Source organism: Tamandua tetradactyla, chromosome 21 (genome assembly GCF_023851605.1).
Source record: "Tamandua tetradactyla isolate mTamTet1 chromosome 21, mTamTet1.pri, whole genome shotgun sequence".
NCBI classification, from domain to species: domain Eukaryota; kingdom Metazoa; phylum Chordata; class Mammalia; order Pilosa; family Myrmecophagidae; genus Tamandua; species Tamandua tetradactyla.
Window position 1 is genome coordinate 55,790,654 of NC_135347.1, and position 576,716 is coordinate 56,367,369.

The following is a 576,716-nucleotide window of genomic DNA, read 5'->3' on the forward strand; positions in this document are numbered from 1 at the left end:
AGACGCCTTGGGAGGCCCATTTCCCCCAGCTCCTTTGCGGGCCCCCCCCAACACAGCCTCAGGGACGCGGCCTCAGGAAACCCCTCAGGCACAGGCAGCCGAGCAGGAGTCTGTGTGCCGCCCCTGCTCCCTGACACAGCAGCCAACCAGGGGCACCTCAGGCCAGAGGCCCACGGCGCACCACCTGCCACTTTCCCAAACGCTGCTCAAACGAGGACGGAGGACGTAGCCGCCAGCTTCTCTCCCAGGACTTCGAAACAGCAATGGAGGGGACTGGTGAGTAAAGAGGAAGAACTGCTAAGAGATCAAGCAGAGCTGCATTAACGGCAGAGGCCCAGAATAAAGAGACAGAACTTCAGGAGGAGAGAATCTATACTGAAATAGCCTAAGACTTCAGACATCACTCACACTCCCAAACTATGCTCCCGGCTGCTCGCGCCTGGGGCCTCGCACAGCCTTCCCGGGGCCCTCGGGGGCCTGGACGCGGTGTCCCCACAACCCCAAACAACCTGACAGACCAAATCCATCTCCATAAGCCTGTGTCCGCCTAACACAGCCATGCCCTTGGGTGCAGCTCACTACAAATCCATCAAAATAAGCTCCCCGCCAGGCTTAGGCAGGAAAGAGAGCATTCCTGCCCAAGGCTGGTGCCCGGGACAGCAGGTTCTTGAAGGCAGGGCTCCTCCGCCAGGACTCCTTACCTCCCCTTTCCCACCAAGGAGATGCCTCAGATTTTCTTCCTCCTAATTGCCCTGCCATGAAATGTTGTGTGTACATTGTGCGTGTATGTGTGCATATGTGAGTGTATGCTATATAAAAAATGCATATATATTGCAGCCCCGGCTCTCCACTCTAGCTTCTCACACTCCACCCACTCCAAAACCCAAAATCTCCGCCCCAACCTTTTGCCCAAATGCCTCCCCTTCTCAAAGCTCATCTCTTCCCTGCGGCTCCCACCGCCCCCGCAACTCACGGAAGCCGAGCCCTGCCCAGGTGCTGCCAGCTCGGGGCCACGCAACAGGGAGTGGCAGCACCAGCACCCCCGCCTCCCACCCGGGGGCAAAGGGACCCAGGCCCCAGAAGCACCAGCACCCCCGCCTCCCAGCCGGGGGGCAAAGGGACCCAGGCCCCAGAAGCACCAGCACCCCGACCTCCCACCCGGGGGGCAAAGGGACCCAGGCCCCGGCAGCACCAGCACCCCCGCCTCCCACCCGGGGGGCAAAGGGACCCAGGCCCCAGAAGCACCAGCACCCCGACCTCCCACCCGGGGGGCAAAGGGACTCGGGCCCGGGCAGCACCAGCACCCCGACATCCCACCCAGGGGGCAAAGGGACCCAGGCCCCGGCAGTACCAGCACCCCGACCTCCCACCCAGGGGGCAAAGGGACCCAGGCCCCGGCAGCACCAGCACCCCCGCCTCCCACCCGGGGGGCAAAGGGACCCAGGCCCCGGCAGCACCAGCACCCCCGCCTCCCACCCGGGGGACAAAGGGACCCGGGCCCCGGCAGCACCAGCACCCCGACCTCCCACCCGGGGGGCAAAGGGACCCAGGCCCCGGCAGCACCAGCACCCCCGCCTCCCACCCGGGGGGCAAAGGGACCCAGGCCCCAGAAGCACGAGCACCCCCCGCCTCCCACCCGGGGGACAAAGGGACCCAGGCCCCGGCAGCACCAGCACCCTGACCTCCCACCCGGCGGGGGGGGAAAGGCCCGAGCCCAGCCACAGCCAACACCACCACCTGGCAGCCCTCACTCCTAGCACAACCACCTTCCTCGGTGCATGCCTTATCCCCCTCCAGCCTGGGTAGGAGCTGCGGGCACCAAAAAACGTCTCAAACTGCTCCGACTCCCCTTCCACAGCCCCCCGGGGCTCACAGGTCGGCTCACTGTCCACCGACAACCTGTCCGTGCAACGCTGTCACAAAGCAGGCGTGGGGCTCCGCTCGCCGCAGGCTGTGCCCGGCAGGCAGCCGAGTGCGGCACAGGAGGGGAAAAGCTGACAGGGGAGCAAACCAACCATGGCTACAGGGCACAGGAAGGGACAGAAAGACATTCTGCAGGTTACAGGAGGATGCAAAGGCAGCAGGTGAGTCACATGGTGCGAGCCTGAGCAGGGGAGTGAACACCAGAAGTTCAGGAGACGGCAGGACTCGATGAGGAAGGGTTAGTCATGCCAAAAGGAAGAGGAGGGACACTGGAAGTAGAGGGGACGGCGTGTTCAAAGGCACGCAAATTCGGCAGAGCACCACCAGGAGTTCAGTCAGCCCGTGGGAAAGTACGAAAAGGAGATGGAACAGCCCACTGGAGCCAGATATTTGTCCACGGCTGTCAAAAGTGAACACACACGTCATGATACAAAGTGCCAAATTGTGGAAACATGAGAAAACATAAAAAGGGATCCTGCATATTCCATTCCCAGTGCCTGCCCAGACAAGAAAAAAAAAAAAAAGGACCCTGCATAGCTTCTCAAACAGAAGAAAGCCCATATAAAATTTTATTATTTTCACCTTGATCTAGCATAATGTGCAGAAAAGCCTATTAAATCATATTGTTTCAAATTTTTTCATAAAGGAAGTATGAGAAAAATGCATCTTCTTAATCTCTACAATTTGTTCCATACAATGAAATTTTTCGAGGTTTAGCAAACACACACACACACACACACACACACACAGCTGGCCACTGACCGTTTGGGGAAGCAGGCTACGAACGGCTCCGTCAAGTCTATACAGACGTGACAAAACCACAGCGCGGACATTACACGAGAAGGAAAGCAATCTCGAGATGGAAGGCAGATTTAAAGCCCACGCAGTGGTTCACCCTGATGACACTGCTCTGCAAAGATGCGGTAATGTCATTGAAAGTCTCCAAATAATAAAGTCAAAGTCTTAACAATGAGAGAAAAGTCTCAAATGCCACATATTCTAAGTGGCACATTCATCTACTGCGCCATCACTTCAGGGATGCTAAAGAATACACTTTTTATTTTTACACATTTAAAGAAAAATGTTCAAAGTCATTTAGCCATTTGATCCCAGAGTCATTTTAATGGCATCCTAAACTTCATCTCAGACAGATGCAACAGTACTTTAAATGTCTAGTGGTCATGTTGAAAGTCAGATCAGGAATGAAGCAGTATTTGACAGATAATGTTTTTAAAGCTTCTATAATACGTTCAGTGCCTTGTTGGCTGTTATAACAACAGCAGAATAGCTTTTTCCTATGGCCACATCTTTGGGCAGGCCACCACATCTGACAGGTGCTTTGAGGGCCGATGCAGTTATTCTAGAATCTTTTGTTCCTTCCATATCCACCTCACTGCCCACAAGCCTTAATGTTCCTCAAAAGCACTCCAAATAGAATTCATTAAGTCCTGAAGATACTCATTTTATTTTTCATTTAAATGACTATTTGATAAATGCCTTAAAGTAGTTCACAGGTGGGTAAAGGAACAACCAAAAAGAAAACTGGCATTCCAGAGTGGCAGCAGTTTGTTAATTCAAGAATTAAATCCAGATACACATTTATCTTTCTTCCCCCAAGTTACTAACAGTCCCATCCTGGTAAAGTTTCTGAGAATATTTTCCATGTTTTAGGTATGCAGGCTTAGAGAGGTGGACCAGAGCTGCCTAAATGAACCATTTTCAGCTAGTTATATATTAGAAAATAAAATGTTGGGAGGTTTTTCCTTTCAACTCCTGGTTGGAGGAGGGGAGCAAATCCTACCATCCTCTTGTGAATTCTGCAGGAATGAGAACGGATAGAAAGCAATTACACTTCATTACAGCCAGCAGATTCAGGCTGAAGGCGGATGTCTGAAATGCGTGGTTCACGGCCACCGAGCGCTCTCCACAAAGCCTGTGTCAAAAGCGAAGACGTTTCCTTGCAGCCAGATTAAGAAAGACTCATTTTAAAGCGACTCGTCTTGAAGGCGGCGGAGCATGTACGTGTGTGTGGTGTGGGCACGCGGTGGGGAGGGGCGAGAAACAGGGGGAAGAAATACACTTCAGGAAAACAACAGCTAAATTCAGCCTTTAATGGGCTCAGCCACAGTTTATCAAAATAGAGTATAATTTTCAAAAAGAGTAAGGAGAAGAGGTAAGAGCAAAAGGTGAAAAACATCTTAACTGGCAAAATATGTTTCCCTGATAAACGTTACTTCTCGACATGAGAAGTGACAGAAAGCAGGAGTGAGTTCTAGAAGACAACACCTTGTAATCTGAGCCAGGTAGCACAGGTGCCTCTCCCTGCAGGGCCTGGGGTGTTTGGGGGCGAGGGGCCATCCTGCTCCCACCCTGCTTTCTGTGTTGCCCCCAGAAAGCCTTGTCGTCGTGCTGCTGAAGTGTGGGTTCCTTGCAACTCTGCCCCCAGAGTCACCACAGGGGAGGAGGAAGACGCTGCCTGAAGACCAAGCTGGGAAGGCGTTTAGGGCCCAGTGGGGGTGGGGGTGGGAGGTAGGGGGCCAAGGAGAGAGGGAGGAGCCCAGCCTCCCACCTGGGGTTACCTTCTTACAGCCGCAGGACCTTGAAGGTCCTAAGTGAATAGGGAATAAAGCCTAAGCCACAGGACTGGATGTGATAATGGATATAAAAACTTAACTGGCTGCACAACCTTTCCAGGTAGGTGATATTTATTAGCACCCTACTTTCCTTCTCAAACCTACATGCCAAGAGAGTCCACAAGCAAAGACTTTTGTCTCTGTTTCTGAGGCTAATAGATGGCTGATTTTACTAATACAGGCTGACAGATTAGTCTGGAAATTACACGAAAAGGGCAACCCTACACTCTCTTCCTTTAAGGCAGCATGTCTTTGTTCCTCACACCTCCCTTACTGAAGCAAAACCTCACCAAACAGTTCCCAAAAAACGGCTTTTATCCAAAAAGGGTAGATTTGGGGAAGATGGATTATTGAATCTAAATTTCTCTGACCTTTCCCCAGACTGGGTTGTTTAGACAAGAATTTTATTCTAGAAACCCTTTAGTTCCTTGTTATTTAGAACCACCAAATCTTAGGTAAGACAGTTATTCAGTTAACCATACCCTACTACCCTCGGTCGATCTTAAAAGATAGGCATTATAAACTGATGACCTCAACGAACAAACCCCAATCAACAATTCTTAAAAAGAGAGCACAACACATAAGAGAGAGATTCGACCTTCCTTGTGATTAATAGACACAGAAAACAAGAGTCCCAGACTGAGCAATGCTGAAGAGCAAACTAATTCTCGGAATCTCTCCTTCCCTTCAACTCACATTTGTAACCATTTACACGGGGTTTAGGGACTGACATTAGACGCCAAGTTCCTTTGGAAGGTGTAAGGTATGGGCAGCCTGTTAAGTTTTTAATGAGGAGTCTTAGTCACCCCTGGTTTTCTACTTTCAAGAACAAAACACGTTCACTTGTAGCTCTCAGAAAGCTCGAAGTTGTTCACTGTGTACTGCATATTGTGAAAAAGTAAACCCAAAGACTCTCCCTCCACGTTACTGAACATTTTAATACCTGAAGTCATCAGAGGTCTAACCAAAACAATCTCAGGGTAACTGCATGAGCACTCGGTTATCTTCCTGCTTTGTCACGGAGATTCCTTAACACCCAACATTTTTTGGTGACAGGCAGGCATCCAGAGGGAGGGGCTGGCATGCATCTCAGCTGGGGACTGGGAATGGAGAACACCTGTGCTAGGGAAAAGGCTCATGTGCCAACACTGCACTTCACTCTGAACTCATCAACAGGGGTCCGTGGTTATGAAGCTCTCTGCTGATGAGCAGCAGTACAGAAGGAACTGAGTTTAACATAGGAGGCTGCCTCTTACATTGATCAATGATTTAGAAATAATACTTCAAAGTGCCTTCTTAGTAGTTAAAAGTAAAATTCACCTAAAAGATACACAATGCAAGTTAAGAACTGGTTGTGAGTTGCATTCTCAGCTCTAACATATATTTTCCGAAAATTCTCACTTTTACTTTCCAACATGTCAAAGAAGGGAAATTTCATGCCTAATTTATAGATCAGACACAACTGATAAACTTAGTATATTCGCATAACTTCTATTGTAAAAAGATCCTCACCACCCAATCCATTTTAAGTTGCCTCCTCATTTCCTGCCTTGCCTCAAGCAGAAATCACAAAAAGAGGAAATCAGGATTTTCACCTAATTTCTCTTCAAACTTGTCCAGCCTTCTGTGAAGCATGGTTTAAGAACATAGGGTTATTTCTGACACAATGAGAAAAAGATCCTGCCCGCCACTCTCCAACGCCACCGTGCAGAGCAGGACACAGGTGTGAGCTCCCTGTGCAGCTTCGCAGGTGGCTGGAGACGTGCACGGAGAAGCGGGAGGAGGGAAACAGTGCCACATGGAGGTTTAGAATGACTAGTCTCCACTAGCTGGCTTTTGGCACTTCAAACTCAGATTTATATACTAGTATATAAATGAAAAGCAACTTTTATTATTAAATGACAGTGAGAGGTTAAACTTTAGTCTTCAGTACTATACATTCACACAGATGTAAGATACAATCCTAACTCCCTCAAACTGACAACAATAAATACCAACAAATGCACCCCCATTCTCCACCCCATATATACCAGTCACAGACAGTAAAAGAACAAAACACCATTGTATTTATGGTGCCTAAAACAGTGTTTGGCATGGAGTAAGCACTCGAGTGTGACAAGTGAAAAAATATAAAGTTAAACATTTTACTCCCAAATCAACAGGCTAAGTCCTTAATCTTGAGGCTTGCTCTTGTGAAGCTTATTTCTGTAATAGAGAAGCTTGGCCTACCTATAGGTATGTCTAAGAGTTACTTGCAGAAAACCTCTTTTTTTCCTCAGATGTCGTCCCCGTCCCCTGTCTCCCCCCGCCTTCCACCTCCATCAGCCCAACTGTGAAAGGAAAATCAATACCCTCCCCCCATGTGGGACATGACAACCAGGGGCAAAGTCTCCCTGGTAATGCACAGCAGGACTCCTAGCTATGAGCCTGGCCCTGGCACCGTGGGGTCAACACCGCCTTCCTGACCAGAAGGCGGAAAGGAAATGGAGCAAAATAAGATATCAGTGGCTAAGAGAGTTCAAATAGAGTTGAGAGGCTATACTGGAGGCCACTCTTAGGCAAGCTTTAGCTAGATATTGCTAAATGCCACACTTTGCCAACCCCCAACTGAAATCATCCCTGTTAATCCTAAAGAACACTTGGGGCTCTATCAGAGATTCTACAAAAGTTCCATGCACTAAGATTACTTTCCAGAAACCTACAACCTTCAGATGGTTTCTAGGCCAGGTAAGTCCTGACACCCAGGGGGGCCAGCCTCTCCAAGAACAACTGGTTCCACCCCCGATCCTACATTACTGACACCCCACTGCAACATGAAAAAGTTAGAATGGGCATATCCTAAATATCCCTAAAGATCAGGAAAAGAATCAAAGGAGAAAGAGGAGTTAAATCCTGAGAAGTCAGGATTTAACAAATGAGTATGATTACTGAACCATAGTGATATTTTTTGTAGTCTCCAGTGTCGTGTAGGAGCTAGAAGGAAAAACCTGAAATTGTGGACCTGCCCCATACCAAACTCTGAAATCTCACTGGAGCTGCATGTGGGGCTGGGCAGAATGAACCTGGCGAAGAAAGAGACTGGGGCACTCAAGACAAAAGGTCTGACACCCAACTTGGGCTATTCCTCCTTGTGGCTGTTCTGGCACTCACACCCACTCCCACGTGTGGCCTGTACTACACTGAGAAGTGATTCCTCTAAAAATCCCAAACACTCGGACCCCACCAAGGGCTACAAGAACTAACCTCAAGAACTGTGGTGTGTACACGCAGTGGACTACTGAGCAGCCACAAGAAGGAGTGAAGTTGTGAGGCAGGCAACTAGGTGTGTGAACCTCAAGGACTGCATGTTGAATGAAATGTCAGGAACAAAAAGACAAATATCATCATGCCTCGATCATATGGAATAACTCTAATATAAAAACTCGAACTGAAGTCAAGAGCATGGGGTATGAGGTTGGGGCTTATCGTAAAGAGTCCTAGATTGTAAGCTCTTACAGCAATCACATATATTCGGGAGTTATGACTGTTATTCCCAAATTCTGAGATACTGAGCTGTTTGTATATAACCTACTCATTCCCAGAAGCTTCTGGCATTTATGTGACACCTAAGAATCAGAAGAGATGTTTATTTGGTGCAAAATTTATACTTTGGGTAGGGCATTACCTAATTTAACTTGTATGGCCAGTTTAGTTGGACAACCTAAGTACATGGAATCGTGGACAGGGCATGAGATCCTGTTGGTTTGTCCAGGTTGGTGTGAGGCCCCTGATACATCCCAGAGGAATTTGAGCAGTGAATAAAGCCCTCTAGGAGGATTGAGGAGAAAAGAGGAAATATTCAATTTCCCCATTTGGAGAATTTCTGATATTCTTGTAAGCAGTGGGGACAACCAAATCAATAGGCTGAGGCCTCATCTTGGGATTTGGCCCTATGAAACTGCAAAGGATAAGCTAAGCCTACTTAAAATAAAGTCTAACACACGGAAAGATGCTCAACTTCCCTGGCTATTAGGGAAATGCAAACCAAAACCACAATGAGACATCATCTCACACCCACCAGAATGGCCATTATCAATAAAACAGAAAATGACAAGTGCTGGAGAGGATGTGGAGAAAGAGGCACACTTATCCAATGTTGGTGGGAATGTCAAATGGTACAACCACTGTGGAAGGCAGTTTGGCAGTTCCTCAGGAAGCTAAGTATAGAATTGTCGTATGACCTGGCAATACCATTGCTAGGTATCTACTCAGAGGACATGAGGGCAAGGACACAAACAGACATTTGCACACCAGTGTTTACAGCAGCATTATTTACAATTGCCAAGAGATGGAAATAGCCCAAATGTCCATCAACAGATAAGTGGCTAAACAAGTTGTGGTATATACATACGATGGACTATTATGCAGCTATAAGACAGAATAAAGTTATTAAGTATGTAACAATGTGGATGGACCTTGAGGACATTATGCTGAGTGATATCAGCCAGAAACAAAAGGACAAATACTGTATGGTCTCACTGATGTGAACTAACATTAGTGAATGAACTTGGAGAATTCTAGTTAAGAACAAAACTATCAGGAGATAGAAACAGAGTAGATACTGGGAGTTGAAGGGATACAGATTGTGCAACAGGACTGATTGTAAAAATTCAGAAATGGACAGCACAATACTACCTAACTGTAATACAATTATGTTGGGACAGTGAATGAAGCTGAATAAGAGAATGATAGAGGGAGGAGGCCTGGGGGCACAAATGAAATCAGAAGGAAAGATAGACAGACGTTAAAGACTGAGATGGTATAATCTAGGAATGCCTAGACTGTATAATGAGAGTGACCAAATGTACAAATTAAAAAATGTTTTTGCATGAGGAAGAACAAAGGAATGTCAATAATGCAGGGTGTTGAAAATAGATGGTAATTCATATTTTAAAACTTTAACTTATGTGTGAGTCTAAAGCAAAAATGTTCATTTGGTATAAAATTTATATTTTGACTAGTGCATTTCCTAATATAACTTATGTGGACAGTTTAACTGAACACCATAAGTACATGGAACCTTGAGTAGCTCATGAGATTTTGTAGGTTTGTCCAGAGTGATGCACTGATAAATCCCAGAGTAATTTGAACAGTGAATAAAAAAGTATTTGCAAAGTCCCCTGGTGAAATGGCGAGAAAGGGGGAAAATTCAACTTCCCTATGTAGAGAATTCCTGATATTCTCACAGGTAGTGGGGACAACCAAAGCCATAGGCTGAGCCCCCAATCTTGGGATCTGTTCATATGAAATTTATCCCCACAAAGGGTAGGCTAAGCCTACTTAAAATTAGGCCTAAGAATCACCCCCAGAGCACCTCTTTTGTTGCTCAGAAGTGGCCCTCCCCCTTTCTACATGGGGCATGACTCCCAGGGGCGTGGACCTTCCTGGCAATGTGGGACAGAAATCCTAGAATGAGCTGGGACTCAGCATCAAGGGACTGAGAAAACCTTCTTGACCAAAAGGGGGAATGGAGAAATGAGACAAAATAAAGTGTCAATGCCAAGAGTTTTCAGTCAAGAGGTTAACCTGGAGGGTATTCTTATGCATTATACAGATACCACCTTTTTAGTTAAGGTGTAATGGAGAGGCTGAAGGGAACTGCCTGAAAATGTAGAGCTGTGCTCCAGTAACCATGTTTCTTGAAGACAACTGTATAATGATACAGCTTTTGCAATATGACTGCGTGATTGTGAAAACCTTGTGTCTGATGCTCCTTTTATCTAGAGTATGGACAGATGAGTAAAACATGGATTTAAAATAAATAATAGGGGGAACAAATGTCAAAATAAATATAGTAGACTGGTAAGGGGTATAGGAAAAAAATAGGGGAAACAAAGACTAAAATATATTGGGTAGATAGAAATACTAGCAGTTAATGAGAGGGAGGGGTAAGGGGTATGGTATGTATGAGTTTTTTTCTTTTTTCTTTTCATTTCTTTTTTCTGAATTGATGCAAATGTTCTAAGAAATTATCATGATGATGAATATACAACTATGTGATGATATTGTGAGTTACTGATTATATACCAAGAATGTTCATATTTGTATGCTGTGATGTTTAAAAAAAAATTTTTAAATAAAATAAAATAAAGCCTAAGAGTCCCCCCCCCCCCAGAACCTCTTTTGTTGCTCAGAGGTAGCCGTGCTTTCTCTTTCTAAGCCTACTTGGCAGGTGAACTCACTACTCATCCCACTACATGGGAAATACCTCCCAGGGGTATAAATCTCCCTGGCAATATGGGAAGGAATGCCTGGGATAAACTGGAACCTGGCATTATGGGATTAAGAAAGCCTTTTTGACCAAAAGGGAAAAGAGAGAAATGAGACAAAATAAAGTTTCAATGGCTGAGAGATTTCAGAGTCAAGAGGTTATCCTGGAGGCTCATCCTTACGCAGTACACAGAGATCCCCTTTTAGTTTACAGTGTACTGGAAAGGTTGGAGGGAAGTACCTGAAACTGTTGAGCTGTGTTCCAGTAGTCTTGATTCTTGAAGACAATTGTATAAAGATATAACATTGTAAATGTGACTGTGTGATTGTGAAAACCTTGTGTCTGATGCTCCTTTTATCCAGGGTATGGACAGATGAGTTAAAAATAAATAAATAATAGGGGGATAAAGGGTAAAATAAATTGGGTAGATGGAAATACTAGTGGTCAATGAGAGGGACGGGTAAGGGGTATGGTATGTATGAGTTTTTTCTTTTTTTCTTTTTTTTCTGGAGTGATGCAAATGTTCTAAAAAATGATCATGATGATAAATACACAAGTATGTAATGCTACTGTGAGCCACTGATTGTACACCATGTATGGAATGCATGAGTGAGAAGACCTGTCAATAAAAAGATTTTCTAAAAAATGAAATAAATGTAAATCAAATACAGTTTCCTGATGAAGCTCTCAAACAGATTCCTGAAGAGTGGAGAAGCTGGTAAAGGAACACATTTGATACTATAAAAGAAAATTGAAATGAATTATTAAAGCCTTATTATTAACCCTTAAAAAAAGAACTAACCCTAAGCAAATATCAATACCAGGTGATTTTCATAAAAACAAGGAAAACACTAAGATTTGCTCACTTCCTATTGCAATTAAAATGGAGCAATGGATTCATCTTTACTCCACCGTCCAGTGGTCAGCACAGTGAACCAGAAGTTAAAACTAAAGTTCAAACATTTAAAAGCTGCTGTGGGGACGCGCGGGCGCTTCAGTGGTCAGAGACTCGGGTTGGATTCCTGACTCAGGTTGGACCACGCACCCCCAACCCCCCAAAATTAAAAAAGCTATTGCAGACGGAAAGCACGGGAGTTGTTCAGTAAATCTCTAACCATCAAGAAGGCTTCAAGTAGTCCAGAAAAAGAAGAAGACACCACAGGGGACTAACGTTCAGCACTGCCCAAGGCGGCGGGTCAAAGGGGTAACACGTCTCACCACCTTATTTGTCTGCCGGAAGGACATCTTTCCAATATGAATTACAAGTAAAAGCAGGATCTGCTTCGCCAACGTTGGTCACAGTATTTCCTTCATGGGTGTTTTACCATGGAAAGGTGTAATTGACCACAGGTGTGTATTTCCAGGTTTAATTTCCTACCCTCCCGATGCTGTGAGAGGCGCCCTGCATCTGGTATTGAAAATACTGCTGACATGAGAAAGACCCCACCTTCCAGGCTGCTCAGATGTGCTCCTTCCTCCCGGCGGAAACCTGCCCCACCTCCGCGTGGGCCAGACGGGAGTCAGCACGCTGCCGGCACCGAACAGGCAGCTGAAGGCGCACATTCTTTGACTAATTGAGTTGGGATGCCCGAGTCACAGCTGTTCTCACCCCTGCAAATGTTTTTGCAATAAACAGTTGTGTTTATGAGGTATTTTGGTCCATGTTTCAACCCTTTACAATTTGCACCAACATGTTGTGACTCTCAAGGGCTCCTCACACCGCAGTGCTGTGACGGGGTATAAAAAGCAGTCCCGGCTTTTTCACGACTAGTGACGCTGAGGCGTCGAGATTACCGTTGGCTTAAGGTCACTCAGAACGAAGACAGGAAAAAGACATCTACGATGCATGCATTCCCGGGGAAGCACAAAACCAGCGTGTTTCCTCCACCCTCACGTTCAGTCAAGGCCAAATCAACACACTGACCAGCTACCTTTATTTAGAGAAGGCTGCTCTGAACACCAAGGGGTTGCACGGGCTACTGTTTCTGCAGCTGTACACAATCAGTAAGTGAGCCCTGATCTCCTGAATAAATTAAAAAAAATGTTTTCCTAGGTAGAAAGAGAACATCCCAGGGTATTTGTTTTTAGTTCCGGGTATTCAGCTATGTGGACACTGGGCCCAGTCCCTCCCTCTGCATGTCTACTCTCCTCTGTGCCCTCGGCCCATCTCCGCTCTGTAAAAGTACACGTCCTAACTGCACTCCATGGAGTGTAAAAGCTGATGCTAACTTTATCAGGGGACCCATCAGCAAGTCCTTTATTAAGTAAGACGAAAGGACAAAGACAACGTGATTTATTCCCAGTGGGAAGGCCTGATAACCAAGAGGTAATTGCTGGCCACCTTCTTTTCAGTCTCCACTTTGGTTTTTTAGCTTTATGGAGAAAGCACGAGACTGTGACAAGCGCTGGAGGAAGTGGCAGATGTCACCACTTCTCCACTCCCACCTCTCCCTACAAGAAGCTGAGGTTGGCCACTCTCTCGGGGAAAAAGGGCGAGGCAGGCGCATGTGTCTGAGAGAAGGCGAGAAGAAAAAGGTAACCGTGCGGTGACCATTTAGTACTCCCCTAAGTATTCTGGTGGGGCGAACCACAGGCGAGTTCCTCGTGTGTGTTCTAGATAGGAATCCTGGAAGGAAATTCAGGGTGAGTGTAATTAACAACACTGAGTTCTGTAGGGGAAATTTTAGATCATATGTTACTAGAGTAAAAATTAAAGAGAAAACATAGGACTGTATAACACAGTGAGCTCTACTGCGGACAATGGGCTATAGTTAATAGCACAAGCATAAGAATGCCATGAGCTTTAACACACGTACACACTAATACAAGGTGTTAATAATATAGGGGCACATGGGGGAAAACATACCTAATGTAAGCTATGGACAGGAGTTAACAGGATTATTTTAATAGTCTTTCATCAACTGTAACAAAGGTAACTATTGTTTTAAAAAAATAGTAAAAGTTTTTAAAAGTGCTATCATCAATTGTGTAATGTTTCACACCAATGCAAGGTGCTAGTGGTGTGGTGTGTATGGGAATCCTGTATTTTATGCATGATTGTTTCATAAACCCACAATTTCTTTAATAAAAACATTTTAAATAAAAGAGCTCAGTCCCCATGCTGTCAGGACAGGAGCCCTCGCCCATGTGGCTACTCAACACTTGAAGTGTGGCAAGTCTGAATTGAGGTGTAAGTGTAAAATTCACACTAGGTTCCAAGGACTTATTATGAAAATAAGATAATAATATAGCTCATATATAATTTTGTACACTGATTACATGTTGAACTGACATTTTGAACATCTGGGTTAAATAAAATATAAAATTAATTTCACCTGCCTCATTTTACTTCTTTAACGTGGCTACTGGACATTTTTGATTACATGTGAGGCTGGTGTTATGTTTCTATACTATAACACTGACCATTTGTTAGTTCCTTGGAAGACTGTACACACAGGAAGGCACAATAAATTCTCCACCTCACCATTTACAGGGAGGATCACGTGTATCTGCTCTCCAGACTGGACCCACATTGATCCGTCACACACACACACGTGCACACACAAACACACACACATGCACACGCACGTATGCACGGGGCTCCAAGTGAAGGTCCAAGGCAGAGGAGCCCTGGCCTCAGCAACCTGCCCCTCACCTGCACCCCCAGCCCCTGTCTCTGCACACTGAGGGGTAAGCCTAAGCGTCCTTCCATTCTCTCCCTTCACACTTCCTGCAGGCTACTGCTTCCCCATAAGCAGAGAAGATCTTCCCTGACTGAGGCCCTTTATTCTTGTCCATGTCCAGCCTGAGAGGCACATCAGAAACAATGAAACACTAGTCTACTCATTTCATCTGTTTCCCCAAACGAACAACCACAACCACATCACATAAAAGAATTTGTTTTATTATCTGGCTTAGCTACTGGACTTCCGAGCAGCCCCACTTATCATTTAAGTTAACCGAACCTTTGTTAATTCATCCTTGAATCTGTCTTGTTGATCTGTTTTAGATTGTAGGCAGTTCTCATCTACCAAAAGCCCATTTAAATCTCTTTATGAAAAACACGTATCGGGGATGGGGTGGGGGACCTATCAGCACAGATCCTTAAAAAACCCTATTCCATATGTCATGACTACACACAGCAGTGGCTAGACAAACAACCCCATTTACATGGAAAGGTGAGCTGTACCCAGTCCTATCACTGAAACCCTAGGAGGCATGGCATGTGCTCAGCTGACTCTCTTTCTGTGGGTAACAGTGTGCATACAGGATGCATGTGCCACAATTTTGGGACACCATTGTCTCAATAAAATGAGAAACAGACAGTTGGGTCTGCATTCTCCAAAGGGGCCCATGCGATTTAGAAGTGAAAATCACTGATTATTAGGAATCACGGGTACTCAATGGAGACAATCAGCATCCCTCACAAGGTCACTGTAGGTCAAATCACACTGGACAAGAGACCTGGCCTGGACTTCCAAAGTCACTCTATCATCCATCCAGGCAAACCATTCTAACAGCCACTCTGCACCAAGCCCATGAGGGGCAGTGGGGTCAAAGAAGGTGGCAAAGTCTTCCTCCCTGAAGGAATCCAATGACTGCTAAGAAAGGACAACATATAGTAAATTACCATAAAGTGTCCTAAGTACAGTGGAAGCAGGTCAAAGACCCAAATCAAAGAGGGAATGATTAACCACAGGAAGGGACAGGTATGGGAACATTGGAGAACAGAGAGAGGAACCTGGGGTTCCTGGGCCGTGCCAAGGAGATTATGACATTTGATTCTGCAGGCAAAGTGGAGCCAGGGAAGGTTTTAATCAGGGAAAGCCTTGATCAAACATGACCTCCCAGCTCCTACCTGACCACACAGGAAGCCCTAAGTATGAACTAGAAACAGAAAATTAACACTCTTCACCCAAGAAGTTATGGCAAACTCAAGATGGTATAAAGCTTGATTTTCCAGCGGCAGAATTTAACCCTTTGATGAGTCATGAAATCAATGCAAGAGATCATGACCAGCACTGTGGAAAAGTGGATTAGAGTAGTAAATGTCACTGTGTGTTGCATATAGTAAAGATTAAGTGGTGTTTTGGGAATTGCTGATTAGACAAATGCTTACACACATTATTACACAGATTTACCAGGGTAACGACAGAAAACTGTTTTGCTCTAGGTCATAAAGTTTGAAAGTCACTTCTTCAAAGTATATGTCAAAGCTAATGAATTAGTAGTAAATTAGTAACTGAAGATCTCTCATAGGCTGCCAATATGGTTAAATAAATCTAAGCCTGTTTTTACAGTGGTTTCAGTATCCTGAGTAACAGAAGACTCTGTACCTAAGTCTATGTGAATTACCACAATCATCTACCACATGCAGTCCTCCTAATGGGTCTTTTTACTCGGTATTCCAAATCTACTAAATCTATTTTTGATGTGCCCTCTGGAACTCCTGGCCTATTATAAAAACGTAATTCCCTTGTATTCTCAACTTTCCCTTGAACACTTTCTGCACCTACTTGTCTTAATTGGAATATACGGCTTTTCCTTAATAATACACCTTCTCATAAACCCACTCCTGGCTAACTGTTCTCCATATTTCCTTGAATTGCAGGATCAAAGAAGAAAGGGTCATTGCTGCTCTAGCTGAATTCCTCTGTTCCAGGCCATGTCCTATTAACCTCGGTTCAGAACCTCTCCTGGCACCTCACTCCCATCTCTCACTCCCCAATCTCCTCACTTGTCTCCTGACCTCCAGGACTTTCCTTTCTTACCATGAGCACTATGTTCTTCGATGCTCACCTCTGCCTGATGACTTCAGCAAAAACGTGGATGACCTTGGTAACACCCAAAGGCACAGGTCACAGAGCGCCTCCTTTTTCTAAAAGACTCTCCTCCATTCCACTGAACCACCCAGGAGCCTGCCACACCTTGGACCTTATCACCACCTGGAAATACCCCGCCTTTAAGATGCAGGTTTCCAAATCTCTGATTATAGCTTTCTATTTACATACTTCTCCACTTCCTTATTCTTATATCCCTGGCCCTTCACCCTCATCCCAGGTGGTTCCTTGACCTCTCCTTACTGCTCCACTCCATCTTACATCCTGGCTTCACAAGCTTCCTTAGCCAATGGGACCTTTTGTGATGTTCACATCATCACCCTAGGGCCCCTGGTTCCCTGAGCCTCATTACCCCATCCATTCTCTCTCATCCATTGGACAAATTCACATGCGCAAGCTGACTGGCTCCATGAAGAAATTCATAACTTAAGCTGGCTCTTGAAAACTACTCAATCTTCCTACCCATTCCTGGCTGATGCACTCTTACCTTCTCTACAGCAGCTGTTTCTAACCTCCATCTTTCTGCCCTTCTCACTTCAGTTCACAATGGCCCTCAATAGACCTCTTCTCTTTCCCTCTTGTCATAGAGGAAGGGGTACCCCAATCTTTGAGTCTATACTGGGGTGGGGAAGCCAGAAGCTACCAAGATAGCGATCCTAGCTGCTGGTCTCTTCCCTCCTGAGTGTATAATTCTCAAATTTCAGAGAAATTGCCCGAGCATAAAACGTTACCTGAGTCACATGTTAGAGTGAAGACTCCCTGAACCCACACCCTAGAGATGGATTTACAGGGTCCAGAGAGCCATCCAGGGGCCTGCATTTGCACAAGCACCCCCAGGGACTGATGCAGGTAGTCCCTGAATTTGAGAATCACTGTCCTAAGTCACTCTCTCACTCCGATGGCATATTTGCTTACTTTTTACCCATGAAATACCAAGAAGGGGAATAACTGTACACTATGTTACTTGGGAAAAAACAAAACCAAGAAACATTTTAAGCCAAGCAAAGCAAGGCTAAATGAGGAGGGTATAAAAATGAATAGAACCCGTAATTCCTGAGTTCCTGTTCTATCACCTAAATGGTTCAAGTTTCCCAACAAAAACAGACTAACTCCTCCACGCTATGAAGACAAAGCTTAACTAAAAGTAAAACTAAACTGAATTTACTAAATAAATTTAATATTCTTTTTTTTAAATATATATTTTCACCATTGAGCTTTCCATTAATACTTTATCAAGATAACTTAGAACCATGGGGAGAATGAACATTTGTCAAACATCCAGGAAACCTGTATCCTAATCCCAGGTGCACCACTAACTCCACCATATAAATGAATTGAATTCTGAACATTAGTGCCTCCACATATGAAATGGGGCCTGCACTCAGATGCAGGATAACGAAAGTGCTCAGGCTGAGAAAGCATTCCACACATGGAAGATATGAAGAAGTCCTTCTGCGGTAACTTCTACAAATGTTTTCCCCCACTGGCTTCCCTTAGATTCCCTCTTTGCCTTGAATAATGGCACTGTTTTATGACTTTTAAGCCTCACAGCGTGAGACAGCATCTGGTGGGCAGTTCATGCAGGAAGGAAGAGACCTCAGCGCTGTTTGCTACTGGTAACGTTTGATGTCGCAACAAAAGAAAGCAAAGCAAAAAGACAACTGACAATTGAATATAGAATCCAGACCTAACCAAGAATAAAGCTACACTAATATCATTTAGGGTGAGAAGATAGTAAAGTCTCTATCATAGAATACTGCAAATTCCTATTTAAACACTAAAAAGGCCAATAGGAGAAGAAAGGGGATAGAAGAATGAAAGAAAGGAAAGGAATGAAGAATGCAAGGGCAATTCTTTCTAGAACTACTCAGAGCAGTACTAGTTAACACATGAGAACCAAAAAGAAAAGGGAAAAAAAGGAGAGGAAAAGAGAACCATAAACAGACAACAGATAGCTATATTGTGCTAATTCTACCAAAACTCAGTTAGTGAGAACTGATCAAGATCTAGAACAGAGCTAGCTCATAAAGAACTCAAAAACCACAACCATATTTTGAACTTACAATGAAACAAGATCAAAACAGGATCTGCAATTGAAAAGGTGACAGTGTAGTTTTTAAGCACACAGGCTCTGGGGACAGGTGGACCTAGACTGGTGTACTGATTCTGTCACTTGTTGACTATGAACTTGGACTAATTAACCTTTTCCAGGGCTTGGTTTCTACATCTCCCTTCTCCAAGGTGGCTGTGAGGGTTAACTAAGATCACGTGTGTTGAGTGCGTAGGCCAGTGTGTGCCCAGTGGGCACTAGTGTTAATCTGTATAAAATTTCGTTTGAGACCATGGAAAATTCCAGACCTCACCCAGCTTTCCAACTCTGAAGAGCCTGAGAAACAAATATAAATGTTAGGATCAAATATCAGTTGCTCAACTTGTATTTGGTTGGAGATTACTGGTATCCATTGTAAGTATTTTAAAATACCAACACTAAAGATTATGTTTTTGTCTGCCAGACACACCTGACTGACCAAGGCTAATATACAAAATGCACAAAACTAAAACCTAAAAAGTCTTCCAACTCTGTGCCCCAATCCAAGGCTTGACTGAGAGAAACCACAAAATGTGTCCAGTTGAGTCGGATAAGCGATGCCTGGATATGCCCCAAAGCATCTCATCTCCAATGTCTTCTGTGCCCCAAATCTGGTCCCCTGCCAAATCCCGCAGCTTCTCTCTTTATATCCTTCGTACCCATCACTTCCACTCTGGCTCCACAGCACAGTCCCTGGTCACCAGCAACCAGGACTCAGCCCCCTTGACCTACCACTGGGATGGCAGGGCTGGCTGGTATCAAGTCTCTCTGTCCCGTGGAAGAACCCTATTAGACCACATCCCCCTCGGCCATGCTACCCCGATGACTATATCCTCTCCATGGTTACTGCATGTGGCCTATTTTGATAGGCCCTCATCTGCCTTAAAGGTCCTGGGCCTCTGCCATCTGGCTCCTGAGACATGCAGATTACAGAAGTAGCCTCAAAAGGCCACTCACTCCTTCAAGACAGGCTCTCCCTTTACCCAGGAGCCAAACACTGAGAAGGGCCCTTGCTCCCAACTCAGTTGAACCCCCTGTTCACCAGCCTGCCCTCCGCTGCACGGAACAAGCACGCATGCCACCCCTGTGCCCCTTGGAAAAGAGAGGCGAGGTCAGAGCCAGCAAGGGAGTGGGGAGGAGAGGGGAAAATGGGGAGCCACCACAAAGACATGAATGTGATTTATATTTTGAAAATGCAATTAGGAATTCCTTAAAATTTCATTAACTTTTGCATGAAACAACGCAGGTCTCTTACTGGGTTGATTACCAAGAATATTTCCCTCCAAATTCCAAGCTTGTCTGAGGTGCAATGGCTATTAGCACACCCTTGGGTAATATCCTTAGGAATAAAGATAGTGAGGTCTAAGCACAGAGAGGACACCCAGTGGTTTCTCTAAGGGATTCTGCAGTCATAAGAGTCTTCTTAAAGTAACCGCAAATACTGAGTGTTAAACAAGCCCAAACTCATGGCTCTTGCTTGCTTAAACAGTTGAAACATCTCTCCCTTCAAACTTGATTCTCTAACTCACTCCTAGGTGAAGCCAGAGCTTAAGACTTGATTTCATCAATGAGGTGTCCTTTTAATATCTGAGTTGTAAGCTTTTACACAAAAGGAATTGTACCAGTATTTTGTTTTCTTTCCAGGGCACATACAAAACTGTCCCAGACTCACTTATACAGAGAACAGCTTGGCTCACGTTAAGAGCTCTTTGAAGACAATATTTCTAAACAAGTCCATCACCAAGGGAGGGGTTTTTAGCTTTGTTTATTTTCAGAGGTAGAACAGAAAAAAGAAAGCACAGCAAAAGATTCGTATGCATTTTGCCTTTCCTTAAAAAAGTAGGAATATAATATTACAGGAACTCTCCTTGGGAGATGCAATAGTAGCCCCATTCATAACTACTTGCTCAACTACAATTTGCAAACTTCCCATGTCTTGCCAAGAGTCTCTCTCCTGTTCCCTGACCTTCATAATAGCTCCAGTTGGTTTAGTTCCTCAACCCAGAGTTTTTCCAAAGAGAACTAGCCATCTTAAATCTTTGCACAGTTGTCCTAAAGAACTTAGGAACTAAAGTTTTTAAAATAGACTCATTTTCATGATTCAAGTATGTTTTTCACAGATTAATATGAAACAGACTCAGCAGTAATAATTATTCTGGAAGGGTAACTCGTTTACTTTGAACAGTGGGCTTTGGGGAATCAGAATTTTTCAAAGCCATAAGATTGGCAACATGTCTAAACAGTCCCGTTTCAGCAGCGTTCCTACTGCAAAGAAGCTACAAAATTAACTTTTCTGGGCTTAACTCAAGAGACTCAAATGCCCATTTAGTATTATTTTTATCTTTAGAGAAATGAAAAGTTTAATTAAAAATATTTCACAATTAATAAGAAAATCAAGGCATGAACAGAGCCTTCAAACCATAAACATTAAGATGAAAATACATGGTTTGGTTTCCAACAGTAGCAAAGAGGTTTTCCCCCTTACAGTAATCATTCTGGGGTCAACTTCAAAAGAGTACGGACATACCCTGTGAAAGGCACGTCTAAGGGGGCTCCCAATGAGCTCCGCCCCCACCTAGGGCAGAGACCACATCCATTCACTTCTTCTCATGAACAGACTATAGCAACGATGGGACGTCACTTCTGAGACTAGGTTATGGAAAGACTGTGCTCTATTCTGCTCAACATTTTTGCTTTCTCATATGCTCACTCTGTTGGAAACAAGCTGCCCCAAAGAAAGGCCCATGAGACAAGGGACTGAGAAAAGCCTCTGGCCAACAGCAGCCAAGGACTGAGGTTCTCAGTCCAAAAGCCCTAGAGGAACTGAGTCCTGCCAAGCCCCAGCGAGTCCACCTAGGAATGGTTCCACTGCACGCAGACCTTGAGGTGAGGGCCGCCTATGAGAACCCAGAGGACACAGTGACACTGCATCCAGATTCCTGCTGACTCACAGAAATTGTGAGATAATAAGTGTTTGTTGTTGAAGCTGCTGAGTTCTGGAGTAATGTGCTACACAGTGATGGATAACCGATATTCACCCCAAACATCCTTCGCCTTCCAGCACAACTATGATTTGCTCTCCACGATGTCACACAAACCAGACCAGCCTGTGCTCTACCCTGCAGAGTAACATAGGCCCTAAGGTGACCAGCCATCTGGCAAAGCAAACATTTCCTATTTGTTGGTCCTAAAAATGTATCTTTACATTTTTACTTCATTGCCATGAATATTGGTACTTTTGGGCTTAATTAAAAGCCTGCTCATCAATAGGCAGAGCCTTCATTATTATACTACATTTTTAGCAATAATTTCAGCATTAAGTCACACTAATACAGAGGTTGGCTCTTTCTCTCATTTCTTCATTCATTGAGCAATACTCTGTGCCTGCTGTGAAGCTGAAAGTCAGCAGTACCCCACACAGCAACTGTTTAAAAAGCTGAAAGTGATCAGACTTGAACTAAAGATATGAAAGAAGCTGATCTGGATAGGAATATGGTAAATCAGAATACAGAGTAAAAGTTTTACAGGGTAAAACTTCAACTTCTGTGTGAGACCAAAGGAAGAGATGTTTATTTTCTGAAAAATTTATATTTTGGGTAGCACATTATCTAGTTTAACTTATATGGTCAGTTTAGTTGAACACCATAATCACATGGAATCTTGAATAAGGTGTGAGATCTTATTGGTTTGTACAGGTTATTGTGATGCCCCAATACACCCCAAAGTAATTTGGGCAGAAAATTACAAAAAAGTATTTGCAAAGTCCCCTTGGGGGACTGGGGAGAAAGGAGGAAATATTAAACTTCCTTATCTGGGGAATTCCTGATATCCTCACAAGTAGTGGGGACAACCAATACAATAGGCTGAGTCCTGACCTTGGGGTTTGCCCTTATTAAACTTATTCCTACAAAGGAGTAGCTAAGCCTACTTATAATTATACCTACAAGTCATGCCCAGAGAACCTCTTTTGCTGTTCATATGTGGTCTCTCTCTAAGCCAACTCAGCAGATGAACTCACTGTCCTCCTTACTATGCGGGACATGACTCCCAGGGGTGTAAATCTCCCTGGCAACGTGGGGCATAACTCCTGAGGATGAGCTGGGACCCAAAATCATGGGATGAGAAAGCCTTCTTGACCAAAACAGGGAAGAGAGAAATGAGAGTAAATAAAGTTTCAATGACTGAGAGATTTCAAACAGAAATTTGAGAGGTTATCCTGGAGGTTATTCTTACACATTACTTAGATATTGGAGTGGCTGGAAGGAAGCACCTGAAACTGCTGAACTGTGTTTCAGTAGCCTTGATTCTTGAACATGACTGCATAACTATGTAGTTTTTACAATGTGACCATGTGATTGTGAAAACCTTGTGTCTGATATTCCCTTTATCCAGGGTATAGACAGATGAGTTAAAAAATAAGGACAAGGGCGGGCCGCGGTGGCTCAGCGGGCAAAGTGCTTGCCTGCCATGCCGGAGGACCTCGGTTCGATTCCCGGCCCCAGCCCATGTAAAAAAAAACAAACAAACAAACAAAATACAATAAAAACAAGAAAATGTTTAAAGATGTTTCACTTTCTTCCTTCCTTCCTTCCTTCTCTCTGTCTTTCCTTCCCTTCCTCCCTCTTTCTAAAAAAAAAAAAAAAAAAAAAAAAAAAAAAAAAATAAGGACAAAAAAATAAATAATGGGGCAGGCCACGGTGGCTTAGCAGGCGGAGCTCTTGCCTGCCATGATGGAGACCTGGGGTTGATTCCCAGTGCTGCCCATGCAAAAAATAAATTAATTAATAATGGGGGGGTGCAGATAAGGGGGTTAAAAAAATTGGGATAGATTGAAATACTAGGGTTACACTAGAGAAAGAGGTATGGGGCATGGGATGTATGAGTTTTTTCTTTTTATTTTTTTCTGGAGTGATGCAAATGTTCTAAAAATGATCATGGTGATGAATGCACAACTATGTGATGATATCATGAGCCATTGCACATTTTGGATGGACTGTGTGTATGTGATGATATCTCAATAAAAACATTAAAAAAATACCCTACGCTCCTTCTCTGGGCATCTTGGTATCATGGCCTTCCAAGTTGTCTACAATTTCTCACTTCACTACCTACTGAATCATAAATATGGTATGAAAAACTTGCATCTCCCTACAGTGATAAAGAATTTTCCACTGAGTCAAAGATTAGCTTTTACCTCCAGGCTGGCATTCTAGTCCTGCCATCTAGAGTCCCATCTACCATGAACCTAATTCATATCTCACTTGTTACTTCTATAAATGCCAGAACACGCAAAGTAATACTTTCAGTTCTCGTTAGTAATAAGTGATAATCCAACGTTAGACATTAAGTCATTCATTCAAATATGCAACATATATGATGTCAAGAGACCTCATTATAGAGGAATCTGACCCAGATCAGGCATTCTTCTCTGAACTCATTAGGAAAGTGAGCTACAATCTGAAGAGAGATTAGAGTATGACGAGACAAAAAAAGGGTAGGAAGAGGGAGCAGCACCTGCAAAGGTCCTGCATAAGAGAGAAGATGGGAATAAAAAAATGGTCAATTTGGCTGGACCATGGAACAATAGAGAAAAGGGCAATAATATGAGGCCAGAGAGACATAAAGATGGAACTATACAAAACCTACAGGGTCCTTTGGAGGAGTTTGGTCTTTCTGCTAAGAACATTGAGAAACCAACGAAAGTTTTTAAGTGGAGGACTGGCCTAACAGATGAGTTTTGAAAAGATTCCTCTGATTATAATAGATAGATAAAAGATTGGAGTGTGCCAGGAAGGAACAGGGAACCCAACTAGAAGCCACTGCAGTGATCTAGTAAGAGATGGTGGAAGGCTTCAACAGGTTGGGGGGTAGAAGTAGGGAGGTGGACACATGAGAGATTCAGGAAGATGACAGACTGGCTATGGGAAGGTTCACATGCGTGCACACACATACACAAAGATCAGTAGGGCAAAGATAATTGAAGGAAAATTATTTTAAACTCAAGTAAAAATTTCAACCAAATGGTGAGCTTTTTAAGCACAGGATTATTTACTTAATCTTCTCAAGGCAACCATACTATGCCTGCACACAGTGGATACTCAACAAATATCTGTGCAATGAATGCAGTGTTAAACCCTTCATGTACCTTAGGAGTACCTTCTATACGCATCTGATAAATACCAGTTATACTTATTTTATGGCTTCACTAAGGCTCTCTCCAAGGCAGTTTGAGTAAAGGAAACTGTTATTATAACAGCTTCCTTGAGATATATTTGTACACCACAAAATCTGCCTTTTAAAGTACACAATTTAGTGGTTTTTAGTATATTCACAAAGTTGTGCAACAATCACCACAATGGATTTTAGAACATTTTTATTACTCCAAAATGAAACCCTGTACCCATAGCACTCATTCTCCCTTTCTCCCCTGCCTCATCTCCTGGCAGTCACCAATCTACTTTGTCTCTATGGATTTGCCTATTCTGGACATTTCATATAAATGGAATCATAACATATGGCTGTTTATGACTAGCTTCTTTCACTTAGCATAACATTTTCCAGGTTCGTTCATGTTGTACCATTTATCAGTCTGTTTTTTTCATAGCTGAGTAATGTTTTATTATACAGAGGCACCATATTTTGCTCATCTCTTTTTCGATAGATGGATATTTGGGTTGTTTCTGCTTTTTGACTATTACAGAAAAACTTGTGAATTTCTGTATATAAGTTTTGTCTGGACATAGGTTTTCAATTCTCTTGGATATAAATCTAGGAATGGAATTTCTTAGTCATGTGGTAGCTGTTTGTTTAACTTTCTGAAGTTCTGTCAGACTACTTTCCAAAGTAGCAGTACCATTTTGCATTCCCTTCAGCAATGTATGAGAGCTCTCATTTTTCTACATCCTCATCAACACTTACTTTGTCTTTCCGATTATAGCGAACGTAGTGAGCATAAACTGGTATCTCACCACGGTTTTGATATGCATTTCCCTAATGACTACTTATGTTAAACATCAAGTTAATTAATTTTCTTATTGCTGGGTTATAAGAGTTCTTTATACGTTCTGGATACAGGTCCCTTATCAGATGCATGGTTCTCGATGTCTTTTCCATTCTGTAGGTTGTCTTCTCACTTCCTTGATGGTATCCTTTGATGCACAAAAGTGTTTAATTTTGATGAAGTCCAATTTACTTTATCTTTTGTCACATGTGATTTGGGCATAACATCTAAGAAACCACTGCTTAACTCAAGGTCACAGAGCTTTACCCCTTTGTGTTTTCTTTAAAAGTTTTATAGTTTTAGCTCATACATGTAGGTTTTTCATCTTTTTGAGTCTTTTTTTTAGTGTTTACTAGGAGGTAAGAGTACAACTTCATTCTTTGCACACGGGTAGGAAGTTGTCCATGTATCACTTGTTGAAAGAACTGTTGACTCCCGGGTTGAATTGCTTTGGTACCCTTGCAGAAAATCAGTTAACTGATTTTAGGGTTTATTTCTAGACTCTCAATTCTGTTTCATTGATCTTATGTTCATCCTACACCAATAACAAACTTTCGTCATAGCTTCGAAATCAATACCTATGGATCCTCCAACTTCCTCTTCTCTGTAGAGGTTGTTTGGCTATTCAGGGGCCCTTGCCTTTCCAGACGAATTTTAGGGTCACCTGGTCAATTTCCTTAATTAAGTAAAGGAAACTAAAGGCAGTAACTAAAGTAACTAAAGGCAGCAGAGATTTTGCTAGAGATTACCCTGACTCTGCAGATCGATCTAGGAAGTACAGTCATGTTGATATTATTTGCTGATCTGTGAACACTACTGCCGATCCATTTATTTAGGTGTTTTGAACATTTTTTCCCAATAATCTATGGTTTGGTGCTCAAACAAAGGTTTGCCTTTTGTTAAATTCATTTTTAAATATTTTATTTTTTGATGCTATTTGCTCTCTTAATTTCATTTTCAGATTTTCCATTACAAGTGTATTATATACAATTATTTTAATACACTGATCTTGTATCCTATAATTATGATGAACTCACTAATAGCTTTAAGAGTTGTTTTAATCTCCTAATTGCTAAAAAAATATACCACACAATGATTTGGCTTAACAACAGGAATTTATGGGCTCGTGGTTTCAGAGGCTAGAATGCTTGCCCCTCCCAGGGTTAGTAGCTTCTGGATGGCCAGAAACCTTTGGGTCCCTTAGCTGTCCCATCACATGGCAAATGGCCATGGCAGTGTCTCCTTTCTCTTCCGGATTCTACTGCCTTCCAGTTTCTGGCTGCTCCTCGCTGCTTCTCTCATGGCTAAGGGCCATCTTCTTCATTGATTATAGAAGGGTCATCGGCCACAGAGGCAATCAACTTTAATGATTTAAATCCACAAAATATCCCCACAGTAACCATCAGGCCAACGCCTGCTTGAACAAATGCATTCAGTCTTTCACTGTTAAGTGCAATGTTAGCTGAGGATTTTTCAGATGCCCTTTATCGGGTTGAGGCGCTCCCTTCTATTCTAGTTTGTTGAATGTTCTTAATCAAGAAAAGGACTTGGATTTTGTCAAATGCTTTTTCTGCACCTATTGAGACGGGCATGTGATATTTGTCCTTATTCTATTAATATGGTATATTACATTGATCAGTTTTCAGATGTTAAGCCAAGCCAGCATTCTGGGATAAATCTTATTTGGTCACAGTGTATAATCCTTTTTATATGCAGCTGTATTTAGTTTGCTAGTATGTTGTTGAAGATTTTTGCATCTATAGATACAAGGCATACTGGTCTGTAGTTTCGCGTGATTTCTTCAGGTTTTGCTGAGAAGTATTCCCTCCTCTTATTTCTGGAAGACTTGTAAATAATCCATTTTAATTCTTCTTTATGTGTTTGGTAAAATTCAACAGCTTGGACCTGGATTTTTCCCTGTGGGAAGATTTTTAACTACTAATTCAAACTTTTAATTATTATAGGTCTATTCAGATTTGTTCCTTTTAGAGCTAGCTTTCATAGTTTGTGTCTTTCTAGGAATTTTCATCTAGTTTATTTGCTGACACACAACTGTTCTTGTCTTCCCTTATAATCCTTTTTATTTCTACAATGTTGGTAGTGATATCCTCTATGAATCTTTTAAATGGCTTGATTTTAGTTATCAAAGAATCTTGAAATTAATAAAACCCCAAATCAAAAATGTACAGGAATACTACAATTCAGCTTTTTTTTTAAAATTCCAAGTTACAAAACACGCAGTCTAGATACCCTCACACTTTCCACTTCTAGGAAGGAAAAGAAGGGCGAAGACAGAACTAACACTTTTCTGCAAAAAGTTACTTCAAGTGAAATAAGAAGCAAGAAACACTTCGGGGCTGACTCTACATATTTCCAACAGCACAATCTAGTAGAAACGCAATATTCTAAGCCAGCCCCACCCACGTGGGCACACCCACTAAACCCATAGGCCAAAGCTCCTAAAGAGCTAACAGTGTAAAGGAATCAACATACTAACCTCTCTCAACATAAACAGTTTTTCAGCAGAGACTAACTCATTTTCCTTTATTTCTTCAGTTTAAGATTACCAGATGCCTGTATACTATGCTTTCTTAAATAATAATAACATGCCTGTCTAACTATTAATAGCGACATAATTTTTATACATGCTATGACCATAAATCAGCTTACTTGAAAGTCACAAAAACTCAAATCTTAATAAAAGATTTGCAAATGTGTATTATATCTAATCTCTCTTGTAAATAAATACCTGAAAAATTGTCTAACAGACAATTTTTTTAATCCAAAAAAATAGAGGAACTGTTTTTATAGTCTATTATTCCAACGAAACTATTCCTAGAGAAGTATTCTTTAAAGAACCTAGGGTAATTGTTATGTTCACCTTCTAAATCAAAATTAAACTACAGAATTTTGAAAATACTAGAGACCACGACAAGTTTTCCAGTTATACTACCTTGCTACAGTGGCGAGAAAACTATCCTTATGTTGTCACCATACATCTCACTGGCACTATATTGTATGGAACATTTGCACCTTTTTTGGTTGATTCATAGGAAAACCCCATGAAGTAGGACATGTATCAGCTTTAGCATTAACTTGAGCACCCCATTTATAGAGGGTTGGGTGGGGGAGGGAACTGAAGGTTAAGTGTCTCGCCCAGGTCCCACAGCTCTTAAGTAGTGGAGCTTAGATCTAGGGACTTCCAAGTACACTTCTTTTCCTCTGCGTGACACTTCTTCCAATCTATGTGCATAAAAAAACAGGAGACAAAAACTTCCAGTGCAAACATCAGTGGGAAAAGGGAGAAACATTTCCATTAAGGGTCCATTAAGTGTCCTTAAACTTTCTCATTGAACACGTGTTTATGACGCATTAATCACTCTCCTTATCAAACTTTTAAAGCAACAACTTGACTAAAAGCATATTTGTAATAATCTTAAACTGAGCATGAGTCTGGAGTGACCTGCCACCTAATTGGAGATGTCAGACACGTTAAACTAGCGTCGAAACTCAGTCTTTACAGCTTAAAGAAAGTTACATAACACAGTTTAAAATACTAAACGAGCCTGAGAAACCCCCTTTCAAGCAATTTTGATGACAAATTAGCACATCCCCAATGTTCTTCGTCAAAACGCCAATTAGCAAATTCACTATTCTAGCTCTGTAGATAACTATTTATAAGTGACCAGAAATAATTAACACTAATGAGCATTCGCTGAGTGTTTATTTTCTATATAGATAAGAGAGCTGGACTCGATCATCTGTCCAAAAATGCTGCTACATCACAGAAAGCATGAAATCAAAATCCAGGTTGTGGCTACGGACAGCGCTATCTGAGCAAAGGACAAAGATCTTTTGATTCCTCTGATAAAAAGTCCTAAGTGCAAATACGTCGTGTTCACTTTCTCCTTGGAGAATTCAATATTTACTCAATCTAAAGAGCCTACAAGGGCCAATATGATTGCAGAAACAGCACAGTCTAAGTGGTCACATATCCATGGGTTAAAAAGGAGAAAAAAGGAGAAAGTTGGCAGAAATCGACCCTCCAGGTCAGCAATCACTGGACTGACGTCCAAAACGCTATTGTCCAACCGGGCAGTTATAATTGGGGGAAGAGCAGGTAAAAGGGCTGGGGAAGCTCTGGGGGAAAAGGAAGTTGATTTGAGAAATCACTCCCCTACATCCAGGCCAGGGAGATGAAGAATTTGAAATAATCTGGAATTTTCCAAGGGATTTCCTGGGAGGCTCTGAGGAAGGCAAAGAACAATAGACTCCCTAGTGCCCTGACCTTGACTGTGGCAGCAACTTTCAATTCTGCTGCTCTTTTGCAAAGAACGGTCTCTTCTCCCATTTAACCTGCCACCAATAAGGCTACAAATGAACTATTAAACATTCAGGACCATGCACACAGGCAAGCATGGTGGGCTTCCAAATGCAACTGAGGACTGGCGCTGGGTGACAAGGGGAGGGTTGGGACCCCCTAGTGCACCGGGTACCGGGCATGGGAGACTTGGCCAGATCTAAACCACAAAAGCAGGCCAGGGTCTCTCCCAAGCCATTCGCCACTCTGACACAACTTCTGAATCACTAGCCCATTCAGGCACCTCCTGGTCATCAGATTTCATACCCTTCACACAAAGAGTATCTCTAGAGAAGGGGTTCAATTAGACTAAAGTCTGGATCTTACCTTTTGGCTTCTTCTAGGTGACACAAATATTCATAAGCAATGTTCTGCCGCCTCCTCTCATCCATCTCCTCAGCAGAGAGCCTTTCATCATCCACAATTGCTAGACACAAAAAACATTGGGTTACTTGCAAAGCCAGCGTTCATCAAGTAAACACCTGAGAGTGTTAACTAAAAATACCTCATATGCAGTTTAACACTGAACATTCAGAGACAGGGTATTAAAACCTCGAGCATATGAGAGATTTCAATGAGAATCAAGACGTTATCCTGAGGGTTATTCTTATGCGTTATACAGATATCCCTTTTTAGTTTATGGTGTATTGGAGTGGCTGGAGGGAAGTACCTGAAACTGTAGAGCTGTGTTCCAGTAGCCTTGATTCTTGAAGATGATTGTATAACGATATGGCACTTACAATGTGACTATGTGAATGTGAAAATCGTGTGTCTGATGCTGCTTATATCCAGAGTATGGACAGATGAGTAAAAAACGTGAATAAAAATAAATATATAGGGCAGTGCAATGGTGGTTCTGTGGCTGAATTCTCACCTGCTGTGCCGGAGACCCAGATTCAATTCTTGGTCCGCCCATGTAAAAAATAACTAACTAAATAAATAAATATGTGGGGGACAAAGGGTAAAATAAATTGGGTAGATGGAAACACTAGTGATCAATGAGAGGGAGAGGTAAGGTGTATGTTTTTTTCTTTTTTTTAATTTCTTTGTCTGGAGTGGTGCAAATATTCTAGAAAATGATCATGGTACTGAATACACAACTGTGTGATGATAACGTGAGCCACTGAGTGTATACCATGCATGGAATATATGTGTGTGGAGATTTCTCAGTAAAAATATTTGAAGGAAAAACATCAAGCATGGAAAGAGATTTGCCTTTGGATTCTGCAATATTATATTGAAAAATTCTGACCCCCAAAATGCAGAAGTGTAGCAGAGGGTGAAGTTAATAAGAGAATGAGAACGGCAATCGGATTTCACAGACGGATGCCATAGGATTTGTACAGCCTCAGATGAAGGACGGCCAGCCTCAGCAACACGGCGCTCCTCTGCGAGTCTGCAGCGGAGAAGGCCGGCAGGGGTCCAGCGGCCAGGCCGGCAGGGCTGTGCCCCCTCCTACCATCTCGGAAATTCCGAGGGTGAACAAAAACTACAAGACCCCTCTTTTCACAATCCCATTATTGAGGAAAGAAGGCCTTTCATTCTAGCCAAAGGACTGCACATCCCTTTTATAGTGATGCCAAAGTCTCTAAAATTCCCTACTCTTTATGAACTCAGGTATCCAAGAGAAAAAGTACCGGTGACAGCAGGCAAGCACAACTGTCAAGCCCACACTCTTTATTCCAGTGCAAGCGTTGCTTATTAACTTTGACCCTTCAACCTTGCCCTTCCACAGGGAAAACAACCTCACCATTTCCTGCTGGCACTTCCTCTGCCCACAGCCTCAGCGTGATCCAGGCAGCTGCCTCAAGTGTCACATCAGCCAGCCCTTTGCTGTCTGTTTACATGCCAACACTGCTTTCTCATAAAAGGACCACTTTCCCCTCTTGATTCCTGAACTTTAATTGGGATGGCCAGAAAATGAATTTGGTTTGTAGCTTGTTCGATTCCTCATCTAATGAAGACAATGTGTGTATGTATGGCAGCGATGTGGCCACACGGGGCAGGAATGTCAGTGTTTGCTTGCCAGCTGCTAGCCCTGGTCAGCCATCTTCCAAACGGGACCCCGTGGTGATGCACAGAGGAAATAAGATGTGACAGTCACCCAGCCACTTCTAAGAAAGCCGCTCCAATCCCACGTCCTTCTGATAAGTCTTCAAAAATATCACCTTGGCAGGCAGAGACAACTGAAGTCAAAGTCTGAAGTCCACCTGGAACAAGTGCTGTGCTAAACAGTCCACATCTAAAACTAATGCCAAGTCCTGAGAGCTCGCGGAGACAGAGGACATTAAAACATCCATCAGCCTGATACACGGCAATGGGCCATCAGCACAGAAACATACATTAGATGTTTATTTATTGAGCATTTACTTTGTTTTGAACACTCAGGCCAGGAATTCTCTCTGTGTTTTCTCAGTTAAGCCTCATGACCCCATGAGGTAGGGATTTGCCCACTCTACAGATGAGGGAACAGGCCAAGGAACCCATTTTTCCTTTTGCCCAAGGGAAAAGCAGAAACACGAGAGCTAGAAATACCTGGACAGGATAGGAATAAATAATTAATAGAAGTAGATCTTAGTTGAAGAAAAGTAAGGAAGAACTCTGAGACATGGGTTTGTTCACAGAGAAGGGTTAAGAAGAGGGAGAGAAAAGAGAGGACCAGATACAGAAGAAGAGAAGCAGTACCTGAAGGAGGAGATGCTTCCACTTATGTCACCACCTTTTCTCCCCGTCTCCTTCTCTTTTCCCTACTGCTCCCCTTATGGCCCCATTTCCTGAGACGAGGACATCTCATCCCATAACAACGATGTCAGCACAGGACAGCAAAACTTTATATTAAATAATACAAGTCAAAAGCATCTTCTTCTCTCTTGAATCCATTAATTTCTTCTAAACCTCTCAGGTTTAGGAAAAACATAAAAGTTCTCAAACAATCCTCCCCTGCAACTCCACCGAGACTCCGAGCCCTCCACAGCTCTGGCCTGGTCTCCTGCGGCAGGATTCAACAGTCTTCCAGCCTCCACCCATCTCCACATGGCCACCAGAAGCATCTTTCTAAACACACAGTCCTAGCGAGGTCGTTCCCCCTCTCAAAGCCATTGATGGCTCTCTATTTCCTAGAGCAAAGTTCTAGAACACATTCCCTCTCCTCCCTCATGTGAAGCCTGCACTTCAGCCAACCCTTCCAGGCAGCGCCATGTTCTAGGACCCCACCACTCGCTTTCGTGTTTCAGTGTTCCTGCTCATGAACTTCTCTTGCTTGGAAAGCCACTCTCCCACCTTCTGGGCATGATGCCTTCCATGTCTTCTCACGCACATTTCTGTGGATCTCAGAGTCAGAATCCAACCACTCTTCAGCGCACATTTTCTTGACATCACTCATCACAGAAGCTCCCTCTCCCCCCATACATCAGTTATGTCCCCCTCCATAAATGGGATTCCTTAGTGCGAGAGACTGTTCTGATTCATCTCTGCATCTCCCTCACAGCTGTTGTGATTCTTTGCACATTGGAAGTACACAAACACTTGCTAAAAAATTACTCTTCACTCAGTGAGACTATTGCTACCCCGTAATGAAAATAATTTGCAAATTATGATTTTCTTATCCTTTTCTTAAAAGAGATCTAGCACTCCCACACATCAACACCGAGTTCCCCATCTCCAGTGTCCGTAAGAGTGAATCCCCAGGACATCCCATGACTTCCAGTTTCTCATTTTAATTTCAGCCTGAAGATTTCATTTCCCATTACTGATAGGATATTTACATTTAGATTATCTTCTGCCACATTAGAGTTGGAAAACAACATAAAACTAACTCCTGGGGAGGGGGGGTCCCTGTCCTCCCTCTACCGTCCCCAGCATGTAAGAACAAGAGCTCTGGGGTAACAGTCAAAGGGAAGCACTCTCCCCGTCTCCACCTTCCGGCTGTGGCTTCCTCCCAGCCTCACCCAACCTACCTAGGAGGGAGCAGAAGTCCCGGCAGCACTCGCTGCGTCTGCAACACCTGGTGAGTCTCCAACAGCCAAGAAGAGCCGGAGAGGGGCTCTCAGTGTGGATTAACACAAACACACACTACAAAACTTCAGATGGCAACTGCAGCATGTTGGCCAAGGCAGATGAAAATCGATCCTCAAGGTTCAGCTCAAGGGGTATTTCCTTCCCAAGGTTTTGCTGATTATTCTAGGTCAAAATGCCCTTCATCTCCTGGAACTCTCTTGCGGTATTTACACTGCTTGCCGAGAAGGCACATCCAACCCATCCACCTATTCATTTACTTTCTACACTTTTGGGAGTAGATCACACACGCCATGATCCTCACACACTCAGAATCCCTCTGATTTTAAAGCAACCTGATAAACTGCCATGTCCTTTACATCTCATTTTTTTTGGCTGCCCACATCCTAAGAAACAATGTCTTTACAATGACATTGTAAAGAGTGCAGTTTTCTGAAATATTAGCAATTTACAAAATGCCATTTGTAGCATAAGCTGAAATTGGCTAAAAGATATTTTAAAGCAATTACGTTCCATGGAAATCACATTACAGAGCTCATTCAGGGGCCTGACACGCAGAATGAGACCGAACTGGTAGGGAAGGTTTTGAGGCAGATCTGTAAGTTAGACATGGAAGGAGTCTTAAGGAGTCCCATTTCCCAAGGAATACCCACAAAACCCAAGGTAAAAGCAGCAAAAGATCCACCCCATCCACCCAGGGATTGGCACTGCCCCTCTTCACTGTTCCTACCTTCTCCCCACTTACTTAGAGACATCAGGACAACCATATATACTGCATTAAAATTCATTCATTTCTTCAATAAAAATTTGAGTGCCTGTTTTGTGTCAGTCTGACAAAATTACAAGAATGACGTGCAGGGTCTCTCATGAAGTTTCCATGACACAATTTAAAGTTACAGGACGTGTAGGCACCCAGGGCCTTCTGGAGGAAGGGCAGACAAGAACCACAACAACCCGGGTTGGGAACTGTTTTGAAAAAGGATATTATTTAAGGCATGTTCCATTAAAGAAAGGCAGAAATATAGGAACAAGATATAAATGATCAATTCAGAGAAATATGCCCACAATTTAGCACCTTAGGGTCACATTGTTATCCTGTGTGACTTAAAATTCTATAGCAACCCTGAATATCCTCAGGTAAGTGATTCATTCAAACCTATACTGAGCCATCTTCTAAGGGTTGGGAACAGCTTTTCCCTGGAGGGGATGGAGGTGGGGGAGATACCTAAATGGGGATCTCCAGCCCCTCCTCACCAGAGATTAAAGAATGATTAGCAGAGAAGGCACATATGTACATGAAGGTACTAGAAGGAAAGGAATTGATTAGAAAAATTAAAACCAGTGGTGGGGAGAGGTGGGCTTTACAAAGACGAAGGAACCCAACGTCCATTGCAAGATTTCAAGTAAGCTGATACACTGAGTAAATGTGACGCATGATATAGTCTGGCTTTACACCAGCTACGTGAAACACTTCACACCTACTTAATCTTAAACTTTAAAGGATCATGTGATCAAACTTCCCTAAACTGAGTTTTCTTCAGAATAAGTAGGCAAAGCTGAGGTTGACGTGGTTAGCAATCTGACACATATTCACAGGCATCCTAAACACCCTGAACCGATGACAGTCACTGTGACCCCCAGGGAGCCGGCCCATGCAAAACAAAACAAAACAAAACAAAGGGGGGTTTACATCACTGAAGTTACGAGATATGGGGCACAGTTCTTGTCTCCTCCATCCCTCTATCCCTACTGAGGGCGGAGTATTCGCTTGTGCCCCTCAGCAGCTTAGCCCTGCCTAGTCCAACGTCCCACTGCTAACACAGTGGGATTCTGCAGCTACTAAGCAAAGGCATATTTTATCTAAAGCTTGCCCTCCACACCTTATCTGGACCTTCTCTCCCATCTCAGATTCTTAAGAACCTTCCAAAATAACAAATCAACATACACCATCAGAGGCTATTCATGTTAGACAAGATTATAGGGGGCTGGCTGTGGAAATCCAGGGCCTGGGACTCCCCTCCAGATGAGAGCAGGTCACTTCGCTCTGCCACCTACAGGACCCGGGCAGATGTGAAGGTCACCCAACCACCTCACGGGGAGGAAAACATACAAATGGCACCGTGAACAAGGCACTGAAGCGCCCCACCCTTGATCGCTGTGGATAACAAAACTCCAAACCTCTGTGTCACAAGACCCTGCTGAAACTGTGTTCACACTGCTACCTGACAAAGGCCGTGGGCTCTCCTGCCCGATGCGCTCCATCACAGCTCCTGAGACACCAGGGTTTCAAAGAAAGAAAGTTTATTACTAGGCGCTTAGGAGGCGAGCAGATAGCCTAGCGGCCCCAAATCTGTCTCTCTGAACTACAGTAATTTGGGCGATTTTATTAAAGGAAAGATGGGCAGGGTTTAGGATAATGAGCACAGTGGCTCCAGGTGACATAATTAGAGGTGATCTGATTGTTGAGCATGTGCAGACTGATTCCATGTCTGGTCAGAGAATGTAGGAAAGAAACTGGGGGAAGGAGGTGCAGGGGGCTTGTAGCTGTAAGCTACTGCGCAGGGCAGGTGGGCCAGTTTGGTTAGATCCAGCCTGGTCATCAAGATAACTTTAGATTTGGGGAGAATTAGTTCTGGACTGACACAAGACCCTTCATTGATACACATCAGGGGCTGTCTTTAGTGATTACAAGATTCTGAAGTTGAAAAACAGGTTAACTGGGAACAAGCGAAGGCTCGTCACCATCACAGGGACAGAAGATAAGAGCCATCCAACCATTACCAGAGGTCAAGGCAGCTGCATCATGGTTCAAGGATTTCAGGTATTTCCCTCTGCCTACTCCAACATTCCGGAAAACAAAAAGGAATAGCTATATAATGGTGCAGTAATCAAAATCACCCTTCAAATCCTAATTTCTCAGTTGCAACATCCTTATCCTAAATTCTTAACAAGCCCTTGTACTCCCCCTGCCCTCTTTGCAGAGAATTAACTTCCCCTTCCCACGGCTGGCCATGGCGGAGGAGCCTCTCCCGGCCCTAAATCCTATGAAAGTTCACAGCAAACTTCCTGCTCCTTCCGGCTCTTATGTCTGATTTGGAAGGGGCTCTGGTAGCCCAGGTTAAGACCCAACCTCATTCAGTGGGGTCATAACTAAAAATAACTTCAAGAGATCCTATTTACAGGGGTTCGCGCCACAGGGGTGCAGATTAAGAATCTGTCTAAATTGGGTACATAACTCAAACTACTATACTCACTAAGACCCAGAGTAGTTAAGAAGCTTTTCATCATAATTATTCAGGAAAATGAGAAAGCGTTTCAGGCTATATGAAAATACACTCCTTTTTTCTGTAAATATATATATATTGTCTGGCATGGGCAGGCACTGGGTATTGGACCTGAGGCTCTGGTATGGCAGGCGAGAACTCTGCCACTGAGCCACTGTCGCACCGCCCTCTGCAATTATTTTTTTAATGCACATAGCATCAAGATCTACACATGAAAAAGGGTTCTCCGATCCCACTTTCATACAAAAAGCCTCAAACATTCTTCCCAAGAATGCAGACAGACTTGGACACCTAAATGCTGTCTCTCTCAACCTAGCTGAATCTCAAAAACCAGGAGAAGCTTTTGAGAACAGGTCCTCATTTCTAAGTCTTACTCAAGAGGAATTATTAATTCGGTCCACTGTGCAAACCTGAACAAGAATATCTACTCTTTTTTCCCTCTGTTTAATACAACTTAGCTAAAAACCCAACACAAACCAGGGAGAGGTTAAAGCCCTGTCCAGGGGCCGGCCAGCCTGCAGACCTGAGGAGTCCCTCCCTCTAAGATTTTGTTTAGCTGGGACGAATAACTAAGGGAAATGATTGCCAGATTTTGGATTTCTCAGATGATAACAATTTCCAGAATCCTTCTGGGACTGGTCACCTCTTTGGCTATAAAGCAAGCACAGGGTAAACCCCACTCACCCACTGCCTGTTCCCACACACGCTGTCCTCACTCCACACCTGCTGGTACAGAATGGAGGGTCAGGTTTCCAGGCCGACTTTCACATTTAACCAAAACAGAAGGGACTTGTAAAATGTTTAATTTGGATGAACCTTACTATTTTTAAAAGAGGGAAAAGAATCCCAATTTAAATCTAATTGAGCATTAAGTTTTTATGCTTAAGATGGTCAGAGTAAAATGTCCCACATTTAGAACCAGTCCTAAATGACTCTTCCTATTATTGACAGATAATAACTTAAAGACATATTTTTACCTAATTTTTAATACCCATAAGAATAAAGATATTTTATGAATGCTAAGCAATTTATATGACAGACTTAGCAACTTGTATAAGGACAATCTCCTTGACTATTTCCAAAGGGCAACAAGTCGCATTTAACCCCTGCCCCTACTTCTCAAAAACTACCCCAAATATATATATATATATTTTAAAGAGCCTCCCTAGGGGGTGTGAACTGGTACCTCACTGCAGTTTTAATTTGCATTTGTTTAATGGCTAATGATGTCGAATATGTTTTCATATGCTTACTGAAATTTGAATATCTTCTTTGGAGAAATTCTTTGCCCATTTTTTAACTGGGTTGTTTAACTTTTGTTATTGAGTCGGAGTTCCTTACATATTTTGGATATTAAACCCTTATCAGATACATGGCTTCCAAATATTTTCTCCCATTCAGTAGGTTCTTTTCACTTTCTTGATAATGTCCTTTCACACACAGAAGTTTGTAATTTTGATGAAATGCATTTCATCTTTTTTTCTTTTGTTGCTTAAGGTTTTGGTATAAAATCTGAAGTTTCGGCAAGGATATAGAGAAACAAGAACCATGTACACTGTTGATGGGAATGTAAAATGGTGCAGCCACTGAGGAGAACAGTTTGGCAGTTCCTAAGTTAAACACAGACTTACTGTATGTTCCAGCAATTTCACTCCTGGGTATATGTTTGATTTCTCTTATATGAAACTCACAGAATGCCCAAGTTCATACAGACAGAAAGCTGAATAATGGTTACCAGGGGTGGGACCAGGGGGGATGGGGAGTTAAGATTTTTGGTTCCGGTGATGAAAATATTCTGGAAATAGTGGTGGAAGCTACACAGCGTTGTTATGTCAAAGACATAACAAAGAACGGTCCACTTAAAATGGTTAAAATGATTTTTAGGTTATATGTATTTTACCACAGTTAAAAATAGAATTTTTCAAAAGGACATTCTAAAACCTAACCAAAATAACCCAGGAGATGAGAGGATATTTCTTCAAGGCTGGGCACTTTAGAAGACAAAGGAGTGGTAAGCCTTGGCCTAATATTCCTTGACTATTGGGAGAAAAGAAACAAATCACAAATGACATGAATGCAAGTAGAAGGAAACAAAACAACCTCTCGGTTATGAGGAAGGTTTTTCCCCTGAATATGTTTCATGAACATTTTAATGCTCTGATGGATGTAAACTCTATGCCACACTCATGAAAAATAACAGAAGGGATTAAATGCACATAATGGACTTTTGCTGTGCTCCAGATATTTTACATATATTATCTCCTAGCTCCTGCACCCTCCGGAAGATAGGAATCTGAATCCCCAATTTTCCAACTCGGTTAGGCTAGTCAGAGGCTGTCATTCACTGTATTAATGCCACTCACCGACAAGCAGACAGAGGTATGCGCCCTAAGGAGTACATATGAAATCAATGCTACTATCTTGAAATTATATAGAATGTGAAATTATAGGCTTATTTCTCAGAGATGCAGAAATTCTAAATATAGTCCAACAAAGGGAAAAGTATTAAGGTAACTATTCACTATTTATATCAGGAATGCAAAGGTCAAAACAAAACCAAAATACAAATAAGCAAATAAAACTTCCAAAAACAAGAAAACTACTCATAGGATATAGCACATCAATAAGCAAGGCCTATGGTCAATAAATATGGATAAAATTCAAGGGAAAATTTAACTGAAAACAAAAATCTCAGACACATTCCTCCATTCTACTTCCTTTTCTCGCCGAGAAAAAGTAGATTTCTGTCCAACCTGACAAAGACCACCTGACATAAAAGGGTTGTGGCTGAGTAGAAAGGGCAGTGGTTTTGGGGTTAACTAGCCTATAACAGTGACACATTTAGTCATTCCTGTGACCCTGGATTCGTTAACTGGGCAGTGTTTTCACCTGTAAAATGGGGATAAGGCCACATACCTTACAAAACTGCTGTAAGAATATAACAATCTCAATATTTCAATTCGTTACATCAATCACTAGATGCTATAAAATACAAAATAATTTTTATATATTCATATAGAGAGAGAACAGATAATTATGTCAGGTAGTTTAAGGATAATTCATTATTTATTTTGCCCCTCAATGGCTTTAGTACCCATCTCTGATATAACTTCCAAATTGAATGCATACGAAAGTACATAAACATTACATAAAAAAGCAGATGTATACACGTAAGCATATTAATTCTACATACATATACACATTGAATACACGTTTGTGTGTATATGTTCTAAATTACAGTATTCATTATAGGAATTATAATTAAGGGGGGTCTAAAAGGAAATGCTAATAGTGCTTATTTCCAAGAGGGTTATCTTGTTCCTTACCTTTTTTGATTCCTACACATTTTCTAAGGATTCTACACCAACTGACTTGTATTACCCATATATCTATTTCTGGATAATAAAAGGTTAAATTTATTTTACTGTTTTGTTACAGAAAAATAAGAGAAAATAATGAAGAATAAGCCTTAACACGAGATCTAGGACTTATGTGGATCCATGTGAATTTCTGGAAAGGACAACAGTGATTCAAAGTATAAGACGAATACTTAGTCAGCTTTGTTATGTAAAAAATAATTACAAAGGTTCAAAGGCAGCCGAGGGGAAGCAATCAAGAGGACTAATGCCATTTATTCCACTGAGAGACCTTCATTGCCTAAATAAATAACAGGGATGATAAGCTAATGTGAGAGGACAGGTAGCATAAGATGGGAAAGAAACGGAATGAACGGAAGGGCCTGGAATCTGGAGAACAGACAGAAGGCTGCAAGAAGCCTAGGAGACATAAAACCTTCCAAGTCTGAGAGAGAAGAAAGAAAAGTACAGAGAAGCTTACGCAGCAGGATTTGGCAGAAAAATGAATAGGAGGAAGAGGAGGGCATGGAGGAAGAAAAGGAAGTGAATGAGGGACAACCAACTTCCTTTGTGACTTCAGATGGTGGAGTGGAGACTGCACATGGCTCAGCACCAGAAAGTCACCCCAATATGCCAATTTACAGAAAGACAAGTGGGTACAATGGAAGGAAAATCACATGGAAGCATCCCACTGCTCTAGGGACATACTAAGGAGCTGACTTTGATCTCAACTTGTACTTGAAAGAGAAGTCTGACTAACAGAGCAGACTGAGAAGGAAATGATGTGGAACAGACGGGTGCTATTAATATAAGCATATGCTGTTAGTGAGTGTGAATTAACACATGCTACATGACAATTTTTTAAATAGTGCCAAAAGCTGAGCTCTCACAGGGCCACACTATGCAAATAGGGATATGCTGACAATATAGTCTTGGGTCAAGAATGCATCGAAAAATGATGATCATGCATCTATGTGATGATGTTAAGAATTACTGATTGCATATGTAGAATGGAATGATTTCTTAATGTTGTGTTAATTCCTTTTTATTCTTTAATTAATAATAAAAAAAAGAATGCATCGAAGTTTGATAATATTTTAGACTAACGTTGATTAGGCTAGTTCCCAAGAACAAGAAGCTGTTCTGGTTTTAAGTAGGATATGAGAATAAGCATCCAATTTAGGGTTTGAGGGAGAACAGAGACAGTAAGAAATCACAACACTGGATTCGGTACAGACAGCTAGGACAGCAGTCAGATATGAACCTGACACGCTGAGCTCACCCATCTCATAGGAGTAATGTTGTCTCTGAGTGCTACCTCACAGGGCTAAAACAGTCCCCTAGACGGACGGAGCAAGGAGTGACCCCTTCGCCTGCCAGAACTACACAGGGCTAAGTGCTTTCGCTCAAAGTTCTAGAGCTCACGGACCACAGAGCGGACTTGTATTTAAACCAACTCTCACCTTTTGCTTGGTTTTTACTGAACTTTTTGTTTGGGAGGTGCCCTGACATATTGGGGCAAACACATTTTTCTTCTTTCAGGCCAGCAGTACGGGAGCAGTAGGAGGGGAAGGAATGGCCCATGTGGGAAGGTTGCTGAGCTGGTGAGAGTGGGTGAGGTGAACACCAAGTTTGCAAGCTGAAGAGAATGTATACAACCCATGATTTTGTGAACTACTTGCAAAGTGTATAAACTACTCTGGGAAAGGCGTTCTTGTGTAAAGAATTTACTCCACATGTGTAACAAATCTGAAAACATTTTATTTTTTGTCTGTTGTGTGCCTTTTGTTCTAACACACAGGACCCACCACTCTCGGAAAGCAGATGCAAGTCTGCAAAAATGGGTGTTCTCATAACAGGGGGGAAGGCACCTGGGTTCTGAGATGTTGGATTCTTAAGGCCAATGCTCCTGACACCAGAGCTTTATATACCAGCTAGGACAGCAACCACCTGAAATATGATTCAGGAGATCCTGCTTCAGACTTAAATTCATCATTGGTTTCCTTTAGGCATTTCTTTCTTGGCTGAGGACCGGGCCATGACACAGTATGTAAACCGCCTTGCACACGAGTCTACTGTCAGACCAGAGGAGATTGCCAAATTTTCTGCATGTATCAGCCACAACAAATTCCTTAGAGGATTTGAATAAAATTTTGGAATTAAGTCACTGTTTCTGCTCCAGACATCAGAGCTCTGGCAACATTTGTGCAGCAGAAGTATCCATGATAGTAGAGCCAAGCAACAATGGAAATTTGTTTTTACTAATGGTCCACTAGGTGCAAAATGCTGACGGAGAATTATGGAGATGCAGTCCCAAAACGTCTTCCAAGTTCCTTGTAATTAAAACCAATAAAAACAGCAACAGCATGTGTTTCTTTTGGTATATGGCAAAGTCTCTAATGATTAAATGGCTATGGTGCACTGCAGGGATGGAAGGAAAGAATAGGATGGGGTGGGAGAAAGGACTCTGTGCCCACATCGCTTACACAGTCTAATAGGAGAGAACACGTTTAAACTTGGGGAAAAGCTATTATGGTCCTTATGAAAAGTACACGCTATCATACAAACAGCAGAAAGGTCACAGGGAAGAGAAAGATTATTCAATAAGATTAGTCAGAGCCATTTTTCTAGATTAAGAGAATTGAGGTCTGAAAGCAGGAAGAGAGAAATGAGATAATATAAAGTACAGTGGCTGAGAGATTTCAAATGGAGTTGAGAGGTTATCCTGGAGGTTGTTCTTGTGTATTAGATAGATATCCCTTTTTAGTTCATGGTGTATTGGAGTGGCTGGAGGGAAGTACCTGAAAATGTAGCACTGTGTTGAAGTAGCCTTGATTCTTGAAGATGATTGTATAATGATAAAACTTTTGAAAAATGACTGTGTGATTGTGAAAACCTTGTGTCTGATGCTCCTTTTATCTATGGCATAGACAAGTGAGTAAAAAATATGGATTAAAAATAAATAAATAATAGGGGGAACAAATGCTTGGGAAAAAAAGAACATGGCTTTTCTGGGGTACATAACAGTTTCAAAACAGCACAGATGCAGAGTATGGTATGTGAACATATCTCAATAAAACGGCTTTTTAAAAATAAAAAGAGAATTGAGGTCAGATTTCAAAGAAGGGAAGAGAAAGGATGTAGGGTAGAAAACACACCTAGAGAAGTAAAAAAAGAATAAGGAAGGGGGTGTAAGGGTGGTTCCGTGGTAGAATCTTTGCCCGCCATGCAGGAGACCCAGGTTTGCTTCCCAGTCCATGCACTGCCCAAAAAACAAATAAACAAACAAAAATTCAACATATGGTGCTGCTACAATGGGATACACATATGGAAAAATAATGAAAAATAAACCTGCCATACAGCATATGAAAAGTTTTAAAAAGTAAGGATTAAAAAAAAAAAAGAATAAGACAGACACACTTTTGTCCCTTGTCTTCTGTTCCCCAGGTTTGGAATTCCCTTTTATATAGAAACGCAGCTAAGCAGGGCCACTCTTCCCCGCCCTCCCAAATGTCTCTGAGCTTCTTGGGGAAAGTGGGCTGGAGAAACCGTCCAGGAAGTTTCACAGCTGTTTCCGGCAGTCGAGCTGAAAGGTGCGTGTACACAAGTGAGAAGACCATACACAACAGCTCACGATCAATGAGCTGGGCAGAATTCCATTCTATTGTTAAACACTTTTTCAACAGCGTTAACCTGACACATTTAATGAAAACAGCAATGGAACCATATAGTTCATGGGCATCAACTGTTAAATCTCTGACCAACTGCTAAAATTACTCTTAATTTAAATGCTCAAACCAAGCTCTTCATTTTGCCAGTTCACCAGGATTCAGTCAGCATGGACTGCTTTCCCTTGTAACATGTTCCGAGTCACATCCTTGGAAAGGAGGGGTGGAGAATAAAGATAAGAGCCCTAGAACTGAGGCTTCAATATCCTTGGGTCCCTGTTCCCTCAGCTCCTGTTCCATCCACTGCCATCCTGACGCCTCAGCTCGCTGGAGGGCCCCATGCAGCACATGAGGCTGTTTCTGTTTGTGCCTTTGGAAGTGGAGTCCCAGAATGTTCGAGGGCTGGCTGGGAGGGCCCCGTCAGGATCTCAGGCCTCTCCACATCCTCCTCCACCAGTCTTCTGATCCTCTTGGTAACGTGTCGGGAGGAACTAGAGGTCTCCAGAGGGAGAGGAAGGCGGAGGCCCAGCATGGCACAGAAAGGATGCTGTGAATTTCCGCACCTGTGAGCCTAGAACATGAAGGTATTAGGAGACGGCCCACTCTCCAGGGACCAGCAGCAGCTGGTGAGGCTTTGTCTCCTTGGAATGCACACTTGACTGGAATGCAGCTGTCAAGCTCCAGGGTGTCTCCACTGCAGTTTTTCTTGGCCCTGGCATTACTGCAAATAGCCCACAACAACCTTCAGACAGCATATTATTCCCATTTTACAGATGTGCAAACAGAGACTCCAGATGGCCAAGCACACCAAGACCACACGGGCATATGGAGAGCAGGGCCCTGCAGATGCCTCATGCCTGCCAGGCTGCCTTCAAGAGATGGGAGCCATCCTTCGCATGGAGAAACCCTCTTGATCACCAACACTCCCCCAGCCTGCCCAAACTGTGTTTGAATGAGCTTTTCCACAGAAAAGGCAGAAGAAAGTAAAAACCTGTAAAGAAGGGATGGGGTGGGGTTGAAAAGGTTGGATCTAGGCGCTCAGTTCAAAACCCAAATAGCACAAAGGGTCTGCTTCAGTCTCGCCTTGAAAAAAAAAATCATCCATTTTGCATTCTACTCCACAATTGATCTGTGTTTCAGAATTTAAAATAAGAGATTCAGGTGGGCCATAGTGGCTCAGTGGCAGAGTTCGCGCCTGCCATGCCAGAGACCTAGGTTTGATTCTGGTGCCTGCCCGTGCAAATAAATAAATAATTAAATAAGAGGCTCTCCAAAACCCCAAATTGAGAGAAATTGACATTCCAAGACGTTCCCTGTGTACCCACACAGTGCCACGGTCTCAGGCAGCACGAGCAGCTTCATCTTTAACCGGGCACCAGGCTATGACCGCTTAGAGACCAGTGGAGCCGCGGCGTCGGTGGGCAGCATCTCACTGGAGGCAGTTAACGCATGGGCTACAATGGGTGCAGCGACATCACGTCTTACCAGCAATCACTGAAATACACAGAGCTCTCCGTAAACTGCTCACAGAGTGAACAGGACCCCATGAACCCATCGGTACAGCAGCACCCACCAAGCTGTATGTACCCAGCAGGGAAGTATATCAAGAGGAAAAAATGCAGGTTAAAAAAAAAAAAAACTCTCTTTCCCTCCGTTTTCCCACATTTTGGGGGTATAGGACAGTTTTCCACTGGCTGCTCCAAGTCTGTTGTTCATTCACGTGTTACAGTAACTCTTTGGGGGAGTGGGGTGGGGGGATGTTTACTCCAAATTGGCAGATAAAGCTGAGCGAACCCATTCTCTACACACATAAATCAAAAAGCTCTTTGGGTTCTAAGTATGTTCTGGGCATGAGCTTATTAGACATGATTTGCCTTTCTCCTTAAAAGTAGGGTGCAATGGGAGTGCAGGGGTGGGGGTTTAAGCGCGGGAGGGTGACGTGGGGCTCTGGCAGTTTTGCTGGTAAACACTCATTAACCAGTGTGCTGGTTTGAAATTATTATGTACCCCCAGGAAAGCCATTTTTTTTTAATTCAATCTTGTGGGTAGTCCTCTTGATTAAATTTTTTACATGGAAATGTGACCCACCTAATTCTAGGTGAGTCTTAATTTGCTTACTGGATTCCTCTGTGAAAAGAATAAAAGAAAATACGGAAAGAGTTCAGAGCTGATACAGAAAGCAGAGAGAAGAAACCAAATGAAGGATGCTTGGAGACAGAAAATGCCCCAGGCTATGCTAAGAGAGGACCCACATAGTGGGAAAAGTGCCCCCTGAGAGGTCAGAAGGACCCACAAGAGCCGAGAGAGCCATTCTGGAAACCAACTCCAGAGACAGGGGCCAGCAGACATCACCATGCGTCTATGCGTCAGGGAAACCCCAGACATGATCAGCTGTTCTTGAGTGTAGGCATCTTCTTGCTGATGCCTTCATTTGGACATTTTCACGGCCTTAAAACTCTAACTTTGTAACCTAAAAAAACCCCTTTGTAAAAGCCAATCCATTTCTGGTATATCTCATTCTGGCAGATTTAGCCTACCAAAACAGATTTTGCTACCAGAGAAGTAGGCACTGTGATTTGCAAATATCAAAAATGTGGCAATAACAGTAAGGTTCTAGAAGAATTGTGATATACTTGACAGAAAAGGTCTAGATTGCTTTGAACAGACTGTTGGTAGAAATCAGGACTGTAAAAATACTTATGACAAAGACATAGACAGAAACGATAAATGTGCCCTTGTAAACTAGAAGACACTGCCTCCAAGCATCCCTCATTTTAAAGTGGCAGAGAACTTGGCAAAATTGAGTCCTGGTGTTAGATGGAAGGTAGAGTTTGAAAGCAATGAGCTGGGATATATAGCAAAAAAATTTCCAAACTAAATGTGGAAAATACAGTTTTCTGGCTTCTCCTTGCAGTTTATAGTAAAATGAGGTGGAAAAGGATAAGCTGAGAACTGAACTCTTGGGTACAAAGAAACCAGAAATTGATGGTTTGGAAAATTCTGGGCTTCCAGAAAGTGAGACCCCAGAGACTCGTGCCCCATGTCAAGATTTAACCAAACATGGAACCATGAGCCATTGCAGAAAAAGCCAGGATTGGAAATGCAATTATCCAGAAAAGATTTATAGAAAGTCCCATTGTCTGATGATTGTGACCCCTGTAGGCTGCAAGTCAAACCAATAATTTTTTTGCAAGATCTGTATGAATGGGACAACTGCCAGTCTGGAATCAAAGGGACAGACTGAAGGAAAACTGATTTCAAAGGCAGAGCCATGGAAGCTAAGTCTGGAGCCAAAAAATCTCGCACCAGGAGGGCGGACCCACCCATGCATGTGGAGAGGGTGAGTTTGCCCCTGAGGCAGAGGGCAGGCCTTCCACCTCATTGTTTGGGAAGCATGTTGCCACCTTAGGCCTCAGAGAGGGTAAAGCACATTCCTCAGGGGTTGGGGAGCGCCTGGCTACCACCCCTCTGTTCTGAAGGGGCTGAGCATGTGCCCTGGAGATGGCAGAGTCCATGTGCCACCCAGATGCTTGAAGAGGATGGGGCTGAGAATAAGGCGGTTTCCCCAGTGTTCCCCAATGCTGCCACCCCCACCTCAGCATTTGCAGAGAGCAGGGCTCCTGTGTAAGCCCTTGGAAAGCAGGGGACTGCCTCTCTCTCAAGCCCCAAGGATAAAATGTCATTCTATAAATGATTGTCACACTTCGGAAACTAAGGGCATATGCCCTGAGGTTTTTGGAAATTTTTGGATCAGGTGACCCCCGTTTTCCCTATTCTCTTTCTAATTTCTCCCTATGGAAATGGGAATGCTTAACCTATGACTGTCCCTCCTTTGAATATTGATAGCAGATAACCTGTTCTGAGTTTCACAGGTCCACAGCCAGAGGAGAATTTTGCCTTAGGACAAACCACTCCCAAAACTGATTTTGATGAGGGTTTGTACTGTTTTTTCACTTTGTACTGTGTTTGTATTGTTACTGAAATGGTTTGTCTTTTATGATGGAATGAATTTATTTTGTATATGGAAAGAACATGTCTTTTTGGGGTCCAGAGGGTGGAATGAACTGGTTTGAAACTGTTATGTTCCCCAGAAAAGCCATGTTCTTTTATTCTAATCTTGTGGGGGGCAGGCTTATTGTTGGGCGGAACTTTTGATTAGGTTGTGTCCATGGAGATGTGACCCCACCCATTCAATGTGGGTCTTAACCTACTTACTGGAGTCCTTTAAGAGAGAGACGTTTTGGAGAAAGCACACACTTGGAGATGAAAATGCCCTGGAAGATGCTAGGGTAAGAGCTGAAATTCAGGGTTTGCCCAGAGAAGCTGAGAGAGGACCCTGGGATCAGAAGCTCAAAGCAACGCACCAGGAGCAAGGACGAGCAGATGTCAGTCACATGCCTTCCCAGCTGACAGGAGTGCTCCACAGGCCAGCGACCTGTCTTCACAGTCCAGGTATCACCTTGTGGATGCCTTAATTAGGACACTTTCATGGCCTTAGGACTGTACATTTATAACCTAATAAATCCCCTTCGTAAAAGTCAATCCGTTTCTGGTATACTGCTTTCCAGCAGCTTTAGCAAACCAAAACAACCATATCTACCTTTTCCCAAATCTTCTGGATCAAAATATTTCACTTGCTTCTCTCTTTTAAAGGAGTAAGGTAAAGTAACAACGTAACAGATACTGAATATCAGATTATTAGATATTAAATAAGTCCCTCTAGTATTTTTACATATAAAAGTGCTTCAATAGCTTTTTCTACATATGGTAGGATGAAGTCATTTCATCTTCACCACACTGAGGTAGTGTCTATTACTACCTTCTTCCTTCCCTGGAACCTCACATTTGGTAGGGGCAGAACTGAAACGCCGAGATTTCGGTGCCAACACCTTGCCTGCTGTGAGCCCCCCGCTGCAGGAAAGCAGCTCCTCTGGGCTCACACACATCATGGAGTCCCCCACAGCGCGAGTCTCACGGTGGCGTTTCTCGGAACAGCCCAGGGTCTCCTCACAGAGAGACAGACCCTGAACCCGGTTCAGCCTCCTGACTCCATTTCATGGAATGAAAACTTCTCAAGTTAGAAATGGCACCTCTCTGGCCTGATTCTCATTTCAAAACGTTATTCCTGCTTATCTGCCGCAGAGAAGATCATGTCCACTTCCTTATGTTCATACTTTTTCATATTTCTAAAAGGCCTGTAGGACTGATGGCTCTGGAAGAAGCCACTCCCAGGCCATGGGACGGAGGCTTGAGGCCTCGGAGGGACCCCCTGACGCAGCATTTATCCTCTCGGGGCCCCCTCCCTCCCTCCCTCCTTCCTTATACCGAATGGCTATCATTTCAGTCCATCTTCTCAAACGTGATTAATGGCATAAATAAGCTCAGTCTTTAGGAACATATGTTCAAAATGTTAAAGTTTCATTCCCATCATTCCATCTACTTGGGGGGCTGTTTGAAAATAAGATGTAAATAAATTGCAGAGGTAAATAATAACAGAGAGGACAACAGTGGTCATATACAGCTCTCAGACATTTCCCCCGAGGTTCTAGGCAGCTGCTCACACAGTGCCTTCGGATGCATGAGCAACAGTGAGACAGTCCCAATATCCATGGGATTTCACTTCCGATCAAATTCTTTTTCCTTTATTTTCCGTGTTCTGGACAGCTCTCTCAAGGTCACACTGCTTCAGAAATTAAGCAGATGAGATACAAAGGATATAGTGGCAAATAAAACCCTTCTGAGTTTAAGGCTGCAATGCTTCTAACTTTTGTTCCCCCAGCATATTCCATTCTTTTGCATGTAGTGTTTTAAGAACAAGGGCATTTTATGGCATGATGTCAGTACAATGATCAAAATCAGGAAATTTAATATTGATAAAATATTATTAGCCAATCCACACCAAATTAAAGCGTCACTACTTGTCCCAGTCATGTTGTTTAGAGATGTTTTTCTGGGTTTTATTTTGTCCTTCGGTCTAGGATCATACATTGTTATTTAGCTATGTCTCTCTAGTTTCCTTTTAATCTAGAGCTGCTCCCTTAGCCTTTGTTTTCGACTTCACGTTTTTGAGGAATTCAGAGCAGTCATTTTATAGAATGTCCTTCAGTTTACATTTGTCTGATGTTTCATCATGATTAGATTCCAGCTATGTGCTTTTTATAGTAACATCACAAAACTATGTTTTTCACATCATATAGAGAGGCACATGATAATGTTTTGTCTCAATATTGGTAATGTTAATTTTAATCACTTGGTTAAAGTGATTGCGCCAGGATTCTCCACTATCATTTACTACTTTTCCCTTTGTAAGAAATAACTGTAGAGAGATACTTTGACTATCTAAATCTTTTCCCTCAAGTTTTCATCCACTAATTTTAGCATCTATTGATGATTACAAACTCCGCCATTCCTTCTTCCACTATAAAACGATGTAAAGAAAAACTTTCCTTTCTCCCCCATTTATTTATGCCCGTTTAGACCTGTGCATTTTATATTCAACCCCCACCTGTATTTGAAAAGTTGACGTAAGAAAAATACACACCAAAATGGCACTGAAATAGGAAAAAAAGTATCAAGAAAGGATTACGTACTTTTAAAAGTATCTCATAAAGCTAGAGTTTGCTTTATAAATGTGCTTAAAGCTAGAGCCATCAAAGTCTCCAGCTGAACACGCGCTCCATGACGAAACCCTGGACGTGGCTCAGATATGAAATGCCACGTCCTGTGGCAGCTGCCATTTGTTAATTTTCCAGGCTCTGTGCTAGCAGCCTGACATCTGTAATTGCCCATCTTCCCAAAACGCTGCTGGACACACAGCCCTCTTTCACAGGGGAGGGAAGCATGGCTCAGATGGTTAAGACCCCAGAGTCAGGCATGCAGAGTTCTAAAGTCCACGCTCTTCCCTTATGCAGCCCCGTGCCCTTGTGTCTGATATGCAACCTAGCAAACTTGAACTTCACATCTGAAACTTGGAAATTCATCATAAATTTTGCATTCATCCATTTTATACACCGGATGACTATTATACTGAAATGAGGTTTTTATAATGAGATTATTTAAAACTCTGAAAATTAACTTGCAAATGCTTTCTCACTATAAATGTAGCATTTCCCTCTCTCTGAAGCAACAGGTATTTTCACTCTCTGGACACTTATCCCCACTCTTTTTTTTCAATCAGGACATGGGTTAACCTTCCACTGTATGTGTCTTCAGAGCCAAGCAGAATAAACTTAGTCTTTATTCCTGGTATTATGTTGTTAGACGATTTTAAGTTTAGGGAAAACCTGAAGAGGGGCTCGGTTATTAAGCAGAGATGTGTAATGTACACTCAGCTTGGAAAACCTTCATTCCTAGAGTGCCAGGTGCTTCTCACTCCCTCCCTGTGGTTCTAGAACTGCCCAGGTAGTCAGTTTACTTAGTGATAAAAGATCCCCATTCCTTCCTGTCCCCACGATATACACACAAACCACACCCTTGGCTTACTTATTCACTACTATAACTATTCAGTGGGTAATGTCAATTCACAGGTTTATATTGTGATCAAGAGTGTAAACGTTACAGAATGTAAGTTAAGAATGACTTCTTGTAATAAAGCATACTCCAATTTTATTTTCACTGGAGAGGTGGGAAGAAAAGAATTACAACATCCTTTATGGAAAATTGAGAAATAGAGTAGAAACATTGTCAACGAATGCCTTGTAGCCCAGTCCCTCTTTCAACTCCCCTAACCTTCTCCACTGGCCTTAGACCAAATGCTGTGTTACTGTCTCAGTGTCAGGCCACACAGTTAAGAATCCAGCCACCTCGTTCGCGAGTGACACAGGCTTTGGGTCCCAGTCTCTTTCCCCTTCCTTTCCATCCTCCCACGGCCATTTCCCGAGCCAGTGGGGAGGGTTTCCTTACTCCCCTTTATTTATTCATGGCACATTCATGCTTTCTGAAGTGAGGCCAAATTTCCTTTAATTTTGATACAGTTTAATGGCTTTTCAATGTGTCTGATGCAAGAGGGATACTTGTCAGCTCCCCAAGTTGACCAGGAGGTAAAGAGGTGACTTATATTAACAATATTCTCTAAGATAAAGAAACCAAAGCACAAAAGGTGGTGGCTGAAGAGCAAAGAGCACCTGGCTGGTTAACAACAGGACGAGAAGTGGAAACCAGCCCAAGCGTGTGGGCTGACACTCTCAGAACCCCAGGTTCACTTCTGTAAGGATTAGCGCTGGGGCTGCCCCTTCTCCTGCCAGCATGATCACTTTCCCACCACGACTCGCACCCCCTTCCTCCTCCTTTGGTTGTTTCTCTCACATCCCCAGATTTATACACATCCTCCTCAAAAGTAGGAGCTGTACAGATCTAATTTCTGAATTCCTTCCAGGAAAAAAAACTTCATTAAAATGTGGGACACAGACAGACAAAACATATGGAGGCATGTGATTGAACGGAAGGATGAAGAATCAAATTGCTGTCATCAAGATGATAAAAAGGAAAACACGCTAACCACTTCTGAGCCAAGGACCTTCCTACACCCTTTATATAAATTGACTAACTTAATCCTCAAACTGTGTGATGTAGGTGCCACTGTGTCCACTCATCAAGGTCACAGAACCCAAGGACACAGAACAGAAATTTGTCGGGTCCAGATTGGACCGATACAGTGTGGCTCCAGGACCAGATTCTGGAACCATTAGGCTACGTTGCCTCAAAGGCAGCTCCAATTATAAGGCAATAAAGGGCGATGCCCTCAGATGCTGTCATCGAGTTGGCCTGTGAGTCCTCCGTAGGCCAAGGAAATGAATACCTTCAGAGACTTTGGACACACTGAGATGAGACTCAGATAACATGATTAAGTTCTGGTATTTATGAGTCAAGAGATCAACATGCAGAATTATTCTACCCTTCAAATCAGCCACCTGAGAAACTCTATGCTGATTCCAGCTCTGCAGCCATTAGTGAACATGTTTTCAAAGGACTCTTTTTGAATGTCCTTCAACTCTCTAGTCTTTAGAATATTCCAGTGCTTGCTCCTGAAAGGATCAGATGCTTACAAACAACCAGCTGTCAATGTGAGCCAAGCCTAGAGAACCAGGTGGCAGGTGATGGCTTCATTGTTTTATTAGATTTGTCCTGTGTGGCTCATAAAATGAGTCTGATGGCCCACAAGAGAAGTAACAAAAAAAATATGAACTACAGAAGTTGATTGCAGGCTGTTGTGTATTTGAATGTATAAGTGCTAGTTTGTTTTTTAACCTCATAACTTCATAATTATCTAACAGGTGGGAAATGTTCCCTCATTTTCTCCTCAATTTCAGGATAACTATGACAATTCTCTAGGTGTTACTGGCTAAGAATAAAGCACTGAGATGAGTCAGGCTTTGACAAGCCAAAATGCCTTGGGTTTTAATCCCAGTTCTGATATTCACTGATCGTTAATCTTCAACTCCATTTGCAAAATGGGTATAATCTAATTAGTTGAGGTCCAAGCAGGAAAAAAAAAAAGGAATTCAAAGAGGGTAACTGAAAAGAGTTTCATGAGAGAACTGACTACAAAGGCAGGAACAAGTTAAGGGAAACTGACAAGGACAGTGGGGTGCCAGGGACTAGTGACAGCAGAGAGCCTTCGCGTTCCCTAGATCTGAAGGGACAGTGGAAGGAGGAGCTGCCCGAACCCAGCCAGAACTGAGCTGTCCCCACAGTTACAGGAGAGGACCACTCCACAGGGGCTGCAGCTCCCATCCTGGGCAAGGAGGGAACAGTGAGAAGACACGCTCTGACATCTCCCAAAGCCAGAGGGGCACGGAGCCCATATGCCATCCACAAAGACCAGCCTCCCAGGCAACGGAGCATGGTGGGTCCAAAAGGACAAAGAACAACCAGCCCCATTCCTCTCACTACCTTATGAACCATCCCTCTGAGCATCACTTATTTTATGTCTCTGTTCATCCAACTACATAGCAAACACCCTAAGAGCAGCAAGCGTCCGGCTACTTCGGTGCCGGGTCAGAGCCCAGCTCAGTCCCTGGCACAGGGTAAGTTATTCTTATTACCTATTATGATGATCGATGTACAATAAATAATATAATTATCTGGAAAATGATATGACGAGGTTGCTATACAGCACGGGAAACACATAGAGGGCGTGTACCTTTAACAGCTCTGGATCTTCATTCCTTCCCCACCCTGTCCTGTGAGGGGCACCCTTGAGGGGTACACGAGTTCCTCAAAGCTCCAGAATATTAGCTCAGAAATAGTTATCAGTTTGAATCTGATTAAAGCCACAAATCTCTTCTAATACCACTGAATTCCCCCAATTTGATTATTTGAATACAGTTCATTCCATTTGGGAGATAATAGAAGGGTAAATGCTTTGACCCAATAGGAGTATGTTTACTCTTAACTTCTATTAAAGCCATTACAGAAAGCCCATTCTGGAATCACCGTACATTTCAGGAACTATGCTGCTACAGAGAAGTGAATGCCTAAGCAGTAAGAGAAACAAAGCAAAGCAAAACCAAACCAAAAGCAACAACAAAAAAACATTTTCTTAGGTTTCTCTGGCAACTGCAGTTATGCTAAGCAAATGCCACCTGCACACATGACGCCTTCTGTAGCTGGTCATAAGAGGAGGGTTTAATAAGAATCTCAAGGAAAGAATATGCATCCCAATTTTTAAATGTTTACTAAATTAACTTATTTTAAAACTTAAAATCTCACATAGCAACTCATATTACAAGAGCAATATAGAAGGGGTGTAAAAGTAGCTCAGTGGGAAAATTCTCGCCTGTCATACAGGAGACCCAGGTTCGATTTTCTGTCTGAGCACTTCCCCCCACACACACACAAAATTCAACAAATGGTGCTGCAATAGCAAGCACAGCCACATGGAAAAAGAATGAAATGTGACCCCCACCACACACACATGCACACACAAAGCAATACAGAATATTTAGTTAAAAATGGAAACTCTAGAAAGAAGCGAGCTCTCTTTTATACTTATATCCAAGTCCTATCTTCATCCTGCCTAGGAATAATTCCTCTAAGATCATTTTCTAAATTTACATATGTATCTATATTAATGTAACTGACATTATATACACATTTTCCTGTAAATAATCTTTTCACTTAATGGCTCTTGGGCATATTTCCATTTCAGAATATATAGAGAACTACCTCACTTTTTAAAAGACTGCATAGTATTCCCTACATACATAATCCAGAATTTACTTAAACTGCTCCCCAACTGCATACATTTAAGCTATCACCGATTTTTCTACTCACCTATTTTCATTAGCTCTACACATTTTATACAGCTCAAATCTTTTTTCTGCCGTTTATAATGAACTCATCCTTGATGCAGACCTGCTGACTTTCAGGCAGCCTAATTCTCCACTGAATCAGTGTCAAATATACTATAGGCCGAACAGTTTATGTGGCTTTGTTTTAAGTGGTTGCAACTTCTCTGACTCCCTCCACTGAGCGGTGGGGTCTATGTCTGCTCCCCTTGAATCCGGGCAGACTTGTGACGGCTTCCACCGATAGGAAGTAACAGAAGTTGTCAGTATCTGACTCCAAAAGTTAGGTTACTCAGTCCATGCAACTTGCCCTTGGTCTCCCAGAGTGGCGGCTCTCTTCAAATGCTCGCTCTCCTGGGGCCTTCTTCTTAGAAGGAGCTGCGGGGCTGCAAGAGGCCCAAGGCACCAGGAGAGTCTACCTTAGATGCTCCTTGAACAGCCCCGGTGAGCCCAGCCTCCCCCGCACACGGGAACCGGGACACTGAAGGCCTGTTTACTCATTAGCTGAGCTCAGTCCACACAACACCAGGCCACCCTCACCCACCGCATCCCACCGGATTCGCCGCCAGAGGATGGTGGGCCTAACACGGTGCCGGCGGCTGACGCCACGGAGAACGCGGCAGGAGAATTGCTTCGGCCTGTCATGACAAGTCCAAAGACTTGAAGTCTCAACTAGAACCTCCAAGTCACCTTTAAAAAGTATTCTGACTCTTCTGCCCTCACCCATAAACTAGAGTTTTCTACCTTCTCCACCTGCAGGGATGCTGTGAGAGGAAATGAGAACTGAAAACAGATGAAATGGTATGGCTGCGGGGAAGGCCTTCCACTCTGCTGAAGCAAAGCCATTCAGATGTAAATCCCTCAGGAACTTGGGGTTTAAGATTTAGTGAGGATCGGGGGACTTTTGGAGGGGGCGTGTAATTAAGAACCCATTTATTTCAACTCTCCCTGAAAGATGTCCACGGATTAGCTCTCTTTAATAAGCTTTAGTGTTCGGAACAACACAAATTTACTAGCGCACACTCTATTAGGGTGCTAAGAATGCTAATGAGTTTTAATACAGATAAAAATCAAAATATGCAGAAGGGAATAAAAACTAGAAAAAATATGTAAGTGCTCACAATGGCTACATTTGGGTAATGAGAGCAAAGTTTACTTTAAATTTTTCACTACATTTCAGTTTTTCCCTCTAGGATGACAAGTTATTACCGAAAGCAATGTAAACACACGGCCGCATTTGCAGATCGATACACGACTCCGGGCACAGGTCAGAGGGCGGCCTGGCTCTGTGCCTCCCCTCCGGTTCTCAGTGTTGTACTCACTTCGCAATGCCAGATGCCCCCTTCCCTGCCACCCTGCTCACTCTCACAAACTACTCGGGCAACAGGAGCAGCGCAAGCGGCTGTCCGTGCACCCCGCAGCCCTGGGAGAGTGGCCCCGGCCAGAGGGCAGGCGCCCGGCAGCCCTGCAGGGCCGAGCAGCTGGAAGACCATGCCAGAGCCCTTCTGCAAGGCTGGCTCTCCTCTGCGAATCCAGGGAGCCGGCAAAGCGCTCAGTCTAAGGCGGCCCAAGCCGCCGCCTCCCCAGAGCCCCTGCCCCTCGGCCGGTTCAGGAGGCAGCTGCGTCTCGGGCTCTCCTGCTAAGCCACTCCCCACCTGTGCTTTCCAGAGCTCAGCCCTTCGTGGCAGCACCTGAAAGGCCAGGCAGGTGCCTCCCGCACCACAGGCTGCTCACAGCCTCCTGCTGCCCACACTCAGGGGGTTACAACATCCTCCTGGGCTTATCTGCCAATTTTTCCTCAACCTCTGCAGTGCGGTCCTTCTGAGAGCCCTGTCACTTGGTGTGTGGCCTAATGCAGACCAGGGAGCCTGATAGAAATGCAGACCGGAGCCTGTTAGGAATACAGACCTGGGAGCCTGTTAGAAATGCAGACCCCAAGCCTGTTAGGAATGCAGACCCTGAGTCTGTTAGGAATGCAGACCTGGGAGCTGTTGGAAATGCAGACCGTACCTGTGCAGACCTGGAGCTTGTTAGAAATGCAGACCCTGAGAATGTTAGAAATGCAGACCTGGAGCCTGACAGAAATACAGACCCGGGAGCCTGACAGAAATGCAGACCCTGGAGCCTGACAGAAATGCAGACCCTGGAGCCTGATAGAAATGCAGACCCTGGAGCCTGATAGAAATGCAGACCCTGGAGCCTGATAGAAATGCAGACCCAGGAGCCTGTTGGAAATGCAGGCCCTGGAGCTTGTTAGAAATGCAGACCCTGAGAATGTTAGAAATGCAGACCTGGAGCCTGACAGAAATACAGACCCGGGAGCCTGACAGAAATACAGACCCGGGAGCCTGACAGAAATGCAGACCCTGGAGCCTGATAGAAATGCAGACCCTGGAGCCTGTTGGAAATGCAGGCCCTGGAGCCTGTTGGAAATGCAGACCTGGAGCCTGTTAGAAATGCAGGCCCTGTGCCTGTTAGAAATGCAGACCTGGAGCTTGTTAGAAATACAGACCCGGGAGCCTGACAGAAATGCAGACCCTGGAGCCTGATAGAAATGCAGACCCTGAGTCTGTTAGGAATACAGACCTGGGAGCCTGTTAGAAATACAGACCCGGGGGCCTGACAGAAATGCAGACCCTGGAGCCTGTTGGAAATGCAGACCCAGGAAGGAACCTGAAGTGCAGACCGGCCCCCCTGCACACCTCCTGCTCCACAGCCCGCTGCTCAGGCAGCTCCTTAGACAGCACCACAGGGAAGTGTGAGATGCGTCGTATTAGAGAACTTTCACTTAAAATGTGACATTTGTCAATATAAAACCTGCAGCACTAGTCACAGGAGAAACTTTGACAAACTTTTGTAACGGTGGGAAAACCATCATCGCATGCCCTGCAGAAAGGTCTCATTATTCACACACTCTTGAAAGGGGACGTGAGAGCTGGCCTCACTTTATTCCCAAGCCAAATCCCAGAGCATGAAAGTGAGGTTTTTCTGTTTTAAGCCGCCACCCACCGTCACAAACACTAATTGGTCCAGTAAAGGGTATTAAAAAGCTTAAGGTGGGAGCTTGGCCAGAACACCACATGAAAGGAGAGGCCAGAAAGCAGAGGTTTCCTCACCTACAGTGGTGGTTCTCGGCCAGCCGCTCTGTCCCCCCCTCCCCTCCCAGGGGACACTCGGCCGGTTCTGGAGACGCTTGTGGTCATTACAACCGGGCAGGTTACTTCTGGGTCTCGTGGCTAGAGGCCAGGATGCTGCTAAACACCCCAACACTGCACAACAGACTCATCACAGCAAGGACTTGTCCATCCAAACCGTGAGCAGCGCTGAGGGGGAGGAACGTGCCGTCCAGACCCAGCTATCATCTCTCCTCTCTCCTCTCAGCGCCCGCCCTTCCCCCATCACCTGCAAATGCACAATCCAGGGAAAGGCCCGCGCCTCCCCTTGCTCAATGGTTTTCCATTCTCGGCTCAGCCATTGAGTGTGTGACAGCCAGGCCCAGGGAGCCAGGGCCCTGTCCTTTCAGCAGGAAGGGCCTTGGTTTGTCCCCTCCTCATTAGCCATGCGGCACAGGCCTTCGACTACCTATTATAATATCACGGGTGGTGAGAGCTGGAGGGGGCTTTGTGACCCTCCCGCCCAGCGCGCTTGGCTCACTGAAGGGTCTGCGTCCAGCACATTCAGCACACAGCCTGGTTCCTTTGTACCAGAAAGGAAAAGGAGACCGGTCTCAAACGGAATGCAGAGGGAAAGGACAATGGCACAAAACCCTGCGTTTGGAGAGCCCAAACAAATGAATGGCAGGGCTCTATTTTTAGCTCAGCTTTCCTGAAAAAACATTCTTCTCCTCTCTTTTGGAATACCCCAGCATCTTCTCCAACTGCTCTGGTTTTACCTTGCCTCCAAAGGTTGCGGGAGAGACTGTCGAGAAAAGTAAAACTTGTTTCAGCGAGCACAGAAAGAGCCAGTCTCATGGGCAGGGTGACCATAAGTCCCCGTGTGCCCAGGACTGGTCCAATTTACGCCACTTTGTCTTGGCAGGACTAACAGCACCCCTCACCACAAAGGTGCCTGGGCTCCCCTGACACACTGGACCATAACCTCTTCGGGGGCACGCTGCTCCCAGGGAGAACAGCCTCCAGACCTGGCATGCCTCTGCAGAGCACATTAAGCCACACAGCTTAAAGGTAAGCTGATGAGCAGTCATGCCTAATTTGGCCGTTCCCGGGGCTGGGCCAGCTGACTGAAATTCTGCTCCCTGAGCACAACTGGACGCTGATGAAGGGAAACCCAGAACTGAGCAAATTCACTCCAATCCTGTGATTCGAGGGCATAGAGAGAGGGGGGGGGATTGGCACAGAACCACAGGAAAACCTGTTCTCAACCTGGCCTGTGAAGTGAGTCACACAAGAACTTCTTACTCAAATTCAGTCCATCCTCCAACTGCTAACACCAGAACACGTGAAAAGCTCTCATGTCTGTGAGGGTGCCCACGCACTGACCCAGAAGGTACAAGCACTTTTGTGGAGCGCTTTGGCTCAGGTAGAAGTAGCAGAAATGCAGGACCAGCAAGATGCAAACTGGTAACTCATTTATTTCATCCCAACAGTTTCTGCATCAGATTCTATGAGCCCAAGTCAGTCAAGTCCAAGAGGGGGAGAACTTCCCATCTCACAATCCAACGGAATATTATGAAAATGAATACGGTTGGGTTCGCTTGGTTTTTCCATTTGTAATATGATTGCAAGTCCCTCTAGGAAAAATGAAAACTACAGATCAGGGCACACAGTTCTACCTAAAACAGCTGTTAACAATTTGATACATTTCCTTCCAGGCTCTCCCCATATCACTGAAGTCTCTGCACAGTGTATTCTGCCTTTTCACTTGGCCATATAAGCATTTTCCATGTCGTTATAAACCAATCAATTTAAGTTGTGTTTGTGGTTCTCCAACGGCAACATTAACAGCTGCTTGTTATTCAGACTTCAAAAGTTTATGTATAACAGAAGGTAGTAAATAAAGAGGATGGAGAAGAAAAAGCAAACCAAGGCAATAACATTTTAATGAAGTATCTGTCTCGGGAAATGGTCTCAGTCATCGTTTTAGGAGTTTTGAGCCCCTCTTTCGATTCTGCCCGAATCGGTAAAATGGGGGCCGCCTCCTGACGTGACCGAACAACCGTCTGCTCGAGACGGATGAGGCAAACACAGGGAAGGAAACAGTGAGCAAGGCCTGGGCTCAGAGTCAGCGCCCATAAGAAGGGATGCAAAGGAGGAGGCAGCAGCACTGTCTCCAGGGTCTACAAAATCCTGGGCTGCCACAGCAGGCAAGGTCCTCCACCCAGGCTGCTCTTCACGCCCCAGCTCATGCCGCCTCTTCTCCATGGACTGCTTCTCTCTCCTTTTACTCTCTCTGAGCCAGGCACAGCACTAAGTGCTTGACATTTCCTATCTTATTTTGTTCCAATAATGCCATCAGTAGGTACTGATACATCATCACTTCACCTCACAGGAGGGGAAACCTGAGCTGAGTGAGAATAAGCAACAAGCCTGGAACGCAAACCCTGGTCTGATCCGAGAGTCAGGGTCCTGGGCCACTGCGCCGTCTTCCCTACCAGGAGCTCAGCTCTCAGGAGGCCGGGGTCAGCCCCGCGCTCACAGGGCGTAGCAGGCACTCATTTGTTGAAAGAAGACTTTACATATATCTCCCTTCCTTCCTAAAAAAAATTTTGAGGAGTCTTACAAAGATAGATTTTTTTAAAAGACAAAGAAATACAGAGTCTGGATAAAGGGAATATAAAGGCAGACAAGGAATATAAAGAGAGAGAATAAGTACACCAAAACTGCACTGAAGCCCTTCATAAGTTCTATAAATAAGCCCCAAACTCAGGTCTGTGCTTTCCAACAGCCAAAGCCAAAGAAACAGGAAGTGAATATTCATAAACTTGAGTTACGGATTATTCAGAAAGTTCTGTTTCTGTAGAAAAGTTAAGGAGGAAACGATGTATGTGCTGGTCACCCAGCCACATAGCAGGGCTTATATTAGAGCCTGTTTTCTGCCTCACTATTACCTGAAACGACAGGCTCTGCAATGTAAACTTGACACAACCGCTCTAGAAAGGACCCCACACTTCCCAGCTCCCTTACAAAGACTGTGCCGAGGGGACTTCAGGTCATAAGGGGGGTTCTGAATTATCATTATGACAGCTTGCTCCTAAAATACAACATCACTACTGTTTCTCTCACCAGGCTGATGCCCGCCATCACTTTTGCCTGCTGGTGCTTCCAAATCCTTAGTTTGATACCGGCTTCTTCTGCCCTCCTCCTCTCACCTGTCTGCCTGAAGACTCAGCATTGCTGAGATGGCCAAGGTTTGATTTACCAGCAAGCATCAGCCAATGAACGGGCTGGCCAGCAAACTGGCCAATTGCAATAACACACTGCTTTTTCCCCGGCAAAGCACGTTGCTAGTCATGATTAGCCAAATCACTGTGCCAAAAATTTTAGGATATCTGAAACCCTTCTTCCCAAATTTAATAACTAAATCCTTTATCCAGAAGATTGAGTCCCAAGCACTGAAAGGTGAATTTTTAACTTGTGTCCAGCAGGTCGAGCAATGCACGAAGTCTGGAACCACACTGCCCGGGGTTCAAATCCTGCCTCTGCCACTCACTCGCTGTGGGATCTCAGGAAAGTTATGTAATCTCTCTGTAACTCATTTTTCCCATCTGTAAGATGGGGACAATATCAACCTCACTGGGCTGTTATGAGGATTAAATTGGGTGATTTATATAATGTGCTTAGAACAGCGCCAGAAACGTATGCACTATGTGTTTGCTACTATCAGCATTACTAAGAGGTCAAACTAACCAACTAGGCGGAGACCAGTCCTTCCTTCTTAGAACTGTGTCCGCAGCACCCCCCGACCGCGTGCAGTCCTGCCCTCCTGCCTGCTGTGAGGCCCTGGGACTCCCTCTCCCAGGCTGTAGCAGGGAACCAGAGTCAGCCCTAAGACTGGGGCTGAGGTCAGGGTTCTCGCTTGTGACTAACGCTCCTTTCATCCAGGGTATGGACAGATGAGTAAGACAACAAAGATAAGAACTAAAGAAATAACAAGGAAAACGGAGGATATGGGAAGCTTTGGGTGTTCCTTTTTACTTTTACTTTTATTTTCATTCTTATTTTCATTGTATTTGGAGTAATGAAACTCTGCAAAAATTGATTGTGATGATGAATGCATAACATATGCTGACACTTTTGAACCACTGATTGTATACTCTGGAGGGTTATATGGTATGTGAACATAAGAAAATTGCATTAAAAAAAACTCTGGGTTCCACGGACACAAGATTGCCTGCATTTCAAAACTTACAGCCTGCTCTGCAGAGCCAACATCTCTCCTTGAGTTAAATAATCCTGGGAACCCCATATGCTAAATTTAACACAAGCTCCAAACTTATTGGTAAGAGACAACAACTTGCTTACAATGAGTTAAACTGCTGATCTTAATTTTCTGCTCATTTCTAACCAGAGAGCAGGAGAATGACCGGCCTTGAAAAGGAGCAGGCTACGCTGGGCTCCGCCTCAGCCCAAGTACAAACACCAGAAGCCTCCAGACATGACTTCTTGATCCGGGTCCCAGGGATCTGGAAAGATATAAGTCACCAGCATCCACCCTCGGAGAACCGCCTCCCCTTACCTGAGAGTCACCCATCCCAGAGCCCTCGCTCTCAGGCTCCTGTCCCTCCCCCTCAGTCTGGTTAGAAATCTAGCATTCTAGAAGGCCGAGGCTGCCAGTCACAACACACACACACACACACACACACACACACACACACACACACACACAACAAGTCCTAGTACAGTAACTACTCATTTGGGGGTTCAGTAGGATTATCTGAGCAACATCTTTGAAATCACTGGGACAGATGGGACAGAATATCTTATCAATAGTTTGCACTGAACGTCTTCTGTGTACCAGGCACCAAGCATTTTATGCAGATTAATTCAATTCTTATACAAACCTAAGAGGTAGTTACTATTATTCCTATTTTACAGCTGAACAAAATGAGCCAGGGAAATTAAGTGCCTTGCCCAAGGTCACATTTAGGTACAAGCTAGCATTTGGAGGAGGCAGGCAAACAGACAACATTCAATTTCTTAAAATCTCACAAGTCCCCAGAAAGGCAGCCTATTACCTCACTCTGCCTCATTTGCACACGCCATCTGTTGTCTACATTCTAATACCATTTACATCACCAACACCTTTAGAAAGACTCTTCTAAAAGCTACACATTATATGAATGAAAACTACATTCTAACCTCTGTCCTATTGACTGTCTGAAGTCACAGAAAATTTTTTTGGTCTTTACTCCCTCTGAAGATGAGACGGAGCCATACACAGTGCCCTGGGAAGTCATATGAATAGGGGCCTGACTCAGTTAGGGTTCTCTAGAGAAACAGAATAAACAGAAAATATTTGTATATAAAATTAATGAAAGTGTCTCACGTAACCACGGGAACGCAGAGTGCAAAATCTGCAGGGCAGGCTATGAAGTCGATGATTCCAATGGAGGGTCTGGATGAACTCCACAGGAGAGGCTCGCAGCCGAAGCAGGAAGTGAGCCTGTCTCTTCTGAATCCTCCTTAAAAGGCTTCCAGTGATTAGACTGAGCATCACTCATTGCAGAAGACATTCCCCTTGGCTGATGACAAATGGAATCAGCTGTCGATGTAGCGACATGATCATGATTTAATTCTATGAAATGTGCTCATAGCAACAGACAGGCCAGCACTTGCCCAACCAGACAAACAGGTACCACCACCTGGCCAAGTTGACACACGAACCTGACCATGACATGGCCGAAAGATGTGCATCCTACCTGGACTCTTCCTAAAACTCACAGATACTTACTCACCCCTTCCTGAGGCATCTTCAATTTGCTCAAATATAAATAAGTTCTTGCATGAACTATTTCAAAGGTATAAATCTCATACAAAGGGTTTATAATATCGAGGTATAGGGGGCAAACTACTATTGCACACTCTGGGCTATGTTTAAAGGGAAGACATCAACAGTACCACAGCAACACCAAGGGAAATAATAGGGGGAGGGGGAGGACATGAGTTAAGGGGAGGTTTGGGTTTTCTATTTGGTGAGGGTGTATTGATCGGTTATTTTTCTCTTGGGAGCAATAAAAACTGTCTAAAATTAAGAGTGTCAGTGCACTGCTGGCTTTGGACATTGTGCATCTTCCCAACGGATGGAGGTGGCTAAACGATGCACAGACTGAGAGTTGAATGGGGAACTGTGGTGTATAAACATATCAAATATTGTGCTGCTATAGAAAGGAATGAGGTTGTGAGGCCTGCAACATTGTCAATGAACCTGTGGGACATTATGCCATGCAAAATAAGCAGAAACAAAAGTAAAAATACTGTATGGTCTCATTTAGGAAATACATATAAGAAAATTGGGGTCTAGACTGTAAGCTCTTATAGCAGTTGCATTAAGTCCAGAGCATTAACTGTTATTTCTAGATTTTGAGAGGCTGTGATAGGTATGTATAGCCTGCTATTTCCCTGGAACTTTGGGTACCTGTGTGATTCCTGACTCAGAACAGGAGCTCTGCAGTTCTGAAGGTCAGCCCTGCCACATACAACAACTGCTAAAGAAATTAAAAAGGAGATCAGGCTTCAATCAGAGACGAGAATAAAACCGATCAGGTTGGGATTAAGGAAAATCAGAACACAGGGCTAAGGAAGACGTCTATTTGAGAACTTCACCTGCTCTATGAGACCAAAGGAAGAGAGGTTTATTTTGTCCAGAACCTAAATTTTCTGTAGCACATAATTTAACTCAATCTGTTTGGATAAATCATTTAAATAACCCAAATATGGGAAGCCCAGAATGGGAATGAGGGCTTGTAATTCTGTATAGATATATCCCAGAGTATGTTAAGCAGATAATCAAAAAGTATAGGCAAAGACCCCTGAGGGATGGGAGAAAAAATACGAAGCATTAAACTTTACCACTGGGTAAATCCCTGATATTGTCTCAAACATTAGGGACTGCTAAGTCAATAGGTCAAGCCCTTGATCTTGAGGCTCGCTCTTATGAAACTTATTCCTATAGCTGAGAAGCTAAGCCTACCTATAGCTATACCTAAGAGTTACTTCTGGAGGACCTCTTTTGTTGCTCAGATGTGGTCTCTCCCTCTCTAAGCCCAACTCTGCTAGTGAAGTCATTATCTTCCACCCTCAACGTGGGACACGACACCCAGGGGGGAAAGTCTCCATGGCAATGTGGGAGATGATTCCCAGGGATGAGCCTGGCCCTGGCATCATGGGATCAACAATGCCTTCCTGATCAAAAGGGGGAAAAGAATTGTAACAAATAATGCATTAGTGGCTAAAAGAGTTCAAATAGATTAAGAGGCTATTCTGGAGACTATCCTTACACAAGCTTCAGCTAGACATTGCTGCTTATCATGGTTTGCCAAACCCCAATCGAAACCACTCCTGTCAATGCTAAAGAACACCTAGGTTTTTATATGAGATTCTACAAAGGTTCCATACACTGATTATCTTCCAAAAACCTAGAGCCTCCACGTAGGTCCTTAGGCCAGATACGTACCGGAACCGAGAGGAGCCAGCCTCTCCAGACATCAACTAGTTCCATCCCCCTATCCAGTATTACTGACAGCCCTCTCCCACATGAAAAAGTTAGAATGGGCATGGCCCAAACATCCCTAAAGATTGGGAGAAAGATCAAAGGAGAAGGAGCAGTTATAACACAGAGAATGTAGGGTTTAACAAACAAGTATGATTGCTGAATCATTATTTGATATTTCTTTTAGTCTTCAGTGTCTTAGAGCAGCTAGAAGTAAAAATCTAAAATTGTGGAATTGTAACCCAGACCAAACTCTGAAATCTGTTCTACAACTAATTGCTGTGCTGTGCTTTGATATTTACTGCTTTTTTGTGTATACATTATTTTTCACAATAAAAAAAAAAGTGATGGATTTAAACTATTTCTGTGGATTTCTAATCTTGGCTGAACACTGGAATCTAATCCACTTGGAGGATTTAAAATATATATATATATATATATATATATATATTTATTTATTTATTTATTTATCCATCGCCAGCGGTGGTAACAGCTGGACACCGTGGCCACCAGTGTGGTGTACCAGGAGGAAACAGTGTCTCTCAGGTGGCCTTCGGGCCAGGAAACCAACTCGATTCTTCAGAGGATTCTGTGTCACTGAACTGACAAGCAGGTGGAGCATGTCCCCCAGATTGGGGAAACCCAAAGGGCATGACAACCAAAAGTCTGTAAAAAACTTGACCAGATCCTGGATCCAAAAATAAAAACAAATGGATGAAGGAGAGGTGGGGACACTTTAGGGTAGAATTTACGTTGGAGGGTGGAATTGAACGCGTGGCCCTGACAGCATGGTCGTGGAGGATAAGGCGCTGGTTTGCAGGGGGTGGGAGCTGACGTCTTTGGGGATGAGCTGTTGCAATGTCTGCAGAGGGACTGGTGTGGCAAGATAACACTTGGTGAATTTAACATGGAACTGTATTGTTCAATGAAGTTTTAAGGGCTTGACATTTTTAAAAACAAAACAAAAAAGGACCTACAGCATTTTTCACGAAGAGGGGGCTGAAAGAGAAGACAGAAGCCCCTGCCCCTCCCAAAACGGAAGCCAAAGCAGAGGCTTGGAAAGCCAAAAAGGCAGTACTGAAAAGCGTCCACACCACATGAAAAAGAAGATCTGCACTCTACCCCCATTCCACCGGCCCACGACGCTGCGTCTCGGAAGGCCATCTAAGCACCCTTGGAAGACACCAGGAGAAGTGAGCTTACCACAGTGACACCATCATGCCATGAAGAAGACGGAAACAACACACACTTGTGTCTCTGGTGGGCGTCAATGCCAACAGGCCCCAAACCAAACAGGCTATGAAGAGGTGTAGACATTGACTGGCCGAGGTCAGTACCCTGAGCAGACTTGATGGAGAGAAGAAGGCATATGTGTGACTGGCTCCTGACTATGATGCTATGGATGTTACCAACAAAATTGGAATAGTCTAAACTGAGTCCAGCTGGCAAATTCTAAATAAAAGTTTTTGACCATAAAAAAACAAAACAAAACACCTATGCCAAAGCGGTACCCCAAGACAAACAGAACTTCTGTGCTTTCTTTATAAAGCTTCCCTAGAGACCCTACTGGGCAGCCAGATCGACAACTACAAATTAAAAGTTTTGTAACTCAAGACGTGACATCATGAGGGTGTTGGTAAAGTCAAGGACACGCAATGAACCTAAGGAGGCCCGCCAGCTGCTGACCCCCAGCACCCAGGGGAATCTCTTCAAGGCCCAGGTGAACTCTCCTTGCCCTGCCCTCCACTTCTCTTTTACTTTTAAGAATAATCCATAATATTTCAACTTCAGAAAGAAATGATCTGTGTACATTCTAGGAGAAAGAATTGCTTTCCCAAGCTTCATCCTCCCCAATGTTAACTACACAGGTTCCCCCCGTCTTGTGTGGTAGTTTCCCTTATGAAGCAGTCTTCGCACAGCACAGATATCTGATAAACCACTCTTGAGAAGTCTTTTCAATTTTCAAGATCCCAATATTAACTTGTGCTTTCAATATTTACACTTCCTAGTAAGAGAAGTGTCCAGATGACAAGGGAGAACCTAGCCAAAGATTATATATTAGATTTTTTTAAATTTACATCTCAAAAGATATTGCTACCAAACATCAAGTTTGCCCTTCAAGCTGGAAAAGGAAGAAAAACTTCATTTCAAACATAGGTCCAAAAAGAAGCGTATGTCACAAAACTAAGGTGGCACTGCCTGTCAGCTAGATTAAATGATAGGCCGTTTTCACCACTAATAAACTATACCAAGGGCGGGCCACGGCGGCTCAGTGGCAGAGTTTCCACCTGCCATGCCGGAGACCCAGGTTCAATTCCTGGTGCCTGCCCATGTAAAACAAAAAAAACTATACCAAAGAGGTATTCAAATATATGGTAAAATTACATCCCCAACTGCCACACATGTGCACACAGTTCTCAGCGCGTTCTCCAGAACAGCACACTTTTGAGGTGATCCTAAACCTGTTCTTCAGACGTAGAAAGAAGCTCAGAGAAGGTTATGCCCAAGTCACACTGAAAGTGGCACGTGATCTGCGTCCTCAGGTGCCAGGTGCTGTCCTGGCCGTCGATGCATCACACACTGTCGTATTTCCAGTTGCCAATGCTTCCGCCACAGCTACTCAACTTCCAACAACGGCAGCCCAAGGGACTGGTTAAGCCACAACTCACCTTGTCTTCCCTGCACACCATTTTCAAACGTTTTCCATCCTGTTTGTGTGCCTTAGGTTGCAAATGCTTTCTCCCCTTACCAAGCACTCCAAAGATTCATGTGCTTTTATACAAGATGCTGACCGCATGTGACCCGTGAAGACACTTGGTCTGCTGCAGACACAGCAGGCGGCACATGCAACAATCCTGGTGAATGAAAACAGTGCCTGGCCCATCTTCTCACAGGCTCGTGAGAGTTCTCCTTTTGAATCATGGGAACGACCCCCAATTTTTATGTCAGCATCCTTCATTTCTTCATGGGCACTACTTCCTGATTCATTCTGGCCTGAGACAGATCAGGTGCCTACGCACTTCCCCATTCACACATTTTATAAGCCATGAGCAGCCACTGACTACCTGGGATTTTTTTCGGCCACCATTACCAACCTCACCTTGAGGATCCTTACGTTTTTCACCCTACTTATTTCCACCCCATCTATCACAGTTGATGATTATACGGTCCTGAACCTCTCAGGACTTCAGTCTCTCTCACAACTTGGCTCTTCCTTCTTCCTCCCCCACAATCAATCAATCAATCAATCAATCAATCAATCAATCTCTCTCTCACACACACACACCTGGAAAATTAGATTTCCATTGAATCCTCCCAATAACAACAGACCTGTTTTTGTGGACTCTAATTCTCTCAAGGCAGAGTTTGTAGCTCAAAAGAACGTAGTATATTGAGCAAAGGGTAACATCATTTTTCTAACTATAAAAATATTTTCATAGTGGGAAACTTGAAGAAAAAAAAATTCTCATCACCCATTATCTCATGACCTGGAAAGACCCACGGCTGACACACTGACCCAGATGTCAGCCACAGGGCGCAGCAGTGAGCAAGGGGTCTCCTTCATTGGTTTTGCCTATCTTTTATCCACACTATTCTCAGAATGGTCCTAGCTGTACAGTATTTCCCCAAAACACACATTTGCTTTATTTTTTTCTAAAAGAAACATCTGACCAAATAACTTCAAACACCTTATGTTCCCAGACCCTCTCTCCAAAGGCAAACTCTAAAAAAGATGCTTGCATAACCTACTAGAGATATTCACACTTCACAGCCTAGGTATATGTCCCTGTTTGGTTGCTGGGTCTTGTTTGTGTCACTTAACAGATCAAAAGGTACACCATTTTTCAGGGACATCAAAATGACTACATAGGAGCGCATTATAGGCTCAGTTATTTTCTCAGGGTTTACCTACTCAGAATGTGAAGTTACTGCTCGAGTACTCATTAAAGAGAAATTTGTAAGCATCAGCCTCTAAACTGCTGGCCAGTTCAAACGAAGGATAGCAAACACCTTGTTGGAAAAATGGGAAAGAAAGTTTCAATACTGTGCCTAGAACCAGTGCCAAAACAGGAAAGGACAGTGTGACGGTGGTTCTCAAGGAGACACAGTTGTTTTATCTTTTAAATGGATGGTCTATTAAATGGACTGTTTTTCCTTTTAGAAAATAAAAGGACACTCGGTAGGTACAGAAACAAAGGCAGGAGCATGTTTTTGTTGGCTCTAATGACCACTTTTTGGCCAAACTTCTAAGAGCTGTACAGGTAGCATGGCTCTGGGACCCAGCTTCACAGGGCCCTAAAAGGAGGGGAGGGCATGGGGGCCCAGTTTTCGAGGGTAAATGGAGAACTCGTCTTTTTGAGGCTATGCAACATGACATCACTTTGGGCCCCTCGCCTCCCCCCTGGGCGGCCTGCGAGGTCAGCTGAGGCATGAAACACTCGCACCCCTCCTCAGGGGCACGGCGGGGGGTGTGGGGGGCTGAGAAGTAGAGGGGTGGACAGAAAACATTGATGCGAAAACCACTGGAACAAGGACACCTGACAGAAGGGGGAGGAGACAAAACGAACAAGAAACTGAACACAAGGCAAGTGAGAAGCAGCTCAGGTAAGCTATTTCTAAGGGCTCCGACGTTCCAGTTATTTCTCCACATCTGGAGTCTCTGGGCCCCTGAGCCTGGGGCGCCATGAGATTTCTCGAGGCAGGCTAAGGCCTGGGGGGCGTCGGACAGCGGGAGGGCACTTCCCCCTCTCCTTCCTCCTGGAGCCCCGCACACCTTGCTGCAGGCTGCCCGGGAGGCTGGCAGACCCCGACGGCAAATCACACTTGCCATCTCGAACCCGAACCGAGATGAGGAATCATCTCAAGCCGTTCCTCCCTCACCAAACAGCGCCATGAGCCCCTGGGCTCTCCAGCCACATCCGTGGCCAAGTGAACTCCGGGAGCCCAAATGAAGCAAAATCCCGCCTGGTCACTTCAGAGGGCCGAGTCCCCAGTCAGGTCTGCGACGGACAGCCCTGGGCCCCAGGAGACAAAGCCCACGGGGCAGACACCCAGCCTCCCCGCCCGCCCACCGCACCCCCTTTACCTGTCCCCGGGGAGGGGACGGCAGCAGAGCAGGCTCTCCCGTGTAACAGACCCAGGGATTAACCTGATCCCTGCCCAAACTGATAGGTTAGTTATCTATATGAAAACAGAATTCAACGAATCTTCCCAGGAGTATCTGCTTTCAAGGGCACATGGGGCCAGGAGTTTAAATCCATTCTCTGTTACGGTAGGAAAGAAAGGGTGAGGGGGAGGGGAGACAGCCGGGGACGGAGGTGGGGGGGGAGACTCAGCAATCCCACCTCACCGCCAACCCAGGGCCAACCCGGAGGCACATTCTAAGTGTGCATTTCTTCAATGCATAAATTCATTTATCACTTTGAGTCTGTGCTCTCTCTCTCTCTCACCCACAGTATACAGGAGAGGAAACTGAGGCACAGAGAAATTAATTGGCCTAGTTTCCACAGAGAATTAAAGCAGTATCTAAAATGAACCAGTGAGATGTTTGCCTGGCACTTGAAAGCTGTTGAGATTATTTCCATTAACTGTTAAAGGTAATTTCCTCATTTAGACAAACAATACAGGACAGACACTTTAAGCAAAACCTGCAATTAGAAGCAAATACTGATGGAAAATCAACATCTTGTATGTGCCGGGGTGCGCCAGGTATCGGGCTAGGTACTCAACCTAAGTAGCACTTAAGTATTTGAAATGTATCTTACTTTAATCACATGCAAATCACATTTATGTATATGTTTGGAGATGACTATAGGAAAAACATTAACATAACTTAAGAATGAATTCATACTGCCAGTAAAATATGAAAATTGAGAGAAAGTTATCACGAACTCTAAGTTACCATAACAGTTTTAAAATCAATCTTAAAAAATTCTTCCTTTGGATATGTAAAGTCATGGGGGAGGGAGAAAGCTGAAAAGTCACCTTCTTTGGAGACCCCAAGCCAAAAAAGAAAGTCCTAGTAATGCCCTCTTACCTTTTATCCACAGCCAAGCAAGCAGACCTGCAGCTTTTCTGCATGTGGAGATGACATTTGCCTACCAGATAGTATCTCTGCTTAACAGTGTTAAAAACTGAATGAATAAACAGGTGAGTGAAAAGCACAAAGTTGTATAGGGAAGAAAATGGAGGGAAAAAAATAATAATCTTTCAACCCTTACTGTCCAAGCTCCCCTGCAAGAAGGAGAAGCCCAGACAGGAGGCGGTGGCCTCCCTTTTAAACTAAAAGGTTCCCCAGCTCACTCAGCCTTTTCACCTGCTTCTAAAAGCACCACCAGACTAGAAATCCTAGCTTCACTTAACCCCTGGCTGTGCTTAATTGTGTAATAAGTGGAGATTTTAGACACTATTTTCCAAACTACATTTCCTAGAGGAGAAAAAAGCAATAAAGCTATACCGAAATAAACTGAGTAAAATAAACATGGACCTGCATAGAAACCAAATCAAAAACACAAGGTATGCAGTCAGTAAAATGTTCATTGACCTGCCCACATGTTTTCACTTACTTGACAAAAGACTACTAGTGCTGTTCAGGTATACTAGAGTGTTTTCACCTCTGCACTAGAGCAATGCCTCAAAATCACCTGAGCGCTTGTTAAAATAACACACTGATGAGTGTAGACCCCCCCACATTGAAATAGAGCACTCAAATATTTGTACAATATTTATAGCAGTATTTACAATAGCCATAAGGTGGAAGAAATCAAGTGTCCAGTGACAGATGTGTGGATAAACAAAATGTGGTATATTCATGCAGTGGAACACTATTTAGCCATAAAAAAGAAAATGGGAAATTGTGTTGAACATACGTTGCCAAAATGAAGATTTAAAAACAATATATACAGCAATGTTAAAGCAAATTAACCCCAAAAAAACACATACGCACGCACTCACACTCCTGGACACCCCCCCACCCCGAGTTTGATTCAGTAGGTCTGGGGCCCCAAAGCTTGTCTTTCTGACAAGTTCTCTGCTTCTTCAGGGACCACCCTTGGAGAACCACTGCACCGGCTGAGAGAAACAGCCATCAGCTTCTTCCTGAATCATACATTGACAAAAGGCCAGATACAATACATGATTATTAAATTAAAGGAGAGTCCAGAAAGAGTTTAGTAAAATCTTGTGGGCTTCCTGCAAAAAGGGGCCCATCTAAAAGTTTCTCAGGCAATCGTTAATGAACAAGAAACACAGTGTTGGCCGTTCTTCAACAAGACAGGGACACTGGTCAATTGAAGGCACTGAATTTGAGGGCTAGAAATTGCCACACGTAATGGAGAGAATAAAACGAAGGAAAAACAAAACGAAACAGAGAAACCCTACCCACTAGGTGTTTCCACAGTCCTTGCTCACAGTCACGCTTTTCTTCTTACCCGCGCCGGGAGAGCCCACGGGGGATCACTTACACTCGCGGGGCGCGGCTCCCTGCCTGAGTCCGAGGCATCGAGGGTCCACGCCTGCCTCCCTCCGGACTCACTGAATGACGTTCGTTCCATAAGTCCCATCACTATTCGTTCACTTCTGGCCTGCCCCAAACAAAGCATCTGACAAACTTACCCACCCCAAGGACATTCCCAAACCCAGGGGCATGCCAGAAGGACCCCCAGCAGCCAGGAGGGAAGGCCCCAATGCCCACAGGGGCATGCCAGAAGGACCCCCAGCAGCCGGGAGGGAAGGCCCCAATACCCACGTCCCCAACGCCTCGCCCACCTCCCTGCAGCTCCAGCTCCCTGCATTTCCACCACACCCAACCTTTCTTTCCATTCCTCACGTCACTGGACCACTCACTAGTGAGAGTCTAACAAAAGTTTAAAAAAAAAACAAAGGCATCATCATGAACAAGATACTTCCATGAGGATTAAGCTCGAGCGACTCGCCTAAAGTCAGCTCAAACTGTCTTTGCCTGCAAATAAAGGATTCCATGACATGGCCCCTTCCAGCTCTACCTCCCTCCAAAACACCTCTCCATACACTCTATACTCCAATCCTACCAAACTATTCACACAACAAATACACAAGAATACCATTTTAGCTGTTTCTCTCACCTTTTATAAGGTCAAGTTCAAATTTAAACCCTTTATGAAGCCCTCCCATTTCCACAATCCAAATCCATCATTCTCACATCTTTACTTCCACACAACTTGAAGTACACTAACAAAAGTACAGGCGCTGGCTTTTATCTCCCCTATTCTCTTAGGTGGTAACATTCATTTTAGTTTATTTAATTGTTTTTATTTTTTTGCTTTATCTACAACGTTTTGTACTGTGCCCAATTACTTAAAATAACTACAGTTTTATCACCCCAAGTGGGACATGACATCCAGGGGTGAAAGTCTCCCTGGCAACGTGGGAGATGACTCCCAGGGATGAATCCAGACCAGGCATCATGGGATCAACAATTCCATCCTGACCAAATAGGGGAAAAGAAGCGTAATTAAGAAAGTATCAGCAGCAAAGAGAGTTCAAATAGAGTCGAGAGGCTACTCTGGAGGTTGCTCTTACGCAAGCTTCAGGTAGACCTTGCTACCTGTCATAACCTGCCAACCCCTACCCAGGACCATTCCAGCCAATCCCAAAGAACCCCTAGGGCAATATATAAGATTCCACAAGGGTTCCATGCACTACAGTAACTTTCCAGAAACCCACAACCTCTGAATGGGTCCCTGGTCTAGATAAGTCCTGATACCTAGCCCAGTCTCTTAAGAACATCAGATAGTTTCATCTCCCTACTCCATATTAGGGACAGACCCTTCCAATATAAAAAATTTAGAATGGCCATAGCCCAAACAACCCTAAAGAGAGGTATGGAAAGATCAAAGGTGATGGTGGAGTTATACAGAGAAGACAGGATTTAACAAATGAATATGAATGCTGAATCATTAAACTCATATCTCTTTTAGTCTCCAGTATTTTAGAGCAGCTAGAAGTAAAAAAATCTAAAATTGTGAATTTACAACCATGTCAGTCTGAAATATGCTCTACAGCTAATTGTGGTGCTGTGCTTTGAAATTTATAGCTTTTTGTATATATGTTATTTTTCACAGAAAAAGAAGGAAAAAAATCGATAGTGACGACAAAAAAGTATTTAAGCCCTCTAGTTTCCTATATTCTGGAGCAGCTAGAAGGAAAAATACGAGAGGATCGTACGGTAGCCCATGACACACTCTGGGATCTGTCCTGTAACCACTTGTTGAAGAGTGCTTTGAAAACTATTGCTTCCTTATTTTTTTGCTTTGTATATATGTTATACTTTAAAATAAAAAAAGTTAAAAAAAAAATAACTACAATTTTAGCCTAATGTACCGTATCAGAGCCACATCAACCTCTGTATAGGTATAATTTCCACAAAACATCCGTCAAGACCAGGAGAAAAATGCAAGGCTTCTCAGGCAGTAAATGGCCAGGCCAGGAGCTAAACCCACAACTGCTCAACTCCACAGCCTTGGCTCTTTTGCCAACACTGTACTGTCTCTCAAGGGAGAATAAAATAGAATAGTTAAGTGGAAAAAACCAGCTCAACTGTTTGGTCACCGCACTACAACTTTCTCATCAATTCCAGACTGTCAGGCAAGGCTGGTACATGAGGTACAGCGTTTCACACTTGGTCCTGTCCTGAATGATTGGGGCACGCTACTATACTGTTCTGGAAAAGTCTTCCCGTCACTCAGTGCCTTACAGTGAGATGGGCGTCTCCCCGCCCTGCGAAATCTCTGATGCAGCTGGTGAACTCTATAAAAGCCCACGCGGTCTTCTCTGTTCCCACCGCAGGGTGCGAGGGGCAGTGGGGGTAAAAAGTCAACTTTTAAAAATACCGTGGATCTATTCTTAAAAAAAAACTCTACCCAAAAGGATAATATCGTCCATATATTAAAACTTCAACTTCTGTGCAAGACTGAAGGGAGAGATGTCTACTTGGTGCAAAACTTATATTCTGGGTCGTGCATTTCCTATTTTAACTTGTATGGTCAGTTTAGTTGAACACCATAAGCACACGGAATCTTGAACAGGGCGTGAAATCTTGCTGGTTTGTCCAGGTTAGTGTGATGCCCCGATGAATACCAGAGTGGTTTAGACAGTGAACAAAGAAGTATTTGCAAAGTCCTTTGGAGGATTGGGGAGAAAAGAGGAAATATATCAACCTCCCCATGTGGAGAATTTCTGATATTCCCGCAAGCAGTGGGGACAACCAAATCAATAGGTTGAGCCCTCAGTCTTGGGGTTTGTCCCTATGAAACTTATTCCTGCAGAGGATAGGCTAAGCCTACTTAAAATTAGGCCTAACAGTCACCCCCAGAGAACGTCTGTCAGGGCTCAGATGTGGCCTCTCTCTCTCTCAGCCAACGCAGCAAGTGAGCTCACAACCCCACCCCACCACGTGGGGCACGACTCCCAGAGGGCAACTCTCCCTGGCAACGTGGGATTCTCAATCAAGGGACTGAGAAAGCCTTCTTGATCAAAAGGGGGAAGAGAGATATGAGAAAAAATAAAGTGCCAGTGACTGAGAGATTTGAAATGGAGTTGAGAGGTTATCCTGGAGGTTATTCGCATGCATGATATAAATATCCCTTTTTAGTTTATGGTGTATTGGAGAGGCTGAAGGGAAGTGCCTGAAACTGTAGAGTTGTGTTCCAGTAGCCTTGATTCTTGAAGATGATTGTATAATGATATAGCTTTCGCAATGTGACTGTGTGATTGTGAAAACCTTATGTCTGATGCTCCTTTTATCTAGGGTGTGGACAGATGAGTAAAAAATATGGATAAGAAATAAATACTAGGTGGGACAAAGGTTAAAATAAGTTGGGTACATGGAAATACCAGTGGTCAGTGAGAGGAAGAGGTAAGGGGCATGGTATGTATGAGTTTTTTCTTTTTATTTCTTTTTCTGGAGTGATGCAAATGTTCTAAAAAATGATCACGGTGATGAATATACAATTATGTGATGATATCGTGAGCCATTGATTGGAACCATGTGTGAAATGTTTGTGAGTTAAGTTTTATCAATAAAACCATTAAAAAGAAAAAAAAAAAAAGGCCCCCTATCCAAACGGCTGCAGGTGGCGGAGATTGCTGAGATCCCGGCAGTGACCTGAAACACCAGGGAACCTCCAAAGGGCTCCGCCTGCCGCGGACACAAGGCAGGGAGGAAAGGTCACAGGCAGGCTCCAGGTGCGGCCAGCTGGCCTCAAGTCCCCACTCGAGCTGTGTGGCCCTGAGACAACAGCCTGGAGCTTCAGCTTCTTGGTGAAACGGGGACCCCCACCTGCCCACACAGAGGTAGTAGTGAGCAGATGACAGCACAGTGAAAGCACCAGCACCTGGCAAGTTCACAGATTAATCCCACACCCCACACTGCACCGCCTGCCTCCTAGGACCCACCTGCCCTACGGTAGGAATTGAATGGCACTTGTTACTCTTCTGGTTAACACGAAGATTTGGAAATCATCAGACATGTTTGTATACCACCTTTAAAGGGGGAAAAAGAAAAAAAAAAGATGAGCTGTTAAAAAGCCTGGGGTGTGGGAAAGTAAGGGGCAACATCAAGTCACAGAAAAAAAAGGGGGTTAGTTAACACCTAAATGACACCAAATTCTAAAACGAACTCGACATTACAAGCTTCAGCTCTCCCAAACAAGTCATCTTTTTAGCTAAGGGCATATGTAATTAAAGTTAAAAGCAAACTAAAATAACACTTTAGCTATTGACCTTAATGATCCTTTTATAAAGCCAAAACATAAGCACATGAAACTAACTTGACTTCTTGTCTTCTAACATTACACGTATCCTTTAAACCGAAGTCCCGATAGAATGTTACATTTCAGCTAAACCTAAATCCAGATGTTCGCAATCCTGTTTTACACATTTGAGCTTATTAGCTGGTTCAGCACTTACATTTCTCCATCTTCAACTGGTAGGAGGAAAGGGAGAAGAGGTTTGCTTCTGCTGAACAACCAATGATTCTAGTGATCAGGATTTTTGTTGCTGTTTTTATTGCTTTAGCACAAATTTCACCATCCAGACAAGAACCCTCTCCCACCACAACACACACACACACACACACACACACATACACACACACACAGCACATGTTGGGCTTATGCTGCACTTTTTAAAGGAGGCAACCAGAGAAACGTTGATCACTACTGTTTTTACAATGTATCTCCTAACAGAAAGGAAGTATCCCAGTTTTGGCCCCAGGCAGAAAACCACCGTGAATGCCATATGCACAAGCACTACTTGACTGAATAATCACTGGTGGAGTAAATCACGTAAGCCTAGTCTCAAAGCCTCTCTTTTGCTATTACTGGTCTTTAATTCTCAAGAAACCTGAACTTTAGACTATGGCAGCAACCTGTTTTCTGAATTTGGCATATGTGTCGTAGTTCCTCACAACAGCACAAACACTATTTGCAATCACAGATAAACATAAATGTCATTTAAATTTGGTTTTGAGTGTAGAAAGATATTTAGATATAATATCTAAGTTAGCTCAGCAGCTTCCGCCTCCCCCATCCGGCGCACCCCAGCCTCCCACTCCCTACCAGCCACCAGGCCAGACTGCCTTACTAAACTGCTGTTTTTAACTCTGTTCTGTAAGGATGAACATCATACAAAATAGCTGCAGTTTACAGGAAGATACCGCCAACAGTGAAGAAGCACAACTTAAATAGAAAATGGTCTATTTAACTTTAATACATGCTCAGGTGTGCAAATCAGAAGGCTTCAGCAATCTCTCATCTGTCAGAAATATGAGAAGGAAACCTGCATGGAAACTTGCAGAGAAATCCCTCAATTATGAGCTACTCTGTGGCATGGGCAGGCACTCAGCCTAGTGGAGGGAAGAGATACTATGACAACAGAACTTAATTTTGCTACTTTGTACAAGGATTACTGAATTAAATGGCAACTCAAGAGGGAGAAGGAATGCCAGAATAGGAGATGAGTCCTGAAACAAATGTAACAGCTCAACCTCATTCATTTTCATTCCAACTCCCCCCAAATCGTTTTTAAAGCCCAGGTTCAAACATTTTAGACTCCATATGCACAACACTGTAACTGAAATCATTGCAAGGAACAGGGAATGTATTAGTACTTGTTTATTTTTAGATGCTGGGGATAAAGCCTGTTAGTATAGTTGCAGGTTTTTTTGGACAAGAAACAGAACCACAAGCAGGGACAAACCTGTGTTACCTCTACCCAGCCTTCCTGCCAAGAGTTCACAGGCTGTTTCCAATCTTATGCTGACAGGAAGCCCAGAAAGCAAACCACCACCAAAAATTATACTAACACACCAAACTGCGCCCTTTTGCAAGAACAGCCAATGTCAGGTAGGACTTGTCAATACAAAGATGTTTATCTGGATGTCATTTTTTAACTCTTTGTGGACACTCAGAAATCTGGCATTAAAATTATGGAGATGTTTGTTTTAAGGACCTAACAGCAGTTAACGTTAAAACCTAAGTATTTCAGGGTGGCCATAAAGTCCAGAAACATATAGTCAAGATTGGAAAATATCTGCCTATTAAATTTGCAATTAGTGCCGGCACTTGCTGAGCTGGGGAAGCTAATCAGGAATGACTCCAACAAAACGGCACACACCAGCGTTACACCAGAATGGTGAGCAAATGTGACTGATTTCCAAAACCCCAGTCCTGTGGAGTGGGCTCCACGCTTTGCCATATCTGAATTCTGAACCCCTTCGATTGCTTCTTTGGGGACGAAGCACAGGCTTAGTCAATGAAAACCAGACAACATCAGCGTCTCAGGTACACGGATGGAGAGATGTTGTATTAACATCACATTCAACACAATTTTGCACAGCACATTGAATAACGCATTACTAATGGGGATGAATCACGGAACCCACCATGATTTTAAACGTGATGTAAACAAACCATTTTCGGCATGTGGTATATTCACATATTGCAGAATCTGTGGCCTTATGGTTTGACAGGGTGAGGCCAGCATGTACTCTGGGAGTCTGTCCGGCAACAATGGTACTTCAGCCAGCCTGAGGTTGACGCCACAAACACTGGACCAGCAGAGCCTGCCTCTCTGAGCCCAAAGAGCCCTGCTGAGGGGTTTACAGAGTGCACACCAATGAAGGCTGCAGGAACGCTGGGTCCAGGGTCAACCGCTGAATGCTTTTCCCTAGAAGACAGAGGCTGTCATTGACCCCTCACGGCCTGACACCAAAAGGTTCACAGGAAAAAACTAACCTTCCTTCTCTGCCCCGCCATTCCAAAAACGGGCTTGGGGGCTGGGGGGAGACACAAGCTGAGCTGCTCCCCCACTTCCACCCCGACCCCGATTTTTATGAAGCGGGTCTGAGGCCCACTTAGCCACCCAAACCCATAAAACTCATCCCACTGGGAGGCATGCCCGCCTTAGCCCAAACCTGGTACTTCTGTCCCCAAGGCCAACCTGGGCAAAAGATTAACCTAGTCGCCAGCCCCCGGTCCATGGCCGGGGCCAACTCCGGAGAGACAGCGCCAACTCTCTGCTTGTTTTACAGGAAATACTTCCTGGCACGTGTCGAGGGCTCCGAGCGCAGCACCAGGTGCCACGTGGTTGCCCCTAACCGGGCTCCATCCGCCCGAGGGCAGCCGGGCCCGGGTGACCCGCACCGCCTCGTCCCAGCCACGCGGGATCCAGCCCAGGCGCCCCGCGGCCGGGGGGGGGGGGGCGGGGACACAGGTGGCGCCCGAGGGAGCGGGGGAAGGGGGGAAGGGAGGCGCCGACCCCGCCCCCCGCCAGGAGAGCCGCGGGCGCCCCGCCGAGCCGCCGCACCCCCCCCCACCCGTCCCGGGCCCCACCTGTGGGCCCGCGGCCCACTTTCCCCCCCTGGCGGCGGGAGACTCGGCGCCCGCGCGCTCCCCACCTGCCCCGCGCCCCGCCGAGCCCGGCCCCGCCCGCCCCGGGCCGCAGCCCTCCCCCCGCCACCCCGGGCGGCCGCGCGCTGCGGTGGGGTGCGGGGTCGGGGAGGGAGGACGCGGCTCGCCGCCCCTGCCGCGCGGGCTCGCAACTTCGGGCCGGACGGGCCGCCGCCCCCCGCGCGCACTTACAGCCGTAGCGGGGCCTCTGCAGGGCCGGCGGCTCCTCGTGCGGCATTCGGCGCGGCTCCGGGGGCCCGCCCGGGGCGCGACCCCCGCGGCCCTCCTCGCCGGCCAGACTCGCGGGCTCCGCGCCCCGGAGGCGCGCTCCGATCCCGCCTCTCGCTGCGCCGCGCCGGGCCCCGGAGGCGGGCGACTCGCTCCCCGAAGGCGCCTCGGCCAGCGGCTGCCGCGCGCACTGAGTCCTCCGGGCTGCCGCTGCCACCTGGGCTGGCCGTGGACTCGCCCCGCGCGCCGGCCGCCGCCCCCCGCTGCCCTCCCTCGGCTCCCGCCCAGCCCCGTTAGCCCGGCCGGGCAGCGCCGCGCCACAGCGACCCCTAGCGCGCGAGGGGCGCAGCGCGGGGCGGGCAGGCTGGGCGCCGAGCCGGGCTGGGGTGGGGTGGGCTGGGCTGGGAGCAGGCGGGATGCGCGGCTGGGCTGGACGCGGGGCGGGCGGGCTGGACGCAGGGCGGGCGGGTTGGACGCGGGGCCTGGCTGGGCGCGGAGCAGGCGGGATGCGCGGCTGGGCTGGACGCAGGGCGGGCGGGCTGGACCCGGGGCTGGGCTGGACCCGGGGCTGGGCTGGGCACGGGGCTGAGCTGGACTCAGAGCGGGCGGGCTGGGTGCGGGGCTGGACTGGACGCGGAGCTGGGCTGGGCTGGACGCGGGGCGGACGGGCTGGACGCGGGGCTGGGCTGGGCGCGGGGCGGTCGGGCTGGGCGCGGGGCTGGACGCGGAGCGGACGGGCTGGACGCGGGGCTGGACGCGGGGCGGACGGGCTGGACGCGGGGCTGGACGCGGGGCGGACGGGCTGGACGCGGGGCGGGTGGGCTGGGCGCGGGGCTGGACGCGGGGCTGGGCTGCAGCTGGGAAGCGCTGCTGGGGCGGCCCCGCCCGACCTGTCACTTCCGGAGGGTGGCAGTGAACCAAGCGGAGAAGAGCGAGAAAAACCGCAGAAGTCATCGGTAGCCCCTGTGGTTGCTCAGTGACAGAGGGACAAACGGCTTGGTTCCTTTTCTGAGCGTTGGCTTTTTTTTTCTTTCTTTTCTTTTTTTTAGCTTAGAAAGTTGCTGTTGTGACTTTCGTCTCCAAGGTAGAGGGTTCCCCTTTCATAACACGAAAGTCCTGTGCATGCAAGCAACTACTCAAGAGTTGGGAGCCCACCTTGGCTTGCCCTCTGCCCTCACCTCCAGATGTGCACAGCTGTCGCCCAGGCCCACCTGGGGTGTTCACCACGAAACCTTTTCCAGCTAAGGTTTTAAGGAAATAAACTGCATGTGGCTGGTTGAACACGCGGTCTTCTCCTAGCCAAGGGGGGCTGGTCTTCTGCCTGGAAGACCTCCTTCTATACCTGGTCCCTCGTCTGTTTGTCTTTCTGCACCTCCTGCAGCCCCTTACCTGACTCCTTGAAAGAGCAGGAAGAGATAGAGTTGGATGTTTCTTATTAGGAACCCACCACCCCCACCCCATTATCCTAACAGGCCCCTTTCTGGACCATTGGAGAGTAGTCCTGAAAATTATTTGATATTGGGAAGCAGTTCCCTTTGGAAGACAATGTGGCTGCTGAGAAGAGCTGCCACTTACTGTGGCATTTGGGGGCCAAATATGTACTGGTAGGTTTTGGGGACAGGACAAGGGAGAGTCTAAAAATGGACCTTATTCGTTTCCATATTGTTTAGAAAGGTGCGTGTGTGTTTAATCATCAAATATATGTATGGATGATGAGATGGCTGGAAATAAAATAATTCAGATAAGGCCATAGAGATGATTTAGCTGAAGAAAAGATGACACAGTGACACCATTTTTAAGTACATAAAGGTACAGAGGGTGCCAGCTGTTTTCCGTTTCATATGGGAAATGAAATGCTTTTCAAACTTGCTGAAACTCAGGTTCTGCCCCCAGAGTTTCCAATTCAATCGATCTGGGCGGGGCCCATGAATTTGCATTCCTGACGAGCTCCCAGGTGACGCAGAGACTGTTCCTGAACAGGTGCAAGAGATTTAAAATGGACTCAGGGAAATCTCATTCGTTTGGGATAGTGAGAGAATTCCACCACCACCCCCGCCCCTTTTTTTCGCAGTGGTATAAGAAAAGCATTCCTTCTCACCTGGCTGGGATGCTTTGAGTGAGGTTTTTCTTCCAAAAAGCAGACACTTCTAATTACAAGAGCAATTCAAAGGTGAAGGGGCCATGCTGGAGGCACAGCACACTGTCATTCAATATGCACAGAAGGGGATGTGTTGAAGGGGAGTTCCCTGTTTCAACAGGAGATGCCGGATTGAATGATATCCAAAGTTCACTCCATTCCTGTCATTCTATGTATTAAGTGCTAATAATTAAGCCCCTACTTGGAAATATCAATTTTCAGCGTGAGTGTATGATTTAGGGCCCAAATAAGTGTGTTATCTATTTAGAGGCAGAAAGAAAATCACTATGAATTGTACTGTTCAGGGAAGGAGGGAGGTTTTGGAACTGCGGATTGAGGTTGACCTTGGAGAATGGGTAAGATTTGAATGGAAAATTTAGATGGACAAGAGACAAGGGGAAGGGGAGAGCGGTGGAGTGTGAGGTTAGGCTGCTGGGAGCTGGGAAACTGGTATCAGATATTGGAAGGGGGCCTTGAATGTCAGGCTTAGAGGACTGGATGTTGTCATAACAGCATTTAAGAGCTCTTAAAAGTGTTTGAGCATGGGGGCTACATGATGAAAGAGAGTTGATGAATCTGGGAGTAGGCTCTAGGATAGACTGTTTGGAGGTGCTGACAGCTAGGGCTATGGCAGAGGTTGAAGACAAGTCAAGAGTGCTACATGAGGTTGGAAGCAGAGTGATAAAGAGGCTGTTTATAAACAAACTGGTGCCATCAATACTCACTAGATATCATCCGGAGTTATAAGTAGATTAAGTAGAGTAATATCTATTAGAAAGTGAAGGTGAAAGCATAACTAATACAGGAGAATAGTTGTAAGTCCATCTAGCTGGTCAACTCTTTTCTAAGAGTTGGGCGGTTCAAGCCTCTTTCATAGTTAATGTTTTTGGGGAGAAATTAATGCTATGAGAAAATTATAAAGGTGACAATGTCTGATTTTTTGCAAGTGCTCAAATTAATCTTTGGGGTCTCAGCCACCATTCACTGGGTTACACTCTCTCTCACAGGTCACTGCACTTCAGAATCTCAGGAAAGAAAATTGCAGAATAGTGGGCGATTTTCCCTTAGTATTTGATATTAGAGAGTGATTCAAATAAATATGAGGCAACAGACCAGCTTATTTTGCCATCTGACTGTGCTTGCAGGAATATTGAAAACAAAAACCAAGGCCATTCAGCAAGAAATGTTTTTTTAATAAGGCAAGAAAATTTTTTTTTCTCTAATGTAGAACAAAAGACAACATCGGTAAACTATTAGACATGCTAAAACAATTTTTTGTAAAGCAATGTTGTTTGAAAATATTGATCATTTTCTAAGGCCCTTCTCTATTTGACAAGATGAAATAGGTATGAAGGTGTTTGTGAGAAATTATGACTTTGTTGCCATAACAATAACAGCTTATTTAATCCAGGGCATCAAAGTGGAGGGAAACTGTATGTTTGAGTCAAAATTTTGGCATACCACTTTAACCATTACTTTTATCTTTTAAATAATTAGGTTGGTTTCCAATAATATATTGCTAGTCATTTTCACATGTATACACACAAAAGTGTATATACGTGAAAAAGTGTGATACATATATGTGAAGTATATATATATATACATATATAATGGTCAATGTGCTTTCAAAACTTTCCTATAGTTGAGGCATGAGAAAATCAGTGATTTCACAAAGTGTCAGGAACCCTGGGATTGTTAAATTTTTCTAACTCATTCTCTGTACCAGAAAAAGAGAGAAACTAACAAGAAGCAGGAACTGTACTTAATTGCAAAAGAAACTGAAAAAGAAATTGTTACAGTCCAACACCATATTTTTCTTTTTAAAGAATCAGAACAGAAATGATCTGTGTTTCAGTTCTCAAAAATAAAAGTGGAGGTAGAAAGGTAAGGAGAGAGAATAACTATAGAGTTGAATGACTTCTTAGAATCATTTTAGTGACAAGCAGAGGCACAGAGAGGTTACAGAATTTGCAGTTACAGAAGAACAGAGCTTTAACTACATCCCAGGTCTCCAGAGGGTCTCTGCCCATCGCTTTTTACACTGCATGTGTTTTGTTTATGTAGTTTTTTTCCAATAAAGTCCTTTTTCACTTCACTAAAGCCTATAGTTTTGGAGAACTTTCAAACATTTTCTAAATGTTAAATCAGTAAGCCTTCTGGCAATCTTACTTTATTCTCTTGGCTTAAAGTTCTAAACTCAGTGTTTGGAAAAACTGTCTAAACTTCAATTTTCACAAATAAACACACAATCCCCTTACTATATATTTTTCCCGTTTCACAGTTTAAGGAAGAGCTCAAGTGATTCTGAAAAGATTATCCGGATCAGAAAGAGAAAATAGCATTGATTGCCAGGTGGTCACCTCCATTCTTGATCCTCTTTATCCTGCATTAATTGTCTTGATTGCATGTATCACCTGACATAAATTAGGTTATTTGTTTGTAGTGTGTGACCTCCTTCTAGAATGTGTGTTTAGTGACATCTGGGACTTGATCTAATTGTCCACTGCTTTGTGCCCAGGACTTACAGCAATGCCTGGCATGTGGTAGGTGTTCAATGAAATATTTTGTTGCAAATATAAATTGACTATATACTTATATGTCCCTGCCACTATGCTGGGAATAGCTGTTACTTTCAGTCTTGTAACAACTCTAGGAAGAATATAAAACTATCCTTATTTAAAGGAGAAGAAATCCAAACTTGGAGAGTCTCCTGGCTAGCAAATAGCAGAGTTGGGTTACCTGAGTCCAAACTCTTTCCTTTGCACAGAAGCCCATCCTGTTTCATAGTCTGGTGCATTGAAATTCAAACTTAAATGTGCTTGCCCTCTGCTAAACATGTTCCCTTTTCTGAGGTGATGCCAGAGGACTTACTACAGGTGCCTCCAAGTTCCCATTATGTAGTTGCCATCACAAAGAACTAGAGGCCTGGGGTCCGGTTTGTGTCCAGGCACTACTGCTGATGACAGTTTTACTGAAAATCCCTTGCAGTTGCTTGTAGCTCTCGCATGTATTAATGAGATAAGATCTGGAAGGCACTTGGCAAAGGGCTGTACCACATACTGGAAAAGTTGTGATGAATCAATTTTTAAAAATCGTTTTGCTTTCTTGCAGACTATGCTTCAGGTGTGTTTAATCTTAATCTTGGCTCCGTCTACCTTTGGCAGCGGCCCTTCGTCCAGCTTTCCTTGTCCTGGGCTGGTTCTCCGCATCCCTGTGGGAAGTCCGTCTGAATGTGTCGACAAGACGTAAGCAAACATCTGGCAGGAGAGCATGGAGATTTCAAAAGTAGCTTCACTAGTCATCAGGAATTGAATATTAAAATACCCATTAGGTTGGCAAAAATTAAGAGGTTTAATAAGCGTTCGAGACAAGGAGGATGTAAGGAATCAGAAACGCCCACACAGAGGCAGGGGAAGTGAGCTTTGGGGTGGCCACTTGGAGAAATAAGTTGGCCATTTCTAATTAAAGTGAAGATGTGTTTCTTTTCATCTGTTCATTCCACATACATTTAGTGCCTCTAGAAAGCTCCCACATACAGGGACCATGCACAAGGATGTCCAGTCCAGGAAAAAACTGGAAACAACTTAAATGCCTTTTAGAAGAAGAATGGATTAATACATCGTGGAATCTTCATATTGTTTTAGTTTGCTAAGGCTGCCAGAATGCAACACACCAGAGATAGATTGGCTTTTAAGAAAAGGGGATTGATTTAACTAAAAACGTATAGTTCTTCAAAGGAAGGACAGCTAGCTTTCATCTGAGGTTCTCTCTTACATGAGAAGGCACAGGGCTATCCCTGCTGGCCTTCTCTCCAGGCCTCTGGGTTCCAACAACTTTCCCTGGGGTGATTCCTTTCTGCATCTCCAAAGGCCTGGGCTGAGCTGCGAGTGCTGAGATGAGGTATGCTCAGCTGCTTGGGCTGTGCTACGTTGAGCTCTCTCATTTAAGCATTGAGCCAATTAAATCAAACATCATTCATTGCAGCAGGCACGCCTCCTAGCCGTCTGCAGATGTAATTAGCAGCAGATGAGGTTCACATGCCATTGGCTCATGTCCACAGCAACAGAACTAGGCACCTTCTCCTGGCCAAGTTGACACCTGAACCGAACTACCACACATACAATGCAATACTCTACAGTAGTTAAAAAGGAACAAACTTCATCTACATATATCATTGTGGATAACCTTGAAGACAATGCAGAATGAAAAACAATAAGGCGATAAATATAATGCAATGCCATTTATGTGAAATTTACAGGCACACAAAGTATTATATTAAATACAGCATATGTATTGGGATCTATGCATGTAGTAAAACTATTTTTTAAAAAAGATGGACAGAAAGAACATACCCATTTAAGAATAGGGAAAGCCTCTGAGAAATTAGGGAAGCGAATGGAATCTGGGAAAGCAGATAAGGAACACCAGCCACATCTATAACAAAGACAAACATGTTAATAGTGGCCATTTGAATATGCAAATGAACTTATCTTTCTAGGGATGTGCATATCTTTTGAAGGGATTGTGGCTTTTACCCCCAAACTCACCTGTTCCCTAAGGGACTACTGGACTCTGGCTTCTTCACAAATAGGAAAGCTACCTATTTCCTGATGCACAGCTTCTCCATTTGGGGATTGGTTAGTGACTCATGTCCTTCTGGTAAGATAGCAAGCAATAGCTCTTTTTTGCTTCATGAATGGATGGAGGGTTGACCAGAGGTCCTATCGTCTCAGCATAAATTGCCACATTTCCACAAAGCACCGCTTTTACATTTTGGTAGGGGCCCCTTCATTTTAAAGCCTCCCTCTTTTTTTGATAACTACCCAGATGCCAAAGCTTGGTTACTTAGCTTGTTAAGAGTTAAATTTATACCTGGACCTGGTCAGCTGGTGCCAAGTTTAAAAGCCCAGAGTGAAACAAGCAGTGCCACATCCACGGGGGCAGATGCTGCCTTTTGTCAGAAGGTAAATTCAACTGTCACCTCAAACTCAACAAATCAAAAGCCAGAATCATCAAATTCCACCCCACCCTCCATCGGCCAAGGGGTCTTTCCTCCTGATTTCCTTACCTTGTTAATACAAGCATTTTCAGTTCACTTCAGTCCCAAACCTCAGTCCTTTTGGATTCATCCAGCGTCATTCCTCTGCATCCACTTAGCCACTGAGTCTTGGTGATTCACTGTTGATATCTTCCTCTTACTTTGTCCCAGCATCATCAGCAACACTCACGTTCAAACTCCTATCCCCTTACGCCTGGGCTGTTTTTGAAGGCTATGCCTGTGCTGGTTTTTCCCTTCTTCTACTTTTGCTGGTTTACTTCTCTGAATTCCTGTATCCAATATTACTTGTATTTTCCTTTGAACCTTTTATAATTGCTATTTATATCTCTATTGTCCCCTTGATTAAAAAAAATAGTAAACAGTTGGACTACCCAGACTTTGCCTGTATTACCCACAATAGTAGACAAAAGAAGTAACCCCCCTCCCCGGCGAAAAGTCTGAAATAGCAGTGTAAGAAGTTATAGCTGTTGAAAGCCTGCTGATCCTCAGTGTTTAGGATTCCAAGCTCATATTTTCTTTCTTCCTAGCAGACACTTTGGGAGTCTAAAAATTGAGAACTTCCACAGAACTTGAATTTTGTCCAGAATCTAGGTAGGTGCTCAACAAAGCTTAGTTTGACAATGAGATAGAGATCCATTTGGTTCTTGGCAGGTGATGATATCTGCAAATGGAACCCACGCACCGCATGTACGTTTACTTTTTGAGCTCTACAGTTTGCAAGCGAGGTCAGTGAAAAAAGCTGGCTTGCAAAGGCTTCACCCTTTTCGCAGATAGTCTGTGTTGTAAGCATGTTGGATTATCAGAATTGCTAGTTTACCAGGTCACGTGTTCTCTTATTTTAGGGAAGAGTTTAATATGTTCAGAGACCACAAATGCAGAGTCATGATGCTGGCGCTGAAATGCAAAACAGGGACCTGACCAGCCACGAGGTCGAGTCCGGGAAGGGAGGTATACCTGTCATGCACTAGAGAAATGCTGGAAAATGTCCTGTCTTTTTAAACCTTTCAAGTTTACTGTTAAATTTCAGAAAACCCCCTGCCCTTCTTCCCAGTCAGAGTGCTGTGTGTTGCCTGGTAGTGTTTGTTTAAATTAATTTTACATGAATTCAAATTGTTTTCTCTTTGAAAGGGAATTCTTCAATATCTTGAAAAAATTGATTTTCTGGGAGGCATCATCAAACAAACTAGATCAGAGTTAGGGATTTGTCTTTTGAGACTATGACGCTGGCTTCAGTGTCATTTAAAATGGGGTGAATTCTTCCGGATGTCTGGAGTTTGTATCTTAGAAAGTCTGTTAAGTTTAAAAGTAAAGTCTAAAACAATGGTCCGTTGAAATCCTGAGGTGGACTTTAAAAAAGAAATAAAAAGCATTTAGCTGGAAATGTTATAGAAAGGATTTATACACTGGGTGGGAAATCCCTCTTAATAAGCAACAAAATCTTTGATCTAAATTTTGAAAATTTGACCCCAATTCACATGTAATTCCTTTTCGGAATCATTAGAGTAACAGCTGACAAACCCAGCCTCCCATGGGCCCAGAAGCTCACTTCTTCTAATTTTTATACTAATCGTTTGTAAAAAGGCTTTAAAATAACTCTTTCAATTAACATTTTCATTCTGTGTTCTTCTTTAGCATTGTTAGATTTTGTTTTTCTAGCTCCTCTACCGAAGTTAGTGATTTCCTGTAATAATATGGTTTTCAATACAGTTCAATTAGCCCTGTGTGTCCACTTTGTGTCAGGGTCTTATATGGTTGTATAGTACTTGACTTCAAAAATTAGGTTTTGGAATTACACTCAATGTTTATTTCCCCTCTTAAAGTTGCTCAGTCCCTTAAAAATTCCCTGGGTCCGGTGGATAAGAGTCACAAAGGGAAGCCACCCCCCTTCCTGCCTTCCCTGCGATCTTATGCCGCATGGGTACTAATCCTTCTCCCTTGATGCCTGTATCAGACTTCATCAGCTCTTCTGATGGATGGTCCCATTTGAGGACATTTAAAACAAGATCAAGAAAAGGAAACAGGAAAGGCAAGCTTAAGCTGGGATATAAAATGGCTTCTACTTCCAGGTAATTTTTGTTTCTTTCCTCAGAGAATTCTTGGGCCTCCTTGACTTGGAGCCCTCTGTAAACCTTATCTGTTGTTCTGGTTTCACATTTAGCTCCCCAGATTTATGCACCACTGTTCACTCAGCATTGTGCATGTGGTAGGTGCCCCGTAAATACTTGTCAAATCAACAGATGAACAATCCTCATCTCAATTCTCTCCAAAAGTACTTTCTTGGTCCATTGTTTATCACCTGCCTTAAACTGGGGTCCAGAAATGGATTTTTGTGTGCATGTAGTGTGTGTGCTTGTGTGTGTGTGTGTGTGTGCACGCGCCTCTCCCAGGCTTTTTGATGCCAGGAAGCCCAGTTGTTAAGGAGTTCAGTAATATCCCGTATTTGGTAAATGGCCACATATTCAAACAGCTTCTGGTTGCAACAGAGAGCCAAACCTTGGTTGATGTCTTATAGGTAAAATAACGAGTGCCTGCAGTGAAATACCCCCCACTCAGAATAGAACAAAGCCTCAGCATAACAAAAATAGTATAAAATATAAGCATGGAATCTGGAGAGAGAGTCAACTGTGACATCTCTGAGAAGGAAAGACATGATGTAGTGACTTTTGGAAAGTCACTTACACGCTCTCAATGCAAGGCCATTCGTCTAAGCCACCGACTCGTTCCACCTCCAGAATGTCTCATCATACAAAATGACATTAGGAAGCTGACTGTGCTAGAGCTGCCCATTGTGGACAGGACCACATGGTGAGAATGAGAGAAACTTCTGCGCTTAGCAGCAGCTCGTATTGCAGGGGCTCCAGCCCCAGGAACTATAACAGAGAGTAAAAGTTACGTCAACATATTTTCATATCTCCACTGTCTAAGGACTAGGTCACAAGAGAAGCACAAGTTGCATAAATAAAGATGGGAGAATGATGATTTATGCCTAAGAATAGAGAAAGGGAAATCCTAGGGGTCACAGGAGTAGCTGAGCTGAGTGTACCGTAAAAACCAAACACCGTCACGGGGCAGAACACAATGCTGGCTTCCGCTCGCTGGCTCAGAAAGAAAGAGCTTTGATGGGATTCACTGTGCCGTGTCTTCCCTCCGTTAGCAGCTTCTGAATTATTAAAGCAAGTTTCACGCATTAGGGGAGAATCCAGAGGGCAGTGATCAAAATGGTTACCTGCTCAGAAGGGATTTAAGAGTTTGTTAGCATAGGAGTGAGAATGCTGAGTGTTCACTTATGGAGGCGAAGGTGTCTGGGGAACAGTGGTGAACTTGTGCTCCAAAAGCAGTGTCTGAGAAAAGGTGCTTCAATAGGACAAGCAGAGCTTAGGTGAGACGTAAGAGGGATTTGCTGTGCCCTCTGCTCAGAGCTGAGGCTGGAATCGCTGGGTGTTCGGCTTGCAGGCAGCCTTTCAGCCTCCCATTGTTTGATTCTAATTCTCTTTCATCATATACTTAAGCAGCTAATAGACTTTTCTTCTGCTCAATTCTTCTGGATATTCAATGATTTATCTGATACCTCCTTTATGTAGGAACTAGGCTGGGTGTTGAGAGTTGGAAAGAAACAAACCATGAGGTGTGTCCTATAAAAACTCATAGCTCCATTTTTGCTCTTGTCCTAAATTTTATGCAAATTTCTCATTCCAAAGGGCCAGCAGAATCTAAATAACCAAGGCAAAATAAATAAGAGTGACGTAGGAAAAGTTGTTCTATTCTCTATTTTATGAATATTCATGAAAATATTTACATGTTTAAGAGGGCGAGGGCAGTTCAGTGGTAGAACGCTCACCTACCAAGTGGGAGACGAGGGTTCGAGTCCCGGGCCATACACTCCACCCCCACCCCCAAAATCAACAAATGGTGCCACAATAACGGGGTACTCACATGCAAAAAGAATGAAATGTGACCCCCGCCATACAGCATACAAAGAAAAGTTGCATATTTAATTTTGCAAAACAATCATTCAGAATTAAATTACTGAATCACAAAGGAAATAGAAAGGAAACAAAAAAAGGGTTCATTTTTACCATGTAAATAGACTATTCACATTAACCTACATAAGTTTATGTCCCTTTTAGTGTTGCACTCCTATGCAGTGATAACTCTCTAGTCAGAAAATTGGTGGCAAAATGATATTCAGAACAGAGAAATATGCCTTATTGTTCTGAAAGTTGTCTGTCCAGTCTGGCTACTTTTGAAACTTGCAGAGAATCACACTCTGTGAGTTCAAATACTGTCTTTTATGCTGAATAAATAAACTTGCTTCCAAGTCAGGATGAGCAGATAGTTCCAGACATTCAACACTCATCCAGCGTGAGACGCCTGGATGTGAGAACTAAAATCTGCTTTCCGTACATTCTGAGCCTTAAAGGGGAAAAAAAATGCACAAATTCTTGATCCTTTTTTTTTTCAAATAATAGCCATATGTATACAACATTCTCTATTTTTTTTATGTATATATACATATACATTGCTATTGCTTAGTAAAATAACCAGGCTTTTTACTCAGTTAAGTTTCCCTGGGGCATCCAGAGTTCAGTTGTGGAGCATCAGGTAACAGAGGTAGGATGAAGCTCAAAGAATTCAAATGCCATTGACCTAAGAGCATTCCTGAGTTCATCAGGGGGGAGCACTTTGAGTAGAACCAGGCTGTTAGAGACCTCAGCCCCCAAAGCTTTAGACCTATGCCACTAATTTTACAGAGAAGGAAACTGAGGCACAAGGCATCTGGAAAATGATCAGACACGTGACTTTGTGCTTTTTTTTTTTCCATTGGAATAGTTTCCCTTGGTGAGTGAAAGAAGGGAATCAGATGGTCAGATTAAATGCTTGTCCAAGGTCATTCAGGACTTTTGTCTAAGCACAATGCCTGGCTGGCTTGGAGATCTACCTGGAACATTCCTGACTAATAACTTAGAGGCACAGGTCTTCCCTAGAAAGATTTAGCGCTTCTATTCCATGGAAAATTCCTTAGAGGGGCTGGGAAAAGGCCCTACTGCTTTGCATTTTCTTTCTTCTTTTTTTGTTTTTGAAATGAAAGAAGAAGAAAAAGGAGAAAAGAATGGATTGAACTGTTATCAGGGTCCAAATATGGGTTTGAGTTGAAAAGAGGCTGAGAATGTTGCGCTTGGCTCTTGGCTTGAGCGGGTTGATTGATTGTTAAGAAGAGGCCTCCTGTTTGTTAAAGGATAATTTTAGGTTGTGATTAGAACTGGGAAGCATAGTATTTTCACTGCTCCTGGAGGCAGATATGGCCCTGAGCAGAATTCTCCTTCACTATTCCTGAGTAGCCAAATGGGGCCCACAGATATTTTATTTCACATGTACTGCACAAGCCTACACAATGTTTAAAAATAATTGAATTAGTTGCCCACATATGAAAATGTTGGTTTCTGCCTTCTCTTTACAAAATAGCAGCAACTGGCAAGCTGGACCACATTTCCGTGCAGCCACAGTGGACTGGGACTTTAAATGGGACACAAACCCCCAGGTTAGCCAGAGCCGCAGGACGTGTGGCACTGGACTGTGCCCCCTGCCTGCCTCTGCCTCACAGCTCTCTTCCTCCCCTAGTTTTGCCCACCCCAATGTCCTTTGGGCATTTAGTGTGCAGATTTTCCTAAGCTACTTCTGCATTCAGACTTCTTTGTGCTGAGAACTCATCTGTCTCTCAAAAGAGAGTAAATTGGTCAGCCTTACAGTGCTTGACTCTTACACTCTCAAATGAAACTTGTTCGTTTTCTCAGGGATTTTCTGGACCTACTGGCATGAGGTGTGAGTTTGGGACAAGGTGACAAGCCAGGTAGAGAGACATCTTGCAGCAGGTGTGTCTGCCTGTTGTGCTCTCCCATCTTGAGCGTGGGGCTGACCTAAGATTCGAACGCCATAATTCATTTGCTGGGTGGCTGCGCCCTGCCCCAGAGCGATCTCAGGAACGGGGAGACGGTCTCCCACCCCCACATCCTCCTCCAGGGGTCCCCTACCCACTCTCCTCAGGGCCTGGGGCCTCCCTCGGGAGCCTGACCAGCCAGAACTGGAAAGCACCCAAGGAACCTGTCCTGGCCACCTGCCGTGCCAGGCCCCTGGCACAGGGCGAGCACAGGGCTCCTCCCAATACCCTGCAGGTACAATTCCAAGGTCAGACGAGGCCGGAGGGGGGCCAGGCTTCAGCTGGGGCAGGAAGGGAGTGGGCTCCTGCGGCCCAGGGGGAGGGAGCTCCTTTACTTGCAGTGCTGCCTCCCGCCTTTCCTCTTCCCCCCCCCCCCCCCCCCCCCCCCCCCCCCCCCCCCGGTGGCCCTCTCTTGGCTCTGAGCTGTTCCTATCAGACTCCGGCAGCTGGGCTAGTTCCCTGTAGCTTTCTTTTTCCTTCTTCAAACTTCTGGAGCTCTCTGAGTTGAGGGAGTACTTAGCAGGTGTCGTGGTCAATGAGAACTCGGCAGGGGCCCCAGGGACCCTAAGGAACAAAAGTCAAAGGGCAACCACCTCCCACGGAGCCCCCTCGGCTTTTTCACAACCCAGAAGGCACTGTGTGAATTTGGGAGTGAAGTCTGAGAGCTAGTGAGTCCCTGGCAAACATATCTGATTTCTCTGGGTTTGCAGGAACCTGAAACGTCAAGTTGTACCATGTATCTCCCCACTTGCATGGATACACAGTCCAGATTTAGATCGGGGAAAAAATGATAGAACAACTGAGAACGTGCAATTCAATACTTAAAAATAAAATTGAAGACTTGCTTAAGCATGAACACTTTGATCCCGTAGGGGAATTTTTAGGTATCAAAAATGATTTGCCCGTAGCCAACACAGGTATAGTTGTTGAATGGCTACGTACATAGCTTCTCCTCCTCAAGGAGCTTGCAGTCTAACTGGGTGAAGAAGACATGGATTTTGGACGGGATTAATCAACAATACAAATGTTTGCAAAACAAGGTCGTAAGGCTGTAAGAATGAGGACATTTCTTGGCAAAGAAAAAAAAAGCCATCAGTGCTGTAAGTTTTTTTAGGACAAAGAGAAAAGTGAAGCAATCTGGGGAGGTTTTGACGCATTTGGCATTGAGAAGATTTTACCTTCCACATGATGGCAACAATATTTGACCTCACAGGAACCATGTTTAGCGTCTAGAAAATGTAGCATGATTACTGCATTCATGCTTGCTGAATGCTTGAGCAAATGGGTGAATGAATTAAGGTAAAGGGAGCAGACAGATTCCCCTGAGTTCGGTGTTCCTTTTAGTCGAATGTAATGAGTAGTGGCGTCACGACCCGGTCCTGCACCTGTCAGGACACCTCTCCGGGATGGAAGCCCTGCCGGCATGAGGCTGAAATTGCAACTTTGTTCCTTACAGCCAGGTGGCCTCGGGAAGTCCCCCCACCCTCCACCCTTGGATTCCCAGGCAATCTTCTGTCAGTCAGCACCTATTTCACGGGCTCCTAGAGCCCCACAGGAGACGACACAGGTGGCACTCCTAGCAAGGTGCTGAGAGGGGCAGTAAATGCAAGCTGCTTTGTGCAAGTAGACATGATTTGCAGTAAGGTGACTGCACACTGACCTGCCCCAAGCAGCTTTTCTCATTTAATACTTTATTCAGTCCTCTTCTTTCCAACTTAGAAGGACAGATGTTTGTGGATTACAGGAATTCTCTGGGATAAACCTTCCCAGCAAGGTGAGCCAGGAGGACAGCTGCAGAGGACTCGGGGCCTCTTCCTGAGGGGTCTGTGTTTCCCAGGACGGTGTCCCCAGGGGACCGCAGCGCGGGGCAGGCAGGGGGGCCGCGCTGTGCACACTGCGCTGCATTTCCCTGCCGAGCTCGGCACAAGTGGTGGCACCCTGCGAGCTGCGGCTCTCCCCACCTCCCGCTGCGCTGGAAGCAGGCCATTTGGGTGTTCTGTTTGTGGCATGTGCTTATCAGTAAGGAGAGTTACACAGACAGCTTTGAAACGTGACCTGTACAAAGTCCACGGGACTGGTCACAGATGCGCCGGCCCGCTCCCCGGACCCCACCATCGCGCTGGGTTTGCCACCCAGGAAGCGGGGGGCCCTACCAGTTCTGCAGCAATCAGAGATGTGATCCCTCACTGGAGGGACGCGAGGGTGTGAGCTCCTGGCCTTGCCAGCCCCGCCCCGGCGGCTGGGCTGCTTTCCCACCGCGCAGATGGAGGCAGGAAGCTGAAGGCTGAGCTGGGCAGGCAGAGGGACCCCAGAAGGGAGGGCCTGTGTGTGCTGGGTGGGGGTGGGGGTGGGGGATGCAGTCCCCCTCCTGTCCCAGGGAGACCCTCCTGACAGCTCCGGGGCTACCTCAGAACATGCTACGAATGAATTAAGTAAATAAAATTTCTTTGACGATCAAATGCATGAATTAAGTGAATGAGCATGTTAAGCTCACCAAGCGCCGGTTTCCTTGTGGTATAAAGGGGATCATCACTGTCAGCCCACACGTCTGCAGTGAGGGTTAACGGAGACAATGCATTAAACACCCTTGGGAGGATGGATGGCACGGACAAGTGCTCAATAAATCGCAGCCACTGTTTGTGATAATGAATGTTACAAAATCCTGCAAGGTAGGCTTTACTAGCCCATTTCGCAGATGTGAAGCCTGAGGCTTCAATAGGTAAAGACACTTTCCTGGGGTTTTCACCCAGGTAGTAAGCTGGGATTCCACTCTGTGGCAAACCAGCACCTAGCACCCAGCCCCTGCCTGGCCTGTACCCGTCTCTCGGGGGTTGCTGAATGTATTTCTGTCTCCAGAGTCCTGGTTCTCATCTCTGCACTGGCTGAGATTCTGTCGCTTCTGTCACCTAGAGACGAAAGGATTCTGGAGGGATGAGGCATGGGGAAGGGTTATTTTTTATTAGGGGTTAGGGAAGAAGGCCAAAGGAAGGAATGGGAGGATGTTTGGCATGTGTAGACTTGGGGGAAGACCAGCAGAGTTGAGGGGTGCAGGCGGGCAGAACTGGGGGGCCTGAGCAGTGGTTCTTAGTGGGATCCTGGGGAGAAACACATAGGGGATGATGAGCGGGAGAAGGGCAGGCCTGACCCCACTCAGGCTTCTTATTCCAGGCTGCTGCAGACCAGGTGGCCAGAGACAGCCTCTGAGGAGGTAAGATTTAAGCACGAAACCTGCAATAAAAAATGGGATTCGGTAAGGAGGAAACATATTCCAAGCAGAATCCTCCCAAGATGCGAACGCCTTAAGGCACTTATTCTGGAGATAGGGGACAGATCCTGCAGGAGTTTGGGTTTACTTCTGAACGAGATGGGAGGCCACTCATTTTCAGTTGGGAGCGACATAATCTGTCCCCATCCCCACGTGCCCAACACTGAGAGGTCAAGTCTTTTAAATGTATCACTCATCAGAGTTCCTGATTATTGTGGCTGCTCTGGATCTGAAAGTAAGTTTTTCTTAAATACCTGAGAAGTTATTAAATATTAAATGGGAAGGTCTCCTCCCACCCGACTGGCAATTTCTCTGCTTCCTGCTTCCCCTGGCTCCTGAAGGCCCCCAGGGACTGCCTTAACCCTTGGCCTCCCACGCTTCCCCAGCTCTGGGTCTGGGGCCCTGGGGTGCAGCACCGCCTGAGCGGACTGCTTGCTGAGCTCAAACAAAATAGGTGCAAGAAGGAAATGGTTGAACCTTCTGATGAGTGAGAGCCTTAGAGTTAAGACTGGCACTGCTGATTTTAAAACATACAAATAAAACAAACAAAAGAGCCAGGGCTCCTTGGCTGTGAAGTGAAAATCTAACAGTCCAGTTGACTTGACTAATGGTTGGTCACTGTGCCCATACTCATAATGTCTGAATCAGGCTGTAGGGAGCAGGTGGGGGATAAACGTGGAGAAATGGAGCTGCTCCACCAGCTGAGTCCACCGGGACAGGAATGAGCCCTTCTAATCCCTGAAGGACCCGTGAAGATAGCTCTTCAAACCCTTCAAGTCCTTCAACCCAGGATTATCAAGGAAATGAAGGAAAAGATGAAACTCCCAAATAAGAATGTATCTGTGACTGTATTAAGTTCAATGGGGTAACTTGTACAATTGGAAAGCTCATGGGTTCCAGAGTGAAGAGAGTAGGGTTTGAGTCAGGCTGCCCTGCAGCCTCCAATTGTGATCTTTTGGGGCGGATGATAATCATGATTTTATTTTTTAGAAACATTATCCTTTAACACAATGTTGATTTTATCAACAGTTCAGTGACTTTCAGTATATTCACAGAGTTTTGCCATTTTAGTGCATTTTTATTACTTTCATTGTTGCAAAAAGAAACACCGCACGTATTAGTCCCAACCTCCTCCCTACCCCTGATCTTAGGCAACCACTAATAGATTTTCTGTTTCTATGTATTTGCCTATTCCAGACATTTTATATAAATGGAATCATACGATATGCAGTCCTCTGTGATTAGCTTCTTTCACTTAGCATAAAATTTTCAGGGTTCATCCATGTTGTAGCATGTATCAGTGCATCATTTCTTTTTATTGCCAAGTAATATTCCATAGTATGGAATGGCCACATATTATTTATCCATTCATCAGTTGATGGATGTGCTTGTTTGAAAGGATTATTTACCCTAGAAAAGCCATGTTTTAATCCCAATCCATCTTGTGGAGGCAGTTATTTCTTCTAATCTCTGTTCAGTACTGTAGGTTGGAAATTGATTAGATTATCTCCATGGAGATGTGACATACCCAATTGTGGGTAGTAACTTTGATTAGATGGAGATGTGACTTCACCCATTTTGGCAGGTCTTTGTTTCTTTCTTTCTTTTTTAAAAAAATATGGAACGCTTCACAAATTTTCGTGTCATCCTTGCACAGGAACCATGCTAATCTTCTCTGTATCGTTCCAATTTTATTATATGTGCTGCCGAAGCAAGCACTCCGAGTGGGTCTTGATTAGCATACTGGAATCCTTTAAAAGAGGAAACATTTTTGGAAAAAAAGCTGGAGAGCCACAGGAACCCTGAGTGCCCACACAGTCAGAAACCTTTGGAGATTGTGCTGGTTTGAAAGGAAGTATGCCCCCTAAGAAAAGCCATGTTTTAATATAAATCCCATTTCATAAAGGTAGAATAATCTCTATTCAATACTGTATGTTTGAAACTGTAATCAGATCATCTCCCTAGATGATGGGATTTAGTCAAGAGTGATTGTTAACTGGATTAGGGGATGACATGTCTCCACCCATTTTGGTGGATCTTGATTGGTTTATTGGAGTCCTATAAAAGAGGAAATATTTTGGAGAATGAGAGATTAGGAGAGAGCAGAGAATGCTGCAGCACCATGAAGCAGAGAGTCTACCAGCCAGTGACCTTTGGAGATGAAGAAGGAAAATGCCTCCCGGGGAGCTTCATGAAACCGGAAGCCAGGAGACAAAGCTAGCAGATGACGCTCTATTCGCCATGTGCCCTTCCAGCTGAGAGAGAAGCCCTGACTGTGTTGGCCATGTGCCTTCTCACTTGAGAGAGAAACCTTGAACTTCATCGGCCTTCTTGAACCAAGGTATCTTTCCATGGATGCCTTTGATTGGACATTTCTATAGACTTTTTTTTTTATTAATTAACGGAAAAAAAGAAATTAACCCAACATTTAGAAATCATACCATTCTACATATGCAATCAGTAATTCTTAACATCATCACATAGATGCATGATCTTCGTTTCTTAGTACATTTGCATCGGTTTAGAAGAACTAGCAACACAACCGAAAAAGATATAGAATGTTAATATAGAGAAAAAAAATAAAAGTAATAATAGTAAGAACAAAACAAAACAAAACAAAACAAAAACCTATAGCTCGGATGCAGCTTCATTCAGTGTTTTAACATGATTACTTTACAATTAGGTATTATTGTGCTGTCCATTTATGAGTTTTTGTATCTAGTCCTGTTGCACAGTCTGTACCCCATCAGCTCCAATTACCCATTATCTTACCCTGTTTCTAACTCCTGCTGAACTCTGTTACCAATGACATATTCCAAGTTTATTCTCGAATGTCGATTCACATCATTGGGACCATACAGTATTTGTCTTTTAGTTTTTGGCTAGACTCACTCAGCATAATGTTCTCTAGGTCCATCCATGTTATTACATGCTTCATAAGTTTATCCTGTCTTAAAGCTGCATAATATTCCATCGTATGTATATACCACAGTTTGTTTAGCCACTCGTCTGTTGAAGGACATTTTGGCTGTTTCCATCTCTTTGCAATTGTAAATAACGCTGCTATAAACATTGGTGTGCAAATGTCCGTTTGTGTCTTTGCCCTTAAGTCCTTTGAGTAGATTCCCAGCAATGGTATTGCTGGGTCGTATGGCAATTCTATATTCAGCTTTTTGAGGAACCGCCAAACTGCCTTCCACAGTGGTTGCACCATTTGACATTCCCACCAACAGTGGATAAGTGTGCCTCTTTCTCCGCATCCTCTCCAGCACTTGTCATTTTCTGTTTTGTTGATAATGGCCATTCTGGTGGGTGTGCGATGATATCTCATTGTGGTTTTGATTTGCATTTCTCTAATGGCCAGGGACATTGAGCATCTCTTCATGTGCCTTTTGGCCATTTGTATATCCTCCTCTGAGAGGTGTCTATTCAAGTCTTTTTCCCATTTTGTAATTGGGTTGGCTGTCTTTTTGTTGTTGAGTTGAACAATCTCTTTATAAATTCTGGATACGAGACCTTTATCTGATATGTCGTTTCCAAATATTGTTTCCCATTGTGTAGGCTGTCTTTCTACTTTCTTGATGAAGTTCTTTGATGCACAAAAGTGTTTAATTTTGAGGAGTTCCCATTTATTTATTTCCTTCTTCAGTGTTCTTGCTTTAGGTTTAAGGTCCATAAAACTGCCTCCAATTGTAAGATTCATAAGATATCTCCCTACATTTTCCTCTAACTGTTTTATGGTCTTAGACCTAATGTTTAGATCTTTGATCCATTTTGAGTTAACTTTTGTGTAAGGTGTGAGATACGGGTCCTCTTTCATTCTTTTGCATATGGATATCCAGTTCTCTAGGCACCATTTATTGAAGAGACTGTTCTGTCGCAGGTGAGTTGACTTGACTGCCTTATCAAAGATCAAATGTCCATAGATGAGAGGGTCTATATCTGAGCACTCTATTCGATTCCATTTGTCGATATATCTATCTTTATGCCAATACCATGCTGTTTTGACCACTGTGGCTTCATAATATGCCTTAAAGTCAGGCAGTGCAAGACCTCCAGCTTCGTTTTTTTTCCTCAAGATGTTTTTAGCAATTCGGGGCACCCTGCCCTTCCAGATAAATTTGCTTATTGGTTTTTCTATTTCTGAAAAATAAGTTGTTGGGATTTTGATTGGTATTGCATTGAATCTGTAAATCAATTTAGGTAGGATTGACATCTTAACTATATCTAGCCTTCTAATCCATGAACACGGTATGCCCTTCCATCTATTTAGGTCTTCTGTGATTTCTTTTAGCAGTTTTTTGTAGTTTTCTTTATATAGGTTTTTTTGTCTCTTTAGTTAAATTTATTCCTAGGTATTTTATTCTTTTAGTTGCGACTGTAAATGGGATTCGTTTCTTGATTTTCCTCTCCACTTGTTCATTGCTAGTGTATAGAAATGCTACAGATTTTTGAATGTTGATCTTGTAACCTGCTACTTTGCTGTACTCATTTATTAGCTCTAGTAGTTTTGTTGTGGATTTTTCCGGGTTTTCGACGTATAGTATCATATCGTCTGCAAACAGTGATAGTTTTACTTCTTCCTTTCCAATTTTGATGCCTTGTATTTCTTTTTCTTGTCTAATTGCTCTGGCTAGCACCTCCAACACAATGTTGAATAATAGTGGTGATAGTGGATATCCTTGTCTTGTTCCTGATCTTAGGGGGAAAGTTTTCAATTTTTCCCCATTGAGGATGATATTAGCTGTGGGTTTTTCATATATTCCCTCTATCATTTTAAGGAAGTTCCCTTGTATTCCTATCTTTTGAAGTGTTTTCAACAGGAAAGGATGTTGAATCTTGTCAAATGCCTTCTCTGCATCAATTGAGATGATCATGTGATTTTTCTGCTTTGATTTGTTGATATGGTGTATTACATTAATTGATTTCCTTATGTTGAACCATCCTTGCATACCTGGGATGAATCCTACTTGGTCATGATGTGTAATTCTTTTAATGTGTTGTTGGATATGATTTGCTAGAATTTTATTGAGGATTTTTGCATCTATATTCATTAGAGAGATTGGCCTGTTGTTTTCTTTTTTTGTAATATCTTTGCCTGGTTTTGGTATGAGGTGATGTTGGCTTCATAGAATGAATTAGGTAGTTTTCCCTCCGCTTCAATTTTTTTGAAGAGTTTGAGGAGAGTTGGTACTAATTCTTTCTGGAATGTTTGATAGATTTCAGATGTGAAGCCGTCTGGTCCTGGACTTTTCTTTTTAGGAAGCTTTTGAATGACTGATTCAATTTCTTTACTTGTGATTGGTTTGTTGAGGTCATCTATGTCTTCTTGAGTCAAAGTTGGTTGCTCATGTCTTTCCAGGAACCCGTCCATTTCATCTAAATTGTTGTATTTATTAGCGTAAAGTTGTTCATAGTATCCTGTTATTACCTCCTTTATTTCTGTGAGGTCAATAGTTATGTCTCCTCTTCCATTTCTGATCTTATTTATTTGCATCCTCTCTCTTCTTCTTTTTGTCAATCTTGCTAAGGGCCCATCAATCTTATTGATTTTCTCATAGAACCAACTTCTGGTCTTATTGATTTTCTCTATTGTTTTCATGTTTTCAATTTCATTTATTTCTGCTCTAATCTTTGTTATTTCTTTCCTTTTGCTTGCTTTGGGGTTAGTTTGCTGTTCTTTCTCCAGTTCTTCCAAGTGGACAGTTAATTCCTGCATTTTTTCTTTTTCTTCTTTTCTGATATAAGCATTTAGGGTAATAAATTTCCCTCTTAGCACTTCCTTTACTGTGTCCCATAAGTTTTGATATGTTGTGTTTTCATTTTCATTCGCCTCTAGGTATTTACTAATTTCTCTAGCAATTTCTTCTTTGACCCACTCGTTGTTTAAGAGTGTGTTGTTGAGCCTCCACGTATTTGTGAATTTTCTGGCACTCCGCCTATTATTGATTTCCAACTTCATTCCTTTATGATCCGAGAAAGTGTTGTGTATGATTTCAATCTTTTTAAATTTGTTAAGACTTGCTTTGTGACCCAGCATATGGTCTATATTTGAGAATGATCCATGAGCACTTGAGAAAAAGGTGTATCCTGCTGTTGTGGGATGTAATGTCCTATAAATGTCTGTTAAGTCTAGCTCATTTATAGTAATATTCAGATTCTCTATTTCTTTATTGATCCTCTGTCTAGATATTCTGTCCATTGATGAGAGTGGTGAATTGAAGTCTCCAACTATTATGGTATATGAGTCTATTTCCCTTTTCAGTGTTTGCAGTGTATTCCTCACGTATTTTGGGGCATTCTGGTTCAGTGCGTAAATATTTATGATTGTTATGTCTTCTTGTTTAATTGTTCCTTTTATTAGTATATAGTGTCCTTCTTTGTCTCTTTTAACTGTTTTACATTTGAAGTCTAATTTGTTGGATATTAGTATAGCTACTCCTGCTCTTTTCTGGTTGTTATTTGCATGAAATATCTTTTCCCAACCTTTCACTTTCAACCCATGTTTATCTTTGGGTCTAAGATGTGTTTCCTGTAGACAGCATATAGAAGGATCCTGTTTTTAAATCCATTCTGCCAATCTATGTCTTTTGATTGGGGAATTCAGTCCATTAACATTCAGTGTTATTACTGTTTGGATAATATTTTCTTCTAACATTTTGCCTTTTGTATTATATATATCATATCTGACTTTCCTTCTTTCTACACTCTTCTCCATACCTCTCTCTTCTGTCTTTTCGGTTCTGACTCTAGTGCTCCCTTTAGTATTTCTTGCAGAGCTGGTCTCTTGGTCACAAATTCTCTCAGTGACTTTTTGTCTGAGAATGTCTTAATTTCTCCCTCATTTTTGAAGGATAATTTTGCTGGATATAGGAGTCTTGGTTGGCAGTTTTTCTCTTTTAGTAATTTAAATATATCATCCCACTGTCTTCTAGCTTCCATGGTTTCCGCTGAGAAATCTACACATAGTCTTATTGGGTTTCCCTTGTATGTGATGGATTGTTTTTCTCTTGCTGCTTTCAAGATCCTCTCTTTCTCTTTGACCTCTGACATTCTAACTAATAAGTGTCTTGGAGAACGCCTATTTGGGTCTAATCTCTTTGGGGTGCGCTGCACTTCTTGGGTCTGTAATTTTAGGTCTTTCATAAGAGTTGGGAAATTTTCAGTGATAATTTCTTCCATTAGTTTTTCTCCTCCTTTTCCCTTCTCTTCTCCTTCTGGGACACCCACAACACGTATATTTGTGCGGTTCATATTGTCCTTGAGTTCCCTGATACCCTGTTCAAATTTTTCCATTCTTTTCCCGATAGTTTCTGTTTCTTTTTGGAATTCAGATGTTCCATCCTCCAAATCACTAATTCTATCTTCTGTCTCTTTAAATCTATCATTGCAGGTATCCATTGTTTTTTCCATCTTTTCTACTTTATCCTTCACTTCCATAAGTTCTGTGATTTGTTTTTTCAGTTTTTCTATTTCTTCTTTATGTTCAGCCCATGTCTTCTTCATGTCCTCCCTCAATTTATCGATTTCATTTTTGAAGACGTTTTCCATTTCTGTTCGTATATTCAGCTTAGTTGTCTCAGCTCTTGTATCTCATTTGAACTATTGGTTTGTTCCTTTGACTGGGCCATATTCTCAATCTTCTGAGCGTGGACCATTATCTTCTGCTGCTGGGGTCTGGGCATTTAGTCAGATTTCCCTGGGTGTCGGACCCAACAAGGTTGTAAGATTTTTCTGTGAAATCTCTGGGTTCTGTTTTTCTTATCCTGCCCAGTAGGTGGCGCTCGCGGCACACGTTTGTCTCACGTGTTTGGAAGGGATCCCCCCAGTCACCGATCTCCGCGGCCTGGGGATTTCCGATCCAATTCTTTCTGTTGGTTCGGGGGCCGTGCGTGGTGGGGGCCTCAGCTGCCGCAACTTGAGGGGACCCTGTGGCTGGTCGCCGGCTGCAGCTCACTCAGGGAATTCGCCACTGGACCAGGAAGTCGCCCGCGGGGGAGGGGCGTCGGTCAGTGGCCGCCGCGGCCTGTGGAATTCCTCACCAGACCAGGAAGCCGCCCGCGGGGGAGGGCCACCGCGGCTTGGGTAGCCCTCTGATCCGAGACTCGTAGCCGGACCAGGAAGCCGCCCACAAAAGAGGGGCGCCGGCCGCCTCGACTTGGGAAACTTGCCTCTCCGAGACTCTCAGCCGGCCCAGGAAGGAGGGAGGGAGGAGCTCTGGCCGCCACAGCTGCCGCTGCTCGGGAAATTGCGCACCGCTCGGGGATCTCACCACAGCCGAGTCTCGCAGTCAGACTAGCCAGTCCAGACTGGGGTACGCTGTGTGTCCATTCCCTGCCGTAGCCCCGGGAGCTGTTCTGCACTGTTTCAGTTCACCTAGTAGTTGCTTTGGAGGAGGAACTAAGACGCACGTACCTTACTAAGCCGCCATCTTGGCCCCGCCTCTAGACTTGTTTTAATTGGGACATTTTCTCAGCCTTAGAACTGTAAACTAGCAACTCATTAAATTCTCCCTTTTAAAAGCCATTCTGTTTCTGGTATATTGCATTCCAGCAGCTAGCAAACTAGAACAGAGATAAAGAAGGAAAACGCCTCTGGGGGAGCTTCATGAAACAAGAAGCCTGGAGAGAAAGCTAGCAGATGATGCCTTGTTCACCGTGTACCTTTCCAGTTGAGAGAGAAACCCTGAACTTCATCGGCCTTTCTTGAGTTAAGGTAACTCTTGTTGGTGCCTTAATTTGGGCATTTTTATAGACTTGCTTTAATTGGGACATTTTCACAGCCTTAGTACCATAGACCTGTAACTTAATAAACTCCCCCTCTCTATTTTAAATTTATTCTATTTATTAAATGTACCAACATATAAACACAAACATTCTTACATATGATCATTCCATTCTACATATAAAATCAGTAATTCAAATTATCACCATATAGTTGTATATTCATCATGATAATTTCTTAGAATATTTGCATCAATTCAGAAAAAAATAAAAAGAAAACAGAAAAAATTTCATACATACCATGCCCCTTAACCCTCCCTTTCATTGATCACCTGCATTTCAATCTACTAAATTTGTTTTTAACATTTGTTCCCGCTATTATTTATTTTTAACCCATATGTTTTACTCATCTGTCCATAAGGTAGATAAAAGAAGCATCAGACACAAGGTTTTCACAATCACACAATCATGTTGCAAAAGCTGTATCATTATACAATCATCCTCAAGAAACATGGCTACTGAACACAGCTCTACATTTTCAGGCAGTTTGCTCCAGCCTCTCTGTTACACCTTAACTAAAAAGGTGATATCTATTTAGTGTGTAAAAATAACCTCCAGGATAACCTCTCAACTCTGGAATCTCTCAGCCATTGACACTTTATTTTGTCTCATTTCTCTCTTCCCCTTTTCAGTTGTGAAGTTTTTTTCAATCCCTTGGTGCTGAGTCCCAGCTCATTCTAGGATTTCTGTCCCACATTGCCAGGAAGGTTCACACCCCTGGGAGTCATGTCCCACGTAGACAGGGGGAGGGCGGTGAGTTTGCTTGTTGTGTTGGCTGGAGAGAGAGGCCACATCTGGGCAACAAAAGAGGTTCTCTTGGGGGTGACTCTTAGGCCTAATTTTAAGTGGGCTTAGCCTATCTTTTGTGGGGTTAAGTTTCATATGAACAAACCCCAGGATTGGGGGCTCAGCTTGTTGCTTTGGTTGTCCCCACTGCTTGGAGAATATTAAAAATTCTCTACTTGGGGAAGTTGAGTTTTCCCCCTTTCTCACCATTCCTCCAGGGGGACTTTGCAAATGCTTTTTTATTCGTTGTTCAAATCCCTCTGGAATTTATCAAAACTCCCCCTTTTTAAAAGCCACTCTGTTTCTGGTATATTGCATACTGACAACTAGCAAACTAGAGCAATGAATATCACATTTTTTTCACTTTTTGGCTATTATGAATAATGCTGCTATGAATATTGGTGTACACATTTTTTGTGTGAACATACACTTTTGTTTCTCTTAAGTATATAGCTAGGAGTAGAATAGCTGGATCATTGTAACTTTATGCTTAACCATTTGAGGAACTGCCAGACAGTGGCTGTACCATTTTACATTCACACCAACAGTGCAAGAAGGCTTTAATTTTGACACAACCTTGCCAATATCATCTGTCTTTTTAATTTTAGTCAACTGTGCCAGTTTGAAACTGTCGTGTACCCCAGAAAAGCCATATTGCTGGGTTGGGATCTTTTTGATGGTTTCCATAGAGATGTGGACCACCCAATTGTGGGTGATACCTTTTGATGAAGTAGTTTCCAGGGAGATATGTCTCCACCCATTCAAGGTGGGGTTGCTTACTAGAATCCTTTACAAGGGAACCACTTTGGACAAAGCTTCAGTGCTGACAGAATCCACACAGCCAGAGACCTTTGGAGAGGTAGAAGAAAAATACCCCCAGGGAAGTCCTTTGAAACGAGAGATCAGCAGATGCCGGCCACAAGCTTTCACAGTTGCCAGAAGCATCCCATACCCATCGGCCTTTCTTGAGCCAAGGTATTTTTTTCTGGATACCTTAGTTTGGACATTTTTATAGCCTTAGAACTGTAAGCTTGCAACTTAATAAATTCCCCTTTTAAAAGCTGTTCCATTTCTGGCATATTGCATTCTGGCAGCTAAAACACCAACTTTGTATTCATGAAGTGGTACCTCACTATGGTTTTGATTTACATTTTTCTGATAACTAAAGATTCTGAGCGTCTTTTCATGTGCTTGTTGGCTATGTGTATATCTTCTTTGAAGAAAAGTCTATTTGGATCCTTTCCTATTTTTTTAATTGGGTTATTTTGTCTCTTTATTATTGTTTTAGTTTGCTAGGCTACTGAAAGAAGTATGCCAAGAAGTGGGTTGGCTTTCATGATAGAAATGTATTAGTGGATAGGCTTACAATTTTAGGCCATGAAAATGTCCAAATCAAGGCATCATCAAGATGGTGCTTTCTTTCTGAAGCCTGGCTGCCGGTGACCCTGGACTGCTCTGTCATATGGCAAAGGACATAACTTGGCAGTGTCTGCTGGTCTGTCCCTTCTCTTCCTGGTTTTGTGGTTTTTAGTCTCTTGCTTCCATGGCCTTCTCTTTCCCTGAGTTCATCCTGTTCATAAAGGACAACAGTAGGAAGATTAAACCCCCCCTGGGCCATGTATTAACTGAAGTAACCTCATGAAAACCTGCTTTCCATGGGCTCACACTCGCAGGGATGGATTAGCCTTAAGAGCATGATTTTTCTAAGGTACATACAGTTCCAAACCAACACACCTGAGTTCTAAAAATTCTTTCTGCGTTATAAATACAAGCAGCCTCTCAGATGTATGATTTGCAAATTTTCTCTTTCATTCTGTGGGTCATCTTTCCTGATAGTGCCCTTTGAAGCACAAAAGTTTTAATTTTGATGAAGTCCGACTTACCTATTTTTGCTTTGTTTCATATGCTTTTGGTGTCATAACCAAGAACTCACTGCCTAATCCAAGGTCAAGAAGATCACACCTATGTTTTCTTCTGGTAGTTGAATAGTTTGGGTTCTTACGTTTAGATCTTTGATCCATTTTGAGCCAATTTTGTGGATGGTTTGAGGTCTCTGTTGTACTTTGGCAAATGTGATCTATGTGAGCCCAAGTTACCTTGACTGTAAAATGCACATAACGATGATGAGCCCTCTAACTCCCGGGGCTGTGCTGGGGCAGTGCGTGGGAAAGCTCTGTCGGACCCTGTGCTATTGGTCTAAAATTCAGGCAAATTTAGGGAGCCTGAAGGACCAGCTCTGCTTCTCAGCTTCACAAAAACCATCCGCATGAGAAGACCCGAGTCTTTCAGAGGAGGACAATGGTGAGCCCCGGCGGCAGGGGAGCTACCCGCAGAGGGGCTTTCCAAGGCCGCCTACCACGGCTGCCTCAGCAGGCGCTGAGTGAGGCGTGACGAAATCCCACTGAAAACTGATGAAATCCTGTGCCGTGTGACTGAAGTTCTTCAGATACCAGATTGAGAGGGTTTCCCTCTGAAAGCCAGCCAAGGTCAACTGAAGGCAGAGAAGGAAAAGAATAAGTATAATCACCCCCCAATGGGGTGGTGAGCCCATGGATTTAACTAAGATAAATACCGCTTCCTTTTCTGGGGGTGCTGTATGTTATAAAATAAAAATTAGTATATGGCCTAAAATTTCTATTAATGATGTTATCATTGTTATGGTTAGGCATTCTGGAAAGCCATTCCCTTGGGAGCATCTGGGGGCTCACCCATCAAAGTTAAACCTAGGCTAGAAGCTTCAGTTCAGAGCACAATAAAAATACCTTATATCCATGCATAGCACTGGGTCACCTTCAAAGGGCTTTGCCGTATGCTCTCTTATTTGATCTTTATAGTAAATCTATGAACAGATTTCACTCTCCCTATTTTATGGGGAAGGAAATGAAAGATAAGAGAGGTGACCAAGGTCACCTGGGTAAATGTAGAGCTAGGACTAAAATCTAGTTCTATTTACTACAGATTCTGGGCCCTTTTCTTCAGATCTGCTTTTAAAATGCAGATTCCATGGCCCCAAATCCCAGTGATTTTGATTATTAGTGAGTCCAGGAAATTTTTTTTTGGAAGACTGGGTAGCTTGGGGAATCCCCGCACTAGCACACACAGCTCATTTATTATCTTTGCTTTTGCAAATGTACAGAAAATTGGAGGTTTCCACCCAGCCGGAAATAGGAATTTAACAGGCAACTGAAAAAGGAGGCCCAGCTTTGAAAGGGGAACAGGAAGTCTGCTTCTGAGCAGCAGGGTCCCCTGGGGCACAGCCCGTCTGATGAGAATAACAGCTGACACTTTAAAAAGTTCCCATGTGCTAGGTGCTGCTCTCAGCGTGTTCTTACGGCATTTCGTTTCATCCTTACAGCAGCCCTTTGAGCTCGTCGATCCCCATTTCACAGAGGGGTCCCTGAAGCGTGGGGAGTCGTTCGTCCAATCCAACCATGTGTTCAGAGTGGCTGGTGGGGTGTTGTTGGCCTCACTAAATGGAAGAACTAATTTATGAACTGGCTGGGGGACACGATGTGGACAAAATCATTGACTCAGGGACCAGTGGGCGAGGGGAAGGAAAGGACCCATGGGGGCTGGGGCATGAGAGCTCTCCAATAGGTACACCCTGTGCTCTTTCCTTCCTGCCATCACAGCAGCCAGATGTGGCCTTAGTCTCATCTAAGACTCACCCTTCCCCGGCTCCATGTCCTATGGCCTCTGGGTTCTTCCCACCACTCCCTTTACTTCTCTGTCCTGGCCTCTCTCTCCATTGGTTCTGTCCAAGTATCTATGAGCAGGTGGTTCTCATATTTTAAAAATCCTTCCCCTCAGCCTCACGTGTCCCTCAAGCCACAGTCCTCTCTCTCCTAAAACTGACTTGATCTCTTCCCCACCCCAGTCTGCCCCATCTCTCCTATGTTCACCCTCTCAGTTATGACAAAACACCCATCCCAGTGGTCAAGCTAGAAATCTAGGCAATCACCCTTGATTCTTCCTTCTCTGTCACTTTCTCATCTAATACCTCCCTGAAAATCCACCCATAAAGATGCCTCAGTCTCCCCTATTCCTCTCCACTGCCACCCACTTGGCTATCATCCTTTCGCCCTCCAATCTCAGCAGCAGTACCTTTGGGCCCCACACTTCTAGCTTTTACCTCCCTTTAACCAGTTCTCCCCACATCTTTAGATCTTTACAGATACAAAGCTGACCCTGCCGTTTCCCCGATTAAAACCCGCAGTGCCTTTGCACCGCTCCTAAGCTTAAGACTGACCTACTGTGGCACACGGGCTTTGGGGACAGCCTGCTTGCCTTCCCAGCCTCATTGCCCCTGTCCTCAGAGCACCCCACCCTGCCTCCAGGCAGCCAGGCCAAGCCTCCCCAGCTTTCCGCAGTCAATTTAGGTGTTGTCTGGTCTAGAAAGTCTTCTCCTACCCCTAGTGCAGAGATCCAGTGCTAACCTCCGTAGCGTTTAACGCACCATACTATAGTTATTTGTCTCTATCCCTGACCAGAGCACAATTCCTGCTCCTTGAAGGCAGGACTGTGTCTTCCTTATCTGTACTTGGTAAAAGCTCAATGAACATGGGATGGGTACATGAGTCATCCAGTAAGGTGGCAGAGAGTCGCCAGAAGCTCATCAGAAGGACCTTGGAGGTCAAAGTAGAAAACGGTTTCCACCTCTGGGGTCAGCCCAGCAGCAGAGATGGACTGAAAGAGACCAGAGAGGCCCTTGAGAGCTGATGTTTGCCAAGAAGATTCCCTGTGCTAGCCTCTGTGCTAGGCACTTCCTATGATTTTTCTTTTACTATTCATTATAATCCTGTAAGGTAGACTCTGTCCCCAGCCCCTACGCCCCATTTTACAGATGAGGAAGCTACGGCTCAGAAAGCCAAGTAATTTGGTGAAACTCATGCAGATGAGTAAGTGGCAATGCGAAGATTCAAACCCTTGCCTACACACGGCTCCAAAACCTACGTTTCTCTGGGTTGCCATCAGTTTTGCAATTTCCTTCTTGCCGCCCCTACCTCAATCCAATGGTCCACCTCAGATCTTCAGAGGAGTTGCAGAGATAAAACTAAGAAACAGCTTTTGGGAAGGACAAATCTACCACCAGACTTAGGACTCATGCTACAAGTTTGAATATCTTGGCTTAGCAGTGAGAACATTGAGATTCTGTCATCGAGGAGCTTCAGAGTTGGAAAGGACTTTAGAAGTCGGCCAGCCCAGCGCCTTCCCCTGACTCACGCAGGGGCCAGGGACTCCCCAAGGCTGCTCAGCTGGCGGCAGAGGCAGCGCTGAGACCCGGCGTCCTGACCGTCCCTCCACCCTTTGCTTTGCCATTCTAGAGGTGGGTGTCGCTGACCTGAGTCTCAGTAACACAGCTCTCTTAAGGCTTCAAGCTAAATGTTGCTTTGTCAGAGAAAGAATTTCAAGTTCCCCGGTGATGAGTGTGGTGAGAAGCACGCTGGGCCAGCTGGAACCACGGAGTTGGGGGGAGGAGGGGTGCAAGGAGCTCCCGCGTGGGGTACGGTGTGAGCGTGGAGGTCCAGATGGTGAAGGAAGACACAGAAAGAACAATTGGAACTCTTTCCCAGCAGGGCTGTCCTCTTACAAATGACAGGGCCAAAACACATGGGGATTTCAAAAAGTTTTGTTTAACACGTATTAGACACCAGGACCTGGAGAAATGGCCCAGGGTGCTTACAATCCAGAAAGGCAGAGGGATGTGAGGGCGGAAATGCAGCGGGTGAGCACACAGGGGCAGCACACACAGAGGTGCTTGCCTGTGAGTCAGGGAAGGCTTCCCGGAGGCTGCGGCTCCGGACCTGGAGGCCTTGAAGCAAAAATAGGGAGGAGAGGAAGTCTTTCAGACAGAGGAAAGAGCCAGGGCAAGGCTGGAGGGCAGGGAGAGCCAGTGGGAAGGAGAGTCATGTCTCCCACTGCGTGGTACTGGTGCAGCGTCACTTAGTGGAGTGTTGGAAATGCAAATTATTGCACTTCTGAATAATTGCTGAATCAGAACCCAGCAATCTGTGCGTTTTCCCAAACTCTCCAGGAGATCCCAGTGCACCCTCCAACCTGAGACCCCTGGACTAGAGCCTTCTGAACTGAACAAGGTGCAGTGTCCTCGCCCACTCTGGGCAGCAATGCTCAGCTGGGGCGTTTCCTTTAAAGCCGTGCAACAGGCATGGGCAACCTGGGCAGTTCTGCTTTAAAAGTGCCATTTCCCTTTTATTACTGTGCAGGGAAAAGGTCAGGGAGAGGCCTTGCTACTAAGCCAAGTCAGCAAACAAATCCTGTGTTTGTTGTTCCAGCGTGGGCCTGGAGCGGCCCCTCTGAGGCAGGTGGGGGTGGGTGGCAAGTCAGAGGGTGGCGCCTTCGCGGGGGTGGGGTGGGAGTGGGCAAATGTCCTCCTGTCCCACCCACCCCGTCCCACCCCGCGCCCACGCCCCTTCTCCCGGACCCTGCCATTGGTCGGTCCGCCCGTCTCCCTCCTGCTCACCTGCCAGCGATTGACCATCCCGTGTCCCTTCCCAAGTCCGTACCTGGAAGGCTTCCAGCCGTCCTGAATCAAGGCCACCTTCTCCACACCTTCTGTCCCCCTGCGGCAGCAGCAGCGGTATTGCAGCGCTCGCACACTGCCTTTGAGTTCTGCCCCAAACTGAGAGCACTGAGAGGTCATGCATTCTTCTTAAGTGGAAAGCATCCTATCCTGTCCAGATGGCGTGTTCCCAAACCCATCCATACTAGGAACATTTATTAAGTTCCACCAAGTATCAGGAGCTATACGAGGCACTGAGGAGACGGCGGTGACAAGACAGTTCCTGCCCCCACTGAGCTTCAGGCACCAGTAAAGACATGTATTAAACAATTCTAAATGTGAGAAATTGTTAGGACAGGGGAAGGGCAGGTCCTACAGTAGATGATAACGGGGGAATGTGGATCCCACCTGGGAGCCTGAACATACTTCCTCGAGGAATGCGTGGGCATTGCAGCCAGGCTGAGGAGTTGTGGAAAGAAACTACGCATTTGAAGGTCCAGAGTGATGGGAAAGAAAGAGAGAAGGGGGCACAGGTGTGTGGGAGACAGAAAGCAGGTGAGAGATGTTTTTAAAAATAGTGAGGAAAGACAATGAAACATGCCTCTTTACGTCTTCCCAAATCTGGCACACAGACGATTGATCTTCTCATCCCCCGCTCTGCATAACAAATAATTGTTTTACTAGGTCATCAAGCAAACAGACAAATAAAAGTCTGCTCTACACGCGGTATCTTTCGTGTCCACATCTGCTGTAAACAAAAGTGGACCATGGAGCCCGTCATCCTGGCCAAGAATATTGGCCCAAGATGCACACCCGACCCCAGAGATACCAGAGTATGTCTCGCTTGGGCATTTAAATGTGAGGCATCAGACGAAATCAATTAGTCAAGAGCAGCAGGAGAAACAGAAGCCGAGAGTTACCACGACACCCTTGACTAGAAAGCACCAAAAGCTGCTGCTGAGGGGGAGGCCGGTCCCGTGGCCTTGCAGCCCCCGAGGCGGGGTTCCATCCTGTGAGGATTGCTTGTCCCAGGGGGCCCCTGAGGAAGCCTGGCTTTGCCTGGAAGCTACCTGACAGAAAGTAGACCTTCAATAACTGTTGTTGAATGAATGAGTGACTGAACTGGAACTAGATGTTAGTCCTAACTCTATATTTAACTAGATTACCTTGAGCACTTTGCTGGGCTTTCATTTCCTCTTCTATAAAATGGGGAGAGTAAAGTATGTCCATAGAGTTACCATAAAGATCAGATCAGGTATCATATGGAGAAGCCCTTTGAAAGTGGGACAGTGCTATGCGTGGATATAAGATATTTTTATTGTGCTGTGAGCCGGGAGCTGAGAGCGCTGTCTTCCTTATTTCTCTACCTATCCTTCCCACAAACCACACTCACCTCCTCAGTCCTGCATCTTACCCCCTAGAGAGCCGGGCTCCACAAAGCGGGCTGCATTTTTGTTCTTTGGGGTTGTATAGATGAGACCACTGGTTAAGTTTTCACTTTTACACCAGTTGTTTTGTCCACAGTCTTGGAATCAAAGTTTTTTTTAGCTTTTGTTGGCCAGCTTCTTACCAGTTTACTTTTCACATGTATTTTTTGTATTAATAAGGCGGTGGTTAAATAAATATAATGTATTCGATGAAGAGGAAAGAAATCTGTGTTTGGACGATTCTAAAGAGCATTTCCAGTGCTCTTTCCACGAGTGAGTGTTGACTCCTTTATGCACTGAGATCCTGGCATGCCTCAGGTTTTGTTCTACCAGCATTCCTGACTGCAGGGGGAGAAGGTCAAGTGTGGTGGCTGAATGGAACCGTGGCCTTGATGGCTGCCACGGATACCTGCTCTGTATCCTCTAAAGCATTAGGTATCAGGTGGAGGGGGAAGGGTACTGATATAGCTGGGTACCTACTATGTGCAGGCAAGACATAGGTGTCCTTAGAACAACCCTAAGAGGTAAAACAGTTGCAGATGAGGAGAGCTAGACCCATAGATCAAGGCCATTGTCGAGACTGACGCAGCTGGAAGAAGACACAGTCAGGATATGTGACCTCAGGACGGTCTCCTTCCCGTTTCTCTGCTCACATTTGCTACCTTTGCTGCCTCGTTCATTTATTCAAGTAGATATTGTGGCATGCCTACTGTGTGCGGGTTAGGGGTGTGAAGTTGACATAGTTCTCACGAGGTTTATAGCCTAGGGGGAGGAATCGGACAAGAACATTCTTGATGGTGAGGCAGTGACAAGTGCTCTTCTCGAGTTCCCCTCTGCTGTGGCAAGGGCTCAGAGGAGGGCAGCGACGCCGGATTGCAGGGGCTACCTAGTGATGGCAGGAAAAAAATTCCCAGAGCAGATAACCTTTGACCTGAGGTTTGAAGGACACATTGCAATGAACCAGAAAAGGGGCGTGAGGAGGGGGCTTCTTAGGCCAAGGATGCAGCTTTGGGCTGAAACGGTGTCACCTCTTCAGGACATACCAACGTGATTTTTTTCATTTTGGCTAAAGGAAAAAATGATGTTGGTTGGGTGGCATCGCCATCTAGAAAACGCAGGAAGCCCAGTTAAATTTGAATTGTACCTGGAAGTCTGTGATTTCACTGGCCACCTCTGGCAGCCCTGATTTTGGAGAGTAGCAGAAAATAAGGCCGAGGAGGTGGGGAGAGGCCAGCCACGGAGGAGCCTGTGCTCTCTGCAGAGAAAGTCAACTTTATCCTGACGATCGCAAAGGGCCATGCAGTAACTTGAAAGGGGGGAGTGTTTCCGTTTTAGACAAGTGCGGAGAGGAGACTAGAAGAGGCCAGATGGGAGGCAGGAAACCCGTTAGAATGTGTGAAAGATTGCCAGTTCTCCCCAGAAATCCATTTAGGAAGGTCCTGGCTTCCCAGCGAAAGATCACTCCGCCAGCCTGCCCTGCTGCTGGGTGAGTTCTGAGCAGGAATGATCATGGCTACTCTTGAGCTTTGTCATGAAAGGATTGCTTCTGTGTTCCCTTCTCCTGTTCTCCTAAATTTCCTGAAGTTAGATGTGCAGGGAGCCAGCCTCGAGGTAGGGCAGCAACAGGCGAAGAAACCTGGGGACCTCGGGAAGCAGAGCTGCTGTTCCGCCTGGACCACCGTCCTCCTCTAACCTGCTACTCCAGAGACAAAAAACTTCTGCCTTATTTGAATCTTTGTATTTTGGGGGTCTTTTTCTTTTAGCAGATCTGCATCGTTCTCCAGAAGGCAATTATGAAGACTCAAGTAAGAAAGAGAACATTTTGTTTTCCATTTAGATTCTATAGCTTTGCAAAGATTCTAGAAGCCTACTTTATTTATTCATTTATATTGCTTTGCCATATTTTAATTTTCTACATCAATTATTATATTATGAGATTCTATGAGTTTTAATAATTCATGCAATAATTGCAGCCAGTAATTTGAGAAACAGGGTAGGCCAAATGGAATTCCCTTCAAAATGGAATGCAGTATATTTAGGCTGACTGCTTCAGGATGTGGAATGAAATTACCTAGTGAGTGACCAGATGCCTCTAGCCCTGGTCTACCTTTTCCTTTCCAAATGACCAAACGAAAATTCGAGGATTAGATCTGGCTATGGTTAATACGTTCACAGTGAGCATAAGAAATGAGTCCGTGGCAACTTAAAGCTCACAGATGTAGAAATAGTGCTTCTCTGTCATTCCTGAAGCATGTTAAATTAAAAAAATAACAACAAACAAACAAACATGTAGACTTTGTTTCAGATGATGAAACAGCTGAGGAATGCCTGCTGGTGAAGGTCACACAGTGTTGTGAATGTAATCAATGCCATTGACTTGTTCACTCAAAAGTGGTTGCAGTGAGAACTTTTGAGCTGTATATTTGCTATGACAATAGAAAGTTTAAAGGCAGCAAACAAACAAAAACCCTTCTGCCATGGTTCAGCTCCAAATTATTTTCAGTAGGGTGGGGTTTCTTTTTTTAAAGAATATGAAAAAATGTAAAGTTTAGTCATGTATTAAAACTTATTACAAAGATTTTAAAAGTGTTTATTTATGTATAAGGAAAGAAGAACGTAATTTTCACATATCTACAGCATAGAAGTGAGATTGTCTGATTGGAAATGATGAAAAATGTCACCAATCATTAAGACAACATAACTAACTATTAAGTTACCAAAAATAGCTTTCTGTCTCCTCAACTGACTTTTTTTTGGAGGGTGGGGGTGGGGGTGGGTGCATGGTCCAGGAATCAAACCAGGGTCTCCCACATGGAAGATGAGCATTCTACCACTGAACCACCCAGGCACCCCCCAACTGACTTTCTAGTTGCATTAGTCAGCATTAGATTCAACTGCACACGCTAGAAAACCAAATAACTTTGGTGTAAACAAAAAGGAGTTTCCCTAAATGTAGTTTAGAGATGCACTTCCAAGGCTGAGGTGAAAGGTCGATGGTCATCAGGAAACTGACCTCCTTCTATCCCCTTGTTCTGCCATCCTCATCTGGCTTCCACCCCATGGTCCAAAACAGTTGCTTGAGATCCAGCCATCTTGTCCACCTTCCAGGGAGTCTGACCTTCGTGAAAGTTGTATATGGCACTGCTACTCATATACCCTTGGCTAGAACTCAGGTGCATGGCCACTTTTGTCTATAAGGGAGGCAGAAAATGTGGTATTTATTCTGTGGCTATATATATATCAAGCTAAAAATGAGAAGTTTATTGCTAGAAAAGAATGGGAAAATGGATACGGGGGGCCACCAGGAGTCTCTGCAGCTGTTCGTGTCCTCAGGCGTTGGATGATACACATTTTCAGGAAGGAAATGCTTTTCAAAATGAAGCAATAATAATGATAATGAGTTTTCAAAAAGGGCCAAGTGCCTCTCACTTATTACTCCGGGTTACAACATTTATCACTCACAATGGAGAATAATCTCCAAAATAGATGCAACGCTTAGCTGGAGGTGGAGAGGAATGGATTTTCTGAACAGAAATGGGCTCGTGCCTGGCCAGCTTGTGTCAGTGGTCAGACAGGAGAGACAGAGGCTCCTCTGCAGGAGCAGTTCCCAGCAAGGGCGGTCCAGGTCACCTGCCTCTTCCCTCTTGGAATCAAAACAAATCATGAGTTTTGATGACTTGAAACTTGAGCTGTGGGGAATTTAAAGGAGCCAGCAGCATTTTCAAATCTAATGGGCATATTAGGGCAACAAAACACATTTATGTCCTTCAGAAGACTGAGTAATCCGTACTCAGTTTGCTGTGCATCAACCTAACATGGTAAGCTAGGGTTCCATGTTTTAGATGGAACTGATATCAGTGAAAATAAAAAGGAGTGGTCAAAAATACAATTATAACTTCAGTTGCTAGAGAAAAGCAGTTTCTCAGTGTTTTACTTTTCCGCAAATTAAACTATAATTTGAAAATGGATTCATTCATTTGTTAATTCACTCGGTCAAGCATTGCTTGGGTGTCTCTGTGTCCTTGGGTGGGTAAACAGAGATGACCTTGAATAGCTTGGTCAATTCTGATTGATGGCTTCTAGCAACACCAAAAGTTTCTTAGCTTTTTAATTCAGCTGAGAAGGTGATGTGATGGTGCAAAGAGAACTAAACTGGAAGTGAGGAAACATGCCTTCAAATCAAACCCCTGTGTGGCCTCAGGTAAATCTCCTAATATGTTTGGGTCTTAGTCTCCTTGGCGTGATGTGGTTGCCTTAGATAAGGGGTGTCAAGTTGAACACCTGGAGGGCCCATGAACAGCAATGCAAGCCCAATACTACATGATCACCAGTCCTTAACATCAAAACTGAGATTTTCCCTTGCTGATCTTCCCTTGGGAATGAGGGTCAGTACCGCTAGGTTTTCTGAATTTTCAAGAAGATTGAGAAACAGTGGATTTTTTTCCCTATGTGAAACCTGATTTTTAATTGTGGGCAACTAATTCAAAACATACCAACAGTACGTTAGGCCAAAAAAAAAGAGTTTGGTTTGCAGGGCCCAATCATGATTTCTAGGCTACTGCATATTCACTGGAGCAGCCTTTTTACCGTAGATTTCTGGATCCACTGAGTGCTTCAGCAGGCCAAACCACCCCTCCCCCGAAATCAGGCATTAAGTTTTGTGGGTGTGTATTTCGGGGAGGAGAGATCATCGATTTCACGGCAGTTCTAAAAGAACCTGGGTTAGGTTGAATTACGTATGCCAGAAAAATACATGTGCTTAATTTTAGTCCATTCCTTGTGTGGGTGCGAGCCTGTTGTGAATGGGACTTTTTGAAGTTGCTGCTTTCAGTCACAGTGTGGCCCGGTCGAGCAATGTTGGGCCGTAACCCTGTTACTAGAGGCTTGGGGAAGAAAAAGGTACATGGAGGAAAAGACACTGGGAGTCAACAGAGGCCAGAGGGAGAGGAGACGATATCGTCTTGTGACAGGAAAGCCAAGGAACCCAGGGACTGCTGGCCAGCCAGAGTCCCGACCGCGGGAGAAGGCAAGCCCTCTCATGTCTCACATCATGAGACAATGTATCCCTGTCGTTAAGTCCACCCATTGCTTGGAGTTTGTCAGAGGCCAGGAAACTAAAAAAGAAACAATGACCAGAAAATGTTTTAAGATCCACCCTGTTAGCCTAGCACAGATTTCCAGCACTAACTTTTCAGAACGCCAAGCAATTAACAGTGATATGCTCATTCACTCGTTCACTCACTCACTCCTTCAACGTTAGCTATTGAACATCCACTCTGTATCAGGCACCTTCTAGGCCCTGGGAATATAGCAACAAACAAAGGAGGCACACTGGTTGTTCTCCTGAAATGTACATTCTAGAGGGGGGCAAAGAAAATAGCCATTAAAGCAAAGGAAGTGCCTATTACATCAGTTGGCGATGAGGGTTATGGGAGTTATGAGGCGAGAGAGTGGGGAAAGGGACACTGAGGCTAGGGGAAGAGGAGAGGTCTCTCTCTGTCCGAGCCGAGGTCTGGCTGCAGTAAGGAAATAAGCCATATGACTACCTGGAGAGGAAGCCTTTCCCAGGAGGGGGAAGTCAAGGGAAAGGCCTGAAGAAGGAGTGTCAAGTAGCCTGTTGGTAGACTAGCAAGGTTAAATATTACAACTAGTGGGTTTAACGAAAGGCTTGAACCTTTTTTTTTTAATAAAAAAAAGAATTCTTCAAATGGTTTGCAACTATTTTTTGACTTCATATTGGCAAAGCCCAGTTTAGAAGGAGATCTTAGAAAAGAGGCATATAATCACAGGTGGCCTGTGCTGCAAGTTGGCTTAGTTTTTCCTGAGAGCTGTCCAGTAAGCTTAACACGAGTTATGAAATTGTTCACACTCATTGACTAGGTCACTTCACTTTGTGGAATATTTCTCAAGGCAAGAAGCCAAAAGGAGGAAAAAGTACACCAAGATATCCTTGGCAGAGCCAAGTATAATATATGTGAAAAATTTCAAACAATCTTAATCCTCAAACTGGACGAAATAAGCAAAAATAATGAGTTTCAACATGCTGGGATTCTAAAAAACTGTTAAAATAACATGGGAACAATTCGAATAAATGGAAATGTAGCATACAAAATCTAAAGTGGGAAAAAAGACTTACACCTGTGCATTGATATTGATCAAAATTATAGAGAAAGTATCATGGAAGGATATAAATAATCTAATACCTAGTAAGTTCTCCTTTTGGGCGGAGTTGCTTATGTTCATAATGCATTTTTAATTTTTTTTTCTGTTGTTGGGTTCCATGTCAGCTTTTTCAAGAGTTGAAGTTTTACCACCCTTGGAGTACGATCCTGTTATGATGTTTTTGAAAGAGCAGGGCTGTTCCTCAGGCACTGAGCTCAGCATGGGACAGTGAGAAAGATGCAAATGGACTCCTCAGGGCACATGGTCTGACTTGGACCATAACTGGTGCTATGAAGCAGCAAGGGACTTTTTATCTTAGCTTTAGCATCTGCACTACAGAACAGATTCCCCAAGGGGTACAGAAAACCAACAGCAGCTCTAGTAAACTGACTAGAGTCAACATCTCACCTGTGACAGGGGACAGAAGAGTCCCCCTGCTCCAGTCTTCCCATACCCTTCCTGAAGCAGCCCAGCATCTAATTTAGGAGACGTCTGCTTTGGGGAAGAGGAAATGAAGGTCTTCCAAAGAAAACACTATCTAGTCTAGACTGAGCTTTGAGACATATCCTTGTCACTCAGACCAGCTGTCACTGTTTTAGGAGCCCTTCCCTGGTGTGAGGGTTTCATATGCCACCTTAGTTTTACTGTGGTGTCCAGTGGGTTTGTCAGGCAAGTTCTGGCCTGATGGCTGCTGTGAAGGTGTTTTGAAGATGGATCTGCATTTATGTCAGTTTACTGCATCTACGATGGGTTGTACCTATAGCCATCAAAGGAGATTGCTCTCAACGAGGAGAGTGGTTCCGTCCAATCAGCTGGAGTTCTTATAGCCAGAACTGAGGATTCCTAAAGTCAGACAAAAGAATGTCTGTCTGTACTTCAGCCAGCCAGCTTCTGCTGGGGAATTCAACAACACCATCCTCAGAATTTCCAACTTGCAGCCTGCCTTACAGAATTTGGATTTGCCATTCCCCACAGTCATGTGAGCCAATTCTTATAATAAATCTCCTAATATTCATACAAATATGTGTGTGTTGATTCTGTTTCTCTGGAAAACCCTGACTGATATACCTGGCCGTCCAAACTAAATAGTCTCTCCCCAGCAACGGGGATGCATCAGCCTGCTCTGTGTTCTGTGGTCAGTTCCGTGGACTATCTTATAGAATCATGTTACATTGTTTACTTATTTTTTCCTGTCTGTCATTCCTCATTCTAATGTAACTCCTTGAGACAGGAGACCATGTGTTAGTCAGGGTTCCTAGAGAAACAGAATCAACAGGAGAGATCTGTAAATATGAGATTTATAAAGGTGTCTCATGCAACTGTGAGAATGGAAAAGTCCACAATCCATAGGGCAGGCTGTGAAGCTGGTGGCTCCAACGAGGGGTCTCAACGAGTTCCACAGGAGAGGCCTGCTGGCTAAAGAAGGAGTGAAGGAGTCTCTCTTCTCCCTTAAAAGTCTCCAACTGATTAGATTATCTCATTAATTGGAGATACACCTTAGTTGATCACAGAGGTGATCAGCCACAGATACAGTCAACTGATGATTCAATACACCAGACTTCTGGTTTATCAACCAGCCACAAAATATCCTTGCAGCAACTGTCAGGCCAGTTTTTGCCTGACCAGACAACTGGGCATCATCACATGGCCATGTTGACCCCAGAGCCTCACCAGCACACATCTGTCTTAATTCCTATTCGTGTGTTTAGTGAATGAATACTCACATTTGCGGCAATCGGCAGTCCTGGGTTGTGGAAGTCCACAGCTCATCTGCATGTCACTGTGCAAGCCACCCGAAGCAGGGGAGTTCCCTTGAGAAAACCTGGCTGCTGGGCTCATTATCTGGGGTCCCATTTTCTGGGGCCCCAGGAAAAGGGTTGTTCTGGGGAAGGGAGGGGACCCTGATTCTCTTCCCCTGTTTGTGTGACACTGTATGACCTGGGGTTCCCCATCTCCCCACTTCTTGCTTCTTCTTTCCCTTCCCTCGGCTTCTGGGGAACACTGGCTCAGTGTCATCAGGTTAGTGATGGTGGGCAGGAAGTCTCTCTTTCATGTCTTTCCCTCTAGCAGCTGCAGGCCCTGGGAGAGGCAACTCAAGTGCAAGGAGGGCAGGGGGAGGGAAGTGGTCACTGAAGACATTCACATTTGTGGTTGCTTGGTTCTTGCATCGTTTCAAACAAACAGCTCACAATATAGCTCAGGAAAAAGAGAGTAATATATTTTCTTCCTTCCACAGTACTGGAACCTTGCCTTTGAACACAAGTGGGAAGTTGAGGCTATTATAGTGACATTATGAGCATGAAGCTAAATTTTTTGGGGGGTGGGCATGAAATGCTGCCCCTCTTGTGCTGGCAAAGGCAAGTCTTCAACTGACTACCTGGGGTTATTGCTTTGGAATGTCTGCTACACTGCCTCAAAGGTGTGAAATGTTAAAAAGGTAGATATTGAAGTGAAGGCTAAAAACACATGTCTTTCTGGGATTTCCATGCAGTGGAATATTATTGAGTCATAGAAAGGAATGAAATACTGATACATGCTGCAATGTGGATGAAGCGTGAAAGCATCGTGTTAAGAGAAAGAAGCCACTCACAAACAGACAAATATTGTGTGATTCTGCATGAAATTCCTTGAGACAGAAGGCAGATTGGAAGTTCTCAGGGCCTGGGGTAGAGGAGGTACTGTGATGAGGAATTATTGCAGCTTAATGCGTACAGGGTTTCTCTTTGGGTTGATAAAAAGAGTATTGGAAACGGATGGTGGTGATGGTATCACAGCACTGTGACTGTCATTATGACACTGCACTGTTCACTTTTTTTAAAAAGTGGTTAAAATGACAAGTTGTATGTCAGGCATATTTTATATTTTAGCACAACAGAATTTTAAAAAATCTATTTCTATCCTAAGACCTCAGGATATTTAATCATTTAAATTGAATTGCTTAAAATATGTGTGCCTTTGGTAATAATTGTGCACACTTATTAAGAACTCATTATGACCTTGTCTCCTGGTGGCCTTGCCGTTTTCAAAGGCCACTGCTTTGCTCAAAGTTATCCTCCTCCCTTCAGACAAAGGACAGAGTATATTTCCTTCATTCCATGAAACTGGAACCTAGCTGAAAACTAGTGGGAAATTAACACGATTGCAATGTCACTGACTCTCGTACACTGACCAGGTGATGAGGGGGGAAGAGATATACAAAGCCCCCACCCCACCTTACTTCAATTGGGGAACATTTGCAAAATCTCCAGCCCTGGGATTGGCTGAAGCCTCTGTTGCAATGGCTTCTCAGTTCAGCTCTCCTCTCTGCCCAATCTAGCTGTTCTTTCTCCTTAACACATGTTATTTCCAAGAGTGCTCGCCAATAAACTTCATGTTTATTGAGAGACATTCATGAGTCTCTCTCTCAGAATGTGTTTCCAGGGAATCCTGACCTAGGAAAGGAAGTACAGTAGAAGGACCTTCTAGACAGAAGAAAAAACATAAGCAAAGTCTTGGCAGTGGCTAACAAACAGCACAGCATGTGCAAGTGAGACACAAGCAGCTGGGCATGGTGGGAAAGGAGGCTGGAGAGCAAGTAGGGCAGATTATAGAGAGCCTTGCATATAGGCTGGGGAGTTGGATTTCATCCTGAGATTGTTCCTCATTCTTTCAATAAATATTAATTGCGTGCCTGCTACGTGTAAGTCATGGTCAAAGGGCTGGGGATATAGCAGTGGGAAATAAACAAAATAGGGATATTTAGTAATCTCTTTCCAGTGAGATTACTGTGAGGATGAAACAAAATAACATTTGTAAAATACTGGCCAGAATAACTGCCACATTTTAGGTGCTTAATACTTAATACCTTTCCCTTCTCGCTTCTCTCTCTGGTAGTGACTTAGTAGGTACTGAAGATTGCAAAGGAGGCAGAGGCAAGTTATTAGAGTTTGAAATCAAGCCAAACCGAGAATGGGTAGCAAGATCCAGTGGAGTGCTGGGGCCAGTCGTTAAATTTTCAGGAATTTTGCAAGCCATCAAGAAGGCCATTGTTAAAAGTTAACTTATAATACACAACTATGTGATGATATTGTGAGCCACTGATTGTAACCATATCAAGACTGTTTGTATGTCAAGAATGTTTGTATTTTTGTTCGGCGTTTGCAATAAAAATATATTTTTAAAAAAGTCGCTAAGTGCATATGTATAGCCTGCACAAACTCAAAACTATTCCCTATGCTTCTGACGTATAGGGCATTGCAAAGGCCGGTCCACATGGCACCACATGGTCTGCTATAGAAGAACCGGAGGTTTCAGGGAATTCGGTGGCAGGGAGATTGTCCTTCCAGAGAAAAGAATCTTATTCTTAAAGACCTACAAATCTACCATGGGAGTTAACACCCGGCACCATTGGCTAACATTTAACAGAGGCCACCATAAACCAGGAAAAAAAATAAAAAAAAGAGTAAAATAATCTGTTAACTGGGAACAAATATTTTGCAATTTCTAAGTATTTCATCTTTCTATTAAAGGGGCGACCTATAAAAAAAGTTAAATTATATGAACTTACAATTAAATAAATTATATTAAAAATAAAGATAATGAATGCTCAAAACCCATCACTTCCTAATTGATACTGCATTTGTCACTGCCTACGCTCCTGAACTTATTTCTGTCTATGGTGTCTCTGTGGTAAAAATACTATATGATGATGTACTACCGGGTCTCTCTTCCCAATTCTGCGTTGTTTTAGTTTGCAAGCTGCCGGAATACGATATACCAGAAATAGAACAACTTTTAAAAAGGGGAATTTATTAAGTTGCAAATTTACAGTTCTAAGGCTGTGAAAATGTCCAAATTAAATCAAGGCTATAGAAATGTCCAATGTATGGCATCCAGGGAAAGATACCTTGGTTCAAGAAGGCTGATGATGTTCAGGGTTTCTCTCTCAGCTGGAAAGGCATGTGGCGAGACCTGCTAGCTTTCTCTTCAGTGGCTTCCTCCAGGCTCTGTCCACTCTGTTTGCTCTGTTGATTCTGGTGGCTCTTGAGGCTCTCAAGCTTTTTCCAAAATGATTCCGTCTTAAGGAGCTCCAGTAAACAACCCCACCTTGAATGGGTGGAGATGGAGCTCACGGAAACCATCTTATCAAAAGTTACCACTCTCAATTAGATGGGTCACATCTCCATGGAAATAATAAAAAAGCTGTCACCCAGCAATACTGAATAAGGATTAAAGAACGAGGCTTTTTTGGGTAGCCAACAGATTCAAACTGGCACACACGTTCAGAGACTTTGCGCTGATAGCTTGAAATCCACCATGGTAGGAGTTATTTATACCAAGGAAATCTGCAAATGCTGCAAATCAGGGCTTTTTACTAGGGAGCCAGTTGTTCAACACTTACCAGCTGTGATGGTTAATTTCACATGTTAACTTGGCTGGATTATGGGGTCTAGTTGTTTGGTCAAGCAAGTACTGGCCTGAATGTAACTATGAGCACATGTTTTAGATGAATTTACATCATTAGTTAGTTGATTGTATCTATGACTGATTGCATCTACAATTAACAAAGGAGATTGCCCTCAGCAAATACAGGGAGTCTTCTTATCCAATCAGTTGGAGATCTTAAATCAAGAACTGGGGATTTCATAAGTCAGAAGGAGTTTATGCCTCTTCTTCAGGCAAACAGCTTCTCCTCGGAAATACAGCTTAACCTTCCTCAGGATTCCCAGTTTGCCTACGGAATTTGGACTTGACGATCCCCATGGCCATGTGAGTCAGTTTCTTTAATAAGCCTGATGAATGCACATTTCCTATCATTTCTGTTGCTCTGGAGAATGCTGAGTAACCATTGGCTCTGTTCCTATGTTTATTGTGTAACACACACGGGCTTTGACAGGGTGGTTATGAGTGGTGAAACTCTCGGTATCTGGGCTTTTCTAGATAAAGAAGCAGTTTAGCGCGGGGAAACGGTGCAGATGCTGGGGCCAGACTAGCCGGAGCTAATCCAGGCCCTCCCCTTTACTAGCTATAAGACTCTGGGCAAGTGGCTTCTCACGGTGCCTCAGCTTTCCTCTTGCATAAACGGAAAACCTTCCCAGGAGGGTTTTTGTGAGATGACATGAGCGGTGTGAAGCACTTAGAACAGTGCTTGGCATATGTTAAGTAAGCTATCGTTTTTAGCTGTTATTGCTGAGTTGGCAGACAGGTCAGCAGGCATTTTGAAAGCTGCCCTGGCAACCTGAAGGAGTCAAGGATGTTCAGTAGCCCCTTGTCCTTACCGCAAAGATACGGGGAGGGGACGGGTAGTCTTCCTGCTCCCTGAGACGTCCCTACGGCCTCTGGTCTGGGATGGGTTCTCCTTCTAGGAGCCCCGTAATGCCTGGAGTTTCTGCCATGATAATTCACATCCCATGGTCCTTGTGTGTTAGCTCATCCATCTCTCCAGCCATGCTGTAAATTCCAGGAGTGGAGCCCCTGGAAATGTCTTCTCCTTCCTGTATATCCCCAGCTGCCTGCACAGTGCCAGGCACGTGATGATCATTCATTAAGCATCACTGAATGGAGGTCTGAAATGAATGCGTATTTGCTCATCTTGGGACTCTTTCAGACTGAAAGCTCCATGAAGGCAGGAACTTGGTCTTCTTTCCTAAGCCACGTGTCCCCACTGCCTTGCATGGGAAGAGGTACATGGTAAGCATGCTTAGTCGTGAATGCATTATATCTAAAAAGGCAGAGAGCTCATACTCTCCCTTCCACCTTCAAAATTCGTCTTTCCCTCTGTTGTCTAAAATGGAAATATCGGGGGAATAACACCTATGCTGGGCAAGTCCTGAATGCAGGTACTGTAGCCTAGTGGTGAAAATTGTGGACTTTAAAATCAGATAGATCTACTTTTGAATTTTTCTTGTCACTTATTAGCTGTGTGTCTTTGAGCAAGTTACTTAACTTCTCTGGGTTTCAGTTTCCTCACCTGTAAAATGAGGATAAATGTATGCCTACTTGGTTATAAAACAGCTATTAAAGATCATTTATTATAGACTAATTAAGACAAAGAAATTACAATATAAGAAATTATTAAAAAAAAATTTAATTAATAGGAGAGGAGCTATGCATCAACAGCTTTAGCAGATACTTCCAAACACTTTTCCAAAATAGTCACAGCAATTTACTCTCCCCTAGAAGTGGATGAGAGTTCCTTGCTAAGACTTGGTTTTATCAGTCTTTTAAATTTAACCACTCTGAGGGGTGACCAGTGATACCTTATTATGGATTTATTTGCATTTCCCTGATTAATAATGAGTTCAAGCATGCTTTCATGGTTAATGGCCATGTTTTTCTGGTTAAGGCGTTTGCTCCTTTTTCTGTTGTGTCTTCTGTCTTTTTCTTGTTGATTTGTAGGAGTTCCTTATGTGTTCAGTATAAAAGTCCTTGGTTGGTTACTCAAATCACCAATGCCTTCTCTAACTCTGAGACCTGCCTTTGCACTTCCTGAGTGGTGTCTTTCAATCTCCTGGTGAATACTAAAAATACACAGAAAGGAATTACAGATGATTATAGAGCTAATGGGAAACGAAAACCAGTGAAGAGGCTCGGCGAGGAGAATGTCTTCATGGCATTAGTGTCGACAAAGATTTCTTTCATGTGATCCCCAAAGCAGGAACTTAAGTGGAAAAGTTAGACTAGGTTAAAATGAAGAATGCCTGTGTATCAAAAGACGTGATGAAGAGAGCATGCTAAGTACTTGCATAGTATCATCTAACCCTCTCAAACAGGTATATGAGCATCCTTGTTCTACTGAAGCTCAGAGGTTAAAAGAACTTGCCCTAAGCCACACAGCTTACACATGGAGGAGCCGGGTTTGAACTTGGGTCTGACTGAGCCTGGAGACCCAGCTCCTAGCCCCTGGTGAGGCGTAATGCTGGGCTCCTGGCATGTTACCATCAGGTTCCTGCAGTGCCTTCCTTGTGCAGGGATCACTTAACACGGTCCTATTTCCCTCTTGTAAATTATTCATTTCCTCCACTGCCTTTTCGTTAGCTGGGCCTGCTGTGAGCAGTTGTTCTTGGGTCTTTTTCTTATCTCGAGTGAGTAGGACTCCTCTGGGTGTGATTCTCTGCAGCTGCCACTGGGCAAGGCTTGGAGCCTTGGATGACCCTTTTGTGCCTGGAGCTTCTCTGGCTCTGGTGGGATGGATAAGCAAAGACTCAAGTAAAAGAAGAGGCCAACCCTTGAGGGGTAGTGCCAAGTCTGCAAGCCCTCCACTGTGCGCTCTCGGGAGCTGTTGGAAACCATGAGGCCATGTGCCGTGACTCTCCTTCCTTTCCTTCCTGGCTGCCAGAGCCCACCCCAGCCCCAGCCCTCCATCCACCAGGGAGGCCCCTGTGCAGGCAGCTTTTGTGGGGATCAGGAGCTGCAGCGAAGTCTGGGCAGGAGGTGGGGGGTGGAGTTGTTTGGAATGGCTGCTGCCAGAGCCACCCCAGGCCCAGGTACCTGCCATGCAGCCTCTGATGGCAGAAGCTGTGGTGAGAGCTCCCCGGTCTGCAGGACTGTGCAGCCTCTGATGGCAGAAGCTGTGCTGAGAGCTCCCCGGTCTGCAGGAAGTCTCGGGAGACGTGGAAAATGCTGGGCCCCTGCCCCATCCCCTCCACCTCCCTTGAGCATGAGCACTCTGAGGGCATTTGGCTCCCGCCATCACTGAATCTCACCATCCTCACAGCGAAGGGAAGAGTAGATCTGCCTCCAGGGGCAAATTTGCACTGATAAATGCGAATCAAAGTGGCTCCCATTTATTGGGCTTCCATTGGGCACCTGGCTAAGCCTCTTAGATATATTTTCTTAATTCGTGAAACTCCCGTGAAATACAAACCTGCCATCATGTATAATGTATAGATGTGGTAATGAACACTCAGAAACGCTAACTTTAGCTCAGGGCCCACGTAGCTGCTGAGTTGCAGTTAGGATTCAAACACATGTCTGTCTGACTCCAAAACTCAGAGGAGGGGAGAGCTTACCATGGGAACTGAGGCAGCTGATCTCAGACCCAGCTGCCCTGGCCCCTTCCAGGGCTCTGCAAGGACCCTAGTAATGCATTCACATACTTGTGTGTCTTTGGTTTTCTGTATGCTGTATGGCGGGGTCACATTTCATTGTTTTTCCAAGTGAGTATCCCATTACTGCAACGTCATTTGTTGAATTTTTGTTTGTTTTGTTTTTAGGAATTGCATGGACTGGGACTCAAACCTAGGTCTCCCGCACGGCAGGCGAGAATTCTACCTGAACCACCCTTGCACCCCCACTCATATGTTTTTTTAAAAACTTGCAAAACTAATAAGACTGTTTCCTCAGTCAGTTAAAATTGCTGTCGTTGTTGTATTTTTTTCTATTTGGTCTCCCCTCCCTTGAATTTCCCCTAGTGAAGGGCAGAGGTGGGCGTTCGGGGGATCTGGCGAGGACAAATTTGAGTTGGGGATATATTCAGTTTGGGTTTGGTGGGCTGTTTCTGTGTGATCTGCATTCACTTCTGTGGTTGTTATTGACAGCTGTCCATGGAAGGAAGGGCTTCCAGGACACCTCTGCTGCCCACTGGGCCCCCTCATCTGGCGTCGTGGCCCAAATGCACAGAGCCAGAGGTGGCCTGGTGAAGGGGGATGTGTCCTGTTCTCTTCAGCACAGAAATATGTGGGAAGTGGAGCTGGAACAAGGAAAAACAGCGACATTAGTAATCAAAGCTGATTTTGATCTTTCTATTCTCTCTATAGAAAATATCTCAAAACTGCTGTCATATGAGAGGCAACCAAAGAACAGGCAGCCAAAATATATAGGGAAACATTACAGAGGTGTGCCAGGGAGTTCATCAATAAAAATATTGTTTTTCTGGGCTTTGTAATGGTTGGTAATATTTATCAGCTTTTTAACCACCACCACAACAAAATTGTGAGCCATGGTGGCTTCTTTTCTCATTCTAAATAGCTACTTTTGTACTTGGAATTTTATATCATTTTTCTTAAAAAGAACCGTCCCGTCTGCCTCCCGCCCGCCCCAAACCAACTTGGCACAGCCCCTGCCCAAGTGAATGCACCGAGCCACGGAGGTATCCAGCAGTCCTCAGTGTGGATGGAGAGGTGGCAAGGCCTGAGCAGCGCTGTCCAAGAGAACTTTCTGTGGTGCTGGAACATTCTATGTCAGTGCTGTCCAGTATGGCACCATTAGTCACAGCGGGCAATTGAGCCCCTGAAGTGTGGCTAGGGTGACTAAGGAATGGAAATTTTAATTTATTATTTTTTTTTGTTTTTAACTCAAAGACATTTTATTATAGTACATGAGCTGGGACTCACAGGGGCAGGTGGCTGTGGGGCAGCCAGTGCTCTGGCCAGCACCGGGCAGCCATGCCAGTGGCCGGAGCCCGGCCGAGGAGCTGCTGCTGGCTCCACAGTTTCCCCTGGGCCCCCATCGGCTCCCCACCCTGCGCTCTGATCTCGAGACAGGGAGAGGCGGGCAGAGAGCACTCCCCAGCTGGGCCACTCTGTTCCAGGTCCCTTATTTAATTTTTTTTTTTTTTTTTTTTTTAAAGGAAAGACAGAGAGAAGGAAGGAAGGATAGAAGGAAGGAAGGAAGGAAGAAAGGGAAACATTTTTAAACATTTTCTTGTTTTATTGTATTCTGTTTCTCCGTTTTTGTTACATGGGCTGGGGCCGGGAATCGAACCGAGGTCCTCCGGCATAGCAGGCAAGCACTTTGCCCGCTGAGCCACCGCGGCCCGCCCCCTTATTTAATTTTATTTTCATTTATTTACATTTCAATGGGAATAGACACATGGAGGTAGTGGCTACTGGTAGGTTCTTCCACCGGGAGAAAGGAGAAGAGACCAAACCTCGAGCAGACGAGCTTTATGGTGGGGCTGCAGGCGGGCAGGCTGACAGCTTAGGTGGGGAGGCTGGCGGGGAGTTGGGGAGGGGAGGTGGGGGGCTTTCGTTCGTTAGCGTGGGAGCGGGGAGTTGGCACATTCTCGTTGGCTGGTACTAGTAGGGTATTAAGTGAAGAGCTTTTGACTGGAGGGGTTAAAATGTAAATGCTAATATAGTCGTGCAGGGGATGGTGGGTAAGGGCAGCTGATGGCAAGATTCCAGTTGCCGGAGGGCAAGAGGCCTGGGCTGGGGTGGGCTGTATGGGCTTCCTGGAAATCGTGGGTGGAGGAAGCATCTTGGAATATTTGCTAGGGGTTGGTCCCATCATGGAGAAAGGGGCTCTGCCTAAGAGCTACTCTACTGCAAAGCATCAGCCTTGGCCCCCTGCTGCTTGACTACTCAGTGGCTACCTTCCTTCGTCTTGCTCATGAAGCTCTAACTTTGTTCAGGCAGTTGAAAGCCACGTGCTCTGGGAGAGAGGAACTTCTTCCAAGCTCTGTGGTGGGGGCATGCGTGTGAGGGGGGATGACTCTCTTTTTTTTCTTTTTAATGTGTGTGTATATATATATGCATGAAGAAATTTATTTTAAGGAATTGGCTCACCCAAGTGCGGGGACTGGCAAATCTGAAATCTGTCGGGTAGGTTGGCTGGCTGCAAATTCTGGTAAAAGTTGATGTTGAAGCCTTGAGTCCAAAATCCTTTGGGGATCCCAACAGTTTGGAGATTCAGAGAGAAATCATGGTGTTGTCTTGAAGCAGAATTTCTTCTTCTCTCTGGTATCCTTGTTCTTTACTCTTAAGACTTACAACGGATGGGGTGAAGCCCACCCAGATTCCTACGGGTCACCTCTTACTTCCACCAGCTGACTGCAGATGCTGATCGCGTCTACAGAAGAGCGCCACAGCCACACCTGGGCCAGTGTTCACCCCACAGCTGGGCGCCATATCCTGGCCAAGTTGGCACAAAATTAACTATCACTGGCATAACCTTGACTGAGAAAGCAAATTACAGGATCCTGCATTTACTGTGATACTATTTACATATAATTACCAAACCTCTCGGGTAAAACTATTTTATGCTTTTGCTTAAATATTTGCTTAAAAAACTATTTTATGCTTTTGCTTAAAAAACTATTTTATGCTTTTGCTACACACAAGTCTATCAGTAAACTTCGTGTGTAGCAAAAGCATAAAATCATGCAAGGAGATAAAAAAACACAAATTCAGGATAGTAGTTATGCTGTGGGAGAGAGAAAGATGGAAGTAAAAGGATTGGGAGGGGTTTCCAGGAGTTTCCTCTGTACCTGAAAGATTTTATTTCTGAAAAAGAAAAAATCCTGAAGAATATTAAGCAAAATGTTAATATTAAACAAATCTGAATTATATGAGTTTGTTATATTATCCTTTATGCTTTTTTTTTGTAAGCTTGAAATACATTACTGAACAACAACAAAAAATCATGCACGAAGAAGTGAAAGGAGGAGGTTCTGCTACTCGTGGAAACTTCATCTTGTTAAATAGTCAAAATTTCTTCCCCCTCTGTCTTTCCCAGGAAAATTGCACTTTCATAAGCCAGTTTCCTTGCTGGTCTTTCTTCATTCACAGATCAGTAGAGGCTCCCACAAGCATTCGATCAGTCTGGCTTTGAGCTTATCTCCTGGTGGAGTGGTGGTGAGCCCTTTTGTTTCCTATTGACCCCCAGTAGGCTAGCATCCACCAGGACACTGGCTAAATAAAACAGAGCCCAGAAGATTCTGGTTTCCATCAGATCACTGTTTCATCACTAACTCATATTCACACGTGGGTCTCACATACACATTAAGATTATGCACAAAAGTTTCGGTTGATCTCTTCAATGCTTTACATCGGTCTCAGAGGCCTATTCAGCACTATTCCCCTTTGGTCACTGCATTTCAAATATCACAAAGCTGCATATTCGAAATGTACTTCCTTGGTGGCAGCCCACATGCCTGACAGCTTTACTTCCACTTTCCAATATATGCTTTTCATTGAACAAACTTCTCCAAAAATTGTTAATATAAACAAACACATTGGACTGGGCTACGTTTCTCTTTGGTAACGAATTTCTAAGTGTTCTCAGAGGTGAGGAGCAATCTATTATTTGGTTTCTTTGACACCATGCGCTGGCCATCCTGCAGCCTGATGCCTTCCTAACTTTTTGCTTGCATGCTGTGTTAGTTTGGAAGCTGCTGGAATCCAATATACCAGAGGTGGAACGGCTTTTAAAAATGGGAATTTAATAAGTTATAAGTTTACAGTTCTAAGCCTATGAAATTGTCCAAATTAAGGCTCCATAAGAGGTTACCTTCACTCAAGAAAGGCCGGCGGGTCAGGAACACTCTGTCAGCTGGGAAGTCACGTGGCTGCATCTGCTGGCCCCTTGCTCCTGGGCTCCGTTGCTTTCAGCCTCTGCTCCTGTGGGGGTTCCTCACTTGGCTTCTCGGTGGATGGGATTCATCTCTTGGCTTCCCTTGGCTCTCTCCTGGTTTTGGCTTGCTTAACATCTCATGGTGACATCTGCTGGGCTTCAAGCATCTGCAAACATCTATGTCTCTGTTCTCCTCCTGTCTGCATCAGTGTCAGCTCTGCCGTGAAGTTTCTGTTGGCTCTAAGGCTTCTGTCATTTCTGTTGTTTCTGTCTGCTCTGTCTTTCCCCAAAGTGTTTCCCCTTTTAAAAACTCTGGTAATCTAATCAAAGACCCACCTGGAATGGGTGGAGTCACTTTCCATCTAATCAAAGGATCACACTCACAATTGGGTATATCACATCCCCATGGAGATAGTCTAACTGAAAGTTTCCAGAATTGAATCAGGATTAAAAGAAACTCCCAAAAGATTGAACCAGAATTAAAATATGGCTTTTCTAGGGTACATAATACTTTCAAAACAGCACACATGCCCTTTAAAAAGATTTTTAAAGGATTTTGAAAAACTACATACCCCTTGGCATATATATATATGTTTTTTAACATTTTTTATTATAAAATATAACATAGAACAGATTTCAGAGTTTGGTATAGGTTATAGTTCCACAATTTCAGGTTTTTCCTTCTAGTTGCTACAAGACACTGGAGACTAAAAGAAATAGCAGTACAATGATTCAGCAGGCATACTTTTTTGTTAAATTCTATCTTCTCTGTTATTACATCTCCTTCTGCTTTGATCTTTCTCCCAATCTTTAAGGTTATTAGGGCTATACCCATTCTAACTTTTGCATGTTGGAAAGGGGTGTCAATAATATGGAATATGGGTATGGAATCAATTGATGTTCTTGGACAAGCTGGTCCCTCTGGGTTTCAGGACTTATTTGGCCTAGGAACCATCTGGAGGCTGTAGGTTTTTGGAAAGTAATTCTAGTGTGTGAAACTTCTGTAGAATCTCAGCTAGAGACCTAGGTGTTCTTTAATAGGAATGGTTTTGGTTGGGGTTTTGCAAAGCATGATAATTAGCAATATCTAGCTGAAGCTTACATAAGAGTAGCCTCCAAAATAGTCTCTTGACTCTATTTGAACTCTCTTCACCACTGACACCTTATTTTGTTCCATTTCTTTCCCCCTTTTGGTCAGGAAGGTGTTGTTGATCCCATGGGACCAGGACCAGGCTCATCCCTGGGAGTCATGTCTCACGTTGCCAGGGAGACTTTCACCCCTGGATGTCATGTCCCACATAGGGGGAAGGTAATGATTTTCCTTGCAGAGTTGGGCTTAGAGAGAGGGAGAGGGCACATCTGAGCAACAGAAGAGCTTTTCTGGAAGTAACTCTTAGGCATACCTATAGGTAGGTTTTGCTTCTTTGTTACAAAAATAAGCTTCCAAAGAGTAAGCCTCAAGATCCAGACCTTGGCCTATTGACTTAGGAGTCCTTAATGTTTGAGAGAGTGTCAGGGGTTTCCCCAGTGGTAAAGCATACACAGTTCCATATTTTTTCTCCAGTCTCTCAAGGAAATTTGCCCTTAGCATATTTTTAAGTTCAGATCTGAGAGTTCTGTCACTTTTAGTTAGTTTCAAAGAATCTCATTTACAGCATACTGCAAACATTTCACAGCAACTCTCACATCATTCTTTGAGATATATGTATATATATATAAAACAGAATCTAAGTACTATAGCCATATGACCAAGGGGGAATGAATCTTGATTAGTTTGTTATGGTTATTGTATTTTCCTTGCTAATGATTGGTTTAGGAGTGGGCAATGATGCAGAGTCAGCCAACAGTACATAAGGGGAAACAGCTGGAGAAATCTGACAAGATTGCCTTGGATTTTAAAAGGAAAGAGTCATAGAGAGGGGAAGATCCTCCTTCTTGCCTTATATTTTTGGGTGAAGATATGATGCTGAGAGTTCCTGCAACCATTTCATGCCCGTGAGGGGGTAAAGTCAGTATGCTGAGGATGGCAGATCCGAAAGATGGAAATAACGTGGGTCTTCACTGATGTTGCCAAGGCACCTTACAATCAACTTCAGAGCTGTCCCACCTGCTGGATTTTATGAAAACAAATTCTCTTTTTAAAAGATATTTTGAGTTGGGTCCTCTAAAAAAATGCAGTCTAGATTATCCTAACTAAATGAGTATAGTAATAATGCTTCATTATCTTAGATTCCTCCAGCTACTAATACCACACAAAGGGTTGGCTTAAACAACAACCCAAAGTGAATCTGGCAAATACCAAAGATAAACAAAAAACAATTGCAGATGAATGTAGATCTAAGTGCGAAATGAAAAACAAAGAAACTGCCAGGCAAGGAGAATGTGTCCATGACATTGGTGTAGACAAAGATTTATTTAATGTGATCCCCAAAGCACTAATTCACCTCACCGTTTTGAGGCTAGAAGTCCAAAATCGAGGTGTCCGTCACTCAGTGCTTTCTCCCCAAAGCCTGTGTGTTCAGGGCGGCAGCCAGGGATCCTGGGTTCTTGGCTTTTCTGTCACGTCACGGTACCATGGTGGCATCTTCTCCTTCTTCCTCTTGGTCCCACTGACTCCCAGTGACTGGTGGCCTCCTGTGGCTTCTCTCTCCATGCCCAGACCCCTGTGCTTATAAGGACATCAGTCATGGTGGGTTAAGGCTGACCCTCCTTCAGTCTGGGCTCAGCCGGACTAATAACATCTTCAAAGGTCCTATTTAAAATGGGTCTGTACCCACAGGATGAGCGGTTGGGACCTGGACATGCCTTCTGGGGGGGGTGTGTATCAACCTCCAACACTTATCAACTGTAACAAAGGTACCACACTAACGCAAAACATTAATAGGGAAAACCGTGTGTGTGAGAGAGTCATATGGGAACACTGTACTTTCTGCAGAATTTTTCTGTAAAGCTTCAATTCCCCTACTTAAAAAAAGTTAAAAAAATATATAAATACATTTTAAAATATATATCTTAACTAACATTTGGTCTGAGGGTTTGAATAGCAAATATATGACATGCAGTCTGTTCCTGCGGCCAATGCCAATGCTGTAAAACACAGCACTTTCTCTCATAATTCTTCTCAAGCCAGTATCTCAGGCAGCCACTACCAATCAATTGGCATTATTATGCTAGATAAAAATCGGTTTGCTATTCCTGCTCTAGGGCAAGAGAACACAAGCATTTGCTTTGCTGTAAACTCCCCCACAAACATTTTCTTTCCCTATGGTCTTGGCTAACAATTGGAAAGTGTTCCTGTAAAATACAGAACACTTCAATACCCAAGACACCAGCACACAGAGACAAGTCAAATAAGCGTGAATCAGGGGGAAACAGAGTTGCCCTATACACAGAAGCAGAAAAAAGACTCATTTTTCTGAGTTAGGTTATTGCTTGGAAGGGAAGGCACTAGAGACCTTTATTTGAATATAATGGAGCAAAAAATGCTCTTTTATTAATCTGATGTACATTAAATATCTTTGCGGCTGTTACACGGCTGGTAGGTGTCCGGCGTATAAAGGTACACATACTTCCACGTGTGATAGATTTATGCTGTACACAGAGTCATCACACACAGCATGCCCTTTCTCCAGGGTACGGCTTGCAGTCTCAGGACTTTGGTTAAAACACACTTGGTCAAACATTTTGGCAACCGGGGATCTGACACAGAGGAGCATACCAGAGAGATGAGTTCAAACAGGACCAGCTCTACTTAAGATGCAAACTCCAGAAACCTGAAACAGAATGTACTGGGGTTCACACATGCAGCACATATATACAATACAGGACAGGTAACAGGAACGTACATAGAAGGAGATCTTACAGAGCAGAAAAAACAGAAAAGAAGGCAAGAAAAAAAAACATTCAAACACCAAAACCAAGGGCAGGACCATCGCTGAGAACTTGTGGCAGAAGACTGTGGGTTATGGGTTCAGCATGTGCCTCACACAGAAGTTCATGTGAAAGGAAAAGAAACTCTTGTAGGACTTAATTTACAGTATCTAGACAGTAGCGAAGCACATATGATCTTTTTAAACATGTTTGTGGGTCAGGGAGAAGATATGTAATGTGTTTGGGATGCTAAGAAGGCATATATCAAGAAAGGACATCTCTTTTCTCTTGTCTAATTTAGGACCTCCATGAAGTACTGTAACGGTTTAGTGACGGTGGCAGAAATGAAATTAAACCATTCGCTCAAGTTGTACGTAGGCAGGTCTGGCGCATGCCAAAGGCCAGGAAGGAGTTTCTGTCGTGGACGTCTACCTGGGCGCAGAGGGGGCACTTAGTAACTTCAGACTAGTTTACTCTTGTTTGCACAGCACAGAACAGCCGCTCTAGTCAGCGTCCTGGAGAGAACGGTACCCAAAGAAAGCACAGGATTCTCTGCACTGTGGGCCTATTATGAGTCAAAAAAAATTCAGAAAGGAACCCTTTATGTTTTGCCACCAGGCTGAGCGTGTTCAACCTTCCCCTTTCCTTACAGGCAACGCTGACCGTAAATCCGTGGGACTCAATTCGAGGACAGATGTGACCTGTGCCTAACTGGGCTTTAGATAGTGGGGAGCTGGTAAATGCCTAGCTGGTGTGTGTGTGTGCGTGTCTGTGTGTGTGCGTGCCCTGATTTGCAGCGTCTGTTGGTGACCACGAGATAAGTATGTAAACCCCGGCCAATTTCAAGTTCCAAACCTGATGTTACTGAACTTGGGGCTGGGAAGGTGTGAGCACAGCATTATATCACATTTCCATCCTTCAGAACAATAGGTGTAAATGACCTCAAGGGCATCATAGTAAATGGTAAAATAGTAAAATGATTCAGAAGTGATGAGTTTTGAATATTTATTACCTTTGTTTCTAAGCATAAATTAATTGTAAGCTTATGTAATTTAATTTTTAATCATGGCTGCATTTAATGACGGATATGCAAAAATTCCTGAAACTTTAACAGTTGGCTCTGATGAGCTGGCCTGAGCCCGTTCAGCACGCCACTGGCTTTAAGTGACTTTGGGCCCTGGCGAGGGGCTGGGCCGGTCACGCTCCAGGCCCCGGAACCCGGGCTGCACCCCTAGTGCGGGGGGCTGGGGGGGGGCGTGGGCGCAGGAGGAGGGGTTGCGGCGTGGGCGCGGGGTGGGGGGCGGCAGCTCCCCACCCTGCGCCCTGGGCTCTTCGGCTCTCCCTGGTTCCGAGAGCGCCACCTGGGGACCTGTTGTTTCCGCCCGCATCCCCGAGCCTCGGGCTCCCGCCCCACCGGGACGTCGCGCCTGCCGGGGCCACCCGGTCCCGGGACGCCGCTGGAATCCAGCTGCAGCGGGGAGCCCACCGTCTCTGCCCCTCCCGCTGCGCACACGTGTCCCGTCCCTGGGCCTGACGACCCTTGAGTTGTACGTGCCCCAGAAAGCTGTGTGCACGGCTGGTCAGGAGGCAGCAGGGCAAGAAGAAAAGGAAAAGGGCGGAAGGGGGTCCGTGCTGCGGGAGGAGACAGGGAGGAGAGAGCTGGGGGGTGGGGTGGGGGGAATCGGGACCCTAAGACGGGAGGGGGAGGGTCACTAACAACCCTTCTCTCTGTTCTGCCTCCCTCCAGGCCCACACGGCGAAGGACCTTTGCAGCTTCCAGACACTTTGTCACCTACCAGCCACCTACGGTCAGAGCCAGTTTCCTGTCTGGCTTATCTGCTGAGAGTAGAGAGGGGAGAAGCTGCTTGAGGACATCTGCAAAGATAGTTTGACTGGGTCACAAATCCTCAAAATCGCAAAGGAAACCCCCTGGAAGGCTGAGACCAGGGGAAGTGGCCACAGCTGCAGGATTTGCTGACACTGCCCTGGAGAGAAAACTCTAGCAATACCCGCTAGGGAACTAACTTCCCAGCCCCTCTCTTTTCAGACCCTGAAAAGAATACCTGCAAAGAGACTGGGACTTAAAAAAAAAAACCTCAATAAAGAGGGGGCTGTCTTTGCTGATGGGTTTTGCCTTGAATAATATCTTAGTGCAATTTTTTTCTGAGATATTTAAAGAAATATCTCAAATGTGGGGTCCATTTTCTCATTTTCCAAGTAGACTTTCAGTAGTTCCTCCAACAAAGGCGGAGTAAGTGCTGTACTTTCTCTTTCTGTCAAAGATGCTCCCAATTACCAAGTCATTTCCACTGTGACCGCCATAGATTATTACTTGCTTTAAATTTGGAAAAACAACACTTTGTGTTTATGGGGGGATTCAGCATGGGATGGAGGTCTAGATGAGATTATTTTCTCTTTCATTTGCTACTCCATTTTCCCTGCCCACGTTTAAATCCTGCAAGGAGTTAATTATCTGTCTGCAGCTCAGCTCCTCAATACCTTGCACAGGGAGGGGGGCTCAACAGTTAATTATTGATTAATCATATAAAATGACAAGAGGCCAGTGAATGCTGTTCCCCACTCCTTTCCCCACTCGGCCCTTAAACGAGGCCTGGCCTGGTCTGTGACCTGTACCCTGGTAACTCACAATCCTGGGATCACTAAACTGGATGTAGGTATTGTTGGGGAAAGACTGATGGAAACCCTGGCAGGGTCTCTGTGTCTGGCTGGGGGGACTGTTGACGAGAGTCACCAGTCTTGTCAACATTGACAGCAAACGGACGTTCCACAGAGAACAGTCTCGCCCAGCCTGAAACAATGAAGGACACACAACACATTTAGGAAATACTGACAACTGTCTTTCATCTGTATTTCACAGATCACAGGAGTAGCTTCACTCAAAGTACGTACTTTGCTTGGCAGAAACACAAACCGCAAGCCATGTATAGGATATTTCAGAGGGCCCTATGTGTACATTTCCTGTTCAGCATGACTGGTGTTTTGGAGGTCTGGTAACTGGAGTAAATTTGGAATGATATGGGGATTAAAGGGAAGCCAGGTGGCCAGCCTGCTTTCAGGTGAAGGCAAATTGAGACACCCCAGCTCTCCAGCCTTTGATGCATAAACACTCAAGGTGTTTATTGGAGAAAGAAGGCCATTTTAATGTTAAATAGAAAACAATTAGGAAATACCATATTCTATTTTGGTTGGCAGGGGGTATTCTCATGGAATGCTTCTCAAATGAGGGTAGAGTTTAGAAAGTCTCCACCATGCCCCAATGTCTTCGGCAGAACCTTCTCAGTGGGTATCTGTGACTCTCCACCCTAACCCTTCTGTCGCTATGTTCCTTTTCCCATCACCCCCTTGATATCTCAAAAAACAGCAAAGCAGTTTGGGGCGCTAACCTGAGCTCTGATTTGCTGAGCTTTAGGAATGAAGGCGCATTGGCCAATGTAGGTGACACCGCTAAAGAATTCTGTTTCTGGAAGCCTGGGTCTGTTGAAGACACGCACTGACAGGAGAGCTGTGGACCGCAGCCTTTGTGATAATGTCGTGGCCAGAGGCTTTTAACCCTCTGCATCTCACAGGATGGGCCTCTTTCTGTGGCGTCCTAACTGTCAAACCAGCGCTGACACTGAGATCATGCTCAGGGTTCTGAGAAACTGGCAGCAAAAACATGAAAACTCTGCTCTTTGTCCTGTTCCACAGGGGCTTCCCAGATCACTCCCTGAGCTCTTTGGATGCTTGTCTAATCCCTAATTTTTCAGTTTATAAACCCATTCAGGATTTGCAAAGAAGAGTTTACCATCAGAAGAGGGCAGATCCTAAGATGAAGCTATTTTCATCATGATCCTCTGGAATTTAGAGAAAAAAATGAGTTCTCCTTATCCAGTGATCAATGCAGTGCGCTCCCGGGGCGGGAGCTGGGCCTGCCGGTGGGGTCAGGCCCCGGGTCTTCTCTCCCAGCGTAGTGTCCTGGAAGTAAGATGACCCTGGCTGCTGGGCTTGGCTTCCAAAGCAGCAGGACTGACATGCGTGGGGTGCCCCAAGACCAACTGCTGGGGTGTGATTTAATACACCATTATTGTTGGAAATAGCTGGGGTTTTTTCTTCTTGTAAATTTTTTTTTTTTACCTAATGAGACGACCCAGTGATAGGAAAGAAATTTGGGGGAAATTCTGGATCAATTCCAGAGAATTACAGGAATTTTGGATAAAAAAGGAGTTAGAAATAGAGGAACAATGGGACTGATGGTTCCTAGGCTTTTTTTTTTTTCATCTGTGCACATACTCTCATTTTCCCCTCTGATTTAGATAAATGAGATGCCGGTGGCATGCTCGTGGGCCAGTGGCCTGCTATATACATAGAACTAGGAGTTTCAGTTTATCTTATTCTGATCTTAATCTCCAGCTAAACCCAGAACAAGTCAGACAGGTCATACCACATACCTTGGGAACCGTTTGAGCTGTCTCATAGAAAACTGGAGGGAGAGCAAGACGAGGGAGCTGAGCTGGAGAAAAGGGGACCAAGGTGGAAGAGGTGGTGACCAAGAAGGTTTGTGACCACAGATTGTCCAGGAAATTAGATTAGATCCCTCTTGGGCCACCTCGGAAGCCTGGACGATGCATGGTCCTTGTGCAGGGGAGGCCTGATGGGGAGCTCAGGAAGGGGCTCTGCTGACATGTTCTCTGCTGCCCCAGCCCAGCCTTCAATAAAATTCTGTACAAGTACTACTCTGCAGCTCGGGAGATATTTTGTACATTTAGACCTACAACAGACATCAGAGATATTTCTAAATGTAAAGATAATCCAGTAAGCAAAGTTAATGCCAAAGAAAGACGAGAGACACGACGTCCATATGCACACTTCTGCCTCTCTCTCTTGAATGGGCTGATGGAGACACAGATCTTTTCTTGCAGTTATTTCTGCAGATATTACATTCGACTGAAATTCCTGCCTACGTACCCAAATAGGAGTTTTTTAGGAAGACAAATAGCAAAGAATAGATAGGTGGGGGAATGAAAGAAGAATGCATACAGGGCAATTTCTTGGGCTGTTTGACCACTGTCTTTGTTATCTAATAGTATTATAGAAGACCGAAATGAGAGCAAATTGCATTTCTTTCCCTGCTTGTTGGCAGCTTTCACATAAATCACATCTGGTCTTTCTGGATTTTCATCTTCCTGCCCCCTTTACAGTTTTTGGTTTGCGTTTTCCTGATATTTCTAGCCTTAAGCATGTATCTCCAGGCAACCATCTCTTCCTGCCACCTTGCATAGCCGGCTCCCTCCTTCTACAGACCTGAGCTACAACGGGGGGAGTCGATTAATGGCAGACATTAAAGGACTTCACAGAGTCAGAATTCTGCAGTGGGAGCCCCAGAAGGGTCGCTAGGAAGGGGAGGGGCGGCAGGGCAGCATCCGGGAGAGCTGACGTTTCTGAATGCAATAATTACTGGAAACAAAGGCTGTCCTTTCCTGGGGGCCCCAGGGCTGCTCTGTGACTGCTGGAAAGACCTGGGATAAGGAACAAGGCTAACCCCCTAATGAGACAGAGAGTTAAAGAAGGAGTATTATTTAAATATGGGATTTATTCTTGGTTCCTGGTCAACTTGACATGGAGACCCCTGATTTCAAAGGAGATGTCCAAGTAGGAGGCTGGGAGAAGGGGCAGGTAGTAGAGGTGACAAAGTCAAGAAGTCACAGCCGGTGCTGACCTCCCTCCTTCAGGCCCAGGCAGATTCCAGCGGTGACATGAGCAGCCAGTCACCAGGAGAGGCTGCCCTTGTGTGCGGGAGGCCCTAGGCGGGGGCACAGGGCTGGGACATTCACACAAACACGGCAGCCCGGCACACGTGGCCAGGGCAGCACCCGGTGAAGGGTTAGGGACTGCCACCCACTTTGGCCATGCCAGCCACTGAGAAGGTCAACTCCCCGGAGACTGCCTCTCCGGAAAGAGGTACCCTCCAGGTACTATTTTGCATTTCCATATGGTTTTAGGTGTGGATTTCTTCCCACCTTGAGATTTGCAGCTGCCTAAATGCTGGCTGACAGTCCGCGGACTGCAGACAGTTTGGATACAGTGGCAGGTCAGCGGGGCCGGAGGGCTCTCTCGGATTTTCAGACATTCTGAGCCATGTGCGGCAATCACAGACCCTGCTGTGGCCCTTTTCCCTCATATCTGTCAGAAGTTTAAGTAGCTCTCGGACGGAAATCTTGCTTACACAGCCCACTCTGATCTTTCCTGCTGACCGAAGAGCCTTCCTTTTTCTGGCCAGCAGAGTCACCTCGTCACATCTGCGAGACCCCACCCGGCTCTGTTGGAACCACATGGCTTGCTCTGAAAGGCGCTGCTGCAGCGAGAACAGCCGGGTGACCTTTTCTAAGTAAACAGGAAGTATCACTCTGCTTAAAAAAAAAAAAAAAAAAGAATCCCTCTCCTCAGCACAAATGCAAGAATATGCCAACTTATATTTCCTGCTCATGTTGAATGAGCAGCACAGTCTATTTCCTACACCAGCACAGTCCTCAGGGACTACAACGAGCAGACTCTCAGGGAGGCCTTAGGACGTTTTAGAAATGCCTCAGCGGTTTGGGGGAGTCAATGACACATCACAGTTAGGAACAATGATAATGCATGAAAAGAAAATCTGTGCACAATCACATTTAAGGGGCAAGACTACACACGCAGCAAAGAGTTTGTGTTCGGATACTTGACCACCTTTCTATGTATGGACAAATCTGAAGCCTTTGAATCAGTCGGGAGAATTGACACACAGCAGAAGAAAGGGACACGACAGATGGCTTTTTTCCCCAATTACATCAGAACCTGGGTTCGTGTGTCGGGCAGGCGCAACCCCACCAGACCTCCACACACGAGCACGGTAGAAGCCAGCAGGATGGGGATTGCCTTGGTGATGCCAACCAGGGAGCCGAATATTAAGTTTCCAAGGACGGCTGCTGCCTTGCATAGTGCGTTCAAGAAGCCAAAGCCTGTTGCCCTGCAAAGGAAAGAGAAATGGACAAGGTTGAAAAAGTGGCTTTCAAGATTCCATTTCCGCACAAATGCTCTGTAGAGTAATTTTCCAATCATCTTCAAGTAGGTCGTTGGGAATACAATTGGTGCAAAGGATGAAATACTTGTTAGCAAATCTGGATGGGTAGAGAACCCCAGCTGTCAACACTGTTCTTCCAATCCTTTGTTGACTTTCTTCCCACTTCTGTTGGCTCTTATTCTGCCAGAGAGTTCCAGTTTATCATGAATGGAAAGAGAAAACAAATTTCAATAAGAGTAAGGAGTAAGAAAAGTATCACTCTTGGTCCAATGGAACTGGAAGTAAGACTCTTTTGCTTAGTTAGTTTTTGGTAACATTCATAACAACATACAATTTCACATTTTAACCACTTTTAAATATACACTTCAACGGCGTTGATTAAATTTACGATGTGCTTCTACCACCACCATTCATTACTAAAACTTTATCATCACCCTAAACAGGAACTCATTGTGCTAGTTTTTGCAAGCTGTTGGAATGCAGCAGACCAGGACTGGAACAGCTTGTTTTTTTTTTGTATGCTGTATGGTGGGATCACGTTTCATTCTTTTTCCATGTGAGTATCCTGTTATTGCAGCACCTTTTGTTGAATTTTTGTTTGTTGTATTTTGTTTTCCTTGTTTGTTTGTTTGTTTTTGGAAAGTGCATGGACTGGGAATGGAACCTGGGTTTCCTGCATGGCAGGCAAGAATTCTACCACTGAATTCCCCTTGTGCTGCCCGCCCCCCCCCCCCCACAAGAATGGCTTTTATAAAGGGGAATTGAATGAGTTATAAGTTTACAGTTCTAAGCCTGTGGAGATGTCCAAACTAAGGCATCCAGGGAAAGATACCTTAATTCAAGGAAGGCTGATGGACCAGGAACCCTCTGTCAGCTGTTCCCTTGCTCCTGGGCTCTGCCCCCTTCAGCCTCTGATCCTGTGGGGGTTCCTCACATCTCTTCCCTGGGGCTGGCTTTCATCTCTTGGCTTCCCTTGGCTCTCTAGGTTCTGACTTGCTTAACATCTCAGGAAGGCACACGGCAATGTCTGCTGGACTCCAAGCATCTCCAAACATCTGTGTCTCTGTTCTCCATGTGTCCATATCTGTGTCAGCTCTGCTGTGAAGTTTCTGTCTGCCCTGAGGCTCTGTCATTTCTCCATCTCTCTCCAAAATGTTTCCTCTTTTAAAGGATTCTAGTAATCTAATCAAGACACACTTGGAATGTTTAATCAAATGTTAATACCCACAATTGAGTGTGTCACATTTCCATGGAGATAATCTAATAAAAAAATTCCAACGTACATTATTAAATCAGGATTAAAAGAAACAGCTGCCTCCATAAGATTGAATCAAGATTAAAAAGTGGCTTCTCTGGGGTACATAATATTTTCAAACTGGCACAATAATTAAGCATTAACTCCCTGTGCTGGTTTGAAAGGATTATGTACCCTAGAAAAGACATGTTCAAATCCTAATCTGTCTTGTGGAGGCAGTCATTTCTTTTAAACCTTATTCAGTACTGTATATTGGTAACTTGATTAGATTATATCCAAGGAGATGTGGCTCCACCCATTCCATATGGGTCTTGATTAGCTTACTGGAATCCTTTTAAAAAGGAAGCATTTTGGAGAAAGCTTCAGAATGGCAAGACAGCCAGAGTCACAGGGTCCCTGCAGCCAGTAGACCTTTGGAGATGAAGAAGGAATTTAGGGGAGCTTCATGAAACAAGAAGTCTGGAGAGAAAACTAGCAAACATTGCCATGTTTGCCATGTGCCTTTCCAGTTTAAAGAGAAACCCTGAACTTCATCGCCCTTTTTTGAGTGAAGGTAACCTCTTGTTGGTGCTTACTTTGGACATTTCCACGGCCTCAGAACTGTAGACGAGCATCTTATTAAATCCCTTTTTTTAAAAGCCATTCCTTTCTAGTATATTGCATTCTGGCATCTTTAACAAACTAATACAGTCCTTGTCCAATCATTTCTCTTTTCACACCATAGAAAAGGAATATACACTCCTCCTTGAGCTGCATGAACCAAATCTGTGAATACAGGGCCAAAGAGTTGCTGATTAGAAAAGACCTAATAAGAGGCAAACAGTGGTGACTTTTCTTTAGCCAGGAAATCTAGAAAGTAGAACAAGGAGGCTCCTGAAGTGTGGCAGAGTTGCCAAATGTTTAGAAGGTAGAGGGGGTGTAACAGAATTTCTGAATAAGAGACATAGGAACTTCTTGAGAAGGTAAACTAATTTTTTAAAAATTCATTTGCTTGTATTTAAAGAAAGACACTAGCAAGAACAACCACCACCCCAAAAAGATGAGGAGATTTTCTATACTGCCAACTTTTCTAAAAAAAATAATGAAGGAAAAAGGTCTGAGGCTACTGTTGAGTACCAAAGAAGAGTCGAGCAGACTCGTGTCATCACCACTTCCCCCCCCGACCTTCTTCCACAGAGAAGATGTCGCAGGGCTGAACCAACTAGTATGCTGGTTTGTAAATCTACCTATTAGTTTTTAGAGCTGGAATCAGTATCTACTAAATACATTTTATGGTGGTAGATAAGCAGCAGCGTCTAGGGGAGAATGGCTAGTGTGCAGATTGCTGTTAGAGAGAGGAGAGAATTCTTCTGTCATGAAGTCTCTCAGGAATGAAACTGCACAATGGATTTACATCAGGGGTAAAATAGCCATAGTTTCCAGAGCGAGAGACCTGCAGTGTAGCTTAGAGCAAGGTCTATGATGTGGGTGACTATCACCTTTTATCACTGAGACTGTAACTGAGGTATGGACAAACTACCTGAGATGTCTGGGAGCACTAAGACAGACACAAGAAGAGAGTCTGGTGTTTGCAGCCTCTGTGAAAGATCAAACCCTTATTTGCTGGGAATCTCCATCTTCATTTCCAAAGTAGTGGCAATTCTTCAGATGAAAACGTGGCATGGATGCAAAGCATACAGTCGCCTTAAATCAGTATTGGAATTCCAGAAAATGTGCCTACCCTCTCTTTGGATATGTAAATTATTCCTTCAAATATTTGCAGCTGGAAGGTAGTGATTTTCTATGCATTTCAGGCACATCTGGATTAGGAAAATCATTCAAAAGTTACTCTCCCTTGGGGATTATCTGTTTATAAAGCAAACAAACTCTTAGTTCATTTATACTCTTGCTCTTACTTAGGGGAAGGCATTAACTTCTGCAGATGTGCAAAACACAAGCTCATAAAGTCCTCTGAGGGTGGGAAGTAGATTGTTTAGCAGGACAAGCTACCACATTCCTCTTCACAGACCAAAGACTTTGTCCTGTTTTCTCATAACCAACAAGCACCAAAGGGAAATAATGAGATGATCTACTATCTCTTATAAGTTTCACCCCTTACCCCTCCACCTTTCCAGCCAGAGTCCTTTGTTCTGGATTTTTGCTCAAGCTATTTATTTAAATCCTTTAAATGTAAAGTCTCTCTTCAAATGGCGCTCTGTGGCTGCGGCAGCTTGGTTCCCCATTCCAATAAAGTGTCCTCTTGGCCACACCACTGACTCCCCCTGCCTGAAGAACATGTGCTGGTATATGGGGGCTGATGTGCTTCAACACTGCGACTCAGTTGAAGAGGGGTGTGGCTGCCAGGGAGCCTTCTCTGGGACCTTCACAACATAGCAGATTCCAGTGTACTGATAAACCTGATTTTTAAGATAGTTTTGCCCTCCCATCCTGCCTCTTTCTCATCTGACTTTTATGGCTTCAGGGCAGTGTCAGTTGGGCTTTTTTGAGGGCCCTGGGAAGAAGCCAGGGGTGCTGAATGGGGTAGGGGCTGGCACAAGGTCGGCGCCACGTGAACTTTAATGATTGCTTTGGACATTGGCTGAACTATCTGTCCTATTGACTGATGAATTATTAGGGAAAAGGAAAATTAAATATTACATTTGAAAAAGAACCAAGAGGGTATAGATCCAGGCACAGCTTGAGGAATTTACCTGTTAGTGGGTAAAATGTGTCCAGTCTACACTTTAGGAAAGGAACGTTTTCTGTACCACTCAGTCAAATCATAGAAATCATAGATGAATGCATGGGGCATTTGGGAAAGTACAGCCAGTCCTCAAATCAGGAATACATTGAGATCAAAAGATATATCTGCAAGTTAGTTATTGAAAAGTGAATTCCATTTCCCTCATAGAAACAGTATTACGAATGATAGCTCGGCTCCCAGGTTAACCTAAAAACACTATTTTAACCCTTATTTGAGCTTTCAGACTACAGTGCTAAGCTCACTAGCATCTTTTGATTCTCTAATAAGCAAATTTGTCTTTAATACAGCCCTAGTTTATACATCCTCCTACCCACATATCCATTTAACAACCATTCATTACACAACTCATGTGTCAAGCACCTGGCACCAGGGGACGGCTAAGAAGAAGCCCTGCTTACACTAAGCAGACATGAGGAGATGATGGTAACGCCCTAATGGGTGCAGCCAGAAAGAGACCCACAGGTATTGTGGGGACACAGAGGATGGGCACTGATTGGATTGGGGGCGGGGGTGGGGAGTGGCTGAGGGGAGGCTTCTCAGACGGAATGAGAACTGACTTGGTCTTGAAGGACCAGAGCAGGGGTTTCCCTGTGCTCTACTTTGCTAGCTGCCGGGATGCAACACACCAGAGATGGGCTGGCTTTTAATAAAAGGGGATTTATTTTGTTCTTCAGAGGAAAGGCAGCACAGGGTGATCTCTGCTGGCCTTTTCTCCAGGCCTGTGGGTTCCAACAATTTTCCCCAGGGTGATTCCTTTCTGCAGCTCCAAAGGCCTGGGTTGAGCTGCGAGTACTGAGATGAGGTATGCTGAGCTGCTTGGGCTGTGCTATGTTGCAGTCTCTCATTTAAGCACCAGCCAATTAACTCAAACATCATTCATTTCAGCAGGCTCGCCTCCTAGCCAACTGCAGATGTAATCAGCAGCAGATGAGGGTCACGTACCATTGGCTCATGTCCGCAGCAACAGATCTAGATGCCTTCACCTGGGCACGTTGACAACTGAATCGAACTACCACACCCAGACAAATGATGGAAGCTGGGTAAGGACACCTTTGGGCTCCCCATACTGTCACTGCCCCTTACGTTCTCTCTGGCACCCCCCTCTGGTCTACCTGAGCTTGGCTCAGTTACGGGGGGCGTCACCCCCCACCTCCGGGGACTTTTCAAATGACCAAGTGGACTGCCTAGCTCCAGCCACCAAACAAGTCCCCCCTGGCCCCTGCCTGGGGTGAGGCTCACCACGTCACTGAGCTAGAGGCACAAGACACTAGTCACGTTCTCACCCAGTGGCGCTCGGTCCTGTGTGGACTGAGATCTCCTGGAGAGCCTTGAAAAAAGAGCAGTGGGGGGCTGTCAATGGCTGGGGTTATATCCACCGAGATTCTCATTTTATTGTTCTACTGGAAACCCAGGCTTTGGTATTTTTTAGCAGCTTTGTGTGATTTAAGATGGATCTACAGCTGTGAATCCTGCAATCTTCCCAGAGATATCTACATTTTTGAATTGGTTTGGATTTTCGGTTTTACACTAAAAGAAATGACAAAAGCGAGTATGCTTCCAGCCACATCCTATGATTTGTAAAAATGGGGTACGTACAAATCATGGGGTATATACAATTTTGCGCCCTTTTGTGCTTTTCAATCATTAGTATAACTGTTTGCCCCCTGTTGTTTATGTTTTATTTAAAATAAAATGATTTAGCACATAACCATTATTCCGGCAAGAATACTGTTGGGTAATTAGGAAGTATATAAATTTGGGATAATATAAACATTGTTGCAATCGGCCCCTTTATGTATACCACCTCATTCTTTTGGTTGCATTCATTAGGAAATAGCAGGTAGTGTAACAAAGCCAAGAGAAATGTTTGCAATGTTTGGGGAAACTGGGAGCCCCAAGTTAGGCAATCCCCCCCACTCCCTGGGGGGAATCTTATCCAAAGGCCTCTCCCAACTTCTTTTCTTTTTCCTGCCTTATTAAAGAAAGATCCCTTGTTTACTTTGCTTTTCATAGCTCATAGCTTAATTCATTTTTACTAGATGCAATCGATTTCTTACTTACCTTGAATCATTGCCTTCTCTGACTGCTGAAATGCAAATATTCATATACAGGTAATAATGGAAGCCTTTGTCAGTGGCTAAGACCCTATCATTTGGGGGGTGAAGCTGATTCGGGCAGGACTAAGGTGAAGTAGACTAAAGAGTAAGGGATAATACTGACTATATTTTAAAACTTCAACTTTTGTGTGAGATCAAAGGAAGAGATGTTTATTTTGTGCAAAACTTATATTTTCAGTAGCATACCATCTAATCTAACTTGTACAATTAGTTTAATTGAACACCATAATTACCTGGAACCTTGAATGGAGAGTGAGATCGTGTCGGTTTGGTGGGATGCCCGGATACATCCCAGAGTAATCTGGGCAGAAGATTAAAAAGTGTCTGCAAAGTCCCCTTGAGGGACTGCACTGTTTTATGTTCCCACCAGCAATGCACAAGGGTTTCCATTGCTTTGCATGCTTGCCAGTACTCGTTATACTCCATTTTTACTGGTAGCCATGCTGGTGGGTGTAAGGTGATAGCTCACTGTGTTTTCACCAGGTGAACCTTTTAAAGCACCTGTTCCCAGGCCCCCAGCCCAGAGCTACTGTGATGGGGGGTCAGGTGTGTCTTTGCTGGGTGACCAGGGCGGGTGTGTCTGTGCTGGGTGACCAGGGCGGGTGTGTCTGTGCTGGGTGACCAGGGCAGGCGTATCTGTGCTGGAGTGACCCTGGGGACATCTGGGTTTAAAGCTCAGTGATCTGGGGCAGTTGCTGCACTTCTGTGCCTCATTTTCCTCACCTGAGAATGGGGTAGGAACACATACTCTTTTAGGGTTGGAGTGAAGATTAAATAAGGTTGAAAGAGAAAAGCTGACATACACCTAGCGTGGTGCCCGACTGAGCCTTCCTTTCAGAGATCAGGAAACCAAGGTCTAGAACGGACCCTGAGGACTTTTCTAGAGTTACGTCGCTATTTCCTTGCAGGGCCTGCACCTGCATGAAGTGCTCTTGACTCATGGCTGGGTGCGCTTTCCTCCACACTGCGGATGCAGCAGGGGTGGGTCTCGACTGTGAAGTGCCATGTGGGGAAGAGGGAGCCGATGGCCAAAGGGTCTGGGAGTCCCGGGCTGAGGATGGCAGGGGTGGCCGAGGGACCCAGAGGTCAGCATGTTACCTCATGCACAATCGGCCCAAATGGCTTTTGGAGAGTGGAGAGGTTAGACCCACACCGGGAAGAAGAGACTGCAGCCCATAACCAGCTCTATTTTAAAAAGCGTATTTCATTCATTCCACAAATGCTAATGAGTGCCTACTACGTGCCTGGAGTTTTGGTATTAAATAAGGGAGGTGAAGCCCCTGTCCTCAAGGAGCTCTGATTCTCACGGGTGATGGATAAGAAGCCAAAAAACTTGCAGCGCAGTGTCCTGTCATCACATGCGGATGGCAGTTTGCTTTAAAAGGATTTCAGCACAAACAACATGTTGGGGATGGTCTCTCTAATCCACCCCCACAGAACTGAAAGCATATTAATCCTAAATCAATGTGCCAGAGACAGTTATTTAGCTATTCAAGCATCAATTTAGAAATCCTACATGAACGTGGAGATGATTTTTCATGGGCAGTGGAAATGGTTCCGAGTCACGCAGTCGATCTGGAAGAACCCTCTGCCTTTGGTATCATGGCATCATCTAAACCCAGTGCCCTCCACCCGTGCAGTGGTGCCCCAGGCTAGGCCAGAGCCCAGCTGGTCTGCAGCCTAATGTCTAGTGGTGGTCTCTGCTGCCCGACAGACCAACAAACCTGTGATCTTGCTCTGAGTGTATCTTCATGGCCAGGGTCCTTCCATGGAAGGCCTAGGTCAGTGCACAAGGTCAGAGACAGACCTCCTCAGAGCTCAGGGACAGGCATAGGCTGTCCTGATGCCTGTGAAACACTTGGTAAAATTTGCTTCTGTTGTAATAACAAGCTGGTGGTGAGTTCAGGGAAAGGGGGAGTGAGGACATATTATTCTTCCCTCCTTCCCCTCACTTCTAACTGCCAGAGATCACATTTATAAAGAGTCTAGCATTTCCTGAATGGCCCCCAAAGCTTAGGCCATGTAAAATATAAGTACACAGAATATAATGAAAAGGCCTACAGAGAAAAGTAAATCAGGGTAAAGGGACATGGGTGGAGTGTATTACATATACCAGTTAGGTAGGTGAGTTGAATGAAAGGGTCCTTCATCTAGAAATCTTCAAAAATACACAGTTGTAGGACATATCCAACAAAGAACGAATGAAACTACTGTCAGGGAATACCAAATAATGATGTTGAAAAAGAGAATTCTAGGGCTAGAGAAGACCTGAGATACCATTTATGTCAGTCTCCTTGTTTTACATCTCAAACAACTGGTGCCCATTTATGCCACTTGGCTTCCTTGAGGTCACACAACTGGCTGGTAAGAGACCCAGGATGACAGATCTTCAGGACATCACTGGGAGGGAACAGGAGAGCCCTGTGTAGGCAAGAACGGACCAAAGGAAAGAGGCTTCATTTGGCTAATTCCAGGCAGATGTTTTGATTTTAGTTCATCAAGGAGAAGGCTGATGCTGGGGCGGGGTGACAGCAGCCGCTGCCCAGGACTGCTGGGGAACAGATGTGAACAATCTGGGTTTTGCTTTCAAATCTTTTCTGAGATCATGTCTGAAACTGTGAATGCATAAGGGGGAAGGACAGAGGTCAGTGAGCAGAGAAAGCCAAGAGCATGTTGCCGGACGAATATCCATGAGAAGGGCCAGCGGGGCTAAGAGAGTCTGTGCAGAGTTGGGGACCAACAGTGAGGGCCTGGGCTGCATGTCATATGTGGAGCTTCTTGGTCTTCAGGTCCAGAAAGGTGGATAAAAATGGCCACCAGACCTTAAGGACACGGGGCGTGAGAGTGCTGGAGCTCTGCCCTGGACACGGGGCGTGAGAGCACTGGAGCTCCATCCTGGCCACAGGGGGGCAGCAGGAGCCAGGGCTCAGATGCAGAAGAACTTGTAGACCAAAACAGAGAAGAAAAATGAGCCAGAGCACACGGCCTTCTACACCAGGTGGGCTATGTTTCTCACTTTTGGGAGGTTTAAAACCTTGACAGCAAAGGGGAAGCAAAAGAAGGGACATGAAAGATAGGGCAGTGCATAGTGAGTAAATCTAGTTCAGCCTGTTTTTATATAGACTTGACTCTTTGTAGATTCCAAGAGGTAAGGGAAAAAAATTTTTTTTCACAGTTAAGGTATAGGGGATAGGGCTACTAGCTTTGACTGAACCAGATAAATGGAATAAACTTCTCCTGTCAAAGTCTCCCTTGTCTTCCTAGCAAGGTTCAAAAGCAAATTAGCCCCCCTATGTGGGACATGACTCCCAGGAGTGTAAGCCTCTCTGGCAACGTGGGACAGGACTCCCAGGGATGAGCCTGGTCCTACAATTGTGGGATTGAGAGTAACTTCTTGACCAAAAGGGGGAAAAGAAATGAAACAAAATAAAATTTCAGTGTCTAAGAGATCTCAAATAGAGAGGCCCTTCTGTAGGTTACTCTTTGCAAGCTTTGGCCAGATATTACAAATTGCCACAGTATACCAAGCCCCAACCAATGGCATTCCTGAAAACCCAGGGCTCTATCTAAGATTCTATAAAACTTTTATTTATTAAGTTTTTTTTTCCAGAAACTTAAGGCCCCCAGATTGTCCCTCTGCCTGAAAAGCCCTGAAACCCAGAGGTCCCAGTCTCTCCAAGAACATCAACCAGTTTCATTCCTCCACCCTATAAGGTCAACACACTTTTCCAGCATGAAGAAGCTAAAATGGTCATTGCCCAGATACCCTGGAGATGGAGAGAACGATCAATTGAGAGGGAGGATGCGTAACTGAGAAATTAGGATTTAACAAATGATTGACCACTCACTCATTATACAGATATTTCTTTTTAGTTTCTAGTGTATTAGAATAGCCAGAAGGAAATCCCTGAAATTCCTGAACTGTAATCTAGTAGCCTTGATTTTCGACAGTGATTGTATAATTATATAGCGTTTATTGTATGACCTTGTAATTGAATAAACCTTATGACTGACACTCTCTTTATCCAGTGTATAGGTAGATGAATAATTAAATAGACATGCATGAAAAGAGTAGGTTGGGAATGTAGGGGAAAATACAGCTATGTCAAGTATGGACAACGATTATAGTACTACTTTAATTTTTCATCAATTCTAACAATTGTTAAAAAATAGTGGAGTTACAATTATCCTCAATGGTAACAAGCTTTCCACACCAATGCAAGTGGTGGCGGTGGTGGGGTGGTGCCTGGGATTCCTGTATTTTATGCATGATTGTTCTGTAAACCTACAATTTCTCTAACAAAATGTTTTTAATTAAAAAAAAAAAAAGAAATTAGGTGGTGGCAGGTCCTGGGAGTACAGAAATGATGGGAAAAGGAAGTTTTCCTGGACCAATGTGTTGGATGGGTGCGCCTCCCTCTCAGATTTCCAGCAAGCTAGAAAATCAGTTCTATCTCAAGTGTCATATTACATTCATATTTCCCTCTATTAGAAGAATCTCATACTATGTCCAGTTGCCCATAATCTACAGCATATTTAATAGACTTGCTGTTTGTTTTTGACTCAGGAGAGCGGCTGATTTTCTAGGGCTGATGTGGAAACTAACAAAAGACTATACAATGACTTGTATATTCAATATTGGTTAAAAATTCAAAAGGTTTATTAATTTGCTTTGCTCTTCAGTTCTTCCCACATAACACTTCTCAAAGCAATTTTATCTTACCAGCCTCATGATCAAGGACAAATACCATTTACAACCATTTGCATTTTCCATTGTCGTACTTTACCCGACTGATCCCTACAAAACTACAAGTATTTCTCCAGGCCATTCCTCGGAATTAAGATTCTAAGAGAAAAGCATCCTGATTCTTAATCTCATGGTGTCAGATGCATCTGGCACAGGGAAGACGGCAGGAATCCCAAGCTTGGCTGAAGAGTGGAGGACCAAGACAGAGGTGGCTGGCTGGGGTGAGTGCATGAACAGAGAGGTACCTTCCTCTGCCTCGCTACCCACTGCAGTTAGTCCTGAGACCAGTTCTGGCCCCAGCCGAGAGTGAGTCCAATAAACATGACTGAGGATGCACTGCAAGGACTACCGTCCTACTGTCCTGTGCACAGAGTTTCCAGAGAACCCTGGCACGGTCCTCCCTCAGCATCAAGCCCCATTTTTTGCAGATCTTGACACTTGCTTACTACTTCCACTGCTTGCTTAGAGGCTGGCTCCTTGTTCTCTCCTCTTCCAGCTTGACGTTCTATGCGTTAACCCTTGCTTCTAGCCTGGTTTCCTAACCCTGCAGCCTGGTCTCTTGAACACAATAATTTCTGAGTCCAGAGCTGTGGTAATGTCTGGATCTTCTTACCTTGAGGGATTCACCCCCAGATCAACCTCTTGCTTTTTCAGGCTCATTCTTCCTATTTGGGCCGTTGCCTTCTGTTGCCTTTGACTTGAGCTACCCCACGCTGCTCTAACCTAACCCCTGATGTTGGTATCTTCCCACCAGACCAGCTGCCAGGAGAGCCACGCCACAGGAGAACGGAAGGACAAAGGGCTGGCTGTCTTCAAGCATGTGTGCTCGGGCACTCTTTTGTTTTGTTCTTCTGGGGGGGAGGGACATGTATTTTTCTTATCATAGGTTTCAGTATGATAATTTTAGCCATTTATTTTTTTATTAAGAACACTTAAGTGATTCAATGGATTAAGATACGAAGACTACATTTATGCCTTGTTTTTTATTTATTTGTATGTTTTTTCATGTTAATTAAAAAATTTATCATGGTAACATGTATACAACATGAAATTTCTCATTTTGACCACTTTCAGGTGTACAATTCAGTGGTGTTAATTACATTCATGACGTTGTGCTACCATCCACATGCCCCATTAGCTCAGACACTTTGTCCTCACAGCCCTGTGATCTTTAAAGGTAGGGCCCTTTATCTTCTCTCTGCAGATTCAACCCAGTCTGGGACTCAGAAATCAATTGAACCCCAAGACAAGGGAGCGGATTACATGGCTCAGCTTCAGGCCTGGGCCTGCCTCAAAATCAGCTCTTGCCTTGAATGGAAGTTCTGACCATCGGGTTCTTGACCTGAATGCTGGTGAGTGGGTTCCCATCTTGCCCTTATGGACAGTAATTCAGCTATGCATGGCCTCCAGTCTGAGTAAAAAATGCCCCATCCTCATCTTTTTGATCCATTAGCATCATCTATTGTAGCTGATCAGTCCTCTCTCCTTGAATTATAATCTTTACTTTGCTTCTAGTGCTTAATTTCTTCATTGCCATTTGTAAGTTTTTTTTTTTTTTTTTTAATGGTGCATGGTCCAGGAACCAAACCTGGGTCTCTCCCATGGCAGGTGAGCATTCTACTACTGAACCCCCTGTGCATCCTTCCTTTAGTTTCTTTTAGCCTTACTTGATTTTCCTTCTCAGCCTCCTTGTGTGGCATCTCCTCATCTCCTTGACCTCTAAACTGCACAACCTCAGAATTCCTCTCTTCTCTGTCTACTCTTTCCTTGATGGTCTTATCTCATCCACTATCATGGCTTTAAATTGCATCTATATACTGAAAGGGCTCAAGTTTTATCCCCTGCCTGAACCCTCTCCTGAACTCTGGCCTCATATATCCAGATGCCCACTAGGCATCCCCACTTGAATGTTTTATGGCATCTCATAAAATAAAACTGAGCTTCTGAATCTTCTTCCTTAACTTCTTTCTCCCATGATTGTTCCCATTTCATAAATGGCAGTTTCAGCCTTTCAGTTGCTCAGGAGTCATTCTGAACACTGCTTTTTGCCCTTACACCTCACATCCAATACCTGGGGGGGTCGTCAGTCTATTTTTAGAATTCAACCAACCTCTCACCAGCTCCACTGGGCCTTGATTCTTCCCACATTACTGCAATGGCCTCCAGCAGCAGTGGGGATTGTAGCCTGTGCTCCCGGTGCAGCTTTATAGTGCCTGGGTGGTTGGCACTCCAAATGTCATGTGTGTGTGTGTGTGTGTGCGTATGTGTGGTCTAATCACTGATGAGTGTTTTTGATCAGTGTTTTACTTTCCTAAGTTGCTCAATCAAATAATATGAAATGGTTTGGCTTAAACAATGGGAATTTACTTGCTCCCATCTGAGGCCAGGAAAATGTCCAAATCAAGGCAATACTCTCTCCCCAAAGACTGTAGCATTCTGGGGTGGCTGCCAGAGACCCTTCCTTCCTCTATCCCATGGCAAGGCACATGGCGGCATTTCCTCAACTTCTCCTTCTTTTCTGGGGTTCGTTCTAGCTTCTTGCCTCCTCTGGCTTTCTCTCTTTCTGTCTGATTTTCATTCTCTTCTAAAGAACTCCAATAATAGGCTCAGAACCATCCTTACTGAGGGGGTCACACCTTAACTGAAGTGACCACATCAAAAGGACCTACTTACAGTAGGTCCACACCCACAGGACTGGATTACATTTAAGAACATGTTTTCTTTGAGGTATCTACAGCTTCACATCACTGCAATCAGCTTCGTCGATCACTGGGGGGCTAGCTCCAAGGATGATCATTGTTCCAACCTCCTTCAGGCAAAAGCAGCAGACAAGTCTGAAAGAGGCAATACCTAGTTTTTTTCTCTTTTCTCTTTCCATTCCCCATTTGGGAGCAAAAATAGCATGGAAAAGTCCCAAATTGACAGCTTCAGTTCTCAATAACAACCACCAGGACAACCACAAAACAATGTAGCAAACCCAGAGGCAGTGGGAGAACTAGATTTCCACAGCTGTAACAACATAGTACTTAGAATGCCCAGCTCTCAACAAAAAAACTTATAAACATACAAAGAACAGGAGAGCATGATCCATTCACAGAAAAAAAAAGAATTCAACAGAAATCATACCTAATGATGTGCATACATTGGCCCTATTAGTGAAAGACTTTAAATCAAGTGTCTTAAATATGTCCAAGGAGCGAAAGGAATCTATCTACTAAGAACTAAAGAAAGTTATGAAAATATTTCACAAAACAAAGAGGCAGAAATTACAAAAAGGAACTGAACACAAATTTTGGAGCTGCAAAGTACAGTAACTGAAAGGAAAATCTCTTTAGATGGATTCAGCAACAGACTTGGCCCAGCAGAAGACAGGATCAGCAAACTTGAAGACAGGAAATTAAATTTATTCAGGGGGAGGAGAAAGAAAAAGTAATAAAGAAAAATAACAGCAAAAGGGACCGTGTAATACCATCGAGCATCCTAACATGCATCACTGGAGTCTCAGGAAGATAAGAGAGAGTGAAAGAGACATAAAAAGTATTTGAAGAAATAATGGTTGAAAACTTTCCAAACAGCAAATTTCTCATCAGAAACCATGGAGGCAAGAAGAGAGTGGGATGGCATATTTAAAGTCCTTAAAGAAAAAAACACCTGCCAACTAAGAAGTCTATATGCAGCAATATTATCTTTCAAAAATGAAGGAGAAATTAAGACATTTATAGATGAAACTGAAAGAGTTTATTACCAGAAGACCTGTCCTATAAGAAATTCTGAAGGGAGTCCTTCAAGCTGAAATAAAAGGACACTAAACAGTGACTCAAAGGCATAAGAAGAAATAACGAACATCGATGAGCCTGTCTGAAAGGATTATTTACCCTAGAAAAGCCATGTTTTAATCCTGCTCCATCTTGAGGAGGCACCCATTTCTTTTAATCCCTATGCAGTACTGTAGGTTGGAACGTTGATTAGACTATCTCCATGGAGATGTGGCTCACCCAGTTGTGGGTGTTAACGTTTGAATAGAAGGAGATGTGACGCCACCCATTCCAGATGTGTTGATTAGTTTGCTGGAAGCCTTTAAAAGAGGAAACACTTTCTAAAAAGCTTCAGAGCCATGAGAACCACAGAGTCCATCAGCCAGAGACCTTTGGAGATGAAGAAGGAATATGCCCCTGGGACAGCTTCATGAAACAACGAATCCTGGAGAGAAGCTAGCAGATGGCACCATGTTCACCATGTGCCTTTCCAGCTGAGTGAGAAACCCCAAACTTCATTGGCTTTCTTGAACTAAGATATCTTTTCCTGGATGTCTTAATTTGGACATCTCTATAGCCTTACTTTAATTTGGACATTTTCACAGCTTAGAACATGTAAACTTGCAACTTAATAAATCCCCCTTTTTCAAAGCCATTCCCTTTCTGGTATATCACATTCTGGCAGCTTGCAAACTAGAACCATTGTAACGGTAACTACATAGGTAAATATAAAATACTATATTATTATACCTTTGGTTTGTAACTGCTCCCTTCTCATATGACTCAAAAGGTAAATGTGTTAAATAACATTTAAAATCTATGTTAATGGGCATACAATGTATAATTAAGTAACCTGAGACATTAGCAATATAAAGGGGGGGGATGGAGATATGCAGGGGTAGAGAGGTTGGATACTACTGAAACTAACTTGGTACTAGTCGAACTTGGTTATTATTAGTTTAAGATGTCAACTGTAATTACAAAGATCAATCAATAAGAAAATAATTTAAAAATATAGAGAGAGGAAAAGAAAAAAGGAATCAAAATGGTACATTACAAAATAGCAACTAAATTTTAAAAAGGCATCAATGAAGTAACTGAGGGAGAGAAAAACTTACAAGATATATAGAAAACTAATAGCTACATGGCAGAACTAAATCCTTCTTTCTCAGTTATTACCTTAAATGTCAATGGATTAAACTTCCCTGTTAAAAGGCAGAGTTCGGTGGATTGGATGGAAAAGCATGACCCACTTATACGTTGTCTACAATAGACTCATGTTAGGTACAAGACACAAAGGGGTTGAAAGCAAAAGAGTAGAAAAAGGGTGCAAACAGTTATCAAAACAGACCCAGAGTGGTTATATTACTGCTAAACAAAATAGAGTTTAAGTAAAAAAATGAATACAAGAGACAAAGAATGACATTATATATTCCTAAAAGGTTCAATCCAGTAAGAAGCTATAATGATTATAAACATATATGTTCTAGTTTGCTAGCTGCTGGAAGGCAATATACCAGAAGCAGAATGACTTTTAAAAAGGGGAATTTAATAAGTTGCTAGTTTACAGTTCTAAGGCTGAGTAAATGTCCCAATTAAAACAAGTCTATAGAAATGTCCTTTCAAAAGCATCCATTCAGGGAAAGATACCTTGGTTCAAGAAGACTGATGAAGTTCAGGATTTCTCTCTCAAGTGAGAAGGCACATGGTGAACACAGTCAGGGTTTCTCTCTCAGCTGGAAGGGTACATGGCGAACACAGCATCATCAGCTAGCTTTCTCTCCTGGCTTCTGGTTTCATGAAGCTCCCTGGGAGGTGTTTTCCTTCTTTATCTCCAAATGTCGCTGGCTCATGGACTCTCTGTTTCATGGTGCCGCAGCATTCTTGCTCTCTCCAAGTCTCTTATTCTCCAAAATGTTTCCTCTTTTATAGGACTTCAGAAGCTAATCAAGACCCACCCAAATGGGTGGACATGCCTCAACCTAATCCAGCTTAACAACCACTCTTGATTGAATCACAACTCCAGGGAGATGATCTAATTACAGTTTTACTGAATAGGGATTAGAAGAAACAGCTGCCTTTACAAAATGGGATTAGGATTAAAACATGGCTTTTCTAGGGCACATACATCCTTTCAAACCAGCACAATATATGAACCTCACAAAAGAGCCCCAATCTATATGAACAGAAACTGACAGAATTAAAGGGAGAAACAAATAGTTCTAAAACAAGTTGTTATTAGCAATATATATAGCAATATATCACTTTCAATAATTTATAGAACATCTAGGCAAAATATCAGCAAGAAAACAGAGGGCTTGAACAATACTAGTAGCCAATTAGATCTAATGGATATAGAATATATAGAATATTCCATCCAGTAGAAGAATACATATTCTTCTCAAGTGTACATGAAACATTTTCCAAGATAGATCATATGTTATGCCACAAATAAAATCTTAATAGAACTAAAAATATTGATACCATATAAAGTATCTTCTTGGACCACAATGGAATAAATCTAGAAATCAATAATAAAAGGAAAATGGAAAAATTTACAAATATGTGTAAATTAAAGAGGTCATTATTTAAAAAATCAGTGGGTTAAAGAAGAAATCACAAGGGAAAATAGGACATACCTTGCGGTGAATGAAAATGAAAATACAACATAACAACATACTGAAACTTAGAGGGTACAGTGAAGGCAGTGCTCAGAAAGAAATTTATGGCCCCAAATGTCCATTAAAAAGAAGAAAGATTGTGAATCAATAACCTAACTTCACACCCAAAGAAACTAGAACAGAAGAGAAAACTAAATCCAAAGTTAGTGGAAGGAAGGAGATAGTAAAGATTTCAGCAGAGATAAATGAAATAGAGAATAGCAAAACAATAGAGGGAATCAAACTGAAAGTTGATCTTCTGAAAAGATCAATAAAATTTACAAACCTTTAGTTAGAAGACAAAGAAAAAGAGAGGGCAGATATAACTAAAATCAGGAATGAAAGTGGGAACATTACTTCCAACCTTATAGAAATATCAAGGATTATTACAGGGTACTGTGAACAATTATACACAAATAAGTTAGAAGGCTGGGAGGAAATGGAAAAACTCTTTAAGCTGTACAGATTACCTAATCTGATGCAAGAATAAATAAAAAATCCCAACATACCCATAAAAGTAGATTGAATCAGTAATTAAAAATCTTCCAACAAAGAAAAGTCTAGGACTTGATGTTTCACTGCTGAATTCTACCAAATATTTAAAGAAGATTTAACACCAATACTTCTCAAAATCTTCCAGAATATAGAACTTCATAGAATTATGAGGTCAGCAGTAACAAAGCCAGATAAAAGATGGTACAAGAAAAGAAAATCACACATCATTATCCCTTATGAATATAGATGAAAAAATCCTCAACAAAATACTGGCAAACCAAATACAACAATATACTAAAAAGATTATATACCAGGACGAAGTGAGATTTATTCCAGGAATGCAAGGATGGTTCATCATAAGAAAATCAATCAATTGAAAATCACTTCAATAATTAATTACTCAATAGCAACCAAAATAACAAAATACTTAAGAATAAACTTAACTAAGGATATGAAAGACCTATACATGGAAAGCTACAAAACATTGCTAAAAGAAATAAAGGAAGACCTAAATGAAGGAAGGACATACTGTATTCATGGATTGGAAGACTAAATATAGTTAAGATGTCAGTTTTACCCAAACTGAATCATAGATTCAATACAACACCAATAAAAATTCCAACAGCTTACTTTGCTGAAATCAAAAAACCAATAATCAAATTTATTTGGAAGGGCAGAGTGCCCTGAACAGCTAAAAGTATCTTGAGAAAGAAAAATGAAATGGGAGATCTCAAACTACCTGACTTTAAAGCATATTACAAAATTACAGTCATCAGTCTCTCAAAGCCTTCCTGCTGCCACATTTGGACCTCACTGCTCCAGCTTCTAGGCAACGATCCATCCTGCAAGCTTGTGACTCACAGAGAGAAGGATTCCATATCATTCTTTTGTCCCACAAGCACTTTGAGGCAAGCAAAAAGTTAAACTTTAACCATGAGGGAAATCATGCATATCCAGGCTGGTTAGTGTGGCAACCAGTTCAGTGCCAAGTTCTAGGAGGTGATAAGTGGTGAACACAGCATCGACCCTATAGGCACCTACCATGGGCACAGTGACCTGCAGCTGGATCACATCTCCATGTACTACAAAGAAGTCACAGGTGGTAAATATGTTCCTCAAACTATCTTGGTGGATCTAGAACCTGAGACCATGGACTCTGTTTGCTCAGGTCCTTTTGGCCAGATCTTCAGACCAGACAACTTTGGTTTCGGCCAGTCTGGGCAGGCCAGGGGTCACTCTGCAGAGGGGGCCGAGCTGGTTGACCCAGTCCTGGACATGGTGCAGAAGGAGGCCAAAAGCTTTGACTGGCTGCAAGGCATCCGGCTGACCCACTTGCCGGTCCGGGGCCTGGGCTCTGGGATGGGCACTTTGCTCATCAGCAAGATCTGTGAAGAGTATCCTGACCACGCCATAAACACCTTTAGTGTGGTCCCTTCACTCAAAGTGTCTGACATTGTAGTTGAGCCCTACATGCCACTCTCTCAGTCCACCAGTTGATAGGGAACACAGATGAAACCTACTGCATTGACAATGAGCCCATCTACGATATCTGCTTCCACACCAACCGATGGAGATCTGAACCACCGCGTCTCAGCCACCATAAGCAGTGTAACCACTTGCCTCCGCTTTTCTGGCAAGCTCAATGCTGACCTCTGTAAGCTGGCAGTCAACATGGTGCCCTTCCTACGTCCCCACTGTTTCATGCCTGGCTTCGCCCCTCTGACCAGCCGTGGCAGCCAGCAGTACTGGGTCCTCCCTGTGCCCAAATTCACCCAGCAGGTCTTCAATGCCAAGAACATGATGCCAAGAACAAGACGGCTGTCTGCCATATCCCGCCCCATGGCCTCAAGATGGCAGTCACCTTCATTGGCAATAGAGCTGGCGTCCAGGAGCTCTTCAAGCGCATCTGCCAAGTTCCACTGAAAGGCCTTCCCCCAGTGGTACACAGTGAGGGTGGAGGAGACGGAGTTTACCGTGGCTGAGAGCAGCATTAATAACCTTGTCTCTGAGGACCAGCAGTAGCAGGACGCCACTGCAGAAGAGGAGGGGGATTTTGGTGAAGAGGTGGAAGAAGAGGCATAAGGCAGAATCTCATCGTGTCAGTGTCAGGCTTCCTAGTTTCCTCAGCCTTTTTCCTTGTCTGCACCTTCCCTCTCCCTTAGAATCTGCATTTTCTGCCTGGGGTTCCGCCTGCCCCTTTGCAGGGGCAATTCTTGAACAGTGCCTGGGGTTCCGCCTGTCCCCCTTTTGCAGGGGTAATTCTTGAACAGTGCCTGGGGTTCCGCCTGCCCCTTTTTGAACAGTGCCTGGGGTTCCGCCTGCCCCTTTTTGAACAGTGCCTGGGGTTCCGCCTGCCCCCCTTTTGCAGGGGCAATTCTTGAACAGTGCCTGGGGTTCCGCCTGCCCCTTTGCAGGGGGCAATTCTTGAACAGTGTCTGGCACATAATAGGAACTCAATAAATAATTTGCGTTTGTTGAATGTCTCCTCTCTCTCTCTACTCTGGGAAACCTGTATTTCTTCCATTCTGGGTAACCCCGTATTTTCTTCTGGTAGCCACTCCTCCCATCTGTCCAGTTAATAATCCTCTCTCTGCTCTTAAGGCTTTTTTCCAAAATGCTGGGTCTCATGCAGATCCCATTTAGAACAAAGAAAGGGGGTGGGATTTTACATTCTAGACCAATTTTGAGGAGGGGAATCCAGGTTCTTTATTGATTACATCATGATTTCCAGGTATTCCCTTGTTCCTGTCTCAGCTGCAGGGAAGGTGTTACGCTATTATCCCCACTTTCAGTTTCCTTCTGAGCTCAGTCCTAAGTTCTCAATTCCCCTGGAAAGGATCTGCCTTACTCTGTCAGTGGGATCCTTCTCTCCCTCCTCACATTGGATTTCTTCTTTCACCTGGTCCACCAAGAGGGAAGAGATTGACCTTGATCCCTAAGCCTCCAGAAAGCTCATCCCTGCCATGCTCACCTTCTCTTACCCCAAGAAAGGAACTGCAGCCCTGACCTGGAAAGGGGTGTGCTGCCACCTAAGTGTCTGAGTTAATTCCTAGAAGAGGGCATAGGACACTCTCCATCTTTTCGTGAATCTCTTTTGCTACTGCCCCCCCACCCATCTTTAGTGTTCTTCATACTCTACACTTCAAATTTCTTTTTTGTGTTGAACTTGCTGTTTTATTTTTTATATTGAAAATGACATATCCCCAAGGGTCAAAAATAAACAGGAATCGAAAAAGAAAAAAAAATTACAGTAGTCAAAACAGCTTGGTATTGGCATACAGATAAATAGAAGGACCAATGGAATTGAGTTGAGGTTTCAGAAATAGACACCCTCGTCTATAAACCATTAATTTTTGATAAGTTCACCCAACTGGGACAGGACAGCCTCTCCAACAAATGGTGCTTAAAGAACTGGATATCCATATCTAGAAGAATGAAAGAGGACCCCTATATCACACTTCATTCAAAAATTCAAAATGGATCAAAGACCTAAACATTAGAGCTAAGACCATAAAACTTTTAGAAGAAAATGCAGGAAAATACCTTAAAGGTCCTGTGGTAGGAGGTGGTTTCCTAGACCTTACACCCAAAGCACAAGCAATGAAAGAAGAAATAGACACATGGGATCTCCTCAAAATTGTATACTTTTTTGCATCGAAGGACTTTGTCAGGAAAGTAAAAAGGTAGCCTATAAAATGGGAGACAATGTTTGGAAACCACATATCGGATAAGGGTTTAATACCCAGAGTATATAAACAGACCCTAAACTCAACAATAAAAAGACAAAGAACCAATTAAAAAATAGGCAAAAGACATGAATAGACACATTTCCAAAGAGGAAATACACATGTCTCAAAAGCATGTGAAAAGGTATTCAACATCACTAGCTATTAGGGAAAGGCAAATCAAAATCACAATGAGCTGTCTTCTAACATCTACTAGAACAGCCATTATAAAAGGCAAAACCAGAAAACTAGAAGTGCCAAAGAGCATGTGGATAGACAGGTACACTTATTCACCACTGGTGGGAATGTAGACTGGTGTAGCCACTCTGGAAAGCAGTTTGGTGGTTCCTCAGGAAGCTAAGCATAGAATTGCCATATGATCCAGCAATCCCATTAGTAGGTATACATTTGGAAAAACTGAATGTGGGACACGAACAGACGTTTTCACACTGATACTTATAGCAGCATTATTCACTATTGCCAATAGATGGAAACAGCTCAAATGTCCATCAACTGATGAGTGGATAAACAAATATATATATATTATGCAGCTGTAGAATGGAATAAAGTTATGACTCATGCAACAATGTGGATGAACCTTGAGGACATTAGGTTGAGTGAAATAAGCCAGAAACCAAAGGACAGATACTATATGGTCTCACTAATACAAACTAACTATAATGAGCAAACTCTGAGAGTTAAAGTTGAGAACATAGTTAATTAGGAGATAGAAAGAGGGTAGAGATTGGCATTTGATGCTTAAGGACTACAGAATGTTTAACAAGATTGATTGTAAAGATTCAGAGATGGATAGCGAATACTGTGTGAGTAGCACAACATTGTAGGTACAGAAAACAAAGCTGATTTTGAGGATGGTTGAAAAAAGAAGGCTAGAGGCATGTATGGCACAAGAAGGAAAGAGGCTAAAAACTGGGACTGTAAAACTTAGCAAATCTAAGAGTGGACAGGGTGGTGATTAATTGTACAAATATGGGAAAGCTTTTACATGAGCAAGAACAAATTTATGTCAACATTGTAAAGTGTTAAAAATGGGATAGTATTAGAGACTCCTAAGTCAATAGGCCATCCCCTTGATCTTGAGGCCAGTTCTTGGGAAGCCTATTTTTGTAGTGGAGAAGCTAAGTCTACCTATAGTTATGCCTAAGAGTTGCTTCCAGAAAACCTCTTTTGTTGCTCAGATGTGGCCTCTCTCTCCCTCTCAGTCCAACTCTGCATGTTCCCCCTACTTGGAACATGACATCCAGAACATGACTCGCAGGGATGAGCCTGGCCTTGGCATTGTGGGATTGACAACACCTTCCTGACCAAAAGAGGGAAAACGAATAAGGTACAAGTGGCTAAGAGAGTTCAAATAGAGTCCAGAGGCTATTCTGGAGGCTACTCTTATGTAGGCTTCAGCTAGATATTGCTAATTACCATGCTATGCCAACCCCCAACCAAAACCATTCCTGTCAACCCTAAGGAATACCTAGGGCTTTATCTGAGGTTCTACAAAAGTTTCACATACTCAGATTACTTAACAGAAAACTACATCTCCATATGGGTTCCTAGGCCAGATAAGTCCTGAAACCCAGGGGCAAGCTTCTCCAAGAACATTAAGTAGCTCCATTCCTCTATCCCATTTTATTGATACCCCTTTCTAACATGAAAAAGTTAGAATGGGCTTAGCCATAGTACCCCTAAATATTGGGAGAAGGATCAAAGGAGGAGTTAAAATAGAGAGATAGGTTTTAACAAATCAATATGACTGCTGATTCATTGTATTGATATTTCTTTTAGTCTCCAGTGTCTTGATGCAGCTAGAAGGAAAAACCTAAATTGTAGAACTGTAACCCACACAAACGTTTAAAATCTGTTCTATAACTACTTGTTACAATGTACTTTTAAATTTATTTATTTTTTGCATATATATCATATTTCACAATAAAAATGTTATAAAAGGGATAGTAATAGAAAAAGCACACTGTAATGCAAACTAGGGTCTATTAGCAACTTCTTTCATTAATTATAACAAAGGCAATATACGAAAGCTAAATGTCAATAAGAGGGGAATGTAAGGGAGGGATATGAGATCTCTCTCTCTTTCTCTCTCTCTCTCTCTCTTTTCTTTTTCTTCTTTCTTTGTGGAAGAAATGTAAATGTTCTCATATAGATTTGTGGGTGAATGCATAACTGTGTGATTATATCAGGAACCATTGATTGTACACTTAGATTGTATGGTGTGAGAATAAAATTGTTTAAAAAACAGACAGAAAGACACAAGTACTGGAGAGGGCGTGGAGAGAGAAGTATGCCTAGTCACTGTTGGTAGGGACGTAGAATGTGCAGTCTTCCTGAGGGCAATGTGGCGGTTCCACAGGAGGTTAAGTATAGCGCTGCCATAAGATCTTGCAATTCTGTTAATAGGTATATACTTGGAAGAACTGAAAGCAAGGTCAAGAGTAGACATTTCAAAAGTGGTGTTTATGGTGGCATTATTCACAATTGCCAAAGGATGGAGGTGTCCCAAGGGCCCACTGACTGAAGAGAAAACTGTGCTAAAGACAAACGATGGTGAATGTTGTGTGGCTGCAGAAAGAAATGAAATTGTGAGGCATGCAGTGAGGTGAAAGAATCTTGAGGACATTATATTGAGTGAAAGAAGCCAGAAACGAAAGGACAAGTCTTGTATGGTCTCACTAATATAAATGAACTATAATGATATAACATATAATAAACTACTATGTTTATGAATTGGAAGACTCAACATAGTAAAAAATATCAGTTCTTCCCAAATTGATATACAAGTTTATCACAATTCATATCAGTAAGACTTCTTGAATATTAGATAAATTATTCTTCTAAAATTTGCATGCAAAAAAGAAAAGGGAAGGAAACTAGAATAGCAAAAATAATTTTGAGAAAAAAATTATATATTGGGAGGAATCAGCCTACCCCTTTGCAAGCCTTATTATAATAGCTACAACAATCAATGCTGTGTAGTACTGGTGGAAGAATAGACACATATATCAATGGAACAGAATAGGGAATTCTAAAATATACTCATACAAATAGGCCCAATTGGTTTTTGACAAAGGTCAAAACTTTTCAATGGGTGGACATCCATAGATAAAAAAGCAAAACTTAGACCTAAAACTTTTATTTCTACAAAAATTAACTCAAAATGAAATTCTCAAAATTCAATAGTTAAAAAGTAAACAATCCCCAAAAAAGTAAACACTCCATTAGAACATGGATAAGACATGAAGATATATTTTACCAAAGATGGAAAAAAAGCACATGAAAAAATGCTCAAAATCATTAGCCATTAGGGAAATGCAGATTAAAATCTCAGTGATATATTACTGCATAACCATCAAAATGGCTGAAATTAGAAATAGTGACAATATCAAATGCTCTCAAGCATGCAAAGAAATTTGATCTCTCATATTGTCGGTAGGAATGTGAACTGGTACAGCACTGTGGACAACAGTTGGACAATTTCTTAAGAAACAAACATGCAATACCACATGACCCAGAAATTGTACTTTAGAGTATTTATCACAGAAAAATGAAGACTTATGTTCACACGAAAACGTATATATATATATATATATATATATATATACACACACACACAAACTCAACATAGTAAAAATATCATCCTTACCATGGAGTGCTATTCAGCTATAAAATGGAATGAACTATTGGTACACAAGTTGGATGAATCTGCAGAGATGTTAAGTGACATAAGTCAATCTCAAAAAAGTTACATAGCACACAATTCCATTTGTATAACATTCTTGAACTTAAAAAATTAGAAGAATGAAGATGAGATTAGTGACTGCCAAGGGTTAAGGAAGGGGGAGGGGGCAGGAGGAAAGGGGGTGTGACTATAAAAGGGCAACAGCAGGAATCCTGGTGGTGATGTAAATGTTCTAAATCTTGACTATATCAACATCAATATCTTGGTTGTGATATTGTAATACAATTTTGCAGGGGGAAACTGTGTAGAAGGTATATGGGATCTCTGTAGTATTTCTTACAACTTCATGTAAGTCTACACTAAAGTGACCCAGAGGAGGGAGCACTGCAAACCCATAGCCTTCATGACAAGCAAGGGAAGAGGTAGAGCTGCTCGTTAGGGTCTTTCCATCCCTTTTTGTGCTCCTCAAGTCATCACGTCAGTCTCTGTCCCTGTTTCCGCTCACCTGGGGGAAACGCTGCCGTGCCACTGTGCCTGTTCAAAGACTGCCATCATCATGAGAACACATTTCCTCGATGTGGAAATTTTGAGTACAGGATGGCAGTGTAGGTATGGGCAGGATAGGAAAGTCTTTGTGGTTGTTTAATTTCATTTTTTAGGCCTAGAACAGTGCTGAATGGTTGACTAGTAGTCCTTCAAAGATAAGTCCACTCGGAACCGTATTTGGAGATGTAATCAAGATAAGAATCTTTGTGTGCATTAATGCAATTTTACTGATATATATACATACTATATATACTATATTCACACACCATATGATCATCCAAAGTGTATAATCAATGGTTCTTAATATCATCATATAGCTGTGCAGTCATCATCACAATCAATTTTTAAACATGTTCCTTACTCAAAAAAAAAAGGAAGAATAAAGATATAAGTAAAAAAGAACACCCAAAACATCCCATTCTCCCTCATACCCACTGTTATTTATTTATTTATTGTCTTTATTTTCGTACTCATCTGTCCATATACTGGATAAAGGGAGTGTCATTCACAAGATTTCCACAATCACACAGTCACATCGTAAAAGCTCTATAGTTATACAATCATCTTCAAGAATCAAGGCTGTTGGATTACAGTTCAATAATATCAGGTATTTCCCTCTAGCTACTCCAGCACACCAAAAACTGAAAAGGACATCTACATAATACAGAAGAATAACCTCCAGATGACCTCTCAACTCTGTTTGAAACTTTTCAGCCACTGAAACTTTATTTTGTTTCATTTCTCTTTCCCCTTTTGTTCAAGAAGGCTTTCTCAATCCCCTGAAGCCAGAGTCAGGCTCATCCCTGGGAGTTGTGTCCCAAGTAGTGGGGAGGGCAATGGGTCCACCTGTGTTGTTGGCTTAGAGAGAGAGAGAGACCACATCTGAGCAATGAAAGAGGTTCTCCAGGGGTGACTTTTAGGCATAATCCTACAGAGGCCTAGCTTCTCTCTTTGCAGGAATAAGTTTTACAAAGGCACGCCCCGAGATCGAGGACCTGGCCCATCAGCTCCACAGTTCCCAGTGTTTGAGAGGATATCAGATCTTCCCCAGGTGGGAAGGTAAGGATCTTGAGATGAGATCATCCTAGATTATCAGAGTGGGCCCTAAATCCAGTGACAAGTGTCCTCATGAGAAGAGGAGAGGACATAGATAGAAAACATAAAGGAAATGCCAAGCGAAGACAGAGACAGAGATTAGAGTTGTGCTGCCACAAACCAGGGAGCCCCTGGAGCCACTAGAAGCTGGAAGAGGCAAAGAAGGATTCTCTCCTTAAGTCTTAGGAGGGAGGATGGCCTTGCTGACAACTTGGTTTCAGACTTCTGGCCTTCAGAACTGTGAGAAAGCAAATATCTGTTGTTTTAAACCACCAGGTTAGAGGGAATTTATTATGGCAGTCTTAGGAAACAGACACGGTACATATGATTTTAATTTCAAAATTTCCTGACTCTTAATGGAAGAATCGATGGTAGGTTATAAAAGACACAAAATTACTAAACTGGAAATAAAAGAGAGCAAATCAGTATGAGAAAGAGAAAAGCCAATGTCTGCGCCACACAGTCAGCTACGCATTAGCTCTCCGCCTACTGATTGCACAACAGAAGGAAATGTGAAGAATTACACAATCGTTATCATAGGAAATGAAGAGATAGAGCAGTTCCTTGGAAGGGATGGGGAGGACACAAAATTGTTCCAAGAACCAAGCTCTGAGATGTTCACCCTTCTTGTGGACTCTGCATAGAAGGAAATGAGAACTATCAAGTATTTTCACAGTAAATGCAAATGCAACCTCTGATAACAGTCAAAGGTCTAATATTGTTCAAATCTGTAATGTAGTTGAAAAATGTGACTTTCAAGTGCTAAACTTCTATAGCACTTAAAATATACCTTAATTTATGTATATTTTGTCTAGAATTGGCTGTTAAATAGTTCAAGAGGTTACTTTTTAGTTGAGGGCCTGGAATCAGAGTGTCCTATTCTGATTATTAAGGACAGGTCATTAAGAACAGATTCTAGAATCTGGGCAAAAAGTTGTCAGTGCTAAAACTCTACTATGAATATTATAGCCTCTAGCCAGAATCCTTGTCAAGACGTCTTCTCCTCTGACTCCAAGTGGAGAGAGGTTATCGCCAGCCTACTAGGAACAGTTGGGTTTTCCTCTAACAGCTGAGTCAGAGATCAGTGGAGACCTAATATAGCTCGAAGGAATGTGGTGAAGATGGAAGAGAAGGTTTTACTTGAACATTTTCAAAGCAGGTGATTCCAGCTATTCACTGTGGCTACGGGAACACTGCCCTTGAGAACAAGTTGACTTCCTGCAGATTATCTAACATTTGCTTCAGGGCTGGAGAATGTGTCAGCACAACGTGGCTCCCTTGAGAATGTGCCTCACTGACCTCAAAGTCACTGCCCTGACGCTGGCTCTGAAATTCAGTGCGTGTTTGCACTGAGGCCACATTTTCCTTGTGCTGCTTCCTGCCAGTGACTGTCTGTGTGTCCCACGGCAGGCCTGGGGCGCATGGACTTCTCTGAGGCTGACTTTGTTACAAGACCTTCCCCACTCTTGCTTGCACAGCCTTGTAGATTCTTCCTTAGACTGCCTGAGTCTAGGAAGCTTCCATCCCACCTTGCCTTCTGTCTCTTCACTGAGGTTCCGACTTGAATTTTGGCTCTCTTCATTGGCTAGCCCCCCATGTTCGCTCTCATAGACGTTTCTTCTAACGAAGTCTTTGCCTGTTTAGCCCCATCTCCATGTCTGCTTTTCTGAGGACCTGAGCTAACACAAAGAGTAACTATTGCTTCTTTTCTTAGGCGATGTTTAACCTTTCTGATAACAGAAATACAGCAGGTTCAAGTTTTTCATAGGAAGAAGCCGCCCAGTTCATTCATTGTCTTTTTTTTTAAAGTCAAGTTTTTGTCTCAGGAGAATATTCATCCTTTCATTTCTTAGGGCAGATGGATAAGCAGTTGATTCATCTAAGACAGTATCAAACTCTTACAATATAAAACAAAAAGGAAGGAGGCTATTACATAGCCTTGCTTTAATATTGATACGTTTAATTTAAATGTGGAGTTTAATCCACAATTAGCCCTTTTTGCAGAATAAGAGGTTAATGGAAGAAAGCTCAATAAAGTTGCAAAGAATCATAATCTTGTTGTTGGTAGCACCCTCATTCCAAGCTTCACTGTATCCACGCCAGATCTTGTGTACCAAAGACAGAGAAGGAATAAATATTTCTTGAATGACTGAAGGAGATACTATACATTGATCGTATGGTCCCTTTCAGAGCCTAAGTGTCATTATTTAATGAGAAGCTCACCTTGAGGGTCAGAATTAAAATATTTGATAGGCAGATGCTAAGGGTTCTTGAATTTTGGATTTTGAGACATATGAATTCATTCTGCAGGGAGACAGGTGTAGGAATACCTTTTGGTGCTTGCTAAGTTCAGTAATGAGACATTCCTGAAGAGGAAATACAAGCTAGAGTCTGGACATGCAGAGAATATACCCCAGGGGGGCCAAGGAACCAAAGGAACGTGCCCAGAGGAGGGTAACAGGACAGGAAAGCGGCAGATTGATAGTCCAAATGTCCCAGCATAGTCCTAGTTAAAACCATCCTTCATTTGTGTATACCTAAAGTCCAGAGAATAATCACGCAGGAGGCACAGAGGGTTTCCATGGTGGCTGAACATAAGACTCACACATGAAACAAAAGAAAGTAATAGGCTATTGTCTTAGCTCACGTCAAATGGCAAGGTGGAGCCTCCATTAATTTAGTTTAATTAGTTAGCTACTGAAGCTCTACCTCCAAACCCTACCCTTTAGCCCTTTCTTTTATGTGATCACACTTCGGAGGTGGATGAGTAATTTTTCTCTCATAGCAATATTTCCATTTTTGGAACTGAGGTTATACAACCCAAGTAGACTAGAAAATCAAGGAGTAAGTTCCAGAGACCTCTTTGTGATTGCTTAATGCAGAGCTCATGCAGACACCTGAAATCAGCTCATTTGGGACTGATTAGCTGCTCAAAACATGGGCCAATATAGGCTACTAAAGCCTAGTCTTCACCGTTTCACTACAGCTTCCTCATATTGTTATCCTATGAAGTAAGTCATGGATAAAGTTAAATCCTTGTACTGGTTTCACTACTCTATTAGTTTCTGTTAGCAACTTTATTCCCCTACATTTCCTTTCTTTCTTTTAAAAAAGATGCATGTGGAACCTACCACTTCACAAGTCAGATGTGCTAGTTTGCAGCTGTTATGTACCTCAGAAAAGGCAGTGTTCTTTCCATCCATTCCTATGGGTGCAGACCTATGGTGAGTGGGACCTTTTGATTAGGTGATTTTCAAATGAGATGCGACCCACTTCATTCAAGGTGGGCCTTAATCCTTAAGGGAGTCTGTTATGAGAGGATAAAAGAGAAAAAGCCAAGAGAACTGGAGAGAAAAAGCCCCAGAGGAGAAGCAAGAGCTACAGAACGTCACAGAGGAATCACCTGGAATCAGAGAGCTGAAGGCAATGAGACCCTGGAGAGAAGGGTCAGCAGACACAGCAATGTTCCCTCCCATGTAACAGAGGTGTCCTGGATGCCAGCAGCCTGTCTTTAGAGTCCAGGTATCATCCTGTTGATGCCTCAGTTGGGACATTTTCATGGCCTTAGATTGGAAATTTTAAGTTAATAAATCCCCATTATAAAAGCCAATCCATTTCTGTATATTGTATTCTGGCAGCTTTAGCAAACCAAAGCACCAGATATTTTTGGATGTTTCCCTTTCTTGGAGAATGACAGTTTGGCTTATTTTCTATGCATTTTCAGTAGCAACTTTCCCTGGATGCTCAATTGAACATACCTCCGGTCTGTGGGGTACAGTTCCACAGTGACCACATCAAGAGAGTTCCAGGCCGAGATGGTGAGTCCGTTGTACAGACACAGCATACCTATCATCATGGATTCACTGGTGCCGAACCAAAGGAAGAAACAGCTGATCCCCGAAAGCACCATGGAGCCACCTGCCAACCAAGCAGATAAAATGCTGGGATGATTCCTGTCAGCTAACTTGGTAGAGCCAGGGCCCTTGGGTCTTTGAGATTTCTCAGCAAAATTGAATTCTGAGGCCGACCCACACCCATAGGAGAGCTGCAGGCTGGGCTTCATAAAGTTCAAGTACAGGTGCGTTCACCTGCATGGCAGGTGCACCTCTTTCTGCCTTCTGAATGAATGCAGCAAGTGTGTAATGGACATCATCAATTACTCAGCTGCATAAGTGGAAAAATATATATTAGTCACACATAATTAGTTTTTTAGTCTGTTAATCATGGAAGCTGCTCAAATGAAATGTAATTAGTCAAAATTTTCACTAAAATTTAGTGCTAATAAAAAGTCTTAGAGGGTTTCTCATCTCTGTGAAATGCAAATCCCTAAAAGGTGGAGGTGTGGTGCAGGGGGAAACTGACTCCCTCCTGACTGCAGGAGCAGCTTTTTCACTTTACGTAAAACCAAGTACATACCTAACATTGTTAAACGTCCAATTCTGTCCATTAGGAGAGCAGACACGATGTTCCCTGGTAATACTGCCAATGTTCCCAGGAAGTTGACAAAATAGATCCAGTAAGCACTATAATCATCATCAAAGGTGACCTGGCATCCTGTCTTGTTGTGCAAAAATGTAGCATTTTGAAAGTCACAGTCAACGAATTTATATGTCTCAAAATCTGGGGAAACAATGAAAGACAATCCATCCAGATGTTAACAGAGGTGCAACAGTGTCAGGAGGCCTGCTGCAGACTTAAGGGCTCAGGCTGGTTTGATTTTCTTTTTCCATCTTTAACTTAAGATTTAATGAACACAAAGCATTTTAGCAGGTTCTATGCAGGCATGGCTCTACTCTTGACTTCCTGTTACCTTATATTTTTAAATTTTTATTTTAGTAACATACATAGAACCCAAAACCTCTCTTTTTAACTCCATTTAGATATGTAATTCATTGGTATTAATTACATTCAAAATGTTGTGCTATCATCACCATCATCCATTCCCAAAACTTTTCCTCCCCACAAAAGAAAGTCTGTACCAATGAAGCTTTAACTCCCCATTTTTTACCCCCCTCTCCAACCTCTGGTAACCTGTTTTCTAAGTCCTGACTTTATGAATTTGCTTATTCTGATGATTTCATATCCATGAGAATATAAAATATTTGTCCTTTTGTGTCTGGCTTATTTCAGTCAACATGGTTTGTGCTAGTTCATTCATATTTGTTTGTGACTTCTCCTGGCCAAAGTACAAAGTCTGGTCTAGAACTTCGTCATTAGGAAATAGCTCCTCAGCCCAAATAATTTCAACTGCCTTATCTTTAAGTTCACTGATTATTTCTTCTGCCAGCTCCAACCTGCTGCTGAAATCCTCCATGGAATTTTCAAATTATAATTATTGTCATCTTCAACTCCAGTATTTCTGTTTGGCTCCTTTTTAAATCATTTCTGTATCTTCATTGAGATTTTCATTTTGTTTACTTATTGTTTTCCTAATAGGCTTTAGTTCTTTCTCCATGTTTTCCTTTAGCTTTCTGAACATATTGAAGATCATGTTTTAAGAAAGTCTTTGCCTGGTATTCCAAAGTCTGGCTTTCTTCATTGATGGTTTCTGAAGCTTCATCTTGTTCCATTACAAGGGTCATCATTTCCTGTTTCTTTGTTTCATAATCTTTTGTTGCACATTGTACATTTTAAAAATTTAATGTATTAACTCTGAGATTTAGTCTCTGAGCTGTTCTTCAAGTTTGTATCCAGCTAGTAATATGACAGGATTTCCTTCAGTGTCAGAAGCTAACAAAAACAAATAGACCGGTGGCTCAGCAGGCAGAGCTCTCGCCTGCCATGATGGAGACCTGGGTTCAATTCCCAGTGCCTGCCCATGTGAAAAACAAACAAAACAAACAAACAAAAAACCCAATAGGCCAATGCAAAACAACTTTCTCAGTCTTTGCAAATTGGTTCTGTTTTGACTGGTGGTTTTCCTCATAATTTAGCTTTCCTACCAAAAAAATCAGCCTGAGGCAAAAGAATCAGATTCTCTCTGTCTTTTTTTATCCTAGGTATGCTCTTGTGGCCTTGGGAATTACCTTGTTTAAAAGGATCCAAATGCTTTCTTTCTCCCTGTGAAATGGACTGTCCCCCTCTGGAGTGTGCTATTGTATGTCTCGAAGCTGACAATCCTTTGCCCCATGATGCTTCAACTTGTTTATTATAATGCTGTAGCTATGTGCAAGCTGCTTTGCACGCAGGATGAGTCCTGGGATGGCAAACCAGAAATGAGTACCCTGGTTCATTCTTTCAGACTGCCACCAGATTGACTGCCACTGGTATAGAGACACTCCAGTATGCAGATAGGGGTTACTCTGTTCCTTCATTTTATTTTGAACTTGAGTTTATCCAAGAAAGGGCTGTAGATGATGGTGGCTTCTGCTAAGAGTAGATGATGGTGGGTTCTGTTAAGAGGACATGAAAATCAAAACTGTTTTCATCTTCCTTGCTCATCAAGATCTGCCAAAAAAGTAATTCTCTAAGACTGAGTGGGTTCAAAGATGGTGATAGATAGCACTATCTGAAAAAAAGAAAAAACCCCACCAAATTCCCAAACTCATTTAAAAAAAAATATTTTTATTGAGATATCTTCATACAAATATAGCTCATCCAAAGTACACAATCAATGACTCACAATATCATCACATAGCTTGAACTCATTTTTATCTGGACCTGGGCAGAGCTGGCTCCTTTCGAGCACCAAGGAAGCAAAGCTGAAACAGGGTGAGCACTCATACTTCTGACAGCGTCGGGTTGCTGTTCTGGACTTATGTTATAGGATAGACAGACCAGTGGGTGGGGGTGTGAAAAGCATAGGCTTTGAAATCACGTAAACCTGTGTTGAAATGTCATCTCTGTTTCCCAGTTCAATGATTGTGGCCAATTACTTAATACCTCAGCTATTGTGAAAACTAAATGGGATAATGAATGTCTAATGACATATAATAAATAAATGCTCAATGAATATTTGCTTCCCCTCCTTGTTTCCCTGTTTTGTTTATTTTTTATTTTATTTATTTATTTATTTTATTCCTCAGAATCCATAAAATGGGTTTGGCTAAAAAATTGGATTTGACTGTATCTTTGGATATGACTGTGGAGTCCAGGCATGCTCACTTAAGCAAACACCAGATTTTGAAACTAGGATTGTCAAAACAAATAAATACAGATTAATCCTTTCTATTCACAAAAGGATTTTTTAAAACTTCAACAAATCCCATTCACACTAAATCTGACAAAGACAAGCAATATAAGCTTATTTTTGACCCGCTGTGATTTAGGGAACCTGTTCATTTGCACTTTAATTTCTGCTTCCCACAGTATCACACAGGGACCACACTTCTGCCACATGGAGCCACACCTACCTGTGTTGTCAAAAACAGTAGCAATAAATGTGCAGTTCTTGAAATACGTGTTGAGTGAAGTTACATCCTCAAAGATGCAGTTCTTAAACATGGAATCTTTGAAAGTTACGGATTTAAACTTGACCCCTAGAAATCTGCCCAACACAAAACACATTTGTATCAATGACTTGCATCCATCAGGGTAAAAAGCTCAGTCAAAGAAATTTAGGGACAGGATGCCTCACCTTAGACTCTCTTCATTATAAAGGATACAGGCTTCTGGATTGTCTCAACTCTGCTCTTTTCCCTTTTCTTCTCATGCAACAGCTCCTTTGGCCATCTCATTGCTTACCAACATTGTTCTCCACCAAAAGGGATGAAACTCATATAACTCCATTTAGTTTTTTGCAGTTTTGGTAAAGTTTTTTATGGGGTATGAGATTGAAGGTAGAGAATTTGGGGGTAACCTTTATTTTTCAATCCCAGCTCTTATTCCTTTACATATACCTTTAGTTGTTAATGGTTTTAACTTGAAGGCATTCTCCCACCTACACCTTTTATTTTTTATTTTTGGCATGTTGAAGTGGTTTGGAGTTTTTGAATTTTTAGAAATTATTATTGTGGTACCATATATGCAATATAAAATTTCCCATTTTAACCATTTTCAAGTATATAATTCAATTGTGTCAATTATATTCACCATGTTGGCCTACCATCCCCACCATCCTCCTACCCACATTTTTAAGGAAAGTCTGTTCTCTAGGCTGAAAACCCCAGGCTTCTTCATTCTGCAGGCCACCTGAAGTGTGGACCTGAACAGAGGGCATGGGAACCCTGCTTCATTTCTGTGAGGAATGACTGACTCAAGGGTCAAGAAACTGAGCAGACACACACACATTTCTAGGAATATTTTCTTCTTACAGCCTAAAGGTAACTGAGTTTTCCTTATATCAAGTAGAATGACAAGAACTCTGTTTATTTTTGAGAACTCGTAAAATGATTAAACCTGCTCAGATGCCTTCCTGTGTGCTGTGAGTGAGGAATTCTAGGTGATGAAAATGACAATAATAATCATAATGAATATAACATCTTAGAATGCTGAGTCTATGGTTTGGAACTTACCAATGTTGATAAGGGCTTCCAGGAGAAACAGAGAACTATCAGCCAGGGTTTCTTGATAATTTAACAGGAGACTAAATGTGCACTGGGTCACGTTTATAAAATGAGGACAATACTTGTTTACAAAACTGGGAAGAAGCCATTGCACCACTTCTATCAGGGACAGAAAGGGGCTGAGCCCCTGGATAAGTGAGCTGACAAAAGTAACTCACTATTCATTAACTATCAAGTAGTTTCAAAGTTGTCCTCACCCTAATATTTGACTGCATTTGTCAGTTCAAAAGGTTCTGTGGCTTAACAACCCAACTAGACTTAAACACACAGTCTTGTTTCAGGCAGACCATGGTGGCTTAACAGGCAGAGTTCTCGCCTGCCATGCCAGAGACCCGGGTTTGATTCCTGGTGCCTGCCCATGGAACAACAACAACAAAAAGGTCTTGTTTCAAACTCCCCCAACCCAAGGCATTCCATCTAGAAGACTAGATTCAGGGGCTCAGAGATAAAACCATCCAACTGCCCTATAGAAGGGTAAATGATGGCACATTTTAAGAAGATTATTACCTTTCTGAAATGGACCTGGATTTGGAAGGGAGAAGCTATTTCATTTTTTGGATGGGTAATACACACACAGAATATACAAATTTCAAAAGGTTCAAAAAGGAAAAAGTGAGTCTTTTTCTACCCATTCCTAAGACATCCAGTTCTTCTGCCTGAAAGGAACTTGGGACAGAGTTCCCGTTGCCAGTTTCTTGTGTGCTCTACTATCAGTCCTTAGAGAGGATGTGAGTAAAATAGACACACTATTGTACACCTCACCGTGTCTCCTCACATTCTACCTTGGGAGTTATTCCAAATCAGTACACAAAGTGTTTCCTCCTTTTCATTTCAAGGCTGCCTGGTAGTTCACTGAACGCATAAACCGTCATTTATTCAACTAGCTCCCTACAGATGGATAATAGATGTTTCCAATCTTCTACACAAAGTCTAATCTTTTAACTCCTTCATTTTGTACATGTGCATGACCAACAATATATGACTACCTACTTTTCTTACTAACTAAAAGGGTCACCAAATTTCTGACCTTTGACAATTTGATAAGGAAAAAATGATTCATAAAGAAGAGCTTAACTTTGCATTTGATTTAGTAGTAGTGAGATAAGACATGTTTTTATAGGTGTAAAAATCATTTGTAGCTCCTTTTCTTTGAACTATATATTCATATCTTGATCCATTTCTCCTCTGGGTGGTTGGTTATCTCATTGATATTTAAAATCTCTTTCTATGTTAAGGAAATTAACCCTTTGTCTATGAAATAATTTGCAAATATCTTCCCACTTTGTTACTTGATTTTAACTTTTTAATACCTTTTTTTCATACAGAATTTTGAAGACATTTTGAAGTAGTTGAAGTCTCATCAATCTTATCCTTTCTACATTTGGTGTCATATTTAAAAAAAAACCTGTCAATCTGAGATCATAAAGAAAACTTTCCATATTGTATTCTGACGATTTTATAGTGGGTTTTTTTTCCATTAAATTATTGACTCCAAGTTTATTTTCTGGAGGTGATAGCACCATTTATTTTTCCACTTAGCTAATAAGCCTTCTTTATTATATCTTAAATTCCTGTCTATTGGATCTTTTTCTTTACATTAATTTGAAATCTATTGATTTGTCTATTTATTCACATGCCAGTATCATACTGAATAATTTTGTCAATTTGTAATAATTTAAAAAACTGGCAGGGTTTATTTTCCCCCATTGGTTTTATTTTTCAGTATTTTCTTGACTTTGTGGTTGTTTATTTTTCCATATGGTTTTGAATCAGTTCTTGCTTGGTACCCAGATATCTTGATATTTTTACTGCTTTAAATGTGTAGATTAATTTAGAGTAAAACTAGCCATAAGCTATTTTAAAAAATTAGTTTAGCTAGTGGTAATTTCAAATTTCCCTCAAAGACAAGAAAAAATTCATCATCTATTAAAATAAATGTACATGACTTACAATGATTTCACTGCTATTACACTTATTAAATGTAAAAAAAAATTCTTCCTGGACCAAGCACCCCCACAAAAAAATTTTCTTAGCTATAACTGAATATCAGCTTAGAATGTTAACAAATATTATTAAAACATGACTGTCAGAGATATAAACATACATTAGAAATTTCTAGTGGAGTAACAATATTTTAAAAATCTAAATAAAGTAAATTTTCACCCCAGAGGAAACAACCTAATCAAAAGGTCCCACCCACAGTGGTTCTATACCTACAAGAATGGATTGAGAGATCACAGGCTTTTCTGGGGTACATAACAGATTCAAAATCTGCACAGATTGAGGCCACACAGATAAGCCAGAACAAGCTCTGTCTTTTCAAGGTCTGTACCCTTGATCACATCTGCAAAATCCCTTTTGCTCTTTAAGCTAACATTTCCACAGGTTCTGGAGATGAGGATGTGGACATTTCTGGAGGGCCGTTATTTGCTATCTAACTGGCTCTGTTTTCATGATGACATAAGAGACTAAGTCACCAAATGAGTGAACTACGTTGTGGCAGGCTTGAAGGACCGAAGGAAAGAATACGAATCAGCATAGGTATGGTGAGGAGGGAAAGGAGGAGTAAATTGAGAATTATTTTAGAAAACAACAACCACGTGGTGGATAAGGGATTGAGTAAGGATCAGGCACTAGCCTGTAGCAAGCCAAGTATAGGTCGGAGCCATGTAATTGTTACACCTGCAGATTTGAGAAAGCATCATTAACTTTAAAATATATCTTCTTAGTCTTCTTTGCAAAAAAAAATTTTTTTCTTTCTTTGTTTTCACCCCAGAATTACAGAGCACTTAACTCTAAGTTTTCTGCATAATATAAATGTAGATTAGGGTCAGTATTTTATGTAGGAGAATAAAGGTGACCCTCTATGGCTTAGATTATAAGTATGCTCCTCATTGAATAATTCTGAAAATTATCTCCTAGTTGATAATTATCCTTTTCATTACAGAAACCTCAAGCATTCCACAGGGTTCTTTCTTTCTTTTTTACACGGGCAGCCACCAGGAATCGAACCCGGGTCTCCAGTATGACAGGTGCGAACTCTGCCAGTGGGCCACCGTGGCCTGCCTCACAGGGTTCTTTTTAAGCTTTCTAAAATTTTTTGGCTTGAAACTTTGCTTGATTACTTTTTAAAAATTTATTTTAATGATTTTATTTTCCATTTTATTAGGTTCGTTCTCAATTCAACTGTTCATTTCTTTATTTTTAAGCATTTTTATTGTGAAATATCACACACATATATAAAAATGCAATGAATTTCAAAGTACATTTTAACAAGTAGTCATAGAACAGATTTTAAAGTTTGGTATGGGTTATAGTTCTACAATTTCAGGCTTTTCCTTCTAGCTTCTCCAAGACCCTGTGGACTAAAAGAAATATCAATGCAATGATTCAGTTGTCACATTCATTTGTTGAATCCTATCTTCTCTGTTATAACTCCTCAGTTGTCACATTCATTTGTTGAATCCTATCTTCTCTGTTATAACTCCTCCTACTCCTTTGATCTTTCTCCCAATCTTTAGGGGTATTAAGGTGAAGCCCATTCTAACTTTTTCATGTTGAAAAGGGGTATAGGCAGTATGGATAGGGGGATGGAATTAGTTGATGTTCTTGGAGAGGCTGGCCCCTGGGTTTCAGGACTTATCTGGCCTAGGAACCATATGGAGGTAATAGGATTCTGGAAAGTAATCTTAGTGCATAAAACTTTTGTAGACTCTCAGCGCCGTCAGTGTTCTTTAGGGTTAATTGGAATTATGTTGTTTGGGGTTTGACAAACCATGGTAACTAGCAGTATCTAGCTGAAGGTTGCATAAAAGTAGCATCTAGAATAGCCTCTCAAGTTCATTCGAACTCTCTTAGCTACTGATACCTTATTTTGTTCCAATTCTTTTCCTGTTTTTGGTCAGGAAGGTTTTATCAATCCCACAATGCCAGAGCCAAGCTTATTCCTGGGAAGCATGTCCCACATTGCCAGGGAGACTTTCGCCCCTGGATGTCATGCCCACATTGCGGGGAGGGTATGATTTTCCTTGCAGAGTTGGGTATAGAGAAAGTGAGGCCACATTTAAGCAACAAAGGAGGTTTTCTGGAAGCAACTCTTAGGCATAATTATAGTTAGGCTTAGTTTCTCTGCTACAGAAATAAGTTTCATAAGAGGAAACCTCAAGAACAAGGGCTTGGGCTATTAACTTGGGAGTCCCTATGGTTTGAGAAAGTTTCAGGGGTTTTCCAGGTAGGAAGGTTTAATAGTTGCATATTTTTTCTCCAGTCCCTAAAGGGACTTTGCCAATACTTTTTAATTATCTGCCCAATATACCCTGGAATGTATCTGAGTTTTACATTAGATTATAGAAACTTATAAGCCCTTGTTCCCATTCTTGGCTGTTTGATTATTTTCATTTTGATTTTTCTTACTTTTGAAATTGAGAAAATTTCCTGAAAGTGATGTAAGCTAATCATGAACACTGCTGGTTTGAAATTATTATGTACCCAAGAAAAGCCATGTTTTAATCCTGATCCAGTTTTGTGGGGCCAGACCTATTATTTAGGGTAGGAAACTTTGATTGGACTGCTTCTATGGATATGTGACCTTTTGGTTAGATGGAGATGTGACTCCACCCATTCAGGGTGGGTCTTGATTAGCTTACTAGAGTCATTTAAAAGGAGAAACATTTTGGAGAAACCTCAGATTCAGATGCTTGGAGAACAGTTGCTTCAGAGCTGACAGAAACATGGATGTTGGAGATGCTTGGGTTACTGACAGAGAGAGAAGATGCTTAGACACAGGCAGAGCCCAGCAGGCATTGCCATAAGATGCTAAACAAGCCAGAACCCAGAGAACTGTCCTGGGGCAGCTAAGTGAAGGCCCACAGATGCTTAGAGAGGAAGCCATTGGCATCAGAAGCTGGAAGCAATGAAACTGGGACCAAGGACCAGTAGACACAAGCCACATGCCTTTCCATATGACAGACATTGAACTTTCTTGAGTCAAGGTATCTTTTCCTGGATGTCTTAGTTTGGACATTTTTCTGACCTTAGAAGTGCTAACTTGGAACCTAATAAATTCCCTATCTAAAAGCCACTCTATTTCCGGTAGATTGCATTCCAGCAGCTTTAGCAAACTAATACAAATACATATGGGCAATTATTTGCTCAGGCAACAAATAAACCAATATAAACAACCACCTTGTCCATCCCTCTCCCTTTCTGAAAGAATGAATGCAAGCCACCTCAGTGAGGACAGTTCTCTTTCCTTATCAAGAAAGATTGATATCCAAAAGCACCTCTTGTTAATGCATTCTATCTTTTCAAAGCTCTTAACCTTGGAGAACCATTCTTGTTCTCCAATTGAAACTCTTCTTGTTACAATTTAACCCGAATTCTAGATTTGGCATAGTGAAGAAGGGAGGAATTCTGAGAAGTGGTGTCCTTTTTTAGAAATAGGAGCCCGTCATCAACTTGTACTTCAGATTTATCCTCTGGATTACCTAACCCTATAGCCCATTTTATTTTGTCATACTCTTTATTTGGTCTTCCTTAACCTATTTTTGTTGTTCTCCAAGGTCTCTCTCAATTTTCTTTTCACACAGATCAACTTCACTATTTAATAAATGTGAAGAAAATCAGTTTCAGAAGTAGTTTTAAGTGAAGCAACTGACATATGTGTACCTTTCCTTTAAAGCCCCTTTGAAAGTATTCACATTCAGCCTGAAAATGACTAAATGTATAAACCTAAAAAGCTTTGCCCATTTCAGTGCAGTAAAGGCTATAAGAAATAATAACTTTTTGTGAATGGATAGCAAATTAAGTTATTTCAAAGTTTCTGGACCTGCCATTGTCGTATTCCACATGGGTATGAATCTGATTTTCCATTGTAAAGTTAATACTGAAATCTGCATATTTCTCTCTGTCCACCATTCTAGTTTGCAATGCATATTCATCCGACTGCAGATGTTTAATGACATCAGGGAACCAAACAGATAATCCATAGTACCTGCAAAGACAGAGAAATTGGAGTTTGTTTAGGCGCCGGCACACCAAAGGCAACGAGTGTCTCCCCCACCTTTTCAGAAAAGTAGCCCTTTCCTAGAGATGTGCTTACAATTACTGTGATTCATCCACAGTAGCCTTGCCCCCCCATTGCACACACACACACATGCGAGTGCACACACACAATGCATGACTGAGTCTGCAAAAATCAAGCTAAAGAGATGGCCTGGGGATGAGCTGGAGAGGACCAGGTATGTAATTACTGAACCCTTCTTTTGGAAAGAGACATGAGAAACAACCCCATCCTATATCCCCACGCGGCATCCTGGTCCTCATGATTTTCTTGTCATCCTGAGCTGCACTAAGAAACTCCATCTCCTCATCTGGTGGTACAAATTCTCGGGATCCAAGAACTGTGAACTGGGAGAGCCCTTGGCGAGTTTCCCCTTTGTACTAAGTGGCTCCCATACTAAGGTGCAGCAATCCTGGGATCACAGGCTCGCTTCCCCAAATGGTTCAGGGCTGGGAATAGGGACATTCAGGTATTTAACTGAACATACAGGTGATTACAACTTTCTACCTCTTGCCCGAATAGGTAACTGCTGAGTCCTGTTGCTGTGCTGACCAGGACAGTACCACTAATCACATGGGGCCACTGAGCAGCGGAAATGTGACTAGACCCAGCCGAGATGTGCTGTCAGCGTAAAATACACGCAGGATTTTGAAGACTTAATATGAAAAAAAAAAGAATGTAAAATATATCAATAATTTTCATACTGATTACATGTTGAAATGATAGTATTTTAAACAAATTAAAAACTTTAATCTCTCCCTCAGTTTTGAAGGACAATTTGGCTGGGTGCAGAATTCTTGGCTGGCTGTCTTTCTCTTTCAGGATCTTGAATGTATCATACCACTGCCTTCTCACCTCCAAGGCATTAGTTGAGTAGTTTCAACTCAGTCTTATTTGATTTCCCTCGTATGTAGTAAATTGTTTTTCTCTTGCCACTTTCAGGAATTTCAGCTTCTCTTCAACAATTGACAAACTGATTAGTGTGTGCCTTGGGGAAGGCCTATTTGGATTTATTCTGTTTGGAGTTCTTTGGGTTTCTTTGACTTGTATATTTATGTCCTTTATGAGGGTTGGGAAGTTTCCCCCATTATATCCTCTACTACTCTTCCTAGCCCTTTACTCCTCTCTTCTCCTTCTGGGACACCAGTGATTCTTATATTTGTGCGCTTTGTTTTGCCTCTCATTTCCCTGGGTTCCCATTCACTGTTTCTCATCTTTTTTGCCATTTGATGTTTTGAGTCTTCAAAGTCGATTATCCTGTCCTCTACATCACTCATTCTTTCTTCTGTCTCTTCAAATCTGGTGTTGTATATATCTAGTATGTTTTCTATTTGGTCAACAGAGTCTTTAATCTCTGTGATTTCCACTATTTTTCTATTTATTCTTTCAAATTCCTCTTTGTACTCTTCTACTGTCTTCTTGACCTCCTTTATGTCATTTGCTGCCCCATTTATTTTATTAAGTAGAGTTGTGTGAACATCTTTGATTAGTTGTTCCAACATCTGTGTCTCCTCTGGTGTTTTAATTTGGTCATTGGGCAGGGCTGTATCTGTCTGTATCGTGATACGCTTAGTGATCTTCTGCTGTCTTCATCACATGCAAATATCTTGGTTGATGTACTTTGGGAGTTGATTTCTTTCAGCAGTCTAAGGCCTTGTGTTTGCAGAATGGTTGTACATCAGGGAGCAGGGCATGGGGTGGAGCGCTCAGTGTGGTGATTTGTTTCAGGGCAGGTATGGGCGCAGGTTGGGGATGTTACGCTGGTGCTTGTGAATGTGGGTGCCCAGCAGCCAGGAGGATGTAGCTGTGTGGGTGCAGTGGTCTGGGGGACGTAACCCTGGTGTGCGTGGGTCTAGGGCATGGGACCCTTTGTGCACACGTGCAGAGCTGTGGCAGCAGGTCAGTGTTGCGCCTTTGTGGATTGAGGGCAGATATGAACCAGCTGCCTAGGTCGGCACTTTTTCAGAGCTGGGGAGTGAAGCTGAGGGTTGTGCGCATGCGTGGTTCTAGAATTGCTGTGAAGTTCCCAGAGCTGAATGATGTGATTGGGGGCCTGTGCGCATGTGTGGGCCTGGGAGAGCTGTAAACCAATGTGCTGAGCTCAGGGAGGGCGGGGTGAGGCTGTGCAACACTGTGGGCGGGGGGGGTGGGGTGGCACGGGTAGTCTAGGTGTGGAGGTTAGTGCCTGCAACCTTTATGCACTGTTAACAGCCTGCAGGGAACAGGGAGGGGAGGTAGTGCTTGGGAGGGGTGCAGGAGAGGTGGGTTGGGCTGCACTTGGGGTGGGGATGTGGGGCAGGTGCGTGCGCTGGGGGCTGGCGGGGTGGGGGTGCCTGGCGCAGGAGGAATGGGAGCAGGTGATGGGGTTCAGGTGTGTGGGGTGTGGGGTGGGTCGCTGGTCATAGGCATTGGTGAGGGCAGTGCGACCAAGGAACATGGCCTGGCTTGCTTCCTAGTCCTGTGTTCCTGTCCGTGCACTCCTGTGGGCTCCGCACCTCCGCCCCAGGCTCCAGCTTTCTGCCTCTCAGTTCCTCGGCTGCCACAACCAGGGCTGCTGCATGTGGTGCAGAAGCTCTCCCAGGTCAGCTGCACTGCCGAATCGCTGCCTCAGCTGCCCTCCTGTCCCTTCGGTAACTTTTCCATAGAGCAGGGCTAACCTCAAGCGGCTCTAGTAGGCCATCTTCCTGGAAGTTGCTACCAGAAAATTTTAAATTACATTTGTGGCTCACATCTATATTTCTGCTGGATAGTGCTGCTCAAGAGTAGCCGTTCCCAAAGTGTGGTTCCCGGACCAAGAACACCAGGGTCAACCTGGGAACTTGTTAGTAATGCAAATTCTCAGGACCCACTCCAGGCCCACTTAACCAGAAACCCTGGTGGGAGAGACCAACAACCTGTGTGCAGGAGCTCTCCAGGTAAGATTCTGCTGCACGTCAAGGCCGAGACCCACTGCTCTAGTCTATCCCTGGTTACGCTCAGCCCCTCAGGGAAGGAACTGGTTTTGAGTCAGCTTTTGCAGAGATGCGGGCTAAGTTAGAATCCTAGGATTGTCACTTATGATCTTGGGCAGGGTATCTGGGCCTCAGTCTCTAATATAGGAACAATGATAATATCTGCCTTCCTGAGTTTTTACCTGGATTAAGTGGAATGCAGAGTACCTAGCACATAGTGAGTGCTCAAAAAACAGTATAAATAGTTTCTATTATCATCATTGCCATCAAGATTCCTGAAATACTCCACCTCAAGATTCCACAGCTTTCATCCCCTTCTCTTTATGGATCATGGATTAGAAATCCTGGGGTTTGGACAGTGAGGAAACGACTCCAGGGTCCTGCATCTGTAGCACTGCTTTCTTGTCTTATAAATGAGGCAAGAACACTACAGGTGACAACAGTGGGGGAAACATGCTCTCCTAGAATGTCTATCATCAAGAAAATGGAAGAGGTTTGGCCAATTTTTCATTATTCACCACACGTTTACTGAACATCCCTTAATGCTAGGAACTAGTTGAAGTTCTGGGGGTATGATAGGAAAGAAACCATAAAGCTTAAAATTTGCTCAATGATATATAAGTAAACAAAATAAACAAGTAGAAAATTACCCTATAACTGTTTACACATCGAGACCAGGACTTTTGCTGGCTTCTCTTTCTCTTCTTTGCCTGGACCAGTGCTTCGCTCATAGCAGGCACTTAGGGAATGTTCATTTTTCAGTCCACCCTTCCTTCATAGACCAGTGGGCTTTCTAGAATTTGGGTGGGAGTTACTTTATATATTCAAAATCAACTCCCTCAATTTAGAAATGAGGAAACTGAAACTAAGAAAAGTCCTCAGGTCACACAGCTGACGAGGCTGCAGCAGAGCTAGATCTGGTTCTCTGACCCACAGCTCCCTTTTCTTTCCTTATATTACACCTCTGATGGCCTGGTGAACCTTGATCACTGCCCTGGTTTAACCTAGGAATGTTAAGAGGTAGAATTTGCAGCAAAAATGTTGGGCCCTAGTAGGCATTAGAATCTATTGGCCTTATCTAATTGCCTGTCTCTAAAAGGCAAATTAGGCAAAAATAGAGATGAATACATATTTTCCCATAGGTAATATGTCAACTATTGGTAAATAAAATTCTGATAGTTCTCCCTTTGCTCTTTTCTTAGAACACATAGAGGGTGGTTTTCATTCATTTGCCAGCAACTATTTATTGAACCCCTCTGTGTGCCTGGGACATTTATCAATGGACTAAACAGTTTAAAACCCTGATCCTCGAGGAGCCTCTAGAGGGGAAAGACAGACAATATATAAAATGGAGAAGACTTTTTGTAGATTAGAAGGCAGAAAGTGCCATGGGGACTAATAAAGCTAAGAAGAAAGCAGGGTGTGCTCAGGGTCTGCAATTATAAAAAGGTGCTCAGAGAAGCTGCCATTAAGAAGGAGAAATCTGAGGAAAGACGTGAAAGGAGGTGGGAAAGGGGCTGCGTGGATAGCGGGGGGAAGAGCGGTCCAGGCAGAGAGAACAACCAGTGTAAAAGCCTGAGATGGGAATGGTTATGGCATGTTCAAGAAAGAGCAAAGAGACCAGCGTGGCTGGAGGCGAGGGGATGAGGAGAGGAGGGCATGGGGCACACATCTCCAAGGGTCTTATCAGACTTTTCCAAATACTACTAGTGTTGTCACCCCAGCTTTATGAAAAAATGAATTAAATAACTGCTTTATAAAAACCATAACTGTCAACAAACTTAAGCTAAAAAGTTCTTTCATAGCAGGTTGTAGCATCCTCCTTTTCTTAACAGCCTAAGAAAAGAAGCAACGTGACTTGGATGTACAGTGCGAAAATTTAAAGATGTTTCTCATCAAGAATTCAAATGTCACTTACCCAAAGGACAGGGTGAACCAAACGATTGTAAGCTTTATCGTATTTTCCCTGACTGGGTAGTTGAAACATTTCTTAAAAGTCAACCAAATCTGTGAAATATTAGAGAGTTAGTTTTTTTTTTTTTTTAACTTATATAGTTATTTAGCCAACCCCATTCCCCAAACCCTTCCACCCAATTATCAAAAGCTGAGTTTTCTTTGGGCTGAGTTTTCTTTCATTTGAACTTACAATGTAAAAGCTAAAGGCCAAAGGAAACCAAACACTGGAACTTTATTTTTCTATTTCCTGAGGCCAACAGACAAGACTTAAGTCCCGCAAGCCACTGTCAAGACTCCTGGCCTAACATTTTCCCTTCCCAAAGATGCAGTGTTTTGACTGTCCTGCTGATTCTGAGGGGGTCCACTTACCTGGTCCAAGGCAAAAGGGAGAAGTAAATGGATAGCAAATTGAAGGGGAAGTGCCCCACTGAAAGGACACTGCAGCTAAACCTCTCTTCTGATTACTCTCCAATGCAACAAGTTGACAAGCATGTCACGATGGGACTTGTTACTTACTCCGTGTAATTCTGTGTGGATTCGAACAAAGCACCTCCTATACCATGTTCCTGTATCACTCTCAATTTCGATCAGTTCGTCTATTTGTTTTGGGGTTTTGATTCTGTTTACCTGTAAAGAGCAACAGAACACAAGGTATTGAGTTCTCCTCTCTGAAGTTGCTGAGTTTAGGTTCACAATTTGTTTTTAAAGGAGCAGAAGTCAGCATGTATATGATAAACTGATCATACATATATGGACCCATCTGCATAAATATACAGATCCAAATGGCACCTAAAAAAATGTACCTGAAAAGGGAAAAAGAAATTGGTTCGTTTGTGGACCTGTCCTACCTTCCCCTACTTATCAACATTTGCCTGCTTTGGATAAATCTGAGAAAGGATACAAAAATGCTCACATGGGTTATGTCTGCCAGAGAGAACTTTTGAACAGATTTTTCTGGAGATCCTGCCAACAGCCAAAATAGCAATTCTATTGTGGGAACTCGGCTACCAAGGCTGGCTTTTTACATTTATTTAATATTTTCTTGGAGAAATCTTCACACACATGCAGTCTATCCACAGTATACAATCAGTGGATCACAATATCATCACATGGTTGTGTATTTCTCACCATGATAATTTTTTAGAACATTTGCATCTTTCCAGAAAAAGAAATAAAAACTCATACATCCCATACCTCTTAACCCTCCCTCTCACTGATCATGAGTATTTCAATCTACCCCAATTCTTTTTTTATCCCTCATCCTCCCTCCCATTATTTATTTATTTTTATCTTTATTTTTTATTCATCAAGGCTGACTTTGGACACAGGTGGTTTGGGGGCCCATGGCATCTTCAAATTGTACCAGCAGGTAGTAGCCTCTTTCTGGGTTATGCAAATAAAAATATCTGTACTTAATGAACATATTTTCTAAGCTAAGTGTGTACTTTCAAATACAGTCAACCCACAGCCCACAATGTAGGAATTATTTTGTGACACTTAAGCAAAAACAAATTTTTAATCACCAGGCAATTCTTATCACTCAACCTATTACTTTTGGGAAGCTGCTTCTTCACTCAGCATTGCTCATTCATTCATCAAATTCTGGGCATAACCTAGGTGCCAGGCCCTGCACGAGGCCCTGGAGAAGCAACAATAATTCCACATTCACTACAAGCGATTCCAGGCAAAGTGAGAAGTACTATAATGGAGTTCTACAGAAGACGAGAGAGAAATATCGTACAAAATGCCCACGCTGATTTGGGAGTGAGAGAGAAGGCTTCACGGATTGCAGAATTTGAGGCAAGACAATGCTTTGGGGAAAAGTATATCATTTGCAGTGCATGGAAACTTCTTGGAGGGCATCCCAAGTGGGAGGATTAGCATGTGCTGACATTCAAAGGTGTGAGAGGAAACAGTGTCGTGGGCAACTACAAAGAGTTTGATTCCTGAAGAACAGTGCAAGGGTAGAGGGCAGAGAGTGGTGAGCATTGAAGCAAAGCGGTAGCAGATTCCTCCAATTATTTAAAAACATTCTTCCTCTTTTGTGAGTATACTCACAAAAAGGTGGCCTGTTCAAATACTTCCAGGTCCTTAATGGAAGATAACAATTGCTGATCTTCATTTCTCCATTGCATTGCTCAGAAAAATTTGCTAATTAAGATTCCATGATAATTTGGAGGGAATGCAGACTGAACTTAACATTTTAAAAACTTGATTTTCTAAATAAGTGCAATGAATAAATAAGATGCCAGCAGACTGTTTAATCAGGGGCTACCTCACATGTTTTAAGACCCATAATTAATATATGATTGATATTAATATTTAATAACCATTGACTGTCCTGATGACTGCACACATCAAAAGATTTAAAAACCATTGTTCCTTCTAAAAATTGGATGCATCCCATGTTCACTAGCTCGGACTGGTTGTCCACTTTGAGGACAAACTGTAGCTAGAGGATGGAGGAACACTCCATGGAGAGAAGCAGCGCGGACAAGGGCCGTGCAGCAGGATTAGGGAAAATGGCGAAGGAGAGTTAGTGAAAGACCAGTGCAGCTGGTGCAGAGAGAGAAACTGGAAGGAAGGCAGGTGCTAGAACTCGAAGGACCTTGTTGGCCAGATTGAGGGTTTTTGTCTAAACTGAGAGCATTAGGAAGCCAGTAAAATGTGAAGTCAGGTGAGTGTATGTGCGCATGTGCAATACATGGAGGGATATATTTTGGAAATAAATCTCTGATCCTTTTATACTTATGCTCATGTCAAGCCAGATATAATTGAAGCCACATATTTGGATATCCTTTCTCTGGCTTCTCTGGCTTTCTTGTACTGAATTCTGATTTAATATTAATCATTGACCTAACAAATGGCCATGGGTAAAATATTTGCTTTTTTTACAAAGCTGTTCCTGAAGAAATAATCTCTTATATTATTCAGTGTCCCTTTTAATAAAGTTTATGAACAAACTCTTCTCAAATTGCAAGTAGAATAAATAAATAAAGTAATGGTATATTACCATTTACTTTGTATTGAAAGCTACGTGATTGATTAAGTTTCTTTTCTGCCTTGGCTGTCAGGAAATAGTTCCTCTGCTCGCTCCTCTAGTGATACTGGTTTTTCACTTACTCATTACCTGTTCTCATCATTTTAACTTCAGTAAATAATTTTACAATATTATGAAGTATTCCAAGGTCTGGGAAGGGCTCAGAGTTAGGAAGGCTAATGCCTGCTATCTCAGAAAAAAGTTCATGGAACTGCTGTGAGTCTCTCCCTGTGTGGGGGATGTGGAGAATGTCGACTTGGAAATGCACCTGGAAACCCAGAGACCAGCACTCACACTAACTAGGGGTATTTTGTGCCACTCTTTCATGTAAAATACATAAGGTTGATTTTGGTTTTTGACTCAATTTAAACCTTTTTAAATTTATCGAGACTTGTTTTGTGACCCGATATGTGATCTCTCCTGGAGAACATCCATAGGTTTCTTGAGAAGAAAGTAAATCCTGCTGTTTTGAGGCATAGTGTTTCGAGTAAGTCTGTTAGGAGGTGTAGTCCATTTATAACATTGTTCAAGTTCTCTGTTTCCCTGTTAATCTACTGTCTGGAAGTTCTGTCTGTTGATGAGAGTGGTGTATTGAAGTCTCCAACAATTATTGTGGAGGTGTGCATTTCTCCCTTCAACTTTGCTACTGTTTGCCTCATGTATTTTGGGGCATTATGGTAAGGTGCATTAATGTTTATGATTGTTATTTCTTCTTGGTGGTTGACTCTTTATTAATATATAGTGTCCTTCTTTGTCTCTTGCAACAGGCTTTTTTTCAAATGTAATTTTATTGAGATATATTCATGCATCATATAATCCTTCCAAAGTATGCAATCAGTGGTCACAGTACCATCACACAGATTTTGACTTAAAGTTAATTTTGTCCATTATTCATATATCTGCCCCAGCTCTCTTTTGGTTACTATTTGCAAGGAATATTTTTTTCCATCCTTTGATTTTTCAACCTATTTGGGCTCTGGGGTCTCAGGTAAGTCTCTTGCAAACAACATAGAGTTGGTTTGTGCTTTTTCTACGTATTCTGCCAATCTGTGTGTTTTTACTGGTGAGTTTAATCCACTAACATTCAGTGTTATTACTGACAAGGAAGGACTTCAACTATTTTGTCCTTTTTTTTTATATGCCATATCCTATTTGTCTCTCCGCCTTTATATGCATATCTTTTTTGTCTTTCTTCCTTTATTGCAGCCTCTTTTTTTGTGTAGTTCATCTTTTGTGATTTCATTGATTGATCCCTTTCTCATTTACATTCCTGTGCATTTTTCAAATACTTTCTTTGTGGTTATCCTGGAGTTTGTATATTGTAGTCTATGACCTGTCATTTTGAAAAGGTACCAGCTTAATTTCAATAGCATACACATTCTCTGTTCCTGTGTTACTTTATTTCCCCTCTTCATGTTGTTTTTACATTACCTCTTTATATTTTGCTTGTCTGTTATAAGGAAATGGAACTTCTTATTCAATTGTATTCTAATTCTTATAAGAAATAAAGAGTAGAGTTGTATACTGAGGATATCGTACTACTGGGGTTTGCATTTACCCTTTTGATTTCCTTCACTGAAGATCACCATTTCTTTACACTGCTCCAAGCCATTCTCTCCTGTCTTTTCCTTTTAGTCTGAAGACCTCCCTTTAGGAATTCTTGTAGGGCAGGTCTTTTGGAGACAAAAATCTCTGCTTATGTTTATCTGTGAATGTCTTACATACACCTTAATTTTTGAAGGACAGTTTTGCTGGACAAAGAATTTGGGGCCAGCAGTTTTTCTCCTTCAGTACCTTAAATATGGCATGCCATTGCCGTCTCGTCTCCAGGGCTTCTGATGAGAAAGTGGCACTTCGTGTTATTGATACCCCTTGCATGGGACAAATCCACTTTTGCTGCTTTCAGAATTCTCTCTTTACCTTTGGCTTTTCACGTTTTGATTAGTATGTGTCTTGGAGTAGGTCTATTCGGGTTTATCCTGTTTGGAGTAAGTTGCACTTCTTGGACATGAATATTTATTTGTTTTTCATAAGAATTGGGAAGTTTTCAGCCATTATTTCCTCAAATATTCTTTCTGCCACTTTTCCCTTCTCATCTTCTTCCAGGAATCCCATGGTGCATCTCTTGGTATGCCTTATGCTGTTACATAGGTCCCAGGCTCTGCTTATTTCTTTCTATTCTTTTCTCTATCTGTTCTCCTGACTTCTAGCTCTTTGATTCTTTCTTCTGCCTGTTCAAACCTGCTGCTGCATCCCACTAGTGTATTTTTAATCTTCGTTATTGTGTTTTTCATCCTCACATGCTCTGCTATGTTTCTTTTTAAACTTCTTAATTCTTCTTTTTGTTATCTATATCCACATTTAGTTTATTTATATCCATGTTTTCCATCAACTGTTTGAATAGATCTAGGAGATTTGATTGAACTGCTTCGATTACTTGTTCCAAACTTGGTTTCCTCTCAAGGTTTAATTTGTTCCCTTGAATAAACCAAATCTTCCCATTTCTTTGCAATGCTTGTAATTGTTTGCTGATGTCTGGGCATCTGATTATTTTGCTAGGCTAGCTCTGATAGTCAGTTTCTCCCTTGTGCCTAGGGCTTTATTATAGATTGGCTTTGTGGTTAGGCTCTTCTTCAATGCTTGGTTTGTACTGAAACTTTAGTGCAGGCTGTGTTTAACAGTTCAGATTTTCTCAGGTCTTCCCATCTGTTTCTTGCCCTCAGACATACAGCACAATTTTTTAAAATTATTATTTTAATTAAAGAAGTTGTAGGTTTATAGTAAAGTCACATAAAAAATACAGCATTCTCATATACCCCAAATTGTTGACACTTGACATTAGTGTCAAGTGTCTTTATTACACTTGATGAAAGAATATTAAAATAGCACTATTACCTATAGTCCATAGTTTATATTAGGTGTATTTCCCCCTATATGTCACCTATTATTAATACTCTGTAATAGTGTCATACATTTGTTACAATTCATGAAAGAACATTCTTATACGTGTACTATTAATCCAGCCCATTGCCTACAGCAGGGCTCACTGTTTTATGCAGTTCCATGCTTTATCTTCTAACTTTCATTCTAGTAACATACACTATCCTAAACTTCCCCTTTCAACTACCTTCACAAATATGATTCAGCCCTGTTAGTTATACTCACAATAAAGTGCCTCCATCACCACCATCCATTTCCAGACCTCTACAATCAACGTAAATTGTACAATTCTGTACAAATTAAGTATCAGTACCCCATTCTTTATTCCCAATCTATTTTCTGGTAATCGATACTCTAGTTCTAACTCTATGAGTTTGCTTATTATAATTAGTTCATATCAGTGAGACCATACAATATTTGTCCTTTTGTATCTGGCTTATTTCACTCAGAATACTGTCCTCAAGGTTCATCCATGTTGTCACATGCAGCAGGATTTTATTCCTTTTTACAGCTGAATAATATTCCATCATAGGTATATACCACATTTTGTTCATCCATGCATCAGTTGAGAGACACTTACCATCCCTTGGCAATTGTGAATAATGCCACTATGAACAGCTGTGTAGAATTATCTGTTGGAGTCCCTGCTTTCTATTCTTCTAGTATATACTTAGTCGTGGGATTGCTGGGTCATATGGTAATTCTGTATTTAGCTTCCTGAGGAGCCACCAAACTGTCTGCCACAGTGGCTGTACCGTTTACATTCCCACCAGCAATAAATGAATGTTCCTATTTCTCCACATCCTCACCAACACTTGAAATTGTCTTTCTTTTTTTTTTTTTTAAATAGTAGCCATTCTAGTGGGTGTGACGTGATATCTCATCATGGTTTAGATTTGCATTTCCCTACTAGCTAGTGAGGTTGAGCATTTTTCATGTGCTTTGTAGCCATTTGTATCTCCTCTTTGGAGACATGTCTATTCAAGTCTTTTGCCTGTTGTTTTCATTGGGTTGTATTTTTTCTTGTTGTTAAGTTGAAGGATTTCTTTATATATTGTGGATGTTAAACCTTATCAGCTATGCGTGGAGTTGTAACGGGCTGCTCTGCGTTCCTCTCTGGTCTCTGCTGCGGTGGGAGGGACTCGGGCTGTGCCGCCCCGCGTGACTCCTGAGTTGCGTGAGACAGACGAGGGGAAGGTAGATGGGGATGGCCTGGCTGCCTGCAGCAGAATTTTCCTGCCTGATAATTTTCTGTTTCTCCAATTTAGCATTTGTGGAGTCCTTCTCTGGTATCTACTGTCCTCCAGAGTTCCAAGCAAATAGGATTTGTCCTTTTATTTGCTGAATCTCTGGGTAGGCTTTTTCGAGAGATGTCTTATGTCACCAAGTGGATGATATTATTGTGGTATAACTTTTAAGACTGCCCTTTTATGTGCAAATGCTTCGCTTCCAAGAGATTTCCTTTCCTCTGTTCCTTCTCTGGGCGTCCCGTGCTGTTCTGTTGGTTTTTGTGAAGCTTTTCCTCTCTGTGTCTTTACTCAACTGCTCTACCATGTTTAGCATCCCATTTTATCATAACTTTCTTTACTGGGGTCCACCCTGCCTTATGTGGCTCCAGCTTTCCCTTTTCCTGTGAGACTTCCTGCCTTGGGTAACTTCCATGGCAGGGTGGCCTGACCCAGGGAGCCAGACAGGGTCAAAGTGCAGGGACGCCCACTCTTTTCACTTAGGCGCTCCTGCAATTAGAGACCACGCGGGGTGCGCCCCTTGCCAACAGAACCCCTGCACGCCACTAGCTTCAGGGGGTCCGTTGTGTGCGCCTGTGCCTGCCCCACGTGCCGCCCTGACTTTTGGGCTCTGCTCTGGGTCTATATGGCCTTGAGACTCTGTGCCTGAAAGTATGTTGTTTTTTTTTGTTGTTTTTGTTTTAAATTTCCAAGTCCATTTTAACAAGTAGTTACAGAACAGATTTTAAAGTTTGGTATGGGTCAGAATTCCATAATTTTAGGTTTTTATTTCTAGCTGCTCTAAGGTACTGAAGGCTAAAAGAAATGCCAGCATAATGATTGGGGGGCCAGGCCGGGTGGGGTGGGTGTGTGAGTGCTTAGGTGGAGGTGGGGACCAAGTGACTGGAGGATCGGCACGGCAGAGCTCCCAACTGCTTTTCTGGTGTTTTTATTTATTTTTTTTCTTTAACTCAGCATTTGTGGACTCTTTCTCCATCTCTTCTGTGCTCCAGAGTTTCAAGCCAGTGAGATTTGTCCTTTTATTAGTTGTTTCTGGGGGAAAACTTTTCTGGTGCAGTCTTAAGTGACCAGTTTGATGATGACAGCTCTCTGTCTTCAATATTTTTAAAAAGCGTGATAGCCAACCTCTCATTCATTAGTGGTTATCGTAAAGTTTTTGGAAAGTTATTCTCTATCCTATGTTTTCACAAAACTCAGCACACATACTTTTCCTGAATGTTTTTGCTACTCCTAACTCCTGGGTCTGTTGTACAGAAGACCATGATAGAATGTAAAAAAATAAAAAAAAATGTAATTTCATATTTTTCAAAAAGATCTTTGATAGTCACTTTACATCTGTTATTGTTCTAATTAAGACTATTCTGTAAGAATCAATATATTTAACTTGTTTCTTGAGTTCTTAATTTTGTTTCTTCTTGTTTTGAACACAGTAAGTTATTTTTTCTAGAAGCCTTCATTGGTGGTATTTTTTTTTTTTTTTTTTTTCTCTTTTTTTTTTTTTTAAAGAGAGAGGGAGGAAAGGAAGGAAAGACAGAGAAGGAAGGAAAGGAGGAAGAAAGGGAAACATTTTTAAACATTTTCTTGTTTTATTATATTTTGTTTGTTTGTTTGTTTTTTACATGGGCTGGGGCCGGGAATCGAACCGGGGTCCTCCGGCACGGCAGGCAAGCACTTTGCCCGCTGAGCCACCGCGGCCCGCCCCATTGGTGGTATTTTTATGGTCTCTTTCATTTATGAGAATGTCCTTCTGTTTCCTTTATATGTGAACAACTTGTCAATTTTACATTTGGGAAGTACTTCTTTTTAACAATTTAATAAATCTTTATACACTTATATTTTTTCTTATTGAGGCTAAGATTTAACTGGAGTTTAGCAAATACTTCTCTATGAAGTCCAGAATCCATATGATGGTTTCTCTGACATACTGCATAACGCTGAGCTGGCATCGCTTGGGTAGGTCTTGAACAAGAGTGCCTAACAGATCTTCCAGCAAACTAAGTGAAAGCCAATAATATCTGGGGTGTCTCATGAGATAATAAACCTGGAGATGCCTTGAGAAAGGTAAGACAGCTGGAAAGTTACAGGTTCCTAAGGTTTGTACTGGAGAGCAGAACTGAATAAGGCCATCTGCGTCTTCTGACCCTCCTCCCCCCACTTACACATATACAGACTCATAGGTATGTTCACAAATCTCTAGTACACAGATGTGTGTATTTATTGATAGCTACTGTTTATGGAGTGCTTAGGGTGTGTCAGAAATTATATTAAGTACTCCACGTACATGATCTCATCTGATCTTCCTCCAAAACGCCACCAATTAGATGCTATTATAACTATTTTACTGATAAGGGAACTAGAGCTCAGAACTTAGAAATTAATTGTTCAGATTATGCAGGAAGTAAGTGACAGAGCTGGGTTTTGACCAGATAGTCTGATCATTTAGACTGGGGCTTGGGCTCTCAGCTGGTGACACTTTACCCAGGAGGCCTCTAGGACACTCTGAGCTCCTTGGCTGAGCAGCACATTTCAGCCAGGTGGCCAGGGCAAGAGCAGGTGGCCGAGCAGAGCAAATGAGGTGGCCTGGCAGAGCCCAATACCAAGCCAAGAAGAATCAGCTGGCGATTTCTACAGCCGAGGGACTTCTACCCCTTGGCACTGAAGACAGGAGTCAGAGAGTAAGTCTACCGTTAAAATGCCTTCCACCTTCACCTCATCTCTCGGGGGTGAGTCATCATTTAACCAGCCACTGACCCTGGAGCCCTAGACAGGCAGAGGCAGGGGCTGGCAAGCTCTGATGGCCTCAGCTTATTTCTGCAAATAAAGTTTTATGGGAACACAGCCATGCCAATATGCTCATGTGGACAGCCGCTTTTGTGGTACAATGGCAGAGTGGACTAGTTATGGCAGAGACTAAAACGTTTGCTCTCTGGCTCTTTGCAGAGAAAGTTTGCCAGCCCTTGGCACAGAGGGCCCACTGAGAGGGAGTACTCACGGTGAAGACTTTCTCAGGCTGGCCCCGTGCCCTCATGTTTGTGTCGTGAATGAACTTCAGAATCATCCAAGCTTCATCGTGTTTTCCAACCTAAGAAAAGTGGGTAGACAGTGAGGTGCTAAGATGCAAAACACTTATATGGTCCCTGATTTTTCAATAACCATCTTACATTGTTAGGTAAAATTGGGTGCAACTGTGCAAATGTCTAAATATCTCTAAATGACATGTTTAGATATGTTCGAATGCAACGTACAGTCTACTTGGACATTACTGAGTAATATATCAGCTCAGTGGATGTGCCTTTAACAAAAAATGGCATCAATGGGTGGCAAAATTTCATTTATAAAACAATAAGCCATGTCCTCCTTACGGAGTGAAGCATCACTTGCTTTGGGAGAAACATTCACACTTTCTGGCCACAAGGCAGCTTTTCCCAGGGCTGGTTGTTTAAAGCATGCCTCCACGAAGCCACAGCCTCCGGAATTTCATAGAAGGAAAGAAAAATGCACCTTCCAGAGAGGCAAACACACGCTTGCTAGAATGAAACGGGGGACTCCTTGCACGGGCGGGGTGCCTGGATGTTTGCAGTGAGAAGGTTACCTCCAGCAGGAAGCGGGGACTCTCCGGCATGAACGTGAGAGCTACCACCGAGGACACGCAGGGGAGGGCGCAGACGACCACGAACACGCGCCAGCTGTGGAACTGGTAGGCGGACCCCATGCTGAAGCTCCAGCCTGGAAAAGGAGCAACAAGGGTGAGGGAGCGCGCACACCGCCCGCTGAGGGAGCGCGCACACCGCCCGCTGGGGAAGCGCGCACACCGCCCGCTGAGGGAGCGCGCACACCGCCCGCTGGGGAAGCGAGGGCTCTCCAGGCACCGCGAGCGTTCACACCAGGCCTGCAGCAGCCAAGAGTTAGTCACTAACCCCAGAAGGGTGAGGTGAGCGGGGCGTCAGCCCCGGGGACCAGACCCGCAGAGGCAGCGCTGGGAAGAAAAGTGTTTGGAAGCAAAGGGATCTGGGCCTGGGTATGAGGGTGCAGGTGGGTTTATGAAGAATCAAGCTCCAAAGGCAGAGGTGAAATTGATGCGGGACACAACTCTTTCCCCTAGGTCACTAGGCTGGGCATCTCCAGTGTCTGCTGCCAGCTCAGTCTCTCCTCTTCTGCAGCCTGCGGTGTGCCGGGAGACTGCCCTTTGGGATGGCATCAGCTGGCTCCCGGTGGGCTGAAATAAAGGACATACCAGCAGGAGGCGAGGGGAGGAGGGCGCAGGGTGGGATGCTTCCTCCTCTCGCCTCCCACTCCCTTCCTCCCCACAGCCCCCACCTCCTCTTGCCCCTCGCTGCGGGCGGGCCGGGGTCCAGGGTGTTCTCCTGTGACCAGCTCCGAGATGCCCCAGCATTCCCTGTTGGCACCCGTCCCCACAGCTCTGCAGGCAGTACTTTCATTAAACGCTTTTCAACAGCCCCTTCTGAGAGTGTGATCTTGATGACCAGGGCAGTCATTGGGAACTGACCGTGGTTGCATCTCTTCACATCCGCGTATCACAAAATAGGTCAAGAACTTTACATTTCTAAGCAGCATTTTTATGTTGACAACAGAAGCATGTGGCACTACAAATAGAATCCCTTCAAGAACTGAAAGAGAGCCACTAATGGAATGAATATGAAATGGTTGAAAGCAAAACTCAAACATGGTTCTAAACGAGAAATAATGAGGCACATCAAATTTAATTGAAAACAGAGAGGAGGCTTATAGAGGCATTGATGAATTATGTGAGGTGAAAATTTAATTTGTAGTAGTGCTTGGTATTTATAAGGCTTTTTATGAACAAGATTAGGGAAAATCAGTATGATCGATTAGGGAGATCAGTATAATTATTCATTGTATACACAGAGCTGATTGAGATTCTGTAGGTGATGGAACTTTCTCAAGGCCACAGAGGAAGCTACATACCAAAATCTTCCCTGCCAGGATTCAAGGCAGAATCACTAACTCACAGCTCCACCTCTGTGCACACACCCTCATTAGTTCTCAGACATAGAATTTGTTTACAAATAATGTAAACATCAATGACATGCTATATCAATCTTAAAGCAGTAAAAATTTTACAGAATTTAATTTATGAGGATTATGAGGATTGTTAATTTAGCTATAGCACAAACTTCTAGCTGTCAAAGACAGCTCTCAGTGTTGTATGTAGTAGACGTTCAAGAGTCTCAAATTTCCAAAAAGCAGAAGTTCTATGATGCAACAGAGAAAATATACATTATTCATTTCACTTTTGATCTTAGAGCATCACATGAAGAACTTCTTTTTAAAAGACTCTGAATCCTATTATTTTAAGCACTGGACGAAAAAGAAAAGCTTTAGTTGGCTGAGCTAAGCAAATGCAAAGTTTTAAATTTCAGGCTACAACACATTCCATAGTCATGAATTGGTACGTCTGAAAGTACAGGGGGAAAGACGGAAGACAAAGAGAAGGCTCTTGTTGCTTCTGTTTTGTTTTTTGTTTTTTAAATGAGTTCAGAAGGTGCAGTTTTGCAAACTACAATAGAATGAAGTTATCGAGAAAGTCACTCTGCAGTGGAGACAACAGGGTACTTGTAACAGAACAATGCCCTCCTCACCCCAAAGAAGCCATTCTAATCCCTAGAACCGCGAAGATGTTACCTGAAGGTGGGAAGAGGGACTTTGCAGATGTGATTAAGGATCTCGGGATGGGGACACTGTCCTGACTGTCCAGGTGAGTCCAATGTAATCACAAGGGTCCTTATAAGGGAAAGGAAGGGGCAGGAGTGTCAGAGTGAGAGATGACCAAGAAAGCATAAATCAGAGAAGAAAGGGATTTCAGGGTGCTACACTGATGGCTTTGCTGATGGAAGAAGGAAGCGATGATGAGCCAAGAAATCTAGGTGGCTTCTAGAAGCTGAAGAGGCAAGGAGATGGATTTTTCCCCTAGTCTCCCTAGAGCCAACCCATTTTGGGCTTCTGATCTCTAGAACTATAAGGTAATAAATGAATTTGCTTTTAAGCCACTAAATTTGTGGTAATTTGTTACGATGGCAATAGGAAACTAGAAATAAACTTTCTAGTTATAACTTTATCATTAATTTGATTGATATAAATTAAGTTAGAAAATTTCAGCTCTTCTTTATAAAACCTCAGTGTTCCTGCTTTTGCTCAGACTTCTGCAGAACTTCACACTCTCCTTTGACAGCTGATTTTAGGAATGTTGTCTTTCACTCCTTTTTTTTTTTCTTTGCTTCTGGAAAATTTACTTTGTCTTTCATGGAAACCAAATTGGAACTTTTTCACAGGTTGGAACTGTTTTGTTCTTATTCCATTTTAGTTTCTCCTCCCTCCTTGATCAATTATCTAAATGAACATTTTGGTTCTCTCCAATAATTATTGATTTTGTTTTTTTTCCTATTTCTTTTCTTCCTCAATCTGCAATTCTTTCCTTTGCTTTGATTTCTACTTCATAGAATAACAGAATATTGGAACTGGAAGAGTCTTATAGAGGATCCAATTCAGCATGCATTTTACAGTTGAGACAAAGATCTCCACTCAGGCATACACAGCCTCCTCAGCATGTCCTCTTCAATGGCAGGTGAGTCAAGCATAGGACGCCCAAGAATGGACTCTGGAATGTTCCCAAACCTGGCCCCCTCAAGGTGTTTCCAGTCCAATAAATGTCACAAGCATGTACTCAATTGCTCAGGCCCAAACTCTGAGGTCATCTAATCGCCAATCCAACAGCCAGTCTTAATTCATGTCTGAGCTCAAAATATACCTCTAAGGAGAGGCCATCCCCAACTCCCACACCCCACCCGGCCCTGTTCTGTCTCTTCACAGTGACGTGGTTTTTCGTTGTTGTTGTTGAGCCCTTCACCATGTGGAATTACACTGTTTGGCGACTGACTGATTGATTGTCACCACACCCCCTCCTTGAGAGCAGGGACTTTGCATGCGCCGTTCCCCACGGCATCCCCAGGTGGCAGAATATTGCTGATGCACAGAATATGCTCAATAAATTAAAATTGAAAGACTGAACAATTGCATCAGCCAAGTCTCTACACAGTTACGTTATACAACTAGTTCAGGGTTAAGTAGAAAGAGAACCTGAAAGTTATTTCCTTTCGAGAGCTTCCCCACTAAAATAAACTATCTTCTGATTGTGCTCTTAGTTTTCTCTTGCCCTTTCAACTTTTTGCTTATAATATCACTTTTTTTTTCAAATGTAAAAATCAATCCTGCGCTTACGTGGTTGACCACTTTATGGAGCCTCACACACCACTTGTTCAGTCCATTACTGCCTTATCTTCACAGGATCTAATGAAATTAGGCTCCTCTAGTCACTCCAAGTCAAGTTGACTTCACCTTTCCCTGAAATTCCAGAATGCCTTTAGGTCCAGCAGTTCCTGAAAACCAGGGTCCTGCACTCTGTGTCCAGTCCATGGATCTTTTTAGTTTAGGTTAGTTTAGGTACTCTCTCTCTCTATATATATATATATATATATCTTTAGGTAAGAAATATTTTGTCACATTCCATTCCATTACAAACCGATAAGTCAAATCTAAACTATATTTCTAACCTTTTGTCATGTATGCATTTGTAGATGTCCTTACTTTTACTTGAGAGTAAACGGCCAAAGGTTGGGAAAGAAACACTTTAGTTTCCAGTTTTTCGTTGATTTTTTAAAAAATTTTAATTCTAGTAACATATATTTAACCTAAAATTTCTCCTTTTAACCACACCCACATACATAACTTGGAGCTGTTGATTACCCTCATGGTACTGTGCTACCTTCACCGCTGTCCACTTTCCCAGCGTGCATTTGAAAAGATGTTTGCTTTTTTAGCCAGTTTTGAAGTGAGAGATTTTTCAGGACATCTAGTCTTCAGAGTAGTACCTTTAGAGTCTTTGCATTTGATGCTTTTCCTGCCCAGCCTTTTCTGACTGAACTTTTGCATGCGTGCTGCCACCTTTGCAGCATCCAGGACTCAGTTTAAAGTGATCTCCTCAGAGAGGCCTAAACGCTAAATCCCACTCTCTGTCATAGCCCTGTTTTATTGTCCTCACAGCTCACCACCATCTAAAACCATCATGTTCATTTACTTGTTTATGTTTTTATCACTTGTCCCTGTTTTCTCCCCTCCACCATGAGAGCAGGAACTCTGCTTTTCTGACTCACCAATATGTCCCCAGTGCCTAGAACATATCCTGGCCCACAGGAAGTATTTTTAAGATGTTTGTTGAATTAACTCATAGAAGTTTACACCCAAACTGATGATGTGTGCACCTGAGCCGAAGCAAAGTCACTGCAGGTTACCCGGGCAGCAGGTGCCCAGGTTCCCTACTTTTCAAATTAGCACTAAACACCAAAACAACTTTGACTTATTTTTTACAGTTAAATTTGTAATTTGTACATGGTAGAATTTATTCATTTTTTTAGTTGTACAGTTTTGCGCTTGACAAAGGACAGAATCATAAGCAGTTTATCACCCCAAACATTCCTTCCTGCTGTCCCTTTGGAGTCAGGTCCTACCCCATTCCTGCCCCCTGCTTCCTGCCCCAGCAGACCGGCCTTTCCCAGAGCGTCCTGGGAATGAAATCATACAATGGGTAGGTTTTCCGATTCTGCCTTCTTCTCACTTAGCATCATGCATTTGAAATTCAACTATATTGTTGCATGTAATAATAGTTTGTATCTTTTCACTGTTGAATAGTTTCCATTGTATGGCTATGCCACAGTTTGTTTTCCCACCTTCCAGCTGCAGGACAATTGGATTGCTTCCAGTTTTGAGTGATTCTGAATAAAGCTGCTTTAAACATTTGGGGAAGATGTCTGTGTATGCCTAAGTTTTTCTTTTGCCTTGGGTCAACATCAAGGAATGGGATAACTAGGTCATATGACAAGTGTATGTTGAGTTTTATCAGAAATTACCAAGCCATTTTCCATATTAGTTGTGCCATTTTGCATTCTCAATAGTAGTATAAGAGAGTTCCAGCTGCTTCGTATTCTATCACTTTTTTTATTTAAAAATTTTTATTTTAGCCATTCTAGTAGGTTTGATATGGCATCTTATCATGCTTTTAATTTGCACTTCTCTAAGGCTTAATGATGTCTTGATTTATTTTTTATTCATTCATTCATTTGTTACTTCATTAATTTTATTGAATGCCATATCCACTGCTGTGAATGGAGGTTAGTAATACTTATTCCCTGCTCTCGAGGAGTTTAGGTTCCAACAGATGAGGCAGATTTGTTAACAGACACAATACACAATAAGGAGAAAGCCCAGCTGGAGTAAAGAACAGGCAGAAATATCTGTCCTCCAGGGAGTCTTCTCTCAAGAGTCCTAGACAAATTGCTTTCTGAGTTGGGTCTACAAATAAAGAGAGCAAATTCCTAAGTTTCAAAAGTCAAAATCAGAGGTACAATTAAAATTAGAATTTACAGAGGAGATGAGGTCAGCCAGGGCTGATGGCACCACATCCCTCTCCCATCCCTTTCCGACCAGACCTTCTGATGGGGAGTAAACCCTGCGAAGGACTACTCCCCTCCTGCCATGAGCCCCATGGGGCAGGCAAAGACTTCGGATGAAATCCTGTGGCCTGAAGGGGGAGACGCGCTGAGGGGATTAAGAAATGAGACTTCAGGTGCTTTGTACCACTCTCTGCTTTATAAATGAGTGAGGACGTGAAGTGCTGACCATCATCACTGCTCAGCCAGGAATGCTCAACACCCCTCCCCAGGTCCAGTTCAAGAGGGCTGAAATGTGGATGTGAGAGCCACGCAGAGCCCAAACCACAAGCCTCAGGGAGTGGAGAGATATCAACACGGAGGGGAGGACGGAATGTGAACCCAAGCCACGTTCAACTGGGAAAGCCGTTGTTTCTTTAGGACACTCAACAAAATGCATTCTCTTAAATGAACCCTTTATGTTGGCACATTGTCTTTTGTGTCTTTAACAAATTGATTTTATACTTGTGAGAGTTCCAAATGTCCTTTGGACTTTGTAAAATAATAATTAAAATGTCAGACCGTGGAATTTATCGATAGAGAATGTAAATTCCATGCAAGGAGGGACCTCAATTAGGACACTACACAAAGGAATTATTGCATAGTTCTAATCAGTGTGGTACTAATAAGGGCATTATGTATCTTGCATGATAATCAAGATCATTTACCAGCCTCAAGCCGCTGCTCTGTGACTGCAGGAACCAGCTGCCTCCCCCCACTGGGGATTGCCTGAATCTCTCAAGGTGCCATGGCAGAACTAGGGGACACAGGCTGTAGGGTGATGCCAGCTTTTGTTTTCTCTTTGGGACTCTGTCGCTGTCGCTAATGTCCCAATGACTTATCTCCTACTTTATTGATCTATATTTAATCACAGTTACGTGATCTTATCAGTGAAACAGTCTTTGGTAAGAAAGCAGATTGTAGGTGAAAGACACAGATCCATTGTTCTAAAAGAAAGAAAGTAAATATCTTAGGGGGGATCAAATTTTGATAGCTATGAAGCAATTCACCAATACTTATTCATCTGTGGCTCCACTCGCAAGGCACATGGCCAACTCTAATTCTCTTTGGAAAAGTGGCCCCAAATCCCACCTTCTTAAGTGGCCAACATGCTTAGGAAGGGTTCAATGACCAGATGAATTTCTGGTTTTATTCCTGCAGAACTAAAGTTTTATCCTCTCAATATGTCACTGGTTTAATATATAAACACTACATAATCAGCATGAAACAGTAATCTTTGGCTAGAAGCTCAGGCTGCCATGCATCTCGGATTGTCTGTGACTCCGCAAGACATAACCAGCTGTAGATGGACATATCTGTTTACGATACCAGGAAAGGAGCGGAGAGTTGAGTGGACCATTCATTCATTCAAGTGAACCAACAGCCATTCAGTAGAGCATTATATAACTGGTGGAAAAGAATGAGGTGGATGTTTCTAAACTGATATGGAAAATGTCCAAGTTACATTGTGCAAGGGACAAAAGCTCTTTCGAGAACATTATAAATAGGAGTGATTTTGTTTTTATATATACGTAAAACTTTATATATAGAAAACAAGTGGGAGGAAAACGCACTAAACTATTTACAGTGGTTGCTCAAAGTAGGGGCTAATAGGCGACTTTTACACTGTTTGAGTTTTGAATTTTATTTCACTTTATTTTACTTCTTACTCAAAAAGGAAGAAAAACTTTTGAAAGACAAACAAACCTTTCATTTTTCTAAGATACAAGCAATGACGGGGAAATAGAAAGGAGGAGGAAATGGAATTATAACCCTCCCACTATTCAATACCCATACATTTCTCCAAATTAAACTAACGTAGTTAATTCTGATTGTGATGAATGTAAACACTGACATGACAGCTCATTCAGATGCCACAGAGAAAGTGCCAGAGATCACCCAGTGGGAAACAGAGTCCTGTGACCTCTAACCCCAGTTCTGTTGCGATCTTGAATGTGGGGTACAGAGGTCAGTTTCTGCTTGAGCCACAGCGGTGTGGAATATGCCCCTGGGACGCACAGATTAGTGGTGATCAGAAAAACCTGCTGGGAGTTGCCTGCAGCACGGAAGCACGGTCTCAGGAGGCAAGAGCCAGCTCGGCTGGAACTCCCTGTCCCAGAGAAGAGTCAAGGGGTTCAGCTCTAACTGACCGCCGGAGACATCTGTCTCTAAGAATGGGACCAAGGAAGAAGCTGACTTTCTTGCTGGAGTGTCTATTCCCATATCTGAGGTCAAGCTCTCGCCCTTCGGAAAGCGCAGAGCCAGGTGCAACGAGAAGCACAGTCCTGTTATGCCTCCAGGCCCTGGGTTTCACTTGTGTCCCTAATTCCTCCGTCCGAGGAGCATATTCGGTTTCTAGACCCCTGGTGGCTTTTGTAAGTTACAGGGATTCGTGGGCTGATTTTTTTCAGGGTTCTTTCTTCTGGAATGTCTTATGTGACATTCGAAGATAAAAAGAGTGAATGAGGGGTCTTTCCAGAGAAAGGTTCCTGCTGCCAGCGTGCCAGACTGCTTCAAGGGTGGTGTTTTCCAAGTTCCACCGAGAGAGAAAAACAGCGAGTTCTGGGGATTGGAAAAGCTGATGGCCTAGAATGTGTGTGGGCGTGTGGGCGAGACTCCATGTTTTAAACAAGGTTCCTTTAGAATTTTCTTTTGAAAATAAACAATAATAAAGTTTCAGTGTTATGATAATATAGGTCAATTAAAATTTTATGAGATATGTTTTTATACAAATATCTGTTACTACAAGGGCCTACAGGATAGACAAATTCCAACCGTATACAATTGAAGCTTATATCATAAATGTATGTCAAGTCAGCTCATTACTCTATGGTCCAAATTGTATATATCCATATTTTTATTCTATAGCATATATAAGTATACATTAGCCTTCCTTCTCTATTTCACTCACTTCAATATTTATTTAAAATGAAATGTATATGTTTACAATTTTATATATAAGTGCATATCAGTTGATATCCACAAGCGAGTTATAATAAATCAATGGTTTTCGTTTTGTGGATAGGTACAGTCTTAGGAGACCGGAAAGAAAACAAAACTACACACTAGAATTCTTGGATTAGGTAGAGATTTGAAAAAACTATAAATCTCATTCCAAGGCTAAGATTCTCTTTGATTCTAAGATCTTGGGCCTTTGCCAGATGTGACCACAGGAAAATGTCCTTTGAGTAATACGTCTTCAGTGAGAAGTTGAACTTTCAAAACACAAAAACAAACAAAAACGCCAACTCAAAACTTGTAAACTGCAGTGGGCTCTTCTGACACATGTACCCAAAGGCTGGAAGAGAACTCATGGTAAAATAATGTTGCTTATTCCTTCTCTTATCAACATAATCAATCTGCTTTCACAGTAGCTGTTCTTAAAATAGTCTTTTTTAAAGTAGTGCTCAAATAACTTCATAGTCATTGTTCAGTTCCAGATGAAGTTTTCTTTTTGCTGTCTGCATAAAGCCTCAGGACGGTCTTGCTCATGATCAACAAAAGCTCTCTGTTCATGTCCAGAAGATTTTTAGTGATATGACACAAAAATTCTAATGGAATCCATTCTTAAGTGAGCAATTTTTTCCTGAGGAGGGGGCCAGAATAAAGAGGGGACAATAATACTTCCAGTATTATGACAACAGAGGTCAGCCACAGCTCTCTGTGCTGACGTACAAAGGTCATGCTTATACTTCTCTGCTAACCACTGACCTCTCTAACCTGCTCCTTTTTTTCTAGCCCCATTTCTTGCCTTGGAGCTCATGATCCAGAACAAATTATTTAACATTTGACACATTAAACAGCTGGTTAGCTCATGACTCGAACCCTAAATGACTCTTAGAGTTGTGTCATTTATGTGGAAGTAATGCCATTCTAATGGACTGGAAAATACATGTAACAGCAATTATCCAGGGACTCTAGTTTCCTGCCCCTGTGCCCCAAGCAAGGAGGCTTCCTACTGTCCTTCCAAGTACAGAGGATGGAAATATCAATTTGGAAAGGTCCAGCTGTTAGCTCCAAAGCCAGATATTGCTCACTTGTATTCAATCAAACACCACAAAGAGATCATCCAGCAGGTCATTTCAAGTTCCTGAAGCTTCCTACCCTCAGATGCTTCCTAAAAGGCCCAGTTCACGTGGTGACACTCTACCTTTCTCAGAGCCTTCTAAACCAGAAGTGTGGGATCAGCCCCTCCTCTCCTCTCCCCCCTCCTCATGTCCATTCAGTCATGGAGAATACGATTCTATTTTCTGTGTTTCTCCCAAATTCTTCTCTTCCCCATCCCCACGTTAGATGAGGTTCCTTGGGACCTCCAGCCTGGATCACCCTGGTAGGCTGGTGGACAGCTGGCCTGGATCCACAGGGTGGTGCCCATGGTGAGAGGCTGAAGCAGGCTGTCATGGCTATGGCTCTGAGCCCTTCAGACTTGGACCTCTCCATGATCCAGCAACTGAAGGGTTGGTACCAGCAGGGGACCTCAGTGGCCAGGCTCCAACTCTTTGGCTTTTCTCTTTCCTGATAGGCAAGGACCTGGTTGTTAAATAATTTTACTATCACCTCTCTTTGCCAGAGCTCCCAGCTTCCAGTCTACCTGTTCCAACCTACCATCCGTGAACCTTTGTAAGGTCTTTCCATAATACAAATCCGATAACATCGCTCATTAACCTAACATTTGGAGGGGTTCTCCAAGGGTCCTTCGCGGCAGAGTCTGGCTTCTTTAGTGTGGCCGCTGGGTCCTGCCTGTGTCCCATGGAGGTCCCCCTCCTGCCCTGGGAGCAACGACGGAGGAAACATATTCCAACAACCCCCTTGGTCAACATGGAGAGTCCTCATCTCCAGTCTTCTATTCATCAATAGAGAAGAACATCCTCTGTAAGTCCTTCCCGGACACATGCAGTGCACTCACTTTCTCTACTGAGCTATCCTGGCATCTAATATATTCACACAGTCCTACGTACAGTGCCTGGAAGAGAGAAAAGCCAGTTTAGACAGGGATGACTTGTCTGCGCATCTGTTCCTCGAGCGCAGGGGCTGTAGTATATTCAGCTTCAGTATAATGCTTGGCAAAAGCAGTCACATCATAAAGGATTATTTAATGAAATCCAACTCATCCATGGATTTCTTTAATATCAGAGAGTTTGCCTAGTACATTAAAAAATGACTCGTTAGAAACATATTAGTTTTCTAATTTCCAAACATATGGGCATTCTTTTGGAGTAACTGATTTCTAGTTTAATTTCACTGCAGTAAAAGCCTTGCTTGGTGTGATTTAAGTTCTTTAAACTACATTGGAACTTCCTTTATAGCACAGTATGTGGTCCATTTTGGTCAATCAATGCATGTTATGCCCTTATTGGTACAGCATCTAAAAACAGCAAGTTTGTTGATTGTATTCAAATCCATGTCTTTACTGATGTATTTTTTATGTGTTGTGTTAAATTCCTTTTAGTTGTTTCCTCTGGAAAGGTCAGTCCAAATAGCACGGCCTAATAGTTACTGGCTATGAAACGGCACATATATGAAAGCAAGAAACATCCATATTCCTTTGCCAATGTACTTCCTGATGTCCCAGCAGCTGGCCAAGCTTATTATTATTTTTTTTTCCATCACTTTTTTCGTTTTTATTGAGATGAAATCCACTGAATGTAAAATTAACTATTTTAAAGTGTACCGCGTAGTGGCATTTTGTAAGTCACAATGTTGTGCAACCATCACCTCTTCTACTTACCAAACATTTTCATCACCCCAAAAGGAAACCCCATACCCATTATGCTGTCACTCCCCACTCTCCCAGTGCCCTCCAATCTGGCAACTACCAATCTGCTTTCTGTCTTCAGAACATTTCATATAAAAAAAAATCACACAACACCTGTCCTTCTGTGTCAGGCTTATTTCACTGAGCATGTTTTTGAGGTCCACCCGTGTTGCAACAGGTATTGGGAACTCGTTCCTTTTTTACGGCTTCATTTTTTTTTTAAATAAAGAAAAGTTATTGTAAAAGTTGAAGTGCCCCTTTGTCCATAGTTGTACTTCCATTCCCTGTTCCCCAACCCCATTCCTCAGGAAACATCCTGCCATAAGATTAGTCCTTCACTGTCTTTTTAGAATCGGGAATTGATGGTCAACACGAGACTGCATTTCCAGTTCCTTTTTGGCCAAGCGTATTAACATGTTATGGCGATGCTGACCCCACAACAGTGGAGAGAGGAAAAGGGAATATATATAAAACCATGGTTACTTTAACCATTGAGGAAACACAATAGAATAATTCAAATTAAAAAAAAAAAAACAGACACCTTTCTGTTGAGTAGCATAACAGAGCCACAAAACACGTCAAAGCCCCTCACTTATACCCAAATAAAAATACAACTAGATGTGTCTACAGACTTTTCTGCAGTAACAAGAAATGTGCAGACAGAAGCATCTTGCCCACCTTAGGCTTTCCTGTGCTCAGTGCCTGGTCTCATGTCTTCCTTTACTCTTGCTTTTCCTCATCTGAGATGAGGGTCTGCTTCTAATGTGTTATCTCCCTGACAGCCAGACATGAGAGAGGGCTTCTCCCAGGCCAGTTAACACTTTTTATGGGTAAACTTACTAATTCCTGACTCATGGAAACCGGACTTCTTTATTGGCTGGGGGTAGAGGGGAGCAAGGGGCGGGTGGGGGGGCAGGGACCACTCAAGAGTTAGCAGGCTCATATAACTAAAAGGGGGTATTTGTTAAAACATATCTTTAAAACACATTTCATTCAGGTCGTCTGAAGATAAAAGCTAGGAGTCCACATCAGTTAAACTGTGGGCAGAAACCCAGCTCATTTTTGCCCATTCCTGATTTATGAACCTGCAGGAGCCACACAAATGCTATTTCTCCCTTCGCCTCCCTCCCTTGGCCTTTGTTTCAAAATGTCAGGCGTCGGCCCAGAGTGAAATTCCACCGTTGCCCTTTGGAAAGGCTGACGATTTGGATCATTGATCTTGGCCCAGAAGTAAGTTCCTAGCTGCTGCCGACGGTGGAAATGATTGGTCCTAGCACATCCGGGGGAATTGGTTTCCAGGCCTGTGGCGCCAGAAAAATCAACCCCGAGTGAGTGCCTGAGTCTGGGGCGAATGAGCAGTTTTTCATTCAGGATCACCTTCTTGGCTGTAACAAATGCACTGCCTCAGGGAGAGGGCTCGAGGGCGCAGGCAGGTTGATGCATCTGGCAGCGGAGATGTAAATCTGGCTGTGCTGGAAGTGAAAAGCCCAGCTACTGCTCGGAACTTATCTCTGGGCCAGAATTAACTTGCAGCTTCACGCGTGGCCCTCCTTTCCGCTCACGGCACCCAGCCCACTCTAGGGAAGTTTTGGTGAAGGAGAGGGAGCCTCGGGTACCCCTTTCACTCCCAGGAGAAACAGAGGTGGAGCAGGTTCCAGGTGGGCAGCAGGGTCTTAGGATATTTATAATGTCCCCACCATGTGCCGGGCATGTCACACGCAGTGTCTTGTTCGACACATTTGCGGTCCTGTCGCCTCCCAACCTTCCTTCCCCAGGTAGGGTTGCCAGACAAAACAACGCCTTCAGTTAAAAATTGATTAAAAAAAAAAAGAAATTAAAGATGAGTATGCAATATTTGGAACGTACTTATGCTAAAAATGATTTGTTGTTGTTTATCTGAAATTCAAATTTAACCAGGCATCCTGTAGTTTTCTGCCAGCCATACTACAGGAGGCATTTGGTAATTTCTGGAAAAATTTCTGATGGTGACAACTTAGGCAGAGGGGAATGGCACAACTGGCAGCTACTCTAGTAAGGAGAAACCAGGGACGCTGCACACGGGACACCGCTTCCCAGCCACAAAAAATTAACTGTTCATCCCCAAATGTCAATAGTGCTGATATTGACAAGCCCGGCCCACTCCATATGGTGGCCAGAAGGAGGGTCGGCTAAAGAGCTGTCCACCCCAACAGCACAGGTGTGGGGTCGCCAGGAAAAACACGACCCACGCAGGTTCTGATGGAAAGACACTTACCTAGCGAGGAGACAGACTACGGTCAGATTCACTGTTGGCCTCAGTTCCCCACGGCCAGCATGTGTCAATCTGTGGCTGAGGCAGGGAGGCGTTCTAACCCCAGCAGCCCTCCCGTGTGTGTGTGTGTGTGCCTGTGCGTGAGCCTGTGTGTGTGCCCCAATGGAAGAACCTGGTTTCCTCCCCACCAGCGACAGATACACCTTCAGGTGTGAGGTGGCTGTCATGAAACATGCCACCAGAGTCAGCCTGTCCCGGGGAACATTTACACATGCTCGGGACAATGGATGAAGAAATGCAGTAGCAAACCTGCATCTACTAGGGGACTGGGCTCCATCCTGCCAGGTGAACACACCTGGCCTTGAGCACAGGATTGTATTTGTGGGTCCCAGGGAAAGGTGGCAGGCCATGCTAGGACGGAGCCTACCTTGCTGTTTCACAGAGAAACACTCTACTCAAAGTTAAGAGACCTAAGGCTGGATGAGACTTTAAAATCCTTCTTTCAAACAGAGGTTTGGAAACAGATTTTCAGGAGACCTCAGATTCCATCCCTGCATGAATGTGTTTGTTGTTATGCTAGTTTTTACTATTACATTATAAATTCTTTTTTTTTCTCTTTTTGCTATAAAACTGATGTGTAGGGGCTCCCATTTTCCTCCCCATACCCTTTAAAACGTACCCTGAAGAACAAGTAAAGGCTGGACACCATAAAACAGTAAAGAAACGCCCCTCCCCCCAGCCCAAGGACTTGGAGGAACATAGCATTCTCTATCATCAAATTACAGCCAAAGCTGATCAATGGTTACTACCAAAAAAAAAAAAAGGTAATAACCATATTTTTCAAAAGCATTTATATTCTCGTTTCAGGCTTGCTCTTAAAATTCCTTACTAGAGGGGAAACTGAATTCTTCGTGAGAGCACTTGGTTTCAACCACATGTCCCTGAAAGTTTACTCCAGTAAAAGTTTACTTGAGAAGTGCACGGAGAGAAACTCCGCAAGTACTTGCTCTCTGGCCTTTCCTTCTCAGCTTCTGCCTCCTGGAGCCCACCTCCTGGTTCCAGTCCCGCATCACACCATCACCAGAGTAGATTGCCTTTTTCTAAGACTCCTGTTCATTATCCACAACCACACATTTCTTCTCTCCTGTAGAGATGCCTTCCTTCCTGCCCATCGATGGTCCAGTCTCCTGGAAGTCGGGTCAATAAAACATCAACAACTCAAACACTCGACTGCAGTCTCCAGCTCTTCTTCCTCTTGCCTTTTCCAGAATCCGCTCATCGGTTATTCCCTTTCTCCCTGGGTCTTTTTCTGAATTCTACTGCTTAGCCCTTCCCAGCACTGCTCCAGGCTGCTGCTTTACACTCGTTTCCTCATTTCAACCGCGTGCTCCCCATTACAGCTCAGAGATTGTATCCGAGTTCTCCAGGGAAACAGAACACGTAGGATATATGTGTGTGTAAATAAATGTGTGTGTATTTATCTCTAGAGAGATTACACACACACACACACACACACATACAAGATCTCTTAAGAGATTTATTTTAAGGCAAGACATTGGCTCACACAATTGGGGTGCTAGCAAGTCTGAACTCGGTAGGGCTGGCCTGTATGCTGGACACTCAAGCAGGATTTGACACCACTATCTTAAGGCAGTGTTTTTTTCTTTTCTGGGAACACTTCATTTTTGCTCTTTGACGGATTGGATGAGTTCTACCTACGTTATCCAGGGTAACCTCTTTCACTTCACGGCGAGTGGTTGTAGCTGTTGATCACGGCTACAGAAGACTGTCACAGGAGCGTCTGGACTCGGGTCTGACTAGACAACTGGGTACGACAGCCTAGCCGAGTCGACGCACAAAATAACCACCGCATGGTGCTTTCCAGTGCACTTCAAGGGCGATGGGGCCGCGTGAGGAAGCTGTCACCACGCGCAGTGGCAGGGCCGGGACGGGGCCAGGGCCCCTGTGTCCTCACACGCACCCACACAGCTTCTCACGCGCCTGCCCCGTGCTCTGCACAATAAGAACATGGCTTCCAGCCTCCCCCCATTTCTTTCTCTTGCCTGCATCCACCCTCACTGATGCCTTCTTTCGTTTGCCTAGAACATGCCTTCCCCACCCCTGTTATCTGTCTAGAAAGTTCCTATTAAGCCTTCAGGGCCCATATCAAATGTCACTTCCATAAAGCTTTCTCTGACTTGTTTCCTGCAACAGACCTGCTGAGAGCCGAGAGCTATCTTGGCTATTTTTGTCTTGGGTTCCTGGGACTGCAGCAACAAGGCACCCCAAACCGGGTGGTTTAAAACAACAGGATGTTATTGTCTCACAGCTCCGGAGGCCAGAGGCTGAAGTCAGCGTGTCAGCAGGGGTATGCTTAGGGTGTGCAGTGTGGAGGGTCTGGCAGTACCTTGCCGGCGATCCACGGCACTCTTTGGCCTGTGGCATAGCTCAGGCTCTGCCTCCAGCACACGGCAGCCTTCTCCAGCTGTCCCTGTCCAGATTCCTCCTTTTATAAGGATGCCGGGCAGATCGCAGTAGGGCCCACCCTAATCCACTTTGGCCTCATCTTAACTGATGCAGCACTTTCAAAGCTCCTATGTCCACATAGGGCCACATTCACAGGACTAGGGGTTAGGACTTGAAAAAATATTTTTGGGAACACAATTCTGTCCGTAACAGTCTTCCTACAGTATTTGATATATCCCCCCACATGCAGCATTTATCACATACTATTCTTATTTGTTTAATGTCTCCTCTGCTAAATCATGCATACCCAGAGACTGACATTTTTATCTGTTGAAACATCTGAAGTAGAATGACAGAAACAAAGGAGATTTTCACTTTTGGTTTAACTTCATCAATCAAAAAGGCAAGCAAGGTACAGGCCAACAAATACTTTAAAAAAATAATATCAGACTCGGATTGTATATATATGATTGTAAATTTCCAAATATTTATGGATAGCCACACCTCGGTAATGCTTTGCCCCCTGAACTATTATTTCTCTGGCTACAGCAGGTATTGTAAAAAATTAGGTTTTGATAGCCCCTCCCAACATGAAAAAGTCAGAATGGGCATAACCCAAATAATTAAAGATTTGAGAAAGATCAAAGGAGAAGGTGGAGTTATTCAGAAAATATAGGGTTTAACAAATGTATATGATTTTGTATTGATTATATTGATATCTTTCAATCTTCAGTGTCTTAGCACAGCTAAAATTGTGGAACTGCAACCCATACCAAACTCTGAAATCTGTTCTACAACTAATTGTCACAGTATACTTTGAAATTGATTGCTTTTTTGTATATGTTATTTTCACAATTAAAAAAACATTACAAAAGCAAGCAAAAACCAATAAACCAAAACAAACAAACAAACAAACCCTAAAACAACAAAAAAATGGAAAAAACACAACAATGACGAAACAAAGATCAAAGGTGATGGTGGAGTTATACATAAAGATAGGATTTAACAAATGAATATGATGGCTGAATCATTGTATTGATATCTAAAAACCTAACATTGTGGAATTACAATCCATGTCAAACTCTGAAATATGCTTTACAACTAATTGTGGTGCTGTGCTTTGAAATTTTTGGCTTTTTTGTATACACCTCATTTTTCACAAAAAAAGAAGGCAAAAAGTCAATTATGATGATAAAAAAATATTTAAGCCCTCTAGCCTCCTATGTTCTGGAGCAGCTAGAAGGAAAAATCTGAGAGGATGGTATGGCAGCCCATGACAAACTCTAAAATCTGTCCTGTAACTACTTGTTGAAGAGTGCTTTGAAAACTATTGCTTTTTTCTTTCTTTACTTTGTATATGTTATACTATACAATAAAATTTAAAAAAATCAATAAACCAACAACATTTGTCCCCCTCAAAAGTGTGCATTGGAAACCATTCAGAATGCTTTCTTGTTATGACAGCTTAAGGAAAATAGTAAAATAGTAAATGAAACGATTTACATAACAGAAATTGGGTTACAGTATACACACCGATCTCTCCTCCCTCTTTAATTGTGAGTTCTCCAGGCTTTTTCATTGCTACTTCTGGGGGTGTGTAGGGACCATTTCACACATTTGCATGAATAGTGCCCCCCAAATCACCTTGTGGTATCTTTTGTTTCTCTCTTGGGAATAGGCTACCAGGCAGCTGGGCTTTCAGTGTTGAGATTCCCTTTTCTCCTATCATGAGTTGCATTTGCTTCTGCAAGAACTTTTTTTTTTTTTTTTTGCATGGGCAGGCACTGGGAATCGAACCTGGGTCTCCAGCACAGCAGGCGAGAACTCTGCCTGCTGAGCCACTGTGGCCCACCCTATTTTTTTTTTAAAGGACACTTTTTTGAGTTCCTTTGCAGTTCCCTCTCAATGGTGTTCAGACTAAAGAAGGATGAGCTAAAATTTGTGAGAAAATAAACTGCTCTACCTCAAATTGTCCCTCTCTTCTTTGGCTAGGGCATTGGACTACACTGCCTCCTTGCCTGTCTTTTTCCTCAGTGTCTGTCTATTCTAGCTGGTCCCTCCTACTTCTCCACCTCCCCAGAGCCCTCCTGGGCACATCCCAAAGAGACCTTCAACTGTACTCAGCTTCTACGCTCAGTTTAGGTGCCACTGGAACACTGCCACATCTTGTGTAGTAATTTTTAAAAATCAGCCTTAAGATTGAGTTACCATGCTCAACGCCATCAGTCTTCAGAGATGTACAGATTCCATCGCAATTGAGAAACCATTCCAACCCACCAAGTGCTGGCAAGGGTGTGGAGGAAGGGATATCTCATCCTTCCCTGGTGGAAGTGTAAAATGGTTCAACAACGTTGGAAAACTGACAGTTCCTTATAAGGTTAAGCATACCTTATGACCCAGCAATGCCACTCCGAGGGATTTATCCAAGAGCAATGTAGGTACATGCAGTGATCAGGCTGCTCAAAACATTAGTGTCAGATGTTCACAGAGCAGACACGAAACAAGAAAAACAAAAACTACCCACATCAAACAAACAAACACACGACAACAGCAAAGGGAACAACCCAAATGTTGATCACCAGGAGAATGGAGGAACACATTCTGGTATATCTGCGGAACGGAATGCTATTTAACAGCAAGATGGAATGGGCTACAACACATACAACAGGGAGGAATTTTAAAAACATTGCGCTGGGTGAAAGAAGTCAGATGCACAAAGCTCAAAGGCTCTAATTTCTGTTTAAATGAAGTTCAAGAACAGGCGGAACCGATCTTTACCGATAGAAACCAGGACACGGATGGCTTCTGGGGTGACTAAAAATGGTCTGAGGGAAGTTTCTGGGGAGATGGAAATGTTCTATATCTTGATCTGGGTGGTGGTTATATGGGTTATATAATTGTCAAAGTCCATTGGCCTGGGCACTTAAGATCCTTGCATTTTACTGTATGTAAATTGCACCTCAATTAGAAAAAGTGCTCAGCTGATATCAACAACATGAGTTCCACCTCTCCAGCAGAGGACCAAATTCTTTATAAATTAACCCGAATTGGAAGCATTCAATACTGCTTTGTATTGAGCACCATTTCACCTGTGTGCAAGAATTCTTTATCATCTGAACAGAGAATATTCTTTTTGCTGCTGTGGCAAAGCTCAGGCAAGACTGTGGTTCCATAAAGAGGCTCCTTCCAGCCCCATAGGGCCATGGTGGGCTCCCTGCAGAGAGCTCCTGAAGAGGGAGGGCCAATTTCCCCATGTGACTGCCCCCTTTCCCATGTCACTGCGCCTAGAATTGAGTTTGGCACCATTTAGGTATATCAAATGCAAATTGCATCCTGCTTGGATCTAAGAAATTCAGCAGCCAAAAAACCCAAAAGACAAAAAACATTCCACAAAGACTTTTCGGTGACAGTTACTATTTCTTAGACTTCAAGCCACGGAGCAGGTTGTTTTGACCTTTATGATTTCAATAAATATTTCACCTCCAACCGTATCCCTCCCAACTAAACTCCTTACACACACACACACACACACACACACACACACACACACACGAGCTATAGAGAATATGTAGGACTAGAGACATCAATATGGGTGCAAAATAATTAATAAGAGCATATATACTGATTTATAAGAACCACAAGTAGGGAAAGCAGGGCCTTTCTTTGTTTAACTCAGTGGGGCTCCATTGTTGGCTCATAGCAAGCCACCTGCGGAGCTTTGTAAAAATTGCAAATGCTTGGAGTTTGGTGTGCTTTGAAGTTTGGCAACTGGTTTATTTAAAACAAAATTGATGAGTACTTTGATAGAGAGATAGATTTAAGGAGCACATACAAAAATAACGATAAAATCATTTTCAGAAATCTTGATGTCACTTTCACCTGGCAGACTGTAAGGGGAAGAAGTTCAAATGCAATTTGACACAAACTTACAAGTCCGTGATAAGGCTGGCCTGAAGATGAAGTCTGCTTTATTCATTTACTTTGCCTTCTGCGAGACAGGGAGCAAAGCAAGGTTTCCCACCTTGCCATGGTTTGTTAGTTTTATGAAGGTCTCTAAAAGACAAATATAGTCATTATTTTTAAGGGGAAGCCAGATTTTTTTTAAAATTCAAGAGTGGAATTCTAGTGGGAAATGAGTTCCCCTGGAAAATGTTCCCTTTGATCAGAGTCCAATGTGTTGTATAAAAGGCAAATCAAAGCAAGTTTTTAAAAAAACGCTTCACTTGTCCTCCAATAGATGGAATTTCCGGAGATGATCAATGCAGGAGAAGCCTCGGGTGGAAAATGAGGACTGGCTGACGCTAATCCCAAAGCCACAAGTCCCCTCGCTTGCCTCCACCCTCAGGTGTTGTAAGAAGCAGCGACGTGTGATGAACCCAAACCGACGCCTGAGGGCACCCTAAGATCGCCGCTGCTGGCCTTCAGCAGCAAGGCTGGAAGGAAGATCAGAGCAACTCAGGCCCTGCGCCTCCACCAGAGCGATTCTGAGTTTTCTTCCCTCCATGGTTCTCTTTTCCCTGCTGACTCTGAGGCCAAAGTCAATCGCTGCAACTCTTCAATTCAACCCAGCAAGGCAGCTGGCTGAGGGGACAGATGCAAAGGCTGGGAAAGGCCATGCCACCAGGAGCAGCTGGAGTGCCAGGCGGGCCCGGGCAGTGCCATCAGAGAAGTGCCAAGCACGTGTCATGGAAACCCTTTTCCATTGTGTCATAAACAATGACCTGGGACATTTTCTGCACCGCCCCCCCGCCTCACTGAGGTTGGAGTTTTTCAGAAGGTATCAGGAAAGTCCCAGGAGGGTGTCTCCTTCCTATGCTAGGGTCTGAAAGAGAATCTGAGCCCAGTTTTCTCAAGAAGACTCTGGGCAAGTTGGGGGCCACGCCAAAGAAGAGGCAGGAGGGACTGGACGATTCCAGGCATACAGGGGGGAAGTGTCCCCTCCCCTGGGGGCTGCGTGGCCCTGGGGCTCAGCAGAGCTCAGGGCTGAGCTGTGGGAACACACTGATGAAGGCTCCATCAGGAGAGGGTGTTTGGGTCTAATGGGCAGGCGTGCTGCTGCAGATGAGGGTTATTTGATACCAAACCAAAATCTGGGATTTGGGTAGAAAGAGTTTCATAGAGCAAAAGGAACACCCAGCTAAGCTGACCCAGCAACTCAGACGGTGGGGCCAAAGGGCACTTCTGGGGTCATGGTAAAGAAGGAAATGTGATGCACTCTTTGGCAGAGTGGCGTGAGGGAAGGTCTCTAAGAGCTGGGAAAAGGGAAAGTGACACCTATGTACATGCCAGGGGCAAGGGAGATGGACAAATGGATGGCAGGGGTGGAATGGCCTCACAGCCCACTGGCTCTGCTTTCAACCCATGTGACCCAATAATAACCAGAATCCACTCACAAATCCCTCTCTGGGAAACAGCCATTCAACAGAAAGGGTTGAGGCTAGGAACAGCGCTTCAGAGGTTAAGGACTATGGTTGCAATAATCCCCAGAAGGAAAAAGCTCCCTTGTGTAGGAAAAGGAGATTCTTATCACACTGACTTGTTAGACATTAGTGGGGAGACTCACAGACCTTCACAATGGTATTTAATGATATTAAGACAGTGATTATTAGCACCACATGGGACAGCTGTTCTTTTTCCATAGGACAGAATAAAAAGGAAAAGCTGAAAATCTCTGGTTAACAAAGAATTTCCTGACAGTGAGTATTACAACTAGCGGACAAAGTAAAATCCATCTGTTGCGGGGAGGGAGGGACTTACAAAACGAAAATCAAAATCACCACGGAGTGGGCCTCACTTCTCTGGTATTACCTGGAGAGGGGAAGGAACTGAGTCCTGGCCTGCTTAGAATTTTTTTTAAAATAGTGAAATAACATATATCTATAACATAAAATACCTCATTTTAACCATTTTTAAGTATATACTTCAGTGCGGTTAGTTCCAACTGGGAATCTTTATTATTTTGCTCATTTTCCTTTACCTTCAAATAGCAGTGCTGCAATTTCCCAGCTATAAAAATAATTACATGATCGTGTGACCAACTCAAGCAATATAGATGATATTTTAAAAAGTCAAAGTAAATCACCCCAGGTTTCATCACCATAGACAAACATAATTCACATTCTGGATTTAGCATCATTATTATCTATTATTTAAGCCATGGTAAGACTTGGCAAGAGTCTTGGGAAACAGAAAGATTTGAACAGTGAATAAAAAAGTATTTCCAAAATCCTTGGGGAATGGTGAGAAAGGGGGGAAATTCAACTTCCCCAAGTGGAGAATTTTTATATTCTCACAGGCAGTGGGAACAACCAAAGCAATAGGCTGAGACCCCAATCCTGGGGTTTGTTCATATGAAACTTAACCCAGCAAAAGATAGGCTAAGCCTACTTAAAATTAGGCCTAAGAGTCACCCCTGAGAGAATCTCTTCTGTTGCTCAGAGGTGGCCTCTCTCTCAGCCAATATGACAAGCAAACTCACTGCCCTCCCCCTGTCTACGTGGGACGTGACTCCCAGGGGTGTGGACCTTCCTGGCAACGTAGAACAGAAATCCTAGAATGAGCTGGGACTCAGTATCAAGGGATTGAGAAAACCTTCTTGACCAAAAGGGGGAAGAGTGAAATGAGACAAAATAAAGTGTCAATGGCTGAGAGATTCCAAACAGAGTTGAGAGGTTATCCTGGAGGTTATTCTTATGCATTGAAGAGATGTCACCTTGTTAGTTAAGGTGTAACAGAGAGGCAGAGGGAACTGCCTGAAAATGTAGAGTTGTGTTCCAGTAGCCATGTTTCTTGAGGATGACTGAATAATGATATAGTTTTCACAATGTGACTGTGTGATTGTGTAAACTTGTGTCTGATGCTTCTTTTATCTACCTTATGGAAAGATGAGTAAAACATATGGATTAAAAATAAATAAATAGGGGGAACAATTGTTAAAATAAATTTAGTATATTAAAAAAAAGAGTCTTGGGAAAACTAGGAGCTTCACTCATTAAGATTTTTGAAGTCTGAAATTTGGTGCACAGTTTGTTGGGAGCTATTTGTATATTTCACAATGAATATTCAGGCATGACCGCATCCGATACTATCTTACATATCTGGAAATTGCCAAGGAAAACAGGCAGTTAGTTCATAATGGCTGAAAGAGCAAGATCAAGAGAGTGACACAATCAGAGCTAAATATGGAGGCTTGAGTGATGATTGTTTTACTTCACACTCCAGCCGGGCTTCTCAGCCCATGCCAGCTGCCCCCAGCACTTCCAAGTTATGACAGGAAAAGAAGTGACATGCCAATGCTACTCATCTGCCATACTGGCTGGCCAGATTTATAAATGCATTATACTTCTACCTCCTGCCAGGTCTGATGAGCAAAGCAGTTCAGATTTTTTAAAAAATCAATGAGAAGAGTCTGCAGGAGTTTTTCATCTACGACAGCAAGACAGTGGAGTTGTTTTTTCTTCTCATAATAGATGGGGTTAAATTCAATTATGCCTGTAGGTAAAGCCGAAACTAGGAAACTTGTCACCGTGATGAAATGCTAAGATCTTTTGGGGGGCAGGAGGAGACATGGTAGGGAAAGAAACAACAGCCCCAGAGCCGTTCAGCTCCCTGGGGCTACAGGCAGCTCACTCAGCACGAGGGGAGCAGAGGGAGACGCTGTGGAGCAAGGTTCTTCAAACCTGGTGCTTCTCTGCCCCCAACAGAACATTTAGAATCCATGTCTTCCTCCCACATTTCTAAGTTGACATTCACAGGTACATCAAAGTTGTGCATACATCTTTTGCTAAAAGCAAACTTTGGGGCATATTGTAAATAATGGTATCTGTACATAGTACTTGTGATGTCACTTCTTAAAATGGAGCCACTGGACTCTGAATACCACTGCAAGTTGGTACCTGTCACCAGCAATCTTAAGACTGCAAGGACAAGCTTTTGATCAAAAGGAAATTTTGCATGATTTCCTTTTCTCCTTGAACTTGAATTTCCATTCCAGGTCTCTCACAGAATTCTAAACTCATGTAGTATATGTTTATGCTTGAACCATGCTTTTATGATTTTATTCATTGACATATTATATGTCTCTGCAGCAAATACTTACATCTAAATCTAAAATACAAAACGATGGCCACCAAACACAGGCTTTCCAAATGTTAAAAATAATAGAGAACAAGTTATGAGGATTATTATTTTTACACAATTGATCAATATAACAAAATATAATACAGTATATGATAATTAATTTTTAAATTAAAAAACTAAGTTTATTGGAAGTATATCTTTGAATAATATGAAATGGAGGGTTCCCCCCCAATTGATTCATACATCCATGGGTGAATATTACTTATTGCTAGAATTAACACTAATTTGGTTCTTCTTTGCATAAATAAGTAAATGTGAATGGAGGGTGTTTTTCTTAACACATCACTCAATTTTGTGAACTCTGAGTTCACCTAGTTATCTATCATCAAAAAATTGTTAATGATATACCAGCTTATTTGATTAGATCCTTCTTCAAGTTTGTTGAAAGCAAAGAATTAGAAACCACCTGGTCACAGAAGGAGGTACTGCTCGCTCTTTAGAGACACTGGCTTTCTCACCACCTACAACTGAAGTTTTGAATTGTGCCATAGTCTAGAGTTTGGAGGTTTCCAGCCTGAGGCTAGAGAGAATTAATCTGTCTTTAGTAGAGGAGAAAGTTGTACTCTCAGGCAAATCAATTTTATGAAAAAGTGCTTGTTGAAGAAGTGGAAGTTCTTAAATTGACTTTCTTAAAACTATCATTGCATATGGATACTCCTTGGATTACGACTTCATACACCCTGGTCTGAAGACCAAAAGTCTTTGGAGTTAGCCTGGTAGCAATTCCTTTTCTACCACTTCATGGAGTCAGGTGATTTCTAATTCATCACTTTCAACCAAAAAATGGAAGGAGAATCTAATCAAGCAAGCTGAATCCCAGTTTTCTCATGTGCAAAACAGGAAGTATAATAACCCAGGGGGGTCTCTGGAGGTTGAACGAGGTAATGAATGTAAAAATGCTCTGTAAATGCTAAAATTCTGCTGAGAAATCTACACATAGTCTTATTGGGTTTCCCTTGTATGTGATGGATTGCTTTTCTCTTGCTGCTTTCAAGATCCTCTCTTTTTCTTTGACCTCTGACATTCTGACTAGTAAGTGTCTTGGAGAACGTCTATTTGGGTCTATTCTCTTTGGGGTGTGCTGCACTTCTTGGATCTGTAATTTTAGAACTTTCATAAGAGTTGGGAAATTTTCAGTGATAATTTCTTCCATTAGTTTTTCTCCTCCTTTTCCCTTCTCTTCTCCTTCCGGGACACCCACAACATGTATATTTGTGCGCTTCATATTATCATTCAGTTCCCTGAGTCCCTGCTCATATTTTTCCATTTTTTCCCTATAGTTTCTGTATCTTGTCGGATTTCAGATGTTCCATCCTCCAGTTCACTAATCCTAACCTCTGTCTCTTGAAATCTGCCATTGTAGGTTTCCATTGTTTTTTTCATCTTTTCTACTGTACCTTTCATCCCCGTAAGTTCTGTGATTTGTTTTTCAGACTTTCCATTTCTTCTTTTTGTTCATTCCTTGCCTTCTTCATGTCTTCCCTGAATTCATTGATTTGGTTTTTGATGAGGTTTTCCATTTCTGTTCGTATATTCTGAATTAGTTGTTTCAGCTCTTGTATCTCATTTGAACTATTGGTTTGTTCCTTTGACTGGGCCATATCTTCAATTTTCCTGGTGTGATTTGTTATTTTTTGCTAGCGTCTAGACATTTAATTACCTTAATTAGTTTATTCTGGAGATTGCTTTCACTTCTCTTACCCAGGCTTTTCTTGCTAGATGAATTTGTTGTCTATCTGTTCTTTGACCTTCAGTTCAGCTTTTTCCGGACCTCTAGCTTAGGTTTTGTTTAACAGAGGATAATATTTCAGTTCTTGTTTTCTTGTTTCTTGCCCTGCTTGTATGGTGCCTTTTCCCTCCCCACCCTTAGGAGGGTCTACGTAGGTATTATAGACTCGAGCCGGGTTTTCCCGGACTAAACTGGCCTCCTATCAGAGGCAAGGAGTCACTGCATCAATTTTCCCTGAGGGTGAGACCCAGCAGGTTAAAAGACTTTCCTGTGAAGTCTCTGGGCTCTGTTTTTCTTATCCTGGCCAGTATGTGGCCCGTCTGCCTGTGGGTTGCACCAGCAAAAGATGTTGTGGCACTTTTAACTTTAGAAGACTCTCCCTGCTGGGGGCGTGGTGGAGACAGAGGAGAGGTTGTAGGCTGGTTTTAATGGCTTCAAATTGCCAAGCCCTGGGGTCTGAATTCCTTGAGAGAGGGATTCCACCTGAGTTGGGCTTCACCCCTCCCCTGGGGAAGGCACAGGTGGGAGACAGCCCTGAAAGCAGTCCATTTCTGCCTATGCCTGGGGCAGTTGCAGCCTGAGAAGTCCCGCTGCTGAATCCAGAGGCTGCCAAGTCTCTGTAGAAACAGCCACTAAAACCTCTGTTTCCTCCCCCTTTCCTCTTTTTCCGTGAGCCCAATGAGTGAACTCCGCCTTGACCAGGTTTAGAGTCTCTTTCCTTTCCCTCTGGGAAGTTGCCTGTGGGGGAGGGGTGCCGGCTGCCACGGCTTGGGGAACTCAAGGTTTTGGGGAGGCTTGCAGCCAGTCCAGCTGGTCCAGACTGGGGTACGCTGTGTGTCTGGTCACTGACGTGGCTCCGGGAGTTGTTCTGTACTGTTTCTGGTTATTTAGTAGTTGTTCTGGAGGACGAACTAAAACGCCCACATTGCTAAACCGCCATCTTGGCCCCTCCTTTGTAAACGCTAAAATTCTGTCATTGTTATTTACTGTTATTTTCATTACTATTTTGATACTAACGATCCAAGTTTAACAGTGAAGCTCAGACCAGGGCCATGTAGACAAATGAGTTTCTGGACTAAAGAAACCTTTTGAATAAGTTCAAAATATCAGTCTTCTGGCCCTTAAAATGATAAAATAATGAACAGGTGAGTGGCTAATTCTAACGCAGGACAGCTGTGGTTCTCAAAGTGTGGGACTTGGCCAGCAGCATCAGCTGCCTGGGAACTTCTAAGAGATGCAAATTTCTGGCCCCACTCAGACCTATGGAATCAGCAACTCTGGGGATAGAATCTCAGCCAACCTGTGTTTTAATGAGCCCACCCAGATGACTCTTGCATGCCAAACTTGGGAACATTGCTGTTCAGGATGCTTTGCTTTAGGTGTGGAAACCCTACTAGATCTTCCTGAAGAGTGAGCTATATAAGACCACCGGAAGAAGCATTTCGAGTGAATTAGTTCTGTATCAACACCAAATTTCTCTAGAGGGAGAAAATGAGCCTCATCTCATTTTGCAAGTGATGCATATGCTGCCAGTAACTAGAATTGATCAGGGCAAATCACAAGGCTCTCAGGAAAGCAAGCATCTGGTCTACCCCATAGTTTTTAGAGTGTAACTTAAAACTCTCATTAAACACACAGGCTCTTCTCTTGAGCAAGGACAAGAAATCCGTTTTGTCTTTCCTTTCATAGAGAATCAAAGGAAGAAAAATGACCACTGAGATTTCAAGAGGGATTAAGCCAACTGGCAAGAAAGAATTGGGTTTTGCCAGTTGACAAAACAGGTTTCTGCTTTGGTGCTGCACCAGTGTAGCCTGGCATGAGGCAGGCCTCGTTCAACCTGTCTCCCTCCAGTCTTCTAATACTGACCCAGGGCCCTGCTCCAGGACCCAGGACCTTCTCAGACGGCCTCAGTCAAATGCAAGACCATGCTGCCTCCCATGGACCAAGGGTGGAAGCACAATCCAGTACACCTCATTTAGGAAGAAGGGCTGTAGCTGCTTTTCAAAGTGACCACAAAGCTCCCTTCTTCCAAGACACCCTATTTAATGCATCTAGAAAACAAGTGGAAAGCGGTGATCCAGAAATACTGGGTGCTAACTGAGATTGGATACTGTTTCCACAGGAAACTTATTTAGTACAAGTGAAATAATAACTACATAAAGCCACAGCAACTACCATAAACCATGGAAGAGAAGCGAACTTTCCGTCAGCGTATCTCTGATAGGTTGACTTTAATATAGTATTGACAAAAAAATTAAACCCACAACTTCTCTAATAAAGGGGAAAAAAGGTAAAAAGAAACCAAATAGTCAAAAATAAATAAAATTTTATTTTTAATGCCAGTTTGGCTTGATATTTTCTTGATCATATTTGAAGAAAAGCAGGGCCTGACATAAAAGAACAGCCAAAATAACATGAAGGGGAAAGGGAGACAAAGATTGGTCATTTGTTGACACTTTTTTACCAAGGCAGTAGCCCTGAGAACGTCGTTTCGCAAAGAAGAATTAAAGTCATCAAGCATTTAATACTCACACTTGATTTCTGGTTTTCAGAGGAAGTGGCTTTGAAAAGAGTGGAAGGATCTCTCTACAAACCAAAGTATTCAGAATGAAAAGCCATAGTCACCCACTGGGGGTTAACGTCAAGCTAATACCATTGAAACATCTCATTACGAGGACTGTGGCACAAAATGGAGCTGCTGTATGGCTGACTGAGTCGGAGGCTCTAGAGATTTATATACCTCACGGCTCTGCAGAGTCTTTCATTAGATCTTGCTCAGGGCTGTTCTGAGGCTGCACAAATAGACAGCCGTGTGCATCAGCAGCACACCTACTGTCACCGCTTGGATGACAGACAGCAGAGTGAGGCAGTGATACCCTTGCACTATCTCGTCATAAAGAGAAATACATATGAATGGCCATCTTAACAGCAAGACAAATATATTTTCAGTGCACCTTGTTAAAGATATTAATTATAAAATTAGTCATTTTGCTAACCAAATAAAAGCATCTGCTGGTATTAACATGATTATTCAAAAGCCTTAAACCTTATTAAAATACTACTGAAATTAGTTTTAAATTACAAGGTTACAATATTTTTCAAATCCAATGTTGAATATTTAATAGGTAATGGGACTGCATCACTCATCTTGCCAATTAGCTTAACATGGCCTTTTGTTTTTGTTTTTGTAAATTAGCCTCATGAATAAGGGAGAGATGCAAAACTGATAAATATTTTGCATCTGGCGAAAGATTTCCTGTTTGCGTGAGTGTGTTAAAAATAACAGTGAGCTCTGGAGTAAACAACATCTAGTATAGAAGCGTCCAACCTAACATTGTCAGAAAATCAGAATAGTTGTTGTTTGCAATCAGTTTTGAATCATAATATGTGATAGAAGTAATTTTGGAGATCACCTGCCTGTGCATTTGTTCCTCAGAGAGTCTATCCAAGTTCCTTCTCTTTGTTTCTTTGTGGTTGATCTAGAATTTTGTTTTTCTTCCAAGTTTAATAATGATATAATTATTTTTAAAGAACCAATTGCCATTTTCCCTGAGTGACACAGATGCAGCCACAATATTGTCACAACCCCGGCTTCTGACACCTGTTCTTTACCCTGAGCCCAGGAACTTATGGCTAACACTCTTCATTCAGTCATTCAACAATTCAACAACTACTTACTGAAAACCTACTACCTGCAGGACGCTGAGCTGGAAAGAAGTGCCTTATGAAATATGGTTGTGAGTAAGGTTCACAATGGATATTACTGGTTCTGCAGCATTTTTAAGGCAAATAGGAGATGTACATAGCTTTGCCAGCAGTTGCCCTGAACACAAGAACTCTCCGGGCTGTGGGCAATTAACTTTTCCCTCCAATATAGCCTTGCTTCCCTTCTTCCAGGCCCCTAAAAATCACCATCATCTAAGCCTCTATCTGAGACCTGTCTTTAATTTCATGCCTCATTATCTACTTTTGTATAAAATGCCAACACACATGCAGTCTTTGATTTTCAAATTTAATCTTAGGAGCTAATGATACTGTCACTGTGGGACCTTTGGGTGGTTTAGCCATTTTCAGTTTTAGATACCTAAAGAAAAACTGCTTTGGGCCCACATTTTAAAAATTTCAGTTCTAAATGCAAAATTCAAGTTACAGATTGACGACTTTCCTTCCTAATAAATTGTTAGGCTTGAGCTAGTCCTCAGATGTTGTTACTGTCTTCCCCTTGGCATGCGGCAATTTTTTATGTCAGCTTCTGTGCGCCAGTGTGCAGCACTGGAAGGAGGAACAGGCGTTACCAGCGGTAATAACTCATCATCTGAAATGAGCATGCAGATAATAAATAATATCTTCACAAGGGGTAAAGGACCAGTACTCTGAAAATGCAATTTTTTTTCAATTTTCTTGCACAGTTCCAAGAATCCACTTTTAGCCCTAGATGTGGAAAGGGAAAGGTGGTTGTAAGTGAGTGACGGTTGCAGATTAATTGTGACAATGAAGATGAAGCACACAAACAGCTGCAGCATATGTCCATGGGAAAACGATATGCAATTAAAAACAGCTATGTGCAAAAATGTAGGGACACGCCTATGGAACGCAGCAGGTCATAAGATAGTCACTGTCCTGGCCCGGCTAGCTCCTCCCCTGCTTATTTTTGGCTTAGATTGTCACCTCAGCCTGATGGTCAGTTTGTCCTTTTATGTGGTGTGTCAGCAGTACTGGTCCCTGTCTTACCAAGGAGGACACTGGGGTGCTCAGGCGCTTAAAAATTTGGAGTCTCTGATTTTAATGTCTAGTCCTTCAATCTACCTTCTGTAAAGGCCATCAGCACACCTCTCAGCAAACAAACTATTTCTCATCATCGCCACACCGGACAGTTTCAAAGGGAAAGGTGAAGATGCCTCTTGACTGTCTTTGCAGCTTCCATCCATACCGTCCACCCACGGCCCCAACTTTAACACCATATTAGCAGGTACAGGTGGGAGGCGGTGACACGGGAGGAAGTACAACAGTGCGTGTGCTTAGGTGTGTGTCTCAGGGAGGGGATTGGGGACAGGCGGGGCGGGCACTGAGTCTAGCGTCTCCAGGGAGGGGCAGGGCCATGACTTCTTGCTTTCTTGGGTATAGTCTTGGCCCCTGCACAGTCCCCTGAAGCATTCTTTTTCCTGCTGCTCCCTCTACCCTGATTTTCCAAGAGCAGTGTCCTTTCCCCCATCTGGAATTCTTTTTCCCTACCACAGTGGCAGATGAGGGGCAGAGGAAGGTGTGTGTATGTGTGTGTGTGTGTGTGTGTGCGTGCATGCGCGTGTGTGCGTGTGTGCCCTGTACGTGTGATGCTGTTTAGGGTTTGGGGAGCATGCCTGCTGACACAGTTCCAAACAGCAGGCCAGAGAGATTTTCCTTTGAAAGGACTTAACTGACCAATTGTTTTGACAGCCTGCAGCAACTGAAAAATAGGGGCAGTGCCTGTCAGAGTAAGGCATTCAACAACTAAAAACACAGCCCATGGGACAGCAGCAGCCCGAGACTGGCTTGACTGGGATGGTACGGTTTGACAAAGATTTCAAGACACTTATGTATGTATTACTGATAGTCATTTTTCTATTCTGATAAGTACTAGGAAATTTTGACTTGCATCCTGGGTTCTTGGTGTCAGCAATTTTGGCAAAGGAAACCATAGGCTTTAAAGGGTGAGGACAGTGAATGAACACTCAAGGAAATAGAAAGACTAGGACTCACTCTGGGGCCTTTAAGAGATGTGACTAAAAGGAACTGCTGTTTTTTTTCCTTTCTGCAACCATTCCCTAAACACCCAGGAGCTCTGCTGATGCAAACATGGGGCTAAGGAACTTGACATTTCATCATGGCGATGGGGCCAATGTAAGAAAACTTAAAAGATAAATCTATGCCTGGGAGAGTCCCATAACTGCAATCTCCACATGCTAGAAATGCATGCCTTATGTCCTGTGGGTGTATGTTATTTTAAACACACACACACATGCGCACACACACAAACACAACCTTTGCTTCAATGGAAGGAACTGGAGTCCTTTTCTTAGTTATTACTGTAGCATTTTAGAGGGCCATTTAGTAAATTGTCTTCTTTGATTAATCACATCTCCCTTCCTGGCTCCAATAATTGCATCCTTTAAGTATCTTTAGATCAGATGCCCATAAATCACACACTGCCTCAAGCCAGCTATGAACAGTTCACAATTTCAATTAGCATACAGATCTAACAGCTGTCACTAGGGACAGCTGCGACAGTGGGAAGGACCCCAGCTGACCAAACACTTAAGACTGGGCTGTTGGCCTCAGAAGCCAATCTCTTCACATTTAAGACATAGAGAACCCTGAATCAGGGGCTATCACTGAACATATGAAGAAGTATTGAGCTTAGCTCTGGCTGAATATATCTGTAGTTCCCCATAAAAGTGGTCCCTGATTACAAAATCCAGCAGTTTTTCTCTTAGCTGACAATGTTGAATTTACCGTAACCCTGTGATCCTATAAAACGGGACTAAGAAACCCCCACCCCATCCACTGGGCTCCTGTCCAAGCCAGCCCTAATTTCTCTGCAGCATGACTAGACGTCAGACTCTGGGCCCCTGACCCCTGCACCGAGGTCTGTACAGAATGCAGATAGAACACAGTCCACGTGGCCTCACCAGTAATGACCACACCCCATTGCTTGACCTCCCCTCCAGTTCACTGCCATTAGCACATCCAAGTTCTTAAAAACACTGCTCGCTTCGGGAGTGGAGCCCCACCTCTCTCGTCATTGTGATGGACTTCTGGTCTCTCTCTCTCTCTTTCTCATAATAGCCTTCTAGTATCTCTCTTCTCTATTGCAAATATCTTTGTCTTTGAACAAAGTCATCTTTTCAGGCTCATCGTTCCAGAGCAGTTTATCCTCTGACACAGCTCTCACCCTTGTTGGTGCCTCTGAAGCATGTGACATGGGTGACTTGATCTAATGGAACGAGCTTCTGTCTTCACCCTGTCGTTGCCCCGTCCTCGTTCCCCTTTTACACTCTTGCTTCTTCTTTTAAACACGGTTCTCTAGTCCTTCTTCATCCTTTTGCATCCAGAGTTTGGTTATTCAATTCATTCATTCATTCATTCTGTAGATATGTATTGAGCGCCGGATGCTGGGAAACCAGCAGCAACAGCTTCCAGGTCACATGGAGCTTACAAACCAGCGGGAAAAACAAATACAATAAGTAGACAGCTAGCCATTAGAATGTAGGGTGGCAGGCTGAGGGTGGAGGAGCAGACATCATGATGAGTGCACACTCTAAGTCAGCGTAAGGGGATAGGGAGGGATGGGCTGGGGAGGAGTTTGCCATTTTAGGGGGGTAGACCTGCTCTCCAGGAGCAGAGACGTGCTGTGGGTGTGGGAGGGACGGACATTCCCAACAGAGGAGCCACAAGTGCAAATGGCCTGAGACAGAAACAGGTGCACACAGAGGTGCAAGAGGGCCAACGTGGTGGAGGGCTAATTCAATAAAGGGGTACCCCAGAAAGCTTCCTGGGGGAGCTGACATGTAAGGTGAATCTCAATAAAGAGACATTTCCCATCAGGGAAAGGATATATGCAATGGCAGTGTTCAGACCAGACCACAGCTCTCTTCTTAATAAGATTGTTTCAGAACTGCAGTCTCCTCCTGTGTTCATTCCTTTTATCTACATACCTTTCATCTATGTGACAGTTGCCCAATAAGGCAGTTGTCAACCACATGTGGCTATGAGCTGTTGAAATATGGCACGTGGAGAATGAAGAGCTGGATTATTAGTTTCATTTAATTTTAATTAATTTAAATTTAAAAACTGACAATTCAATTATCAGAAAACAGTTAAGTATGTTAGGAATAACTTGATCATATGAACCTACTTTGCAACTACCAATTTTATGAAATCTAATGTAGACAAGTATTTCCAATGAAAGTCTGCAACTAAATTGTATTGCAAGTATGAAATACAGATTTGTAGGCAATACGACTAAGAATGTAAAAAATCTCACTAGTAATTTTTGCATATTGATTACATATTAAAATGATAATATTTTGGATATAGTCTGTTAAATAAGATATATCTTTACAATTAATTTTATCTGTTTCTTTTTATTTTTTAAGGGTGGCTACCTTTTTTAAAAAAAATGTGGCTCATGTGTATTTGTATCGTACAGCACTATGCTAGACTATGATTCTTTGAAAACAGGAACTAGGTCTTACTTATCGCTTACCTTGGTATCGTATCTTAGGTGTAACAGAAGCTCCATAAATATCTGTCAACTGAGTAAGACATTTAACATATGCACAAGTCTCAGATCTACCAATACTTGATGTGGCATTCATTTAATAAAAGAGAGCTGTCATGCCAGACCCTGCTGTAGCCCCAGGGCATGTAGCAATAAAGGAGACAAAGTTCCTGCCGTGGTGGAGTTTCATTCTACCTGGAGACATCATGATGAGAGCACCCTCTACGTCAGCGTAAGGGGATGGGGAGGGATGGGCTGGGGAGGAGTTTGCCATTTTAGGGGGGTAGACCTGCTCTCCAGGAGCAGAGATGTGCCGTGGGTGTGGGAGGGACGGACATTCCCAACAGAGGAGCCACAAGCGCAGATGGCCTGAGATGGAAATGGCTGCACACAGAGGTGCAAGAGGGCCAACGTGGCTAAGACGCCACGCCTGGGGGCTGAGGGGTAGGCCGGAAACGAGTAAGGCAGGGACCACGTCGGGTAGGGCCAGGAAGGCCAAGGCAAGGGCTCAGGATTTAATCCCAAGTTCATGGGAGAAAGCCGCAGGTCATCAGCAGGAAACGGCAGGAACTGAGCTATATTTTCGAAGACTCGCTCTGTTTGTCACATTAGAAACAGAGAGTAGGGCACAAAAGTGGCATCAGGGAGGCCAGTGGGAAGGCGATAATACTGGTCAAAGGTAACTTCTTGAGCATCCAAATATGCATGCAGCAGAAATGAGGATGGGATGCATCTGGAACGCAGCTGGGTATTTTATTGCAAGTTGGAAACAATCCAGGAAAAACCATCTTTTTTAAAAAAAAAATCATTCTTCACAGTCAAAAACTTTACAGTGGGCCCAAAAGATGTTCATGCAGGACTGTCTCTGCTCCTCTTCCTTTTCCTGAACACAGCTGAGGAAGCCCTTATAAGGAAGGCTTTGAGTTACTTTAGAAAATAAAGTCCCTTCAATAAGTATTTGTTGACTATAGAATTACTTGAGAGAGCCCTTGTGGAATCCTTTCCTTGAGGTTTGCAGGTGCCTGACAGAGCTAATTACGCTTTTAGGAAACATGCATTTTCTTGATTCAGTGCATTTCTAGAGTGCAAACATATTGCAACCACATGCGCACACAGTCACCATTTATTGAGCACTTGCAACGGGGCCTAGCCCTGGACCAGGCACTTCACAAAGGTCATCTTATCTAATTAGAGCAATGGCCCTGCGAGTTGATGCCTGCCTGCCTGCCTGCCTGCCTGCCTGCCTTCCTTCCTTCCTTCCTTCCTTCCTTCCTTCCTTCCTTCCTTCCTTCCCTCCCTCCCTCCCTCCCTCTCTCAATCTCTCTCCATCCCTCCCTCCCTTCTTTTCTTTCTTTCTTTCCCGTAGAAACAAAATGCTCCAAAGTCATGCAGAATTCAAACCTAGGTGCATCTGACTTGAAGCCACGAGGCCAACGTGGCTTCCACCTACATCAGAATCACCAGCACTGGTCATCAAAATGCAGGCCGGGCTGGGGCCTGGCAGTTTGCATTTTTAAATCAGCAGTGGAAATACTTAATATTAAATTATTTATTTAGCATATACTTTTAGGATTGTTACTAAGATTAAATCTGCTATTTAAAAAAAAATTGTTCATTTAACGCTTATATATTACTTCTCAGAAGCACTTGGTGCTTTAAAAAAAACTTACATCTTAAAGAAGTGTCTTACTTTAGGTTTCTCTGAGCACGAGCCTGAAGCAAGGACTTCAGTGTAGATGGTTTATTTGGGAGGTGATGCCCGAACCCAGGACTGAAGCAGCCGGGAGAGTGAACGAGGGAAGGAGGTAAAACATAAAGAGTGTGTAATGAAACTCAGTTCGAGGGGCAGCTGGGGCTCAGTGCCACTGGGGACCCTCTAGAGACCCTTGTAGAACGCCTCAAAATTCTCTCAGGAGAGGGTGAGGCTGGCGGAGTTATCGGACACTTCCAGTCTTCTATTAGCGGAGGGTTGACCCCTAGGGAGTTATCTCCCTACGCTTCAGTGGAGCTGAGGGGCCCTCGGAGGGGACACGAGGTGAGATATTGGCTCACAATGGCCCACGGGGTCGTGCTGATGTGCAGCGCCCCAAAAGCACCTGCTTCATTGCTGCTTAGTTACCCGTTGCTGGATTAGGGGCCCAGGGGACAAGCCCGTGCTCTGGCTGGCATGAGCCCACAGCACTTCTATCCTGGCAGGGCCACCAGAGCACAGCAGGTACTGCAGTCTTTTCACATCCCTCACCTTTCAGGATGCTGAGGGGGAAAAGGCACAGTAGACGACAAACTGGGATGGTGTAGGAAAAACATGAGAAAAGGAGAAGGAATAAAAAAAAAAAAGCAAACCCTCCAGCATTTTAGCACAGGATAAAGAGAACAAACTTTTCAATTCTCTCCCCACACAAATCATGATGGGAGGAGGGGACGCAGGACAGCTCTCCAGAGCCATTGTTATTTTTTGTTATAATTCCTTTAATGGTATTTGATTTTTAAAACAATGGGCCTGTGTTACTTAGAGAAAAACAAAAAAAATTAACAAGATAAAAATGCATTCAGAAGTAACTTTTATGTGCCAGCCTTTGTGTATCCGCAGAGCCAATTACGTTTGACAATGAAGTAGTTACTGTGCATTAAGGGTGTTTGAGCTGGCTGCTGGTGGGAGAGTGGACCATCTGCTGCGGAAAAACTTGGCTCATTTCATCCTACAGAAAAAAAAATTGCTCAGCTGAGGCAAAAGATTTGTAAGAAAACATGGGTCCCTTCACTAAACTCTGCAGCACCCAATTTTTTAGATTAAGCTCATTCTGTCTTATGAAATATATAAATTCTTCCATTTCGTAGAGGATTGGGGAGGGGAAAACAACTCATATCATCATTTCTTCTCTACTTTAATCAATTTAGATGCAGAAAGAGTTGTGCTTATCTGCAGGAGACACGATTAATGAAATGTACTAAATGTGTTTGCAAGGTAAATGTAAACAAGCAAAACTCTCTTCCAGGACAGTGGCCTTCCCAATTCTTGTCTGTGCAGTCCGTCAAAGCATTTGAAGTGCTACAGCTGCATATCTTTAAGTTAAAATCTAAAATTTTTTTTATTTTAGGTTAAATAATTGGATATAATGTGTACTTACAAATCATTATGTTTTTCTCTGGCTCTGAACATGGGTCAACAGATATTTTACAATGTGTATATATATATTTTTAATCTTCATTCATTTTTTGCACTAAGTAAACACCATGTCAAATCGAGAGCCGAGATTTCCAATATAAACATTCAAAATACACTTAAATGTCCTGTGTTTCTGTCACACTGTGAACATTTTCTATTGACCTGATTTTTATTATTTTTCTTGGTACTTTTGATGCTTCCCTCCACAGATGTATTTAGCATCATATTGCATTTCCCCCCCGATTTTCAAAAAATGTTTCTCTGAGCACTGGGATAAGGAAAACTTGTTACATCTCTCTTTACCAACTTGTGTAGATCATGCCTTAGAAAAACTCATTGCATAAGAAGAAAGAAAAATCTAGCTCAGCCTTGTTTGCCTTGCTGCTAAGACAGTCTCTGCATTTTGTAAGGATAGCCATTTATTCCTTGACTTGACTTTGTGTCTTTTAAGATATCGTAAAAGGTCTCATCACCATTTTCTTATTTACTTTTTTGCCCTTTCTCCACAGAGAAATCTCCCTTTGTTTTGTTATTTTCTGACCCTTTTGTGAAAACATATCACTAAAATCGAGGTGCAATCTCAAAAGAGCCTAATTAATCACCACAGGGAAAGTCAAATGTTAGCTGGCTTTAAAATCAAAATGAACATGAATGCCTTGCCATTGACTGTGTTAGTTCTTTCACTGAAACGGATCAAATGTCCTTGTCTTAGGAAGTGCGGTAAATGTTCTGATGAAGTCTGGCCAGCACGTGCTCTAGCTTTTCTCTATGGTACAGCTACTGTGGGGTGGGGGTGGGGGTGGGGCTGCCGGGAAATGACCCACCTGGGTCACCTCTCATTACAAATCAGGGAGCACGGGCTGCCCTTTTGATTGGCTGAAATATACTGCATAAAGGAAGCTTCAATTTCCCATAAAGTCTGCACCAGAGGGAGAAAGGGAAAAAAAATAAGCAAATCAATACACTCTTCCCTAAAATGAAACTATGATTTATACTGCTCTAACAGAATGCCAGATGGTGGCAGCAATGCTAAAGGTGACTGGGAAACCTGAAATCAGCTTGTTATTTGCTATTAAAACCTCTGCTCTGTTGAGAAAGGCTGAACAGAATGAAACTACATCTATTTGATTCCCTTCAATTTGGAATTCACAGTGCCACAGACACAAGGCATTTCATTCTTACTCAGTTAAAAGTTCCAAATAATGTTTCCGTTTCCTCTGAGAAATTGTTAGACTTTTCTTATAAGACCACTGCAGGCAAACCTCCAATATGCTTTACTGAGTTTGATAAAGCGGACGTGTTATTTGGAATTGTGCTTTGGTATCTGAACCATAATTTTCCCCAGAAACATGCACAGATTAGCATAATAGGGACTGTACTGCTCGGTGTGAATTTTTGGCATACACTTCACTTTGCTCAAGACAAAAAGGGCAAATATGAAATGACTGCAGCTAGGCATTGCTAGGAACATATTGTAGGTACTTCTAAATTACCAGTTCTATTAAATTTGAATATTTATTGAATAATACACTATAGTCCGATAAATCAAACTGATACGACAATTTGCATCCTGGCTTATGGCAATGAATGACCCTTTCAGAACTAAAACAGCACTCGTGGAAGAGAATTATCCATCTCGCAGCCTCCCTTATTTCAATACAGGGCCTCCTTCCATCCTAGGAATTAATGTGTTTTCATCGTTGGGATACAAAAACCATTCTAAGAATAAATTTCCCAAGACCAGAGGAAATAAAATCAGCCACACACTGCAGCCGAACCAGTACATTAACACCTGTGTCTCTGAGGCCATAAGGAGGGCAGATGAGCTGAGGGCAGCTGGTTTGGAAACCTGGAAATGCCCATGGCCGGCCCATGTGCATGGGTGTTAGTTAACCCTGCAGATTCTCGCATTTGGAAGAGAAACTTCACTCGGAGAGCTCCAGATCCACTCCTCAGCCTTTACAAATTACTTGCGCAGGGTCTTGGAATGTTTTGCTAGAACTGAGGAGTTGGAAACAGCTTCAGGTCAACGTGTGTCAGGGAACCGAGGCTTGGAGGGCTCAGGGCTAAGTGGGTAAGAAAAGGGAGTCTCTGAGTCTTAGTGCAACTTGATCTCTGCTCCTCACATTTTGTATGCTCTGAAAATATTTAGCAAAGGAATAATTCAAATGAACTCCAACGAAACCCTCCATATGTCCTTTTGTTTTTCACCCTTAGGTGCGGGGGGCGGAACCACCCTCCCACGGCACTGTCACCGCACGTCCCGTTCCCTTCTGCCACCCCCTTCCTTAGGCAAACACTCCAGTGAGTTTCAACTGTAAATTCAAAAATGAATAAACCCTGGTAAAATAAGTAGTGAATCTTTTTTTTTTATGCTGTATGGTAGGAGTCACATTTCATTCTTTTCCCATGTGACTATCCTGTTATTGCAGCACCATTTACTGATTTTTTTTGGGGGGGTAGCACATGGGCCGGGAATGGTACCCGGTCTCCTGCCTGGCACTGGACCACCCTTCACCCCCAGGAGTGTATCTTTTAGCTTACATAATGGCAGTGTGCTGTGGCCCTCATGTTTTGCCTTACTCTTTTCACTCAGTCCTGTGTTGTAATGACCTACCCATGTGGTCATCACTGTTTCTAATTGATGTAAGGTGTGTCGGCCCCTTTCACGCACGCATTCTCCCGTGATGGAGAGCCAGGTTGCTCCAGCTACCTTATCACAAACGGCATCGCTGCAAACGTCCTTATGGCTCTAGGTACAGATTTCCCTGGACATACATCCAGGAGCGCGAGCCCCGGGTCACAGTGCACATGTTTTGCCCAAGTGCCATCACACTGCTCTCCAGAATGGCTGCACCTGTGTGCACTCTTCCACCCCCCCCCCAACCCCTCATCCGCCCCTTCACTTGGGGTTCTCGGCCAACGTCCCAGCCTCAGCATGGTTTTGGTGGTGGAAAGTCTCTTGCCACTTGACCCGGTGGGATATGGGCACCACACACTCTACCTGCACCCCGTTTCTCCTCTCCTGTGTCCCCTCTCATGCTCGCTAATCAGGAAAAGGTAGGGGCCAACTGAGCATTAGCCTCCGAACTCGGAAGCTGGGAACTGAACAAAGAGGAAGTGGTATGCCGGTGGGCAGGAAAGTGGAAAAGAATCTCAGACGAGTGAGGGCCAGTGGAAATGGCTCCCAGTCCCCAGCCCTGAAGGGCGTGCATCCCAAGTCTAAATTAAATAAGGTCCAAGGTTTAGGCTGATTGCCTAAAAGCAGCAGTGGTCACTGTCCAATTACTGTTGTCTTATCTGTTTCTAATTGTCCAGCCTGAAGGAAAGCTGGGAGCAAATCTCATTTGCTCAGAGAAGGCTCTCAGGCTCTGAAGCAACAGATGACACTGCAAAGCTGATGGAGTGGGGGTGGGGACAGGAAGAGCTACGGACCGCCATCTGCCTCCTCGGGAGGAGGTCCTCGTTCAGTAGGTGTGGGGGCTGAGGGTGGGCACCAGTGGGGTTTCCAGTTTCAGCCATAGTTTCTGCAGGCGTTTGCTCTGGAAGTGTCCCTGCTCCCCGGTTCAGGCTATTTGGAGGACCCGCCTGGGGCAGGGGAAGGCAGAAACTTTTTTGATGGAAAGCTGGGAATGGAAATAAGTGGCCTCCCGAGTGTCATCTCGGTAAACTGGAAAGCATGATTGTGAAGACATTAAGATGGTGGGGTGTGGAGGCAGGCTGATGGTTTTGAATTCCAGCTCCACCACTTTTTAGCTAGGTGACCTTGGGCAAGTCACTTTACTTCTCTGAATCTCAGTTTCTTCACCTGTAAGGTGTGATAACAACAGTATCTATTTGATGGGATGATTATAGAATTAAAAATAGTGCATGGTACATAACAAATGCTTAATATATGTTAGTAAAGATACTGACCCCAAATCTTTTTCTTTGGGGGGGTATTTACCCCCATCCCTACCTCTCAGCTTCTCCCATGCCCCCAGGGCAGTGACCTCAGCCTCAAACATAAAACCATGGAAAACTGGAGGGCAGACATATGGGGGTTTCCTTACCTGAACTTTTTAGCAGCTCAGTTCTGTACTTTTCCATCCTCCCTGGCCTCCTGCCAAGCCCTCACGGAGGGCAGCTCAGCATGACAGTCAAATTTCTGATTTCCCGGAGATTCTCCACAGAGGTTTCTCTCCTTTGTCCTGTCACTCTTCAATCATGTGCTTCAGTGCTGCTCAAATGATTACCAGGTTGACAGGCTTTCCTTTGAGAAAAGCCCAAGTGGATCAAATTCGGCCAGAGTGGATTGCTAATAGCAAGGAAAGTGTCTCCCATGGCGCGACCCTAATAAACGCCTGACACTTGAAATAAATGCAGTCGTCTGGCTCCTTCGAGCAGGCTGCGAAGGCCACTGATGACAATGCTGTAGAATTGAAATGTGAGTCACAGGCTGGGAAGAGCGGATGTGAATGCGTGGGGGACACCCAGAAGCTTGCAAACTACTTTCAATTACAGTAATCCAGCAGGAGCTTAGCAATGACAAAACCTCAAGCAGTCTGAGAGCTACTTGCAGTTCTGCTGTTCTAGGTAATAGCTCCTACAGGGTTTGAGCGAAATGAGACATGATGGACCAACACGAGTTCCTCCCCTTCAAGCCCCATCAGCCACGACCAGCAGGGTGGGAGCTCATTGACTCACAAGGACAAGAACCCCATCTCACAGCACATACTTACTTAATAAACCAATCGGACCTGGGAGCAATTGTCCCAGCTCACACGCACAGAAGCGTCTACCATCCCTACTCCATTCCACAAAATACTGATTGTGAGCCACTCTGGGTCACGCATGGTGTTCGGTGCCATGGAGGTTATAAAAATGACTAGGACTTAAATGACTAAGGCTTACTTTCTGAACTCAAGGAGTCCAGAAATTGCTTAACATACAAAAGAAACATATTTTTTTAATGAAGTTATTAATAAATTTCTAGAAGGCCGAGGTGAGCAGAAGACACAAGAAAGGGTGGACACCTTGGTGAAGCCTTGGATTGATGGTTCCTCTTACTTGGTTCCACTGGTACCACTGTTGAATCAGAAAAGGGGACGCGCCTCCTTCCACAGCCTTTCCTTCCTCTCACTTTTCGCGGTCCCTATGGTGTAAAAACTTCCCCACTGGCCAGGGCAACCTTGAGCACAAACTACACATGGCAGAGGAGCCCCTTGTTTGCCAACCGTGTTTTCTGCCTGGCCAGCCCCTGTGCAGCACAGGATGTCAAGGAATTTGAATTTCAGCTGGGCCATGACATGACTTCTGAAAGTCTGTAGAAACTACCGAGGGTAATTGTCACATAAGGTGCCATCACCTGCCAGTCAGAGGTTTTGCACCCTACTAACCCTTCCAGTTTCCTTTCCTGCCTGTTTCACTTATCTATGTCACCTGCTGAGTTATTCAGATATTTAAGTTGACCATCTCAGACTTTAACTGCGAAACAAAAGAGAGTCCCCTCTAAGTCTTCATCTACCATCCTTCCTTCCTGTCCCATCCTCCCTGGGGACCTGCACCCAATCGATCGAGCTAATGTAAATCCTCCCTCTAACCCATCACACTCTGTGAGTGTTAAAGAAGACGGGAATTCTGTGTGTTAAAGAAGATAGTGAAATTCAAGGTGGTGTCAGCAAGGTTGAGCTCCCGAATCCACCAGAGTATTTGAGGGAAGGGGCTCTGTGCCTACAAGCTAAAAGAGCACAGAAGAAGCAAGTCTTTGACTCACACTCTCCACTGTCATTCAATACCAGATGTTTCTCTCCTCTAGGCAACATGGCCCTGGACCAATTTCCTAAACTGGCAGTCATCTCATTAAGATATGATGCTAATCATCGGGAAGGCTGGGCAAGGGAATCTACAGACAGCTTGAACAGCCCATCTCTTCTTCTATTAGGAAATTAACAACATAAGAGCATTTTCGAGCATTTTCTCATTAGGACAGCTCATTTGATTCAATCTCTTCTACTCGCCCCCGCCCACACTTCCTGCTACCATACTTTTCCTCCTTTAATTTTGCCAGATTTAGAGTCTGATCACTGTCCTCTTCCCAGCCACAGAGTTCTCAGGCTCATTGTTTCCCTCTCGTTGAAGGTGTCCTGTCCGAGCTTCACATGAGTCTGCTCTGTCTTGTGCATCCCACAGTGTGCTGGAAGAGCAGCTGAAATGCTCCTTGAGGGGTGAGCCTGGGGCTGAGGAAGAAGTGGGTAACGCAATTGAATCTGTCCTCAAGTGGAAACAAGTTGCAACGTTACATAAAAGATTAGGCACTTCTTAGAGAAAAAGACAATTCCTTTAGGAATCACTTAGTTACATAATTAGATCCCTGCATCGTGCTTTCAACCTCAAAACCTGTCCTTCTGTATCAGTCTATTGATGTAACGCTCTGATCCAAGCCATTACTTGTGCACGTTATGAAATTAGTAGCATAAGCCCAGCCATCCTCATTGTGGTCCAGTTGTGCCGAATGGCCACACGTATCCGATGCCATATCCTGATCTTCTCCTTAGATTGCCTTGAGACCCACTAAAAGTAACTCAGGGCAAATTGAAACATGATTTTGACAAGAGACACCTGCACTCATTAGCAGTGCCTTTGCCAGAAGGTGGTGTAAAAAAGAAAGTTTGGTTTCATCTTACAAATGAAAGAACATCACATTTTTTAAAAAAACAGATGGGTGGTTCAGCAACCTGTCGTCTTAATCTGGACAAGTTAGAGAAGTATTCCTTCTGTGGACACCACTATGCATTTGGATAGAGAAGAGAAATTATATCCAGGAACTATTCTCTACCTCTCCACAAAACTGTAAATATCACTTGCCCCCTAAGGCAGTTCAGTGTTATTCATGGAAATTTGGGAGAATAATCATGATGCTGAAACAGAGAACATTGTAGAAGATGACCATTTTTATGTTCCTCCAGGAGAAAGTTAATTTAGAAGCACAGCAGTTAGTTACCAAGACTTGGTAATGATGCTAATTGTAAGCCTTGGAGAAAGGATCTAATTAGGTTAATGATGAATTCAGCCCAGCAAGGTATTTTCAGAATGAATCTTTCCCAAGGAACACAAACACACTCAGGCATTTTGACTCATTCAGGATATAGAAGTGTGCAGAGAAATGAGATGGGGGAATTCTTATGGTACCATCAGGAAATCGCGAGATCTTATTTTAGAGAGAAAAAAGATTAGAATTAGGTTTGTAGTAGGTATCAAATGGTAAAAACATCAGAAAAAGGGAATAACCCCCAATGTCTTCAAAGGGGGAGTGCTTCCCGGGCTGGAGGTGACACTTGGCTTGCGAGGATCCCAGCACTGGGGTTTGGGAGTGGAGGCTGAATACAGCTGAGTGCTTCTGCAGAGTAAAGTGGGCTTCCCCCAGGTTAGTCCCCTGGAGGAAGGGCACTGGAGCTGCGTGGGGAGGGGCAGAAAGAAGCGCGCGCCCCCCCCCCCCCACATTTGGCAGTGTGGCCTTTGAGGGAAGCAAACGATACAATGGAGGATTTATGAAGTTGTGGGTTTTGTGATGTAAACCCTCCCTCTGTAAAATCTTCAGTTAACTAATTTTTTAAATAACAAAAACTTCTGCCTGTGGTTGGTTTTTCTGCCGGCTTGGCTCTTTCAGTGCTCACGGCAGCACCAGCTGCCCAGACGAAGGGGCAGTGGGACCTGGGCCACCTCACAGGGTTAGGGCGGCCCGCGCACCCCCCGAGCTGCTGTCGGGGAAAGTCTCTTCGCCTGGCCCTGCTTAGAGCATCTCGGGGAACTGAGGGTCAGAAGACTGGCTTGACTTTTTACCCTTCCTGTATTCTGTGCCCCCTTGAAAAACCACAAACCTGTGCAACAGGTTTCTTATTCAGGGAATGAGAATATCATTTACTTGTGCTTTTTCTCTCAGGATTATTAGAATAAATAAGAGAATATATGCAGAACTGCCCTATACCTAAAAGGCACTACCGGTTTCCAAAGATTTTTATATAATTAGAGATTCAGAGGAAGCTGCTAAGGTAGTGTAGAGTGGTCCCGGGGACTTTTCACTCTTCGCTCAGTTTCCCTCATTAGTTACAGCTTCGGTAACTACAATTAAGTAGCAAAACCTGGAAATTGACCTTAGTAGTGTAACCCAGAAGTTAGGGTTTAACAAATGATTACTGAATCGTTATCTAGATATATCTTTTTTTTTTACATTTTTTTTTTTTACTTTCTAGTATGTTAGAACAGACAGATGGAAATCCCTGAAATCCCTGAACTGTAATCCAGCTGTCTCGTCTCTGATAGTGACATTATAACTATACACCCTTTATCTTGTGTTCATAAAAACCCTGTGACTGACCTCCCCACTTGTACCCCTCTGTCCTGCTTTTCTACTTTCGAGTCTTATGATCACCAAAGTCAGCCCCGAGTGGTTATTACTGAAGGGCCCTGGGTCAGCCCAGCGCTGACCCTCCCACAGCTGCTTCTAACCAAAACTGGCCACCTGATATGTGCAGCCACTTAAACTTTAACCATAAGTGACCTCTATCTCATTAAAATACTAAAAATCTCGCCCACCCTCCTATGAGGACCGCCTTCTCCTGACCTTCTGCACTAAGCCTGTCCCCAGTCTGCACGTGCCCACCAACCAGATCACATCTGACCCCTCCTCTGAAGGCATTTTACTTCTTATCCTAAAACCTGCCCCGCCTTTTGGTCCTAAACAACTCTCAGAGTCACTGCACTTCGGGGAGACAGATTTTTAGGCCGGGAGGCATCTGATGTCCTGCTTTGTGCTTGGTGTAGACTCCTCCTCTCTTTGGCCTGGTGTCTCAGGAGTTGGTCCTTTGAGCAACTGAGCAGACTACCCACCGCTTTTTTGTTTTTAGGTGCCTGGTCTGGGACTCGAGCCCAGGACTCTGGCATGGCAGGCGAGCATTTTACCACGATACCCCTGTGCACCAAGCCCACTGCTTTTGGTCGGTATCGGTGGGATGTCTGTGTATATAGGTCTGTGCCATTTCCTCACATGTGTAGATTCAGGTAACCCTCTCCTCAGTCCTGACATGGAATCATTCCACCACCACAGAGGGCTCCTTCATGCTCCCCCTTTGGGGTCTCACTCCCAGCCCCAGCCCCAGCCCCCTACCATGCTTAACCCCTGGTCACAACTTTGAGTTCCCTGTCTCTATGATTTGGCCATCTCAAGACTATTATATAAGTAGAATCACACAATATGACCCTTCGAAATTGGCTTTTTTCATTCAGCAAAATGCCCTCGAGGTCCATCCAAGTTGCTGTGGGTGTCAATTGTTTGTTATTTTTATTACTGAGAAGTATTTCATGGCACCACGGTTTGTTTAACCACACAGCTACTGTAGGATACTTACAGTTATTTCCAGCTTGGGGATAGTAAAGCGAAGCTTCTGTGAACAATCAGCTAAAGGATGCAAAGTCTAATCCTTTCTGTCGGCATTGGCTTTCATTTCTCTGCGATAAGTGCCAGGAATGTAACTGCCTGGATATAGGTATACAATCAAATTTTTAAGAAACCACCAAACTATTCTCTGGAGTGACTATGCCATTTTGCACTCCCACGAGCGGCATACGAGAGATCCAGTTTCTCTGCATCCTCAGCAGCATTTGGTATTTCTTCTTTTTTTTTTTTTTACTAATTTGTTATTATACTATAAAAATGTACTCACTGTTTGTTCTCAAGGCAAACCCTGCTGTCAGCAGCTTGTGGAATACTACCTGTAGCTATAGGAAATGAAACAGACTTTTTGATCAAGCTCTCCAGGATTCATGAGAGATCTAGTCTGCTCGTCTAGCTGGAGATCCACATTTGCTTTGAGGGCCACTCAGGGTCTACTTAAATCTTGTCTGAAGATCTAGGAAGTCTGGTTCACTCTGAAAAGCTTCTGAAGATTTACATAAGGTGAGGCTCTCTTAAGCCCTGTAGCCACAATCTTGGTAATCAGCATGGAAAGGCCAAACTTGGCCAAACTACCAAACTCCACCCACCTTCATGTTGGCCCTGCCACCCCAGGGGGAGAGGCCCAGAGTCTTCTCTAGCAAACATTAGCATGCGCTAAGCTCCTTATCCGAGTGAAGGCTCAGGGGTGCCTTGCCTGTCTCATCACATTTGGTTAATCATGATTTACTTACAGTAAGTGGCATGCCTAGGGATTGCCAGAAAACAATGCCTTCCCATGACTTTTGAAGAAAAGAATCAAAGCAATATAAAATCTCCTCGGTGTACTGGAAACAGAAGCTGTACAATTTGGATTAATTTTTCTTAAAGTATTTTCTTGGGATCTGGGTGTTGAACTCTTGAGTTTGCTGATTGGTCACAAGAATCATGTAAGGAATTATTCCTTGGTTCCTGCCTGTTTTCTGAGCCTGACCCTCCAGTTTTCCTGACCATTCTGTGAGCCACGCAATGATCTTCCAACCAATTCCTGTTCTGGGTAAGTTAGCCAGAGCTGCTTTCTGTTACGTGCCTCCCAAACTCTGATAATAGTAGTGCCACACTTAGATGTTAGATGATGGAACACACACACATTCCTAAAAGGTTTTCCAGGGAAAGAATGAGGCGCTGCAGCACAGACGGCCAGTTGCCTCCCAACATCCGCTCTCTTCTGTATTGTGTTCTCCTTGCTGCTTAGAACGGAAGACGCATTTATTTCCAGAATGTGTTGAAGTCCGGCCAATGAGATTAAGCGGAACTTCCAGGAAGATTCTTCACAGGAGGAGTGACACGCCCTTTGCATCTTTCCCACTTGGTGCTACCTGGGCTGTGCGCTCGACGGCTCAGGGTGGTGGAACAGCAAGACAAAGAAACTGGGACCCTTCATGACCATGAAACTACGGTGCTAGCCCCCAACTACCTCCATCCAGAGTTCCTTTATGTAATATAAAATGAGTTTGTATCTTTTTGTGTCTCTGTTAATTTGAGTTTTTTCTTAGAGAAAAAAAATCTTAACTAATACGATGGTGAAGAAATGGAACGTGGGATCCTAGCGGGAGGGGAGAGGTGGTGTGGGGTGAGGTAGGTGGGAGAACCAGAGGTTTCTAGGATTTAAAAGAAAGTATTAGTTGATTTCTAGCTTCTATGTTCATCTCTACTTCAGAATTATGGGAGCTACTAAACCTGTCATTAGAGCTTGTTACTTAACGTGATAATGGAGTTGATAACAATATTTTGCTACAGCTGGTTTCAGTTTAGGATCCTGCCTATTTCATTTCATGCGTTTAAACCATTATTCTGCAAAGAGGCCTATAGGCTTTGCAGGCTTCATGTGCAATGATTGGCAGCACGGCTGCGAACCCCAGCTCTGCAGGCTGTGTAGCATAGGAGCACTCAGTTCTCCACCCTGACGCACGAGCAGAAAGCACTGCCACCTTTTAGAGCCCATTCCCCCATTTTTAGATAGCATGTATAATGCGCCTGGACGTAAAGGGCTCTTGCCTAATGACTGATTCCTCCTCCTGTCTGGTGAGCTAGAATGGAGGCGCGAAGTAGGTCCTCAGTCCTGGAGGACTGGCTGAACTGATGAGACCAGAGGCAGCAGCCACTGACTTCAACATACAAACCTCAGGGGCCAGTGCGAGAATGTTGAAAAGTGCTTTCTAGGAACTGTGCAGAACTCATGATCCTGCAAGGAAGAAAACATGTCTTGGTGTCTGTTGGATGCCCTCTGTTCTGTGGACCTGTCCGGTTTTTTTCCATAGGCTGTTTATTACCCCTATTAAATAGTGATGTCATGCACTTAGGATAAGGAGAGAGAGAGAGAGGGAGGGATGGAGAGAGACAGAGAGGAGAGAGATGGGCTGCGGGTGGGGGGAGAGCTGCCTCGTGGCTATATTTAAGGGTAGAACACTCCCTAAGCACTTGCTTCTGAGTACCATGGAAAATGAAGCAGACCTGCTAAAAGAAATGCCCATACACTTAAACCAGATGATGCCTTTATTTATCCCACGTCCATTTCTTAAGTCTTTTAAGATTTTTGTTTTTGTTTTTCGGTAATGTATCTTATTACTACATGAGTGAAGGAAATCGGAGGCCAAGGTTCATTTCGTTGAGATGAGAGATAGGATCGACCTTCAAATGGACAAATTAAGAAATCATTAAAACGCTTCTAGAGGCACCAAAATGATTCCCCTTACAATGTCTCCCTCTGACCCACAAGCATAGAGACGTTAGGGCTGTGACCCTCAATGAAGTGTGGCAAGGCTGGAGGGCAGGTCTGCAGGGTGGCCCCCGGCTTCCGCCTGTCCTGGCTGGACCTGGTCTCTGGGACCCCAAATCTCATTTCAGGGCTCCCCCCACCACCCTAGGGTGGGCACGGAGCACTCTGGCATGCCTCACAAGTCCTACTCCTGGACCATTCCCCTTTTCGCCATCCCTACAACCTCCAAATGACAAGTGAAGAGGTGAAGAAACTTTGGTTAGAAAGATGTGAAAAGGTATTTCTACATTCCAGTTCCTTCTTCCTTCCTCCACCTCAGTGTTAGCCCCGTGAGTGAGAAACCCACACTGAATCAACACGGGGCTGAGTAGCCAGTTTGCATATGCAGTCGTTTAACGCAGCAACCCTAAGCTACTCTCAGTATCGTGCCCATTTTGTGAGCGAGGAAACTGAGACCGGCAGGGCTCAGTGACTGTCCTGAAGGTAAGAACGGCAGAGCTGGCTTGGAACCAGGCCTGTGGGACAGACTGAATCACGTCCCTCACAGAAACACGTTCACGTCCGGTGGTGGCCCTCGGCTGTGTCTCCCTGTTCAGACATGTTCTGTGCCAGGTCCGATGCTGGCGGGTGACCCCATCATAAATGAGACCTCTTCAAGATGGTGCTGCAGTCACCGTGCGACCCAGCCACATCAGCCTGGGCTCTCATCTGACTCTCGGAGTCCTTTATAGAAGAGTGAACGCCCGATGGAGAGAGGCGCCGGGAGAGGCCGCCATGCAACAGAAAGGCCAAGGGTCACCGACAGCCAGCCCCAGACACGTTCTGGGAGAAGTATCGCCTGCATGACGCCTTGATTTGGACTTCGCCCATCAAAACTGTGAGCAAAAAAATTCCTATGTTTAAGTCAACCCAGTGCATGGTATTCGCTTTACCCCCAGGATACTACACCAAGTCTTAATCCCAGTCCTGAGGTTCTGAACCATTTATAAACAGAATCTCTGAAGGGCCTGTTATGATGAGGCCAAACTGAATCAAGGTGGGGGCCTTAATTCCATGTGTGACTTGTGTCTCCAGAAGTGGAAAGAATTTGGATGAAGTAGTAGGAGTGAGGAGGAGAGTCACGGAGACAGACAGCCATGTGATGGAGGCAGAGATTGAGTTAGGGATTGTCAGCAAGCTGCCACCAGAGCGCGAGAGGTCTAGGGGAGAGCACGGCTGGCCGGCACTTTGGTTTGGGGCTTCTTGTCTCCAAAACCCTGAGACAATAAATTTCTATTGTTAAATCCAACCAGTCTGGGGTACTTTGCTGTAGAAGCCCTGGTAAATCAAGACAGCCTGTCTTACATGGAAACCTATGCTGTTGCCCACTCTCCCAGCAGCCTGTCCCCGGGCCTCTGACACCTGCTGCTGAGACACAGCCTGGCGGGGCTGGTGTTTACACCAATGGACAGGGTCAGCATGCCCCTGTTATTTCTCCCTAGAGCATGTGGCATTGTGGCTTTGATGGTAGGTCTTTTTAGAGTACATGCGCCCTAAATATTAAATCATGCCCCAATTAAATGAACGGAGGATTCTGGCTCATTGGGGTCTTGGATGACAGTCTGTAGCCATATTGTATTTTCCTTGGTTCTCTTTTATTATCTTAACTTGTACCCTTTTTTTTTTCTTTCCTCTGACTCTTCTGATAATCCCACACTCTAGTCAAGGTTCAGGCATTTTAGCTTAGAATTCTTTTTTACCTGTCACGTTTGAGCTCATGCTCAGGTATTCTGACAATGTCTTGGCATCTACTAGAGGATATGAACTTGATAGCAGTAATAGCTAGCATTTTGAGCACTAATTTTGCAGCGGATGCTCAAACATGGTTAGTACCATTAGTTCCCACCTCGGTGCTGGCCAAGAGAGAGTGAGAAGCTCTCACACCCAGAAGACGTGGGACTGAGACTCAAATCAGCATTCACAGCACGCTTCTCCCGGGGGCGCCAGCACCTCCCTTCCTGTGAACAAATGAAGATATTCCCTTCCTCGCCTCCTTCCTCAACCAGCCAGCGACCCAGTCATCCCTTCCTCCCCTCAGCCCGGCTTCTCCACTGGGGGAAGGAATATACTGCACACATCCTGTAACCAAAGGAAGTACGGAAGGCTTGGTAAAGCGAGACAACCTCGGGAATCTACTTCTAATCGCTGACATGTGCGGGGCTGGAGGCCCGGGCTCGTGCACCCACTGTGCGCTCGGCCCTGGAGAGGTCCATGGGGAAGGGCAGCTGCGTGCTGCGGGCCCGAAGCCTGCAGGCATTTGCGAGCCAGACGGAGAACCTTCCATTTAGCTCGCTGAGTTTCCTTCCTGCGTGCTGCGGCCCCGAAGACTGCAGGCATTTGCGAGCCAGACGGAGAACCTTCCCATCTAGCTCGCTGAGCGTCCTTCCTGCGCGCTGCACCGCACCGCGGCCGGGCGAACCTCGGCGCATGCGCAAGCGAATTTTAAAAGAGAAAATGAGGACAGAGGGATTCATGGAGCAAGACAGTGTCTCAACACAGCCAAGACCCCAAACCCTGGGCTTAGATGAAAGCTCTCAGCCGAGGAGAAGTGCCTGTGCCTTGCTCCCATCTCCCCCTTACGGCTGGAGAGGAAATGCCCTATTTCCATTAAATGCTGATGGGTCCTGATTACCTCGGATGGTGGGGAGGGCGAAGGCTGAGAGGTAACCTTTACATCTGAACTATCTGCTCTTGAAGGTCGTGCTTGTTCTTGGTAAACTGGCAGCCAATTTCTGTTACAGGTCAGACGTCTGCGATGAGAAGGGGTTGGGGTCAAGGAGAGCGACGTCCTCTGTCGGCTGGGGAGGGCAGCCGGACTCCCGGGGCCGGGCGTCTCCTTCTGGGCTTGCTGTCCCCCTCCCTCCCTTGATCTAGTGGAACTTCTCTCGGCTGCAGGGGCTGAACGAAATCGCCCAGCAGCTCCTGGATCGAAGGAAATGGCCCCAAGTAAGGAGGCTGCAGGGAGCGTCCCTCGGTGAACACAGCCAAGCACTCGGCCCCCAGGCCTTGAAGGAGCAACGTGAGGTCACTTTATATCGGGACCCTTCAGATGTTGGCAGCCATCTGTCTCCTGGGAGGTTTCCTACCCTGAGAGCGCCGACCTTATCAGATGCTGGTGGAGCAGCAGGGCCTCGGCGGGTCAGGCTGGCCTCGCTGTCCATCAGGAGCTCCTGGCCTCCGCAGAGCTCGACTCAGCAGCCCTCGGGAGTAAATGCTAACACGCTTTCCCAGGCTGTGTCTAGGTTCATAGCAATCCTTCCAGATATCCCATGACCCTTCAGGACCAGTTCAGTATCTTTTGCATCCAACGTTTATCTGGTGCCAACATTCAAGTCTCCTGGTATCAGGCTTGGGACTTGGGACGCTGACCGCTCTGCCACAAAGACGGAAGGTGTCGGAAGGACTCCTCTGCCCACCAGCTCGTGACTCCTTTCATTGTTTATCATTCAAAATGCGCTGCGATGTGGATGCCAAGGACCCCCGCCTTCCCTCCAGAGCAGACTCTGCACGGGTGTGAGGCCAGCCCCGGGCTCCGACCTCTCTTGTGCTCCTCACTCCTACCCTGCCCCATGAAAACCCAGGAGGCTGGTGCACAGTGGTTCTCCCAGGTCTTGCTGAATGAAAGGGCTGGAGGACGAGGACCTCACAGCCTTCTTGTTTCTGTGGGTTGCAGCCTCATTTACACAACAAGGTTGCACAGGGAAAATGGGAAGCTTCTTTTCAAAGGCTTTGAGGAAGGTGGGTGGACTTTTAACCTCTCCTCTGTATTAAGTAAAATAAAAAAGATGTGTCATGGAAAACAGCTATCTCGTGGAAGGGGACAGCCCGGGCGTGGCCCGCCACCTTTCCTGTGACCCGCGAGTACACCCTGCACTGGGAGCACCTCTGTCAGCCTGGCACCGCAGACGAGGATGGGTGCGGGCCAACTCCGTCTTCGGGGCGCCTTGTCCTAAAACACGTCCCCCAGCAGATGCTGGTCTGCAGGTCTGGGCCTTTCCCTTTGTCCTGAGCATGGGACAACTCACAGAGGCTGCCACACCTGGGGGCCTCCCCCACAGCACACGAGAGAGGGGTGCCTAGAGACTCGTCTCTCTTCATCAGCGGTGGAGTGATGCCCCTGCTGGCCACGGGATGCGGAGGCCCGCTGGTGAGGCTGACCTCGCTTTGTCTCTCCTCCTGGTGAGCACACTCGGCTCCATCCAGGGCTCGTGTAAGCCGTGCCTTTGCGGGCCATCCTGCCGCCAGGTGTGCACTGGCATGGCCTTGTTATGCTTCAGAGGGCGAGACTCCTGCCCTGGAGGTGGTGACTCGCCTCTTCCCCCAACACATCCAGATGCCAACATCAGTTTTTAAGGGTGACTCGAAACTGGATGAGTGAGAACGCATGTTAGCCTGGATGAGACCTGCAGGACTGAAGCTCAAATGCTGATTAAACAAGGAAATGTGAAAAATCTTGCAGGTCACTCTCCTTTTTACTCCATTCACGGCCCTCTCCAAATATCAAGAAGACCCAAGAGACCAGCAAATCTTCAGACTTCTGAGCTCACCTACCAGAGGGAGCAGGGAACTGGAGAATCTCAAACCTGGCTGGATGTTAGAAGCATCTGGGGACTCTAAAAAAGTACTGATACCTGGTCTCCAGCCACAGAAAATCTGACTCAATTGATCAGAGAAGGGATCCAAGCACGGGGACTCTGAGGGCTGAGGGAGGGTCTGTACTTTTATTAAAAAGTGCTTATGAAAAGTTTAACATTCAGATAGAGATGTGCAAAATGTTAAGCACCCAGCTTGATGAATTTAAATAGAATATCATCTTCACCCCAGAAACCTTGGGCCTGGATTTTTTTTTTTTTTTTTGAAAAATTAAAACTCTACAAGTTGTAAGAGCATAACATTGTTTTATGTTATATGATATCTCAATTTTAAAAAGAGTGTAACAATGATTTTAAACATCTCCCCTGTTAATTCTAATATATAGACTGGATTGACAAATAATTTATTGCTTTTGCCACACTTCTGGCTATGGAACCCTTCAATAAAGCATGAGTCTAAGATACTAATATTCTATGCTACTAATTTCTTAATCAAGTCATTATTTCTCACTTTCCCATCAACATAAAATTTAATGTCAGCCTTCTTAGATACATTTAATTTTATTATATGATTGTTTTTGTAACTGTTCGTGCATCATTCATGATTCACAACATTTCCTCTTTCCAGTTACATCTGGATTAGATAGCCCTTTTGGCTTATAAACAAGAAATATGAGTACTTGAGAAAAATAAAGGTGGAATCATGCTAATTCTTCCTGGGTCAGTTACTGGCTGACAGGAGGCAAGGCAGGAGAAAGGAAATCTAGAGTCATCTGTGGTTACAGGTCAGGGATATGTGAAAGGCAAGAGATGAGCAAATGAATCCCAAGTGATTAAAAAAAACAAAAAACAAACAAAATAAAAAGCAAATCATGCCCAGTCTTGGTGGAAAAACGCAGACTGCAGAAACTAATCTGAATTATGAGCTTGGGAAGGCCACGGGAGAGATTCTAAGAGATTCGATGGAAGGTAGAATTAGTAAAGAGATAGCAATAAACTCAGGGTGTCCAGGAACTTTGGAGAACAAATCTGGCCATACCAAGGAGTTATGCTCAGAGGCTGAGTTGGAGAAAAGACTGGGTTAACGGGTGGACTAAGGAGTTCCTCAGCTGCCATGGCTGGCCAAGATGGCAAGTGGGACTGAAACCCAGCCCCTACTGGTATGCATGGAGGGTCTCTACATTCACTTGGATGGAACATCTTACAGTAACGGCACAAAGGTTGTATGTGGGCTAGTGGGGAATCTGGGAGCAGTGCCGGGTAAGGCTGCATCTGCCCAATCTCTCATCTCTCTTTTTGCCTTCTTAAACCTTATTCCTAATAATCAATCCCTTACATGGCAACTAAGTTGCTTTTCCATTTGAAACCGCTGGCTGAGTGGGGCATGAATTAGATGGCGCTCCACAGAGGAAGGTTCTGAGGCCCTCAGGTCTGAGATGAAGATGAGTCTCCTTTTATTCCTCAGATGTGCATGTTTATATAAACAAAAGTAACCAGAATACCTCCTTTCTCTGTCCTTATGCATTGAATTCTCTTCCTGGATTCGGTGAACCTCTCCCTGCATTTCACGGTTGGTGGGTGAAGGACCTGGGAGCTTTGGTTTCAGAGCAGGAGAGCACCCCTTAGGAACTTGAAACCTTTAAGTACCCTGAAGCATCAGGAGTGGTAGGTGCTTAGGAGAAACCTGCTAGGGAATCTGGGGAGTGTGGGCTGGCAGAGTCACCTCTTAAATTCTGCAAATTGAGTGTCCATGAGGGAACAGGCTTCTTCCCACACCCACTGCAGTTTGCACTGCCAGGAGAGGTGGGACTGACACGGGCTGAGCTCTGGGCTGAACCCAGAAGGAATGCGTATTTATGCCCGTGTGTGCCTGGTGGGCGTGACCGTCTCCAGAGCAAAAATAAATCTTGTTTCCTTATATGCTGATTCTGAATGGTACATCCTCTCCCCTCCACTTGGGTAGGGATCCCAGAGTTGACAACACATAGGAAACGAATGAAAATGATGGCTCTAAAAATAGAAAAAAATGCATACTATTGCCAAAAGGACCATTGGCACAATCTTACCTAATATAAATACCCGTACAGTTAAAACAAAGAAACTCTGGAGCGTATGGAAGGGAGAAATACAACGACGAGAGCGATGTTCTGAAATCTGCACTTACAGGAGAGGAACGGCTGGGGCTGGGGCTGAAGGAGGAGGAGGTGGCACCAGCCTCTTACCGTAGTGCGGGATGATGGCCCACGCCATGGCAGAGGCGTAGATGCCGCCGATCATCCAGAACATGCACAGCCAGCTCAGATGCTCGCCCCGCTTCTCTCGGGCCAGCACTTCAGCAAAGTAGGAGAACACGGTGGGAATGGCTCCTCCGATCCTGCCAGAAGGGAGAGAGAATGCATGAATTTGAAACCCATGCAGCCAGGGTGAGATGCAAAGAATGAGCCCGAATGAGTCCTAACACATGCTTATTGCAGAGACCTTCCCTAGCTCAGCATTGTAATGTAGAATATATATTTTCTATCCTTTTATAACGTCAATATCACAGTCTTCCTGCTTCAGATAGATTTATTATCCCTCCAAGAACTTGAACCTGCAATTAAGATATGTTACCAAAAGGTGGCAGCGGTGAGCTACCCACACGGTTTATAAAACCTAGCCTGAGCTTCAGATGGTCTCCCTGCTCAATGCTGAATGTTCTACATTATATTCATTCTTAAAATTACTTTAATTTTGTATAATCTAGTGACTATTAATTTTTAATTAATCCATTAAAAAATGATACATGGACATGCCTTTTTTATGAAGTAGGGACTTAGGAAACAGCTTCAAACATCTCTGCTGGGGCGTCTGCAGTCAGTTCTCACTCACTGCTACCCCACTGCAGGTGGTCCTGCTAATTAGGCTGATGTGACAACAAACAAAGGACCATTGGGGTCACTTGCTAGATCCTCTCTGGTTCCAATCGAGTAGACATCATTGCTGAATGAGTATAACGTAAAAGGAGCTGCTGGCTTACAAAGCTACTAGAATGGGGTTCAATGCTTCATTCCAATTAGGACTAGTTATAAGAGCTTTTGACCAAGTTCTGGAGAGGTGACTGAATAGTGGCAATTTCTCAGACCCCCTAGGGTAAGAGTTCTCAAATGAGGGCACCCGGAATAAAAACTTTGTTCTAGAGAGATGGGTCCTCGATTTTATCAGAATTTCCAACAGGTCTTGATTTCAAAATTTTAAGAACCACTGCCCCTATAGTAAGGTAGTTTGGAGAAACATTACTTATCTTCCTTCCAAGCAACTTGTAAATTCCTCAAACAACAGCGACAATAACATGTGCAACGGTATAAGCAGGATGTGGAAATAATACCTGATGATAGAGTTAAAGGTATGTACTATTTCATTTATGTTTAGATTTCTGTAAGATAAATTGCTATTGACATTTCATGTGAATCTGAGGTCAAGGAATGAAACATTTGTTTATTCAGTAATGACTGATTTTTATAGCCTTTGATGATAAATAAATACTGGCAGTGACCTCAGCAAATGTAATTTAGAGAAAGACCATATCTGCAGCAAACTGGACGTATCATCTGGACCACAGGATTGATAAGGCAGCTCTGCAGCAGCTGGCCAGGTCCAAATAGGAGATGTCATTGTTTACCCCTGTTTAAAGTGATACAGCAGTTATCCATTGCTGGACATGGGCATATCTCTTGGGTTCGTGTTTTACAAACTGTGGGTTGTTGAATTAATTTAGTAAGCCATATATAGCATTTAAGAAAATGAAATAGAGATGAAAATATTTAAGTGTAATACAAGTAATAAGGATGCGTATTGTTTTGTGAATTTTTTGTTTCTACTCTATGTGCATTTATATATACCTATATATATATATGGGCCACAGTGTGTTTCTTAGTAAGAGCTGCTATTGAAAGAGTTTAAAAATCATAACTTAAAGCATGTACATCTGTCTTTGGGCTAGGGATGCAGGCCTAGCTGCAGTCCCTAGAGGTGTCGTTACACATTACTTCAAACACAGTCGATGGCAGCTCGGCACCGTTATTCACAGGAGCACGTAGCCAAGTCCAAGTCCATCAACCAAACCTCGAACAAGAAACAAATGCATCCGGTGGGCCATCGGAGCTCACCCTACCACACCAGACTCACGCAGTTCTCCTGCCTGGCTTCTTGGAGCATTTGCATCATGGATAGCAAGTGCTGTTCATCAACTGATTCATTCATTCATTCAAATGAAACCATTTATTAAGAATTTATCACCAACTATGTTTATACAGGCTCTGAGCATTCAAGTTGAATAAGACATAGGCCCTTGTCTGTGTGTAGCTGAAGTTATAGGTGATCATACAGCAAAGCGCAAAGGTTGAATACTTCAAACATTCTCTTTTGCCAGAGACATATACTGCATGCCTCTTCATCATTCTGGGAAATCTCTCCCTTTTCAGAAGATGCAACTTCTCCTTGCTATTTGTGCACAACATGGCACAAATTGCTAAGAAGGGGTCAATGGCAGGGTTATGGCAGGAACTAGGAAATGGTGATGAGCCAGGAGTCCACATCAGGGGAAAGCAGCAAATAGCAAGAGAACATACGCTTTGAGAAAGGTGTATTTGTTGTTAGTCTCTGTAGGTCGGCTCTGCTTTTCCCGCCATCCCCTCAAGCTGGTCTCTGCGGCCCCAATCTGTAGATGGCCTTAGGGCTCGATGGCAATACCTGCAGAGCAGGACCAGGTCTTGAACCTACAACATGGAGGATGCACAGCAGTGCAGACATTCTACATCATGGTCCACGGCTGCCGTGTTGAGCCCGGGCCACGGGAGCAAACCCGCGGGTGGGCTGCAGAGTGCAGATGCACAGAGACAGCTACAATGTTCACATCACCCTTCCAGCGTTCTGCTAGTTTTCCCACCTACTTCTTAAATAATTTATGAAGGATTCTTAACCTAAGAATCATCTTTAGCACTTTCCAAAATTGCATCATCCTGGGTCTTAACCCCCGAGATTCTGGTTTATGCAGCCCAGGAGTCTGCATTCTGATTGAGTGTCGCTGGGGATGCCGTGGTGGGTGGCTTCAGGACTCCACTTTGAGAAACACGGTGCAAGGCCAACAGCCTTGACTTATGATGGGTCTGTACCCTTCCAGCAGGCTTGGCATTGGGGAGCCAAAGGCTGCGCTTCTCTCAGGAAGTAGCTGGCTCAGCCTCTGAAGACAGATGCGTTCGTCCTTCAGAGGTTGACTGAGCTAAGCAGAAACAAGGCCTTGATTTACCTGTTCAAACTTCTTGTTCTTGGGTTCTCTGCGCCTCGTCTCACCTGGAGGAACAAGAGGAAAAAGGGCCCGTTCTGCGGAAAGATATCCCTGAGGCTGTGGAATTTTCACCGAATTTTCTTGCTTTGGATCTAAGTTTACAATTTGTCAGAAAATAGTTCCTCTGATGCTTCTTTCTTCTTCCATTTGACGGTAAAGACAGGAACAGGTTATGGCATTTCGAAAGCTGTGGCCAAGTGAGTCCCGAGTAAGTGGTCCCCTAAGCAACAGTTTAAGATAAAGAACTTCTATTTGGAAAAACTTCACTTAAAAGAACACAGCCCATGAAACATAACAAATTTTTAAAATGTTTTGAACAGGTTTTATATGGTTTTGTTACAACGATTTAGTGGGGAATAAACTGTCTGTGTCACAAAGCATTTCATGCTGCTCCTTTTATCATTGATTTGAAGAATCTGCTTCTCTGCACAAAAAGTCCAGGCCCCCTAATCTATGACTGTACTTTTCAGTGCATAAGAGTTCCAGTTTTTACTGACCTTTCACATTCTAATTAATATTTCTCCAGGGCCCGGACCTCCACTGGAGAGAGCTATAACTCACACTTTGGGAGGATACAACTGCGTGCCAAGATGTGCCAGGCCCCCTCCTGGACCGAGACAAATGTACTTGGAGTGGCCACAGCTGCACGTGGAAGCTGGTAACTTGCCTGCCAGTTTAAACAAGTAATTTTAAAAAGAATACCAAATTTTAGGAGTTTATAAGCAATCCTATTTGTTTGGATTTGATGCAGCTTTTTCTTCAGGTCGTTAACTTTTGTATGGATGTCTGTAAATATCCGTTTCTAAGGCAGGTCACAAGGAACTCTAACACCAGGGGAAATGAGTCTGAAGACTTAGAGATTCTATTTAAATCCTTTGTAAAGTTCTTCAGACTCAGAGACCTATAAAACAATCCAAGCATTCGCTTTCCTTAGTGCGAGCTGATCCTTTCTTTTGGGAAAAACATTCCTCCTTGCCTCACTGAGACATTCTCCAAGCAGAAGAGAAGCTTAGAGCAGGCTGGAATGTTAACTGTCCCAGCATTTCGTGGCCCATCAGAGGCTTTGGCATGGCTTACCCTAGACTGAAGGCTCCTTAAAGACGGGGGTTCTATCCTTATTCATTTCTGAGTCCCCTGTATCTGGCTCAGTGGACAAGAACTACGTGATTTCTCAAGAGAGCTGGATTACAAAAAGACCCCAAAGTGACGGATGTGGCGCCCAAGCCTCCTGAGAAGTCTGTTCTCACGACTTAAACATCCCCAATGGACGGAGACAGATCCCTTCTTCCTTTCTGGGTCACTATGGCCTTGGAAGAAGTCGAGGATGCTGAAATGGTAGGTCTGAAGGCAGTAGAGCCCCACAGAGCTTGCAGTTTGCAGCTGAGTTACTCTACATCTTAGTCTCCATGACCACCCACCCACCAGATGCCTGAGGGTCTTTCTCAGGTGGTAGGTACTCCACCCAGGAGCCCTGGGCATGCCAGGAACTTCGAATATGCCTATGTATCTGTCTACAAAAATGGAGATGCTATAATAACCATCAACAAAAGATCTAGATAAGAGACAAAGCAAGAATCTCCTCATCTTACACTCTTACTGGGTTCCTAGGGTAAGTGCTAAGGATGAGAGAAAGCTGCCACTCTCCCTACTAACACGTGAAAGAAAAAAAAAATAAAAGTTTCCCACTGTTATTCTCCCTCAGCACTTGTGTGAGGGGCTAATACATGTCCTTTGTTTTTATTATACTCAGATACAATTTCTGAGAACGTGTGAAGCCACAAAAAATATTTAAAGGGCAGTGCTCAAATTCTCACGTATCAGTGGTTCTAAGACAGGGGCAATTTGTCCCCCAGGGGGCCCTTGGCAATGTCTCAAGACATGTTTCATTGTCACAACTTGGAGGGGGATTTGCGACTGGCATCAAGTGTGCAGAGACCAGGGATGCCACTAGATAGCCTAAAATGCACAGGGCAGCCCCCAACTAAAAAGAGCCATCTAATGCAAAATATCAATAGGGCCAAGGCTGAAAAACTCTTGCTGTAAATTAAACAAGGAAAATATAATTTATGTCAAAAAATCCATAATATAAGGCACAACATGGTTAACTTTTACATTACTTGATGAGTGGCACATCTATAAATACAATGGGCATGAAGACTTATTTTTGCTCATAATAAAATTATCAGTTGGCTACTGCTGAAATTTTTTGAAATTCATTTTTTGATGGAATTGTTTGCATAAGTGAAGCGATCAGATCAGGGTGGTTTATAAAGAATTTTTTTCCAGGATCGGATATTAAGTCTATTTGGTTAACTGTCAAAAAAAAAAAAAAGGCTAATCTTAATCATCCTTGGTAACAGGGGATGCGGACGGAGTCATAACTGATGTCTACAATCAGATTTTAGGACGGGGGCTGTTTCTCTATTAAATTTTAAATACAGGTATACATGGATTCCAAAAAAGCTGGATTTCCACAATTGAAATACAATGTAGATATTTAGAATTTCAAAGGGGTGCTTATTCCCAAAGTAATCTTAATATATTTTAGTTTTTTGGCAGCTTTAATGACAGAGATATTAAGAAGCTAAAAAAAGCTTACAATAAAATAGATTCCTAAAATACTCTGAGGCCCCCTTCACGTGCACACACACCACAGACACAATGCCTCCCTCAGTCTGCACAGGACTCAACTCTAGGAACCAGGCAAATACCAGGAAACATTTATTTATTTATTTTCCCCCAATAAACTGAAGCTACTTCACATAGACTATTGTGTAAGGCAAAGGTTGTGTCAGCTTTGCAGACAACACTCCTTCTCTGCTGCAGAACCTGAGACGCCCAGACGTGAAGTCAGCCTGGTGTGGCGGCTGTAGAGAACACCACGTCGGCCGGACCTCGCGCGCGCCTCGCGGAGAATCCGGGAAGCCCGGCTGGCCCAAGCCCCGCCGCCTCACAGACACAGCTGCTATTTCTCCTCTGTCCCTGCAAGCTCACCATCGTGATTTACGCAGGCCATTCAGCCAAAGAGGGGGAGCGGTTCAGGTTTCTGCGGTGAAAGTGGGAGGCTGTAGATAAAATTGGCTTGAAAAAGGAAATTATAGGAGAGAGATCATGGAATGTTTGACAGCTTCTGTCCCAAGGAGGACAGATTCTACCGAATTATTCTATTCTTGCTTTAATTCTCCAGTGAGTATGTAACAAAGGATAATTTCACTGTGATTTATTTCACTACATGATAGTCCAACAGTCCTTTACTTCAATCTTCCATTTCCCATTTCCACTGGGAAGTGGGGCATTACGTGAGAACGCAATTAAGGAGGGAGTTTAATAATTTTTGGAAAGTCACGCGTTCCATGCAGATAATAACCAGAAAGAACAATTCACCCAGAGCTGACTCTGGGCAACGTTTATTAAGACAAGTATGATGGATTTTCAAAACAGAATAGTGAACGTTCCAGCCTATACTGTGGGCCTCAATTATACACTTGTGTGAGAAGTGCCCTTTTAATCCTTCTTACAATCACCAAAAAGGAAATAAGACTCTGAACTGCCAGACAAATTTGCATAGCAATTAAGAACTAATTCATTATCTTCTAAACTGGACCCAGAAATAAGGAATCAAAGTAGCAGCCCCAAAGATGGACTTCTGGCAACCTCTGCTTTGCAAAAGTAAACAGGCTATCACCGAGCCTGAGGAGGCTCTTTAGGGGCTTAGAGGAAAGAACAGATCTAAAGGTCTCTGAAGAGGCTGGATTAGCCTGGAAAATGCGACTGCTGTATTGATTACAAGGCACATGGTTTTTATGAACAAGCAAGATGCAAGCAGTTCAGGAGAAAGCTTACCGGTGGGCCAGCCAATCACCAGATTAAAAATGGGAATCTCTAATGTTCAGTGGCTAAGGACGGTTGGTTTGGGTAGTTTTAGTTCTCCCAATCTCCGAAGATTAAATATTATATTCAAAATTACATAACATATTAAACACATTTGACATATTAAAAATTATATTCTTTGATATGAGAAATTGCTACTTTCTCAATATTATGTAAACTATGAATACAATAATTGGTAGAAAACTTTGCTATTTAAAAATAATACCGATCTGTGAGCATATAATTTGGGTAAAAGCAGTGTGCTGCTAAGGAAACAGAACTTTTATTCAATTTCCCAAATCACAATGAAATCACTTTGGTGCCTTAAGCCCCCAGGGCTGGGGAAGCCTAACCGTCTACAAGGAGAAAGGGCAATAGAGCAGGACCCTGAGGCTGTCCTGAAAACTAATGAATCCGGCTGTGGAGAGAGGTGGAAGACGCAGTCCCACCCCTACCCGTGCCAGAAACAAACATGGTGATGATGTGTCAGACATGATGGCAGAAACTTTCAGACTTACCTCGTCACTTTCCGTATAGGACAACTTATCCATTCCCCATGCACCCTCCATCTCGCCACCCTCGCTCCACCCACCCACTCTCCAGCCTAACTCTGGGCCAGGCACTCTACCAGCTGCTGCGGGACAGCCATGGAGAACACAAGCTCTGCCCTCAATGGGTCAATGCGAAAGAGCGTGCATGACTAGTTTTTCAAAATTATACACTGCGGGTCGGGAGGATCTTTTGCTCTGTTCCTTTTCACAAAGTGTCAATAATACCTTCACCAAAGGGTAGATTGGGAAATAAAGTATGTCATGAAGACCAACATAATTCTTGTGAAAGTCATTGTCTAAGACCGTGCTGTCCAAGAGAGATATAATGGGAGCCACACTGTAATTGTATTTTCTAGTTACCACATTAAAAAAGGCAGCAACGACCACAACAGGTAAAGTTAATTTTAATATATTTCATCTAACCCAATATTTTCAAAATAATAGCATTTCAATATATAATCAATACAAAAATTATTAGTGCGCTATTGCGCATTCTCATATACATGCTAAGTCTTCAAAATCGAGCGTAGTTTATGCTTACAGCACATCTAAGTTTGGGCCAGTCACATTTCAAGAGTTAAGTAGCAACGTGTGGCTAATAGTTACCATGTGGGTTGGACAACATGGGTCTGAGAAAACATTTACCCTGAACTTACAATTTGGGTTTGAGATTATTTTTGGATTAAAGATGATCTAGTCCAACTGTCCCCCATTTTACCTATTGGGGAAGGTCTTTTCATTCCACTTCTCTCGGATCAAGAGTATTGCTGAATTGGTCTGTTCCAATGTGGATTTTGTATATATCTACTGTTCTAGTTTGCTGCCTACTGGAATGCAATATACCAGAAACAAAATGGCTTTTAAAAAGGGGAATTTAATAAGTTGCTAGTTCACAGTTCTAAGGCTGAGAAAATGTCCCAATTAAAACAGATCTATAGAAATGTCCAATTTAAGGCATCTGGGGAAAGATACCTTGGTTCAAGAAGGCTGTTCTAGTTTGCTAGCTGGCGGAATGCAATATACCAGAAATGGAATGGCTTTTAAAAAGGGGAATTTAATGAGTTGCTAGTTTACAGTTCTAAGGCCGAGAAAATGTCCCAATTAAAACAAGTCTAAAGAAATGTCCAATCAAAGGCATCCAGGGAAAGATATCTTGGTTCAAGAATGCCAATGAAGTTCAGGGTTTCTCTCTCAAGTTGAGAAGGCACATGGCGAAAACAGTCAGGGCTTCTCTCTCAGCTGGAAGGGCACATGGCAAATACAGTGTCGTCATCTGCTAGTTTTCTCTCCTGGCTTCTGGTTTCATGAAGCTCCCTGGGAGGCATTTTCCTTCTTCATCTCCAAAGGTTGCTGGCTTGTAGGCTCTCTGTGTCTCATGGCTACATCATTCTGCTCTCTCTGAATCTCTCATTCTCCAAAAATATTTCCTCTTTTATAGGACTCCAATAAACCAATCAAGACCCACCCAAATGGGTGGAGACATGTCATCCCCTAATCCAGTTTAACAGCCATTCTTTGAAATGGGGTTTAAATTAAAACATGGCTTTTCTTAGGGGGCATACTTCCTTCAAACCAGCACAAAGGCTGATGATGTTCAACGTTTCTCTCAGTTGGAAGGGCACATGGCGAACATGGTGGCATCTGCTGGCTTTCTCGTGGCTCTACCAAAAGGGACTCTCTCCAAAATGTTTCTTCTTTTAAAGGATTCCAGTAAGCAGCTCCACCTTCAGTGGGTGGAAACACACCTCCATGGAAATCATCTAATCAAAAGTTACCACCCACAACTGGGTGGGTCACATCTTCATGGAAACAAACAAAATGCTCCCACCCAGCAATATTGAATGAGGATCAAAGGGCATGGCTCTTCTGGGGTCCGCCACAGATTCAGACCAGCACAGTTACCCTGTCTCAGGCACTGGGTCATACGAAATCAGAGGTGTTTCTGATTGAGTATGAGACACACCACAGTCTGGTGGTTATGCACATGGGCTCTGGAGTAGACGTAGATGAGACCACATCATTCATTGTGTGATCTTAGAGAAGTTACTTAACTTTTCTATGCCTCAGTTTCTGTGTCCACAAAACAGATATAATTAATGGTATCTTCCTGGGGTCATTATGAGGTTTAATTGAATCAATATTTCCAAAGTGCTTAATCCAGCATCTGGTACATGGCAAGTACTGCATTACCCTTAGATAAAACACTTTAAAAGTCTTGAAAAATTTTAAATCCATCTGTATTTTTTTCCAATATGTTAAAGTAAACTTTACCTTAAGAGAAAGGCTACTTGGAAGAGGAAGCCCCATAATTCAGAATTAGACTAAAAATCAGAAGACCTGGGAGTCTGCTGGACATTTGGTAAATCACTTCATCTATCAGTGCCTCCAATTCCTTATTTTAAAAGGGTATAATATTTTTCATGCCTGCTGATAAAAGAAACATTTTGGGGGTAAACAAGATGCTACTACATATTAAGTGCTTGGAGGAACTCCAGTGAATGGTGATATTTCTTTAAAGCCAAGGTCATCTCGCTACTGTAATTTAGTGCAGTTAATGTAAGGACACTGCAAACAGCCATGATGTATGCATTTGTGAGCCTCCACTTGCAGAGGAAGAAATGATTATTCTTTCTCATATGATACACAGAGCTGTTGAAATTTAATTGTAATTTCTGTCGTTATCTTATTTTTCTACTGCACTTCATGCTTAGCAATGCCAGACCCCAGTGAGCTGTTCCTGAATTTAACTTTGCCCAGTGTCCAAAGCCTCACCATTCCCATAATTAACAGTGACTGGAAACAAATAATTTAATTCTGCGGCAAATGAAAATGAATCAATGGTGCCAACTCCATTTCCCATCTTTCTAATTTTCTGTAACAAGAGAGGGGAGGGAAATGTCTGTTACTTGGTGTGAGGCTCACTGGGCAAGCAAGACATAGATGAATAAATTGGTAATAGCCTATTTCTCATTCCCACAAAACAGTGCTGCTCCCAGTTGGAAAATTACTCTGTGCAATGAATAACTATTTAAAGCCAGGCAAAATATGGCAGCTAGACATATTTATGTTTCTAAGAAGATATGCTTATGACCTGGTATGCTGAATTAAGGGGAAAGCCTATTTAGAGACAGGGAAATAATAAACCCAGAGAGATCGCAGTCTAAAACAGCATTTCCTTCTAGTCTCCTTATTATGCAGAGCCAGGAATACAATATATTGCATCTAATTTCAGAAATTATGCCACTTGCAATAAAGTCAACGAGAAGACATCTTGAACCCTGCCTTCAGGAAGTACAGTTTATTTTTTTACAGGTTTGCTATTTAAAAAGAGTTCATTACAACTTTGGTCCTAGCTAAGTGGCTCCTGGTTCTGCCACTGAACCTCAGCCTGGAAAATGAGGGGCTTAGACTGTGCACCCCAGAAATTCTCTCTCTCTGCTCTAAAACTCATGGTGTTGGAAAGGTGGATGCCCGCATTTCCCGAGGCACCCACTGGTCCCTATGCTATAGCGGCTGCTGCAGAGATGTAAGAAGAGCAAGGAGAGTCCCTGCCCAACTGGAATTTACAGCTTGAGGAGAAGAGAAACAGACACGTATAAAGTGAATATTTTCAGATGGCAATAAATGCAACAGAAAAGACAAAACAGGGCACTGTAGGAAGGGCCCCTGGGAGGGCTGGTCTCAGAAAAGGCCCCTCTGAGGAGATGAGTGCTAAGGAGTTGGGCCAAGGGCCTCTGAGGCAGAAGGAGGATGGATGCAGAGGCCGGGGGAACACCTGAAGGTCTGAGGACCACAAGCCCACAATCGCAAAATTCCCTAATTTTTGGAATCTTATTTCCTTGATCATCTAGTTTCCTTCAGTTTAAAAATCTGAATTAAAGTTGGATGGAGGAAGCTGCTTAACTAAGTAGATTTAACATGAGCGCTTTAAGTTTTCCACGATGAAAACTGTAGTTCTTTGACTTAAGTTTTAATAAGGAAAGCTTAAATATAAAGCAAAATTTATCCCAATTTCAGCTGCTAATGTATGGAGTTCATAAGTAATGGGAGTGAAAAGGTTTAAACAATATATGTTTAAAACTCACCTGACTTTATGGACTATTTTACCCCCTTTCATGTCTAAAAAGAAGAGAGCCTTGCAGTGGAAATAGGTCACCCACTCAAAATATCATTGTGTTTTTCTCTTTCTTCAGGGTTCCCCAAGCCCTTTGTTGACACCTCTCTCCCAGCACTTAATTATTCTTGGAAGGAGAAAATAGGAGAGCTTCTGTGTCCTCCCTCTACTGTTGGGAAGCAACTTGAGACAAGGGCTTTTCTCTACCCGCAAAAGGCCCAGCACGGTTCGAGGCGTTGAGTAGGAGCTAAAATGTTTTTTCAGTCCAGTGGAAAAGAACTGGAGAAAACAGAGACTTGGCCATGTTTACCCACAGATTTAGAGGTGGTTGATCCAGGCAGACTCTAGGGTTGCTGAGAAGTACCCTCTGCTCCTGGGGTCCACGTGCAGGGGTAACATGGCCTATGAGCTCAGGACGGGGAGAAAGAGACAGTCTTCCTTTTCCTTATCAACTTCATCTCTTAGGTCCGCTCAGGTCCTGGATCCCACAGCACTCTGTAGACGTCATGCCACTTGGGATGGGCCTGGGTCACCTGTCACTCAGCTTTCCTCACTTCGCCCATCAGCCCGAGTTCCAGCCTGGAGGATGTGTGATCTCACTGGCCCTGCTCTCTCCCAAATCTTCTGTCCATGCCGAGTCCTTTCTGTTCACCTCATCATAAGGATTGAAATTCAAAAGCCAGAGAAAGGCCCCTCTGCTGTCACTGAGGCAACAGGCACAGCACAGGGCAGCTTAGACGAACGCGTGCGAGGAAGAGTAAAGGGAGAACAGGGAACGCCGGCCCACGGATGAATGTTTCTAAACGTTAACCCACAAGCGTTCTCCACCACAGGCTTTTTTTCTATCAACTTTATTGAGATGTGATCAATATGCCATACAACCACCCGTTTAAAATGTACAATTCAGTGGATTTTAGTATATTCACAGAAATGTGTAACCATCCCCCTTCACACCCTGTAGCTACCACCTCCTATTTCCCTAAACAATCATTCATCTTTCTGTCTCTATAGGTTTCCCAGCTCGAATATTTCATACGAATGCAATCATATAACTTCACTTAGAATGCTTTCAAGTCCCACCCACATTGCAGTGTGTATCAGCACTTAATTGCATGTGTGTGGCTGAATAATATTCCATTGTGTGGACACACTACACTTTCTCTATTCATTAGTTGATAGACATATGGGTTGTTCTGACTTTTTGCTTTTATAAATGATCCTGCTATGGACATTTATGTATAAATTTTTGTATAGATTTATGTATTCATTTCTCTCGAGTACATACCTAGAAGTCTTCTACCATATACTTTTTTTCTCTGCAAATTTTACTGAGACACACACCATATAATTCACCCAAAGCATACAATCACTGTCTCGCCGTGTCATCGCCTAGTTGTACCATCATCACATTCGATACCATTCACTTTTAACCCATTATCTGATTTGACCCTCACACTCCAAGGCAAACATGTAAAATGCGATTCTCACCATTCTACAAGAGAAGTATTAGGCTGGGGAGCCACAGTCGCTCTCCCGAGATCCCGCGATAAAGAGCAGGGCGGGTGGACTTGGATGTTTGGATTCCTAGTCATATGACACTTCGCAAAGGGCTTTTGCTTTGGCCTCTTGTATTGCAGTTTATAAAGCTTAGCTCAGTGCACTACACGGTCAGTGCTGTGCCAGGTAAGTTATGTTATTCAGAGGTCAGCAGTCCTGAGCCAGCCAACTGGAGGACAGTTTGTCTGCAACAGTGATGATATCATGGAAATATCCCTGTGGTTTTGGCTTCTATACCGCCCCCAGATTAGTTTCTCTACAGTCCACTGGCTTGAAGTGTTTTGTAGCTATAACAATGGCATTTTCTCTGTGGTCAATTGAACTGACCACCCCTAAATCCAGACTGGCAGTTAAAATTGCTGCAATAATTAGAACACAGGTACTTTTGAGTCTGTGCATAGGGCTGAAATTTCCTGGAGAAGACTACATATTTAAAACAATCGAAGTTCAGAAACCAGCTGTTAGCCTTCTCCTGGCAGGCTGATGGTAATGAGTAGATCACAGAAAGGAGACGGCCTTTCCTGGTGGCAAGAATGTCTTATCCTGTGGCCCCCTCACTGAGAAGGCCCTTTAACAAAGAGCCCCAAATAGCAGCCGTTCTTCCTTTCCTTCCATCTCAGTTCACTCAGCACTGAGGTTGAGCCAATGACCTGCAGTACCTCTCAGGTCAGCAGTCTGTAAACCAACCTCACAGGGAGACCTGGGCACCGAGGGTCTCTCTGCTGAGGAAAAGTCCTCTTTTTCCATCATTAGGAAGCAAATAATTGATTTTGATCATTTTTTTTCCCCAGGGAAAAAACAGTTTTACATTTCCCCAGAGTTTCCAACCATCTTGCTTTACTGGAATACACTGTCTTTGCTTTAAGGAGAGTTCCCTAAATTTGTGCAAGTTAGTGAAATATTGGCAAAATGCTCACTGCGTGCAGAATGTAGCATATTAGAAGCTAGAGGAAGATTAAAAAAAAAAGAACAACAGAAAAGACTATGGATAATCAACCAATCTCAGTTTGGGTACAAATGTTGATATAAAAGTTTTAAAATATATATTTTGAATGAATTTTGAAAGCAACCTGTCTACAGAGAGAAATCTTATTCTAGAAGTAACCTACTCATACAGTTTTTCTCCTTGATACCTTCTATTTCTATTAATTTTAGGTCTGATGTTAAAGCTCTACTATTTGTCATTATGAAAGACACAATGTAGTTCTTCAACTTTCTCTTCTGGTGAAACTATGTTCTACTGTGAAGACATCACTATCCTCAATATGTCATGTTTCTCACATTTATAAGCCAGCCATGTTCCTTTCACTTTCTTCATTTATTTTTTATTTTAGAGTATAAAATAATCTAAAATATTTATTTTAGATTCTTCTTTTGCCAGATACCTCAGAAAGAATGTTGCTGATAAAATAAAGTTCTCAAGCATGAATCGGAAATTTTTTTATTTTTTATGCATATTTTTTTCCTTATCAAAGCAGAATTCTTCATAGTCCTGATATGCTTGTGAATTCACTTAGTAATGGGTGTTTTAGGATCTTCAAGGAAAAACGACTAAACCTTTGGTTATTCTATGCCATGCACTTGGTTAATATAAACTTCTGCTAATTCAGCAGAAGACAGGAACTTACAAAAAGAACCTATTACAGCCCAGGAAGCAGACTTCCTCCCTAATTAAAATGCTAAGTTAACATAGATCAATAAAGCAACATTTACTTGAGTTGCTCTAATCCTAGATTTAAAAGCATGACTGAATGATTCGAAACTTTAGTATATAGAAAGGTAGGACAAGTGCTATTTCTTGCTTCAATTAAATTTTCAGGAAAAAAAATCCATTTATGAATGAACTTTGCCATAGAAACAGCATTCCATTTAAAACAATACCCATTTCCTAGAAGTAAAATACTGAATCAATTAGGCAAAAGAACATAGGAGCATGCTCCCTTCTCTTATGGATTTAAAGGGGGATTAATTATATTTCTGAGAACGAGCATCGTGGCTTCCAAGGCTGACACAAAGATAGAAAAGAGATATGTTATGACAATTTCCTGGTAATGAGGTCTTCAAAGTGGGAACGTGCCCAATGATAAAGAACAAACACATTACTATAAAATATGAAGGAGAAAATCTTACCCGAATCCCGAAAGCAAGCGACAGAAGAGAAAGAAGCCATAACTTTGGACAAACGACGAAAGGAAAGCAAAGAATCCGTTGACAGACATGCAGATCAGAAGAGACTGCTTCCTTCCCACTTTGTCTGCCAGTCCTCCCCAGAAAAACGCTCCCACCATCATTCCGAGGTACACCATGCTGCCTGCAAAACACAGAAAACAGAAACATGTCAGCTACTGGGAGTACGTGGCACATGTAACGAGCAAATGGACGAAAAGAAAACATCTTCGGCACTGTGTGTGGGAAAGACTTCATTAAAACTACATCCTTCCGAATGCACTCATCAGCTTTTAAGTTGGAAAGGAAGATCTGCAGCAACCTTTGGGCACCGAGACTGCTGGGAAGTCATCTCCTCTACCACCGTATCTCACTAGAAGACAGAGTACCCCTGTGCCAGCCCCGCCTCGTGGGGATGGGTACACAGTGGCCAGCCTGGGAAGTCTTCACGGCACACTCCTGGGGTTGGACTCAGTCAAGTCTTCTCTGGTCTGAGCGCCCAACCGAGCACCATGGCGAGGCCAAGAGAGGAGACTGGCTTAAGGGCTCTTAGTTAAAGTAGCTACCCCAGCCTGCTCCAAACCCCTGCCGGGAGCACATGTCTTGGATTGAAACCAGTCTTGGAGACGTCCTGTAGAGGATCGTGTTGGTTCTTTCTCTCTACTCTCTCCTGAAGGCCCTGGGCCTTCCTTGGGAGTTGGAGCTTATGTGAGTTCATCTGAAAATAGTTTCTAGCTCTGTTCCTAAGGAATACTCTTTCTTGCAGTCATAAGTTTAAAGAGAAGGGAAATAATTGTTGATATGTTGGAAAATATCAAACTTAACATGGCTGACTTTGCTTTCAAATTGGAAACAAATAGAAAAGCAGGAGTTACATGTGTCTCTTGGCGTCATCAGGCATATAGACTTAATTTTTCTAATTTGCTTTCTTATTCTAAAAAATCAGATAACTCCCCCTCCCCAACTTTCATACCCTGCCCAGAATCTTTCTCAGGAGGGAATGATGTTAGCTGTGCAAATGTTAGTTCAGGAATGTTTCTAAAATGGTATGCAGTGTCACAGAATTAATTAATGACAGAATTAATAACTGAAAGTTTGTTATACCTGGAATGTAAATTTAAGGAAGCTCCCATTTTATCTTTATCCATTTCTGCTTTTTCCTTTGATTCACCAAAGCACTATTTAAATAGCCCATTTTCAAAGGAGCATTCCAGGTGTTCAGTAGCAGGCGAAGATGCTAATAAAACACTGGTTTACTGCTTTGGATTAGTTTGGAAATGACCTATTTAAACATTTACCCCCAAATGAGTTTGCTTAACACATAGTTAAAAGGTCAATACAAGACCCAAAAGGAAATACCCAGATGCTACTTTTGCAGATAGTTGAATACACACAACTATGGTCAGTGGTGAATGTTGGAGCAATTGCAAAATAAGAACAAATAAAAGCTATTTTTACTTAAGCAGGAATTCTGCAAACAGGTGGGTGGGCTTCCTTGACTGAGTGTGGATGACACATTTTGTTTTCTCTGTGCTATGGAGTAAGTGTACACAAATAATCCTCAGTGAGGAGAATTCTCTTATATCATGAGACCCAGTGTTTGCCTAGATGATTAAAAAGAATGCATCAGCACAGTGCAAGGGAATTCCAAAATTTGCCCAGAAAAGTGCACGTGTAGCATCTCGCATTTACAGCATAGAAGGCTTAAGTGTGTCACATGACACCTCTCACAAACATAACCAGCAGCTAAGCTTCTTCACGATGAATGCCTATGTCTTTAAAAAACGCCCACAAATCAGAAAGCATAAATCAGGTGTAGCTTGGCTGCAGCTGCCGCCATCTAAAGCCTGGGGGTGGGGGTGGGGTGGGGGTGGGGTGGGGGTGGGGTGGGGTGGGGTGGGGGTGGGGTGGGGGTGGGGTGGGGGTGGGGGCCTTTTTTGTAGCTCCAGCCCCAGGGACAAAGGCCCTCGACCCCTTTAAGCCTCATACCACACTCCTCCACCACCAAGACAGCCACTCCAGCCTTAAACCCCTTCTGCTACAGAAAGCAAGGGCAATGCAAAAGCAAGTTGTCTGCATTCAATCAATAACCATTTATTATTGATGAAGACTAACGGTAAAGAGCAACCTCTACTGCTGCTTTCACTGACTGAGGATCCGTTTGTGCCAAGCGCTCTTCAGGGAACATCCCACCAGCCAGTTCACGCAAGCCTCTCCCCAACCCCGCAGCCTTGGTATTGTTAACCACCATCTCAGAGGAGGAAACCGAGGCTCGGAGGTATAATGGAACTTGTTCTACCAGAGTGTAGAGGGCAACGCTGGGCAGTGCAATCGTGTTCTTCTTTCTTTAAATCCCAGAGGACCTTCTCAGAGCCCGCATTCTGTCGGGATGAACCAGCCTGGTTCACTGCTTCCTCCAGGGGGACTTAAAATCTGACCCAGCAGGACAATGCCTGGTGCTGCTGCTTCAGCTTCCCAGCCAGCCTCTGTCGTTAATTATTCTGAGTATGTCTGGGAGCATCTATTCTCTGAAAACCACGAGCTGGGTGATATGCAGCGAAGGTCTCTAACTGGGCAACAGAGCCTCAGCCTGACCTCAGACTCTGCTCTGTAAAGAGTGCGAGTGCCCGGAGCGAGAACTTGCCCTTTATCAAGGCCCTGGGGCCTCCCCATTAGGCCTGTGCCCCTGCAGCCCTTTCACCGCCCGGCCTGAGGGCATTTGAACTTGCAGATTCCTGAGTTTACAAGCCTGGAAGAGGGCACTTATCAGTAACCCAGGCAGAGTGAAGCAAGCCCCAAATAAAAACAAATAAAAGGGGAAGAGTGATAACGCCCACCCCCATGCCCCCAGCCGGAAGGAGCAGTCTCAGTGGGCGCCGGGACAGCAGCCCCCCCCCACTCCCTGGGGCTCCTGGGAAGGTGAATGGAAGCTGGCACGTGCTGAGCATTTACAGGTTCTAGAGGTTTCACTCGAGCTAACCCACTGAACCCTCACAGAGTGCTGGGGGCTGAGGACAGGCCATTGCCACAGGGGACCCGGGTACGAGAAGTCAATGATCCGACCGTGGGAGAGTGAGCGGGCCACAGCAGGCTCGGCAACCCTTCCCACGATAGTTAGGATTCCTCTTTCCTGGCTGCCTCCTGTGAACCTCCCGGTGTGTCCAGGGCCCCGGGACACGGTACCGCCTAGAACTGAGAGCAGGACCTCAAACATCTCTGAGATGCCTCCTCCCGGGGCCTGCCCTCCTACAACTAGAGTCGCACCCAGGATGGGAGCTGGAGGGGAAAAATTGGAGTCACACCCGGGGCGGGAGCTGGAGGGAAAGTGCTGCTTCTCGCAGCCCAGCTCGTCCTCAGGCCCTCCAGATGGACGGGTGGGGTGGCCCAGGAGGGATGATGCTCTGCCAGCGCTTGCCTCTGCCGTCCTGGGTCTCCCCTCCTTCCGGCCGTGTCCTCCATAGGCCACAACTGCCCTTGGGAAGTGCGGAAACCAACATCTTAAAGGCTCACAGCTGAGGTGCCAGATGTCCCCGGCCAGCAGCAGTGAGGTCACAGCCCCGCGCTGGGGACTCCCAGAGGCTCAGAGGCAAGTGAAGGCTCAGCCAGCCCAGGTTGACCTTAATGTCCATGATGAAGACGCCTTAGGGCTTGATAAGGGGACAGAAAGCCCTTCGTCCATCAGTGATGCCCTGCGCGTGCCGCCGCTTGGAAAGAAAAGGCATTAAAAATAATATTGGGGGTGCGAGGGTGGTTCAGGGGTAGAGTTCTCGCCTGCCACGCGGGAGACCCGGGTCGGATTCCCGGCCCGTGCACTTCCCAAACAAACAAAGAAACCAACAAAAACAGACAAATAAACAAAAATTCAACAAGAGGTGCTACAATAATGGATGCTCACATGGAAAAAGAATGAAATGTAACCCCGCCAATACAGCATATAAAAAAATAAAATGATATGTATTGGGGTTTTTAAAACATAAAACAATAAAAGAAAAAAGGTCCATCCCTCAATTCCCCAGATATATTTTCTAATGTATATACATTAAAAAAACAAATATATCTACATGCAAAAATTCAAACATTACAGAAATATTTAACAGTAAATTAGAGTCTCCCTTGGTCTCATGTTGAACTAACTCCCAAAAATAACTATCTTTTTTTTTTTCTAATTCTTCCAGAAAGTTTATACACACAAACATATAACAACGGACACCCTACATTTTCCCACTGCTATCTGCTTTTTTTTTTTTTCCTATTTAGCACTTATCTTCTCTTCCCTTGTGTTCAGAATTTCTAAACTGGACAAACCAGAAATAATCTCTGTCAGAATTTTAAAAACTACTCCAAAATATGTTTCATATATTTTAGAAAAGCATTCATTAGTGACCTTAGGGCAAAACCAAATAGGTATTTTTCCATCTTGAATTTCTTCTTACTTAAAATAAAGACACCCTCACTTGCTCTAAAAGAAGGATATGAAATTAAACTTTAAATAATTCATTGAGCACCCACTATGTGTGACCTTTCCCAAGGTGCCAGGAACACAAGGATAAATAAGCATGACCCCTGACCTCAGAGAAGGGAAAGCATCGCCAGCCTTTATCCTATACCTCCTCCAAGCCAGGAGAGGCAGGAGAGAGTCTCACACCCGTCATCGCATGTCATCGTCCTGTTGGGGATTGAATCATTTCCACGACGAACGCAAGTTCAAGTCTCAATCTGCATTCCTGTGGGCGGGAATCCATGTGTTCCATGGTGTGCTGGAATGTTCTAAGGTGAGTCGGGGTACGGACTCATTTGTGAACAGGACCTTTGAAGAGTCTATTTATATGAGGCCCCAGTGAATAGTGTTGGCCTTAATGCGCATGGACGAAATCCTTATAAAGAGAGAAATCCAGACAGAAGCACAGATAACTGAGCAGGAGTAACAGAAGCCAGAGGAGACGCAGGTGAGGGAGGCAGAGACGGAAGCCAAGGAAACCCCGGGACTGTGGCAAGTCAGCACAGAACCCACAGACTCTGGGGGAAAGCATGGCCTGCAGAGACCCTGATTTTGAACTTCCAGACTCTAAACCATGACACAATAAATTCCTGTTGTACAAGTCGCCCCACTGTGTGGTGTTCGTCGTGGTAGCTTCGGAAAACCGAGACACCCTCCAAGAGCCCCATCTGAGCACGTCCACTCTGCCGGGAAGGGCATCCAGGCCAGATGTTTCTGTGGCCTCCAGAGGTCACATGACCAGTACAGGACAGCGCTGCAGTGGACACACATGCACCTGGGCGCCACGGTTTCCAAATTCTCTTTCTTATTCTGCCACGACGGCTTACGGAGCTCGTAATTTGTCGAGGGAGACAAGCAGGCACCCAGCTGGAGGGGCCTCCCCTGAGGAGTGTGCTCTGAGGCGGTGTGATGGGAGCCGGGGCCCCCGGAGGTGGTACGCATCCTGACTGTGTCCTCTGGGAAGGCTTTCCCGAGAAGAGGACTAATGTGGGGCCAGTTCCATTTTATACGACCACACCCCACTTTCCTCTGATAAACATCACATTTCCATGCCTGTCTTCTTGCTAAGCTGCTTTTGCTTCTTCCTGGAAATCCTTAAAGGGGCCAATATTTTCCCCAGAAACACTGAAGTAAGACATTTAAATAAAACAGAGCAATTTAAGAAATAGTACATAGTATTTTTATTTTGGTGGGGAGGGGAGGTGCATGGTCTGGGAATTGAACCCGGGTGTCCTGCACGGAAGGCCAGCATTCTACCACTGAACCACCCATACACCCAGTATTTTTTATCATAGCAAGATTTAGGTTAAATTTTTAAACACTGTTTTAAGCAAGTCAGCTCTCCATGGCTAATGTGTTACTCTAGAATTCATTGTGCTATTTATTTATAAACCGATTTTCAATAAAAAGCATTCTGTGGTACCTATTCTGAATTCAGTGATAATCTCCCTGAGGTAACACTCACACTTACCTTTTAAAAGGGGGCTTTCTTAGGTTAAAGCAAATTTTTTTTAAGTCAGTGTAAAATGAAAAACACTGTTTTGAATACTGATGACATTTCTGGAAATGGCTGTTGAGAAGAATAATATGATCTGTCAAGTTCACAAGACTAAGGGAAAAAGCTTTACTCTTTAAAATGAGCTCAATATTTTTCAGACATTATTCCTTTCACAAGAGGCAAGCCCATTTACTTCCCCTCAAGCTAGGGCTTCTCCTACAAACCTGTCCTGCTTAGGGTAGCAGCCCTCTTGGCCAATTTTCACTTACCCAATGCACTGGATTAACTGACACTCCCCATTCCCTCCCCAAACATGCCGAGAACTCTCACTGGGCAGCTTTTCCCTTTCACTCACCAGCAGTGCTTTACACTTATCAAGGGTGAGTTGCATTGCTACCTGATCTGTTTTGCCTGTTCTGCTTGTTATTATTTATGCATTTAAACATCAATTACATAAACCATAAAATGTGAGTGTGAAAGGAAAAAGAGCGACTTCTATGAAAAAGAATCCAAGAAAGACTTGGAAAAGACAAGTTGCAAAAACAAACCAACCAAAAAACAAAACCCCACTGTTATTAAAATAAATGTGGGCAATACGAATGTAAAAGATGGGCAGAAATTATAAAATTAAACATTCTGTGCTCAGATTGCTATACTTAAGTCTTTAAATTCTCATTTCACTTAAAAGAAATTAAAGCTTAAAATTAAAGATGCATAATGGCCAGTGATGCAAGAAAGCATTGAGGAACTCCAATCAGAGGATCCCTACTGGAAGGAAAGTGTTTGATCCTGCATCCGAAGATGGACACTTGAATGTATGTTTGTATGTTAAAATACAATGTTTAAGTACACATGCATACTTTGTATATTTTCCTGCTTTTTTCTTTTCCGTAAACTGACCAATTACTAGTCCTGATTTTGTCACATAAGGGGGTTTCTACTATGCCTCAGAAGGCTGCAGAAGGCATGCTTTACCCTGTGCTAAAAAAAAAAAAATCCAGTTTACGTAAGCCTTTATACTAGCCACCAATCACAAATCAATTGGTTTCCCTTATTAGTGAAGGCCGCGCTGAAAACGGCGTCTCCATAAAGTAAGTCTCAGCACTCACAGTCTCCCTCTCTCCCATTCCCTAAAGAAAGATTCCTGTTTTTTTTTCCCCTGTCCATTGCCTACTGGAAAAACCCCTGGAGTGTCCAAGGGGTTTGCCCAAGCCCACGACCTCGAGGACTAATTCTAGTTCTCCCACTGTGGAGCTCAGGGTTCCCAGCTAGTCACGCATCTTCACCCTATGTCAAACGCTGGGGTGGACGAGGTCCTCTTCAGCCCTGCCAGCCTGCCGCAGCTCCCGCTGGGGGAACACTCGCTCGGGCCGGCCTGCCGTGGACCCCCCGCCCACCTTCTCTTGTGGAAGCTTCAGCAGCTGCTGCCCCGTGGCTGCTGCTCCGGGACCTACAACTGGCTGACCATGAGTGGCCTCCCCCTGCCAGCCCCAGCTCGGTCAGCGGCAGGCTGGCTCCCCCACTGTCCCTTCCAGCTGCCTCTGCTCGCGCCCAGTGCTAAGAAGCCTGCTGCACCACCCCTGACAATCTGTGCCTGGATTAGAAAAATATAAAATCTCAAGTTCAGTACTTGTTCCCCTGAAAAGTGAACCCATTATCCAAGTCAGGAAGGTTGAAGTATAAGAAGATGATTTTTTTTTAAATCAAATGCAGTATCCTTTATCTTGTTCATTCCACTGTTCACCACTCTGAGTTTTGAGTCAGGCAACAAAGAGCTAAGAAACCAGGTTCTTGAAACAGATAACCAAGGCCTGAATCTCTCTCTCTCTCCCTCCTTCACTTCTTCTATCTACCTACCAAGGCCTGAATCTCTCTCTCTCTCCCTCCTTCACTTTTTCTATCTACCTACCATTCATCTAGCTACTATGTACCTACCTGTCTATCTCTTTCTCCTCTGAGTATCAGTTATTAGATATGCTATCCTGGGTAATTTAGCCTCTTTGCATCATTTTCCCTTCTTTCTAATGGGGCCAATAACAGTACCTACCTCACAGGGCTTTTTTGCTTTGTTTTGGTTTTGGCATGGGCAGGCACCAGGAATCGAACCTGGGTCTCTGGCATTGCAAGTGAGAACTCTGCCTGCTGAGCCACTGTGGCCCGCAGATTTTTAAAGGAATAAATGGAATGAAGTACTCAGCATTGTGTGACGTATAGTTGTTCAATAAATACACAACTACAAGAATTACGATTGGGCAAGGTTAAAAGGAAAACAGGTAAGAAGGAAATGGTGAGAGCAAAGAAGCAGCAGGAAGAACAGAGGCTCTGGAATGGTATAGAAATTATTGTATCTTTTGGCCTCTCTCAGTTCATGCTCTGAAAAGAAGTCAGCTGAAACAGCACAGAAAGAATAATCCAATGCTTTTTTTCTTAGTTATATCCATTTAATAGCTTTAATAGGGAGATATTACAAAGTCGGAGTAGCTGTTCTTTTAAGTTGACACTAAGCAGGAGCAAGTGATCAGACAGGGATCACTAAAGCAGTGCTTCCTTTTCTCTTAGAGAAGCTGTGGGTTTACAGTAAAATTATGCATAAAATGCAAAGTTCCTATATACCCTATTAGTAACAGCTTGTGTTACTTGTTATATGTATTGGCATCAATGAAACATATTTTTGTGATGAAAATTAATAGTATGAGCCCATGCTTTATTTTTTAATTAAAAAAAATTTTTTTGGCATGGGCGGGCACGAGATTCGAACCCAGGTCTCCGGCATGGCAGGTGAGAATTCTGCCACTGTGCCATTGTCGCACTGCCCAGCTCATGCTCTCTCTCTCTCTCTTTTTTTTTTTCAGCTCATGCTTTCTTAATCCCAGAGATATATTTCTTTTCCACTTGAAACTCTTTAAATACACAAACAATAGCCTTCTCAGAAAAATAACCCTTTTTTTTCCAACCACTATTTTTAGCAGCCTCAGGTAGGGGTTATGATGTGTTCAAATGCATCTATGGACTTTGACAAAATCAGATAAAACCAAAGAAAGGCATATGACAAAGGAGGAAAAAAAATACCTTCAGTTTGAGCTTGGAGAATATCTACAACAAAAGTCAGCTCACCTTAGCTAGAAAGAATTGTAAATATCAGTTGCAGTCTACAGGACATCCTTTGGTTTTGCATTTGAAAGTCTGACATTTAATTCTGTGGCCCAGGCAGACACTGATGCTAGCTGTTTGTATAGGCAGGGAATGTCATACCAAGCAACACAGCTACATGTTACCTAAGTCCATGAGGGCACCAAGCTGTATGAAAGCTCTAAGACACTTTCATTGAACTCAGTAAGCAGACCACAGGAGAACAGTTTTAATAATGAAGCCCAAACTATTTCCTCTAACCTATTTTTTCTAATATATTTACTCAAATACTTAGTATAATAGAGGAAGATACATTAAAATGTTTGGGTTTTTTTTTGCATGTATGGATCGTAGGCCCAAAGTAGGGCAATTGCAACCCATTTGGTATTCAAAGCAATAAAGAATCAACTCTTAGAAATAGAGAAGATTAGAGTGAGTTGCTTTGTGATGCACCAGGGAATCAATTCTACACCAGGGGGATGGATCCCTGTCTCTGCAACCCTCCCCACTCCAAGTCCTACACTCAGGGAGAAAAGTGGTAAATGACCAATCCTTTTTCCATGAACTCAACCATTGACCCAACAAATGAAGTGGGTTATCATTAATTCCACAGCTCCAGATTGAGCTCCTGCTGTAAGCTGGGCATTTTGCAAGATGTGATGGAAGGAGCAGGAGAAGAGGCTGGAGGAGCGAGGCAAGGTCCACAAACATGAATAGGAAATGGCCTCTACCCTTGGGAGCTCGCAGCCTAGCACAGTGCTTTTAAACTCTGGCTACTTGTTAGAATCAACTGGGGTGGGATGGAGGATTAAAAACAAAAGTCAATGCCCAGGCCACACCTGGAGATACTGTGGTCTAGGGTAGGGCTCAGGCAACAGTCGTTTTTAAATTAAAGGTTTAACAAGTGATTTTAATGTGCTGTTGGGGATTTGAACCTTTGGTTTCATGGGAGATAAAAGCAAAAACATAATTTCCACAAAATGAAACAGAAGTTAGGTGTGTATTTAGGGCTTAAGGGGAAAAGAGGAAGGACCTACTTAATCAGTCCCAGAGAATCCTAAAAAGCTTTGCACAGAAGGTGACAGCTGTATGGGTTTGAACAACAAATAAGGATTCTCCAAGTGAAGGAGGAAGTTCCAAGGGAGGGGAGAAGACCATTGTGTTGGTCTGAAAGGATTATGCCCCATGTTTTAATCCTGATCCAATCCTGTGGGAGCAACTTGTTCTTTAATCTTGATCCAATAATGCAGATTGGAAACTTTGATTAGATTATCTCCATGGAGGTGTGACGCCCTCATCAGCATCAGTATTAACTTGATTAGATGGAGATGTGACCCCACCCATTCCAGGTGGGTCTTGATTACTTTACTGGAATCCTTTACAAGAGCAAGCATTTTGGATAGAGACTTAGAGACACAAGAGAGCCATGAGATGCACAAAAGCCCACACAACCAGAGACCTTTGGAGATAAAGAAGCTCCCCTGGGGGAGCTTCATGAAACAAGAAGCTTGGAGAGAAAGCTAGCAAATGTCACCCTGTTCACCATGCGCCTTTCCAGTTGAGAGAGAAACTGAGAACTTCATCAGCTTTTCTTGAGTGAAAGTAACCTCTTGTTGGTGCCTTAACTTGGATATTTTTATAGACTTGCTTTAATAGGGACATTTCCATGGCCTTACAACTGTCAACTAGCAACTTATTAAATAACCCCATTTTTACAAATTCTTTTTGCTTTTATTGAGAAATCTTCACACACATACATTTTATACATGGTGTACAATGGCTCAAGATATCATCACATAGTTGTGTATTCATCATCATGATCATTTCTTAGAACACATGCATCACTTCAGAAAAGAAATAAAAAGAAAATACTATACATGCCATAGTCCTTACCCCTTCCTCTCATTGACCACAAGTGTTTCTGTCTATCCAATTTATTTTGTCCTTTGTCCCCCCATTATTTATTTATTTTTATCTATATTTTTTTACTCATCTGCCCATACCCTAGATAAAATGAGCACCAGACACAAGGTTTTCACAATCACATAGTCACACCGTAAAAGTTATATCTTTATACAGTCCTTTTCAAGAATCTAGGCTACTGGAACACAGCACAACAGTTTCAGGTACTTTCCTCCAGCCACTCCAATGCACCAAAAACTAAAAAGGGAAATCTATATACTGCATAAGAAAAACCTCCAGGATAACCTCTCGACTCTGTTTGAAATCTCTCAGCTACTGAAATTTGTCTCTAAATTCCCCTTTTTAAAAGCCATTCCATTTCTGGTATATTGCATTCTGGCTGCTAGCAAACGAGAACAATCATGTTCAAAGGTCTGGAGGTGTGTCAGAGCATAACATCCTAAAGGGGTCTCCAGGTAGTTCAGGGGAGAAGGAACGTAGAGTTCAGTGGGGGTGGGAGGGGGACTGGGGCGATGGGATGGGGAGTGTGGACAAGTGACAGGAAATAAACCTGGAAGATGAGTTGGAGAAAATCAAAGGAGTGTTGACTTTAGCCTTTGGACAATTAAAAACCAGATTGAACAGCGTATGTATGTGAAGAGACCATTCCAGCAAAGTATGGAGGATAAAGTAAAGCTGGAAGACAGCCCAGTCTCCCGGGCCCTTATTCTCAGGTGCTGACCCCATACCTGTATGACTATGGGAGTGACGCCTCCTCAAAACCGTACCCAGGCACCTCACTCACCTTACCCTCATCCCAGGCCTGGACTAGAACATCACTGATGAGACAGCTCCAGTAGTCCAGGACAGAAATGATGGTAGGGGCAGTAAGCTTGGAGAAGAGGGTAAAGGCTAGAGATCTTTCTAGTAGTCAAAGTCCACAGCTTTTGTGGGCTGGGGAGTGCGGAAAAGAAGAATCGAAGTTGAACTGAGGATTTTGGGTTGGGATAAATCATGATAAAATTCATGAAGAACAGGATACAGGCGGAGGGCAGACCTAACAGGACAACCTCTTAGGCAGTGGGGAAGAGGTTCACATCAATAACCCTCACTGATTCTGTTTGAATAGGGCAGGATGGGGAAGTACGGATGATGCAGGCAGATCAATAAGGGAGGGACCAATGTGGCCAACCATCAGGAAATGCCTTGTGAAGGAAGCAGGGCTTGAGTTCCATCTCAGAAGAAACAGGTAGAACACGAATAAGAAGATGGCACTTTTGCTCACTTTCAGCTTACAAAACAGCCCGGGCACAGGTCTGGCAGTGGAAAAGAGCCTTAGAAGGCTGGGAAGTGGGGATGAGGAAGAGGAAGGGATTTGGTGGGCTGGGTTGGGAGCGCAGAAAAGTGCAATTAGGTTGGATGCACAAGAGAAAATTCTTAACAGTTAGTTACACAGACAATGGGAAGCCATTTATAACTTTCCCTGAGTAGAGAATTAATGCAACCAAAGCATTGGAGTGGACAGACAAAGACATCTGAGAGTGGCTTCACTTTCTGTCATGGGCCAGAAACAAGGATTCAACCCTTTGCAGGCCATCTCTGTCCCAGCCATTTGGATCCATTGTTACAGCGTGAAGGCGGCCACAGCTAATAAGTAAAGGAATGGAAACAGCTGTTTTCCAATAAAACTTTATTTACAAAAACAGAGGACTGAGTTTGGACATGGCCACAGTTCATGGCCTCTGCTTTACAGGAAAAGTTTGGCTATAGCTGCACTGAAAGTGGATGTGTAATGATTGAATGGGTGAGTGGAAAAATCTGAGAGACAATATGATGCTTAAACTCAGGCTAGGGTGACAAATTAGAGAAGACAGATTGAAAGCTTCTGAGGTGGCCACATGATAGGGAAGTCTAGAGCTTTGTGAAACGCGATTTATCTGCAAGGGTAAAAGGAGGGACAGAAATCAAAGTTCAATACTTGAGAAATAGCAACAAGGAAAATAAGTCAGAGATAAAGGGTGGATGTGCTGGTTTGAAAGGATGTGTGTCCCCTAGAAAAGCCATGTTTTAATCCTAATCCCGTTTTGTAAAGACAGCTGTTTCTTCTAATTCCTGTTCAGCATTGTATGTTTGAAACTGTAATCAGATCATCTCCATAGAGATGTGATGTAATTGAGAGTGGTTGTTAAACTGGATTAGGTGATGACATGTCTCCACCCATTCAGGTGGGTCTTGATAAGTTTCCGGAGTCCTATAAAAGAGGAAACATTTTGGAGAATGAAGGAGAGAGGGCAGGGAAGAATGACACAGCCATGAGAAGCAGAGAGCCTACAAGCCAGTAACCTTTGGAGATGACGAAGAAAAATGTCTCCCGGGGAGCTTCATGAAACAGGAAGCCAGGAGAGAAATTAGCAGATGAGACCTTGCTCACCATGTGCCCTTTCAGCCAAGAGAGAAATTCTGACTGTGTTCACCACATGCCTTTCCAGATGAGAGAGAAACCCTAAACATCATCGGCCTTCTTGAACCAAGGTGTCTTTCCCTGGATGCCTTTGATTGGACATTTCTATAGACTTGTTTTAATTGGACATTGTCATGGCCTTAGAATTGTAAATTTTTAGCAACTTATTAAATTCCCCTTTTTAAAAGCCATTCTGATTCTGGTATGTTGCGTTCCGGCAGCTAGCAAACCACAACAGTGGGCAAGGAAATAAGAAGAGGGTCAGACAGAGTAGAGAATGCCTCAAAAGATAAGGAGAAAAGGAAAGACTGCTCAATCATGTCCAGAGCAGGAAAACTCAAAAAAGATCTCAGATTTGTCTCATAAGAGGTCACCAGTGACCCTTGAAAGGATAATTTCAGGGCAATGGAAAAGACAAAAGCAGAGAATAGGAGATGCAAGTCAAGTGGGGAGTGAAAAAAACATGGAGACAGAGGATTTTAGCTATTCAGAGAAGCAAAAGGGCAGAAAAAGGCTGGAATGAAAGGAAAATCAGAACAAATACATAAGTACAGGAGAGCAGTGAAAATAGAAGAAAAACATCCGGCTTCTTAACATGGACTCAGTTACCCTGAAACCACTGCCACAAAGAGAACAGAGCACAGCAAAGGCCTGTGCTGTGGACGGAGCCATTGTAAGAGCAATGCTGTCATGGGTCTTGTTTCCAGATAGTGCATGAAAAACAGGCTTCTGAGAATTTTATTGATTTCCTCAAGTTTAAGCATGACTGCAAGCAATAAAGGAAAACTTTTCTCAAAGAAGTCTCTTTGATATCAGCACAGTTTACAAATACAGCACAAAAATCTAAAAGGAACTGGTATTTTAGAGGAGCAGGACAAGAGAACAGTCTTTAAACCATGCCCACATTGTATCTTTTGATATTTGTACAGCAAGGTCAAAACCTGGAGGGGCGAAGGACTCTGCTTCACTCGGGTTATTTCCAGACTGCAGCTGTGTGTGCCAGGGAACCAGGTCTAAAAAGGAGCTCAGCAGAAACAAAGATCACATACGTTGGATCAATATTGACTGGAAAATGACTGCACAAGTTCTCCAAGACCCCTATCTTGGAAAATTATGTGTAAGTTTCTTTGTGTCTGTTGTGGTGGTTGTTTTTTGAAATCTAGGGGCAGATAGCATAATCCCAACCAGACTAGACCATAACAGAGTCTGGAAAATGTTTACAAGGAATATTCCATAAACTACTTCTGACTCTCCGACATGACCTTTTGTTTCCCGAAATAGGCAGATACCTACGGCGTCAGCAACGAGTGGGTAAATATCAGGAAATGCCGAGGACTAATGGATGTTGGGCCTAATCCATTACTGCGAGGGAAGCTGGGGTGAATTCAGGGCAGCACTTCCTGATGCCTGAGATTTATTGTGTCATTAGTGATGAAGCATTTACACAAGGGCTCTTCAATCCCAAACTGTCTGAAGTATACCTATGCATTTCGGGAAAGGTCACCCAAATATTCTGGAGCTGACCCACAGCACCAAACCTGTTACTTAGTGGCTGACTATTTTCGTTATGATTATTAATGATTTGGGGTCTAGAATGAGCAGTTAGCCAGCTGCTTCTCAGAATATGAAAGGGGAAAAAATGTAATTATTTTTGAAAGAAGAAAGTAGAAATTTTTCAATTATTATAATATTTCAGCCCAAAAACAAAAACAAAAGAGAACGCTGGATGCATTTTGGTTTCTCCTCTGAAACCTAAGACAAAGTATGCTGAAAATCAACCCCTCCAAAGGCCTCCATATTCCTTTACCACACCATGGTTACTCTCATCTTTGATCCCTTAGTGAATTAACCTCACATATAGCATCCTTTCCTTGCCCTTCATCCAAATCCTGCTCCCTGAGTTTCACCTCCACGTTCTTTGTGAAGATAACCAGACTACCTTAGTCTTCATGGTCACATCTGCATAGTATCACCCACATTCTGACATTTTATTTTCCATGCATTAATCTTATTGCTACAACTAGTTTGCAATTTGACTCCTGGCAGGAAATGCATCTAAGGAGACTATACTGTTCTAGGCACATTTTAAATAATAAGTAAAACCTAGCTAATTTAACTTGAATTTAAGATAGGAGGTTTAATTCAAATTCAAATCCTCTCACATATAGCTGTGCAATTGATGGAACTCATGTAAATCTGAAATTCTGACCCTAGAGTCTTGAGTGTCCCCCCAAAATATGATGAATACTTGAGACCTTTTATCTAGAAGAGTGATTCCCAAATACACATCTACAGAACAGGGTCCATGAAACAGTTTCCATCAGCCTACAATGAAATGAGAGAAACAAGGATAATGAAAATGACTTTCACAAAGTAAGTGTATTAAATTTAAAGGAGGGTCCTTTATTCTAAGGCTGGTCCTTTCTATTATTTTGATGCATTCATGCCTGTTATTTTATGAAATGACAGTGTATATAATGTCCTTCCTTAGTAAAATAAACAGTTGACTTCCCGGGCTTCTGGGAAGATGGCAGATGGAGTGGAGTGAGTTCACTCCTCTCTGAAAAAGATAGGACATGGGGAGAAAATGTCCAGCACTGCAGGTCCCGGGAGGGTCTTTAGGCAGTTTTTTTTAGGGAGGAGGATCAGGGAAGAGGGAGTGGGACAGGAGACGGGACCCTTACTGGACGGGCTGAGTGCACCGGGGAGGTGCAATAGGGGAGAGCTGACCCTCCTCGGCTCCAGCCTGCACAGCTGCCTGCTGGGAAACCTCCCTATGGGGTCGCAGTGGCAGTGCCTGCAGGGAGCCCTGAGGCCGGGGACCATTCCCCGCAGGGTGGGCCTCAGGGTGGGGAGAGAGACCACCCCATAGGCTGCAGTCATGCCGTCCGGCAGGCCCACCAGGGCTGTGGATCGGCTGATTCCCCACATGCTGCTCAGCTCCCCGGACCCCTGGTGGAGACCTGGTGGAGTAGTCCCCGTGCTGAGCACGCTGACCCTGAGTCGTTCTGGCCAGGAGGGGTGGGGCTGAGGGAGGAGGAGACTCCATGTCTGCTGGTCAGACATACCTAGGAGTTCAGGGTGGGTCTCCTGCCATGGTAGTCAGCCATTCTGTCACTGAAGTACCCGTGCACCCTGGCCTGCCTTATGATAGACCCTTAAGTTGAATTGTATCACCTACACGAGAACCAGACCTTGATTGGGCAGAGACTAATTGACAAAGTGTAAAAGGAAACATTCCGAAAAAACTAAGTAAATACAAAACTTTAGAACAGTGAAGGAAACCAACTTGCATAATGATTGTGTCAAAATAAACAAATGCCCCAAACACAACAGAAAATCACAAAGCACACCAAGATCCAAGCAGAAATGGCCCAGCCAGATGACCAAATCAAAATTCCAGAGGGGACACAGAATACGGAACAACTACTCAAGGATATTTATAAAGAAATAAAGGATATCTGGAAGACACTAGAAGAGTGTGAAGGAGAATTCAGAAGGTTAAATAGAAAAATGGTAGATCTCACAGAAATGAAAGGTACAATGGACCAAATAAAAAAATTAACTGGAGACACATGATAGAAGATTCCAAGAAGCAGAAGGAAGAATAAGTGAGCTAGAAGATAGAACAATAGAACTGGAGCGCACAAAATAATAAATGGCAAGAAAGATGGAAAAATGCAACTGGATCTTAGGGAAATGATGGACAAAAAGAGGTGCAAAAATATAAGAATTAATGGTATCCCAGTAGGAGAAGAGAAGAGCAAAGGGTTGGGAAAACTAGTTGAAGCTATAATCAGAGAAAATTTCCCAATACTTATAAAAGACATAAATATGCTCATCAAAGAAGCCCAGCGAACTCCAAATAGAATAAATCTAAACAAGCACACTCTAAGACATATACTAATCAAACAGTCAGGTGTTGAAGAGACATAGAAAGTCCTGAAAGCAGCATGAGAAAAGCAATCTAATATTTACAATGAAAAACACATAAGACATACTTCAGACTACTCAACAGGCATCATGGAAGCAAGAAGGCAGTGGCATGATATTTTTAAGATACTGAATGAGAAAGGCTTTCAATCAAGAATTCTTTATTCAGCCAAGTTATCCTTCAAAATTGAGGGAGAGATTAAATCTTCAAAGACAAAATATCGAGAGAACTTGTCAACAAAGATCAACTCTACAAGAAATACTAAAGGGAGCCCTGTCAGCTGATAAAAAAAAAAGACAGGAGAAGGAAGTCTGGAGGAGGGTACAGAATTGAAAATTATGAATAAAGGTAATTTAAAGGAAAAGAGAGAGAAGGAAAATAATATACAGATCTGATAAATAAAAACTAAAGGACAAGATGGTAGAATCAAGAACTGCTCCCACAGTAATTACTTTGAATGTTAATGGACTAAACTCACCAATTAAAAGATACAGACTGACATAACAGATAAAATAACATAATCTAACTATATGCTGTTTACAAGAGATACATCTTAGACTCAAGGGCACCATTAGATTGAAACTGAAAGGTTGGAAAAAGATCTTCTTTGCAAGCTGTAACCAAAAGAAAGCAGGAGTAGCTATACTAATATCAGACAAAATAGACTTTAAATGTAAAGATGTCATAAGAGACAAAGAAGGCAGTACCTATTAATAAAAGGGACAATCCACCAAGAAGAAATAATAATCATAAATGTGTATGCTCTAATCAAGGAGCTCCAAAGTACACGAGGCACATATTGGAAAAACTGAAGGGAGCCATAGACTTATCAACAGTAACAGTGGGAGACTTCAATACACCATGCTCCACTATAGATGGAACAACCACAAAGAGGATCAACTAGGAAATAGAGAACCTAAACAATAAGAAAAATGAATTAGATCTAATAGACATATGTAGATCATTACATCCCAAAACACCAGTATATGCATTCTTCTCTAGTGTACATGGGATGTTCTCCAGGATAGATCATATACTGGGACATAAATTTAATAAGATTGAAATTATCCAAAGCAATTTCTGTGATCACAATGGAATAAATCTGGCAATTAATAATCACCAAAGAACCAGAGCTTGTGCAAATATATGGGGATTAAAAAACACACTCTTAAATAATCAGTGGGTCAAGGAAGAAATTGCTAGAGAAATCAGTAAATATATGGAGTTGAATGATAATGAGAATACAACATACCAAAACTTATGGGAGATGGCAAAGGCAGTGCTGAGAGGGAAATTTATTGCCCTAAATGCCTATATTAAAAAACAAGAATGAGTAAAACTTAAGGATTTAACTGCTTACCTGGAGAATTTAGAGAAAGAATAGCAAACTACCCCAAAGCAAATAAAAGAAGAGAAATAATAAAGACTAAAGCAGAAATAAACAAACTGGAGAACAGAAAAAGAAAACAATAGAAAGAATCAACAAAATTATAAGTTGGTTCTTTGAGAAAACTAATAAAATTGATGGTCCCTTAGTTAGACAAACAAAGAAGAAAAGAAAGAGGACAAAAATAAAATCAGAAATGTGAGGGGGGTTGTTACCACAGATCATTAAGAAATTTTTAAAAATCATAAGAGAATATTATGAACAACTATATGCCAACAAACTAGATAAGTTAGATGAAATGGACAAATTCCTAGAGATACATGAATTACCTATACTGACTCAAGAAGAAATAGAAGACTTCAACAAAGCAGTTACAAGTAAAGAGATCCAATCAGTTATCAAAAATCTTCCCCACACACACAAAAAAAACCCAGGACCTGATGTCTTCATAGGAGAATTTTATCAACATTTTCAAAAGGATCTGACACCAATCCTGCTCAAACTTTTCCAAAAAATTGAAGAAAAAGGAACGCTACCTAACTCATTTTAGGAAGCTAATGTCACTCTAATACCAAAATCAGATAAAGATGATGCAAGAGAAGAAACTACAGACCAATCTCCTCAATGAACATAGATGTGAAAATTCTTAACAAAATACTAGCAGATTATATCCAACACTACATTAAAAGAATTAAACATCATGATCAAGTGGGATTCACACCCGAAATGCAAGTGTGGTTCAACATAAGGAAATCAATCAATGTAAGACAGCACATTAACAAATCGAAAGGGAAAATCACATATCATATCAATTGATGCTGAAAAAGCATTCAGCAACCTCCAGCATCCTTTCCTGATAAAAACACTTTAAAAGGTAGGTATCAAAGGAAAATTTCTCAATATCATAAAGGCCATATATGAAAAACCCATAGCCAGCATCATATTAATGGTGAGAAATTGAAAACATTCCCCTTGAGATAGGCATGGAGACAAGGATGCCCATTGTCACCACTATTATTCAACATTGTATTAGAAGTACTAGCTGGAGCAATTAGACAGGAGAAAGAAATAAAATCGGAAGGGAAGAAGTAAGACTTTCATTATTTGCAGATGACATGATCTTATTCTTAGAAAACCTTGAGAAATCTACAGTAAAACTACTTGAGCTAATAAACAAATTCAACAAAGTGGCAAGATACAAGATTAATGTACAAAAACCAGTTATGTTTCTATACACAACCAATGACCTATCTGAGGTGACAACTAAGGAAAAAATTCCATTCAGAATAGCAACCAGAAGAATTAGTATCTAGAAATAAGCCCAACCAGGGATGTCAAGGACATATACCCAGAAAATTACAAAAAATTCCTAAAAGAAATAAAAAATGACCTAAATAGATGGGAAAATATTCCATGCTCATGGCTAAGAAGGTTGAATATCGTCAATATGTCAATTCAACCCAAACTGATCTACAGATTCAATGTAATACCAATAAAAATCCCAACAAACTACTTTAAGGACTTGGAAAAACTGGTTATCAAATTTATACGGAAGAGATAGTGACCTCGAATAGCTGAAGATATTCTAAAAAAGAAGAGCGAACTTGGAGGTTCATCATTTCTGACTTTAAACCTTATTATAAAGTCTCAGTGGTCAAAACAGCATGGTACTGGCACAAAGACAGAAGGACTAACCAGTGGAATAGAATCGAGAGTGCAGAGATTGACCACCAAATTTATGGACATTTGATCTTCAATAAGACCCCCAAATCCAAAGAATTGGGACAGAATAATGTTTTCAATAAATGGGCATGGGAGAGCTGGATTTAATAGTCAAAAGAATGAAAGAAGAACTCTACCTTACACCCTATACAAGAATTAATTCAAAATAGATCAGAGAGCTAAATGTAAGAGCCCAGTATCATAAAACTACTTGAAAAAATTGTAGAGAAACTTCTTCAAGATCTAGTAATAGGAGGTAGCTTCTTAAACTTTATACCTAAAACACAGCTATGAATAAAAAAATAAGACAAATGGGAACTCCCTTAAGATCAAGAGCTTCTGTGCCTCAAAGGATTTTGTTAAAAAGGTGAAGAGGCAGCCAACTTAACGGGAGAAAATATTTGGAAAGTACATATCAGATACAGGCTTGATATCCGGTGTACATAAAGAAATTATACAGCTCACCAACAAAAGAACAAACAATCTGATTATAAAATGGACAGAGGAAATGAATAGGCACTTTTCTGAAGAGCAGATACAGATGGCTAAAAAGCACATGAAGAGCTACTCATCTTCATTGGTGTCATGGTCAGGTTCATGTGTCAACTTGGCCAAGTGGTGGTGGGGCAAGTGCTGTTTCTCTAGAGAACCCTAACTAATACAATTGGCTATAGGAGAAATGCTTATCAAGACAATAATAAGATGTCACCTCACACCTGCTATTAAACAAAAATGAAACTATAAATGTTGGAGAGGATGTGGAGAAATTGGAACACTTATTCACTGTTGGTGGGAATGTAAAATGGTTCAGCCACTGTGGAAATCCCTTCGGCGATTCCTCAGAACACTAAATATTGAGTTTTAGTTTTCTAAACTAAAACCCTATAACCTGTCAATACCATTCCTCGGAATATACCCAGAAGAGTTGAGGGCAGTGATGCAAACAGATATTTGCACATTAATGTTCCTAGCGGCACTATCCACAATTGCCAAGAGATGGAAATAATCCAGGCACCCATCAATAGATGAGTGGATAAACTAAATGTGATATATACATGCAATGGAATATTATGCAGCATTTAGACAAAATGATGTCCCAAAACATATGACAACATGGATAAGCCTTGAGGACCTAATGCTGACTGAAATAGGTCAGGCACAAAAGGACAGATACTGTACGATCCTATTATTATGACTCTGATTAAACAGCCAGTGTTTTGGAGCAGCTAGAAGGAAAAATCTGTGCTGAGGGCATGGTAGCCCATGACAAATTCTGGGAACTGTTCTGTAGCTGCTTGTTGAAGTGTGCTTTGAAAATTAAGGCTTTTATTCTTTGTATATATATATATATATATGTTATATTTTACAACTAAAAATGTTTTTAAAACACTATAGGTAGTTATAGTAATATTAGATAAAATTAATTCCTGAAATAAAAAATTTGAAAATATTTAGTAACATAGCTCACTACTATAGCAAAGCTAAAATTTTTAATAACTTTTTACTTGATATTTTGAGAACACACACAGTTTTGATAGTTAATTACATGGTATTTAAGATACTATTTAATATTTGCAATTCAAGTAACTCTGATAGCTGTATTTATAGATTTTTTTCCTTCCTCGCTTTAATTTTAAATTGGTTTATGAAACATATCGTACAAACAGGCTTTACGATGATTACTTGGATTTTTTTTAATATGCCTATGGATAAGCTAAATAAGGTGCCCATTTAGGTGGTTAAGATTTCCATATGTTAATTGTAAAAATATTTGTATCTTCATATTTTCCTGAAATAAGGAAAATATTTAGCAACATAGGCATTACTACAGCAATGCAGATATTTGTAAGAACTTTCTACTTGATATTTTGAGAACATTCACAGTTTTGACAGTGGATCAACTAGTATCTAAGTTAGTTTTTAATACTTAGAATTTAAGAACTTTGCTATTTGAATATGTAGATCTTTTCCTTGTTGCCTTAATTTTAAATTGGTTTATGAAATTTACTGTACAAACACAGGCTTTACAATGATTATATGGATATTTTATTTAAATATGCCTATGGTTAAGCTAACTACAGTATCTGTTTTTGGTTGTTCTAAGTATATTGTTTGTTTTCTTAAATAAAAAATATGCAAAAAAAAGTTGACTTCCCTTTGTCAATCCTCCAATTAAATTCCATTTTAAAAAATCGAATTTCAAAATCCAAAGACGGAGAGCCACTGGACTAGAATTCTAAATAGTGGCCCCATTATTTTGGAAATACCGTGCTCTGAAAAAGGACCAAAAGAAGGAAGAACAGAATTTGTCCACACCATGGCTCCTAAAATGAATTTCTAAACGTCTCTTGGGTGCCTGTGCGATGATTCTACATCAATTTCTGCTGGAAATTCTTTGCCCCTCCCCCCACTGGGAGGTGGCGTCCACCTTGTCTCCCCTGGAATCCGGGGCGTGACCCTGCCTAACAGTGTGGGACAGAAGGGATGCTCTGCGACTCCGAGGCTCGGGCAGAGAAGGCCGGGCAGAGGCCTCCTGTGGACACTGGCTCTCGGGTCTCGGGGCCACCCCGTAAGAAGTCTGCATACCCTGAGCCCTGAGGTTGCCATGGTGGAGAGGCCTCATCCATGACCCAGGCCGAGTCCAGCCTTTCGGCCACCTCGGCCAACGTGCCAGACACGTGGGGGAAGCCACGCTGGAGCCTCCAGAAAAGTCCGTCTGCCAGCTAAACCCCACTGCATGACCGCCGTCGGCTCCACGTACAGCAGGAAACGCCCCCAGCCAGGCCCTGTCCGAATCCCCAAGCCACAAAAACTTGAGATCTAGTTTCAGGTAGTTTGTCATACAATGACACAAAACTAGAATGCCGTATTTCCTAAAACACGTCTAAAAACATTTCATTCCCTGGGACTCCCGGACTGCCAGAAGCACACTTATTAAGAGCCACGTACATTTCTCCACTTTCAGTTTTAAGGAAGACTAAAATGGTTTAATTGTTACTATTTCTTTTTTTTTTTTTTTTTAATTTTTTTTTTATTAATTAAAAAAAGAATTAACAAAACAATTAGAAATCATTCCAATCTACATGTACAATCAGTAATTCTTAATAACATCACATAGTTGCATATTCATCATTTCTTAGTACATTTGCATCGATTTAGAAAAAGAAATAAAAAGACAACAGAATAAGAATTAAAACAATAATAGAAAGAAAAAAAAACAAAAACAAAAAACCTATACCTCACATGCAGCTTCATTCAGTGTTTTAACATAATTGCATTACAATTGGGTAGTATTGTGCTGTCCATTTCTGAGTTTTTATATCCAGTCCCGTTGTACAGTCTGTATACCTTCATCTCCAATTATCCCTTCTCTTTTTTCTTTTTTTTTTTTTAATTAACGGAAAAAAAGAAATTAACCCAACATTTAGAGATCATACCATTCTACACATGCAATCATTAATTCTTAACATCATCACATAGATGCATGATCATCATTTCTTAGTACATTTGCATTGGTTTAGAAGAACTAGCAACATAACCGAAAAAGATATAGAATGTTAATATAGAGAAAAAAATAAAAGTAATAATAGTAAAATCAAAACAAAACAAAACAAAACAAAACAAAAACCTATAGCTCAGATGCAGCTTCATTCAGTGTTTTAACATGATTACTTTACAATTAGGTATTATTGTGCTGTCCATTTTTGAGTTTTTGTATCTAGTCCTGTTGCACAGTCTGTATCCCTTCAGCTTCAATTACCCATTGTCTTACCCTGTTTCTAACTCCTGCTGAACTCTGTTACCAATGACATATTTCAAGTTTATTCTCGAATGACCGTTCACATCAGTGGGACCATACAGTATTTGTCCTTTAGTTTTTGGCTGGATTCACTCAGCATAATATTCTCTAGGTCCATCCATGTTATTACATGGTTCATAAGTTTATCTTGTCTTAAAGCTGCATAATATTCCATCGTATGTATTTACCACAGTTTGTTTAGCCACTCTTCTGTTGATGGAGATTTTGGCTGTTTCCATCTCTTTGCAATTGTAAATAACGCTGCTATAAACATTGGTGTGCAAATGTCCGTTTGTGTCTTTGCCCTTAAGTCCTTTGAGTAGATACCTAGCAATGGTATTGCTGGGTCGTATGGCAATTCTATATTCAGCTTTTTGAGGAACCGCCAAACTGCCTTCCACAGTGGTTGCACCCTTTGACATTCCCACCAACAGTGGATAAGTGTGCCTCTTTCTCCGCATCCTCTCCAGCACTTGTCATTTTCTGTTTTGTTGATAATGGCCATTCTGGTGGGTGTGAGATGATATCTCATTGTGGTTTTGATTTGCATTTCTCTAATGGCCAGGGACATTGAGCATCTCTTCATGTGCCTCTTGGCCATCCGTATTTCCTCTTCTGAGAGGTGTCTGTTCAAGTCTTTTTCCCATTTTGTAATTGGGTTGGCTGTCTTTTTGTTGTTGAGATGAACAATCTCTTTATAAATTCTGGATACTAGACCTTTATCTGATATATCATTTCCAAATATTGTCTCCCATTGTGAAGGCTGTCTTTCTACTTTCTTGATGAAGTTCTTTAATGCACAAAAGTGTTTAATTTTGAGGAGTTCCCATTTATTTATTTCCTTCTTCAGTGCTCTTGCTTTAGGTTTAAGGTCCATAAAACCGCCTCCAGTTGTAAGATCCGTAAGATATCTCCCAACATTTTCCTCTAACTGTTTTATGGTCTTAGACCTAATGTTTAGATCTTTGATCCATTTTGAGTTAACTTTTGTATAGGGTGTGAGAGATGGGTCTTCTTTCATTCTTTTGCATATGGATATCCAGTTCTCTAGGCACCATTTATTGAAGAGACTGCTCTGTCCCAGGTGAGTTGGCTTGACTGCCTTATCAAAGATCAAATGTCCATAGATGAGAGGGTCTATATCTGAGCACTCTATTCGATTCCATTGGTCGATATATCTATCTTTATGCCAATACCATGCTGTTTTGACCACTGTGGCTTCATAATATGCCTTAAAGTCAGGCAGCGCGAGACCTCCAGCTTCGTTTTTTTTCCTCAAGATGTTTTTAGCAATTCGGGGCACCCTGCCCTTCCAGATAAATTTGCTTATTGGTTTTTCTATTTCTGAAAAATAAGTTGTTGGGATTTTGATTGGTATTGCATTGAATCTGTAAATCAATTTAGGTAGGATTGACATCTTAACTATATTTAGTCTTCCAATCCATGAACACGGTATGCCCTTCCATCTATTTAGGTCTTCTGTGATTTCTTTTAGCAGTTTTTTGTAGTTTTCTTTATATAGGTTTTTTGTCTCTTTAGTTAAATTTATTCCTAGGTATTTTATTCTTTTAGTTGCAATTGTAAATGGGATTCGTTTCTTGATTTCCCCCTCAGCTTGTTCATTACTAGTGTATAGAAATGCTACAGATTTTTGAATGTTGATCTTGTAACCTGCTACTTTGCTGTACTCATTTATTAGCTCTAGTAGTTTTGTTGTGGATTTTTCCGGGTTTTCGACGTATAGTATCATATCGTCTGCAAACAGTGATAGTTTTACTTCTTCCTTTCCAATTTTGATGCCTTGTATTTCTTTTTCTTGTCTAATTGCTCTGGCTAGAACCTCCAACACAATGTTGAATAATAGTGGTGATAGTGGACATCCTTGTCTTGTTCCTGATCTTAGGGGCAAAGTTTTCAATTTTTCCCCATTGAGGATGATATTAGCTGTGGGTTTTTCATATATTCCCTCTATCATTTTAAGGAAGTTCCCTTGTATTCCTATGTTTTGAAGTGTTTTCAACAGGAAAGGATGTTGAATCTTGTCGAATGCCTTCTCTGCATCAATTGAGATGATCATGTGATTTTTCTGCTTTGATTTGTTGATATGGTGTATTACATTAATTGATTTTCTTATGTTGAACCATCCTTGCATACCTGGGATGAATCCTACTTGGTCATGATGTATAATTCTTTTAATGTGTTGTTGGATACGATTTGCTAGAATTTTATTGAGGATTTTTGCATCTGTATTCATTAGGGAGATTGGTCTGTAGTTTTCTTTTTTTGTAATATCTTTGCCTGGTTTTGGTATGAGGGTGATGTTGGCTTCATAGAATGAATTAGGTAGTTTTCCCTCCACTTCGATTTTTTTGAAGAGTTTGAAGAGAATTGGTACTAATTCTTTCTGGAACGTTTGATAGAATTCACATGTGAAGCCATCTGGTCCTGGACTTTTCTTTTTAGGAAGCTTTTGAATGACTAATTCAATTTCTTTACTTGTGATTGGTTTGTTGAGGTCATCTATGTCTTCTTGAGTCAAAGTTGGTTGTTCATGTCTTTCCAGGAACCCGTCCATTTCCTCTAAATTGTTGTATTTATTAGCGTAAAGTTGTTCATAGTATCCTGTTATTACCTCCTTTATTTCTGTGAGGTCAGTAGTTATGTCTCCTCTTCCATTTCTGATCTTATTTATTTGCATCCTCTCTCTTCTTCTTTTTGTCAATCTTGCTAAGGGCCCATCAATCTTATTGATTTTCTCATAGAACCAACTTCTGGCCTTATTGATTTTCTCTATTGTTTTCATGTTTTCAATTTCATTTATTTGTGCTCTAATCTTTGTTATTTCTTTCCTTTTGCTTGCTTTGGGGTTAGTTTGCTGTTCTTTCTCCAGTTCTTCCAAATGGATAGTTAATTCCTGAATTTTTGCCTTTTCTTCTTTTCTGATATAGGCATTTAGAGCAATAAATTTCCCTCTTAGCACTGCCTTTGCTGCGTCCCATAAGTTTTGATATGTTGTGTTTTCATTTTCATTCGCCTCGAGGTATTTGCTAATTTCTCTTGCAATTTCTTCTTTGACCCAGTCGTTGTTTAGGAGTGTGTTGTTGAGCCTCCACGTATTTGTGAATTTTCTGGCACTCTGCCTATTATTGATTTCCAACATCATTCCTTTATGGTCCGAGAAAGTGTTGTGTAAGATTTCAATCTTTTTAAATTTGTTAAGACTTGCTTTGTGACCCAGCATATGGTCTATCTTTGAGAATGATCCATGAGCACTTGAGAAAAAGGTGTATCCTGCTGTTGTGGGATGTAATGTCCTATAAATGTCTATTAAGTCTAGTTCATTTATAGTAATATTCAGATTCTCTATTTCTTTGTTGATCCTCTGTCTAGATGTTCTGTCCCTTGATGAGAGTGGTGAGTTGAAGTCTCCAACTATTATGGTATATGAGTCTATTTCCCTTTTCAGTGTTTGCAGTATATTCCTCACGTATTTTGGGGCATTCTGATTCGGTGCGTAAATATTTATGATTGTTATGTCTTCTTGTTTAATTGTTCCTTTTATTAGTATATAGTGTCCTTCTTTGTCTCTTTTAACTGTTTTACATTTGAAGTCTAATTTGTTGGATATTAGTATAGCCACTCCTGCTCTTTTCTGGTTGTTATTTGCATGAAATATCTTTTCCCAACCTTTCACTTTCAACCTATGTTTATCTTTGGGTCTAAGATGTGTTTCCTGTAGAGAGCATATAGAAGGATCCTGTTTTTTAATCCATTCTGCCAATCTATGTCTTTTGATTGGGGAATTCAGTCCATTGACATTTAGTGTTATTACTGTTTGGATAATATTTTCCTCTAACATTTTGCCTTTTGTATTATATATATCATATCTGATTTTCCTTCTTTCTACACTCTTTTCCATATCTCTCTCTTCTGTCTTTTTGTATCTGACTCTAGTGCTCCCTTTAGTATTTCTTGCAGAGCTGGTCTCTTGGTCACAAATTCTTTCAGTGACTTTTTGTCTGAGAATGTTTTAATTTCTCCCTCATTTTTGAAGGATAATTTTGCTGGATATAGGAGTCTTGGTTGGCAGTTTTTCTCTTTTAGTATTTTAAATATATCATCCCACTGTCTTCTAGCTTCCATGGTTTCTGCTGAGAAATCTACACAAAGTCTTATTGGGTTTCCCTTGTATGTAATGGATTGTTTTTCTCTTGCTGCTTTCAAGATCTTCTCTTTCTCTTTGACCTCTGACATTCTAACTAGTAAGTGTCTTGGAGAACGCCTATTTGGGTCTGTTCTCTTTGGGGTGCGCTGCACTTCTTGGATCTGTAATTTTAGGTCTTTCATAAGAGTTGGGAAATTTTCAGTGATAATTTCTTCCATTAGTTTTTCTCCTCCTTTTCCCTTCTCTTCTCCTTCTGGGACACCCACAACACGTATATTTGTGCGGTTCATATTGTCCTTGAGTTCCCTGATACCCTGTTCAAATTTTTCCATTCTTTTCCCTATAGTTTCTGTTTCTTTTTGGAATTCAGATGTTCCATCCTCCAAATCACTAATTCTATCTTCTGTCTCTTTAAATCTATCATTGTAGCTATCCATTATTTTTTCTATGTTTGCTACTTTATCCTTCACTTCCATAAGTTCTGCGATTTGTTTTTTCAGTTTTTCTATTTCTTCTTTATGTTCAGCCCATGTCCTCTTCATGTCCTCCCTCAATTTATCGATTTCATTTTTGAAGAGGTTTTCCATTTCTGTTCGTATATTCAGCATTAGTTGTCTCAGCTCTTGTGTCTCATTTGAGCTATTGGTTTGTTCCTTTGACTGAGCCATATTCTCAATCTTTTGAGCATGGACAGTTATCTTCTGCTGCTGGCGTCTGGGCATTTAGTCAGATTGCTCTTGGTGTTGGACCCAGCAAGGTTGTAATATTTTTCTGTGAAATCTCTGGGTTCTGTTTTTCTTATCCTGCCCAGTAGGTGGCGCTCGTGGCACGCGTTTGCGGGTCCCACCAGTAAAAGGTGCTGTGCGACCTTAAACTTTGGAAAACTCTCGCCGTCCTGGGGGTTCGCTAGCCGAAGCGGCTTGAGCCGGCCGGGGTCCGAACGCAGGGAGGGTTGCTGGTCGCCGCAGCCAGGGAAAGAGCCCGTCCGAATTTCCTAGTCGGCCCTGGGCAACAAGCGTGGCGGGAGGGCGCCAGCAGAAGCCGCCCGCCCGAGAGAGTGCACGTTCCCCGGGAGTCACGGGTTTGGAAGGGGCCTCCCCCACCCGTCACCGTTCTCCGCGGCCTGGGTGTTTCCGATCCAATTCTCTCAGTTGGTCCGGGGGCTGCGCGTGGTGTGGGCGCCAGCCGCGGCGGTTTCAGGGGACCGCCTCTCCAATTCTCCCAGCCGGCCCGGGAAGGGGGAAGGGAGTAACTCCGGCCGCTTCCCGCCCCGCCCGGTGAGGCCCGCGCGCCTCGGCGATCTCACCCGAGCTGCTTCTCTCAGCCAGCCAGCCGTTCCAGGATGGGGTACGCTGTCTTTTTTATCTCTGTTGTGGCTTTGGGCGCTTTCTGTATCGTTTCTACTCCCCTAGTAGGTGTCCTGGAGAAGAAACTAAGATCCGCGCGTCTTACTAAGCCGCCATCTTCCAGGAAGTCCTCCTGTTACTATTTCTTTTAATACTTTCAGAAGAGCATTGGAAGTGAATCCATGAAAGCACTCCACTCTTTCTCAACCAAACAGTGGGCAGGGGGCCGGAAATGAAGCTCCGAGGCTGTCCTTTGTCCTCTGGCTTCTGACAATGCCACGAACGGCTTTTTGGGTGGGAACTAAGTCACCGGGGGCCAGGGTTGGAAGAGAGGATGCTTTTTGGGTGGTGATGGCGGGTGTTTTGGTTTTAAGATGGAAATTTGCCCACGACCATGAGGAGAAGAGACAGAAAGAGAACACTTCCTCATCCACCAAAAAAAAAAAAAGTCTATGAATTAGCTCCTGGAGGGAAAAACACAGGACACAAACCCCCTGAGCCCTGCAGCGCTCCGACTGCAGTGTGGCTGAGTAATGATCGTCGGAGGCACAAAGAACAACCACAGCTCCCCTAGGAAACTGGTGACAGAGTCCCTACCACGGTTTCCTATTTGCACAGCTACCCTCCTGCAAGCTGACAACCTCCAGACCGCCTTCTATTTTTTCCGATCTCGAGAATGTGGTAAATCAGTAATCATTTAAATTTCAGATAATTCAGGCTCATAATGCAATTTAGATAAAGTGTGGTAAACTCTGACTGCTTGTCATCAGGGGCTGGGAGTATGTGTGTGTGTGTGTGTGTGTGTGTGTAGCTTCATGCACACAGAGTTGTCACAAACTGCTCCCTGGGGTCAGGCTGGAGCCTCGGAGCTGTGTGTGCAATAAGACGGGTAGTGGCTTTTGTGTGGCGGTCACTTCCTCACTCAGTCCTGAGAACACTTTTGCATCTGCACGCTGACCTGTCGGCTTGGAGAGAGATGCAGAGATGCTGTGAGACAAATCTGGCAGGGTTAGACTATTGCCTTCATTACTGATTGCAACCCTGGCTCTCTTTCAGGGGTCCGCAAACTGACTTTCCCAATGAGAATGTGATTCATTAAATCCCTAAGTATTGATTTTTTGGGTTTTTTGCATGGAATGGAACCCGGGTCTCTGGCATGGCAGGCAAGAACTCTGCCTGCTGAGCCACTATGGCCCACCCTCTCTCTCTTTTTTTTGTATTGATTTTTACAATTTCCCATTTCAGATTTTATAAATAATGAATTTTATATGACTTTTGAGATCTTATGTTTTTATTCCTTAGCAATTTAAAATACAGCTGCAGATAATTTTTCTAAGGTTCAGAGCATTTGGGTTAATTTAAGGGTATTCCATCAACAAATCAAGCTATAAACAGGACATTATCTGGAACGTGGAAAGAGTTTTCACACTACTTAAACCTCATGGGTTAGATCTAATTTTCTCTCTTCACTTCAACAATTATAACTGTCATGAATCTCTACATAGTCACTATTATTTTGTGTCATTTTGTCTTTAACAAAAAAATGCATACACATGTACAAAATCTTCATAATTTAAAGGAGAAATTCCCTTTCTAACTGAATTATATCCATACCTACTCCATGGGCCATCTGAGGAAAATCCAGCCATGTCAGATTTCCTTTTGTTTTATAACAAAGAGCAATATGAGATTACAGCTATTGATTTAGGTACTTCCCTGTGGTGGCAAACTCTAGCCTCCAAGGGGGGCCTAAGACACCTCGACCCCATCCCCACCCCCACCCCAATTTCACCCAGCAAGGACAAAGAGTTCTGATTCTGTGAAGGCCAAAATGGAAACTTTGGAGACTTAAAAATTAGGCCAGTGTGGTTGGGAAAGGGCAAACCATCTTTCCAGTTGCATCATCTCTCTTCCACGTGGGGCTCTTGTATCATCCACCTCTCCCTTTCTCCCCAACTCCCTCACTTATCTCTCTCCATCAAGACTTGTGAAGGATCTGAGCTGTCATCTTACCCGTAAGCTAATAAATTAATCTGCCGCAATCTCGCGGATGCCAGCAGAAGGCAGGGGTCTGGCATGATGCAGTAGCAGCAGCCAGAGGACCAGCATTTGCTGATGTGAAGCAGGTAGTTTAAGCTGCCTCTAGCCTTGGTTTTCTGCTAGATGGACAGACGGACCGCAGGGTAAGTGACCACATCCAGATTTGGAGACAAGGTCCTAACGGTAAGGAAGAGAACATCCGCCTGTAGAAGAGCTGAATAAACTGGGGCTGAATAAAGATCTGGCCTGTGGCCTGTGTCTGTACAGTTTGAGCTAAGAATGGTTTTCACGTGTTTAATAGGCTTTAAAAACAAACCAAACCAAAAACGGCAAAGAGGAGTATGTGATAGAGACCACACTGACCCAAGAAGCCAGTGCTCACCATCGGGCCTTTTTTGGGAAAAAGTTGACCTACCAACCCATAAGCTTGGGGTCCCACGTGGGGGCATTCCATGGCAAACAGGATTCAGGAGCTGACTCTCTCTGTGTGTCTCTGTCTGTCTGTCTCTGTTTTTCTCTCTTCATCGGAGCCGCAAATGGCAGTTCTGACGGGAACAAGGACACTGTGGGATTATTTGCTCTTATGTCATCACCCACATTCCAAAACAGGCACAAGAGGCAAGTGAATTTCTCCCTAACGGGGTGGAAGTAGTCACTGACTCACACATCAACCGTTTCCTGGGCAAACTTATTTTACATACTTTTTCTCTTTTTTTTTTTGAACATGGGCAGGCTCTGGGAATCGAACCCCGGTCTCCAGCATGGCAGGTGAGAACTCTGCCAGTGAGCCACCGCTGCCTGCCCCGGGCAAGCTTATTTTGACCAGCATCCTTCCTACAGTTTGATTTCTAATAGCTGCCACCTAGTCTTCCAGAAAACATTTCTGATGCTCTTTTGGGAAACCTCTTGTCTCCTACCAACTACATATTTCCCCACATATCGATTCCATTATTCCACCAGCACAGTTTTGCAGAGAGCTGAATAATCTTTCTGCCTACAGGCCAATTCACCCAGCATCCCCTTCTCAGATCTGCTAAGTTCCACGTTATTGTTGTGAAGACTGGTTTCCAAGCAGCATCAGCAATGTCTGGCAGCTTCGTTAGTTCATTCCATGTAAAGACACCAGTTAAGAGCCTTGTTATCCCCAGGCACCAGTCTGTGTAAGATTTACCCAGACCTCTGCTAATCAGGGCATCTTTGGTACAGTTGATGGGTTCCCTTGGTGTGACTGCGAGGCATTATCAGTTTCATCCTACCTTCTTTGATTTGATGGTTCTCTCGGCTTTAGAAACAACATTCTAACTGACAAGTCTAAGATAAAATACACCTGCTTAGGCATTTATAATACCCCTAATTCCTCATTTTCCACCACCCTCCCCTGACACCTGAGAAGGTTCCTCCTGCTATGTTTAGAAGCTGTGGTAGTTAGATTCAGTTGTCAACTGGGCCAGGTGAGGGCACCAAGTTCAGTTGCTGTGGACAGGAGCCAATGGTACGTGAATCTCATCTGTGGCTGATTACATCTGCAGTAGGCTAGGAGGCCAGCCTGCTGCAATGAATGATGTTTGACTTAATTGCCTGGTGCTTAAATGAGAGAACGCAATGTAGCACAGCCCAAGCTGCTCAGCATACCTCATCTCAGCACTTGCAGCTCAGCCCAGGCCTTTGGAGATGGAGAAAGAAGTCACCCCAGGGAAAGTTGTTGGAACCCAGGGGCCTGGAGAGAAGGCCAACAGAGATCACCCTGTGTCTTCCCATGTAAGAAAGAACCTCAGTTGAAAGTCAGCTGCCTTTCCTCTGAAGAACTAATGAAATAAATCCCCTTTTATTAAAAGCCAATCCATCACGGGTGTGTTGCGTTCCAGCAGCTAGCAAACTAGAAAGAGGCTAAGTACAGGGCACTAGTCATACAGATTGGAGCCCCTCTCATCCCACCAGGGAGCCGCGAGACAGCAGGCGCACTGCCACAACGATCCATGGGCTCTGTGAGGGTGACAGTAAGCACAGTCACTAACTGAGCCTCACCAACTTCTAACTGTCCCTGGTCCCTGGATTAACTCCTTCATACTCAGATCTCTCAGTAAAGGGTTCGTTTGGAACAACTGTTCATTCTACTACTCTGTGCAATGAATGAAGTGCATTTTATGCTTTCATTTTGTTGTTTTGCTTTCACAGCAAGTAAGTAGAATTACCTGAAATGGGAGGCCAGGCATGTGAGAAATACTTTAAATAACAGTTAATTAATTAACAAGGAAAAACAGGAAGAGGCCCTGACACTACATTAGCCCCGAATGAGTTCCCCGAGATTAATGTTATGTCAGAGGAATTCATTAAGCTGTGGAGCCCAGAGGGCAGAGCTTTGCTGCAGAGTTAGATCGGTGGCCGGAGCGCCCCTAGAACATCATTCCAGAACCACTAAAACTATTAGGGCTGAAATATTTTCAGAAAAGAAGAATGTTTGATATTTTATGAGAAAATCTGGTGAGAACCTTTGCGTCTCTGAACTTTACAATGCAAACAGAAGGCAATTCAGGAGAGAAGGTGAGGGCTGACCAGGAAGGGAAGACATGTTCCCTCCAGGGCATTGTGCAAGAGAGCCGTGGGGTGGGAAAGCGACTCTGCCTAAGAAAGGTGGTGCTGCATCAGGCCTCGGGGGCGCGCCCGGCCGTGGGCTCCGGGGGCTGTTTGGCCCACTTCATGACTCCACTTCCAAAAGGAGATGGGGAATTTTGTGAACCTGTGCTCACTTAACTGCCCTTTATAAGCCTATCCTACCTGGATGTCTCTAAATTTTATAGCATCTACTTATACTTTCTTCAACTTGCTTTTGCTTTTGGCCAACGTGCTTAAGGAGTTCTCCGCATTCTCTGATCTGGGCCCAAGGACAGGATGGAATCTGTAGGGAGCCGTCCAGGGGTGGGGGGGGGCCGCCACTGCAGTCGGACAAGCGAGGGGTGTCGGTGACAAGGGGAGGGCTGGAACAGGGCCGCAGGTCCTGGCTGTGGGGGACAGCCAGCGGGGGCCGCGCTGGCAGGAACCTTCTAGCACAGGAGAGGCAACCCCACCCATTCAGGGCTGGGCCCACAGACTTTCTACCTAAAATACATCAGGGGGTTGGGTGCAGGGCCAAGAGAACCAGGGGTTGCCCAGATGTGTGCACATGTGTGCGTTTACACAGGAAATTCATAGACTTTTCACCAATGTGGCCCAATTAGGATTGCAAATAAATGCCTTTCATTGCAAGGAGAAAGTAATCAGAGGCGGTATCATGTGAGTACACAGACCGGGGTGAGGTGGGGTCTGGATTCAAGAGTGGAAGCAATTTTCTCTGTCCTACACACTGAGCAGGATCTGCCTTTCCTGTATCATTCTGGAACAAAAAGGGATGTAGGTGCCTCCTCTAGTTTGGGATTAAAAAAAGAACACTAACACATGCCTATGTATAACCCTGCTGATGAGAAGTCTGATTCAGACCCCTGAGGCTGGACACTCTTTACCACCAGCTACTTATTGGAGCCAGCCTACCTGGTTTCAGCTCCAGGCTCTGAGGCTGATTAGCTGTGCAGCCTTTGATAAACTGCTTAACTTCTCTGGGCATCAATTTCATCACTTGTAAAATAGGGAAAATAATCGTTTTTTCTTCAGAGGGTTTTTATGAAAATTAAGGAGTTTAAATCACATAAAGTGCTTAGAACTGTATCTGGCACACAGTAAATCTTTTTATTTGTCATTTTTAATATTCTAGTTTTATAAAGACAAGCTAATGCTGTCTACCTTGAGCTCACAGAAAAATAATATGAATGGACGTTTTTAACTCTGGAAGAGTTACGGCAGTCCAGGGCTTCACCCCCTGGGATCCCTCCACTCCCTCCACCGTGTGCCAGCAAGGCACATTTGGGGTCACGAGATGCAAAGGCTCAGAGGATATTAGAGGTGGGCATTCTAATCATGAGAAACTGAGCCAGTTGACTTCATTTTAGATAAGAATACCAAAGCTAAAAGTTGCTATGGTCACAGAATTAGTTGGGTGATAGAGCCAGGATTAGAATTCAGTAGAGTGGATTTTCCAGTATTTGAAGGTGTAGACTTAACATTTGCAAATAAAATACCTGCTGGGTTAGCGCTATCATTGCTTCTTTTTTTTTTTGTGGCAGCTCAGCCTGTTCTCCTTTCCAATAGCATTACCAAATGTGAAAAAGTCTTCGGCTCTGCAGAAGAGGGTCATTATATAATTATGTAGGGGGTGGCCAAGGATGGGGCACAACCATGATATATCTTTCATTCAAATAAAATGGATATGTCTTTATTTCCCTACAGTGTTCCATTTCTGCATCTGGTTATGTCAAGGAAGAGATTTCCTGTATCGTAGAACCTCATACCCAAGCACGTCCTCTTAGGAGAAAGGCTTCTGACGCTGGCAGACTTGACCTTCAGCTCTGGATTCTATCCCAATGGGAAAATAGTCCCTTTGTTGAAAGCTTGGACCACTGGTTTTGAAAACAACGAGGTTTGTGGAGGCCTGAGCAAGGAACATACTGTCAGGCAGCCTATGCCAGTCATTTCCGAGCAGTTTCGTGGAGGGGGCATCACTGGTGGGCCACAGGCTCCTCCATCCCCCAGTGGAAGGTGAGGGCCAAAGAGCTCAATGAAACATTCTCTATGGCAGTGTTTAGCAGGCGCCGACTGCCCGCTGGTTCAACCCTAGCTCATCAATAGCTGCAGGATTTACTTACCATACTAGCAAAACATGACTGCTACAAAGGTGCCTTTTGTTCTAATTCCTTCTATCACTTTCCAATCGAATCTGGGTTTAGCAAAGATGTTTCACTGCTCAAACGGAGGTCTGGTGATTCTAATTGTAAACTTGGAATTAAGAAGTCTAGGTTTTACCTCTTCTATTCCTTTCCCCACCATTAAAAGGCTTTGGGATTTGAGCGAAATCACCCTAGATCTCACGCTGCAGGAATGTGGGTGCTGCTGGGTCATTATGTGCTGGTTCAACTGAAAAAGTGCCTAAGAAGCTGATACGTGAGGTTATGCCCAGCCCTTCCCCTTTCCTCCATTTCTATTCAGCGCAGCGTCAACACAGGGCACCACAGGGCAGAAAAAGCTTCTGGAAATTCAGGGACAGCAGCGGGCCCCAGGGCCGCGGTTAGCCGAGGACAGGCTGAGGAGAGTGGGCATTTATCACCCACCTCTGCTGCCCTAATCTGTCCTTCTGGCCACATCCAGTTCTAGGCTGTGATGCTGACCCTGGAACACCTCTGCCACAGCCCCTAGCTTCCCGGTTTGGGCTGGCAGCTTGGCCTCCTACCTCTGGCTCTTGACCCTGATTCAGTTTCTGATTTCTCCTCCAGCCTGTCCTGCTGCCTCTTTGCCTTTGCCGCCTCATCTCATTTGTTTCTGCTTCCTAAATCTAGTTAGTTACCGGCTTGATCTTTTTGACTTTGGCCTTGAACTAGCCAAGTAACCCCCCCCCCCCCCAAAAAAAAAACACAAAATGAAAATCAATAGATACTGCTCAGTAATAATCAGGAATGAACTACCATTAATTCAGGCAACAGTTTGGTTGACTCTCAAGGGCATTATATGGAGTGAAGAAACAGTGACTATTCAAAGGCTACATACTGTATGATTCCATTTTTACAAGGCTCTCGAAATGGTAACACCACTGCACCACTGTTAATTTCCTGGTTTTGACAGTGTACGATCATGGAAGATATTGTCTTTAGGGGAAGCTGAGTGAAGGGTACACGGAACTCTCTTTACTCCTTTTTGAAACTTCTTGGATGTCTTAAATTATTTCAAAATAAAAACTTACATTAAAAAAAAGCGCAAAAGTCCCCTTTGGGGAATGGTGAGAACAGGGAGAAATTCAACTTCCCCAAGTTGAATTCTTGATATTCTCACAAGCAGTGTGGACAACCAAAGCTATAGGCTAAGCCCCCACTCTTGGGGTTTGTTCATATGAAACTTAACCCCACAAAGGATAGGTCAAGTCTACTTAAAATTTAGGCCTAAGAGTCACCCCCAAGGGAGCCTCTTTTGTTGCTCAGATGTGGCCTCTCTCTCCAGCCAACAGCAAGCAAACTCACCACCCTCCCCCTGTCTACATGGGATATGACTCCCAGGGGTGTGGACCTTCCTGGCAATGTGGGACAGAAATCCTAGAATGAGCTGAGACTCAGCATCAAGGGATTGAGAAAACCTTCTTGACCAAAAGGGGGAAGAAAGAAATGAGACAAAGTGTCAATGGCTGAGAGATTCCAGAGTCGAGAGGTTATCCTGGAGGTTATTCTTACACATCAAATAGATATCACCTTGTTATTCAAGATGTAGTGGAGAGGATGGAGGGAACTGCCTGAAGATGTAGAGCTGTGCTCCAGTAGCCATGTTTGTTGATGATGATTGTATAATGATATAGCTTTCACAATGTGACTGTGTGATTGTGAAAACCTTGTGTCTGATGCTCCTTTTATCTACCACGTCAACAGATGAATAGAACATATGGAATAAAAATAAATAATAGGGGGAACAAATGTTAAAATGAACTTAGTTTGAAATGCTAGTGATAAATGAAAGTGAGAGGTAAGGGGTGTGGTATATATAATCTTTTTTTTTCTGTTTTTGTTTTATTTCTTTTTCTATTGTCTTTTTATTTCTTTTTCTGAATTGATGCAAATGTTCTAAGAAATAATGAATATGCAACTATGTGATGATATTGAAAATTACTGATTATATATGTAGAATGGAATGATATGCTAATGTTTTTGTTTGTTTGATCTTAATTTTTTTAATTAATAAATAAATTTTTTAAAAAAGCGTGAAATCTCAAATCCTTCAGTCCCGTGTCCCATCCTTGGCACCAGCACATCAAAAGAACAGGTAGAAATTGACAAGCAGAGTTCTGAAACCTTAATACAAACATAATACAGAATTTGGTGTCAAGCGGAAAAAGCCCTGGTATTAAAAAAAAAAAAGAAAAAGAAAACTCGGTAAATCATCTAGTTTAACCTATAATATGTCTTCAGCTGGCAGAACTCAAACTGTGGCACATAAAATGGAGTTGACACAAATTAATGTGTTAGAGCACTTAAGTCGGGCTGGCTTTTCCTTCAGCAATTGTGTCTTCCACATAGTTCTTATTCTATTATGCAGACAGTAAATTTCTTTCTGCCAAGAACATTAGTCCCTGATGTACAGGATTCTTCTATGAAAAAAGACCTTGAAACTACCTGGAAAAGGAACAAGGTCATTCTCGAATAATCCTGGACATAAAGAATCACTAAATACAACAAGCCATGAGTTCCTATAAGGCATCAAAGAAGCCAGGTTAAGATAACCCTTACTACTTCTAAATAAGATGAGAATACTTAAAGGAAACCTGGCACCTTAAAAAACTAACAAACGACTTGAAGGCTTCAAGGTCTTTAGGAAAAGGCACAGTTGGTGTTTTTTTTACTTTGACTTGGCCACCAGACCTGTATAATCACCAGTCTTTGTTTGCTAAGAGAATGGCAAAGATAGGTGAGCAGAGAGATGGCTTCCTGCCTCTGGATCCCCCTGAATCCCAGTTCAGTGAAGTATTAATGCATGTTCCATGAAACAACGTTTCACAATCAAATCACAGTGGAAATACTGCACTGATTGTCTCAACGTTGCATTTTAAAGGCTCTGAGAAGTCCTACAGTGAAGAAACTTAACCAACTTTAATATGTGACAGTATCCAGTTTGGGTAACATTGCTCTTGGGAAGACAGACTAGCAAGGGGGTGGAGGGAGCATCACAGAGAGGTGGAGTGGATATGTTTTCAGGAAGCATCTGGCATAATCTTACCACTCTCCAGGAGTCTGAAAGCAGCTAACTCATTGTGAAAATCCCAGGCCCCTGATTTCCAGCCCAAAGGCCCTACTGACCAAGTACCTGTAGTTGGGAGCCTGTCTTTTAGGTGCTGTGCACAGCATTTAGTGCACTATGGGTGTTACATGATAATAACTAAGCCAATAAATTTAATTACAATATTCCTGCTATCATTATTAAAAAATGAGAACAATAACAAAATATGAAGCTATTTCCTTGGAAGCATTCATTGACCATCTCAGTGAAAGAAAATGAAGGTATATTAGGGCTTAACAGTCTTTACTCTCACAAGTATCATTATGTGGCAGGACTTCTTCCTATCCCCATATGAATGATATTTTAAATATATATTTGGTGTTGTGATAATCTTGTTAACTTACTGGCTGAGAGAGCTTATTACTCTGAAACAGATTTTTTTTTCCAGGTCAAACTTACCCAAGAGCATCAGTCTGAAGATTACAAAGATAATTCATCTTTCTTGGAATCTAAGCATCATAGAGCATGAAAATGGAGAACTGAGTAACCAGTTTAATGGAAAACTGGAGAACCAGATGATAAGGTCCCACAGCTCTCCTGTTACTGTCCTAAATTTTATATAGTCATTAAAATGGTATTGTACACAAGGATTATACACAAATATACGTGGCCCAACTTTACAAAGTAAGCTGGTAAATTTCCCAAGCAACCCTGCATGCTTACTCTTAACCTACTTTTTACTGGACAGTACAAAGGTCCCCAGTGCCTGGAGGGTCTGGGCAGTACAGATTCTGCCATGAGTGCAGCTCTCTGTGGTTTGTAGCATGATGAGAGGGTGGACTCAGGGTGGGTTTTGACTCAGATGCTAGGTACTGCTGGGGCACCCCAACCTCATTGAACAAATGCGAAAATTTCCCTTGGGACAATCACAGTCTAAACAAAGGATACACAAAATATCTTATATCTGCAGCTCCCAGTGGGACTGAAAAGCTCTCGCCATTGTCATCTTTTCCCTTTACATCCAAATCAAGCCATCATGGGTTCTACGCATTAACAGAAGGAGGGGACAAGGATATATGAAGAAAGCAAAAGACTGAGAAGGCAAGGACTCAAGTTGAGTAACCTCTGAGGACAATATTATCACAGGCAGATGGAGAAGGGAAAGGAGGGAACCCGCATTTAGGGAAAACGGGTCATTTGGTTGGCTGGCAGCAGGTTGGATATGTGAGAAGTTGTATTTATTAGTCAAGGGACTAATCTAGTAATAGGTGCTTTTCAGACTTTGTCTCTAAGGTGAGATAAGGTGACATTTGTAGTTACAACTGGCTGTAAGCTATTTACAGTCAACTGGTAAATGGACTGAGAAGAAACATCTCAAGGCATTTAAGATCAGTTTTAAATGATCCACAACTGCTAACAGGGCATGAATGGCCTTGGAAAGCCTCTCCCCAGCCTATTCTTGTCCGCAGGCCAGTAACTCCAGTTCAGAAACAGGTGCTGAGAGGCTCTGGAAATTTAGACACAAATTTTGCATCATAAAGAATACAACTTACTTTCATTTTCAGGATTAGGAAACTGAGGCTCAGAGAGCTTAAGAAACTTGGCTAAAGTCACACACCTCCTGGATAACAGACCTAGGATTCAAACCCAGATCTGCCCCCCGGGCCTCTGTCCACTTTGTGCTTCTCACCTGCACATCTGAGTGGGAACATAAAGCCAGACATTAGAAGCCATAGACCTGGAACTCATCAGAAAAGTCTAGGGGTGCCTCTATTTTACTTCCTCCCAGTCCGGCCCTCTCAGAGCACTAACCACACCTTCTTTTGAATCTCAGTGTTATAGCAATCAGGTGCCTAACTTAGTACATGTCTGTCTGTCACTCCGGCCTGGAAGCCCCGCAGCAGCGGTGACCATGTGTTTACAACCCGAGTGCTTAGTCTGGAAATGGCATGGAGGAGGCACTCTCTGCTGGATGATTGGGTAAAGAAAGGCACTTTGAGTCACAAAGCACACAGACAAACAGCACCAAGGAGAAGTCCCTCTTTCTGGGCTGTGAGAAGAAGACAGTAGGAACAGGAGGAGAGCTGAAAGAGCACCCACCTCAGTGCTGCACTGGTCACAGGAAGCTAGGGTTTCTGGAAGGGTGGGTGGTCAAAGCATAGATCCTGCTGAGAAGCCGAGAACAAGAGGAAGGCTACAGAATTGGTTTGGAGTAGCCCACTGCTGACCATCGAGAGGCAAACGCAGACGTGAAATGATGAAGGACATCAGACATGGAAGCTTATATGCCATTCCCTGGTGAGGGAATGGAGCAATGAATGTAGACCTTTTGTGTGTTGGAGGGAACGGGGACAGGTGGTTTTGAAAGAAAGGAGGGAAGGGAATGGGACTAAGCAACTGTCCAGGGTGGGTGGAACTGCAAATGTGAGAATCTCGGGCAGATGGAGAGGGAGAGGCAGCTTGTGAGGCAACCAGAGCAAGGAAGGGATCAAAGAAGCCTGCTTCTGCCTCGTCAGGAGCATGGGGGGAGGGGGCAGGTCCCAAACTTTCCTCAGTTTCCTCATCTTGTAAAATGTGCTGGTATTTAACTAGCAAAGTTGTGAAGACTGGAAATAAAGTGTATAAAATCGCTGGCATGTAGAGATGCTCACTGAAGGAGATGTGCGTTATGTGATGCTAGAGGAGGAAGGATAAATGATGGAGAAAGCCAGGTGAAGTAGGATGGGACAGGGAAAGGGATACACACCTTTCTCCGGAACTGAGTGGTGAGGTGGGGTGGGGACAAGTTAGAAAAGTATTAGGAGAGGCTCAGAGAAAAGGAGATGAGGAAACTTAATACAGATTGCTTCATTCTCCTCAGTTTAGCAGGAGACAAGGTCATTCACCAAGAAAGGGGGCAGAAGCCTGTTTAGACAAATACAGATGGGAAGGATTGTGAGCAGGAGTGCCTGCAGCAGAACAGGAGATGAGTGATCACCTGTCCATGTAGATATTTCTTCAACTGGCCAGGCTGGAATTTGGAGACCCAGACATAAGGATGGAAGACACCGATTCAGAGGCAAAAGCTCATTCTACTTCGGTTGATTTTGGAGTCATGTCTCAAAATGTTGAGAGGTGAAAAGAGAGAGAGAACACCTGAAAATAAACAAATTTCCTACTCGCCTCAATGAAAATTTTCTTAAGTGATGCTCTTGGTGAGAACAGAAAAATCCAATTGTGGGTTACACACTCTTCCTGCTACTTCTCTTTCACATCTTACACACTACCATTTGATTTTTTTTAAAAAAAATTCAAATCAATAGTGAAAGTACCCTATCCTGAATTTCATAAAGGATGCATAGCTCAGTTGTGAGAAATAATTCCCATTTAAATTCTGGTGCATTAAAAGGGCATAGTCTGGGGATGCAAGGGTAAGTTCAGTGGTAGAATTCTCGCCTGCCAGGCGGGAAACCCAGGTTCAATTCCAGGCCCATGCAGGTCCCCAAAACACAAGCAAACAAATAAAAAATAAACAAACAAAAATTCAATAAATGGTGCTGCAATAACGGGATACTCATATGGAAAAACAATGAAATGGGACGCCCATCATACACATACAAAAAAAAAAGAGCACAAAGAAACACTGTGCATACAGGTTGTTTGAAGAGCAACCTCTCACATTTTTTGTATATTCAGAGCATATATTGTACTATATATAGCAAATTAGGAGGCACAATATTATCCATTTCGTGTTCTCATTTTTCTTTTACTGCAAACATTCTATGCAATTTACCACTCTAGACTAAGGAAAGCTGAAATATTGAATCCAATGGAATTGAATTTATAAATAGAAACTCACTTTTAAAAAATCATATTAAATTAAACTTTAGGCACCCTGCTTGGCAAGTTCAACTGGCACCCCCCCAATTTATCTTATTTTCATGCATTAACAATACTCGATATTTTTCTCAGAGAAAGAACTGCTTTGTTGCAAACTTATTCTTGGTGATATCAATAACTCAAAACAAAAGCAACATCTGTACTGGAAGAGGCCGGGAGAAGGTTTGTCCTACGGTAACCCCTCTCCCAGTTCATGCAAATACAAACTCAGGGCACTTGTCAGACTAAAACTCATTAGCGTGGTTTTTAGGGGTCGGTAAATATCAGGTGGAAGCATGATGTGCTGCAGCCAGCTCGTTTGGGCCGACGAGAACCAAGTGCATTCATTTCTTCCCAATTATGTGTTCAGCGACATCACATCGGACCTTGAAATTGGCCATGGAGGGAGCATTTACAGCATACAAATTGGCAAACACCATAAACCAGGGCTCTTTGTTTTTTTTAATGGGGAGTGATTTTAACAGCACACATCACAGGGTTGGCCGCCTATACATTCTGTCTTCTCTTAATGAACTTATTTCACATGCTCAGCTCTCCCCAGAATTTGTTTTGGAGAAACGTGTTTCAGGGGCTGTAGTTTGGGCTCAGCCTCCTGCCAAGTTTCCTCCAGGTTCTAGTCAACCCACTGGGATGAGAAGAAGCTCAGGCGAGGGGGCCATTCTTGGGCGCTCCTCACAGGCTCCCTGCTGGGAAAAGTGCCAGCGATTCCCATCAAGTCGGAGCAGCTCGGGACCCCCAGAAGCTGGGGCCCTTCCCATGCTTGGGAGAGCTGTACAGCACCCCGATCTTCCCTGGGCTTTCTGAGAGACTGCAGGTGGAGCTCCATGTTAAAACGGCATCATTCGTCTCTCTTTGAGTGGGGTGGGGGAGAGGAGCATCTCTGGGGAAACAATTCATTGCTTTTGGCTCTGAGAAAATAAGACTTCGCCATCTCACACCCCTTGTGATGTACAGTAGCTGTGTGCAGGGGAAATGTCACCCAGTCTTCGGCTGCATCTCTGCCTGTGTCCCCATATTATAAATATGGGTCCAATTTATTGTTGTGTCCAATTTCTTTGAGAGCTATAGAATGGAAGGGCTTGTTTACTGTTCCAGCAGAAAACTCAGGATGCAAAATTGAATCGTTTGCTATTTCAACATCCTCTACCTTGCATCAGTTCAACCCAAAGAAGTAACCAACTGGTACCTGCCTTCCTTTCTCCCCACTCTTGTCTTGGACAATCTGTACCACTTTTAATTATTATTTAACTTCTTAAATATTAACATTTCAGCAGAGTTCATTTTATGGTTAAATTCAGAGCTACCAGCCTGATATAGCTTTCAATTTGGAAAAATAAATAAAATGAGATAGCAGCAGCTGACCCAGTCCTCTTCCGGTCTGCCAATTTATCTTCCAGATATTCTGGTTGTGCCTGTCGGCACATGATGGAGAAGTACTAGATAATAGCTGCAAATATGTAATTTTGTCTTTGCAGAAGATAATTAATATTTTTTCAGCTGCTCCACTCTATGCTATAATTATGTTATTAGAAGTTTAGCCAAAATAATTACAACGAACAGTACCTCATAACCAATATTTAAACCCTGGTTTCCTTCTTCCCTTTTACAAATATACATTAAAACTCAATGTAGCAGTGAATTCGAGGTCTGTCCTTACCACTCTCTGGCCCGGGAATGGCTCCCCCACTGCACTGCCCCAGCCTGTCCTCGGTCATGCCCCCTAAGCCCTCCCCACTCCCGGCCGACAGTTCCTTCCTGAAACGCTTTCTGCAATTGGCCTCTGGGCAGAGGAGACTTCTCCCACCTTTCAAGTCATTTATTTTATGATTTTGTTTTTCTCGGCCCTTAAAGTATTCCCTCAGGATCTATCTGTAGCTCCCCTTCCCTTCCTATCTCCCCGCTCCCATAGTGCGTTCATCCTGCGAGCTCGGCTCCACCTTCATTCAGAGATCTCTCCATGCCCATCTCCAGCCAGTTCCCCGTCAAGTTCCAGCAGACATTTCCAAATGCCTCCTGGCCAATGTCTCCTGAGCCGCCTGATTGGCATCTGTGCCAGTTTGAAACTGTCGTGTACCCTAGAAAAGCCGTGTTTTTTATTCCTCATTCAATACTGCTGGGTGGGATCTTTTTGATTGTCCCCATGGACATGTGACCCACTCAACTGTGGGTGGTAACTTTCGATTAGATGGTTTCCATGGAGATGTGTCTCCACCCATTCAAGGTAAGGTTGCTTACTGGAGGGGATCATTTTGGAAAGAGCCTTAGAGCCGACAGAGCCCACACAGCCAGAGACCTTCGGGGAGGCAGAAGGAAAACGCCCCAGGGGAAGCCTCATGAATTGAGGAGAGGAAGCTACCAGATGTCACCATGTGCCCTTCCATCTGGGAGAGAAACCTTGAACTTCATTGACACTTTATTTGGAGTTAACGTTTCTTTCTCTGGATGCTTAACTTGGACATCTTCATGGCCTTAGAACTGTAAACTTGCAACTTAATACATTCTCTTTTAAAAAAGCCCTTCTGTTTCTGGTATATTGCATTCTGGCAACTTGCAAACTAAAACAACATCTTAAACTCAAAGTGTCATTCAACAAAAATTCACTGGGTACCACTTACCACCCAGGTTCTGTGCTGAGTGCTGAGGGTCAGCTGTGAGACACACTCAGCTCTTCTCACAGTCTGGTGTAGCTGGTATAACTGACTCATCATTCCATCCTGCACTCGGGCCCCCCACCTGCCCACCAACCCCAAAACTCCAATTTCTATTTAAGGAACCACTACCCAACATAACACCTGGGCACAAAGCCTTGGAGCCGCGTATGAAATACTCCTCTCCTTACTCCCATATCTAACTGGTTATTAAGTTCCATGACTCCTCTCACAATCACTCTCCTCTGTGGTCCTTCTGCTGTCACCTTTTAGCTGGAATCTTACCCGATTCCCCTATATCCAGCTCGCTCTTCTCCCATCGCTTCCACCCACAGCAGTCTCCAAAAAGCAAGTTCTAACGGTATCACTCCTTTGCTCCACGCACCAACAGCTTCACAGTGGCACCAGAAGAAATTCGTGGGACATTCTCCAGGAACGGGCAGGTCCCAGTCCACCTCTCCAATTACTCCCCTGAAGTGAAGCTGTACTTCAGCAAAACGGAATCAAAATCTCATCATAATACTCATCCAAGCTCGTCATGAATTTGTGCCCTTGCTCTCTGCTCTGACACTGCTCCCTCTCAGAAGCACCTCCCTCTACTCTCATCTCTGCAAGTCCAGCTCTCCCCACAATTCAAAGGCTGCCTCAAATGCCGCTGTTTGAAGTCTTCTTAAATCCATGCTTCCATCAAGCACAAGTAACCTATCAGTTCTCTGGTTCTTACCCCATTTTGACAAGCATCTTGGACCCCAGGTTTGTTTCTGGTTCATGTTTGCATTTTCCATACAACAAAGTATAGGGTTGGTAAAAACTTTACGACGGAATGGAAGAGACCCTCCTAGTGCTTGTTCTGCATGAGAAATACTAAATTTTGAAAGGCTGCTTTCCACAAAGACATTTTTAATGTCATCTCTCAGCTATTAATTAGAAAATTAACTAAGAGAATAAATAAACAAGGTGCTGTGAAACCAACACTCTCACATACATAACCTGTCTCCATTCAGGTGTGAATATTTTTAACTGAATTGACTCATCTGGCAGGGATTTTTTTGTCCCTATGATCAGTTTGGTCAACTCTTTCAGTTTTCAATTAGTCCTTTTGATATAGTAGTACTTTACTATTTCTCATCTAACTAGAGCCCATTGAGAAAACTAAGCTACTTTAAAAAATAAAAGCCATTTAACTTCATGGAGGTAGGAGGAAAGAAAAGATCCACAGGAATCACACTATATTTTTATCCCCCAGACTCTGGTGTGAGAAGCTATTTCCACAAAGCAGAGTCCCACTGTGCCCTGCACATGTGGAGTCCACTCTGGGATTCAGAATTGTCAACGTGTTCATGGACTGTGATGACCTCTATTGCGTATGAGAGAAACCAGCATAAATAAGCCAATACCCATCTTGGCAAGAAAAAATAAAAGACTGTGCATTGCTCAGCTGTCAATAAGGCATTGATGTTTTTGAAAAAATTTTCCTCTAAAATAGAACTGAAAGCATCCTTGAAGTTGGACATTTCACTAAATCAGAATTTTAACCGAATAAGAAAAACACTTCCACTTACATTGCTATTTCCCTCACACCCTCCCCCCAAATCATAATTTCATCTACAACCTTCACTATCACATCTCTTGGGGCTACTTCTGCTTCTTGGCTGGTCCAATTCAGTTCAGCATCTCCTCAAGCACAAGAGATAGGGCACCCCCATCTATCTCTTAATACAACTAGGAGCTCCCAGACATCTCTGCAAGGACAACCTTCTAACTTTTTCCCTTTAAATGTTTTGTTTGTTTATATTTGATTTGGTTTTTCTTGTATTGCTTTGCTTTCATTCTTCTTTCCGGTTGCATGTCACTAGCAACCACACCCTCGGCTCTTGTCCATCCACCCTCTTCACTTGAGAAGCTGGGGATGTGGCTCCCCCCTCCAGGGTGGGGCTCTCCATTGCACCTTAGCTCAGGTACTGTCAGGGAGCATTGTGCTGGGGAGACAGCAGCCTTGTTTTTCATATCCAGTGGAACAAATTGTGTGGTCATGCTCACCTGATTTCCTAGGAGAAGGCTTGTTTTTATGGTGGAAATATCGTTGCCACTCCAGCCTGAATGAGCTTACAGAAGCCAAGGATGGCAGTATACAACAACGGGGCCCAAAAATGTTGGGGGAAAAGTTCAGACATAAAGAGGTACAACTTTACACCAGGTCATGGAGATAATTTGGATCTCTTGACTCTGGTGGTAAAAGCACACCCCCAACTCTCCCTGTTTCTCCTAGGAGGGGAGGAGAGACCCCTTAGGGAAATTTGGGTTTACTTAGCCACCAGGGAATGATGCCCTTCTAAAATCTAAAAAGGACTCCCTTCTGAAATCTTGCTTAGGAGCTTAAAATGAATTTTTATTTCTGGGTCTCTCTCCTCCTTTGCAGTCATTTCACAGGCATATTGGCTGGGTTAATGGACAGGCCTTTACATCATGAGGTGTCAGCCTCTTCGCAGAAAAAGGGACACATACACTTCATTCTCTCTTCAGTTCACGTAAATCCCTCGGTTTTAGTTGCCCTAGGCTGGTGAAGCAAATGCCATGTAAAGGGAAGGCTTAAACAATGGGAACTTATTAGCTCACAGTTTTAAGGTTAGGAGAAAATCCAAATCAAGGTGTCATCAAGGCCATACATTGTTCCTGAAGACTAGAGCTAGCTGCAGGGGCGCCTCGGTCCTCACGCTGTCACAGGGCAGCGCACATGAAGGCGGAGGCGGCCCAAGCCAGGATGAATGGCTGCATGTGGCAGCTCCACGTGCAAACAACATATGGAAAGTGCCTCCATTGGGGTTTTCAGCATCTTTCACCTTCCACTTTATCTGTTACTAGGCTCTCGATTAACAGTTAAAAAGAAATGTACGGCAGAAATGGGCAATGTTAGAATACTTAGAAGTATTTGCTCATTCCTAATATGCACAGGAAGACTATGCACGCTTGTAGGAGAAACCCCAAACTGGAAATTAGAAGGGTCAGAATGTCATTTACACTTTGCCATTAATGACATGTGTCAAATCAAGGGTACTTGATTTTATGAGCACAAAAATTCCTTCCCCTCCCAAAAACTACAGCTCTAACTAAGAAGAGCTCAGTTACATACCAGCTTGGTTTTCCAATAATATCAGTAGGAGAAAGAGTCAAGATGTCAGGATCAGTAGAAGATCCTTGAGGTTAAAATTCCAATCCTGGAAGATACAAAACACTGGCCAGGAGGGCAGAAGGCCAACGTGTCAATGATTATTCTGTTTCCCTCATCTGGAGAGACTCTAGTCTCTACTGCTGTTGAGATAATTCCATCAGCAGCAGCCTACTTTGAATTGGGAGCTTTTGTAAATAAGCGTATGAAGGGTTTTGTTTGGAAATATGCCTTTTGGTGGAGCATGCTTTAAGCAATGTGTTGGGGGGTACTGCTCACATTTAGTGGACAGATCAGAGACACAAATACCTTATCATATATCACACAGTAAAAACTCATCCCTGTTAATGCTCCTGTTGGGGAACACTGGCCTAGACTTGAACACGGGCAATGAGTTTGGTTTTGGGGGCAGAGGTAGGAGGGCTAGTAACCTCTTGGAGAGTAAGCAAGCATGGAGAATGGGACACCTTTATCCTTTGCATCTCATCATCATCTGACCTCTAATAGCTGCCCCTGTTTGCACTCACGCCTTTTCATCATCATCTTTGCAGCACATTTCCTTTAAAAATTGTTGCATAAACACCATATGCAGAGAATTTGTGAAAGGATCCTTGCTCTGCCTTACTTGACACCTGGACCTATGCTGCGTGGCACTTCTAACATGCCATCATGCTTGTCATGTTCTTTTCTTCTTCCAATGTTTCTTATAGTAATGACTTTTTAAAAATAATAAAAATATCTTTCACTCATTAACAGTTTATTCAGTTCTACTTTGAGGAAAATATGCCAGCTAAATGTTCCAAACTAAAGGGCCATTTTAGTAATGGTACTAATTGGTATAAGCAAAAAACTGGATACGTTCCAATGCTCAGCATCGGGATGGTTAAGTTACTGTAACAGTAAATTATGAGCAGCCATATAATCATTAAAATCTATAGTCAATTGTTTTGATTCTCCAGAATGTTCATGTGGAATAACATTAAATGAACACGGCTCAACCAAACAATTTTACACAATAATTACAGCTATGAAAATAAGCACATTAACTATGATCAAAACAAAGAGATGTGAAATGAATTTAAAGGTCATTAAATTCCATTTCTCAGCAAATTCCTTACTTAAACATTTTTATATTGGAAGAACCCATGTTTCTTCATCATTTTATATTTGATTAGAGACATCAGTTTTGAAATTGAAGGTTACGGACTTATTTAACATTTCCTCTCACAATCGTTAAGTCCAAAAAGTAATTTCTAAGTTTAAGGTAAGAATGTCAGTTTGCAAATATGTAGACTTGGAATACTTTCTTCATAATTAATGCAATCAGTTTCTGACTCTCTTAGACATTCTAGCAGTAAACTTATGTCCTATGAAGGCTCTTGTTTATTTGAGGATGTTGAAATGTTAGATCTCATGAAAGATTGTAGCTGCATCTTGATATTTGAAAGTCAAAACTATAAGACTGTATTACTGATATTTGGCTTGACCCAGTTATTATATGATAAACATATTCGATTGCCTTATTTAAGCCAAAATCCACAATGAACAAATTCTCCAAACTGACATACTACAGTGTGTCTTGCAGTCACTTCACGGAGAGTCCTGGATAGATCAGGACAGATCAGGATTCATAGGTAAGGTCAGTACTCCCAGCAGGATCAAACTCTTCATCAAGGAGTTCTCTGGGATGGCAGGATGTGGGAATTCAGGATGCAGGAATGGGGGACATCAGCCTTCAGGTTCAAAGTTGTACCTGAAATCCCTAATGGGAAATCCCTAATGGGAAATCCCTAATGCCCCCAAGATGACAGAGGGTATTTGCACATCAGACCCTCAGATCCAGAAAGTTACTTCTTGGCAAATTTCAGGAATGTGGCACAGTTTCTGTTTCCTTCCTGCCTGTTGAAAATGAACCATAGACTCTTTAGATGGAGGACTCATTTCAGCCTACTTGATCCAAACTCCATTGTGATGTCAGAAACCTCTCTTCTCTGAGAATGTGAAAGTTGGGGAGGAAATAAGACCCAAGAACATAATGGCAATGAACTATTGAATCTTCTTTTCCAATTTGACAATAATGAATCCAAATAAGATTTTGCTAGTGTTGGTGAACAGGATGTACTCTGCAAGCCAATAAACTTTTAAATTACAATTAGGATCACTGTGACAGCCGAGAGGCTAAACAGAGCCAGAAGGAGAACACAGTGCAATCAAATTTCCATCAGAGTCACCAAGGCAGACATCGCAGGCAAAGGGATTGTGTAGGGCACAGAGCAACCGATCCTGAAATCTGCAGCATACATTTTTAGGGTACAAAGCTGCTGGTTTTAAAATTTAGAGGCCAAATGATCAAGAGCTTGCAATAAAGCTAAAGAAGAATGAACTCTGCATCACTTTTTGTTGCTAGCTTGAATATGCTGTTCCTGGCAGCACTGGTAGGTCACTCTAAAAGGACTTACTTAATGCACAATGAGAGCATCAACACTTTCTGCTTTCTGTTGACCTAACAAACACTGGTCAATGAAACAAAAAAGCGGGTCTCAGAAACTTGAAGCTGGTTGTTTTCAGATGATACAGACAGCTAGAGGTAAAGCAGGTAAAAATCCCAACACAATATTTCTTCTTTTGTTAATACTTAAAGGAATCAGATAGCCTATAAAGGGACAGAGGAAAAGAAATTAAGGAATAATGGTTCAAGTCATATCCATCCAGCTCAGACTTCAAAGAAACTATCCTTTCAGGAAGAAGTAAACAAAGAAAAAATAGGGAATTCTAGATATTCCAAGGAATTCCTTCATCCATATAGAAAGCTTAAGAAAGAGAAGGCAAAACACATCTTTAAGGTCTACGAGAAATTGTTTCAGTTTTATTTACTACTATATCTCTCAAGTCTAAAACACTGCTTGCCAGATACCAGGTGCCCAATAAATATTTGCTGAATGAATATTCCTGCCGCCAATGGAAGATGCACAAATGCCAGGGAGTCTGACTTGATACTGCTGACAGCAAAATACTGAGTAAAATGAAAATATCCATTTCTATCCACAAAAAATCTGTATCTATTTTAGAATCATTTAGGAATACTTAAAAACTTCCAATAGTTCCTAAAGATGAAAAAGAAATTAAGTAAAACCCCATTCACATGTACAAATATATTCTTCTTGATGCTTTTATGCTCTTGGTTTGCCTCTGTTTTCCTGACATGTCACTCTAGCTAGAATTGTAGAAGTTTGGTGTTTTTTGGGTGGTTGGTGCATGGTCTGGGAATCGAACCCGGGTCTCCTGCATGGAAGGAGACCACTCTAAACCACCCGTGGACCCAGTATTGTAGAAGTTTTGAAGGAAAACCAGCATTTTTTTTTTTTTTTTTTTTTTTTTTTTTAAAGAGAGAGGGAGGAAGGGAAGGAAAGACAGAGAAGGAAGGAAGGATGGGAGGAAGAAAGGGAAACATCTTTAAACATTTTCTTGTTTTATTATATTTTGTTTGTTTGTTTGTTTTTTACATGGGCTGGGGCCGGGAATCGAACCGGGGTCCTCCGGCATGGCAGGCAAGCACTCTTGCCCGCTGAGCCACCGCGGCCCGCCCGAAAACCAGCATTTTTTGAAGGTGGGCTATTTCTTGGGGAAATCTCAAGAAAGGCTCTCACGGTGCCATCTAATTCCACCAGCAGTCCTGGTGTGGACCTTGCTCTTACACGTTCAGAAATCGGATGTGTCAGCACACTGAGAACAGATCCATCCCTCAAAAACAGACTCCAGAGAGCCAACCTTAGCAAGACCAAGGGAAGAAAACAATAAGCAGAATTCCAATTGATTAATTAAGATGAAAAACAGAACCAAAAGGGGACTAGCATCCTTTGGCCAGCATACTCCTGATTGGTAAATGCCAGAGAAAGCTGAATTTGAAATCCTCAAGTTGCTTTGCAACATGGAATCAGAAGGAAAGGTCTTAGCTGCTAGATTCCTGGCTTCACCAGCTCTGGGCCGTGGTCACCTAAGGCTTCTTTCCCTATAGTAGGGCTGTATCTGCTCTCAAACTAGACCTATTTAATCCTTAGGTCAGGGCACCCAACCCTGAGCAGCACTTGGAAAAATACTACCAACATTTACATCTATGATCTTCTCTTGTATGTTCTTCCACTACTGATAAATTCCAGTAAAATAACACATTAAATATATTAATATCTCCAATAAGATCAGAGATTGTCACTTATTCACTCAACAAAATTTGTTGAGCTCCTATTATGTAGCAGTCAATGACCTGGGCACTAGGGACGTAGCAGTAAACAACACAGAGGGAAACCCCTGTCCCCTCTCTATGTTAACTTCGGCTACTCTGCTTCTTTAAGATGACTTTGCAGTATGGGCTAGTTTTGTAGGCTAACTTTCCTAGACAATCTTACTTATTGTTCATGACTGTTACCTCTATGTACTGGCTGTAAATAAAAACAACAAAGAATGTCTTCTTTTGGGGTTTTGGAACAAGGAGAAAGACGTATAAGTTTAATAGGTACCTGCACCATTAGGACTCACAAACAGAGAGTGCATTTCTAGGCCACTATTTGAGATACCAGAGTGATAGATGGTGAATTTCAGCCAAGAATTGAGAGCTGTGTATTCTCCCAAGGGTGGGTGACCCCATCAAGGAGACTTAAATGAAAATGTTAGGGAATTGGAAGGAACACAAGATTAAGAATTGGAATATGTGAGTTCCATAGTCCGTTTCAGCCAATACCCAGGCATGGGCCAAGGAAGCAACCCAAATGCTCCAGGTTTCACTATCTTCACCTTTATGATGAAAGGGTTTCCCTAAACCACTAAGATTCCTGACAGCTGGGAAATGCCATCATTTTCCCTGCTAACAGGAACTGAGCTTTATTCAACTCAATCTCCCTAACAAGGCCTTGGGCTATTCCCTATACATAACGGCCCCTCCACAAATGCAATTTTATCAAACATTTAACTTATTTTAACACCGATGTGGCTGAAGTCACTGATATCCCAAATAAGATGCTAATTTTTTTGTTCAGTAATGGAATATTTTATTCAAGTAAATCTCATTATGTGAGAGATAAAAATCAAATAAGACAAAAGCCAACCCCCCTATCTTGGCATTAAGGCTTTTCACAATCTCTCTGCAACTTGATCTTTCAACCCCAATACTTTTCCCGGCCGTATTAACTTCCTCTGATTTTACAAAGTCCACATCCTTTAATGATGTTAGCATCTTCTTGGAATGCAATTTTCCCTCTTATCTGCCTGGTACAGTCTTATTCATCCCTCAAAACCCTATTCGGTATTTTTTTTTTAACCAATTCCTAAATCTAGTGGTCCTATAGCATTTTATTCAACATTTCAGTCATAGAAAAAACATACTGCACTAAAAGTTATCTGTTTACAAGTCATTTACCCACTGGAAAAACTTCCCAGAAGGCAAAGATCAAGGCATACTCATTGGAATAAATCCCACTATACCTTGCCAGGCAACTGCTACATAGTCGGTGCTCAATTAACACTTATCAAATGCAATGCCCTTACTATATCTATTTTTCTTAGCTCCATTTGCTTTTTTATAATTAGAGAAGATGTACATTTACAGAAAAAACATGGAGAAAATACAGCATTCCCATACAACCTCTTCTAATGCAGTTTCCCCTATAACTAACACTTGGCATGGTAACTTTATTGCAAATGATGAAACATTTTTGTTATAACTATACTATTAACTATAGCCCAGAATTTACATTAGGGTTCATTTTTTTGTGTTGTACAGTCCTACAATTTTTTTTTTTAATTTTTCATTCTAATAGCATCTATACAACCTAAACTTTCCTCTTTCACTACATTCCAATATATAACTCAGCTATGGTAATTACACTCAAATATTGTGCTATCATTACTACCATGCATTACCATAAATTTTAGATCAACCCCAGTAGAAACTCTATACCAATCAAAACTTAACTCCACGTCCCAATCCTAATCCTTGCCCCTGATAACCTAGGTTCTAGCTTTTGACTCTGTGAATTTGCATATTCTAATATTTCACATGAATGAGATAATATTTGTCCCTTTGTGTTTGGCTTATTTTTGCTCAACTTGATGTCTTCAGGGTTTATCCATACTAGTACATGTATCAGAACATCACTCCTTTTTATGGCTGAATGATATTTCATTGCATGTATACATGACACTTTGTTTATACATTCATCTGTGGATGGACACGTGGGTTGCATCCATCTTTCAGCAGCTGTGAATAATGCTGCTATGAAAGTCAGTGTGGAGATGTGTTATGTCCCAGCTTTCAATTCATTTAGGTATATACCTAGACGTGGGATTACCAGGTCAGCTGGTAATTCTATACTTAACTTTCTGATGAAGCACCAAACTGTTTTCCACAATAGAGGCACCATTCTACATTTCTACGAACAAAAAACGAATGTTCCTATTTTCCCACATCTCCTCCAACACCAGTTATTTTTTGTTTAAATATTAGCAGGTCTAGTGGGTATCAAATGACATCTCATTGTGGATTTTGATTAGCACTCTCTCAATGACTAACGATGTTGAGCATCTTTTCACACACTTTTTGTCCGTGTGTATATCTTCTTTGGAGAAATGTCCATTCAGATCTTTTGCCCATTTTAAATGGGCTGTTGGTCTGTTTATCATTGAGTTGTTGCAGGATTACTTTATATATTCTGGATATTAAACTCTCACCAGATTTGTGGTTTCCATCTATTTTCTCCATTGAGTAGGTCGACTTTTACTTTCATGATGAAATCCTTTGATGCACAAAAATTTTGACTTTTGATGAATTCCTTTTTATCTTTTTGTTCCTTCATTGTTCTTTGGTATAAAGTCTAAGAAACCATGGCCTAACACAAGGTCCTAAACAGGTTTCCCTATATTTTCCCTTAGGAATTTTACAGTTTCAGTTCTTATGGTTAGGTCTTTCATTCACTTTGAGTTAATTTGTATATATAGCATGAGGTACGGACCCATTTTCATTCTTTTGCATATGGATAATCAGTTTTCCCAGCACCAATTGTTGAAGAGGCTATCCTTTCCCCACTAAGGGGACTTGGCACTTTTGTCAAAAATCAATTGCCCGGGCGGGCCGCGGTGGCTCAGCGGGCAAAGTGCTTGCCTGCCATGCCGGAGGACCTCGGTTCGATTCCCGGCCCCAGCCCATGTAAAAAACAAACAAACAAACAAAATACAATAAAACAAGAAAATGTTTAAAGATGTTTCCCTTCCTTCCATCCTTCCTTCCTTCTCTCTGTCTTTCCTTCCCTTTCTAAAAAAAAAAAAAAAAAATCAATTGCCCATTTATTCTAGTTCATGAAAGAATGCTTTTCTACTTGTACTATTAATCACAAAAGTATGTCACTATTGGTGGTGGCATCACATGGTGATGTAAACAGCTACTGAAAACCTCTCTCCCAAGCTTCAGCAATAAAAGGACAGTTCTCACTTGTTCAGAACTCTGGAGGAAGGTATAGACTTGAGAAGGGTCCCACAAATGTTGAATCAAAGAAAGAGAAAAATATCAGATAGCAAACTTCTTTTCAGGACTGGCAAGTCCCCTCTTATTCCCTTCACTCAATCTCATGTAGCTCAGTCCCACAGGCATCAGTCGGGATCCCTCCCACCTTCCACCAGGGAAAACAGATTATAAAATCTCTCACAGCAGTGAGATAGGTTCCCTCTGCATCTAAATCCAGACACAAAGGCCCAAGCCATAGGGGTCCATGTCAGGATTTAAACAATGGGGGAGGATGGAACAAAAAAGGACAGCAGGGAAGAGCTTCAAAAATGGAGGATCTGGGAGGGAACCACAAAATGTTACCTAAAAGCAGGAAGTAGCCAGGTAGAAACTCCCAGATCAACTATTTAGGGAACAAATAGCCTCCCTCTGATGATCATTAAATCACCAAAGAACATCATTTTCTGGGAAGGCTGGAGAATGTATAAGAACTTTTCAGAGCCTTTCCAGGCTCTAAAGGCCCATTGGTGCTGATCTACACTCCCTGCATGGGCACCCAACCCTGTTTTGGCTTAGAATACAGCAATCCAACTGTCAAAGTAGTCCAGGAAATAACTGAACCCTAGACAAGAGAGAGAAATAGACCTTAAGAATAGACCCATCAAGATAATCAGATGACCAGCTATCAGCAAAAAATCACAAGGCATACTAAAACTCAAGAAGCAATGGTCCAGTCAAAGGAACAGATCAAAGTCAGAGGAAATATAGAATCTGGAACAATTAATCAAAGATGTGCAAGCAAATCTCCCAGATCAATCCAAAGAAATGTAGGAAAATGTGAACAAGAGAAAAAAGCTATTAAAAGATACTAAAAAGCATAAAGAAGAATTTGAAAAAATACATAGAAAAATAACAGGTATTACGGAAATAAAAGATACTGTAGATGAAATTGAAAATATACTGGAGGCCCAGAACAGCAGATTTGAAGATGCAGAAAAAAGAACTGGTGAGCTAGAAGATAGATCAACTAGATTTGAACAGACAAAAGGACAAATGGAGAAAAAAAAAGGAAAAATTTCAATTGGATCTCAGGGAGATGATTGACAACACAAAGTGCACAAATATATGCATCATGGATGTTCCATAAAGAGAAGAGAAAGGAAAACGTCCAGGAAGAATACTGGAAGAAATAACGGCTGAAAATTTCCCAACCCTTGTAAAAGACATAAATATGCAACTCCAAGAAGCCCAACATAATCTAAACAGTATAAATCCAAATAGACTCACTCCAAGATACATAGTAATCAGACTCTCAAATGCCAAAGAGAAGGGGCAAATTCTGAAAGCAACAAGAGAAAAATGATTCACCACATACAAGGGAAGCCAAATAAGACTAAGTGCTGATTTCTTATCAGACACCGTGGAGATGAAAAGGCAGTAGTGTGATATACTTAAGAGACTGAAACAGAAAAATTGCCAGCCAAGAATTCTTTATCCAGCAAAGCTGTCCTTCAAAAATGAGGGAGAAAATAAGTAATAGGGAGAACAAATGTTAAAATAAATTTGGTAAAGGGAAATACTAGTGGTCAATGAGAGGGAGGGGTAAGGGGTATGGTATGCATGAGTTTCTTCTTTTACCTTTGTATTTCTTTTTCTGGAGTGATGCAAATGTTCTAAGAAATGATCATGGTGATGAATATACAACTATGTGATGAAATTGTAAGTCATTGATTACACACCAAGTATGGAATGTTCATATGCTAAGACTGTTCGTGTTTGTATGTTATTTGGTTTTATCAATAAAAATTAAAAAAATAAAGGAGTGCTTAAAATATTCACAGATAAACAGAAACTGAGAGAGTTCATTAATGAACCTGGCCCTATGAGAACTATTAAAAGGAGTCCTGCTGGCGGAAAAGAAGACAGGAGAGAGGTCCAGAGAAGAGTACAGAATTGAAAAACATTAGGAAGGTAACTTAAAGGATAAAAAGAAAGATAGAGAAAAAATAGATCTGAAAAATAAAAACCAAAGGGTAAGATGGTTGAATCAAGAATTGCCTTTATGGTAATAACATTGAATGTTAATAGATTAAACTCCTCAATCAAAAGATGCAAGTTTTAATAATAACAGGGGCAATTCAACAAGAAGAAAAAACAGTCTTAATTATCTATGCTCCTAATCAAAGTGCCCCAAAGTACATGAGGCAAATATTGGCAGAACCGAAGGGAGCAACAGATCACTCCACCCATATTAGTGGGAGACTTCAACACACCATCTCTCCAATAAACAGGACAATTAAACAGAGGATCAATAAAGAAACAGAGAATCTAAATAATGTGATAAATGAACTATACCTAACAGACATATATAGAGCACTATATCCCAAAGCAGCAGGATACACATTCTTCTCAAGTGCTCAAGGAACATTCTCAAGGGCAGACCACACCCTGGGACACAAAACAGGTCTTAAGACATTTAAAAAGACTGAAATTACACAAAGTACCTTCTCTGGTCATAATGGAATGAAGCTGGAAATCAACAGTGAACAGAGAACTGGAAAAATGCACAAATATAGGGAGGTTAAATAATATGCTCTTAAACAACCTGTGGGCCAAAGAAGAAATTGCAAGAGAAATCAGTAAAAATCTCCAGATGAATGAAAATGAGAACACAGGGTATCCAAACCTATGGGATGCAGTAAAGGTAGTGCTGAGAGGGAAAATTATAGCTCTACACACCTACTTTAAAAAGGAGGAGAGAGCTAAAATCAACAACCTTACTGAACAACTACAGAAACTGGAGAAAGAACAGCAAACGAACCCCAAAGCAAGCAGAAGGAAAGACATAACAAATATTAGAGCAGAAATCAATGAAATGGAGAATAAAAAACAATAGAGAGAATCAATAAAACCAAAAGATGGTTCTTTGAGAAGATCAATAAAATTGACACACCCTTAAAGACAAAAAGAGAGAAGCTGCAAATATTCTTTTATATCTCTATATACTGTATCCCAAATAGTAGATTTAACATTTTTTTTTGCATTTTAGAATATGTAAGAAGTAGAAAGTGGAGTTACATGCCAAAATATATGATAAAATCATACTTGTGTTTATAATTACCCATACAGTTACTTTTACCACAGGTCTCTATCTCCTTATGTTGCTTTGATCCACTTTAACCCGTCTTTTCCTTTCAATTTGAACACATTACTTGTAGGGAGGGTCTAGTGGTGATGAATTCCTCCAGCTTTTGTTTATCTGGGGATGTCTTAACCTCTCCTTCATTTTGAATGACAATCTCTCTGAATACAAGATTCTTGGTTGGCAAATGTTTTCTTTCAGTACTTAAAATATTTCATCCCACTCTCTTCTTGAGTCCATAGTTCTGATGAGAAGTAAGCACTTAATCTTACTGGAACTCCATTGAACATAGCTTCTCTTCTCTTGCAGCTTTCAGAATCTATCTCCTCATCCCTGGGATTTGACAGTTTGACTACTATGTGTGTGGGTGAAGTTGTCTCCTAGTTTATCCTGTTTGGGTGCATTGGAATTCTAGAATGTGCATATTCATGTCTTTCGTTACATTTGAGAAGTTTCCTGCCATTATTTCTTTGACTGTCCCTTCTACCCTTTCTCTCTTCTTCTCCCTCTGGGGATCCCTTAATACATGCGCATGTATCCGTGTGCTTGATGGTACACCACAGGTCTCTTGGGCTCTGCTCAGTTGTTTTCATTCTTTCCGCTCCTCAGCCTGTATCATTTCAATCTTCTTATCTTTGAGCTCACTGATTTTTTTCTGCCAGCTCCAATGTGCTGTTGATACCCTCTAGTAAACGTCTTCAATTTAGTTGTTGTAGTCTTCAACTTCAGTATTTCTGGATGACTCCTTTAAAATTGTTCTATTTCTTCACAGAAATTATCATGTTTTGCGCTCATCATTTTCCCAATATCTTTTAGTTTTGTTCTTTGTGCTTTCCTTCATCTCCTTGAGCATATTTAAGATCATTTTTTAAAAATTGGTATGTTCAAAGTCTGTTTCATGTATTAACAGTTTCTGAATTATCATGTTCCTTTGGATGAGCCTTCATTTCCTGTTTCCTTGTTTGTCTTGCAATCTTTCATTGCACACCATATATTTTAGTAGTTAATGTGTTAATTTGGTGATTTTGTCTCTGCGCCGTCATTTCTTAAGTTTGTATTCAGCTAGTATTATGACAGAGATTCCTTGAGTGCTAGGAGCTAATGAAAACAAAAACCAAATGCAAAAAACACCTTTCATAGTCTTTGAAAACTGGCTCTGAGTTGTCTGGTACTCTCCTTCAGAGTTTAGTCCTCCTGTCAAGGTCAGCCCAAGGTGAAAGTGCAGTGTAGTGCAGCTCAGGCTCTTCTCCAACTTTTCCAAGTCTATCTTGTCCTGGGCTTATACATACTCATGGCCTTAGGAATCCTCCCATTTAATGGAACTGGAGTGTCCCCTCTCCTCCTATGAAACAGACTTCCTCCCCTACCCTACGTGTTCTTTTATATGACTTAAAGAAAGTAATCCTTTGCTCCAGGTTGCTTTGAGTCAATTATTTCTTATACTGCCTCAGCTGACCACAAGCTGCTTCTCCCTGCAAGGTAAATTTTGGGAGAGTAATACAGAGAAGTGTTTTTGGTTAATTCTTTCAGGCTACACTTGGCAGATTGGCACTCAGGCATCCCATATGTTCATAGGGGTTACTCAGCTCTCTTTAGAATGGGGCCAGGGACCCCCAGTGGGAATTTAGGCTGACTCATCACCATACCACGGAGGGGCAGTAAGAAGGCCATGAGCTTCTCTTACCATTTTTAATGCTGTGTTTTCTTGATTCAGCACTCATCCATTTAATGCAAACTCTTTTACTACCTTCCAAAATTTTGAGGAAGGTGCTCTGCCAGGTGTTACTACTAGTTCAACGGTGGTATGGGGAAACAGCACCCCAGAGTACCTTATGCCACCATCCTGTCCCCTATTTTTTCTTTTGTCCAACATCATTTGCTTTTTATCTCACACCAATCTTGCGTCTATCTTTCTAAAACAACTCTTCTGAAAATTACCAATGTGTGTGGGAAGTAAATGTTAATTTATATTCGTCTTGAAACGAACAAGAGAAATATGCAGGATGCTAAGTTATTACTTAGTTCAGGTTTAGTCATTGAGTATACTTTGTTATTGAGTTATATTTAATATATAATTTTCTATGTTATAATCAAAGATTATTTTGTGCTAGTTAAAACCTGGTCATGGTTTTGAACCAATAATGACCAAGTCCTTTGCTTCTCCAGGTAGGTCTTAAGAAGAAATAGGCCAATGAGGGAGAAGCCAGCATCTATAACGTAACATGTGAGAGAAGAGCAGTCAATAAAAAGTTTATTCTGCTTGATGGGAGTCAGGATACGATTGAGCTGGTCATGGTTTGAGCCTGGAATGGTTTCATGTCTGTTCTAGTTTGCCAGCTTCAATGCACCAGAAATGGAGTGGCTTTTAAAAAGGGAAATTTAATAAGTTGCAAGTTAACAGTTTTTAGGCCATGGAAATGTCCCAGTTAAAACAAGTTTATAGAAATGTCCAATCTAAGGCACCCAGGGAAAGACACCTTGATTCAAGAAGGCTGATGAAGTTTAGAGTTTCTTTATCAAGTGGAAAGGCACATGGTGAACACGGTCTCTCAGATGGAAGGGCACATGGTGAACACGGTGTCGTCTGTTAGCTTCCTCTCCAGCTTCCCAGGAAGCGTTTTTTTTCTTCATCTCCAAAAGTCACAGGCTGGTGGCCTCTCTGCTTCATGGTTCTGTGGCATTTTCTGCTGTGACTTTCTCGTGGCTCTGTCATTCTCTGCTCTCTCTGAATCTCATGGCTTCTCTCTGGTCGTTCTTTAGCCTTTTCCAAAGGGCTTCTTCTTTTAAAGAATTCCAGTAAAGCCGATCAAGGCCTGACCCCACCTAATCCAGCTTAACACTCACTCTTGAGGGAGTCACATCTCCATGGAAATAATCTAATCAAGTTCCCAGCACACAGTGCTAAATAGGGTTTAAGAGAAATGGTTGCTCCCACAAGATTGGATTAGGGTTAAACCATGGCTTTTCTAGGGTACATAAACTTTTTCAAACCGAAACAATGTCCTTCTTGCCTAGGGGTTATCTCAGAATGCAGCCTGTCCCCCTCAACAGCTCCTGGACAGAAACTGAGTTATGGCCTGAGAGGACTCAGTCACACACCTCCCTTGTGAGCCACACAACTGGAGGAGAGAGAATGCCTGAGCCCCAGGAAGAGCGTCCACTCTATCCAGGGCAGGTGACCATGCCATATTGTCACTTCACTCAAAGTACTCAGTTCACTCTAGCCTCACTGCTTGTGTTTCTTAATAGCCCTTTCCAGCAGCCGATGGCCTCTTAAATGCTGGACACAAGGGGCCCGTTTCAGCCTTTACTGCAAGACTCTTCAGCACCTGAGAATTATATATCCCTCCTTCTTCCCATGACTTCCAGAGTTCCCCTCTCTTCTAGTTACTTCTCCTTCTGAGGCTCCTCCTCAGTCCCCTCACAGTGTTTTCTCCCACCACCAGTTCCATTAGTACTGCTCAACAGAAAACCATCCTCTCTCTGGTTAAGGTCATTGTCAGTTCTAGCGTATGTCAAGATAACTCCCAAACCTCTCAGCACTTCATCTCAAATGGAGAGTAGCCCTTTGGGTACCCCTCTGCAGACATCCCAAGGACCTCAGGGTGAGAATGTCTAAAACTAAACCTTTCAGCTTTACCCCTCTCTTGCTGAAACCTGCTTCCTCTCCATTACCATATTTGATGAATTGCCTTTCTTTCATTAACTTTCTCCTCTCATCAGCCTTCCAAACTAATCATTCACCAAATCCTTGCTGACTCTACCTCTGGAATAACCCTCAAATCCATTCCCTTATTTCTACTGTCTTAGGTCCTCACACCTTAAGTGGTTTCCCAGCCTGAAGTCTCTTTATTTACACTTCTTTCCTGGTAACTGACATGTACTTCCTTGTACTGATGATCTACAGACATTTATTATTTCTCCACCCTACAACTTCCTTGGATCCAGAGATCGTGTCTTTTTTTCTTTTCCTATTATCCCTAGTGGTAATACTGTGCTTTGCACATAATAAATGCTCAATAAAAAGATTTTGGCAAAAGAAAATAGTTTATCATAAAGCGAATGTACCGAGGCACCCAAAGAGCAGCTCTTTAGATACTAGATAAATATTTACTCTAACTTCTTCCCAGCTCATCTGAAATGTTATATAGTCATGCAGAGAATAAACACACACGCACACACACACACATATACACACAGTATGCCCTTAAGTTACCTTAAATCAATCTTGTAGCAACCACAAAGGAAGGATCTACTTTCTGAATAATTAAAACAAACTGGTTCAGATTTTCATTCGTGCTCCTCCTTGAGGAAAATAGCACAATGCTTAGTAACAAATGAAAAATTATTTTGTAAACGTATTTCCTCAAAATGCTACCAATCATGGGTTATGGATCATTCCTACCCCCATCTTGATCCCATTGCTATGACTTACTGTGGTAATTGTATTACAAAGCCAGTATTCGATGAAATGAAAATGGCAAAACAATTTAAATGCATGTCTAAAAAGACTCTGTTAGAATGCAATTATGAGTGAAATTAAAATGGCAAAATAATTGAAATGCGAGTCTGGAAGGCACAGTTACGAAACCTTTAAAATGCTTCTGTCAGGGACTCACAACTTTGAGTGAAACTATCCTCTCCTGAGGACACATTTTTAAATCACTAAAACAGGCAGCATTCACGGATGGATGAAACTCTCTCTTTGCTTCCATTGTTCTTCAGCATTGTCTACACTTCTGAATGGCCCCTGGGGGCATTAATGTCATCAGGGTTTGCAGGCATTAGGATGGACTGATAAGAGAACCACATGTGATACAGAGTGATAGGAGAACCACAGGGCATACAGTGCTTCCATTCATCGCCAAGCAGGTAAATGCCCAAGGGCAACAGATCTTTCTGTAATATCTAGCTTACATCTTTCTGTAATATTTCCAATATAAACAACAGGGCCATAGCAAGAAAAGATGTTTATTCTAAATTTACGCCTGCAATTAATTATTAAATATTTGTGTGAATGTATTTATATGGGACTCTATGCTCTTGAGTCTTAACTTCCTCTAACAAGATCTTGATAAATGTTTTGATGTCCCGGATTAAAATGGATATGCTTATCAAAGAAATGAAAAGAAACACAGTGCGACACAAATGTGGATAATGCTGAAATGACCAGTTTGATGAATGCGTAAGACCCTCAGCTGAAGCAGGGTTCTGCATTTTGAGGATTGCGCACACAAATGATTCTACCAGCAAAAACCATGCAAAACATGTCCCCTGTTGGGGACTGGATCATGTACCTCACAAAAGACACGTTCAGATCTCAGTCCCTGCTCTTGTGCGTATGAGCCTATGCGTAAATAGTATGTTTGAATATGTGAAGGTGAGACAGGCTGTCAGGGTAGGAAAACACACTTGTGAATAGGGGCTTTGAAAATCCTATTTAGGTGGGGCCAGGTGAAGCCAGAAGTCAGGTGAGCCCCAGGAGAGCCCAAGACAAGGCCAGGTGACAGAGGTCCGCCGTCCTCAGAATGCTACGGACTCAGAGGAAGCTTGGCCTTGCTGACATCTTTATCTTGGACTTCTGGTCTCCTAAACTTTGCGACAATAAATGCTTATGTTTAACCCAACCCATTATGTGGTATTGGTCACAGTGACTCTGCCGAACTAAGACGCCCCTCTGCTGCAACCACCCTCCTCCATCTGCCTTCACAGATCCATTTCTCCCAATCAAGCAATTTAAGAGTCAAATGCCGAGTGGGGCATGTAAAAGAAACAAGGGTTGAAGGAATAGAAAGATGGAAATCCTTTTCTCATTCATGATTATCTCTCTCTCATGTTGTCATTTAGGAAGTTAAGAAGTAGTCTTTCATTTTCACAACACAGAAAACTTCTCAGCATCAATGATTGTAGCATTAATTAATAAAGTTATTAGGTTTCTACAAAGTTTTATACTTCTGTTTTTTGATCTTTCATTTTAAAAAGTCCCTTGGAAATAGACACTAAGTAGTCTTAGTTTTTTTCACAGACTGCCACACATAAAGCTTTAATATGCACACAGCATGCGCTCTGAGGTTGGCTTTGCAAATGGTGCTTACAGCTTTGTAAGACTACGAACCCTGGGTGATGGGAACAAAAAAAAGTGCTGTCTAGATATTTTACTGAGAAGTCATATAGTTTTTAAACATACAATTTAAAGTTTAATATAGGTTGAAATTGATTTTTAAATCAAATGAGGAAATGACATTTTTCCTGTTTAGGCAAAAATATATAAACCTTGAAAGAGACAGAAAAAGTCATCTAGAGAAAATTCTATAAATAAGGCTAATAACAACAACAACAAAGCAAACATACACACAGATTATGGGAAAAACAAAAATTAGCAGGATATTAAAAGCATTTAAACTATAGTATTATATTTATAAAATTTGAAACTTGAAAGTCACATTTGTCAGATTTTCTTCAAATTTAGAAAAGTGTCAAAACTGTAAAATAAGGTTTATTACCTTCTAAGTGCATCCCACTGGAAGTTAATAAAGTAAAACCAATGCAGCTATTATAATTATATAAATTGAAATATACTACTCTAACTTACTTTGAAATGCATCAGACATAATTTGGGACGGAAACTTTGAACAGCCACACCAGTAAGAACTGGGAGAAACATCTTTCTTAAAGCTCCAGAAAACAGTTAAAGGACCGCAATAAAAGGGTTAGTGCTAAATCAAGAAAACAGCTACTTAAAGGCGTAGGAACTCGTGGCACCAAGGCTGACCCTCTCATACTCTGTACAGAGCCAGCCCACCCTCCAGAATCCCTGGTCCTGGTTCTGGTAGGAGCGGAGTAACTTTCGTGAACATCCTAGGATCATGTCTGGCACATATGTGCCTGGTGGTGGCCTGAGGGACTCCATCCCAGAACTTGCCTACATGTAGAAGTGGCTCATCAACTCTCCTACAGAACACTGTGGGAAAGCAGTCAAGTCATGCTGCCTGGGGCAAGGGATTGCTGGCTACAGGACAGATAGTACAGCACCCAAGACGATAAGGAAACTGCTTCCTAGGGAAGAGGAGACATTCGTATCCAAGGGCAATTTCTAGGCTTACCTGTGCAAGCTGAAGACAAGATGCACGTACATACAGAAAGGTTCAGGATGGTCTCTAAGCTTTGGCCTGGAGCTACTCTCTAAATTCATTGTATGGGTAAGCCCTGAAGGAGAGTACTTGCTAGGCCAATCTGCAAAGACTAGAAAGGGATATTCTTTTTCCCCCTTCTTCTTTCTTGTTTTTGTAAGATCCTGGCATTCAAGGAGAGGTCTGTCATAACATTAGCGCCATACAAGCTTAAAAAACAGATACCTCAGAGTCTAAATTCCACCAAAATACATTAAAATGCCCAGATCTCAGTAAAAGGTTACAAAACACAAAAAGCAACAGGAAATAATGGCCCAGGCAAAGGAGAGGATTCAAGCATTAAAAACCATCAATGAGGAGGACCAGTCTTAGGACCTAGCAAAAACTACAAAAAAAAAAAAAAAAGAAAGAAAAAGTTCCAAGTACGTTTAAAGAGCTCAAGGAAACATGGATGAAGAACTAAAAGAAATCTGAAAAACTATAGATAAACAAAAAGAGACTATCAACAGAGAGATGGAAATTATGAAAAGGAACTAAACAGAGCTGAAGACCACAGGAATAAAAATTAAGAATTCCCTAGAGGAAAAGAGCTCAACAACAGATTGGAGCTGACAGAAGAAAGAATCTGTGAATTTGAAAATAAGATAGTTGAAATCATTTGGTCTGAGGTGAGAAGGAAGAAAGAATGAAGAAAGTAAACAGAGAAAACCATGGGACCTTAAGCATACCAATATATGCATTATGGGAGCCCCAAAAGGAGAAGAAAGGAAGAAAGGGGCAGAGAGAACATTCAAAGAAATAATGACTAAAAACTTCCTAAATTTAATGAAAGACATGAATAAATACATTGAAGGGACTTAATAAACTCCAAGCAGGGTAAACCCAAATAGACCTACACTGCAGCCTATTATAATAAAGCTGTTTTGAATGCCAACACTAAAGAGAGAATTCTGAAAGTCACAGAGAAAAGCAACATGTCACAGACAGGGGAGCTCCAATAACATAAAGGGGCTCATGGAGGCAAGTAGGCAGTAGGACAACATATTTAAAGTGCTGAAAGCAAAAAATTGCCAACCAAGCATTCCATATCCGGCAAAAATGTCTTTCAAAGTGACGGCGATATAAGACATTCCCAGATAAACAAATGCTGAGGGAGTTTGCCACCAGTAGACTAGCTCTACATGAGATGCTAAAGAGAGTTCTACAGATTGAGAGAAAGACCAATAGACAAGAGATCGAAACCACATGAATAATTAAAGATCTCCAGTAAGGATAACAACATGGGTAAATGTAAATGCCAGGATCATTGTATTTTGGTTCAGAATTACACATTTTACTTCCTGGAGGATCTAAAAGGCAAATGGTCAAAATGTAATGAGAACTCAGTGATTTTGGACTCATAATGTATAAACATGTAATTTGTGACAAGCATTACATAGAGGTGGGTATACAGTTTGTGTCTATCATCAAAGTTAATCAAGGAAAATGATATTGTTATGGATTTAGGATGTTAAATTTAACCCTTATGGTAACTATAAAGAAAATATCAGAGAATATGCAAACTCTTAGAGAAGGAAATTCGAGAACAAGTTACCAAAGGCAGGGGGCAGAGGAAATGGAGAGTTAATGCAGAATGCGTGTAAGGGTTTCTGTTTGGAGAGATGGGAAAGTTTCAGTCATCTGAGGTGGTGAGGGTCGTGTGATACTGTGATTGTGATCAATCCTGTTGAATGGCTGAGATGTGCATGTTTATGTTGTATATATATTCCCACAATCAAAAACAAAGAAAGAGCAACTAAAGAGAAAATGACAATTGAATGCAAAATATGATCCTGGATGGGATTTAACAAGGATGCAAAAAGGCTCAAATGGACATTATTGGCACATAAGAAAAAAATGGAATATAGACTGTAAGCTTTATATCAATTCTAAATTTCTAGAACTTGATAACCCCACCTACAGTGATTACATAAGTGAATATCCTTGTCCTAAGGAAATGCATGTATCAGCATTAAATGTTCAAGGAGAATGATGGATGCAATCTATACTCAAGGGTCCAGAAAATGATTAGTTAGATAAATAGAAAGAAGGTAGATAGATAGATAGATAGATAGATAGATAGATAGATAGATAGATAGATAGATAGATAGAATTATATGGCAAATGTGGCAAAATGTTAAAATAGGTGGAACTGGGTGTCCAAGGAGGTAGGAGTGTGTTAGAGTTCTCTGTATGGGTATTGTATTATTTTTGTAACTGTTCTGTGAGTTTGAAAGTATTTTAAAAATTAAAAGTTAAAAAGGAAGGGGGGGAAAGGTAAAAAAAAAGCTGGATTGATGGGTGGATGATATGTGATAAAGAAGATATAATAAATAACTATAGAATCTAGATGGCAGTTAAATATAGTTATTCACTTTATAATTCTTTCGTATGCTTGAAATCTTTCATGGCAAATTGTGGGAACAATGCAGTGCTCCAGATGAAAAGCATTTATTCTATTTGTTGATAACTGCTTTCCACAAATAAACCAACTTCAGAATTTGTCTCACCAACAGACCACTCACCTAGCCATCCAGATCCTGAATTTGGTATGCAGAGATCTGTCTCAGCACTGGGCAACACAAAGCCAACGACAAACACTTCCACGCCATCTGCCATGAGGGCCATGCCCAGGACGAAGAAAAGGGCCCACTGAAAACGGCCGTGACCACACTCCTGGATGATCAGCTCGTACTGCTGGGCTAGCTCTTCCTCATCAGCTCTTCTCTCCGATTCCAGCTCCTGTCGGCCCTTGTACTCATCACCCTTGAGCTGTCCCCCCGACACTATGCTGTCTTTTCCTTGGTTCATACTGGGGATTCCCTGATACTCCCCTTCATAGATTTCATCATCTTCATCATGACCCTCGGTAGCCTCACTTGACCCTTCGTCATCATTGGCCTCTCCATCATAGGTTTCTCCGGGCGGGTAAGAGTCGTTGTCTTCTTCATCTTGGAATCGACTGTAGGACCTCTGGGTGTATTCATCTTGAGCCCGGTCCACTGCCTGACTCACTTTTTTCACTGTCTGTTTCTTCACCTCTTTGGCAATGTCTTTGGCACCTTTCATCAGTGAAGTCCTATCCTTGTAGGAGTCTTCCATCTTATCTGAACTGATGGGATGAGAAAGATGAGAAGTTTTGGAAGATTCTGGTCAGTGGCTCAGCTCTGACGACATCATCCACTTTGGGTTCAAAACGGAACTGCAAGAAAAGAACAGAGGATACATATTATTTCTTTCCATGTCTTTTTTTTTTTTTTGCCATCCATTTCTTTGTTTCTTTTCACTGTCCCATAGTCTAAAATCACAGCATTAGCTTGTCCTTCTTTGATCTCACTACACTTATAGACACTGCATCCTGGTTCTCTGCACAAGTGTGAACGGTACTTGGAGAATTTAAGTCTTTTATTATTGTTGTTGTTGTTTTGTTTTTAAGGAAATTTGTACTCTGAATAACTTTATATGGAATATCACAGGTTTTACCCTGAGAATAAAACAGGACATTAAGAGAAAGTCTTCTAGGGCAGGCAACAGTGCCTCTGTGGCAGAGTTCTCGTCCGCCATGCCAGAGACCTGGGTTCATTTCCCAGTGCCTGCCCATGTAAAAAAAAAAAAAAAAAGAAGTCATCTAACACATCTTGAAAGTGCTATATTGGTGAGCACTGATTGAGAAAAAGAATATCTCTCACAGATAAAATACACACCCAGCAAAGACAAAACCAGAGTATTAGTAGAAGAACCTTGCCTGACCTTATTTCTTCACATTGCAAAAAAAACAAAAAAGCAAACAAGCATTCCTATGTATAATGTCATTACACCATGAATATATATATTTGTAAAATTGTACCCCCCCAGCTACTTTCATTGTGTTTCCTTCCAATAAATGATACCAGAAACTGACCTGCACCCAAAACTGACAATGAGGCATTTCCCCCCCAAGTATAGCAGTCAAACCTGTAGGAAATAGAGAGTTCATCAAATGATTTCACAGGTACCTTTGATAAGTGTTGTATTAGAATGTATGGCCTGTCCAGCTGGGATCTGTCCTTTCAGAAACCGCCCCCAGCCCCCCGCAAGACAGCAAGGAGAGGCAAACTGCACGCAAAGTCTTTTCAACTCCATCCTCTAAGAACTCCAGGCTTCATCTCCCTTTCCTTAACCCCTGGACATGGGCACATCCACCCCCAGTGCATCTCCACATACCCTCCTACCTGGTCCTACTGCCCCTGAACTTAGCTGCTGTCTTGGACACCAGACTCTCCAGCCTCGCCTGACCCATCACTTGGCCTTCTTTCTCTCTGAGAGGCCCGTCTGTCTGGGCTCGCTACATTTGGACTGACCTCATGGTAACTTATTTTTCCCTTGGTCACTGTGCTGACTCTTCTGGTGGCTCAAGTGAGCCAACATCAGACCCACCCTCGTACAAAGCTGATGCAAATGTAAAAAACTCATTCTTTTTAAATTCCCCAAGCTCAAAGTTATGGCAGCATTAATATATATAATGGTCATTTCTACTTTTTTCTTTTGTATAAAATACTTGTATGTGACTACTATAAACATACACTTAAACTATCCAGACATCACAAATCCGGCAGTAATGCCCAAAGGATGTTTGTTTCTAAGTGGACTGTGTGCCATTATCACTGAACACCTACAAATGTCTGGTGGACAAATAGAAACACGGCTCAGTACAGGCCTGCACTCCGGAGGATGACACAATCCAATTACAATAAACATATGGTGACAAGGCTCTTCGCCAAATGCTTCAATAGAGGATGTTTCTGCTTGATCCCTCTTTTCTTTCTTTATGACGAGAGGTAGGGAAAGGGAGGCAAGGAAAGGCAGGAGGAGAGTAGGAAAAGATGGGCAGGCAGTGAGAAAAGTGGTGGAGAGTGGAGAGCTCAGAAGCTCAGGAAGGAAGCAGGAAAAAGGAGAAGTAGAAGGAGAAAGATAACCGGCAATGTTGGGGGTAGTATACTATGCATAAAAGGGAGGATCCTATACCACTATACTATTATACTACTGTTCTAGTTTGCTAGCTGCCGGAATGCAGCACACCAGAGACGGATCAGCTTTTAATAAAAGGGGATTTATTTTGTTAGTTCTTCAGAGGAAAGGCAGCTAACTTTCCACTGAGGTTCTTTCTTACGTGGGAAGGCACAGGGCGATCTCTGCTGGCCTTCTCTCCAGGCCCCTGGGTTCCAACAACTTTCCCCGGGGTGATTCCTTTCTGCATCTCCAAAGGCCTGGGCTGAGCTGCGAGTGCTGAGATGAGGTACGCTGAGCTGCTTAGGCTGTGCTACGCTGAGCTCTCTCATTTAAGCACCAGCCAATTAAATCAAACGTCATTCATTGCAGCAGGCACACCTCCTAGCCGACTGCAGATGTAATCAGCAACAGATGAGGTTCATGTACCATTGGCTCATGTCCATAGCAACAGAACTAGGTGCCTTCACCTGGCCAAGTTGACAACTGAATCTAACTACCACAACCACTACACCACTATACCACTGCTTCCAGTTACACAACCAGAGCCAAAAATGCCATTAGGGAAAACAAAGGCCAGCAGGCAGGAAATCAGGGTCCAAACCACTATAACACTCACTGCCATGATAGGCAGTGGCTTTTAGTCACAGAAAATTTCCACAATAGCTTTTCTAATAAATAGTAAATACGTTTACTGCCCTTGGCTTTTCTGCTTTTGTTTGCAGCCATAAATATTCTTACCACATGCTTGAAAGGCTTTAATCCCTCCCCAAAGCTCCTTGGATGGAAGCCATCTCCATAAGAGGCACCAGGCATTACGTCTTGAATGCCGTGGTTATGACTAGAGAAATGGATAATTCTAGTAAGCTAATCACTGCAGGAATGAATTTAAAAAGGAATTTTATAATTAACTATTTCAACTTTGAAAAAAGTGCTATTTGCAAAAATCTTAGTTTTAATTCTGGTGCAAAACAAGGAACTGTTTGTATATAAATCCTCTTTTAAATTCAAGTTTCCCTGACTTCCTAGAAGATGGCTGAATAGAGTAGCTCAAGGTTAGTACTGCTCCATGGAAAAATTAGAGAATTGACAGGAGGGTGACTGAGGTGGCGATTTGGGAGTGTGGCTGACCCGGGAGAGCCTTCTGCACCACACGGGGCAGCCCTGGTTGCAGAGGCCAAGGAACTGAGAGGCAGAAAGCTGGAGCCTGGGGTTGAGGCATGGAGCCCACAGGAGTGCACGGATGGGAACACAGGACTAGAAAGTAAGCCAGGCTGCATTCCTTGGGTGTGCTACCCTCACTAACACAGCCCTGTGACTGGCAACTACCCCATACCCCTTGCAACTGAACCCCCTCACTCACCCCCATTCCCCATGTTCCAGGCATCCCCACCCCACCCGCCCCCGGTGCATGTACCTGCCCCACACCCCCACCCCAAGTGCACCCAACCCACCTCTCCTGCACACCTCCCGGTACTACCTCCTCCTCCCTGTTCCCTGCAGGCTATTGTCAGCACATAAAGGTTACAGACACTAACCTCCATACCCAGGCTACTCCCACCCCCACCCCCACCCCATAGCACAGCCTCACCCCGCCCTCCCTGAGCTTAGCGCATCCCTTTACGACTCTCCCAGGCCCACACATGCGCACGGGCCTCCACTCACGTCATTCAGCTCTGGGAAGCACAGTTTACAGTAGTCCTAGAACCGCACATGTGCACAGCCCTCAGCCTCGCTTCCCAGCTCTGAGAAAGTGCCGACCTGTGCAGCCAGGTCACAGCTGCTGCCAATCCATGAAGGTGTAACACTGACCTGCTGCCACAGCTCTAAGCATGCACACAAAGGGCGCCAGGCTTTAGACCAGTGCATGCCAGGGTTATGCCTGCCAGACTGGTGCACCTGCACAGCTACATCCTCCCTGGCTGCTGGGCACCCACGTTCACAAGCACCAGCATAACATCCCAACCTGCGCCCATCCCTGCCCTGAAACAAATCAGCACACTGCGTGCTCCACCCCGTGCCCTGCTCTCTGCTGTACAACCATCCCACAAACACAAGGCCTTAGACTACTGAAAGAAATCAACTCCCAAAGTAAATCAATCAGGATGTTTACATGCCATGAAGACAGCAGAAGATCACTAAGCATATCACAATACGGACAAACATAGCCCTGCCTAATGACCAAATTAAAACACCAGAGGGGACAGACACTGGAACAACTAATCAAAGATGTTAACACAACTCTACTTAATAAAATAAGTGGGACAGCAAATGACATAAAGGAGATCAAGAAGACAGTAGAAGAGCATAAAGAGGATTTTGAAAGAATAAATAGAAAGATAGCAGATATCACAGAGATTAAAGACGCTGTTGACCAAATAAAAAACATTCTAGAGGCACACAAGACCAGATTTGAAGAGACAGAAGAAACAATTAGTGATATAGAGGACAGGATAATTGACTTCGAAGACTCAAAACAGCAAATGGCAAAACAAGATGGAAAGAATTGAATGGGAACTCAGGGAAATGATAGACAAAACAAAGCACACAAATATAAGAATCACTGGTGTCCCAGAAGGAGTAGAGAGGTGGAAATGACTAGGAAGAGTAGTTGAGGATATAATGGGGGGAAACTTCCCAACTTTCATAAAGGACATAAATATACAAGTCAAAGAAGCTCAACAAACTCCAAACAGAATAAATCCAAATAGGCCTTCCCCAAGGCACATAATAACCAGTCTGTCAAATGTTGAAGAGAAGCAGAAAATCCTGAAAGCAGCAAGAGAAAAACAATCGACTACATAAAAGGGAAATCAAATAAGGCTGAGTTCAGACTACTCAACTAGCACCCTGGAAGCAAGAAGGCAGTGATATGATATATTCAAGATCCTGAAAGAGAAAGACAGCCAGCCAAGAATTCTGTACCCAGCCAAATTGTCCTTCAAAATTGAGGGAGAAATTAAAGTTTTCATAGATAAAGAAGTCCTGAAAGAATCTGTCAATGAGAGACCAGCCCTACAAGAAATACTAAAAGGAGTTCTGCCAGATGAAAAAAAAAAAGGCAGGAGAAGGAGGTCTGGAGGAGGACACAGAATTGAAGAGTACCACTAAGGGTAATTTAAATAATACAAAGAGAAAGAGGGAAAGGGAGCTATAGATCTGACAAATAAAATGAAAAAGATAAGATGGTGGATTCAAGAAATGCCTTTCCAGTAATAACTTTGAATGTTAATGGACTGAATTTACCGATTAAAAGGTACAGATGGCAGAGTGGATTAAGAAACATAATCCAACTATATGCTGCTTACACCAGACTCATCTTAGACACAAGGATACAAATAGATTGAAAGTGAAAGGATGGAAATTGATTTTCCACACAAGTTGTAACCAAAAGAAAGCAGCAGTAGCTATACTAATATCGGACAAAATAGACTTTTAATGTAAAAACACCATAAGAGACAAAGAAGGACACTGTATACCAACTAAAGGGTCAATTCACCAAAAAATATAACAATCATAAACCTTTATGCTCCCAATCAAGGAGCTCCAAAGCACATGAAACAGACATTGGCAAAACTGAAGGGAGCAATAGATATTTCCATATAATAGTGGGAGACTTCAATACACCACTCTCCTCTATAGATAGAACAACCAGACAGAAGACCAACAAAGAAATAGAGAAGTTAAATAACTTGATAAATGAATTAGACCTACAGACATATTTGGTCATTGTGTCCCAAAGCACAATGATATACATTCTTCTCTAGTGCTCATGGAGCATTCTCCAGGATAGATCATATGCTGGGGCACAAAATAGATTTTTATAAATTTAAAAACACTGAAATTATTCAAAGCACTTTCTCTGATCACAATGGGATGAAGTTGGATCTCAATAACCACCAAAGAACAAGAACATTCACAAATATATGGAATTAAATAGCACACTCTTAAACAACCAGTGGGTCAAACAAGAAATTGCTAGAGAAATCAGTAGCTATCTGGAGATGAATGAAAATGAGAATACAACTTGTCAGAGCTTATGGGATGTGACAAAGGCTGTGCTGAGAGGGAAATTTATTGCCCTAAATGCCTATATCAAAAAACAAGAAAGATGAAATATTGAGGACTTAACAGCACACCTGCAGGAACTTGAGAAAGAACAGCAAACTAACCCCAAAGCAAATAGAAGAAGAGAAATAGCAAAGATTAAAGCAGAGATAAATGATGGGAGAACAAAAGAACAACAGAAAGAATCAATAAGACCAAAAATTGATTCTTCGAGAAAATCAATAAAATTGATGGGCTTCTAGCAAGACTGACAAAGAAAAAAGAGAGAAGATTCAAACAAACAAAATCAGAAATGAGAAGGAGTGTGTTACCATAGACTCTGAAGAAATAAAAGAAATCATAAGAGGATGCTATGAACAACTATACACCAACAAATTAGACAACTTAGATGAAATGTACAAATCCCTGGAAATGCTCAAACAAGCTACACTGACTCAGGAAGAAACAGAAGATCTCAACAAGCAATCACAAGTAAAGAGATTCCAGTCACCGAAAATCTTCCTACAAAGAAAAGGCCAGGGCCAGATGGTTTCACAGGGGAATTTTATCAAACATTCCAAAAAGAACTAATACCCATCCTGCTCAAACTTTTCCAAAATATTTGAGGAAAAAATAACTCTACCTATCTCATTTTATGAAGCTAATATCATTTTAATACCAAAACTGGGTAAAGATGCTATAAGAAAGGAAAACTAAAGGCCAATCTCCCTAATGAACATAGATGCAAAAATTCTCAATAAAATATTAGCAAATTGAATCCAACAACACATTAAAAGAATTATACACCATGAACAAGTGGGGTTTATATCAGGAATGCAAGGATGGTTCAACACAAGAAAATCAATTAATGTGATACAGCACATTAATAAATCAAAAGGGAAAAATCACACAATCATCTCGACTGATGAAAAAGCATTCGACAAAATTCAGCATCCTTTTCTAATAAAAACACTCTAAAACATAGGAATCAAAGGTAACTACCTCAATATGATAAAGGGAATATATGAAAAACTGAGATCCAGCATTGTACTCAATGGAGAGAGACTGAAAGCCTTCCCCCTAAGATAGAAATGTCCAATCAAAGGCATCCATCCAGGGAAAGATACCTTGGTTCAAGAAGGCTGATGAAGTTCAGGGTTTCTCTCTCAAGTGAGAAGGCACATGGTGAACATGATCAGGGTTTCTCTCTCAGCTGGAAGGACACATGGCGAACACGGCATCATCTACTAGCTTTCTCTCCTGGCTTCTGATTTCATGAAGCTCCCTGGGAGGCATTTTCCTTCTTCATCTCCAAAGGTCGCTGGCTCATGGACTCTCTGCTTCATGGTGCTGCAGCATTCTCTGCTCTCTCTGAATCTCTTATTCTCCAAACTGTTTCCTCTTTTATAGGACCCCAGAAACTTATCAAGACCCACCCAAATGGGTGGAGACATGTCGTCACCTAATCCAGCTTAACAACCACTCTTGATTAAATCACATCTCCAGGGAGATGATCGGATTACAGTTTCAAACATACAGTATTGAATAGGGGTTATTCTGCCTTTATGAAATGGAATTTAGATTAAAACATGGCTTTTCTAGGGGACATACATCCTTTCAAACCGGCATAGGATATGAACACTTTTGTCATTTTTGTTGTAAACATTTTTCTCAGATGGTCTATCTAATGTTCTTTTAGCCATGAAAATCTGTTAAACTATTTTTATTTACTCCATTTTTAAGTTTCTTCTTTTATCCTTTCTGCCTTTTAGTAAGTTTACTAAGGTCTTCCTAAACTTGCAAAATATTCATTCTAATTATTTAATAGTTTTATTATTTAATGTTTTGTTCTCTAATCCATATTGTGAGGAAAGGATTTAAAAAAAAATAATCTAATACCTTAAAAGAATTTATTAAAATGCTTCTTCTACAAGAGACTAAGTTTCTATTTATATTAGTATACCTCCATTTTATATTCTGTTCCACTGATAGTTTTATCTGTTGTTGCCCTCATACAAGTTAGTTTTAGTTTTCATAATTTGTTATGTTTTAAATTTTAATATCCATCAATGTGTACACCCCTCATGACTTATTCTTTTCAAGTATTTATTGGTTATTCTCAACTACTTTCTCTTGCAAATGAACTTTAGGATTGCTTAGCAATTATTCAAGAAGATTTTAATTAGAATTTTAATTGGAACTGTACTATGTTTAAAAATTAGAAGTCTTATAATATTCAGTCATCTCATTCAGGAATACCATATCTTTCTATTATTTAAGTCTTCTTTTTGTAACTCAGTTGCATTTGGAAGTTTTCCTCTTATTATATCAGTTATTTAATGAACAGGCTGCATAAGTCCATATATAAACATATAAAAGTTTTTTATTCATTTCTATATTTGTTTGCTGGTTTCTCAGAACCATGATATATTCTCTGTTCACAAACTTTAGTTTCTGCCCGATTCATTTGGTCGGTCAGGAAATATTCCCTCTTCTAAAGTAAAACATCAGTCAGTGGGGAGCAATTTCTTAATTTTCAATCATGGAGTAGACAGGACAAGCTGCAGGTAACAGGTCAGACTTCTGTGAGGATAATTCAGAAAGGGAAAGCTCTGAGCCATACTCATAGTCCTAGCACTGCATTTTAGCTCAGCTTTCCCCTCCACTTCCTTCAGTAAACCTGAATCCTTCTCGTAAAGGATTTAAGGAGCAGTCTTGCAGGAAAAACAGGCAGGCTGATTCAGGGTTTCTTTGGTCAAGCCCAAGAAGAGTGGGAGTGCTTCTGGATTCCCATCCCTAAATATTTCCCAGGATACAATCACTCTTAGCAGGAAACAGACACCTCAGGAACATCAAAACAATCTGCATTATGAAGCATAATCAGTTACAAAACTGTAATACACAACTCCTGCCCTTAAATTACAGTGAGACATTCTGTTCCATTAAATGACCAAAGACAGATTCAGACAGATGGTTCCCTGGTACTCAACAGACCCAGATGGGAAAGGGACCCATCTGTCAATGTGGAAATAACCACTGAAAGCGAAAGTGATCAGCTCTACTTTTTTCACTGGGACCTATAAACCATGTGAGGAAAACTTGATGAGAAACAAAAGCCAGTGACTTAACTCTTTTCCAAAGCACATGGGTTACAGCACCCAGGGCTAGCTGGGGCTGGAAGAAGAAAAGGAGACGAGGGATGTCCATCAATAATCCTGTCTTCATTGGGATTAAAAGAAGGCCCCAAAAGATCAACCCATTCATTCAACATGTATTCATTAAGCACCTATTATGTGCCAGGCACTCTTCTAGGAGTTGAGAATAAAAGATTGATCAAGATATACAGCGCCCCTAACCACATGGAGCTTCCTCTCCAGTGGCAAGACAGATAAGACAATTCAATAAACATGTAATTTTACGTAGTAGTGAGCACTGCAAATAGAAACTAAGGGGATTAGAGCAGCAGCGCCCTGCAGAACTCTCTGGGAGGAGGAGATGAAATGTTCTGCATCACTGCAGTTAAATAAGGTAGCCACCAGCCACATGTCACTTTTGAGCACTTGAAATGTGACTATTGCGATTGAGGAACTGAATTTTAAAGTCTATTTAGCTTAATTTAATTTACATTTAAATAACCAAAAGTGGCGGGTGGCTAGCCCATTGGGCAGTGCGGGTTCGACAGGGCAGGAGGTGCTGCTGTTCTAGAAGAGGGTCCAGGCAGGAGACCCTGCGCAGAGCGAGTCTGGACAGAAGCCTGGTTAAGGCGAGGGCCAGGCCACCCTGCGACCTCGGAGCTCAGAGCTCAGAGAACAGCCGGGGCTCAGGCTCTCGGGGGAGAACGGCGAGGGGTCAGGCCCTGAGCAGAGCAAGTCAGGGAGAGGATGGCACAGGGGACAGCCGGGGACTGTCCTCAAGGGTTTTGAGGGCCACACTAACAAATAAGTTGCTTTCTTTTTTTTTAGTTTTCTATTGTATAATAAAGCTTATATACAAAACAAAGATAGAAAAAAAGAAATAGTTTTCAAAGCACCCTTCTAACAAGTAGTCACAGAACAGATCCCAGAGTTTGTCATGGGCTACCATTCCACCCTCAGATTTTTCCTTCTAGCTGCTCCAGAACATTGGAGGCTAGAAGGAGTAAATATTTTTTTATCATCACAATCAACTTTTTTTCTTTTCTGTGAAAAATAACATACATACAAAAAAGCAATACATTTCAAAGCACAGTGCAACAGTGAGTTATAGAACAGACTTCAGAATTTGGTATGGGTTATATTTCCACAAATTAGGTTTTACTCCTTTAAGGTTCTGGAGGCTAAAAGAAATATCAGTATAGTGATTCAGCACTCATACTCATTTGTAAAACCCGACGTTCTTTGTGTAACTCTACCATCACCTTTGATCTCCCTCCCAGTCTTTAAGGTACTTGGGCCGTGCCCATTCTAACTTTTTCATGTTGAAAGGGGCTGTTGATAATATGGGATGGGGGATGGAACCAGCTGATGTTCTGAAGAGGCTGGCCCCTCTGCATTTCAGGACTTACCTGGTCCAGGGACCTATCTGCAGGTTGTAGGTTTCTAAAAAGTTACCTAGTGCATGCAATCTTTATAGAATCTTATATAATGCCCTAGATGTGCTTTAGGATTGGCTGGAATGGTTTTGTTTTTTGGGGTTTGGCAAGGTATAATAGATAGCAATGTCTAACCGAAGCTTGCAAAAGAGTGACCTCCAGAGTAACCTCTCGACTCTACTTGAACTCTCTCTGCCACAGATATTTTATTAATTACACTTCTTTCCCCCCTTTTGGTCAGAATGGAATTGTTGATACCACCGTGCCAGGGCTGGATTCATCCCTGGGAGTCCTCTCCCACATTGCCAGAGAGACTTTCACCCCTGAATGTCATGTCCCATGTAGGGGGAAGGGCAGTGATTTCACTTGCAGAGTTGGGCTTGGAGAGACTGAGGCCACATCTGAGCAACAACAGAGGTCCTCCAGAAGTAACTCTGAGGCATGCCTATAGGTAGTCTAAGCTTCTCCGCTACCTACCTAAGCTTCACAAGAAGAGTGAGACTCAAACTTAACCATGCTTGCAAAAAATAAAAATTTTCCATTCCTTCCATCATTTTTCAATGTTTCAATTCTCTGACATTGCTGTCCACTCAGGCAAGCACCAGGGAAGAAGGTATTAAAGCACTTTTATGATTGATGGAAATACATGATTGCCACTGATACTATATAGCAGTGTTTTCCAAAAGGCATTCCAAGAAATTTCCCTCCAAAAGAGGATGTACGGCCAAATAAATTGTGGAAACACTTGTCACTTTCTCACACCCTCCATTGTCAGGTGGCCCAAGCCACCTCGTGTCTCATCTGAATACTGCCATGGTCCCTGCCTGGTGCTCCTGGTTCCGTCTTTGCACCTTAGAAGCAGTCAGAGAAACCCTTCCGAAAGGTATAGGAGAAAATGGCCAGTCTTCTGCTAAAAACTCTCCGAAAGCTTCCTTCCCATTCAACTTAGGATAAAATCCTTACCATCGCTTTCTTGGCACTTTCCTGCCCACCTCTTCTCTGGTCCCACACCTACACCTCGCCCCCTTCACTTTGCCCCAAGCATACTGGTCTCCAACATTCCACACTCTCTTCTGTCTCAGGGCCTTTGTACTTTCTGTTCCCTCTACTTGGAACACTCTTCTCCCAGATAACTTCTGGGCTCCCTCTGTCCCTTCCTGCAGGGCTCCTCTAAAATGTCACCTCTACAAAGAGCCCTTGACCACCATCTAAACCAGTGCCCCACAGCATCACACATGGACTCTTTATGCTCTTTCACTTATCTATCACCACCTGACAACATATCCATATCTTTAATTTATTTAGGATCTGACTTTCCCCACAAACTATAAACTCCATAAGAAAAATATTTTTTTTTTCTGTTTTATTCTTGGCTACATCAACAGCTCCTAAAACATGCCTCACACATTTTAAAAATATTTGTGGAATGAATGACTGAATGAAACATTAAATTAAAGTTATTTTTGCTGTTGTTGTTACACACCTTCTCAGAGCATTTAATATGCTAACGAGTATGGTGACCCTCCTAGAAGGGAAAAGGGCATGTGGCATACCCCACGCTTTCTCCATTCAAAGGGCCATTAAACGTTTACTTCCCAGGCCATGGTAATTTTCAACCCAGTTTCCACTTACTGAGTGCCTGTGGCATGCAGAGCCTGCGCTGGGGACACGGGCAGTAGCAGGAGACCCAGGCTGTGCCCTCTGAGTCACTCTTGGGTGGACGCCCCCCTACACCCTTACACCAACTGGAATGCACGTCATACCGTGGAGCATGCACAAAAGGTCAGGGCCCGAGAAGGAGGGACAAATTCATCTGATTGCAGAGGGCAGGAAGGGCTGCAGCTTAGTATGGACTCGAGCATGTAGTTGATGCTTTTTGAAAGAAATGCCAATGAATGGGTGATTCACTGTTACAAACATGAGTTGTTTGAAAGTGACCAGTGTCTTGGGTTTTGATTTGTGTTCGGTTTATAAAGCTCTGGGATGCAATATACCAGAAATGGATTGGCTTTTAGCAAGGGGATTTATTACAGTTCTAAGGCTGTGAAAATGCCCACATTAAGGCATCAACAAGAGGATACCTTCTCTCAAAAATGGCTGATGGTGTCTGGGGTTTGTCTGTCACATGGGTAGGCACATGGCGAGGTCTGTCGTTCTCTCCTGGCTCCTAGGATCAAATGGCTCTCTCAGTTTCTTCTGCATCTCCAGATGTCTTCTTGGCTTCATCCTCTCTGAGTTGGCTCTGAGCTCTTTCAAAGTTTCCTGTCTTTTATTCTCTTCATTAAGGGCTCCAAAGACCCACCTTGAATTATGTGGGACCACCTCCATGGAAATAATTTAATCAAAAGGTCCCACCCAAAATTGGATGGGTCACATTTCCATGGAAACAACCTAATCAAAAGGTCCCAAACACAATAGGTCTGCCCCCACAAGACTGGATTAGAAGAACATGGCTTTTCTGGGGATACATAACAGTTTCAAACAAGTACAATTTGATAGAGAATTTCGTACACCTGGGCTTTGAAGACTAGTCCTACATATTTTTGAATGGTTAAAAAAAAAAAAAAAAAACCCAAAGCATTTCCTCCTGGCTGGAAATGGTCTGCTCCAAAGCAAATTTTTTACTCAAGTGAGAGCTTTGGCACCAGTGATTTAAATGATCCTAAAAGGCTCTCTAAATGCAAGTGGACTCAATCTGACCTATTAGCTTCCACCATCTCCCACTCCCCAAAATGTTTCCTTGCTTGGTGCATATTACATAAAGTGCAACATAGGCTGTACTCAACTCCAAGCCTTGAGTGTGTGGTGAGGCACATTTATGGTGTGCCTTCCGTACAGCACATTGACATTTATAAAGTAATTTCACATACACTACACCTCATTTGATCCTCAGGACAACATCATGAAGCACTTGGGGTGGATTTTATAAAGAAACTGAGGTTGAGGTATGGATTAGAACTGGCCCAGCATCACAAAGAGCCAGTTTGTATCAAAGGTGGACTCAAGTCTAAGACTTCTGCTTCCGAAACCCGCCGTCTTTCAATTGCCAAACCATGCTGAAATGCAAACTCTCATGCTCTGCTTTCTGCAGGAAGGCCAACTGAGAACAAGAGAAGAACTCAGTGATGGGGGTCTTGGTGGGCTGCTAGGTTCACTCCCTCCCCAAACTCACTTCTGCACACCAGCCTCACAGCCCCCGTGATGGAACTGCAGGCTCAGCACAATCACTCCAGGTCAGCAGCCTGGGGACTGCCCTTGATGTGAACTCCACAAACACCGAAGGTTTGCTGAATTTGATTAATTGGAGATTCAGGAACACGCCTTTGCTTGAGGGAGCGCTCTGCCTACTAACCTCATCCAAGCAAAGCAATTCCACCCAAGTGGATCCCCAAAGAAGCAGCCACAGAGGAGGCTACATAGCACGCTGTCCCTCCCTCCTTCCCTCCTTTCTACCTACTTCCTAATGAGCTCAGCAAATCAGACTCCACGCCTCGCTTCCCCCAGGCCCGCCCTTCTGGTTGTTTGGATGGAGTCCCACCACTTCTGCCCTGCTCAGCAGAGCTTCTCTGATGAAGACCTCAAGAAAGAGAGAGGTCTGTCCTTTGTGATGTGCATGCATTTCACTGCTGGGGACACAGGAACACCATTTACGGTTGGTGGGTGATTGAAAATACTGTGGGTGGTTATTCCTCTGAAGAACAAGACCTCTGATAACATAATGTAACCACTAAGTGTTACTCGATTTCTTTGGAAAGTAAGATTTGACTTAAGTCATTGTGACTTTAAATATCTTTTCTAGGCACAAACATGTTTTAGACACCTGACTGTATAAGAAAGGAACTCATGCGTGTAAGAAATAACATATTTCATTAGTGTTTTCCCCCTCAGATTTCCAACATCAGGTATGCATACACATTGTCTCAGTTGTTCTTATTTGAAATATTAAATGGGGCGACTTTTAAAATCTCGAGAGATTTAGCCATTTAATCTCCTGTGCTATTAGAATAGAAAGAAGAAAAATGGAATATTTATGAACATGTATGAACTGATCCTATCATTTTTTCCCTTTTTTTTTCATTCTTCCCCCTTCACTGCAATCTTCATGCATCTTAAGGTATATGTAGTAATACAATAAATAGGACAATTAGTTCTCTAATACAAATTCTTCTTTTCAGTCTCTCTCTCCAAGTGGCTGAAAGCAAAAGATCACAAAAAAAATTTGTGAAAAAATTCAGAAAAACTATGAAAAGTAAAAGAAAGTCAGATAGTCACATCCCTAGCATGCCAGTTATTGGCTGAGTGACTGAACTAACCACTCTTCTCTAAAGTCAACAGTGGTCAGCTACAAGAAAACAACACAAGATATAGCTCAACAATTAGCCAGACTTTTCTTTGTCTGCACGATATCAAACAGCCAAATCTATTTATTTTTGCCATAATTAACCAAACTAACAAGTCATCGCCACTTACTTGCTTCTATCTGATCCAAACGTTATATAGCTTTTAAATCAAGACAGTCTTTCACTTGCTTACAGATAAAATGATTTTAATATTATCCAATGCAAACCAATATTTTCTTTCCCTTTATGGAACAGAGGTATTTAACTTTCCCAGAGCAGAAAGGTATTTTCCCTTCTGTTAAGTCAAGAAGTAGAATTTCAAGAACACCTGAGTTCAAAAGCCTAACATTAAAGAACAGAAATTAAAACACTTCTTTACAGGAAGTTCTACAAACCCTGCCCAGGTCTCTAATTGTTATTACTTTTTAAAAGGCAAGAATTAAAAAAGGTTTCTTACAAACATTAAAAAAACCTTTAAGTTGCTCTCACATTACATGTTCTTTTGTTGATTTCTCTGTCCCCTGCCAACAATGGACTGTGGCCCTAAAAAAAAGGTTCTCTATGTTTAGCTTAGACACACACTTCCAGAAAACTATCCTGAAAAACAAACATCTTCAATGTTTGCCTGCTGTGTTGTGTAGGTTAGATGTGAATAATCTTTTCTTAAAACATTATTTTTGCTAACTTAGGCATAATGTAAAGTTTAAAAGGATCTGCAGATAAACTACTGATTTCAAAAATAAAACCACTGATATTCACAAAATGCTTTAAAAATAAATTCTGTTGAGAAAATTGCTCCCTTTTCCAGCTTTAAACCCTCCTTTTAAATCTTACATAATTAGCTCTTAACCGACAGATACGGTATCAAATGAAGATGTAATTGAAAATACTTTGAAAATGAAAAGGTATTATTTGTTTGTTATATCTAAATTGTATATTTGCAAAATCTGAATCTTGTGCCAGTCCATTATTCTATGGCAGTATTTCTTAAACTATGTTCAGTGGAATATATGTCAGAGAAACAGTAATAGACGTTACTGTGTTTAAAACTTTTATAATGCAGAAAAGCAATCAAATTGTTGTAATTCAACACAAGACTTATAATCTTCACATTTTGCAATATTCTGGTGATCTTGAATTCGAATATCCAGAATGTATTATTTCAGTTTTGTTTCACTTATTGGTTTTCTTTAGAGAATCAAAGATTGCACCCTAGAGCCTTGGAATATCAAGAGATTAAAGGGAAGAGGGAAAACTAGCCAAGACGATTGAGTGGTGGCCTGTGTGGTAAGAGGGAGAGTGAAAGGATGTGAAAGAGTGTGATTTCTCCAGAAATTAATGAAGAACAAATATCAGGGAGGTGTGTACCAATCAGGAGCCAGTCGGGAGACTAAATGGAGAGAATTTAATGTTAATAATGATCAAGTATAAAGTTACTAATCAGGGAACAAAAAGCGTGAAACAGAAACTTAAAGGTATCACGAAGGCAGCAACTGCAGAGAAAAAAATATCACATTTGGTCTAGGGGGGCAAAGAAAGGAGGTTTTAATTATGGAATAACCTTGAAGAAGGAGAATAAACTTAGAGGAAGGGTCCACTCAGGCCTCTGAGAAGCAGGTGCTGGTGTTTCGGCATTCAAAGGCGAGAACCCATGGGCCTGGAAACCAAGTCTTGGGAAGAGGTTGCCTGTCATCTGGTGCTGCTGTTTCGGGGAGGTTAAGATGGAAAACCACACCCTGGAATCAACTGTTGCAACAGGAAGGAACTGAAGGAGCATTTCTCAGGTCTCACACTCACAGGAGCCATATGAACACAGGAAGCCCACAGAAGGCAAGTGCAAGGAGCCCACAGAAGGCAAGTGCAAGGAGCAAGCCCCTTCCTTCTCTCTCCTCCAGCCTTTTGGTTTCCTTCTAGCATCTCCTACCAGGGAGCCAGCAGGGAATGCAGAAGTCTAGCTTGCAGAGCCTCATTCTCAGTGTCACAAAGCAGAAGACAGAAAGGCAGGCTTGAAGCTAAGAGACAATATCTTAATAATTAGCATAAGGAGAGAGTTCTCTGCTGAGTCAAAAGTTGCTGATAAGTCAAGAAAGATGAGGGTTGAGAGTTGTCCACTGGGTTTAGCCTTGGTGTTCCACGACCAAAATTGAGGGAGCAGCTTTTCGGAGCTTTCTGTCGGGCTGGCCTGGTGCACTTCGGGCCCTTTCCATCGCTTATGTGCAGTCATAGTCACTATGCTTAATCCGGGTCCTCCCCTCTGCCGAGTCTCATCCTGACGCTTGCTGATGAGTTAAAATAGCCTTGGAAACGGACATATTCCTAGGCCTTCCCTAGACTTGTTAGAGAGCATGTCAAGTAAAATCAGGGGACGGGCCTACAATAAAACAAAAATTCAGTGCCTTTCTTCTTTATTTTTTAGGATTTCATTAAGAAGTCCATGGATGATTGAAAGCAGGCATTCATGTTCTCTTAGTATATTTCCTTATAGGGTGAGAGAAACAAGGAAAAGCAATGGAAAGAAATTGTTTTTATAAATCTGGAGCAAACTCAATACATTTTTACAGATAAAGGCATCCTGGATCCCTTGTTGATTTTCTTTTTTTTTAATATTTTCTCTCTGCTTTAAATAAAAATTTATAAAACATGCTAATGTTCCAGATACTTTAAGAATACACAATACAAAATAAAAAACAGGGTAGAGACAAAATGAAAACAGTGTTAACTTTGAATCAAGAAGCTTAGATTCTGGGACTATCTTTGTCTCTAACTAGTGATACAGCTTTAGGGCAAGTGTTCTAAAAGCTTTTGGTCTGTTTTCTCATCTATTAAGAAGGATGACATAAGAGATTTCAAAACATCTGCCAGTTTTTGACTTGTACTGCTTACATACTGAAACTGCCATGTATAATTATCAGTGTTATTATGCAATTACTTTGAATTCCAATAACTGAAATTAGTTGTGGGTTTTATTCAGTAATCTTTCAGATAAAAAAATCTGTGCTCTATATAAAAGGGTTTGCATATTTCACTGAGAGGGGGCAGTATGTACTCAATAAATTTATAAGCTAATAGGAAACTAAAAAGTCTACACTGAAATATTGAAAGTCAAATCTGAGAGAAAATATCTCAGCTTTCTATCACTGTTAATTATTATTTATTTGAAATTTATGAGTTGCTCATCTTTCATAGAAATTAACCAATGTGTCTAAAATCAACAGTAAAACAGAATCCAGAAACTGCCTCGTATATATCTGTATGTGTCTAAATCTGATAAAAAGATAACAACCTGAAGAAGACACACAAGTAAATGAATGTAGGACAGGTCACTAATCTGATTTAGCTTGGTGAGGACATACACAGGCCTCACTTTGTGCTGGCTTCTGGGTGTCCATCAATTTCATCTTTTTCACATTTGCAATTCACCCTTCAGAAGCGCTTCCTCTACACTGTCCCAAAAGCAGAAGGTGTGGGAAACTTCTTCTAGCTAGAATTCCACCAAAACATACATCTGGTTGAACAAAACTGATAGTAAAACAGTAACCATGGGTCTCATTTAAATATCTTAATGTAGAATAACATGTTGCTTGCTGACAAATATCACAAAAGAAAAAAAACTATACTTGGTAAAACTTAAAAACAACCTAAAGAAGGGAAAAAAGGACTTATGACGGATTGTTTGGCATGTGTGTGGGACATGGGCTTAAAGTAACCACTTCCGTTTGATGATAGCTGCCAATCCTCAATGCGAAGTTACAATACAGGTTACATTCTGATTTGAATATCTGAAGCAGAGGGGTTTTTCTTTAAAATTAGTTTAAGAGAAAGTGCTTGCAATAAACCATTCATTTTCTTTTTTGTGCCAAACATAAGTATTCTTCAAGCTTTCTTATACTAATGGAGAGACACTGAGTGGTCTGCCTTTGGCTGCAGAGATCTCAACAAGATAGGTAGATTGCATTTCACCACCATTTTATTGGTAAAAGCATTTAATTACTATAAATCAGCAGACTTCCATTTTAGTGTCTCATCACTGGAGTGTACAGCAATCAGTTGAGAAGTGTGTTTGCCTTTGTGTTACCAACAATCCAAGTTCCCAAGTTGGCCGATGACTTTCAAAGGTTTTCCTTGGACTCTTTCTTCTCAAAGAACATTTCCTGACCAGTGGCACTGGGAGCACCTGGGGACCCTTCAGAAATGTAGACTCTCAGGCCCCAGCCCAGACCTACAGAATCAGAGTACGCATTTAACCAAATCCCCAGGTAATCTGAGTACATTTGAGAAGCACTACCTCAAAGTATCAGCATTCACATTCTGTGCATTCTGACATGGCTCCTCGAGTAAAAGAAAAAGGAGCAGAATTATGAGTATTGATCAGAAATTATGTCTGGGTGTGCCCATGGCAATGTGTCATGCAAGTCATGCAGAAAATGGAAGGAGAACTGCTAATAAAACACATTTTACCATAATCATTATGGTTATTATATTTATCATTATAATTGTATGGTCACTCTATTAATAACTTGCTGAATAACTCAGATCCATGATAATGTTCAAAAACAAGTTATACACTCTGGTCCTGTTTAGCACTGATGCTCTGAGAGCAAGACAAAGACATATTCCACAGCTCAAAAGGAAAGGCCACTATTTTTCACTTCACAGGGGGAAAAATGTGGTGGGTGTAATTGTCTCATTTTTAGCTTTTTGTTTATTCATTTTTTTCTCATACCACTACTATTTGATATGGCTTATCACTACTAGAATCTAGTACAGGGTCTTTTTTAGGACATATTTGCATGTTTACTTATTTTAATTTTAGTATATTAATATATTTACGGTGTTGCAAAAAGAGCACCGTGACTTCCAAATATCAGAACCTTTTTGAGAATTACAGTTTTACTCTCCATTCAATAAATTTCCATCTGTAGGTGCTCAATGAACAACAGGCACACTGGGGAAACTTAAACCTGGGTAAAGAATGAGGAGACCGGACCCCATCATTCGGTGGCCTGAGTGAGCATGTGGAAGGAAGCTCTCCGCAGCTAAGTGGAGGGGTAATGTGTAAGCAACTGCCAACCGCTAGCTGTGGGGCAGAGAGCAAAGAAATCAAGCCTGGGGGTTGCTAGTGATTAGCTCTGGGTGCAGCCAGGGCCAGTGAGCAAGCGCTGGACTCCATCCAAGAGGCAATGGGGAAAAGCCAGCTATTGACGACAAGGATGGGGGTACCAAGGGAAACCAAGTCAGAATCCTAGCCAAAAATAAATCCAGATTATGGTAAAAAAAAAAAATTGGATAGAAAACATACTTAAAAAAATCTGTTAAGGTATAAGTTGCATACAATACAATTTACCCTTAGAGAGAAAGTTATGCAAGTTTTGTTAAACACACACCACAGCATGGTAAAGATACAGAATATTTCTACTATAAGCTTGCCTGCAGTCAACGAGAGTTTTTATCACAAATGGATGCTAAATCTTGTCAAAGGCTTTTTCTGCACCTATTGATTGTTGAAATGAGAAATTAAATAGATTCATTTTTCAAATGTTGAAACAGCTTTGCACTCCCAGAATAAACCTCACTTGGAATGGTATATCATCCCTTTTACAAATTTCTAGATTTGTTTTGCTAGTATTTGGTTGAGGATATTTGTGCCTGTGTTCATGAGAGATATGTGTCTGTAGCTTTCTTTTCTCATAATCCTTTGGTTTTAATGTTAGGGCAATGACTTACAAAAAAAAATGAGTTACAGGGTGTACTCTCCTTTTCTATGTCCCAGGAAAGCTTATATAGGATTGGTATTATTTCTTCTTTTGAAATTTAATAGTATCATCTCATAGAATTGCGGGGATTAAATGAAATAACTGACAATAACTCAGGTGTTGTAATAAAGAGCATTGAAGTATTTTATAATATTTGCTATTATTATTAGTCCACTAATCCAAGTCAGTTTAAGTAGCTAGCTTATTGTTAGCTGGACATACATTTACTCAGTAAAGTTCTGGGCTGTCATTTAATGCTACAGACTGACATGAAGCCCAACTTGGGCTACTTTCCACCTAGGAATAATGGTGACAACCCCACAGATAAGCCAAGATTTGAAGAAAGGGACTTAAAGTTTTTTTGCTACAATCATATATTCTTTTGAAGGGACATTAATATGAAAAGAGAATGTGAGTAAGCTGTTTGTAATATTTTGTTTTTTTAATTATGCTTTAAATGTTTATATGATGAAGAAAAAACATTTTGCTATTTATTAGAATCATTTCATTAGGAATAATATTACATGCAAACGAATTTGCAGAATACTTCTCTTCTTTGTCCACTTTGCATTTCAGTGATTACATAAAAAGCATGAGGGCTAAATAAAGAATGGTAAATAATAAATCAAAGTTGCTGTAATTTTAGAAATCCATTAAACAATTTACTGAATATTTTAGCAGTTTTGATTATGCATTATTACATACTCCAGGGTTTCTTCACACATCCCCATATGTTTTTTCAGACTGACATTATTACAGAACTGGGGGGCGGGGTGGTGAAGCATACCAGGTGCTGTAACAAAAAAAATCTGTTTAAGTATTTAATAAAATATTAACAAAACTAACGGGAAACAAAAACCAGCTCTTCCAAATGTTAAGGCTTCTAGGGGATGCAACAGAGAGAATCAATTGCTGTAGGTCCTGTGCTGGTGATGATCACAGAACCACATTAATGAAGGAAACCTTTACATTTGGGGTCTTATTTCCTATTTGATTAATAATGAATATTTATCGAACACTCCTGGGGTAAGGCTACAAGTAAATCACCTAAGCCAAATGAGTCTCTACAATACTCTTTCAGGGCTATGTAGAATATACAGATACCCTGGGTGTACAGAGCGAACCTGGTTTTGTAAGTAGGCAGGTAAAAATTCATTGTTTATGGCCCTGTGACCTTGAGCAAGTAGCACATGCTCTCTGGGCTCCAGTTTTCATCTCTACCATGCATTTCCTCTATTGATTCATTCTACAAAAAATGCATCAATTGCATCAGGCCTTGTGCCATCTATTGGGTTCACAAAGGTAAAGCTTCAATATAAGACAAGAGAATGAGCCTTGATAATCAGCATGTAGCTGCTGGGTAAGGAGAAGGCGCTAAGGCTGCACACTGGAAGGGTATCTAAATTGGGCTCTGGGAGGTCAGGGGACCTCCTGAGGACACTCCCTTTAGGTGAACCCTGCAGGTGGTTAGGGGTCAGCAAGGTCAGTGCTAGGGTGCAGGGTGAGGTGGAGAGGCACCCAGGCAGGTGGAAAGGTTCTGAGACGGCAGAAAGGTAGAACTGCCCGAGTAAGGAATTGCTCATTTATCTGAAAGGCAACAGGGAGCCACTGGTGATTTTTAACTCAAGAGCAGACATGGTCCTTTTGTGCTTTGTAAAATTCACTCCATCAGGGTGGATAAGGTGTTGAAGAGGGACAAACTACATTATAAGGTACTGAGGAGGGACAAAACTTGTATTGTTCCAAGTGAAAGAGATGGTGGTCTAAACTTGGGGTGTGATGAGAATCTGAATAACTGACGTCCAATAGTACAGCCGGCATGGACCAGGAACCCAGAAAATATTAGCTGTCACCTTTCTTAGCTAGGGGTGCTGACCCCCATCGGGCAGTGGGTGGAGGCTAGGGATGCTTGCTTCCACCCATGGGGTTGAGGGGTGACCAGTCCATCACCACCTGCACCCCAGCAACGAATTATCTGGTGCAAAATCCCAGTGGCGCCGAGGCTGGGAAACCCTGCTGTAAGCAGAGGTCCTGCTGCCGCCTTCACACACACGGACTTCTGGACTGTGTTCACTGCACTCCCATTTCATCTTATGGCCCTTCCTGTAACTGGCCCTCCCCCTCCCCCTGGGTCTGTCTGCTCCTGAGGTCACAGCTCTGTCCACTCAGCGCAGTGATCCTAACAAGTACAGCACACGCCGTGCAGAAGGGGATGATCAATGTGTTGGCCGTAATTGAATTGAAATTTCTATTTCATTTGAAAAAAAATCCCAGTTATCGTCTCAGGTCTATTTTCCCCTGTTTCCCATAAAGAAGAGAAGAAAGGTGGGTACCATCTTTTGTGCATTTACCCTTCAAATATTTAAAGACTGTTTAATTGAATTGCCTATCTGTCACATAGGCAGATAAATTCCAGTACCTTTCATTATCCCATAGGAAAGGGTACCCTTTAAGGATAATAACTGATGCTAAATTGGGTTAGATGTAGTTCTGATGCTAGTTTTCATTCCATAATGTACTGCATTTATTTCATTGAACATATTTGTAGCTTATGAGCTAATAAACAAATAATTTAACATACTGATAGACAAGCTTAACTTCCAGCCAAGATAAGGGCAGCATTATGATGAACCAAAACTAAAGAATAAATGCCATGACTTATCTGAAGCGACTCCTTTTCCTATTATCGTAATATTTAACAAAGCTAATAAATATTTGCTAATTTTATAGTTAGTGGACAGTATAAATCTTCACTGAATATTTTACAAATAATATATTATAAGCCTTCTCCTGGCAAGGCTATACATTTAGAGACTTTGGGGCATATTTTAAAAACTGTACTAAGAGCCAGAATTCACATCTGAGCACCAACTCACAATATTATATCTTCTAAGACCTGAGAAATGTGTGAGCCTAAGGAATCGCACACACACACACACACACCTTCTCTCTCTCTCTCTCTCTCTCTCTCTCTTTCTCTTAGAATTAAGTTTGGAACTTTGAAAGAGAAATTCAAATAAGGTAAAAATAAGGTAAAGGCTGATATGCTGAAAATAAGGGAAAGCTGACAAGATCAGAAAAGAGCACCATAAGTCCCTCTCACCATTACCAGACGGCGGCTGAACCATCTTCGATATGAACCCACCAGCCTTCAGGCTAAGAACACGCACAGCGGGCGGCCTGAGAGGTTGTTTTGCTGAGAAGCTGGGCGCCCCATTCACAGCGCTGTCAGTCAGAGACGGGGAAAGGGAGCTCCGTGTTGTCATGTGTCAGCCAGACTGAAAAGCCGCGGCTAGTGATTCTGCCCAGGGAAGGAGGAAACCCCGCCAAGCCGAAAAGCACAGCGCGATCAGAAGGTTCTGGGAAGGCAGTTAACACTATCCAGGTGAAGATGTCACCATCCATCAGTGCCGCCTGGAGGCAATGCACACACACACACACACACACGCGCGCGTGTCAAAAAGGGCATCACATGGCACGTGGCAAGCAGGAAGTACAACAGAATAGTAGAAGTAACTTCAAAAACATCACTGGGAACGCCAACAGCTCAGGTCAGGACACATTTTACTGCACCTTAATTTTAAGCAAAGACATATCATCATCTGATTTTTAAAATTTGACAGTGTCCAGCAAAACCATCTAGCAAGTAGAAAAAAAGATCTCTAAGCCAGCAGGTCAGACACTGTATGAATTATTATTTTCACTTTATTTGGGAACGTTCTAAAGCAGAATACGCTGTTACACCAAATTTCTAATGTAGCAATCACAGCAATCATGTAATACGGTAATAATAAGGAAGTGGCGATGCCAAAATTATGGGAGCAATGAATTGGTTTAGCCATTGCAAAATATCCCTTTATTCTTGGCTCAGGTCTTTCTCAATGTGCAATTTAGATGGAGCTCAAATGCCTCAAATCTTGCACGGCCAACATTAAGAAGAATCACTTCATTGTCCCGGAGTTAAAGAAAGCTGCAGGAATAAGATGGTCGGAATTCATAAATCTCTCATTCAGTTGTATTAATCACTGGCTTTTCTCTTCAGTCTTGCTAGGATGGCAGATGTTAACCTTTACAGGAGGAATGTTTTATTTTCTGCCCTATATATAATATAATAAAACCTATTTGTGCACGCATATTTGTATCCCAAAAGGCAGGCATATCATCATGTATTCAGGTTCACAATAACAAATGTTAGGGAAAGCAATTAGCTGTAATGTAATGTATTTACAAATAAATGAGGCAAGATATGCCCAACAACTATGTCCTCTGCATGCCACAGATAAGAAGCATGATGCCATTATCAATAACTCTACTTTCAATAAAGGCTCACATAGTGGCATATAGTATTCAGTCCTACGTCACTCTCTCAGTGTCTTTTGACTTATTCCTTCTGAATTATCCTTAAATCAGTTTCAGTTGATAGGAAAATGTTCACATTCTTGAACCTACAGGCCAAGCTCAGTTACCAGGCTTTCACTCCTTCTGTTGTGAGAGTGTCTCTACTGGAAGCCGTTCAGGAGGGTTCCCATCCCCATACACTGAAGACTCACCTGGGAACCTCACAGAAGGACTATCTTGACCGAAACCTAGCAGTGGCCTCTGAGAAAATCAGAATTTTAAAAATAGGATTAGAAAGAAGCCAGCAGATTCCTAGTGGACATCTCCTTCAGGTGTTGGAGTGGCCATCTCTGCGCACATCTGTTCCCTCTTTCCCTTGAATTTCCTATGGATTGTTGACCAAGATTAGAGCAGCCCAGGGGAACTCAACACCTTCATAGCCCAAGACACAAGGCTGCCTGGGTCTCGAGTGAGCCTCAGAGGTAGGCTCATGATAAAGGCTGACATATTCCCTGCAGATGCACCCTTCGGGAGCAGCCCAGCTCACACACTATCACCTTCACAATCACTGCCAGACAGAGCAGCAGGGCAGTCGCCACAGAAAGAGAGTGTTTCCTTCAGACACTGTGCCAGGATGAAGAGCCCTCTGTGTTACAACCTTCCCTTCCCCAACCCCAAGTATAAATTGGCTTACTTCAGACAATGCCAAAATATAGAGAATTTAGAGAAGTCCAACACACCTGGTCATCACCTATATTTTGCAATGCCTTATTAAGTAATAGTCATAGATAAAATAACCTATCTGCAGACATACATTTAAAAATTTTATCTCATGTCCTGGCAGTAAAAAGGAGATATGGAAGAAATAAACTTAGAATAAATTATGTTTAAAAATCTGTCAATGTTTTGGTGTAACAATTCTAGAATAGAAAATGAAGTCGTGCGATGCTTGCATAGAAATGTAAAACCATAAATGCAAGAAACACCAATTTAGACTGATATAGCCAAATATCACACCTAATTTTTGTTACCTGGGGTGACATTTTTCAGAAGTGATTATCAACTCTTGGTAAGATTTTAAACAAAACAAACTACAAACTTCTCTTGATTTATAAGTAGTTTCACTCCCAGAAAATTAATTATATGTTAAAATTATGCAAAATACTCTTGTGTTTATATGTAAATCAAAATAAGGTTCTAGGCTCAAATTATTACAAACAATTTTTTTAACTAAATGGATGTCTGCTGGGATGCTGAAAAGTTGTGCCACATGTGGAGCAATGCTTTGTTATATGGAACTGTCCCGTGCATTGTGGACCTTTGGTTAATGGAATTTGGGCTAAAGTGACAGTGTGCCAGCTCTGAGTCAGGGCTTAAGAAGCACCACATATTTCCAATCACCTTTTTTGTGCCTCTGCCATTACCATGCTCCACAAAAAAATGCCCTGGGTGGCCTGTTATTCCAAGGAGGAATAAACAACAGTTTGAAGAAAATCCTGACAGCTTCAACCTAGAACAGCCAGCCTGCAAACAACCCACTACCTTTTAGAGTAGTTGGTTATGCAGCATAATGTAGCAAAAAAATCTGATATATCAAGTGAGATTTCCATTTTTCCAGAATAAGAGAGGTAAATATGGTTAAAGGAGGAATAGAAAAAGCCAATGAGAAACTCATAATGTTGAATAGTGAAGGGATGGATGTTAGGAAGGAAAAGCAATGGCTGGAATCCCCAGAAAAGGGATGTTAACCAATGTGATACAAGCATACAGTGCTGAGCCACTAACCACATGAGTTTCTGTGCATTAGAAAAGCTTTGCAGTGAACCACACAAACATGTGTTTTTTCAAGCTTACTCCCCTCCAATCACTTTGAAGGACAGAACATGCAAAATCTGTTACAACCCAACAGATTAATATAAAGGCAGGCCGAGATGTAATAATGATTGAGTAATGCCCATGGTTTTCACAAAATAATACTCTTGTCATTAAGGCTCAAATCATGGTTCATTTATCCTTTTAGTTTATAAACACATGTAGCATTAAATTACAAGTACAGCCAAGGCAAGACTATGAGTATTTCATTTTCCTTAACTTTTTGCTTTCCAAGGGATTGATGTCTGACAAACCTGGCTGCTATCACTTAGATTTTTTTTAGTTAATTAAAAGTAATCTGTCATTTGTTCCAATTATGTTCTGATATTTTAGGCATCTTATGCAATATCAAAGAAAAGAAGTAATGAAATAAAAAATATCTTGTATATAACCGCAGGCAATTGGTGTTCCATGCTCTAAAGAAATAGATATACATTGTAAATAATTCATATACACTTTAAAGTTCTTTGGGTAATGTCGCATGACTTTGTAACATTACAGGAGCCATAAAAAAGACTGAGCTGCTCAGTAGCCAAAGCAATGAAGGAAATGCAAGTAGAACCCCAAATCACAAAGTTCACAAATAAAACAAGCCAGTGATTAAATAACTATTCAATAAATGCAGCAGTCTAGATAAAATTGACAAATGTCTTCAAAAAATGCTGCTTACCAAAAAAAGAAATTTACATAAGAAGAAATAGAAACTCTGGAGAAACTTTATCTATTAAAGAAGTTAATTTTGTAATTAATGAGATGATGAAATTCTATACACATAAATAATTTTAGTAAATTAGAAACAGAAGGGAAATCATCCAATCTGATAAAAGACACATTAAAAAACTTTATAGACTACATCATCCTCAATGTGAAATATCAAATGCATTCCCTCTAAAAATAGGAACAAGGCAATGGCACGTCTCTTTAACGCTGTACTAGAGGTCTTAGCCAATACAATAAAGAAAGAAAAATAAAAAGCTTAAGGATTGAAAAAGAAGAAATAGCATGCAAACAACATGACCGAATATGTAGAAAATCATAAGGAATCTATAATGAATCCCTATAAAACTAATAAATGATGCATAAAAGTAAAAATAAACCATTTCTATATGCTAACAACAAAAAATTGGAGAATAGAATTTAAATAATAATAGCAGACTGTGTTCATTGTTCGGAAGATTCAATATCCTTACAATTTCAGTTCTTCTAAATTTGAGCTGTAGATTCAATGCAATCCAATCAAAATCCATGCAAGTTATTTGTAGATATAGACAAACTGATTCTAAAATTTATATGCAAAGGCAAGAGACCTAGAACATTCTGCACAATATTGAAGAACAAGGTTGGAGGACTCATGCTACCCAATTACAGGACTATCAAACTTCAGTAATAAAGACAGTCTGTGACTAGAGAAAAAATAGACACACAGATTAAGAAAATAGGTTCACACACAGAGCAACTGATTTTTGACAAAGGTGCTAAGGTAAGTCCACACCAGAAAGAATACTCTTTTCAATAAATAGTGCTGGACTAATTGGAAAGCCATATACCAAAAAAACAAACAAACAAACAAAAAATAGACACCTCAAACTATATCCTACATCTTTAAAATCCACTTAAAATGAATCATAGACTCAATGTAAAATGCAAAACGAATACAATTTCTAGAAGAAAATCTACATGAGCTTGGGTCAGGTGACGAGTTTTGAGATGGCCCCATAAGCATGATCCACGACAGAAAAAATATCATAAGTTGGATTTTATTAAGATTAAAAACTTCTGCTCAGCAAAGGACAGTTAAGATAATGAAAAGACAAACCATAGACTAAGAGAAAATATTTACAAAACATGCAAATCGGTTAAAGAACTTTTATCCAAAATACACAGAGAACTCCTAAAACTGGACAGCAAGAACACACAAATGATCCCATTTAAGAAATGGGTAAAATATCTAACAGATATCTCATCAGAGAAGATATACAGATGATGTAGGCAGAAAAAGGGTCCCCAAAGATATGCTCACTTTCTGATCCCCAGAAACTCTGAATATTACATGCCAAAGATATAAGTGGATGATCTTGAGAGAAGGAGCTCATCCTGGACTATCCAGGTGGGTCTGAATGCCAAGAGGGATGCAGAGGAAGATTTGATACATATGCATAGAGAGAGCCCATGTGAAGATGAAAGGAGAGGTAGAGTGATGTAGCCACAAGCCAAGGGACAACAAGCAACTCCAGGCAGCCGCCACAGGCAAGAAGCAGCGGGGAATGGATACTCCTCCAAACTCTCCAGAGGGAGTGCAGCCCAGCTGATCATTTGATTTTTGAACTCCTGGCCTCCAGAACTATGACATTACACATTTTCTGTTGTTTTAGCCAGCAAGCTTGTAGTTATTTGTTACAGCAGCCAAAAGAAACTAATATAAAATGGCAAACGAGTATATGAAAAGTTACTCATCATCATTTGTCATGAAGGAAATGCAAAATAAAACAAGGAGATACCACTACACACCTACTTGGATGGTTAAAATCCCAAAAATCTGGCAATACCAATTGCTGACGAGGATGTGAAGTAACAGAAATTCTCACTCTAATGCTGGGAATGCAAAATGGTGCAGCCACTTAGTTTGGCAGTTTCCTACAAAGCTCGACCCAGTCTTACTATGAGCCAGCAATGGCACCCCAAGGCACAATTTATCCAACTGACTTGAAAACTTACGTCCACACATAAAGCTGCTTGGGGATGTGTACAGACATCTGGAAGCAACCAAGATATCCTTTAATATGTGAATACGAACAAACAGATGGTACATCCATACAGTGGAATATTATTTTATGATAACAGGAATGGACTATCAGTGCATGCGACAACCTCAATGGATATCCAGAGAATTATGCTGAATGAAATAAAGCAAATCCCCAAAGGTTACAAAGGGAAAGCTGGAACGATGGCAAAATGATTACTGGTTGTCAAGGGCTCAGAGAAAGGGCGGGAGTGGTGGTAAACAGATGAAATACAGGGGAATTTTAAGGGTGTTGAAACTGTTCTGCATGAATCCACTTTAATAGTGGGTACACAACAGTGTGTATTTGTCAAGATCTATAGAATTTCATAGCACAAAGAATGAACCTTAGCGTATACAATTTTTAAAAAATCATTTAAGAGGTTTAAGAATCACAGGATGGAATGGAAACTTATGCAGAATATTCATAGATGCTTTATTCATAATAGCCCCACACTAGAAATAACTCAAATGACAATAGACAAACAGATAAATTGTGTTATATTCATATAAAGGAATATCATTCAGCCATAAAAAATGGACTATTGATGCACACAACATAGGCTCTTTTAAAAAAAACTTCTATTGAATGAAAGAGAACAGATACAGGAATACATACTATATGATTCCCTTTATATGAATTTCAAGTATAGGTAAAACTAATCTTTGGAGATAGAAATCTGAGCAGTATCTCTGGGGTAGGAGGAACTGAATAGAAAAGGACTCAGGGACCTTTCTAAGGTAATGGAAATTTCTATTGATACATTAATACAGTGGAATATTATTCAATGATGAAAAGAATGGACTATCAGTGCTTGCAACAAACTCAATGAAAATCCAGAGAATTACGCTGAACGAAATAAAACACACATGTACACATTTGTCATCTATGCATTTATAGATGCACACTGTGCTGGTTTGAATCTGTGGACCCAAGGTAAGCCATGTCCTATAATCTTCATTCAGTATTGCTGGGTGGCAGTTTTTAAATTATCCATGGGAATATGACCCACCCAATTGTGGGTGACAAATTTTGATTAGATGTTTTCCATGAAGCTGTGTCAGCACCATTCAAGGTGGGGTCACTTACTGGAACCCTTTAAGAGGGAACCATTTTGGAAAGAACTACAGAGGCTGTGCAGCCAGAGACCTTTGGCAACGCAGAAGGAAAACGTCCCTGGGGGAGCTGCATGAAACAGGAAGCCTGGAGAGAAAGCTAGCAGATGCCGCCATGTTCACCATGCGCCTTTCCAGTTGAGAGAAAAACCCTGAACTTCATCAGCCTTCTTAAACCAAGGTATCTTTATCTGGATGCCTTAGATTGGACATTTCCATAGACTTGTTTTAATGTGGACATTTTATTTTGGACATGTAAACTTGAAACAATAAATTTCCCTTTTAAAAGCTGTTCTGTTTCTGGTGTATCACATTCCGACAGCTAGCAAACTATAACACACACGATCTATCAATTTTACTTATGTAACGTATGCCCTCAGTAAATCTAATTAATGAAACAGACAACTCAGTGCTCAGGAGAATCACAGTTGTTCATAGTACTGAAAGTTCAAAAACATTTCTTGCATAGATGTTAATGAATATGCATTCTTTTTTTATTTATTAATATTCCAATTTTTAAAAAACACAACAACAAACACAAACATTCTTAACATATAATTATTCCATTCTATATATTTAATCAGTAATTCACAATATCATCACATAGTAGTATATTCATCATCATGATCATTTCTTAGAACATTTGCAGCAATTCAGAAAAAAAAATAAAAAGAAAACAGAAAAAAAAATCATATATACCATACCCCTTAGCCTTCCCTTTCATTGATCACTAGCATTTCAATCTACTAAATTTATTTTAACATTTGTTCCCCCTATTATTTATTTTTATTCCATATGTTTTACTCATCTGTCAATAAGGTAGATAAAGGGAGCATCAGGCACAAGGTTTTCACAATCACACAGTCACATTGTGAAAGCTGTATCATTATACAATCATCTTCAAGAAACATGGCTACTGGAACACAGCTCTACATTTTCAGGCAATTCCCTCCAGCCTCTCCATTATATCTTGAATAACAAGGTGATATCTACTTAATACATAAGAATAACCTCCAGGATAACCTCTGGACTCTGTTTGGAATCTCTCAGCCATTGACGCTTTATTTTGTCTCATTTCACTCTTTCCCCTTTTGATCGAGAAGGAGAATCACAGTTGTTCATAGTACTGAAACTTCAAAAACATTTCTTGCATAGATTCTGATGAATATGACATTCTTAAAATAAATACACAAAGTTCCATATGATGGTTCCTGACAGTAGCTTATACCAAAGGCCAATTCATTAGAAACAAGTCCATAAGGGGCAAAATAATTGGATGGAAGCCCAGTGCTCTCCAATGAGTTTTCTTGGTCTTGTGAAAAGAACGATGAATTCTAGAACCTAGAGAGGGATGTATAGGTACATATTACCTAAACCATTGGGGCCAGAGACCAGCTGATAGGAGAGGAATTTGGAAAGAATGGAAGGAAGTTTGTTGTTTTCGGACCCCTTGGACTGGGTTCAAGGTCAAGCTATAGACGAATAAGGGGCTTCACCTATGGAACTGCTTAAGAAGGATTTTGTGTGGGTTCTCTAGGAACAGTCATGGCATTGCCACATGCCCTGGCAAAGGCTCTGCCAAGCATCTTCCCAGACCAAGGGCATGGGAAAGTGGGCATCAGAGCAAAAGGGCAGAACTCTTACTCGACCACTCCAGACCAATGAAGTCAGGGGGCATGGAGACGGCTTCTGGGGTGCAGGAAATATTGTGTTTCATGATCTGCGTGCTGGTTGAAGAGAGGTGTTTAGTTCGTGAAAATCAATTCTGCTAAACCCTTGTAATATGTGCACTTTTCTCTCTGTATATTATGTTTCAATAAAAGGTTTAAAAGTGATTTTAAAATATTTCAGCCTCTCTGTATCCTGCGCTGAGAGTTGTAAAGATCTCAATGACTTGGCTCCTTCCCTGGAGATTCAAGCCACGGAGAACCTAGCAGGGAGCCTGCAAAGCTGGCGGGAGGATGCAGGGAGAGAGTCTCTCATGGGAGAGAAGATAGAAATCGCCAATCTCCAATCCCATCAAATAGGCTGTCTTGGTAGACTGAAAAATGTCCCTACAAGCAACATCCTCAGTGCATTAATACAGGCTTTGACAGCTGTTGGCCATTCAAGGTTTATTGAGGCTGGGGGTGCAGGGAAGGTCCTCAGCTTAAAATTCTAAGTCAGCTCTGAGCAATTCTTGCTCAAGGGCCATTTTATTGAATGGTGATGGGTATGTTTCTTTTTTCATTCAAAGTGAAAATAGCTTTATTGAGTACCAAAATGATTTATGTTCTCATACTATAGATTAGCTTACCTTATTATTAACTAGAAAAGCGTCAATGAGAAAAACTGGCACTACTTTTAACCATTAAGGCATGCAGACATATTTGAGAAATAGCACCACAGAAGCATCTTTAAATTAATTTTTTCTACCTTTATTGATTTCTTAATTACAAAGGTATCACGTTTATTATTGAAAACTCTAACAATTCAGAAACATATAGAATAAAAGGTCAGATATTTCTATCTCAACCCCAAAACAACAACCTGTTATTTATCCTTCCAAACTTATTGATGCAACTTGAATTTTTTTAAATGGAAGCTATATTACTTATTCTGGTCAATAAATTACTCTCACTGACATTTAATAACATAGCTTCACGAATGTTCCATGTTAGTACATGTAGATCCACCTCATCTTTTCTAAATGTCTGTGCAGTATTTCGTTATTTGGGTGAGCCATAATTGACTTGCTCATCCTCTGACTGCAGGACATTGAAGGTTTTTTCCAATTTTTCACTACTACAAATAATGATGCAATGAATATTCTATTCAAAATTCTGGGCTTGATCTTAGTATTCTGATACCATTGAGTGTGTCTAGAAGGGAAGGACTAAGAAGAGCTCATCCCAAGCAAAGGGCAGTTTCTATCCTAGGATAATCACTGCAGTGGGTGGGGACCATCAGTTATGAACACAAGGCATGTGTCCCTTGAAGTGTGCTGTCCATACAGCACACACAGCAGCAGCAGCACATTCCACAGTCCTGGAGCCCAGGAATCCTTGGCAATGGGAGGCAGGTTCGGCAATACCGAGATGCTGCTCCAGGCACCGGAGCCCTGGAGGAGGGCTGGGGAGTGACTCCCCCCAAAACCTGGGGAATCTTTGAAGCAGGCTGGGAATTCCCGCAACTGGGACAAGGATAGAACCAGAGAAATGATTGTGGACACTATTGTGGGTCTATACTCCCACTCCACACTGACGTGGCCAACACGGAAACCCAGCTGCAGATTTCATTTGAACCTTAAAAAAATAATAATCTTCACACTTAAATTTCTTTGGTGTTCAACGTAGCCAGTGACATGTTTAATGTGCATTAATTGGCGCATGCTGTCATGTGTTGAAAATAATAATGGCCAGAGAACAAGTCGTGAGAATGGTGCCATGGAATTATTAGAATGTCACTTATTAAATACAAATGCACATGAGCACAAAAATGAGACAAAGGCAATAAGGCGTGCTTACAACTACCTAAAATGAGTGTACTTTAAAACAGCCTAGTTGAAGCTGGAAATGACAAAATGGGTCACCTTCTCTACCCACTGCCAAAATGCATGGCTGTTCCCTGCTGCAGAGACGCCCATGCCGCATGACTCAGCTGAGCAATTTAAAGAAGAGAACAAAACATCTCAGCTATTTCCCTTAGAAGATGTTCAGTTTTCTAAGACCACTATTTAACTTATGTGAACAGGAGATTTTAAAATTTGAACATTGGAAGATATGGCCTCTAAAATCAGCTGTTGCTGCTCCTGGTGCTCCTACAAAGACTGACCCAGAACTTCAAGTTCTGATTGCTTCAGGAATCTCAGGGGCAAGGATGGGGAGGGATGGTCCACTGAAGTGACCTAAGAATTGGAGATCTGGCAATGACTTTTTTTTTAAAGCTCCTGATTCTCATTCAAAAGTCTGGACACACCAGACAGCTATAATCAGCTGAAGACGGACTTGGTATAGTGGACAGAGCTCTGGGCTTGGTATCTGATAAACTGGTTCAATTATACGCTATGTGACTGTGCAAGTCACAAGTTCTCTGAGTAATTAGAGGTCCAAGGTCATTATGGAAATTAAATATAATGCTCCACATGTGCAAACCAAAGACAAATATGCATCGCATACCCAGGGCCCACTGTGTGATTTGCAGGGTCCAGTGAAAATGAAAATGCAAGGACCCTGGTTTCAGAGAATTTCAAGGGGCAACAGTAGGGCATGAAACCAAGCATGGGCCTTTCTGAATTGGAGGCTGTTTGTGACTGCAGTGTGTACGTCAGTGACGTCAGCCTCAGATGTTTCATCCCCACAGATGCACACCCACTGGGGAAAGGGCCTTTGCACCTGCATAGCAGAACCCACCAGACTACCCTGAATTTGGTAAATATTCAAGAACCATTTGGCTGTCTCTGGGATTGCATTAAAATAAAAGGAAGGTAGGGTTTCTTATGTTAAAAAGGAATCCTCTCATTTTACAAGAAAAACATTGTAGAGAAGAGAAAATAACACATTGGGAGAAGAGAAAAGAACACTTTTAAAAGTGCAATGCCTATGAAATAACCCACTAGGATATATGTATATCCTAGCTTTATACATATTTTCCCTATTTATCTTCATACACGATCCTAAAAAGTAGATAAAATATCACCTTTTCACAACTGAACCAAGGAAGATTCAGAGAGATTAAGAAACTTGTCTATGGCTACACCATTTTCCTCTGACATATCATTAATTCATCTGACAGTATTTATCAAGTCCCTTGTGGGTACTGAATACTCTTCTAGACACCAGGTTTATAATCATGAGACCAGACGTTGTCATCAACAACATATCCCTATTATTGTTGACCTCCCGGAGTTTATAGTTTAGTGAAGAGTGACAGGCATTAATGAAAAAATCACATTACAAAAAAAAAAGAAATGGTAACATCAATGAGCTTTGCAAATAGGGTTGCCTGATTCAACAAACAAAAATACAGGATTCCCAGTCAAATGTGAATTTCAGATAAACAAGCAAACATGCTTTAAAAAGTAGAAGTTTGCCCCACATGTTGCACAGGATATACTTACACTACAGAAGTGCTTGTTGTTTGTCTGAAATTCAAATTTCACTGAGCATGCTGTGTTTCGACCGACAATCCTGTTCATAAATGAAAAGCACACCGTGGTAGGAGAAGGAATTAACCTCACCAGGAAGGTATGGGAGGTATCCCTAGAGCAGGGAGGATGGGGCTAAGGTCCGAAAAAGGCAAGGCAAGGGCAAGTTGGGAGGTGTTCAGGTTGCTGCGTAGGAGACTGAGCTTTGAAGGCTGCTGGTGCCAGGAGCATGGGGCGTGGAATGAATGCAAAACGAGCCTTTGGAAGTGGGCAGAGGCCAGACCATCCGGGCCTAGAAGGCCAGGCTAAGGTTTTCAGCCTTGAACCACCAGACTCCGTGTCATAATCAATGTTCCTTCTCTCTTTGACACCACGTACACCACCCGCTACCTCGCCACGCCTCTGGACTCCTGTGACTCACCCAACACGTTCACCATCCCTCTTGTCAGCTAGCATGTGATTTCTCTGGAGGTTTCCAGCAGAGACGCAGTAAATATTAAAGAGAACCACATGATTTAGTAATTTCATGTGTCCTGGATCCCTGCCACACAGCACAGGACTAGTCACAGAGCCCCTGCCCAACAGGCTAAATGTTATTCGTGTCCTACCATGGAGCCACTAACCTAGGATGTCCGCGATGAGGTTCAGAAGTCTCCCTTTGGACAAGCCCCTGGGGAAAGTCTGAAACTCAGGACTACTTGAGAACATGGGTCTATTTGACTGCTCCAGATTCCAGTTTATAGGTTCTTAAAATAATGGCAAGTTGCAAGAGAAAGCACTTGCTCCAATCTGTCATAAATCCCACCACATTCCCAAACTGTGTAGGGCCTGGTACTATGAGAAGACTGCCCTTACAGTTCTCAGCACTGTCTTAGTCATTTGGATCACAAACTGTCTATAGGAAGAGAAATCAGAGGAATGACATGATGTGTCAACAGAAAATATATACAATGTTATCATCCTAAATTGATGAAATATCTGCTTTATATTAAGCTGAGAGTATTTTTCAAATTTCTGTCTTTTGAAAATGTTTTAATTTATACTCCAAATGGTGTAATACAAAATCTAATAGATTGTTCACAAAATTTCGAGTTAATCAAAAATACTTCTTGTATCCTATTTACAAGCAAAATTCACATTTAAATATAATCCATCATATATTTCTGTATTTCATAAAGGGACAGAGTATGAGAACCAGAAAGGACCAAACTATCCAATCTGCTTCTCCTCCACTTATTTCATTTCAGTTCAACTCTTCCCAATAGGAGAGGCCATCATGATGTGCAATCAGGACCAAAACCATTCCTAATTATGAAGAGTGTTTGTGATAAAACTGAATGGTGTCTTTATATTCCATTAAGACAGATTTCCAGCAAGAATTAAAATAGTAATTTCACCCCCCATTCTTATTCTCAGTTGGCTAAATTAAAGAAAGAAACCCCACGTTCAATCCCCTGCAACATTTTACACTGGTTGCTCAATAGTACTAGGATTGAAAAAGCAAAGCAAAAAAACCCAAAAACAATTTAGCAATGTTGTGGCAAAGCTGTAAACAGCCGGGAGGCTGCCTCTCCTAGGTTTAATCTAAGAGAGTTTGCATGTAAACGGGCTATGAACTGAGGTCAGGCAGAAACCTCAGCAACATGGAACCCAGTGAGCAGCTGCCTGGTTCGGGCATTCCATGTTTTAGAATTACACTAGTGAATCGTGGGTTTTTCCCTAATGCAGCTGCTTAGAATTAAAGGGGCATTTTTCACTTTCACTGTTCAAAGAAATCTGCTATTATGTATGAGTAACATGCATAACAATATAGTGAGCTAGTCAAGAAGGCATAGTAACAAATTATATGTTTTTATTCATGAAATATTTCATCAACAAGTTTACCTAAAAATAAAAGCACATGATATATTGCAATGACGCCTTTTGCTATAATCTTCTTGAGGATGATAACTGTGTCCTCTTCTCTGAAGAACCTCCCACATGGAAGGAAAATGACAGAGCTAATAATGAGCAGGATTTTTAACCTAAAAGCTTTCAAGCTAGTCTGCTGCTTAGACCGGTGGACCTACTTTCACTGTCAGTGGGTCATGAAAAATAAATTTGATGGCTTTACCACATCACCAAAAACACTCAGATGTGATTCAGAGCTTAATTTTTCTTCTCCAGACAGTCAGCGGCTAATGGCATTAGATTTTATATTAGACTATTAGGGTAAGTGTATTGTCTGCATTTGTTGACATTGAAGGCCAAATTAAAGAAACAGCACTCGGAAAGTCTCCAGAATTTTTTAACCGATAAAACTGTTTTCTTTTTTCTTGAAGGTACTTAGTTTCATAGCATTTTCCATTCATAGAAAATGTATATTTCCAAAGCCCTCTGAGACTCTTTTGTCCACAAAACAGCTCCGTAAGGTAAATAAGAGCTAGTCTAAGCTATTTTTTTTTGTGCATTTCTCAAATATGGAAGATGAACCAGAGAGAGTAGGTAACTTGCCTGAGAGATAACACAATATTAGGGAAAATGGAGTCTAGGACTTTGGGACTCCTTGAAGACTGTTTTTCCTTCACCCCTCCTTTCCCTTTCCCTTTCCCTCCCCCCTTTTTTTTTGAACTTTTGTCCCACATACTGCAGATTTGGGTTCATCCAGTAAAGCAACAGAAAAATGACCTTTGTCATTAGGTTTTCAGAGAGTGGATTTTGTTTCATTTTGTTGATAAACAGAACCCAACGTAGATTGGCCATTTTGTTTTCCACCAGGGAAGCGTTAGCAGTACTCCTAATTATTTTCATTTTTTTTATTAGAGAAGTTGTAAGTGTATAGAAAAAAATCCTGTAATAAATAAATAAATAAAAGAGAGAGAGAGAGAGAGTTCCCACAGACCTTAATGACTCGCTCATGTGAGTGTGGTAACTTTGTTACAATTGATAAAAGAATATTATCACAATTTTACTATCAACTATAGTCTATAGTTTACATTAGGGTACACTGCTATAGGAGCCTTGGTTTTAACGTGGTTTTTTATTTGTTTTGTTTTGTGTTTTTGTATGCTGTATGGAGTGGAGGGGTCACATTTCATTATTTTTTCCACGTGAGTATCCCGTTCTTGCAGCACCATTTTGTTGAAGTTTTTATTTGTTTGGTTGCTTGTTTTTGCTTGTTCGGTTTTTGGGACGTGCATGGACCGGGAATGAGCCCCGGGTCTCCCGCGTGGCAGGCGAGAACTCTACCACTGAGCTGCCCTCGCACCCCGTACCGTGTACTTTTATGTTAAAGGAAAAGAAATGCAACACATTCTTTGTCACGCATTCTCAGACTCACTTGCTGCCAGGCCTCCTGCCCAAACATGCTGCAGAACCGCGCCGGGGCGGGCTCCACCCTAGATCCCCAGCCCCTGCGCCCGAAAGCGCTCACGCGAAGCCGCGCCGCGAGCACGCGGCCATGGGGCCCTCGCCGCTGGAAACGCGTGAGCGCCTGCAACAAGGTTAAGGCCGCCTGCTTCCCCAACCCCGAGGCCAGGAGCTAAAACCAAAGCGACCCTCTCGCGCTACCGGTCGGCGGAGCAGGAAGGGGCCGTGTCCAGGGGGGAGAGGGGACCGTCACGGCGCCCCCGCCCAGGCGCCTTCGAAAACACCCGAGCTCTTCCACCCCCCGGGGGCTGCCGACTGCAGCGACGCCCTCGCGGCACTGCGGCGCATTGCGGAGCCGCCCTCCCGCCCGCAGCCCTGGCCTGGCGGGGCTTCCCTAGCCGCCCCCGCCGCCTGTCCCCCCAGAGCCGCGCGGGGTCGTCGCTGCCGGCGCGGGGGGCACCGCGGCCATCCATCAGCGGGAGCCCTTGGCGCACACGCGCGCTCCCAGACGGAGACTCGGTCGCCCCCACCCTTTCCTGGCCCGCCCCGCACGGACCTGCGTTTGCATCACTCACACACGTAGTGGGTGACGTGGGCGCCCCCCACTCGGGCGTCCCGGGCTGCCCCTCGGCCCCCGTGACTCAGCCCCTCCCCCCAGCCCACGCGCGCAGGGCGCCTGAGGTCCCCGCGAGCCCGCAGGCGGGGCGGGGGGGGGGGCACGGCCCCGCGTCAAGTTCATTCCCATCTTCTGCAGTCCTAGTGGGCCCGGCCCGCGGCAGCCCCAGGCAGTCGCTGTGGAAATGCCTTTTCCCTGTTCTAGAACGCAGGCGGCGGGGAAAGAGGAAGAGCCAGACGGGCTGGGCGACGGCTCCCACAGCCCTGGGCACCGCAGGGAATCGTCTGGGCAGAGTGCTCGCCCGAGGGGGGTCCTTCCCGCTGAGCTCCAAAGCAGCCGGAGCCCAGTAGGCGCCCTGTGGAGATTTTGCTGAATGAAGGCGGACGTGTAGTGAAACGCAGGCATTTGCAAACAGCCACAGCTGCGCGGGTCCCTCTTCTCCAACCCTCTCTTCCTCTCCCACCAGGTGGGGGGGAGGGTCGGGGGCCGGGAATTTATGTGCAATACTATTAAATTCCAGAGTGATTCCTTGAGGCTTGACAGCGCCTACTGCGGCTGCCTCTGCTCTCGCGTCACCCGCAGGTCTGCAGAGGGATCCCGATGAAAAGTTAAGCCCTCGGCTGGGACCGGGGCACGGGGTGGGCGCTGGGCCGGGGACTCGGAGCTGCCTGTTTTGCACCCGCCTCCCCCTGCCCGCCCGACCGCCCAGGCTAAGAGCGTGAAGATCCATCCCCGCAGCAGGCGGGCACGGCTCCCGCTTCCTCCCTTCTGCCCGCTCCCGGGGGTCGAGGACAGCGTGCGTCTGCCTTGGCTGACCCACCCGGGCGAACCGTGGGTCCCTGCCCCGGCTCTTCACCGGCTTTCCGGGTCCCACCTAGGCAAGGAGCCCCGGGCCCCTGCAGCCACACTCCCCGGGGGGCCGTCAAGGCAAAGTTGCGCTGCAGCACGGCTGCCAAAAGTTCCCCAGGCTGCAACGCCTGGCCTCCGCTCTGGAAAGGGAACTCGAGCTGCGGGCAGGCCTCCCGTCCCCGCTGCCGGGGCCCCTCACTCACCGCGCCCGGCGCCCGGGAGCGCCCGCCCTAGGTGCTGTCAGTGCTGCAGCCGCCGCCGCGCGGGTCGGGTCAGGCTCTCTCCCTGGGGCCGCCTCCGTCTGCCACTCTCTCCTGCAGCGCACCGAGTGGTGACTCCTTCGAGCGTGTCAGCGGCGAGAGGAGGGGCGGGAAAGTGGCTCCAGGCTTGCACGCTGCGGTCCTCCTTCCCCTCCTCCTTCCACGCCTCCTTCCCCCGCCCCCCCGTCCCCCTCCCCCGCTCCCGGTGCTGCAGTGCTCGGGCGTCGGCGTGGCGTGGCGAGGCCACCAGCGGTGCGCAAGAGGGAGTCACGGCGCGCGGGGGAGGCTAGCGGCGCACACCCCTCAGGGCGGGGCGCATGGGTCGGGGATGGAAGGTGCTGCGGCGCGGGCTGTGGAGGATCGGGGGTCAGGGTGGGGCTAGGTAGCACATACTTTTGGGAAGAAGTCAGAGCTCCAAGTTTGTGGCGGGGGGTGGGGGAGGGGGAGGAGCACAGCGGTTAATTGTCACAGAATGTGACTATGCATGACGCTCCGTGGCGGCGGTGACTCCCAGTACCGCTAGGCGCGTGGGAACCCTGAGCGCGGGACTGGGCGGGTGCCGGAGGAAAAGGAGGGGCCTCCCAGTTCCCGACTTAGGAACTGACTTAATAACCTGGACTCAGCTTCTAGGGGTCCTTAGGCAGGGCCAAGTGACCACGTCCCCCCCCCTCCCCCCCGCACACGAGTTGGAGGGAAACCTTGGGGCGCTGCAGGAGCAAACAAGGGAAAACTCCAGGGTGTCCCAATGCCAGGAAGCAGCACACATCCAGACTCACAAGCAGGCCTTGGAAGTGTCCTCTTCGGGGAAACTAATGAATATTATCACCACCCCCATCTCCCCCCAAAAGTCACGAGACTTTTGCTTACGCTCTTCGGAACATTTCGCTCTCCAGCGTGCTGCACACCCCAACTTGAGCTTCCTCCCCATAAAGCAGCGAGATTGCGAGATTCGGTACCCTGGGAGAAAGCCGCGTCCGCGAGGCCACGCCCTTAGGCTGCAGCGGCCTCTCCCTCCCCCCCCCCCCGTCCCCCCAGGAGGGCACCCCTTCCCGGGCTTCCAGTTGCCCTCCCCAACTTGCCCCCCGGGCGCTGCGGGAAGTGGGATGTCCCCTGGCCGCCGCCTCCACGAGCTCCTCGCCCACACAGAGCCGCTGCGCTGTGGGCAGTGGCTTCACGGGCAGGTGACTCTCGGGCCATTACAGCCCCGGGAGCCGGTGACCCGAAGCAAGACAAAGCGAGGCCGCCCGCGCGGCTGCTGTGATTGAAACGCACGCATCCCGTCTGCGCGATTGTGTGATTGTGTTCTGTCTGTGTGCATGTGCGTGGAGGAGTGAATGGATGAGAACGGATGGGTGTGCGGAAAGCAAAGGAAAAGGAGAGTCCTGCCCAGAGAGGTTGCTGGGGAGGGGCCTGGGCTCCCACAGCGGTTGGGGGGCGTGACCCTTCCCACCCGGTCTCTGCCGCTATGCGCCATACCGTGGGGAGAGAAAAATGGAAAGGATCGGAAGCCTATAGCTTCCCCTGCTTTCCGGTTCAGGCACTATACAACTATAAATTACGATTTCTCCTGGCCGGTTTAGCTGACACTTGCTACATGGTCTTTGAAAGTCTGCCTGGATAGTTCCCATGAAAAGCTTTGCATTTTGCAATCGCATGCGATGCTGTGAGGTCAGGCAGCAGGGAAGTTAGTGAATGTCCTGTGCATTTCGTGGATCCTTCAAAGCAAGCTAATTATTTAAACTAAATAGTCAACTAAGCTAAAATTATTGTCATAATTATAAGAAAGAAAATCTGATTATGTATTCAACACTGGAAATAAAATTGTGAAATTTGAAAATCATAGGTCTTGTTTGATTTCCTACATGTTGTATATATGTAATTATAACATCTGATCTATCAGGGCACCGTCTACTGGCTAGAATACTGACTTCCCAAAAGGACACCCCCACAAATGCCACAAAATACGGGATCGTTTCTCTAAGTGGTAGAAGTCCAAAATGTCACGAAACAAACCTTTAAAATAGCCAAAATGCACATTGCTAGACTCTTTTTCTTAAATCATTTTCCTGTGCTAGCTTCGGGAGTTTTTAAAGTGCGTTTATTTTTCTTGCTGTTGGATTTTCATGTCTTAATGCATGCTCCTGTAGGCAAGTCCCTGATGGTGTGCTTGCAGGAAATATCCAATTTAAAATCAGATTGTGTTGGAGAAGGGAATTTCAACATTGTGTCTGGAGCACAGCACTTTCTCATGATGGCCGTGCGCATAGTTGGCTGGTGTTGCCCATCCAAGCTGCTCTGGGTTCCTGCCTGCTGTGCACTTGGCCCCAGGCCTTTTGAATCCAGCACTCAAACTAATATTATTCACACCTTCATCATAAGGAATGTTTTCTCTCTTCTAAAGACACTTTGTCTCATTGGAGCTGATGGAGAGTGAGGGGGTATACTTGGCTTGTCCCCACTAAATCCCAGTGCTTTTTCGAAATTCAGAAAATTCATTTAGAATTTTTATTTCTCAATGAATAGTGTCTGCTCTAGAGTCTAGAAAGCAAGCCACCAAACACACCTAAGGAGCATCAAAGACCTGTTTTCACGTCTGCAAAGATGTTTAGATAAATAAATTTCATACCAAGTACGGATGTTGCGGAGATCAAATTTGATAATGTACATGAGAAACACAATGCCTAGTACATTGTGGGCGTAGAATAAATATTGGTTCCCCTTCCCCTATTAGTTACCAGAGCAAGGTCTCCAAAGCCAAACTATAAGGGGTTCTGCAAGCTCAGTGTAACACCTGGGTAACTTCCACAGCAGGGGATCAAGATAGCACCCCATACCATTGGACCAAGCCCACACATTTCCAGTTTTCCTCACCAACTTCATTAGGGATCAGCAGCAAGGCAGACACCTACCCTTCTTCCCCCAACACCCACAGCCTCCCTAACTCTACATGTCTTAATGTTTAACCTCACTTAGCCCTTTATGTCTATTCACATCCATCACAAGAAGCCCCAGAATCTCAAAAGCAGCCCATCTCCTACATTCTAATACTCATAAGGCTCAGCACATCCCATACTCTGACCCTTTCTTGCTATCCAACTCCTGAAAACTATCAACTCTACCTTCTGAATTCACAGTTCACCATTAGAAAAACATTCCATATCCTCAACCTCTTCCCTAGATGTTCCCTTCACCTCCTTGTTCTAACTGGAAGGCTGGTTCCTCCCGCAAACGGTCCACATTCCCACATCTCTCTCAAGCGAAGAAGGCTTTCTCTCCCCCAGCTCCTGCATCACTGTGTCTAGAGATCAGAACATGGTGTTGTCTTTGATCCTCATTGCTACTTCCAGAACATTCTTCTCCCTTCTCCTTAAAAATCTACAATTTTGAGCCTCACCTCATCAGGTTATTCCACCCACTAATGTCAAATGTTGCTTTCACGCTCAAACCTCCATGTCACTGTGCTCTTTATCTGAGAATTTTTGCTCCTGGCTTAAGGTCATGCCCTAAACACTAACTCTACCTTAATCATTGGCAACTCAAAATACACACAGAAAATGCTTCTACCCAGTATGACCCTCAGATCTGGGTAAACAAGCCCCCCTGCCCCTGGTCCTTCCCCTTAAGGAGACTGTGCTATGAAGTACCTTCCTAAAGAAATGCCGGAGCCCCCTTAGGGGGGCTGAGTTCAACAAGCTCATAGTGTGGGTCTAGTGAAAGCCCTGAGCCCGGATCCAGACCCACTTTGGCCCTGGCTTAGTCATTCTGGCCATCTTTCACTTACTCTGAAATCTCATGCTGTTTTTCCCTTTTGGGCCTTTGCACATACAACTGTTTCCTCCTGTAAAACTCTCCAACCTTATCACCTCCCTGTTCTCATTCACCCTCTCACCTAGTTAATGCTTACTCAGCCTCTAGATTTCAGCCGAAATGTCACTTCCTCAGGATGGAGGTGATGGCGATGAGGAAGTAGAGGCCACCTGGCAAAGAACCACGGCCAGCTGAAGTGCTTGTTGAGGGTATAGGGAACCTGGAATGGAGAACAGAAGAAGATGGTGATAAATATGAACTATGACCACAGGACTAGTTACAGAAACGAGGACTGTGATTTATGAATATTTCCTCCCTGTTTTGTTATGAGTATGCTTGCATTTGTCCTAAAGCAAATATCTTGTTTTCCTCTTATGTAACATAAGTTGTATTGTTCATGTTACAGTATTTAAGTCATAGGATGTGACGTTTAAGAGTGAATGTTACCTAAGGACTTCCACCCAATTCTGGACAAATGTAGTGTGTTTCTGGCTGTATGCAGGACAGTTCAGTATTGCTAGGTGAAACACGTCCGTTATTGTGTTCTATTTGAAAATTAACCGTGTTTCAAGATGATGTGTATAGCTGCCAAATTGATAAGAGGTGGACTGTGATGGTTAGGTTTTGGTGTCAGCTTGGACAAGTGATTATGCCCAATTATCTGGTAAGCATGCACTGGCCTGACCGTTGCTGCAAGGATATTTCATGGCTGGTTGATAAACAGAAGATTGATGTATTAAATAATCAGTCAGTTGATTGCATCTGTAGCTGATTACATCTGCAATCAACTAAGGTGTGCCTCCTACTCTGGGCTAATCCAATCAGTTGAAAGCTTTTAAGGGAGAAGAGAGACTATTTGGATGTTTCCTCACCCAGTGAGCCTCTCCTGTGGAGTTCGTCTAGACCTTCATTGGAGCTGCCCGCTTCACAGCATTCCCTCTTGTTGAGTCTTTCATTCCCACAATTGCATGAGACACCTTTTTAAATCTCATATTTACAGATCTCTCCTGTTGGTTCTGTTTCTCTAGAGAACCTTGACTAACACAGGCCCCATCCCTGATTCGCCCCCTCATGGTATTTTTTACCAATCTGCCCCAATATAGAGTCAACCAAATGCCCCGAGGAGCTCCAGAATTCCTACCTATGAGGTCACCTGGATCCATCTTGATTCTAGGAGTTCAGCCTGAGTAGTAGATTGTTCCTGCCGGCTGGTGCCCTATTACCTTCCTAAAATTGTGGGAGATTGGGCCACCACATAGGTGCTGTCACCCTGACTTTGGATAGCCCTTGTGCCGGTTTGAAAATATTATCTGTATTAGTTAGGGTTCTCTAAATAAACAGAATCAACAGGGAACACTTGCAAATATAAAATTTATAAAAGTGTCTCACGTGACCGCAGGAACGCGGAATCCAAATCCACAGGGCAGGTTGTGAAGACAACGACTCCAATGGAGGGTCTGGATGAACTCCACAGGAGAGGCTCACCAGCCCAAGCTGGAATGGGGCCTGTCTCCTCTGAGTCCTCCTTAAAAGGCTTCCCGTGATTAGATTTAGCATCACTAATTGTAGAAGACACTCCCCTTTGGCTGATTACAAATGGAATCAGCTGTGGATGCAGCTGACCTGATCATGACCTAATCCTATGAAATGTCCTCATTGCAACAGACAGGCCAGTACTTGCCCAATCAGATAAACAGCTACCACAACTTGGCCGAGTTGACACATGTCCCTAACCATGACATTATCTATACCAGAAAAATCATTTTTTAATCCTGATCCAATCTTGTGGAGGCGGCTTTTTCTTTCAATCCTGATCTAATGTAGGTTGGAATCTTTTGATTAGATTATCTTCATTGGAGATGTGACACACCCATTTGTGGGGATTAACTTTTGATTAGATGGAGATGTGACACCACCCATTCCAGGTGGGGCTTGATTAGATCACTAGAATCTTTAAAAGGGAAAACATTTTGGAGAAATGGTCGAAGCCTCAGAGCCAACAAAAACTTCATAGCAGAGCTGACACAGATGTGGACACGTGGAGAACAGAGACACAGATGTTTGGAGATGCTTGGAGCCCAGCAGACGTTGCCATGAGATATTAAGCAAGCCAGAACCTGGAGAGGCAGGTGTTAGGTATATGACTACCCAATTGATTTTTCCTAACTGTGCCAGTTTGAAATGATTATATACCCTAGAAAAGTCATGTTTTAATCCTGATCCATCTCATGGAGGCAGACATTTCTTTTAATCTCTATTCAGTACTGTTTGTAAACTTGGTTAGATTATCCCACAAAAGTGTGACTCACCCAATTGTGGGTATTAACGTTTGATTAGAGAGAGATGTGACTCCACCCATTCCAGGTGGGTCTTGATTAGTTTACTGGAGTCCTTTAAAAGAGGAAACATTTTAGAGAGTTACAAGATCCATGAGAGTCCCAGGAACCGCAAAAGCCCACACAGCCAGAGACCTTTGGAGATGAAGAAGGAAAATGCCCCTGGGGGAGCTTATGAAACAAGAAGCCTGGAGAGAAAGCTAGCAGATGTCACCATATTCACCATGTACCATTGGCCTTTTTGAACCAAGGTATCTAACCCGGGATGCCTTAGATTGGGCATGTCTATAGTCTTGCTTTAATTTGGACATTCTTATAGCCTTAGAACTGTAACTTGCAGCTTAATAAATTCCCCTTTTTAAAAGTCGTTCTGTTTCTGGTATATTACATTCCAGCAGCTAGCAAACTAGAACACTAATCCATGGACCTTCCTTGAATTAAGGCAACCTCTTGTTGGTGCCTTAACTGAGGCATTTTCATTGCCTTAGAAATGTAAACTTGTAACTTATTAAAAGCCATTCCAGTTCTGGTAAATTGCTTTCTGGCAGCTTGCAAACTACCACAGCCCTCTTTCACCCCAACCTCTTTTTCATCTTATAATGTTTTTATAAAGTTTTTTGAATGAAGCTAAAATGTCTACATCTTTGCTTTTTTATATATATCTCTTAATTTATTGGTTCATCATCTTTTTTCCCCCAGATTTTATATATCTCTTCATTTTTATCTATCTCTTCATTTATTGGTTCACCATCCTTTTTTTCCACTTAGAAGTTTATTTTTGTTGCAGAAACCATTTGTCCTGCAGTTTTCCACAGCCTGGATTTTGCTGATTGAGTTCCTATTATGCTATTTAAAATGTTCGGCTCTACTTTGTATTTCCTATAATTCAGAAAATAAAGGCTTATCAGACTCAGGTTTTATCTTTTGATAAGACTGCTCCATAGATGTTAATGTGTCCTTCCATTAGGAGGCACATACTAATTGACTCGTTTTGTGATGTTTAAAGTTGTTGATGATCATTGCCATTGATTCACTATTTCATTTAGGTTTTTCTAAATGGAAAGATTCTAATGCTATCATTCTTTTATTTCCCCATTTATTATCTGGACTATTTCTATAAAAAACTTTCCCTCTTAACTGTTTGGCTACCTAAAGTATAGTTTATGCAGGAGACACAGGAAAAAAGGTTTGATTCTTTCATTCTCTTTCCTTGTCTCTTAAACCTATTCCAATTAGGCCTCCCTTGCCTCCATCACTTCCCCACTCAAACAAACTTTATCAACTAGTGACTCTTATGTTTGCCAAATTCTCTGCTCTCCTCTCAGTGATCACCTTACTTGACTAGTCAGCAGCATTTGACACACTTTGTCACTCATTCCTCCTTACTAGACTCTCTTCTCTTGTTTTCCAGGAAATCTCGCTCTCCTGGTTCTCTTGTCTCTTTGGTTGCCCCTCTTCATTCTTCTTCCTTGGTGTCTCCTCTTCCATTTCTGATCCTATTTATTTGCATCCTCTCTCTTCTTCTTTTTGTCAATCTTGCTAAGGGCCCATCAATCTTATTGATTTTCTCATAGAACCAACTTCTGGCCTTATTGATTTTCTCTATTGTTTTCATGTTTTCAATTTCATTTATTTCTGCTCTAATCTTTGTTATTTCTTTGCTTTTGCTTGCTTTGGGATTAGTTTGCTGTTCTTTCTCCAGTTCTTCCAAATGGATAGTTAATTCCTGAATTTTTGCCTTTTCTTCTTTTCTGATATAGGCATTTAGGGCAATAAATTTCCCTCTTAGCACTGCCTTTGCTGCATCCCATAAGTTTTGATATGTTGTGTTTTCATTTTCATTCGCCTCGAGGTATTTGCTAATTTCTCTAGCAATTTCTTCTTTGACCCACTCGTTGTTTAGGAGTGTATTGTTGAGCCTCCACGTATTTGTGAATTTTCTGGCACTCTGCCTATTATTGATTTCCAACTTCATTCCTTTATGATCCGAGAAAGTGTTGTGTATGATTTCAGTCTTTTTAAATTTGTTAAGACTTGCTTTGTGACCCAGCATATGGTCTATCTTTGAGAATGATCCATGAGCACTTGAGAAAAAGGTGTATCCTGCTGTTGTGGGATGTAATGTCCTATAAATGTCTGTTAAGTCTAGCTCATTTATAGTAATATTCAGATTCTCTATTTCTTTACTGATCCTCTGTCTAGATGTTCTGTCCATTGATGAGAGTGGTGAATTGAAGTCTCCAACTATTATGGTATATGAGTCTATTTCCCTTTTCAGTGTTTGCAGTGTATTCCTCACGTATTTTGGGGCATTCTGGTTCGGTGCATAGATATTTATGATTGTTATGTCTTCTTGTTTAATTGTTCCTTTTATTAGTATATAGTGTCCTTCTTTGTCTCTTTTAACTGCTTTACATTTGAAGTCTAATTTGTTGGATATTGGTGTAGCCACTCCTGCTCTTTTCTGGTTGTTATTTGCATGAAATATCTTTTCCCAACCTTTCACTTTCAACCTATGTTTATCTTTGGGTCTAAGATGTGTTTCCTGTAGACAGCATATAGAAGGATCCCGTTTTTTAATCCATTCTGCCCATCTATGTCTTTTGATTGGGGAATTCAGTCCATTGACATTTAATGTTATTACTGTTTGGATAATATTTTCCTCTAACATTTTGCCTTTTGTATTATATATATCATATCTGATTTTCCTTCTTTCTACACTCTTCTCCATACCTCTCTCTTCTGTCTTTTTGTATCTGACTCTAGTGCTCCCTTTAGTATTTCTTCCAGAGCTGGTCTCTTGGTCACAAATTCTCTCAGTGACTTTTTGTCTGAGAATGTTTTAATTTCTCCCTCATTTTTGAAGGATAATTTTGCTGGATATAGGAGTCTTGGTTGGCAGTTTTTCTCTTTTAGTAATTTAAATATATCATCCCACTGTCTTCTAGCTTCCATGGTTTCTGCTGAGAAATCTACACATAGTCTTATTGGGTTTCCCTTGTATGTGATGGATTGTTTTTCTCTTGCTGCTTTCAAGATCCTCTCTTTCTCTTTGACCTCTGACATTCTAACTAGTAAGTGTCTTGGAGAACGCCTATTTGGGTCTAATCTCTTTGGGGTGCGCTGCACTTCTTGGATCTGTAATTTTAGGTCTTTCATAAGAGTGGGGAAATTTTCAGTGATAATTTCTTCCATTAGTTTTTCTCCTCCTTTTCCCTTCTCCTCTCCTTCTGGGACACCCACAACACGTATATTTGTGCGGTTCATATTGTCCTTGAGTTCCCTGATACCCTGTTCAAATTTTTCCATTCTTTTCCCGATAGTTTCTGTTTCTTTTTGGAATTCAGATGTTCCATCCTCCAAATCACTAATTCTATCTTCTGTCTCTTTAAATCTATCATTGTAGGTATCCATTGTTTTTTCCATCTTTTCTACTTTATCCTTCACTTCCATAAGTTCTGTGATTTGTTTTTTCAGTTTTTCTATTTCTTCTTTATGTTCAGCCCATGTCTTCTTCATGTCCTCCCTCAATTTATCGATTTCATTTTTGAAGAGGTTTTCCATTTCTGTTCGTATATTCAGCATTAGTTGTCTCAGCTCTTGTATCTCATTTGAACTATTGGTTTGTTCCTTTGACTGGGCACCCAAGGGCTCAGAACCCATCCCTTCTGTCCTCTAACTCTACTCACTCCATCGTTAGACTTCAGCAAGTCTCATGGCTTCAAATACCACCCACACTTCTACAGTTCCCATATCAAGTCCCTAGCCTAGGCCTCTCTCCTGTAAGCTGTATGGACTGTATCTGTATGTCTATGTGTGTGTGTTAGCATGTTCCTCTGTCTCCTGTATTTCCTGTAAAATATAAAGGTTTTATCACATTCTAGTTCTCTTTTTGACCAAAGTAGCCAACTGCCTATTCAACCTTTCCATTTGGACGTGCCATCCTGATCGGTCAAAGTCAGTCACATAATCCCAGCCTGTTCCAGGGATTGGTTGGGCATGGACATGTTATAAAACCCCAGACAATGACTTGTGAAGAGAATACTTCAGGAGAGCTTTTAAGAAAGGTTTCCTCACTCCTGAAAATGTAAACGGAGAAGAAAAGCCTCATTTCTGCTCCTGGGTATTGTCATGCCTGAATGCTATATAAAGGGCTTCTACAAAGTCTTGTCATACAGTGGAGCAAGTAGAAAGCCAAACACATGGAGGATGTAAGAGCAAAGTGAATTTCAGAAAAGTTGAACCAGAGCCCTGGTATGTGATGCCTGGAACAGCCCTACCTCTTTTGTGTGGTAATAAATTTCCTTATTTTTAAAAAGTCACCTAAGTTAGAGACTTCCTTGCAGTTGAACGCATCTTAATTTATTCTGTCCCTAAGTTTAAAAGAGTGCCTGGCACATAGTAGGTACTCTGTAACCATCTGTTCTAGTTTGCTAGCTGCCAGAATGCAATATACCAGAAACGGAATGGCTTTTAAAAAGGGGAATTTAATAGGTTGCTAGTTTATAGTTCTATCTGAGAAAATGTTCCCGTTAAAGCATGTCTATAGAAATGTCCAATCTAAGGCATCCAGGGAAAGATACCTTGATTCAAGAAGGCTGATGAAGTTCAGGGTTTCTCTCTCAAGTAGAAGGGCACATGGCGAACACAGTCAGAGTTTCTCTCTCATCTGGAAGGGCACATAGTGAACATGGCGTCATCTGCTAGCTTCTTCTCCTGGCTTCCTGTTTCATGAAGCTCCCTGGGAGGCATTTTTCTTCTTTATCTCCAAAGGTTGCTGGCTAGTAGACTCTGCTTCTCATGGCTATATCATTCTCCTCTGCTCTCTCTGAATGGCTCTCTGAATCTCTTTCATTCTCCAGAATGTTTCCTCTTTTATAGAACTCCAAAAACTTATCAAGACCCACCCGAATGGGTGGAGACATGTCATCACCTAATCCAGTTTAGCAACCAGTCTTGATTAAATCACATCTTCAGGGAGATGATCTGATAACAGTTTCAAACATACAGTATTGAATAGGTATTATTCTGCCTCTATGAAATGGGATTTAGATTAAAACATGGCTTTTCTAGGGGACATACATCCTTTCAAACCAGCACACCATCTATGGATTTAAACTGAGCCATGTGTTGAGTTCATTTCTACTGCATAAACAAGAAGAGTGACTCCATCTGTTGTATTTGAGTGTCTAGTATGGTCCTTAAATCATAGAAGGTGTTTTCCAAATATTTTCCTAAAACCAGAATGTCTTCAAGATCTTATAAAGCAAAAGGGAAACTTGAGGAGTTTAGATGGAAAGCTGAAAATATGAAAAATTAGCTCACTGAAAACTTTAATTCTAGTAGATTTTTTTTCCACTCAAATTGCTGAGGAAGCCCTAGATAAGGTCAGGGAAAGAGGTCTTTAGCCTCCTCCAGTGACTCAGAGGAAAAGGCAGTGAGTGATTTAGGACTCCCGTGCAAGGGAAGAGATGAAAAGGACAAGAGACATTCCTTGGGGAAAAGAGGCAGAATTTTACATTTGAAATTTTCATGAGATGAAGGAGAGGGATGAATCCAAGGAAATTCCAAGCTGATCATGAGTGTGCCCTGGGTACACCGTGTGTGCTTGTGATTGCGCCCCTTTGTGGACTTTGTTCCTGTAGATATCTTTATGTCTAGCATAAGGTATATTTTGTCACTCAGAAAATGTCTAGCCTTAGTGCATATGACAACTGATTAAGAGGACGCAAGGGGGAGGTTGCAGTCCACAGGCCTCAGTCCCAGGCAGGGGAACCCCTGATCCCTGAAGGTGGCAGAGAAGACTGGAGCCATCTCAGTGTTGTGGGGTCCCAGCAGCTGGTTTGTACATGTCCAGGAGAAACACCATATGAAAAGACAAATTACCTGGCTCCAAATCTTCCCACTGGCTGCACAGTGCCTATCAAATAAAGTCCAGACTCCTTGGCCTGTCTGTGTGTCTCACATCATTGCCTACTGAGGAGGCACTGAACCATTAAGTGGACAGGATGACCCAGGCCACAGGTATCAACCAGTCTCTGTTTCAGCCACCCTATTGCTTGTAGCATGGTCCCATAGACCTTCAGCCAATGAGAGATGGTAATATTTAAGTTTTAAGATAGGTAGATATTTATGTTTTCTTGCCCGATGGAGAGTTCATTCTGAGGAATACTCCATACAATCTGTCCCTTATGGGATGGCGTCCAGTTGCATATAGCTGAAATCCACTCATTAATCAACCATCTAATTTCCTTTCCCTGTCTCATTTCTTCACCTGCCCACAGTACTTCGTTGAATCACTTCTCAACTAAACTACCTGCTCTCAAACTCCTGAACCCAAACTAGAACAGCCTGGCATGCAAGGCCACCTGTAACCTGGTACAAGTCTTCTTTTCCATTCTTTCCCCCAGTATTACCAACACAAATCTTATACATCAATAGTCCATACTAAATGCCATCCCCCCAAGACTCGCCAAACTTTTCCACCTCTGTGAAAAGCTGCCTAAGCTGTACCCACTGTCTGGAATTCCAAATGCCATCTTCTCTACTATACCTTTGCCAACCATTGTAGGTAAAATACCTTTCCCAGCTCTATATTCTGATGGCTCTCATTACTTCCCACCTTGGCTATAAATTGTCTGCCTCATTTCCTGCAGTACAACATTCAGCTTTCTGAGAGTGAAGACACCAGGTCTCATACAGTGTTAAATCCCACAAAATCCCCAATACAATACCTTACATGTGGAAGACACTTAATTCGTTTTGAATAATTATTCAAATCTTTGATAGATATTCTACATTCCTATCTGAACTTTTCTTTCCCAAATCAGCCTTATCAAGGATCTTTCTATGTGATGGACTCGTGGCTTCAAATCCTGCAGTGCAGTCTTTGGAGGGGTAATAGTAAAATAATAACCTAAGAAATCTGTATTCCTGTAGTTTTAATTTGATTTATATCAAAACGCAGGTGTCTCCTTTGTGGCAGCAGTGATCTCTGAATTTTTTCCCTTCTCTTCCTCTTCCAGTGAATTCTACGGCTGTTCTAAGCTTTATAACAAGTGTTATGGTTTCTCTGTATCCACATTTTTTATATTTTAAATCTGAATATTCCCATTGGGTCTTTCACATTATCATGGGCTAAATTTTTCTTTTTAATATTCTTTCCTAGGTCTGTTAATGCATTACATTTTATTAAATTATTTTCCTACTATAGGGAGAATTATCATTTCCATGTTCCAAATTTGTCTTGCATAATCTTCCTTCTCCAAATATGTGTCCCAACACTCAGCTCTTTTATTTTAGTAATAGACATACTGATTTATCCATATGATCTAGCTATTAAAAATGCATGTACAGGTTCGGTTCCTGGTGCCTGCCCATGCAAAAAAAAAAAATGCATGTAGTAAAGTCTATTAATACTAAGAAAAGAAAAAGGAAAACTTATACATCTCCCTTATCCTACTCCCAAGAATAATTTTCAGATGCTTTATTGATAGTTTCTTGCATAACAATGCATCCTGTAAAGACATTCATTCTCCCACAATACAATTTGAGTTCATTTCTATATTCACTGGCATATGAGAACTGTTGGTTCTTTTATAATGCCTGAATGAATTGCGCTCACTGCCTCTTCTTCACACACTTGGATAAGGGTTTCCTGCAAATGCCAAGGAGGTAGCTGTCCATCTTTATGCCTGTGTAAAGTCAAATCAAGTTCATCCTAAGCTATTGTCAATTCCAGGAGAGAGAATATGAAGTCTTATTTTGAAATTAAATCTAAGCCATAATTTACCAAAGGTCTCTTTGGGATTATGGACTACTTCTCTCTCAGAATTACTAGGGAAGAAGTTCTACCCTTTCCCCCCACTTCTCACTCATCTCATAGCAGGCCGAGGTGCATTACCAGTGGGTGCCTTACAAGCCTAATGGGCTCCGTCTTGTCCTTCCGGCTCACTATCTCAGATATTACCTTAAGGCTGTGTGATTCCTGTTTCTGAAAGAGGTCACTCATCTCTGAAGCTTTTCTGAGGATATAGACACAAGAATTCCGCGTAAGAAAAGAATTTGGTCTAGGATTTCCAACAAGGGATCACAAAAACACACTTCCTCATGTTGGTTCTACAGTCAATGAAGGTACCAGCAAGTGCAGTGCTGCTGTAACAAATACTTTAAAAGATAAAACTGGCTTTGGAATTGGGTAACGGGTAGAGACTAGAAGAATTTTGAGGATCTTGATAGAAAAATCCTAGATTGCCTTCAAGAGACCGTTGCTAGAAATATGGACACTAAATGTGCATCTAGTTAGGCTTTAGAAGGAAATGATGAATGTGTTATTGGAAACTGGAAGAAAGACAATCCGGTTATAAAGTAGTAGAGAATTGACTGAATTATTTCTAGTGTTGTATGGTAAGTAGAACTTGCAAGAGATTAACTTGGTTATTTAGCCAAGGAGATTTCCAAGCAAAATGTGGAATGTGCAACCTTCCATGTGCACACTTTCTCCTTGTAGCTTATGGTAAAATGTGAGAGAAAAGAGCTTCATTGAAGAGTGAGTATTAAGTGCAAAATGACCACCATGAGATGAGTTGGCAAATTCTCAGTCTCTCCAGATAGCATCCTCTGGAAACATGGTTAAGGATGTCGCTGGACAACTTTTGCTAAAGAGATTGGGTGCATGTCTTGTGAATCCAGTCAGCAATCTCATCAGAAACACTGTTCAGCCCAGCCTGAAAGGGACAGAAATAGGATGAAAGGAAGGAAGAACGCTACAACGGCAGAACATGGATGCATTACATGGGTGCAAATGCCTGGGACCGCTACAAGCCAAGAGGGCAGGCCTCCACCTTGGTGTTCAGAGGCTGGATGTGGGGGGCGGCTGACACCCCAGTGGAGCCAGAGAACAGAGCATTCAGACACAGGAGATTACTCTCAGGCCATGAAGTTTAATAGAATTTGCCTTGCTTGTGGTCCCTTTTTTCCTTCTAACTTCTCTCTTCTGGAATGAAGGTATCTAACCTATGCTTGTTGCACTATTGCATTTTGGCAGCAGAGAACTTTTCTTTATTTCATAGGTTCACAGATGGAGAGGAATTTCACTCCCAGATGGACCATATCCATACAAGATGACATTTTGGATTTGGAGTGAATGCTGGATGGCTTAGGCTTTTGGGATATTGGGATGGGGAGAATGTGTTTTGCATGGGGGAAGGACTCGGATTTGAGGGCTCCAGAGGGTGGACAGTACAGATCGAGTTGTGTCTCTCAAAATCCCTAGGACTGCAGGATGTGCCCTTATCTGGAAATAGGGTTTTTACACTTGGAATGAGGCAAGTTAAAATGAGGGCATACTGGAGTAGGGTAATGCTCTAATAAGACTGATGTCTTTATAAAAAGAGGAACTTTGGACACAAAGAGGAGAACACTATGTGACAACTGAGCAGAGTGTGCCATGGATTGCTTTCAAGTCACCGCTAGGAGCCAGGAGAGAGGCAGGACGGAGCCCTCCCTATGGACTTCGAATGAAGCATAGCACTGCTGACAACTGGATTTCGGACTTCTAGCTTCCGGAACTGCGAGACAATAAATTTCTCTTGTTTTGGGCCTCCTAGCTTGTGGTGCTTTAGCCCTAAGAAACTAAAGCACTTGGCTTGTGGCAGCTGAACTCCGGTCTTCTGCGTCTGTCTTTCCGTGGCTGAGACGGAACGACCTCCGGGAGCTGAAAGTGCCGTTGTGAAACGAACCCAGGAGGGCCAGCGGACTGCGCCACGTGCCTTCCCACGTGATGCAGGAACCCGGACGCTGCCTTTCCTCTAAGAAGGTATCTTCTTGTGGTTGCCCTAATTTGGGCATTTTCACAGCTTTAGAATTGTAACTTGTAACTTAATAAATCTTTATAAAATCAATCCATTTCTGGTATATTGCACTCCTGCAGCATTAGCAGACCAAAACACCATATCAAACACCTCACAGAGATAATACAAAAAAATAAAACTGCATGGCAATTTCAATCATAAATATAAATGCAAGATTCCTGAATAAAATCCCAACAAATTGAGTTCAGCACCATATAAAAGAGGAGTAAGCCATGACCTTATAGTTTTATCAGGATGAAAGCATTCCCATTAAAATCTGGAATAAAAAAAAGAAGTCATTACCATTAATATTATTTAGCTTGGTTTTATAAGCTCCAGCTAATGGAATAAAAACATGAACCAAAGATTTGATACATAATCATAAGAAAGAAGAAGAAATTATCATTATATGTAGCTATTAGGACTTTGTATCTATAAATATCAAGAGAAAGACAAGTAAAATAGCTAGCCACGGGTAAATAACTATTTAAAAATCTATAGTTACTCTACATGTTGATAATAACCAATTTAAGGAAAAATGGAAAATGGGGAAATGAGACATCACAGAGCGTTGTTTCAAAAATCATAAAATGTCTTTTCTGATATATCCCTGATGGTGGTTTAAATTGGTACCACTATTTCAGGGTTTAAGGAAACAACTTACAATATAGGCCAAAAGCTCTCTGACTTCTCCTACTATTTGGAACAATAATCTCCCTTCCAGAGTCCCCCTACAGTGGAACTCTAAAAACAGGAAACTGTATCCACAAAGCCCTTCAGTGCAGAATTATTTATAACAGCACTACCTTGGAAGCAACTTAAAATATCTAACAGAAGACTGGCTTAGCGTATTTTGGCTTATCTGTGTGATAAAACAGCATGTAACCATTCAAACGATATTAATGAAGAGTTTTTAATAAATAGGGAAATCATTCAAGACTACCAAGTGAAAACCATTTAAAATTGTGGATGCTTCATGATTTCAGCTACAATACCATATTTGAAGGAAAAACATGAAAGAAATATTCTAAATGTTAACATTATTGTATTTTTCTATACTTTTTAATTAAAAATAAGGGGTGATTTTTTAAAAGAAAGAATAAACTTTAAAGTTAATAAGAGAGATATGGTTCACTAAACAGAAATAATCATTCTTTTCAATTCTCATGTATTGGACACTAAGAAAAGGGTTTTTCATACTTTGATTTTTAAAATTTCTGTACCTCTGTCTTCTAACAGGTCAATCCTCTGCCCCAAAGTTTTAATGCAAGACATTTATAAATATTTTACTTTAAAAATGTGTACCCTTTTAATAATTTTAGTTACAAGTTGCTGTTAGTTAAAGTATTTTAAGAAAATTTTATCAGGTAAAGGACACTATTATATTTTTTAAATGATAAAATTTCCTATTTGCTGAAGATTCAGATCAATTTTTGATTCTTACTTGAAATCTTGTTTTCATATTCTATGCAATAATCTGGGCATCCAAAACATTCAGAGAAATTTTTCCAACAAATATGAAAGTTTGATATTAACTAAGACTCAATAGCCACATCAAAACAAAACTTTGCATATCAAAGACAGTAATAAACTATTAGCTTTGTTTTCCTTTGTAAGTTCCTTTTAGATCTAATACTTATGAGAAAAGGGAAGAGGAGAAATAGCTTTCCATGTTGCTCCTTTGATTATTCGTAAGTACATCGTTCTTAGAATTTAGTTGTTTGAACTTCAAATCACAAGAAAATATTAACAGTTAATAAAGCATGTTGGTGTTCTCAGAGCACTGATAATTAAATGAGGAAAAGTTAGGGGCAAGTCGGTCTTCTGACCTCATCAGTCAGTTCCTGCTAAGGTGTAACCTGGCATTCGAGTAGGATGGGTCCAGGAAAGGAGGGAGGCTTGGAGACCTTCCTTGAGACCTGGAGCAGTTTCTTCCTGATTTTCTCCGAGCAGGACCTAGGGCCATGCCCTACAAAGAGCGTTTGATTAACGCTTTTGGGGATGATGATGGAGCCAGTAGATGGGCAAGATGCAAAACCAAAACAGAGATCCTTAAGGCAAAGGACTAACTCCGAGTAGGTACAACCATTTATATAACCAGTGTTATTTCATTGGCCGGCACGCACTGTTGATTCTTTTCGGGTTCGGCTTTGCTTTTTGACGACCTCATGTGTCAAGACAGGATCCTGCAGCCCAGGAGGAGCCCTGTTGATGTCAAGGCATCCCGCTTTCCCTCTTGTCCAGGGCCTGGGCTCCATGGTTTCCTTGAAGAACAATTTTCCTACTGATATTTGAAATCTGCTTTCTCCTTCCAGTCCTTTCTCAGTTTTCTATTCCACATTCTTTTCTCCCGTCTCAAAGTCTAACAGTAACTTCAATCTCCCTTCCATAGTCTGCAGTGGTTAGAGCTTATTATTATGCCGTATGCAAAGTACTGGTGCAGAGTAACAGCTTAGCCCCTCTTCTAAACTACCTTTTTTTTCCTCCTTAGCCTCCACGCCTTTATTGTCACTCTTCATTGCCTTCTTTTTTTATGTTGTTTATGTATGTTTTTTTTTTTTTTTTGAGAGGGAGGAAAGGAAGGAAAGACAGAGAAGGAAGGAAGGGAGGAAGAAAGGGAAACATTTTCTTGTTTTATTATATTTCGTTTGTTTGTTTGTTTTTTACATGGGCTGGGGCCGGGAATCGAACCGGGGTCCTCCGGCACGGCAGGCAAGCACTCTTGCCCGCTGAGCCACCGCGGCCCTATGTATGTTTTGATTAACAAAACTCACAGCCTTCCAGAATACATCTGTCCCTCTGAATCACTCCAAAAATATCATGAAAAACTGCTTAAAAGTTGTTTATATTTCTTCAAATCTGTTTTGAACACACTCAGAGTAAAACAGAATTATTAAGTCTGTCAAGAATTAAATGCAAGTCTCTGGCAGAAGCAGAGTGATAAAATTGGAGAGTGCATAAAATAATCCTGTTTTTTAAAAAATACTTTACTCTTTAGGGTCCTTAGTTGTAAATAAAAAGTATGAGATGATTCCTGTGGAAAAGTAATTTATTAAAGGATATTAAGCAGCTCACTCACTGGGTCTCTGAGAGCACCAAAGAATCAGCTTAGAGCCCACATGACAGGAACACATGTCCAAACCACTCTGGGATGCCCCAGCCAAAATTTGCCCCCCATCAGCGCCAGGCACTGTTATCAGGACTCCAGCACTGATGAATGCCAGAGCTTCCCCACCTCTGTCCCCAGAAACCAGACTCCTCCACCAGCAACCCTGCCTGTAAATAGCTACCGTATCGTGTCTACTTCCCCACACTCTTTTCTTCTGAATCAAAGCCTTTCACAAAAGTGTCCTCAGATTGGCCTCAATCGTCTGCTCCTTTGCTGCAAGGGAAGCTGAGAGTTTCTAGCTTCTCCCTAGGAGAGGTGAGATGTGAAATGTAGAAACCATGACAGACAAACGGGGCAATAGAGCAGGACAAACACCCCCTCAACAGAAGTAAAAAATTCATCCGCTCTAGGAAGGAGAGGAGTCCTGTAGAGGGGGCAATCACCTTTTGATTGGATAAAGGCATCACGTATCGTGAATTCAGGTACAACTTTATTTCCCCTCATTTTAGTGCCGTGGGCAGCTGTTCATGGAGTTTCCTTCTGTCTCTGTATTCAACATGCGACGGAAGCACTTAGCATCTCCGGAAGGGACAGAAAGGTGAATGCGTGGATGTCACCACGTTTCCCCAGAACGTGTAGATCTGAAACTCTGCTTTCACGGTCAGAAAGGCCAGCGCAGTTCTAAAGAGGTATTGCTTTGTTCTCTGCTCTTCGACAGGAGCTTATTTGGGTTTAATTAAAAGCAATCCCAATGACTTGGATGGCTGCCATTGCAAGAAATATAATATTGCTTTTGGTACTTTCATCTTCAAATTGACCCGAGCATATAATGTGGCCCTTTATAAAGAGCTTTATACTCCTACTTTTTAGAATTTTTTGCTAACTCACCAGAGAAAAGAGCTGTAAAATTGCAAAGGTTATTTATTTATTTATTTTTGGTACCGTAAAATCCCTGATACCCAAGTTCCATGTAACATCAATCAGATAGCTCCTTTATCCTCCCTTCCCCATGCTCTAAAAATTGCATCAAATAATAACCTGCCTAATTTTTATTAGGCAAAAATAGCAGCAGGTTTTATAAATGTTTTAAGGACCACTAAGCTACTAGCCTCAAAGATAAAGAAAACTCTCGAATGTTTGAACTATTTCAATTAATGTTCCTGTCTCTGCTATGTAGACCTCATTTTATATGCTAAGAGGGTAAAAAATTAACCAAACTATGCACAACTTCTCTTAAAGAAAATACCATGTTTTTGTTTTTGTTTGTTTGCATTTGATACAGATATCATTTGTATGATTACTGGATCCCTTTTTGCAATTCTTTCAATGTATATTTATTTTTAAATGTACATTTTAGAAGAAGACTGTTTGAAGTGAGTGAGTACAGCAGCATACACTATAGGGAGCAGGTTTCCTTCTGTCTCTGTATTCAACAGGAGCCAGCAAAGCCTTGACACACATTAGATGATATAGATGTGGATGGACAATTCGCTACCATTGAAATAAGAGCACAAAGAGAAGTCTGATCTGCTATTCCACTCATTTAAACAGAACTCTTACCCAGAGTAGAATTAGAGGTGGAGTGAGGAGGGTGGAGACTCATCTCCTTTCTAACATGGCTACCTCTCTCTCATTTTTTTAATACTCCCCAGAACTTTAAATAATGAAATAATCTGGTAGAGACCATAAATAAGAAGATATAAAGTAATTGAATTCATACAATCAAATATTGAAATAATATCAAAAGAATAAGATAATTTGAGAAAAAAGCAGATACACTGAAGAAGAAAAAAAAATCTACCCTTTGAATCAGAAATATAGTTAGTGGTACAGAAAACTCAGTGGAAGGGTTAAACAGCAGATTAGCTACAGCTGAATAGAGAATTAGTGAACTGGAAGATAGCTTTGAGAAAATAATCCAGAAAATAGTTTAGAGATAATATGTGCATATATATATGTATACATGTATAAATGTCGATCACCAAACTCCAGATGGTGGTTGTTACTTCTGGGAAAGGAGGCATGAGAATAGCATCAATAACTACACTCAGGGGAATTTTTTTAGGAATCAATGACTGGCAATGGGCTTTTTCTTTTTTATTTATTTATGAAACATAATCACATACAAACACAAACATTCTTACCCTATGATCATTCCATTCTTGTTATATAATCAATAACTCACAATATCGTCACATAGTTGTACATTCAACATCATAATCATTTCTTAGAACATTTGTATCAATTCAGAAAAAGAAATAAAAAGAAAACAGAAAAAACTCATACATACGATACCCCTTACCCCTCCCTTTCATTGGTCACTACAATTTCAATCTACTATATTTATTTTAACATTTGTTCCCACCATTATTTATTTTTAAAATTTTTTATTAATAAAACCAATCAACATACAATATGAATATTCTTTTTTTTCATCACATAGTTGTATATTCATTATCATGTAACATGGCTATCTCTTGAGCCAAGCTAGAGTTCTCACTGGAATAAAGATGGCAAACCCAACCTTTAATGAGTGAGTAGAAGATAATATGGGGAAATTATTGTTATTATTTGTTTATGGTAATAAAAATAATAGGAAACACATAACCCAGTATTCTAGATGTTTCCCATGTATTGGCACATTTATTCCTTGTGAAAATCCTGTAAGTTAGTGCCATTATTATCCTCGTTTTGCAGATGAGGAGACAGAGGGTCAGAGGGTTTAAATAATTTACCCAAGGTCATACAGCTGGAAAAGGAATGAGGATCTAAACCCAGGTACTCTGGCTCCAGAGTCCATGTGCTTAATCTCTACAATCACTGCATAACATACACCAGGTACATTCTTTACTATAAGTTCAGAATATTCGTGATCACTTACAAAACTTTGGAAATGATTTAATGCACCCTTTATAAGGCATTTCAAATGTGAATACACGCTCCAAGATCTGGTAGCACATGCAACAGTTTCATAAAATCATCATGTACACATCTTAGTATTCTGAAGGGATTAAAGTATTCCTATTTATAAATTAAACTGTGAATAGATTTGCTTTATAAGACTAATTTTAAACTTCAACTTCTAGTCAGTCGTATTATAAGGCAAATCATCTCCCAATGTATTCTGTTCCAAATTTAATTCTATAATAATGAAAAGATAGAATGTCCAGCACTTGTTGTCATTTTCTCCCTCAGCTCTTAAGAAATTCCTTGTCTGTGTCTATATTCTAATAAGCCATTAAAAGTACATCTTTACCAACACCTATTTCTCCTCTGTCTCAGCTATTGCTGTATAAAAATGAGAATTTAATCCGCTGTGACAGTTGGAGCACATATAAACCTGACTTGGCCCTGAGTGGCTTCAGGTGCCTAAGTCAGTGTTGGTCAGAGGCTGGTTGAGTTGGAGACATGCTGGTCCAAGGGCTGCAATGGCCCATTCTGGGACTGATGTGGGGGTTGTCTGGGACCAGTTGGAGACATGCTGGTCCCACATCCAGCAGGGCAGATCAAAGACCTGAAGCGGGGTCCCAGTGGAGGCAGGCATAATTCCATATCAGATCCAGATCACACTTTAGTTTTCTGTGGTCATTTCAGCTGACCACCCTTTCAGGACTCTCCTTGGTTCCTTTCCTCTCACCATAGCCAATTTCCTATCTGCACCTGCATCCCTGACATTAATCCAGGGATAAAGCCAGGCTCATAGTAGATTTATCAAATAACTAAATGCAGACAAGAGGGGAACTCAAATACACCATAACAATACTTCTGTTTGGAATAAGGTTTAGTCTTACCTAAAAGGAACACTAATTCTAAAATAAGATGTGGCTGTTAATTAGTCCCTATAAAGTACTTCTCTAGTCAAATAAAGGATACAACAGAAGAAATTATTAAATAATTAAAATTACTTATAAACCCTAGCTCTGTTCCAATGAAAATGTATTTTTTGTTTGCCATAATTTTCCATGTTAACCATAAACCTTAACCAAAATTATTAGATCAATTGATGCAATTTTAACTTCATTTAACCAAAAATAATCATAATAATAATTGTGGTCAGTCACATTGCCAAGTACTTTTGCATATACCGTGGTCCCTAATACTCACAGTCCTGAGCAATAGGCATCAATGTGTATTTCAAAAGAGGAAATTGAGTCTGAGAGATTAAATTGCTTGTCCAAGACCACATGACCCCAAGGTAAAAACCTCTAGTGTTTAGTACATAAGTGAAGGACAGTTGCTATAGTTACACAATAAAGCTAATTTTATTTAACAGTTATTTCAAACCTTATTCCTATTATTAATTATGATTAATAATTTCCCTCTAGTACCTTAAACAAGTAATATTAAATTTGACCTTCACCAGGATTTATGAGATGGTAGGGTACACATTGGGATCTTCATTTTATGGGCAGGGAAAAATGAGACTCAGAAATTTTGATTTTCCATAGTTACAAAGCTGGTGTGGATTCAGAACTCCATGACTTTTCCATAACATCCTGCCATCTAGAAGCACATCTCAAAATGGACAGAAACTGGGTATTAAAGAAGCAGAACTGAACTGCCTAAAAGCAAAGCCAAACCAGACATGAAAACCCCATGGATATTTAGCAAAACAGTAATTCCAGACCAGAACTTGTGATAGAACCCATATAGATATTTTTTAGATTATAAGAGAAAAAGTCATTGTGAAGTTATTTGCTACAAAATTATTTAAATAATGAAAATGTCACACTTGGTCTTTGACTGGTTTAGCTCAGATAAGGACAGATCAACCTCACCGTGTCACACACCAATCAATTTATTTTCTCCAAGTCCAAAACTAAAGGCTGAGTAATACAAAATCCTTGAATTGTAGACTCAAAATGTCTGTCTTGTGGTCTAATGGCTGGTACATTCCTGAATAAAAATATACCTCTCTCATTTCAATCCCAGAGACTAACATTGGACCCTGACACTCGCGTCCATCAGTGAGTTTGGTTGAGTGATGTGACAACAGACTCGTGACCTAAAGTGTTGAACTGAAAAGACAAATGACACCTAAAACTATAAAAACAGTCAGTCTTCCTCAGGCATGAATACTTGTTATAGATTTTGAAATCAATCATGCTGTATTTTGTGACCTGCTTCCTTCACTTAACATTATTGCAGAATCTCTTTTGTCATATCACAAATTCGGTAAACATTATTTTTCGTGACTGTATTGAATAGGACATATACTTAATTAGCCTCCTAATCTTGAGTGGTTTTCAGTGTTTCACTGTTAAAGTAATGCTGTGATGGATATCTTTGCTGACTATGTTTTCCTAGATTCTAAAAGTGAGATGGCTCCAAAGGCATAAACATCTACATGACATATATTGTTAAATTATATTCTACAAGATTTTACCAATTAAGTCTCCCACCAGCACCTTTCTCACCTCCATCAACAGCTCTGGGTATTATCATTTGAATGTATTTACTGATTTGATGAAGAGAAACTGTATTCTGCTGTTGCTTTTATTGGAATTTCTTTATTATCAGTGCAGCTAAACATTATTTTGGGTATATTAGCTAAGCAGTTGTACGACGTCTTCTGTGAATGTCTTACTCATATTGAATATTAAAGTCACATCACTCAACAAAACTCACTAATTGACAAAAGCATTATCATCCAATGTATCCATGTACTTTCCAGGCATCTCAACCCCTGGAAGTGGGACCTCATCTTCACCTAGAGCTCATTTCATCTGGTTCAGGACCCACAAGGCTCTGGAAATGGAGACTCTAGAGCGATAACCCCCAGGTCTTTTCTGCACATCTCTCCTTGTTGTCAGTGATGCCTTCCTGCTTGGTTGCTTACACCTCTTCGCTAAGGGCCAAGTGTTTAAACATGGAGAAAAGAGGCGTCAGGGTCATCACCCTTGCGTTGGGAACAAATAAATAATACAATTTACAGCATCTCTTTGATCCTAAACATTTCTATGAATATTGATCGAATAAGTTGGGCAGCATTTAACCAATATCGACAATATGAGTGGCAGTACTTATAACAAGAGCTAACACGGATCAAGTGCTCAATATGTTAAGCTGTGTTTCAAGTGCTTTACATTAAATTCCTGCAATGATTCTGTTATTAGCCACATTTTGCAGATGAGAACCCAAAGCACAGATAGGCTGAATAAATCATGCAAAATTATACCACTTATAAATGGTGGGACTAGGTGGGATTCATCCCATGAAACTGGGTCTTGAATTTCTGCTCTTCACAGTTGCGATGCTCTGTCTTCCTGAGAATTTTGCTCTTCCTTAAGTAGAAGCAATAATAACACTAGGGCTATGTGATAGGGCCTCTGTTACAAAGTCAACATCAAAATCAAGCTAAACAGTAAGTGTTTGTTGACTGACAAGTGGATGGGTGAACTGTGTTGTATACAGATGATGGAATATTTTACAGCTGCAGGAAGAAATGAAGTCATAGCACATGCCACAAGGTAGATGAACCTTGAGGACATTATGTTGAGTGATATAAGCCAGAAACTAAAAGACAAATCCTGTATGGCCTCACTAATAGGAACTGACTATAATGAGCAAACTCTGAGAGTTAAATTCAAGAGCACAGGTTACCAGGAGATAGAAAAAAGGTAGAGATTGGGCAATTGATGCTTAATGAATACAGAATGCTTAATGAGGTTGATTGTAAAGGTTCAGAAATGGAAAGCAGTATTATGTGATGGTAGCACAATAGTGTAAGCGAAAATAACAAAGCTGAGAGTGGGTATGATTGAAAGAGGAAGGCTAGGGTTGTGCATATCACCAGAAGGAAAACTTCTGTGCATAAAAACTGGGACTGAATAACTCAGTGAATGATGACGGTGGTTAATCGAACAAATGTAAGAAAGTTCTGACTATTAACTAAAACAAGCGCATGTCACTATTATAAGGACTTAATAATAAGGTGGTATATGGAAAAAATATACAATTAATGCAAACTAAGGTCTATTGTTAACAGTAACATTGTAAAATTCTTCCATTAACTGTAACAAAGGCACTATACCAAAGGCAAGTGTCAATTATAGGGGGAATAAGAGTTCTGGGAGTTTTTTCTTTGGAAGAAATGTGAATGTTCTCATATTGGCTAGTGATGAATGTACAACTCTGTGGTTATACCAAGAGTCATTGATTATACACTTAGGATGAATTACAACGTGTGTGAATAAAATCGCTCAAATAAAAAAATTCAAGCCAAATAAATCTATAGAGAAAGCTATAGATTTCACCAAAACACTGGCTTTCTTTATAATCCTGGGAAAGTATTTAATGAAAACAAAATAAAACCCACATACAAAAATAAAACAAGGCAAAACAACTTGTTTCCTCATGTTCTTACTGACTTTGAACCCAAAGTGGCATAACTTATGACATTACCACTTGTCACATAGAACCCTAGAACTTAGATTTGGGGTCATCTGGTGAGACCTGCCACCCACCCACTACAGAAATTTTTCCTGGGACTGAATTCTGTCAGTTGATCGCCCAGCCCTTGCTGGAATTATCCCATTGACAATAAACTCACTAATTAGTAAGATGGACTAATTAGTAAGATGGGGGTGGTTTTCTTACCTAAAGATGAAACTTGTCTACTTGCAAACTTCATTTATGCATTCATCAAGTGCTTGCTGAATACCAGTGCATGTCCTTCTCCACCCTATAAGAGGCTCTGGGGACTAAGATACAGACCTTGTCTTCAAAGAGCTCACTGTCTATTGAAACTTTCTTTAAGTTAGAATTTTGCTTGTAATGATAGAGTATCCATTAACATCCTAATACTTTTTTTTGTCAACCACATACAAGCTCTGTAAATTGTTTTTAAGGCAATCATCTAGGTGTTATGTAAGATAAAATATAAAAAGAACATGCAGCTTTCGTCCCAAATTGGAAACAACCCAGTGCCCATCAACAGTAGAAAGCACAGATGCATTGTGGTCTCTTCCCATCACGGGTGCCCCGTGGAATGCGGCACAACCTGGGGGCTGTGTCACACAATCCCATGGTGAATCTCACAAATACACTGCTGGGTAAAAGAAGCCAGACACAAAAGAGTATATACCATATGATCCCAATTATATTTATATAAAGTTAAAGTCAGGCAAAACGGATCAATATTATGAGGAATTGAATCATCCTTGGAGGGTGAGGGGAGTGATGAGGGACATGGCGGGGGTGCTTCTGGGTGCTGGAAGATGCTGTTCTGTAATCTATATGTGGGTGCTCCCATGTGTTCTCTTTGTGAAAACTCATCAAACTGTACACTTCGACGATTTTTGTACTTCTCTGAATGAACATTACATTTCAATCAAAAGTATACAAATAGAAAAACATTATTAGAAAGATTAGAAAATTATCTATCAGACTTAAGAATAACACGGATCAGATAATGGAAAATAACTCAGTCTACATTATATTCGGCGGAATGCATATAAGCACTCAGTTCAAAAGACTGATTGGAAGATAGCCAAGGTATTACCATTAGTAAAGAAAGCTTGGGGAAAAAAATAGCTCCAATTTCCGTAATGGGAAAAGCAAGTGGTAGAACTCTGTGACCTAAAATGAATGAGCAAGGGTGTTCACGGTGCAGATTCCCCTTAAGATCTGAGGAGCTGTGCTGTCCAGAGGCAGGGGGCTTCGGCCGGGCCACAGCTTCTCCCGAGAGGTCTCTGGCTCAGAACCACAGGCTTAATTTTTATTCTAGTAAAGCTGATTTGGCAGTTCCGTTGCTTATTGTTAGAGCATGACTCTATGTTCTTTGCATTTATTTGAATGTTCTAGTGCTGTGAACTGCATGCTGGCTTTTAGAAAATAGGTCCTCTCTTATTAGGAAAACTATTTGAAGTTTCATGTTCGACATAGTAAAACCTTTATATGCAGTCACATGGGTGTGAAATAGATAAATATTCATGGATCCACAAAGTTCCCTCAATGATCGTTCCCCCCTCTTCTTTTCTGCTGATCTCACTGAGACCCAACTCAGACACCAAGTACTCCACGAATGAAGCTTTCCATAAAGTGTTATTTGAAATTCGCTGCTTTCTCCTTTGCTGCCATGCAACTTTGCTTGTGTCTTTATCTTAACATTTTTAGAGGGAGCTTACATGGTGCAGTTGTATTGTGTCCTTTGGATTATAAAGATCTGAGGTCCCTGTCTTTCACTCCAAATTTCTTAATTTTCCTGAGCATAAAATTCTTACTTTCCACTTATAAAATGAAATTCTTTTGATGATCAAGAACACCTGCAAAAAAATCCCCATGGGAGACTGGGGAGAAAGGAGGAAATAGTCAACTTTCCCATTTGGAGAATTCCTGATATTCTTGCAAACAGTGGGGACAACCAAATCAATAGGCTGAACCCTCAATCTTGGAGGTTGTCCTTGCAAAACTTATTCCTGCAGAGGAATTAGGTCTGAGTCACCCCCAGAGAACCTCTTTTTTGCTCAGATGTGGCCTCTCTCTCTAAGCTAACTTGGCAAATGAACTCACTGCCCTCCCCCCTATGCAGGACATGACTCCCAGGGGTGCAAATCTCCCTGGCAATGTATGAGCCAGGACCCAGCATCATGGGACTGAGAAAACCTTGACCAAAAGGAGGAAGAGAGAAATGAGACAAAATAAAGTGTCAGTGGCTGAGAATTTTCAGAGTCAAGAGGTTATCCTGGAGGTTATTTTTACACATTATATATATATATATATATATCCCCTTTTTAGTTTATGGTGTATTAGAGGTGCTACAGGGAAGTGCCTGAAACTGTAGAGCTGTGTCCCAGTAGCCTTGATTCTTGAAGATGACTGTATAAATATATAGCTTTACAATGTGACTGTGTGATTGTGAAAACCTTGTGTCTGATACTTCTCTTATCCAGGGTATGGAAAGATGAGCAAAAAAATACTAAGGATAAAAAATAAGTAAATGATAAGGGGGATAAAGTGTAAAAACTGGGTAGATTGAAATACTGTGGGTCATTGAGAGGGAGGAATAAGGGGTATGGGTGTATGAGTTCTTTGTTTTTTTCTTTTTCTAGAGTGATGCAAATGTTCTAAAAATGATTATAGTGATGAATATACAACTATGTGATGTTGCTGTGAGCCATTGAGTGTACACCATGTATGGACTGCATGTGTGTGATGATTTGTCAATAAAAATACATTTTTAAAAAAAGAATACTTGCAAAGAATCTGGCATATAAAAGAAACTCGAAAGAAGATGCCCCCATTCTTCCTTATTCTGTTAATTTTTTCTCTAACATATATCACTTTCCAATATGCTATGCAACTCTCATATATTAAGTTTATTATTTAGTATCTGCTTCCTCCCACTAGAGTGTAGTTCCATGTAGCATGGATTTTTGTCTGTTTTGTTCACTGATGAGGTCCAACTATCTAGGACATTGGAGACACTCAAAAATATTTGGGAGTGAATTATTAAATTCTTTTTTACCCCTGTCCTCTGTCCCTTTGCCGCCTAGACAGCCTGATGGACTTATTAACTATTAGTAGATTTAAGCTTCTTGAAGGCAGGAGCTGTGCTCATTTGAAAAGATTATGTGCCTAGAAAAGCTATGTTTTAATCCTGATCCAATCTTGTGGGAGCAACTGTTTCTTTTGATCTGTATTCAGCACTATAGGTGGGAAACTTGATTAGATTATCTCCATGGAGATGTTACTTGCCCAATTGTGGGTATTAACCTTTGATTAGATGGAGATGTGACCACGCATTCTAGGTGGGTCTTGGTTAGCCTACTAGGATCCTTTAAAAGAGGAGACATTTTTTGGAAAGAGCCACCAGAACCACAAAAGCCCACAAAGCCAGAGACCTTTGGAGATGAAGAAAGAAAATGTCCCCAGGAGAGCTTCATGAAACAAGAAACCTGGAGAGAAAGCTAGCAGATGTTGCCTTGTTCGCCACGGGCCTTTCCAGTTGAGCGAGAAACCCTGAACTTCATCAGCCTTTCTTAAGTGAAGATAATCTCTTGTTGGTGCTTTAGTTTGGACATTTTTACAGACTTGCTTTAATTGGGACATTTTCACAGTCTTAGAACTGTAAACCTGCAATTAATAAATTTCCCCCTTTTAAAAGCCGTTCCATTTCTAGTATATCGCATTCCGGCAGCTAGCAAATTAGAACAGGAGCCTTTGCTGCAGCTGTTTTAGCCTCCACCAAACACGGCATAGTGCCTTGTATGCAGTAGGCTATCAGCAAGTCAACAGACGTTAACCATGCTACCAGCACTCACACTGAAAAGCAAAATAAAATAGATTTAAACAATAAAGTTAGGAGTAACAAAACCTTGGCATGGGCAGCATTAGACAGCAGATATCTTGGCCCCAAAGCAGTTTCCTACTTCACAATAGGTCAATTTTTGTGTGGGGTTTTTTTTTTTTGGCTTATGATTGCAGCTAACCCACTCAATGCAAATCTGTATAGAAAAATGAGAGGAGGAGAAATAAATAAATGCCAGGAAAGAACACTGACTGATGTCATGAAGTGAAGCTTTTTCCTATGTTTTTAATGCTACAGGAGAAGAATGATCTGCAGACATACGTAAAGAAATGAAACAAAATGCTCTGACAAAGCAATTAGAAAAAAGGAAAATGAATTATCGAAGTGAATATACTCTGTGATATTTGGCTTACACAAATAAAGTTCTGCAGTTTAATAAATCTGATGCTGTTTTACTTAGGAAATAAAATATGTTTTGGCTTGTGCATTGTGAAGGCTAGGCTGAGGAATTGTTACTACGGAATAAGAAGTACACTTGGACTTTCCAGAATTCCAGGAGACATAGAATGCATGGTGGTTAACCACCTGGGCTTTGAAATCATGTAGCTTGAATGTAAATCCTGATTCCAGGACTTACTAGCTATGCAACTTTAGACAAATTATTTAGCTTCCATGGCAGCTGCATTTCTCCAGAGCAAGTGATATACTGCAGAGGTAAAGAGGAAAGAGATGGCAGCTGCAATCTCCTATATCCTAATCTTAATAGCAACATGCCAGTAAGTACTCCTGCCCTATGCCATTAGTCACGCAGACAAATCCTGGTGCAATGTAGGAGGTGACTACACAGGGGTGTAAATACCAGGAAATGAGGATCATGGGGTCATCTTAATAATCAGGGGACTGGCTTAACACAGATGGTTAAAACAGCCTGGAGAGGGGGTGGACAGCTCTCTTGCTCCAAACATGCTTTCCACGAGGCTAGCTTAGACCTCCTTATTGTGTGGTATCTTGGGGTGGTTGGATTTCTAACAAAGAGACTGGCCTTTCACAGAGTGAACATTCCAAGAGGCCTAATGTGGAAACTGCCTAAGTCCTGGGATCACGAACCCTGGAAGTCACTCCTGCCCCCTTCCATTGGTCAGGGCAGCCACAGAGGGCACCCGAGTTCAGGGTAGGGGAGATGCACTCCACTCCTTGGCAAGGTCCCAGAGAATATAGGCTTGGAGAGGTGAGTTAAAGCTACTGTGAGAAGAATAATCTACCACAGATAAAGAAGAGTGCAAAGAGGAGACTGGTGTTGGTTCTACAGGAAAGGTGAGTAGGCTGTGAGATCCACTGTGGCTTAGAGTTGGAGAGGTGAGGACCAATATCAAGAGCTATTCAGGAACTGGACATACTGCAGCTAGAATGATGGGATAGAGACACAAAGGCCAGGAAGTATGAGTCACTTGTGGTATGTGTGTACATTTACTTGGCGGGATCAGGAAAGCCACATCAGGCAGACAGAGGATGAGAAGAGGTAACTGCAAAAGGGCCCTGAATGCTAAACTGACACCCAGACTTAGAAGGAGTTTCTATAGACATTGGAGAAAACAAACCCTTAAAAATATTTTTGAAGCAAGGACTTTATGAAACCCTTACCATGTACCTGGAGCTAAGCTAAGAACTTTACATACATTAGCTCATCTAATTCTTACAGCAAAAAGTGACTAAGATCATCTTCATTTTTCAGATGAGAAACTTGTGTCTTAGGGAGTTTGAATAACGTTCACAAAGCTAATAGCGGCAGATCTTGGTTTTAAACTCAGGTCTGTTTGAAAGCCTATTCTCAGCTGATTAGTTTGTTGTTATTGTAAAGTTCAAAGAGAGAGAAATCTTTCAGGAGTTATTAAAAAGGAGCTCTGGACAAGGTGGGCCAAAGGAGCTGACCTGTAGTCAAGACTGCCATCACATCCAGAGCAGCCAACCACTGCACAAGCGTGGAGGGTGGGTCACACATTAACAGGCTAGGACACAGTTGTCTGCAGTCCACAAAGCAGGGATGGAAGAGCCTGTGTGAACACTGGACTGCAGGGAGCTGGTGGATCCAGCCTGAGGAAAGTGAGAAGGCCGAGGAGGAGGAGTGTCCTGGGTCTTTGCAAGTTCTAGTAGGAGACCCTGGACCTTCCTTCATCTGCGAATGTTGTCCTCTAACTTACAGGCAGCTTTAGGAAGGACCTGCATGGAGCTAGGAGGGGACAAGATCCCCACCAGAAAACCAGATTAGCAGATTTAACTCTGGTGCACAATGGAGGTGAGAAGGTGAAGAGGTGAGGAGGTGAGGAGGTGAGGTCTTGGGGACAGATATTGCATCCAGACTGTCTTTATAGTCAGTGTTTGAATCCGCATGAATGCCTTTAGACCAAACAACTTTGCCTGGCTGCCGACCCCACCTGTAAACCGCAGTCTGAGTACACAGGGTCCCGGAATACCCTGCCCTGTGCGCTGAGCTCCCTTCAGTGTTTGCAGAGTCCCTTTCCCTGGGCCCTTCTTCCCCAGGTGGACTCTGCCGCTGCTCTGGGGACAGCCTTGGACCCAAGGCTGCTTAAGGAGGCAGGAAAGGAGCTTAGCCACCGGACTAACACATCCACACACACATGCAGTGTGACGTCCTTTGCAATGGGATGGGGCCTGAGGTAGGGAGAGAAGGTGGCTGGCCAGGTCCTGCTGCAGAACTCAGAGAGTTCGAGGTTCTGAATTTGAACCTGGCCTTCCAGTTCATTCTGAAGGCATACTTAGGAAAGTAGGAGGGAAGACTATATTTTATTCATCATTGGTCAGCTTGATTATAACTTGTAAATGTTAGATGTATGAAATGTGGGCCTCTTTTGTACTCTTGCCCATGCCTCTGGGAGAGTACCTGTGAATGCTGACCCAGGCACACGCTCAGAGAGGCTGCTCATTAGACCTCTGCTGTCTCCCCTCTCCTCCTCCCCAGCTCCACTCACTGGTTATTCTGCCTGGCAGTTTCCCTGCCACTCCAGTTCCCTGGGCTTGGCAATGGTATTTCTTTACCAGGTATCCAGAGATAGGTAGGCTGCCTGTTTTGGTAAACTTTGCTGCCGCAACTTCCCTTCCTGTCCAAAATAGATTGTTTTTAATTCTCTAGTTTTTCAACTGAAAAATACATCAAGACACGTAGCCTTCAAAATCCCTGAGTCCACTCATGGTAGCCAGGGCAATGAGGTAAGGGAGCTGTGAATGAGGGCTTATTTGTTCTCTCTTCATAGCTCCCGTACCACCCACCTGCTGGGGACCGCTGAGGGAGAGGCGTGCTTCCACACAGGTGTGTGCAAATGGTCACACTTAATCATCCTTTAACTTTGAAAGAAGTGTCCAGGATTTAAAATGTTCACCTGGCAACTGCATCATTCTTCCTCTACAAGATTGCTTTCTCTGTGCCATCTCCCTTATACCAACCTTCAAGCGCAGTTCAAAAAAGTCCCCACAGAATTTATTATTGTACTTTTATTCAAAGTGAAAATCTTGATTTGGCACATGCAGAGTATTTCTGCATCATATACATGGTGACTCAATGCCGTTGTCCATCGTATTACCCAGAATCTCCTGAAAAAAAATCATGTAATAATTCAACTTAAACTTCAGTGCCAGGAAACAACTTATTTCACAGGAAGAACTGGAATGACCTCTTTAATCAAATAACAGACAACTGTGTAACCCCTTATTTTTCTTTTAGCATTGGCTGCTAAGAATCTTAGAGCTAAATTTGATGATCACAGTAATTTTTCATTTCCTTACTCAATTTTCTCCTGTGTTTCTAGTAATTGGTATGCAACTAGTCTACCTAATTTCATCTTTATTATAAACTATTCTTTTGTATATGTGGTTTACGTGTGTTTCACTGAGTTGATTCCTTTTTTTAGAAGCAGATAGGTGGTATATACACTGTAAATAAATTTTAAATTTAATCATGCCTGCGTATCTATTTTTTATGTTGTTCTTAGATAGAAGATATTCTTATTACTAGCCTCTTTGGGGAATACATGGTTGGAATTTTCTCTGTTCTTCCTCTTGGTTCCCTTTATGTTAAAGAAGTGTATAAAAGAATGGGTATATATTCATGTGACCTGTGAGAGGCATTGGCTGTACTTGACATGATTCCCCACAAGGAGTCTAGGCCTGACTTTCTTATCTATATAAGGAGGGTATTGAACTAGTAAAGATTCCTTCTAGTTTCAATGTTACCTATTCTGTGCACCGAAACCAAAGCAACCAGAGGTAATTTACTGCATGCAAACGAGAGGCCCACTCTTTTTCCTGCTTAGTCATTTGACATGCTCCGATATGGCCTTGAAGGGTCATGAGCTGTGTCTCTAGGATTGGGACAGCCAAAGCTCAAAAGATGAGCCATGTCATAGGCGATGAAAATGATTATCATTGTTGAAGGTTGATTAGGAAACAAAGGACAGAGCAAGGGCTGGTCTACTTTGCCAAACCTCGGACAGGTGACTTGGGGCATCCTCAGCCCATTCCTTTCTCCAGGGGTGGTTGGTTTCTTCTTCTGACCTGAATGTCTAACCCTGTGCAAAGCAATTGCTAAAAAATAGCTAATCTCATTACAGAAACACTAAAATGAGAACCTTGAGAAATGAAGCTTGTATAGTATCTTGTGCTGTATTGTTGCTTCTTCTGGAAAAGAGGAGGCATGTGCTTATCCGAGCATTTACAAAGCAAAGCTGAATATTGACTCAATTATGTGACTCCTCTGAGCTGTTACAAAGCTCTTCATTAAGACGAAAGGGAACTGATAGGTGTAGCCTGAGCTGCCTTGCAAAAAGCTTTTATTTTCCCAGAATATTTCACAAGCTATTCAAGAATTATACAAAATACAAAAGGGTTTTATTCTCGTTTTACTTTTTTTGCTATCAGTTCAGGTTATATTGAGAATTTTTTCCTTTATATAGTAAGGCAGGATCGATAACTCTTTAGAATTAGTATTTCCAAGGAATAGTGTGAGTGACCAGTACTACAATAAGACCTCTACACTTTGATCTTACTGATGTGCAAGAAGCCATATTTATAATTTATTTGGCAGCTCGGCAGTATAAATAATATTACTACCCCTACAACCTTCATTTTCCAGATTCTGGCACCAAGGCTCACAGAAGTTGAATGAGAAACTCAAAGTTACATGACAGGTGAGTGGTGGTTTGGATGTACATACCCAAGAAAAACATGTTCCTAAACTTAATGCACTCCTGTGGGCGTGACCCCATTGTAAGCAGGCTCTTTGGATGAGGTTACTTCGGTTAAGGTGTGGCCACCTCATCAGGATGGGTCTTAACCCTATTACTAGAGTCCTGCAGAGGCAGAATGAAATCCAGACAGACAGAGAGGAAGCCATAGAAGGAGCAGCCAGAAGCTGAACCTCAACTGAATCTGAAAGAGAAGGAAAGGCCAGGAGAGGCCCCCACGTACACTGGTGTGGGACAGAGGAGCCCAGAACCAAGGAACTCCAGAAGCCACCCCCAGAAGGCCAGTCTTCAGGGAGAAAGCATCGCCTTGATGATGCCTTGATTTGGACTTTTCTTAGCTTCAGAAAGCCATGAGCTATCAAATCCCCATTGTTTAAACCATCTTTTTGCATGGTATCTGCTTAAGCAGCTAGGAGATTAAAACAGTGCTAATCCAAGTTCCACCTGGCCCCAAACCCATACTAATTCCACCACAGAGTTCTCTCTCCCAACCCTCAGTTCCCAACATGCAGCTTAAGGATGAGCCTTTCATTCATTCATTCATCCATTCATTCAAATATTTGGTTTGCATATTCAGTAGACTAGGTCCTATACCAGGTGCTGGAAGAGGGATAAATAAATAAGACATAGCCCTTGCTCCTAGAAAAAATCACATTATTTTCTTCTAAACCATCAGCTAATCAATATCAAGAAAATAGCATTGCTCTTTGTATATTCATAATTACTGATATCATTTGATAATATTTGTTTATACTCCATGTCATTCCAAAGAAATAATTTTAGAAGGTTCCTTCCAAAAACAGAAGCAAATATGTTTAGAGACTTAGCATTTCAGTAGATCTGCTTTGGTTCTTGTAAATTGGTGACTAGATGACATGTCCTCTCTCCTGGGCTGAGCTGCCTCAAAGAGGTCAAGACAGTCAGTGGGCCTTTGGAAAACTGAACACCAGTTGGGAGAGCCCTAGGTAAGGCTTCTGTGCAAAATATAAAAAACTATAAAAGTAACTGAAATGTGCAGTAAATGTAATTAATACTTTAATTTCTAATGTCAACTCATTAGCTCAAGCCAATTGTTGTAGAATGCCAATCTAACCATTAACAAATGCGTCTCCTGTTGCAGTGTGACCTAGGTAAAAAGAGATGCTGAATATATTAAAATCTCTGGCAGTATTTTATGAGCTAGAAAAAATTTTAATGGAATTGCTATTAGGTCAGCGGATGCTTGGAGAGGATTCAGCACCTTGAATAAGAATTACAATTTCCCACTTAGTGAAATTACAAGTCACCTGAAGATATTGCCCAGCTGCAGAGTCAGGTAACTGGGCCTGTGACGTGACAGCAGCAGTGGAGGGAGCAGGGTTTGTCGGCTGCTCCAGAGCCAGCCAGCATCATCTGGGGGGGTGGGGAGGGGCGGGGACCAGTCAGTGAGCAGGTGGCATTGGAAGTGGGTGCCGTCATGGGCAGGAACTGAGATACAGGCTCTCTGAGTCCAGGTGATCTGGAAAGCACTGGCGATCAGATGTGTGTCTGGCTGTGAGGAGCAGGCAATGCGCCCAGTGACTCTGTGGCTGCCACAGAACATCAGAAACTAGGGACCAAACGACAAGCAAGGTAATGGGGAAGTTGTTGGAAAAGTCTGAAATATGCCCTTTGTCAAATTGTGGCCCAGACAGAGCATCATGCAGCCTGTGACAGCTGGGTCAAATGAAAGACCACACCTGCAGTTTTAAAAAAAAATCAACAAATCATTTCAAAAATAAAAGAGAATCATTGAAATGTTTGATTCATATGTTAATTTATATGACCATTCTGATTGTTACACATGGTAAAATATTTTGAATATCACCAACAGAAAGGTCCCAAACTGAACCAGCCAAACGTGCAGTACCCATTTCCACTCCAGAGGATGGCACGTTTCTTTGAGAAAGTCAGTCAGAACAGTGCTGCCAGCTATGCAGTTGGTTCTTCCTGGGATTGTGGGAAGTGAAGGCTCTGAGCATAATACGCACCAAGAATGCATCCTTCGTTGATGCACATTTTATTACCAGAGTGACCAAAAGCTCCTGGATGGCTGGCTAGGTGAACTAACAATTCCTACACCTTACATGGAAACTTTTCCTTTCCAGAATGACTTTACAGGAGTGAAGGAAACCAAGCCTCTGACCAAAGCAATCTCCCTTGCCCCAAAATCATGGAACCAAACGAAAATATGTGAAAACCATTTCCCAAGATTATATATGATACCTTGACAAGTTGTGCATATTAAGAAATAAAGCTTCTTTCAATTTCTTAGAATTTAATGGAATTTTTAAAAAGACATGGGTAATCATTAAAACCCTTTCCTTTAAAGTGATCTTCCTGACCTTCTCACCGTAATAAAATACCATAGAAACCGGGTCCGGAGGCCACCTAGATTGAACTCTACCTCTGGGAATGAACAGCTCTATTCAATCAAGGGTCTGAAAAGAAATGACAAATGCAGAGGATGACACACTTCAAGAACTAGCTCTGATTACAGAACTTGGTTAATGGTTCTACTCCGAGCTCTTCTTAAAATATGTCAGGTTGAAGTTCAAGTTTACCTTCTGCACATTTTCCTCCCAAAATAAACATCACCATGATAAATGCCCCTGTAATGGGCAGTTGTAGGTTGAACTGAATTTTCCTTTCGAAATTTAAACTGAATACTTTTTAAAGCAAATTCTTCTTGGACCTGGAGAAAACCAAATAGTTATCTGCCTGTTTCTGAAATTATACATGCTTACTAAATAGGGTAGATATACACAACTGGAACGTTATAATTAGTGCACAGGTAATAATTGTCTTTTTTCCCTCTCTACCAAATCCTTTTTAGCATTGGTGTCTGACTTTGTGGTTTCTCAGATTCTCCTTGATAAATCCATGTGGCGCTTGTAAACATACAGATTCCCAGGTCCCACCTCATAGCTATTAAATGGCTCACCGAGAGTAGGGTTTGAGAATCAGCATTTTAACAAGTACTCCAACGGTTATTAAGAAGAGTGAGGTTTGAGAATCCTGTTCTAGCAGACAGGGACTGATGGCATTCATCCATATTCATCCATTCACATTATTTACTCATTTGTTCATTCCACATCCATTTACTGAATGCATTCTCCCGGGGGTTAGGGATATGGAAATGAATAAGATAGAGTTTCTGTTCTTCAACAGTTAAAGATCTGGATTTAATTTGCTCAGGTGTTCCTCAACTGTGGGCAATATTGCCCCTCAGGGGACATTGGGGAATTTCCGGAATTATTTTTGGTTGTCACAATTATGTGTGTAGGTATTTTTGACACCCAGTGGGTAGGGGGCGGGGTGTTGCAATGCATCCTACAATGTACAGGATAGTGTCATCCCCACCCACACAAATAATGATCTACCCCAAGATGTTAACAGGACCAAAGCGGAGGAACATTCAATTGCACTGTACAAATTCCTTCAGCCAGCCCAATCACCGAAATCATCAGGAAGATTTGCAAACACACACTTCTCTGAGATTACTGTCTGACAAATGTGCATTGATGTTCAGTGGGCCTCAAATGTGGATTTCTGAGCCATGATAATTAAACTCAAGAGTTAAACAAATACTGATTTACAGTGTGAACAACAGAAGGAACTTTTATCTGTACCATACAGAGACCCCGGTAACATGACATAGTTATTTTACTCATAGGATTTCACAGCTAAAGACATCACCAAATTTTCTCTATATTGCTCAATTAACCCAATCTCAAGAAGATGTTTTATAAATAATCTACCATTAAAATGTTAGTATTAACTTCCACTTACAGCCAAAATGATACAATAAGGATTAGATTTACCTTCCCATCTGAAACAATGAAACCGAAACAAATGGACACAAAGTATTTGAAAAAACTTTCTAAGACCTTGAACATCAGGCAGCAAAGAGCCATGACCTGGAGAGACCGAAACAAGTGTGAGCCCTATAATGGCCCAGCTTATTACCCATCTGTGATGCAAGGAGGTTTGTGCAGGGGATACTGGTACTCTTCCTGAGTTGACAAGACATGACTGAGAGTCTGAACACACCAAGGTAGTAGCACTTTGCAAGTAAAGTATCAGAAAGGAAAATGTACAGACAGTGAACTCCAAACATCCATAAAGTGACCCCTCAAGTATTCAGCCCAATAGTGATCAACAAATGAATGTGAGGAAGCTACCCAAGTGTGGAGAAAGAACTATCCCAAGAATTAGAGTTAACCACTCCATGCTCTCACATGATTTGGAATAATGCTGGTCCTACACCCAGACTGGAAAGCCTCCAGATTTATGGGGCATTGGGTAGAGTACTCAGAAGGGTTTGCCTTAGAAATAGGGAATAATTAACCCTAGACTGAGCATTAGTCAATCCCACCAATAGATCTTAAATGAAGAGCAAAAAGAATCAAATTGTTTCTGAGTAATTTAACTGCATCCAGAACCGAGTTGAGAATATCTACGCAAATATAGAAATACCCAGCACCTAAAAAGGTAACATAGCTAGTATCCCACCACAGATTACCAGGCATGCAAAAAAGCAGGAAATATGATACATAATGAGGAGAAAAATCAGTTAATTAGAACTGATGCAGAACTGAAATGGATATGATAATTAGTAGACAAGATAGTTAAAGGAGTAATTATAACTGAATTCCATACGTTCCAAAAGTAAACTGAAGTAAAGTAAAGGAATGGATGGTATAAATGAGACCTAAATCAGACTTCTAGAGATGGAAACTACAGTGTGTGTTTTAAATATACTGGATAGGGTTAAAAACAGGTGAGATGCTGAAGAATAAAAGGTGAGTGAATTTGAACATGTAGCAATAGAAACTATCCAAAGTGAGACACACAAAGAAATGAAAATTTTTAAAAAAGAATATAGGGCGGGCAACAGTGGCTCAGTGGCAGAATTCTCATCTGCCATGAGAGAGACCCAGGTTTGATTTCCGGTGCCTGCCCATGAAAAAAAAAAAGAATATATATATATATATACACATACACATATATATACAGAATTAGTGAGATGTGGTACAACTTCAAAGAACCCAATATACATGTAATTAGAATTTTCATTTAAGAGGAAACAGAGAAGGGGACAGAAAAAATATACTAAAAAAGTAATGGCTGAAAAAATTCCAATTTTGATGAAAATCATAAATCTACAGATCCAGGAAGTTCGACATACTCCAATGTGATGGTTAGCTTCAGGTGTCACCTTGGCTACAAGGCTAGTTTATTAAATCATCAGTCAGTTGATTGCATCTGTGGCTGATTACACCTATAATTAGTTAAGGGCGTGTCTTCTGCAACATGATAACCTAATCAGATGGATTTAATCCAATCAGTTGGAGAATTTTTTTTTTTTTAACATGGGCAGGCACTGGGAATCGAACCTGGGTCCTCTGGCATGACAGGTGAGAACTCTGCCTGCTGAGCCATCATGGCCCGCCCCAGTTGGAGACTTTTAAGGAAGAAGAGAAAATTTTCATTTCTTCTTCAGCCAGCCACCTCTTCTGTGGATTTCATCAAGGACCTTCATTGGAGTTGTCAGCCTTATACCTGCCCTATGGATTTTGGACTCTTGCATCTCCATGGTTGCATGTGACATTTTTATAAATCTCATATTTATAGGCATCTCCTGTTGGTTCTGTCTCTCTAGAGGACCCTGCCTAATACACCCAAGAAAACCTCACCAAGACATACCATAATCAAAGTGCTCAAAGCTATGGGTAAAGAAAAAAATCTTAAAAGCAGCCAGAGAAAAGGGGCACATTATGTACAGAGGAACAAACACTGGGATGAATGCATATCTTGTCAGAATCAACGTAAAGCCATAAGTAATTTGAGAATCAATGTATGCTGAAAAAAAGCAGAAAAAGATTTCAATAAAGCAAGACTTCTATACCTACAGAAAATATCTGTCAAAAAACAGAAGTTAAAGACATTTTCAGATATGCAAAAGCTGAAAGAATTCATGACCAGCAGACCCTGCACTATCCGAGATACTAAAGGAAGTCCTTCAGCAAAAGAAAATGATATCAGATGAAAAAAAGCATCATTCATAAAGGAATGAAGAGCACTAGAAGTAGTAAATACATGGATAAATGTATAAGATTTATTTTTCTTATTTGAATATTTTAAAAAGATACTTGACTGCATGTGAGAATGATAGAGAAAGGAGGGCTGGGGACATAAATGAAATCAGAAAGAAAGATAGATGGTAAAGATCGAGATGGTATAATCTAGGAATGCCTAGTGTGTATAATAATAGTGAAATGTACAATGTGTAGGAGATAGGATTAACATAAGACCTGCGGAACTACTTGGGAGTAGATGGCATTAGGGTGGTGGCGGCAGTAAGCTGCTTTATGTTATCTGATTTATGTAAGACAGTCTGGGAGGAAGAGAATGTTTGTTTACCCCAAATGGTTATTTTAAGTACGAAGGAAGAACACTGAAAGATAAGAACTTTGCTCCCTCAGGAAATGCATGCATGCCTATTGTCATCCTGTGGTATATAACCAGGATCTGGTTAAGAATAAAATTGTCTGAAGTCTGTCTGAAGTAAACTCAAGCTTCAGACCCCCTGAGCCCGTCTGTGTCTTTCTTTCTTTCTTTCTTTCTTCCTTTCTTTTTTCCTCATCATTCCTTAATATCCTTCGAGCTCCGTTTCAACAGGAAGCAACAACAATGTACAAATTTAAAAAATGTTTTTGCATGAGGAAGAACAAAGTAATGTCATTATTGCAGGGTGCTGAAAATAGATGGTAATTAATATTTTGAAATGTCACCTTACGTGTGAGACTAAAGCAAAAAATGTTTATTACAAAATTTATATTTTGACTAGTGCATTTCCTAATATAACTTATGTAAATAGTTTGATTGAACACCATAAGTATTTGGAATCTCAGGTAGGACATGAGATTTTGTTGGTTTGTCCAGAGTGATGCCCCGATGAATCCCAGAGTGATTTGATCAGTGAGTGGAAAAGTATCTACAAAGCCCCCTTCAGGGAATGGTGAGAACAGGGAGAAATTCAACTTCCCCAAGTTGAATTCTTGATATTCCCACAAGCAGTGTGGACAACCAAAGCTACAGGCTGAGCCCCCAGTCTTGGGGTTTGTTCACATGAAACTTAACCCCACAAAGGATAGGTCAAGTCTACTTAAAATTTAGGCCTAAGAGTCACCCCCAAGAGAGCCTCTTTTGTTGCTCAGATGTGGTCTCTCTCTCCAGCCAGCATTACGAGCAGTCTCACCACCCTCCCCCTCTCTGCGTGGGACATGACTCCCAGGGATGTGGACCTTCCTGGCAACGTGGGATAGAAATCCTAGAATGAGCTGAGACTCAGCATCAAGGGATTGAGAAAAACCCTAGAATGAGCAGAGACTTAGCATCAAGGGATTGAGAAAACCTTCTTGACCAAAAGGGGGAAGAGTGAAATGAGACAAAGTGTCAATGGCTGAGAGATTCCAAACAGAGTCGGGAGGTTATCCTGGAGGTTATTCTTATGCATTAAGTAGATGTCATCTTGTTATTCAAGATGTAATGGAGAGGTTGGAGGGAACTGCTTGAAAATGTAGAGCTGTGTTCCAGTAGCCATGTTTCTTGAGGATGATTGACTAATGATATAGCTGTCACAATGTTACTGTGTGATTGTGAAAACCTTGTGTCTGATTCTCCTTTTATCTACCTTGTCAACAAAGGAGTAGAATATATGGAAGAAAAATAAATAATAGGGGGAACAAATACTAAAATAAATTTAGTTTGAAATGCTAGTGATCAATGAAAGTGAAGGGTAAGGGGTATGGTAGATATAATCTCTTTTTTTTTCCTTTCCTGTGTTCATTTTATTTCTTTTTCTATTGTCTTTTTATTTCTTTTTCTGAATTAATGCAAACGTTCTAAGAAATGACAAATATGCAACTAAGTGATGATATTGTGAATTACTGATTATATATGTTGATTTTTTTGTTTCTTTATTTTTTAATTAATAAATAAATTTCAAAAAGATACTTGACTGTTTAAACAAAAATAATAACATGGTATGGGTTTTATAACAAAAATAACGTAACATAAATAGGACATATAAAAGTTAGGACAACAATAGCACACATATTTGAAGGAGAGAAATAGAAATATACTATTGTAAGGTTCTTAGTCTATATGAAAATAATATAATATGACTTCACATTAGACTGTGGTATTTTAAAGATTTATGATATAAACCATGAAGCCACAATTAAAATAACAGTTATATTTAATAAGCCAAAAAAGAGAATAAGATAGAATTCTAAAAATTTAGCTGATTCAAGAGGACAGAGAAAAGGATAAAGGAAACAAAGAGAAGAACACATAAAACAAACAGAAAGATGATTGATTTAAAAGCAACTATATTAATAATCATATTAAATGCAAATAATTTAAATCAGGGTCAGCAAAACTTTCTGTAAAGGTCCATAGAGCAAATATTTTAGATTTTGAGGGCCATATGGTCTCTGGTACTTTAAATACAATATGTAAATAAAGGAGTGTAGCTGTGTTCCAATATTTTTTTTTTCTAAGTAGCAAGTGGGATTTGGCCCTCAGGCTGTAGCTTGCAGGTCCCTGGTCTAAATATCCACTTATAAAAAGAAGAGATTGTCTAAAAATGCAGGCTCCAAGTATGTAGTACCTATTAGTCATATACATTAAATATGAAGGTTCAAAATAAAAAGATATAGAAAGACATTCCGTGCAGGGGTGCACAGGTGGTTCAGTAGTAGAATGTTCACCTGCCATGCAGATGACCCGGGTTCGATCACTCACCCATGCACATCCTCCCCCACACCCCCACACACCTAAGAAAGGTACACCATGCCATAATTTTGAAAAGAAAGTAGGGGTGGCTACATATTTTTCTGATTTTATTGTGGTAACATACATACTACTTAAAATTTCCCAAGTAACCACTATAATGTGTGCAATTCAGTAAACGTTAATTGCATTCACAATATTGTGCTAGCAACACCAACATGCATTACCAAAACTTTTTTTATCACCCCAAACTGAAACTCTGTACCCATCAAGCAATATCTCCCCATTCCCTCCCACCCCAGTCCCTGATAATATGTAATCTACTCTCTGTCTCTGTGCATTTGCTTATTTTGTTTATTTCATTTAAGTGAAATTAAACAATATGTGTCCTTTTCTCTCTTGCTTATTGCACTTAACATGATATCTTTGAGGTTCTTCCAAGATGTACCACATGTCAGAGCCTCATTCTTTTTGTGGTTGAATAATGTTCCATTGCACCTATATACCACATTTCGTTCCTCCATTCATCTGTTGATTGACCCTTGAGTTGCTTCCAAGTTTTAGCTATTGTGAATAATGATGCTATGAATACAGGAGTAAAGACATCTGTTCAAATCCTATTTTTCAATTCTTTTGGGTATATACCTGAAGTGGAATTGTTGAATCACATGGTAATTCTAAATTTAACTCTCAGAAGAATAGCAAACTGTTTTCTACAATGGCTGCACCATTTTACATTCCCACCAGCAATGCACAAGGGTACCCATTTCTCTGCATACCCATTAATACTTATTATTATTATCATTGTTAATTAACAGCCATCCTAATGCGTGTGAAATATTATCTCATTGCAGTTCTGATTTGCATTTCCCTAATGGCTAATGATGCTGAGCTTTCATGTACTTATTGACTATTTATATATCTGATCAATAGATTCAAGTCCTTTAACCATTTAAAAATTTGACTGTTTGGCTTTTTGTTGTTAATTTGTAGCAGTGCTTTATATATTCTGGGTATTAACCTTTACCAAATATATGGTTTTCAAATATTTTCTCCCACAATTTAGGTTGCATTTTCACTCTCCTGATATCCTTTGATATACACAAGTTTTTAATTTTGATTAACTCCATTTATCTATTTTGTCTTTTGCTGCTTATGCTTTTGGTATTCTAAGACTGTATTGCCAGATAGAAGGTTCTGAAGATTTTCTCTTATATTTTCCTCTTAAGAATTTTAAAGTTTTATGTCTTATATTTGTTGACCATTTTGAGTACATTGTTTATATGGTGTGAGGTAGGGGTTCAATTTTATTCTTCTGCCTGTGGATATCCAGTTTTCCAGCACTATTTGTTGAAAAGACTATTCTTTCCCCCACTGATATTTGATATAGGATCTTTATCTAGAAAATATCAAGTATTTTTAAAACTTAATAAGAAAAAAGAAACTATTTTTTTAAGTCAAAAGATTTGAAGTCACTTTACCAAAGAAGTAAAATGAACACATGAAAATACGCTTAACATCATTAGTCACTAGATACATGCAAATTAAAGCCACAATGAACTATTAATACACACCTATTAAAGTGGCTAATATCACAAATACTGAACATACCAAATGATGACAAGGATGTGAAGGAACTGGAACTTTCGTACATCGGTAGGAATTTAAAATTGTTAAAACCAGTTTGGAAAACACTTTGACAGTTTCTCAAAGAGTAAAACACACACCTGTCCTCTGATCTAGTCATTCCCCTCTCAAGTTTTTATCTAAAAGATATGAAAGTATGTGTATATGTTCTTGCAAAGACTTGAACATGAAGGTTTATAGCAGCTTTATTCGTAACAGCAAAACACCTTCAACAACCCAAATGTCCATCATAGGTAAAAAGATAAACAAACTTTAATATATCAATACAGTGGAATACTAACCAGCAATAAAAAGAATGAACTGCTGTTAGACTCTACAGTATGTAAGAATCTTGCAAAAATTATTCTGATGTAATAAGCTGGACAGAAAAAGAGTACACCTGTAGAATTCCATTAACATAAAATCTTATAGTATTCCATTTACATTTAAAAAAAAAGTCTGGGGATGAGCTGGGTGAGGTGGGATGGGGAGGAAGGGCTAAGCACAAAGGTGCACAAGACATTTTTGAACATCGTGGATTTCTCTTTACATTGATTGTGGTGATGGCTTCACAGGCATCTACATCTGTCATACCTTATCAAATATTACCTTTAAATATGTTCAGCTTATCATATGTCAATTACGCCTCAAAAAATTATTCTAAGAGGAGCTGAATGAGAGTGTCTAGGTGCCTGCCTTCCAGCAGAAGTACTTGTCCATTTGTGTGCTCCATTTCTCTGCTCGTTCACCCCTTGCCTCGGTAAGTCTTACTTCCCTGAAGCCATCCTCAATCTTTCCCTTTGTACAGCCCTCTATTATTTCTATGATCGTCTCCACGTTTCTCCTAGATATCATCTTTATTTGTTTTTTAGCCTTGAAAATAAATACCTTAGGCTTGTCAGTCCTCTTTCCTTCACCTCCCCGTGACTCTTGAAACACGTGTGCTCTGGTCTTCCTAGCTCTAGCTCTCTACAGATAACAATTTCTCAAAAGTTATCACCATCCTTTCACTGCCAAAATTAAATGGCCTTTTTCAGGTCCTTATCTCCTGGTTATGGTTCCCTTTCTTGATCTTCGTTTGGTAATTACATTTGATTCCCCAGTTGGCCCAGGCATCACCATTCTCAGATAGTTCCTTTCAAGTCCATTCCTCAATATGGTGAATGTATGGGTTCCCTCCTTAAGTTCTAAGCATGAATAAAATACCCTTACATAGGACCTAACCTGAATAGCCAAGTCCTAACCCTCAGCAAAAATTCTTCAAAGTACTTTTTACGTAGAGTTGCCAGTTAAAATGCAAGATGCCCAGTTAAGTTTGAATTTCAGGTGAACAATAATTTTTTTAGCATGAGTATAACTCAAATATTGCATGGAACATACTTACACTAAAAAAAGATAGTTTATCTGAAATTTAACTGGGCATCCTGTATTTTTATTTTTTATTTTTTGTAAAACTGGCAACTCTATTTCTACATCATTTCTTATTCACTGGCATTGAAAACACTCTAAATTTCCCAGCTTTCACTCAAGTCTTTCATCTGGAAAAATATCATTTCCTTTAATTCTGACTATTAAAATTACCCTTTCTGCAAGCTCAGGCCTTCCCTGAACATCCCAGCCTACAGTCTCCCTTCTCCCTTCTCTGAGTTAGTCTTTTACCAACTCCAATCTATTATCAGGTTTTGGGAGACCAGGTAGGGTAGAATCCTCTGGTCTGCTTTTTCTGCTGAGTCTCATGATGAATCATTACTTTGTGTGGTTTGTAATTTTGGTTTAAGAGTTCATTTTAGGTTTTATTTATTTATTTTTTCCCTTTAAGAGTCGAATTCACTCTCAAGTCATTTCCACAGAGCAGTTTTTGCTTTGATTCTACTGAGCACTATAGAGGATTTCACCCATCTAGAATTAGGTTTGGTTTGGTTTTTCTTCTGTTTTTAGTGGTTAGAGACTTGAGGTTTGGATTTCTCACAGGACAGTGTCTCTCCTTCAAAAGCCCCAGAAAAAAGACCTTCTTCTGTATCTTTTCCCTGAGCTGGGCGGCATGTGTTTGTTTGTTCGTTCATGTGTTCATTTGTTTCTCCTTATCATCTGCCAGAGTCCTAATTCTCTACAAATGGCCACAGGTCCAGTTTCATACCTTGAGCAGGTCCAAATTCACTCTCCTGCACACATGCACTTTTAAAACCCAATGCTTGACTGCAGTCTCAGCTCTCAGGACTTGCTTGGGTCCAACCCCTTCCGTCCCCCAGGCAGCTATTTACTGCTAGAGCTTTAAGGTCAGTCTACACTTTCTCACTAGGGATTTCTCTTAATCTCCTTTGTCAGATGTGTTTAAAATATTTTCTTTGTTATATTTTATCTGACATTTCTCCATATTTGCCCTGGGAGAATAAGGATGCTAACGTTTGCCTTGTGTTGATACTCTTCATGCACTTGCCTCAGTGCCTCAGCTAGACTGTAGAGCCCTGGAAGGTAGGGGTAATGTCCTGGGCTTTGTAACATACAATCTTCCACCTAATAGTGCCTCAGTAATTATTTGCATGGTGAGGAGCACTGTGCTGAGCTCACCAATGTTTGTTGACTAGAGGTTGGGGGGGAAACCTTCATGTATATCCTTCACTGCACCTAAGAACCTCCTAGAGTCTCCTTTTCATAGCATTGGGCTTTTGTGTGTGTTTGTGTGTGTTTCCTGGGCTAATTCCTACATGAGAAAACCTCTTTACATTTTTAAACCAGTAATTTTCAATATGTTTTCATGACTAACCCTTCTGATACATCATCTATTTCCAACTGTAACTGGCTCAGGTGAGTTGTCACTTTTAGTGGGAGTGGATGGGATGACTTATAAGAGTATATATCAAAATCCTGGGTGAGATGTGCACATGTAGTTTTAAAATTTCTTCTCTTCACCCACTGTTCTAGTTTACTAGCTGCTGGAATGCAATATATCAGAAATGGAACAGCTTCTAAAAGGGGGGATTTATTAAGTTGCTAGTTTACAATTCTAAGGCCATTAAAATCTCCAAATTAAAGCAAGTCTATAAAAGTGTCCAAATTAAGGCACCATCAAGAGGTTACCTTCACTCAAGAAAAGTTAATGAAGTTCAGAGTTTCTCTCTTAACTGGAAAGGCATGTGGCCAACATGGTGACGTCTGCCAGCTTTTTCTTCAGCCTTTTTGTTCCATGAAACTCCCCCGGGGACATATTCCTTCTTCATTTCCAAAGGTCTCTGGCTGCATGGACTCTACTTCAAGACTCTTTCAAAAATGCTTGCTTCTTTTAAAGGATTCCAGCAAACTAATCAAGACCCACCTGGAAAGGCTGGAGTCACATCTCCATCTAATCAAAGCTAACACCCACAATTGGGAGAGTTACATCTCCATGGAGATAATTGAATCAAATTTCCAACGCACAGTGCTGAATAGGGTTTTAAAAAATGGCTGCCTCCATTCTATTAGATTAGGGTTAAAACATGGATTTTCTAGGTGCACAAATCCTTTCAAAGTGGCACACCGACTTTCCACCATACTGGTTGAAAAATCACTGCCTTAGTTATTCAGACAAACTTCTGAAAGCACTGCTCAGCTAAGCTAGAGTACCCCATGCTTGTTATTCATTTTACATTAACACCTATTTGGCATGGACAGATATGAACAAACATTAATGCTTTGATTGGCTTCCCCAAAGCCATACTGAAGCCTAATAGAGTAATCTGGCAGAAAAAGTCCATCTGACTTCCTTTTTTTCTCAATGTGCTGTTAAAAACACAAATTCTTGGCCACCTTGCCACATTTTCCTGAGTATCCAGCCGCAGGTATGTATTAAACAGTATTGCAAACTATGCATGTAGAAATTGATGGGCTCAATATCTCAATACAGAGAATAAAGACTTGGATGCTTTAGTTACTTTCAAAAACACAAGATTATAGCAGGTGTGATGAGATTTCAGGGAATGTTTTTCTAATACATCCATTCTCTAACAGAGAAGGGATTCCAAAAAAAATACGATGCTTAAGGTATTAGAGCTTTTAACAGTTATTTCCTTCTGCTGCGAATAAACAGCCCATAATGACAGGGCATTATGCCATCTGAACATATTAGTGTCCTGGTTCTCTTGTTCAGACTATCTATGCACCTCCTTCCCGAATATTCGCTGGCAAAATTCCCAGCCAGGAATGCCCAACAACCATCTGCTGTATCTCTGGTACTTGCCTGTGTGCCAGGGGCATGGCAATCTCTCCCCAAGTAAAGCTTACGTTTTTTGACCACTATAGAAGGACAACTTAAAAAAAATAATTACCTGCTCAAAGCACGTGAACTAGATTTGTATAGAGATATTTTATTATATTTCATTGACCTGAGTTTTTAAACTGGTTTTACTAGTTGTTGTAAACACATGCGCAGAGTGTGGAGGGTTGAGGGCTGAGGGCAGAGTGGAAAGAACAGCTTCCTGAAGGCAATTCTGGGTGAGGGGAAAGTGCTTGGCGGGGATTAGTGGCCTCATGGCCCGACTTTTTTTGCATGTTAGATGGTAGGGTCACGTTTAATTCCTTCTCCTTGTGAATATCCCATTATTGCAGCACCATTTGTTGAATTTTTGTTTGTTCATTTGTTTTGCTTACTTGTTTGTTTGTTCGGGAAATGCATGAGCCAGGAATTGACCTGGGTCTCCCACTGGGCAGGTGAGAATTCTACCACTGAACTACCCTTACACCCCCACATCTCTAGTTCTAACTGAAGGTGCAGCTTTGGGCAAATCACATCCCCCCTTTAGTTTCCTTATATTAAAATTGACAGACTTCCCCACATTAGAAATTGAAGAAAAATTTAGTGGCACATTGTCATGGTCAGCTTCATGTGCCAACGTGGCCAAGTGGTGGTGCCTGTTTGTCTGGTTGGGCAAGTGCTGGCCTGTCTGTTGCAATGAGGACATTTCATAGAATTAAATCATGATCATGTCAGCTGCATCCACAGCTGATCCCATTTGTAACCAGCCAAGGGGAGTGTCTTCTGCAATGAGTGATGCTTACTCTAATCACTGGAAGCCTTTTAAGGAGGATTCAGAAGAGACCGGCTCTGTGGTGGGAGGTCCTAGCAGGTGATGTGGTAGAAAAGGCTCTGCAGTGCCAACTGAATCTGTACAGTATGACAGAGGCCTGAAGGGGACTCCTGAGAGAATATTCACTTAAAGTAACTAAATACTCTGCAATATTGTATTTTCTTAAGACATAAGGAGACAACTCCAAACAAATAAACACGTTTGATGGAGAGTGGAGGGAAGTATGGAAGTATTCATACCCAGCCAGCAACACTGGCTACCCGGGGAAAGATGTGAGAGGAAGTGGTCTGGGAAGAGGTGCCACCACACAGCCGCACACAGAGATTCCCGTCCTGTTCCGGGATGGCTGTCTCCGAATCACATGGGATCCTTCTGAGAAATTCATATTTCCTGGCTATATCCCAGAGCTCTTGGACTAAGCACCAAGGACTTGAATGAGGGATCTGAACATTAAGTTTCTGCATTCTCCTACCTGCCCGCAGTGATCCTTCAGAGAAGAGGATCTGCTATCTAAGAACTTACAGAATATCTCACACCACGTGCCTCTCTCTGTTGCTTTATTTTGAAAGCAAAGCACTGTTTGGGGAAGTATATGGAAACAGCACTTATAGAGGTCACCTGGCAGAATCAGCTTAACAAAACGAAAGAAAGTTAACCCCGATCTGGTAAGTATTCCAGAAGTAGAATCGCACATTTGTAAGTATTGGGTATCATAGTGGATCAGCCTTTTTCAAAATCACCTTAAGAATGCAGTTGGTGTTTATATTGTGGAAATACTGAAATACACATGCAGGGCAGAAAGAGCCTCTGCAACAAAAAAGTGTCCCGAATGTCACCCAAATCTGTACTCACGGCTTGGGAAGGAAAATTTCCAGTGACAGCGTTTCGTGTTCAGATTTTTTAAATTGCCACCTGAATCTCAAGCAATTTGATAGACAGGAAGACGATATGCATTGGAAAACTGCGTAATGATTCAAAATGTGGTTGACAGACATGGAGGAAGCAGATGCACGTGAAGTGATTTCTTGAAATGGAAGAATGGAAAAAAGCAGTATTTCTGAGTTAATATCTTGTTTTAAATATGTATGAATAACTGAATAGGTTAATTATTAACAATAGCAACAAAAAAGCTTCCAAAGGGATTCTTCAGTGCAGACAGATTGGGGAGTGAGTGAACTAGAGAGGTTCCCAGTGATTCCCCATGACTCTCCATCTGGTTGGGGTCAGCTGTAGGAGTGCCGAGTGCCCTGTGCTGGCTGATTACTTCACGGCTCTGCCTTCTCAGGGAGGATGAGTGTGCTCAGCAGAGGAATATATTTCAGCTCATATAAAGGGGAGAAAGAGGAATTGTTTTGGGATAGTCCTAGCAGGTGAGCTGGTGAAAAACACTCTGCAATGCTAACTGAATTTGGTGCAGTCTTTTAGAGGGCATGGGTGAAAATAATACAGGGTATATGGTCCAGAGGCTTCGCCGTCACTCTGATTCTCCAGCACCTGCCCCTCACGGGAAGCCAGGTACCTAGGAAGGCATCCTGATGTTTTAAAGCCAACAGGGCATCTGTGGGTGCACTAGGCATGCTGAGAAAAGCAAATGATCTTTCAGCACACTAGATGATGCCAAGTGAGTTAATGCAGCTGTTAGATGTTAGATAGCAATGGGATGGGGGAAGCAGAGAACTGTCTCAGTAGTTTCCATCCCTCAGCCCAGCTTGCCACAGCTGCAAAATGGTATGGGATAAATCATTTTAACCTTGGCTCCCTGTTCTGGTCAATGAAATTATTAATGCCTGCCTTGAAGAATCAGGACTGAAAATGATCCAAAAACGGTTTAAGAAGCTACAACATGATATCAATAATTTCAATGATTTTAATGATCATGGTCATTTCAATTTTAAGAACAAGAAGAAATGACTTTTATTCACCTGCAAGATCTTAATACAAAGAAGGGCCGATTGAAAGTTTTCATCATCGATTCAATATGTCTGGAACATTTAAATATTAAATTATTAAACTAAAAATTCCTAAGGCATTAATGGGATGAAATGAAGGATAGAGACCATTCAAGTGGATCATCAACAAAAATGTCCTTTCAATTATAAAACGACTTTTCCAGGAAAGTAATAAAAATTGTTATCTTTGCCAGTTAAAATCAGGATAAAACTACAGGATTTTTAGACCAGTCCTTTATCACTTGTCATGCCATAATTTCATTGTTTGGTGCCCTAAATATTGATTAGACTCTTACTATACACAGGCACTGTGGTAGGTACTGGAGATAGTGAGACAAATGTGAAATAGGACAAAGATGACTGCTTTGGGACATGAACTTTCAGAGTTGCTGTGAAGGCAGCTAAAGAAATTAATAATCAATCTGCATGATGGTAATTGAATAGGAACATGATACTGTTAATACCAGAGCATCATTTGTATATAGGGTGAATATTTGTGCATTATGACCAAACATTTAGTTTGTTAAAATAAATAAAACATAATAGAGTTCCTATGACTACCAGATCTAAAATGGAGTTGGGAGCTCATTCTGGAGGTTACTCTTATGTAGATCTCAGCCAGATATCACAACTGCCAGAATAAGCAAAGCCTCAAACAACAATGTTCCTCAAAACCCTATGGATATCCAGATACCGTAAGCAAACCACAAGATAAAGAACTTAGTTAGCTATCTAACATGAAGGACAATTAGAGTACCCCAAATATCCACCAACTGCAAACAACTTGTCTAATCCTATTTTCCTTTAAAAACCCTTGTCTGGAGATGCCAAGGTGGGACACAACTTGAGCTGCTACCTGAACCTGTGCTTCCCAAAGTGCAATTCCAAGAACCCAAATAAATGTCTTTGTTGCCTTGAAGCATAGTTTATTATTTCCTGGTTGACAAGTTCTTTCAGAGCTTGAAAAAAATGTTGCTTTAAACTAAAATAAATTCACATGGTTAAATTTTTTTTAAAATAGAACAAATTATGTCATTAACTGAGTTTTCATGGAAAATGCCTGAATTCAAGAATCTAACAATTTCACAAATTATGTTCTTGTTTGCTAGGATAAATAAAGCTTGCAAATAAAGAATCTTGGTTAATCTGAATATTACTCTTATAAAGAACACTGCTACTTTATACCCCTTTGGGCCAGATCCCTAATCAAATGGCCTCAGACTTTAATCAAGTGGAAAACCAAACCAATCATTGGAATGAATCAATTATTCTTTGTGTTTTCACTCTCCTCATTGTATTAATTAGAGTAATATCAGTTACTGAACAAATAAATTATACAATTTTAGTGGCTTGACATAATAAAAGTGTATCTCTTTCTCACTTACCCATACAATGCTGGTGTCCCTGATTGGCAGTTACTTTCTTGGGTCAGTCAGAGACCCAGGATTCTTCCATCTTGTGGCTTGACCTCCTCTAGAATCTTCTGCCTTAGCAGGCAATATGGAAAGAGAGTGTACGGAAGAAGCACAGTTGTTTTCTTAACCCATCTTCGTGGTTTTCCCACCTCTTCTTCTCCCTGCTGGTGAAGGACAGAGTTCCACCCTAGGGATCTTGGGATGGCCAAAGACATGACACCCAATACTGGACAGAAGAGGCTGACATCAGTTTCTTAGTCACATATACTCACAGCTGGGAGGAAGGACACTGCACACGACACAGCATCACATGGATGTTGCAGTTAGGAGCAGAGTGAACAAACACGGGCTGTGGGAGGTAGGATTTGTAGCAACAAGAGGGTGAGGTGCCCCTGGTCACTAAGGGAAAATGTGGTTGGTTTATTTGAACAATTTTATGGGCTGGCAGGGAAGAAAACCCATTAGATTGAGGATCAGATAGACGACAGCTGATCCAGCTGTTCGGGGTACTTGTTGGGGTGCCTTACCTACTGGGTAGGGGGCATACATGGTAAGAGCAAGAGAACTCATAGTTAGGGCTTTGGAGCTCTGTGAGGCTCAAAGACGTCAGGATGTACTTAATACTGCATCTTTACATAAGGCTTTACAGCGCATTTAGCTCAGAAGCAACATCTACTTCTATTCACGTTCTGCTGGAAAGCAGTCATGTGGCCACACCTATTTGCAAGGCAAACTGAGAAATACAGTCTAGCTCTTTGGTCGGAATAGGAGGAATTAGTTTGGTTAACAGTCACACTCTATGCATTCGGTCTTCTCACACAGAGAACACATTTACTTTCTCTGCAAGGGAGACACTCAATATTCCAACTCAATCCCTAATCCAGTGCTAAATCCAGGACCTCCAGGGGGATGGGCTGCCCTCATCAGGTTTGGATATGACTCCTAATGATCTGGTGAACTGTGAACTAAGGTTTCCTGTTCCTCCAATGCCTCCCACCCCCAATATACAGTGGTAGAAGAGGGACAGAGAAACAGCAATAAAACTCCCATCCAAGAAAGTGACGAATGGAAAACATGCACTGGCCACTGGTCCATAGCAATGATGAAATCCTGTAGGCCTTTGTGAGGCAGCTTGTGACGAGGGTGGGTGGAGTCCCTCGATTTGACCCATACTCTGCATTCTGGAAGTAATTCCCTTGGCCACTATTCTGCCTGACTCCTAAGTCTTCCCTTTAGGAAATTCTTCCTTCTCTATCATCTTCCATGGCCACATTTGAAATAGGCTTCAGGGACTATGCCCTCCTAGTAAACCATACAGCCCACTCTGTGTGGGAGATTCAAAAGTTGTTTCAAACTGGACACCTAGAAATTTTACGGAGGTGGAAAAAAAAAAGTTGTTTCAAAATTGTAAATGTCAAAGGCTTTTAAATCTGAGATCATGCGTTTTTGGCAATACAATTCCCACAAAACCTTAGTAGACTTCGGATGGCTTATGCCCCTAAGTATGTGGGCTGTTACATAACCAGAGTGACTAACATGTTACCACAGACTTAATCCAATGACTTGGTTCATGCATCCTTGTGTCTTAGATACCATCACCCAAAACTTAGAGTAATTCCCCTATTCACTCCTTTAAAGAATTTTTGAGGGCATCCAATTCATTATCCATGACAACATTGCTTAAAGTCCTTTTTCTCACATTCCACTCTATTCTGGACTGTCTTCCTTACATCTCTACCAGTACTCTCTTACTTTTCCCTACTTTTGTATAACCTTCTTCTTTTCTTCCATTATCCCTCTTCAATTTGATTTTCTCTAACTCATGTATTCAAGACATAAAGCCTTCACCCCAGGTTCTTCAGTTTTCATACCAAATTACTCCAGTCTCTATAATAGGCCCAGATATATATACTGGTGGTTGGGAATGAAGCAATTAATACCCAAATTTGATAAATTTGGCATTGAAAGTGGACAGAAGAAAAAAAGGCAAGTGATACTCTCACATGAATAATTTCTATCCTTATTGCACTTGTATATATATTTTCTCTTTTTCCACTGACTCTCTTTCCTAGAGAAATATATTCAAATTTACTCAACACAAAGCTGAAATCACTGTCTCCTCATTTTTTCTGTTACTATCATTTTCTCAAATGGAGAGTATATACTTATTGTCTCAATTTCTCACTTTCCATTTACTTTCATTTGTGCAATTTGGCTTCTGCCATCACAAATCTATTCCTCTTGGATCACCAAATGGCCAGAAAATTGTTACATTCAGTGGTCTTTTTGGAACACAGGATACTTTGATGTTGTTCCCTGGAAAACTTTTCTCTTGGCTTCTTTGTAGAATCTCATTTCTGCTCCTTGTTCTTCCTTTCTTATCTCAGCTGAAACAGTGTTGATAGGACTGTTGATACTGATAGGATATAGCTGTTGATTATATTCTCTAATAGTAGTTGCTTTTCTCTTTTTTTGTTTTAATCTTCCTCATTCAAGAAAATTGGGACAAATTCCTCAGGAGGGAGATGAGAAGGCAACCAAAAGTGGCATCTCCACATCCCCATTCAGATCAGAAATTTAAAAACCTCAAGCTTTTCCTATCTCGGGTTGAGTTTTCTGCCTACCCAGGAATGCACAAGGAATGACAATTTTATCTCTCTAGTTTATTTGTGCCACTTAATCTGGTCTTCAGGAGACCAATGATCAGTTTTTAAAACCTCTTAGGTTTCATGTACAAGTAGAATTTATCCCTTCAGCTAATATTACCCAGAGTCTTTTTACAAATGCACATTAACCTCTTCCTTTAACACCCTTTCCTGAACTCTCTCCTTCTACCTTTGCCAAACTTAACTACATAATTAAAATAGTCAGTTGTAGGGAAGTATCCTATAACCACTGACACATTACTGGAAATTCAACCTTTGGGCTGAAAATGGTAGATTCATTCTCTATAGTTTATATGTTGCAGAATTCTAGTTTAAAAATTAAATGTCTTAGCCATATCTTACACATGTTATGGTTTTAATTAATGCCATTCCACAAATACCTTTTCAAAAACCTGCTGATTTTTCCATTATTTTTTTTGTGAAAAGTCCCTGTCTCAAGTTGCTATTTGATACATGAAGGAAGTAGAGAACTGAAGACGTGCTTTTAACAAAAGCTGAGGGTTCAGTTGCAGCGAACAGTACCCAGGTCCTAGTTTAAGGAAGATGGGCTTTATGACAACAATTAAATGACTTTAGAACCACTGGGAGAGTTGAGGAGCGAGCCTGTCAGATGAGTTTTCAGGGACAATTCCCAAATCCACACTACAGAACCTGGCTGCCGAGGGGTCTGCTACCTCTTACACAATGAAGAATCCATCAGGCCCATCATATTTCTGCCACTGCCATGATCAGGACTCTCCAAAAATCGTGGTGCTGCCATACCCTGACTGCTGACAAATGCATGAGCAAAACGCACGCCTCATGCCCCACCTCCCCAAAGCCACAAAGCAGTGACTGGACACTGGATGATAATCCTTCAAAACTGTGCTTGTTAACAAAAATACCAGCAGTAACAAGAGCATAACTTGCCCTTCATTGCCACTTCCCATATCTTGCATGAGGACATCTGGTTGCCACCTCAATCTCACCCAAAATTGTAGCTGCAAGGGAATCTAAGGAAAGATTTTAGTTTTTCTCCTTATCCTCTTAACCACTCCAGCAGGATAACATGGAAATGAATTCCAAAAGTAAGTGATTGCAGTTGGATGTGAGGTGCTTTCTCTATTGGTTACATGTGATGTTCCAGGGGAAAAATTCATCTATCCTGTGAAGATTAATAAAGGAATATTAAAGTATTCTTTTTAAAAAAAACTCAGTGATAGTGATAACTTTACAAAAATTAAGTCATTATTATGGATCAAGCGACAGGCACTGTGGAAAGTCAGTTTCTGGTTAGGTCTCAGATTACATATTTAGTAGGGAAATAAAACAACATCAAAGGGAAAGCTAGGGACCGATGGAGTCTTCAGTGGAGCCAGGGAAAGAAAGGCAAGGCATGCTGCACAAGTTAATGTAAAGTTCATTTTCTCATGAGGAAATTACAGGGGATTTATTTATAATCAAGTAAAATACAACTTCCAATCTCTCAATAATGAGTGAGAAATTACTGTGGAAAGGTTGGCGAATTATGATAATAAACACAGTTGCTTTGATGTAGCTAACGCAGGTGTGCATTTTAGTGATGCTAATAACATTCATTGCCTTCCCCTGCTGAACCAGGCAAGGAGAGTCCCTTTTGGAGTGAAGTGGTGCAGAAAGAAAGCCATGCCCCTCGAGGTTTTCTGCAATGCTGGCAATCATTGTAAAAGCAGGATGTTTCACACTTCTTTAGTAGATGTGTCTAAGTTTGCCTGAGCTGCTATTGCCTTCTACACAACGGGTTGGTTAGCTTAAACAATGGGAATTTATTTTCTCACAATTTTCAAAGGCTGGCAGTCTTGCTGGTTCTCATTCCTGCATTCTGGTGCTGGTTTTCCAAAATCCTTGGCTTTTCCATCACATGGTGATGTCCTCTCCTTCCTCTCTTCTGTGACTTTTCGATTCTCCTTATCAGGCATCCAGGAATCTTGATTAAGGTCCATCTTCACCCAGTTGGGCCATTCCTTAAATTAAAATAACACCTTCAGGAGGTCCTACATACAATGGACTCATGCCCACAGGAGTGTGGATTAAGACTAAGGATACGCCTAAATGGGTGAATATAATCTAATCCACCACTCCAGGTAAACTGGATTCAGGCTGCCATGTACTGAGTACTTTCTGCAGTCCATATTGAACAAGGTGCTTTACATTGTTTTTCTCATTAAATCATAACAACCCTGGAATTCCAGTATTAGTCAACATTCAGACCAACTCATAGATGAAAAAAGTTGGGCTCAGGAAGGTAAATAATTTATAAAAGGTCATGGACATGGTAAGATACTGAGAGGTTTCAAACTCAAATTTGATTGAATCTGTAGTGAAAAGGTGTGGTTTCACGTGTCCCCAGCCTTCTTTCCCCTTCTTGTGGTAAAAGCATCTGAGTTTCTCTGGGGAACCATCCCTTCTCTGTTCCCCATGTATGTGGCCTGGCCATCCTAGGCTTGGTGTGGTCCCCGGGCCTGGTTGATCACATTAATGCATCCTCTGGGTGAGGGCAACTGGAGAGTCATGAGACACAGACTATCAGAAAGACATACAGCGCTCTTTTCTGGAGCATACAAAAAAGAGAGTCTTTCTCTTCAGCTGGACGGGAATTTTGAGGGCACAGACTGGAGTAGCCAGCAACCTCTTGCTACCTAAAGGAGAGAGGACGATTAGCTAGGAAGGGATCCACACAGTGGAAAGCAGAGATGAGAGATGGAGAGAGACTGGTTCTTAATTATATCACTTCAGCTCCTAAGTCCAGACATGTCCGAAGCCAGAAAACCCATGGATGTTTCAGGTATATGAGGAATGAATTCCTTTCCTTCCATAAGCCTGTTTGAATTATGTTTTCTGTAATTCAGCTTTCCTTTTTGTTCTGTGAAGTGTCCAGTGTAGCTCCCTGGGGACTCTGCTCCATAGTGTTCTATCGGGACAGAGGCCCCACCGCTTTGCAGCTGGACCACCGGGAAGACTTAGGATCCTCATTGTTTGAGGCAAAGGAAGAGCGAGAATGAAGAACCAACGCTTATTGGTAAATACTCATGCATGCAGAGATTACATCATTTATCCTCACAGATTTAGCCAAAATTAGTCACACAGCCCCAACCTTAACTATAAGAAAGTGAATCACATGGAGTGTTTGGTGATCCATAACTATACCTTCTGTCATATCCAAAAGCAAAGAAGAATGGAGTAGAAGTCCCTGCACTTTTTTGACTAAGCTATAACTATATAAGTTTATAGGCTTAACTTTTACTTATTTGTTTGTTCAGTGTTTTTAAAAAGTGAATTTCTATGCCAATCAGATTGGCTGCAGTTAAGGTAGGCATTGATAAGCAATGACTCTGGAGCTTCAATAATTATACCTGGAACCATGCACTGGGACTGAATATACTTTACATTAAGCTATTCAAACAGTGAGAACCTCCTAAATTGATAAAGGGCAAGGGGTGTGTGTGTGTATGTGTGTGTGTGTGTGTGTGTGTGTGTATGTTTGAGGTAGTGTTCATAGGGTGCCCATCCTCATTCTTAGAAAACCTGGCTGAGCCTGCTTGGTCTGCCTTTCCTTAATTGATTGGGGGAAAGGTAGAATTTTCTGACTTGAGTCGTTCAAGAAATCCCATGACATATTTTTAGAGAGCTTTGGGTGGCAGAAAGAAATTTATCTTTATGAGTCCAAACTTTTAAAAACAGGCTTCAATTCTGCCAATAGTCTCAGTGGGAGTCATAGCACTTCCCAAGGAGTGTTCTAGAAATTTGTGGGTGTGGACTTTGCTGTTGTTTGTTTGCATTCTGGCTGTTAATACAATCGGAAGGGCCCTTTGGCATTTAGTAGGGAGAAGTTTTGCATGTTTTGACATTCAAAAGTCCCTCTTACATTCATGTTTACCATCTGAGACTGGAACAAAATACACTTTAAATATAAACACAAAGGCTTTGGGGGGGGGGTGTAGAGTAGGGGCTGGGTCTTTACTTTTCATTACATTTTCCAAAAATGCAACTATAGCACAAATGGAGGGAAGATTATACTTTGTTTTACTCAGAGCCTTACCAAAAAATTGTTTTTATGGCAGAAACTCAGGTCATCCATGGAAATACACGTGTACAATAGTTCTACTCATACTGACTCTCCACATAAAGCAAGTATCTGACAAGCTTACTCTGCCTTTTAATGTTGTCATGCTTGCTTACTTACGTATTTGAATACATATTAGTTTATTATAAATCACTTTCTTTTTATTTCTCTTTTGTTGCATGCATTTAAAATCAGTAATAGAATCTATGAATTCGATTTTTAAAATAGAAAAGAACCCTAAAAATATTTGCTACAAAGAGTGAGGTTGAAGGGCACACAGGTGGTTCAGTGGTAGAATTCTCACCTTCCATGCGGGAGACCTGGGTTTGATTCCCGGACCATACACCTCCCCCAAAAAAGAGTGGGGTTGGATCTGGTAAGGTTGAGAACCAATGTCTTAGGCAATATGGTATGATGTGTTAAAGTAGGGAGTTTGGAGTAAAATAGATCCAAGTTCAACCCCAATTCTGTTATGTAATCCAAGCAAATCATTTAACTTCTCTAAGCCTCAGTTTTCTCATCTCGAGAATGGGGACAGTACCTGTTACATCTATTATTGTAAGGGCTAGATGAGATAAAGTTAGATGTTTGGCTTCATGCCTGGCCCACAACGGGCAAGACCTAAATGCTGACTACTATTTTAAACTTATTACTATTAATTAAAGGTCAAAGCTCAAGCTCAAACAAATGGAAGCCAGAACCTCAAAATTTTAAAGACTTTACTGGGAAATGCCAACATGGCTAGCCTCTTTATTCTCTATTTCCCTTGGAGGGAAAATCTAGTTTCTTCAATTTTGTCTAAGCTCTGTCAAGTCAGTTGCTTGAAGTTCAGGTTTTGGGGCATCGATAAGGATCTCCTGCATTTTTCTTTGTCACCATGGCTCTACTTTCTTTTTCTTCCTTTTAAAAATGGTTACTTCATCCAAGCATATGCAATCAACTAACAATGCACCATCCGCCCACACAGGTTGTGGGTGGGAAACTGTGGCTCTGTTGTTACCCGCCCTCAAAACCTTGTTCTTTGAAAACAGGCAGCTCTGCTTTATGCACTGGAAATGTGCTTCTCCTGCTTTGCCTTCAGTCAGTATCATCTAAGGTTTAATGATCCCCTGAGTAAAATAAGCTTCAAAAGATTAGCAGCCTTCCATGTGGCAGATGAACTCACTGCCCTCCCCAACTAAGGCAGGACAGGACTCCCAGGGGTGTAAATCTCCGTGGCAACATGAGACAGAACCCCCAGGATGAGCCGGGACCCAGCATCATGGGATTGAAAAAACCTTCTTGACCAAAAGGGGGAGAGAGAAATGAGACAGAATAAAGTGTCGATGGCTGAGAGATTTCAGAGTTGAAAGGTTATCCTGGAGGTTATTCTTATGCATTATATAGATCTCCCTTTTTTGTTTATGGTGTATTGGAGAGGCTGGAGGGAAGTGTCTGAAACTGTAGAGCTGTGTTCCAATAGCCCTGTTTCTTGAAGACGATGGTATAACTGTATAGCTTTTACAGTGTGACTGTGTGATTGTGAAAACCTTGTATCAGATGCTCCTTTTTTACAGGGTGAAGAACAGATAAGTAAGATAATAATAATAATAATAAGGATAATAAATAATAGGGGGAGATAAAGGGTAAAAATTGGGTAGACTGAAATACTGTGGGTCAATGAGAGAGAAGGATAAGGGGTATGGGATGTCTGAGTTTTTTTTTTTTTTTTTACTTCTTTCTCTGGAGTGATGCAAATGTTCTAAAAATGACCGCGTTGAAGAACACACAAGTATGTGATGATATCGTGAACCACTGATTGTATAATATGGTTGGACTGTAGATGTGTGGATATGTTTCAATAAAAATATTTTTTGAAAGAAATATAAGCACCCTTAAAAAATTTAGCAGCCCAGACCAAATCATGTAATTTTCTTTACAATCCTACACTTCTTCCTAAGTTTAGTTTCATAGCATGCCTGTTAATTGCACAAAAGAATACATTTTTAGTTCCTAGCCTGGACCTTTGCAGATTTGAGACACACTACATGCAGGAATCTTTTTCCCTCTATGGTCACCTAAAAAGTATGCTGCAAAATAAAATACACTGAAGCTGGGCTTTCTAAAGTTATACCTAATTTTGGTGCTAGAAAAAGTCAAAACTAATTTCAATGCCATTGAATACAACTAAGAGTAATATCCTATTTTGGTTTATTTAATTCACATTTCTCCTCTGAAATTTGGCTAGAACATTAAAGGACTGAAAATTGAAAGACGGAAGAGAAATCTGAACTTTTGAGAGAGAATTTTGGAGTTTCCTTTTCTTTCTACCTGAAAATTGCCTCAGTGTCCCTATAAACACCCATGAAATTGAAATCTGAAATTTAGCAGTATTCATCCCTTTGAACATTCACATTAACCAATTTTAAGCCAATTGCTGCACTTTGCAAGCAATACCATAGTTCAGCAGCCTTTTTCCTGGATAATTAGCAGTGAGTGATCACGCACCCTGAGAAGCAGGCTTGAAGACATGATTGAGCCCACAGCTGAGCTCCCAGTGATTCTGAATTTCTCTGTACCCTGAAAAGATCTAGTGGAGAGAGAGCCGACTGCTCATTTGCAGCATATAGCAAGCCGCAACTGGGTCCCTTCTGAAGAAACAACATGTCATTGCACAAATATGTTTTGAATTCCTACTACATTTATATATATATTTTTACAACCACAGAACTCTGAATTCAAGTGTGTCCATCTGGGTAGAAGGCACTGTTCTGGGTGCTAGCAGTGAAAAAACAAAAAAACGAAACTCCCTGCCCTGGTAGAACTTACAGTCAGTGGGAGAAGACAGATATTTAATAAACAAAATACAAAAGTAAATTCTATGTTATGGTAGAAGGTGATAAATCCTAGTAGAAAAATCAGGGGTTTTCTGATGGACAGGTGGGTCCCCCCAGGACGGATGCATTTGAGTAAAGACTTGACGGAGCAGAGTTGGTGCGCCATGATGTCTGGGGAGAGAGCATTCCAGCAGAGGAAAGACCTTGGAGCAGGAGAAAGGATGGCCTGTTTGACAAGCAGGAAGAAGTCTAGTATAGCTAAAGGGAAATAAGCGAGCAAAGAGTAAAGGTGAAATCAGATGGGACGTGACTTGGGGCCCTATAGACCAAAGAAAGGGTGTTGGCTTTTACGCTAAGATGGAGAGTCATTGTAGGTTTTGATTAGAGGAGTGATAGGATTTAAATGGCTCACTCTGGGCTAGGAGAGCCTGCAAGGGGACAAGGGTGGAAACAGAGAGTGTCCATCAGAGGTTGCTGCAATAACTCAAGTGGGAGATGACGGTGGACCGCCATGGATGGATTGCACCAGTGCGAGCACAGTGGAGGAGGTAAGGAACAGTTGGATTTGTAAATATTTGGATGGTAGAGCCCATGAGAATTCCTATACCATGGAGCCAACAAGAAGGATGTGGGACGTGGTGGGAAGAGAAGAGTCCGGAATGCATCCAAGGTTTTGAGCCTGAAATTCAGAATCATCTAGAGTGGTTGGGAGAATGAATGTTTCCGAATTTACGGTTAAGTGGGTACTGTCAAATAGGGATCCATTTTACTCTGTAGATACAGGCTTAGCATACTCCTTCATCCTCAGAGATTTCTAAGTCCCTTTCTTTTCTTTTTTTTCACATGGGCAGGCACCGGGAATCGAACCCGGGTCCGCGGGCATGGCAGACAAGCACTCTTACCTGCTGAGCCACCGTGGCTCGCCCTCTAAGTCCCTTTCAGTGGTCTCTGAACCAATAAGCCAGTTTCAGCACAAAGGTTCCATATCAGCTAGTATGAGATACAGCCTTGTATTCCACAGGTTTCCCTACAGAGATGAATGAGGCTTCCTCTCAGAAGTCTCTGCTCCTTTTATGACTTCACTGTAAAGGGCATACTTGAGTTTAGGAGTTCTGTTTTTGTAAGGAAAAAATGTAAATGAAGTCATTTCGTCATTCTATAAAGAGCATAAATAGGGGAGGACATTTGTTCTTAATCCTTGTTGTGGGGAAAATTCATACAGCCCTTGGCTTCTCCAAGCTCAGAAGTTTGCCAGCATCCTCATGGGATGAAGCAATTGGAAAGCTAGCCTTGTCACTGCCTGTGCTAAGACTCTTTACTGGCTTAAGCAAGGCAATATTCTCTGTTCCTATGTTCTCGGGAACATAGGAACAGAGCAACGAGTGAGGCAGGCAAAAAAGAGTATTATTCTTAATATTTATGCTTTGAAGTATTGGAGCTAATTTCATACATCACGTGAGATGAGAGAGAAACTTGGAGAAGGTCTCCTAGGAGTTCCATTAATGAAAGCTCTGTGGAGGCAGAAACTATCTTGCTCTCATATTCCCAGAATCTTGCAGACCGTCTTACACATAGTAGTTGCTCAATGAACTTGTGCTAAACGAATGGATGCAAAGGAGATGCTCCTAGTTCCTCCTTAAATTTGTTCATTTCCTTCAATAAGATGCTATAATAAGATGAAAGATACTCTGCTAAGGTTTATAGTGATATGAACAGAAGGGGGTGGTGAGATAGTGTTTATTGAATACCCACACTATGTGCCAGAGATCAAACTAAGAACTTTCCACCTATGATTTCATTTAATTCTCCTGACAGTTACACTGTAGATTACTCATTATCATTCCCCTTTTACCAAAGAAGAAACTGAGACTCCGAGAAGTTCAATCATTTGTTCTAGCCCAGTGTCTGATTTCAAATGTGTACATTTCACTCTGCCCTGCCCTCAAGGAATGTATAGATCAGGGGAGAGGGGAGTATATACAAATACCGAAACTATAAGAGAGAGCATGAGAGAGCCATGAAAAGTTTAAACAATACATAATGAGAAATCAAAGCACAGTTTCTGGAGGCAGACAGCCTAAATTTAAATACTTTCTCTGCCACTCATGGCTGCATAGCCTTGGGTGAGTTATTTAGTTTTTTTGTGCCTCAGTGTTCTCATCTATAAGGTAGGAATAATAACAACACCTTGTAGAGGTGTTGTGAGGATTAAGTGAGTAGATATCCACACACATGTTAACTGATATGTAAGTGTTAATGATGATGATGATGAAGTAGAATAGGAAATGCTTCAAAGAAGAAATGCCGTGAGTGGAATTTGAATAGGAAACAATTCAGAGAAAGCTCTGAAACACAGGGATTAGAATTATTGAATCATGCAAATTGGAAAACTTTAGGGAAGCCACAATGCAGAGTGTGGCTGGAGTGTAGACCAGTGATTCTCAATCAGGCAGATGCATATAGGAGCCTGGGAGTACTTGGTCAAACTACAGTCCCAGGACCTGGGATGCTGACTCGGATCCTCCCGAGGAGAGGGGACTCCCACCCCCGATTCCAGCTCCTGTGATGAAGTGGGAGGGAGTGAGGAAAGAACACAACTCGGAGTCAGATCATAATCGGAAATGCCAGATTAAGGGGGCGCATCTTATTTTCTACACATATCTTATGCTACCAAAGAGTTCTGAGGGGAGAATGCTCTAATCAGAGATGTTTCCACATGTAAAACATGGCAAAACTACTCCAAAGCAACATGATCAACTGCCCCATATTACACTCTGTGTAAGAAGCCCTATTATTTAACTCAAATCCATTTTGTTTCTTACATAGCATCTCCCACTGAAAACAGGAAAAAGGAGAGGGTAGCCAAAAATAGATATTGAAACTTCACATGTGTGATAGAAGGAAAGGCACATGGTAAAAGAGCAGAGCCGAGGACATGGTCATAACGTGTTTCCACAATGCTGGCCACTCATTAGAATCTCCAGAAGCTGGAATTCACTCTTTCTACTATAAGAAGGCAAACTGTGTGGGTTTCCCTAACTTAGAGCATCACTGTTCTCTCAGAAAGTCAGATCCTCAAACATTAAGACCCTCTGAGAGGCTACAGATATTAAGTCAATGGCCTCTTCTTCAAGAAGCTCACTCTCTGGTTGAAGAAACAGAAGGAAACTAATTTGGAATAAGTGAATGGCACCTTTTCACAATTGCATCATCAACATGCACAAAGAGTATTGCACAAAGCCTAAAATGCCAGGAAGTCAGCAGATAGAAGAAATCAAAACCAAGGGGATTAATTTGGAAAGCTTCCAGAATGAGGTGAAGCCTTGGCTCATTTTAATAGGAAAGTCCAGGTATGGAAGCAGCTTCAGGTCCAACCGGACCTAGAGGCTCAAATGAAGTCACCAGGACCCTGATTTTCCCTCCATTTCTCTGCTTTGCTCAGCCCTGAATAGTTTCATTCCTCAGGTAATGCTTTTTATTCAGCTAGCTTACCAACCTCAATCGCATGTCTCTCTATCCCAACAACAGCATATTGAACTAGGAAAGACTCTAATTTACTCTGCTTCAGCTGTATGTCTGCCCCTAGACCAATCAGTGTGCTTAATCATCGGGTCCACGACTGACCAAGTCTGGATAATGAATTCTTCTAGAGGACGCTTCTCCAAAGGAAAACATACTTTCCAGAGAGAAACAACATTTGCCTAACACAGAGATTATTTTGTGATCCTAAACAACCATGAAGGGTATAACATACAAGTAAAGTGTACGGCATAAAAATAAATAATAGGGGGAACAAATGTTAAAATAAATTTAGTAGATTGAAATGCTAGTGGTCAATGAAAGGGAGGGGTCAGGGGTATGGTATATATGAATTTTTTTCTGTTCTCTTTTTATTTTCTTTTCTAAATTGATGCAAATGTTCTAAGAAATGATCATGATGATGAATATGTAACTATGTGATGATATTGTGAATTACTGATTATATATGTAGAACGGAATGATAAAAAAAACCTGTAGCCCCTGCATAATACTTAGATAATAAACATCATGTTACTTATATTAAAAAAATGAAAGAAACGAGGAAAGGACATTAAAAAAAATTTTTTATTGTATAATATAACATATATACAAAACAAAGAAAGAAAAAAGCAATAGTTTTCAAAGCACTGTTCACAAGCAGTTACAGGACAGATCTCAGAGTTTGTCATGGGCTACCATAATTGTGGTAATTAGATTCAGGTGTCAACTTGGCTAGGTGACGGTGCCTAGTTCTGTTGCTGTGGACATGAGCCAATGACATGTGAACCTCATCTGTTGCTGATTACATCTGCATTTGTCTAGGAGGGGTGCCTGCTGCAATGAATGAGGTTTGATTTAATTTGTCCCCCATACTATTTGTTTGTTTTTTGTCCATATTTTTTTACTCATCTGTCCATACCCTAGATAAAAGGAGCATCAGACACAGGGTTTTCACAATCACAATATTACATTGTAAAAGCTATATAGTTTATACAGCTTATATAATCATCTTCAAGAAACAAGACTACTGGGACACAGCTCAACAGTTTCAAGTACTTCCCTCTAGCTACTCCAATACACCATAAACTAAAAAGAGATATTTATATCATGCATAAGAATAACCCCCAGGATAACCTCTCGACTCTGAAATCTCTCAGCCACTAAGACTTTATTCTGTCACATTTCTCTCTTTTCCTTTTTAGTCAAGAAGGTTTTTTCAATCCCTTGATGCCAGATCCCATCTCATCCTGGGACTTCTGTCCCAAGTTGCCAGGTAGGTTTACAGCCCAGGGAATCTTGTCCCATGTAGAGGGGGAGGGCAGTGAGTCCACCTGCCGACTTGACTTAGAGAGAGAGGCCACATCTGAGTAACAAAAGAGATTCTCCGGGGGGTGACTCTTAGGTCCAATTTTACATAGGCTTAGCCTATCCTTTGCAGGATTACGTTTCACACGGCAAACCCCAAGATTGAGGGTTCAGCCTATTGATTTGGTTGTCTCTACTGTTTGCAGGAATATCAGAAATTCTCCAAGTGGGGAAGTTGAATATTTTTTTCCTCTCTCCCCAGCACCCCAAGGGAGACCATGCAAATACTTTTCTATTCACTGTCCATATTACTCTGGAATGTATCAGGGCACACACTAACCTGGACAAACCAACAAAGTCTCACACTCTGTTCAAGATTCCATGTTCTTATGGTGTTCTACTAAACTGACCACGCAAGTGAACAGCCCGGTCTCTCTTGGTTGGCAAGTCATGTAGACATTCTGCCTGACATTTGCTTTGTTTTCTCCCTAAGGTGTCCCATCATCCCTCTCAGCTCCACACACGTCAGCCCTGGAAAATATGATGGCCTGACTCAGGGCAGACCTGGCATGCTTGACTTCAAACCCCAGCTGGCCCCTGCATTTCATGGCGGGAGTCGAATGGATGGTGCTAGGCTTGACCCAGCACACGGCTCCCAGGTTAGCACACGCCCGGCCCATGGCTCCCAGGTTAGCACACGCCTGGCCCATGGCTCCCAGGTTAGTGCACGCCCAGGACACGGCTCCCAGGTTAGCACACGCCCGGCACACAGCTCCCAGGTTAGCACATGCCCGGCCCACAGCTCCCAGGTTAGCACACGCCCAGCCCACGGCTCCCAGGTTAGTGCACACCCAGGACACGTCTCCCAGGTTAGCTCACGCCCGGCCCACAGCTCCCAGGTTAGCACACGCCCAGGACACAGCTCCCAGGTTAGTGCACGCCTGGCACACAGCTCCCAGGTTAGCGCACGCCCGGCCCACAGCTCCCAGGTTAGCACACGCCCAGGACACAGCTCCCAGGTTAGTGCACGCCCGGCACACAGCTCCCAGGTTAGCACACGTCCAGCACACGGCTCCCAGGTTAGTGCACGCCCAGGACACAGCTCCCAGGTTAGTGCACGCCCGGCACACAGCTCCTCAGATTCCAAAGCTCGAGAGGCTCCCTGCTTGAGAGTCACATTTTGTTGTTCTTGGAGGTGTTTTGGTGATGATGTTTAAAGAAACGACATTACTGCCACTGAGTCTTCCAAACACAGCAAAAACAGAAGCAGAGGGTTTGAGGTCCCCTGAAGCATCAAGTCGCATCAGGATATAGGTTAGCAATTAGAACTGCATATTTACGACTCCCTGTTTCTTAAAATTCAATTATTGTAATGCCAGTTCATGAGCCTGCCCACCAATCTCACTCATCCCAGACCGTCTTTGGTGTCAGTTCTTAGGAGATGTTGTCATTCTTAAAGAAAGCATACATTAAAATTTTACTGAATATAGCCAACCCACCCCCACTTCCTCTGTTTTATACATCCTCTGGTTATATTTACTTTAAAAAGAAAACATAGAACTAATGAGTAGGTGATGCAAAAGAAATGAGTCTTTTTATTTTTATAATTTTTATCTATGCTTCTTTAAAAATTTCAAAATTAGTTCCTCTGCGACTTGTACTGCAAGAAGTCACCTTCCATTTGCCGTTAGCTTTTCTGATACATATGTTATCAATTCTTGTCCAGAAAGTCAGACCATAATTCACAGAGAGGCCTTATCCCGCTCTGTTCTTTGTACCCCTAGATATGTATTCAGTTATTTGTAAAAGTCTGTAACAGTTTTTATTGAGATATAATTCATAAACCATTCAATTCACCCATTTAAAGTGTACAATTCAAGAGATTTTAGTATCTTCACAGAGTTGTGCAGCCATCACCAGTAACACTTTGAAACATTTTCATAATCCCCAAAAGAAATCCCATATCCCATTAGCAATCACTACTCCCTATCGCCCTCCAGCTTCCTGTGATTCTTCGTAACAAGTGAGCAGCCGAGATTACGGAAATAGCACCTTTGATTAGCAATTCATTCAAACTTCACCTCAAACTCTATGACTGGGCTGATGGGGTGGAGCTTTTTTTTCAGGAGGCCCAAGAGACACCTTAATAGGAGGAATTTCAAAGCAAATAATGAAGGGTCATAGTTCAGTACCAGAGGCCACAACCAAGAGTTTTTCCATATGGACCCAATGACTTGTAATAGAGCATGAAAAACTCCCCTCTTTTTCCAGGAACCATTCCTGAGCTAGAAGAGTATTTTTAAGTTATCTGCAGAAATCCTACATGCATGTTTATTCTTCCATGACCCTCTGGCCCTCCCTTGGGCCACACTATCCTTTCTCTCTGAGCTCTCAAAGCCAAGACTCGCTGGGCCGTCTTGTTGCCCCCAGCTCGCCAGGGCCCCCAACTTTGGTGCACCACGAGGCTCAGACAAATCCACACCTCCAGTGTGTTCTTTGCGGCTCCCCATTCTTCATCCCCGCATCAAAGCCTCACTGTCCCGTTTCTCCCCAGCACTGGTTTCGGGAATTGTGCTGCGTTTACCAGGTTAGCACATCCTCTTCCTGCTTGATAAAAAGTCTTAACGACAGTGTGAAGAAGTTGCTCTGAAAACTGTTGTTATATTTAAACATGAGGATTAATGTTCTGAATAATCGACTGGGGAATGAGAGTGGGGAGAGAGAGGGGAGAGAAGAAAGATGTGATTCTTTTAGGAATTAAATGCTATTTGAGTCAGAGATTATGTCAAAGGCTAAATTGTAACACTGATAAAATTAGTGGGCAGAACAGTTCCCTCATCAAGGAATGCTGCGTCTCTGGGTGTGCTGCCATACTGCTCTCTCAATGCCTTGATTTTTAATTCTAGTGCAGTCTGCTGAAAATAATTTTCAATACTAATTACATGTTCATACTAAATGCCCGCTGGGGTGGATTTGGTGTTAAGAGTGGAAGTGGGTGCTAGAGCAAGATTTCCTCAAACTCAAGTGTGCATAAAAACCCCATGAAGCCTGTTAAAATTCAGTTTCCTGGGTCCACCTCTGCTTTGCAGGAGTCTGAGGTGGATCCAATATTATGCAGATCTATGAGTGGTTCACAGTGAGAAACAATATGCCAGAGAACCCCCAGGCAGGCATAACAACTGTGTACTACAAACTGGGAACTTGCAGGAGGCATGAGCTTCTGTCTCGCTTTTCTCTTCTCTGCTGGCCATGGGAAGGGAAAAGATATATGTAAAGTTGGGTAGCTGGGAAATTTTACTATAAGTTTGTAGCAGACATTTAAATGTCTTAAAGCTTTAATGAAAGATGCCTGAAAGGGTTTAAAATTTCCTTTTCACTTTGAAATTTTTTAAACCCACAGAAAAGTTGAAAGAGTGATATATCCCTTTCTAGATTCACCAACAGTTAGTATCTTGTCATATCCACTCCGTCTCTTTGTGCATATAAACATATGCTTCTCTCCTGACAAACCATCTGAAAGTAAGAGTTCATGACTGCTAGCCCCTAAATTCTTTAGCCTACCTCTCTCATGAATAAGAGCATTCTCCCACACAACCTCATCACCATGGCACTATCTACAAGAACCAATATCAATTCAATAATACCATTCAACGTACCATTTACTCAGATTTCTCTAACTTTCTCCCAGATAGTCTAGGAAGGCTTCCCTTCATCCAGGATCCAGTCAAGATTCATACATTGTATGTGGTTGTTGTCTTATTTTCCTGGTTGTTATAACAAATACCATAACTGGTATGCATGAAACAATGGAATAAACAATGAGAATTTATTGTCTCATGGTTTCAAAGGCTAAAACGCTTCCTTTCTCCCTGAAGTTTCTTTTTCCTGGGTCCAATTTCCTTCACTTATAAGGACTACAGTCATATTGGATTAAGGCCCACGCTCATTCAGTTTGAGCACACCTTAGTATCATCCTTAAAGGTCCTATTTACAAATGGGTTCACACTCACCGTTTCACGGTTTAGAACCAGAACATGCTGTTTGTGGGAGATATGATTCAATATCCAGCAGTTCACCCTCTGGATCCCAGAAAGACACGACCTTCCCACATGAAAATACGCTCACTCCCTCATTACATACCCCAACCTTCAGCCCTTGTAGAACGCTAAACCCAGAGTCTCAGCAAAATCAATTATGATGTGATCTACTCTAGGGCACAATTGTTCTCTGTGGACCTTGTAAAACCTAGAAAACAAGTTACCTACTTCCAAAATACAATGGTGGGACAGACAGTAGATAGACAGTCTCACTCCAGAAAGGAGAAATTGGAAGGAGAACAAGGGTTTCATGTCCCAGGCAATGTGAAAACCCAGCAGGGCAGACACCATCAGATTTCAAGGTCCGAGAGTCGACTGTGGATTGACGCCTTTTCATCTTGACCTGCTGAAGCGGCAGCCCCAGTCCTTCCAAGTGCTTATTCTGCAGTCAAACTCTCCCTGAATGCTGGGTCCTAGCCCAACTTTTCTCTGAGCATCAGAATGGCCAACACTCTGCTTGAAAACTGGGGTGTAGGCTCTACCCTCTCCAAGCAATTGGGTGGTGGCCAAAATCTCCCTGAGGTGGAAGCCAGGTGCCCTCCAAGCACAACTGTTGCCCACTCCTTCCATAGATGTGGGTGGGCCCACTTTCTTGGCCAAAGAAAATCTTTTAGGTCCAGGTCTCTGCTTCTATAGTTTTGCTTTTAAAGTCATTCTTCCATCAACCTTCCCCTCCTCTGTTCAGGAAGGCAGGGCTTCTGCTTATACAAATTTTGCAAAACTCTTATTGGCTTTGTATGCAGTTCAAGTGGGTCCAGCTCATCAGACAAAAGGACTTTCCATAAATCTTTCCTGGATAACTGCGTTTTCAATCCTGACTTCTTCTGAGAAGTCTAACTGTGTCCATATTCAGCCACACCCTTTTTAAGCAAAGGGTTGTTAGGTTAAACCTTCACATAGAGCCCTGTTCTCTAGAGCCTCACTTCATGGAAGTTCAAGGGAGATCTCTGATAGAGCCACTTCTGTCCCTAGTCTCAGAGCATGCTACCTGGATATGATGAGGATTTTAAAACTCATCAATTTCTAGTTCCTTTGTGCTTAAGTTTAATTATCAGCTTATTCCTTTCCTTTCACATTTTATGATAAGTTGCAAGGAGAAAACAGGTTCTACTTTCCATACTTGGCTTAGAAATTTCCTCCCTCAGCTAAATATCTAAATTCATCACTTACAGGTTCCACTTGCAATCCAACATTTGGACATAACTCAGCCAAGTTCTCTGCTATTTTATAGCAAGGATCACCTTCTCTCCAGTTCCCAATAACACATCCAACATTTCCTTTGAAGGCCTCCACCCAGGTAACTTTAACATCCGTATATCTACTGACAGTACCTTCAAAGCAATCTAAGCTTTTCTGTCAAGCACCTCACAAAATCTTCCAGCCTCTACCCAGTTTCAAAGGATTTCCACATTTTTAGGTATTTGCAATAGCAGTGCCCATTTTCTGGTGCTAAAATCTCTCTTATTTTCTTAGCTGCTATAACAAATACCATATAGTTTGTTGGCTTAACCAATGGGAATGTCCTGTCTCATGGTTTGGGAAGCTAGAAGAATTGTTATCTATTTATGTTACGATATCAAGGATTAGAGTGAATACCACCTAAGGACCTTCATCCTTTCCTGGGGAAACAGTTAGTTCATTTCTGTTTGTACCCAGGACTGTTGAATCACATTAGGTAAAAGTATGGCTATGTTATTGTCCTTATGTAGAGTAAGTATTGTTTAAGAAGTCTTGTATGGGTGCCAAATTGACAAGAGGTGGGCTGTGATGATTAATTTCATGTGTCACATTGGTTAGGTGATGGTGTCCAGTTGTTTGGTTAAGCAAGCACTGGCCTGAAAGTTACTGTAAGGACGTTTCGTAGATGGATTTAAGTAATTAGCCAGCTGATTGCATCTGTGGATGATTATATCTTATAATCAATAAAGGAGATTGCCTTCAGCAGTGAGAGGAGTCTACTCATCCAATCAGTTGAAGGCCTTAAAGTGAGAACTAGAACTTCAAGAACCTCTTCTTCAGTCAGCCCATTTCTCGGGGGGAATTCAACATCGCCTTCATTGGAGTTTCCAATTTGCATATTCTCCTGGGGAACTCAACTTAACCTTCACGAAGTAAAGAATACAGCCTGCCCTACAGAATTCAGACCTGCCAATCCCAACATGAACCAATAATTCCTATAATAAGCCTCATATAAATATTTCCTGTTGGTTCTCTGAAGAACTCTGACAATAGAGCTATTATGTGTCATTACTATCCTCCAATCTGAAACCATCCTTCCATCTCTGTGGTTCTTCATGACATTGAATCTTCTGTAAAGTTCTGGCCAGCTGTTCCTCATTCTGGACTCTCATCTCCTTCATTGTAATTTGATTCAGGTCAAACATTCATGTCAAGGATGTCACAAAGCTGATGTGATGTACCTCCCACTGCGTGGTTCAGAAGGCACATGGTGAAGGGTCACCTCACTAGCCGTGAGAGCTGAGTCACGTAGGTGTACTGTTCTCAGTATTTCTTTCACTCACAGTGGGACTTTCTTTTAATGGGGAAAGATTTTACCTTCATTCTTCCACTGCTACTACCTGCCTACACTCTCCAGTTTTCCATGCGATAACTGCCTGGCTCTCTACTCTGGCATGGTTGCCATGTTGGCTTGGCTGTTTCCATTTCTCCACTAACTATTAACCAAAAAGAATTGTAACATTTCCTGTCTCCTAAGTTATGTTGTAGGCTTGAGTTTTCAGTGATTTTCTTTCCTTTCAGTGTTCAATCACATGATTTTTGGAAGATGTGGGAAAAATCAGGGTTGAGGAGTCCTGTCATTATTCTAAGGGGCTCGGAAATCCTCGATGAGTTTTAATCTCAAGTTTTCTTAAAACCTCTAAGGGTTTTAGCCAGACATAAATTATGAATATAACTGATTGACTCTAAAAATATATTTATAGTGAATCAAGACTTGTTTCTTTTTCCCACATCTGGAAAAATAAGTACGGTTAGATAAGCAGTAGATGATTATTTTCAAAATGAGTATGAAGGTAGTTATTTTAAGTTGTGTTATTTCTTCATATTTTATTCCAAATTATTTGATAGCATTTCTAACTGGCTACTGTATTAGTGATGTTTTATTTTAATATAGTATATTTCTATAGGTAAATATTAATGGCCTGCAGTAATATGCTAACATGTTCTGCCAATTAATCTAGGACCAAACATACTCTTGAACACTTTTGAAATACCAGACCATGTCTCAGTTTAGTTGAAGGTAACCATGGAGCAGGGCTGGGAGAAAAATAAATGTCCTCATATTTGCAAGCCAGGGCAAAAAATTGAGGACAAATCACCTTAAATACTTTCTAGAACAAGGTTGGATTTTTAATTTATTATTTTAAAAAATATATTGACACCAGGTAGTCCTCCAATTAAGAGACCTTCTAATGAAGAATTTTAGAGAGTCACAAAAATGGTAAACAAAGAAACTTTAAAACCATTACTTTACAGGTAAAGAAGCTGAAGCCTGGCAAAGTCAAGTAATTGGTTCAAGGTTATACTGGTAGTCAAAGCAGAGCCAGAAAGATTTTTAAGAAGTCATGATAGAGACAGGAAATATGGGAACCTAGCAGGGACATATATCCAATGAGACAGGTCCTTGAATCCCTCAAATTATGCTTTCAAGCTGAAGGCTGAGTGTCTATAAATAAGGTTGGTCCTGTCTTTTGTGTGCCTTTTCCCCAGAGACGTAAGGGTGCTGCATGCTTTGTCTGAAAATACGTCTCACATCTCACGCTCAGTCTGTCTGTCTTCTCATGACTCCTTAAACTGATCACATTATGCACATGATTTACCTTTTTAATTTGCTCTTGTACCTCTACAGACTCCTTTATTGGCCCCAAAATAGCAGCAGTCTCATCTGAAGCATTAAAATCAAAAGACCCCATTAAACATGGCAGCCAAACCTTGCTTGGTCTTATAAATCACTGTTCACTGCATCGTGGAGTGTCACTAGGGTTTTAAGGAAAAATCCTCACTTAGAGCCATTGACAGAAACTGTATTTCTTTCCCCTCTTTTTTTTTCCCCCATCTCCCTTGGCCTGAAAAATTCTTTGTGCTTTCCTTCTCCTTTTAAAGGAGACCAATAATCTATTTCTGGCTATTGGCCCAGGAAAGATGTGCCTGAACCCATTAAGCTGGGAGGGTTTCATTGTGTCACTTCCCCCGAAGAGTAAGTGGCCAGGATGACATCACATGAAGGAACCAGGATAAGAAGTATTGTCTTCCCCGACACAGGGACCAACATGAGCCAAGCCGGTGGGCACCTGTGACCTAGACAGTGTCCTCCCCTGAAGGAAAGAATGCAGGGATGCAAACTCAGGGTACCAGGGTGCCAAAGTCCTTTTGCCCCCCCCCCAATTTTTTTTTATCTTTTCATATAAAAGATACACAGCAAACCTTGTTTTTTTTCCACACAAAAACATATTCTGGAGATATTTTTATGTCAGTACATGCAGAACTTTCTTAATCCATTGTATGACTACGCACCATAATTTATTTTACAAAGTTCCTTATTGATGGGTGCTGGGGTTATCCCCAATATTTTGCTATTATAAAAAGTTCCACAATATATAACACGCACAGAACATTGTTCTAAATGCACAGGCTCTATGGTGTAAGTTCCAGAATGCGGGAATGGTGGTCTTCTACTCTTGAAGCGAAAGCTTAAAGGAGTATTTATATTGAAATAAGATCATCATGACAAAGGATCCTCTTGAACGGTCTTTGTCCCCATAGAACCCAGAGTAGCACAGTCATCCGGTAGGTCGGATCAGTCTTATTTATTTTATGGAGGTGGCTGCGTCGGCATAGCCTCTCTCGTCTTCTGCCATCTGCTCTTCGCTGGAGGATTTTCCCTCAGCCTGTTGTTCTTGCTGCCCTCTGCTTCTCTGTTCTCCTCAGTACAAGCAGTCCTGCCTCGCATGGTAGCAAGGACCAGAAAAAATGGCCATGCATGCTGAAATCATGCAAAGCGGTCGTGTTAATCATGGAAAATCACAACTCTTCTATCACCTTTAAATTCTTTTGTCAAAACTTTAAAAACTGTCTTACTCTTGGTAGCAAATTTATGGCAAGTGAAAAAAAAACAGTAAAGCTGTAATTCCTTTAGTATAGTATAATTTAAACCACCAGAAACACTGAGAATTAAAGTTCTTTATGTATTTATATAAAAGCTATCAAGAACAGTTTGAATAGTAACTGACTCCTTCTTTTTTGGGGTATAATGCAGAATAAGGAGCAAACCTCTCTCTACGCCTTGGAAGATTAGCATGCTTTTTTCTTAAGTTTGGATCAGCTGCCAACACTTTATCCTGCACACTTTCAGTGTTGTCAAGTGTTTCTGAGAGCGCCTTTCCTGTGAAGTTTTATACCAGTGTCACTTCTTCTGGGACACCTTCATCCCTTTCGTCACTACCACTTCCTTCACATATGTCAATAAGTGGTATTGGTTCCTCTGGCTGCACATCTAGAGTCTCTTGAACGGCAGAAAAGTCAACATTCCCACAGATGCTATTTCTACTGTAACTCCATTTGCATCCATTCAAATCTCACGTGCAGTAGAATTGTTTCTCATGTATTTGCGCTGCTCTTGTCTTCGTTGGCCAACTCCTTCTTTCAATTATTCATGCTTGCGAAATGTCACACGGGTTTATCACTGGAAGATATGGCAGCAACACAACTGTACATTTTACTGCCTGTGTGTGAAATGAATAATGGATCTGCATTATCTATACAACAGTGACCGGGCACTGACAGACACTGAGAGAAGAGACGTGACTGGTCACTGTTATTTTCGTCGTGATTTGTGTCCTGAAGAGCTAGCAGCAGAGTTTGTACTTTGTGCAATTACTCATAGTTAATATATAGTGGTAACTGAGATTTGAGCTGTGTTGTAGAGGACAATTGTTATTTAACTACACCAGGGCAACCGAAATTTGTGTATACTGAAACAACGCCAAGTGAAGACTCCCTGTATACGCATATACCTCACATTATATACCTTACAGATATATATATATATGCTTTGTATGGCTTTTATGGTCCTGATATAAAAGGGCTTGTCCTGCTTCCACTGATGCCAAATGGGAAACCGTTTGGACAGGACCTTCTTAGTCTTCTTCAACCAAGGAAGTTCCTGTCTCATTGACACCCAGCCCAGACGAACTGGACAGAAATGCCGTGGTCCGGATAGGGAGCACGATATTCTAAAGGTGTCAATTCTTTGCAAATTGATCTAGTAATATAACACCAACCCAACTGAAGTCCCAATAGAATTTTTTTGAGGGGTGGGGTTGGTAGAAAGACTTGATTCAATTATTCTAAAGGTTGTCTGGAAAAATAAACGCATAAGAAAATCCAAGAAAAAGTTTGCAAAACGAGAATAATGAGGCAGGTGCTTCCCTATCAGATATCAAAATAAAGTGCAATGTTACAATGACTAAAATGATGACCTAACACTATAAAGCAGACAACTTAAGAATATGATAGAACTGGCATTTTCAATCAGTGGGAAAGAGATGGAAAGTCCATTAATGTTTGTAGTTTCAGAACACCTGTCTAAATCACTAGGCTTATATTAAATTAGGAATTCTTCTTGGAAACCTTACAAAAATACAGTACAGATGAAGTTTAAACAATATTTATTTCCAAGAAACTGATGGAACAATATAAAGCGACATAATTGTTTAAACTTGGGCTAGGTAAGGAGTTTCTAAATATGACTATCAAAGTCAGAAACTATAAGGGGAAAATGGCAGATCTGATTATTTTAAAAAGTAAATTTTTCTGTATTAAAAACTCTATCCTAAATAAGAGCAAAAGAGAATAGCAAAAACTAGAAATATTTGCTATTTATATGACTAATGGAGTATTAATATACTTAAAGAACTCATAAATAAATTGAAAATAAATGATAACCTAAGAGGAAAATAAGCAAAAGATATGAGCAGACAATTAAAAAAAAAAAAGGAAATACTATAGTGTACGTATGATCAATATACACAGAAAAGGATTCCATCTCTGTTGGGAACAAATAAATAGAAATTGAAATGTCAATAGACCATTTTTAACTACCGGATTGCCCAACATTAAGCAGAATAATAACTTCCAGTGTTGGTGATGTGGCAAAAGTACAAATTGTAACATTTCTGGAGGAATTGTGTGTAAAAGCTTTTACAGAGTGCATATCTTTTGACCAAACGTTTGTATTTCTTATGAGTCCAAGGAAGTACCAGGATAAATATGCAAAGTAATACAGTACAAATATGTCCATCACAGCATTGTTTAGAGTAGGAGACAGCTCTAAAACCTTATTGTTCAGCAATAGGGAAATGGTTCAATAAATTAAGATGCTTTTTACCCTGAAATAGTAGATGACCACTTAAAGTGACAATGTTGATTTACATTTACCAGCATGGAAATATTCCACCTGAGAACATGTCACATAGAACAGAGCTACCATGCAGCATGTACGGTAAGGTCTGATCTTGATTTAAACGTGTGTGTGTGTCTGTGTGTGTGCACGCGCGTGCGTGTGGGCACCAGAGCGGACCAATTAAAGTCGGCAGGATGACAATAGCCACACTTCACGTGTGTTTTCTCTATGTAAAGAACTTTTCTGAATGTTTTCTGTATATTATCTAACACGGTCCTCAGAAGTTGGTGCTATCTTTATGCCCATTTCACAGATCAGAAATCCAACCCATGGAGTATTTAAATAATTTGCCCAAGGTCACAGCTAATACGGGACGGAGCTAGGAGTCTAGCAAGGGACCCGAGCACTAGAATCTGCTCTGTAGAGCCTCCACTAGCACAGCCTCACCACGGCAGAATGGTGGTGGTGGCTCAGGGCGGGTTGCCGCGGTTACCCCTTTGTTTTCATGCTCTTCATATTGTCTGAATGTTTCAAGAATATATGACTTTTATTTTTAAAAAAACAAAATTATACTTTATTTTTTGAGGAGAAAAATGAAAAGTAAAATATTTCTCTTAGAATTAAATCTTATTTTTTCACCTTTGATCAGAGAGGCCTTCAATTGCAAGTAGCAGAATATCTGATCAACATTAGAGCAAAGAAATGAGAATTTAATTTTCCTCACATAATAAGGAATCTGAAAGTAGGTAGTATAGGGTTGATTTTCCTGCTAAGAGATTCTCTCAGGCATCTGGGCTCTTTCTAACTTTCTGCTCTATCACCTTTAGTGTACTGGCTTTTGACCCTTTGATTGCAACAGACATCACGTCTGTAATAGGTAGGAGGAAGGGAGAAGACTGATGGAGTAAGAGGTGTGCTAGGTTGGTCCATTCCTTTTACATGCTCACTCAGCAAATTTCTGCTCACATTTCACCAGCCAAAATGTTAGCCCCAGATGGAGGACCATCAAGAACTGTGAAGGGTTCTTAAAAGATTCTCCTACAACCATCTCTAAGTCCAGAACAATTAACTAGCAAACTTTTTTTTTCCTGTGTTGTATTAGATCCCTATTGCTGTTGTAGCAAATGACCACAAATTTGGTGGCTTAAAACAACACAAATTTACTCTCTTACAGCTCAGGAGGGCAGAAGTCTGAAGTCAGTTCCACTGGGTTAAAGCCAAGGTGTGAGCAGGAATGATTCCTTCTGGAGAATCTGAGAGGAGGCTCTGTTTTCTCGCTTTTTCAGCTTCTGGCTTCCACTTGTATTCCTTAGTTTGTGGTCCCTCCCTCCATCTTCAAAGCACATCATTCTGTTCTCTGCTTTTGGAATCATATTACTTTCTCCTCTGGCTCTGACCCTTCCTGCATCCTTTTAATATGGGCTGTGTGGCTACCTAGGGCCCACCCAGATACTCCGAGAGGAGCTCCCATCTCAAGATCTTTAGCCTCATCACACCTGCAAAGTCACCTTTGCCATAAAAGTTAAAAGTCGTAGGTTCCAGGGATCAGGATATGGATATATTTGGGGGACCGTTATTCTGCTCTCCACAAGTGACTTCAGCAACTGAAACATGAGAGTTCTTTCTCTAAATGCATTGTGTATTGTACAAATTCCTTAATTCAGAATCCATTCAAAAGACGGATAAGAGAGATATGAACAGGACAATTTTCATTCAATAAACACTTTATGTTGAAAGTCATCAGATTCATCTTTTTAAAAATGTTGCAGAGATAATGTTTCCAAACCTAAAAATATGCTATTGTAAGCACTTTATTGAACTGTATAAATGCACCCACTTCATGCATTTTCTTGTCTTTCTACGAACCTGGGCTCCCTAAGGGCCACCCCTAAGCAAGATAGTACCATGGAAGCAAAGGATTACTGAAGTTCACCACTGGGATGGACTCTGGTCTAATCTGCCCAGAACAAGAGCACTTTCCCCCATTTCCGGCAAATGGTTAAGAGCTTATGTGTACATCTTTCTGATAATAGTGAGGACCCAGTTTCAGGAGACAGGGCCTTATCAGAACATTGGGTAAGATGAGTTCTTGGAAACAGCACTGGCCTGGAATTAGACTAACCTGAGTTCAAAACTCAGCTCTCCCACTTACAGAGTGTGGGTGTGAGGGTCAGGTGTCACCATGACTCCTTATTCAATCAAATGCTCATCTAGGAGCTCCTGTGGGGTGCTTTGTAGATGTGATTACATTCTACGGTAAATTTAAGGAAGGAAGATTCCTAGGTCATCTGGGTGGCTTCACTGAGGCTTCCTGAGGAAGAAGGAATTCTGCCTGTGGACATTGGCTTTAGCTCATGCCTGAGAACTCCAACCTGCCCTTTCCCACAATCATACAAGCCAGTCCCTTGCAGAAACTCTCTTAGTATAGAAGTATGTATACAAGTATGTCATTTCTATTTGTTGGGAAAGCCATAGACACATGCCCAGTGGCCACCTCTCAGACCTATTCAGCTATGCTGTTTGCATTCCAGAACCTGGGGGAGAAGTGAGGTCTAAAGGAAGACTCAACCAAGACTTAGACCCAGAGGCCAGGAACAAGTAGCCCCAGATGCTAAGCAAGGCAAGGCTTCTCAGGGATGGGGGCCCTGCCCCCAGCATGGATAAATACCACACTCAAACAGCATGGGCTTGTCCCTCTTCTCTGACATGAGGTGCGGCAGCAAAACTGCTGTCTACTGGCTGCCCTTGACTGGCCATGATGGGGTGTCTTCCCCGCTCATTTGGACTCTTTGTGTTGTAAAGTAATAAAGTGGTCATTTGCTGAAAGTTTCTGTTGTCCCCTGAGCCTGTGTTCCCATGATATAACATGTAGCAACTCTACACTGTTTCCCTTGTGGAAACCTGACTGATTCCGTGGGTAAATCACTAGCTTCTCCGAGCCTTAGTTCCTTTGTGTGTAGAATGTGCATAGTGATAAAATCACAGAGTTGCAGGATTTATATTTCATAATTGAGGTGAAGCACCTAGCACAGTGACTGGTATATAGTAGGTCCTCAAGAAAAAGAAGATTCCATCTCTCCCTTCAACTTATTAGTTGATTCTCCCTTATCTGGGATTTAAATCTACTTTTCTGAAACTTATGTATCTACTGGTCCCAATTCTGCCTTTGCAACCAAAAGCAGAATGCCTGTTCCATTGTTCATGTGACACCCATTGGAGTGTTTGAATCCAGGTATTTTTTCATTTATTTAGGTTTATGTGGGCAGGTAATTTAGGAAGGATGAAGCCAGATACTCTTCTGAACTTGGCTGTGTTCCCTCACATGGGCGTGGGCTGGTTGAAGACGGCTTCAGCTTGGGGTTGCTTGGATGGAAAAAAGGATGGGACAGCTAGGGAAGTTTCACTCTCTTCTATCTGTCTGTCTCTATATCCGTCCTTTAAACTACTCAGATACGTTCTAATGACTTGAGCAGAGGGCAAAGGTAAGCAAGCTAATCATGTAAGGAGATAAGCAGAAAGCACAAGCATTTTTCAATCCTCTGCTTACATCACATTTGTCAATATTCTATTCACCTAGGTAAATCACGAGGCCAATCTCAGAAACAATAAAATTTCAGGGCATGAAATTTCAGGTTGTGGTTGCAAGGAAGCCATTATGTGAGGCTATTAATACAATTAATCTACCACAGTTTTCCTTCCTGTCAACACTGCTCACATACCGCCTATACGTAAAATACAGTTATCACCTGCAGAGTCCTCCAAAGAGCTATCCAACCGTGGATCAGGCTCAAAGCCCGTGGTCTTGTGATCAACACGAGATATATCTGGAGTCCTGTGAATGAACAAGACAAGATATCTGCACTACAATTATCAGGCTAGGCCATCGAGGGCATTAGTGGTTGCAGCATTTCTTAAGTAAGTGCCCACCATCATCTCCAGGGTTTCCTTCCAAGCCACAGATACCCATTCAGCAATTTTTTTATGCTTTTTTTTTTTCTAAACTCACAATTATACTTTTTTTTTCTTCGGTTGAAACACATGGTGCTGAAGTTAAATGCTTCGGTTATATTTCTGACAAACTGATGTTTGGTTCATGGTGGTCCTGTGTGACAGGTGGTTTAGTCACATTGACTCTTGGCACTTGAAATATCTTTCATCTACTCCAAAACATTTGACCATTCTTCTCCATTCAGTTACGCTGTTTGGTGTGTAGTACCAACATGTGTAATAGCAGCTATACACTAATTCAACTAAATTATTGATAATGTGAACAACTATATCCAAATGCCCAATGTGCAGGCAAGAGCAAGCACTTTGTAACTGCTGACTTAATTCTGACTTAATGAAAAGGATTGTAAGATAGTGCATAAGTTTCCAGTTGCTAAAGCAAATACCACACAATGGGTCAACTTCACAATGTGAATTTATTAGTTCATTGTTTTGAGGTTCAGAGAAGTCCAAAATCGAGGTGTCAGCAAGCAGAGGCTTTCTGCCTGAGAGGGTGGCATCCTGGAGCTGGCTGCTGGTGATCCCCAGGGCTCCTTGGCCTTCCCATCACATGGGGACAGCCTCACCTTTCTCTTCTGGGTTCTGTGGATTTCCGGCTTCTAACTTCTTACGGCTTACTCTCTCTGGCCCTCTCTATAAGGCCTCCAGTAATAGGACCGAAACCCACCCTGATTCAGGCCATACCTTTACTAAGAATATCTTCAATAGGTTCTATTTACAATGGGCACTCAGCTATAGGAATGGATTAAGAACACGCTTTTCCTGAGGAACATCACTCCAACCCACAGGTGGCATCAATGATAAGACAAATCTCCATTTAGAGACAATAAAATGTGAAAAAGCATGTCTTCAAATTGATGAAATATGATAAATTTGAGAGTGATCAGCACATAGAATGTATTTAAGGTCATGTGGCCATTCACACCGCACAGGTGGTGAGCGAACATAGGAAGGAGGTCTTAGAACTGAGCCCTGAGACACTCCAATATTTGGAGGCTAAGGAGTTGCGGGAGATTCAGCAGAGGAGAGCTGGAAAGGACGGCAACTGTGATGGGAAGAGAACCACGAGAAAATGGGGTAGCGCCACCTAAGTAAAGAAATTGTTCCAAGAGGATGGGAGTGGCCCGCTGAGTCAGATGCTATTGGGTGATGGCGAAAGAACAGGACTGAGGACTGGCACTGGGCACAGAGTCACGTGGGGGTCATTTGTAACACTGGTGAGAGTTGTTTCAGTCAGGGGCAGAGGTGAGGTTTGGTGGACATGGATTCAAGACAGAATAGGAGGTAGCGCATACAAAACGTGAATAAGGATAGCTCATTTAAGGAGTTTTTCTAGAAAAAGCAGTTAAGCAACTGGGATTAGCTGGAGGGTCATGTCCAGCCAGGAGATGTTTGTTTTTGCTTTTTTTATTTTTTTTTGAAGATTGAACATACTGTAGAATGTTTGTATACTAATGAGGATGATCTAGTAGAGATGGGAAATATGGTAAAGTGGGAGAGACAGAGTGAGTACAAGAGTAATGTCCTCAACTGGACGAGGAGGGGTAAGAGCCAGTGCACCAGTGAATGATTTGGCCGTGGATAGATCACAGGCCAGGCACCCACTATAACACGCATGAAGGTTACTTTGGGTCTGCGGCTAGGCTGGAGGGAGTGTGGGAAAGTACGCTTTTGAGGGCTCCTGTTTTCTGAGTGAGGCTCCCCTTCAATCCTGCTGAGGGTTATCAGGAGGCTCTTCTGCTAATGGTTTTTTGGTAGATTTTCTTGGGCTTGGAAAATTATCTGCACTTGTTTTTTATGTATAGTATGTTTAGACTATCTATAAATAGTAATTTTCTTCACCATTCCAATACTCATTCTCATCATTTGGGTTTCATATTGTATTGCATTGTCCAGAACTGCTATGAGATGATTAAATGATAATTACTTGCAGCGAGCACCCTTGATTTATTTCTGAAATTATGGAAATCCTTCTAGTGTTTCCCTACTGAGTGTGAAATAGCTACCATTTTAGAACAGAACCACCTTTGTCAAATTAAGAAAACATTCTATTTCTTAAGCTTTAGGTTGACAACAGATGTGGGATTATTATCTATCAGTCAAACAAATTTTCTTTTTTATGTTCCTGATATACTAATGGGTTTCTTAATTCTACAGAGGATTTGCTGGACTTTATCTCACAAAGTAGAACATATCCATTGAGTTCCTTTTTATGAACAGGATCTGGGAACGGATTTGAAATTTTAAAGGCATGTTATTCTCCAATTGGTCATGACCTTTCTTTATTTTGAGCTCTCTGGAAGGACTCTAAGAGAAAGGCAGCTATTGAGACCAGAATCGGTCTGAAAACCTGTTATTGTTATGCAGGCTATGTCCTCTCTGCACAACTCATTACAGAGAAAATTATGAACTAACAGCAGTTGATGAAGAGTCTGAATTCCATTCTTTCCCTTCCTCCAAGGCAAGAAATAGCTTCTTTCCCCTGCACTCAGGAGATGGTTATTATATTCCTTATTTTGTGGCTAGCCCTGCTTCTTCATGAGAGAGAGAGGAAAAAATCAGAAAACACCTCTTTAAAGAAAAAAAGTGGTATTAGAGAGAGAAAATGAAAAGCAACCTAGTATTGGGCCACTGTTTTTCAACAAGTCATTATTAAACACATCATTTTATTTTCCTTTTTGAATCAACTTCTCAATTAAACTATACTGTACTATATATATATTCAAAGGTGCTCTTCAAATGAGCCATTGCAGCATTACTCCTTCACTGTTTCAGTAAGTTCATTTGCAACCTGGCTCTTTTGCAATGTTGGTTTAAAGTTAATGACTGGAGAGTACAGCTACTCCCATAAAATTTTTCTTTTTTTTGAACTGGAAAGCATGATTTAAGCTTCTCCCTCTTTGTCTATTACATAAGACAATTTAGTGCAGGGCTGTAAAAGATGGAGAGACTGAGCCTGCCTGAGCCTGGGTGCTCCTGAGTTTATTGTGTCACTGTCTCCCAACAGCTGTACTCTGAGGCACACAGTCCCATCCCACTTTATCACTCTTGCCTGTAGTGCATGTACCCCAAGGCAATGCGTATAAAGCATAATTAAAACAGGCTTCTTCCTACACACCAGAAAGTGCTTTCTATTGTCAGTTCTTAGAAACACAAGGAGACATTTCAGGATGTTAATTCCTAGATGACAAGTGTCAATCATGCTATGTGACGCCTTGGAATGCTTGAGAGATTCCTATCAGGTGTACATCATCATCATCATAATCAACTTGAGAAATAGGAAGGGGCCAAGAGAAGGTCTTAGGCATCCTCTAAACCTTAAACACATTCTCACATGAATTGGAAATAAGATGTGACTATAGACGTGGCAAGGATATTGACATATGAGATGTGGTCCTTCAAATCCAGATTCTGTTGGTGAATTCATGACTCCGTCCTTTCCTTTCACTTTAGGCAGACATCAATTGACTTGAAAAGTCAAACGAAAGGAGCTGCCATCATTAAAAAATATTGCAAACCACGAAAATGCACACAGATAGTGTTTTGCCAGATGCACACCTGTGACCTTACCTGAATTTATGTTCAGTCTAGCACACAGGGATATGAAGATGACCAGACCTGCAATGCATGACAGTGCCACTGTGTGTGTGGCAGTTGTCATGGTTGGCTCTTTAGTAGACCCCATCTTGGGATCTGGTGCTGCATGCTATATGGTGGAATTGCTCTTAGGACAGCCGGTGAAGGTAATGGATTTTACTGCCATAGTCAACTTACAGGCATCAGCATGCTACAGTTTTCAAGAGTAGAAGTTCCAGGAACAGACTGGTTTTCCTGCCTCTGTTGCTTGCTTCCTGCATGACTTGGCAAGTTTCTTAGAAGCCTGTATTTTCCCATTTATAAAATGGAAGCAATGATAGTTATACTTGCCTCATAGCGTTATGATGAATAACCCCTAGTGTCTGGCACAAAGTAAACACACAATAAATGAGAATCGTGATTGTGATGATAAATGAACTGATGTATTTCTGAAAAGTGGCCTATTAAGGGGAATGCCAGTAAACACTTTTGTTAGATCCTTCCAAGCTACCTTTATCTGCAAAGATGTATCCTTGGCCAAAACCACTGTGTGACGTTGTCATCACATGCAACAACTGCTCTTCTCACTTGGCCAGGATAAAAGCGACTCCCCATCAATGTTCAGAAGTTTAACTCTCTAGCTCTCCACTCTCTCCACTTTCACCTGATTTTCAGTAACAGGGATAGTAATAGCCTGATGGGATGGATGGTCTCAGGCCTCCCATGTCAAAAGCATTTTGGCCTTCTGCTAAGCAAAATATACTAAAGTTAAAGTCTATAGGACACAAAAGTGAATCTGAATGACAGAATTCAATGTTTACATAGACACAAAAGCCAAATATTTGTTGGCATCACAATAGGGAAAATTAGCATAGTAATTATCACAGCCCAGTTCATTAAAATAAGGTCTCATTATTTAGAATGCACAGATTTGGAATTTTCTGTAATCCTGACAAAGTACATACCGGATGGCTGGGCCCAAAGAACAGGCATAAAATGTATTTTCTTATCTTTTTCTGGCACGGTATTTATTTCTGCTCTATCTCCTTTTCTCTCTACGCACAGATCTGTTACCAGCCGTGAGAGTTTATGGCAGCAGTTGGTGCACATTCCGGATTGGGATTTGACCCCTGGAGGTGGAGTTGGGGAGTGGGCCTGGGGACTCATGCAATTTTTCTGAGAAATTCTCCATCCATTCCTTTGTTCCCGGAGGGAAAAAAAATAGTAAACATGGACACTCCGGATTAGGCTATCACTTGTTTGTGTTCAAATACTTTCTTTTTAAAACCTGGACTATTCAAATTAAACATATGTATAAATTTGCAGGGTGGAGTGTTACAATACTTAAGGGTGCTGTGGTCAACCAGAGGTGTCTGACTTGGACCCGGGCAGCTCAGTAACAGGTGCCAGTCCAGGTGCATGGTGCATGAGTTCATTTCTTTAATTCCTCCCCCAAGGGTCCGTCTCCTCTCTGGCTTCTTGCACCCTGAGAATTTCTTATGAGCCACCAAGGTAGCTTTTTTCTTTTTTTTTTTTTTTTCACATGGGCAGGCACCGGGAATCAAACCCGGGCCCTCTGGCATGGCAGGCGAGCATTCTTGCCTGCTGAGCCACCATGGCCCACCCCAAGGTAGCTTTTATATTTATCCTTTTCCTTTCAGTGTTTATACAGTCTACCCCAACCTTCCTTTTAAGCTTCTTTCACCAGCAACTAAAAGCTTCAAATTAATTTGAATTTCTTTTATTTTTTCCTGGAGAGGTTTTATGTAGGTTGATTGTTCAGACTTACTTTAAATTTAGATGCACGGGGCAGAGTGCACTCTGTCTCCACATGAGGTCTGTTGAAGGGTTTTCTACGGGTTTTGCCTAATAATTATGGTAGAATCTACCAACAAGTATTGTGTTGTCTAAAATCTGAAGTGGATTGGGAGAGTAGTATGAGAATACATTCCTTCAAAGCACATCTAAATCTACATAGATGATCATTTTTAGGCATTTTTAAAACAAATGAAGGCCCTCAAGGACCTCTGTCAGGTAGAATTTTAAATGAATCAACTTTTTTGACCTGGTTTGAGTATCTTATGCTTGAAGATAATGAGGCTGTATCTTTTAGAAAGTTAAAAATTGCCACAGTGGTTTAATTAAGCTCTTACTCTGCTAATGATTTCATTTGTTAAATATGGCCCTATACTTCTCATTAAAATTTTAACAATTTTTAATCAAACCTAGATTTCTACATGAAATCCAAGGATGTGAGAAATACAAATACAAATGTGAAAATTCAAAAAATAAATTTTATCATTAACTAGTGAGAATTATTATTTCCACAAAGGCAGAATCTCTCAAAATGATAAATAATTATAAAATAGTAAGAAGAATACAAAGTGAATTTATAAATTGATCTTCTTGGATATTATTATTGTTTTCAGGCATAACATATTTTGTACAATCCCTTTAATAATAAAGTGTTCTCAATGCCTATAATAATATTATATTCTCATCCTCCATAAAGAAGTCTTCTTCAAGAAAAAAAATAGTACAAATAAGAGAGAGTTAGTATTTGTAGATATTTTGTTTGGCATATTTCATAAATGCTCTTGATTTCACATGAGCTAAAGTCAGCTTATTCACTACTACCAAATAATTTTAGAGCACATACTGTACTCTAGACATCATTCATTCAAACTAAACACATTCATTCACTCAACAGGTACTTATTGAGCACAGGCTCAGTGCCTCCCTTCATAAAGACAGAACAACTTCCTGCTTTCTGTTCTGTATAGTCTTTCCTGATACTGGTTTGTGGTTAAATATAAACTAAACCATCAGGACAATGCATTTATCATGTCACTTGTTCAAGATGTTATGCATGGACCAATTTCCCCTCTTCTCTCTTTCAATCCATAATCTGACCCTCCTGGAAAACAAAACTTCTGTGTTCACTCTCTCTGTAATTATCACAGCCTTCTCTGGTTCGTTGCTTACAATATCTAAGCACAGTCCTCACCCATCCTTTTCCTCTGTATGCTTTTGGAATGTGTATTAACCTGAGCAATTAACACTATATTATATTTCAAAAAACACACAAAAATAGAAGCTTAAAGCTCAGTGACCTAACCCAATGACTTGGTTTGCCAGACTGCTGTGACAAATACCACACAATGGGTGGCTCTAACAAATAAGCATTTATTGGCTCATGGTTTTAGAGGCCAAAAGGCCCAAATGAAGGCATCAGCAAGGTTATGCTTTCTCTTAGGGTTGTTAGTTTGTTGGCTATGGCAGGTTTCCATGCCACTGGCCGTGTCCTTGGCTTCTACTTGTGTCTTTCTCTGGCTAACTGCATCCAAATTACCTCTCATACTAAGGTTCTCTAGTAATATGGATTAAGATCCAACCTGATTCAATTTGACCATACCTTAACTATTAACAACACCTTCAAACTTGCAAATGGATTCTACTTTTTTTAAAAAAAGTCCTACTTACAAATTGGTTCACACCCACAGGAACCTGGATGGAGTGTAAGAACATGTCTTTTGCTGGGACACACAGTTCAATCTACCACACCCGACAAAGTCCTATTTCTTGCTCATGTCACAGACTGATGTGGGATTGATCCCTCTTCATCTCATGTGGCTGTGCCTTCTGGAGTATGTAGCCCTGAACGGGTCTTAGCAGGAAGAAGACAGGGCAGAGAAAAGACACAACTACTTGTAACCACTTTGGACTGAAAGGCTACAGGTCGTTACTGCTCACATGCCCTGGTGAGAATTAGGTGCGAGACCCTAATTTCACTGCAAGGAACTCTTCCCATATGTCCTGGGAAAGAGTGGTAGATACAATCTACGATCTCTGTCATAGGACAACTCACACTTCCATGCTTCTTATTAGAAATTTTTAAAAATCTCATCTGACCTTGGGATTCACACTTCCTTTTCCCAGCAGTGGTAGTCTGGAGCTAACACACTCAGTCATTCCTTCACTTATTCAAAAAACACTTTGCATGCCTATTGCACAACCAGTGGCAAATTCCTTCAGGATGGAGATTATAGCTGTTTATTAACATGTTTCTCACTTGCCTATTCTCCACTCTCAAAAAACATACTTTATAAAAGCTCATTAATATGATAACCCAATATGATTTTACAGCTAAGGAGGATTACTTTTTGTTACTCTTATTAAACCTTTGGGTTTACTTCCTGAAGAGTCAACTCAGTAGTTACTGTTATAGTAGTTACAGTAAGTCTCAGGGTAAGTTTCAGCTACACTCAGTCCAAGCCACTAGAAATGTTAGCACTCAAACTTAGCAGAAGTTCTAACAATTAAAAGAAACAAAATCCTGGTTGGACCACAGTGGCTCAGCAGGCAAGAATGCTTGCCTGCCATGCTAGAGGACCCGGGTTCAATTCCCGGTGCCTGCCCATGTTAAAAAAAAAAAAAAAGATACAAAATCCTGGCAGTTTATTTCAAAGAAGGCTATAGAGTCATTTCCAAATAGGACTTGAAATCAAACAGAACTTTTTCTTTTCCTTTTTTTTTGTTTTTCAGACATTACTCTGTGTAAATTGCATACGTTGATTTAAATATTGTTATAAGCAGCAAACATTCATCCTGGTTTTGTTGTTTCCAGTTTCTTTATCTCTTAATAGCCAGTGACCCCTTCATGCTCGCTGTCATTGGAGACCATGTGTGTGTTCCCTGAGTCCCCATGAGGAGTGGGTGCGTGGGGGGAAATGGGGGGAATAGCAAGGGAACATTTCAGAGAGCATTGGCAGTGTTTAACCGTTCCTTCCTTTTCCCTTTAAGTCAGCACTGCCCAGGGCAGTTGAAGTGCTTTGTCGGCAGGTTTTGCTTCAAATCTCTACAGAGCTGTGCTGTTGCAGGGTGTATTTGCGTATGGGAACATAAGGCAGCATCTCCCTTGTTAAGCCACATCTCCATCAATATCAATTCAAGACACAAAAAATATCTGTCCTCATAATTAATCCACTCTGTTCTCTAGCTCAGTAGAGGTAGTTTGTATTTACTATAATAATTAATCATTCAACAACTATTTGTCATAAGCCCACAAGGTGACACGGTGGAGAGATTAGAGCAGCAGTTTTTGAAGCCAGAGAAATTGTCTTTATAACTCAGTTCTGACAATTCTTAGCTGTGTGACTCAGGGCAAGTTCTCTAACCTCTCTGGATCTGTTTTCTCATCTGTAAAACATAATCATTCCTGGGTCATAGGGTTATTAAAAGGAGTACATAATTACACATAAAACCCTTAGAAAACTGACTGGCAAGTAAGAGAACTCGTTAAATGTTAAAGGCAGTATTATTTTTACTCAATCGGTTGTAGGATAAATATACATAGGCAAACACAATACATCTATTCTTTGCCTTGTGGAGTTTACATTCTGGTGAAGTAGACAGCTGGTAAACAGGAAAACAAACACAGACACACACAAATTCTGGTAAGTGTGCTGAGAGAGAATGTTGGGGTAAATGAGTTACCCTCTCCTCTAGCCCTATGGCAGGCACCAGCTCAGGAGCACGGAGATATGTTCTGGCTGGCAGAATTTTTTTTTTATATCTGTAGCCACAGGTACAGCACAGTACCTGGCTCACAATAGTTTGTTTCTTTATCCAACAAATAATTATGGAGGTACTACATACTGGGAATAAGTAAGGTCAGAACAGGCAAAACCCTTTGCCCTCAAGGAGTTACACTCTAATCGGTGGAAGGGGACGTAAATACATAAATGGCAGTGCAGTGTATGTAGATTATCTGGTGCTGATAAATGCCTGGATACAATCAACAAAATACAGGGGATAGAGGGGGCTAAGAGAGAAAAAGTTTGCAACTTTGAATGAGGTAGTCAGGGAAAACCTTGCTAAGATGGATCTGAGTGCATACGTAAAGCAGATTAAAAAGTGAGCCACCAGGTATGGGGGGGGCGGGATGGGGATTCCAGCAGAGGGAGCAGCAAGTGTGAAAGTTCTAAGGTGGAAGTACATTTAGGGAAGGGCACAGAAGGCATGGGTTACCGAGTGCTTGACGAGGACAGCATGGGAGATGACGTCAGGGAGCAAGCAGTCCCATTCTGTGGCACCTCTCAGGGCATTTTGAGAACTGTGGCTTTTACTGTCACTCAGGTGGTAAGCCATGGCAGGGCTTGAAGCAGAAATTGGCATATTCAAACTTATATTTTTAAAGGGCCACTCAGATGTGGTGTTGAGAATAGACTGAAGGGCAAGGAAAGAAGCAGAAAAGCCAATGAGAGTTAATGCAATGTTCAGGAGCGAGTTGCTAGTGGCTGGGACCAGGGCAGTAGCGGGCAAGGCACTAAGCAGAGGTCAGACTCGGTGTATTCTGAAGAAATGGTCAGTAGGAGTCACTGAAGTCTGGATGTGGACCACTGGTGAGAGGATGAAAGGGGTCGAGGATAACTCCTGGGTATTTGGCCCTGGAAGGATGGAGCGGCCATTAACCAAGAAGGGGAAGATAGCGGGAGGAGCAGGCTTGGGGCTGGGGACTCAGGAGCTCCGTTTTAGACATGCGCCTTTCAGTGTGACTCCTGGTGGAGCGCGCATGCACGTAGGGCAGAGGAGATGTCCAGGTTGGAGAGAGACATTTGACTGAACAAAATCCATTGCTCTCCGTTTTATTCCTGCTTAGCCGAATGACCTGAGAAACTGTACAACAGTAAAGTGAATGAGTTCTTTCCGACCTCCCTTCCATTTTCCAGGCACTTGGTGACTCATACCTGCTCCATATCAGGCGTGATACTCAACATGGAGACCCAATAGGTTCTGTCTTCTAGGACTCCGTCCTTATCGTTCCCCTTTGTATGTCTTCTTCTGGCCCACATCTTCAATGCTTAGGATCCCTCTTTCTACAGCTCAAACCAATTAATTTAATAAACTAATCTGAGCATCCATACTAGTTTTAAGGGTGAAGAGGAAATCTGAATTTTAGCCAATAAAAAAATATTTTATATTCTAATGGAAAAGGCATTTTTAAAAATCGTATTTCTTGCTTCTACCAAAGACTGATAAATAGAAATGCACTGTTTTGAAACTGTTATGTACCCCAGAAAAGCCATGTTGTCTTAATTCTAATCCAGTCTTATGGGGCAGACCTATTGTTTTGGTGGCCCTTTGATTAGATTGTTTACGTGGAGGTATGGCACCACCCATTCAAGGTTTACTGGAGCCCTTCAAAGAGCTCACAGAAAGAGAGAGAGTCAGAGCCAATACAGAGAGCAGATATCAAGACAAAGACATTTGGAGATGCAGACAGAAATATCCCGGGTGCTAAGCAAGGACTCACGGTAAAAAACAGAACCTAGCAAGAGCCAACACAGAGAAAACCAGTGAAACCAAGAGACACAGATACGTGGAGATGCTAAGAGAACTTTTGAAACCAGAAGCCCAGAGAGAAAAGGAGACATCGCCATGTGCCTTCCCAATGAGAAACCCCGGACTTGATCAACCTTTCTTGAGTGAAGGTATCCTCTTGTGGTGCTTTAATTTGGACATTTTCATGGCCTTAGAACTATAACTTGTAACTTAAAAAATCTCCTTTATAAATGCCAATCAATTTCTGGTATATTACATTCTGGCAGCATTAGCAAACTGAAACAAGAAGCAAGTTGGAAAAAATGGGAAAGAATGTCTAATATGCATATCAAACTTAACATGTCAAAAAGAACTCCTCATCTCCCCTTTAAAATCTAAAGCCTTTCCTGGCTCAGTCAATGGCAACTCCACCCCTCCAGTTGCTCATGCCACACTTCTTTTCTCTCACACCCACACTCAACATCTGAGATTGCACTATCTTCAAAATATATTCAGGATCTGGGGTGGCACAACGATGGCTCAGTGGCAGAATTCTCACCTGCCATGCCAGAGACCTGGGTTTGATTCCCAGAGCCTACCCGTGCCAACATATATACTTTTTTTTGCATAATATATGTATTCAGGATCTAACTATTTCTCATCATTTCCTCTGCTACCTCTGTGGTCTAAATCAACATCATCTGTTTCCTGGACTTGTGTATAAGCTTCAAATTAAGAACCCCTGCATCTGTTGTTGCTCTCACATTGTCAAAACATCCAGAGTGATTATTTAAAGCTTAGGCCAGATCATGTCTCTCTCCTCCTAAACCCCCATAGGTTCCCCTTTCACTCAGACTAGGAGCCAACATGAGCTCTCTCATCCTTCCCTCTTATCTCCCAACTTGCTCACCTACCTCTAGCCTCACTGGCCGTCTCATTCCCTGAACACATCAGGTGGGCAACTACCTCCGGCCTCTGCTCCTGGAATGCCCCCCACCCCCCGAGAGTCCCATGTCTAACTCAGTCACTTGCTTCAAGACCCTGATGAACTGTCATCTCAGTGATGCCAACCCTACCACCTGATTTAAAATTTCACCCAGTCCTGATCTACTCCCATATTCCTGATTATCATTTTCTCCATAGCCCTTATGACATTCTAACATACTAGATACTTAACTCATTTATTATATCTTTGGGTCATCTCCTTTTGCTAGACCATGTTCATCACAGGGCAGTGAACTTTGTTTATTATGCATCCCCCAAATCTAGTACATTCCCCAGCACATAGATTTCATATCATTAGTAAGTTTTCAATGAAAGAATTATCTATCACCTGAGGAAAGGAGCATCAAAGAAAAGGTTTACTTGCATAAGCATGACCTTTTGGTCATTTGAGTACTAAGCACTTCACTAAAGAGTAGACTATTTTTTTAAATATTTTTATTGAGAAATATCCATACATATACAGTCCAACCATTCTAGTCTGCCAAAGTTGCCAGAATGCAACACACCAGAGATGGACTGGTTTTTAATAAAAGGGGATTTATTTCATTAAAAATGTGTAGTTCTTCAGAGGAAAGGCAGCTAACTTTCAAATGAGATTCTCTCTTACTCGGGAAGGCACAGGGTGATCTCTGCTGGCCTCCTCTCCAGGCCTCTGGGTTCCAACATCTTTCCCCATTGTTCACATGCCATTGGCTCATGTCCACAGCAATAAAACTAGGCACCTTCACCTGGCCAAGATGACACCTGAACCTAACTGCCACACCCACCATATTATACAACCAATGGTTCACAATATAATCACATAGTTGTGTATTCTTCACTGTGATCCTTTTTAGAACATTTGCATCACTCCAGAAAAAGAAATACGAAGAAGGGAAAAACCTCATACATCTCATATCACTTATCCCTCCTTCTCATTGACCGACAGTATTTCAGTCTACCCAATTTATTTTACCCATTATCCCCCTATTATTTATTTCTTATCCTTATTTTTTTACTCATCAGCCCATATCCTGTGTAAAAGAAGCATCAGACACAAGGTTTTCACAATCACACAGTCCCAATGTAAAAGTTCTATGGTTATACAGTCTTCTTCAAGAGTCAAGGCTACTAACAGCTTCAGGTACTTCCCTCCAGCCACTCAAATATACCATAAACTAAAAAGGGATATCTATATAATGCATAAAAATAACCTACAGGATAACTTTCTTACTCTGTTTGAAATCTCTCAGCCACTGAAACTTTATTTGGTTTCATTCCTCTCTTCCACTTTTTGGTCAAGAAGCCTTTCTCAGTCCCATGATGCTGAGTCCCAGCTCATCCCCGGGAGTCAGGACCCATGTTGCCAGGGAGATTTACACCCCTGGGAGTCATGTCCCATGTAGTGGGGAGGGCAGGGAGTTCACCTGTCAAGTTGGTTTAGAGAGACCACATCTGAACAACGAAAGAAGTTCTCTGGGGGTGACTCTTAGACGTAATTACAAGTAGGCTTAGCTTCTCCTTTGCAGGGAGAATTTTTTTTAATAAAGTAATTACAATGCATGCACCATTTTCATTTTATCATTAATTATGCCAATTATGGATTATAATTATGATATATATATAATAAGTTCTACCTTACTTGATTTCAGTAACTTACCAAAGTTTGGTAATTAATAAGTATGAGAACCCAGCCCTAAATCTGGGGCTCCATACCCTGAACTTTGTTCCCATACAAAGGAGTAGAGTGGCAAAAAATATATCTTTTGGGTATGGCCATTGTCATTTTTGACTACCAAACATGTGATTCCTTACACAAATCCTTAGTTTATTTGTTTCTTTCTCACTTTAGATGAATATATTAGATTTAATGAACTATTCAAAAGAAAAATCTAAGCATAAGTTTCAATCATAGCTTAAGGGAACTTAGAATTGGATCATATATAACTTCTGGCATTAAGTTGATTAGATTAGAAAAGTTTTCTTTTTGGCTACACTTTCCTCCACGATTTGTATTGAAGGCAGGTAATCAATACTGATGAAAGTACTTGGCTTCGGGAAGTCAGATTGAATGCAATTTTAAGAATGTCTTTGCTTCCATAACTGCAATTTCTTTGTTCAGAAGCTCAGCTCAGTGACAATTTAGTCTCTTTTTTTCATTGCAACTTGAAACTGATGTTTCAAGGAAAGGATTTAATATAAAAATGTTAATCTTTTGCCTTTGTTTATTTGTGAGTGTTTTCGACAGTCAAGCAAAGCTATGTTTTTTTTCTGGAAAACTGGAGATAATCTTCCAATACTTGAGAAGCTCTAGTAACTTTGTTTCCTGTAATCCAGCAACAATACCAAAGAAGGCAGAATCCAAGAGCTTGGTCTAGAATAAAAGTGTTAAAATTATACCAGGGGAAAGAAATGAACCCTGCTCTGCTTTCTTACTCCATAATATTATAGATTGAGGACTGTGGTTAATTAGCTCACTTTGTGGGAAACCAGCGTCTTTCAGGACAAGGCGATTGGCTGATTTTTAGGTGCGCAGTGAGAGCTAACCTTTTATGTGCCCCTAGATAAGAAAACTGATACTTCCCCAAATAAATGGTAGGAATTCTTTAGAAGAGAACTACATCTATTGAAATGGATGTTGTTACATCATAGATTAAAAATGCATATTATTTGAGAGTGACATCACCAGGATGGCAGAGTGAGACACTCCAGAGATCCATTATCCCACAGAAGTTTTAAACAGGCCTAAATAAATAGACCCATCTTTCTCAGAGCTCCAGAGAAGTTTAAAGGATTGTAGTAACTGGGTGAATGCCACATCAAGAAAAAGGCAACTTAAAAGTGGTAGGAAAACTTCTTGACCCTTTGCTGTCCCGTCCCCCACTCCATCATGCCTTGGTGTGGAGGCAGCCTGGGGTCCCTGTGTGAGTCCCTGGCCCTGATTATGGAGGAAACACATAAACACTTATGTACACAGAAGGCCTCATCTGTACCAATCTGTCTCATGGCAGATTAAAAGACAGAAACAAGGTACTTGCTACAGGATCACCGTCCAGATCTTGTCCAAGATGCAGAAGAGATCTGTAGGGCAGTAAATATGCCATAAGAAATAAATCCAACTGCAGTTGCCTGGAGTAAAGGATTATTGGCTTAAAGACATAAAATAAAGAACTCAGGATTGGGAGGAAAAACAATGAGTAGAGGTAAAGGGGACATCAGATACCTACGAAGAGTAGAGTTTTAGGACCGTGCACACACACCCAAAACATGGTACATGCTCAGGAAAGATCAGGCAGATCCTAAGATTTGCCTCAGGTTGGTCTTTAAACCCGTTGGTAGGACGGCAGCTCTGAAGGACTGCGCTCACAATCCACCAATCTGCAAAGACTTGGAAAGGTGTTTTGTTTTTGTTTTGTTGTTGTTGCTGTTGTTAACTCATGAAATTCAAGGAAATTTCAGTCATAAAACAAGCTGTAACTGTCTTGTAAAGTTAAAAGTATTTCAAAATGATTTTAAAAAAAAACAGCTGTATATAAGCTTAAGGAACAGACAAGTCAGTGACTAAATTCCAGAGATAACAAGTTAAAATATTAAAATATCCACTATGCAACAACAGATTGCAAGGCATACAAAGAAACAGAAAACAATGGGCCATTAAGAGAAAGATAAAGCATTAAAAATTATCAATGAGGAAGACCAGACTTTGGACATACGACACAAATACTTTTAGAAGATTGTCTTAATAGTCTCAAAGTGAAATTCAGAAAAGGACCAAAAGAAAATCAGGAAAATGATAAGTTAACAAAAATAGAATTTAAATAAACAGATAGAAATCATAAAAAGGAACCAAACAGAAGTAATGGAGCTGAAAGCCACAATAATAGTAATAAAAAATTTCCTAGATGATTTCAACAGCAGATTGGAGCTGGTAGAAGAAATGAATTAGTGAACTTGGAGATAAGACAATTGAAATGATACAATTTGAGGAACAAAAACAAAAAAGAATAAAGATAACTGAACAAATCCTATGAGACCTGCGGGACACCATAAAACATACCAATATTTGCATAATGGCAGTCTCAAAAATAATTCTCAAAGAAATAATGGCTGAGAGCTTCCACAAAGTAATGGAAGACATGACTCTAGACAATGAAGAATATCTATGAACTCAGGATAAATTCACAGACCCACACTGAGACACGTTACAACTAAACTGTGGAATGCCAAAGACAGAGAAAATCCTGAAAGCTCCAAAAGAGAAACAACATGTCATGGACAATGAGATCCATTAAGATTTAGTGCTGATTTCACATCAGAAGCCATGGAGGAAAAAAATCATGGGATGACATATTTAAAGTGCTGAAAGGAAAAAAATTGCCAACCAGCAATCTCACATGTGGTAAAATCTCTCCTTCCTTTCAAAAAGGAGAGAGAGATTTAGAAATTCCCAGAATCATCTAGGCTGATTCTGCAGAGATGAGCAAAACAAGTTCTTTATGTTGAAAGGAAAGGACACTAGACAGTAGATCAAAAGTGATGAAGAAATAAAGACCTCTGGTAAAAGTAACTACACTGGTAAATATAAATGCCAGTGCTATTTTGGATACATAACATAGAAAGATGTAATTTGTGACAAGAACAACATAAAGGTGTGAGGACAGAGGGTTAGAGCAACATATTTTATGTACTTTATTGACGTTAAGTTGGTGTCAAATCAAATGAGGTTGTTATAGATTTAGGATGTTAAAGTTAAGCCTCATTGTAACTACAAAGAAAATATCTGAAATACATACACAAAAGGAAAGGAGAAAGCATTCTAAAGGGTTCATTACAAAAGATCAGCTAAATGCAAATGAAGTCAATAATGGAAGAATTGAGGAACAAAAAAGTATAAGACTTAATAAATAAAAAGGCTGAATGACAAAGCAAATTCTGCATTACCAGTAATTACTTTAAATGTAAATAGATTAAACTCTCCAGTCAAAAGGCAAAGATAGGAAGAATAGATATTTAAAATGCATGACCCAATTATCTGCTGCTTACAAGAGACTCATCTTAAAATTAAAAGACACAAGAAGGTTAAAAGTGAAAGGAGGGATAAATATATACAGTGCGAATAGTAACCAAAAGAGATCAGTGGGTTTACTACTAACACATAAAATAGACTTTAGGTTGAAAACAGTAAAAAGAGATAAAGGACACTATATATTGACAAAGTTGTCAATTCATCAAGATGATAAAATGATTATAAACACATATGCACCTAAAAAGAGAGCCTCAAATTAAATAAAGCAACATTAAACTTTAAAATTTTTCAGCTTTAAAAAAATTATCGAGGCAACAGTGGCTCAGTGGTAGAGTTCTCGCCTGCCATGCTGGAGACCCGGGTTTGGCTCCCGGTGCCTGCCCATGCAAAACAAAACAAAAAAAATTATTGTATTTAAAACATTGATGTTTTCAATTATATTTTGTGATTTCGAATAAAATAATACTATTTTTGAAAACATAAAAGGATTTAATATTTCTATTTTATATTTACCTTAATATACATTTTTATAAAAACATTCTAATTACACTTTACATTTGCATAAATTTACCTTTAATTTTTATTCCCTTATCTCATTACTTTAAAGAGAAGACCAATTATCTAAAATCTTGATTACAGCAATATAATCAGTGATTTTACTAAAATGAATGCAAGAAAAATTAATTTAATGGAATAAATATACAATCATTTATGAATTCTATGTCTTTATTATTCATTTGAACAGCACCAACCCATTGACATATACCTAGACTAGTCCAGAAAATAATTAAATTCAGTCATCTTTGATATTTTGCTGCCTTCCAGTCATATAGAAACCATAGCTATGCACATTTTTTCAATTTTGTTGTTACGCAAGGTAGGAGGAAAGAGCATATTATATTTAACAGTTTAATGGCTTGACATATAACTTTAAAATATTTCGATGCATTTACGTGAACTTCCATTTGTATTCTTGCCCCACCGTGGGCATTCAAAGAGTTAGAAGACACAGCCCCTAGGAGTCAAATAAATCAATTCGTAGAGCCCAGTAGGCTACGATTCAGGTGTGTGCAAAGCAGTGTCTGAGCAGAACAGCGGGCAGAGGCTGTGTCCCATTCATCTTTATATCTCTAACACACACACACTCAGTAAGTGTTTGGGAAATGAATTAATTAATTTAGGCAGGCATGCATGAGGTACTTATAAACATAAATACAATAAATAAAAGAGTAATACATATTATGAGCAGATTGTAAAAAGTCAGAAAAGAGCATGGCAATCGGCAATCTCAGGTTCTTGATTTAAAACAACTAATATAGAGAACACTCGTGAGTTCTGAGTTTTCATCTCTTGTTTATTGAAAGTGCAATTGAACTTCAAGATCATATTAAATTAACATAGGGAGGAATTAGAATGATGAGGGGGCATGTTAGCTAAAAGATTCTATATCCTATGAAGCCACTCTTTTTTTTCAACATTTTTATTGTATAATATAAAACATATACAAAACAAAGAAAGAAAAAGCAATAATTTTCAAAGCATACTTCACAAGTAGTTACAGAACAGACCCTAGAGTTTGTCATGAGCTACCATTCCACCATCTCAGATTTTTCATTCTAGCTTCTCCAAAACACTGGAGGCTAGAAAGAATATTAATATAGTGACTCAGCTGTCATACTCATTTGTTAAATCCCATTTTTTTCTGTTATACCTTCTCCTTCTCCTTTGATTCTTCTCCCATTCCATAGGGATCTTTAAGTGATGTATAGTTCTGACTTTTTTCATGTTGAGAAGAGGAGTTGACACTAAAGGATAGGGGGATGTAATTAATTGATGCTGTTGAAGAGGCAGGTCCCTCTGGGTTTTAGAATTTATCTGGCCTAGGAACCCTCCAAGAATTATAGGTTCTTAGGAGACAATCATAGTGTATGGCCTTATAGAGTCTCAGTTCGAGCCCCAGGAGCTCTTAAGAGTCAACAGGAGTAATGTTGGTTGGGTTTTAGCAAACCATGCAATCAGTACTATCTAACTGAAGCTTCATTAGAGTAGCCACCAGAACAGTCTCTTGACTCTATTTGATCTCTCTTGGGCACTGATGCCTTATTTGAAACACTTCTTTTCCCTCTTTGGGACAGAAGGCATTGTCGATCCACAGTGCCAGGGCCAGACTCATTCCTGGAAGTCACGCCTCACATTCTCAGGGAGATTTTCACCCCTGAATATCATGTCCCACGTATAGGGAAAGGTAGTGATTTTCCTTGCAGAGTTGGCTTTGGAGAGAGAAAGGCCACATCTGAGCAACAAAACAAGTTTCCTGGAAACAACTATTAGCCCTCATTATGGGTAATCTTATCTTCTCCCCTCCTGAAATAAGTTTCATAAGGGCAAGCCTCAAAATCAAGGGCTGTGGGTGGTTCAGTGGTAGAATGCTCACCTTTCATGCGGGAGTCCCAGGTTCGATTCCTGGACCATGCACCCCCCAAAAATAAATAAAATAAAAAATCAAGGGCTTGACCTTACTCTTGGGAGTCCCCAATGATTGAAAGGGTACCTGGAAAATTTAATAGTTCCATTTTTCCCCCTTTAGGCCCTCCAGGGACTCTTCCAATACTTCTTAATTATCAGCCCACATAGTCTGAGACGTATCCTGGCATTATATTAAGCTGTACAGAATCATAGGACCTTGCTTCCATTCTGGACTCTAGTAGTTAGGATCGTTTAAATGAGCTATCCAGGGGGGTTGATTTAGATTATAAATTACAGAAAATTTGGTTTCTAGACGTGATGAACCTGTCTGCCTTTGGTCTCCTACAGTAGGTGATGGTCTAGAGTATACACACTGTCATCTTTTACTCTGTATTCTTACTCACCTCAAACTCAACCAGATTGGCTTCATTTTTAACTCCAACTGAGGTCTGGTCTCTTTTCTAGTTACTTTATGTATGATTCTATAGCCATGCTGACGTTCAGGGCTGCAGCACTCCATTTCTGGGTCTTAGGTATCACAGAGTTAGTCAAATTTCCAGGGAAATACCAGCTGATACACATACAGCTCAGTGTCTCAGAACCTAGAAATACCTTTGCAACTTCAGACAAAGTGTGGCTGTTATAAAGGCTTACAGTCTAGGCTCCAATCTTCTTGTAAGTATTTTCTGAAAGAGACTTTAGCATATTTGTTCTTTTGTTTCTGCACAACACCTTGTGCCAAGGTTTATTCAGTACACTGTGTGCCTCTTGATGTCCTTCCTTTTTGTAGCTGCACCATATTTCATCATATAAATGTATCACAGTGCGCCATTCTGCTTCTCGGTCATCGTACATTTTGCCTCCCTCCATCCATTGGGTATCGTGATAATGTTAAAATAAATTTTAAAAAAACATATCTTACAGTATCCTCACTTGGTGTGCAAAAAGCAGCAATGTCAATTTTAGACAACTTTCACTGATCCATAGAGACAAAGAACCAGCAAACACAGTGCCACCAAGTATCAAATCAAAATAATCCCATATCACTTGACCCTCCCTTGCAATTGGTTGCCCCTGGTAATGCTGTGGTACTGTTGATATCTTCCTTTTAACTATTGGCCATAGCGGGCATTTTTAGTTTTTCCCCTATATTCCCTCTTTGTCCACTATCAAACCTGTGAAATAGTTCATGTGAGAACTTATCTATAATTGTAGATTTAATCAGTGGGATACATGGCACTGTACATCCCCCTTATTCATATTCCCTTCAGTGTGATAATGTTACTTATAACCTCACTGTGAAGCCACTCTTAAGCAAGTTTTGTACCTTAAGCTTGAATATCATTTTTCACTCTAAAGTCTTTGCTGAAAATTCATTCTGCAATAAAAATGTGAAGTTGAAATATTACTGCTAATTTTGTCTAAGGAAGCAATAATGGTGCTCCAGGTTTTTAAAAGAGTATTGATTTTTACTGTCATTTCTCATTTCTCTGTGAAATGGACTGGCTTTTATTTCCTTTTCCTTCTACAAAAAAAGAATGATACTTGCAAAATCAGGTATTTCTATCTTTAGACTGACAGAAGAAGAAATGAACCCCACAAAATACAATGAACTAACATTGTCCAAAATGTATTTTATTTCATCTCTGTGGATTTACATAATTATTATCTTCCAATGATTGCAGTATCTAGATTAGATTCTTTGAGCAGAAGTTTGATTTGGAGGTGTGTCTGTGTATATGTGCATGCATGTGTTTGTATCTGTGTGTTTCATTGATAAGACTCAACCCTGGCTGCATTTTTGAATCACTTTGTGAGCATTTTACAACTAACAATGAAAGTGCCACATGTCCAAAGATTAAGAGAGTTGAAGCTACTGCATTAAGTACAAGAGAATGATTGGTTTTAACTACTCACCACCACATGAGGTGTGTTCTAGTTTGCTAGCTGCCGGAATGCAATATACCAGAAACAGAATGGCTTTTAAAAAGTTGTTAGTTTACAGTTCTAACCTGAGAAAATGTCCCAATTAAAACAAGTCTATAGAAATGTCCAAACTAAGGCATTCAAGGAAAAATACCTTGGTTCAAGAAGGCCGATGTTCAGGGTTTCTCTCTCAAGTGGAAAGGCACACAGTGAACACAGTCAGAGTTTCTCTCATCTGGAAGGGCACATGGTGAACACGGCGTCATCTGCTAGCCTTCTCTCCTGGCTTCCTGTTTCATGAAACTCCCTGGGAGGCATTTTCCTTCTTCATCTCCAAAGCGCTGGGTTATGGACTCTCTGCTTCATGGTGCTGCAGCATTCTCTGCTCTCTCTGAATCTCCTTCTTTTTCCAAAATGTTTCCTCTTTTATAGGACTCCAGAAACTAATCAAGACCCACCCAAATGGGTGAAGACATGTTGTCACCTAATCCAGCTTAACCCACTCTTGATTAAATCACATCTCCAGGGAGATGATCTGATTATAGTTTCAAACATCCAGTATTGAATAGGGATTATTCTGCTTTCATGAAATGGGACTTTGATTAAAACATGGCTTTTCTAGGGGACATACATCCTTTCAAACCAGCACAAGGTGTTAAACAAAATGAGTGCTAAGGCAATTGATAGCCCTGACAGCCTTAGGAGGCTGTATCCAAGCCTTCCTAGGAGGAAGACGGAGCAAAGACAGAAGTTCCGAAGAGGTGGAAATTCTTTGCAGGCAGCATGCTAGGGGAGCAGATCTCTTAGGTCAAACTCCATCTTGCCAGAGAGCAGAAAATTAGAAGATCCTTAAGTGCCTGTCCTCAAGGCACAAATTATACATTCTGAGCTTCTTCCTACAAGAAAGCCTGCGTTTTTTATCTTTGTATCACTAGCAGTTGATATGGTGCAAAAAGCAAGTACTCAGTAAACAATTGGTAAGAGGATACAAGCATGAACGAATAAAAACATTACAGGATATTAATAAGTAACTCTATCACAATTTCAGTGTAAGTTTTTAAAAGGTGAGGGAGAGAAAATCATAGATAGAAATTGCCCCATATTTGCCACATTGTTGGATCACTTTTGCAGACTTGAAAGACAGTTTTGAAATTCTTATTCAAACATTCACCTTAAGAGTATTAAAGGGTTGAGGTTGATGAGTTCAGGAGAGAGGATTGCCCTGGGGACAATTGCTAGTATGATGTAAATTCTCTGTGCATTATGGAACAGAAGACTCCCTTTCACTTCAAGCTTAAGATAGATATTTCAAGGAGATGCTCAGAGAGCCTCAAATGCTTCCCCTATAGCCTAGGGGACCGGTGGAATTGCCACCTGATACATGAGAAATCTTGAAGAGGAGTCAAAGTGGCTAGAAGTTTCTCAGCCTTCATGGTGAAGCTCAGTGGCCAAGTTGGAAAGGGTCTGCACCCCTACAGTTCGTCAGGGCTAGGGATGCATGAACATGTCCTGAGACTCAGTTATGGTCCAGTTGAGGGATACCTTAAGAGAACCGTGTCCAAGAGGGCTTCCAGCCAAGTTTGCCTCTGCAGAAAGAAGCAACAGGAACACCATCAGATGCAGAAGTTGGGGCGGCCAGTTTGAAGAGAGACAAGTTTCCCCACATTTAGGCTACTATACATGAGAAATCACTAACTTGGGGTGTCTCCAAAAGAACCTACAAGTGCATCACAATAAAGGGATCAGTTTTGAAAAATCTGCTGAGCCCATGAAGAGTCAGCTTCAACACACACCAAACCTGGAAAGCACAACTCAGATCACGATAGTCCCATTAACGAGGTCCTTCCCTGCCTCCATCTTCCCTGGAAACCTCAGCTTTAACCTGCAGAGTGAGAAACTGTAGCAATAAGCTGGAGGAGGAGAATGTGAAGGTGTGAAAATAGAAAGCACATCACAACTGCCCCTCCTATGCAGGTCCAAAATATGGAAGGGAAGGAACTCGAGCTTCAAGTTGAGTTTAGAGTTTTAATTATTACATGGGAGTATATATTTAAATCTTGCAATGAAACTTTGTGTGTGAGTGTGTGTGTGTGTGTGTGAGAGAGAGAGAGAGAACAAGAGTAACAGGAAGAACCTATTATCTATGTGTAAGTTGAAAAGATTCTGGTCTACCAGAGATTTTGTCAGGGGAGAGAGGGAACAAGTCCACCAGGTAGGTTTCATCGGGAGAATAAAGTTGCTTTATGATTACACTAATGAATAACTCTTGTTCAGTGGAATGATTACACTGGTTAAGGTCTGAACTCAGAAAGTCATTAGTAGTTTAAAAAACTTAGACTTTCTGAATTTTAAGATCTATACTCTTAATATTGTCAGTGCTTCTTAAATTATCTGTAAGTCACAGACAAATTTTGTTGCTTATACATTGACACTTTTCAATTAATGGTGAAGAAAGAACAAGGACGGTAATGTCATGTTTGAGAGTGCTGATTCTGGACCCAGAGAGTCCAGGGTGTGAAGTCATGCTTCCCCACTTATGTGTGATAGATCACTTAATTTACCATAAGTGATTGATTTTATGGTGCCATAGTTTGGTCAGGGAGTAAGGAAGTGAGACAGGGAAAAGAAGGCTGCCAAAAAAAGAGTGTGCTATTAAAGCAACTACCACTGTAGATAAGTGAGGAAGAGTGTAAATTTCAGAATTTTCCCCCTTGAGAGGTTAGAGACTTGGGTTTTAAACACCAATGGTTGTTATTCATTTATCGAGTACTACTCACAGGGGTGTTAATTTCCCTGCATCTAAGGCATGAGAGCAGTGTTTGGTGTTTCAGTGAAAGTGCCCAGGCACAAAGATGCATATCCTGGAGCTTGGAAGTTGGCTGGAGCATGTAGAAATGGTAAAGTCTGAGGAATATGGGTTTAATACTGACAGCATTGCATAGTAAATCCTTTACTTCACTGAGTTCCCTTGTGCCCCACCTTAAATTCAGTCCATCTTGTCATTGCTTCTTTAACCTAGTAGCTGGTCACAGTTCCTAAACAGAAAGACTTATAACAACAGGAAGGTTAGTGGAACAAGCCATCATGCATGCTGCTGCATACAGTCCTGAGGCTGCACTGATATTCGTCTCCCTCCTCTGTCATCTGTTCTGGATCACCCCATCCTTGACCAGCACTTCCGCTGGTCTTTAGTTGCCCCTGTGTGATGGAAGTTACTCATAACTTCATCCATGAGAAATCTGAGCACCTGTGCCCTAGTCAGGCCATGATTGTTGTATTTGCTCATTTACACACATAGAAACACCAAGATGTACACCCAGTGAATAACCTATAACTTCAGGTTTAGTGAAATCCATTCAGTGCCCCTTAGGAGAAGTCCCACAAAGTCTAAAGCTGCAAATATAGGAAGCACAGATTTCCCAAGTGGGCCACTGAGAGTACTGGTGAGAGAAGCCACTCCTACTTTCACCTCTTTCCTCCTAGACCCATGTGTTCTACCTACTGGGAATACTGTACCATACAGTGCCTGTTATCTTGACAGCTTCTAGGCAATGAGATACAAGGTAGGACCAGAGAAAAGAGAAAACTGTGGTCATAAATTCATTGTTGCACCTCATTCACCCTAAAGTGGGTCCCTTATTCAAGGTATTGTTATGCAGATGACATGATAAAGTAGACACTGTGAATTTGGACTGAATAAGGAACTGTGGGCAGGGAAGGCAAACCATATCTGGAAAATGTATCAGTCCCAGGATGATGACTTAGAACTATGCCCTCCCCAAAATATGTGTTCTTAAATTTAATCCATTCTTGTTAAGTTATGGCCCAACTGAATCAGGATGGGTCTTAATCCTATTACCAAAGGACTTACAGGGAAGGCCATAGAGACAGAGAAAGCCACAGGAAACAGCCAGAAATCAGAGGTCAACAGAACGTTGAAGGGAAAGGAGAAGCGAGGAGAGACCACGACGTGCATCGTCATGTGACGGAAAAGCCAGGAACCAAGGCTTGCCAGCAAACAGCCCCAGAATGTTATGGTCTTCAGGGAGAAAGCATCACCTTGACGAAGACTTCATTTTTCACATCTCCTAGCATCGAAGGCATGAGCCAGTAAATTCCCTTTGTTAAGATAAACCCATTGCATGGTATTTCTTTCAAGAGTCAGAAAACTAAAACACCCAGTAAGGACAAATTGCTGACCCTTGTCACCACATTCACCTTGAGACATGGCACTAATAAGTACTCAGCATCAGTCACTGCTATTGACGAGTAAGACATTCAGAAGTAGCAACAGATAGATCAGCTTTGGTGAGAAGGAATCTGTGCTGTTGAGCCTATGCATAGCCACCATAGCTTCTAATTTCATGAAATTATTGTGTAAGCACTGAATGACTAGAGACTGTAACTGGCTGACTTATACTGGATGAGTCTTCCTCTTCACCTGATTGATCAGTGCCTCTTCTATGGCGGATGATTTCTGGTTGGTATTGATGTGAGACTTGTTCACTTTTTCATAATTTCTATAGATATATAGATTATGCCTGTCCTTCAGACCTCTTCCTCTTTGTTCTCCCAATCTTGCTCTTTTGAGAATCAAACAGTCAACTCATTTATTAATGCTCACAAGTGAAAGTACGTTCCTACTTCAGGACCCTCCTCAATTCACAAGAAATTTACGGCCAGATGTATTGCCATAAGGGAATTCGGAAGTCCACCCTTGAATGGGGTTGTGGTGTGGAAGCAGTCCATTTTTGCCTCTCATCAACATATGCAGCTGGTCTTAGATTTTTCATCTTCTATCATCCAGTCATAGATAACATGTATGAGATCATCGGTGTGAGCTGAGGAAAAGGCATCAGTACAGTAAAAACAGGTAGTGTGAGGGTCTGTTATTCACTTGGACCTACTTGGGCCAACACTGAATGTTTCATTTCATTATGTGACAGATTACTGTTGCGCTCACATGACCTTATGACTTGGTGGGTCCAACAGTGCCTATGTAATAATAGACATGTCTGACCACATAGTCACTTAACGCTCCATGTCCAAGCATTCAGTTATACTAGGTCCCAGTTGCATGTCAGGAGCTTCTTTTGGAATGATGAGTAAGCATCTGATGCTGATGGGATGGTCTTGCTCCAGAACCTTAGGAGTCCACACTACAAATATCTTTGTGGGTCTTCCCTGACATGCCACACAGTATTCTAATCTATGAAGCATACCAGTAACATGTGTACACTGGGGATAGCATGGAATGTGCTGTCATATGAATCAAGAGGCAATTTGAACCTATTTCAGAACCTTCTTTTTCTTTGAGACTAATTCAAAGCTCGTAGCTTTCCAAGTTGTTTGTAAAATAGGTTGGAGCAGTATTTCCAAGAGAGGTGTTTCCCAGCTTCATAATCCAAACAGATCTACCAAGAACTGTGTAAGATATAATACCTTGTCTATATAGGAAACTCAGGTTGCAATGACTTGTCTTTTACTTTGGAGGGGATGTCATCTAGGCATGCCCCATTTTGGACCCTAAGACACAGTATCAATGTGGCAGGCCTCTAAATATTTGAAGGATTTATTTTCTATTACATGTCATGCATGTCTTCCAGGGAAGTCAGAGTACTCGTAACATCCTGCTTCCTATATTCAATTATCATGACGTCAACAATATGCTGGACCAGTGCGATGTAAAGTGGAATGTCCAGATGATCAAAGACCCTTTGAATCTATATTGTGAGAGAGAGCAGAAGAGTTATCATAGTGCTGGGGCAAGACCCTGAATGTATACTGCTACCCATTCTAGGAATCTCTCCACCCAATAGACTACAAAGAACACATTCACCAGATTAACAATTACATATCAAGAGGATGCACTGATCTATTCTAATAAAGATATTGCACCCAGCACAGCAGTTGCCACTGGTGTTATCCTTGGTAGGTTTACAGTAGTCCATAGTCATTGCCCATGGTCTGTTTCTTTACTGCAGGACTACACTGATTAACAATGCATACTGGAACTACCACCTCCGGGGTGAGTTGCTACCATGGTGCACGATGGGAACACAAGTTCAGGACACAACAGAAACTTTTAGCAAGTGACACTTCTATTACTTGCACTGCATAAAGATACCAGAAGGGCAAATAACCTCTTTGTTACTTACACAGCACAAAGTGTCCAAAGGAGCATGGGAAGAGGTCCCACCACGGATGGTCTCCCAGGGTGGCCCAAAACTGCTGAGTCAGAGTTTTCATATGCCAATGCTGCTGGAATGCGATGTTCCAGAAATGGACTGACTTTTACAAGGGGGATTTATTAGGTTACTAATTTACAGTTCTAAGGCCATGAAAATATCCAAATTAAGGCATCAACAAGAGGATACCTCCACTCAAGAAAGGCCAATCATGTCCAGGGTTTCTCTGTCACATGGGAAGGCATATGGTGAAATCTGCTGTCCTTCTCTCTGATACAAATGGCTCTCTTAGTTTCTGGTGTCTCCTGGGGCATTTTCCTTCTGTATCTCCACATATCTGTGTCTTTCTGCTCTCTGTTTCAGCTCTGACCTTTCTCCAAAATGTTTCCCACTTAAAGGACTCCAGTAAGCTGATTAAGACCCAACTTGAATGGGCAGGGTCATATTCCCATAGAAACAATGTAATCAAAATGTCCCATCCAACAGTAGGTCTGCCCCCACATTATTGGATTAGAAGAGCATGGATTTTCTGGGGTACATAACAGTTTCAAAAAGCACAGTCGGCCTGACACTGAGAATTCCTGCCTTGATTAGCATCTGGAGCTGTTTGTTGGGGATGCTCGTTTCTGGTTTTTTGATTTAAGGTCTGGTTGACCCTTTTCATTAGACATAACTTCTCACCCAGGCTATAGAATGGAAACAGACTGAAACATCATCGTGAAATAAAAGAGGAGGAGCGTGTTAGCTAAAGGTCAGAAGATGGCTGCTTAGCATGTGTTCATGACTTCTCCAGGAAGGAGGTGGAGGTAGGTGATGTCTGCTTAACAGGTGTCTGTGACTTCCCCCAGAAACCTTGGCATCCTTTACCTCCTAGTGTGTTACTAATCTCTGTCATTCTACTTAGAATGAGGCATTACTTCTGTTTACTATCCTGTCCATGGTAGGGACAATTTCAGGAATGTCTGGGCTTCTGTCATCACCGTGGCTGTTCTTCCATAAGTCAGTGAACCGATGTAAGGGTTTTGCTAGTTGTTAAGTGTACACTTCTTGATTATTATGCACTCAGGGAATAGGGAGATAACCATGGGTAAGTCTGTGAATGAACTTGGGCTTAAAGTCCATTTAATCATTTTGCCTTTGCATACTCTAATGAAGGGTTAGGAGGTTAGAATGGTCTGGAAGCCAAAAGGGAAGGTAGGAGCAAATCTTTACAGGATAATTATTAACTTTAGAGGTACCTTCTTCATGTGAAGACTCTGAATGTTTAATAGGCAAGGAAAGTGTATTCATTTCCTAGGGCTGCAATAAGAAAGTACCATGAACTGGGTGGCTTTCAACAATAGTAGCTTATTCTTTCACAATTTAGAGAGCCTGAAGTCCAAAATCAAGGCGTCAATAGCACTGGTTCCTTCTCAAGCCTCTGCGAGAGAATCTGTCCCATGCCTCGCTCCTAGCTTCTGGTGGTGGCGAGGAGTCCTCAATCTTCCTGAGCTTGTAGCCACCTCACTCCACTTTCTGCCTCCGTCTTCACATGTCCTTTTTCCCTGTGTATGTCAGTGTCTTAATATCTAAATCTCCATCTCCTTCCTCTTATAAAGACACTATCCATTGGATTTAGGGCCCACCCTCATTCAGTATAACCGCATGTTAATTTCATTACATCTGTAAAGACCCGATTAACAAATAAGGTCAGAATCACAGGTACGGAGTTAGGATTTGCCTTTTTTTCTTTTTCTTTTCTATTTTGGAGGGCAGTGGTGAGAGGATACAATGCAACCCACTAAAGAGAGGCTGAAATCCTCTACCAGGGAAGAGTGAACCCTTCTGAAGGCCCACAGGGTTCTCAGGGGGAAATTAGGGGCTTCAAGTGTTCAAGGACATTCACTCAGATGTCAACCTGCCGCCCTCAGAGTACCATTCTTTCTCTCAATTCCTAACTTGAGATTGTAGGAAACTTGCTGGGACTATGAAATCGAACCTTATTTACAACTCTGTTCATTTCCTGATCAGCTCTTTGTCCTAATTTTCAACCTAAACTACTTTCCACCCACAAGAGATGATAGGCTTTTAAAATCCTATCTTAAAGGCTTCCACCTTTCAAAAGTTGCCCTAAATTGGTAGTTGAACTACTTAAATCTGTTGTTTTTCAATAGCACTTAGCAACAACCAATGTAACTCCACATTCTTTCTAATTAACCTTGCCACCACCTCTCAAATGCTAGGGAGAATGCACATGGTAAGTGCATCCCTTTCGACAGTATCCCGTCCTAACTTACCACGGTTATTGGTAAGTTGGAATACCAACTTACCAAGATTGGAATATTGGTACCAACTTTCCAATATTGGAAAATCTTATTAGTTGCCAAGCATCAGTGTTCCAGGGGTGATCATCATATCACATCTGCAGAAGATTCCCTGTTGTCCAATGAGTGACCCAAATTCAGAGTCTGATCCTAAGAATCTGCTCCTTAGGACTATGTCGGCATCAACTGTCTTGATTTGCATTTCCTATAAAGCAGACCCTGAGCTAAGGATTCAAAAGTAAATAGTTCATTTAGGATGTAGAGAATACGGGTTGGGAGTAGAGAAACGATACAGTGAAAAGAAGGCAACCAATAAAGGGTGCAATATGGAAACAAACTTGTGGGAAACTGGAGCTTAATCCTATGACTGAGGGAAGGGAAGAGAAATCTGAAGAATGGTGTAAACACACACCTTAAATTTATCTCATCCGAAGGGCAAGGGAGCTGAGGCATTTGTACCAACCTCAATCAGTCATTGGTTGAGACTGTTCACTCTCTGGCACTTCTGGCCTGGTATATAGACGACCAAAAAAAAGCTTTCTGGATTTTTGGATAAAGTTCCCAAGCACAGAGATATCTACAGCAGAAGTTTGAGACTGGTTTAAGCATGTTAGATTAATAAGGTTGAGGTATAACAGGAGGGCACTGAAACCTTTAATATGTATAGGGTGTTTGAGAGAATGGAACCCATGAAAAGAAACATGTGCTATGGGAAATAAGATGATTTTTTTTATTTATTTAATTTGAGATGCCTTTGGGATATACAAGGGAATTTGTATTTGAGCCTTAGGAGAGAAAAATGAGCTTTTAGGAGAGGTGTGGAAATTAGGAGGCAGTAAAATATGAGATGCTTGAGACCATGAGAATGAAAAAGATTGATCAGTTTGGAAAGGTCAGAAGCTAGAACATTGAAGAATTTATTTAAGGAGTAGATAAAAGAGAAGCCAGTCAAAGAATAACAGAGGAGGGAAAGAAGGGAGGGAGGGAAGGAGGGGGTTTTAGTTTGCTAAAGCTACCAGAACACCAAATACCAGAAACAAAATGGCTTTTGCAAAAGGTAATTTATTAAGTTAAAAGTTTACAGTTCTAAGGCTGTGAAAATGTCCAAATTAAGACAAGGTTATAAAAATGTCCATACTAAGGCATCCATGGAAAGATACCTTGACTCAAGAAGGCTGATGACATTCAGGGTTTTTCTCAGCTGGAGAAGTACAGGGCATCATTTGCTAGCTTCACTGCAGGCTTCCTCAATGGCTTCCCCGGGGCTCTGTCTGTTCTGCTATCTCTGTACGTTCCGGTGGCTCTAAAGCTTTTTCCTAAATGGTTCCCACTTAAAAGTAAGCAACCCCAACTTGAATGGGTGGAGACACATCTCCATGGAAGCCATCTAACCAAATATTACCACCCAAAATTGGGTGGGTCACATGTCCATGGAAACAATAAAAAAGATCCCACCCAGCAATAATGAATGAAGATTAAAGAACTTGACTTTTCTTTCTGGGGTACACAACAGGTTCGATCCAGCACAGAGGAAGAGAGAGAAAGAAAAAAAAAACTGGGAGAAGAGTGTACAGGCATATCTTAAAGATTGCAAGTTCCATTCCAGATTACTTCAATAAAGCAAATATCACATTAAATCTAGTAAAATGAATTTTTTGTTTTCAGTGCATATAAAAATGATGCTTACACTATACTGAGGTCTATTAAGTTTGCAATAGCATTGTATCTAAAAAACAATGTACATACCTTAATTAAAAATACTATAAAGTATTGTATGCTAATCACCATCTGAGCCTTCAGCAAGTCGTAATGCCTTTGCTCTTGAGGGTTCTTACCTCGATGTAGACGGCTGCTGACTGATCAGGGTAGTGTTTGCTGAAGCTTGGGGTGACTGTGGCAATTTCCTGAAATAAGGCAACAATGTAGTTTTATTATCCGTTGACTCTTCCTTTCACAAAAGATTTCTCTGTGGCATGCAATACTGTTTGCTAGCATTATCAAACAGTAGGACTTCTTTCAAAGTTAGAGTCAATCCTCTCAAACCCTGATGCAACTTTATTAACTAAGTTTGTATAATATTCTAAATCCTTGTTGTCATTTCAACAATGTTCACAGCATGTTCACCAGGAGGAAATTATATCTCAAGAAATCACTTTCTTTGCTCATCTATAAGAAGAAACTCCTCATCCATTCAAGTTTATCATGAGATTGAAGCAATTCAGTCACATCTCCAGGATCCACTTCTAATTCTAATCCTCATACTATTTTCACCACATCTGCAGTTACTTCCTCCACTAAGCTCTTGAACTTCTTAAAGTCAACCATGACAGTTGGAATCAACTTCTTCCAAACTCCATTAATGTTGATATTCAGATCTCCTCCTTTGAATCACAAATGTTCTTAATGACACTTAGAATGGTGAATCTTTTTCAAATGATTTTCAATTGCCTTTGCCAAGATCCATCAGAAGGAATCACCATCTATAACAGCTGTAGCCTGACGAAGTGTATTTCTTAACTAATAAGACTTGGAAGTCTAAATGACTCTTTGATCCATGCGGTGAAGATTAGATGTTGTGTTAGCAGGCATGAAAATAATATTAATCTTGTACATCTCCATCAAGCTCTAGGGTGATCAGGTGTGTTGTCAATGAGCTGAAATTTTTAAAGTAATACTTTCTTTCTGAGCAGTAAGACGTAACAATGGACATAAAATATTCAGTAAACCATGTTATAAACAGATATGCTGTCATCTAGGCTTGATGTTCCATTTATGGAGCACAGGCAGAGTAGATTTAGGATAATTCTTAAAATCTAAAATTTTAGGATTTATACAGTGGTAAATTAGCACTGACTAGTGGAATCACCAGCTGCATTAGGCCTTCAAAGAGAGTCAGACTGTCCTTTGAAGCTTTGAAACCAGGAATAGATTTCTTCTCTCTAGCGACGGAAGTCCTAGATGGCATCTTTTTCCAATAGAAAACTGTCTACACTGACAACCTGCACTTAGCGTAGCCCCTCCATCAATGATCTCAGCCAGGTCTTCTGGATAATTTGCTGCAGCTTCTCCATCAGCGCTTGCTGGTTCACCTTGTACTTTTATGTTGTATGGATGGCTTCTTTCCTCTCATGAGGCAGCCTCTGCTAGCTCCACACTTTTCTTCTGTAACCTCCTCACCTCTTTCAGCCTTCCATAGAATTGAATTGAGTTAGGGACTTGTTCTGGATTAGGCTTTGGTTTAAGGAAATGTTGGGGCTGGTTTGATCTTCTATCCGGACCACTAAAACTTTCTCCACATTGGGAATAAGGGTGTTTCTCTTTCTTATCATTTGTGTGTTCACTGAAGTAGCGCTTTAAATTTCCTTCGAGAACTTTTCCTTTGCATTCACAACTTGGCAGTTTGGTGCAAGAGGCCCCAGGTTTAGCCTGTTTTGGATTTCAACATGCCTTCCTCCCTAAACTTAATTGTTTCTAGCTTTTGATGTAAAGTGAGAGATGTGGTACTCTTCCTTTCACTTGCACACTTAGAGGCCATTGGATGGTTTTTAATTTAACTAATTTCAATATTGTTGTGTCTCAGTGAACAGGAAGGCATGAGCAGAGAGAGAGCGACGGGGAACCACTGGTCAGTAGAGCAGTAAGAACACGTATTTATCAATTAAGTTCACCATCCTATGGACACGGCTCATGGCACCCCAAAACAATTACAATTAACTAAAGGTAACATTAAAGATCTCTCTGATCACAAATCATCATATCAGATGTAATTGTGAAAAGTCTGAAATATTGCAAAAATTACCAAAATGTGACATAGAGACATGAAATGAGCACAGGCTGTTGAAAAAAATGGTGTCAGTAGACTTGCTTAATGCAGGGTTGCTACAAGTCTTCAATTTATTGAAAAAAATGCAATATCTGCAAGCATAATACAGCAAAGCACAATAAAGTGAGGTACAATAAAGCGAGGTATGCCTGAACTGGAAGTTGTAAGAAGTGAAATGATTCAAGTTCAACAGTGTCAGATGAATTTTCTTGGTCAGGGTTGTTTCTTTTCTTTCCTTTTCTTTTCTTTTTGTACTTCAGTCTCACTAAAAGCAAGTTGTAATATCAATCTTCATTTTATTTTCACTGGTTGTACATACTGAGCCCTTTAGGTTATAATAAAGACTTGTGAATTCTTTGGAATATACAAATATCATTCCTTATTATTTTTACTACAGCTCACTGATCAAATGAAAACATTTCCTTGCTTGTGTGTTTGAGGGTAGGGGATGGGGATAGGGGAGACAACAGTTAGTATTTTATATGTCCTTACTTCCTTTGCTGCTAAATGAGTTCCTAGGTGAAAATAAACTTTCTATAGGATAGCATACTGGTGTTTAGGAGTTTCTGTGAATCCATAAATAGTGCTGTTTATTATTTTATTTTATTTACATGGGCAGGACCCGGGACTCGAACCCGTGTCTCCAGCATAGTGGGTGAGAACTCTCCACTGAGCCACCGTGGCCCGCCAAATAGCGCTGTTTGTAGATGCACAGTGAGCATCAAGGCAAGTCCTTATCCATAATGAGTGTCTATTTCAATAACAAACCACTGCCCCTGCCCTGATGGAAGGGCCAGTGTAATCACTTTATGCTTCTACTGAGAGAACAGGCAAGACAGAGCTCGTAGAGTTTTCTGGTTCTTCCCAGATTGCTGCTGTCGGAGGCACCTCTAGATATTCAGGTAAATCCCTAGATTGAGATAAATGTACTTAACTGGAATCTCCTTCATTACCTCCTCGCTTGGTCAAAACATCTCCCATTAATAGAAGGATAGCACATAAACGTGTAATTCTCAAATTAACTTCTCATAACCCTTACCTAGTTCTTCAGAAAGGTAGTTCTTTCTCTGCAGAGTTTATATCCCAACACCTTAACTAATTCTGTATAACAGAACCCCGATATAATGCAAATCATTGGAAAATAGAGACATACTGTAAAGAAAGTGGCTTTTCCGATATCATTTGTTATAGTGTAAATCTCACGTAACAAGATTAACCTAGATGGTAGATTTTAGTTCTAATAGCAACAGCCAGTTTTATAGATGGTTAAACAGCATTAATTATTAAGAACACCTTGCAGTGAATAGAAATTTACAATTTCCAAGGAACTTTTATGTATATTATTGCATTTGCTTATGACCTCTACCCTATAAAGTAGTTAGCACAGGTATTACAGATAAGGAAATTGAGATTCACTGAAGTCAGGTTTCCTGTCTAAAGAAATAAAAGTATTACGTGGCAAAGCCACTTAACAACAACAACAACAACAAAATAACAAAAACAAAAACAAAAAAAAATCTCGCATGACCCATGAGTTGAAGTCCTTTGGCCTAAGACACAATCCAGAAAAGCTCTCCAACCTTAATTAGTTGAAAGGGCCTTGCTGAGATGGAATAATTTTTCCATTCAGCTTCAGAAGCCTTGGCAGCCCCCATTTCCCAGCAGGCAAAAGCAGAGTGATAAATTCTGAACAGAATCTCTACTGAGAGCATTTTAATCAACCAGAATGAGTGTAGAGCAGCTGGCTTACTACCAAAACTTCACAGACATGTTTGCACCCAGCTGGGAAACAGTAAACATCAGGCACCAGGCCAGGTCCATTTGCTGTATTAATTTCTTAGTCTAAATTGATCTTAGAGGCAAACTAATTCTTCCTGCCCTCTGGAAGAACAGAAGAATCTGATCTCTCTCCCTTACAACCAAATTATCAGGAGAGAGCAAGCTCAAAAGCTGTTTATAAAAATCAAGATATTTTTAATATCCTGTAGCAATTTTGTATCCCAAAGTATAGACAAGGGAGAAAGGGTAGGTGGTGGGAATTAATAGAGGGGAATCTAATTTTAATATTTTTAACATTTAACATTTTCAACATTTTCCTTCATTGTTCAAATAATTAGAATCATTCATTTGGCTTTGAGCTTGTAACTATAATATAAAAAGACTTCAATGTGTTTAAATGAAGGTGGTCACCATGGATATTTATTCCAGGGAGATTGGTGTTGTTCAGACATTTATTTTTTCTAATTTCTCATTGAAATGGTGCTCAAGGCCATCAGAAATGTCAATCTTCATAGATCCAACACACATTTAACAATTAAATATTCCCCAATTTATTTATATACTTGTGTCTGACTTGACTCTGAATCACTTTTAGCAATTTTAGAAATTAAAATCCACCCTCAAAAGATATTTTGTCACGTCTAGGGATTCTCAAAGCAATATTTCTATAATGGATAATTCAAATATGAGCTTTAAATGTAATGTAACTAATTGTAGCATCACTAGAATAAGTATTTAACCATCTAAAAGGACCACTTCAAAAGAGGCCATATTCTTTTGAATTTAGTAGTTCTCATGTTTGTTAAAATACAGTAGTATTACTTTGTAATATTCACTATTTTATAATTTATCAAAATGGGAAATAACTTCCTAACTCTACTCTTCTATGTAGGGTCTTTTTGTAACCCCTGGCATATTTGAGTGTTGGTAATTATTGAATTCATTGGTGATGTGCTCTCTTCATACTATGTTCTGGTTTAGTTCAGTTCAATTATATTTATTTCCAAAGTGTTTCACATGAAACCTTAGATCCAGAAGACAAAGCATAGGTCTATGATGGGATAAGTTTAAGAAATGCATCCTACTACATTCCTTGGCTATTCACAGTGCATATAAACACATGACCTGTGCCCCCAGGGCTCATTTCTAGCTATATGGACTTTCCGGTGGCGTCATCAAGTCATTTGGCTTTTCTCCCGCAAACCTCTCCTCTCCGTAGCAGTAAAGGGTAGCTTTATTTTTCCAATTGGTCACCATAAAATCCTTGGAGTCCTCCTTGGCTCCTCCCTTTCTCTTACCACTATATCCAGTCCATCAAGAAATTCTGTTGTTCTAATTTTAAAATAAACTTGTTTCATCTCTTCCCACCTCCACTACTATCACTTGAGTGAAGCTATCACTAGATCTCTCCTAAATTATTATGTCAGCCTCCTAACTGGTTTCCTTGCTTTTGTCCTAGCTGTCCTTCAGCCTATTGTCAATATAACGGCCCAAGTAATGTCATGAATCTACCCACCAATGGATCCCCATCTAACTCAACATTAAAGCCAAAGTCCTAACTGTGACCTTCAAAGCCATATATGATCTGTTTTCCTGCTCCCCCAGCCTGCCTCCCATCTCTACCCCATCTCTCTATCCCCTTTCCCCACTCAAACAATCCACTCTAGTCATACCAGCTTCCTTTCCACTTGTAGAATACACCAGGCCAACTCTAATTTCACGGCTCGTGTACTTACTCTTCCTTTAAACAGTCCTTCTCTATATGTCTGCATGGCTCACCTCACTTTCTTCAGGCTACTGTATCAATGGTACTTTATCTCAGAAGCCTTCCCTGACCACCAGCCCACAAAAATAGCCTTGCCTGTCACTTTCCTTCCACCCCACCCCAGACCACCACTCTCTATCCTTACCCAGTTTGTTTCTCCTCATGACACTTTTTACCACTGTACATGCCATTTGTTTATTTATTTATTGTCTCTTTCCCTACTAAGATGTAAGTTCCATGAGAGCGGGGTCTTTTTCTTACTGCCTTCAGTGAAATTCCCAGTGTCCAAAATGGTTGCTGACACAGTACGTATCAATAAATATTTGATGAATAAATAAATGTTTCAAAGTTTCTGAGAGGTCTTAGAATAAAGAAACTTGCTTAACACACATTCCAAAACAAATGTATCTGCAAAACCACATTTTACAACATAATGTCTATTCTACATCTTATTGAGCACACTCTTATTTCCATCTAGTGGGGAAGAAACATAGATAGATAATTCAATGTAAACATTATAAGTGATGAAATCGTATCTATGGAGGATGCGATGAGAGCACAGAAGAAGACTATTTGATCTGGACAGTGAAATGCTGGGAAGGCTCCTTCCAGGAGGAAATTCTGGTTGTACTGCTACAAAAAGATGCGTTTGTAACTTTGACCATTATATGAATCTATCAGTCGTTGTTAACTAATAGTGTTCACTGATATTTGATGAAGTGGAATAAGACATCATTCTCTTGATAAAAAACTGAATAATGTAAAGAACATAATTTACAGAGACTTTTAATAAAAGCTATGATAAAAAAGGAGACAAATATGCCCAGGATAGTTACTTTTGTAGGGAGAAGATCCAAAGGAATGCTATTCAGGGGTTATGCCTGTCTCGTCTGAGGCTAAATGTTTTTTCACTAGGAAAAAAATTACATTGGCTGTCGTGAGGTGCACTTTACCCGTGGGTAATTCAGGAGGAAATGAGCGGTGGCTGCCACTGGTGGAAGGAGGATATGCCTCTCCCAGCCCTCTGCAGACCAGAGCACGCAGCCTCCCCGCCCTCCCCCCCCCACCCCCCCCACTGAGCAAAGTCTGGGTGGAGTAAATCTTTCAGCATCCAGAAGTTTAAAGCACCAAAATTTTTAAGACATAAGAATCTTAGGACTATGCTGCTTTTCTAATGTGAAAGGTGGTGGAGTTTTCCAAGGGAGGGGCTGGGTAAAATAGGTAGTAGGGGGCAGGTCCTGAATGGAGGCTGTAGGAAAAGAAAACAAAAGGGAGATAGAGACTGCTATGAAGGGAGTGATCACAAACCATTCCCTTTATCGTGTTGAGGACGTTTCCTTCAATTCCTAGTTTTTCTGAGTGCTTTTAGGAAGACGCTGGATTTTATCAAGTGACTCCCATATGGATTGTGATGATTATGTGGTTTTATTCTTTCCTGAGATTAATGTGGCAGATTGTGTTAACTGAGTTTCTTTGTGATATATCCTAACATCTCTGGGATATATCACACTTGATCATAGTGTAATAATTCTTTTAATATGCTGTTGGATTCGGCTTGCTAGTGTTTTGTTGAGGAGTTCTGCCTCTATATTCATAAGGGACATTGGTCTGTAATTGTCTTTTCTTGTGATATCTTGATGTAGCTTTTATATTTTATATCCAATTTTGGTATTAGGATGATTGTGGTCCCATAAAACGAGTTAAGAAATGTTCCCTCCTCTTCAATTCTTTTGGAAGCAATTGAGCAGGATTGGGGTTAAATCTTCTTGGAATATTTGATAAAATTCATCAGCAAAGCAATCTTGCTGTGGGCTTTTTTGGTTAGGAGGTTTTTGTTTATTTATTGTTTTTCTAATATCTTTTAGCGCATTCTCTGTGTTTTCCTTTATCTCCTTGAGCATTTGAAGATCTTTAAAAAGAAAAAACTCCTCTTGTTTATTTGATTAAACAAGAATGAAATAAACTGCATAGGAATCATTTTAAAGTTCAAAAAGACATCGTCTTTTAAAGACAGCTTTAAGGCTGCAGTAGCTAATACAGCAGCTCCTTGCCACCCTCCCCAGCCTTCTCTGTGGACCACAGCGATTCATTCAGAAGCCTGTTAGCTAACACAGGAGTTCTAAACTCTTTCCACTGGTTCGTCATCTGCTCATTGCCAGGCATGCCGCAGCCTGCCATGTAATATTTAAGATTTTAAAATAAAAGCCAAAAAAAAAAAAAAGGAAACCTCCTCCATTTTTTCCTAAAGTTCTGGAGGAAGATCTTTTTCACTTCCCCACCTAGTTAATGGACCCATGTTTATGCTGCATTGCCTATTCTTAAAAAGTGGCAAGAGGGAGCCAGCACCCAAAATGGTCTTGCAACATGATATCTGTGGCCAGGGGAGTCATTTTGCTGGTGCATATGCCTCACATCATGTCTGCCTTGGACAAGTAAAACATAAGAGACAAGTAAAACATAAGATGTTTAATTTAATCATCCTAACACCAGGCAACATGCCCAATTCTGCATTTACCTTTCTTTTAAAAAAAGAGACTCCACAGAGTCATGTGAACATACTTAAAAATAAAAACATTTTTCTGCCAAGGCATAACAGCTAATGGATAGTATTAATCAAGGATTATTAAAAAAAAATACTGGAACCCTCCCAACCACCCAACTATACCTAACATGCTAATTAAAAACAACATCCCCTACCTACCCACCCTCTCACCTACACTGATTTTAAGGGAAAAGGAAAATTCAGGAAAGAAATCTTACCTTTCTAAAAACAACAACCCCCCTGAAAAGTAGAAAATCTCCCTCTGAAGAAAAGCAACTACACATATAGCTAGAAACATACGGAGCCGGCTATTAAAGTAAACAACTTGCTGTACATGTTAACATTCCGTCAGCATGCTCCAAGATAAAGCCTTAAGAAAAGTCCTCCCTGAGCTTGTAAGTTAATGCAATCATTAACAGGAGGTCTCAGACCATATGGATACGCAAAACTCTTAACCGTTAATGGTTAAATGATGATGAGAAAAAATCCCACCAGGCTGGCTGTTAACCTGTAAGATCAGTTTAAAAATAGACATCATTGAGGTATTTCTCCATCATGACATTAATAAACCCACTCCCGACAGCTACAGTGTTCTGAGGACTGTCCCTTCCCATCCCAGCAAAACCTACGGGAAGAAGAGAGGCGGACGATCAATACAGTGTATTCTGGTAATGTGCTTCTAAGCTTTATCAAGTATTTAATAAACAAGCAAAGGGAAACAAAAGCAGAAACCCAACCCATCAGCATATTACCTTTGTTAGGGGGGGAAAAAAAACTAATAGTCACTGCCCAGTAAACACAGTGATTGTTGCAATGTCATGATATTTCTGTTGGGTCCAGAAAAGCTGCAAACACAATAATGAAAACAAAAGGATTCGTATTCCTCTCAAATATCTGATGTTTCACAGCTAGACCTGTAGTTTTGTTCCTAAATGGATATTTACTTGCAGACACTCAAAATACAGATAAAATATTTTCTCTTCAAGACAAAGAGACCTTAAAGTCTTTATTTGCAGTTAAGTCCTCAAATAGGTCAGATTAACCAGTATTTTCATAATACTGAACAATATGACAATGGCTTGCAGAATTTTTCTTGGGGGGAAAAGCCCGATTGGTAAGAGCTGCTTGGATTTATGACCACGTTTGCCTGACTATAGAACTATTTCATTTCAAAGTTTCTCTTTCAAGGTCAGTCAAGCATTACTCCTGGGATTTATGAAAAATGTTTTGTTCTAGAAGTAATTGAGGATCATTTTTAGAAGTCTTTATCCAGCATATCCAGAGTCTGGTCTCCTGCACTGATAGTTTCTAATGTTTATCGTGTTCCTTTGGGTGGGCCATCATTCCTTGTTTCTTTCTTTGTCTTATCATCTTCTGTTCACACTGTACAATTTAGTATTTGAAGATATTAATAATATTTGAAAAGGTTAACTCTGGGATTAGTACCTGAGCTGTCTGTTCCTTAAGTTTATATCCAGATAGTGATATGACAGAGATTTCCTTGAGTGCCAGAAGCTAACAACAAACAAACAATCGAAAACAAAAAACACCATTGTAATTAGCTTTATATTAGCTGGTGCTCTCCTTCAGAATTTAGGTCTCTTATCAAGAAAATTAATGCAAGACAAATTTGAAGTACAGGGTCTTCTATTTCTTTTCTGAGCCTGTGCATTCTCATAAGCTAGTACTTGTTTATAGCCTTGGGAAATATCCCATTTACAGAAATTTCTTTTTTTTTCTTTTTTCTGCATGGGCAGGTACTGAGAATCGAACCGAGGTCTCTGGCATGACAGGTGAGAACTCTGCCATTGAGCCACCAATGCACCTCCCCCATTTACAGGAATTTGAGTGCCCCTTTTCCCTGTGAAATACCCTTTCTCCACCTCTTGTATGCTTTATTGTATGACTTAAAACACGTAATCTTGTATCCTAGTCCACTCTGACTTAATTGATTCTTCCATTGCTTTAGCTGTCCCCAAGCTGCTGTTACCTGCAGAGCAAGTTCTGGGAGAGGGAGCCCAAGTAAGTTTCGTGGTTTAGTCTTTGCACCTCATAGACCAGTACTGACCTACAGGCACCCCAGTTGTGCATAGGGGGTTCTTGCTCCCTCCAGAACATGGCCAGGGATCCAAAACATAAGTTCAGGTTGGCACCACACATTATCAGGAGTGGGTAGAGTTGGGATCAGCAAGGTCACCACAAGCTTCTCCTATAGATTTATTATTATTATTCTTTTACTCTTTTTTTTTTTCTCTCCTATTGATTTTAAAGCTGCGTTTACTTGGTTCCCACTCACCTAGTTACTGCTAATCTTTAACTGTTTTCTGGGATTTTGAGGAAGAAGGTTCTGCCAGTTTTTGCTTGAGTCCAATTTTTCTGTGGAGTTAAAGTGCCCTAAAGCATCTTACACAACCATCTTGGTTGACCTATACTACTCAGTTTGTGTTTTTAAAAGGTGCAAAGGCAACTCAGTAGAAAAGAATGGTCTTTTTAACAAATGATACTGAACAATTGGCTATCCATATGCCGAAGCATGAAGCCCTAACCCGTACTTTGTACTTTCTACTTTTAATGTCTGTAGGGCCTGTAATGATATCAACTCTTTCATTCCCAATATTGATATGTGTCTTCCTTTTTTCCTCTTGTTCAATAAAGGTAGAGGTTTATAATTTTTAAATTAAAATAAATCTTTTCCTAGGATCAGGTTTAGGTTCATTTATTTTTTCCATTTTATTTTTTGAAATTTTCATATCTTCTCTTTATTTTATTTTTTTCTGCTTTGTTTGGATTTTTTTCTTTTTCTAGTTTCTTCATGTGGAAGTTTAGATTACTAATTTGAGAACTTTCTTTTTTCTCACATAAGCATTAAAGCTATAATTTTCACTCTGAGCACTGCCTTACTTGCCTCCTATAAATTTTGATATGTTCTGTTTTCCTTCTCACTTCTTATTTTATTCAGAATATATTTTCATTTCTCTTGAGACATCCTCTTTCACCCACTCATAACTCAGACTGCTGTTGTTTAATTTCCAAGTATCTGATGAGTCTCCTGATATTTCAGTTATTGATTTCTTATATAATTTCAGTATGGTTAGCGAACATATTTTTTATGATTTTGTTCTTTAATTTGCTAAGATTTGTTTTACGGTCTAAGATATGGCCTATCTTGGTGAATGTTCCTCATGCACCTGAAAGTAATGCATATTTTATGCTTGTTGCCTGAAGTCTTCTATGCATATCAATTATGTCAAGTTGACTAAGAGTCTTGGACAGTTCTTCAGCTATTATATCTTTCAATTCTAAAATTTCCATTAGTTTCTTTTTATAATTTCTATTTCCACGCAGAGAACCTCTAAGTGTTCACCTTCATTTCGTGGCTCACTATTATCATAATTCCTCTAAGTCTTTTTCTAGTAATTCCAACAGGTGGATTATCTCAGTGTTGCACTCTGTTGACTCTGTTGATTATCATTTCCTGAATTTTTTGGTTGTTGTTTTTTGTCTTGTTTTTGCATAGCCATCATATTTTTCTGACGCTTTGCATCATTGAGCCATTTTGAATTGCATTGAATATTGTGTGGTAAGATACTGGATTTTATTTAAATCATCTGAAAAATGTTATTTTGTTGTTGTTGTTTTGGTTGGTTTAGCAGGAAATCAACCTGGTTTGTTTGAACCACAAGAACTATGTTGCCTTCTGTTTCTTTGGGCCTGGTCCACAAGCACCCAGCCTGGAGGTCAGCTGAGGCCTTATGTTGGCTCATACATAGAATTAAGGGATCCTCATCTCCTCTGTGGTGTTTCTACCATACTCTGGTTCACAGTGGCTCCTTTTCTCAATTCCTACAGGAGACAGATAGAGTTTCCCCAGCCTTTTAGCTTCCTGCATTGTCATATAGTTCCATACAATTGGCACTGCCTTCGGAATGAAAGCTGAGAAAGAAAAAAAAATAATAATGGGGATTTCCTCTGCACTCTTTGGACAACAAGAACCCTTTTTCCCACTTCCTTTTGCCATAAAAGCCAGTATTCCTTGGGCTACCCTCTCCAGTGCAACCCCGTGACTGGCGACTCACCCACACCCCATGCACCTGAACCCCGTCACTCGCTCCCACTCCCGCCACTGCAGGCGCCCCCACCCCACCAGCCCCCAGTGCACGTACCTGCCCCACCCCCCACACCAAGTGCACCCAATCCACCTCTCCTGCACCCCTCCCCTGCACTACCTCCCCCTCCCTGCTACCTGCAGGCTGTTGCCAGCGCATAAAGGTTTGAGGGCACTGACCTCCATCTTAGGTTACCTGTGCCCCACCCCTAGTATCGCACAGCCTCACCCCGCCCTTCCCAAACTCAGAGCATCCATTTACGGCACTCCCAGGTCCATGCATGTGCACAGGCCTCTAATCACGTCATTCAGCTCTGGGAACCGCACTTTACAACCGTCCTAGAACTGCGCATGCGCACAGCCCTCAGCCTCACTTTCCAGCTCTAAGAAAGTGCCGAACTTTCTACAAATGCATAATGCTGACCTGCTGCCACAGCTCTGCACATGCACACAAGGGAACCTGGGCTTAGACCAGTGCACACCAGGGTTACATCCCCCAGATTGGTGCACCTGCACAGCTACATCCTCCCTGGCCACTGGCACCCACGTTCATAAGCATCAGCGTAACAACCCCAGCCTGCGCCCATACCTGCCCTGAAACAAATCACTGTCCTGAGCGCTCCACCCTGTGCCCTGTTCCCTGCCTTACAATCATCCCACAAACACAAGGCCTTAGACTACTGAAAGAAATCAATTCCCAAAGTAAATCAATCAAGATATTTACATGCGACAAAGGCAGCAGAAGATCACTAAGCATATCACAATGCAGACAGATATAGCCCTGCCTAATGACCAAATTAAAACACCGGAGGACACAGACAGTGGAACAACTAATCAAAGATGTTCACTTTAAAATAAGTGGGATGGCAAATGATATACAGAAGATCAAGAAGACGGTAGAAGAGCATCAAGAGGGATTTGAAAGAATAAGTAGAAAAATAGTGGTTATCACAGAGATTAAAGACTCTGTTGACTAAATAAAAACCATACTAGAGGCATATGACACCAAATTTGAAGAGACAGAAGAAACAATAAGTGATATAAAGGACAAGATAACTGACTTCAAAGACTCCAAACAGCAAATGGCAAAAAAAGATGGAAAAATCTGAATTGGATCTCAGGGAAATGATGGACAAAACAAAGTGCACAAATATAAGAATCAGTGGTGTCCCAGAAGGAGAAGAGAGGAGTAAAGGGCTAGGAAGAGTAGCCCTAAGAGTAAGACATAAATACACAAGTCAAAGAAGTCCAAAGAAGTCCAAACAGAATAAATCCAAATAGGCCTTCCCCAAGGCACATACTAATCAGTCTATCAAATGTTGAAGAGAGGCAGAAAGTCCTAAAAGCAACAAGAGAAAAACAATCTACTACGTACAAGGGAAACCAAATCAGCTGAGTTCAAACTACTCAACTAGCACCCTGGAGGCGAGAAGGCAGTGCTATGATAAATTGAAGATTCTGAAAAAAAAGACTTCCAGCCTAGAATTCTGTACCCAACCAAACTGTCTTTTTTTTTTTTATTAATTAAAAAAAGAATTAACAAAACAATTAGAAATCATTCCAATCTACATGTACAATCAGTAATTCTTAATAACATCACATAGTTGCATATTCATCATTTCTTAGTACATTTGCATCAATTTAGAAAAAGAAATAAAAAGACAACAGAATAAGAATTAAAACAATAATAGAAAGAAAAAAAACAAAAAAAAACAAAAACAAAAAACCTATACCTCACATGCAGCTTCATTCAGTGTTTTAACATAATTGCATTACAATTGGGTAGTACTGTGCTGTCCATTTCTGAGTTTTTATATCCAGTCCCGTTGTACAGTCTGTATCCCTTCATCTCCAATTATCCCTTCTCTTTTTTTTTTTTTTTTTAATTAACGGAAAAAAAGAAATTAACCCAACATTTAGAGATCATACCATTCTACACATGCAATCATTAATTCTTAACATCATCACATAGATGCATGATCATCATTTCTTAGTACATTTGCATTGGTTTAGAAGAACTAGCAACATAACCGAAAAAGATATAGAATGTTAATATAGAGAAAAAAATAAAAGTAATAATAGTAAAATCAAAACAAAACAAAACAAAACAAAACAAAAACCTATAGCTCAGATGCAGCTTCATTCAGTGTTTTAACATGATTACTTCACAATTAGGTATTATTGTGCTGTCCATTTTTGAGTTTTTGTATCTAGTCCTGTTGCACAGTCTGTATCCCTTCAGCTTCAATTACCCATTGTCTTACCCTGTTTCTAACTCCTGCTGAACTCTGTTACCAATGACATATTTCAAGTTTATTCTCGAATGTCCGTTCACATCAGTGGGACCATACAGTATTTGTCCTTTAGTTTTTGGCTGGATTCACTCAGCATAATATTCTCTAGGTCCATCCATGTTATTACATGGTTCATAAGTTTATCTTGTCTTAAAGCTGCATAATATTCCATCGTATGTATATACCACAGTTTGTTTAGCCACTCTTCTGTTGATGGAGATTTTGGCTGTTTCCATCTCTTTGCAATTGTAAATAATGCTGCTATAAACATTGGTGTGCAAATGTCCGTTTGTGTCTTTGCCCTTAAGTCCTTTGAGTAGATACCTAGCAATGGTATTGCTGGGTCGTATGGCAATTCTATATTCAGCTTTTTGAGGAACCGCCAAACTGCCTTCCACAGTGGTTGCACCCTTTGACATTCCCACCAACAGTGGATAAGTGTGCCTCTTTCTCCGCATCCTCTCCAGCACTTGTCATTTTCTGTTTTGTTGATAATGGCCATTCTGGTGGGTGTGAGATGATATCTCATTGTGGTTTTGATTTGCATTTCTCTAATGGCCAGGGACATTGAGCATCTCTTCATGTGCCTCTTGGCCATCCGTATTTCCTCTTCTGAGAGGTGTCTGTTCAAGTCTTTTTCCCATTTTGTAATTGGGTTGGCTGTCTTTTTGTTGTTGAGATGAACAATCTCTTTATAAATTCTGGATACTAGACCTTTATCTGATATATCATTTCCAAATATTGTCTCCCATTGTGAAGGCTGTCTTTCTACTTTCTTGATGAAGTTCTTTGATGCACAAAAGTGTTTAATTTTGAGGAGCTCCCATTTATTTATTTCCTTCTTCAGTGCTCTTGCTTTAGGTTTAAGGTCCATAAAACTGCCTCCAGTTGTAAGATCCATAAGATATCTCCCAACATTTTCCTCTAACTGTTTTATGGTCTTAGACCTAATGTTTAGATCTTTGATCCATTTTGAGTTAACTTTTGTATAGGGTGTGAGAGATGGGTCTTCTTTCATTCTTTTGCATATGGATATCCAGTTCTCTAGGCACCATTTATTGAAGAGACTGCTCTGTCCCAGGTGAGTTGGCTTGACTGCCTTATCAAAGATCAAATGTCCATAGATGAGAGGGTCTATATCTGAGCACTCTATTCGATTCCATTGGTCGATATATCTATCTTTATGCCAATACCATGCTGTTTTGACCACTGTGGCTTCATAGTATGCCTTAAAGTCAGGCAGCGCGAGACCTCCAGCTTCGTTTTTTTTCCTCAAGATGTTTTTAGCAATTCGGGGCACCCTGCCCTTCCAGATAAATTTGCTTATTGGTTTTTCTATTTCTGAAAAATAAGTTGTTGGGATTTTGATTGGTATTACATTGAATCTGTAAATCAATTTAGGTAGGATTGACATCTTAACTATATTTAGTCTTCCAATCCATGAACACGGTATGCCCTTCCATCTATTTAGGTCTTCTGTGATTTCTTTTAGCAGTTTTTTGTAGTTTTCTTTATATAGGTTTTTTGTCTCTTTGGTTAAATTTATTCCTAGGTATTTTATTCTTTTAGTTGCAATTGTAAATGGGATTCGTTTCTTGATTTCCCCCTCAGCTTGTTCATTACTAGTGTATAGAAATGCTACAGATTTTTGAATGTTGATCTTGTAACCTGCTACTTTGCTGTACTCATTTATTAGCTCTAGTAGTTTTGTTGTGGATTTTTCCGGGTTTTCGACGTATAGTATCATATCGTCTGCAAACAGTGATAGTTTTACTTCTTCTTTTCCAATTTTGATGCCTTGTATTTCTTTTTCTTGTCTAATTGCTCTGGCTAGAACCTCCAACACAATGTTGAATAATAGTGGTGATAGTGGACATCCTTGTCTTGTTCCTGATCTTAGGGGGAAAGTTTTCAATTTTTCCCCATTGAGGATGATATTAGCTGTGGGTTTTTCATATATTCCCTCTATCATTTTAAGGAAGTTCCCTTGTATTCCTATCTTTTGAAGTGTTTTCAACAGGAAAGGATGTTGAATCTTGTCAAATGCCTTCTCTGCATCAATTGAGATGATCATGTGATTTTTCTGCTTTGATTTGTTGATATGGTGTATTACATTAATTGATTTTCTTATGTTGAACCATCCTTGCATACCTGGGATGAATCCTACTTGGTCATGATGTATAATTCTTTTAATGTGTTGTTGGATACGATTTGCTAGAATTTTATTGAGGATTTTTGCATCTGTATTCATTAGAGAGATTGGTCTGTAGTTTTCTTTTTTTGTAATATCTTTGCCTGGTTTTGGTATGAGGGTGATGTTGGCTTCATAGAATGAATTAGGTAGTTTTCCCTCCACTTCGAGTTTTTTGAAGAGTTTGAAGAGAATTGGTACTAATTCTTTCTGGAACGTTTGGTAGAATTCACATGTGAAGCCATCTGGTCCTGGACTTTTCTTTTTAGGAAGCTTTTGAATGACTAATTCAATTTCTTTACTTGTGATTGGTTTGTTGAGGTCATCTATGTCTTCTTGAGTCAAAGTTGGTTGTTCATGTCTTTCCAGGAACCCGTCCATTTCCTCTAAATTGTTGTATTTATTAGCGTAAAGTTGTTCATAGTATCCTGTTATTACCTCCTTTATTTCTGTGAGGTCAGTAGTTATGTCTCCTCTTCCATTTCTGATCTTATTTATTTGCATCCTCTCTCTTCTTCTTTTTGTCAATCTTGCTAAGGGCCCATCAATCTTATTGATTTTCTCATAGAACCAACTTCTGGCCTTATTGATTTTCTCTATTGTTTTCATGTTTTCAATTTCATTTATTTGTGCTCTAATCTTTGTTATTTCTTTCCTTTTGCTTGCTTTGGGGTTAGCTTGCTGTTCTTTCTCCAGTTCTTCCAAATGGATAGTTAATTCCTGAATTTTTGCCTTTTCTTCTTTTCTGATATAGGCATTTAGAGCAATAAATTTCCCTCTTAGCACTGCCTTTGCTGCATCCCATAAGTTTTGATATGTTGTGTTTTCATTTTCATTCGCCTCGAGGTATTTGCTAATTTCTCTTGCAATTTCTTCTTTGACCCAGTCGTTGTTTAGGAGTGTGTTGTTGAGCCTCCACGTATTTGTGAATTTTCTGGCACTCTGCCTATTATTGATTTCCAACATCATTCCTTTATGGTCCGAGAAAGTGTTGTGTAAGATTTCAATCTTTTTAAATTTGTTAAGACTTGCTTTGTGACCCAGCATATGGTCTATCTTTGAGAATGATCCATGAGCACTTGAGAAAAAGGTGTATCCTGCTGTTGTGGGATGTAATGTCCTATAAATGTCTATTAAGTCTAGTTCATTTATAGTAATATTCAGATTCTCTATTTCTTTGTTGATCCTCTGTCTAGATGTTCTGTCCCTTGATGAGAGTGGTGAGTTGAAGTCTCCAACTATTATGGTATATGAGTCTATTTCCCTTTTCAGTGTTTGCAGTATATTCCTCACGTATTTTGGGGCATTCTGATTCGGTGCGTAAATATTTATGATTGTTATGTCTTCTTGTTTAATTGTTCCTTTTATTAGTATATAGTGTCCTTCTTTGTCTCTTTTAACTGTTTTACATTTGAAGTCTAATTTGTTGGATATTAGTATAGCCACTCCTGCTCTTTTCTGGTTGTTATTTGCATGAAATATCTTTTCCCAACCTTTCACTTTCAACCTGTATTTATCTTTGGGTCTAAGATGTGTTTCCTGTAGACAGCATATAGAAGGATCCTGTTTTTTAATCCATTCTGCCAATCTATGTCTTTTGATTGGGGAATTCGATCCATTGATATTTAGTGTTATTACTGTTTGGATAATATTTTCCTCTAACATTTTGCCTTTTGTATTATATATATCATATCTGATTTTCCTTCTTTCTACACTCTTTTCCATATCTCTCTCTTCTGTCTTTTTGTATCTGACTCTAGTGCTCCCTTTAGTATTTCTTGCAGAGCTGGTCTCTTGGTCACAAATTCTTTCAGTGACTTTTTGTCTGAGAATGTTTTAATTTCTCCCTCATTTTTGAAGGATAATTTTGCTGGATATAGGAGTCTTGGTTGGCAGTTTTTCTCTTTTAGTATTTTAAATATATCATCCCACTGTCTTCTAGCTTCCATGGTTTCTGCTGAGAAATCTACACAAAGTCTTATTGGGTTTCCCTTGTATGTAATGGATTGTTTTTCTCTTGCTGCTTTCAAGATCTTCTCTTTCTCTTTGACCTCTGACATTCTAACTAGTAAGTGTCTTGGAGAATGCCTATTTGGGTCTCATCTCTTTGGGGTGCGCTGCACTTCTTGGATCTGTAATTTTAGGTCTTTCATAAGAGTTGGGAAATTTTCAGTGAAAATTTCTTCCATTAGTTTTTCTCCTCCTTTTCCCTTCTCTTCTCCTTCTGGGACACCCACAACACGTATATTTGTGCGGTTCATATTGTCCTTGAGTTCCCTGATACCCTGTTCAAATTTTTCCATTCTTTTCCCTATAGTTTCTGTTTCTTTTTGGAATTCAGATGTTCCATCCTCCAAATCACTAATTCTATCTTCTGTCTCTTTAAATCTATCATTGTAGCTATCCATTATTTTTTCTATGTTTGCTACTTTATCCTTCACTTCCATAAGTTCTGCGATTTGTTTTTTCAGTTTTTCTATTTCTTCTTTATGTTCAGCCCATGTCCTCTTCATGTCCTCCCTCAATTTATCGATTTCATTTTTGAAGAGGTTTTCCATTTCTGTTCGTATATTCAGCATTAGTTGTCTCCGCTCTTGTGTCTCATTTGAGCTATTGGTTTGTTCCTTTGACTGAGCCATATTCTCAATCTTTTGAGCGTGGACAGTTATCTTCTGCTGCTGGCGTCTGGGCATTTATTCAGATTTCTCTTGGTGTTGGACCCAGCAAGGTTGTAATATTTTTCTGTGAAATCTCTGGGTTCTGTTTTTCTTATCCTGCCCAGTAGGTGGCGCTCGTGGCACACGTTTGTCTGCGGGTCCCACCAGTAAAAGGTGCTGTGGGACCTTAAACTTTGGAAAACTCTCGCCGTCCTGGGGGTTCGCTAGCCGAAGCGGCTTGAGCCGGCCCGGGGTCCGAACGCAGGGAGGGTTGCTGGTCGCCGCAGCCAGGGAAAGAGCCCGTCCGAATTTCCTAGTCGGCCCTGGGCAACAAGCGTGGCAGGAGGGCGCCAGCGGCAGCGGCCCGCCCGAGAGAGTGCACGTTCCCCGGGAGTCACGGGGTCACCATTCTCCGCGGCCTGGGGGTTTCCGATCCAATTCTCTCAGTTGGTCCGGGGGCTGCGCGTGGTGTGGGCGCCAGTCGCCTTGGTTTCAGGGGACCACCTCTCCAATTCTCCCAGCCGGCCCGGGAAGGGGGAAGGGAGTAACTCCGGCCGCTTGCCACCCCGCCCGGTAAGGCCCGCGCACCTCGGCGATCTCACCCGAGCTGCTTCTCTCAGCCAGCCAGCCGTTCCAGGATGGGGTACGCTGTCTTTTTTATCTCTGTTGTGGCTTTGGGCGCTTTCTGTATCGTTTCTACTCCCCTAGTAGGTGTCCTGGAGAAGAAACTTTATGAGAAAATGTCCAGGCAGCAGTAAGATTTCTTTTAGGATTAAAGCGATCTGCTGTCATCTCTCCTTAAACTTCATCAATATTTGTATCTTCCTATGTATCCATAAAGATCTATTTATGAGTAAATATATCCTCTTCCTCCTTGAAGTTGGGAGACTTTCGCTCCCCACCCCCGGCGAGGCCGCGGCGACGTGGGTCCGCTGCCGGGAAGGCCGAGACCAGGCCGAGGTCCCGGGTGATTCTTCGCTGGAACCCGAGGAGCCTTACTGGGGTCCCCGTAACTGCAGTCTCTAATGACCCAGCTGGAAGGAAAGAGAAACCACACCGGTGCCAAATTGCGGGTGGACTCAATAGCCGCTGTTGGCTGGGCCCGACCGGGGCTGCAGCGGGCCCAAACTGTCTTTTAAAATTGAGGGAGAGAGTAAAGCTTTCACAGACAAAGAAGTCCTGAAAGAATTTGCCAAAAAGAGACCAGCCCTATAAGAAATACTAAAAGGAGTTCTGCTGGCTAAAAAAAAAGACAAGAGAGGGAGGTCTGGAGGAGGGCACAGAATTGAAGAGTACCACTAAGGGTAATTTAAATAATACAAAGAGAAAGAGGGAAAAGAATATATAGATCTGACAAATAAAATTAAAAAGATAAAATGGTGGTTTTAAGAAATGCCTTTTCAGTAATAACTTTGAATGTTAATGGACTCAATTTACCAATTAAAAGATACAGATTGTCAGAATGGATTAAGAAACATAATCCAACTATATGCTGCTTACAAGAGACTCATCTTAGACACAAGGATGCAAATAGATTGAAAATGAAAGGATGGAAAAAGATTTTGCATGCAAGTTGTAACCAAAAGAAAACAGGATTAGCTATGCTAATATCAGACAAAATAGACTTTAAATGTAAAGACATCATAAGAGATAAAGAAGGACACTATATACTAATTAAAGGGTCAATTCACCAAGAAGATATAATAATCATAAATATATATGCTCCCAATCAAGGAGCTCCAAGGTACATGAGACAGACATTGACAAAACTGAAGGGAGCAGATGTTTCAACAATAATAGTAGGAGACTTCAATACACCACTCTCCTCTATAGATAGAACAACCAGGCAGAAAATTAACAAAGAAATAGAGAAGCTAAATAATTTGATAAATGAATTAGACCTAGCAGACATATATAGGTCACTGCACCCCAAAGCACAAGGTTATACATTCTTCTCTAGTGCTCATGGAATATTCTCCAGGATAAATCATAAAACCGGTCTTTATAAATTTAAAAACATTGAAATTATTCAAAGCACCTTCTCTGATCACAATGGGATGAAGCTGGAAATCAATAACCACCAAAGAACAAGAACATTCACAAATATATGGAGATTAGATAAGATACTCTTAACCAACCAGTGGGTCAAAGAAGAAATTGCTAGAGAAATCAGTAAGTATCTGCAGATGAATGAAAATGAGAATACAATTTATGAAAACTTATGGGATGTGGCAAAGGCTGTGCTGAGAGGGAAACTTATTGCCCTAAATGCCTATATCAAAAAACAAGAAAGAGCAAAAACCAAGGACTTAACGGCACACCTGGAGGAACTTGAGAAAGAATAGCAAACTAACCCCAAAGCAAATAGAAGAGTAATAACAAAGATTAAAGCAGAGATAAATGAATGGGAGAACGAAAGAGAAATAGAAAGAATCGATAAATCCAAAAGTTAGTTCTTTGTGAAAATCAATAAAATTGATGGGCCACTAACAAGACAGACAAAGAAAAAAAAGAGAGAGGATGCAAATAAATGAAGTCAGAAATGAGAAGTGTGCGTTACCACAGGCCCGAGAAATGAAAGAAATCACAAGAAGATACTATGAACAACTACACGTCAACAACTAGCAACTTAGATGAAATGGACAAATTCACACAGACAAGCCATACAGTCTATATGGTACCCCAAGACAAACTCTGGGATCTGTCCTGTAACTACTTGTTGAAGAGTGCTTTGAAAACTATTGCTTTTTTATTTCTATGCTTTGTATATATGTTATGCTATACAATTTAAAAAGTTAAAAATTAAAAAAAGATCATTAAACATTTTTATTCAAATATTGACTGTAGTCTTCAAATCTCATATTACTGTTTACTTTTCCAAGTCCTCAGGTAGTTGCTTTTGTATTCTGTCCCAAAAGCTAGTTGTAATTAGTGGGAGAGATGGGCTATAAAGTATGTACTTCATTTTGGCCAGCACTAGAATTTCAATAATAAACGCATCTTACCCAAACAACGAAGAGAAATTTAGTTAGCTTGTGAATACACATATATCAATGAAGAAATTAGTAATGACTTGATTACGAAATACTCATTTCCTAGGACATTTGCCTGTGGTCAAAGATCCAACACAAAGTAAGCTGTATAACACGCAGAAAGCTACAAAGGTGGAGGCAGACAGACCGTCAGAGCGACTAGGTAAGCAGTTTCCAGGTCCTTACTCAACATTCTAGAAGCAGAGAACCAGGTTCTCTCAGTTTGAGTATTTTTGTATTGTTACGCAACATTCATATCCTGCACCTTCGAAAAATATATAAAACCACTGATACACTTCCGCTCAAATAAATTAAATCTCCTGTCTCCACACTCTTGTGGGAGCAATCAGAAATTCTCTTGCCAAAGCAAATCGAGAAGGGTGGAGATGCAATAAAGAGTAAGACAGGCCCACGCCCCGCAGCAGCCGAGCCGCCCGACCTCCTTCTCCCCTCTCTTTCTCCGCCGGCCCGCCGCGCGGCGCCCACGCCCCGCAGCAGCCGAGCCGCCCGACCTCCTTCTCCCCTCTCTTTCTCCGCCGGCCCGCCGCGCGGCGCCCACGCCCCGCAGCAGCCGAGCCGCCCGACCTCCTTCTCCCCTCTCTTTCTCCGCCGGCCCGCCGCGCGGCGCCCACGCCCCGCAGCAGCCGAGCCGCCCGACCTCCTTCTCCCCTCTCTTTCTCCGCCGGCCCGCCGCGCGGCGCCCACGCCCCGCCGCAGCCGAGCCGCCCGACCTCCTTCTCCCCTCTCTTTCTCCGCCGGCCCGCCGCGCGGCGCCCACGCCCCGCCGCAGCCGAGCCGCCCGACCTCCTTCTCCCCTCTCTTCCCCCTCCTGCTCCAGCTGCTCTCCAACCACCACGGTGCCCTCTTCCCCCGCCTTCACCGTGCTCCTCCGCCACCAGCCTTGACAGCCTTGCCGCCCTCACCTTTCCTCCTCCAGAACAGCTACTGAGGGAGTGGAGATAATACAGAGCAGCTCCCGGAGCCACGACGGAGAAAAAAGGGACAGCGGACCCCATCCTGGAACGGCTGACTATCTGGGAGAACCAGCTCCGGTGAGATCACCAAGGGGCACGGGCTTTCCTGGGTGGGACGACAAGCGACCGGAGTCCCTCCCTTCCACCTTCCCGGGCCAGCTGGTAGAATTGGACAGGCGGTCCCCTTAGGCCGCGGCGGCTGGTGCCCCCACCACACGAGGCCCCCAGGAACAACTGAGATAGTTGGGTCGGAAACCCCCAGACTGCGGAGAACAGTGACCGGGGGATCCCTTCCAAACACGTGACTCCCCCGTCGGCTGGGAACAGTGTACTCTCCCGGGCTGCGACAGCTGGCGCCCTCCCGCCACGCTTGGTGCCCCGCGCCGACTGGCTAATTTGGCCGGACGCTCTCCTGTGCTGCGACGGCCGGCGACCCTCCCCACGTTTGGAACCCCGGGCCGGCTGGCATTCTTCCAAGACGCTTAGGTTGCCGAACCTCCCCTACGGCGAGAGTTTTCCAGAGTTGAGGGACCCACAGCAACTTTCGCTGGTGGAACCCACAGACAGGCGTGTGCCACGAGCGCCACCTACTGGGCAGGATAGGAAGAACAGAACCCAGAGATTGCGCAGAAAAATCTTTCAAGCTGTGGGGTCGAACACCCGGGGAAAACTGACTAAATGCCCAGACGCCAGCAGAAGATAACGGATCACGCTCAGAAAATTGAACATATGGCCCAGTCAAACGAAGAAACCAATAGTTCAAATGAGATACAGGAGCTGAAACAACTAATGCTGAATATACGAACAGAAATGGAAAACCTCTTCAAAAACGAAATCGATAAATTGAGGGAGGACATGAAGAAGACATGGGCTGAACATAAAGAAGAAATAGAAAAACTGAAAAAACAAATCACAGAACTTATGGAAGTGAAAGATAAAGTAGAAAAGATGGAAAAAACAATGGATACCTACAATGACAGATTTAAAGAAACAGAAGATAGAATTAGTGATTTGGAGGATGAAACATCTGAATTCCAAAAAGAAACAGAAACTATCCGGAAAAGAATGGAAAAATTTGAACAAGGTATCAGGGAACTCAAGGACAATGTGAACCGTACAAATATACGTGTAGTGGGTATCCCAGAAGGAGAAGAGAAAGGAAAAGGAGGAGAAAAACTAATGGAAGAAATTATCACTGAAAATTTCCCAACTCTTATGAAAGACCTAAAATTACAGATCCAAGAAGTGCAGCGCACCCCAAAGAGATTAGACACAAATAGGCGTTCCCCAAGACACTTACTAGTTAGAATGTCAGAGGTCAAAGAGAAAGAGAGGATCTTGAAGGCAGCGAGAGAAAAATAATCCGTCACATACAAGGGAAACCCAATAAGACTATGTGTAGATTTCTCAGCAGAAACCATGGAAGCTAGAAGACAGTGGGATGATATATTTAAGTTACTAAAAGAGAAAAACTGCCAGCCAAGACTCCTATATCCAGCAAAATTGTCCTTCAAAAATGAGGGAGAAATTAAAACATTCTCAGACAAAAAGTCACTAAGAGAATTTGTGACCAAGAGACCAGCTCTGCAAGAAATACTAAAGGAAGCACTAGAGTCAGATACAAAAAGACAGAAGAGAGAGACATGGAGAAAAGTGTAGAAAGAAGGAAAGTCAGATATGATATATATAATACAAAAGGCAAAATGGTAGAGGAAAATATTATCCAAACAGTAATAACTCTAAATGTCAATGGACTGAATTCCCCAATTAAAAGACATAGACTGGCAGAATGGATTAAAAAACAGGATCCTTCTATATGCTGTCTACAGGAAACACATCTTAGACCCAAAGATAAATATAGGTTGAAAGTGAAAGGTTGGGAAAAGATATTTCATGCAAACAACAACCAGAAAAGAGCAGGAGTGGCTATACTAATATCCAACAAATTAGACTTCAAATGTAAAACAGTTAAAAGAGACAAAGAAGGACACTATATACTATTAAAAGGAACAATTAAGCAAGAAGACATAACAATCATAAATATTTACGCACCGAACCAGAATGCCCCAAAATACGTGAGGAATACACTGCAAACACTGAAGAGGGAAATAGACACATATACCATAATAGTTGGAGACTTCAATTCACCACTCTCATCAATGGACAGAACATCTACACAGGGGATCAATAAAGAAATAGAGAACCTGAATATTACTATAAATGAACTTGACTTAACAGACATTTATAGGACATTACATCCCACAACAGGAGGATACACCTTTTTTTCAAGTGCTCATGGATCATTCTCAAAGATAGACCATATGCTGGGTCACAAAGCAAGTCTTAACAAATTTAAAAAGATTGAAATCATACACAACACTTTCTCGGATCATAAAGGAATGAAGTTGGAAATCAATAATAGGCGGAGGGCCAGAAAATTCATAAATACATGGAGGCTCAACAACACACTCTTAAACAACAAGTGGGTCAAAGAAGAAATTGCAAGAGAAATTAGTAAATACCTAGAGGCAAATGAAAATGAAGATACAACATATCAAAACTTATGGGACGCAGCAAAGGCAGTGCTAAGAGGGAAATTTATTGCCCTAAATGCCTTTATCAGAAAAGAAGAAAAGGCAAAAATGCAGGAATTAACTGTCCACTTGGAAGAACTGGAGAAAGAACAGCAAACTAATCCCAAAGCAAGCAAAAGGAAAGAAATAACAAAGGTTAGAGCAGAAATAAATGAAATTGAAAACATGAAAACAATAGAGAAAATCAATAAGACCAGAAGTTGGTTCTATGAGAAAATCAACAAGATTGATGGGCCCTTAGCAAGATTGACAAAAAGAAGAAGAGAGAGGATGCAAATAAATAAGATTAGAAATGAAAGAGGAGACATAACTACTGACCTCACAGAAATAAAGGAGGTAATAACAGGATACTATGAACAACTTTACGCTAATAAATACAACAATTTAGAAGAAATGGACAGGTTCCTGGAAAGACATGAACAACCAACTTTGACTCAAGAAGAAATAGACGACCTCAACAAACCAATCACAAGTAAAGAGATTGAATTAGTTATTCAAAAGCTCCCTAAAAAGAAAAGTCCAGGACCAGACGGCTTCACATGTGAATTCTATCAAACATTCCAGAAAGAATTAGTACCTACTCTCCTCAAACTCTTCAACATAATCGAAGTGGAGGGAAAACTACCTAATTCATTCTATGAAGCCAACATCACCCTCATACCAAAACCAGGCAAAGATATTACAAAAAAAGAAAACTACAGACCAATCTCTCTAATGAATACAGATGCAAAAATCCTCAATAAAATTCTAGCAAATCGTATCCAACAACACATTAAAAGAATTATACATCATGACCAAGTAGGATTCATCCCAGGTATGCAAGGATGGTTCAACATAAGAAAATCAATTAATGTAATACACCATATCAACAAATCAAAGCAGAAAAATCACATGATCATCTCAATTGATGCAGAGAAGGCATTTGACAAGATTCAACATCCTTTCCTGCTGAAAACACTTCAAAAGATAGGAATACAAGGGAACTTCCTTAAAATGATAGAGGGAATATATGAAAAACCCACAGCTAATATCATCCTCAATGGGGAAAAATTGAAAACTTTCCCCCTAAGATCAGGAACAAGACAAGGATGTCCACTATCACCACTATTATTCAACATTGTGTTGGAAGTTCTAGCCAGAGCAATTAGGCAAGAAAAAGAAATACAAGGCATCAAAATAGGAAAGGAAGAAGTAAAACTATCACTGTTTGCAGACGATATGATACTATATGTAGAAAACCCAGAAAAATCCACAACAAAATTAATAGAGCTAATAAATGAGTACAGCAAAGTAGCAGGCTACAAGATCAACATTCAAAAATCTGTAGCTTTTCTATACACTAGTAATGAACAAGCTGAGGCGGAAATCAAGAAACGAATCCCATTTACAATCGCAACTAAAAGAATAAAATACCTAGGAATAAATTTAACCAAAGAGACAAAAAACCTATATAAAGAAAACTACAAAAAACTGTTAAAAGAAATCACAGAAGACCTAAATAGATGGAAGGGCATACCGTGTTCATGGATTGGAAGACTAAATATAGTTAAGATGTCAATCCTACCTAAATTGATTTACAGATTCAATGCAATACCAATCAAAATCCCAACAACTTATTTTTCAGAAATAGAAAAACCAATAAGCAAATTTATCTGGAAGGGCAGGGTGCCCCGAATTGCTAAAAACATCTTGAGGAAAAAAAACGAAGCTGGAGGTCTCGCGCTGCCTGACTTTAAGGCATACTATGAAGCCACAGTGGTCAAAACAGCATGGTATTGGCATAAAGATAGATATATCGACCAATGGAATCGAATAGAGTGCTCAGATATAGACCCTCTCATCTATGGACATTTGATCTTTGATAAGGCAGTCAAGCCAACTCACCTGGGACAGAGCAGTCTCTTCAATAAATGGTGCCTAGAGAACTGGATATCCATATGCAAAAGAATGAAAAAAGACCCATCTATCACACCGTATACAAAAGTTAACTCAAAATGGATCAAAGATCTAAACATTAGGTCTAAGACCATAAAACAGATAGAGGAAAATGTTGGGAGATATCTTATGGATCTTACAACTGGAGGTGGTTTTATGGACCTTAAACCTAAAGCAAGAACACTGAAGAAGGAAATAAATAAATGGGAGCTCCTCAAAATTAAACACTTTTGTGCATCAGAGAACTTCATCAAGAAAGTAGAAAGACAGCCTACACAATGGGAGACAATATTTGGAAACGACATATCAGATAAAGGTCTAGTATCCAGAATTTATAAAGAGATTATTCAACTCAACAACAAAAAGACAGCCAACCCAATTACAAAATGGGAAAAAGACTTAAACAGACACCTACCAGAAGAAGAAATACGGATGGCCAAGAGGCACATGAAGAGATGCTCAATGTCCCTGGCCATTAGAGAAATGCAAATCAAAACCACAATGAGATATCATCTCACACCCACCAGAATGGCCATTATCAACAAAACAGAAAATGACAAGTGCTGGAGAGGATGCGGAGAAAGAGGCACACTTATCCACTGTTGGTGGGAATGTCAAAGGGTGCAACCACTGTGGAAGGCAGTTTGGCGGTTCCTCAAAAAGCTGAATATAGAATTGCCATACGACCCAGCAATACCATTGCTAGGTATCTACTCAAAGGACTTAAGGGCAAAGACACAAACGGACATTTGCACACCAATGTTTATAGCAGCATTATTTACAATTGCAAAGAGATGGAAACAGCCAAAATCTCCATCAACAGAAGAGTGGCTAAACAAACTGTGGTATATACATACGATGGAATATTATGCAGCTTTAAGACAAGATAAACTTATGAACCATGTAATAACATGGATGGACCTAGAGAATATTATGCTGAGTGAATCCAGCCAAAAACTAAAGGACAAATACTGTATGGTCCCACTGATGTGAACGGACATTCGAGAATAAACTTGAAATATGTCATTGGTAACAGAGTTCAGCAGGAGTTAGAAACAGGGTAAGACAATGGGTAATTGAAGCTGAAGGGATACAGACTGTGCAACAGGACTAGATACAAAAACTCAAAAATGGACAGCACAATAATACCTAATTGTAAAGTAATCATGTTAAAATACTGAATGAAGCTGCATCTGAGCTATAGGGTTTTTTTTGTTTTTGCTTGCTTGTTGGTTTGTTTGTTGTTGTTGTTTTTTACTATTACTACTACTTTTATTTCTTTTCTTTATATTAACATTTTATATCTTTTTCTGTTGTGTTGCTAGTTCCTCTAAACCGATGCAAATGTACTAAGAAACAATGATCATGCATCTATGTGATGATGTTAAGAATTACTGAGTGCATATGTAGAATGGTATGATTTCTAAATGTTGTGTTAATTTCTTTTTTTTTTTTCCGTTAATAAAAAATAAAAAAATTAAAAAAAAATTAAAAAAAAATAAAAAAAAAAAAAAGAGTAAGACAAATGAGGCAGTTAATATATATCAAGATAAATACCAGAACCTCCAAATGAGTCTTTTACCAAAAAAAGGGGGGCTCTGAGTGTGCTGTTAGGGAGGTATTTATTACCCTAAAACAGAGGTTTCCCTGATTTAGGGTAATAAAATTGAAGTCAAGAGAAGTGAAGTGTTTGTTTCAAGGTCACCTATCTCCTTACCGCTCATATTTCAGAATTTAGCGTGGTAGGTGGCTACGGACGAGACCGTTCATTTTGGGAAGCACTGTTTTAAAATTGCAGAGCTCATGGATTAACAATCTTTGCAATGTTGAGCAGATAGGGTGGAGAAATCAAACGTGGAAAATAGTAGGGATAGAAGGAACAAGCTAAGGAATAAACTGAAGGAGGAAAGAGAATATTGCATCCTGAGAAAAATGAGGAGAAGGAGACAGAAAAGCAGAAAAAGCTGTCCTCATGGCAGCATGATGTTACGTTTCCTGGCCAACTTCGTTGGGTATATATATAAATGTATTGCCACCCTGGAGAAAAATCACATAAAAATAACATCCATCAGCAGTTGTAGCCACTTAAAATCTAACTGCCAATTAGAAGGTGTGTTAGTTTGCTAGCTGCCAGAATGCAATACACCAGAACTGAAATGGCTTTTACAAAAGGGGAATTTAATAAGTTATAAGTTCACAGTTCTAAGCCTACGAAATTGTCCAAATTAAGGCTCCACAAGAGGTCACCTTCACTCAAGAAAGGCCGATGGGTCAGGAACATCTCTGTCAGCTGGGAAGTCATGTGGCTGGCATCCACTGGTCCCATACTCCCGGGCTCCACGCTTTCAGCCTCTGTTCCTGTGGGGGCTCCTCACTTTGCTTCTCCATGGCTGGCTTTCATCTCTTGGCTTCCCTTGGCATCTGCAGGTTCTGGCTTATTTAACATCTCATGGGAAGGCACATGGCGATGTCTGCTGGGCTCCAAGTATCTCCAAGCATTTGTGTCTGAGCTTTCTCTGTTGGCCCTAAAGTTTCTGTTGGCTCTCTCTCTGTCAGCTTTGTTGGTTCTGTCATTTCTGACTCTCTCCAAACTGTTTCCTCTTTTAAAGGATTCCAGTAAACTAATCAAGAGCCACCTGGAATGAGTGGAGTCACATCTCCCTTCAATCAGAGGTCACACCCACAATCCGGTGCATTACATCTCCATAGAGGTAATTTAATCAAAGTTTCTGCCCTACAATATTGAATTAGGATTAAAAGAAATGCTGCTCCCTAAGATTGGATCAGGATTAAAACATGGATTTTCTGGGGCACATAATCCTTTTGGCACAGAAGGCATTTAACATTTAATTTTCTCCCAAGCGGTATCCCAAGCTCTGGACCTCTTCGTCCACACCCCCACGAAATCTTAGCTATACCCTGCTCCTGAATGGCTTCACTCTTTGTTAGGTTTCACGCTGGAATGTGATCTTGCTTCATGTAGAGACTCCTGAGCTGTGCCAAGGGGTTCTTCCTGACGCATCTCTGGTAGAAATCACTAAGTCCTTTGTTCCAGTAACGGGCTTCTTCACTTGAATAAAAGAACATCAACGTTAACTAATGGAATCTTCCTTTATCCCAGAACCCAGAAGGTAGAAAATGTAGAAAAGTAATTTGATAAATAAGTTCATGTTAAGATTGCTGACCCAACACTTTAATTTGTCTCCTTTCCAAGAGCCGTTGAGTTTTACCAGGAAACTAGGTGATAATAGTGTTTTAATTCCTAGGAATAAATTGTGAATAAATACAGAATATATGCACACTATGTACCAGTTAGGATGCAGGTTCAGATACAAAAAGCCAAAGAAACAGCAGTTTAAACAAATGCAGAAATTTATCTCTCTTATCCCATAACTGCCTGAGGTTGGCATCCTAGGTCATGGAATGTCTCCCTGGTGCAGGGACCCCAGCGCTTTCTGTCCTGTGGCTCTGCCCTTCTCAGCACCCAGCTTCCATCTCATGCTCTAACACGGCTGCTGCAGCTCCATTCACCACATCTGCACTCCATCTGGTGGAGAGGACAATGGAGAAGGGAAGATCACACGCCTTGCTATTTAAGTGAACAACTCAAGAGCTGTACAGGTCACTTATGTTCACATCCGTTAGTCAGAATCTGATCACAGGGGGTAAGAGAAGCTGCGAAAGGTAGTTTTCAGCTGGATAGCCCCATACCTAGCTTAAGTATCTATTGCTGGAGAAGAAGGAAACAGTCATTCGGGAGAAAACTGGCAGTCTTTGTTATAGACATTTTGGTTAAGGGGATTTTTTCCACACCCTTCAAGCAGCATCTTTTTTTCTCAAAATATCTCATGAATATTGCATAATAAATACTGGTTGAAGCTTCAGCTAGAAATTGCTATTTATCATGCCAAACCCCAACCAAAACCATTCCTGCCCACCCTAAAGAACACCTGGGGCTTTATCTGAGATTCTACAAAGGTTCCATGCACTAGGATTACTTTCCAGAAACCTACAACCTCCAGATGGGTTCTTAGGCCAGATAAGTCCTGAAATGCAGAGGGACCAGCCTTTCCAGAACATCAGCTAGTTCTATCCCCCTATCTTATATTATCAACAGTCCTTTCCAAAATGAAAAAGCTAGAATGAGCATAGCCCAAATACCCTTAAAAATTGGGAGAAAAATCAAAGGAGAAGGTAGAGTTATAACAGAGAAGATAGTATTTAACAAATGAGTATGATTGCCAAGTCATTATACCGATATTTCTTTTAGTTTCCAATGTCTTGGAGCAGCTAGAAGGAAAAAACTAAAAGTATGGAACTGTAACTCATACCAAACTCTGAAATCTGTTCTACAATGAATTGCTGAGGTGTGCATTATTTATTACACACCTTATTTATTACACACATTCATAATTTATGAAATTTATTTACATAACATGTAAATTTCATAATTTATTACACACATTCATAAATTATGAAATTTATTTACATAACATGCATATATAAGTTATTTTTCACAATAAAAAAATACTGGTTGAATGACAAGGTAATAGGCTTTATATTATGATGCAAATATCTTGTTTTAAAAATGCAGAGAGACTGAGCTTCTGATTAAAATTATGTTTTAAACATATGAAATGGCAGTATTCACAGTTTATTAAAGAAGCAACCAAATTTGTTTATTTGAATTTAAGAGAAAAATAAATAATGATGCAAGAAGGAATAAGGATCTTTATTCTTCATTTTCTCTAATAAAACCGAGTGCTGGCATTGGGCAGTCTAGGAGGGGTCTCTGGATTCAAAGTAGTCTGAAGCATCATACTGAGGAGTTTTTCATAAAGAAATGTACTTAATGAGTGAATCTCAAGAAAAGGCCATTAAGGTCTTCAGTTTACTGTAAATTTTTGGTGGTCAATACCTTAAGCACACCTACCAAAAAAGGCATTATTTCCTTAATTTCTTTTAATGAATAAATGAGCCTAAATTTTGCATGTAGGTAGACAAACCTTATGAAATAAAAAGTTATAGGGACCTTGGAGACAAGATAAAGCAAAAACGTATAAAAAAAAAAAGGTGTCCTTATGACCTAAGGTTATCCACATCAATTATGAAATAACAAAGGATTGAGAATCTCTTGCACTTTCAATCCACTTAATTGTTAACTTCTCAACTTGTTTTCTCGTCATGAGGCAGTGCTGTAACTACCACAAGAATTATTTGCCCTGTCCCCTACTTCTCTTTTATTGATTCCACAGGTGAAAGCGCAGCGTTTCTCTTGCACGGGAGTTTATAGCCTTGAGATGCAGTCAGACTCACACGTCATTTCAACATGGAACCGTAATTTCAGGATTAACGCTCCGACGCCAGGACGGCGGGAGGAAATCTCTCGGTGGAAATAAAGGCCAAGGCGAGGGAGCCGAACTTAGAAACAGAAGGAGGCCGATGAAGAAGAGGAGGAGAAGCATTCGGGTAGAAGGCGCCGGTAAGCGAGACCCAGAAGCCCGATCGCCAGAGCAGAGCAGGGCTTGGGTTTGGAAGGACAGATCTGAGCGTCGACGGCACTTTGGGTAGTGTGATGCCTTTGGGTTCCTATTTTATCCGACCTCAGCAGATTGAGTCACAGGGTATCACCTATTTCTTCTTTCTCCTTCTTGGTTTCTGTGCTAACACATTCTCCAGGTTTTCTAGTATCTATCTGGTTGTTTGGTCTTAGTTTCTTTCAAGTTCCTCCTTCCATACTAAACTTTAACTTTTTATACTCCTCAAGGATCCTCTTTTCTTCTTACCCTCTATTTTCTGCTTGGACAACCTCCTCCAAGCCTAGAGCTTTATTATCTACTCTCAGAATTACACCTCCAGTTCAGACCTGTCTTTTGGGCCCAGATCAACATACCAGATGCTTCCTTTGGCATCCCTCCCCACGTCAGTGTCTCACAAGCCAATGAAACTCAGCATGTCCGAAACTGAACCCCTACCAAACGTGCTTTTGACACCAACCCATCCTTTAATCCAACATCAGTGAACATCAAGCCCTGCTAATTCCATCTTTCAACTAAGTCTCCACTATGTCTACTCTGCTCTGTCACTAATGCCACCGCCATCGTCACTTCTTTCAGCTCGGCCTCGTCATTTTCAGCTCAGCCTCGTCACTTTCAGCTCAGCCTCGTCACTTTCAGCTTGACCTCATTCACTTCCCTCCCTTTCTTGCTCCCTTCCTTTCCATCCTTTATTGAGCGAGTTCACAAATGTTACTGGTTTTGATGAGATAAGGAAACTGTGAGAAAAAGCATTTAGAAAAATTTATATCAATTTGACATTGCAAAGAAATTCACACGATTGGTCAGTAGACCCGTCTTGTTAGACAGGGTATAGGCTAAGTCCAGTGATGGTGAGCTTGTGTCATGATTGCTGCTGGTATGAGCTTTGTATGGGTCAGTCTGTAAACCATAAACTAAAAGTTTACAAACATCTGAGGAAATAGGGGTGCAAGGGGACTTCAGTGGTAGAATTCTCCAATGCCATGTGGGAGACCGGGGTTTGATTTCCAGCCTGTGCACTTCCCAAAAACAGACAAACAAGCAAACAATCAAATAAAAATTCAACAAATGCTGCTGCAATAACGGGATACTCTCACATGGAAACAGAATGAAATGGGACCCCACCATACAGCATACAAAAAAAAAAACAAAAAAACTGAGGAAATAATGTAAGCATTTATTTTTTAGAACTTATTTTATCATTTTAATTTTTAATCAAGACTGTTTAAAATTTATAGTTTAACATTATTAGCTAAATTAGATAAATACAAATTCTATTATTTATTTTTAACCCTAAGTTCATTTTGAATAAAATGGTTCAATTTTTGGTTGCTATGGTATATTAATTGTGCGTAATTGCATAAAGTACAAGCCTCACTGCGAGCTCTTCAGTCCGTAAAGGTAAATGTTATTAAATGCTATAAATGTTATTAACATAACTTCAGTCCAAGCTATGTTAAAACCAGCTTGGCAACACGATCAGTGGCCAATCACATCTCATCTTTCAATGTCTGTCCATGACTAATTACTGACTAGTTAATCAGTTAAGGCCCAGATGGCAAAGTGCGTCAGTGGGTGGTTTCCTTGTCTCCCACTGATACACCCATCTGAATTTTTCAAAAAATGGATCATTGAAAGAGGGAATTGTCCAACAAAGATGAAATCACGGCAAATAAATGAACAGTGGGAACATCAAAAGTGAAATTTAGGAATTAAACATAAATGGAATTATAGAAAAAAGAACAGTGGCTGTGAGGATGTTGATACTGCCACCAATGGAAAGATTCAAAATCCATAACCAGAGGGACTTAGTGAAGATCAGCTTAGGGACATGGAGAGGGAAATCGGTTATGACAAGAAGGATGAAGGTGACCCAGAGAAGGTGACAACAACAACTTCACATTAAATGCATTCTTGGAGCTATCTCACAACTCTGAAGGCATAAAGGATAAACTGTTAGAAGCAGATCCAAACGTATAAAGATTTATGACAATCACTGAGGTATAGAAAAGATGCTCCCTTCATATCATAAGCTACATGATTAAAAGAAGGCAAATTGTTCCAATTGCATCTGATAAATTTTACTACAAAGAAAGCACTTTAATTCTCAATATTTCTAATATTTTTACTTATGGTATACCAAATACATGTCAATTTTACTTTTTTTATTTCCACATATATTCATAATGGACAGGCAGGGTGTTTTTAATTTTTTTGAAAAGGCTTTTCAAAGATTACAGGACAATCATAATTTCCATTGATTAGTAAGAATTCAGCTTGCCTGGTCACTTTCGTGGCCCTGCACATCTGTGCAACATGAGGAATACCTGTCTAGAGCAGGGCATGTGCTCGCTCAAGGTAACAAGCAGTTAGCATAACGCTCAACTGACCATTAATGCCCGTGTCACTCCTGCCCTAGTGGAGTCGCCTTCAAGAGCATGTTCTAATGCAGACCAGTGTTTTCCTAATCCACATGGACTAAGGTAAGTCAACCTTATCCACAAAGACGAGTAAAAGTGAAGCAAACGTAGGTGCTCATGATCGTTAGACACAGCACAAGGATATCTCAAAATTAGTAAGTTTTTCTTTCTTGTAACAACATCTCATGTTTGTCTTTAGCAATCTGGGCTCAAACTTTGCCAAAACAATGCATCTTTCAGTTAGACTGTGTCTACCACATGTCACCCACAAACATCTGACCAAACAGGATTTCCTATATAAAATGTGGTGGCATTTGGCAGCAAGACCTGAACCAAAAATAGTGACTAAATGGATGAATTTTGAAATGGCTTTAAATAATTGGAAATCAATTTCCAAATTCAAAACTAAAATGTTACATGGAGCATACTGATAGAATCAAAGTCTTTATTCAAAGGGTTTTCCAATACAAAGTAGTGGTGGCCCTTTAAAGTCATAGCTCTAAGGATGACTTAAAACAAAAAAAAAAAAACAGAAGAAGTCAGTTCTGGGAGAGAATTGAGCAGATGTGCAGAGAGAAACAGATTAAGAGACCCTGGGGCCCTGGAGAAAGAGAGATATAAAGAGGAGCTGCTGAATTTCCCTCTTCCCGTAAAGCTGGATTGTATGAATTTCCTAGGATTCTTCTATATTGTTAAAAAAAAAACAAAAAAAAAAACCACCTTTAATTCTACTCATGTTCTGTTTTTTTCTGTTCCTTGTAACAAACTATATCCTAATGTCACATCACAATAATGTAGTAGCATTATTGAAACACTACATGCAGCACAGATACAGTTCAAAGCAGAAATCTATCATTTTAAAGTAACCATAAATGTACAGATTTTCCATTACAATATACTCTCTCATTGATGGCTGTGTGGTATTGGTCATCTGTTGGGGGTCTGTCCAAAGTAGCTCTTCCCGATCTTTAAAGTAATGGCTCCCTGAATGGTATTCTCTTGGAGAAGCATCCATGAGGATAGAGAAATTCAAGCCTTTTTTGAAGCAGTCTCCTGTCCATTCATATATTCAGCCAATATTCACTAAATAACTAGTAAGGGACAACACTTGCTAAATGTTGAGGATATACTGGGGCGAAAATATGAGGTCTCTGCCTTTGCACAATTTAATGTCTAAGAAGAAAACTTCAGCATGTGAATAAACAAGTAAATAAATAATCATAAATTGGTGATCAGTTTTGTAGAGAAAGAGCGATGTTATGAGAGACAAAAGAAAGGATATAACTTATATTGTTAGGTTAACGATAATGGAGCGGGGCATGATCAAGGAAGGTTCTCTGAGGAGGTGATATTTAAGTTGAGAGGCAGTAACTAAGCAAGAGTTGGACAGAGTTGGAAGAACAGCTTCCAAGAGAGGAAATATCAGGTGAAAAGATCCTGGGAGCAGGAGTGAAACTAATACAATCCAAAACCTGAGTGTAGACTAGACAGCAGCACGTGAGGGGCCCCAGTGGCACAAGATGGCATTGGAGAGGTAAAGCAAAGATCAGACAATTCAGAACGCTATATGCTATTGTAGCAGGTTGGGTGCTGAGATGGGGTTTACATGCCAGATTTTTGTTAAACAGTTCCCTTTGTATCAACATCTATGGAAGAGGGGCCAAGGAAGAGGGGCAGAGTGAGAATTGAGCTGAGATACAGGCCCAGATGACAGCCTGAGTCAACCTATTATGGAGCTCTGAAGTTAGAATTGTCCTTCAGAGTTCTCCAGAGTGGAGTCCAGATGACCAAGTCTTTATACCCCACATTGATTGACGCCCCCACTCATTGGATTTGGACACCCAGGAAGAGCATGACCTGGGCAAGGTAGTTCCCTGAAGGAGCTGACAACGGAGAGGCAGCTGCTGATAGCACTGCCAGCAGTTGAGGCCACAGGCCTAACTTAAAGAGGGGTTTAAACATATAATAATATGTTATTATTTTGATGTCAATTCTACCTAGGGCAATTTACAGATTCAACACAATCCTTCTTTGCATAAATGAAAAGCCAATCATCAAATTTATGTGGAAGGAAAGGGGGACCCCAGCTAGTGAAAAACATATTGAAAAAGAACAAAATTGGAGGACTCATGCTTCTTGACCTTAAAACTTACTATAGGGGTGACGTCATCAACATAGCAACATAAACAGCTACTGAAAATCTCTCCCAGGGATTCAATGGGGGGAAAAAAAGGACAATTCTGAATTTTTCAGAGCTCTGGAGGAAGATGTAGACTGGAGAAGGACCTTCCAGGTGCTGAATTGAAGAGAGATAAATATCAGGCAGGAAATCTCCATAAGGGAGCTGATGTTCCCCCGCCCCATGCCCCTGCTCTTACACAGCACAGGTGGGACATGGAAACAGCAGCTGTGATCCCTTCCTCTGGGGACAAAGGATATAAATTTTCTCACAGCAGTGAAACAGATCCCCCCTGTTTGGAAACCCAGGGGACAAAGGAGGACATCTCAAGAGCCAGGTCAATGAGGAATAAAGAGTGTGAGAAAACATAGACCGTCTGTACTGACAGCCCTGGGCCTGGCAGCCTTTTCCAGGTGGTTGGCCGAATACCTGGTCAACTGAAGGGAGTCCTCTGCACAAATAAAATGGGGATAAAGCTCCACCATGAGCCATATTTTGACCAGCAAAACCAGGGCACTGAAAACCTGTAATTCCAGCCCCTCCAGGCCAGAGCAAGCTGGAGCTACAAAGCAAGCAGCCTCTGAGAACAAGGAAGTTATCAAACAGCACCATCAGCTGGACAGAACAGAAAGTGCAAGGGAATTAAAGATTGTTTCTCAAGTACTCTCCAGAAAATATATCAGAAGCACTGGGACTGGTCTAGACCCCTTGTATGGGAATCAGCCCCTGTGTTGACTGAGAAATACAGGCAACCCAACTGCTTAGCAGTGACCTAAACCAAAACCAGGTCTTGCGAGCCAGTGGAGAACACAGCACAGCAGGGGCCCAGCAGACTTGTTTTCCCTGCAGAGACCTTGCTGTGGTTTCTAGGGCCTGCCCACCATCCCTGAGGCAGCTCCGTGAGAAACAGATTTTGAGGGGTGACTGGGGGCAGAGCCAACAGGAGCCGAGAAAACCTGACCAATTAAACAGAAGCTATGCTAGAGGCCTAGAATAAGTTGAACTGAATGCCAAAGATCAGATAGAGGACAAAGGCAACCAACAAGAAAACATTAGGCAAAAGAGTGAAAATGGCCTTCAGAATAAACTAATCAAGGAAAGCAGAGGCCTAGACACCGGCAAAAAATGACAAGTCACACTAGGAAAAAGGAAGATATGGCCCAGTCAAAGAAATAACTAACACTTTGAAAGGAATACAGGAGTTGAAACAACTAATTAAAGATTTTGAAGAAGCATGCTAAGTCAATTAAAAAATCAAATCAATGAGTTGAGAGAAGACATAGCAAAAGAGAAGAAGGATATAAAGAAGACATTGGACAAACATAAAGAAGAACTCAAAATTTTGAAAGAAACAAATGGCAGAACTTATGGGAATGAAAGGCACAATAGAAGAGGAGAAAATTACAATAGAGACTCATAACAGCATATTTAAAGAGGCAGAAGAAAAGATTATTGAATTCAAGGACAGGACATCTGAAATCCTACACACAAAAGAACAGATAGGGAAAAGAATGGAAAAATAGGAGCAAGGTTGCAGGGAATTAAATGAAAACAGGAAGCGCACAAATATACATGTTATGGATGTCCCAGAAGAAGAAGAGAGGGGAAATGAAATATAGAAGGGATAATGAAGGAAATCATAATTGAAAAATTTCCATTGCTTATGAGAGACATAAAATTACAGATCCAAGAAGTGCAGTGGACCCCAAATAGAATAGATCCAAATAAACCTACCCCAAGACACTTTCAAATAAGACTGTCAAATGTCAAACACAAAGAGAAAATTCTGAAAGCAGTGACAGAAAAGCAACCCATTCCATGCAAGGGAAGCTCAATAATATTGTCTGTGGATTTCTCATGGAAGCAAGAAGGCAACGGTATGATATATTTAAGAGGCTGAAAGAGAAAAACTGCCAACCAAGAATTCTATACCTAGCAAAACTGACCTTCAAAATGAAGGAGAGTTTAAAGTATTTTCAGACAAACAGTCACTGAGAGAGTTTATGAATATGAGACCTGCTCTACAAGAAATACTGAAGAGAGCACTACAAGCAGATAGGAAAAGACAAGAGAAAGAATTTTGGAGAAGAGGATAGAAATTAAGTCTACCATAAGGGTCAAAAGAGAGAGAAAAGTAAGATATGCTCTATCAGAATAAAGTCATGATGCCTGTAACACATGGATGAAACTTGAGGACATTATATTAAGGGAAATTAGTCATAAACAAAAGGACAAATACGGTATGTCTCACTAATTGAACTAATTATAATGAGCAAACTCTGAGAATCAAAATCAAGAACACAGATTATTAGGAGACAGAAAGAGGGTAGAGATTGGGCATCTGATGCTGAAAGAATACAGACTGTTCAACAGGATATATTGTAAAGATCCAGAAATGGATAGCACAATACTATCTGATGGTAGCTCAAGATTGTAAGTGTAATGACAACGCTGAGTGTGAGTATAGTTGAAAGAGGAAGGCTAGGGGCACATATGACACCAGAAGGAAAGATAGAAGATAAAGACTGGGACTGTATCAGTTAGTGGAATCTACAGTAGACAACGATGGTGATTAAATGTACAAATACAAGAATGTTTTTACATGAGAGAGAATAAATGAATGGCAACAGTGCAAGGTGTTGAAAATGGGATAGTGTAAGGAAAAAAATACAACCAATGTAAACTGGAGTCTATAGTTATCAGTATCATTGTAATATGCTTCTCTTAACTATAACAAAGGAAATATACCAAAACTAAATGTCAGTAAGAGAAGGATATAAGGGAGGGGTATGGGATTCTTGGTGGTGTTGCTGTTTCTCCTTTATGTTTTATTTTATTTTTTTATTCTTCATTTTCCCCCTCATCTTTTATTTTTTTATTCTTCATTTTTTCCCTCTTCTTTGTTTGCTGAAGAAGTGGAAATGTCTTCAGATCGATTGTGGTGATGAATGCATAACTATGTGACTATACCAGGAATCAGTGACTATTTACTTAAGATGGATTGTATGGGGTGTGAATAAAACTGTTTTAAAATAAACATTAAAGGCACAAGTGCTGGAGAAAATGTGGAGAGAAAAATGTATCTATTCATTATTGGTAGGGAAGTAGAATGGTGCAGCCTCCAGAGAGCAGTGTGGTGGCTTAGGATGGGTTACCATATGCTCCTACAACCCTGTTATTAGGTATGTACTTGGAAGGACTGAAATCGGGAGCATGAATAGATGTTAGCAAACTGGTGTTTATGGTGGCGGTATTCACAATTTGCAATGGATGGAAATGGTCTAAGTATTCATCAACTGATGAATGAAATGGCTGAGAACTGTGGTGTATACATACAATGGTATATTGAGTAGCTGCAAGGAGGAATGAAGTTGTGAGCCATGCAATGAAGTGAATGATCCCTAAGGACAGTATTTTGAGTGAAATAAGCCAGAAACAAAAAGACAGATATAATACCTCACTAATATGGACTAAATATAATGTGCAAACTCTGAGAATTGAATTTGAGAGCAAAAATTATCAAGAGGGGGCTTAATGTAAACATTCCTAGATTCTAAACTCTTCCAACAGTCATATTTATTCCTGGGTTGTACTGATATTTCTAAATTCTGAGATGCTAAGCTCTTTATGTTTAACCTGGTTATTCCCTGGAACTACAGGTATCTATGTGACACCTTTGACTCAGAGCCAACAACAAAAAGACAAGTCAATTAAAAAATGGGGAAAACGACTTAAATTGATATTTCTCCCCAAAAGATATACAATTGTCAAAAAGAAAACACCACACATGAAAAGAAGCTCAACATCATTAGCCATTAGGGAAATGCAAATAAAGACCACAATGAGATCCAATTTCATACCACTTGGAATGCCTCCTATTTAAGAAATTTACATTGTGTAAGTGTCGGGAAGAATGTAGATTCCATTGTTGTGGGAATATAAAATGGTACAGCCTTGTGGGAAACAATGTGACAGTTCCTCAGAAAGTATAGAATTAGCATATGACCTGGCACTCCCACTTGAGGGTATACTCCCAAAAGAAATGAAAGTGCAGACTCGAATAAATATTTGTACACCAATATTCATTGCAGCATTATTCACAATTGCAAAAGCTGAATGAAAGCAACCCAAATGTCCATCAACTGATGAATGGAAAAACAAAATGTGGTATTTAGAGACAATGGAATATTATTCAACCATAAAAAGGGTTGAAGTTCTGATGCTTGCTACAACAGGGATGAACCTTGAAGATATCATGTTGAGTGAAATAAGTTAAACACAAGAGAACAAATATCATATAATATCACTGATATGAAATCATTAGAATAAGCAAATTCATAGAGTCAGAAACTAGAGTACAGGTTACCAAGGGCTGGAGGGTATATAATAGAGAATTAGTGCTTAACTGGTATAGAATTTCTGTTTGAAGTGATAGCATAATTCCAGTAACGGATGGTGGTGAAGGTAGCACAACACTGTGAATGCAAGTAACATCACTGAAATATATATTTGAATGGGATTAAAAGACGGAGTTTTAGATTTATATATGCTACTAGAATAAAAATTTAAAAACAACATAGGTTTTTACAATATAAACAGTGAATCCTACTGCAAACTTTGTCCTATAGTTAATAGTATAATTATATTGCTTTGTCAATTGTAACAAAGACACCACACTAATAAAAAGTGTAAATAATAGGGAAATAAAGTGGATGAGAGTGATAAATGGGAATTCTTCCTTCTGCCTGATTTCCTGTAAACCAACAACTTCTCTGATTAAAAAATATGTTTAAAAAAATTGATTAAGAAATTAGTAGAAACAGTTGCTAAAATATTTAACAAATTCTCAAATATGTCTCATCTCTTGAAAATAGAATCTCCTCTTATGTTTTCAAGTTTCTTTAAAAGCTCCCTCGAGCTTTAAATGTGTTACTAGGACAGTGTTCATGCCATGAATTTTCAGTTTCCGCACTAGCAGTTTGCAGTGTCTTTCTTATTTTTCATAAAGGTCAGTGAATAAAAATTGATTTCTGAGAAGCGATCCCGTGGATTACAAACCTTCCAGATACTTTTGCCTTACGTTGAGCTATCATGCACACTGTGGAACAAATTCCCAACCCGAGAAGGAAATAGCATATCACAGAGAACCTTTTGTACAATTCCTTTTGTGAACAGAACCGGTGAGCTGCAACCGAATTCAATCTTAAATTTCCAGAATGCCAGGAACATGACCTCTTCTAGGATATCTTAAAACTTAAAATTTAGTAACTCATTTCTTTTCCAGGATAATGTGAGGAAGCACAGAATCTTTCTGCTTGCATTTATAGTTGGTACTCTCCCCAAATGCATGCACACTGCATCTCAGAATAATTTGTTGTTGGACTGTGCCTGCCTTAGCAGGGAGAGAGGAGAGAGAAAGGGGAAGGGAGCAAAAGAGAATGGAAGGGACGGGAGGGGATAGGAGGAACAGCGAGGGAATGTTTGTGAGTTTGTTTTCATTAAGGTTTCCCTTTCATTGTTTTCTCCTAGAAGTGAAAAACAATTTGGGAAAATTCCCACAAAAATTTATTTTTATAGGTTCAGCAGATATAATTTTGACTGCAAAAATCTAATAAATATCAAATAATATGTATGTATTTGATATTTAAATAAAAATAAATTTTAAAATATCTAATAAATATCAAAATACACAAAATTGGTCTGGGTTACATATTCAGGACTTCCAGAGCCTTAAGAGTCAATCAATATTTTACAAAATATGGTTTATTTCTTCTTTTAAAACAGCAAAGCAAGGCACAAAGACAGTGATCATGCTCAGTGAGCAATGGAAGACTGAGAACATAAAGCAGGAAACCAAATAATAGAATTTACATAAAGTGATCAGCATGGTACCTGGGAAATTAAAAGGAAGCTCAGTAAATTATTTATTATTATTATTATTATTATTGGTATAATGATGCAACCTAATAAAACTTAACAACAAATTGGATAGATTACTTATACACATAAATGCTAGTGCATGTGGCAATTAGCCATAATGGTAAGATGTTCTAATAATTTCTTGGAATTAGTATTACTTTTACAGAACCAGATTCAGTTACCCTTTCTGTTTCAGACCTCTGCATCTTTATACAATACTATTATTTATGTTTCCCTGGGTGCAGTCTCCTCCTCTTGCCCCATTCACGATAACCCAGTTCATGGAAGCCACAGGGCCCTGCTCCCCAGCCCTGCCCCAGGCCACCATGTCCTGGGTCTCCTCTGGAAAGCGCCCAGCGTGGGCACTCCAAGGACCGAGGGCTGCAGTGGGGCCTGCAGAGTCCCTGCCCCACCCTCAGATGAAGGGCAGGTATGAGGGCTGTGCTCGTTTGAAAGGATGTATGTCCCCTAGAAAAACCATGTTTTAATCTAAATCCTATTTCATAAAGGCAGAATAATCCCCATTCAATACTGTATGTTTGAATCTGTAATCAGATCATCTCCCTGGAGATGTGATTTAATCAAGAGTGGTTGTTAAGCTGGATTAGGTGATGACATGTCTCCACCCATTTGGGTGGGTCTTGATAAGTTTCTGGAGTCCTATAAAAGAAGAAACATTTTGGAGAATGAAAGAGATTCGGAGAGAGCAGAGAGCAATGCAGCACCACAAAGCAGAGAGTCCAAGAGCCAGCAACCTTTGGAGAAAAGAAGGAAAATGCTTCCTGGGGAGCTTCATGAAACAGAAAGCCAGGAGAAGAAGCTAGCAGATGACGCCGTGTCCGCCATGTGCCCTTCCACTTGAGAGAGAAACCCTGAACTTCATCGGCCTTCTTAAATCAAGATATATTTTCCTGGATGCCTTAGATTGGACATTTCTATAGACTTGTTTTAACTGGGAAATTTTCTCGACCTTAGAACTGTAAACCAGCAATTTATTAAATCCCCCCTTTTAAAAGCCATTCTGCTTCTGGTATATTGCATTCTGGCAGCCAGCAAACAAGGGGGCAGTGTGGGGGCAGGGAGACTCTGAGTGAGGGGCAGTGTGGGGACAGGGAGACTCTGAGTGAGGGGCAGTGTGGGGACAGGGAGACTCTGAGTGAGGGGCTGAGCACAGAATGAGTCAACCCAGGGCTCCTGAGGGTTTTAGAGCAGAGCAGACGGCAGGGTGGGGGTCCAGCTGGGAGGAGGACTGAACTCAGCCAGGGCCGTGAACCCTCTGCTGCTTCCAGGAAGGGCTTCAGCATCAGGGTTTTGAAACCCAACCTTTAGTGAAATGTAAAATGGCAGAGATAAGGTCAAGCCTTTATCTGATAGAGAACATTGACTCTAAAGAGGTAGAGAGAAGAAAATTATTCTCCCCTCCTATCCTGCCTTATGCATTTATTCTCTTATTGATATACCAGTAGTACTGTCCAGGTATTTTTCTCACGTCTTCTCACTCCTTTAAGTTTGGGCTCACAGAATCTGGTCAGAAGGTGGTGAGATGTGTCAGGGCACTGGGGAGTGGAAATTAGGGAGAGGAGACTAGGGACAGAATTTTTCCCAAACTTCCTTAAATTCAATTTAAGCCCAGAGGGGTTGTACAGAGAGAGTAAAGGAATAACTAAACTATGGTTCCATCACAAAGTTTTGAGGTTTTAGTGCCCACTTCTCAACCTTTACCCTTAAAAATAGGGACAATAACCACTTTGGAGTGATCAAATACTCTTTTAAAGGTTGGAATAAAAGCTAAAGAATTACTTCTTGGAAAAATTCATATATGTTCAAGATTCTGATTCGAATTCCTGAATCAAGCCCAGGATTCCGGGACCTCCTGAACCAGGTCCACAAATGCCAGATTAAAAATAACAGCACTTAGCATAAAGCACACACTTAGTGAGTCAGGGGCTAATGCCAAATGAACACACCCAGATTTGCTTAATCCTCTCAACAAACCTCAGCAACTTGCGTGAGTCACACAACTAATAGGAGGTGCAGTTGGGACTCAAATCGAGGCGTCTGGCCCCAGGCCCTGCAGTCTTACCCTCTATACTCTCAGCCTCTCTAGTTCGTTGCTTTCATGCCCTTTCTCTCAAGACCTATTTTGCAGGCTGTTTATTTCCTGAAATCCAGGAAGTACCATCGGCAGATCCTGGCACTCATGCTGTCCAGCTCTTGGAAAGAATCCCCTGCATTCCTGATGTCTCCACTTTAAACCCCTAGCATCCCTGTAGCTCCCAGGTCTAGGAAAAAATTGTGGAAGATTTTGAAATGGTCAAAAGAGATGACCATTTCAATGGATTATCATTTCAATGGACTTCTGGGGCCTCTGAGATTGTGTTGGTCCTGTGTCCAGTGAAACACAATTGACCATTGCTTGCCCTGTGAATATTGACCAGTTTTTTCCTGTTTTGTATCCATTTGGAAACACATTTTAACATTCCTTAACTACTATAAATGCATGCTATTTTGAATTTTCCTCTGAGCCAATCGTAATATCTTGCTGGTTTCCTCATGGATTAATGAGTTAAGTAAAATCTTTGATGTGTTCAGGCTGTATCTGTGTGAGAGCCATCCTTGTAACCTCTTTTAAGACGTATCCTTTAACCCAAGGCAAGGGGTGAGGGTGTTGTTTGCTCCATGGCCTCATTGTCCACACTGGCACCCCCAGGTAGTAAACTGGTCTTTCTGCTTCAAGGCTGTTGTCATCCCTCCAAGGCTGGCACCTGCTGCTGTGTCACGGCGGAACCTCAAGCTCTCTCCAAGTCCTCTGTATTTTGATGCCATGCCCACACCACTCTTGGCCACAGAGGAAAAATTACATTCTGCTGCTCCATGAATGTGGTCTAAGGAGCAGAGACTCCATGGGCTGTCTCAGGCCATCGCCTAGACGTCTCGTCCACCCATTTCTGCTCTAGTGAATGTGGTCTAAGGAACGCAGACCCTCCGTGGGCTGTCTCAGGCCATCGCCTAGACGTCTCGTCCACCCATTTCTGCTCTAGTGCTTTCATGCCATGCTGGATGCTGGGACTTCTCTAGACACTTGACATCTGGCCTGGCTTCAACCAGAAAGCAAAGCAAAGTTCCTGCCTGTTGTCAGATACAAATCTATCTGTGGTTTGGAGTATGCACACACCGCTCATCTTCCACCCAGGACTCATACGCATTTGGGAGTCAGAGCTCAGGACCTTTTCTCAGAAACACTCAGTGGTATTCAACTGTCTGGCCACCCAACTCCCCTCTCTTCCCTCAATCTGTGGGACCCACAGCTTCTCTCCAAAGGGAAAAGCTTGCTCTTCCATCCACACGCACTCCTGCCAACTAGTGTTACCAGGAAACCTTTACGCCCAGAGTCCTTTAGGGTCTTTTGCTTTCGGTTCAGGCTTTAGAAATCAAAATTTTTTCTTTTCAACTGTAAACAGGTTCAAGAATCCACTTTGAACCTCAATCCTGAGAATTGATTCTTTATTTTATTTGTTGTTATAACACTCTTTCCCTGATGGTCCTGTTTTGAATGAAGAGAAAGCATAGGGGTTAAAAGGAATAACAGAATTTTTAAAAATGGTTAATATATTAAAGCATTTTTCCCTGTTCCTCAACTATGAGTATTGCTTATCAAAGAGTTTTGGCCCTCTGTGGCTGTGCATACACTCAACTTGTCGGGGACACAGCTTACTCTGCTCTGGCCCACATCGGCTTTTTTTTCCCTTTTCTGTTTGTTGGCAACATCTGGTTATATGCAATGTGTGTTCATCAGGAACATTTGTCCTCCACCATTAAAGTACTTGGATTCAGAGCCATGAAATCCATAGAAAATGCAGATAATAAGTACTGTTGGCTGATTCTGTGTACTCCAGTACCTGCCAAGGAAACTCTGGCACCAAATAGGAAAAACAAAAACAGAAAAGACATGTGTGTTTAAGAATTAATAATTGAGCATCATTCTGTGAAGCAAATAAGAATGTGAAAACACTTTATCAGTAGCACTGTTCATAAGTTCTTTTTATGTCAACTATGACACTATGAATCCCTCCTGTATTTCTAAGAATGTTTTATTATGCATGATACTTTATTGAACTAAAATAGGTCTATAAGACGCTTCTATTTTACAGCTGAAAGCCGTGGATCAGATTTGAGCTTGGGTTAACTCAGTGAGGAGAATTTATATATGTGTCAAACTATCCTGGTTTGTAATGCTTTTCCAAAATTACATACAACTTTGAATAAAGTGAAATTGCTATTTTCTATCAACCAATCTATATGGAAGCCATTTCAACCTGAAAATCAAAGAAGCCCAGATGTTAGCATTTCCATATTCAGTAATTCGTAGAGTCCTGTTGTCCCCATCTCAGATAAGAGTCAAAGAAAGAAAAGAGTGGAAGAAAGTGAAATGATTCATAGAGACCTCAGAGTTGAGAAATCATCTGGTTCATTCCCTGGTGTCAAGCAAGGTTCACTTCAAATCACCCCAGGGGACGACGAATCATCCTGTTTTTGACATCTGTGTAGACATAGAGTCCATAACCTCTCAGATAGTTTATTCTGAGTCTGTGTTCTCTAGGTTTTCTGTTTTGTCTTTTCTTTTAATCTTTCCTGATTGTCAAATTAACATATGTTTATCGTCAAGTGGCATCCAGTGCTAATCAATTTAGCAAGTTTGAGCATCTGTGTTCACGTGTGACTCAGCCTATCTGGAGTCAATGTGTTCACGGACAGGGGTGCCCTCCAGCACCCTGCTTGTGCGCCTCCCAGGAGGGAGCACAGCCTGAAGGGGCGCCCTCCGAGCCCGGCCCATGGGAAAGCCCTTGGAGGGAAGAGTGGCGCTGTGGACCACGTACCTCGAGGGGTGCAGGACCTGCCCATGGGGCTCGTGACTGAGCCAGAGGAGGTGGGGGCCATCAAAACAGTCAAGTCATTTCTCCACATTCTCTAAGACAACACAACCTTGAGACCCCTTTTGCAGACGGTGTGACCAGGCAGGCAGAGTCATTCTTTCCTGAGGCCAGGAGGTCCTGGGAACCTGTGGACAGAGGTCCCTCTGCAGAGCCCACTGAGAATGGCCCATGGTGAGCACATGAGAAACCCCAACCCCGGGACGCCGAGATACACGGGGAGCACATTTCATAAGGAGCTGAAGTTCTATATGATGCCAGAAAGGAGGGGGGCATGGAAACAGGAGCTTTTACTGTTAGTTTAAACCCATTAGTGTCTACAGGCAGGTAAGCACTATGAAAACTAACATTAAAAAGTCATAATTCTTCATGATATGGGAATTTTATTTTCCTAGATGTTTCAAATCTTGCTTTTTTTCATATAACACAATGTTGATGAGCCATTTTTTGTGTCACTAAATATTTATTAAAAATGTGCTCACCCTCCCACCTTCTGCATTTCTAGTCTTGAATCAGAAGGTCTTGCTCCCTCGTAAGATGTACGTATAGTTTCTTAGATTTTCTTTCAGATTTTTATTTTATTTTATATTCAAACCTTTAATTCATTTAGAATAGCGATTTTTAAATAATGGTCCAATTATATTTTCCTACAGATAGACTGCCAATTGCACTAGCATCATTTATTAAATAATGCAATCTTTGTCCACTGAATTTAAATATCACCTTTGTCCTATGTTAATGACTGCATGGTATGTTATCACAGATATCATAATTTAAGAGAGGCAGTATGTGCGGTGGTTGAGAGCATAAACTCTGTAGTCAAACTGCCTGGATTTGTCATTTATTAGCTAAGTGACCTTGGCCAAGTTACTTATCTCTTTGTGTGTCAGTTGCCTCATCTGTAAAATAGGAATAGTAAAATATCTCTTACAGAGTTGCTGTGATGATTAAAGGACATTATACTACAAAAGACTTAGAACAGTGCCTAGGGTATTGTCATGGTCAGGTTCATGTGCCAACTTGGCCAAGTGGTGGTACCTGTTTGTCTGGTTGGGCAAGTGCTGGCCTGTCTTTTGCAATGAGGACATTTCATAGAATTAAATCATGATCATGTCAGCTGCATCCACAGCTGATTTCACTTGTAATCAGGCAAAGGGAGTGTCTTCTACAATGAGTGATGCTTAATCTAATCATTGGAGCCTTTTAAGGAGGATTTGGAAGAGACAGGCTCTTCTTGTTTCAGCTGGTGAGCCTCTCCTGTCGTGTTTGTCCAGACCCTCTATCGGAATTGCTGGCTTCACAGCCTGCCACAGATTTTGGACTCTGTGTTTCTGCAGACACATGAGACATTTTTACAAATTTTATATTTGCAAGTGTTCCCTGTTGATTCTGTTTCTTCACAGAACCCTAACTAATACAGGTATAGTAAGTGCTCAATAAATGTTATAGATGATGATGATCGTAATTACCAAAAGAGTAAATAAGTTTGTTTCCCATTTCTTATGCGTGCATAATGCTATGATGTAGCTGTTTGTGCATATATCTTTGGTACATAGATATCTTAGTATTTTTAGGTCAAATTATTAGGCCAAAGAGCTGAAAATATTAAGGTTTTAGGTATAATTTGTTTTCATTAGTGAGGAAAGACTAGGTTCTGCTGCAATAACAAATTCCCTATTCTCAGTTTGACACAATTAAGTTTTGTTTCTTGCTTTAGTCACTGTCCAGTGTGGACTAGGCAGTTTTCTTTGGCTAAGCTATTATCTAGGTGATGACTCCAGGATCTGGGCTCTTTGAGCATGTGACTCTAGAGACCGTCATGGAGAAGAAGAAAGAGCTGAGGTGTCACCTGGAATGATTTTTCAAGGTAGGCCTATCAATGCTTTCCATTCATCAGCTACAGCTCAGTCACATAACCTCCAGTTTAATTGCTAGGGAGCCTGAGAAGTGTAGCGTTTTCTTATTCCCTAGGAAATGTTTTGATGAACACATACTGCTGTCTCAGTCACTTGACTAGGTGACTTCCAGAGAGGTTATACTAATTTATATCCCCACTTTATATAAGAGTATTCATTTCCATTCACTATTTCTTTAATTTTTGTTTAATTAATTGTAAGTTTAGTTGATAAGCTACAAATGGCAGTTTGTTTTATTACTTAATTACTACTGAAATTAAGTCCTTTTCTTCTTGTAATTGGCTTCTTGCATTTATTTGTTTATTTTATTGTTTTGTAAATTCTTTGTCCAATGAATATAGTATCTCTGTATTAGTCCAAACTTGCCTTGGACATCTGACCCAAAGTCCTGACACTCTCCTCCAGGCCCTGTGACTTCATTAGCAGCGTCCCCATGACCCCCTCCACTTCTGGATGAAGCATTTCTTGATCAAGTGGGAGAAAAACAACTAGTCTTTGTGTTAGAATATTTAGTTTTCAGTTATTTAATCTGTAAGAGGGGGATAATAATGTATATTTCATGGAATAAAATAGGGATTCATGGAATAATGTATGTAAAGTACAAATAATTTAAGTATACATTATTTATCTTTATTCTTATACAACTTTATACATCCCTTTATCTGGCACATATTCTGATTTTCAATTTGTTCCTCCATCTGTTTCTTCCATTAGACTATGATCTTTTTGAAGGGATGGAGGAGCTCATTTCATTTGTATTCCTGGAGCCTACCATGATTTGTCATACAATAAACATCAGATGATTATTTCCTAAATGAATAAGTAAACAATGAATGGTACCTAATAATTGCCCAGCACTTTACAGGTTTAAAAAAATAACCTCTCATATATTAATTTATTGAGTCCTCACAACAGTCCTTGATCCAAGCTAGGTAAATCTGTGAGCCTCTGAAACAAGATGTGAGGGTAACCTCAAATACTGGACATCTTCTCTTCTTTGTTGGTTATATCCATTGTCTTTAACTAACAGATAAAAGTGCACCCAATCTTTAAACCATGATCTCAGTACCTGTTCAGTATGACAGATGGTCATCCAAATTTAAGGAATGTACTTTATCTACATTCTTAAACAAGGGCAGAAACTCTTTAGAAGGGGTTGGGGGTGCTGAGGGCACAGCAGTCATTCTGAGATGTGTACTTTGATAGAGCTATAGCAGAGGAGAGCATTATCTAGAAGGTGAAAGCAAGGATATACTACCTTATTAGTTTCCTAGGGCTGCTGTAACAAGTTACTACAAATTGGTCACTTAAAACAACAACCTGTTCTGGGATAAATACTGTCCCCCCAAAAATTCATGTCCACCTGGAACCTCAGAATGTGAACTTATTTGAAATAGAGTTGTTGCAAACATAGTTAAAATGAGGTCATAACTGGACTACATTGGATCCTAGATACAATTTAACTGAGTCCATAAAGTGAAAGAAATTTGCACACAGAGACACAGATATAAGGAAAAAGCCGTATGAAGACAGAGACAAACCAAGGAATGCTTGGGACTATCAAAGGCTGGAAAAGGGAAGGAAATGTCCTTCCCTAGGGCCTTGAAAAGGAGTATGGGCCTACCACACATTGTGTTTGGACTACTAGCCTCCAAATCTGCAAGAGAATAAGTTGTTGTTTTAAGTGACCAGTTTGTAGTAACTTATTACAGCAGCCCTAGGAAACTAATACGGTAGAATATCCTTGCTTTCACCTTCTAGATAATGCTCTCCTCTGCTATAGCTCTATCAAAGTACACATCTCAGAATGACTGCTGTGCCCTCAGCAACCCCCACCCCTTCTAAAGAGTTTCTGCCCTTGTTTAAGAACGTAGATAAAGTACATTCCTTAAATTTGGATGACCATCTGTCATACCACACATCTCCACCACTGGACTATATGTTTTGGACCAGAGGAGGGACCTAATCTAATTCCTATTACTCAGCTTTGCCCAACAGGATGGTAGCAGTTAATCAAACTTCTCAAGCTCTCACAGTCCAAGAATATTGGATTTGAAATGCAGAATTGGGCAGTGAGTAAAGGGAACTAAAGCAGAAAGGTACAGGTGTGCAGTCCACAAATGCCACTCTCAAAAGCTGGCTCCCCAAAATATCAGCAAAACAACCTGTTGATAAGACAAAGCAGAGTTTATCATTTCCCTACTGCTATGGGTTACACTGAATTGTGTCACCAGATGATATGTTGAATTCCTAAACCCCCATACTTCAAATTGTGAAATTATTGGAAGTGTCATTGCAGATATTATTAGTTAACCTGAAGGAATCCTGAACTAGGATGAGTCATTAGTTCAATATGACTCATGTCCTTACAAGAAGAAGAGACAGACACAGGGAGAAGATTGCCATATGAAAACAGAGGCAGGGATTGGAGTTATGCTGCCACAAACCAAGGAATACCATGGATTGTGCTCTGCCACCAGAAGCTAGGAAGATGGCACTTTTCCAGAGGCATCAAAAAGAACATGCCCAGTTGACACCTTAATTTTGGACTTTTAGCATCTAAAACTGTGAGACCATAAATTGCTGTTGTTTTAAGCCACTGGTTTGTGGTACTTTGTTATGGCAGCCTAGAAAATGGGTGTGGTTTTTGGTACTGGGTGTGGGGAGTTGCTGTAACAATACCTAAAACTGTGGAAGCGGCTTTGGAATTGAGTAACATATAGAGGCAAAAAGAATCTTGAGGTGCTTGACAGAAAAAAACCTAGATTGCCTTGAAGAGACAGTTGGTAGAAATATGAATGTTTCTACCAACAAGGTGCTTCTGGTGAGGCCTCAGAAGGAAATGATGAATGTGTCACAGCAGGAAACTAGAGGAAAGGTGAGGAGCCTTGAAGGAAAATGGCAAAGAACTTTGCTGAATTACATTCTGGTGTTCAGTGGAAAGTAGAACCTCTAAGCGACGAACTTGGATATTTAACTGAGAAGAGATGCTAAGAAAGATGTGAAGATACAGCCTAGTTTTTCCTAGCTAATTATAGTAAAATGTAATAGGAAAGCGAGACCAGAACTTGACGATTTGGCAAGTTCTCAGCCTGTCCATATAGGTTACTCTGGAAATAGGGCCAAGGATATGGCTGGACAACCAGCTCCTAAAGAGATTAGGCATGTGATTGATTGATGTAATCAACTATCATAGCAAAACTACTTCCAGCTGGGACTGAAAAGCACAGACGTAGGGCTAAATGAAAACTTTTGGACTTTCAGGATTCTGCAGGCAGAAAACTGGCCAATAGAGTTCTTGACTGCAATTGGGTGTTATCCTTCAAGAAAGGAGAAGAATGACTCAGAGTGGCTCAGAGGCCAGTGGGACTGCGACTGCCACACAGGCTCTGAAGATGCAGCCGTAGGGACTGGAGCCACTGCCTCTTAGTTTCCAAAACCCTAGAAGGCAGAGCTGCTGCCTTGGATCAAGAGGGTGGGGCCATAGCCTTTAGCCCAGAGCCCTGAACCCTGATGGAATTTTCCCCTACTGAATTGCTATACACTTGTTATTCATATGTTCCTTCCATTTTCTCCTTTTTGGAATAGGAATATCTAACCAATACCTGTTCCACCATTGTATTTAAGAAGCAAATAACATGTTTTCTAGCCTTCACACGTTCACAGATGGAAAAGGATTTTGCCCCAGGATGGACAATATCAGAGTCTCCTCCATACCTGATTTAAATCATTTAAAAGAAGAGATTTGGGACTTTATGAGTCGATTATGTTTAGATGAGATTTGGAACTTAGAGTTGATGCTGAAATGGGTTAAGACTTTTGGGGATTTGGGGATGGGGTGAATATATTCTGCACAAAAGAAAGATGTGAGTTTTGGGTGACCAGATGGCAGAAATTAATGGATTGAATCATGTCCCCCAAATAGATATGTTGAAATCCTAATTCCCAATACCTCTGAATGTGAGTTTATTTGGAAATCCGATAATTAGTTAAGATGAAGGTTGGGCTCTAAGATTAGGGGGTGCTCTTAATCCAATATGACTGATGTCTTACAAGATGAGAAGAGACACAGATCTGGAAAGGAGAATGCCAGGTAAAGATGGCACACAGGAAGAAGATGGCCATGTGAAGGTGGAGGGAAGATTGGAGTTATACTGCTACAAGTCAAGGAATGCCAAGGATTGTCAGCATCCACCAGAAACTAAGAAGAGGCAAAGAAGGATTTTTTTCCCTTAGAGCCATCTGAGAGAACATGGTTCTGTTGACAATTTGATTTCAGACTTCTAGCCTCCAGAGTGCTGAGACCATAAATTTCTTTTAAGCCATCTAGTTTATGGTACTCTATTATGGCAGTCCTTGAATCAGCACTTCAATAGTTTTTGTACCATCTCAGTATGGGGAAAAGGCAAAGTCAGGATATTTATTGAAAGTTTGAAGTCTGGTTTAAGGCAGTGATTTCAATGGGGGAGAGGGAGTTAATTAGGATTGAATAAGGATTATGATATAATAATTTAGGATTGGTGGACACAGCTAGCTCATGATTTTAAGGGGAAGGGTTCAAAGAGTCTTGGGTATAAACTGATGCTTTCTATTAAAGAGTTGGCATGTCTTTCAAGAAGTTGCTGCAATGAACAATCGTTATTAGCAATTTTTATCTTCTTGGGCAAAAGTCTCCAGGAATAGTAAATTCATGTTGATGAGGAGAGTCAGCTGGAAAGTTGGTTTCCTTCCTCATCACAAAGTAGGAGGAACCATTAAATGGAACCATCAGGTGAAGGAAAGCTGTACAGAATAGAAACACGATCTGAATTGCACTGGAAACACACGCTGAGGGAAAACTGCCAGAAGAGCAGTGCTCTTGGCAGAAAGTATGTTTTTCATCCCACACCCAGTCCGCCTTTCTCCAGACAATATGGATCACCATCAAGTCCAACCAATAACTTGGATTGTTTTCTCAAGTTGATCAAAAAGAATGAATCAATCCAGAACAGGGTATTCCATAATAAACCTAGGCCTCACAAGTTTAAATTCTCTTGTACAGTCCATTTAACAAAGTTTTGGAGTTGATGGGATCCCATCTGGGTATAAGGAAAAAAGTGACCTAATCAAGAAGTCATGGATACTGCTGGTATATTTGACTTAGGCCTGACATCAAACAGGTAGTATAAGCATTTTATGCAATAAATACCGGATCTCACAGTTTGTTCCTTATATTCACTACTTTGTGAACTGGAACATGTTCATATTGGAAGTGCATGTGTTTCCAGCAGCAAGTCTCCGTTGGTTACGATGGATTTAGGAATCATGCATGTCCCTCTCCTGCTGTATCCACTCTCCAGAGCAACCCGTCTTCTCGTGTTCTCTGACCTCTGCTTCCTCTTGGGACTTCTATCACTCTCATCATCCACCACAAGCACCCAGATTCCATCATCAAGAGTTAGCCTTTTTAGTTCTATTTAATCACCACAGTCCAACTGGTAGGTGATGAGCAGAGAAGAGCCACCTATAGCAGACACCAAGCCAGCTCCCTGGGCCCCCAAATGGCAGCAACTTTAATGGCGTAAAACCTCTAAGGCTGGGGGATGCTGGAAATCTTTGAAATGAGCAGGTTCTTGCTCCCCATATTTCTCCAACTCACTTTTTTTTGTCCTGAGAACCTACATCTTTCACCAAGATGTAGCATTTGCTTAATTTAAAAATTGCAACAAATTATTTGCCTTCGAAATGACAATAAATATGCCACAATCATTCTCTTCGATTGTGAATAACATAATACATAGGAAAAAGAAGGTAAAGCTTTTAGACATCTAGAAGAAATTGGTTCAGGCTTATTCTATTTATCAGAGTTTTATAGGAGTGGTCAGGACAACTGATTGAAGGTTTCTCTTCCTTGAGCACCACAACATAGTACAATCCCAATCCCAGCTCTGCAAATAACTACCTCTGGGACCTTAGACAAGCTACTTAAGGCACCATTTCTTTATTTCTTGTTAGGGTTCGACTATGTGCCAGGTTCTGTATTAACAAATAAGATTATTGGTAGATATAATATAATCCCTACCTTCTGGGGCCTGCTAATATGTCTTCAATAAAAGAGGGCAGTAATGTCTACTTTCCGAGGCTAAGAGGTTTAAATGAGATACTATATGTGGAAAAGCCCCTGAGCAGTGCCAGCTCTGTGGAAAATACTCATTTAGTGTTATTTCTTTTCCCCTTTTAGCAGCATTCCAAACCTATTTCACTCCAGGTATGACTCTCTACCTAACTTCAGCATTTCTGAGCTTTACACATGGACAAAAAAGATAAAAATATTCTTCATGCCCTATGGGTTCTCATATTCCCTTGAGTAGCTGAATTCTCTATTTTTTGTTTGTGAGAGTGGGAGTGTTTTTTTTTTTTTGGTGGTGGTGGGTGGGGTGCATGGTCCAGGAAGGGAGTGTTTTTAATCGTTCTGGATGCCTCTTAAAAAAAAGCATCTGCTATTTTAAAAGAATCTCTCTTAACCTTGGTTCTTCAAGAAGAAGACTCTGAAACAAGGGTTGAAATGCAAATGATTTTTTTGAGAGGTAATCCCAGGAAACATCACTGGGGGGTGGAGAGGGAGACAAAGGGAAGGCGGGGTGGTAAAAGGGTGTGCTACCAAGCAAGCCCCTGCTGTGGGCAACTAGGGCTCAAATCTCTGAGGAATTCTGGGAGACAGTAGAGAACACGTTCCTCCGAGTTGTCTCACCTGAGGGGTGAGGAGTGTGTGATACTTCTCCAGGCACCTCCCAGCCCTCATTAACTGAGCACCGCTCCTAAGAACCCCTACTTCCAGGTATTTTCAGCCTGCCCAGGGGTGATGGTGGTGGGAGTGGGTACAAAAGGGAAGAGGAGGGCTGGAAAACCATCAGACAGACACAAGTGCTTGGAGGTAAAGAAAGTGAGTGCTGAGGGGAAGCAGGAGATGTATGGCAGCTCCAGCTATGATGTTCAAAATACTTTACTTGTCACAGGGCAAAACTATTGATTGGAGACCCTTCCCATTCCTCTTAAGCCATCTAAACACACTCTTAAAATCATTATATCATGGCCACAGGTGTAAGTCATTCTCCAAGGCCTGATGGATGATGTTTCCATAGCCGACTTTTCAGGTCTTCTGTGAGTTAGCTCGTTTCTCTCCACTCCTTGATAAAGCCACTTCTGCAAGCAAACGAGATCCCCAAATGCAATTCCTACTTCCAGGAATGTGTTCTCTCTCTTCCTTCCACACTCCGCCACCTCCACTTCTGCCATGTGAACAGTTTCTCTTCTTCAAGGACCAGTCAGCCCCTAAGTTCTTCATGAGGTCTTGATCACAGTCCTGGCCTCAACCTCCCAACTCCTGGAGCTGTCTTTTCCGTGCCACTCATATGGGGTCGCCATACCTAGTTATCACCAAGTGTACAATCCTGCTCCCCAAATGAACACAAATCTCATTCTCAAGAGTAGGAAGACTACATGCTCCTTCTGGAAAAGGCCATGTTTTCTTCACTTTCACACTTCCAATATGCAAGTGCTTATGCATTTTTACAATGAATTGTTTCTTTGCACCTAAACTATATTTTCGGCAATAATGTCTGACCAAAACTTTGGTCCAGGTCCCTGAAGATCAAAAAGTTGAACTAACTCAAATATTACCTTGAACTTAAAAGTATTTGCTTTAAGGAATCTTATTTACTATGATCTGTTGGCAGCATCTGTATATCAGATGTTGATAAATAGAAAAGCAAATAAATTCCTTTGCATTTATTGCTACAATTTGAGGCACCCTGATGCAATTATTAAGAGTACATATTTTGACATCAGATGTACATAATTAAGAAACACACCCTGGTCTTATGGGTGGCTGGTGTAGGGGACATAAACCTCTCTCAGTGTGTTGGCTTGTAAAATCAGATTAGGATTATCACATCCCCAAGTATGTTAGGTTATTGCACATATAGCATTTAGCCCAGTCTCTAACAACAGAAAATGTTAATTAAATGTTGTCTATCATTATGGAATAGATTACATTTACATGATATATCCCAGATTAAATTTAGATTTGCTTGTATACATTATTGCAAACACTTCAGCAAATGGTCCTCTCTCATGTTAAGGAGTACATTTGAGCCTTCTGGACATACTTTCATGCAACTGATTCATGAGATTGACTCCTATTCTCTATTTCCTCAGGAAAAACTGCTGATGATGCTCCTGGAAAGCTGACTTCTTGGGACAAGTAGGTCATGCTTTAGGACAGGATTGTTCTTTAGCTCCCACATACCGAGCTGCAAGCTTACTGAAGTTTCAGCTGTGTTTCTTCCCAGTCCTGAAAATGTTAGTTCTTTCTATCACAAATGCATAATTTGATTAAATGTTACTAAAATACAAGTGTGAAAAGCATTAATTGTTTTAGAAAAAGAATAGGTTGAATATTTTGAAAAGAACTTAGAAGACAAATAACTTTTTAAAATGCTGGATGAGGACTTCTAAGGAAGATGGTGAGTAGGGGGCTCTGGCCTCAGTCCTTCCATTAAAACAACTATTAAACAGGCAAGAACTGCCTCAGACATCTATTTTGAAACTCTAGAGGTCAAAAGAATACTGTACAGCACTCAGGAAAGAGTGGGAGGAAGAGGCAGACAAATTACAGTAAAGAACTGTAAACTGCTCTCTGCATATTCCCATGGCAGGCTGCAATGGAGTCCAACCCCTGGCAAAAGCTGCCAGTGATAGCAAGGGATATAAAACTCCTCTGGCCCAAGAGCAGGGGTGTGCTGGCCAGTCACTGGTCATGGCTTCTGATGAATGAATTCAGATCGCTGGGTCTTGACTCTGCAGGCGGCCATTGTTTTAATCCCACCCCAGACAAAGGCAGCGGCAGCCATTGTTTCAACCCTGCCTGGACACGGGCAAATTTAGAGATGGAGATTTGGAGATGCACAGCCTCCTCAGGGCTGAGAAGGAAAGTTAGCTGAACAGTTGCATTTGCTCGGCTGGCCAGGAAAGCTCAGCTTTGGAGAGTCAACAGAGAAGTTTTTGGTGCCCTTCCTGACCCCCTCTTTCAAAGTCCCTGGGGCACTTTGAAGCCAGTTCACCCTCTTCATGGGTCCCTGGCCCTGTTCTGGATGGGATGTTTAATTCCTGTTTATGTGTGTATACATGTATGTCTAATTTTCAGTGGTCCTCATTAGTGACCTTTTTGATCACTGACTCGCTATAGGCCTTGATTACAGCAGTAAAATTTCTTCAGCATATTTTTTATTACAGTTGAATGTAGGCTAAAGCCCTATTCAAATACTCTAGATTTTTTAGAAGAATCCAGACTCTTTTGCATATTCATTTGAAGGCTAGGGCATTTATAAGAGCTTTGTTTCTGAAACAGGGCCAAGGGCTGATTCATTAGCCCTGGTCTCATCCAACCATTTTTTGACATATCCTACCTGCAATCCTGGAGCCTGGGAAGTTCCTAGGAAGTTCAGTAGGATCGGTGCCTTCTGAAGATGGGGTCTGGAATTACTCCTGCAGTCTTACATACACTCTGAATGGGTAAACTTGGGCACACATGTACTTTCAGAACTGTAGTCCCTGCCCCCAACCAAAACTGCCCTGGGTCTGTCCACCCCCTCATCCCTTCAAGGCTTACTGATTATCTCCCAGTTTCCAGCAGCTGGACTCAAACCCTGTGTGAGTTTCCCTAACTGGGACACTGAGACTCCCTTCCTCTAATTTACGCCATTCACATTGGGGCTGAATCTTATCCCCCAAATGCAATCGATAATCCAGGAGGATGATCCTGCTACTTCTCTGAATTTGAGTGTGGTCCATTTCTGGAAACTCCTGATACATATCCTATTCACTGGGTCAGACCCTGGAGACCTGAACTCTGGTCAACCTCCTTTCACCATGCCCCTTGGTACACTAGCATCTGGGCAGACCTCCTAGATTTTAGGCCACATCTAAGCCTCTGACTTCAAACTTACTCTCTGCCCTCTGGTCTATTCTGGTTTGTGAGGCTGCACCATGGATCAGGGCCATTCTTGGACTCTTGCCTTCCGGCTTCCACATTGTTCTAAATCAAATGTACTCTCCAAACATATGGGAAAAAGAATTTGGCAAATTGCCAAGTTTATTCTAGCCTCCCTGCCTTTAAGCTTTCTCTTAGGCAACATGATGTTGGGAGACAGACCAAAACCTATTAAGCTGAAGTATATTAGGAATTTATTCTAAAATAATTCTTCAGAAATTTTCCATGGAAAAAATTTAAGCAAATTCCTGTTCAGTTTTGTCTCTTCTCTTCTACTTCACTGATTGTTACCAAAAGCTGAGAAGAAAAAGAATGGGGCCTGCTAGCATTTTCATTTATGGGCTGGGAAATGGCCCCACTGAATAAAGAAATGATGTGAGATGTAAAAATTAAGTCACATTTGCTTGTAACCAACATACAGGTAATACTTGCTCCAATACTTTCATGTTTTTTTGACATTTTTCATAGGCAAGAGATTTATTCTCTTTCTAATTCAATAAGGAGATAAAGCCACTTGAAGCATAAGGAAAATAGATGAAGTCATCAAACATTTGTTGAACCTACTAAGTCCATGGATTCATTAATTCCACAAGCATTTACTGAGCATCTGCTACATGCCATGCTGGCAAGGCCCTGTGTGAGGGCACAGCAGGGGTCCATAGGGCTCAGTCCTACCGATGGGGAGTTTACCGGGCAGGACAAACTTAGATCAAACAGGAGAAACGACCGTCTCTGCCAACCATCCCGACTCCTTGTTATTTGGTGGTTGATATGGTGGTGGCATGATTTATCTGGGGTGAGAAGAGGGTGGGGAAATGGCTGCCATTCCCACTAGACTACAATTAAGTACAAATGGGTACAATTTTTCTACCCTGTTATTTTGCAAATTTGAATTCTCTAAATGAAAAAGTTAAAAGTTAAATCCATTAGTTTGCACATTTAACAGTACTTTGGGCTTAGACAATGTGAAAAAAAGATTAAAGATAAAGGTGAAAATGAATATTAAAGAGAAGCATGCATTTATGCTATTTGTGCTCTTCTGGTTCTCCAACAGCAGTTTGTGGGGAAGAAGCTGAAATCAGAACCAATTTTACCATCTACAGCAATGTTAAACAAACAAAACAGCACCAGGAATAAAAACCTCCCTCCTCTAACTTTAGCCCACTTGTTGTCTCTCCTTTTGCTTGTGTCTCCCAGTGTTCCCGCAGACACGCCATCCTACAGTCCTTGCACTCCCACGGGGCATCCACAGAAATAAGCGCGTGCACTCGGCAGCTACAATTAAGCTAGTCACCATGCCTATGCAAATCCACTCACCTCCCCCGTTTAGACTGAGTGACATTATAAGTACCTCTGTGGAATGGGAAAAAAAGGCAATTAAGAATAAAGATGTCACTGCTGCCTCCAAATAAGGGTAATTCTTGTGTCCTGCCAGGGCAGTAAGGAGAGCATTCAAGACTCTGAAGCGCATGGGCACCTATTGTTATTCGCAGAACAGTTCCACTGAGTCTGCTGTGGTTTCCACTGCGCTGTGAAATCAAGACGTCCCTCCGAAAAGAGGCATAGAGGCTCAGTCAGGACACATGGATTCTGGAGCCAGTGTTGCAGTCCCCTTGAGGCTTCTAAGACTCAGCTTCTCTGCCAAATGAGAACAACATTGTCCACCTTCTTACCCTACATCATAGAAATAAAAAGCAATGGGGTAAGATGTTTCAAAGTGTTTTTCCAATTTGCAAAGCTTGATGCCTATAAGAACCGATAACATTGAATGACAATGCTGAATATCAAAGAGGTTTTTAAATATAAAGTGAGGCAACCACACAGGCCTTTATTAAATGAGGTTATAAATCCCTGTACTGCCAGAGAGATTATCTAGCACTTGAAGGAGTGTTGGCAGAGGCTGGTTAAACCAAAACCCCTGGCGATGATAAATCTGCTGGGTCAGAAGAGAGAAAGATACAAGGACTGCCAGAATTGCAGAAGGGTCCGAGTAGATGACAAAACCAAATACAGTTCATGAAATGAAGGGAAGGGAAATGTCTGGCAATGGAATATATTAATCCCTGAATAGCACTTAGGTGACAGCCTTCTCCCCACAGCCAGGGAAGCCCGCACGTAGCCAAGCCAAGGCCAAATGGGATCCTATCACTTCCCTTGCCCACTTGACACACACAACTAATTAATAAAAATCATGCTAGAAATAACCTAAATGTCTATCAACTGATGAATAGAATAAATAGGATATGGTATCACCTGCAATGGAACATTGTATGGCAATAAAAAGGAATAAAGGAGGAAGATATGTTAAACATGGATGAACCTTAAAAACCTTGTGCAAGTCGCAAAAAACCACATGGTGTATGACCCCTTTTATATGAAATATGCAGAATAGGCAAATCTGTGAAGATAGAAAGTACATTCATGGTTGCCTAGGACTGAAGGGAAGGAGGTTTGGGGAAAATAGGGGGTGACTATCAATGGGCGTGGTTTCGACAGAACGAAAATTTTCTAAAGTTAGATTGCATTGGAGACTGCACAATTCTATGAATTTACAAAAAATCCATTGAATTTTATCTCAATAAAGCTGTTATGAAAAAAAATCATGTTCCCCTTCTGACCCACTCCTAACTAACATTAGCAAAATTCTCTGGTTGAGGCCAGTAGTATGATAGAATGAAATCTACCCCTCCCCAGCAATGCCCTTATAAAGAGATAGAAGGAGCCGAGATGCAAGAACAGGGTTCAGAGAATGCATCACAGACCTGTGCTGGTGTCTCTTAGGTTAGGCTCCCTGGGGACTTTTAATATTCTGTCTTCCTTCAAGTCTCTATCAAATTAAAGCAGTTTAGATGTTTTGCTTCATCTGTTTTCTTTCCTGATCCACTTAGAACCAGATTAAAGAGACAAAAACTGTACCAACGCTCTGCGTTTCAGAACCTATGGCCATTATGGTCCCAGCTGAGCTATGTACCCCAACAAATGCATCTCTGTCGGTATGAACCCGTTGTAAACAGCCTCTTGAAGATGTTATTTTTAGTTAAGGTGTGGGCAATTTAAACAGGGTGAGCCATTATCCAGATTACTTGAGGCTTTATAAAGAGAACCTGAGAGTCACTGAAATGAGAAAGGAGAGAACATCACCATGTGAAGGAAAGCAAAGTCCCTTGAGAGACTGGAGAAAAAATATGGAACTATTAAACTTTCCTACCTGGGAAACCCCATATACTCTCTCAGACACTAAGGACTTCCATGTCAATAGGCCCTTGATCTTGAGGCCTGCTCTTATGAAACTTATCTCTGTAGCAGAGAAGCTAAACCTACCTATAATTCTCTCTTACTTCAGAGAACCTCTTCTGTTCGTCAGATGTGCCCCCCCCCCTCACCTCTCTAAGTCCAACTCTGTAAGTAAAATCATTAGCCTCCCCGCCTGCATGGGGCATGACATCCACGGGTGTGACTCTCCCTAACAACAAGGGACATGACCCCCAGGGATGAACCCAGCCCTGGCACTGTGGGATCGACAATGCCTTCCTAACCAAAAGCAGGAAAGAAAGGTAACAAAATAAGGTATCAGTGGTGAAAAGAGTTCAAATAGAGCCGAGAGGCTGTCCTGGAGGCTACTCTTACGCAAGCTTCAGCTAGATACTGCTAATTACCATGGTCTGCCAATCCCCAACAAACATCATTCCTGTCAGCCCTAAAGAACACCCAGGGCTCTAGCTGAGATCCCACAAAAGTTTTATGAGCTAAGTTTACCTTTCAGAAACCTAAAGCCCTCAGAAGTTTCCTAGGCCAGATAAGTCCTGAAACCCAGAGGTGCAAGTATCTCCAGAACTAGTTCCATCCCACTATTCCGTACTGTCAACACCCCTTTCAACATGAAAAAGTTAGAATGGGCATAACCCAAATATCCTCAAAGATTGGGAAAAAGATCAAAGGAGAAGGAGGAGTTACAGCAAAGAAGTTAGGATTTAACAAATGAGCATCACTACTTAATCATTATATTGATTTCTTTTTAGCCTCCAGTGTCTTGGAGCAGCTAGAAGGAAAAACCTGAAATTGTGGAACTGTAACCCATACCAAATGTTGAACTCTGTTCTTTAACTACTTGTTAAAATGTACTTTGAAATTTATTGCTTTTTCCTATATATGTTATATTTCATGATTTAAAAATGCTAAAAAAAAAAAAAAAAGGAGAGAGAATATCTTTAAAATTTGCAGCTTAAAAAAGCATTTTAAGGAAAATAGGGCAGATAGGCATGCAAGTCACCCTTTTTCCAAGGATGGTCTGCAGATGAATGACGAACTCTGAGGTCCAAAGAGTGAGACACAGAACCGCCTGCCAGTGCCATCTGGGACACTGGAGACTAGGTGGGTGGCCTATCACCGTCCACTGTTCCTCTCTTCCATCCTCAGCCTCACGTAGTATCTGCAGCCTCAACTCAGGGTTCCAAATGTTTAAAGGTTACATTGTTTCAAGAGCCATCTGAACTCTTATTTGGGATTCTATCCAAAGCAGTCGCTTAGGAGATGCTTTGCCCCAGAGGACAAGGACAAGGACTCCAGCAGAGTGCTGCGTCAGCAGCTTGGCTCTGAGTGTTATTAAATATCACGTTCTCATAAGCGCACCACCAGGGACTTCGAGGGGTAAGCGAAAGGGAAAGTAGAAGACAACTTTGTGTCACAGCCAAATCTTGACATGAAAAGGTTCAGCCTCACTGGACAATCTTAGAATATTCAAGAATCCTTTAAAATAAATTAATGCTTATTCCTTCATGGTCATATCACATGGCAGGACTAAATCGAAAACTAAAGCTAACACTTGGAAGCAAGGCCACGTTTACCTCCAGTTATCGCTGATAATCACTGGAGATGTTGGAATCACCTACAGTCACTCTTGCTTGCCAATAAGAAATAAGACTTGAATTTCATTTTTAAAGCAAACTCTATATCCGCCACATTTACTGTCAGGAGCATCAGCTCAAGAATGATACTTCCCACTGTCTTCAGGTAGCAAAGGATTATTCATCACAACAAGACTATCAATAGTACTTGATGTACTGGATTAACTAAAATTAATTTCCATATCGTAAGCATTAGCTCTACCACCCACGCCTCCCAACAATGCAGCCTCAGGCCCACTAACTGCCTGGAGACCATAAATCCGACCCTACAATGCACCTCATCCCTGTCTTTGTCTTTCCGAGAGGTCTGCCAGGTCATCCCTCACTCCTGACTCTCATCTCCAAATGCGTCTAGGGCAGAGAGGCTCCCTGTTCCCTGCCTCACTTTCCTTCATGGGACAGTCTATCTTTTCATAGTGGATTGAATTTTAGTCCCCCAATAGATATATCCCTTGAAACTGTGATTGTGACCTTATTTGAAAAAAAGCATCTTGCAGATTCATTAAATTAAACTTCTTGAGATGAGATCATGCTGGATTACTCAGATTGGCCATAAATCCAACGACACATATCTTTAAAAGACACAAACAGAGGGAGACAGAGGAGGCCATATGAAGACGGAGGCTGAGATTAGAGTGATGTAGGCACAAGCCTAGGAATGCCAAAATCCACCAGAAACTGGAAGAGGTGAGATGTGGAACCGCCCTGGGCCTCTGGAGGGAGCACAGCCCTGCCAGCACCTTGATTTCGGACTTCTGTCCCCGGAACTGAGAAGGAATACATTTCTGTTGATGATAAGCCACTAGGTCTGTGCTAGTTTGTTATGGTAGCCACAAAAAAACCATCACACTTGTATGTGTCCGACTCTCTTCTGTGGAATGTGAGCTTCACGAGGGAAGAGAATTTTGCATGTTTCATTCACTGCTGAATACAAGAATCCAGACGAGTACTTCCCACACTGTAGGTGTTCGATAAATATTTGCTGATAAATAAATAATCTAAAACAGAAATAAGGTATGTTTTAAGATTAGGTATTGGGTCAGGACCGAGATTATATATTTATATATATATATAATATATATATAATATAATAATATATATATATATTCCCTGAACCCCAAAACGGTTTATATAGAAAAGATGAATATAGCCTGGTTTGTCTACATTCTCCTAGAACAAGCATTCTCTTGTGGATAAACCATGCCAAGACAGCTATGATTCTATGAAAACAAACTTTTGACTTTAAGTACTTTTTGTTAGGTTTCTTTTTTTCATTCTTACCTTTATTAAGGTATAAATTACATACCATAAAATGCCCAGATCTGAAGTATTCAGATTAATGAGATTTGACAATTGTATACACACGTATAAATAACAGCATCCAAAACAAGACATAAAAATATTTCCATCAATTATGTTTCTTTCCAGTCATTCCCCCTACTTTGTGATTTCTATATCATAAATTAGATTTCCTGTTCTAAACTTCACATAACGGAATCACATAGAATGTAACTTTGTATGTTTGGCTTCTTTTAATAAACATATTTTTGAGATTCATCCATGTTGTGTGTTTCAGTAATTCATTCCTTTTATTGCTGAGTAGTATTCCATTGTATGATGTACACAATAAATGAACATAACACAATTTGTGTCTCCATTCTGTAGTCCATGTACATTAGAGTTGCTTCCAGCTTTGAGTTGTAATTAATAAAGCTGCTATACATATTCCCACACAAGTCTTTGTGAGAACTTTGTCTTGCACAAATTCCTCAGAATGGAGAGGCTGGAGGACAGATAAGTGCATGTTTAATTTTATAACAAACTGCCATAGTTCTCCGAAGTGGGTGCACTACTGTTACACTCCCACAAACCATGTGTGAGAGTTTCTGTTGCTTTATATCCTCACAAATATTTGGTATTGTCAGTCCTCTTTAATTTTAGCCATTCTAGTGGTTATGAAATGATCTCTCTCTGTGGTTTTAGTTAACATTTTTCTGATGACTAAAGATGTTTAGCATCTGTTCACATGATTATTGGTCATGCATATATCTTCCTTTGCAAAGTGTGTGTTCAAGTCTCCTGTGAATATATTTTATAGGGCTGTTTGTCATCTTTTTGATGATTCATAATCTGTAATCTATTTTGTATATGACCAATGAAATCTCTGCCCAATAGGCTTAGCGATCAGCTAACGAATGACCAGAGACTTCCTTAAATGTCTGAAAACAACAAACCTCTCAGTCTTTGCTGACAGGCTCTGCATCCATGTTAGGACGTAACTTCAATACTCTCTTAGGCAGTTTACAAATCGGCCTTAGTTTTCACTTCCTGCTTATGCAGAACCTCAAGGTCAGCCAGAGGTGAGACCTTAGGTATCTCCTTGGCCTGCACGCAGCCCGGTGCATGTGCATGGCTTTCCAGATTCCCAAAAATACGCTAGAGCTTTTAAAAGCCACACCCCTGTGGTCACTCCATTCCCCAGCTTCTCCTTTTAAACTTTTTGGTTCGTCTATTGTTTGCTCCAATAGTACCCACCACCCAGGGACCTGTGAATTGAAGCAATCTGTGCTAATTATTTTTGACAAATGCCCCAGCGGAAAGGCTGTTTGCCTGGACACCTCTGAACCAGGCCAGATAAAGACAAGACTTGTTCGTGGGGTTTTCTAGGAACCAGCAGACAGGTAAGGTAATGGCATTTCTCTGGGAACGGGGCTTTGACGCAACACCAATCCCATTCTGCCTGCTGCAGTGGTTTCCAGGCTGTTGATATTTACAGTGATTATGGATTATTTGTTTTCAAGACTGCTGCAAACCTGAGAAGAGGAGGATTGGAGTAGGGAAAGTTAAGGCACCACAAAACTCACTGTTCTTACTGAGATTCAGATGTTTTTCTGGACTAACCACTCCCCATTATTGCACCAAATCTTTGGGTCATTTATGGAGTTCTGGCAAAGTGAATTCTGATAATTTTTACCAGTATTATTATTTTTATGAAGGAGTAGATCATCAAAAATCCACATTCTCACCAACAGCCCTCTCACGTAGACTATTCTCAGAGCCACAGAATTGGCCCAAATGCCTCTGGTCTGTCTTCCCTCCAATCTGCCTGTATAATCCTGCCAAAGTAATTGTACCTTAAGGTACATTTCCAATGATCTCTTCTCCCACTTAAAAACACGCAATGGTTCCCATTCCTCACACTAAAACTGAGAGTTTCTAACATGGAAAAAATAATTCTCCGCAATCTGGCTTCACTGCCACAATTCTCTGTAAATCCCGTCAATCGGACAAGTTGCCGTTCTCAGATCAAAAGCCGTGTTCTCCTTGGCGGCTTCTCTGCTCTCGCCAGCAAGAATGACTTTTTCTCCATCTTCTTTACTTCCAGAGTCTAATACTAGCCTTTCACATGGAAGGTGTGAGTAAATTTGTTAATCAGTCACTATTAAAAGTTAGTCATTAACCACACAATCTGGAAAACTTTACAGACCCCATGATGGCATGTTTGCACCATGGCAGAAGATCGCTCAATATTTCAGTCTCAAATCTACAGTTTTTTTTTTTTACATGGGCAGGCACCGGGAATCGAACCCAGGTCCTCGGGCTTGGCAGGCAAGTATTCTTACCTGCTGAGCCACCGTGGCCCGCCCAAATCTACAGTTTTAATAATAGATTTATACAATTAAGCTCCTGTCTTTTTTTTTTTTTTTTACATGGGCAGGCACCAGGAATCGAACATTATACAATTAAGCTCCTGTCTTTTTTTTTTTTTTTTTCCTTTACATGGACAGGCACCAAGAATCGAACCTGGGTCCTCTGGCATGGCAGGCAAGCATTCTTGCCTGCTGAGCCACCATGGCCCACCCTCCTGTCTTCTTTTCAAGTGCATCGCATAACACATACCTCACCAGTCCTCCTCTCTCATCCCATCATCATAACAGCACATGTCCTGCAACAGAGATTACTTTATCAGGAAAAATAAGATCAGTGAGCCCAACTATTCCCCTTATAAGGAGAGGTAAGTTCTTAGGGGTTTCACCTGGTGACCTTGTGGACCCTTGATTAGCTCCAATCACTGAGCAATTGGAAGTCTCCATAAATCAATGTGGTCCTGATTTCTTAACCCAAAGGATGCTAATTAGAAGCTTAAGACTCTTATGCAATATCCAGACCACATAAGAATATATACCAGATATCAGTTGTGGTGTTCCTACCTCTGGCAGTATAGGTAAAATTGCCTCATCTCACACAGTTCTCTGGCCTTTGGGACTCCAAGATATCTGAAAATCCGTGGAATGCTTTCTCCCCTCCTACTACCCTGTTTCTTCATCTGTCATCTTACCATACTGAATCAATTTGGACATGAAATTAAGTAAATTTGTCTGCTCACACACTGTGATGGTTAGGTTTACATGTCAACGTGGCCAAGTAATGGTGCCCAGTTGTCCGGTCAAGAAGGCACTGGCCTGTTACTGTGAGGACATTTCACGCACTAAAATCATCAGTAAGTTAATTGCCTCTGTGACTGATTACATCTACAATCAACTAAGCAGGGTGTCTTCAGCAATGAGAGATGTTTAATCCAATCAAGTGACGGCTTTAAAAGAAGTCAGAACAGAGGCTCTCTCCCTCCACTTCAGCCAGCTAGCCTCTCTTGGCGAGTTCATCAAAGACCTTCATCAGTGTTGCCACCTTGCAGCCCACCCTATGGAATTTGGATTTGTGCAGCCCCATAGTTGCAAGAGACACTTACATAAAATTTCATATTTACAGATATCTCCTATCAGTTCTGTTTCCCTAGAGAACCCTAATACATGCACCCACATATCCCTACATGCTTCCATGAAGCATTATTACTTTTTCAATATCTGGGAATCCCAGTGAGGGCCACATGGTACATGGTTCAGGAAAAAATCCTAAGAACCTTAATTAGTTATTTCTGGTATCCAAAGTTTTTAGGATCACCTTGCCTAGAAGATTTATTTTTTGTACCTTCTTGCATGCAGAGACTGTCCCTAATGCTTGTATCCTTTCCTTCTTCATCACATCTTCTTTCATGAAAACAACAAATACAGTCATTTTCTTATTCATGCAAGTCAGGTCTGCTCTCTTCCCTGATACGCTGTCACCAGCTGATGCCTATGCCTGTGTCTCACCTCCCACCCCAAGTACTTACCCAGGTATTTTTCCCAACACAATTCTTACCCATTGGCAAGAGAAACCATCTTGCCAGCCTTTAACAAAATGTGGAGTTGGTTGTCAATTAAAACTAACACACTGAAGTGAAATAATTACATTATTTGGATGGAATAAAAGGAAGAGGAAAAAATTTCTACATGGCTATAAAGTAGTTACTGTCTCTCACCTTTAGGATATGTACCCAGGATAGCTCATCACAATTTCATCGGAGTCCTCTTTCATGAATCTTCCCATGAATAAGATAAATTAATAGGGCAATGATTGGGTAAAGATAAAACAGCATGATACTCAATAGCAGAGAAGAAATGGATCTGTTAGTCTCTAAGGTAAGGTTTGAAATTTTCAGTCAAGTCCGAAATTAAGTCCAAAGAATCTGAACAGGAAATGCCAAATGTTCTGAAAAGCAGGTAAATGATTTTGGAATAGAGGCCAAAGTTTAGGAACCTGGAAAGCAAGTAGAGTAATAGGAAACAGATGATCAAATTTCATTATGGAGGTTAGAACTTGTCTGGCCCACAATTATTTTTAATAGACTAAGGTGCTCAAGGCAGCCTGGGCCCGTGAATAAGTTAAAGGTCCTTCCTGACACCCTGCAACATGAAATCGGTGGTGCTGGCTCACAGTCTAGACAAGCCCTTAATAGAGAAAAACAGGGAGAAGGAAATTTATTCTACAATTCAATTATGCTAGTCAGCGGCACATTTCTTTCCCAAGTTACAAGTGCATTTAAATTGTCTAAAATTTCAAGGATGGTACCTCAAAAATAAACTTCTGGAATAAAAAAAAAAAATGGATTTTAAATTGCAGAGGTAACATTTCTATTTCATGCCATCTGTTCTAACTCAAGTTTCCAGCTAATGGATTTTTCACCAGAAATGAGGCAAAAAATCTTTTTTTCTTTTTTCACAATCACACAGTTGCATTGTAACAGTTGTATCTTTATATACAATCATTTTCAAGAATCAAGGTTACTGAAACAGAGCTCAACAGTTTCAGTTACTTCCTTCCAGCCACTCCAATACACTATAAACTAAAAAGGGAGATCTATATAATGCATAAGAATAACCTCCAGGATAACCTCTCGACTCTGTTTGAAATCTCTCAGCCACTGACACTTTATTTTGTCTCATTTCTCTCTACCCCCTTTTGGTCAAGAAGGCTTTTTCAATCCCTTGATACTAGGTCCTGGCTCATCCCAGGAGCTCTGTCCCACATTGCCAGGGAGATTTACATCCCTGGGAGTCATGTCCCATGTAGGAGGGAGGGCAGTGAGTTCACTTGTTTAGTTGACTTAGAGGGAGAGGCCACATCAGAGCCACAAAAGAGGTTCTCTGGGGGTGATTCTTAGGCCTAATATTAAGAAGGACCTATCCTTAGCAGGAATAAGGAGATTTTGCAAATACTTCTTAACTCATGGTCCAAATTACTCTGGGATATATCAGGCATTACAGTAACCTGGACAAATCAACGCAATCTCCCGCCCTATTCAAGAGTCCATGTACTCATGGTGTTCAACTAAACTGACCATAAAAGTTCAATTAGGTAATGCACTACCCAAAATATAAATTTTGCACCAAATAAACATCTGTCCCTTTAGTCTCACACAGAAGTTGAAGTTTTAAAATATGTATGATATCATCCTTTACCCTGTATTCTGAGCAGCCTTAGTCCTATCCAGATCAGCTTCCTTCATATATCTAGCCAAAGTCTGATCCCTTTTACAATGTTTTAAACAGTTCCTCTATGGGGTACTGCTGACTTTCATAGCTTCAGAGCCCTAACTCTGAGTTTCAGGTGTCACATAAATACCAGAAGTTTCTGGAAATGACCAGGTTATATACAAACAGCTCAGTATCTCTGAATTTAGAAATAACAGTTACAACTCCTGAATGTATGTGACTGCCATAAGAACTTACAATCTAGGACCCTTTACAATAGGCTTCAACCTGAGAACCCATGCCCTTAATTTCAGTTGACTGAGTTTGTATATTATAGTTAGTCCATATGAGTGAGGCATGATAATATTTGTCTTTTTGTTCCTGATATTTCATTTGGCATACAGTCCTTCAAGTTCATTCATCTAGTAGCATGCCTCACAACTTCATTCCTTCTTGTGGCTGCTCAGTAGTCCATTAGATGTAGACACCATAGTTCCCCCTTCCATTCCTCAATTGTTGCGTCCTTAGGCCACCTCCATTCATTGTAAATCACAAACACTACCACCATAAATGCCAGTCTGCAAATGTCCATTCCTGCCCCCACACTCAGTTCCTTCAGGTGTTTATTGAGCCACAGGGTTTCAGGATCCTGTGGCAACCCCAACCCTACACTTCTGTGGAACCACCACACTGCCCTCCAAGGGACTGCACCTCTCAATTTCCCTATGAACAGTGAATAGGTACAACTCTTTCTTTGCATTTTCTCTAGCACCAGTTTCCCTCTGTTCATTTTTAAACAGTTTTATTCACACATTATACAATCCAACCTACGTATACAGACATGCTTTTGCCACCATAAACCTGTCATGGTCAGGTTTATGTGTCAACTTGGCCAAGTGGTGGTACCTGTTTGTCTGGTTGGGTAAGCGCTGGCTTGTCTGTTGCTATGAGCACATTTCATAGAATTAAATCATGATCACAGCTGCATCCACAGCTGATACCATTTGTAATCAGCCAAGGGGAGTGTCTTCTGCAATGAGTGATGTTTAATCTAATCACTGGAAATCTTTTAAGGAGGATTCAGAAGAGACAGACTCTCTTTCTGCTTCGGCCGGCAAGCCTCTCCTATGGAGTTCATCCAGACCCTCCGTAGGAATCGTCAGCTTCACAACCTGCCCTACAGATTTTGGACTCTACATTCCCACAGTTACATGAGACACTTTTATAAATTTTATTTTATATTTACGAATATATCCTGTTGATACTGTTTCTCCAGAGAACCCTAACTAATACACCACCATAATCTATATGAAGACATTTCCTTTTCTTCCTCAAAGAATCCTCCACCCCTATGTCCCCCACCTGCTGACATTTAATCTTGTCATAATGCCTTTATTACTTTCAGTGGATTATATTACAATGTTACTGTTGACTATAGACCCTAGCTTGCATTGATTGAACTTTTCCCTGTATACCATCCACTTTTAACACCTTGCAGTGTTGAGATTCATTTGTACTCTCTCATGCAAAAGTGTTTTTTATTTGTACACTTATTACCATCATTGCCCACTCTAGGCATTCCTAAGTGATACTGTCTCAGTCTCTATCCTCTAATTTTCCTTCTGGTTTCATACATGCTCCCAGTCCTTCTCCTTCAATCATACCCACATTCAGCCTAATTCAGTGTACTTGTATTATTGTGTTACAATCAGGTACTGTTGTGCTATCCATTTCTGAATCTTTATAATCAATCCTGTTGCACATTCTGTATTCCTTCAGCACCAAATGCCCAGTCTCTACACTATTTTTATCTCCTGATAACCTTGTTCTTAACTTCAACTTGCAAAGTTCACTTATTAATGTTAGTTATATTAGAGACCACACAGTGTTTAGAACTGGACTTAACAGATATTTATAG

At 41.9% G+C, this 576,716-nt stretch overlaps 2 protein-coding genes, 5 long non-coding RNA genes, 1 other non-coding gene and 1 pseudogene across 16 annotated transcripts in view; 6 read left to right on the forward strand and 3 right to left on the reverse strand.

Moving 5' to 3' along the window:
* The window catches only part of IQGAP2 (IQ motif containing GTPase activating protein 2), a 312,092-nt gene extending 230,500 nt beyond the window's left edge, over positions 1 to 81,592 (reverse strand). For 2 of the 3 annotated variants that reach the window (XM_077139395.1, XM_077139392.1), the window contains exons 1-2: positions 81,493 to 81,592; positions 30,423 to 30,522 (exon numbers count right to left, since the gene is read on the reverse strand). In XM_077139395.1, coding sequence (XP_076995510.1) covers positions 30,423 to 30,522; positions 81,493 to 81,538 — 146 coding nt within the window. In that variant the 5' untranslated portion in view covers positions 81,539 to 81,592. Of the gene's footprint in view, positions 1 to 30,422; positions 30,523 to 34,051; positions 34,071 to 81,492 lie in introns of those variants that run through there. The other variant, XM_077139393.1, reaches the window with a different exon arrangement.
* LOC143665684 (uncharacterized) lies at positions 80,371 to 82,798 on the forward strand. The gene is made up of 3 exons (XR_013167173.1): positions 80,371 to 80,626; positions 80,943 to 80,987; positions 82,578 to 82,798. It is a non-coding gene; the product is annotated as an uncharacterized LOC143665684 (long non-coding RNA).
* A 16,738-nt stretch (positions 82,799 to 99,536) lies between these two features.
* Positions 99,537 to 99,643, reverse strand: LOC143665864 (U6 spliceosomal RNA). Its single transcript, XR_013167259.1, has one exon. It is a non-coding gene; the product is annotated as a U6 spliceosomal RNA (small nuclear RNA).
* Positions 99,644 to 143,185: 43,542 nt separating this feature from the next.
* Positions 143,186 to 150,973, forward strand: LOC143665690 (uncharacterized). The gene is made up of 3 exons (XR_013167179.1): positions 143,186 to 143,298; positions 146,242 to 146,354; positions 150,685 to 150,973. It is a non-coding gene; the product is annotated as an uncharacterized LOC143665690 (long non-coding RNA).
* SV2C (synaptic vesicle glycoprotein 2C) lies at positions 145,285 to 386,270 on the reverse strand. Of its 5 annotated transcripts, XM_077139397.1 has the most exons (13): positions 386,178 to 386,270; positions 344,761 to 345,437; positions 274,990 to 275,170; positions 259,667 to 259,818; positions 202,934 to 203,067; positions 202,334 to 202,423; positions 192,631 to 192,741; positions 192,077 to 192,165; positions 186,974 to 187,138; positions 179,995 to 180,128; positions 177,059 to 177,262; positions 176,401 to 176,560; positions 145,285 to 145,744 (listed from the first exon to the last, which is right to left on the reverse strand). In XM_077139397.1, exons 2-13 carry the CDS (start codon positions 345,335 to 345,337, stop codon positions 145,561 to 145,563), a joined length of 2,181 nt encoding a protein of 726 aa, XP_076995512.1. In that variant the 5' UTR covers positions 345,338 to 345,437; positions 386,178 to 386,270; the 3' UTR covers positions 145,285 to 145,560. The 5 variants fall into 5 exon arrangements, with proteins under 5 accessions (XP_076995512.1, XP_076995513.1, XP_076995514.1 ...); XM_077139398.1 differs by lacking the exons at positions 274,990 to 275,170; positions 386,178 to 386,270 and having other exon boundaries at positions 344,761 to 344,875; XM_077139399.1 differs by lacking the exons at positions 259,667 to 259,818; positions 274,990 to 275,170; positions 344,761 to 345,437; positions 386,178 to 386,270 and adding an exon at positions 244,678 to 245,033.
* Positions 154,753 to 203,502, forward strand: LOC143665689 (uncharacterized). 2 transcript variants are annotated; one of them, XR_013167178.1, is made up of 3 exons: positions 154,753 to 154,911; positions 157,865 to 158,012; positions 203,444 to 203,502. It is a non-coding gene; the product is annotated as an uncharacterized LOC143665689 (long non-coding RNA). The 2 variants fall into 2 exon arrangements; XR_013167177.1 differs by lacking the exon at positions 203,444 to 203,502 and adding an exon at positions 178,642 to 179,562.
* On the forward strand, positions 164,454 to 165,652 carry LOC143665389 (tubulin beta chain pseudogene; annotated as a pseudogene).
* On the forward strand, positions 183,600 to 188,022 carry LOC143665688 (uncharacterized). Of its 2 annotated transcripts, XR_013167175.1 has the most exons (4): positions 183,600 to 183,687; positions 184,094 to 184,178; positions 187,418 to 187,569; positions 187,730 to 188,022. It is a non-coding gene; the product is annotated as an uncharacterized LOC143665688 (long non-coding RNA). The 2 variants fall into 2 exon arrangements; XR_013167176.1 differs by lacking the exon at positions 187,418 to 187,569.
* A 75,365-nt stretch (positions 386,271 to 461,635) lies between the features above and the next one.
* On the forward strand, positions 461,636 to 467,836 carry LOC143665408 (uncharacterized). The gene is made up of 3 exons (XR_013166942.1): positions 461,636 to 461,684; positions 466,656 to 466,716; positions 467,792 to 467,836. It is a non-coding gene; the product is annotated as an uncharacterized LOC143665408 (long non-coding RNA).
* The last annotated feature ends 108,880 nt before the right edge of the window (positions 467,837 to 576,716 follow it).

Bases quoted from the DNA above. Each gene is read 5' to 3' on its own strand.
- SV2C (XM_077139397.1), bottom strand. From the start codon at position 345,337: ATGGAAGACTCCTACAAGGATAGGACTTCACTGATGAAAGGTGCCAAA. The intron at 259,819-274,989 runs GTAAGATTTTCT...CCCTTCTGGCAG, and splicing joins CGCTTGCTTTCGGGATTCGG to GATCGGAGGAGCCATTCCCA. The intron at 145,745-176,400 runs GTATGTTCAATT...TTTCCTTTGCAG, and splicing joins CTGTACCCCACAGACCGGAG to GGCAACAGGCTTTGGCTTCT.